Source organism: Lethenteron reissneri, chromosome 30, assembly GCF_015708825.2.
Source record: "Lethenteron reissneri isolate LAM-NWPU_2019-01 chromosome 30, ASM1570882v1, whole genome shotgun sequence".
Classification (NCBI taxonomy): Eukaryota; Metazoa; Chordata; class Hyperoartia; order Petromyzontiformes; family Petromyzontidae; genus Lethenteron; species Lethenteron reissneri.
The window spans coordinates 13,011,799-13,425,144 of NC_083808.1; the positions used below are offsets into that span (position 1 = coordinate 13,011,799).

General features: G+C 46.2%; 2 protein-coding genes across 9 annotated transcripts; both read left to right on the plus strand.

The window, feature by feature from the left end:
* The first annotated feature begins 7,148 nt into the window (after positions 1-7,148).
* LOC133349539 (glutamate receptor-interacting protein 1-like) lies at positions 7,149-342,065 on the plus strand. 3 transcript variants are annotated; one of them, XM_061563083.1, is made up of 24 exons: positions 7,149-7,467; positions 7,665-7,823; positions 108,757-108,849; positions 127,549-127,684; positions 171,026-171,171; positions 201,697-201,780; positions 203,077-203,152; positions 204,867-205,012; positions 226,278-226,425; positions 233,382-233,569; positions 242,713-242,820; positions 249,257-249,736; positions 262,569-262,746; positions 268,849-268,997; positions 271,124-271,204; positions 279,822-279,891; positions 293,711-293,856; positions 299,400-299,544; positions 302,283-302,422; positions 304,983-305,159; positions 313,118-313,244; positions 317,904-318,015; positions 321,094-321,240; positions 335,957-342,065. In XM_061563083.1, exons 2-24 carry the CDS (start codon positions 7,769-7,771, stop codon positions 336,377-336,379), a joined length of 3,555 nt encoding a protein of 1,184 aa, XP_061419067.1. In that variant the 5' UTR covers positions 7,149-7,467; positions 7,665-7,768; the 3' UTR covers positions 336,380-342,065. The 3 variants fall into 3 exon arrangements, with proteins under 3 accessions (XP_061419067.1, XP_061419066.1, XP_061419068.1); XM_061563082.1 differs by lacking the exons at positions 7,149-7,467; positions 7,665-7,823 and adding an exon at positions 68,065-68,254; XM_061563084.1 differs by lacking the exons at positions 7,149-7,467; positions 7,665-7,823; positions 242,713-242,820 and adding an exon at positions 68,065-68,254.
* Positions 342,066-352,447: 10,382 nt separating this feature from the next.
* Positions 352,448-410,840, plus strand: LOC133349540 (ninjurin-1-like). Of its 6 annotated transcripts, XM_061563089.1 has the most exons (7): positions 361,224-361,650; positions 364,966-365,504; positions 366,276-366,342; positions 399,674-399,771; positions 402,573-402,783; positions 404,732-404,783; positions 410,290-410,840. In XM_061563089.1, the coding sequence occupies exons 2-7, from the start codon at positions 365,457-365,459 to the stop codon at positions 410,297-410,299; spliced, it is 486 nt and encodes a 161-aa protein (XP_061419073.1). In that variant the 5' UTR covers positions 361,224-361,650; positions 364,966-365,456; the 3' UTR covers positions 410,300-410,840. The 6 variants fall into 6 exon arrangements, with proteins under 6 accessions (XP_061419070.1, XP_061419072.1, XP_061419073.1 ...); XM_061563086.1 differs by lacking the exons at positions 361,224-361,650; positions 404,732-404,783 and adding an exon at positions 352,448-353,046; XM_061563088.1 differs by lacking the exons at positions 361,224-361,650; positions 404,732-404,783 and adding an exon at positions 360,386-360,403.
* The last annotated feature ends 2,506 nt before the right edge of the window (positions 410,841-413,346 follow it).

Consider the following 413,346-nt stretch of genomic DNA (forward strand, 5'->3'; position numbering starts at 1 on the left):
TCCAATTGCAGGTGACATGGGCAGGTGGCTAATTGATGACAGTAAATCGGAATGAGGTGGCTACGCTCGATGCGCCGATGAGAGGCTGGCCAGTTGCCACACCCGAGTCCCTCCTGGGAGGGAGGGAGAAGGGAGGCTGGCTCGATGGATTTAAGTCTCGGCTGCAGAATTCTCAGGCGTAATTATTTTACTCATTCCCTGCAACGGAGCCACGCATTCGCACTGAGAGTTGATGTCAGGAAGCAACCGCCAATGGTTCAATGTAGCGCGGCGATAGGCAACGCGGCTCTCGTAATGGCCCGCTTCGTGGCGTTCTTCGCAGTGCGTCTCTAGAAATATTGAGGGGTGTTTTTTTTATACCGAATTCGAAAAAACAAGAAACATCTTTCGTGTTATTTTTGGTTTGCCGACCCCTAGGATTTAGTGCGAGCAGCTTTCTGGCTCTTGACATTCTGGCCGCAATTACATGAACAACGTTGTCTCATGAACGGTAATTTTGGGTTGTTAAAAAACATGTTCAAGTCGGCAGATCAGCGTTGGTTCAAGCGAGCCTGACTGCTGAGGAGACAATGAATACGAAAACCGGTCCAGAGTTTGCTTGTGTCGAGCTAATAGCGATTATTAAATGAATAAGCACACCAGGAAGGACAACTGCGAATGGAATGCGGAAAAAAGTAGTTTCTTTTAATACTTTCATTATTTTATCTGCCGGGGCAGACATATGCAGGAGGTGTTTAGTATGCTTATGTATCTTGTTACAGAGAACTGCATTGTCTTGAGCGGTGTGTTGCTACGCGGCTGGGCTTTCAATGTCCTGGGAAGACGCGCAGATTTCCGTGGACGGCAGGAACGACCTCAACACGCAGACGTCCTGGGATTACAAGGGACAGGTGGCAAACCTGCTTGCTACAGATCTGCAGCAAGGTCCAGATGTCATGTGACCCCCAATTAATTGACCCTTAAAAATATTTCTCCATTTGCATATTTCCTTCTGTCTTTCATGTGAAACTTACTTTACAAAAACATTTTTTAGCGAATTAAATGGGATCACGAGACACGAGGACGGTCCTGTACAGTGGAGTTAAGGTCAGGAAAAATTCCTAACGCAAGACATAAATTCAGCATTCGTAATGCGCTCACCCTTTTCCTGTAAGGTTGTTCAAGCCGTTCAGATTAGAAAGAATCAATTGCCCTCCTCCACTGCCTCTCAGTATAATCTGACCTCATCCTAAGGAAACTCTTGTCACTTTAAATGTGATGGGACTGTCCTTGTAATAAAAAAGTAAGAGCTCTCGAACGATTAAAATATTACACTTTAATTAGCTGTGTCGGGTGGAGGAGGGTTTATGACACATTCACTCATTACACACAAAGCACTTGCCACAAATGAACCATAATACCTCGCTGATCTCGTCAAGGAGCATAAACCATCACGCGAGCTCCGGTCATCCTCACAGCGGCGTTTGGCTAACCATCGAACAAAGACGGTCACCACATCGTGCGCTTTCAGATGCACTTCTACGGCCGTCTGGAACGCTCTTCCTTCCGATATTAGGAAGCCACTGAAGCGATGCACTTTTAAACCATCTAGATTGAAAACTAATTTCTTTAAAGCTGCTTTTTGTGCTTAGTTTGTTGCCCTGCACCTCCGATTAGCACGGTTGGCTGTGTACAGGGCGAAATAATTTCAACATACATTATTATACGACCTGAATATGAATCAAGTAAATTATGGCGTAAGACTTAATCCTAAGGTCCTCAGCGCTGGGATATTGAGATCCTGAACGTTAACGTCAGAAACATCTCAATTACCTCAGTCTGCAAACCACCAAACAAGAAATGTGAATTACGTGCGCGAGATACTTACCCAAAATAAAAATAAAAGTTACAATTTTCATTGGTGACTTTAACAGCCATAGCCAGAGCTGGGGGTACGGACACAAGCAATGAAGGATGGAGAGCTGGGTGGAGTCAAATTAGCTGGTTAGATCCCGACTGGAAGCCCAGTCGGGATCAAACCCACGACCTCCTGCGTACCAGGCGAAGAAGATAACATCTCGCCTGGACACATCCACTGCTGGACGAAGGCCTCCCAAGCCACCACCGTCTCGCACGATCCTGGTTCACGACCCCAGATTCCAACGCGGAGTCCGATTCACGACGCCGGACTCCAACGCTCAGTTCGACAGCGGACGGTGGAACAGGGGGTTACAGCCCTGACCCCATTTGCTTGTCGACCACAACGCCGCAGCTCAAAGCTGCGAGGTGGTCATGGATCCCAACCCGCTTTCCCAACACCGCTCCGTCGCAATTAAAATCCACCCAGCGGTAAAAGCCGAGACGGCAGGTGCCATTCCGCCGTCGCTTCAACTCTGGGGAGGCAAACTGGCAGCAAGATTCGCAGCAGATCTCGACAGAGCGGTAGCGGACGTCAAAACCAGCAGGCAATACTGTACTACGAACGCTTCGTAAATGCAGTGAAACATACCGCCAGAGAACAACATACACAGCAGGACTCACCGACGTGCTGTGCCCGGCAAATAGAACAAACTACGACGTGAAACCAGCCCCTTCTCAGAGAACACCATATGGCCGCTGGCGGAGCGCTCGCTGCTGGACCGGCTGGCAAACAACGCGAGGGGACGCGGCCGGGAGCCACTCGGCACGGGAGCCACATGGGGGGGGAGAGGGAAGACAGCGTGGGGGCCACTCTGAAGCGAGTTCACCACCCCGAGTCGGCAGCTCAAGATCCAAAGCGGCGGTGCTCCACAGCAACGGAGAGGAGCTGCTGCTGCTGCTGCACCGAGAGATTGGCCATGCGACAGCTCTGTGTGTCCGTACGTTGGGCTTCTTTCGCACCGTACTTAGCCAACCGAGCGAAGCGGAGGTGCGGGAGGACAACAAACTGGACAGCGCAAAAAATCAGTTCCAGAGACATCGGTGGTGTCTGTGCACGTGGCTGCCTGCAATGCAGCGCTGTGGAGACAGCGGCGAGGGTTCGTGGATCACCTGGTGCATTCGCTGTGCCCGCGGGTCGAGATTGGACCCACGCACTGTGCCAGGACCTTGCTGCGGGCGACGCTGCCACCACGGGAATGCGCTCGCCGCTGGAAGGGCATTTGACTTTGGTGGACGGAGACAAACAAACAAGGGAGGTCGCTAGAAAAAATCCAAACGGCCAATTGCATGTCATTTCTGCATCTCTATTATAAAAGCCCGGCGTTCCGTGTGTCCGTTGTTTGCCCGTCATCTAAATCATTCGAGCATTTCAAAAGGCCTGAATCTAAAAGTTATAGAAAGTGGACGCCCCCAGATGTGGGGGTAAACATTTGACCCAATAGAGTTCCAATCAATTTCGACCCCCCCCCCCCGCCCTCTCAAAAATAAATGTATTTTGTAGGCATATATGCCTACACACCCTTCATGCAATAGGGTCAGTAGTATCTGCACACGTTGCGGTGGGGGGGGCGTGCAAGAAGAGGACATCAGTGGGGGCGACGGGCGAGGCGCGCTGCGATGAGAAGCCCCCGAGAGGAGCTCGAATTTCAGCGGCCTGCGGCGACCGACAGCCGAACTTCTGGTAAGACAAAAAGGCACCAGAGGCTACAGCTCTGCCTTGCAGGGTAAATGCTGGAGCCCTTGGAAGCCTCATTCCCGGCCCATGGAAGCTGCGTTCAGTGAATTGTGCGCATATAAGTCTACGTAGTCATGGAGGTGGAACCGCATCACCAGTTGGTGCATAAACACATGGACGTGCACGGCCCGTTTTGCCGATCCACTGCTGGATGAGGACCCCTCAACATCTTGATGTGCCACGAGGCGTATTTGTCCTTGCTTCACCGCGTTGGCGAAGATGGAGGGAATGCAGAACATTGGATGTTGCTGCAACGTCTATTGCACCATGCCAGTGTGCACGGTGGCCACCCACCTCAGGGCTATACGGGTTCAATACCTGCTTAGCTTCTGGTATCTGGTGAGATGGGCGCATTCCGGGTCGTTTGTTTGAAGGAAGTTCACAAACACGTCTTTTATCAAATGGGGATTTTTGGGGGCTATTTGGACAGCTTATATGCAGCGGGCCTGCCAAATGTGTTCAAACATGACAGACCATGTATATATCGTTATATTGCTTTACTTTTCTGGTGCAGCCGCTGCAGCTCCGTAGTCACCTCTGTTGCAATGTTTCCTCTGTTGTATCTAATGAGACAAATATCCCAGAAACGGAGTTCTGTGTGAAAGCATTTTCATAAAAAAATACTTCAATAAGTTGTTTGTGTTCTTTTACACTGTTGTTCAAAAAAATATCTCACGGTAGTTGTCAAAGGGGGGGGAGGACCCAAGTCGTAGATTTAGCCACCAGGGGGAGTCTGGGGGGCAAGGCACCCCCTGCCCACACGCTCGTGACGCCGCTGTAGTTGACGTTTACATTTTCCCTCCGTGGCCAGGGTTCTTGCTCGCACACTTATCGGTCAAGTCCTTCGCTGTAATCACGCACGCGCGCCCATGCTTAAGTGGTGTTGCTGCTGCTGTTGGCTCCGCCGCTCGATACCTTTGTAAATAGACTTGAGCAGCGCTTCCACGTGGCAATTCGTAGACATGGAATGCCCGCTCGGTGGGAACGGCGATACAATGGCATGCAACCGCATTGGGGTGATGTTAACTACCGCGCCTGGTATACAGGAGGTCATGGGTTCGATCGCGACCCTGACACCTGCTGCTGTATATTTGCAGTTTGCGTGTCTCTCTCCACCGTGGTCGCGTGGATTTTTCTCTGGGTCCCTCTGTTTTTCCCCTCCATATTACGAATCAAAATCACGCGTTTTGGAGTATTTGGGTGCTATAAATTTCACGTGATAATACGCCGTTTCGTTGGAGCTATCATTTGTGATAACCAGGTTACACCACATAGCTCAGTGGGGCCTCCTTACCTGGTGAAATGAAAAATATAATTTCGTTTGTCTTCAACAAATTGCGAAATCGTTACCTCCCATTTCATAGCCGAAGAAGGCATATGCCCACGAGCACGTCCATCTGGCGCGGCTGGTAGTGAAAACTTTTGTCATTGATGCCCATTTGTTTCGAAATCATCTAAACTTGAGATGCTTTTGACGGATAGATTTGAAAGATATTTTTTAAAACGCGTGTGCGTAACCCTGGGCTTGGCTGAGTTACCATAGCGAAGTCAAGTGGCAGAGGGTGGCTGGAAGGCAAGCAAAACACAAGCCCCTAAATATAACACATCTCTGAGGACCTCCTAGCCCTACTGTAAGGGCAGCGAGAGCACGGGGAGGAGGAGGGGGATACGGACAAAGGGAAACTTCTCTGGGAGGCACGAATCTGCCTACACCTCCTCCGATATTTGCTTTGCTTATTGCGTTACACATGGTAGTCACGTATGATACGTTCACACACACACAGGTACGTGTTTCGAATTACGTATGACATACATACACTAGAGTTTTTGAATAGAGTACAGCTAATGGTGTGCACATACTTGGCAATTTTATTTCACGCATTTACAAATGCACATGTTTATACATACACCTTTACACGCACAGATACACACTGACACTCACCGAACACAAGACACAACACGCGCATAAACACACTGGCACATGCAAATCCCAGAACTTTTCACACAACACATAGACACACACACACACACGGATACATACACTCACAGAACTGTGTACACTACACATACACCGATACATACAATCACAGAACTGTGTACACTACACATACACCGATACATACACTCACAGAACTGTGTACACTACACATACACCGATACATACACTCACAGAACTGTGTACACTACACATATACAGATACATACAATCACAGAACAGCGCAAGACACACACAGACACAGTGACACGCATGGTCACGTGGCTGTGTACACAATAGACACTTGACACGTACAATCACAGGGGCCGTGCACAGCAAAGGCAAAGATCGCCCGTGTAGCCTTTGTCAGACTGCTGGGGGCAAGTGCTGTTAGCGAGCATCTCTGAAGGCCGGCACGGCGCACGGAGGAGGTGCGTGGCCAGCAACCACGCCCGCCCGCCTTTGTCTCCCCACTGGCGATGCACACACACCGCACCGGGTACTCGTGCTGTGAGCGAGCACGCACACGCGCGCACTCGCACACTCCCACACACGCACACTCCCACACACACGCACACTCCCACACTCCCACACACGCGCACACACGCACACAAGCACACACGCACACTCCCACACACGCGCACACACGCACACTCCCACACACGAACACATGCACACATGCACACTCCCACACACGCACACTCCCACACTCGCACACTCCCACACACGCGCACACACGCACACACGCACACTCCCACACACTCACACATGCACCCTCCCACACACGCACACTCCCACACACGCACACACGCGCACACTCCCACATACGAACACACGCGCACACACGCACACTCCCACACACGCACACATGCACACTCCCACACACGCACACTCCCACACACGCACACTCCCACACACGCACACTCCCACACACACACGCACACTCCCACACACGCACACACGCACACTCCCACACACGCACACTCCCACACATGCACACTCCCACACACGCACACTCCCACACACGCACACTCCCACACACGCACACATGCACACTCCCACACACGCACACTCCCACACATGCACACTCGCACACTCCCACACACGCGCACACGCGCACACTCCCACACACGCACACATGCACTCCCACACTCCCACGCACACACGCACACTCCCACACGCGCACAATCCCACACACGCGCACACGCGCACACTCCCACACTCCCACACACACGCACACTCGCACACACGCACAAAACAACAACAACAACCGCCATTCGCCACTAAGTGGCGGTGACGTCACCACGATGCTTGTGCCAGGCCATGTGCACCTTGAGGCCACGTGAAGTGTCGAACGCCCGCTGGCAGGAAGTCACGCACACACGCACACACTCCCACACACACACACTCGCACACACTCGCACACGACACACCCCCGACACGCACACAGCGGCATGCGTGTCGGGGGTGCGGGCGGGGGAGAGGTAGTGCCCTCCCCGGCATTGCAATGCGCGAGTTATTCTCGTGGCCCGGGGCTCCCTCCGTCCCCTTTCTTTCCTCCACAGTCGCCAACTCCGCGAGAAGTGAGCGCGCGAGTGACAGACGATCGGACGCGCGACTTCACAAACGCGCGCGCCGCTCGCTCCATCCCCACCCTCTCTCTCTCTCTTGCACGATTGGCACGGTTGGCTACGTACGGCGCGAAAGAAGTTCAACATACGTCCTCACACTGTTGTAGGGACACATCCCCGCGGAACCAGACACAGAGATTTCTCTGCGCGTCGCACTCGAGTGAACGTGTTTAGACGGCGCATCACCATCCACTGCCTCCTACTAGCAGCAGCAGCAGGGCAAACAGGTAAATGACCCTAGGTAAATCGTCGTCGCCCTTACACCCTTGCGTTGCTAAATGCACGTTAACATTGCACGTGCACCGGCATTGTTGTTTAAATAGCTTTGGCCAGCGTAGCTCTACCTATTGTGTCGTGATGGTACAATGACAGTCGCTGCAAAGTGGCGCCTTTTGTTGTTGTTGTTATTGTTTCCCCACCACAGATTAGCACGGTTGGCTACAGTACGGTGCGAAAGAAGTTCAACATACGTACGCGAGGAGGAGGGGCTATGGTTGGTGTCGAGTGAAGTGTTACTGTAAAACCACAATGCCGGGCTGGAAGACGAAGCTGGGATCCTGCCTTCAGTTTCACCTGTTGGAGGGTGAGTGAGCGAGCGAGCGCGCAAGCTCAACTGTGGACTCGCTGTGTGCGCGTGTGTGTTGGGTTGTCTCAGTCTGTGTGTGTGTTCATTCATTCACGGGCAGGCAGGGTGGCGGTACAGTGGTGATAACACTCGTGGCTCACAGCACAGAAGGGAAGGGGCCCTGGGTTCGAATCCACACTCGGGCACCTTCCTGCGCTGGAGTGTTTAATGTTCTCTCGCCCCCCTGTTCTGCGTGCGGTTCCTCCGGATTATCCGGTTTTATCACACAGGTAAAAGCACATGTTAAAAAAATATCCCAATGCTGAAATACATCCTGCAAATGTCTAAATTCGGCTGACCCACAGCAGAAACATCGCCCACCCTACTGCAACAAGCCCCCCCCCCCATAAAGGAGTCTTGGGACTCGGTCAAGGCTTTTCTGAGTAAACTGGCATCATACATAAAATAGCTGTCCCGTGTTTTTTACTGAATGTTTTGCTATATGCGTGGTTGTCTCCCTGAAGAAGGCAAACCAAGTAAATGGGCTCCGATCTGCTTTTATCGATTTTTGTTGCCTTATTTTTTGTTTAAACATAGTTATTGAGCATAGGCACAAACATGCCTTTGGATGTGTTTTATCCAAATATTCAATTTGAATGAATTAATGTGAACAGGCTGGATGCATTACATATCTCTATATTATACTGACAGGGTCCTCAAATATGGGAGGAGAAGGGAGATCCTGTACATTTTCTGGATTTTGGTCGAGTGTCAAAAAAATAATTCCAGCCTTTATCAATCCACTAATGGATGGAGGCCTTCCCAATGCCATGTCGACCATGGGATTGTATTTTGCATCATGCTTCACCACGCTGGTCAGTGCAGGTTGGCGAAGGGGGAGGAGTGGGTGTCAGGACAGAATCAGTGCAGACAGCACTTGCAACTGATGTTAGCTGTGGTCGGTTATTGAACTCGGGTCACCCCATTCACAACACCACTGCACCCTCTTGATCAGGTCGCACTCATTACACACAAAGTGCCTGCCACAAATGAACCACGATGCCTTGCGAATCTCGTCAATGAGCATAAACCATCACGCGAACTCCGGTCATCCTCGCAGCAATGGATTTTGGCAAGACATCGGAAAAAGACGCTCATTGTATCGCGCACATTCAGATGTGCTTCTGTGGCCGTCTGGAAAACTCTTCCTTTTGACATTAGGAAGCCACTGGAGCTATGCACTTTTAAATGTAATTTTTTTAGAACTGATCATTTGTGTTTAGTTTGTTGTCTGTCCCCCACACCCCTGATTAGCTCTGTTGGTTACTTACAGTGCGAAAGAAGTTCAACATATGTGGTATAATTGAGGATTGTATTCTCCCGTAAAAGGAAACTGGATAACCTGGAGGTGTCCCGCATACAGGAGGAGATTTTCAAATATTTGTAGAGAAATTTCAATCAGCAAGTAAAACTCAGTGTTTATATGGCGACGTTCACACAAGGCCTCACGGCGCATCAGCTGCCACCAGTAGCCCGGCAGGTTGTTTCACGCGCCATGGACGTTCCCTCCAAAGCTCTAGATGACAACACGCGTTTTCCACCATGCTCTCTCATCTATTTGCAGCTCATTCAAACTCGAGTTGTCCAACTATCTTAAGATGAATCCCAATCTGGATATGTAACCGTCATGTAGCTGTCTCTCCACAATATTTTAAAACAACGTATTGACACAACCCATAGGCACCCACGGGCCTTCTTGGGAGTGCATGATTAGCAGCAGCGTTGATTCAGACACAAGAAAACTGTGCACTCGTTTCGACGTACGGTGTCTCGTCAGGTTTGCTTGAATGAATGCTGGCGAACTGCCAGACGTTATGGGCAAGACTCCAATCTTTAAGATTAGAATGCAAATCTGGGTACTTTATCTCGGCAACCCTCGACCAAACGTGGCTCATTTAAATTGCAACTGCCTTTAAAATGAACGGAGTGCATTCGCCTTTTAATGTCGCTCATTCCAACCCGGCTCATTTACATATGGTTGATGCAAATACAGGATCAGATTCCGGTCAGCCGTACGTGATACGATCGAAATTTGATGCATTTTAACGTGATTCGTTCAAAAGCCATTCATACGAAAAGCCATTAATTAGGTGTTTAATGACTCACCGTTTGAAATACAATGCATACGCGTGATATAGTTGTACGTGCATCAAATATGCATCAAATTATACATTATTTAGGATTTGTGCTAATTTCAGGCACATTATCCACCATGGGGTGGAGTGGTGCATTCTGGACGCCAATAACTCGACTTCAATGCCTGGCCCCGGACATCCTCACTGGACTTGCCTCCTACTAAGCCGGCATTGTGACAAATGGTAAAACAACCCCGTGACCAATATGGCATGGGGAGACCTACATCCAACTGGGGATCTGACACAGGGTTTAAAATGTATTTGCCTAAATTATTATCAATATTTCTAGCATTGCCTAAGCAATGCAGTAGATGAAGCAAGAAGTCTTGTTGGCAATTTCCTTTTCTTCAAAGTGCAATGCAGTGCCTTGAATTTCTATGCGCATGAAATGAGAATTCAATTGACACTGTCTGTTTTATGTTATGTTATAATATAACACAACGCTTGAGTTGCTTGGTGCCTAAATGCGACCACCTCATCTCAAAGATACTAATTTAACAGCACATGTCTTTTTTCGCGAACCAATAGTACAATTCATAAACGGTTTATTTTTCATTAGATCGTGTAGGTATAAAATACAGGGTGCTTCAAAAATATGTGAACACTTCCGAGAATTTGCAACAACACCACGAGAAATGTGCCTCCCGGCTCTGGAGACCACCAGGAGAAGATTCCAGGCAACGTGTTGACAATGATGGCGAACAAGTGGAGACACTTTGACTTTTTGAAGCTATTGACGGTGACATTTGTTATCATGTTACAGTCTATTATCCGTTCTTTTCCCATTAAAAACGATAGTCCCATATAAGTGTTTAAACAATTTTGAAGCACCCTGTACTGTATATTTGTTTATTACCGATAATTCTCCAAGCGACGGAGCCAACCAAATCAAGTTGTCACGTGGGCAAATACGGCCAGGCGATTTGGGTTGTTTCTTTCAGCAAAGCGGAGTTTTGAAACTGCGAGCAAACATTTGGATAATTTATATCATCAAGAAACTCGCCTACATTAAAACTTGATTTGATGGGCTCTGTCAGGTGGTTTAGAGTTATAGTTGACAAAAAGAAATCGTACATTATACATGCACAAGCTAACCTTAAAACAAACCAATAATGAATCATCTCAAGCTGCTGCTGTCTGTTGCAAGCAAGCACTTCCTTTGTCTCACTCAATGCGCTCCAGCCACTTGAACACGCGTTGCACTGGAATTGAGATGTTGTGCTTTCGCGTTGTTACTTTGCTACCATGAGTGGATCTTTTCCTTTGTCCTGGAGGCGGCTTCACAGCGGAGATATCGCCTGGCGTGCTGTGCATGCAAACCGACCAGGGATGGCATTATCACACCTAATTAAGCTCACAGTACACGTGCGGATATTACCCGTATGCAACATATCGTCGGTTATATTAATTTATACGTTCACGTCAAATGCTTAGCTGGACTTACGCGTATCTGCGCGTCTTCCCTCGTCATCGTCACATTTACCATCGCTCCGCACGGCCTACACATTCCTTGGGGCCGGCCAGCCCTTTAGTCGTTCATTTATTCGCACATTTCCCGTCGGAAGGCGCCGACGCAAGTTTATGGACGGTCACGGTCGTTGTCGCTGGGCATCAATCACCGGTCGGCCGCCGTGGCACGGCTGAATGTGTAACACGCAGGAATAGGAGTGAAGTGGGGGGGGGGGGGCTGCTTAATGGAGTATTTCTTGTAACGTACGAGGGGCTGCAATAGATCTCTGACGTGAGATCGGCCACAGAGCGCCGGATAGCGGCTTCTTCGAAGTGGTGAAACTGGGACGGGTGGGGGAGAGGACCTTGGGAGGAGGGATGGGGAAGGAGATGGGGGGGGGGGGGCTATGGAAAGATGTAGGAGCCTTGGAGGTGAGTGGCTATCAGGTCTTTGCAAGACGAATGAGCCTTCTATATACAGTGGCCCCGGCCGCTTACGCATGACTCTTGTGCCAATTGTAGGAGAACAATGATGTCTTTGTTGCGACGTATCGCTGGTGCATTGCGCTAAACTGTGGACAGATGTTCCCGAAATGCGATCGCCGACTGCGTTAAGGATGACGCAGTCCGCGACAGCGTTTGTTGTTGTGGGATCGTACCGAGAGCTGGGGGAGAGAAGCCCACGGATTGGAGAACGTAATACACACAGGTTAAAGGCGTCAGTCCTTCGGCTGTTTTAGAAAAGTCAGTGGGAACTAGGGAAAGAGACGTCACTAGAAGGGGACGATGTTCTTGCCTGCAGGAATGTAGTTGTTGCTTCAGGACTGCGAACAAAGATCAGCACTGCCAAACACTTTGTCCGAGCAGGGAGACCCTTTGACTCTTTGAAAGTAATAAATGTAAATGAATGGGCATTGCTGCGCATTAATTCCACTGCGCATTGTACACTCTGCATGCACGACTTTGCTTTCACAATGTTGCACCGTATCACATGGCCGCCTGACCTTTCGTACTGAAATGCTAAATAAAAGCAATAACAAAAGGGGTCGCGTGACTTGTGTAGGAATCTGATGATCAATATCAAGCATTTAGTGTGAATGTGCTTTCCAAATCCCACCTTTTATTTTGCTTTAAATTGAAGTTCAAGTGTGAGCGGGGTCTGTCTGGTGTGGCTGGGGAACCTCATGACACTAAATAATGCTTCAACTATAATTGTCTTCCGATATTCAGAAATTTGACACTTTTCACACGGTGATGTGCTCTTAAATCCCACGCACATTCGCTCACGTACGTATAGACCACAGTGGAAGCGTTTAACTTTGTCCAGTCACCACCCATTCGTGGCACCGTGGTGCAACTCGTTTTGGGCGCCACGGTGGCGAGATGTTAACTACATCGCCTGGCATACAGGAGGTCGTGGGTTCGATCCTGAAGCCTTCTGTATATTTGGAGTTTGCATGTTCTCACCCTGGTCGCGTAGGTTATTTTCCGGTTCCTCCGGTGTTTCCCTCCACATTTAGAATCAACGTGCATTTAGAGTATTTGGCAGCTATAAAATTCCACACGATAAGCACCATCTGTGTGTGTGTGTGTTGTGTAATTCGGGTTTGGTAGGTAGCGGTTTTTTGTCCTGCAAACAGATTTTATTTTTGTTGTTGCAGACAAAGCATGCAATAGTCGTGCCACAAAACGTGTTTAGCGCAGGATATTACAAAGAGTATTGTAGGATTACCGTAAAAATAAAGTTTGGTGTTTCAGTAGCACGGTTAAGTTGTTTTCTGTACACTTTAAAAAATATGTGGAGTGGTTTTCCCCCCCAATTTACTTCAGTTGTATCTTGCGCATCATGTGACGAGATGAAGAATCCGTTTGGAAATCCCTCTAAAGGAGAGTGCACCATTTGTGCCAGAGAATTGTCTGTGGAAACAGATTTTTGTTCGCCACAGGACTTCTTAAAATCGTTCAATTGGCTTTGGTATTTGTTGCACAGTAGGGGACACACGTTCTTACCACCAGCTGAATGAAACCTTAACTGCACGGTTCGGTTCCGTGCGTGAAGCACCCATTTGTAGTGGGTGTGAAAAAATAATTTTCACTCCGGGTTAACATTTGTTTTTACTTTGGCGTTCGACATTTTGAAACAAGCGATATACGTCCTTTTCAAATCTAAAATAACTGATGGGCTTTACAATCTCTGTGCCAACAAAAGTATTTGCTCCGCATGACTCACTGTCTAACGATAAAAAATTCAAGTTATGGGTTTTTACAAGCAGTCGTTATTTGTTCAGATTTTGTTTTAAGTGAAGGAGAGGTCGCCGGTTCGATTCCATCTCCCGGCGTGGCAGTTGAAACAATGGAGGCGAGTGTCTGCCCAGCAGTGCACGTGGCCACACCACAGTGTGGTGGGGTAAAGCGTGGGTAGTGCCCACTTCATTCATGATGTCTGACCAGCGTGGAAGAGTAGGCCAAATACCCTTTAACAGGGGCGTCACGAGAGCCCCCTCTCATGAAAGCCCTTTTTGTCAGCCGTGGCGTGAGACAGACATTGCAGAGCTGTGCCTTTTGAATTTTCAACCGATTGCAGTGCTCACTGCACCAGGTAATGAAAGACAAAGATCACCACGTAAAGCATTCAACCGATTGTTGGGGCAAGTGCTGTTAGCGAGCACCTATGAAGGCCGGCACGGCACACGAGGGGGTGGGGTGGCCATGGTCACGCCCGGTCGCCTTTGTCTCCCCAGTGGCGATGTCCACACACCACCCCAGGTGCTCATTTGAGGCTGAGTCGACTTAGGGGAAGCCCATGACCGGTTCAGATAATTGTCACTTTTTTCGGTGGCCATGAGCGGGAATTGTACTCGGGTCTCCGGGTTCGTAGCGCAGCGTGCTAACCACTACACCACTGCTCCCCACCACGTTAATCATCATCGTAATATTGTGGTCAGCAAGAGCATCTGGTGGGAGGTTTATCGTGGATCTCTTGCGGAGAAAACGATCCCGGTATCCAACGCTGGCTCATTCGGCAGAGGCAGACAGCGCCCGATGTTTAATTCATGTCGACATTTAAAACAAATCGGTGGTATCCTTAAATCGAGCGTTGTGTCTCTTGGGGAGAGATCATTGTGCTGCGAGTGACCACCTACTTGTGCTGTGTAGGTTTCGTTTATACCGTCCTGTGTTAATGTCCCTCCATTTTCAGGTTGTACGTTAATATCGTCATAATCTCTGGGTTCACTAACATGCTCTTAGGTTTTTTTCGGTAAAGTCACGTTAAAAATAATAATATAATAAATAATATAAATAAAATGTGATTTATTATCAAATCTGTGATTTATTATTTTATTTCTATTATTATTTCTTCTATTTTTTTTCACTACGTGACTTTACCGAAAAAACATAAGAGTATGAATCATTGCAGTCACGAAAGCTTCAAATCTAGAATTCACTAACATGTATCGCACTTGGATAATTTCACCATCTATTGGGGGGGGGGTCAAACATTGGGGCTCGATATGCAGATACTGTCCAGCATGTCGATGAACTGTGAATAACTCAACCAATAACAGGTATACATTGCAATGTATATAAATACATGAACCCCCGCCCCCTCTGCTCTTTGCACCTGTTTGGCTCACAAGTGACGACATCACATTTATCCAGTGCCGGATTATTCTAGTAGCAAAAATAGCATATGCTGGACTTGCTCTATTACTATAGTACTATACTGCCTTCAACTTTTATGAACGACTGGGTGTTTAAGGTTAGCGATTTGTCGTATTATCTGGTTGTATAGCAAATGAAAAAAATACAATTACTTTACTATGCAAGTTTAAAATGTGTTTTTAATATTTATGTGTTTTTTTTATGTAGGGCCCCTTCATAACATATGCTACAGGCCCCACACGAGCTTAATCCGGCACTGCCTTTATCCCCCTCGATTTAAGACTCAAACAAGAGGAGGATTTCTCCACAACTCTGGCTGTCGCCTGATGAGGCTGCTTGTAATTACCGGCGAAACGTAGTACTCAAATTGTAGATGTTGTGGGTTTACTCTCCAACACTCCGGTGTGCTGAACAACGAATTGGCACGTTCTGTTTACGTGACAAACCTTACTAATTGGCTGTGCCGGGTGGGTCGGGTTTCACGACACATTTACGCGATCTAGCCCAAAGACAACCTCTATTATGGATTGCCCTGTATATTAATCGCATTTGGGTAAAGGCGCAGCCCTGCAATTGCCAGCTCACGCCACTGCTGCCGGGAAGTGCCTTCCAATGGAGCGGACTCTTGCACGTTGACCGGGCAACGTTGGAAGAGCCAGGCGTACCCACACTTTACTCCACCGTACCCAACCTGCTAATCGACTTACTGTGTGGACCCATCTACAAAGGAAAACTTGCCCCATTGTTTCAACTGCGCACGCCAGGAGAGGGAATTTGAGCAGCGACCTCTAAAGCCCAGTGTGTGAACCCGGTACACCGCGGAAGCTCCCAGACAAACAAGGCGAGGTTCAATTCATGAACGCAGTCGAATTCTCCTGAGCACCATTGAGTGTCCTCTTGAAGCCAGCAGTGTTCAGCTGGAGAAGCCCTGTGCAAATAGCGAATCGAATCCATTGGATCCCAGCTACTGAGGACCTGGCGAAGGTTGTCCCATGAAGGGGCGACACTGGTAAATGTCATGGAAAATTCAGGAGTTTAACCGCTGGCTCGGAAGGTCGGCAATTAAAACTTCTCCAAAGAAAAATCACTGAAGAGGAGTCGCGTAGCAGGTCCTGCTCATGTGAAAAACTAGGTTGCAGCATGTGCTTGCATTCAAATTAAGGCCGGGTGAAAATAATGATCATTGACAGCACTTTGCTAATCCACTGCTGGATGAGAACCTCTCTGCACTGTGTTTTTGCCGTGAGGGTTGTTGGGCCATACTCCACCACATTGGTCAGTGTGCTCTGATCAAGGAGTGCCCAGGACCTGTTCATATATATGCCTACCACTCACGTTAGCCGAGGCCAGGAATCAAACTCGGGCGCCAGGTCCACAGTGCGGCCCTCTTAATACAGTATCTGCATCACCTGTCCAATAAACACCTGCTGTGCAGGAGGTGTTTATCCCTGAAGGAGGCTATAGCCAGAATGTGTCATACCCGTTCACCTATTCGTGTGTAAGCTTCACAGTGCACTCGCCTGTGGTGGCACACAGGCTCATCGCTCTGCATGTGGGCGTTAGCTTGCGCGTGGGCTTGCGGTGGCCCTGTGATGGATGATCTCCCGTCAACAATAATCTGTCATCGCTGGGTCCCTGCTCTCAATCTTGTTTGTTTTTGCAGTGTCTCGGGGTAACAGAAAAAAGTGTAACGGGCAGCTTTGTCACTCCTGAACGAATCGCAGAAAAATCTATTCCGCTAAACTGCAAGTTGTGATTTTTTAAAGCTCACATTGATCGTTTGCACAATCTCACGCTGCTCTATACGTGGTCCGTAAAGCGCCTCGGTGTGATGCCTGGCACTCTAAGCCATCTCTCACAAATGACAAGCCTCCGCGAGCTCTTGTTACTGAGAGCCACAAGGAATGTCTCGGATCCACCAAACGTGAGACTACTGTACAAAAGTGTGCACATTTGCGGCCAGGCATTTGCCATTTGAGTTTCAGAACACATGGCTTAATTGATAAAAGAAAGAAATGTTTAAAATCTTCATATTCACCTTCCTTGACGTATATACATTTTTTACCAGGTTCTTTTTTCAAAAGCGACCTGGCTATCACAAATGATAGCTCAACGAAGTGGCTTATCGTGTGAAATTTAATATAAGCCAAATACCATAAACGGATGTTTATAAATGTGGAGGGAAAAATAGGAGAACCCGGAGAAAAATCCATGCGACCACGGGGAGCACATGCAAATTCCACGACCTCCTGTTTACCGGGCAAGGTAGTCAACATCTCACCACCGTGGGTGCCCCAGAGTGTTTCTGTAGCGGCTGTCAAAACAAAACAGCGTTGACACGATTTTCAAAATGAAACTTGAATTCATTCTGCTTCACGCGTTATTTTTCATGATGTAAACAAACTCACACATTCACATTTTTACAATAAAAGAATTCCTCGGGTTCTTTGTTTCTACTAAAAGAACACCCACCCAATTTTACAAACTGCTGACAAGTTTGCAAAGCTTTATTTTTCAGGAGTCACGATCACTGGTATCCAATTACAATGCAGTGGCCTATGCTTGAAGCGTTGCTGTACTTCCAAACGATGATAACCACAATGTTCACGTGTATTATGTTTATTAAATTAGGAAAACCTCAATTAGGTCTGAAGACACCATCTCACAATTAATGCATTCAGAATTATTAATTGGTTGAACAATTCCTTCATGGATACAGCCTTTTTTTGCTCTTAAGAGGGAAGAAAGACCAGACAAAAATCTCTTGGGGCAAGTGCTGTTAGCGAGCACCCACGAAGGCCAGCACTGTGGCACTCAAAAGGCTGGGTGGTCAGCACCACACCCGGCTGCCTTTGTCTCCCTCGTGACAATGTTCGCACACCGCATGAGGTACTCATTTAAGGCTGAGTCGACCTAGGGATGCCATCGAACCAGTTCATATATTCTCCATTGTTTATTGGTCGTGAGCGGGAATCAAACCCGGGTCGCCAGGTTTAAGAGGAAACACACACATACACAGAGACACATGTGAGAAAGCAACACTACAGTCTTACACAAACATGTTATCAACACACGTGATTTACAGGCAACATCATGCCGTGCAGTGCGAAGGTCTCTGTAATCCAACGTGCCGGTCTATCTGCGTGCACCGCCACGCCTGGCGTCAGCGGCGTCTTCATTAGTTGGTTTTTCACCTTCGGGAGCGATAGCAACAAAAAAAACTGCATGGATTTTTTTTCTTCCCCCGACAGCTCAAAGCGGGAAATGTATCGCTGCTCGGGGTTTGACGTCTTATTAATAAATAAGCGTCGCTCCCAATAATTCCTAGAACCACCCCATGCTTGCTGGCGACCACACACACAACACTTCTGTCTGGGGCAGTGCTGTGGCAGATTTAGCAACTCTTAAAAAATTAACCCGTAAAAACAAAGTTTTTCACTATAAATCCTTTATATGCGTGGCATCGGTTTCATTTTATTATTCATTTCTGTTTTTCTTGAGTAAGCAAGCAAGTGAAGTTAATATAAAGGATTTAAAAATGAAAGATCACCTCTTGACATGCCCCGTATATTCCCGAGGGCACTAGCGTTGACCCGTTTAACCACTTTCAAGAACCTGGCGGCTTCAATTTAACTGCTCTATAAATAGTCTCCATTGTACAGCGTGGGGGCAGGGATTTCATGCCATGTGGTTAGTCAACATTTGCGTCATCATGAAACGGGCGGCTACAGTCCTCTCGTCCTCTGGCTTGAGATGGCTGCCACCTATGGGTCAGATGATTGTCTGCCACAATTAAGCAATTGGTAATTAAATATTTTTAAAAAATTCCCTAAATAGGGTAAAATTTAGGAATTTTTTTCATGAAATTTAATTGTCAAGCATAACGAGTCTGTGTGCAAAATGTCAGCTCGATTGGATCACGGGAAGTGGGTTAAAAAACGACCGAAAGATTTGCACGGTCCTAAGCAAGCAAGCACGCAAGCAAGTGAACTTAATATAAAGGATTTAAAAATGAGAGGGCTGCTAAGTTACAATTCCAGTCGAGGGTTAACTCAGCCCATTATTATTTCCAAGATCAATATAATGAGTGTTACTTTGTGTAAAGTCAGTCTGGAGTGTACAGAGTGTAATTTAAACAGATTTAATAGGAGGCACGTGCTTGGAAGAAAACTGAGAGGCGGAAAGAGGAACACAGGGATTATATCAAATGTTCAAGTTAAACCGATAAAATGTTTATTTTATGTTACCAAGTAAGGCCCACTGAGCAATATAGCTATTTTTCAGAAGCAACCTTTCCACAAATGATAGCTCAACAAAGTGGCTTATCGTGTAGAATTTTATAGGAGCCAAATACCGTAAATGCATGTTTCTAAATGTGGAGGGAAAACTGAAGGGCCTAGAGAAAAATCCCCATGACCACGGGGCGAATATACAAAGTCCAAATATACAGGAGTCCGGGTCTGGATCGAACCCACGACATCCTGTATACCAGGTGAGGTAGTTAACATCTCGCCACCGTGGTGCCCCAAGTTTAATTCACTGAGATGTTTGGTGAGGTTTCTTTTTTAGTGTTCGTGCGAAATGTACTGGACTTCCTGGAAAACCCCCATTGATCTGAGAGAAACAATTACTCTCACTATACACAGATAGGTGAGAGAGACATTTCAAACAGGAATGTGGAATTTTTATTGCACCGGTTCAGGAATGCAAATAAAGATGAGCAGCATCCAATCAATGTTCATTGGGGTGCCACGGTGGCGAGATGTTAACTTCCTCGCCTGTTATACAGGAGGTCGTGGGTTCAACCCAGACCCTGGCACCTGTATATTTGGAGTTGGCATGTCTCTCCCCGTAGTTGCATGGATTTTTCTCCGGGTCTTCCGGTGTTTCTCTCCACATTTATAAACATTCGTTTAGAGTATTCGGCTGCTATAAATATCCACATGATGATAAGCCACTTCATTGGGCTATCATTTGTGGCCAGGTCACTTCTGAAAAAGAGCTTAATTGCTCAGTGGGCCTTACCTGTGAAAAAAACGATAGTTGAGTTTATTTCATGACTTTTGGCCAAGAGTAGAGAGGAGACTGGGTCTTCCATTGCGAGGATGTGGTGCTCGCCTGGCAGGCTATGGTGGATCAAACATACGTGGGTGTTTTCCAGCAAGACCTGTTAATAAATGAAGAACATTGACGGCTGTCCAGCCATTCAATTGAATTGTCTGGCTGCCAAAAATAAGTGACGATGTTTGTAGGTTGTCGAGTTTCTTATGGGAAAATGATTGTTCTTCGTAGAAAAAGCTTCTAAGGAAAAAAAACACGTGTCAACAGTTTAACAGCAATGCTACTTGGCTCTAAACATGACACTTTGCTAATTGGTGAAAGCTGGGGAAAATATAATTGTTATTGCGTGGGCAATAATTAGCAGTGGTATTAATTTATTAGTTTTTTTGCAGGATTGTAAGACTCCTCCTGCCAGACCCTTTTGGAACCATCACATGGCACTGGGATTTTGAGACCTACACTGGATGTGTGGCCTCGATTTGAATTATATATTGCATAAACAAATTCACATTCACCGCTTTACATGCTAATTGTCACATGTAATCGTATACTTAATTTTGAGTGGACATTCATGTGAACATCTTTACCCTTCTGTATATCCCAATAATTTATTGTGATTTTTCTACCCCAATGCAACTTGGTTTGATGATCAAATTTTATTGTAAAAAAAATAAAAAAAATATTTTAACAGATGCTGCGGGGTGCTCACTGCTGTTGACAAGCCCAAAACAATAGGGCACACAACAATAGGGCACAACAGTGGCCAGCTGTTAACTACCTCGCCTAGTATACAGGAGGTCATGGGTTCGATCCCGACCCTGACTCTTGTATATTTCCCCGTGGTCACGTGGATTTTTCTCCGGGTCTTCCGGTTTTTCTCTCCACATGTGTTTCGAGTCTTTGGCTGCTATAATTTTCCACGTGATAAGCCACTTCGTTGAGCTGTCATTTGTGATGGGCAGGTCGCTTCTGAAAAATAGCTATCTCATTGGGCCTTACCTGGTCAAATTAAAAAAATAAATTTCTCATAGTTTAGTTTAGAAAGTGAGAATGTCACTTTTCTGGGGCCAGACCGTTCTCCCCGATCACTGCTAAATTGCCCCAACTGGTAGGTTAGTTTATGTATCCACTTAGGTGTGCTGATGGCTTGAGATGACCCACCAACCCGGGATTCAAGTGAATTCCCTTGTGATTGTGAGTAGATCGTTCTGCCAATGGTGCCAGCTGGCCAGAGAGGACGCGCTCAGAATAAAGTCACGCTGTGCAAGGAGCCTCGTGAATATGTACGATTAAAATCGGGCTGCATCAGTGAAGCTAGCTCACGAATACAGGTTATTTCAAAACAGGGTTTTACTCTGCCAACTGGCACAGAAAATCCTAGGTTGACTGGCCTTTGGGCAATACAATTGTTGTGAGTGACAGTCGAATTATGAATCAGAGTTTTAATAGAGTGTACATTTGGATGTGTGCGTGTGTGGTATGTACTTTGTAACTTGAACTTATTTTTCACACCGTCATACGTAGGCAACCACGCTAATCGCAGGTGCTGAAGAGCGACTATGAAGGTGATAACGCAATCGGTGTCTACTATATAAAAGACTGCCAAAATGCATTTGTTAAATATTATTTTTTATATATATGTCAACAGTATAAACCTTGTCTCTTGAAAATGTTCGACGTGCTTATAGTTATATCCGCGCGTATACGTAGCATGGCGTGCACAGTATAACCACTCTGTATGTCGCACGCGCAGACGGACGCTGTTATGGTCCGCACATCCACGCTTGCGGACTCTTCTCTCGGTGACAGCTGGGGGTAGAATTAGGGGTTGTTGACCCTTGAGTGTTTCACTCAAACAAAAAAAAAACACCGAGCCATATTCCTCTTGGACTGAACTATTTTCGGAAATGTTGTTGCATGGGACAAAATGTTAGAGGCATATTTTACAGAGTAGCATGAAGAAAAAACAATACATAGTTTTAACAAAATACAGAGGCCCTCCCTGTTTACAGAATGACAGAATCGGGAACACACGTATTGGTTTAAAAAAATTGTTACAGTTGTGTGCGCTATCGTGCAGCATTCATATTCATCCACGATCAATCCACTGCTGGATGAAGGCCTTCCCAAGGGGACAATATGATCGTGCAGCTGCACTATGGGTGAGAAAATAAGTAGAAGACTGTTCATTTCCAATAAATATAAAATATATTGTTTGTTAGTCCATCAGCCTGCCGTGCTTGCGTTATCAGGCAACGTTTGTTTAAGCAGTTACGAGTTAAAATCTTGGTTGTGGCTGACTGGTCAAATGAGTACCACTTAATCTCAAGCCAAGTGGTTGTTCTATGGAAAGAATGGCCCCGCCATACCAAACATGATACTGCTGATGAGATACTGATTGTTGAAACCGTAAAGAGTTTGTTTTTGTTGAACCGACAATATACTGAAAAGTATGCACTCCCAGAAGGCCATGTGTTTGATGGGATGTGTAGTTTTACAGTTATGTGGACGGATGTGTGAAGGAGGTCAATTTTCTACTCATGCAATGCTCTCCACAGTTATGTGGCCTGGCTCGCCAACGCTCATGTTGGGGATGAGAAACAGTGCCGTCGCTTGGCATTCCCTAATGATGGTGACCTGCAATGGGCCACTTGTGTGCAGTCAGCAACATTGTCACGCAGAAGAAAGAGCCGTGCCACACACAAAGCGCACACAGCGACACAAATACACGCACCCGGTTTGACACGGGGGGTTTTGCGGCGTGGAGTGGTGGCACACTGCTTAGCGCGCCGTGCGTCGACCCTGGCAACCGGAATTTGATTCCGGACCACACTTAACGTGAATCGCAAGTGATATCGGAACCGGACTACCCTCCTCCCCCTTCAAGAATCCTCATTGACTCGGGAATCAATAAAAGACCACGTGGCTGGCTGACATGCATAGGGAGGAGGCCTTTCATCCATTGGTGGATTGAAAATGGCTGGGATTTTTTTTTTCCATTAACAGCCACTGTGTACATAATAAAGGTTTTTATGGGTTCGACCGCGTAAATATGAATGTGCCGTTAACCCACGACTACCCGACACAGCCAATTAGTAAGGTTTTTCATGTAAATAAAACGTTCCAATTAGTTATTACTTCAGCACACCGGTGTGCTGGATAATAAACCCACAACATTTACAATTGTAATTTGCAACGGCTCATTTATATTTACGCGGTCTAACCAGTAAAACCTTCTTTTATTATTAACTAGCGGGAAGTACCCGGCGTTGCCCGGGTCTTAAAAATATTTCAAAACTACTCTTAAAAATCTAACAGCAGTGCGAACTGACTGTGGTGGTACCTGTGTAGTAAGTTACGGAGGAGACGATGTCGAAGTTGAGACACACTGTTTATTAACTCCGGGACAGATACAATAGTTGAAGGGGTATCGGCCCCTTCACCCGTACTATGGGAAACCCACCCTAGTACTAAGCCCTCTGTCCTGTCCCCCAGTCCTCCTCTACTGGGCTACGGGAGGCTGACTGATCTGGCCCTGGCAAGCACAGATCTCGGCACCAGCTAACCAGCCTTGCCCTGACAAGGGCAGCGGTCTGGAAGCTCCTGGGCCGCGCCACTGGCTTACCCGGCTCGGCCCTTATAAGGACGGCGAGACCGGGGAGTCCCAGGGCCTAATCTCCGAGTCTTGGATCTTCACTGGTCAGCTTCGTGTCGAACTGAACTCGAGCTCTTTGGGTTCCACCTTTTATAGGGATCGCCTCCGAGGGCTGGGGCGTGGGCAATAACTGATGCGGACGTCGGTGTGACCACCCGTGTATGTGAGTGCCGACAGCCCTGTGTTTGTTGTCCGCCGTTTCTCCCGTAATAACCCCTACATCTGCTATGATTACAGTAGTGCATACCGACTGTGGTGGTACCTGCTATGATTACAGTAGTGAATACCGACTGTAATGGTACCTGCTATCACTACAGTAGTACATGCTGACACTATAGCAGTATTTATCGACTCTATAGCACAAAGTACTCTCCTGACAGAGTGGCGTAGTGAGGCCTAGTCCCGTGCAGAGCCTCCGGCCTCGCCTAGATTGTCCAGCCGGCCGAGGTGGCACCTTGGCAGGCTGGGGCTGGGCTGCTACTCCTGACTCCCCCCCCCAGGTACGATGTCCCCGGCCGCTCTGCAGTAATATCTATGGCCTATAGTGGTAGCATCTACCGACGGTATAGTAGTAGTAACTGCACGAATCGGGGTGGGGGGGACATGAGACAGTGAAAATTTTACCTGAGAATTTAGTGTATTTTTATAGGATTTTTTACGTGAAAGAAAATGTCCCCCTCATTCCCACCGAAGGCGTGCGACTTGGCATGGGCCGTCCTCCCCACCAAAGGCGCATGAGTTGGTATGGTCGTGCACGCGTCATAAATAACTAAGAAGAAAGCACTAAATCGCTAATTTAACGAATTTAAAGTTGACGGATGTGAAAAAGGAATAGCGCTTGCTCGCGGCGGGGTTTACGACGTGGTACCTAGTTAGTTTAATCCCCCTCACTCCCACCGAAGGTGTGCGACTTGGCATGAGCCGTCCTCCCCACCAAAGGCGAGTTGGTATGGTCGAGCACGCATAATAAATAAATACACATCTTTTGACTTTCATTTATAGATAACATTGGGTCACGAAAGCCTACAGTGAGGGAAAAAAGTATTTGATCCCTGCTGATTTTTTTAGGTTTGCCCACTGACAAAGAAATGATCAGTCTATAATTGTAATGGTAGGTTTATTTGAACAGTGAGAGACAGAATAACAACAACAAAATCCAGAAAAATGCATGCCTTGGCCGTGTGTTTTGGGTCATTGTCATGCTGTAATACCAATCAACGACCCATTTTCAATGGGCTGGCTGAGGGAAGTAGGTTCTCACCCAAGATTTGACGGTACATGGCCCTGTCCATTGTCCCTTTGATGCGGTGAAGTTGTCCTGTCCCCTTAGCAGAAAAACACCCCCAAAGCATAATGATACCACCTCCATGTTTGACGGTGGGGATGGTGTTCTTGGGTTCATAGGCAGCATCCCGCCTCCTCCAAACACGGCGAGTTAAGTTTATGCCAAAGAGCTCCATTTTGGTCTCATCTGACCACAACACTTTTACCCAGTTGTCCTCTGAATCATTCAGATGTTCATTGGCAATCTTCAGACGGGCATGTATATGTGCTTTCTTGAGCAGGGGGACCTTGCAGGTGCTGCAGGATTTCAGTCCTTCACGGCGTAGTGTGTTACAAACTGTTTTCTTGGTGACTATGGTCCCAGCTGCCTTGAGATCATTGACAAGATCCTCCCGTGTAGTTCTGGGCTGATTCCTCACCGTTCTCATGATCATTGCAACTCCACGAGGTGAGATCTTGCATGGAGCCCCAGGCCGAGGGAGATTGGCAGTTCTTTTGTGTTTCTTCCATTTGCGAATAATCGCACCAACTGTTGTCACCTTTATAATTGTTTTTTTACCCTTTTATCTGGCAACAAAACTGACACCTTTTTTACAAGGAGTCATGTTTGCATTGACCACAATACCTGTGGTCGGAATGCAAACAAAAAACACAACTCTGATAATGTATGCACTGTCTTTGAAATTGATTGGTCCACACCCGAGACAGCTTTTCTTAGAGCCTAGTCTCACATGGTGTTGGACCAGATGACGCCAAAAGGCGTCATCTGGTCCAACACTCCCTTTAAGAGTGTGCTCCTAATCTCAGCTCGTTACCTGTATAAAAGACACCTGGGAGCCAGAAATTGTTATGATTGAGAGGGGTTCAAATACTTATTTCTCTCATTAAATTGCAAATCAATTTATTTTTTGACATGCTTTTTCCGGATTTTGTTGTTATTCTGTCTCTCACTGTTCAAATAAACCTACCATTAAAATTATAGACTGATCATTTCTTTGTCAGTGGGCAAACGTACAAAATCAGCAGGGGATCAAATACTTTTTCCCTCACTGTACGTGTTAAACCGAGCCACTGTGTAGTCAACTCCATAACATGCTGCGGCGATAGGACACTTCGTGGGCATTGACATGATTAACCTGAAGCTTGTGCAGATGAATGAACGATGTTGATGCTGCTCCTGCAGGGAAACGAGAGCCTCCGTGGGAGTACAGGGACAAAGATGTATCGTGCGCATTGCCAAACAAGCGGTTAATGGACGTTGGTGGCAGTGTTGTGATCTGTGACACTGAACCTTTTGGACATTGTGACCAAGAAATGAATTGCGTTTAAGCCTCAGCAGTCACAGTTTATGCGGATTTCATCAACGTTGACCAAAAGGTTAAATAGAATTGCCACCTTGAGACAGTGGAGGAAGTGGGTGCCACGGTGGCAAGATGTTAACTTATTTGCCTGGTATACAGGAGGTCGTGGGTTCGATCCCAACCCTGATGCTTGCATTTTTTGAGTTTGCATGTATATTTCCCCGTGGTCGTGTGGGATTATGTTCCAGCTCCTCTGGTGCTTCCCTCCACATTTAGAATCAACACGCATTCAGAGTATTTGGCTGTTATAAATGTCCACCTGATAAGCCATTTCGTTGAGCTATCATTTGTGACCAGGTCGCTTCTGAAAAAGAGCTACATAGCTCAGTGAGCCTTACCCGGTAAAATAAAAAATGATTTAGTTTTTAGAGCTCTCCTTCTCTTGTTTACAATGAGATGTAGCTGCGGCATAAACAGGAGCGCATTATGCATTATTACGCTAAATCGGTTTCATTTGTGACTATTGATCGGTCAGAACTCCGGTTAGACCAGGCTGCACGGTGGCTGTTTTATATTCCTGAGGTTACAGGTACGCTTGTTGCAGCCTCGGTGTAACAGTACTATCGTTGACCCACTATCAATTTCAGATCCATTTTTGACGTTCGAGATTATCAACAAGTGGCAGAGCTCGCGCGCGACCTCCCAGCCAATGAGAAACATTCGTCAACGTTCCGACGCGCCGTGGATGCTTATCAGCGTGACATAATGGTGCTGGCAAAAAAAATCTAATCGGTAGCTTTGTGACTGGGCTGTGGCTGTCCCATAAGATTCATATCAATACGCTGTTCTGTTTTACAAAAATACAGCGGTTGAAACTTCCTCTCTTGACGCTGAGACTCTGAGATTTTACAGCTTTGGTCATTCAGACTGGGTGGCAGATGTTCTGTTCATATAAATTGACAGCTCTGAACCAGTGGTAGAATGTCCACATTGTTATGGCAGGGGCTAGTCTCCCCGTAGAACAGCCGCTATTATTGATGTCTCTCAAAGTGAAACTCATATCGTTGCCCCCATAGTGGTGAGGGGCTGAGCCCATCCGGACTGGCGTTGGACCTCACAGCCCTCTAATTGTGAGTCGGGGGGCTCTCCCAGGGTCGCCTGCCCAGTTCCATTTCATGCGTGACCGTTTCGAATTCTCACAAAATGTTACACGCCTGTAGGCGATAGCGCATCATTGTGCGAGGTCACTCTGGGTTGAAATGAGCCCTGGGATCAATGTCTTTGATGCGCAGCCACAGGTGTCTCTGGCATCTGACACATTATATCCCTGAGGATTTCTTGAATGTTGTTTGATTATTTTTAAAACTCCAACCAAGTCTTGTACTCCGCCCATAACCTTGAACCATAATAAGCAGGGCCTCAAACTTGCACCACTTAGACACTCGCCACAGAAACAATATATCAAAGCGTAGACAAAATAATCCTCGGTTTAGGTTTCATTTTTGTTGGGGGCAAGAATTGTTCACAAGTATTTCTGTGACCACTACCACAGCGGCCACCATCGTCTCCGCAGTGCTGCTTCTATTATGTGCTGCTCGCTACAAGAGGGCTGCGGGAGAGAGAGTTTGTGCTATTCCCCGTCCGATTGCAGGAGTGCAGACTACAATGGCTTACTTCATGGTCCATAGGTTGGGTTTGACGGCCACAATTGCACTTTTGATTGTCTTTCAATTTTCCATTCATGAAGGAGATGTGCGCATTGGCCCAATGATGCTTTGATACAGTTGATGGTCACACGAGTGTCTGAGGAATGTCAAAGCCAGGAGGGTGTGAAGTTTGAGTCTCGAATGAGGTGCCTATTCCGGACAACCTCGTTGTTCCACCGTCTGCCAGCGCTCTTCCGTGAGATTCTACGAGGGTCACATGTGGCAGTGGCTGGTGTTTTATCTCTGGAACATCACCAACTGAATGAGGGACTCATTTGAGTTAACCCATTGTTGACCCAGCTGAGGCTCGTGCAACTGGCAATGATGTTGTGCATATCAATAAATGAAATAGAACCCCGGGTCAAGCTATACAAATAAAATGAAGGAAACTCATCCATATCGATGGCTTCTGCAATTCTTTTCAAAATGCTTCGGAAGTATTTAAGTAGTGACAATAGCGCCGCGTTTGACGCGTGCCGTTATACAGCCCTGTTATATAATTTCCGTATTTTTGTCGCCAAGTTTTTGGCACCCTTTGATTGATTTGGCCAGCATTCCATCGGGTAAGTCGCCAGTATCTACACGGCATTATTTTGAGATTTAATTTATATCGGATCATCTTCACGCGCGATGCCATGACTCCCCCACTGCAGCTGGACGGACGGAGTTTTCCGTTCAAAATCACAAAAGGCGTTTTACGCAACCGGTGGTGGAGTCGCGTGGTAGTGCGTGAGCCAACTTCCCACAGTTGATGTGCACCGACACATCGCACTCACTGCACACAGCAGTACACATGGACCAAATTATGCAGATGTTCGTCATGGGCCGCAAATCTCCAAATCATCTGGGGGGTTGTGAGGTGGCCAGGAATTGGCAATTCCTCACCCACCTGCGTGGAACCTTGGGCATCATTCCCCTCATATTCGTGGGTTCTCTCTAAACACTCCTTAGCCTGTAAGGCGACATAGCGGGGGGGGATCTCTGTTGTCGACCGCGTATGGTACCGTCTGCTCATCGTGGCCTTAAAGTGCACGTAGCCTGGCACAAGCGACGTGGTGACGTCCCCATTACTTCGTGGCGGTTGTTGTCGTCATCGTGCAGACTGCTGCAAGGGTTACCTCTGACACGATTACTCCTGACTGTGCATTTTACACTTGGAAATATTGTCTAGTTTTGAACAGTGGCGGCTCCTGCAAAATCTCTCAGGGGGGGCAAATGTCTGGATGATTGATAAGGCTAAGGTCCACCCATGCAATGGATACATTAACAGCTTAAGCATGTAAAGGCAACTTCACTTCTTTAATATTAATGAAAAATAAAGTGACTCTTACAATACATCTTGTTTGTTTCTATACTCACTATTAATACAATCCACTCAAGTTTCTTTTATTAAAGATTCCACTAGGTGACGACAAATTATATTGTTGGATGAAACGTGCTTACGTATGATGACGTAAGCACGTTAGGGCGAGCCCTCCCGGAAGCCATAGAGAATGCATTGCAGCGCCCCCCGGTCGAAAAAAAACATCTTTGAATGTAAGTCTATGGGGCCACTCGGGGCGATTCTCAGCCGGAGTGAAATCGCCCAAAAAGAGGCGGTACTCCACAGAACGTGACATGACGCTGATTTGACTATATCCAGAGGCACAGTGACGGCTAGCGTGACTCTGTGGTTGAATGACATTGGTGGTGCGTCGCCCAATCGCCCTCATGAAGAAACCGCCCCTGGTTTTGAAAATATTGACTCGTGCAATGCTGTCCACGGGTATGTGGTGGCCTGGCTCCCCAACGCTCACTTGGGATGTGATCATTGGGAGTTTTTTTTTCTCGCGGTCGCGTGCCGCACGGACCTCCGGTACGTTCCGACGTGGGTCGTGCCCAGTGACGTTTTTCGCCGTCGTCCCAACGTTTCGCTGCACGTTAAATGAAGCTCGCCGCAGAGCAGCACGTGGAGCGAAACGTCGGACAGTCGTGCCCAACGGCACGCGGTCCGACCCCGCATCGGAGAGCTGTTGATTGACCGGCTTAATGGGCAACGCACGGTTGTTGATGCAGGTTGCTCAATGAGTGAACGTAGGGATCAGGCGTTCAAAGGCCATGGTAGCTTTGGAGAGGGATTAGCATCGTGCGGATGGCACAATTGGAGGAACCTTCCGACATATTCAACTCCTTGGGCAGAGTAAACACCACGTCCCAAGCAAGGAGTGCAATATCCTAACAATGCAGAACCACTGCACTGATTGGCTTTCAATCCCCAATAATGCACAACGTTTTAAATAACCTACTTTGATTTTAGTCTCTGTATGAAGTTTATATGGGCACGTATTTAGATACTACGGTCTTTTTTTGTTACCGGTGGAAACAACACACGGTATTTAATGGCACTGCACAAGTATTAATTTCTAAGGAAGATGTATTATACATATTTTACAGATGTAGCATTGAAATGTTAACACAACACAGGAATACCATGGCGGTGTAGATCAAATTCTGGAGGTTAAACAATAAAATAAAAACAGTTTCATAACGCCCGACACATGTTAAATGATTTTGGTTTGATTTTCTTGAGGTCCAAACATATTGAACTGACACGTCCCTTGACAGTCAATTGCTGACTGCATTTGATCCACAGATTCTATTAGGGCACATTCAATAGAAAAAAATTGCCCAAAGATGTGAGTAATGACTACTCAGTCCCTTTATTAGCTTTTGTGGAGCTTGGTTTTCCCGTGCCTCTGTGGTAACAGGGAGAATCGAATGTGACCCACATGCGGAACGGGTGATGGTCGATTCCAGAATTACTTTAAATCCCCGTGAACCCACACTTGTGTGTGTGTGTTCACTGTGCTGCAGATCCCGCCAGTGTGTTTGGTAATAATGTTGCTTATATAGCTGGGAAAGTCTCAAGACCCGTGTTGAGGAGGATTCTGCGTTGGAAAGTTTATCAATTAAATTGTGTGAGAAGACACTGAAAGAGTACCCATGGGGGGGAAAAGGTTCATCTATTTTTGTAACTGTCACCTATAGGTCCACTCAGGTTAAATCTAAACGAAGCCGTTTTTTTTTATTTGACCAGGTAAGGCCATGAGCTATACAGCTCTTTTTCAGAAGTGAACAAGGCTTTTACAAATTATAGCTCAACGAAGTGGCTCATCACGTGAATATATATAGCAGCCAAATGCACTAAACGCATGTTGGTTCGAAATGTGGAGGGAAAAACCGGAGGACCCGGAGAAAAATCCATGCTACCTCGGGGAGGGAGACACGCAAACTCCAAATGTACAGCAGGCGTTAGGGTGGGGATAGAACCAACGACCTCCTGTATATCAGGCGAGGTAGTTAACATCTCTTAGTCACCGCGGCGCCCAGCTCAAATCAGCTCAAGCCTCACGTACATCACGTGACGTTTGTGCCCCCCTCCGGTTCTGACCCTCCCCTCTCTCCCCGCCGCCCCCTTGAAAAGAGACGCCGCGTCTCCGTGTGGCACCATCAAGGCCCCGATGTCGCCTCATTCTCCCTCTCCTCATCTTTCCTGACCCTTTGCTCCCATGTCTCTATTCCTTTCCCATCCTTTTTCTCTGACAGCATTCCCTCGTTATTCACGAACTAACTTGCTATCCGCGATTTTGGCGATCCGCGAAACGCATCCGGAACTCGACAAGCGACTGCATCGAGAGCGAGAGAAAAAGTGATGAGAGAAAGTGATGATGATGCTACTATGCAGCGTCATCATCCTAATTTAGTGTAAGTTCATTTATAAACTACGGTGTTATTTAATACTTTTACATTAATTTGTATTGACTTTATGTTTATTAAAACCAATTTGAATTTTTGTGGTGTGATAATTTTCATGTATTCAACAGCTTATATCTGTATTTATTTAAGGTAATTCATTTCGAAGATAGGTTTTCATAGGCCAATATAATTATCCATGAGATTTGCTGTTCGCGAGCATCTCCGGAACATATCCCACGCGATTAACGATGGAATGCCGTATTTCCCATTCCTTCTCTTCTCTTTACTCTTCCTTATTTTTTTCCCCAATCATTATATCCTTGGCTCTACTCCCCTTACCGTGGTGTGCCATGGGTAGCTCCGATTAGCACGGCAGGCTACGTACGGTGCGAAAGAAGTTCAACACACACATACATACACCACATTTGCTAAGGGAGGGGGTCACCAATTCAGCTCGGAAGTGCTGGATTATTGGCATGCACAATCACCAGTCAACTACACATGTATGCTTACTGTTGTAAAGTGGCTTCTATTATCGAGCTATGGGGGGAAAACAACAACGCACCCTCTGCAATCGTGTGCCGGTGTCATAGCCGAAATTAAAATGATAAAAAAATGAATGAATGTCGCCCTGAACATAATTTAATATATTCAGCCTGCTTCAGGAAGTGTACGGGGTGTTTTGAAATGCTGTTCTGTATACTGGTCTCTGCGGAGCAACGCTCTATAATATTCCTCTCATTATGTTGCAGCCCTACTCCCACGCTAACCCTTGCAAATGAGATGATGTTTGGATAGGTCCATGCTCAATCATAAACGTGTAATATTTTCAATTTTTTGGCGATTTTTATCAGCGGGTGAATGCCGTCACCTGCCTCTAAAAGCTCACAGTTTTCAGGTCCTGCCTGAGCATCCACACAGATTGCTTATTTTCCAGACTGCCAGGCATGAATGCTCGCTCAGGCAATGGGGCTCGTATGCTAGAGCGCAATTCATTGCCTCTTCCATCAGCTGTATTTCACTTGGCTGACAGGGGAATCCACAAACCCTGTAATGGACTGGGCTCTCCCCTCTATCAGGAGGCGTCGCAGCGCTGCGTGAGTCAATGCACTCGTACAAACCAGAGGTTTGTGTTTTAACATCACACACAGGTTTTTGCAGGCAATCTAACGGTTCATAATAGATGTCTGGGTTAGGCCACGTGACGATCCGGCCACATTTGTGATGTTAAGAACCCTCCGTCGCCTGACACAGACAAACAACTTAAATCGTCACGTTTAAATGTTTGGCGCGCCAGGTCTTATTGTTTCAGCTCACTGGTAAGTTGGATACAGAAGTTCACAAACCAGATTTTGTGATTAGATACGATTAGCCATTGCTGAATCTGATTTTAAGAATTGTTCTTCAACTTACCGGGGAGCTTAAACATGAATAATTGTGCCATTAAACATTTGCATGCTTGACCATTTAATTTGTTTGGCTTTGTTGGCTGGTGGACGGTCTCAACGGCACAAAACTCCTCGAGATCATTCCATGGCCTATCCGTAAACGCAAATTGTGAATCCGTTAAGTGCGCGTGTTTCTGCATTGTGTACAAAATGTGCCCGCCGCATGTTCAACCCGACTAGTTTTATGAGAAGAGTTGATTCTGCGATCCAGCTGCATGACTGTGGCCGAGCACTCCGCTTACATAAAACCGTTAGTTGATATTCTGTGTGCGTGGCCCATCCCTCTGGACTTGCCCCATTCAGCGAAGTCAACGAAAAGTGTGGGGAAGGTTGCCCAAGAGGATGACCGATACGGATATGGAGCGAGGAGTTTGGTTCGTGTGCAGACACTGCTGGGTAGATTGTTTGCTTAGTGCAACCCCGCCAAGGAGGGTGGTTGTTTGGGGGGCCCTTCACGCAGCAGTGAATTGATGTATTGGCGATTATGTTGATATACACTGAATTAACGTGCACCTAATAATGCATGTACTGCCCCTTTACATGTACGTATGCTGATCTTGTTTTGCACCGTGCGTAGCCAAACGTCAAGGTCAACAAACTAAGCACAAAAAGCAGTTCGTGTTTAGTACTGCCCGCCCCCTCTGGTTTATTTTAGAAATCCCCCCTGGTGAAGTGGCTTGGTGGCTCGGAGGTTTTTTTGATGTCAGAGCACTCGGCAGGGCTCTGCTGAGATCTCCTGGCTTCGAGTTCTGGCGGCCACCAATCAGCAAACTGTAATCTCAAGTGGAGTGAATGTATCGTCTCAGAACAGTCGCCAATGACTGCACAGAATACATCACGTTTTTGGGGTTTTCATTTATTTTGGAAAATGCTAACTCTGAGGATGAAGATAGTTTATTTTGGGTTTTGATTGCCAAACAATAAAAACTCTTTGCACGGCCTAAAACGGTGTTCTCCAAATTTGAACACTGAGTATAGGTGAGGCTTCCTGGGCCACAAACTTTGGTCATATTATACAATCGTGATTTTTTTTGTTATTGATGTTCTGACCCACATTTAATAAATAAATACAATAATATTTGTGCCGTTCTTATAGCGCAAGGCCATCAAGGAGATGCCACGTGTTCATAGACACAGTCTGCAGTTGTTTTCAGACAAGCGGCGATGTTGCTACGTGTAATCCACAATGATAATTTGCAGTTAATTCTTCACATTCTTCACATTTGGACCATGGCACTGGCACACAAAGGCCTACCCTTGTCGAACGCCACCACGGAATCTTAACGTCTGCTGTAACGCAGACGACGGCGTATTTTACGGTCGTTATAGCTGCAGTAATAACCAGGGTAGCCTGCAACCAGAAGTGCGCGGGTGGGGGGGATCGCGCTTTACCGCCGGGCCTCGTCACCGCCACCAAAATTATCCGGCTCGCAGCTAATTTTCCACTTTAGGGTCGTCTCAGTTTAAGCGTTGATTCCAACGTAAATGGCAGCAGTGTCAGCCTCACAATTGAACGGCTTAATGTGACTCGACTGCGTGGTCAATACGGCTTAGAGCCACCTGTTCCCGCTTTAGTAGATCTGACTGCTCGGGGTCTAATAGGCAACGACATTTCCTGCTGTGACCCTGGCGACCTTGAGCTCTCCCATGCCGATGGCTCTAAGGACAGTGATACTCAGTTTGGGGGAAGAAAAAACGCCCCGTTGTATTTGGCACCTGCGCACCTGCAAACATAGTAATGCATTGGCATGTTCTGTTTACGTGACAAACTTTATTAGTCGGCTGTGTCAGGTGGTGGCGGGTTTAATGATACATTTATATATTGACGCGATTAAACCCAAAAAACCTTTATTATGGATAATATTGGTCGCGAAAGCCTACTATGTGTTAAATTGCTATGACAGCCTGGGCCGACGTTTAGCTTTACCAGACACCCGACAATTGTGCTCTGTCAAGCAGGCTCACCACTACCATTCAAGACATTCCAAAAACGCCAAAAGGGTTTTTGGAAGGTGGGTAATTTTGTAATGTCTTCTTTTTTCACTTTACAAATGGATTATATGACCAGCATAATCTAGTAAAACAATATTGTATGAATATTAAAGTTTTTGATGTTTTAATAAGTCTGTAACTTATGTAGATACAATGTTACGCTGGTGTCACTTGAGGTTTGCTTAATTTTCAATTCGTGTTACGCATTCTGTCAGTGTGGGGTCCGCTGGAATACATGGTATTACACTTTGCAGCGGAAATTGGGATATATGCATATTTTTGGCGTTGATGTTTAAGCTATGAAAGCATCCAATGCTGTAATATCTTTATACGGGACTGCGGTAAAATGGCGTATAAGCACAAGGGCCTTTCTCCTGCTCGCAGTGAAAATGGCCTCGGTTCGATTCCTTACTCGGATGCCTTTCTATGTTGGAGTTGTTATCTTCTCCCCCTCCCTGTTCTGCATGGTTTTCTCATGGGTTCGCTGGTTTCCTCCCATAGCTAAACACAGCATACAATGCAACTGTTATTGGCCAAACATATCCAAAGCTGAAGCATTTTCTGCAAACTCCTCAAATGGGATTATACCTAGCAACATTACAGTTGAATTAATTATTATTCACGTGCATGTGTTGCATGTATGCATGTTGAACTTATTTCACACGGTACATAGCCAACCGTGCTCATTGGAGCTGAACACCTGGCAGAACCCTCCTGAGAGAGAATCGTAAGACTCAGATTGTCCTATGTCAACAAGCATCATAATAATTAGGCAGGAAAATGGCCCAAAAGAAGCCTAAAATATACTCTACACAAATTTCAACCAGAGTTAAAGTGTACAGCACCAGCAGGAATCCTGGGATTGCAATGCAAATTAACCACCATGTCCTAAAACGGCCTTGTAAGGGCCCAAACAGTTTTGCATCGCAGGACCCTGATCCTATGTTGACCTTACAGGACCGCTGGCTGACACGATACACGATTGTCTCTGGAAGTCACGTGATCATGCATTCGGTGTAAAATTGACTTATACGCTTACAACCTCCCTCATTCATGTTCTGGCATCATTTGGTGAAGTTATAATTTCGTGGGCACCTCAATTATCTGAAGCCGATGATAGCTGGCACGTGTTGATGGATGGCAAGTTGTGGAGAACGATGAGGTGAGCTTCAATTGATATATATATATTTTATGTTTTATTTCATTCACCATTTATAACCCACTTGTGTTATCGGCATCGCGGCAAGGGGTAAAACATTTCAAATCTATCACTGGACCCAGTGCAAACAACAAAGATTCATGATGCTTTGTGGATTGACCCCGCAGAAGATACATCGCAGAATCACTTCTGCCCTCTCTTCAGTTTCACGAGCGTAACATATGTGTTTCTGTGTTTGTGATTGTATGTATGTGTGTGTCGTTGGAGAGTGGGTAGTGCGGCAATTAGCGACCCCACGCTACGGACCCGGCAAACCCGAGTTCGAATCCTGCTCATGACCAATAACATTGGGGAATATTTCAACCAGTTGTGGGTCTCCTCTAGGTCGACTCAGCCTTGTAATGAGTATCTGGTGCAGTGTGGGGAGACAAAGGTGGCCAAGTATGGTCTTGGCCACCCACTCCATAATGGGTGTGCCATGCTGGCTTGCATAGGTGCTTGCCTACAGCACTTACCCCGACAGTCTGTTCAAAGATATACAGAGGATATTTGTCATTGTATGTGTGGGTAGATCTGTGTGCGAGGTTTATGTGTTTGTGCGATTTAAACTCTCCTCAGAAGATTAAGTAATCGTAACCGCTATTTATCATCAGGACCGATTGCTTCACTTACCATTTAATTAACTGCTTTATTTGCACCTTGTGTTGCATTTAAAAAAAGAGTAGCAATGTAAACCAAGCCTCCCTGTAAACATTTACAATTTAAAATATCAACTTTAATTTGCATCCATCAACAAAGTCTCCGTTAGGCTTCGAGAATGTTTCCAGAGAGTGCTGCTTGCAATGTTTTGCCAATTCTATGTTAAACGTTCTTTAAATATGTTCTTTGGAGAAACCCACGTATACAACAAGGGGGTATGAGTATGAAAATGTCCATGCAAGTGGATAAGAATCCCATCTGCTGGCCACCTTGCAGCCCTGTAAGTAGGAGTCGCAAAAAAATACAAAGATTTCCCGAATAGCCTTAATAGACTGTAGCGGCAAGTGATGTTAGCGAGCACCTATAAAGGCTGGAATGGCATGCGAGCGGGTGGGTGGCCAACACCACGCCCGGTCGCCTTTGTCTCCCCAGTGGCGATGTTTACACACTGAACCAGGTACTCATTTGAGGCTGAGTCGACCTAGGGGAGGCCCAGGACCGGTTCAGATGATCGTCTCTGGTGTTGGCCGTGAGCTGGAATCGACCCGGGTCGCCAGGTTCGTAGCGCAGCGTAGCGCCAACCGCTACACTACCGCTCCCCACTACATACACACACATACTCGCAGCAGCTTTTGGGTAGCCATCGAACAAAGTCGGTTACCGCATCGCGCGCTTTCAAATGTGCTTCTGCGGCCGTGTGGAACACTCTTCCTTCCGATATTAGGAAGCCACTGGAGCTATGCACTTTTAAATCTCGATTGAAAACTAATTTCTTTAGAACTGCTTTTTGTGTTTAATTTGATATCCTTTCCCGCACCTCCGATTAACACAGTTTGCTACGTACGGTGCTAAAGTAACCAGACTCTTTGGTTCTTTCGGTAAAGTCACGTAGGTATAAAATATAAAATGAATTAAATTACGACGTTTCGGGTGCAACACAAGCGTCCGTCATCATGTGGGAACAACCACAGCAAGACACACTTGCTGAAGTAGGCAACAGAGCTGCTAGTAACAAGGGATTATATAGATGAGGGAGGGGGAGGAGGCAGGGATAGAGAGGTTGGGGGGGGGGCGTGGGTCAGAGGGGAGTGGAATGCTGCAAGATCTAGAATGGTGCGAAAGAAGTTAAAGAAATGTACGTAAATTATTTCTACACGAGACACCAACCCTGCCTCCAAAGCTTCTGGGCAGATCCAAAAGTCAACCTCCAAATTCAGGAGGTGGTTCCTTCCCCTTTGATGCCCTCATGGGGCACTGCAGTCGTGAGGAGATGTTGTCTCCATTGCCTGCTATGCAGAAGGCCGTGGTTTTCGATCCCAGACCCTGACGATGTCTGTCGTGTGGATTTTTCTCTGGGTTCCTCCGGTGTTGCCCTCCACGTTGAGAATCGACACACGCTTGGATGTTTTGCGACGTATAAATTCCCTCATGATATTAGCGACCATCGATGAGCTTATCACATTGTGGCCAGGTCTTATCGGTTTGATAGTCTTTCTCCCCTTGGTCACCACACTTCTCATTCATTGCTGCTCGCTCAAGGGCGCGGGGACGCTGCCACGGTGTGTCGTGGATATCACGAAGGACTGGCAAACGCAGAGGTCGCCGATCCGAACTCCCGGCGCAGCAGTGAAAAAACGCAAACAAGGGTCTTTAAATCCCGATCCCCCCGCACAGCCACGTCTGTCCACCCAGATGATTGAGGGCAACGGCTGCGGTCCATTGCAGGCCGCGTGTGGTGGGGTAATGTGTGGGTGCTCTCACCTCTTCCTAGGTGCGCATGGCGGTGGCAGCGCCGGATTATCGTAGTAGCACAAGTAGCTACAAATGCTACGGGCCCCGCAACTTTCAAGAGCCCTGCGCTAAATGCTTTCAAGATATCAATTCCAGTTCAGTGATTCTGCACTTGCTCTATTACTATAGCACTATACCGCCTTCAACATTTATGAACGACTGGGTGTTTAAGGTTCGCGATTTGTCTCATTATCTGGTTGTATAGCAAATGAAAAACATACAATTACTTTACTATGCAAGTAAAAAAAAAAAGATATTTCCGTGTTTTATTTAATTATTTAGGGCCCCTTTATAACATATGCTACAGGCCCCATACTAGCTTAATCCGGCACTGGGCGGTGGCTATGCAACGTGGCCTGTAAGCCGGCACTGTGGCGGTATCGGGGGTTAGTGGATCACCGCACGAACGTTGTGGAATTCCCCCGACCGTTGTTTGTAATCGTGGTGCCATAACCCTGGCTCACCGCGAGATGGTCGTACAGCGAGCGGACTACTCGCCATCTGTTTCTATCTGTTTAGGAATGGAGTGTTTTCCCTCGTGCGTGTGGGTTTTCTCGGGGTGCTCCGGTTTCCTCCCAACACGTGTATAATAAACACTGGTCATCATTGGGCTGAAATCATCTTAAAACAAAAGCCCAAAGCAGTACCATCCTGTTAAAGAGGCATACCACTCTGTGTGGCACTCCCGCATAAATAGCTTAACTCTTTTTAAACTTCTGTATATTATAAGACGTCTGGCCAGTGTGCAAGAGTAGGCCAACATAACCTCTGTAGGAGTAATCTAGAATTCATTAGTGGAGGCCCTTCCACCAGCAGTGGCGTAAGCAAGGAGTTTTCGGGCTGCACCTTCGCTATTAATTGTAAACTTAAACTTAAGTACTCTTCCTTCTCTCCTCCGCTACTCAGTAGCTTCCGAGCAACATTAAAGCACTGCATAGGTAGCATGCCACACAATGCTCAGCTCGATATGCGTGGTTCTTTCTTTTTTTACATGCCACCATTTGAACTCGTAATTAACTCTAAAATTGTTGATATCTTAGTGAATTCTTCAATGAGGAGGCTTCATCCAATCAGGTGAACGGGTGTTATCGTCCCATCACTAATCTCTAGAACAGGGGTCCTCAAACTACGGCCCGCGGGCCACATGCGGCCTGCCGAGGTCATTTATCCGGCCCATGGTCACTAATTAGGCTGCGCTGGTGAGCACTGATTTGGCTGCGCTGGTGAGCACTGATTGAGCTGCGGCGGTGGGCACTGATTGAGCTGCGGCGGTGGGCACTCATTGGGCTGCGCTCGTGAATGGTTCAATGGGCCAATTGACTAGACTTGCCCCCCAGGCCTAAGGCTGCCAGCCCTCCCCTGGCTGCGCTTGACTGGCTCTCCCTCCCTCAGCTCCCTCACTTGCCCCTCGGCTCCACTCCCAGTGATATTCCTGTGTGCTGGGGATGTAGATCCCCAGCACACGCACCGCTGAGTAAATGATAGAGGGGTAATAACAGAGTGATCTCCGATCTCTGGAGGGGCTGCCTGCTGTTTTCCCGTGCTGGTCAGTGACAGACAGCCGAGGAGTAGGAAACCCAATTTAAATGACAGTAAGTGCATTTATATTCTGATTGCTATTCAGTTGTATGAGGTTATATGTTGTATGTTGTGTAAGCCCCGGTTCATACTGTTGCGATCTCTGAGCAGTGCGAGTTCAGCCATATGCTTGTATGGCTGAACTTGTATTAGATTCGGAAGAAAAAAGGCACATGTGCCTTCTTTTTTCCTGCAGTGGAATCGGATCGCATGGGTCTTCTCCCCCATACGATCAGATTCCTATGCGAGTTCGCAGATCGCACTGCGATCTGTGAACAAAACTGCAGGTGTAATTAACTTTTTAATGGCGCCCGCACCAGTGTGAACCTGGGGTAAAAGCAGAGTTCCCCCAATCAGACTGCATTGATGGGCAGTGCAGTCTGTATGTCTCTGTGTGGGCAAAGTTATTGCTGGTATATTGTTTTTGTAGCGCTGTATATATTGGTATTTTACTAATAGCAATTTTGACTCCCGAGGAAACAATGATGTCAAGAAAGAGAAACGTTTACTCGGAGTGTAGAATATTCAAAGAACAGTGGACTTATGATTACTTTTTCATGCAGTACAAGGAAAGAGCTGTGTGTCTGATATGCCAGAATATAGTGTCTGTGTTCAAAGAATACAATTTACGTCGACACTATGAAACTCAACATAAAGATAAATATGATTGTTTGGTCGGAGAAGTGAGAAAAGATAAAATATTAAAACTGAAAAATACATTAACAACTCAGCAAAATACTTTTGTGAAGCAGAAGCAGCTAAATATTTAATCACTGCGAGCAAGTTTTCAATTTGCCAAGCTAATAGCGTGCACTGGTAGACCATTCGTGGAGGGAGAATTTGTTAAAGAATGCCTTCTTTCTGTTGCCAAAGAGATGTGTCCAGAGAAGGCCGATTTAGTTAGTACAGTGATTCTTTCAGGACCTACAATTACACGGAGGATTGAAGAAATGGGAGACAATTTGCATCAGCATTTGCAAAACTCCACAATAAAAACTTTTCTATTTTTCCTTGGCACTCGACGAAAGCAATGATGTTCGTGATTCTGTACAACTTCTAATTTTTATTCGTGGGACGAATGACTATTTCGAAGTCACAGAAGAGCTTGCTGCACTGCAAAGCATCAAAGGAACAACTACAGGAGAGGATATCTATGAAAAGGTTTGCCAAACTGTGAATGGTTTGGAGCTGAACTGGGCTAAACTAGCCAGTGTGACAACTGATGGTGCTCCTAGCATGGTGGGGTCTAAGAAAGGAGTAATTGCTCGCATTAACCAAGAGATGGACAAACATAACCATTCTCATCCAATAGCCATACACTGCCTAATCCACTAACAAGCGCTGTGTAGTAAATCATTGAAGTGGGACTCTGTTATGAAAATTGTGGTATCTTGTGTTAACTTCATTAGAGCTCATGCACTAAACCACAGACAATTTCAGGAATTTCTGTCTGAGCTAAATGTTGACTATGAAGATGTTCTGTACCACACAGAAGTCCGTTGGCTGAGTCGAGGGAGAGTTTTGAAACGTTTCTATGACTTACTTCCACAGATTACAGCTTTTCTGCTTTCAAACAACAAAGAAGTACCAGAGCTCAATGATGCAGAATGGAAATGGCACCTTGCCTTTCTGACAGATGTAACAGAGCTACTCAACAGTTTCTATGTGCAACTTCAAGGAAAGGGGAAGCTCATCTGTGATATGCAATCACATGTCAAAGCATTTGAAGTAAAATCAGGCCTCCTCATCAAACAAGTGAAGGTGGAAAACTTCTGCCATCTCCCCACAACTCAAAATCTGTTAGCGGAAAAACCATTGGTTGCATTCCCAAACAAAACATGTGTGGATTCACTGGAAAAATTGCAAAATGAGTTCCAATTTAGATTTAAAGAGCTTCATCTCCATGAACAGGACATACAGCTTTTCCGTAACCCATTTTCTATTGACATTGAAAATGTGGATACAATTTACCAAATGGAACTGGCTGAACTGCAGAATTGTGACTCTCTGAAAGACGCATTCAAGTCAAGCAGCCTTCATAATTTCTATGCATCTCTCCCCTCTGAGACATATCCTCATCTCAGGAACCATGCACTCAAAATTGCAACCATCTTTGGCAGCACTTATGTCTGTGAACAGACTTTTTCCAGAATTAAACATTTGTAATCTCCAACCAGATCTAGACTAACGGATGCACACTTGCATCACTTGTTACGACTAGCAGTGACAAATATGGAACCGGACATTGACCATCTCATTAGCCAAAAGCAGGCCCATAGTTCCCATTGAAATACTGGCAAGTTCGTTGATTTAACTTTACTTGTTCTGCATTTTAAATACTGTATTTGTTCCGTTTTGTTTCTTCACTTCAAAATAAGATATATGCAGTGTGCATAGGAATTTGTTCATTGTTTTTTTAAACTATAGTCCGGCCCTCCAACGGTCTGAGGGACAGTGAACTGGCCCCCTGTTTAAAAAGTTTGAGGACCCCTGCTCTAGAACCTCTCTAAACTCCTCGAAAGACTCGCCCTCGCCCAGCTAAAACTTCCTCCCCAAACTACTGCTCCTTCCAGTCAGCTTACTGTCAAAACTACTCCACAGAAACAGCACTCATCAGAGTGCTTGATGACATTTTAATGATTATTGACTCCGGCTCCATTGTTGCACTTGTAAGTCTGGACATTTCATCAGCCTTTGACACCGTCAATCACTTGCTCCTTACTTCCCTCCTGAAATCCGACTTCGGTGTATGTGGCTCAGTACTCAAGCAGATACTGTCGTACCTTTCTGATCGGCAATCCTCAGTCAGGGTGGGCTCGTCCACATCTCCTGAAACAAAAGCTTTATGTGGCTTCCACCAGGGTTCCGTCCTCGGTTCCCTGCTGTTTACAGCCTACACTTCCCCGATCGGCCGCCTCATCGCAAGCTTCGGTGTCAAGCACCACTCATATGCGGATGACACTATTCTGTTCACCGCCATCAATTCTACCAATGTGTCTGGATTTTAGAGGCTTTCGGAATGCACCACTGCCTTGCAACAGTGGTTCTCTGCACATAACCTTGCCCTTAATCCGTCAAAGTCAGTGGCCATCATGTTAGGTACCAGGCAACGTCTCAACTCATCTGCGCTCCCAACACACATACACATCTTTGGTCACAGCATCAGGTTCACCAATCACTTCAGCTACCTCGGTGTCATCCTAGATTCAACTTTATCCTTCGACCGCCAAACCAATCATATCAATAGTTCATATAACTTTCACCTGAAGGCTCTCAGACACCTACGTTCTCTCATTTTCACTGAAACTGCCAACACATTGGCATGTTGTATAGTTGGGTCTTGCCTCGACTATTGCAATTCCGTCCTATTCTGGTCCTCCTCTGGCAACCTAAAAAAACTTCAAAGACTACAAAACAACCTGGTGCGCGTCATCATTGGCCGCACTCATCCCTGTCTCAACTCACTTGCCTGTCTCCGTGCCCTCCACTGGCTACCCATTGCCAGCAGCAGCAGGGTCACATACAAGATCGCCTGCCTCTGCCACCATGCCTTCACATCTGCCGGCCCCCCGTACCTCTCTTCATTATTGACGACTCGCAGCGCAGCACACGACAGATGCCTTTGCAGTGCGACTCACGACCTCCTCTTGATACCAAGATCCAGGATGGTCACGTCTATGCGCCGCTTCTCGGTGGCTGCCCCAACAGTCTGGAACGCTATCCCTCTGCACATTCGCAGCATCACCTCAATCGTCTCCTTCAAGAGACACTTAAAAACTCACCTTTACAACCACGCTTTCGAGTGACTCTGAGCTTGGCTCCGCGCCTCTGAGTTGCGACCATTACATCCGCAAATTTGCGCGCGTTATAAATTGCATTATTATTATTATGTTAATCTGAGAATATGCCGTACTTATTATTGGTTGAGTTATTCAGTTAATCAACAGACATAATGTACTTCCATTATGTTTATCTAAGAGTATGCAGAGAATAAGCAGTACCTATGATTGGCTGCTCACAGTTGAGCAGCCAACAATCGGCAACATTGAAGAGCAACTCGATCTATTGTTGTACAGCAATTCTATGATCTCCACTTTCACTGATCTGCACTGACCAGCGTGGTGAAATATAGTCAAAAACCTCTATGACCTACAAGGCGTGGAAGCAGCAGTGGATTGACAATAGGCCTGTACATGTAGACATTTGTGTTTTTGTACAGAAGGAAAATCAATTACTCTTATCCTTCATAGACTGTGGAAGCAAGTGTTGTTAGTGAGCACCTATTAAGGCTGAAGCAACACGCTAAGGAGTGCTACAGCCAGCACAAACCCTAGAGGCATTTGTCATATCCACATGCTACGGGATCCCCAATTAAGGCTGAGCTGACCTAAAAATTGACTCGGACAGATTCAGATACCGCTTCCCACCGGTTTTAGAACCTAAATATATTCTGACGGATATAAGAAACTTCATAACATTCGAATAAAAGGCTCCCTCGTGACATACAGAAAGATTATTTGAAAGTTACGATTCGTATTTCCATATTTTATATCTTCACGTGCAGGCGAAGCTCCACAAGTACAGTTTAAGAATAGCATTGACCACTGAGAATTTGGAAAATTCAGGTCCAGAAACTGATGGAAGGTTCCATGGCTGATGTCATGTGTGTGAGAAATCAGCAACAGTGACCTGATATGAAATGGATCTCTCTAATGTTCCAGTTCCTCACGTACCATTAACATCAAGACCACTCTGTGTCGATACGTTCAAAATTACATTTCACAATGACAGTGTTCTTCTCTGGTGGCGGTCTGGATTCTGTGGCGCAATTTCCATTCTTCCGTAGGTTTTACCGCATTTGTGTTTAGGCATATGTTGAAAAATAAGAATAGGTTTTTGTTGTATCTTGACCCTCCAGAGCAACCCTGGACTCACTCCTTAATCAGACCAGAGGCAGAGAAGCTTCAACATGAACGGGTGCTTTACTGAACGACTCCAGGAAGTGACCCCGAACCCCAGGGACCGCGGTCCTTTATAGCTCCTAGCAAAATTTGACATAACGTTAGCGACCGCGAACAATTACACCCAAACAACGAAACATACAAGTTTTACCCTTTTTAGCAATAAAACAGGTGTCAATATGTTCAAACACCAAATAGATATTTTTAAAGGAATCGTGTCTGCATTAACCTCACGTACTTGTGGCGAACATGCCAAAAACATGCTCTGATTATAATATATGCATTGTCTTTGAAACTGATTGGTATTTGAACATCTTCACATGTGTTTTATTGCCAGAAAGGGTCAAACCTATTCTTATTTTTCAACATATGCTCCTCTTATAGAGGGCACGCGGCCTGCTCTTGCACACTGGCCAGGTGGCTTGGAATGGAAGTACCCACACTTTAATAATAACAATTAAATTTAGCATGCGCATACCATCCTAGGAATCACTTGCTACCTGCTGAATGACTAAATGTAGTGAACCCAATTTAACATGTCGTAGGCTTTCGAGACCAATATTATCCATAATCAACGTTTTTTTTAGTTAGGTTGCGTAAATATAAATGTGTCGTGCACTCTCCAACACACAACCGGTGTGTTGAAGCAGTAACTAATTAGCACGTTTTGTTTACGTGACAAACCTGACTGATTGGCTGTACCGGGTGGTGGCGGAGTTAACGACACATTTATACTTACGCGATCTAACCCAAAAAGAACCTTTTTTTGTGGTGAACCCGTTTACGTCGCTGGGTTGACAGATGCTGGGGAATTAATAAACCTTGCCCCCATGGTTTTTACCGCCGCGCCGAGAGGCCGAATCCGGCGACCTCTGGATGGATGGATGGCGAGTCCGCTATGCGAACCGTCACACCACGGTGGCAGCACCCCTTCCCTCGTGAACATATCGTAAAAAAGGGAAATTCTGAAATGCACTTTAATCTGCAAAAGTGTAACAGCAGATGCGCCGCTAATTGCCCAATAATCTCCATTTCCCAGTTATTAGAATCACATTAACAAATGATTTACACGATGAAAGGCTGCATGTAAGGACGCTTAAGCCACTTAGTACAACTATAAGAGCCCCAATGATGCCTACATACGAGTTTTTTTTTATAAATGGACCTCGCTCGACAGATGATGGGGTTGCGTCAACCCCCCAAACTGTCATTTGTGTTCCTTTAACCACATTGCCACAAGGCCAGGTTCACTGTTATGGTACGGTTAGCACGGACGGCTGCATACGGCGCGAAAGAAGTTAAACATACTCACGTGTGCTGACGTAGACAGCATATGACAATGGAAGACTTCGTATGCATGACATTACCAACTTGACCTTTTTTAAAAGGCGAATTGTTGTAAAATTATGCAACTCGCCACTCTCTGCTCCAAAGGGCCATTGCCCAAACCATTCGGCTACTGCCGTATATATATATATATTTTTATTACTATGCGGCAATATGAGTAATAATTAGTTCAGCACAATGTCGCATTTTCAACTGTCACATTTATCCTTCCTAATTAACCACCCACACACATCCAGTGCAGTGTTTGTATGTTCTATAACTGTAATTGTCTTATGATATTATTGACTATTATAAAGATGTTTTATTTTACTGGGTAAGGCTCACCTATCTATATCACTTTTTTTCAGAAGCGACCTTGCCACAACTGATAGCTCAATTAAGCGACTTATATGGAAATGTATAGCAGCCAAATACTCTAAACGCATGTTTTAAAATGTGAAGAGAAAAACCGGAGGACCCGGAAAAAAATCCACGTGACCATGGGGAGAGACACACAAACTCCAAATATACAGGCATTAGGGTCAGGATCGAACCCACGACCCCTGTGCATTAGACTGCAATGGAGTTGAACGCGATACCGGTACCAGATGTTGGTACAAATCAAATTTCTGCCAATCGAAGACAGGTGCCGATTCCCCAGGCTGTCTGGGTCAACCCTGCATGGGTTTCACCCCTTGGTCCACACTGAGTCAGGTGTGCAGTGCGTGAGGGCTTCCGTGTCGGGATGTCGCTTAAAAAACAACAGGCGATCACGAACGCACACTGTACAGATGTTCCCAATAGCACTAGGGGAGGACACCCCAACCGGCATCTCTGATTATTCTTCTTTCGTACAGCGGCTGATGTCGATGGCAGAGCAACAACTACAATTTCGCATTCAGGTGCTCAAGCCCAGGTAACCGCGTCAGGAGCCAGCGGAGTTGTATCATCGCTGTGATGTCTTCTTCGTATTTGTGAATCCGGGCATTGCGTCGCCACTCGTCATGGTCTGTTCTAAATTACCACAGTCGCACACTGTGGAGGTTTTAATTTCCATTTGTGCATTGGGTATCCACATTTGCCATGGTTGGTGCGGATGTGGTTTAGGGTGGACCATGAGCACCCCTGATTGTTTAAAATGAAACTTTTAGCAATTTTTTTTCCCTTTTTGGTTAAATGCTAAAAGACCAGGCATTAAACAGAGATGATTTTAATGACAACACGGCTCACAATGAATAACCCAAGATCCCGAATCACATAACCCGGTAACAGTTCTTGGTCAAACATAATAGTTTGATGGCCCAGGACACAACCAGACACACGGCCCAGGGCTCAAGGTCAGAATTCAAGGCCAGGGCACTAGAGATACATTTATGTCAAATGGCATAGTCTCAGAGTTTCAAGGATTAGAGACAGGCTTAGATGGTACAAAACAAGGGCACAGCACTCTGGAGGCAGGTCGCAGCACTCTTGGACAAATTCAGAAAAGTCACATTACTTACTCAAATATCAAGGTCAAGGACAAGACACAGTACTTACTCAAATAGCAAGGTCAAGGACAAGACACAGTACTTACTCAAATAGCAAGGTCAAGGACAAGACACAGTACTTACTCAAATAGCAAGGTCAAGGACAAGACACAGTACTTACTCAAATAGCAAGGTCAACGACAAGACAGTACTTACTCAAATAGCAAGGTCAAGGACAAGACAGTACTTACTCAAATAGCAAGGTCAAGGACAAGACACAGTACTTACTCAAATAGCAAGGTCAAGGACAAGACAGTACTTACTCAAATAGCAAGGTCACCACACTCAAATAGCAAGGTCAAGGACAAGACACAGTACTTACTCAAATAGCAAGGTCAAGGACAAGACACTTTACTTACTCAAATAGCAAGATCAAGGACAAGACGGTACTTCGGACAAGGTCACAGACATAGTTACAAAGATCAACGAATGTTACCACGGAACTTAAATCTGTCCGTGAATTGGGTATCACTGAAGTTGCGCAGCTCACAACCAAGGTTGTCACTGCAGTTTAAGAGTTCACAGGCAATGTTATCACTGAATAGGGGCACGCCTGGTGAACCTGAACCCAGTGCAGTTCAGTTTGTTGTCCTTCCCTCGCACCTTCGATTAGCATGGTTGGCTACGTATGGTGCAAAAGAGGTTCAACATACATATGTAGTGACTTAACTCCGAGACAGTAAGACTTGGAGGCACTTATTTTATTTAACGAATACCATCGGGATAATTCACACCCTACGTGGGTGCACACTCTACAGTCGCTAGCCTATACACAACTCTACGTGGGTACACACTATTACTCTTGCTAGCCTATACACAACTCTACGTGGGTACACACTATTACTGTTGCTAGCCTATACACAACTCTACGTGGGTATGCACTATTACTGTTGCCAGCCTACACACAACACTAACCGTCTAACACTGACGGCGCTGAACGGAGACAGCCAACAACTATCGAGCAGAGCAATATCAAGTGAAGATGGCAGAGACGATGGCGACCAGACGACAGCGTCGATGGCGACGAGATGGTAACGACGATCTTGAACAGCACGACGGGGACCCCACTTCCAGCAACAGCCACGAGGTCCCTCACAGGGGCCCTTCTTATACTCTTCGCGTGGCCTCGCTTCGTCCCGGCCACGCCCCCTCTCTGAAACCTACTTGCGAGTTCCCGAGACTTCCTGATGGGCCCCCCTCTGTGACCTTTCCCCTAGATGTCCCCCTCTAGTGTATATCATGGCCTGCTGACTTCAGTACTGCCATACACCGCAGTTCCCCTTTTTCACCAGCAGCCAGCACTATGCCACTACACATACATGCAGTTCCAGATGAGGGCCGCTGAATCCAGAAGGCAGTTGTTAACAAGGCTTGAGATTTCTCGGATATTTACACTGGTCTCAGGGCACATGACATTACATGTTCTCCAAGTATTTCCACTCACTGACAAGACAGATATATTCCTGGAATCACTGTCACAGTCGCATTCACTGGTAGCTCTCAGCACCACCAGACTCGGGCATGGTAGCTACTCAATGTACAAGACGGGATGAGGTGGCTCTCAGTCTCAGTCGCTATGTGGCTCTCTAGAGTCTTTCAGACAAGCTCAAGGGCCTAACACTGTCAGCCCTGAGGTCTCCAGAACTAAAAGTCCGTAGCCACACGCTCCTCAGTATGACCTCCAAGCTCATGGTGGACCCAGTCCCTCCAGCCCATGGTCCTTTATTATTTATGAATCATGTTTATAAAAAATTCCCTCAATGTTTTAATTCAGTTCCTGTAAACATTCCCTTCCCATGTGGCATGCTTATTCGTTTTTGGCAGGGTTACGTTTGAAAAACAGCATATTAGCTCAAGCGGCCTTACCCCAAATAAACTGACTGCCTCACTGACTTTGGTTGGTTTACTGGGCAGTGTTTTCGGAGCGACAATAACTACTCAAAAGCCATGCCCAATGTCAAGATGGATTTCCAGCCATGCCCAAACCCCCCCCCCACCCTTCCCCCGTAGTGCACTTTTTTTGAGTGGAGCTTATTCGCTTCATAGGCAGCATCCTCTTTTGGGAGGTCTGTGCTTCATTAACTCCAAAAATCGCCGTTGCCTTCTTGAAGATGCCTCTTGAAACGGCGTTTTCCTTACTAGGTAATCACCGGGAGGAGTGTCGCTACCCATGAGGAGATTGATCTGAAAAATGCTCCCAGAGCTCCCAGCGAGGCAAAGGGCGGGTTGTTAGGTGATGTGAGTGTTTTTAAGCTCGAGTTTCGAGAGCTAATTGCTCAGTATCTCAGGAAGCGTTTCATCCCCCCCCCCCCCCCCCCCCAGAGGCGCCCATTCAAATCAGCACCGAGTCCCATTTGATGGAAATCTAAGACGATCACATGCAAGCTCTGGCCCAGTATATGCAGAATACACCCACCCTATTAATCAGTGTGCCTCTGCGTCGATACATTGACTAAACATTAGGTTTCGGCCTGATTTGTAAGCCGTGCCTGCGGGCACCCTTAGCAGAGCGTGATATATTTTGGCATTTGTTTATTGCGTGCGGTTTGAAAATTCCCTGCTATACTTAAATCAAGCTTTATATCACTGCGAGATTGGAACAATATGCAGACAGCGGACAGCTGCTTCTGTGTGTTTCGCTCACACTGTCCAATGTCTTTTTCATATACGTGTCTATGGTTTTTGCTTTTAGGCGAACAACAAACGACATCCACACAAACCGTGGCAGAAGCGGAAACTTAATGATGATGATGCACAAATGGAAAATTAAAAACTCTCCGGTGTGCGACTGTCGTCACCCAGAAGAAAGCATGGAAGCTCGAACGATTCAGTGCCCGATTCACAAACACGAAGGAGGCGTTACCACAGCGATACGCTGCGCTACTCCTGACGCAATTACCTCCATGCGACCTTACAGTTCGTTCTCAATATTAGCCATACGAAAAATAACCGTTCTGTCATGTGTCGTACTGGATTTAGGTGTCATGCTTTCATCATCATCACCATCATCATCAGCAGCCAATGTCTCTTCACTTCTGGATGAAGGCCTTCCCATTCTGTCAGCCTTTCTCTCTGTCTTGCAACGCCACAATCCCCCTCATGGCTCCATCACCGTCGTGGTTGTCCTCTTGGGTGCTTCCTTCCACACCTCCATGGGTTGTTTCATTTTCGTTTTTGAAAAGTTATTCATAGCCAGTAGTCATTCCTTACCATTGGCCAAATCAAAGGCAAAGTATCTTCCTGCTTATGAGCAATGGAGTGGCAAGCACCTTCATTGTTGGTCCTGAGCCAGTGATGGAAATTCCGCATTTTCATTGCAGGAGCCACTATGTCTCGTGATAACACGACCACGTTTGGCTTCTCATCAAGGAGTGTAAAATCAACCTGATGGTGCCCATTTTATGTAGCTCGGAGGGGTGACATTGATTGGCGAATTAGCTTGCTCCCAAAATATGAGACGAAGAATTTAGAAATTGCATCGGAGTAATTGTGATTAACGGGCCTGTGGGCTAGAGGATTTGACTCGTTCAGTGCTTCATGAAGCACAACACTACAGTATGGTCTTGCAGCCAGGAATGGCCCTGAGTTCAATTCCTAACAAAGGCGTAGGTTTCCTCTGGGTTATCCAGTTGCCTCTCATTGCTAAACAGAAACCCCCCCAAACAATGTCACTGCTATTGGCCAAACATCCCAATGTAAAAAAAATGCATTTCAAATCACTCAATCGGGATTACACACAGAGCAGCAGCAACATCGCCCCCCCCCCCCCCCCCCCCCCCCCCGTGCAAAAACGTGACAGGACCCTCCTGGAAAAGAGTCTTGAGACTCAGTGAGGTTTTCTTTGGTGAATAATTATAATAAGAATACATGATGGACAAACTGGGATTTTATTTCGTATTTTTGTATTTCCAATGCATTGTACACTCATGACTTCGTTGATTTGTTCACTAAATGTCATAATTTTGAAAGAAAGAAAATCAAAACTGTTGGGGTTTTTCTGTTTACAAAAATTGTCACGATAAAAAAAAAATACGTCACTTAACGGGGCTGTCGACAAGGGGGGGGGGGTGCGTGAAAGTTTGCACCACTGGTTTGTGACGTCAGAGTTTCGGACACAATCCGAAACAATACATTTCGTGTCTCGCCGGGAAACAACTGCTTAAAGAGGCCCAATTTTTTGGATTTTGTCGGATTGACCAGAACATCGGGAACGTATCGCTTCTACCTCTCAAGAATAGACGGGGGGGGTGGGCTGAAAGTTCTGCAGACCCAACGTGGTCTCCAAACTCACCACCAGAGCGCGCTCGTACATCTGATGCCATTGATCTTGATGTGCGCGTCGCGGGTTTAGTCATGTAAAAAATAGATAATAAACTAGATGATGATGATGAATTATGCGGCCGCGTTTGGAAAATAATAAGACGCGAATAAACTTGCCATTTTGGCATGGCCGACACGCTCACCGCACTCGGGTGTCTAACACCTCGTGAAGTTATAATAGTTCCTGTTGAGACCGTCCCAGGGCTTTTATACGAGCTGTTAATCGCGGCGGCGGTGCCACGCACCATAAATCTCGATGCATTACGGAAATGCCGAAAGCTTGACGGGACGCGGCCAATTGATTTTTAAACGCTTCCCTTCTCAGTAGCCTGTGTTCGACTCCAACCTTTGTGGGTTTTTTTACACACTTTCAAGCGGTGGTTCCTACGGATGAAACTGGGCCGGCCATACCAATGAGGAATTTCCACCACTGCTGATGCTGATGCTTGCATGCTGCTAATTGAGACGTCGTAATGCCCCACGGTTGTTTAAGAACGTCGACGCATGGACGTTGACCTGCCGTGTAGCCTGGGACGTAGCTCAAGAGGCATAACACCGTGTTCTCAGTTATGAGGTGGTGATTGCAGGTCCCCGCCAGGGTTGTCATCATCATAATCATCTCTCTGGGGGTTGATAATATATTACTGATAGATGGGGGGTGGTTTGGCCATGTTTCATCCAGCTGGTTGGTTTGAGTGGGTGAAAGGAGTGTAATTTAATTCATAATTAGTTGCTATTTGTTAGATTGTGTAGGTCTAATGCCAATGTTTTAACTATAACCTTACCTCCTGGCAGAGTCAATCAAGTCAAGTTGTCACGTGGGCAAATATGGCAATGGAGGTTGTTTTTGTTATAACATTCCGGTTTGTAGAAAACTCAAATCAACTGGCACATTATCCCATGACGTGACAACTTGATTTGATTGGCTCTGCCGGGTGGTGGAGGGTTACAGTAAACAAACACTGACATTGCACCTCCACGATGATCGACCCCGGTGTTTCTCCAACTCTTTGTTGGTCCGCGAACCACTCAGCCGATGCAGACATTTCCGCGGACCTCTCAGCCAGCCGCCACCCCTGTTCACAAAACGTATTTAATTATCTCTCTAAATACCACTCATACAACATGAGTCATATTACCGGAACATATATATATACTTTTCTTAAACGCAGCTATAAGGTTTTGTTTTAGGGGGTGAGCATTTAGACGTTAGGGTTAGGATAAGTTAATCAAGGTAGTTTTACTTAACTTAAAATTTATATGAAATATCATAAGTATTTATTTTTTATTAATGTCCGAAACAAAAGGTAAAAACATTGTTTCCGGGTCAACCTGCGTTTGGATCACAGCCCCGCGGCGGACCACCTGGAGGTGGGGAGGCTTTAATCCAGCAGTGGATAGACAATGGCCGGTGGTGATTATGACGATGATGAACTGCCTCATGTCGTGTCTTAGGTCAAGAGTGGTCGTTACTTGGAGAGACTGAACTCCTGGAGCATCCTCCAGGGTTTGAACATGGGCTGGTACATTATGTTCCGTTTTCCTTCACGCAAGACCGCTCAGTTCCAGTACGATTATAACTATTATTATTTGTTTTACCATCATCCATAATATATTGGCCATTATCCCATAATTTATTGCAATCCATAACATTATCAATCATCACCATCATCCCTCTTTAGTTCAACAAGATGAAACATACTCACCTAGTTTAACCACTTTGCAGGAAGCCTGCCAAAGTGGCTTATGGAGAAGATAGTGGTCCTTGTGATAGGAATTCGGAATTTTTGCACATTTGACTCAAGATCACTATAAGAGGAGTGTCGGTTAAATTTCAAAGTTCTCTCCCTGTTCAAGTGACCATGGGCCTGGGGGCAGTGCTCATTCAAAATACCGATCTGATCAATCGGTAAGCAATTTCACATTGCTACAGCAGAAACGAGCCACCCCCATAGGCCGGCCCCTCTTTTGATTATATTATAGACCCAATATTGTACTGCATATCAATTTGCTCAAACTGTTTTCGTTCGAGGAAACGGAAGCCAATGAATCTCAGTGAATAGATCCATTAAGCCCACACCTCAATATAAGATGATTAACAACGAGGGTTGGCTCGCTCTCAGGGCTAATGTGCAGGTTTGAAGATTCTGCCGTGCACCACTGTTGAGGAATGCCAGAGTCAACAAGCTGCGGCTATTGCCGCCTGGCACGCGAAAGCGTAATGTGGCTTGCTCCGGCGCATATTTTTTGACTCGTAAAAAAATCTAATTTCCTCGGAAACAAAAATTTATCAAAGTGCACTGACACTAAAGCACAAAAAAAAATCGGTTGGCGAGTTTGTTACCCGGGTTATTGAGGTTTGTGTGCGAGGCGCTTCAATTCGAAGTGGCTTGAGTTTGTGCGGCAAGTTTTTTGTCTAAATATTAAACTATAATGGATTCTTGCGAAACCTTTGGGTCTTAAGGTTTCTTTTTCATTACCAGAGAAAGACATTGCACTTAGCCGCAGGGATAAATTGAAGCAAAATTGACAATTTCTTCTGTTTCACAAAAAAGACCTAATCTTAATTGTGACTTCATATTATTTCATGTAAAGTAGCTTTTTTATTATTCATTATCATCTCAGCCTGTGTAAGAACTATGACGGGTATGGTGCTAAAATGATAAAACCCATTTGTTAAATCGACAGATCAAAGCCTTGGGCATGTACCACGAAGATTTTAGTATGGGTTCCGGTGATTTATTGAACACGTGTTGTTCTCTTATGATGAACTGCATGTCACGGCTGTTGTGTATATGCCCCCTTTTTATTTTTTTTTAATATTAATTTTTTTTAAGAATTATTCTGCCAACATAGATAATATCGTTTTTTTTTAATAGACGCGGCCACGTGGGAACGAACACGCCCCCACACTTCCACAGAGGCCCCCACACTTCCACAGATGCGCGCATACCTCATTTCAAAGGAGAGAGGACATGAAAGGGGGGGCAATAAGGTAATAAAAACTCCCCTAAATTCACACAAGAGGAACAAGGGAGGGGGGGAATTGCAGGCGGGGGGGGGGGGGGTCAGCAGGACATCGTTTTGTTAAAAAAAAAAAACCACAGAACCAGGCACCATGGAGTAAGAGATAATTATATTCTGAACAAAGATAAGCCGGGATATCAGATTAAATAATCACAAGAAGTCAAATAATAAGTACGGAATTAAAGTAGAAGAGGAATCAAGGGCGGAGAAGGCTCTCAAAATTAACCAAACACAACACCCATGGGAAGCGAGCAACACGGCCGCCTTTGTCTTTCCGAGAGGATCTCCACACACAGGCACCAAGCTAGGAAATGACACCCATAAAGGGGGCAATGGCTCAAAGGAAATTAACACGTCTTCGAATAAATAAGCGCATGCGCCGGGTGCTCCCACCGTGGAAACAACCGCCTTTGTCTCCCCACAACACGGACAAACACGCACGCGAAACACACGGACGGACACACACACGGACGCAGATGGTCCACCCCCACAGGAAGGTTTTATGACACAGCTTTTGAACAACTCGGGAAGCCGAGTGGAATTTTCCGATATAAACCGAAGGAAAATCCATACAACTCAGATCGACAGGGGCTCTGGCCTCCATCACAGATCGTCAGGGGCTCTGGCCCCCATCACAGAGATCGACAGGGGCTCTGGCCCCCATCACATATCGTCCGGGCTTCGGCTCCAACACACATATCATCCGGGCTACGAGCCCATCTTCGGCTCCACCACAGATCGACAGGGGCTCTGGCCCCCATCACAGATCTCCAGGGCTGTGGCTCCATCTCTCCTTGTCGCCGCCAACGAAGAAGCTCCTGTCATTCAGAATGACGAGGTTTGCGGAGTAGCGACGCGTAGCTAAAAGCCGAGGTCTGCACCACCTGAGAAGAATCGCTACTCTGAGTCGCAGAGCTGCGAGTGAAGCCAACAAAGACGCCAACGTCCACCCTGCCACGAACGAAGCATCGCTCCTCGTCAGAGTGACGACCAGCGAACAACCCGCAGGAAAGGCGGAGATCGCTGAACGAGCGACAACGAGCGACACCTTGCGCCACCGAGCGACACCGAGCGACACGAGCGACCGAGCATCTTCAAGGACAGCATCGTGCCAACTCGTCATCTAGCAGTAGAAAGAGAGAGCGCACGAGCAGCACCAAGCCCCGGAACCATCAAGCGCCAAGCAAGCAAGTTTCTTCAAGGAACATCGTGCCAACGCCGCTCAATCCAGCAGTGGAGAGAGAGAGAGAGAGCAAAAGCCGAGCGACACGCCGAGCGAGGGAGCAGCAGGAGCTGTTCGTATCCTCCCACACCACACAAGCTAACGACACAATTAATATTACGAGGGGACAACGCACACACAGCACGCACACGAATAAGACTTTAAAAGAAAAACTGTCTTTTCGTTTCAAAAAGGGTTGCCATTTCGAGGTGGTGCGTTCAATATCAACTGATCGTGCAAAGCAGTTGCTGCCGTCGAGTTACATAAATGCATAAGAGTTTTCGTTATTCATATTGCATAATTGCATAATGTCACAACTGCATAAGTTTTTGTCGTTCATATTAGTTAATTGCATAATCTTGCCCATGAATTATTGACGCATGTTTGACCTGCATGATAGAATGTCACGTGCTTGTTAGAATAAAATTGTAATCCAGAAGCATATCGAGTGTCCCTTCCAAGTCCATGCAAAACTGTCTTATTCTTGACAACTGTATCCTGTGATGAGATATGAAAATGGAGACCTAAAATATTATAACACACACTAGGATAATCGGTAAATGAATCTATGATAATCGTGTTATCCTGATTGATAACTCTGGATAAACGAAACTAAGCAAATTATCATAACTGCACACATTAACATAATCGCAAGCCTCCGCATAAATTACTACGATTATCTCCGTGATTATCATAATTTATGCATATAATTACACGCATTATCATAATTTATGCGTATTAATACACACACTATCATAATTAATGCGATTTGCGCATTTTTCGGAAAATTATTAATTTTTATTATTTTCATCAAAATTTCATAATCACAACACATACAACACGGCCCATGTGCATTATTAATTCATATTATTGTAAAAACCGAATTGTAAGCTTTTTATTTTTCTTAGTGATTAAACGATTTATATTTTACCAGGCCAGGCCCACTGAGCTATATAGCTGTTTCAGAAGCGACCTGGCTTCAAATGGTAGCTCAACGATCACGTGGGAATTTATAGCAGCCAAATACTCTAAACGCATCACGTTGATTCTCAATGTGGAGGGGAAAACCGGATGACCCGGGGAATAATCCACGTGACCACGGGAAGAACATGCAAACTCCAAATATACAGCAGGCGCCAGGGTCGGGATCGAACCAACGACCTCCTGTATACCAGGTGAGGGAGTTAACATCTCGTCATTCGCGGCGCTTGAATTTCGCTTGAGATTAAGGATATTGACACCGGGGAGGGAAAGGTAATGGAGGCTTATTTTTATTGCAGAACAATCTTGTGGATTAATTGTGTTGCAATTCATTGTTTAAGGATATAATATTTATAATAATGAGTCATTTTATTCTGGACATTTCCATGTAATTGTAGCTTCCGTCTGCACCAAAGTGTCTATGCCATACACACCAATACGACATTTACATTTGCCTCACAAAATTTATGCATTTCACGTTTCTTCGCAGTTGTACGAACACTTTTAGAATTTCTTGTTTCAGTAAATTTTAGATGGAATTTTCCAATTTTTATTTTTCATATCACTTGAAACTGGGAAAGAGGTCAATTATTCCAAAGTAGTTATTGAGCTATACGTTTGTTTTGATTGAGCAATTCCTATAGAGTTTGAACAGTACAATAATTAGTTCTCTGACATATGCACGTGGATATTCTACGGTTCTTTCAGTAAAGTGTGTTGCGTGGTGATATTTTTTTAATCACTTTTTAATTTTTTCTATCTGCGTAACTTTACCGAAAGAACCATAGAATATGAATTCCTGCAGTCACGAAAGTTTTAAGCCAAAATTTATGCACGTGGATTTTAAGTTATCCCCTCTTGCTGTTTTCAGCCCGTTAACTGCGTTGTCTTCCCAGATGCAAAAAATGTTTAAACATTTATTAAAACTACCAAATCAGCAACTCCCCTCCCACTGAAAATGAGTCTTGTGGATGTTTGTATAAGTAAGTAAATTGTCATCGTTATCATGATATCACTTAAAATAATCTGGCCTTGTTAGCTTGCCTGTGATAAGCTCAACGATTGTTCCCTTGACGGATCGGCCACAAAGCAGCCATTGGCAAGAAGATGATGAATGGATGAAAGTGTGTGCCGGTGGCCGGCTGGCCCAACAGCTGACCGGCCGACCAGCTGGCTGACCCACCAGCCGACTGGTCGGCCAACCCACCGGCCAGCTGACCAGCCGACCAGCTGGCCGACCCACCAGCTGACTTGCGGACCCAGATGGCTGACCCACCAGCTGATCGCCGGCCAACCAACCAGTTGACCGGCCGACCAGCCGGCTGGCCCACTGGCCGGTTGACGAGCCAACCAGCCAGCCAGTTAGCCAGCCAGCCACTGGCGACCAGTGGGGGCTGTTTCTGCTTAGAAGAAGAAAAAAATGTATTCAGCGCAAAGCGAGAACCTGTTATCAATTTTCCTGGAACGGAAAATCGATGTCCTTTGACAAACACTCGCTCTGGGTGCGTGGAGAATGTGTGAGGTCAGCGGCACTGCGCGGGCGGTGGCAGCGCTATCGGCGCGCCCGGTAGATTGATGGCAATTCACACGTCTGCTCAGCGGGCGGCTTTAACCCAGCTACCCACAATCCCCAGAAAATGCTGTCGGAGGATCCCCATGGTTTGGTTTTGCACCTCCGTAGAACCTTCAGTTTTTGCTGCCTTAAACTGCCTTGTACATTCTTGGCTAATTTGTTGAATTCACAAAGTGACATTGTTTCACTTTTCAGAATATGTTTGCCCTGACCAAAAAAGGCCTTCAACCAATAATGTTTCATTTTATTGCAGAAAAAGTGTCGATTGAGAATGCACAAAGGGTTAATGCAGTGCATATCTAGGAGTGTATAATTCTCCAGTATTCACAGATACATGGTAAGGAGGGAATTTAAGTTGGAATGTGTTGTCAGTGAGTTGTTATATGTTGTAAATCTAACTGTGAATCATTATTTATTGCACTGTTAACATAATTTACTTACTAAGTTTTTTTTATCACCAATTATATCCCGAGTTTGCTATGGGAATCAGATATGGGGATGGTGAATTATTCTTCTGGAACACCTGAGGTTAGCAGATCCGAGGTGGCAGGGTGGTTAAGTGGTAACACTCGTGCCTCGCAGGAAGAAGTTCCTGGGTACAATTCCCAACTCGGGCACCTCACTGCGTGGAATTTGTATATTCGCCCCGCGTTCTGCATGGGTTTCCTCAGGGTTCTCTGGTCTCCTCCCATAACTAAAAATAAACATGTACTGTAACTTGCATTGGCTTAACATCCCAATACTCAAGTTACTCCGCACATTTCTCAATTAGGATTACGAACAGCAGCAGCAACATCACGGCCTTCTGCGAAAACTTAGCGGGAGCCTCCTAAAAATAATCTTGAGACTCAGTTTCCTGGGTAAACACGTTGAATCATAATCATCATACTAATGATGATGATGATATCAAGGGACAACGCCAGAAGACTATTCCACAGAACGTATTCTGAAGTGACTTTTCACTTCTATTGCCCGGCGAGACAAGTGCTAATTTGTGCCGTGTAAATCATTATTTCCTCATGTCAATCACGGAAAAGATGTATGTATTTCAACCCTCAGAGTTGCACGCAATTAATTCAGAAAACCAAATTTTAATGTTTTTAAACTCATTGATGATCAAGGAGGCTGAAACCCATCAACTAATCTGCACTTGAGAATCTGGCATAAATCACTTGGCAGCTGACCAGATTCGAACCTAAAACGCAGCATTATCCCCCCGCCACCCCACCGAGCCACCCCGTTAGGTCGAATGTTTCTGTTATTTTGGTTGCGTTAACCACATACATTTACAACGGCTGCTTGGTTAACAGTCCAACGTATGTGGTCAGGGAGTGGCTGGAGAGTTGCTCAATGAGGATAAATGATGGCATTAGGCTGTTGAAGGAATACCCCTTGAGATTTTGGGTTCAAACACAGGTTTTGTGTCATAATGTTAAGGCAGTTCTTGCTTACAGGCATGTTCTTTGACCTGCACATACTAATGTGATGTAAAAAAAGAAGCGGCGTCAGGGAAAGAGGCTGTACAGGATGCTCAGGGAGTTTATAAGGGTCGTGTCGGAGCATTCGGGGGCACCACCGTTGAAATTCCAGGTTCAATCCCCAGGCAGTCACTTGTGGTTTATCCTCTTTTTCAGTGAGGTTAATTTAGGGCAATATTATGAAGTTATATGGGGATGGAAGAGACACCAGCGAACACATTTGTATGTTCTTGGTCGGATAACTTAGCGTTGATTTTTCCCTCAGCTCCAGACAATTGGGAGAAGGTGAGTCGGCGTTTTGAGGTATTTTGCACGCTCCAGCTGATCCTACAACACGCAGAAAGAGTGGCTCTAATAAAAAAAAACAATGGCTGTTTTCGAGCGTGTAAAATGTTCTTTAATTGTGTGTGTTCTACATCCCTGTGCCTTTAAAAGCTCTCGCAAGATTACTGAAAGTGATTATTTTTGCCACGGTTGGCTACGTACGGTGCGAAGGAAGTTCAACATGCATGCATATTTCTGTTGACAAAAAAAATATCAAAACAACATTTTCAACATTAATTCGATGAAATGAGGATGTTCGTGAATGTTTCATTTATCAGGACCAAAGGTGCAAAAAAGAGGGCGCAATGCACCGTCGCAGAAACGTTACCTGAACGTTGACACAAAGGGCCCCCCGTTCCAGAGATCGGCACGCAGGCTGGGCTCCGGTACACAAACACAGGAGTGATTATACATCCCGTCGTTCCCCCAAGCCTCCCCTTAAAAACCGGCTTCCACGAGGTCTCATTACCCGCGGGGTTAAATCTCGACCCCGGGATCAACCGTTTTCAGACAGCGCCTGTCAATGAAGCTTCCCAGCAGCCGTCCGGACACGAGACACACGGAATTTGGCGTGCGTCTAATCATTGACGCAGCCAGTTACATTCTCATCGCCTGCGTCGCCCTGTGAGCCCTTGGTTTTTTCCCCAACACCGGTGTCTGATGTGCTTCATGATAGCCAGTTATCGGGATTTAATACGGGGTTCTCTTATGTTTCAGGATTTCACTGGTAATGTGGACCCAATGTTGCCTGTGGTATGCCCAGCAAAACGATTCTAAAACGTCCCCCTTGAGATGTGCTCGGACCTGCATTCGGAACCAACCACTCTAGGTCCTTCCTGAACACTGTTGATGTATTCGGCAACCTCAATATGACTGCTGGAGCCATTGTATTTTGGAGCGCACGTTACTACGGACAATTTCATGGTGAATCCGACCCCTTCAGCAAACTGGTGACATGTGAACGTTAAAGCGTGCAGGGAAATGCATCGAATGTTTCAGTTGTGAAGAGAGTGAAACGTCTCTAACCTGCAGAGTTCATGCTTTGTGCGCGCAAGTGGGACCTCTGTGTAGGCAATAAAGAAACTCAGTTTTACATTCATTTGCACCAATGCCGATGATATACACTCCAATTCGTATAATACGCCTGAATGGGACTCGTGCTTCTCGTACTGTCTCTAACCACGCAGATTTACGGAGTAGAAATACGATAAGATGCAGTTTCTTGATAACCATTTTATCCCAAATTAAGCCATATTGTGAGCTCTCCGGCAAAAGATGGGACCACTCTTTTTCTTGCATTCGATCCAATGATGTGTTAATGCTTCTGGATGTTGTCACAGCCTGGCTATGAGGGCTCAGAGGGTTCACGCTGGTGATCCACTACTAAGGGTGGTGATCCACCACTAAGGGTGATCCACCACTAAGGGTGGATCACACCACGAGTCTCCCAAACGCCACTGGGCTGCGGAGGTGGCCAGGAGATGGCGGGACGTGGGTTTGGGGTTTTCGTGGCACTTCTTATCACGTGCAGTACATGGCTGAGAGAAAAGCAAAACGATGAAGGAAAAGCAAAACGATGATTAATAGTTTATTTTGGGTTAGTTTACGTAGGTGTAATATATGTTTTTTGTATGTTGGACTTTTTTCGCACCGTATGTAGCCAACCGTGCGAATAGCAGGTGAAAAATATATCCCTTCACCACCTGACAGAGCCAATCAAATCATGTTGTCACGTGGGAAAATATGCCATTTGATTCGGTTTCTATCAACAAACCGGAGGAATGTTGGAAAACAAGCAGGATTTCGACAATTGCTGTCCGACGTTTCGCTGGAGATTACATCCAGCATCATCGGGCGTTGACAAAGCCCAGCTCTCACTCACTTACTCTTAGTTTTTTTTTGTTGCGCCGCTGATCGCCCGTGGTCTCTGTTACACGAACGGCAGCCCGTGCAGCAATGCGTGTGGTGCCGTGCCGTGCCGTCTGCCCCGTGTGGCGCAACATCCATGACTCGGGTTCGTCAAACGTCCCGATGCAGCGTCCGACTGAAGATAGTTCAGAGACTCGGTGAGGCTCTCCTGGATAAATAAAAACATTTAATCATAATTGTTGTTAAATATATATATAGACACAAGAAGACTCGAATCAAGTGCTATTTTAATTGCTGTGAGAAATGTTGCAAGTGAAACTGGTAAACAAAAATATGAAATAAATGTGCAGCCCTGAAATTATATTGGAGTATTGGTGGCCCTTACTTCTGGCGTATGGGCCTCCACTACTGCGTGTAGCTCCACACAGCCCCTTTAGGAGGGTATTTTCCCAACTCTACCCACACTGGCCAAACATTTTCGAAAGAGGTGCGAGAACCCCATCACGCACGAGCTGCCGATTGTCACTGCTGTTAGAAGGGCCTCCACTGGAGGCGATTCTAGAGCAGCCCCTCTTGAGGGTAATTTTGGCCTTCTTCTTCTGCACTGGCCAGAGGGGGTGGCAACACCCACACTTTACCCCACCACGTGTCACCTGCTGATCGACTGTCTGCAGAGTCCCCCACTTATACCGTAGGGAAGCGGCGTTTAAAACAATAATCTTGCCCTTGGTTATAACGACTGCGCCGGGGAGACTGAATCGAACCGGCGACCTGGGGATTGCAGGTCCGGTGTGCTGACCCCTTAGCACCGTTATGGCAGCGTCCCCCCCCCGCCCCTCCGTCAAAGGGCGAGCAGAACAAAAGAGCAGTCAGCGTGTGTGCGTTTGTTGTGAATCTAAAAATGCCTCCGACGCCGAGTGACATACGCAACTCGTCGCCTTCCTCTCTCCCGCTCCGCCGCGATGACATTATGCCGCCCGCCAGGATTGCTCGATTGTTTGCAGCTGTCGCATCCGCGTTGCATTCACGCTGCAAAAAAAGGTACATTTGTCAGATTGCACCTTCAACAAATGCATTATTAACACCGAAGGATGTTTTCATTTTTTTTCTCCCCCCGTGTCCCGTAATGCAGCATCCACATGCACGGCACGGATGCGCGGTGGTGGTCTATGTGTGTGTGCCGTTAACGTTTATTTTGGTTAGGGCCATTTGGGAGGCTTTTTAATGTGGATTATTTATCTCGAGGAAGCAACTCCGGCTCCTCTCTGATGGGGGGGGGGGGGGGGGGGTAGAGCCGTTGTGTAGGGTCCATCACAGCATGAATTCACTGCTGACGAGGTTCACTTGGGTTCGATCCCGACCCTGACGCTTGCTGCTGTATATTTGGAGTTTGCGTCTCTCTCTCTCCCCGTGGCCGCGAGGATTTTACTCCAGGTCCTCAGGTTTTTGTCCCTCCACATTTAAAATCAACATGCGTTCAAGAATATTTTGGCTGCTATAAATGTCCACGTGATAAGTCACTTCGTTGAGCTATCATTTTTGGCTCAGGTCGCTTCTGAAAAAGTGAAAAAGAGCTGTATAGCTGTTTATAGTTTAGTTTACTTGGGTGGGCCAAAGGGACACTTGGTGATGCAGGGCCCCACGCCTGCACTCACCTAGAAGTGGCAGTGCGGGGGGCGGGGGGAGTGGTGGTGCAGCAGTTAACGCACTGCACCTATGAACCTGGTGACTTGAGTTCGATTCCGCGCGAATGGTATCTGAACAGGTTCTGTGTACCCTCCCAACTTCCGATTAGCACGGTTGGCTACGTACGGTGCGAAAGAAGTCTATACGTACATTCCACCATCCCACACTGAACAGCGTGGTGAAGTATGATCATAAAAAAAGCACATCATAACCGACATGGCACGAGAAAGGCCTTCATCCAGCAGTGGAACGACAAAGGGTGGTAACTTATTTTATATTCTGTTAGTGCATGTCGTTGTAGTCTAGCAACATACTGGTGGGGTTTGTGGTTCATGTAGAGATGGAGGTGCAGTGTGTGTGAATCGCCTCCCTTCGGGGGAGTGAGGTGCCAGTAGCAGGCAGTAGAGCAAGCAGGGTGTCAAGTTGTCTGCAGTCTTAGAAGCTGACATCATCACGAGAATGGGTTTCCTCTGAGCTTCCTGATGTCCTCCCACTTGCAGTGGAATAGAGCAAGTCCACTCTGAAGCTGGCAACGTGCTGCTATTAATGTGAAAGTGCCGCGAAGAGGATGTGGCATTTAAACAGCCAAGCCTCGGCAATCTGTCGCGCAACACCGAGGCGCTCCTGCTGAGCAACAAAGGACAATAGTTATATAATATTGATGGATTACTAATAAATAGAACGTAAGCCTCCAAGACTGATGCCATTAACATGGCCACTCGTTTCGTGAGACTAGAATATCCTATTTATAGCTTGTGCTTATTTCTATATATTTTTTTTACAAACGATTGATCATATAAACAGACAGCTATAAGAAGCTGCTAAGGCTGCTGTGTCCTTGATAAGTAAACGCAGATAACATCAATGACGCCAATTTATTTAAACCCTGACCAGATGACTTTGTGGAGCCTCTGATTCAATCAGAAGGTTGCGAGTTCGAATTTCCAGTCGGGGGTTGACAGCTCATCATATACACACGGTGGCGAGGAGATGTTAACTACCTCGCCTGGTATACAGGAGGTCGTGGGTTCGATCCCGACCCTGACGCCTGCTGTATATTTCGAGTTTGCGTGTCCCTTTCATCATCATCACAGGTGGATAGATGTTAACTACCTCGCCTGGTATACAGGAGGTCGTGGGTTCGATCCCGACCCGGATGCCTGCAGTATATTTACAGCAGGTTGTATATTTAGAGTTTGCGTCTTTTTCTCATCATCATCATCACGGTGGCTAGGATGTTATCTACCTCGCCTGGTATACAAGAGGTCGGGGGTACGATCCCGAACCTGACTCTTGCTGTATATTTGGAGTTTGTGTGTTCTCCCCGTGGTCATGTGGATTTGTTCTGGTTCTTCTGGTGGTTCCATCCATATTTAGACTCAACATGCGTTTAGAGTATTTGGCTGATATATATTTTCACGTGATAAGCCACTTGGCTGAGCTCTCATTTGTGACAGCCAGGTCGCGTTCCAAAAAGAGCCGTAGAGCTCAGTGGGCCTGGCCTTTTAAATAATGCCACTTCTAGGAAGTCGCCAGCGGTTCTCCCGTGAAGAGACTTGCCCCAGAAATATGTGGGACGTTGTCTCCGTCGCTGGATCAGCACCACCGAAGCCGACGGCGAGCACCGTCCCTCACTTGGTGACGTGACGCTCGGAAGATCCCCACCGACTTTGTCCACCTTCTCAACGAGGGAGTCGAAAGTCTATTTTATGCAGGGCGTGCTATCGAGCCGAATGTGACCATAAATATTTCAAGGCAAACATTGGCGTGCGGACGATAATACGTCAGTGAATGAATTAGTGAATGCAGGCTGTGGCCACCCCCCTACCCCCCGACTCGTAAGTGCTGTGATGTATAGACGTGGGCGCTTGTGGCAAGGCCGGTTTAGTCTCGAGAGGCGCTCCCGGTGCTAGGGTTCTTTTTTCCTGCCAGTCGGCCCCTTCAGTCCCGAGAGCAGACTCCCCTGGCACGTGCATCGCGACCAATGCGCTGCCACAGAGGAGGAGGAGGGGAGGAGGAGGGGGGGAGGAGGAGCAGGGACGGTGGGGGAATAAAATCCACTCGCCTGCAATCACGAGTCCCTCCCACCTAAGCCATGCGCGTGCATCTCCCAAACAGGGCGAGCCATTGCGTGGAGGCACATTAAACATGTATGAGCTTCCTTTCCTACACAACACAAAGCCATCGCTCGCATGAATCCACCACCAACCTCTTTTTGCAAGCACCCGCACCCCCTGTCGCGTCCCAGGCTCATTCCAATTCTCAAATGCCGTGATAGGTTTTCTTTTTTGCCGATTTGCTGAGGCCGGTTAGTTTCTACCAATAAACATCCCCTCCATCCTTTCTCCTCTCTGCTTCAAAGGGGGATGCGTTTGGGGGGGAGAGGGAGGGGGCGGAGGATGAGAGGGAGGGGGTGAAGGTGGAGGGGGCCGAGGAAGAGAGAGAGAGGGGGGGCGGAGAGAGGTGCAGAGGAAAGGCAGATAGAGAGGGGGGGGGGGCGGAGGAGGAGAGACGAAGAGAGAAGGGGGCAGACAGCCGGGAGAGAGAGAGAGAGGTGGGTGGGTGGGGGTTGCTGAGGGCAGCGGGAGCGGTCGGAGCGAGGCTCGGAGCTCCGTGTTGGCAGTGCTGGGCTGGGCTGGTGGGGGTGCCGCTATCCACGATTGTTGTCATTCTTGAGCTACTCTGAGTTGTCGGCTTGCTCCCCCGCCGCCTTTGCAAACATAAGTTGGTGCGCACGAATAGCAACGTGGGTTGCGGCGTGAATGCGAATCTTCATCGTTGAGCTTGACGGATGAAATAGCGCAACAAGGCAAAGCAAGCGATCATTCGGTAATTTAAATGATGATTTACTGTTAAATGTATCTAGGGCACGAAACAAGTCGTCATGCTGATGCTGCTGATAATGAACCTTGAGGAGTAGTTGTGTGAACGAACGTGTGTGGGGGGGGGGCACCGCGTGGCTGGGGAACTTGGGGGGGGGGGCACCGCGTGGCTGAGGAGCGTGGGGGGCAGGAGGGGGGCAGGAGGGGGGCAGGGGGGGGGCACACCGCCCCACAGCTGCTGCTGCTGCTGCCTGGCATCTCCGTGTGCGCGGTTGCCCTCGCGGCGGACGAGGGCTGCAGGGCGCACATTCTGCCCACCACGCGATCACTCCGCCTCCTCCGCCTCCAGCGAGTGGAGCTCCCCCACCACCTCCCGCCCACACCCCCCATAGCAGCAGCAGCAGGCAGCGGCGGCATCATTGCCCGCTGCGAGCCCCGCGTGTGTCCGCACCGCAGAGCCCCAGCGGCGACGATAGAAGCAGCAGGCAGCAGCAGCGGCGGCGGCGCTGAGCGGCGATCGAGGGAGCCGAGTGAGGGCGGCGAGAAGCGGCGGCCGCGTCATGATCACCGTCTCGTTCAAATGCCGATTTCGGATGCTTAAAGGCGTCATCAAAGGTAACGATGACGGACGGCGCGGTGTCGTGGCGTTGTGTGTTTGCGTCGCAGAACGAGCGGGGGGAAGAGAGCGAGAGAGGAGAAAGAGCGAGCGACTGAGCGATGTTTTAAATATTAAAAAAAAACGGGACGGGGTTTTACACGTTGCTCTGATGATGACATGCTAGTCCCGGGATAAGCTGCATCTCAATTTTGGATTGTCTGTAATCACCGCTGCTGCTGCTTCAGCTGTGTCCGCGCATGTGTGTGTGTGCTCACGCGTGTGTGTGTGCTCACGCGTGTGTGGTGTGTGTGTGTGCCCGTGTCGCGTGAACGCGTTCATGTGTTGGGGGAGCGGTGGTGCCGTGGTTAGCGCTGCACTGCGCTACACGAACACCGGGTCCGACCCGAGTTGGGCCAGTGTGGGTGACCAATATCGGAAGCCGGTCCTGGGACCTCCTCCAAGTCGGCTCAGCCTTGCAATTAGTTCCCGTCGTGCGGTGGGTAATTATCGGTGACAGGGGGAGAGACAAAGACGGCTCGCCCCGTGGTGTTAGCTTCATAGGTGCGCTGTGACCACCGCCGGTTTGTGCTGCTCGCTAACAGCGCTTGCCCCAATAGTCTGTTAAAGGCAATAACGGGGCGATCTTTGTCTCCGTTCTTTGAATGTAATCGCATCAATAATAAAAGCACACAGACACATGCGTATCACTTAGTGCTGTAACTCGCAAGCTGCGTCCGACTTGTGTCCGTCGATGTTTAATCGCACGCGTTCTGGCGCTGCGCTTTGAATGGCTTCATCCTTGAGTCGCTTCGCTTGAGCGACATCGCGATGCCACCGATCGGTGGGGCTGTGGTCTGTGTAACAACCCAAGTGTATCGCTCTTAGAAGAAAATGGGCTCTAGGTAAATATAATTACACCCGAAGAGATCCTGCTTTGTTCGCAATCATGAGTTGCACACATTTATAATGTATTACTTTGCCTATCCATTGGGGCACACAGTGGTATTTGCGAACCGAGTTTCTGGTCTGGACCACGTTCCCTGACTGCACGAGAGAACGAGCACCCCAAGCGCACGTGTACACGCACGTGTGTGTGTGTCTGTGACTGTGTGTGTGACTGTGTGTGTAACGGTGTGTGTGTTGGTGTGTGTGTGACGGTGTGTGTGTGTATGGGGAGCGGTTGACTGTGTGTATGACTGTGTGTGTAACGGTGTGTGTGTTGGTGTGTGTGTATGTTGGTGTGTGTGTGACGGTGTGTGTGTGACGGTGTGTGTGTGACTGTGTGTGTGGGGGGGAGCTTGAGTATCGCGGTTAGTGCACTGTGCTATGAACCCGGCGACCCGAGTTCGATTCCCGCTCAGGGCCAACACCAGTGACGAGTATCTGAACCGGTCCTGGGTCTCCCCTAAGTCGACTCAGCCTCAAATGAGTACCCGTGCGATGCGTAAACATCGCTACTGGGGAGACAAAGGCGGGTCGGGCATGGTGCTGGCCACCCATCCCCTAGTGTGCCGTTCTGGCCTTCAGAGGTGTTCGCTAACAGAACTTGCCCCAACAGTATGTTGAGGTTATACGGGAGTTCTTTGCCTTTGTGGATGATGGTGAGCTTGTGTGTGCATGTGTAGTGAGTTCAACTGAGTCGCAGACGCACTCTTTGGAGGCAACACATTTATTAACACCAACACACGGGGTAACTGCCCCTTCACAGAATAACAACCTATGGTGGTGACCACCAGGCTAACTGCACTAATCACAACGTAACGAGCTACAACTGGACAGGACTACAACTTGGGTCCAGGTCCACGTGTTGGAGACTCGGTAGGACGTAGAACGTTGACGAAGGTTTCTTCAGAATGAACAACAGCGCCGGTCCCTCTGGGGGACCCAGCTTCTATTCTCTGCGGCGTGGCCGGCTCCACCCTTGGCCACGACCACCTTCCAGAATCCTCGAGCAGGATCTCGACCCGGACCAAGTGACCACCCCCAGCCCCCACTTGGGGCCCCTGTGTAGACTTAACCGGTCACGTGTCCTCTCGGGTCAACCGGAGTGCCACGGCCTTCAGTAACCGCTTCACTATGGCCAGTACTCTCACACCCGATCCTCAAGGGCTGCAATTGCACGCCAAGCGTGGTGCCATCCAGCGCTATTAACCAAGCGCTCACAGAGCCCCTCTAGGGCCGGCATTACACAGCGACATCGCGCGATGTCACTACACGTGTGTCGTCTGTGCAATGACGAGAGTAGCGTTGTTCTTCGCCACTGCTCTTTTGATCCCAGAAACCAGAAAACCGGGTTCAGTTCCTGGCCCTGCACATCAGTGGCACGTGGGGCATTGTGTAGCGTTTCATGGTCAGCATCCACGCGAGTTAACTCAGCCTTGCACGAGTACCCATAGTAGTGACTCGTCGACGATACTGGGAAGACAAAGGCTGTTAGGCCGTATGTTGACCACGACACCTTGTGGGTCGTGCTGGCTTTAATAGGTGCTCGCTGATTGCACTTGTCCTGAGTGTCTCGATGCGTGTGCTTGTGGCTCGTCTGCGTGTATGTCCCTGCATGTGATTGTGTGTGGAAACACGTGAGCGTGTGTGTGTGTGTTGTATGCATGCATCCATCGTGTGTGAGCTTGTGTGTGCAAACCTGCGTGTAACTGTTTCCACGTAGTGTGAGCTTCTTTGTGTGTGGGCACACCTTTGCGTGTGATTGGTGTATGTGCGTGCAAGCCTGCTGTGCGTGGCTGCCTGTGTTTTTTATATGTGCGTGTGCACGTGTGAACTTGTGTATATGGTGGTGTGTGTGTGTATACAAGTCTGCGTGTTTGTTTGGCCGTGCGTGTCTGTGCATATGCATGGTGTGTGATTGACCTTTGTTTGCATGTGTGTGCGTGTGTGTGTGCCCACATTATGAGCGGTAGTGCAGGTGATTAACGCACTGCGCGATGAATCCGGCGACCCAACTTAGATTCCCGATCATGACCAAAATAAAGTGGCCAATATTTTTAACCCGTCCTGGGCCTCCCCTAAGTCGACTCAGCCTCAAATTAGTACCTGCTGGATTGTCGCAAACATCAGCACTGGGGAGACAAAGGCGGCCGGGCCCACGGTGTTGTTGTGCTGGCCTCCATCGGTGCTCGCGAATAGCACTTCACTTGCTCCAACTGTCTGTTGAAGGCTTTGTGGGGGGGGGGGGGGGGGGCTTTGCCTTTTGTGTGTGCAGTACACGTGGGTTTTTGCGGTACTCTAGTAAAACTGTCGGCTGCCTATTCAATCACAGCCCACCACCTCTGCCGCTGTGCCAGTCCCGCGCCTCAATAAAACGCAATCGGGCAGCACATTCCATCCGTCGTGATGTTATCTTCGTGACAAAATGCGAGAGAAGCGCGAACGAAAAAATAAGGCGTTTTGTAAGCTGTGACCGTCGATTCATAATCCGTGGGTAAGTAGCGCTCCGTAAGGAGATTGCAAAAGCTCAGCTGGAGGCAGGCGAGGGCTTTTTTGAGCGGAAATATTGAGGGGTTAAATTTTGACTCAAGCAGTTGCATTTGGAGGCTTGCCCCCTCTTTTCTGTCCGCCTGATGAAGACCGCTTGTATTACGATCGAAACGTCGTGGGTTTTTTATTTTTTATTTAATTTATTTTTTATTTATTTTTTATTTTCTATCGACGCGACTTTACCAAAAGAACCAGGAACATATTGAGGGGTTAAAGTGCAAGTCATAAAACGATGTAGGCAGGGATCTTATCGACATCTCATTTGCAAGCTTAATCAGCGGTGCAGGCGACCCGAACTCTGTAGACTCTCCCGCGTGCCATAACCCGCCCCAACGCCTTTACGGCACGACATTCGACACCAGCGCCGGCTGCGGCGACAGATACGCACACACACACGGGCTTTTTAAACGTGACGTGCAGAATAATCGGGTGTTCGCTTTAGTTTTGTCCAGATAAAAGCGAAATGATATATTTTCTGTCCGTTGAGCCCATGAGCATTGTGGGGGGGGGGGGGGGGGGGGCAGCAATGATCTCTGTTGGCTTGCCCGAGCCAGTGGTGGAAATTACACGCTCATACGGTGGGGCGGTCGCTCAATAAGCGCTGGGTTGCCCAACCTTCCAGGATCCACGGGGCGCTGCCGTGCTCTTCACATCACAGTCGAACTGATGTGTCATTCTGAGAGCTAGAACTTTTATCATAATTAGGTGCAGAATAGATTTTACAGGGATGGGTTCTTTTTTTGTACAGTCATTAATGACCGGGGCTGGGACCATCAATTCACTACACTTGGCCAACACTAAAACTATCTTTACATTTTCACTTAAAACTTTCGTGACTGCAGGAATTCATATTCTGTGGTTCTTTCGGTAAAATCACGTAGATAGAAAAAAATACACAATAAAATAAAAAAAATAAAAAATAAAGCGAATAGATTTATATTCTCTGGTTTTTATGTGACTTTACCGAAAGAACCATGGAATATAAAACTATCTTCATTTTTCGATGTAAAGCTTTCGTGACTGCAGGGATTCATCTTCTTGGTTCTTTCGGTAAAGTCACGTAGAAGGGAAGTAATAAAATAATACAAATAAAACATAGTAAAATAATTCTCACGACGTTTCGGCTACAACGCAAGCAGCCGTCTTCAGGTGAAGAATGAGACACTACCAAGCTAGGAGCTTATATATAAGCTGGGTTGGAGGTGGAAGAGCGCCTAAGCTCCTAGCTTGGTAGTGTCTCATTCTTCACCTGAAGACGGCTGCTTGCGTTGTAGCCGAAACGTCGTGAGAATTATTTTACTATGTTTTATTTGTATTATTTTATTACTTCCCTTCTACGTGACTTTACCGAAAGAACCAAGAAGACTATCTTTATTATTTGACCAGATAGGGCTCACTGAGCTTTATAGCTCTTTTTCAGAAGCGATCTAGCAACAAATGATATCTCAATGAAGTGGCTCATCACGTGGAAATTTATTGCAGCCAAATACTCTAAATGCATGATTTCACATTCCGCTGGTAGTAGCCAGTTGATCCAGTGGCGAGATGTTAACTACCGCGCTTGGTCGTGGGTTCGATCCCGACCCTGACACCTGTATATTTGGAGTTTGTGTGTCTCGCTCCCCATGGTCGTGTTTTCTCCAGGTCGTCCGGTTTTTCCCTCCACATTTAGAAACGCACATTTAGAGTATTTGGCTGTTATACATTTCCACATCTTAAGCCACTTTGTTGAGCTAACATTTGTGGCCAGGTCACTTCTGAAAAGAGCGACATCGCTCAGTGGGCCTTACCTGGTAAAATAAAAAAAAAATTAGGTTTTTTTTTCATTAAAAAAGCAACTACAGGTGACTGCATACAAAGTGCTACTTTTTTAATGGTCCACGGGAGGTGATCGGCCGGCCTGGAATTGAACTCACAGGCTCTAGATTGTGAGTTGAATATTCCGTCATGGTGCGGCATGGACAGATTGTAACTGAAGCGCACAATTGGTACATACGTTAAGTTAAGTTTGGATTTTAAATGCCATCTGACGGGCTGGTATGCACAAGCACCATCAGATTATGTGACACGATTGTCAATTTGTGAATCTCATTGAGTAAGTTGCCAGCTGCCTTACAACATGCACTCCCAGTTTCAGAGACACTGAGGCAGATTACTTTTTAGCTTGGATTAAAATCTGGGTTTCAGCCACCCGTGATTAAACCAGCTTCTCAAGTGCAGTGAATTAATAGGCTCGGTTTGATCTCCAATGGCAGCACAACAACAGTATCGTGGTTAATTTATCACTTAATTCAGTAACCCCAACGTCTGGGAGGTCAGCATATAAAAACATTGCACGGTTGCTTTGCAGAGAATCGTTCTTTAGCGGAGCATGAAAGAGCACACATTTGGGAATGCTATTGAGGAGAAGCCGATTTGCAGTGACTCCAGACGTAGTTCTGTGATGTCATCTTCTGGGGCCGTTCTCTGGTGTGATGGATGTATCACTGGGCTCTGTGTAAGAGCTCCAGAATGACGTTTCTTCGCCTTCATAATGGAGCACATCCGCAATTACTTGCACGCCCCGCCGCTGTTAGAAGGGCCTCCACTAGAGGGAGCCCGAAGGGAAGCCCTTCTGAGAGCGTTTTTGGCCTACTCTTCCACACTGGCCAGACATCTTGGAAGAGGTGGGGGGGGGGGGTACCCAGACTTGACCCCACCAATTTCGACCTCCAAATTGACCGCTACTTGACTCTCAACTGTGATGCACATGTTTATACTGCTCGGTCCAGTCTTCTACATGTGTACGTATGTACGCTGAACTTCTTTCGCACCGTACGTAGCCAACCGTGATAAGCTGAGGTATATATACACAAGAGCAATTGATCCGATTCTGGATGCCCAGTGAGCTGGTACTGCTGTGAGTCACCTAGTTGCGACCTTCAATTCTCAAGGGATCGGCCCCTTGGTGGGGTTAGTGGTGGCACGACACAGAGAGCATTGCGCAAAAAAAAGCGAAAGCGGCATTATTTATGCATAAGTATGTATTTCCTTTTGATGCACGCCTACGAGCACACTGGCAATGCTATTTCGGAATTGTGCTACACGTGTAGAGTTTGAGCCTGGATCACACCGCACGTGACGGATTTGTCAATAGGGAGGAGAGAGAGAAGGGGTTTTCTGTGACTGGAAAAGTTAGCCAATGACCAACTCTTGTTACAGCTCGGAAGCTAAGCAGGTTTTTTGAGCCCGGACAGTGCTTGGGATGGGTGCACACCGTGCACAGCTGCCAGGTGGCGTTGTGGGCAGCAGAGGGCAGTGCAGAAAATCTGTTTTTCTTCTGCCGCGGTGGCGACATGTTACCTGCCTCGCCTGGTATACAGGAGGCCGTGGGTTCGATGCCAACCCTGATACCTGCAGTATATTTGGAGTTGGCGTGTCTCTCTCACTCCCTGCGGCCGCGTGGATTTTTCTCCGGGTCCTCCGATGTTTTTCCATCCACATTTAGAAACCGTGCGTTGAGAGGTATTTGGCTGCTATACATTCCACGCGACAAGCCACTTTGTTGAGTAATCATTTGTGGTCAGGTCGCTTCTGAAAAAGAGTTATATAGCTCAGTTGGGCCTTACTTGGTAAAATAAAAAAATATATACTTTAAATATATAAAGTAACCGTGAAGGTGGGTGGAATGCAGAACACCTTCACCAACGGGGACTGACCGGCGTGGTGAAGTGTGATCATATTTCCCTCATCCGGCAGTGGATTGACCTAAACGGGCGGTACCCGTACACGTGACACATTTAGACATCTCAAGAGTCCCACCGTCGGTGCGTCTCCTTGCTCAGAGGAGCATGGGGGGAGAGGACAGTGCTTTGCTCCATGGACAGCCTTGATCCGCCAGTGCACATTCCCATGTCCTCGAAGTTCAACGTATATACATACACTTGCTCTCTCAACACGACGGAACCCGGTCGACTTCCCACAAGCTGGCACCCATTTCAGTCAGGAGGGGATTACGGGGACGACTTTGGGCATCCCTGCCGGGGGATTCAAAACGAGTCACGTTTCCACCCGATTGAAATTCGAGGAGCAGTGAAGCAACAATGGCTCTTGTTTCATTCGCAATATTTTCCCTCGATAGACGCTTCAATGGCGCCCTTCACAAGGAGGAGGTCACTATGGAACCTTGAAGATAGATCCGTTGTAATTGGGGAAAATGTGAATACATTCGTTTGGTGGAAATGGACGTTGGTGAGATCAAACCCTTCCGAGCGTTGAAGTGAGGAGCCACAGCAGAATCAGCCGGGGGGATCGTGCGGTGTGTGGGAGATGAGGAAATAGTTTAATGAGGCCCAAGTGTCAGAAATATTGCGGTCGGTCACACGGCTGCGAGCACAGATCAATGGGCTGTGTACGAAAGGACAGTTTTCAAATCCATACCCTCCTACAACCCCTCTAACAAAAGTGTCAGTGTGCAGGTGCGCTTCTGGCAAAAGTTGCTGCTGCTGCTGCCGCCGCTGCAGCGATGTGCGCAGGTGTGAGAGAGCATCGTTCAGGAGTGGTGGGCCTTCATTTTCACAGTTGGCTTTTAAATTCAGAATCTTAACTCCGGATCAGTCTGCAGCTGAGTGGCTCTTGATTTTTATCGGCAGAATGCGTGATTGTCGTCACTCAAAACTAATCGTGGATTCTGAAAGTGGGCGATTGCCCAGAATATTTGAGTACAGGCTGTGGGAGTGTGTGAGGGGGGGGGGGGATATTTTTTGAAAAAAATATTCACATTTAGATTAACTGAAGACATTCATCACAAGTTCTTACATTACAACTGCCAGCAGGACCATAACCATTCTGCTTAGGATTCGGCCGCTATAAATGTGTTTTATTGGCTTAAACACACATTTTTTTTACTTACAGAATGTAAGGTCCAGGTCTTGGATTTTAAATTGCAGGTGGTGTAGTTTAATAAAAAAAAAAGTAATCTCCCACTATACCGCAATTTGTCCAGGTTTCGATCAAATGAGTTCAGATTTGCATTTCGTTATATTTTCCACAAAAAACCATCGACCAGGATATCCAACATCAAAGTATATTTTTTGTGCTCTCCTGTGCAGTGTAAAATAATTGCACGTGTATATACATGTGACACATTACTGCAAATGGTGCACAATCGGGACTGTTTGAGGCTTGGTTGGTTGGATCACACGGGAATGTGCATTCCATTATGCCATCTCTATCAAGATCCGTGACGATGGGTGCTTCTTGTGTTTCGTTTCTTGTCCCAAACCCCGCACCTCCGATTAGCACGGTTGGCTACGTACGGTGCAAAAGAAGTGCAACATACACACGTACATATTACCCATCTTTCCTGCAATTAGGTGCTGTTGCCTGTCGAAGGACAGTCCAGCAAGTGTTTTTTTCTTTACCTTTTTCATGTTTTGAGTGTTCTCCCCGCATATTTATGGGTATGCTCCTCCGGGCACTCTTGATTGCCACTGATGTACTCCAATACGACACTCAAGCTAAAAACTATAAACTATTTTAATTTCACCAGGTAAGGCCCACTGAGCTATACAGCTCTTTTTCAGAATCGATCTGGCCACAAATGATAACTCAACGAAGTGGCTTATAACGTGGAAATTTGTTTCTAAATGTGGAAGGAAAACTGGAGGACTCGGAGAAAAATCCACACAACTACAGGGAGAACATCACGCAAACTCCAAATATACAGGCGTCAGGGTCGGGTACGAACCCACGACCTCCTGTATACCAGGCGAGGTAGTTGATATCTCGCCACCATGGCTCCCAAATACTAAATGGGGACGGCTCCAATTGCCGAAGAGAATCTTCCTGGAGAGGACTTGAATACAGATTTCACATGCGATGAAGATGTGGTTGGTGATGGAGGTTGCTGAACAGCTGAGGGTTACTAATGCTTGAAATCGGAGCACTTAATCAGCACCACCGAGACTGCCGAGTTCTAGCTCTGCGTATCTGACCAAGTTGGAAACTGCTCGTCGTGTGCAGAGAGTGTGCCGACTTTACGCAGGTCGCGGATGACTGCGCAGATTGTTACGCCAGAGTTGTTTGGCGCTGCCCTCCTTCTTCGAGAAGAGTCCAATACTTTCCGGGGAGACACTCGGCGCTCCGGGTACAGAATAAACCACTTTCCCATCTGTTGTGTCCAGGGAGTTCAGAAATAGAATTTAAATCTTTCGTCGTGCGCCTTGACTCCAACAGCACACAGTTGGGAATATAATTGCCGTTTTCACTTCTCACCCCCCCCCCCCATCACCAAAAAAACATTTGAATATTTCAAATACTCCCGTTCCTATTTTGTGAGACCGTCTCTCGACTGCATGAACCATGCGGCCGTCCCTCTTGCCGGAGACATCACGGCAGCCTGAGGTCACACTGACCAGATCACTCACTCGCTCGCCAAGGGTGTTGTTCGTACCCGGTAGTTCTCGTGCGTCGCTACGACAAGCTTTCAGTTGTGATGGGCGACCAATACGGATTTGAACTTGTGTTTTTACTGCCGGTTTGATGTCATATAAAAATCAATCACACTCTGCAAGGATTATAACACCATTAACCACAGCTGTTGTTTAAGGCGAGGGATATCTGTTTGTGAGATTTATTTCATACATACAGTCTGTTCGCCTATAACGACGCGTGTTGTTTTCACGAAACGAATTGGATGTAACGCGATAAATGTATTAGGGAAGACCTTTTTCATGACGCGCATGTGAATTGTATATAACGTGATTGAGTGAACGGAAACTTCATCGTGTGAGCAGAATAAGCGGTTGTGCGGCTGCCTCGGCGTAGCATCACGCAGGGCATTGGGATGCTACTGAATGCTTCTAGATGCTACCCACATGCCTCAGCCTTTGTCCAGCCCTCGTACGCATCTCACGTGTTATCTCGGACTGTGCTTTACCCTATATTGTTTATTATTGATTAAAAACGCGATTTTTTCTATAACGTGGTGTTCCTAAAGAACACCACGTTATACATGCATTTGTTTTGTTATTAATTACATCCCAGATTGGCAACGTGAAGAAGCGTCCTTCTGTTGACTCGCTCAGCCGGCACAGCATCGCGTTGTACCCGGGAACGTCTCTACACAATCGCACCATGTCAGTCACGAGTCTCCAGCAGTGACCGCGAGGGTATTCACCCTAACGCGCTACGTGCAGCCCACTTCAGAGTAGACGTTAATGATTCCGTGACGTCATTCAAAAGACATCAGGCCATTTGTGTGCCAGTCACTGTCAAAATGTGGCAAAATTATCTGCAATTTACTCTCATCGGGATTCACACATCGCAACATCGCCCCTTGCTTTGAAACGCCTGCAGAGCGTGTCTGTGAACCACAGCACCTTCTATTGTGATAGCCCTGCACTATGAGAATGGCATGAATACCAAATGTTGTAACTACTATTTACTATTTACCAAGTAAGGCCCACTGTAGCTCTCATTCAAAAGCGACCTGGCCACAAATGATAGCTAAACGAAGTGGCTTATCACGTGGAAATTTATAGCAGCCAAATACTCAAAACGCACATTGCTAATTGTGGAGGTAAAAACCGGAGGACCCGCCGAAGAAAAATCCACGCGACCACGGGGAGAACATGCAAATATACAGGTGTCAGGGTCGGGATCAAACCCACGACCTTCTGTATATCATGCGACGTATATAACATTTATCGGCACTATAAAGGGCGCCTCACTGCATTTCAGTCACCCGATGGACATTACCGTTACCTACTGATGATCCGTGCTAAGATTATCGTGGATAATCAATCGAGTATCTTCGTGCGTGCACCGGTTTAATCGTGAGCCGCTCCACAATCATCGAGGGGGGTCAGTGGCTCGGCGCCCACGTGACCGCCGACAAATCGGCCGGTGAACTTTGAGACACGAGGCTCCAGCGATCGCCGTCACGATTCAGAATTTCTGTCTGGGTTAAGATCGCCGCCGTAAGGTACGCCGTCAGTTTTCTTTTTTACTAGAAGCCTCCACCACCCGACCGAGCCAGTCAAAACGAGTTGTCACGTTCATGGGCAAATATGGCCAGTTGATTCGGTTTATCAGCAAGATAATGTGTTTTTTTACAATAGCTCTTGCTTGTCAACATCCAGTTTTCTGAAGAAAAAAACAAATGAATTTGTATATTTGCCCATGACATGAAAACCTGATTTCATTAGTGTTATTGGTTTTATAGTTAATGAGTTGACATCATACCTACATGATCTAACCTTAAAGAAACTAATTACGAATGGTAAGTGAACCGATTGCTCGAAGAGGCAATAAAAACAGACAAAGCTACATCTTCGCCGCCATTCGACGTAGGTAAGCAATAAATATGGTTTCATAGCCTAATTTACATGCATGTGGCATTATCTGTGTTATTGTTTTTATCTGAGGCCCCCCCACCCCTCCTCCATTACCCCAGAATGATGTGAGCTGACTGTACTTCAGTTATGAATTGTTAGGACGTCTTGTTCTTGTCTGGTCTATGCCAATTAAGTGAATGGGGGTAGGGGGGGGTAAATGTACGTAACGATGTTGTGAATTCACTTGTTGACTGGGAACAGACCCGTCAACTCGCTGCCACGCTCGGTTGAATATTGGTGTGACCAACCGTGATTCGAATCTCAGATCCTCTTCCCCCGCTCCGACGCAGGTGTGTGAATGCCTGGGGGCAACGCACTGATGAACAAGGCCACTCTGTAGGGGGTTGCACTCAACTGAGTCGGGAGGCGGCTTTTCGTTGGGCCCTTGGTAAAAAATAAAATGTCCACTTCGGCTCCAAGCAGAGGATTAACATGAAGCGGATTATCGAAACAAACAATGCACTTGCATATACAAGCCTGCATTCATTTGATCTTGTGTGCATTGTCTGTGAGAAATCAGGGATAATTGCATTTAAACTATAAAAAATATATATTTCATTTTACCAGGTCAGGCCCAATGAACTATATATCTCTTTTTCAGAAGCGACTCGGTCACAAATTATAGCCCAACGAAGTATAGTGGCGTATTGTGTGGACATGCATAATGGCCAAACACTCTATAAACGCATGCTTCTAAATGTGGAGGGAAAAAACCCACAGGACCCTGAGAAAAATCTACACGACCACGGGGAGAACATGCAAACTCCAAATATACAGCAGGTGTCAGGATTGGGATCGAAACCCACGATCTCCTGCATACCAGGCGAGGTAGTTAACATCTTTCCACCATTAAACGGGCCCTTTACTGCTCCGTGTTCCGTCAATATCTGCAGCAGCCTTCTGCTTGCTGCAAATCTTCCCCTGCCGTGCACCAATACACTTTGCGTCCGTGTTGTTAATACAAAATAAGGAACAAACTATGGAACAAATTGTGAAATAAGCTGAAGCTTCATGTCCTCACACAAGGGGTAACTCTGATAAAGGGCATGTACATATTGTAATCGCAGCCCTGCCATTACTTTGGCATACCCACCGCTGGCGGAAGGTCATCCACTACAGAGAGTTCTACAAAGTGACTCCAAGGGATATTTTGGCCTACTCTTCCCTCGCATGCAACGTTCCAATCGACTGTTTTTGCGCCCATTCATACTGCTGGGTGGACAGAGGCAGAGGGTTTTAAGAAGCTTTGCTCCATTGATTTCAACTCCCGTGCCTGCAGAGAGATCGAACTGGCGACCTCTGGATTGCAAATCCAGTTCTGACAATTACACCACAGTGGCATCCCAAGTAATGTAATATCACTTATAAATGGTATTTGGTACTGAATATTTTATGATAGTAAACTCTCTTTATACTGGCTGCATCCACGTGACCCAATATTTTTTCCAAGGCCCTCGTTTTGTAAAATGTCTCCATAAATAATTAAGTCAAAACAATCCAACTGCCCTCTCACTCTCCGTGAAAAGGAATGCCATTATTGCCCAAATATATTAGCCCTCTAAATCCGACTTCATTGTGTCTCTGTCTGTCGTATGGCAGTGTTAATCATTGACGACGCTGAGGTGTCTTCAGTGAGTGCATGAAACAATCACGTCAATTTACTGTGATCCAGCACTAATTTTGCGTGTGTATTTATTAGGAGCAATGTGTCATTAAACCGGGCACCACCCGATATCGGCAATTAGTAAAGTTTTAGCCACGTTAACAAAACGTGCCGATTAGTTACTCGTTCAGCACGTTCTGTTTACGTGACAAACACTACTAATTGGCTGTGTAGGGTGGTGGCGGTTTTAACGACATATTTACACGCTCTAACCTAAAAAAGCCTTGATAATGGATAATATTGTTCGTGAGAGCCTACGTGTGAAACCAATTTGACGCTAAGCGAATTCATTAAACTGAAATTTTATTTTGAATGGACTTGCCGTCAGGTGACCGTGACATTGGGGAGTGTAAACCCAGGCACGCAAAACGTTCGAAGATTGCAGACGCAACTCGTGAAAACGTCACGTTCGTATTGACGTGCATTCGGTTGCAAAAATCCATTTTACTCTTTAGCTAATGCCGTTCTACAAAAGTTGCGCGACATTTTGCCCACTTCTTTATTATTGATTGGGATATCTAGTTTTTTTTTTTTCTCCTGAGAAGGAAAGACATCATCGTCGGTCCACTCTGACCCACCGTGATGCAGCGATGTTGAACACTGTGCTCGGTGGATTGCACGGGGACACCACAAGCATGATGAGTGTTGGCTTCCACCTCCGAAAGAAAAAAAAACTCAACATACTCATCAACAACATTGTGGCCTTCACAGAGAAAACAAATATATATTCGGTGACATTTCAGCCATTGGCTGTTCTTCATAGCACACACACACACACGTATGTGCCATGAAAAAGAGCTGCTGCCTGAAGGCAGCGTTGTTGAGTTATTTTACTTTGTGCCTGTGCACCACTGCCAACGCAGCAGCAACAGCACCAAATAATTTGTTTACGAGAAAAAAAGTTGTTGCCTGTAGGGTTACCGTGATTTCACTGTGTGAGTTCTGTTAATTCTTCTCTCAAGATACTCCCGAATGTCACAAAATAACCCAGTAAAGAATTAACCTAATACGCTGAGGAGGAACTCCTTGCTCCAAGCATCATGACGCAGGCTTCGCTGAAAGAAACTGTTGTTGGAAATGCAGGACTCACCCATATGCTCCTTGGGTCATGAGGCCTAACAGTGGTTATATTGGTGGCACTCGGGGTGGCAAATGAAAGGTTTTCTCTCAAGGTCACAAATATGTCCCATTTGCAGGATCACCATGGTAGTTTTCTGAACGACTTAAGGGTTGTCAACGAAAGTTACCATTTCTAATATTGGTTGGTTAAAACATATAAAGTGTTATTTTTATTTGCGTGTACCCCGGAAAGCCTCACTGAGTCTCGTGAGCCTTATTCAGGAGTGGCCTGACAAGTTTTCATTGTTTACGATTTGACAGAATTTGGACCAAAGACACCCGCACACAATAGCCTACTCTTGCGAATGACATCACGGAATATTTCACATCCACTTCGAGGCAGGCGGCACGTATATTTACGGCTGATGCACCCACAGTATTAATGAACGTGGCCTTCCGGATTCGATCTGCGAACCTCGACAACAAAAGTTGAACAGGCAACCCGCTAGGCCATGTTACCGCCATATGAAATATCTACAGAAATTTGAAAATAAATATAAACTGTCGTTATAAAACACACTGTGTATATATACTAAGGTTACTGCCCATGGTGAAAACCGGCAGAATTTCCCACCTCAGGTAATACCGACCAACCCCTTTGGGTCATGGTATAAGACAACAGGCATTCGCTTGGCCTGTAGGTTGGTAGAATTAGCGTCATGGGGGGTTTCACTTCTGCATGAGCCACCAATCCTCTCTCGAGGCCACTGAATTATAGATGCATGCTAACGTAGCCTACTGATGGCGCCTGATGTTATGTGACGATGCGCAAGTACAGTCTGCTCTCTTATAATGCGTGTTTTCATAACGCGAATTGGGTATAACGCGATTAATGTATTAGGGAGCACATTTTTTTTATAACGTGGATGCGAATTGGATATAACGCTATTGAGTGAATGGAACTACATCGCGCAAGTAGGAATAAATGGTTGTGCGGCTGCCATGGCGTAGCATCACACAGGGCATAGTGATGCTGCTGAATGCTTCTGGATGCTACCCACGTGCTTCAGTCTTTGTTCGGCCTGCATACCCATCTCCCGTGTTATCGCGGACTGTGATTTACCCTGTATTATAGATTATTTATTATAACGCGATGTTTGCATATCGCGTTGTTCGTCAGGAACGCAACTACCGCGTTATAAGAGAACAGACTGCAATAACAACATCAAGGTGGCCAGGTATCTGAGGGGAATAATCCCGCATCAGAACACCAAGTCAGCACTGCCGAGAACCTGGGCCCAAATTCAGACAACCACTTCGACAGCCACCCATGGTTAAACTGGAGTCTCGGGCTTTGTGAGTTCCAGGTTTCAGCCTGGTCATGAATTACTTTACAAAAAAACTTGCTCTAGTTATGTGCTACAAAGAGGGGCCATTTCCCAACACATCACCTATTTTATTTACAGTAGTCCCTCGGGTTAACGTGGTTAATACGTTCCACGAAAGTTACTGTAAAAAAAATAACTGATACTCGAACATAGGAATTACATTTTAAGAGCATTAATCCGTTCCAAGATTATCGTAAGTTGACCTTTTTGACCCAAAAAACATAGTTTATTGCATTTAAACACTCATTATTATTAAACACAAATACGACTATATTAATAGAAACATTACAATCACTATTAATTCACTTATAAGTTGAAAAATAAGTAAATATATCTCAGCCTCGCTGTGCGCTGCGTTGCACCGCTAGTCGAGTAGACAACCATGTGTTCAATAAACCCTCGGAGCCAGGATGACCGTCCAACTCCGATCGTCATTTATTGATTGTAACAGGTAAAACTGGTGAGAAAACACAGATACAGCATCTGTTATAATTCGGAAACACCCACACAATGAACACCACAGCATCAGAACATTGTCTCGGATAACAATAGATCCTGGAAGGACCAGGCCCCCACATTACCCCTGAACAACTAGACAAAGGCACAAGCTGATGCGTTGCATACAGGCACAGTGTATTCATCCCACTGCACCCCAAATGTACAGCATTACACTTAACACTAAACTGTGGATGAGATACTTCGTCATCTTTACTCTCAGGATCACAACATAGGCACAAGTCTGACTCGACCTACTAAATCACAAGTAACATCCACAATAAGGAAAGTCACAGGCTTCGTTACTAACTAGGCCTCGTATTTACTACAACAACTTAACGGCACCATAAAGGCATTTACATTGCTATAACGGTCATTCCAACATTACAACAGCATTTCCAATATTATAGGAAGATAAACAACTTACAGATAATGCTTTTTAAGCTCCCACAATGGACAAGTGCGGCCGTGGTCTCACTGAGATGCGATGCGTGCCGCCATCTTGACTTATCTGTGTAATGGCTGATGCCTGCATGGTACAGCGGAAATCTGACATCGTCACTTCCTGGTCACGTGACCAACATTAGCATCAAAAAACAGGAACTTCCTGTTAACGTACGCTCCCCATCTGCCGTGAGGCAAGACAAAATAACTTGTCTGCAAGAGAGCTGTTTCCACTGCCAAAACAGAAAACGCAATTTAAACAAAGCCAGTTGAGGTATAAATGCTCATGAATGGCCGTCGCTGATTGGCTGAGGCATACTCAGCCCACTTATAAGCGCTGGAATTGGCCGAAATTGGCGCCCGTGTGCGTAACGTAAACATCCCGTTAATAGAAATGTAAACGTTATTCGAAACCACGGGGTATTCTGGAAGGCGAAACGTTAACCGAGAGACCGTTAACTGATGTCACTGTTAATCGAGAGACTACTTTATATATTACTAGTGGGAAGTACCCGGCGTTGCCCGGGTCTTAAAAAGATTTCAAAACTACTCTTAAAAATCTAACAGCAGTGCGTACTGACTGTGGTGGTACCTGCTATGATTACAGCAGCGCATACCGACTGTGGTGGTACCTGCTATGATTGCAGCAGTGCAAACTGACTGGGGTGGTACCTGCTATGATTACAGCAGTGCATACCGACTGTGGTGGTACCTGCTATCACTACAGTAGTACATGCTGACACTATAGCAGTATTTATCGACTCTATAGCACAAAGTACTCACCTGACAGAGTGGCGTGGTGAGGCCTAGTCCCGTGCAGAGCCTCCGGCCTCGCCTAGATTGTCCAGCCGGTCGAGGTGGCACCTTGGCAGGCTGGGGCTGGGCTGCTACCCCTGACTCCCCCCCAGCTATGATGTCCCCAGCCGCTCTGCAGTAATATCTACAGCTTATAGTGGTCGCATCTACTGACTGTATAGTAGTAATAACTGCATGCATCGGGGTGGGGGGGCATGAGACAGTGAAGAATTTACCAGAGCGTTTCGTGTATTTTCATAGGATTTTTAATGGGAAAGAAAATGTCCCCCTCACTCCCACGAAGGCGTGCAACTTGGCATGGGCCGTTCTCCCCACCAAAGGCACGTCAGTTGGTATGGTCGTGCACGCGTCATAAATAACTAAGAAGAAAGCACTAAATCGCTAATTAAACGAATTAAAAGTTGACGGATGTGAAAAAGGAATAGCGCTTGCTCACCGCGGGGCTTACGGCGTGGTACCTGGCGATTTTTTTTCAAGTAAACCCCACCATTGGAGAGCCAAGCGCGCGAACACACACAAACCCTGCCACAAAAAAACCCCGCCACAAACCCACACACAACTTTTGACTTTTATATATAGAGATTTTCAAGTCCACGGTGTTATTGAAAAATGTGTTGAGTTTGTTACTATGTTTAGTGTGTCAGCTAATTTGGTAAATTTCAGCTCTGATGACTATAAAATTATTATTTTATGTTGATGTGAAGTACACTTTTACAGAGTGTATTATAAAAAGGTGTGTCACATCATGTGGATATAGCAACGCCCGTCAAGTGACTTCAGAATTAGTTCTGTGATCTCAAGTTATTTTCCGGCACAAGGCACGGGAGTTCTGAATGGACATTCTATCATCCCATGCCATGATATCTGTGGCACAGAAAGAATATATATTTTTAAAGCCAAGATGCCATAAACTAATACCAGTTTCACACATAGTAGGCTTTCACGACTAATATTATCCATAAGAGGTTTTTTTGTCGTTAAACCCGCCACCACTCGACACAGCCAATTAGTAAGGTTTGTTATGTAAACAAAACATGTTAATTTGTTACTAGTTCAGCAGAGCGGTGTGTTGGAGAGTAAACCCACAACATTTACAATTCAAGTACGACGTTTTGCCAGTAATTACAACCAGCCTCATCAGACGACACCCAGAGTTGTGGAAAAATCCTCCTCCTCTTAAATAGAGGGATAGCTGTGACGTCGTCACTTATGAGCCAATCAGGTGCGAAGACCAGGGAGGGGGGCTGGGTTAATGTATTCATATAAATTACAATGGATGTCTATTATTGGTTGGGTTACTTGTTATTGGTTGAGTTAATCAACATACATAATGTATATACATCACGCATGCACATTAAGGATGTACATTACGTTTGTATATTTTTCTGTTTTACTTAATAATAATATGGTCGGATGATTGAGTTGGCCGGTTTGGTGGTGGTTTCATGCCTGTAATCCAGCACTCACTGTGGAGGTGAAAACCCCTGCGGCGTTGACGTGCCGTGCCCTGCCTCTAGGGCTATATAGAAAAATGTGGACTTCACCTGTTCCATCTACATGTAAACACTCATTAATTCTACACTATGGGGACCTCATTTGCCAGTAAAAATATGATAATTGGTTCTTTACCCTTCTATCTGGCAACAAAACTGACACCTTTTTGCAAGGAGTCATGTTTGCATAGACCGCAATACCTGCAGTCATAATACAAACAAAAGAACATAACTCTGATAATGTGCACTGTCCTTGAAGTTGATTGGTCCACACCCGAGACAGCTTTCCTTCGAGCCTAGTCTCATATGGGTTGTACCAGATGACGCCAAAAGGCGCACAACTCAAGGACAATGCACCATCAGAGTATGAGAGCTCGGGGCAAGCATCTACACTATGGGGACCTCATTTGCCAGTAAAAATATGATAATTGGTTCTTTACCCTTCTATCTGGCAACAAAACTGACACCTTTTTGCAAGGAGTCATGTTTGCATAGACCGCAATACCTGCAGTCATAATACAAACAAAAGAACATAACTCTGATAATGTGCACTGTCCTTGAAGTTGATTGGTCCACACCCGAGACAGCTTTCCTTCGAGCCTAGTCTCATATGGGTTGTACCAGATGACGCCAAAAGGCGCACAACTCAAGGACAATGCACCATCAGAGTATGAGAGCTCGGGGCAAGCATCTACACTATGGGGACCTCATTTGCCAGTAAAAATATGATAATTGGTTCTTTACCCTTCTATCTGGCAACAAAACTGACACCTTTTTGCAAGGAGTCATGTTTGCATAGACCGCAATACCTGCAGTCATAATACAAACAAAAGAACATAACTCTGATAATGTGCACTGTCCTTGAAGTTGATTGGTCCACACCCGAGACAGCTTTCCTTCGAGCCTAGTCTCATATGGGTTGTACCAGATGACGCCAAAAGGCGCACAACTCAAGGACAATGCACCATCAGAGTATGAGAGCTCGGGGCAAGCATCTACACTATGGGGACCTCATTTGCCAGTAAAAATATGATAATTGGTTCTTTACCCTTCTATCTGGCAACAAAACTGACACCTTTTTGCAAGGAGTCATGTTTGCATAGACCGCAATACCTGCAGTCATAATACAAACAAAAGAACATAACTCTGATAATGTGCACTGTCCTTGAAGTTGATTGGTCCACACCCGAGACAGCTTTCCTTCGAGCCTAGTCTCATATGGGTTGTACCAGATGACGCCAAAAGGCGCACAACTCAAGGACAATGCACCATCAGAGTATGAGAGCTCGGGGCAAGCATCTACACTATGGGGACCTCATTTGCCAGTAAAAATATGATAATTGGTTCTTTACCCTTCTATCTGGCAACAAAACTGACACCTTTTTGCAAGGAGTCATGTTTGCATAGACCGCAATACCTGCAGTCATAATACAAACAAAAGAACATAACTCTGATAATGTGCACTGTCCTTGAAGTTGATTGGTCCACACCCGAGACAGCTTTCCTTCGAGCCTAGTCTCATATGGGTTGTACCAGATGACGCCAAAAGGCGCACAACTCAAGGACAATGCACCATCAGAGTATGAGAGCTCGGGGCAAGCATCTACACTATGGGGACCTCATTTGCCAGTAAAAATATGATAATTGGTTCTTTACCCTTCTATCTGGCAACAAAACTGACACCTTTTTGCAAGGAGTCATGTTTGCATAGACCGCAATACCTGCAGTCATAATACAAACAAAAGAACATAACTCTGATAATGTGCACTGTCCTTGAAGTTGATTGGTCCACACCCGAGACAGCTTTCCTTCGAGCCTAGTCTCATATGGGTTGTACCAGATGACGCCAAAAGGCGCACAACTCAAGGACAATGCACCATCAGAGTATGAGAGCTCGGGGCAAGCATCTACACTATGGGGACCTCATTTGCCAGTAAAAATATGATAATTGGTTCTTTACCCTTCTATCTGGCAACAAAACTGACACCTTTTTGCAAGGAGTCATGTTTGCATAGACCGCAATACCTGCAGTCATAATACAAACAAAAGAACATAACTCTGATAATGTGCACTGTCCTTGAAGTTGATTGGTCCACACCCGAGACAGCTTTCCTTCGAGCCTAGTCTCATATGGGTTGTACCAGATGACGCCAAAAGGCGCACAACTCAAGGACAATGCACCATCAGAGTATGAGAGCTCGGGGCAAGCATCTACACTATGGGGACCTCATTTGCCAGTAAAAATATGATAATTGGTTCTTTACCCTTCTATCTGGCAACAAAACTGACACCTTTTTGCAAGGAGTCATGTTTGCATAGACCGCAATACCTGCAGTCATAATACAAACAAAAGAACATAACTCTGATAATGTGCACTGTCCTTGAAGTTGATTGGTCCACACCCGAGACAGCTTTCCTTCGAGCCTAGTCTCATATGGGTTGTACCAGATGACGCCAAAAGGCGCACAACTCAAGGACAATGCACCATCAGAGTATGAGAGCTCGGGGCAAGCATCTACACTATGGGGACCTCATTTGCCAGTAAAAATATGATAATTGGTTCTTTACCCTTCTATCTGGCAACAAAACTGACACCTTTTTGCAAGGAGTCATGTTTGCATAGATCGCAATACCTGCAGGAAAGCTGTCTCGGGTGTGGACCAATCAACTTCAAGGACAGTGCACATTATCAGAGTTATGTTCTTTTGTTTGTATTATGACTGCAGGTATTGCGGTCTATGCAAACATGACTCCTTGCAAAAAGGTGTCAGTTTTGTTGCCAGATAGAAGGGTAAAGAACCAATTATCATATTTTTACTGGCAAATGAGGTCCCCATAGTGTAGATGCTTGCCCCGAGCTCTCATACTCTGATGGTGCATTGTCCTTGAGTTGTGCGCCTTTTGGCGTCATCTGGTACAACCCATATGAGACTAGGCTCGAAGGAAAGCTGTCTCGGGTGTGGACCAATCAACTTCAAGGACAGTGCACATTATCAGAGTTATGTTCTTTTGTTTGTATTATGACTGCAGGTATTGCGGTCTATGCAAACATGACTCCTTGCAAAAAGGTGTCAGTTTTGTTGCCAGATAGAAGGGTAAAGAACCAATTATCACTCATTAATTCGTCCGCTAACATTGTAATATATAGAGGACCGCAGAGCTTGGAGGTGGGGGGGGATTTTGCAATGTGTAGCGCATTAAAAGTTGAAGTAAAAACTATCATGAATAATGTCCGTTAGGAGAAACAGCTGAAGTCAATTTAGTTGTGCATATGAATATATGGCAAGATGAGGAGGACACACCAACACGTTCAACACGAGTCTAAACTAGATTATCCAGCGGCATTGATAATTACCTGCATCGGGCTGTGGATATGGATGCGTGCGTGCATGCGTGTGTGCGGGCACCATTCATTCTTCCCGATTAAATAGGAGAGATGCGGAGAGAGTAAGACGCAAGGTGGAGCATTTGTTTTGTTTGGAACTAAAGATGTGCGCTTTCTGCACGTGTGGTAAGTGGCGTCACGGCGGTTCCCACACGCAAGCAACCACAAGCCCTGCAATGTGACAGACAGCACCGGTAGTCATCATTAGTGTCAGAACATGGAGCCATGTCTCGCCCTCAACATCAGCACTGGGGAGATGAAGCCTGCCAAGGTGTGTGTGTGTGTGTGTACTGGTTATGCCGATGCCTCGTGTGTCTTTGGAACCGCAACCTGAAATCAATTACAATGATTGTGTTATTCGTTAGGAATTGCGATAACAATGTGGTATGCTGCTGTAATTATAATTCACACTATGTCTGTGGCTTTAACAGATGCTCGCTAATAGCCATGTCTCATACAGGCTTCACTCGCTCTATGCTGTGGCAGTAGTAGATGCGTTCCAAAGAAAGAGCGCGCAAAGTGAAACCGCACTGCCTGCCGAGAAGCACACACAATACACACAAAAAGTCCACAAAGTACACACAATACATACATTACACAGCACTAACACACACAGTACACACACAGTACACACGGTACACACACACAGTACAAACCGCGTAGGATAGAGAATTTTGGATGTAAATAGGTTGGCCACATATACAGCGTGAAATTGCACAAACTGAATCCGCATAGAGCGGGGGAAACCTGTGCTCGCCATCGGAGACCTGTGTGTATGTGTACGCATATGTGTGCTGTAACTTTGGTCTGTATATTAAACGAAATAGGAATGTAAATATGGATTGGATGGTCATTTTACACGTAGGATTTCACGGCCAAAATTATGATTCACAATTAGAATATTTAGGGTTAGATCGTGTAGGAATAATGCCATTTTTTTATTTACTGTAACTCTCAAGCATCCGACAGAGCCAATCAAAGCAAGTTGTCACGTGTGTGAGTATGCCAATTGTTTAGTTTTTTTCAGCAAACTGAAACGTTGAAAAAGTCCAATCAAAAATGTGAACACGACGTTTCAATTGAGATTACACCCCGAACGATAATCAAGTGTTATTTAACAGGAGCTCAGCTCTTGTGCGAAAGAGCTTCCTGATCTGGGTTCTTAAAACATTTACATTATACCTACACGAACTAACCCCCAAATAAATTAATTACGAATTATTGGATGTCAGAGGTTGTTTTGTCACGATTTTTCGTTTTAAACGTAGCATTAAAAAGAACCATATATTAAACAAATCCATGCTATGTATTGCTGTGTTTGATGCATGGGCTGTAAAAAGGGAAAATGATCCTGGTGAGTTGTATAATTCGGCAGTGTAACCTACGAACGGCTAGGGCCAGAGGAATGTTGCTCAATGTAATTGTGTACCGTCCATGCTTCGATGAATGAACGGGGGCCATTCGGGAGGGAAAAGCGAGGCTCTCCATCATGTAACCCAAGGCATTGCAGGAAATATGCGTACATTTTTGGCTCACCTTACAAGCCATCAATTACAACAAGCTGTGATTTCCTAACATGCCTAGGGTGCCCTGTGCACGCTCCGAGTTTATTTATCGAGATGCTTAAAAAAGCACGTGTGAATTAATATTAACGATTGCTATTTTTCTGAGCCCGTTGTGGATTATTTTCCCCACGTGATTTCATTTATTCATACATTTTCATTAACAGAATTCGCTTTGCTTCACAGTTAGGGGGGGGCTTTGGCTCGTGGAATTTTAAATGAGCCACTAATAGCTGCCATCAGATTGTGCGTTCGGGACACGTGTTAATAATATTCAGCCCGGTTCATTTATTAAAATTTTTGTGGAACGAGATTAAGGGCTTTTTAAGTTGTTGTAATGTTTGACAATGACACCCACCTCTAATGAGGAGTGTGCAGACTTTCGTCTTCACAGGGTGCTGAAGGTGCACAAATCCCATCGCTGTAACGCAGTGTGTTGCTACACAGGGAAACGCGCAGGCAGAGTCTGAGCTCACAGCGATAAGGGCCAAGTGGATACGTTGCCATGTGTGTAGATTTTCAATAATAAAAAATCACAATTGCTCATGAAATCTTTTGTATTTAGAAAACGTGCCTCCTGAACTGTTGTTCTATTCAATATGCGTAGTGTGATCGCTATTTCTGTGTAACTTTGGCCTCGTTATTGTAGGTTCGTGAGTTTGAATCCCATTCGGGGTCATCCAAAGTCATCGTTCATCTCAGAGTTTGCAAAAATGAACACCAGCACTCAGCGGTGGCTGTCCCATGAAGAGACTGGTGGCAGATCCCAGGTGTGAAGGGGGCATGGGGTCAATGCCACCGCACAGCCTCAAAAATCGGTACTTTTATCTCCATATACTGTATATGTAAAAGGCAAAGTTGTGAATGTGTCTGTTCAAAATGTTTAGCGTACTTCCTGACATGCAACAAACTGCAAATTTGCCATGTGGGTACTTTCCAGACTGTACACCATGGTTTTTTTTGGAGGTGGGGGGGGGGGAACTCAATAATGAATTTATTTTTTGCACGGCCAGTGAGCTGTGACGTCAAATCTGTCACGTGACCCGCGCATGTGGAAGCTTAACGCATTGTCGTGTAGTGGTTAGCACGCTGCACTACGAACCCGGCGACCCGAGTTCGATTTCCGCTCACGGCCCACCACCAGTGACGATTATTTGAACCGGTCCTGGGCCTCCGCTAGGTCGACTCAGCCTCAAACGAGTAACTGCTGTGGTGTGAACATCGCCACTGGGGAGACAAAGGCGGCCGAGTAGGACAGCTAGTTTTTCATATTTACCAGAGACTAGCAGCATGCATATCCTGTTGACGTGACCCCTCCATTCTTCCCTCCCTTCCTCCAGCCAGCAAAACGTATTTTTATGGTATAATATGCAAGTACGTACATTGAACATTTTTAAATGTCTTGGTCGCCCTCTTCCCCTCCCCACCGTCGTGTTACGAAGTTCGTAGATCCGCCTTCGGGAGAGACTTCAATTTCCATAGGAACATGTAATTTACACTTAGCACCTGTGGCATGGCTCCCAGAGATAAGCAAAGTCCCGACACTAATTCCCATACGGAGACACACTGGCCATTTAATAGAAACAAAGCAGCTTGGATTTCAGTGCATGAGGTGCCGGGAGGGCCTGACCCCACTCATGAATAAAGAAAAACTCCTTCACCAAACCGCTCATTATAAATCTTATAAATACTCACCCCTTCCCCCACGGGCACCCTTGCCCCAACAGTCCGGTGCCGTGTGTGTATATATACTGTGTTAATATTATTCAGCAAGGCTCATTTGTTCAGATTTTGTGGAATGAGATGAAGGGCTTTTGAAGTTTGTTGGAATGTTTGACAATGACAACCACCTCTAATGAGGAGTGTGAAGCCCTTTGGCGTGAGCACAAACTGGAGCTGAAAGTTCACCAACCCCCATCGCTGCAATCCAGTGTGTTTGCTACACAGGGGAACACACAGCCCGTCTGAGCTCACAGCGATAAGGGCCAAGTGGATAAGTTGCCCTGTGTGTAGATTAAATTTGTTTTAAACACGCTTTAATGAAATGTACCATACTCGTAATGGCAGAACTCCACAACTCCAGGAAGTGGCCCCGAAGCTTGCCATAATGTAAGAGGCCGTGTTGATTTACAGCCAACGTTAGTTGAGCGTGGACAATTAAACCCAAGCCGAAACATAACATATACAAAATAATGTTTCAAAATATATGTTTTTTTTATTTTTTATGATAGAATATAGTATTGTCATCAGTATAACATAAGTATACCAAGTTTGCAGTCGATACCACATTGGTAAGTGGGTTAAAATTGATTTACAAGATTTCAGGATACGACAACAACAGACAGTGAAATTTTGATTTAAAGCTTTCGTGACTGCAGGGATTCATATTCTTGGTTCTTTCGGTAAAGTCACGTAGAAGGGAAATAATAAAAAAAATAAAAATATTTCCCTTCTACGTGACTTTACCGAAAGAACAAATAATATGCAACAGACAGTGAGTTAATAGAAAGCGTGTAAAAAATAAATCACAATTGCTCGTGAAAGCTGTTTTATTGAGAAAACGTGCCTCCTGAACTGTTGTTTATTCCATATGCGTAGTGTGCTCACTATGTCTATCTAAAGTTGGCCTCGCTATTGTAGGGTAGTTTGTGTATATATCTCAGAGCCGGATTAAGGTTCTTGTAGTCTTGACTTAAAGCTTTCGTGACTGCACGAATTCATATTCTTGGGTCTTTCGGTAAAGTCACGTAGATAGTTTCAAAAAAATATTTAAAAAATTACAAAAAACTACGACGTTTCGATCGCAACACAAGCGGTCGTCTTCAGGAAACGTAGTTTTTTGTTATTTTCTTTGAACCTATTGACGTGACTTTACCGAAAGACCCACGAATATGTTCTTGTAGTCCTTCGGCGACTTGTGCTTCTCTAGGCCTTCAGTGATAAATTTCCGACAGCTGGTACTGCTGCCGCCCACGTCACTACGACCTCAACTGTAGCTTCGCTTGTTTCACCTGGCACTTCGTCCAGCCACGTGACTTCTTCCATTGAACTGCTCTCTATTGAGAATGAGATTCTGCGGGGGAAAAAAAGATAACTTGAAGATGTTACTGTTAATTTTGCAATGATAACAATCTCATCTCCGGTGTTAATTTATCTTACCTTATGAAAAACGATTGATGTTGACATGACTCTGCCTCTTTGTATATACACAGTGCCTATCTTTCCTATATACAGACAGTATATTTATTCAAGAAGATATCTTGGTAAAAAAATGTTAATCATACAAAAAAAAACACGGTAAAAACACTGTGTTGTAGGCCCTTGAGTTTCCCTAGGCCCTAGACACAGTGCTTACCGTGCATATTGGATAATACAGCCCTAATATATACTGTGCAACTTGGTGTGTCTTTAATTGTGTCATTTAGTATGTTCTCCCTCCTGTTCTGCTGGGTTTCCTCCTGGGTTATCTGGTTTCCTCCCACAGTTACACTTTTAAACACCCACTTTTGCACACCACAATTGTAATGTTTACTTTTACCACTAACATTCACTGAAATATCATTGACGTAAAAGCTTTAATAAATATACTGTAATATATATGTATATACTGTACTGTACATTCGCCTCCTGGCGACCACTCTTTGAGCGGCATGGACAATATCGTGCGTGGGCATATGGCATGCCTGTCAACCCACACGGTTTACCCGGTTTACCCGTGTTCTTGTACATGGATATTGAGTTTTCACAGAAATTCCCAGCAAAGACTCAATCTTTTAACGTATAATAGTATTGTGTTTGAGACAGTCATAGCAGTGGAGATACTAATTATCCAATTGGAAATGTCCGTTTGCTTAAAGTGAGTGTGGGATGGTACTCAACTTCATTGATAGCCCTGAACGAAAAATGTGGAAATGCCACATTTCTATATCGAGCGCTACTCTTTCCATAGGCACACTGCTGTTGACTTCCCACAAAGTGGTTTTTCAACTACTGAGGGATGATGAGTCAAGTCGACATCTCACTCGGATCTGAACTCGCAGCCTCCTTCTGGAACCGCTGTGCCGTGCCAGTGGATTTATCGTTTTCATATCGGACGGCAGGTTGATGCAGTGGGGACACTTACGCCTCTCAGCAAAAAGGGCCTTGGGTTCAATTTCAAGCTTGGTACGCCTTTAATTGTGGAATTTGTACGTTCTCCCCCTGTTCTGCATGGATTTCCTCTTGGGTTCCCTGGTTTCCTCCCATAGTTACAGATTTCAACACCACTGTTGCAAGCTACGATTGTAATGTTTACTGTTACCAATAACACTCATTCAAATATAATTGACGTTAAAGGCCTTTATTCAAAAGCAAAATTTCTGATGAAAAATGTTAAGGCCAGATTTCCTTCATGAATGCATGAATTATGGACCGATCACCGCAATCCAATTATTCATTACACAGATTAATTTTTTTTACTCATCTGCAGTACTGTATATCACGAACCATGCCTTCAGTCCATCCGTCCTTTCCTTCAATGCCGTTGCCTAGATCTGAGCGCTTACAACCTCCCACAGCCTCGAAATCTCAGTGTTCTCAGTGTTCCACACATCGCAAATCTGTGAGGACAATGAGGGCTGAGTTTGAAGCGTGGCATTTATAGGCGATGATATTCGGCGTGATCGCCATTGAGCCGTTCACCAACGTTTAGTAGTGTATTGCAAAGTGAACAATGGAGACCCTTTTCCATCATGGCTTTTAAGTGGGCATTATAATCAAAGCCTCAATTGCCCGTTCTCATCAACCATGGCTCGGGGGGTCACAGGCGCGTTCTCTACACCGCAGGAAACGGAAGAGCCATGAAGCTCAGCGGAGCGCCCCTTCAGGTATTGGCCCTCGCTTCAGATCTTAGACGCAGAATTCAAAGGCCTCGGGCCCAAGTGCCCCGGGGATGTTAGCAATCGCACGGCGCTGGAGCTAAATTAATCGTCCGCGTGCACTGAGCAAGCCGGGACATTACAAAGGCCGAGGCTGGTTTATTAATGTCCTCTGTGTAGAGTCATGAAAGAATGCCGCACACCCACAGTGCACGGATGCTGTAGTGAATCAAGCAGAGAGATCGGCGCAGAGAGGCAGCTACACAGTCAAGGTCATGCTTCTCCAGACTTCAAAGAGGGTCGTCGGGCGCCGTGCCATCTTCATTTGTATCCCTGGGCAAGTGCCGCAAATTACACATTTCTATGGTTGGTACGAGATTTTGCACAAAATAATATCATTTGGACTTCCTGCACAGTGGTAACCAACCCATTACTGCATCTAATTTCCAGGTGGATGATTGACCAAGTCATTTCCCAACCTGGGTTTGAACTTGCAACTCTCTCATTGTGAGCTGAGCCCTTTGCCGAAATTCCACCCAGCTGGATTATTCATTGGCAGGCCTGCCGTAAGTAAATTTGATTATTGGACCTCGTGTAAAGTAGTTGCGTTGCTGCCCTGTTTAATTAGGCACGATTGCTCATGTTATTCCCCTGGCTGTTCGGTAAAGTTTTGCACATTCAACACGTAGGCTTTCGCCACCAATCTCCATGAGAGGTTTTTTTTTGGTTTAGATCGCGTACATATTAATGTGTCGTTAAACCCGCCACCACCACACACAGCCAATTAGTGAGGTTTGTCATGTAAACAAAACATGCCAATTAGGTACTAGTTCAGCACACCGGTGTGTTGGATAGTAAACCCCCATGGTTTACCATTTGAGTACGACGTTTCACTGGAAATTACAACTAGCCTTATCAGGCGACAGCCAGCATTGTGGAGAATTAGAACTGTTAATGTTGTGGGTTTACTCTCCAACATGCAACCGGTGTGCTGAAATTGTAACTAATTGGCATGCTTTGTATGCGTGACAAACCTTACTTAATTGGCTGTGTCGGGATGGTGGCGGGTTTAATTACACATTTATATTCAGGCGATCTAACCCACCCCCCACAAAATAAACCTCTAGTATGGTGAACAAACGTTGTTGGGAAATGAGGGAGCATTTGTATCTGAGATGCGTTATCATCAATTGGGCCCACCACCATTTCCCATCAGACAGCCATAAAATCCATCGGGATAGGAGCAGAATGGACCTTTTGAACGCCAAGCAGACATCAGAAAAAGGGAATCGCGGCATAGAATTTCTTCAAGAAAAAGAGCTTCACGTGACTTTTGGGATCGTAACACGAGAGGTAAATAATGGAATGGTTGTTTGGAATGATATACGATCGCAGAAGTAGGTGCCAGTGATGGCAAAACGGCAAAGAAGCTGGGATTTTTCAGTGAGTATTGGTGTTGGGGAAAGGGAAGTGATATGTCACCAACACATTCGTTCATTATTTATAACACTTCTCAATGGATGACGTTGAATGTACAAATGCTGGAGTTCAGATTGAGGACATATACTCTACCGGGGTGATAACAATTTAAAGCTGACCAACCGGCCATCTTCGGTCGTGGTTTTAAGCTGACTGAGAAGTGTGATTCATGGTATTGTCTTAGGGTGCACTGGCTTCGTTTGATCGTGTTGCTTTCACACAATCGGTAACATCTTTCATATCAATTCAGGCTCGGATACATCGAGGTTCATTATAAATGTAGCCTTTTTTGTTGTTGTTGCGATGAAACAAAAAATATCAGTGACAATCTTTGGTGTTTCCTTTTTTTCACTCGTTTATTGCACAAAGGAGCAAAGCAGAGAACAGCGGTTGTCACGAGAATGCCGTGACCGATGTCACGACGCACACGCCTGTAATCTAGTGAGTGAGAGCAGGGTTGGTGGGTCACCATGAGATCATGTGTCTAAGACATCGCTCTGTATATGCAGTGAGGATAACGGCTCATTGCCCGCTTCACAGACGAGGAGGAGGACCCATCGCAGCTATGCAGTCCGCTACTCCTCACGTAATTATCTGGCTCAAAGCACCTCAATTAAAAATCATAGTTGTTGCTCTACATCAACATTAGCCGGACGACGAAGGAGTGAGGATGAGGAATGGCTATATATAGGGCGTTTGGTTGCCTGAACAACTAAAAGCGCCTCGGATCGTATCTCGTCTCAACCATCGCAACGTCCTCCTGCTTCTCAGTCACGGGGACACCCACCGCCCCCAGACGGCAGCTACCCCTGTGTGGCGCGATGTTTTAAATGTTCTTCTTCGCACAAAATACAAAAAGACATACGTCAAAAAAATGCCCATCCTACTACACGACGACTCGGAGGTCAATGAGGCTGTCTCTCACGGTAACAAAAAAAGAAAATGGCAAAATATGAAAGGAGAGAACGTAATGCTGCAAGAACATAAATATTGACAAATGTAACGTTCCATTACATTGCATTTTTATAGCGAGTATATGTGAGTTATTACCCGTGTGTGCGTGCGCGTGGAGGTGAGAGTAATGTTTGCTCTAAGATAAACTTTGTCCGGTAATTGGCTTGTGCCGTTGGTTATGCTTGCAATACTTTGCTTATTTATAGGAATGACTTCAATACATTGTTTGAAGGGGAAATAGCAAAAACTGGTGCTTTTCGGCCGTTTTATTTTCTGTTTCAAAATATAATTTTGGTGTTGTTGTTGTTAAATATAATGACTGCAGCACAGGTCTTGAACAATCGCTCCCAGCAGTGGCAGGCACACAGCCGGGTGTCATGACCTGGGAACTGAACCGTTGATTCCACTTTCAAACAGGAATGGGGGGCACGCTTGCTGTGGGGACTATTTTGAAGTTGTGGGGGTGGGTGGGGGGCGGGGGGGTGGGGGGGCGGGGGTGGGGTGGGGGTCAGTACAGATATCCCTCGATTTAACGCAATTGACACATTACGGACACTATTCGATTAACAAAATCAAATATCAGAAACGTCGTACTCAAAAATCGTAAATGTTGTGGATTCACTCTTCAACACACCGGTGGGCTAAAGTAGTGAACTATTTGTCTTTTGTCAACGTGACACTTTTTTACTGATTGGCCGTATCGGGCGGTGGAGGGTTACGACACATTTATAAATAACGCGATCTCACCCAAAAAGTTTATTATGAAAATCAAATGCCTGCGTTATTGATATACTTGGGAGGCTGCCTGGTCATCCGTCCGCGATAGCATCACGGTGTCCCTGCAGTGCAACAGTAGCAATGCCTCTCCAGCAATTCCATCTTGCAGCAGATATTTTCGTGATTTCCCGGAAAGGCTAATTGTTTTGTTTTTAAATTAATGAGTATTAAATAGTTTTCATATTTACGTTCCTTATTATTTTCGTAGTGTGAGAAATGGTTAGGTGTGTGTTTGTTAAGGTTAGGAGTCGAGTTGGAATGACTGTCCGAAACACATTCACCAATTTTTGTGTGTTAAATAAATGGGAAAAGCCATTCTGGTTTACGAAGTTCCATTTTGCGTGTGTGTTTTTTTTTCAAGAAAGAACCCCCTTCATGAATCGAGGGACTACTGCTCTGGTTTAGTAGCCTTGGGGATCAGCTATTGGCTGATCAATTGGGGGGGCTGCTCTTTTCTTATCTCAACAATAAAAGTAAATCCACAACATTTACAATTTGAGTACGACATTTCGCTCGTAATTACATCCAGCATCATCGGGCGATTTGGCATTTTGTTATGGATTACTCTCCAACACACCGGTGGGCTGAAGTAGTAACTAATTGGCGTTTTGTTTACGCGACAAATACATTACTAATTGGCTGTATCGGGTGGTAGAGGGTTACGACACATTCATACTTACGCGATCTAACCCAAAAGCCTTTATTATGAATCCACGCAGCCACCCACAGTGCAGGAGATACGGAATTGAACTGCTGCTACGCTATCGCCTGTGACCAGATCATCCAGAATGCACTACGTTCCAGTAGATGTGGAAAAGCCAAGCCGGGCTGAATCTGGGCGACTGCCACGCAGCACAGACTCCTGTAGGCAGCTGCGGACTCACGTGGTGAGCAGCAGAGGGCTAGTGCAGCAAAACGAATTGTTGTACATCACCTCTGCGCTCCCAAGTCTGTGGTCTGTGCCTTTACTTGCCGCGGTGCCGAGATGTTAATTCCCTCGCCTGATGTGCAGGAGGTCGTTGGTTCGATTCCGACACTGACGCCCGTTGTTAATTTGGAGTTTGTATGTGTTCTCCCCGTGGTTGTGTGGATTTTTCTCCGGGTCTTCCACATTTAGAATCATGCGTTTAGAGTATTTGGCTGCTATCAATTTCCACAGGATAAGCCACTTTGTTGAGATATCATTTGATCCTTATGGCGGTACCCTGGGGTACCAAATAATACAAAATGGCCGAGACAATTAAATATTTTATTTCTGGGACGCAATTTTTTCCAGGGGTGTACTTAATTCCACGACTGGGGTAACCATCAATCCGAAATCGGTGCCACTCCGCGATGTCGAAACGCAGCGAGGACGATTGCGCTGAAACCCTGAACGCTCGTACGCACCGTAGTGGTGCATCGTAGTGTACAGCTCGTCGAGATTAGTCGATTGCCGCATCGCCGACCACCAACAGACTAAATTGACTGCATCGCGGATATTGTGCGAGAGCCGGGGTACTATGGTACACCGGGGTACCGCCATGAGGTTCATTTGTGGCCAGGTCGTTTCTGAAAAAGAGCTGTATAGTTCAGGGGGCATTAACTGGTAAAATAAACATAGTTTAGTTTAATAGTTTAAAGTTACGAGTGTAACTTTTGTTATTATTTTTTTTCTATCTACATGGCTTTACCGAAAGACCCAAAGAATATGAGTGTAACTAGTTTTCTTGGTTTTTTCGGTAAAGTCACGTAGAAGGGAAGTAATAAAATAATAAAAATAAAACATAATAAAATAATTCTCACGACGTTTCGGCTACAACGCAAGCAGCCGTCTTCAGGTGAAGAATGAGACACTGCCAAGCTGGGAGCTTATATATAAGCTGAGTTGGGGGTGCACATCCCAGCTTGGCAGTGTCTCATTCTTCACATGAAGACGGCTGCTTGCGTTGTAGCCGAAACGTCGTGAGAATGATTTTATTATGTTTTATTTTTATTATTTTATTACTTCCCTTCTACGTGACTTTACCGAAAAAACCAAGAAGATGAATTCCTGCAGTCACGAAAGCTTTAAATCGAAATGTAACTAGTTTATTTTACCTAACCCGCACTGACGAGCGAGAGTAAGTGTGGTCACACAACCCCCACAAGGTGCACGGTACGGGAGGCACTCATCCAGCAGTGGATTGTGAAAAGGGCAGAACATGTCTCAATTACACTCATTGTTATACAACACTGCAGTTGTTACTACATGTTGCCTAGGAAAGCTGGGTTGAGCGCACTGGTCTTGCAATCCATAGGTCACCGGTTCGATCTCCCGGCATGGCAGTTGAAACAGTGGAGGCAAGTTCCTTCAATCCCCGTCCCTCTGTCCACCCAGCAGGATACGTGCATACACCACAGTCGTGCGGCAGGGCACATGTGGTGGGGTAAAGTGTGGGTACTCCCACGTCTTCCAAGATATCTGGCCAGCGTGGAGGAGTAGGCCAAATACCGTCTCGTGGGGATTTTCAAAACTCCCTCAGTGGAGGCCCTTTAGCCTTGCAGAGACGTGAGTGAGCTATTGCAGGCCTGCGCCTTGCTGTCAAGGTCTATACAGGAAAACAACGTGCAAATACACTTGTATTTCACTCAAAATTGTATTCGGTTTGCCAGATGTTATTATAAAAGTGCTTAAGCTGCTTTTCTAAAATCTAAAACCTGAAGTCTTCATGATGAGCAGGGATGTATTGACCACGATTAATAATAGATACGTTCCTATTAATGATTAATTTCAGCATGGGTTTCTTTTTCACCTGAAAAATGGCAGTCATTTAATATTTTGTGACCTCATTACAGTGAGAGCGATACCAGCTTGATATCACCAGACACGCATGCAATACGTTATATCATCATCATTAGCCATTGTCATCACCATCCCTCATCGTCGGTCAGAATTATAATCTTTATTTACCCTGGAGGAATCGGATGAGTTATGAAGTTATTTTTTACAGATGTCCAGTTGGGGTGGGTTGGCGAGTTACATCAACAAACAATACGGCAAATCCTCACTTCATGCGTGTTCAAAGAACGCTTTTTCGCGATCACGTTGTTCCATTAGGGAACACTTTTTACACAACACGGTACATGCCCATTATAACCCAGAACGTGCACCGTTTTCACGTAGAACGTGCACGGTTATAACGCAGAGCACGCATCGTTATAACGCGGAACGCCACATCGTTATAACGCAGAACACGCACCCTTATACCATAGAACGTGCCCGTTATAACGCGTGTTTTTGCGCGGCTGAGCGGAGTGATACAATACGTGGAGTGATGCAGTAACGCGGCGGCGTACGCTCAGTCATTAGTCCCGCCATCGCCATATCACCATGTGCGTAGTACATCGTATCTCTCCAAACTTTATCGTTACATTATTTATAGGGAAATTGTTTTCGCTAAACACATTTTTCGCTTCACGCGGCATTTTTTAGGAACGCACCCACCGCGTTAAACAACGACTTGCCGTACAAAAGGCGAAATGAGTGCTAGGTAGGGAAGAGGTGAACAAGTCACGAAAGATATCAATAGACGTTCACAGTGTATAGAAGTACACATTGCACAAGCACGTAAATTCCTGCCCATTTGGTCTCAGCGATGCTGCAATCCACCTCCTCTTGCACGCGGGCCGGTGCCATCTTGTCCGTTGGGTTTTACTCTCGGCCGAGTCACCTCTTTTGGCTGCCATTCTGACACCAGTCCCATCCTGCCAAGCCACGCCCTTGCCCCCCAGAACATTGCTGCCTGGACAGAAGCTCCACTTCACTCCGCTGTCCCGACATGGAGCTGCCTCCATGATGAACACATCGTCGGCGAGATCACCGATTCTAGTCATCAGGCCTTCAAACGCCTCGAGCTCCACATGGGACATCTTCTAACGTCACCGCATGCCTTGTAGGGACTTTGAGCCGCAGTGAACCCAATGATCATGCCGATTAGATGTACTCATGTCTGATATGGCTGTTGTTCACAACTGCACCCAATTAAAAATATAATCCGTTGAACATCGTCCCTTGTGGCGATGTGTCCTGCCCCAGACCCACTCTACTCAACAGCCAACATACGTTGAACCATATATCGTATAGCAATATCATGTACGTATTGCCTCTTGAACTTCTCTCGCACCGTACATACGTATGTAGCCGACCGTGCTAATCGGAGGTGCGGGGAGGGACAACAAACAACACAAAAAGCAGTTCTAAAGAAATTAGATTTCAATTTAGAAAAAAAAAAATCTACGTGACATCTCTCCGTTATAGTTGTCACCGGATTCATGTGTTTCTCACTGTAATTGCAATCACCCATCTCTCCGTGCTTTTTTTTACATAATTTTCAGCTTTTGTTTCAATTTTCTTTGTGTCAATGTCCAGGCTGATGCTCCGTACGTCACGGCAAGTAATACGCTCGCTGTCTCTCTCTGTGTGAGCCGTGTTCCTATCTCGAAGATGGTTGGCGGTTATAGCCCTCCATTTAGCTTTGTCTAAGATATTCATCAAGAAATTTGCATCAAATACTCCCAGTTGCATCCAGCTTAATTTTTCGTCTTCCCCCAGGTTTTTTTGTATCTGGAAGTTTTCCTTTGTAAAAAAAAAAATGCATCGATTGAAATGTTTTCCTCGTGCACTTTGGCGCGTTTATCAAATTATATTGTTTTCTTCCCAAAAGCTCTCTGTATCGTGCACTCATTTGTACCTTCATTTCACAATTTGAAATATCGCTCCGATTTTTCGTAATTTACGGGGGTTTATATGTTCTGCTGTACGTTCCATTTGTCTTTTTCAAACGATGACAGTATTTTCTTTTGTTTTGAAAACTTGCTGGCAGCGCATAACTTTTCTTTCTGCTCACTGTCATCTTGAAGCCAAACTTTTTCAGATTTCTGTTTTTGTGGTTCTCCAATCGCGTGTCCTCCACGTAAATCTTTTTAAATTGTCATTATAAATGTTGGCCATCAGAAACGATGTCATACTCTAACCATTTACGCGTTTGTCGTTGTATCCCTGCGATCAATTTTTTAAAAAGTATCTTCTCGTTTTTGCTCTGAACATCGTAGGTGTGGGGGGTGTGTCTCTTTGCTAGACTTTTGTCTATGGGGAGCGATAGCGTAGTTGTTAGCGCTACGCTGCGCTACGAACCCGGCGACCCAAGTTCGTTTCCCGCTTGTGGCCAACAACGGTGACGATTTTTGAACTGGTCCTGGGCTTCCCCGAGGTCGAGCCAGCCTCAAATGAGTACCTGGTGCAATGTGTAAACATCGCCACTAGGGAGACAAAGATGGCCAGGCGTGGTGCTGGCCACCCACCCCCTCGTGTGCCCTTTACGACCTTCATAGGTGCTCGCTAACAGCACTTGCCCCAACAGTCTGCTACTAGCTATATGGGGGATCTTTGCCTTTGCCAGACTCTTCTTCTAATTTGTATGTTGTAATCTCAGTGTAGTGGTTTCCTCTTAACGGTTTTGTATGCATTTTTTTGTTCTCAAGGGCTATTGTGAAAGCTTGGAAAACTACATCAGTTTCCACTTGAATGCTATTTTGTGATATATAAAATCCAGGTATTCAGGGTAGTTAATATTAATTTGTAATTTACAAGATGCCGGTCATTGATAGATACAAAAAATCATTTGCTAAATTAAGAAAGGACTTTCTTCACTAACAATGCCTAAAAGAGAAAAAATATATAATTGACAACGTTTCGGGCATTGGGCCTTCTTCAAGGGCCATTTCCCGAAACGTCGTTGAGTTTATCTTCGTTGTTGTGCTTGGGAACCAACTGCCAATGCAGCAACAGCACCAAGTGGCTAGTTGGCCCGAAAAAAATATTTAACAGTATTATTATTATTGTCTAAAAAGGTCCCTTAGATATGTAGTGGCGTTATTTCACGCAGACTTCTTCTTTTTCTCCTGTGTCACTTTCATTCGAACAGAACTCCTTGCGTTCAACACCACGTGACTCCGTCGCAACTCTTCCGCTTGCGCTGCTTGCCTGCTTCGCTCACTCCGCTCTCTCAGCCTCTCCACTGCTAGCCTGTTCTGTCTCTCTCACTCTCCTAGCCTCTCCACTGCTAGCCTGCTCTCTCTCTCACTCTCCTAGCCTCTCTACTGCTAGCCTGCTCTCTCTCTCACTCTCCTAGCCTCTCCACTGCTAGCCTGCTCTCTCTCTCACTCTCCTAGCCTCTCTACTGCTAGCCTGCTCTCTCTCTCACCCTGCTAGCCTCTCCACTGCTAGCCTGCTCTCTCTCTCGCTCTGCTAGCCTCTCTACTGCTAGCCTATCACTACACACTCTGGTAGCTTCTCTACTGCTAGCCTATCACTACACACTGTACTAGCCTCTCCACTGCTAGCCTCTCGCTATATGTTCTGCTAGCTTCTCTGCTGCTAGCCTGTCGCTATATACTCGTCGAAGAGAGAATCACGGTACTTCCACCGACGGATCGTGAATTATGTTTTTGTTTGCCACGTCCATCGCCGCCCACGATTCAGACCACCGAGTGGCGGTGTCTTTACTTTCGGCTGCTAGAGCGGAGGCGCGTATCCCAAACGGTCTCCTGGATTCTAGCCTTGGGCAGCGTGGGGGTTCCTTTAGATCTTGATGGAGCGGCAAAGTGAAGTTTTTCATTGTCTTGTTGTTGTACTCCCGTGTCGTCGCATCATCGCGTGAGATGTTGGCCAGAGCGATATTTACCAGCACCGGAAGCCACGGGAGCAGAGTAAACTTTAGGTAACTGCTGATGATATGAAGCGCGTTGTTAATTTCGGCATCGACAAGGTTCGTGTGAGGGCTTGCACCCCACACCGGGGCACACTACTCCGCAGTGGAGTGAACTAGGGCCTGCGTCGATATCTTCAACGTGCTGGCATCGCTTCCCCAGGTTGTTCCTGCATGTTTCTGAATAATATTCACTCGTGCTTTCGTTTTATCTTCAGCTTGTTAGAGGTGGTGATGGTAGTTAAGCGTCCGATCCAGGGTAACTCCTAGATACCGAGGGTGTTCATTATGCCTTAGCTTTGCCCTGCAGAAGTTGACGTTCAACGTTTTCGAAGTGTGTCTGTTGTTCAGATGGAAGGCGGAGACGACGCTCTTCGATGGGTTTGGCTTAAGGTTCCAATTCTTGAAGTATTCTTCCAGAGTCTTCAGATCTTTTTCGAGGACTGCATCAGTGTCCTCCATATTCCGTGCTTGGGTTGCAAGAGCGATATCATCCGCATATGTGAACATACGGCAAGATGTCGCTGGAATGGAGCTGACGCAATAGCTTCAGTTTAAAGAAGGAACTCGCCACCGGAGGAAACCGGCCACTTTGATGAAAGCATTGCCCCCCGTGCCCTCCCCTGCAGAGACTATTCTGAAGCCGCCATAGGCCGTCACGGCCCGTAAACATGCCACTTCCCACACGCCCGCCACGGGCGTCGCCGATATCATCGACAAGTAAATACACAAACACCGGTTGTTGAAGACCCAATGCAGAAGATCCCTGGTTTGATCTTCCACGAAGCTCACGGTCCACCCTAAACCGCGTCCACTGCACCAACCATGACAGATGCAGATACCTGATGCACAAATGGAAAATTGAAAACTCTCCAGTGGTGTGCGATTGAGGTTATCCCAGAACAGACCATACAACGTATGACGCAATGCCCCGATCCACAAATACGAAGGAGACACCACAGCGATGATTCACTCCGCTGGCTCCTGACGCGGTTGTCTGGCTTGACCACCTCAATGTGAAATTGTAGTTTGTTGCTCTGTATCTACATCAGCCGTACCGAAAGAAGAGGAGGAGGATTTCTCCACAACTCTGGATGTCGCCTGATGATGCTCATTGCAATTTCTGGCGAAACGTCGTACTCGAATTGTAAATGTTGTGGCTTTACTCTCCAACACACCGGTGTGCTGAACTACTAACGAATTGTCATGTTTTGTTTATATGACAAACCTTACTAATTAACTGTGTCGGGCGGTGGTGGGTTTAACGACACTTTTATATTTACGCGATCTAACCCAAAAATCTGCTTAATGGATGATATTGGTCACGAAAGCCGACTTCGTGTTCAACTGAAATTGTAGTTGTTGCTCTGCATGGATATCAATCATACGGAAGAGTACGATTAAATACTTCCTATGACAAACGCACGACAGGAAAGCGTTACAGAACCCACGCATCGCGTGATTTTTATTTCGCCCCACCCCCCGCCCTTGGCCACTACGGCCGCCAGTTGTTGACGCTGTGCTCACGGCTCCGGCTGCTCTGTTCGCAGATGAAGCCAGCTACGCGCGCGGCGGAGCGCAGAGCCAGCCCCCAGCCGTCACGGGGGACACGTCGCCGCCGTCTCACCGGCAGGGCATCCCGGGTGGGTGCCTCCTTCACATGGAGACGCACACACACACGCGCACACACGCACGTACACCAACGCACACAAAGACAAAGATCCCCCGTATAGCCTGGACAGAGTGTTGGGGCAAGTGCTGTTAGCGAGCAGCACCTATGAAGGCCGGCACGGCACACGAGGGGGTGGGTGGCCATCACCACGCCCGGCCGCCTTTGTCTCCCCAGTGGCAATGTTTACACACCTCACCAGGTACTCATTTGAGGCTTAGTCGAACTAGGGGATGCCCAGTACCAGTTCAGATATTCATCACTGGTGTTGGCCGTGAACGGGAATCAAACTCGGGTCCGCCAGGTTCGTAGCGCAGCACGCTAACCGCTACACTACTATCAGCAACGACAACAACAACCGCCATTCGCCACTAAGTGGCGGTGACGCCACCACGGCGCTTGTGCCAGGCTACGTGCACACTACCACACGCTGCACGATGCATGAACGGCGCGCCGGGGGGCAGCCCACGAGGCGCTCGCGACCGCCGCCGCGTCACGGATATCTTTGCGGCGCGCGGCGTGGCAGAGTGCGTCCACGTGACTAAGTCATCGCTCTCGCTCCTGGGCTGAAGTTGTTCAGGCGCCGAAATGTATTTTAAGTACGGTGTGTTGAAAGTTTAGTTCGCGCCGTACGCTGCTGACCGTGCTGATCTGAGGTGCGGGGGAAGGACAACGAACTAAACACGAAAGGCAGCTCTAAACAAATGAGTTTTAAATCTGGATGATTAAGTGCATAGCTCCATTGGTTCTCTAATATTGGAAGGAAGAGCATTGCAGATGGTCGCGGAAGCGCATCTGAACGCGTGCGATACAGTGACCGTCTTTGTACGATTGCTCGCCAAAAGCCACTGCGAGGATGAGTGCAGTTCTAAAGAAATTCGTTTTAAATGTAGAACCTGTGAATAAGCTGCATGAATATTCTGGCATTGTAGCTTGTGCAGTGGTGGTGGTTGTGAAATTATAATTACCCTCGGATAACACGAGCTTACGGTTTGCATTTTCTTAAGACAAGACATTGAATTGAAGTCAAACAGAAAACGTGGTTTATTATTAAACTTCCTTCGTTTATTACGGATATTAATTTAGTATCAACAAAAAGTTGATTGTTGAGTTGTGAATCCCGCTGCTGGCCTCAGAGGACATCGAGTAATTAAGCCGATAACTTCCTTTTACGATTACTTTAATCTGTGCGACTCCCATCTAACGTTAAAGAAAGTTTTGCTAAAAATAATCTCTGTCAAATAAACAAATGAAAGGCGTTTTTTTTACATGTCATTTTAACGAATTCACAATTCAGTAATTGGTCCAACTTCCCAAAAACGTCCTCGTCGTTTTCCACGAAAAATGTGCCGAAGATATATTTTGGAAAGCCAAGGTAAGCTAAGTTTGGCGAGTGCTGAGAGGAGGGGTATTGGCTAAGTGACGGCGTTATTTACGACGGCCAATGCGAGTCCCACACTGGGGACTCGCGTCTGCTCCCTCCAAACGTAAGGAGCAGCGTTGATTACTCGCATCTATCTCGCTGGTACTCGGAAGGCAGCTTAAACATTGACAAGATTGAGGCGATTAATTTGTTTGAGTTTTTTTTTCTTTAAAGGTTGCTAAGAAGATGTTGTGCTCGTCTGCACGTGGGTTGTCTTAAATGCAACCAACAGAGACTGGTCTCTCAGTCTGCTGTCTAAAGACCTCGCGAGAGGCAGAGAGAGGTCGTTGACGGTGAATTTTATTTCCCTCCAGAGTGTATATATTTTTTGTTAAATTAGATTTTTGGCTGCACACAAGAACAAAAGCCCGCTGAAGAACGCTGGGCGACGAAAACAACCGCGCGCAAATATCCACCAGGCCCCATGTACCCCGACGAGTACCGGTTGATGGAGGGGGGATCTATTGTCTCATTAACATGGGGAAATGGCACCGATAGAACATTTCGCTTTTGTTTGTAACATAGGGTGGAGGGAGGGCGCTGTGTATGAGAAAATAAAAGGGGGGGGGGGGGGGTCGAGAGTATATTATAATTGTGCTATATTCTTAGGTGTTTTCGGTAAAGTCACGTAGGTAAAACATCAAAATTTATAAAAATAATAAAATAAAATAAAGATCACGACGTTTCGGAGGCAACACAAGTCTCCGTCATCAGGTGGGACAGTCACACCCACCTGATGACGGAGACTTGTGTTGCCTCCGAAACGTCGTGATCTTTATTTTATTTTATTATTTTTATTAATTTTGATGTTTTACCTACGTGACTTTACCGAAAACACCTAAGAATATGATTCCTTGCAGTCACGAAAGCTTCAAGTCTAGAATTATAATTGTGCTGTTTTGCATCATGGCATGGGACTGATATATCCGTTGTTATTGCAGGGCATCCGTTAAGATTAACACTTGGGTTTAGAGAACACACGGAGGTTAATGACGCCGCCCAAAATGTGAAGAAAAGTGAGTGGGCTGGGGCAGGACACTTCCTGGCGAGAAGGGCACGGTGAGCTGGCCATCGAACAAACACGGTTAAGCCAATGCCTCTCAAATTGTTTTATATTATAATAAATGCTGCTGGTCATAATGACCGTGTCCCCTGCTCAAAGTTGCAATTGACAGTGATTTCAGCATTCGATGGTAGAGCCAATCTTTCCCAAAGTGCTTGCGAAAAATGAACCACGATGCATTGCTGATCTCGCCATGGAGCATAAACCACGCACACTCCGCTCATTCTCGCATTGGCTTTTGGCTGGCCATCGATCAAAAACGGTCACCGCATTGCACGCTTTCAAATGCGCTTCCGCGGCCAATCTGCAATACTCTTCTTTCCAATATTCGAGAGTCGCTGGAGCTATGCACATTGAAATCATTCAGCTTGAAAACTAATTTCTTTAGAACTGCCTTTTGTGTTCAGTTTATTGTCCTCCCCCGCACCTCCGATTAGCATGGTTCGCTACGTATGGTGCGAAAGAAGTTCAACATACATACACACGTACATGCAACAGAGTGGCATCCAAGGAATGAAACACGTCTTGAGAGGACGTCCACTGAGAAGATGGAGCGATGGGATCGGTTCATGTGAAGGCGCTGGATGGATTATTGCACTGCAAGATTAGAGAGACCTTCATCCAGCAGTGGATTGATGATGGTGATAATGATGGGGAGCATCGCGTTAAGAGAAAATGTCACGTTGCAAGAACTGCTTGTGTGTTTTTATAATGTGGTGCTGCTTTGCACACGCCCTTCTACAGAGGTGATTATAATTATTACATGGAGATTGAGCAGATGTCCCGCACAAGCCAAAATAAGATGAACTAAGTGAGCAATCAAATAGATCCCGATTCTGATTTTGTACATCCACTGGCGCCCTGCCAGAGACCATTAACTCACCACACTTGGGAATGGAGAAAAAAATCATCACAGGGAGCTATCTGGATTCGAACTCTACATTGTTGTATTATTGGTGCTGGGTGAATGCTTCAAGTGCTCGATTAGCTCCCTGAGCCACACCACCAGTTTGTTCTGTAAAGACCCACGAGAGAGTCATGTCAATACGTTATCTACAAGCCTAATCAGAGTCTGATATGTCACTTTGTTGTGCAAAGACCCCATCGGAGACTGCCGTTGTTGTTTGGAGAGCCTGTGCAATTGCACCTGACTCATAATATTTTCTTAAATCACTGCGGATTATAAGTTCAAGCAAAACAGTCTGCTCCAGACAGGCAAAGCGAGCGCTCGTACAGCTGTTTGACACGCAGGCTTTCGCGACCAATATTATTCATAATGAAGCTTTGTTTGGGTTACATCGCGTTGCATTGCATTACATTTTCAAAATATTTACTAAGTTTGTTTTCTCAAACGGCATATTTCTCTCTCTAAAATTTACCACGCTCTCATAGGTCCATTCGATCTTTCTCTCCTTCGGTCGCTTCGGGGTGGATTTCCACACAACTCTCTCTAAAATGTACCAGTCTTGTTGGGTCTTTCATTGACATGCTAATTTCTCTGCTCCAGCAGCTGCCCCAGCAGACCCAGCTCTCTCTCTGCCCCACCCCCTCTCTCTATTTAAAGCCTCGACACAGAGGCATTGGGTCTCTGTGTGTGTATGTTGTGTGTCTCTCTCTGTGTGTCTGTGTTGTCTCTCTCTCTGCTTGTGTGTCTGTCTGTGTGTCTCCGTGTCTGTGTTTTGTCTCTCAAACGTAGTTCTACCTGATGACGATTGCTTGTGTTGCAATCGAAACATCGTATTCTATTATTTAATTTAATTTCTTTCTACGTGACTTTACCGAAAGAACCCAATGAGTAATTCCTGCAGTCACGAAAGCTTCAAATCAAGTTAATAAACGTTGTGTCGTTAACCCCCCTACCACCTGACACAGCCAGTCAGGTTTGTCACGTCAACAAAAAGTGCCAATTAGTGACTACTTCAGCCCACCGGTGTGTTGGAGAGTAAATCCACAACATTTACAATTTGAATACGAATTTTAGCTGGTAATTACATCCAGGCGGGATTGTAACAAAATCGCCCGATGATAATGGATGGAATTACTGGCGAAACGTCATGATAAGCAAATTGTAAATGTTGTAGATTTACTCTCCAACACACCGGTGTGCTGTACTAGTAACGAATTGGGCACGTTTTGTTTATGTGACAAACCTTATTAATTGGCTGTGCCAGGTGGTGGCGGGTTTAACGACACATTTATATGTACGCACTTGTACCACAGCACCGTATGTACAGACTGCATGTGCTGTACACATTCCAATCCGTGCGCTGCATTAACACGCACAGAGCCAGACTGAGGCTGTCCTAGGATTCTTGTGGTTGAATCTTAATGCCCCATGGCTTAAGAGAGCCAGATGAAGGAATCTGTAAGATTGTTAAAGGTTCAGTGTTGATGCCCAAGGCTCTCGCAGCCAGACTAAGGCACCTTTGGGATTTCTTTGCATTTATTCGCTAATGCCAGAGAATCGGAAAGCTAGTGTGAAGAATAGCGTAGCCACAGGAAGGCACTTAGTTTACAGATAAGATATAAGAGGGCAGCGGCCTCATCGGCTGTTGCGATGAGGACTCTGTAAATCAGATTGCAGATATCAGTGGAACTGGTATTCACTAAAAAAACTAAAATCGATATCTATTCAAGTTTACATTAATAATTAAATATGGAAAAAACTGCATTAACATACCATTTTATGATCAGAATCGGGATATTTATACTGGAGAAATCTGTTGTGATATGAAGCTATTTTTTACAGGTGTCTAGTTAGGGCGGGTCAAAAAGGCTACAACAAACAAACAATACCGAAACACGATAGGAGTGTAAAGTATAGGAAAAGTAAAAACATCATGAACAAAATATTTAAATTTTGCCAGGTAAAGTCCACTGAGCAATTACCTTATTTTTCATGAGCGACCTGGCCACAAATTATACCTCAACGAAGTGGCTTATCATCACGTGGAAATTTAGAGCATCAACCTCTGCTTGAGCTGCATTCATGGAGTTGGCCAAACATCTCAATATCCGGCCAAACAGCTTGGCCAATTGTTGGTAGCACCGGTTCTGGTTGCCTTCCTGTTTTGTCCGTGGTTTCCCCCGTGCCAGCGCTTTGAGCCGTAACCAAAACAGCCATGACACCCCCCCTCTCTAAACCGCCGAGCGGTGCTGCTTTCCTCAACGACATTGGCCATTTGCTGCGTTCAGCGTTCTGAGCACCGCACTGCTTAACGAGCAAGTTGGGGGGGGGGGGGGCCGACGACGTACCGTACGCAGCGGGCCGTACGCAGCAGGCCTTACGCAGTGGGCCAACGTAACACAGCGGACCGTACACAGCGGACCATACACAGCGGACCGTACGCTGCGGGCCGTACACAGCGTGCCAACGAAATGCGGCGGGATAGGTAGTCAGGAGCAGCAGCGGAGCGAGTGGCATACTATCATCAACACAAGGCGCACGCGGTCATTTGTAACTCCCTACGCAGGCATTCCCAATGTCCAAGGCCCACTCAAAATATCACTCGGTGCACAAATGGGCATTTTCAGGCTACTCTCGGCCACTTTTGGCTGACATCAATACTTTTTTTTACGCACGCACATGAAGTCGTGTGAATATCAGAATAAGAATCAGAATCTTTATTTATGCCGGAGGAATCCGATTCCACGGACCTGTGCCCCGTGCAGCGGCCCACGCTATTATCCGTCACTGTGCGGCAGTGCCCGCCCGCGGTTGTATTCTGCGGAACAGTCGCCCGCATAACGCGAGCGCTGACACCGGCTGCGATGAACGTCTCTCGGCCAAGGTGCAGATATTCATGCCACTCTGTGGGGAGAACGCTGTGCGGTCCCCAGGGAGACACTGGGTTCTTTCATGCAAGCAGATAAAGGTGCAGCCCTTTCCCTGCTCTAGTCAGTGCTGGAAAGAGGGCCTCTACCAGAGAGACCTCTTGAGAGTCCCTCTGCAGTGTATTTTGGCCGACTTGTCCACATTGGCCGGATCTTATGGAAGAGGCGGGTGTTACACACAGAACCCCACCGTATGACCAGCCGATCAACTACCCGTGGTGAATACTGCCGGGTGGGCAGAGGCTGGGGGGGGGGGGGGGGGGTGATTTCAGGAACTTGCAGCATTATGTCACCTGCTGCCCTGAGGGATCTAACTCAACCGGCGACCTCTGCATTGCAAGTCTATAGTGTGCACGCTAACCATGTATGTTGAACTTCTTTCACACCATACGTAGTCAACCGTGTTCTTCGGAGATGCGGGGGAAGGACAACAAACTAAACACAAAAAACTGTTCTAAAGAAATTGCACCAATGTGGCAAGCATCCTTGGGCACTGCCAGAGGATGGTTAAATTTCACGGCACGAACTCGGGAGCCACCGATGGAAATGAACCCCCATCCCCGATGCTCGACGCTTGGACTCGTGCCTGGCTTGTGTGGCTGGTTAGGGACTCGGGGGGGGGGGGGGGGTCCAGAGGTGGGTACCACAGCTTTAGACGTGTGTCCAGGTGACGTTGCCGCACCGGTCACCATGGCAGCTGTCTGGCGTAAGGTCTGGTGTTCACAGCATGCCCAGTGGATATTTGCAGGTTTCGGGTTGACAAGACGGGCCGCCACTGTCACATGCCTCCCATCCACGAAATTGCTCGTGCGAGCCTTGCACTGTAGAACACTTAAAAAAAATTCCCATCAAGTAACTGGGATCCACTTAGGCACTATTTTACAGCCGTGCAAAGATGGACCGATCGGCGTTGCTGCGTGACTGCTCGCATTTAACATTAAGCCGTGAAGAAAGAAACAAATGGGATGCTAAATACAGCACACACCGGAGGCCATGGCTGCACACTTGAGATGTGACTTGAGAGAAGCCAACTCCCTTGCCAAAGCCAACTAATATACTGTAAAATGGGTTGGTTTATAAGTACGTGCAATGTAAAGGTGCAAGTACAAGCGTGCGCATTCGTACAGCGGCTTGTATGCTTCATCCGACTGTGGTGGTGCTGAGCAGAGTTCCAAACTCACCGTCACAGGATTGGAGGTTGATGTCTTAGTCAGAGTCCACTTCGCCCAACATTTCATATGTGATCAACAAAAAAAGAAGTACAGCTTTTTGAAGAGTCGACCGTGGTTCTTGTTCATGCCATGATCAGAAATGGCCATTTCCAGACATCTGGACACTTTTGGCAGATGGCTATACTTTTACTTTTCATGCAAATTACCAAAATAATCATGAGCTTCATTGTGCAGAATATAAATAAAATAAGTAAGCAGACTGATATTTTCTCATGCCCATATCCGCGTAAAAAATATATTTCTTACACAACCTGCACCTCCGATTAGCACGGTTGGCTACGTACGGTGCGAAAGATGTTCAACATAATACCTACAACCCATCAGTCGCACGGCCTTGTGGGAGTGCAAAATATAAGTTCAGTCTACAGACGTGTGAACATCCAGCAGAATTGTTTTTACATTAATAAGAACCGCTGACGGATGCGAGAATATTATGCTGTCTCGTCTGTTACTCGTATCATCACACACACACACGTCTCTGGCGTAATCGATCTCAGGCCCACCAGTTGACATCAGCTCCACCCAAAGGTTGTCCGAGCGAGCAGACGCTTTGACTTGTGGTCCTTAAGTCTTTATGGTCAGCTCGTTGATGTATATTCCTCAACAAAAACTGTATGAACAACATAATTGGGTCAGTAAGTTGTCATAAAATATTTATGTTTAGGGAAAACTTAGCATCGACTTTAATGAGTAGGGCGTGGGTGAAATTCCAAAAGAGGTTTTAGCGTTTCTTCAGCAGAATACCGGGTTCAGTGATTTTGTTGTTTAGTCTGCCGCCTGATGAGCCAACTGGGTTCATATTTCTCAGGAAATTCTCTTCAAACATACGCAAGTGTCGCCATCTCTTCATTTGATTCATGTTAGTATTAATGTACGATTAATCATAGTACAACCATTTATTATTAAGAGAGTAAAATCGCGAAGCAAACCTCACAAACTTGGCAGGATGTCGCTTGGTAGACCTTCCAAAGCCATCAGCAATGCTCCCTAGACTTTGTATTAAACAGTAAACAAGACCCTAAACTGGTACAAGTTTCCTTGCAATTGCTCATGAGTATACGTTCAGTAATGTCCTCATGTCACAAGGTCTCTAGAATGGCCACGGGTCGCTTTGGCAAAATGTTTATCACTCGGGAAACCCAAAGTCGCTAGATTTTTCTGACAAAATCTCTAAGCTGGCATGCAACTGGATTGTATTTTACCGATCCTCACCATCGGCAAGGTGTGGCCGGCTGTGAATCCAATGTCAATGGGTGCCCTGACATTGTGGATAACTGGCATTCGCAAACAACGCGGATGGAGTGTTCATTTTCTTTGAGCAATTGAACAAACCCAGTACTTATTTATTTATATCCAAAACCCAGTCATAATAGTGAGAGATTTATGTACAAGCGCAGTGTAATATTTACGCAATAAATTACAACGCAGCCGTGGAGTACACGATTTACATTCTGCTCCCGTGCCAATCATATATCTTGTGTCTTCTTGAGACAAAATGTCATGGAGATGAGGCTGGCTCTGACACAGCACAATAAACAGCAAAACCCTCCATGCCTCCTCCCTACCCTGCCCCCCTCTACGGCCTCGTGATTCACCCTGGGTCGGCACTCACTTCACTGGGCAGAAATTCTAGGCAAGCCCTTGGTGGTGGTGGGAAGGGAAAAATGATCTCATTGGTAATTATCATCAGCCATGTTCATTCCACTGCTGCTCCCGCCTTCTCAGAGGACGTTCTCCCGGACGTGACGATTGTTTAGTAATTAGGTGAAATGGCCTTGGTTAAATATTGTTTCGCGTAAAAGCAGTGCACGTTTTAAACGCGAAATATTAACAATGTAAGTGTTTCATCATCATCATCATCAGCCGCGATCAATCGACTGCTGGGGGTGATGTCCTGTGGTCAAGACGAGTGACAGCCAAGAGATATAACGAATCCTAGAGTGGTAAAATCAGCTCATGTGCATATGCTATGTGGATCGTGAGAGATGGCAGCGACTTGGGAAGGCCTGTCGCCCAGCAATTAAAATGTTGCTGACTGAAATATTTTAATATAATCAGCTGGAAATACTGCAGGTACTCTGATTAATTCTGAGAATAAGATATATCTATTTTATTATTTACCAGCTAAGACCCACTGAGCTATATAGTAAAATTTAAGGAGCCACAAATGATAGCTCAACGAAGTGGCTTATTATGTGGAAATGTCTTGCGGCCAAAGACTCTAAATGCATGTTTTCTAAATGTGGAGCGAAAAACCGGAGGATCCGGAGAAAAATCCAAACGACCAAAGGGAGAACACGCAAACTTCAAATATACAGCAGGCATCGTCAGGGTTGGGATCGAATCCACGACCACCTCCACACCAGGCGAGGTAGTTGACATCTCGCCACCGCGGCGCTATGCCTCACACATACTGCGAGCAGCCTCAGGCTCTTTTCGAGAGCCTGAAGTCTGACAGAATATTGTAGGTCAGCGACTACATGTTAAAACATGTTGTTTGGCCTACATGAAGCAGGGTCGACTTCGTGTATACACGTGTGCAGCCTTGCCAATCCACCACCTCTGGATGAGGGCCTCCACAGTCTGTGCGGATCATGGGAAGGGTGGGGATGTTTTTATCATACTTCACCATGCTGGTCAGTTGCGGTTTTTTGAAGGCAAGCAAAGGAACAAGTGCCATAGAAGTGCAGTACAACAATGGATGTTGCTGCCCTGCGCTGGCCACCACATGCTTGTGTAACTACATTGAGTAAAATACCAGTTCACAAAAAAGAAACTCCCAGAAACTGTAAATAAGCACGTGCCCTGAATTATCGGTGGAAATTCTACATTCTTATGGTCGGGGCCAGTCTTTGAAAAAGTGAACCATTGTTGACCTGCTGTGAACGATGAACGTAGGTATGTTGAACTTAAATTTCGATTTAAAGCTTTCGTGACTGCAGGGATTCATCTTCTTGGTTCTTTCGGTAAAGTCACGTAGAAGGGAAATAATAAAATAATACAAATAAAACATAATAAAATACAATTCTCACGACGTTTCGGCCACAACGCAAGCAGCCGTCCTCAGGTGAAGAACAGGTCTGTCGGAAAGACAGCGTCTGAATGAACACCACCAAGCTTGGCAGCGTATATTTAAGCTGGGTTAGGGGAGGAAGGGCGCCTTGACAAAGGAATTTGCATATCAACATAGGAATTTAGCATATGTATGGAAAATGCAGATATGGGATTAGTCACTACTTGTGGAATGCGTAGGAGGTGGGGGGGGGGGTCTCAAAGTCATAACTAAAATATAAACTACATCAATATCATCAATATACTAAATATACTCTCCAATAAGCTGAGCTACTAACAGTAAGTCATACATTACAATTCTATGTCGCAAAAAATATAATATGCCTCCAGCTAAACTTTTTCCTTACATCACACGGATCTACCCCGTACTATATACTGCCATAGTTGAACTTCTTTCGCACCGTATGTCACCAACCTTGCAAATCGGACGTGCGGGGGAAGGACAACAAACTAACCACAAAAAGTGGTTCTTAAAGAAATTAGTTTTCAGTCAGAGCTGCCAACCAATGTCTCGGTGATGCACGGTTCAGGCGAAGCAGTGGCAGAGTGACTACATTATCAGCATAGGGGGTGCGGCAATCAGTCAAGTGGGGCCCCACCAATATTTGATTTGTCTCGCACGGTCGCACCTAGGCAATTATATATCGCGGGCTCCTTTTTCCTCATCACATCATTACATCTGTTTTAGTTATTTGACACTGTTGTTGAAAACGCATCTCATGGTGTTTGTCAAGGGGGCCCCAACTCGTAGCTTTGGCCACTGGGGGGTGCCCCCACACTTGTTACACCACTGAGGCCAAGTTAACCCTAAAGAAGAAGGCCCAAGTCAGGTAGGTGCTGCTGTTTGCAAATGGCCAGAAATTCAGCCCAATTCACTGCGGTTGTAGCGCAGTGCCTTAACCGCAGTGATAAAACCATTTCTGACCAACTGTAACTCTAGACGCACATGCGCGCACACACAAAGGCAATGAATATGTACTTGAAAACACCGCAAAATATCTTGGAGGTTTGCCATCGTGCGAAATACATTTACTCGTGCTAAAATATTCAAACATAGCAGCCAGGGGTAAGTGACTTTTATGATTACGGATGGCAGGAGTAAACTGTGTTAAGTAGTAACAGACGAATGCCACTTCTGGATCAATTAACACACCTGATCGCTCGATGCACAATAATGGGGCTTTGAGCGTACGCTGGTGAACCCCTTGCTCCCACTGTGCATGTTAATGAACAGCCGGCGCCGCGTGGAAACCCACCGAGTGCGCAGAATGAACTGCAGCGGCACTTCGCCTCAATTACTTGAGCCTGTGCAGATTATTTCGTGAGTATAATGAGTTGACAATGCCAAACAAACGTTTTTGTTGCCGCGATATTCCGGTTGGCAGCGTTGCACAAGTGCTGAATAGCAAGAGCTCACAAAACCTCGTGTGAGTAGCGCTGTCCTGAAAGGGGAAACAAACATTAATTATATACGTGCTGTTATTTAATTTGGACCGAAGTTGCGACCACCCATAACATCCATCGATGAGGCTAAAATTGCATGGTTACGCATGAATCAACAATTAGAAACAATCCCATTTATGAAATGTATTTAGAAAAATAAGGAATCTTCTTCAATGCGTTTGCCCCACTCATGTGGAGTCCGCTGTCCTTGCCAACCTCCTCCACGCTGCCCTTCCCTGCGCCATCTCCCTTTCCGCTCCTCGGGCCACCATGTCCGATCGCACCACATCGCCTCACCTCTTTTTCTGCCTTCCTCTTGATCTCTTTCCTTCCACTTGGATCACTTGAACCTTCTGACCCACATCATTTTCCTGCTGTCTCTCCACATGACTGAACCACACCAATCCTTTTCTCTCTATCATCTTCTCTGTGATTTCTATCACCTTGAGTCTTCCTCTCACTTCTTCATTTCTCAACCTGTCCTTCCTTGTTGAACCCAACATCCACCACAACATCCTCATCTCTGTGACTGCCATAGCTTGGTCCTCCCTTTGTCTTGTGCCCCAGCACTCGGTCCCATAAAACAGCACCGGCCTCACCACCGTCTTGTACACTTTTCCTTTCATACAAACTGGGACCCTCTTATCGCACACCACACCAGTCATCTCTCGCCATTTCAGCCATCCAGCCCTTGTTCTTGTTCACAATCTCTCCTTCTAGTGATCCATCAGCACGCATCATTGCACCCAAGTACTTAAACGCATTAGTCTTCATTAACTGGTCACTTCCAATTTGCAATCCTCCTGCATTATTGGCACCGAAATTTGCCACCATATTCTCAGTCTTTGTCCGACTGATCCTCAACCCATTCCCTTCAATATTTTGCACCCAGATCTTCAAATAATCTTCCACTACCCCTCTGCTTTCACCGCATAGCACAATGTCGTCTGCAAACAGTATACACCAGGGGGGCTCCCTCTGAATATCTCTCGTGTGTCCATAACATATACAGTGAGGGAAAAAAGTATTTGACCCCCTGCTGATTTTGTACGTTTGCCCACTGACATATAAATGATCAGTCTATAATTTTAATGGTAGGTTTATTTGAACAGTGAGAGACAGAATAACAACAACAAAATCCAGAAAAACGCATGTCAAAAATGTTATAAATTTATTTGCATTTTAATGAGGGATTTATATGCATTCATTAATCCCCCTCCCAACTTCTCCAAAAAAGGGATCACAAGTGACGTCATCACATCTGCCCCTCTATTTAAGGAACGAAATAGGAAGATTTCTCCACAATTCTGGCTGTCACCTGATGAAGCTGGTTGTAATTACAGTGGTTTCCTGGAGATCGAACTTAATTCGTTCCAGAAGGCCATTCGAACACCGATTTGTTCGAACACCGAATTAATTTTCCCCATAAGAATTAATGTAAATGACATTAATTGGTTCCAGACACAAGAAATCTATCATTATAAAGCATTTTTACACGAAGTTTACAGTAATAACATGCATAAAATCATATAAAAAAACAAGAAACAATACATAAATTGAATACATCAATAAATATATGGAATAAATGAAATAAATGAAGATTAAACGTTACTTTACCTGTAGTAAGGAGAGTTGATGGCTTGAGTGGAAGGTGGTGAGGAGGAGGTGGTGGTGTTATTGTTTGGAAGGGGAGTCCCCTTTGTCTGGGCAAGCATCATGCACGCTGGCCATACGCGTCTCAGCCGTACAGGTTCTTTCAAGTCGCGATTGCCCGTTCGACCTCCGAATTTCGTTCAGTTTCCGGGGCAAAAAATGTTTGGGAATGTCGTTCGAACACCAATTTGTTCGAGATCTGGTGCGTTCGATCTCCGAGGTTCTATTGTACTGGCGAAACATCGTACTCAGATTGTAAATGTTGTGGCCTTGCTCTCCAACACACCGGTGTGCTGTACTAGTAACGAATTGGCATGTTCTATTTACGTGACAACCCTTAGTAATTGGCTGTGTCGGGTGGTGGCGGTTAAATGACACATTTATATATGTGTGCGATCTAACCCCCCAAAATAAATCTGTATTATGGAAGAAATACATAGCTTTCACTCAGTTTCACAGTATAATATAAATAGTATACAGACCTGGTACGCGCGTGCGTGCTTGTGGTGGGCTCGTATTCAGTATTTAATGTCATCAAGTACACAACAAACATGAAAGCACGAACAATTGTAATAACTTATTACCGAGCATTATCTTCGACGCACTCGAACTTTGCTCCAGCACGCGACGACGCAGCCATCGCGCCACGACCCAGCGCCGGCCCATCGAAGCTTTGCACAAGTTACAAAACACCATTTTAAACATTGTTAAGTATTAAACAAATGCGTTTATCGTCGCCGTGATTTCTCTCGGCATGCACGGCACTCAATCATCCCGATATTTATTTTTTGCAGCGGAAAGGTTTTTAGCGGCAGGAGTTGTGCCGTATTATCTCCGGAACGGTCATACATCAAATGCGTGCGCTGGATTTTCAATCGGCCCTTTGCTTCTTATACGTATTTAAGTGACGATTAAAGCATAATCTCTGAACGTTGCGATTGTCCTTGTGGTTGCAAATTTGCGATGTCGCCATTAATTAATATTGACGTCAAAATTGTGGTGGAAATTTTCAACTCTGTAATTGAATTAAAAAACTGTATTGGTTTTAATTCCTTCAATTTTTTTTCCTGTTCGTATAATTGGCTGATTAACAAACAATCCCATGTGTGGGTGACCATAATTGCTTTCGGTTATATATTTGACATATCAGTGATGAGTTAATAGATTAAATCATTTGAATGTTTTATTTTTATCATGAGGGTATAATTGTCAGGCGCTTTATATATTTAAACTTCCACTTTGCAAAAACCTTTGAAAGCTGATGTAAAGTGATAGGCTGTTTTTCCCCCAGCAGCATATGCTCATCAACAGCTCGTTGAACAAGTGCCTGATGTTCCCGCCAGTAATGTGTCTGTTCCGTGTCTGTGTGGGGGGTTGCGGTGGCGCATTGGTTAGTGCACCGCACTACGAACCTGGCGACCGGAGTTCGATTCCCACTCACAGCCAACACCAAGTGATGATTATCTGAACCAGTCGTCCTGGGCCTCTCCCGACCTGGTGCGGTGTGAAAAACATCGCCACTAGGGAGACAATGCGGCCGGGCGTGGTGCTGGCCACCCACCAACCTCAGGTACCGTGCCAGCCTTCATAGGTGCTTGCGAACAGCACTTGCCCCAAAAGCCCGTAAAGGGATATTTGTGCATCTTTGTGTGCGTATAGCGTTGTGTGTCTCTGTGCATCTTTCTGTTTCTGTGTGTCTATCCTTGTTGCTCTCAGATAGACACAAAGACACAAAGAGACAGAGAGACAGAGCGACGTCGAGATGCAGAAACACATGTCTGAGCCGAAAGGCCTTGTAGCACAGAAATATGTATAAAGTTATGCGCTGCCTTGGCAAATCGTTGGAAATGGCGTAGTAATTCATTTTTTTAAAAGCTTGCTCCTGAAATATTATATTTGGTCTGAAAATACTTTTTTGCTGATACACATTTTTGATTTAAAGCTTTCGTGACTGCAGGGATTCATATTCTTGGTTCTTTCGGTAAAGTCACGTAGAAGGGAAACAATAAAATAATAAAAATATAAAAAATATAATTCTCACGACGTTTCGACTGCAACACAAGCAATCATCATCAGGTGTGAAAAACACAGCAATGATGACACACCTGATGATGATTGCTTGTGTTGCAGTAGAAACGTCGTCAGAATTTTATTGTTTTATATTTTTATTATTTTATTGTTTCGCGTCTACGTGACTTTACCGAAAGAACCATGAATACACATAAACATGTTATGTTTGTGCAATGAGACTGACCATTGTTTAGTTCTTCATAGTTACGGTACTCACAATTGACCTGTGCAGGGCATAATTGCATCATGCATTCTAAGCTAAACGGACTTCACAGTGTTCATGGAGAGCTCTTACATATGACATCAGGCAACCCTGCAGCATTGCTTTAACAGGCCACACACGCTGCTGATGAGACTCAGAGAAGCCAAAACCAGTTTTTTGCCCGAACAAAAGTTGCTGGGAAAAAAGACCATTGGTCTCCGAGGCTGATGCATCTAAATTTGATTTCGTTTCTGGCATTTAACATCTTTCATTCCTTTTTCCTATTTATTAATTCATTATTTTATTACCCTTGGTCCGACAGGCCAGTGCGTCATTTTTTTCTTCATGAAACACATTTTTTTATGGACATTATTATTAGTAGGTTTTTTACGAATGTTGGTTGTAATTAGGTAAATATGTACAGAAGGTAGGTTTCAGAATTTTGTCGGGGGCAGGTTGTTGAGATGAGGTCGGTAGGTGAATGGGTGTGGGTACTTAGGCAGGTTGGTCGTTTTCATATGCCCACTTTTACCAAAGCATTATGAACAATTGCAAGTAAGTGCCAACGTCATATCGTCTGGTTACAAAGCCTTCGGCTTCCGTAGCACGCGAGTCATGCGCGAGTAATAGTGAGAAAAATCTGTAAATATTGACTAACCTTCAAAGTATGGGAAAGCCTTCCTTCATAAGTGGTTTAAAAATTTTGCGAGGAAGTCTGGAGAATGCCCAAGGCGTAAACACGCTCGCAGAATGTGTGTGTGTGTACGAGCGTTCTGTATAGCATGCGGACCTGTCCACACACGTCATTTGTGTTCGAAGCTTGTATTCGTTTTGTTGTGCATCTTTACCGTGTTTCTTAGTCTGTGGGATTGTTTTTCGTAAATTGTTTGTGTTACATAATAGAGCAAACCCTTAATATTCGGGGGTCCAATAATCGCGGTTTTCCGTATGCACGTCGAATTGATTGTTGTGCAGTTTGCAGCATTGTGTTTTCAGTATTAGTGGGATTGTGTTTTAAGTATTAGTGGGGTTGTGTTTTCAGTATTAGTGGGGTTGTGTTTTCAGTATTAGTGGGGTTGTGTTTTCAGTATTAGCAGGGTTGTGTTTTCAGTATTAGTGGGGTTGTGTTTTCAGTATTGACAGGGTTGTGTTTTAAGTATTGGCAGGGTTATGTTTTAAGTATTCACGGGGTTGCGCTAAAGTATTGTTTGCCGTAGCTCGCTACTGACTATACGTGGTGAGGCGTTGGAGCGGCGTGGGTCATGGTTGAGTTGTCCCCCACGCGACACCGCTCTCCTGCCCTGTCGGCCTCTGACTGCTGCACCATTTGCAACGTGAGCACTTTCCTTTACGTGCATATACAGTACCGTATAGTAGCCAAGTATTTAATCTTGCATCGATATTTTTGCTTTTAAATATGTTTGTGTTCATGATTATTAAAGGTAAGTTACATAACACTGCTTGAGCGTATTGGCACAAATAGCATAAAGTGGAAACAAATGACAATGTGCAGGGGACACCTACGGCCAATCTTCCCATGGATCGTGATGATGATGATGGTAAAGAATGGAAGTGACATGATGGAAGTGATGTCACTTCCACATTTTCGGATTGACCCCAAAATTTTGTTTTCAGATTATCCCCAAATTGTATAACTAGCTTCGTTTTTTATTTATTTAATTAACCAGAAAATTTGGATCATGGATAATATCCCCATTTTAACTAAACTATTAAACTTTTATTTTATTTTACCAGATAAGGCCCACTGAGCTATGAAGCTCTTTTCAGAAGCGATCTGGCTATCACAAATGATAGCTCAACAGAGTGGCTTTCCGTCATGTGGAAATTTACTGCAGCAAAATACTCTAAATGCATGTTTTTAAATGGGGAGGGAAAGACCGGAGGACCCATAGAAAAATGCACGCGACCACGGGGAGAATATGCAAATCCAAATATACAGCAGGCGTCAGGGTCGGGATCGGGATCGAACCCACCACCTCCTGTATACCAGGCGGGGTAGTTTACATCTTGCCACAGTGGTAACCTACTACCCCCCAGTGAGGCATGTGCATGAAGCCACTCGAGCGCTCTGGGAACATTCTTGAAAATCAATTTAAAGTCATTTTTTTATGTCATTAATGCAATGTCAAATTTTTGTCAGCCTAGGTAGGTATCTAAAAAGATGAGAGCTGCAGGGATGTGTCGCATGATTTATGTGAATTCTGTTAATGGAGAAAATGTGTTTCATGAGATAGCGCAGCAGTGGAAGATGGTTAGAAAGCAATTGGGAGAGAGGGTGAGAGAGTGGATGGATAAATGTGGGGACATCCTTCCCTGTCTATCTGTGACAAGGTTGAGAAGTGACGCATTTGCAGCTTGCTGCTGAGGTCCACGGTTCAAGCCCCTGGTTAATACCATGAGGGCATTAACCATAGAACCGTACCGCGCGGCCCACTTAACAGTGGACGTTAAAGTTCCCGTGACATTATTCGGAATAGACTTGGGTGTGTCTCCTGGCGACACAGTTCAAATTGCTCGGTACAGAGCAGTGTCAACCCTGACAGCAAAACGACTGCAGGCTGCGCCTATGGAAGACGGCACCGTCGTGATTGCGCCGCCACAATAAGAACACCCTGTGAATGCCGAATGTGCTGATGGTTTAATTTGATTTTGGCCTGCAGAGGATTGCAAAGGCACGGTGACCGTGGAGCTGGTGAAGAAGGAAGGCTCTTCGCTGGGTCTCACCGTGTCCGGCGGAGCAGACAAAGACTCCAAACCCCGTGTCTCCAGCCTCCGTGCCGGAGGCGTGGCAGCGAAGTATGTACTCCCGCTTATTTGGTCATTTTCCGTGCGTTCTCAACAAAGCGTGCATTTTTAAAATGTATTTCACCAATTTGTGTGATGGTTGTAGGCAAACGCCACAGTGGAACGGTTAGTGAACTTGACTTTCTAATCCAGAGGTCACCGGTTTGATTCCAGCTCTCGGAGCGGCAGTTAAATCAAAGGGGCACGTTTTTGTCCACCCAGCGGTGTAAATGGATACAGCAGTTCGTTGATCGACACGTTGCGTGTGGTGGAGTAAAGCGTGGGCACGCCCACCTCCTATCAGACATCAGTGCGGAAGAGTAGGCCTAATACCCTCTAATGCCCTCTAGATCTCAGTGGCTCGAGCGAGCAAGCAATTGCACAGTTGCGCCTGATTGCAGCCGTGCTAATGCAGCCGCGGGTTGTGAGGTGACACCACTTCCGTGGTGCTGTCACTGTGGCAGGGGATAGCCACAATAAGGGACCTCGCCGGCATAGGCCTGGAGCCGCTACACGAGGGCTCTCACCCAACACGACAGGGCTCTGTGAGAGTCGCGTTTGCCGTATGGCTATCTCTAATATATACGTACACTCGCAGAAATCCCCCCCCCCCCCAATTTTCTTCATGACTGGGCCGAGAACCGCCAACTTGCTAGTTTAATCAAATCTACAAATTGTAATTCTAGATTTGATTCTAGATTTGAATCGTCTAATCTTATAGGGTGCTCAGGAGGGTTCCTTATGACACGTCTCCATCGAGTCGGAGTGAACTCGGAAGCTGTGAGCAAGGGTGCAAAGGCTTACCCTTGAAAATTCAGGGTGCGTAATGCCCTTCACGGCCTATCTGTGGGACCCTTTTTTGCCAGTATCAAAAGGGTAAAACCAATTATTTTTTTTCTTTCATCATTTTAGTATATTGGCCGAAGTTATGTACTGTGAAGAAGGCCCAATGCCCGAAACGTCGCGGATTGCATATATATTTTCTTCTTTTAAGCCATTGTTGTTGTTGACGGGCATGCTGATTTTTCTTGTGACTGGCGCTCATGCACAACTGGTGGCCAACGCAGCATCACTGAATAATTGTTTAGTATCACCGAATAATTTCTCAGCGTCACCAAATAATTCTAAGAAGTTAAAGGTAGCTTTATGCTGGAGCTCATAGGAATCGAGGCCACATTGTTCCGTTTATCTGCCTAAGATTGGAAGATGAAAATGTTCTGCCAAAACAATGGGTATCTGCCTTGGTTTGAAATATGGAGCGTGCTGCAGTTCAAACTTAGTGTTGTGGTTTAAATGTGAATTCATTAACATTCTGAAAATGTCGCCTATTTTTTGTTGCTGCTTTATGCACATTGACGATGTTTAAAATACTCTTTGCACGCTGACAAGTGATTTATTAAATAATTTGCATTACATGCTTCGTGTTTGCTGGAGTCGTAAAATTTCGTTGCTGATGGGCATCTGCATAATTTGTAAACAGCTTACATTTCTTACTCCGAGGGTGACCTCCACAAATTAAAATATAACTTCACGACGATGTAAAACTTCCTCCGTAGGGGTCTAAAATGCAATGTTTTGCGTCTTGGGCTTGAGTATTAGTACATTATTCTTTGGTTCCTTTCGGTAAAGTCACGTATAAAGAGAAAATAATAAATTAAATAATAGCATACGACGTTTCGATTGCAACACAAGCAATAATCATCAGGTATAAATGAAAGAGAAAACAAATATAGTGAACTTAGAAATATAATGCAATACAACACAGAGAGTCGGCTAACATTACAGTCAACACCCTACCTGGTTGATTACGTTCTTCCAGAGATTGCTAAATTTTTAATGCCCTTTGAGATTTTAGCATTCTCTGGAAGAACGTAATCAACCAGGTAGGGTGTTGACTGTTATGTTAGCCGACTCTCTGTGTTGTATTGCATTATATTTCTAAGTATACTAGTTTTGTTTTCTCTTTCATTTATACCTGATGATGATTGCTTGTGTTGCAATCGAAACGTCGTATGCTATTATTTTTTTTTTCTCTTTATACGTGACTTTACCGAAAGAACCAACGAGTAATTCCTGCAGTCACGAAAGCTCCAAATTGAGTTTGATTAGTACATTCTTATAGCGCAAGGGCATCGCAAAGGGGATACGTATGTTGGACTTCTCTCGCACCGTACGTAGCCAACCATACTAATTGGAGGTGCGGGGGAAGAACAAGAAATGAAACACAAAAAGCAGTTCTGAATGAGTTTTCATCTATATTTAAAGTGTAAAGCTTTGGTGGCTTCTTAATGTCAGAAGGAAGAGCATTCCAGACGGCCGCAGAAGCATATTTGAAGGCGTGCGATGCGGTGACCATCTTTGTTCGATGGCCGCTCGAGAGTGACCGGAGTTCGTGTAATGGTTTATGTTCCCTGACAAAATCAGCAAGGTACTGTGGTTCATTTGTGGCAAGCACTTTGTGTGTAATGAGTGCGACCTTACGTATTCGTCCGGCAACCGGAAACCAATGAAGCTCGGCAAGCACTGGATGGACACGGTCGGATCTTACGGTACCCGTCATGATACATGCCAGACAATTTTGTACACGCTGCAGCTTGATAATGTTTTTTTTCCAGACGTCCCGTAGAGTAGTGAGTTGGAATAATTGAGCCTTGTCGATACGATGACGCATGCCACCGTGTTGGCTATGTCACCAATTAATAGTGGCCGAATGTGTCGTAGAGCCCTGATATTAAAAATGCAGGATCTGACCATATTTTGCACGTGGTGATGAAATTGACATATTCTGGTCGACTATTGTGCCAATGCTCTTTAGATGAATAGAAGACTAAATCCTGTAGTCCATGACCGCCACGCCTGGATCCACTCGCTATTTTTTTTCTGCCTGAGCGTGAGTGCCAACCAGCAGAGCCTCTTGATCTTTCTGGATTGAGCAGCATTTCGTTTCGTGCAAACCACACGTTCACCGCTTGCGTGCAATCTTCGAGTTTACTGAGGCTTATAATTAATGATAAGGACCATCTCTGGGACCATTGAGGGTAAATGTGATCATCTCTAAGGAATGCAAAGACTCTTGAGTGTTGTGGGCTGTTGAGCATTCAATGTGAGCGTTGCCAGAGAAGGAAAGCTGACGTCGTGTAACGGTCAGCGCACTGCATTTGCAATCCAGAGGTGTCCGGTTCCATCTATTAGCGAGGTATTGCAGTTGAAACAATGGTGCAAAGGTTCATGAATGCCCTCCGGCGTCTTGTCTAGCCAGTAGGTTGTGTGCGGTGAGGTCAAGTGTAGGTACTCACACCTCTTCAAAGATGTCTGGACAGTCTGGAAGCGGTGTGCCTAAATTCAATGTCGATAGTGGCTTCTCTAAAGCTCCCTCCAGTGGAGGGCCCTTGCTGCCAGCAGTGGCGTGAGCACAGCAATTGCAGGGCTGCGCCTCTATATGTATCTCTATACATTGCAATAGGGATTGCCCCTGAACCCTGTTAATGACACAATGCAAATACTGCGCAGTGTTGCTTCTTTCACAGATGGATTTTAAATATAAATATTTATAAATAAACATTTGTTGAAACACGCATGATTTCATACTAATTAATTATTAACTCACATTTTCAAAAGTTCAATAATTGCTGTGATTTTTCTACAAGAATGCTTAATGAACACCTCTTGAACATATTTGGAGAATAGCGTGTCAAATGTTATAGGTTTCCGAAACACTCCCGCAATTATGTTTAGCGTTTTCAAGCTTTGAATCGTGATAATTTTTGCGCTTGATTTAACATTGTTCAATTCACTTTTCACATAACGGTATTCCATTCCCACTGACGAGAGATACTGACATTTAAATGCAGCGTATGTAGCCATGATGTGGGCTGTGTTAAAAAAAATGTGTTACAATGAACGTTTACAAAAAATGCCTTATTCAAAGCATAGATGAGGTTTTAAAAGCCGTATTGCACATCTAGAGTCTTGTTATTTTTACTGAGCTTAATATCTGACCTTCGGCTTGAGTCCTTATTTTCAGTTTGGGACTCGTCTAAATTTCTAACATATATGCAGTCTGTAGGTGTAATCTTTTCCAATACAGTTTAAGCCACATTTAGAGATTAAAACTTAGTGTACCGGTTTATGCAAAGTTAAGCATAGATCTTAGTCTTGTTCTTAGTTGACGGTTTTGAAATGAAAGACTGTGATTTATATCCTGCTGGTAGGGGGCATTTATGACTTATTTTGTATTGGTTCGAGTTCGTTTTCTTTTGACCAGGTGAGAGCCTGGGACACCCGGGGAGTTCAATTCACAAGATGGACCAGGTGGAAGGGGTGGCCAATGGCTCTGCTTGCCGGTAGCTCCCTGAGGTCACTGGCGGTGACTTCTGGGAGGTGGGCCATTGGGGCCCTACACCACCGAAACAATTTCTCTAATTATATTTTATTTCAATAATGTATTTTTCCAATTAAATAAATATTTACACGTTTTGTTTTCCGATATTTTTTGGGCATTTCCAACCATTTCTGATCTAATCAATATCGGCTCGAGTATAAATATTGGGCGCCCAGCCTGACTATCTTATTGGTGATTCAAACCATTCACATCCGTTGAAACACTGATGCGAAAGCGGTGTAAGTAGCTCCACTAACTAGCCAGTAGCAATGAGCCTCCACTCCAAAAGCTCACGCACAGCGCAGACGTTCGCATTTGAACGTCCATGTCCAGCAATCAGCGCGCAGTTCGATTCTTCGAAACTGGGTGGCACTTTGTCATCTCCAGAGAAACGCACAGGAGGTGCCAGTAAGCCCTTGCATTTACACTGCTCGAGTACACCTCCCCGGAAGCCCACACGTGCCCACGCGATGTTATTCATCCAGGCCAACGCGCCGCGAGCTCCTCGCGGCCGGGGAAAACAAATTGGAAGCCGGAGTAATAGGTTCCCTCTCAACCCCGCCCGCCCGCCCGCCCTGCAAGACAACTGTTGTTGTGCTCTCGTGGCTGTGCCACCCCGCTGTGCTCCATCACACAATCGGGCGGCGGTGGCCGTCGCTCGCGCGCCCGAGCGGCTCTCCAATTTGTCTTCCCCGCGTCGAGCTTTCATCGCACGCTCGGGGCCGGAGCTCGCCGAGCCACCCGCCCCCCCACCCCCACGTGTTCCCCGCCGCTAAATCGCCGCGCGCCGACAGATTGTGAGCGCTCGGTAACCTCTTGTCGTGGATTAGAGGGCCCACCCCGCCCACGCCCCCCTCATCCCGCACTACGCCCATCAGAATGTAAAATGCTGCTTTTCCGAAGCACTTGTTGCAAATGCGTGACAAAGGTGAAAGGGTCCTCGTGCGTTCACACGCAACGGGCACAGCTCGCCTGCCAAAGATAAAGATCCCCCGTGTAGCCTTGAACAGACTCTTGGGGCAAGTTCTGATAAAGGCCGGCACGGCACACGAGGGGGTAGGTGGCCAGCACTGCACCCGACTGCCTTCGTCTCTCCAGTAGCGATGTTTACACACTGCAGGAGGTGCTCTTTTGAGGCTGGTTCGACCTAGGGGAGGCCCAGGGCCAGTTCATATAATCGTCACTGGTGTTGGCCGTGAGTCAGAATCGAAATCGTCTGATCGGGTTCGTCGTGCGGTGCGCCTACTGCTACACTACTGCTCCCCACTCATCACCACACACACTCGTACACGGCAGTCCCGAACCAGTGATGGGAATTCCAGATTCCTATTGCAGTGAGCAGTCTTTTTGTAGGATAGCCACTTTTGACATCCCACCGAGTGGTGCAGCCTTACCACGTGGTATTCATCTTACTGACCCTGCTAAAAGAGTGACGCGATGATCTGCGCTCGTCGATCATGCATTCCGCTATTGCTCTCACCTCACCGTGTACGTGAGAGGACATGCCACGACTCCCATCGCCAGATTGTACTCATTCGTGCGTTCGTCCCGCTCGTGTGTTCACCAACGCAAGTGTGGGTGAGCGCTCACGTTACGGAGGCGCATTAAGATGTCCCTCTGGTTGGTCGATGCAAAGGAATGGCACACGCTTATTGTTGATGCCTGTGTCATCTTCGTTGTACTTATAGGATTGAGACGTGAAGTTGGTCACCACTGTATCCTTGAGGACCTTAATGGAGCGCCCAAAATTGCCACCCTCTTTTTTTGATGCCAACAGTAAAAGGTATGCGTGTAATGTGAGCGAGCCCAGGGGTATCCGTTTATGGGCGGTGATTGCATTGGAAGGTCCCGAGCAAAACAGCTTGCGGAAGGCACACACACACACACACCGGGCGAGACCATCTGTGCGCCACGTATAACAAGGGGCTGCTTGACACATCTCCATAACACCCAGGGCCCTGTCACGCGCGACCTTGCTGCCCGCTGCCACATTAAAGTGGAAACCACCGCCGTCTTTACAACCACACGGCAGCATTCACGCAACGGGGGGGCAGGGGCGGGCGGGGGGATGTAACGTGAGAGCCGGATTAAAAGCAGGAGGATGCCACCTCTTAAGAGCCCGTGCTTTGGAAAAGAAGACGAGTAGACAGAGAGAGAGAGCTGCATATGCAGGCTCAGATCCAGGTGGCCTGATGGTCTGAAATGACCTCAATGTCTCGGCGATTATGTTTGAGGAGGAGCCGGGCTTCGGTTTGGATGAGAGTAAACATAACGGCGATGAGTTTGGAATTGGTAAAAAAAGATAATTTAGCATTTCTATGCTGTAATTCCCACTTGGCCAAAGGGTGTTTTATGATTAACAATGATGAATTCACGGGTTCGTAGTGAGCAGTGTTGTGGTGCTGCATGTGCATGTGTGTGTCTTCATTTAAATTGGAACAGAAGCATTTTTGTTTGCAGTTTGCATTTCAGAGGAGACTAATAGCTTTAACCCTGGACCGGCTGTGATACGGTTGCCAGAATTCAATGGGTGGTCATGGCCCTGTGTTGGTATTTAGCCGCCATTCCCACCTCCACCTAAAGCGTGCCATCTTACAGCGTTCAGGTCGCACGGTTTGGCTCACGTCATGGTCAAAAGCCTGCCGCTGAGTGACCGCCACCGTATAGTTCACGATGCCGCTTGACTCTCTTTTGGTTGGTGGAGAGTTAACTCATCTGTATTCAGCACCCATAAGCATATTCCGAGCATTTAAGAGAATGATTTGCCAAGTTAACAATGAAAGCACCCATAAATGCCGCCATTACACATCATTATAATTCCATCCATGGCACAGACAGAAATTTACGATGTGTGTTCCTCCCAAGGACCCTGCTTACAATACCCGGATTAACCCTGACTCGCGCGGTCCGCGAGACACCGGCAGGTGTCCGCACATGAAAAGTATCTCCATCCCGTGGTTATTCCTGCCAGCAAACGTATTTACGGAACTTTTCAGGCAGGTGCGATGGTGCTGGTTCGCTGGCAATGTGTGCGCTGCTGCTGTGTACTCCACGGTTCCTTGGGAAACAGCAAAGAGCCCAGGAGCGTCAGAGATAAAGCGGAAGGTCGAGCCAGTGGGGGAACATGTTAAATTGCTGTTCGCGGCTGAGACAAACTTTCAATTTTTTCTTTGTTTTGCAGATCACTCCTGCGGTATTTAAGCTGGGAATGTAGGCGTTTCCCCTTCTGCAGATTGGTATATGAGTAATAGGACTTGTTTCTCGTGAATTGCTACCGTAACGTTTGCACATGCGGTAAACGGCTGGCCAGGTCACGCCGTGGCAAAGTGCACCTCTTGCAAATACAAATTCCGGTTGGCCGTCAAACTGGCTCATCAATCCCACTGGGGTTGATAAAATAAGTATCAGTTTGTGTGAAGTCAACAGCAGCAGCGCTTATCTTGCGGAGATACTACTTTAATGCAAGAATAAACGTTGCAAGAACCATCACTGGCATACATTGAAAAACTAAACAGTTGATAATAAATACCAGAACTCAGGAGTTAAGGGGATTTAGTAAGGTAACAGGAACTCCCCTTTTTCCCCAGCTGCCTAAATGCCAACTGCACAATTGTAAATAAAAACCCACAAGTGAAATGTTTTACAGATAACGAGACAGAGATGACTGCAATGACCCAACGACCAAGAGTCTCTTTTCAGCGGATATTTGAGAAATGTTCTGGAACATTGCTTCTTAACCCAGGGCTTAATAACATACATGAATACTTTACTTGGGATTATTTATCGGTTCAAGTTAAAGTCTATTTCGTTTTACCAGGTGTAAACTCAAGATGCCAGGGTAGTCTCATTTGCGAGTGATCTGGATGTGTTAGTCGGCCAGTCGGGGATGATGATTGTGGTGTAAATATCCAAATTGAGTAATGTGTGGGTGTTTTTCTAATTTTGGCAAATTCTGACGGTGACGCCGGCACACGATACCCTTCACTTGGCGATGACGTCAGGGCGGATCATAACGCCCACACTGTGAGCAGACGGTGTGGAGTATTATTCTTATCATCATTCCTATAGTTATTACACCCGTGGTATTATTCAGGCAGCCACTGGATCCGAACCGTGAACCTCTGCAACAAGTGGAGAGCGCTTTACCACTGGGCCGTCTAACCGCCCCCATAGTTGATTCGATTTTGTTCCTGGAAATGAGAGTTGGCTCTCTATCGAGATTTGAAGCTTTCGTGACTGCAGGAATCTATACTCTTTGGTTCTTTCGGTAAAGTCACGTGGGTATAAAATTAAATAAATCACGACGTTTCGATTGCAACACAAGCAATCATCATCAGGTGGGAAAACCACAGCAATATTTTTTTTTGCTGTAGTGTGCAAAACATTTTTTTGCTGTCGTGCGCAAAAAAAACATTTTGCTGTGGTTTTCCCACCTCATGATGATTGCTTGTGTTGCAATCGAAACGTCGTGATTTACTTTATTTTATACCTACGTGACTTTACCGAAAGAGCCAACGAGTATAGTTGGCTCTCTGTTGTCACGATATTCAACGCTGTCAGGTAAGCATTTGTTGACACGGCCTCGTGCCCACCAGGACTCTTCCCACAAGCGACATATGGCCGTGTATTTGCTGGGAACGTGTGAATTAATTACAGTTAACCATCGATTATCTGGTGCACGATAATCCGGCTGCTTCCAAAGTTATCCGGCGGTCCCTGGCAGATCCGGCAAAACCGCTCCAAAGTCTGTAACCAATCTGGCAATCGGCACCATGTGCGTAACAAAAACATTTGCTATGTTTGATTCATTGTCAAATATTATAGACAGTGCATTATACACTACATACAACAATTGAAACACTGAATATACTGTACGTACTGTTACTAAAATTCATGCATTTCAAGTAATACACACAGCACCAGTTAGCACCGTTGGCTAAGCTTGGTTTTGGCCTCCCGTGGGTTGAATTGGCCTAAAATGAGTGCCGGTGTCTGAATGTCAGCATCAATGATACCCTAGGCGGCTGGTGAGGTTGAGCATACAATGTCGTTTCGCCGTGTGCCGTGCCGGCCTTCACAGGTGCTCGCTCAACGATGCTTCTCAAACGGCCAGTAAATGCCGTGAGACTTTTATATATTGTTGGGGGGGACGCTGTTTGTCATGGTGGGTGTGTCTGGGTCTGGGCACACAAATGTTTAAAGTCAGAGCTTTACTTCCTCCCTTTGGTGTTTGGCCATGAAAGCCAAAATATACCGCCTGCTTGAGATTCATAGACTACTAGTGTAGTGCCAGGCCCTACCCCTTGCAGGCTTTGAACGGTGGTCGATCTCGGGAATTTCGTGCATTAGGAATATGACCTCACTTGCAATAAATAATCAAAGTATTGTATATGTTACCGGAACGTGATAGCGTATCGAAATGCTATAGGTGAGGCTTTGGTTTTTGTTTCCAAGGTGGCATTTTCACACGGGACTCAGGGCTCAAAGTTCATGATGTGATGCGTTGGTTTTATTCAATCGTCATGGCAAAGCTTTCGTGACTGCAGGAATTCATACTCTTTGGGTCTTTCGGTAAAGTCACGTAGATAGAAAAATTATTATTATTTTAGAAAAATAATTATAATTTATATATCATTATTATATAATTATTAAGACCCAAAGAGTATGTCATGGCAATGGCTGGGCTTGCAACTGTTGATGTGAAAAATCAATGAATATGAGAAACCTATTCAGTTGACTCAAGAAACTATCCGTGGTGTCATCTTACAACGGCTGTTTCCTCACACGATGTGATGCTCGGTCTGCCGTTGAGTTCAGAAATATAATTTATTTAATTACCCGATCCTGACAGCATGCTGCCCCTGTGTGAGGATTTTATCTTCATCGACAAGACTTAAACATTACCAGACAATTTCGATTTCTGATAGTAGACCGAATCAAATGCAGTCAAATTAAACACCAGTTGAACATTTCCAGTCGGGTACACGATCGTGTTAATCACCCGACAGCCCCAGCAGTGCGTTCTTGCTATTGTTACGGAGAAGAAAACTAATTTGCGTGACATTAATGACTTCGACTTTGTTTGGTTTTGGCACCGGCGCTGTCCGGCTCGATGGCGTGTGGTTTAGGGTCTTGCCGTACGAGGCTCGGCATCGATGTCCGACCTTTTTGCTCCGCACACTACAACCCAAAAAACTCGTCGGAGATTTATCAACAATATTTCGTACGAAATAAGCATTGCCAGTTATTTTTTGCGCGCGAGGTATTTTTTTTCCACGAGGTAAGAGCCCGTTTGGGGCATGAGGTTTTTTTTTGTCAGGAAAGACCTGGGGCTAAATAAAATGTATTAAGATAAACAGGTGCCGAAAAGAATTGAGATTTTAAACGTTATCGAGCAGGTGAAAATAAATACGTGAGTATACTGTGCAATGAAACGATTTTCCAGCGCCGAACTGCGATTGGCTGGAAATAATAACGTGGAAGCAATTTCTCACACAGCGCGGACTGATTAGTGAAGCCATTAGCAGAGGAGAGGCACACACAGCGGCCAGGTCACACGAGACGGATCTCTAATTATTCGCTGGACCATTTTAAATAAGAAGGAAAGTCCAAGATCTACGTGGCCTCCCCAACTCGCCATGATGAAAGGGCTGGTGCCAATTTGCGGAAAAATTATTAATTTAAACTTGTAACGTGCAACTCAGTATTCGTTCTCACTCTTAGAGAGAGAGAACGACTCGGAAGCGCGAGGAACTACAGACAGGCGGGAAGGCAGCAGTCACACGGTCAGCCGCCATTAACAATTGCCCAAGTTCTGCCGTTCTTTGCATATTAAGGTGTTCAAGACCAATGAATGAGTCTCAGCTTGGGTGTTGCTGTCAAATGCCGGTGACCTCGGTTGCATAATAATGCTCGCAGGTGCACATAAGGTGCAGTTGGAAGTTAACACCCATCATTACATACGGTACCGTACGTAGATGGAAGGTAACACCCATCATTACGTACATATGGTACGTAGATGTTTCCTTCTTTCTATGACTTTGCTTTAAACAAAACGTCAACATCCGCCGGACACTCGGTGTATAGATTGATCGAGCGTAAATACCGAATTAGTGTGGCGTATATGGGCAGTCATAATTACTTGGCTCAAAGAGACCCAACTACAGTCTTACGAGGCCTCTTTTATTTACCCAGCTGTCACCCTGGGACCTTGATATCAGTGTCTCACAGAATGCACGCTTAGAGGCCTGACAGTGCTATTAGCTCCGGGAGCCGACTAGCCACCTCGTAAAACAAGACTTTTTTACAAGGGTCCGCTGATTAGTTTTACTAAAACCCGATGCCTGCTTGGATCAGACTGTGCCAGGAAACTATAAATGGCTGTTATTTTTGTTCTTTCACATTTCGCCACGTTGATGAGCACGGCGAGAACTTTTTTGATAGCACAGTTTATATCGGAGTAAAATAAAAACTTGCGAAAGAACCTGATCAGCAGCCGCCCTGATCAGTCCACTGCTGGATGAGGGCTTTCACCAAACTGTTGGCCATCTTTCCCAATCCCGCTGATGTCATGGTCCACCCAATCAACCGGCACACGAGCCGATTTCACTGCTCCATCTCCCACCTGTGGGCGTCCTCTGGGACGCGTCCCACCCCTGTAAACGACGGAGTATGTGTTGAACATTGCATGACCAGTGCATATCGTGCCCGCCTTTGCAAATAATATATCTTTTAATCACACGTGAAATTATATTGCAGTTAAACCAAAGTAATTTGCTAATCTTGATTCCATATTTCTTTTAATACTTTTATATACAAGGGCCTGTTTATCATGCTACGTCATTCCAATGATTTGTACGGTGGTTTTTCACTCCATTAGTCCAAATGCAAACGGCACGCGGTAATAATTCTCTTCAACTCCGGCCCTTATCTATCCACTGCTGGATGGAGGCCTCCCACCCTGGCACATCCATCTCACGATCTAGCAATGTCACGATCCGTCTACTGCGCGTGAGCCGCTCTCGCTCTCCGCTGGAGATGGGGCAGCGAGAGCTTTCCCTCATTGGGCCGCGATTCCTTCACCGCGAGTCGTGCCTGCCGGCCATTGTTCCCTGCCCATCTTACGACTTTCCTTAAAAAACTATAAACCAGGGGAGGCTGACCTGTAACAGACCAAGAGTCAAAAGTACCCATGAGTTCTGGAGAGAGCCAAGCGTATTTTTATTGACAGTTTTCGGTACAGCACGGCAGACATTCATTATTCTTTGCTCCAGTGATAGTAATATGTTCTACGTTATGCCCCTACGATAGAGCCGCATGTGGGGGATTAAATAGCCGCATGTGGCTCAGGAGACGCCAGTTTTTATTTTACCAGATGAGGCCCACTGCGCTACATATCTCTTTTTCAGATGTGACCTGGCCACAAATCATAGCTCAACAAAGTGGCTTATCATGTGGAAATTGATAGCAGTCAAATATTCTAAACACATCTTTCTAAACGTGGGGAGAAAAACCGGAGGACCCGGAGAAAAGTCCACGAGACCACGGGGTGAGAAACTCCAAATATACAGTCAGGGTTGGGATTGAACCCACAACCTCCTGAATACCAGGCGAGGTATTGAACATCTCGCCATCATGAGGCATGTAATATGCATTTGTTATCTGCTCCAAGTGTACCTCTTTCCATTTATCAGTGTAATTCCCAGGATGCATTTCACCATGCCTCTTTGTACAATTTAAAAAATTTTGTTCCATTTTCTCTGTCTGTTGTTCCCGTGATTCTGATCCGTGACGTGCGACATTCCTATGGCAGGGACCAGTTTTTCCAAAGCACAGCCGCTCTTACGTCAAAGTGGCGCTCCTTGCATGTCTCCTGCTGGACGATATGGCTGAGTCGACAACCTACGTGGATTTGAACCACAACATTTGTCATTGTCAGTCAAGTGAGCTCAGCATAACACCGCACACGGCTCGATTATAAAGTTTAAAAAAATGCGTGTACAGAATCAAATGCCGCGCTTCTCTTAATGTGGCATAGGCAAACGAGCTTCTGTTTGCACTCTAGACTAGAACGTCTAAAGTCGAATTTGGCACATGCTTGTGAAATGTGATGCATTGAGACACAGGCCACTTGCCAAATGAGGTTATCAGGCAGGGAAAATATCACATTTTATATACAAACCCCAGGATCCCTACATAACAGTGAATTGTAACACATGTGAGAATTATTCAGTTGACAACACCAGACAACAGGGGGAAGGAAGACGAGGTTTACTAAATACCGAATAAAACAAATGTCTTGGGCTCATTATCCCAACGTGACTTCAGTGGGAAGACCTCTGATATTTGATTTTCTCTCCGTTTTGGTTTGTTTACACTCGGCAATCATGTCAATTAGACAATGTCCCACGGGAGATCTGCAAATGACAGTGTTTTATTAAAGTTAGCAATAATTGGATGCTGAGGTTAATAGTTGCATGTGTACTTGCAGAAGAAGTTTGTTTTAGAACATTGTGCTCATTCCGTTTAATTGAACCAGCAAAATAACCACACGGGTTCAAATTTTGTTCACATTGTTTCACACTTTGCGACGTGTATGCTGTATTTAAATTATATTAACCATTTTACATGTGTTTGCGTACGATCATTTTTTAACCCTTCACAAATAACTGCAATATTCAAGGTGGCTTAAGGGACCAGAGTTCTGAGCCGGTGGTACCTCTGAGACCCTGGGTTCGAGTTCAGGCAAGTTGTCTACCATTCAACTGGGTTTTTCAAGTGTAGTTGACAGTCTTAAGCTGGAACACCAATGCCTGTACGTGCGGTATTTTTCATAAGTATGTGTTCTCCCGTAACGCCATGTGTTGTTTTCATAACACTAATTGGATATAAGGCGATACATGTATCAGGGAACACATGTTTTACTATGCGGATGCGAATTGGATATTACGCGATCGAGTTAATGGAACTACGTCGCGCGAGTAGGAATAAGCGCTTGTACGGCTGCCTCGGCGTAGCATCACACAACGCGGGATGCTGCTGGATGCTTCTGGATGCTACCCACATGCCTCAGTCTTTGTTCAGCCTGCGTACGCATCTCACGTGTTATCACGGACTGTATTATATATTATTCATTATAATGCGATTTTTCCATAATGCGGTGTCCTTCAGCAACGCAACTACCGCGTGATAGGAGAACAGACCGTGTGGTTTTTTCGCTTAATTATAAAACAACAAAAATTGTGCCGTTAAAATTGAAGGAATAAAAATGAAGTTTGACTGCCTTTTCGATAGCCACCCCTCGTGCGGTTAACCGACAACAGAAGCAGTTCTCTTGTCAATTTCTGTGATCGCTCATCTCACACGAGGTGATGCACAGCTCTGCGAGATTTACAAATGGACGATTCGTCTCACGGCATGACACCCGTGGTAAAATTGGAATTAAACTGGTAATAAAAAATATATCGTAACACGTATATTTACGACCAGTAAAGAAGCAGCCTTCCAATTACTTGTCCACGCCACTACGAGCGGAAGAGCTTCCACTAGAGCAGGGGTCGGAAACCTGCGGCTCTTTAAGGACTGCATTGCGGCTCTTAAAACATTGAGGTTGTTTTACCGAATAAAAAAAAAGATCTTTGCTTGTTATTTTCTTTGCCGACCCCTGACCATGGGAGTCCAGTTTACCACGGGAGTCCAGTTTAACATGGGAGTCCAGTTTACCATGGAAGTCCAATTTACCATGGGAGTCCAGTTTACCATGGAAGTGCAGTTTACCATGGGAGTCCAGTTTACCATGGGAGTTTAGTTTACCATGGGAGTCCAGTTTACCATGGGAGTGCAGTTTACCATGGAAGTCCAGTTTACCATGGGAGTTTAGTTTACCATGGGAGTCCAGTTTACCATGGGAGTGCAGTTTACCATGAAAGTGCAGTTTACCATGGAAGTGCAGTTTACCATGGAAGTCCAGTTTACTATGGAAGTGCAGTTTAACATGGAAGTCCAGTTGACCATGGCCAGGAGTTGGTAAACTGCGGCTGTATAGCAGGATGCGGCTGTTTAAAGACTGCTTTGTGACGTTATGTATTAAGGATCACCACTGTCTCGTATTCCCCACGTGCATCACGGCTCTTGAAACATGGAGCTTGTTTTACCAAATTCGAACAAAAATGGCTCTTCTTGTTATTTTGGTTGCCGACCCCTCCCCCAGGTCTAGAGGATGCTCTAGAGAGCCCCTCCATACGTCCACGCCGGCAGTACATCGGCTCGCTCCCGACATTTCGCGGGTTGTCATCGCTGTGTCTTCTGAGCATTTATGCGAGTCTTAAATAGGGCTCAGTCTGTAATGTCCCGTAATTGTTTTTGTGATTTAGCCAGCAGATCAATGTCACCCGCAAACCACAGATTGATCACCCTGCCCATTTATGGTTACTCCCACATCCACCGCCTCCGGCCCCTTCTGCATCGCCGCTTTTAGGGCACGGTCAAGAGATCTTGTGAATGGTTACATCCCTGTCTCACTCGTAGCCTCGTCCTGAGCCAACGCTTTAAGTTGTTGTTCGACCGCGATGCGCTTCACCTATACTTGCCTTGATCCAGAGTATATATATTCAGGGTCTCCCAGCTCGCACGAGTGTGGGTGGGGTGATACCCATATCCGTGGAACCTCCGTTTATATAAATTACACATGCATATGCAAGGCACCAGTCTCTGCCTATAGATGTTAACTACCTCACCTGGTGTACCTGAGGTTATGGGTCCGATTACGACCCTGTACGTATCTATGTTGAACTTCTTTCGCACCGCACGTTGCCAACCGTGCTAATTGGAGGTGGCGACCCTGACGCCTGTATATTTGGAGTTCCCATGTTCTCCCCGTGGTCACCGTGGTTATGGTAACCACTGCTGACTTTGGAAAGGGGTACCCATTTTTTTTCTCCACTTGCGAGCCTTTTACGCTTGTTCATAATTTACCAGCCGCCGATCCGCAGTTGTGACGCCCGTATTCTAATTCCCGTTTGATTAACATTCCACGTCGTGTCTCGCTTGGAAACAAGAGAGGGCTGTATCTCAACGGGCCCGCAGCTGGGTTCAATTAAACGCAGCATCCATTTGATTTGACCGGCCAACTGAGAAATGAACAGATGTGTCTGGGCATGCACTCGCTCACCTCACTCTCCTCTGGTGTCAATACCGATGAGATGGCGTGGGGGGACAAGGAAAATGAGGGCAGGATGCTTAATGAGTAGCTGATCGGCTGCCCATTTGTCATGGGAGCACTGTAATGATTGTTCAAATAACAACAACACAAACTCCTCTCCGTCTTCGCGCGGTCAAAGGATCATTGGGGAGGACTCATTCTCCGTTGGTGATGCCGATTAAGTAGTGTCAATTACACATTTCTAGGGCGGGGGTGTGCGTGATTTCTGTGATGTACCACAGGAGAGCTGTGTTATATATGAATATAATTTAAGGTGTCGATGATGATGAATTAAGTAGTTAAAAAAAAGTGATGGTTTCCACGTTCAAATGAGTATTGCTGTCCATTTTTGTTATCCATTGGTGGCCACCAGCCAGCATTGAAAGTTGTCTGTAGACCCATAAGTAGCGTTGCCACCTGTCTTGGCTTTCACAATATCGTCCTCTTGTTCAGGTAGCTGTCCTGGGAAATCTGCACGTCTTTCCTGCCTGGACATTAAAAGTCCTGTTTTTTTGTGATTTGCCTGATTATTCACCACTCAAGTCAGAAACTGACCTGCTACACTGCCTCACACAGGCACATTCTTGCTCACACTCCCTCCATGCTCGTACTACCCCTCTGACTCGTATCCACACATAGCAGGCGTATTCCACCACAGGCATGAGAGCAATATCCCTGATGAATGAAGTCACTTGATGGGTACCTAGTGGCCAGGCCTAATGTGCTCCCATGCAAAACAGCAGAATGCCCTAAAGCATTCTCTTTTGCCCCAATTTAATTTATCTTTATTAATTTTTGGCCTTTTTCCCCATTATTCCTGCGAGCAAAATCTGCAGGCGGGGAGGGGGGATCACCCAAGCCTCAGGCCACGTTAATAATAATAATTGTGTAATTTTCATTTCGCACGCCAATTCCAGTCGCCCTCCAGTTTGCATGAAGATAAATGAAAAAAAAGGAACAAACATAAAAACGGCAAAAAAACTAAAATGTAAAAAAAAACCTCACGCTCTAAACCAATGGAACACAAATGAGCAAGAAAAGTCGTGCACACCACGCATGGATTCTGCGACGGCTTTCCAACACACGTCTGTCCTTGCGAGTATTTGCGCGAGCCTCGCACGGGCGCGGATAGAGTCATGAAGTAAGGCATTATCGACTCGAACCACTCATTGCGAATTGAGTGCCCAAGCAGCTGAAGGTTTCGAGTAACAATCGCGTCTCCCGTTTCATCCCCACGGCCCCCATCTTGCCTTCTCCTCGCACTCGCTTTGCTTCGTTCAAAAAACCCCACGCATTCGCCCTTCAAATCCCGCAACCAATCCAGAGTTCGCTGGCCGGTCCAGTTCTTCAATCTGTTCAGCAACTTCGCTCGGCCAATCAGGCCTCAGCCGAGCTCTGCACTCAGTCAATGAAAGACTCCCCACACCATATTTGAATGGCAAGCTATACCACGTGCACCAACATTACTTTTATTAGTAAAAGGGATCACCTCTCAGCATCCTTACATATTTGTAATGAGTTAAACTGAGTCGCAGACACACTTCTTGGAGGCAACACATTTATTAAAATCAACACACGGGGTACTACCCCTTAACACATTAACAACCTATGGTGGTGGACCACCAGGCTAACTACACTAATTACACTGGAATTAGCTACGACGAACCGGACCCTGGCCCGGGTCCAGGTCCATGTGTTGGTGACTCTTGTAGGATGTAGAGCGTAGAACGTAGGTTCTTCAGTATGAACCACAGCAGCTGGTCCCGCTCGGGGACCCGGCTTATATCTTCTGTGGTGGGGCTGGCCCCGCCCTTAGCCACGACCACCTTCTAGAATCCTCGAGCCGGTTCTCGACCCTGACACGTGACCACCCCTAGCCCCCACCTGGGGGCCCTGTGTAGACTTTACCGGTCACGTGTCCTTCGGGGTCAACCAGAGTGTCGTAGGCCTTAGTAACCCCATTCTCATGGCCGGCACTCTCACACCCTATTTTGTAGGGGTCGGCACTGAACGCAGAGCGTGGTGCCATCCAGCGCTGTCAGTCAGCGCTCACCAAGCCGCTCTAGGGCCGGTACTGCACCCACATATACGTGGTGCCCGCGATGGCAATACATCGCACGCCGTGCCTTTCTGAACGCTTGTGCAGCCAATTATTTCACGCGGCTCCCACACTGCCAACGATGCTTCCCTCACGAAGTGCTGGTGATGCATGAGCTAGCACGGTACCTTCTTAAATGACTGAAGTCTATTACCCTGCCGTTAAGGACCTCAATAAAGGGTTCCTGACCGTTGGATACCACTAACGTCAATCCACGACTGACCATGACTGACTTTATTAGAGGGTGCCAAGAAGATTCCTCCCACTGTCGCTTCCTGGTCTAGCGGCTTCCGCAGTCGAAAGGGGATCAACATTTGCGCGCTGGGGGGAATCTTAACCGTTGTACGAGTAAGTGCCTGCACGTTAGCGTAAGCTGTGCACAAGCGAGTGGGAGAAGGCAAAAATGCCATTCGACGGCCGGATGGTAATTCAATGCACCCTTGGTCGATCATAATTTTCAGGGGCATCCTCCCCAAAAATTTAGTCCCGAGTAAGCAAGGAATAGCAAGGGATGTCGATACAAGAACCGGCCCCGTCAATTTGACATCCGCAATGCACAACTCTGCTGTTATTCTCCCAATGATGCCCAATGAGCCGCCATTTGCGGCGAAGCACGGAGCTTCGACAGGACATAAGGTACGACATTTAGGGGGTAAGATGTTACAAATAAATTGTGAGATGATGGTCGCTGACGCACCGGTGTCAACGAACATCCTGATCTCAAACCCCTCTATCAACTCAATAACAGCGGACGAACCTGCGATTGCGGCAACCACTCTATGGGCCAGCTCCGACCACTGACCCGGTTGGAGCGGCTGGTCACCCTGATCAAAGTCCGATCCCTCCCATACTGATGCACGACCGGCACAAAACTTGAATGAACGAGGTGGTTGAGGTGGAATCATGGGACGAGTATGTGATGTGTCGCGACTCACCTTTGGGTGTAGTGAAGTGGAGGACGGATGACGACGGTGGTCTGGGGAGGCCTCGTTGCGGCACACGGCAGCCCAACGAGACGTGTCCCAGCAGGCCGTAATTGTGTAGACGATATATCGTCGTCGTTGACAGCTGGCAGGACAATGTTGAGGTCCTTAGCTAAGGCCAGCAATCTCTCGAGGACCAGCGAGTCGACTCTGTCATGGTCCACCTTAGGAGAGGCAGCCTTCGCTAGCGCCAAACTAGCGCTATGGAAGGTGAGGGGCATCTCGGTTTCCCCTTTCCTTCGTGTAGCGAACTTGTGGCGCGCGATCGACGGTGGCTCGTAAATTTCCGCCATCTGGTCAAAGGCTTGAGTCAGCGTGGCCCTCTCCGACGGCGGGATGGTGAGAAACGCCGTCAAGGTGTCGTCATCAAGGGCGGCAGGCAGTGTTATCAGTGTCTCCGCCTTCGTCCACCCTGCCAAGTCAGTGTTCATCAGGAACTGCTGCATGAAGGCGACCCAGTTGCCTCCGGTGGATGTAAATTCTTTCATGAAAGGCAGTCGTTGCCGGAGAGATGGAACGTCCACAGGCGATTTCGACGCATCGTCAGATTTGGCAGGCTCCACGCTCCGCTCTTCTGATAAGATGGCGGCCTCAAGCGCGGGTTGCGCCACAGAGGTTCCCGCTTGGTAGGAAATGGTGGAGGAAACTTTGTTTCTGCGCGGCTCTCCTGCATCTCCGTCCACCACTGGCTCCTCGTGGTGGAGCTCCGCGACAATGGACGCCGCGGCTTGGAGGAGCTCCGTAAGGCGGGAGTGTGCCGTCCGGCGCTCCTTCTCCAACGGCGGTGAGCCGTCGCGCGCCGGGTCGGTGCACTGCTCTGCCAACAGCACCTCGCCTCCCTCCTCCAGGGTCGCCATTCCCTAGGCTGTTTGAGGGATGAGGTCTTCATCTTCATCGTCCGACGGCCTGGTACGTAGTCTGCGTCGCGTCGTCATGATCTAAGATTTCTAACTTTACTAGAGAATGTTTGGCCACTTCCGACACCAGCTGTAGTGAGTTCAACTGAGTCACAGACGCACTTCTTGGAGGCAACACATTTATTAAAACCAACACACGGGGTACTATCTCTTATCACATTAACAACCTATGGTGGTGGACCACCAGGCTAACTACACTAATTACACTGGAATTAGCTACGACGGACCGGACCCTGGGTCCAGGCCCACGTGTTGGTGACTCTTGTAGGACGTAGATTCTTCAGTATGAACCACAGCAGCCGGTCCCGTTCAGGGACCCGGCTTATTTCCTCTGTGGCGGGGCTTGCTCCGCCCTTAGCCACGACCACCTTCTAGAATCCTCTAGCAGGTTCTCGACCCTGACACGTGACCACCCCTAGCCCTCACCTGGGTCCCCTGTATACACTTTACCGTTCACGTGTCTTTTGGGGTCAACCAGCGTGCTATGGCCCTTGGTAACCCCATTCCCATGTCCGGCACTCTCACACCCTATCCTGTAGGGGTCGGCACTGCACGCAGAGCGTGGTGCCACTCAGCACTGTCAGACAGCACTCACCGAGCCCCTCTAGAGTCGGCACTGCACCCACATGTACGTGATGCCCGCGATGGTAATACATCGCACGCGGTGCCTCTCTATAGCCGGCATTATACAGTGACATCCGCGATGTCACTACATATTCAATGAGCAATAATGTTGGTAGCCCTCACTCCAGGCATACAGGAATAAGTACTCTGGAGATGAGACAATGGGGTACAGATAGCGGTTCTTTCGTGGAGAGTAACACGAGCTCTAAACTAACAACTAAAACTAAACTATTTTTATTCTACCCATAAGGCCCACTGAGCTATATAGCTCTTTTTCAGAAGTGACCTGGCCACAAATGCTAGCCCAATGAAGTGGCTTATGTGGAAATGTGTGGTGGCCTCGAGGGTGCCACCACGGTGTCGAGACAGTGCCGTGTGAGGGGTGGTACTGTAAGGGCGGAGCCCGGGTGTCACTGAGAAGGGGGGTCACATCAGAACGTGACAGCGAGGTGAACCCGGGAGTACACGTGCCTGGACGAGAGGGGGCAGGGGGGCCCCAGTCAGGGGTGAGAGGATCATTTGATGGGGATCCAGAGTCCCCACGAGGGTTCTGGAAGGGGGGCTTTGCCAGGGTCATAGCCAGCCACGCCAGGGGAGTTATAAGCGGGGTCCTGAGAGGGATTGCGGTGCTCAACTCTGGGAATGGAGTCACCGTCCTCGATCCTCGGTCCTCGGTCTCCGGTCTCCACGTGTGGACCAGGCAGCCCGTTATCTGTCCGGGTCCGACTATAGAATTGTCTCTCCGAGTGTCAGTTTAGTTAGCCGTGGTGGTCACCACCCTATGCTGTTATCCTGTTAGTTACCCGTTGTGTTAAATCAACGTGTTGCCTCCAAGTACAAGTGTGTGCCTAAGTTAACACACTACAAATTTATAGCGGCCAAATATTCTAACGGAATGTTTCCAAATGTGGAGGGAAAAATTGGGAGATGCGGAGAAAAGTCCATGTGACCACAGAGAGAGAGAACATGCAAACTTCAAATATACATGCATCAGGGTCGGGACTGAACCCATGACCTCCTGTATACCAAGCTAGAGAGATAACATCTCGTTACCAAGGCGCCCTTACATCTCCACCTAAGATAATCAGTGATGCAGACATGGCAGATTGGTCAGATGCCGTCTATAAACCTCCTGTCCCAGGTGCTGACTAAAGTGGCCCCTTAGGATAGAATCATCTTATTGGGTGACTTTAATGCCTGAGTGGGTCATGACGCAGGAAACTGGGCCAGAGTAATTGGAAGGCATGGGCCAGAACAGCTCAATAACAACGGTAGGAGGCTGCTCCACTTCTGTGAAGCGCATAGGCTTGTAATCGCCAACACGCTCTTTTCGCTTCAGTGCATCCACACAAAATCATGGATGCATGCCTAGTCCAAGCAAGAACATCTGCTGGACCACTTAGCGACAGAACAGTGGATGCGGGCCCATGTCCTTAACACCAGCACCTACCGTGCAATTGATCTGTTCACTGACCATCTGCTTGCTATCCAAACCGACTCACATTCCTTCGTATGCACAAAGGAATGTGAGTCGGTTTGGCGCCTAAAAGGAAAAGAATACAGGGCCTGGCTATGCGTGTCCCTAGAGGAGGACTCGACTGTTCTGATTGCTTGCGCGATCGACCTCGTGCTACGGAGAGCTCAGGCTCCTGGACGCTGCACCGCCATCTAAATCAGGAGGGGGCAAGGTGTGGGAGCCACGGGGAGGCCGGGTGAGGTGAGCGAGGGGAGGTCCGCACCATTAACCGCGCAAAGATTATTACCACGGAGGTACAGTGGTCCCGTGGCCATTTATCAAACTCACGCCAGCACTGCTTTATAACCCTGTAAGTGGGTGTGATGGTGTTTTAACATTGCAGCCCTATTGATGTAGTATTGGCTGCCACTGCTTTGGCCGAGGAATCTCAGTTGATATATCGCTGCTTAACTTCCCCTGCCATCGTATGCACATGGAGTGCTGCCATTTGAAAGCTGAGTGGGGCATCCAAATAGATGCAGCATTTAAGAAGAGAGACGGCTTAATGTGAAGTAGGAGATCCTAGAACAAAGCAGACATTCCACTTGCACCAAAAGAGTGATAGGGCGGCCGGCCTCTGCGGAGGAGTCTTGTGAGCGGTGCCCTTTGGACGACAGCCTGCCACCTCCTGACAACGGAAGCCGGTGGAGCCATGCTCACAACAACAACAATCAGAGCATTTGGCAGCCAAAAAGCAAAAACACACTGGCATGATGAACAATTCGCGTGGTACAATTGTAGTAGCTCTACCTTCACCGCCAGAGAGTCTCTGAGCTCATCCGTTTCTAACATTGAAACAGTGGTGTACATTCCACATTTCTATGGTCGGGGTTATTTAATCAATGGAACAAGCACTATTGCCATCTCGAAATTGATACCCATTTAATTTCCATCAACTATGGAGATATGTTGGGCCAATTGCGATTTTCACCTTTATTCTGATTGTGCGTTGTGCATTCTAACCACAGTGCCACCCAGCCATGCAGCATACAGAGCTTTTCTCTGTGCCTAGTTTGGCAAAGGCACCGTAGTGATATCAAGGCTTATTGGCTTAATGTTCACACATTCTCCAGTTCGTTGAGTTGACCCAAAATGCAAAGCACGTCTTACTTTCACGAATTCAAGTAATTGTAAAAAGAGTAAAGGCGCAGCCCATCAATTGCCTGCTCATGCCACCGCTGACAGAAGTTGCCTGCGCCCGAGCGAGCTCAAGAGAGTGCCCCTCAGAGGGTACGGTATTTTTGCCTCCTTCTTCTCACTGGCCATATGTTTTCGGCAGGGATGGGGAGTGCCTACACGTTACCCCCACCACCAAATGCAACCTGCAAATCAACTAACTGTGATGTACCCATTCACACTGCTGGGAAAACCGAAGTCGGGGTGGGAGGGGGGTGGATTTAATAAACTTGCACCATTAATTAAATTGTGTGGTCCGGCGCACGGACCATTCAAACTGCGGTGGCAGCATCCGTTCAAAATAATAACGAGTTTTTGGAAACCTGAGATCAGTCTTAATACCACCCCATTGGAAATGGTCCCCTGGTATCAACTGACGGCCGATGGACTTTGCTGCTGAGTGTTGAAGGCACGGGGCCGAGTCCAGGGACGTTCATTAATTCACAAGGCACAGGACATTGATCTGCTGCGTCTCATGGGTTTGTTTGTGTGTGTGCGTGTGTGTGCGTGTGTGTGCGTGTGTGTGCGTGTGTGTGCGTGTGTGTGCGTGGTATCATGATACGATATTGATATGAAATATATATGGGGAGCGGTGGTGTAGCGTTTAGCGCGCTGCACTACGAACCTGGCGGCCCGAGTTCGATTCCCGCTCACGGTAACCACCAGTGAGGATTCATTTGAATGGTTCTGCGCCTCCCCTAGGTCGACTCAGCCTCAAATGAGCACCTGGTGCGATGTGTAAACATCACCACTGGGGAGACAAAGGCGGCCGGGGGTGGTGCTAGCCACCCACCCCCTTGTGTGGTGTGCCGTGCCGGCCTTCATAGGTGCTCGCGAACAGCACTTACCCCAACAGTCTGTTAAGGATATACAGGGAATCTTTGTCTTTGTGCGTGGTATGATATTGCACATGAAGAGCAATGCTCTTCCATTCATCTATGAGTCATCTTTTTTCTCCCCCCTTCCCCCTCTTGAGAATCAAGTGGCTAACAAGTAGGTCAACAGCCTATTATGGATGCATTGCGGTAATTGTTCCCAGCGCTAATTATCAAAAGCACAACACTGGCGTTGGCGTTAAAATGCATAGCGTGTGCGCTTGCGGTTGCAACCTTCCACGTTCTATTTTAGGCACCGGGATTTTAGGTTATAAAAGCTCAGCATGGCTTGCCAAGTTCGGTTTAAACATGCATATTTTACGTGTTGGCAAAAATCCAATAACAGGGTATATTCATCCAACGTGGAGCAATGTTCTCTTTTCCAATGTTTGTTTGTTCTCGGTGTACTTGTGTGACATCTATGAATACTGTTGAAAAGCCTCAACATTTTATCTCGCCGATCTAGCTGGCACGCTTCGCGACGATGGGGCATTTAATCCTGCATCACCGGCATTGGCCACGATCAATCCACTGCTGGATGAAGGCCTCCCCAATCCATCGCCATATGTCATGCCCCCCGTCACGTAATAATCCACGTAAGCACCTGCAAAACGAGCCGATTTCATCACTCTGTCTCCGCAGCGGACTGCGACCTCGTTACGCGTTTCTCCCCGCGTTGGCTGCCACTCTGCCGTTGTTCTCCTCTCACCTCGCTGGCCATCATCCCCCGTCTGGCCAACGGGGCCCTGCCCCATCCCAAATTGCTTTTCTTAAACTGGTAACGCGACACGTCTCCTGCCCGTGTGTGTGTGTTGTCTGCTACGTGTGGTGCTTCTTTTTTGTCTCCCAGACTAATGCCAAGCGTAGCCCTGTCCACACTTTCTTTGTGCACTTTTGATCAATGCTCCCGTCCTCCTCCTCATTCTGCGATTGTCCCATCCACATACGTCAGAGAGCAGCCAATGGACGTCGATTCTGAACATTTTCTTCCGTTTGACACTTCAGCAAGTTCGATGACACAGTCCAACCAGATCTTATTTGCCGCTTTACTTCATAATTTTCATCTCTGTGTGCCTCCAATAACTGCGCTAGGTAAACATATTCTGATATTTTCCAATTGTGCCCGTCCAACAGATGATTTATGAATTTTGCAAACGTGTTATGCACGTAGGCTTTCGCGACCAATATTATTCATAATCAACGTTTTCGGGTTAGATCGCGTTATTTATAAATGTGTCGTAACCCTCCACCACCCGACACGGCCAATCAGCAAAAAAAAGTGTCACGTTGACAAAAGACAAATAGTTCACTGCTTTAGCCCACCGGTGTGTTGAAGCGTGGTTTCTAACCCAAAAACGTTGATTATGAAGTGTTATGCACGATTCACAATTCGTTTCTTTTGGGTTAGATTGTGCAGGGAGAGTGTATTTTTTTTACTAAATAAAATAAATAGAAATGACATACCTACTCGAACTAACCTAAGAGAAATTAATTACGAATCATTATATTGGTCGTGAAATCCTACGTATAAAATAATTCCGTGTGATTTTTGTTTTGCTCTTTTACACCATGAGTTCAACTCTGCAGCCTTCTTTGTTGAGGTCTATCATTTAGATCGCAACAACAAGTAATTAATTCCCATTGGACTGATTCTATCTAAGCATCGGATTGAAGAGACAAAAAGGCACGGATGTTAACAGAGATAAAACAAGAACCATCTCACATTCGCTGATTGCGATAATTTAGCGTAATTTTTCAAAAGATAATAATAATGTGTATGCTTTCTGCGAGCAAAACACAGCGACTCCAGTACCAAAAAAACAACCTGACCGTGGTACGCAACATTGCTCGCTCAGACCCAGGGGCCCTCACACAGCTGCTGGCTGACGCCGGCCGTGCTAGAATCCAAGCGCAGCTCTGAGCCCATTATCAAGACGCTCAGTAGAGAAGGACCGGATGCTGCGGTGAGGCGCCCGTGCTGCATACGTTGCGCATACTGCACGGCACTGCTGGTGTAATGGGGCTTTTGAATCAAGTCAACGACATGGACCCTAGAGGTGCTGGTGGGGGGGTCCAAATAATTTTATGACAGGATAGATTGAGCAACTTGGGTGTTTGAACTAAAAATGTGACCGGAAATCATCCTGGACATAATCAGGGGGAGGAGGAAGTTGCAATTATGGGGGCATTTCTGATGGTGTACAGGAGGGGCATTTAGCGAGAATACCATTGTAGTGGCAACCAGCAGTCAACCTTTGGAGGTCAGTGGTTGCCAGATCTGGCAGCATTAGCACCTCTTGATATTAGTGTAGTTCGGCGAGAAGGCAACCATCGTGGAGATGGAGCAATAGGATCGGCTAATGGGTGGGAGTGTGATATGGATCGTAGCAGTCCCGGATCATATGGGATGGTAACAGCATGGTGGGGGGGAGGGGGTCATCTAGCAGTGGCTAGATCATAGCTGCTGATGATGACAACTTAATCCAGTTGGGTGGTGGTGTGATGAAGACTCGATGCCGGTCGAGGGTTCGGCCCCGACTTTGAGGCGTGCTGTATATTTGGACTGTGAGTGTCTCTCTCCCCATGATCATGTGGATTTTTCTCCGGGTCTTCCGGTTTTTCCCTTCACATTTAAAAACATGCGTTTGGAGTATTTGGCTGCTTTAAATTTGCACGCGATAAGCCACTTCGTTGGGCTATCATTTCTGTGTAGCTCAGTGGGCCATCCCTGGTGAAATAAAAACATATATTTTAGTTTATTGTTTCAGGGAAGTCATAAAGTTGTCCGAAGGAATATATTGCCCCTTGCTGTAATCATGTTTAAATCTCCAGTCTCTGTGGGGTTTATACATATGGGTGTCACTTTGCAGGAAATCAACAGCAGATGTCCTATGGGTATCCTTTCCCTGTCATGGTCATGTGGACATTTGAACCAACTAAGCTAAATGCTGCCAAATGCTTATTTATGTATGGAAAGAGTTTTGGCATTTTTACTATTTGCAAATATATGAGTTTCCATAATAGATGTTTTTGGGTTAGAATGCATAAATATAAATGTGTAGTGACAAAGAATCGGTCACGTAGCAGCATAGTGCTGGCTGCTTACAGGGAAGGGGGTCTGCAGCTTCCAGCAGCCCTGACTACCAGCAGGTCACGTGATAGACCAGAGAGGGATCTAGGGGAAGGGTCACGGAAGGGGAACATCGAGAACCTGCTAGTAGGTTCCAGAAGGGGGTGGGGCTGGGACGGAGCCAGGCCACGCTGACAGTATAAGAGGGGCCCCGGGAGGGGACTTCGTGGCTGTCGTTTGGAGTGGGATCCCCGTCGTTGCTGTTGAAGATCGTCGCCATCGTCGCTGTCGTCTCGTCGCCTTCGTTGCTGTCGTCTTCACCTGATATTGCGCTGCTAAACGGTGGTTCGCTGTCTCGGTTCAGCGCCGTCAGTGTCAGACGGCTAGTGTTGTGAATAGGCGAGCAACCTACGTAGAGTTGTGTATAAACAAGACGGACATGACTGTGTACCGGCGTGCAAAGGGCGCTCGATTTAATTAAAGAACTGCCTCCAAGGACTTGCGTCTCCAAGTCAGCCACTACAAATGTATCGTTAATCCCCACCACCACCCGACACAGCCAATTATTACGGTTTGTCATGTAAACAAAACATGCCAATTATTTAGTAGTTGAGCCTACCGGTGTGTTGGTAAACCCACCACAACATTTACAATTTGTGTACTGTAATAGTTAGCCGGAAATTACAATCAGCCTCATCAGGCAACAGCCAGAGTTGTGGAGAAATCCTCCTACTTCGGTCTTAAATAGAGGCATAAATAAACATGATATCTGAGTTTCATTGAGCTGTTTATGACAATCCTGCTGCATTGATTTTAGCAGGATTTTTTTTTCATTTGCAATAAATAACATCTCCACGGTTAAGGCAACCCCAGGTCATGTGAATATCCACACATATACATGAGTCCTCATTTTCAAGAATGACACAATTTCAATTACCGTTTTATCAATGTAATGTATTCACACCAAGTGAGTGGTCACATGGATGTTCACTCTCTCCTCCTCGAAGGGAGACCCTAGTATAAACCGAGTTCGATATCCACATCCACCTTTCCGCTCGTTTTTTAAACTTGGGATTTTGGTTGAAAACACGAGCGCAGTGTGATGGCCAATCGCTGGCATGAGCGTCTGGCATTGGTTATCACGAAAGAGGCATAATACAAATCCCTTACCAACAGTCACAGAATATATCCTGCCAATGAAAAAGCCTGGAAATAAACTCCCTGGGTCCTTTCCCAGTATCGCTATTTTATTACCTCAATCTGACGCATAGAAGGTACGGTACTCTCGGCATGTTTTAATGACCCTTTTCGTCTCAGTTTATGGTAGTAGTTTTATTTTATTTTCCGTGCAGCTGAGTGCAAACACAATCAACTGATGATGGACTTCACCATGCTAGAAAGTACAGGACCTATTCAGATGTCACTCGCCAATGATGTTAGCCATGGCCTGCAATTGAACCCAGGTGGCTGGGTTCATAGCGCAGTGTGTAAACCACAATGGTATGAACCGCTGTGAATTGTGTCTGAAGTGTTAACTTCTCATCTGTAACAAAACAAAAGGCTTAAAAAATAGGGGCTAATCTCACTAATATATTAAAACCCTAAATTTGGAAGTCAATTTAAATGTGAAGTAATTCATTCAGTGCCCCATGGATGGATTCTGAAATGATTTGATGTTAAAAAAAATTCCGTCATGGTTAAAAAAAGATTGGTGATCGCACAAAATGTCTCGCATCAAACACAATGTTCTTGTCGTGAATGTATTGTTTATTTGAAGTGGTACCTTGCTATGCCAAATAGATCCACTGAGACTTAAGTGTCTCGCTTGCAGAGATATTCGGTCTCCGTGGGGGGAAAAAAAGAGTGATTGGCTTACGCATACATAAAGCAGCGCTGGGAAAATTCTGGTAGGTTTCAGAATCGTATTTGATTCCTACCGGTCCACCTGGATTTTTTCTGCAGGAATCACAATTATTCTTGTCCTGTTAAGAAACCCCATTCGACCGGGTGGGATTCTAATTGTGAAATATCCATGTATTGTATGTGCACTAGAATGATGGATTACATTGAAATTCTCTTGCGAATATCACTAAGCCAAGTTGTGGCTATGCTTATCTAAGCCTTGCTAATTCCAGCTGGCCATAATGGTGATTATAGCCAATTCACCATTGAAATTCCTAAATGCGTGGAACGGGCTCCATTCCAGTGTTGGCATTGAGGCGCGAAGGGACAGCTCATGGGACCTGAACAGCCTCGTGGAGGCTGGCTCGGGCACGGTGCTCATCCATACCCATGCCCGGTCAGGATGCACGGGGAATCGATGTGTCGAAACAAGGCTACATATACACGAGGGTGCTCCTTGTATATGCTGTGTATATTGCCTAGGCTTAGCCACTCCGTGCGGCCGGGCCTCTCCCTTAACAAATCCACTGTTTTGCCATTAGCACGGTTCACTATGTACAGTGTGAAAGAAATTCAAAAAGATGAAGAGAAAGATCCCCTGTATAGCCTTAACAGACTGTTGGGGCAAGTGCTGTTAGTGAGTAGCACCTATGAAAGCCGGCATGGTACACGAGGAGGTGGGTGGCCAGTACTACGCCCGACCTCATTTGTCTTCCCAGTGGAGATGTTTATACAATGCACCAGGTACTCATTTGAGGCTAACCCAACCGGCTCAGATATATGTCACTTGTATTGGCCGTGAACAGGAATCGAGCTCGGGTCGCCAGGTTCGTAGCTCAGCGTAGAGCTATTACTGCTCCCCTCCTAGAAGTAAATAAAAATACAAATTTCAACACACTTACATATGTAGTGAATCATTTCAGAGACACTATTAGGAGGCAACAACGTTTATTCTACACTTAACACGACACCGTTACACTCGGGACTAATACGCCTGTCTCTCACTCTTGTTACCCACGGGACTATAATACACCGATCTCTCTCGCATACGGGATAACTACAATAGGGTCAGAGCAGTCACGTGCTGTCTGTCCCACGAAGATGGAGACGTAGCTCCTCGGTTCCACTTCACCCACGGACAGCCCCGATATGCGATTTGGGCTCCCATTTTACTCCTCTCGGTGCGACATGGCTCCAGCCTCAGCCATGCCCCCCTTCTCGAATGTTCCCGAAGGCTCCCGACAAGCTCGCACATGCTACCTGCCCGGCTCCCCCCTTAACCACGCCCCCCTCAGGAACTCTCCAGAAGCTTCTTGACTACACTACGCGTGTCCCCTCAGTCACCTTTTCCCCCTACCCCTCACCCCGGCTCATCACACGCTTCACCCGGAGCCGGGGTGACTCGTCCTCACATCTCCCCTCCGTCAGCCGCCCTCACCACGTTCCCTTACTAATTGGCTGTGTCGTGTGGTGGTGGGTTAACGATGCATTAATACGTACACGATCTAACCCAAAAAACCTTTACCTTGAATAATATTGGTCGCGAAAGCCTACTAAGTGTTAATCGCATTATTATACAGTATGTACAGTGAGGGAAAAAGTATTTGATCCCCTGCTGATTTTGTATGTTTGCCCACTGACAAAGAAATGATCAGTCTATAATTGTAATGCTAGGTTTATTTGAACAGTGATAGACAGAATAACAACAACAAAATCCAGAAAAACGCTTGTCAAAAATGTTATAAATTGATATGCATTTTATTGAGGGAAATAAGTATTTGACCCCTCTGCAAAACATGACTTAGTACTGGTGGCAAAACCCTTGTTGGAAATCACAGAGGTCAGACGTTTCTTGTAGTTGGCCACCAGGTTTGCACACATCTCAGGAGGGATTTTGTCCCACTCCTCTTTGCAGATCTTCTCCAAGTCATTAAGGTTTCGAGGCTGACGTTTGGCAACTCGAACCTTCAGCTCCCTCCACAGATTTTCTATGTGATTAAGGTCTGGAGACTGGCTAGGCCACTCCAGGACCTTAATGTGCTTCTTCTTGAGCCACTCCTTTGTTGCCTTGGCCATGTGTTTTGGGTCATTGTCATGCTAGAATACCCATCCACGACCCATTTTCAATGCCCTGGTTGAGGGAAGGAGGTTCTCACCCAAGATTTGACGGTACATGGCCCCGTCCATCGTCCCTTTGATGCGGTGAAGTTGTCCTGTACCCTTAGCAGAAAAACACCCCCAAAGCATAATGTTTCCACCTCCATGTTTGATGGTGGGGATGGTATTCTTGGGGTCATAGGCAGCATTCCTCCTCCTCCAAACACGGCGAGTTGAGTTGATGCCAAAGAGCTCCATTTTGGTCTCATCTAACCACAACACTTTCACCCAGTTGTCCTCTGAATCATTCAGATGTTCATTGGAAAACTTCAGACGGGCATGTATATGTGCTTTTTTGAGCAGGGGGACCTTGCGGGCGCTGCAGGATTTCAGTCCTTCACGGCGTAGTGTGTTACCAACTGTTTTCTTGGTGACTATGGTCCCAGCTGCTTTGAGATCATTAACAAAATCCTCCCGTGTACTTCTAGGCTGATTGCTCACCGTTCTCATAATCATTGCAATGTCACGAGGTGAGATCTTGCATGGAGCCCCAGGCCGAGGGAGATTGACAGTTATTTTGTGTATCTTCCATTTGCGAATAATCGCATCAACTGTTGTCACCTTCTCACCAAGCTGCTTGGCAATGGTCTTGTAACCCATTCCAGCCTTGTGTAGGTCTACAATCTTGTCCCTGACATCCTTGGAGAGCTCTTTGGTCTTGGCCATGGTGCAGAGTTTAGAATCTGATTGATTTATTGCTTCTGTGAACAGGTGTCTTTTATACATGTAACAAGCTGAGATTTGGAGCACTCCCTTTAAGAGTGTGCTCCTAATCTCAGCTCGTTACCTGTATAAAAGACACCTGGGAGCCAGAAATCTTTCTGATTGAAAGGGGGTCAAATACTTATTTCCCTCATTAAAATGCAAATCAATTTATAACATTTTTGACATGCGTTATTCTGGATGTTTTTGTTGTTATTCTGTCTCTCACTGTTCAAATTAACCGACCATTAAAGTTATAGACTGGTCATTTCTTTCTAGATTTGAAGCTTTCGTGACTGCAAGGATTCATATTCTTAGGTTTTTTTCGGTAAAGTCACGTAGGTAAAGTTATTAATTTTAATTTTTTACCTACGTGACTTTACCGAAAAAACCTAAGAATATGATCATTTCCTTGTCAGTGGGCAAACGTACAAAATCAGCAGGGTATCAAATACTTTTTTTACCTCACTGTAGTTCTGGAGATCTAAAGTCGTTTCAGAATGCACCCATTAGAAGGCACATAATCAAAGCCTGCATGTGGCTAGTACATGATTCACAATCATAAGACTGTCTCTCTCCCCCTCTCTCTATATGCCACGTCCTTTATCAAAGACATCAGCGATCATGACCTTCCATTTAGCTCTGTGCACGATATTACTCAAGAACTCTGCATGAGAATGTCCTCCAAGTTGCATCCAATTGTTCAAATTGCCTTATACAACTTATCGTACTAATACATTTCCCAGTCAAAAATTATATTGCATCTCTAAATATAAAAAGTCATAAGACTCCGCGTTCAATTTCCAATCTGGGCCGAAACTGCCCCCCTCAGCCTTCAGGGGCCAGGTACCAATCTGCGGAAAGCCAACGGTGGTTTTATTACACAGGGGTAAGTCTCTTACAGCTTCTGTTGGCAAGGGCAGCCAACATAGACCAGCATTGCCCAGTGGTCATATCAGCACTGAGACATTATTTTGTATCTGCAAGGAGATACTTATATATTCACTCAGCAATCTTATGCACATACACACATATGACTGTATCCCAATGTACTTTGTCCGCTCATTGTCTGCAAATATAAAGGTTTCGTTCACACGGAAACTCTTGACCGATAGTTGTGACGAGTGTATATTAAAAATCTTTGCATGTTGTAGTGTTTAAAAACTCACGGTTTAAGTATTATTATTTCGGACGGGGAGAGTCTCTGCGCCGCGACGTCGCCACACAGCGAGCGTAAAGCAAGTAACTGATAGTACCATTACTACGACTACTACTACCGCCAAAACAAATTCGTTTAATAAAACGAAGAAATCAAAGAAATTGAGGACATTGCGCTCATTACATACAGCTTGCCAAAATTAACCGCAATACCTTGATGATTTCGTCAAGGGGCGTAAACCATCACGCGAACTCCGGTCTTCCTCGCAGTGGTTTTTTTCTTACCATCGAACAAAGACGGTTACTGCATTGTGCAATTTCAGATGCACTTCTGCGGCCATCTGGAACGCTCTTCCTTCCGATATTAGGAAAGCCACTCGGGCTATGCACTTTTAAATCGAGATTAAAGACTCATTTCTTAAGATCTGCTTTTTGTCTTTCGTTTGTTGTCATTCCCCTGCACCTGCGATTCGCACGACTGGCTACGTACGTTGCGAAATAATTTCAACATACCTACGTACATACAAATTTCCCGAATCACGTTAGATTATGTTTAAAATGATTGCAATCATGGTTCAAATTAGTGTAAATGCCAAAGCCTCCCAAGCAGCAAAACGTAATTTGCTTATCGAAGATCCTCGATCAAAGCCATTCTGCTTGACTCCCTTGTTTCACTTAAAGAGTGGTATTCAATATATTTGGCAGCTGGTTGCATGTGGCACCTCAAGACAAGTCAATATGGTTTCAGCTTAACAGAAAAATGTAACAAATGAACGGACTTTACTGTAAGAGCCAATTTTCTGGGAATCTGCACGACTCTATCCCAACGGGAGTCCTCTGGATTGATTGATTGATCTGCGGTTCAAGTGATTGACACCTATTCTAACAAGAAGCGACTTCGTGCACATTTTCTCTGAAATAGTTTCCTGTAACAAGGGGTTGATGAAGGGAGGAATTATTATTCTTCCCATTTTCTCAGAAGTCCTCTATTTTAGGGGCCTATGAGAAGAGAATTGGGTTTTTAGATTTTGCGTGTTAAGAGACTGGAGAGTGATACTACCGTGTATGTTTTTTTGCGGTTTCACAAGATACTAAAAAAAAACATACAAAAACAGCTTTTTACGTTTAATTGTATGTCCTTCCCCCGCACCGCTGATAAGCACAGTTGGCTACGTATTGTGCGAAATAAATGAAACGCACATATGTACGTAGTTATCCAATTTGTTTTCGCATAATGAGTTCCTTAAGAAGAAGAAGAAGCTCCCAGCGCGTGGAGTGAAATGCGCTGACATACGTTTCAAACAACATGTAAACATCTTCTTGGTTCTTTCGGTAAAGTCACGTAGAAGGGAAGTAATGAAATAATAAAAATAGAACACAATAAAATCAAATTATGTTTTATTTTTATTACTTTATTACTTCCCTTCTACGTGACTTTACCGAAAGAACCAAGAAGATGAATCCCTGCAGTCACGAAAGCTTTAAATCGAAACATGTAAACATGTATAAAAAGTATCTGAATCTTGATTTATCCTGGAAGAATCTGATGAGCTATGAAGGTCTTTTTCACAGATGTCCAGTAGGGGCGGGTCAGCGAATTCCATCAACAAATAATACACAGCCTCTGTGTAAAATCCTATCAGCATGTCCTGAAGAAGTGCATTATGGTCCCCTTCTCTCAATTCACCATCAAAATATATTTCAGCAAATGTGATGGACAGCAGTAGTGATGCAGAGATAAACAACTGTGGACCGGTTTTCATCATCATTGGGACTCATAAGCACAGTGCGGTCAAGTGGGGACTCCATATATGTGGTCTCCAGAGGTAGCCTTTGCAGCAGTGAGTATCGGTGACCTGTACCGACCAGCGTGGTTGCAGTCGGTTCAGACAACCCAAAACAACCCCCACAACCAACACAGAAATGGGGAGACATTCATGCATCGGCGGATTGTTATCGGGCTATATTTTTGCTTTCACTTTTTAATTTAAATAAAGCATTGCATAAATCACGTGGAATCTCAGTGCATATTACTATTTTATGCAGACCTGATTACAGATGGCTGCCCTCATTGACAGCGGTCAGGTGTGTAATACACGGAGTGGATATGAAAAGGCCAGCGGTGGTGAATTCACATCTTTAATTCAACAGCTGTCATGAGCTTGAAGAGCTTTGGCCTAGAGGTAGCATAATTCACATTCACTCTGTTACCGTGGGCATCTCTGAGAATAATGCCGCCAAGGGCATGAGGTTGTCCTGAACTCGGCGGTCCCAGTTCTCTCCAATGAAAGGCTGCGAGGTGAGCAACAATACCTCTCCCCCCTCCCACGCGTGATTAAATGGTACATGCCAACATGTCCTGTTCACTCAACCTCACACCAGAAGGAATATTGAGGTGACAGACTTAAAAGGGAAAACGGAGAGTGATAGGGAGAGAGGGCAGTTGTGGGGAAGGGGTGGGAGGTGGGGGGGGGTAGGGAAAGATACAGGGAGAGTGAGATGGAGAAAGGATGAGAGATGTCTGGCAGTAGCAAAAATCAATTGGCCCTGTGGGAAAAATTTAGCTGCTTCTTTCATTTACAGATGTAATTGCAAATTTTACTGTGGCACTATTTCATGCAGGTTGAATCCAGTAAAATAGAATGTACTTTCATCTCAGGTTGGTGGATGCAATTAAAAGGGCCGCCGAAATAAATCTCGATACCTTTCCCATAATTCCCGAAGCTCGTTATGCGGCGTGTCTAAGAATTGAAAATGTGCGATATTCAATTATGGGAAGAAAGTGTGTGGCCTTGAAACTTGTAGTGGCCTATAAATATTGCCGCGCGTGCCGTGGACATTTTTTTTGTTAAAGTCCTGGAAAGTTAAAGCGGCTTTAGGCAGCAAGGGTTAGGGTCTCTATCATGGGAGGGTACACGTGGGGAAAGCCCACTTTTTAATGGAGTGCATCGCACCCGCGTATCGATCGGAAGTAGACTTGGGAACAGTGCTTAAGGCGGGCCATAATTTATCCCCCGTGGCCGCCACACTTGTGATTAAAACGTCACGCTGCCCACGCTGGCAATCGCAATCGACAATGCTAATCGAAATGCTGTCTCATTTTGACCAATTAAGCACTGTAATTGCTGAAGATTATTAAGGGGGTTTCGGGTAATTTTACACGCTGACAAGAACCCCACTGTCAAATGTGCGAAACCTGCGTGTGGTTACTAAACCTTTGTGTAATTGACTGGACGTCTTCATTAAGAGGCAAAGCTAATGGGGCATTCCGGAAGTCCACAAAAGTGTTAATTGGAAGCCACGTGCAGAGTCTGGTGGCTAAAAGCAAAGCAACGTCAGGACCAGATGTTGGGCCCCTCACCATGGGACTGTGGATTTCCCACCACTGGCCTATGACTGCCAACAGATGTGAGCAATGACCACTGCTCACGTGATGGAGGAGACTTTATTGAGCACCTATCGATGGGCTGCAGGTTGCACTGGTGATGCATTTAACACCCAGTAATTTTCTCGCGCTTCAAGACACCGCGTTGTGAAATGCTTTCCTCCAGCTGTAAGTCATTCATATTGTTCTGGCTGACTAAAGTGGAATACTTTTTTGAATAATTCACAGCCCTTTTTTCAATCCACCGCTGGATGGATGTATGTTGAACTTCTTTCGCACCGTACGGAGCCAACCGTGGTAATCGGAGGTGCAGATGAAGGCCTCCCAATGCCTTGCGGTGACGAGGCTTGTTTGACCATACTTCACCACGTTGGTCAGTTGAAAAGGGTGACCAACGACTAGTTCAGATAGCACTGATCACCAATGTCAACTGTCTCCAGGAATTAAACTCGGGTCGCCAGGTTCGTAGTGCAGCGTGAAAGCGGTCTTCGAACCGCCATTCCACTCGCACCCACCCGGCCTATTCATTACAAGTGCCAAAAGCAGAGGGAGACAAAATAATGCACCTCAATGCAGCACCTCATGCAAAATAAATTCGAGTTTCGGTTATGGGGCAATGTTAATGACGGTGGGATGTTTTCTGTCTTGCCCGACACAATGAAGTCAAAGTGATTTATTGGTTTACACGTTTTATATATATATGAGACGGTTCTCCACCTTTTAGTTATCGTAACAAAAAACAGACTATCGTGCTGCGAGCGCCTGGAGAGAACACTCTTGTTTTCTGTGTAGACATCATTGTACTTATACCCCCGGAGCATCCGAGCGGAGGTGGGATGGAGTGCGGAGCTATCTCGGTCGATCCATCAGCATGGACGCTGCATATCCCACGCACCCTCTTACACATTCATCCATCCCCCTGTACCCTATCTCTATGGACCACCACTCCCCCCCCCCTTTCGCTTTTTCGTGCACTTGCATCCTGTGGGTTTGTGTTATGAAGCCTCTCTTGTACGTTGTTCCTGCAGAGGGTTGCATCAGTATCCCGTTGGTGTCTTAAGTTTAAAGTGTTTCGCGTATATGTGTGTGCTTGGCACCTGGGTCTGTGCCGTGACCTCCTGCCAGCAGCGAGTCTTCGATTGTTCACGTGGCCTCAAAGTGCACCTGGCTTGGCACAGGCGCCATGGTGACTTCACCGTCACTTAGTGGCGAATGGCGGGCACTGGTATGGGGCTTGTTTGTCTCTGCTCGTGGGAGAGCGGTGCCGCAGCGGCTACTGCACCGCACTACGAACCTGGCGACCCGAGTTGGATTTCCACTCGTGGCCAATAACAGAGGTGAATATTTGAACCGGTCCTGGTTCTCCCCTAGGTCGACTCGGCCTTAACGATGCGTACCTGGTGCAGTATGCAAACATCAGCACTGGGGAGTTGGCCTTCAATTGCTCGTGCCGTGCCAGCCTTCATTGGTGCTCACTAACAGCGCTTGCCCCGACAGTCTGTTAAAGGCCATACGGGGGATCTTTGCCTTTGTCTCTGCTCAAATGGGAATTGGGAGGTGCATTCCACTGTTATTACCGCAGAACCAATAGTGGAAATTCCACATTCCTATAGCAGTGCGATTGACTGCCCAGGACAAATCATGTTGACTTAATGCAAAGTTGTCGCTTGTTAGGGTGCGCACTACAGAGTCAACGGTGGAAATTCCACATTACAATGACAGTGCCGTTCACTGTCTAGGACAAATCCTGTTGACTTTATGCAAAGTTGTCGCTTTGCAAGCAAACTCACGGTTCTTCTCGCTCTTCGGTCGGACTGTCTGTGCTTGTAAGCACGCAGTCGCCTTTCCCAGCGCCTGCTCGAGTACGCGTGAACTCGGGACACTTTAGATTACTGGCGGTCACCTGCTCGGTGCAGTGTTTGTGCAGCCATCCACATAATGAGGTCATTATTCTACGTCGTTAGTTATGAGAGGCTTTGCGACTGGCCAGCAGTCACAGGGTTGAGAGTTCACATTGCATGGAGGCAAGGGAGGTAGCCGCCTCGGAAGGAAAGCACATTAGGGCATGGAGGATGCAGTGGCGCAGTGGTTAGCGCGCACAGCCATGCGGACCCAAGCGACTGAGTTTGATTCCTGCCCATGGCTGATAATCAGTTTGTGAGTGAAATCTGAGTCGGGTACGCCACGGTGGCAAGACGTGGGTTCGATCCCGACCCTGACACCTGCTGTATATTTGCAGTTTGTATGTCTCTCTCCCCGTGGTGGCGTGGTTCTCCGGTTTTTCCCTCCACATTTAGAAATATGCATTTAGAGTATTTGGCTTCTGTAAATTTCCACATGATAAGCCACTTCGTTGAGCTATCATTTGTGGCCAGGTCGCTTCTGAAAGAGAGCTATGTAACTCAGTGGTAAAATAAAAAATAGTTTAGTTTACAATAGGTTCTGGGTCTCCCCCTTCACCAACCCGCACTGATCATCGCTGTGAAGTATGGACAAATCAACCCCAATGACTGACACAGTGTGGGTCAGCGTTCATCCAGCAGTGGATTAAAAATGTTTAATTATTATGATTTTTGTTTTAAATTCCATCACTCAGGATCGATTAATTACTGGATGAAGGAAAGCTTCAAGCTGCAAATTATATGTATTCTTTATTAGAACGTGAACTTTGCTGGATTGACTACGAATTGTAAATAATTGTACCGAGCTTTTGCCACATACGCCACTTGTGTGTGATGCTTTGCAGCTTTCGAAACCCTTATGCCATTTACCGATCCTGCGTGTATGTAACTTGAGCTTGGTGGTTACACGGCGGAGCGCCTGCCTGCCTGACAATCAAGAGGTTACAAAGCCCATTCAGGCCTCGACTCATCCCATCATCCCACTGAGCCTGATTTTAAAAAAGTACCACTTTACCGGAAGTCAGCAGTAGTTTTCTGATTGAAAGAATGGTAACTTGTCATAGCAATGCGGAATGTCCACCTACAGTATGGAGATGAGAACTACCCAATGCTTGTTTGAATTAGAGGACTTGAACTAAACATAGCGGTCACGGTTGTAGATGTGGAAAATTGCGAGTACATCACCTTGATACGAGGAGGTGCCATTTCACATTGGGTTGGCGATTTTACGATGGCGTGTTGCTAAAGGGGATAGTGTTCTCCGTGCATTTATCTCAATACTAAGCAAAGCAGCAAAAGAAATGCCAACGTCCTTGTGTATCTTAATGTCAAAGGGGCACTTCATCAAACAAATCAAATATATTTTTAAAAAGACAGACCACGTAGAAAATGTCACACGGTTTATTATTGCTGGTCGTCCAAGCGGCACGGATCCTCATGAAGCAGAAAACGAATTGGACCGGTGCATACGATGTTTGTGGTGGGAAGGCGCCCCCACACACGTTGCGATGCTTACTGGTTATGTGGTAGCAGAAGGCGATCGCGTCAGCCGTGAGTCCACAGCTGCGCTTGCGTCTTCAAAACGTGGCCGTACGTGCCTTCTGTTGCCTTTGGCACGGGATTGACAGCCGGGGTTTGGCAATGTTTGAGCAACGGTGGACGTTCCATCGGCGAGATGCATGTTTCGGAAGCGTGCGTGCATGTGTGCTGAGGCCCATCTTTTTACACAGATCATTTACGAGCATCCGTGAGTGGAGATGTGTCGCTACAGAAAAAAAACTTTATTTTAAAGTGATGTGAATGTGTAGTGACAGCAGCGCAGAGCTGTATGAAGCGCTGAGTGGTATTAGAAATGTCTGTGTGCAGCCAGACCTTTTGGAGGAGAAAGGAATTCATCCAAAATTGAATTCAGGTCGAATCTATAACAAACTTGCCAGCTCATGATTGGCTACTCAAGATCACGTGATGGGACATGTTAATATCAGACCCTATACCAATATAGTGGTCACTTTTTCTCCTTCAATTCAACCACATTTTTTAAATTGTATTTCTCTGGTTTTAATATTCGTATAAAAATCACATTTTATTGGATTGTTTTAATAATGATGATAATCTATTAGTTCACCCTTTCCCATTCTGAGACGACTGCAAGTTGCAGGGTGGGTCCCGTTCACCGTTAAATATGGGAACGCGCAAGCGGTTCACCGTTAATTTTATTTCGATAGGCGTAGCGCCGTTGTTTTTAGAGACATTGTACTCACCGCGGATAACTGTAGCTACACGACCGCACTATGCCACACGCCCCTCCCGCATGGCCTTGTGGGAGCCTCGGTACCGATAAAGTAATTTTATTCCAGTTTTTCTGAAGATATACACAGACGTCATCGGAACGAGAAAGGGTTAAGAGGTGCTTGCTATGAGTCAGCTGAACCCCGTATATTTCGCGCGGGATCTGTTGAAAGTCTTCAGCATCCAAGGAGTTTTAGTAAGCCTGTAAATAACATGTAATCTGTACTGCTGCAAATGAAAGCCATCCAAGGCATCAAATAAAAGAGGATTTGTATTTACTGGAAATGCAATTATTCCAAGGTCAATAGAATGAGTACCACTTTGTGATGTGTCAACAGTTGCCCTTTACTGGAGACACTGGTCCCTTCCATGGGAATGTGGAATTGACATCTTGAGCTCAGGGACACCACGGTAGATGAGCACCCGCACCTTTGATCACTCGAATCGTTTGTCAAGGATGCACATTTTGACCGGAGCATCTATTTCCCACGTACATTTAGAGTTTCACAGTCATAAGTCTTTGTCGAAACTATTTACTCCACAGGGTGATCCATTTATAGGCACCCCACTAAAATAACAGATCGACATCATAGCCTCGACACATCTCCCTCCAATCTCAATATGCTAATTAAATATATTTAAGCACTCTCCTTATCTACACGTCCAACATATGGCCAGTTAGCCATACGCTGGCCACAGTGTTGAGAAGCTACAGGGTCATTATAAATCAGCGGGGCTGTCTACAAATGCTGTTGTCATATATGGGGCGGAGTGCACAGTACCCTGCCCCAGTGGCCCGGAGAGAATTGAACGTAAGGCATTTGAGGTTGATTGATGATTCAGCACTCAGTCATTCACTCCAGTCACCGCTCACCGGCAGTCAGTTGCCTGCTTATCACTTTTCTATCGCTACGACTCCTACTCCTACTACAATGGGTACGGTGTCCATGAACTTAACTCATTGATTCCTCCACGTGTGTTGAGGACTCGATCTCGTGGCGAGATGTTACCTATCTTGCCTGGTATGCAGGATGACATGGGTTCGATCAGACCCTTACGCCTGTATATTTGGAGGTTGTGTGTCATTCTCCCCATGGTCGCGTGGATTTTTCTTTGGGTCCTCCGGTTTTTCCCTCAAATAATAATAAACACGCGTTTAGAGTATTTGGATGCTATAAATTTCCCACGTGAGAAGCCACTTAATTGGGCTATCATTTGTGGCCAGGTCGTTTCTGACAAGCAACTACATAGCTCAGTGGGCCTTTCCCTGGTAATCTCAGTGCAGTGATGCGGCCCAGCGGCTGTGCGTTCGCCGCTTGTAGTTGCAGAGGTTCGTGGTTAGAATCCAGCGGCCTCCCTGGTTATCACTACCGGTTCAATTATCGTGGCCATACAAAACACCGTCCGCCTCACATTGGACGTTGAAGATCCCCTGTTGTCAGTCGCAAGAGGAGGTCACTGTGTTCCTGGAGTCCACATTTGCTAAATTCGAAAAATTACACCACAAATGACTAAATTGGGATTACATGCGGCAATCATCGCCCCCCCCCCCCCCCCGCCCGCCCCTTCTGGCAGCCTAATCCCCAATTGCAGGCAAAGTGCTGAGTGACTTTGTGCCCACCGGGACAACAGCCGCTGGGGGTGCCCTCTCAAATGTGTTGAGGTGAGATGTGATGCAAGACGCTTGTCGCGTGTACAGCGCTCCGAGATACCCCTCGTCTCTTTCAAAAAAAGTCAACAAAGTTACTATCATACGCAAGAACAGGCCATATGTCTCTGTGTGCAGACACTCTACCAGAGACAAATGGCCTGTGGGGAGCGGTAGTGTAGTGGTTAGCGAGCTGCGCTACGAACCCGGCGACCCGAGTTCGATTTCTGCTCATGGCCTCTCCTAGGTCGACCCAGCCTAAAACGAGTACCTTTTGTGTTGTGTAAACATCGCCGCTATACGGGGAGGGGATCATTGTTCATGGTACACAGAGCGGCCCGTTAATGTTGCGCCGTGTCCCTGTGCAACCAGGAGCGACCAGCTGTGCGTGGGCGACTACCTGCACTCGGTGAACGGGATCCACGTGTCCCGGCTGCGGCACGAGGAGATCGTGAGTCTCCTGCGCAGCATCGGGGAGCGCGCCCTGCTCGAGGTGGAGTACCCCCTGCCCCCGCCCGGTGAGTGCCCTTCTCGTGGATGTTACCCGAACTTAACATTGGAACCGGTAACCAGTGATACACCTCCGATTAGCACGGTTGGCTATGTACGGTGTGAAAGAAGTTCAATCTACATGCATACGATGCTTCGCAAAGAAAATGGTGATACCAAATTTGGGTTCCCAGTTTTAATCAGTTTACATCCATGAATGTATGTATGTTGAACTTATTTCGCGCCGTACATAGCCCACCGTGCTAACCTATCATCGGCTGTCCTGCCACTGTCCCTCATTAAAAGGCCACGGTAACTTGTAGTTCACTCAAAGTCCAACTGTGCATTCTGGGGTACAAAGCAGTGGGACACAGGCACAGAGACACACATATTTCGAGACAGACACTGGGACACAGGGATGGAGACACAGAGAGATACACATATACACACAGAGTTTGTTTCCATTGGTTAACTGGAACAGACCCGTAAAAGTCGATTACTCGCTGGGTGAGTTACCAAAACCGACTGAGGTGAATCAATCGGTTCGACATCCTGGCTCTGCCGCTCCTCGGTGTAACCGGCTCGCTTTCCACGGTTTTCCGTCATATTGTTTTTGATGATGATTTGTTTCAAATTGAAAGAAAAGAGAACAAAGCTGTGGGGACAGAGAACGACGTGAGGACTGCTCGCTTTCAACATTTGCCAAACCCTCATAGCGGTCGCCATGAAGCTGTCGCGCACGCGAGGCCTTCGTCGTGCGCTTGAGCCGGGTGCTGTGCAGTCACATTGTCAGGGCTCATCATTGTTTCTTTCCCCTGTAGAAATCAGTGAGTGAAAATATTTGGTTTATTGCCGGATTGACGTGATTTCGGCTGTAATTCATACGAGGCAATAGCACGCACACACGTGTTATATCAGACCTCGGCGGCATGAGGTTTTTTTCCCTCCCTGTACGTCAAGGTCAGAGCGTCTCCCTTTCTTTAATGACCAGTGGGGGGTGGTGGCACTCGCCTTTGCTGGGGCGCCCTGAGGGAGCGGTGGGAATGCCCCGCTCCTCTGGTGGGTGCGAGTGTCACTCTGTGTAAAGGGGTGGGTTGGGGAGCCTCGTTATAGTCTGCGATGTCCAGCCAGTTGATCCTGCTGGTAGAGCAAATCGGGCTCACGGTTTCAAAGGTCTCGGTGGCCAATTTTCTGACGGGGTCGATAAAACGGGAACCACTTTGTGGGAAATCGACAGTGGTTGTCCTATGGAGAGACTGGCCCAGCTGGAGGAATGTGGAATTTACACAGCTGCCTTGGGAGTGCTACCTGAGAGGGAATGCCATCCTTAATTCTGGTATAAACATGGAGAAACAGATCATTTCTGAATAACCTTCAATTATCATAATGGCCTTCCAGTATAACATTGTACATGAGCATATATTTTTTACAATACAGCCTTAGAACAGTTTTCACTTCATAAAGCCTCATCAACAAGGTGTGGCCTAGTTGACTGTTAGTATATTAACATCTCGCCACAGTGGCGAGATGTTAACTACCTCGCCTGGTAAACAGGAGGTCGTGGGTTCAATCCCGACCCTGACGCCTCTATACTTGGAGTTTGCATGTTCTCCCCATTGTCGAGTGGATTTTTCTCCAGGTCCTCTGGTTTTTACCTTCACATTTAGAATCAACATCACGCGTTCATAGTATTTGGCTGCTACAAATTTCCACGTGATAATTCGTTGGGCTATCATTTGTGGCCAGGTTGCTTCTGAAAAAGGGCTGTATAGCTCAGTGGGTCTTACCTGGTAAAATAAGAATAGTAATGTTATGTGTGGGTACATGCAGACACCCATGAAACATAGCAATAGTATATTATGGGATCTTCTGATTACTTGCAAAAGGTTTCTATTTGCTGTTTGAACATCTTAGCACCGGTTTTATTGCCAGAAAGGGTAAAACCTATTCTCATTAATATCAATAGTAGCTGACAGCCCATTGTTAATTCACTGCTGTGTGTTTGACCATACTTCACCACACTGGTCAATGCGGATTTGTGTGAAGAGAGGAGGGGCCGAGCACCACTCAGTACCACTTGCCACTGGTAACCTTGGACCGGAATGAAACTCAGGTCACCGGGTGTACTGTATATGCAGTACGCTAACCAGTGCACCACCACTCAACCCCCACCCACAAATAATGTGGGAGACAATAATGGCATTGCAGCAGCACACAGCAAATCTCCCAGGGCTTGTTTCCATGCCCCCCCCCCCCCTTAGCCACTGCGAATTAAATTGTCACGGTTGTGAGGCAGTTTGCCTGAATCTTTCCTCTGGGAGTCGACACTGCTGTAATATTGCGGGGCTCTTAGGATATATTAGGAAACCCGAGGTTGAGTGCAGGCGCTCGAGACTTGTGAAAGTTCCGTGCGGATTCCTCATTATGGATTGCAAATTACTCCAAGGCACAAGTTTTTTTTTATGTTTACTGGACACGGGCGGACGCAAAGGCCTGGAATTCAACATGCCCAGCAACTGTTAGCATTCATGACAGTGTTGCAGATAAGGACCACCGCATTCTTCCGGTTTATGAGATGCTTCGGTAGGTAAGATTTTGGAGAGCACTGTTTTTTTTTATAATTGTGACAGACATATTTTAGAAGATTATCATGAACAACTCGATGAAAACACATCTTCTTGAGGATAATGTATTTTGACGGAGGGTCATCTACTGGTTAGACGATTCTGATCTACGAGAGCAGTCTACTTCATCGCAAGGCCCGCGGGCCACTGGCGGCCCCTTGGTGACCTTTCGTGCGGCCCCTGACGTGCGGCCTCCCACAATACACAAATGGTGAAAACACCCCCCATCATCATCGCGCTGCTGTCAAACTCCAATGGTTTCAAATGTGTGGCGGCTCTCACACTGAGTATGTATTATCAGCAAAAGTGGCCCCCCTCTGAAAATTAGTGAAGAATACTGTACTAGATTTAATTCGGTATTTTAGACAACAATGGATTCTCCAGATCCCCAAAGTTTTCTGTAAAATACAGCCGGAGCATACAGTAACACGTTCCCTGAAATGAGCATGATTATTGTAACTTATGAACTCGTGAAAATAGATGTAGGGAGGGATGTTCCAAAGTTGAAGGAACAGAAACATTGTCCTATAATATGGAGGTTTATTTTATATGTCGGCTTTTATGATCAATATTAGGATTGTTTAATAGTGTATTTGAGGTTAGATCATGTCGGTAGATTACCAGTTGTTTTACTAGAACCCTCCACCACTCGACAGAGCTAATCAAATCAAGTTGTCACATCATGGACAAAAATGGCCAGTTCTGATATGTTTTTTAAGACAACCGGAGGATCGATCCCACGACTTCCTGTATACCAGGTGAGGGAGTTAACATCTCACCACCGACGACCAAGGCACACTAATGCACTGGTAGTTGCATAAGAAGCGGTGCGGGAAAGGGAAGCAGGATGATACATCACGAAGGGCTTCCTTGTTCAGTGTCCATTGTCATGGAAAATGGAGCATGTTGCTGCGTGAATGATACACCTGAAGGAGAGAGGTGTTTGACCGCTGTGAGATAATGCTGAGAGTTACCAACTGGAGAAGTGCTTTCAACTTCTTATGGAGCTTCGACACTGCATCAAGTACATCTCATGGAGTACTGGGTTGATCCGAAATGCGATTTAGTAGTAGGTGAGTACCGGAGTTTTAATCATGGTTCCCAACTGGAAAAAGAAAAAAAAAATCTACCTTGCAGCCAACAATCAACGTATCAGTGGTGTACAGTAGCTTGTTGTGAACTGATCAGGGTATTGAAGTGTCCAAGAGCAAGGGCTTTGGCTCCTGCTTGTTGCAGATGCGCAGCGATCATTGGTGCTACAAGGAGTAAGATGAGAAAGGTGGGGGAAGGGGATGTCTACAGTTGGTGAGCGGAAGACAGAAATCCTCTCGACTCGGGCACCCAAACGACTGGTAGGAGTTCCACGGAGAAGGTAGGGCGCGCTAATTACAGCCGGAGCAGAGACAGCTGGCGAGAGCGCTCTTCCATCTCAATCCAAATTTGATGATACATTGTCGATTCTGTATCACAACCCCAATTGCAATTGACATCATATATCGTCGTCTGTTCACATACATTGCACGATAGTCACCCTATATTTGTGCAATTTGTCGTGTTTTATAGCTTAGATTTGTCCTTTGTGTCGTGTTTAATCTGGAGCTAAATTTTCCCGGAGCTGATTTAAGCTGCGGAGTATTATGTTTGCAATATTTTAAATTCCTCATCACGTTATAATGTTGCGTTTAGTTTTTTTGTGCAATTTTTTTCCAAAAATTACATCCTGATCTTTTGAGTTTTCACTGCCTGGCTAAACAGAATCAACTTCAACTCCAAGCAGGGCAGAGAGACCCTTCAGGATGTTTGCAGCAGGAGTCAGTGGTACTTGTGTATGTAGAGTCTGTTATCCTACAATGCGGTAGCTCCGTTCTTGAGGAACACCGCATTATGGAAAAATCGCGTTATAATAAATAATATAGAGAATAAGAACAAGGACTGGATGGCTGAAATGGCGGGAGATGACTGGTGTGGTGTGCGATAAGAATGTCCCAGTTTGGATGAAGGGAAAAGTGTACAAGACGGTGGTGAGGCCGGTGCTGTTGTATGGGGCCGAGTGCTGGGGCACAAGACAAAGGGAGGACCAAGCTGTGGCAGTCACAGAGATGAGGATGTTGCAGTGGATGTTGGGTTCAACAAGGAAGGACAGGTTGAGAAATGAAGAAGTGAGAGGAAGACTCAAGGTGATAGAAATCACAGAGAAGATGATAGAGAGAAAATGATTGGTGTGGTTCAGTCATGTGGAGAGACAGCAGGAAAATGATGTGGGTCAGACAGTCTGCCTCAGCAGAAGACCATGCTTTCCCACCTGATGATGGACGCTTGTGTTGTGCCCGAAACGTCGTGATTTGTTTAATTTTATACCTACGTGACTTTACCGAAAGAACCAAAGAGTTTGGATTCCTGCAGTCACGAAAGCTTCAAATCAAGATTGGAAGGAAAGAGTTCAAGAGGAAGGCAGAAAAAGAGGTGGGGCGATGTGGTGCGATCGGACATGGTGGCCCGAGGAGCGGAATGAGAGATGGCGCAGGGAAGGGCAGCGTGGAGAAGGTTGGCAAGGACAGCGGACCCCACATGAGTGGGACAAACACGTGGAAGAAGATATAATATAAGGGTAAAGCACAGTCTGATATAACACGTGAGATGTGTACGCAGGCTGAGCAAAGACTGAGGCATGTGGGTAGCATCTAGAAGCATCCAGCAGCATCCCGCCTTGTGCGATGCTACACCGAGGCAGCCGTACGACCGCTTATTCTTACTCACGCGACGTAGATCCGTTCACTCAATCGCGTTACATCCAATTCGCGGATGTGAAACAACACGCGGTGTTCTAGAATAACTGACTGTATGCTGAACTTCTTTTGCACCACCGTATGTAGCCAACCGTGCTTTTCGGAAGTTCGAGGAAAGGACAACAAACCAAACACAAGAAGCAGTTCTAAAGAAACTAGTTTTCCATCGAGATTTAAAAGTGCATAGCTCCGGTAGTACTCCCGTGGATGCCTTTCTACGACGAGACACGCATTGACATATTCCACGACTCGACCGATCAGAATAAAGGGAAACTTAGAAATGCAGGGTGATATTAAAACTCTATGTGTGTAATACGTAGACCCTTACTTCGTGATAATCTGGGAGTGTGTGTGTGTGCGTACATATACAATACAATGGCCACCTCATCAGCTCGTCGTCGTGGAGGTCATCCTCCCTTCCCCCCCTATCTCGGTTCCCATCTTTGGATTGCCCAATCGCTTACGCACAATCACGAGCCCCCACCCTCTTGCCCGATGCAGCAACCCCCCCTCCCCCCCTCTCGGCTCTTTATATATAGGACTTGTTTCAGCAGCCTGTCTCTCTCTCACCTGAAGACGATTGCTTGTGTGGCGATCGAAACGTCGTGATCTATTATTTTTTCTACCTACATGACTTTACCGAAAGAACTAAAGAGTATGAATTACTGCAGTCACGAAAGCTTCAAATCTAGATTCCTACATTTTACGTATGATATAAGAAACAATATCCTCTTTTAACAGACGTTCGCATTAGTCAGTTGTAGGGCATTCTAAGTTAATTGTAGAGAAGCAGTGGGGCGATTTAGAGGACAAAATTAGGTGAGGCAGCGCACGGCGTACACCCAGACCACTCAAGTATCGCACCTATAGCACGACACTTAGAACTTAAGAATACACTGTAAATAATATAATCTCACGGTACAGCACAAGCACAACGCGATCACAATTGCGAATGTCTACAATTGAATCTTCCGCTAGCGACATCTCTCGGCAGTGTCCTGAAGCTTCCGTAAACAACAGCAACAATAATAATAGGGTTTTCCCCTTTTTTCTGACAACAAAACTGACACCATTTTACGAGGATTCATGTCTGCATTAACCACAATACTTGCAGTCAAAATGCAAACAAAAAACACACTATGATAATATATGCATTGTCCTTGAAACTGATTGGTCCACACCAAAGGACGGCTTTCCTTTGAGCCTCGACCCAATTGGTGCTCAACCAGAGGACGCCAAAAGGCGTACAGCTCAAAGACAATGCACTACTAACAAGTCGATGAGAAGTGCACGGCAAGATGCCGGATGGCTGTTGGAATGTTTCCGTTCCCCTCACAATTATAACCCAATTATTCTCCTGGTGCCATGTCGCGCACTGAATACATGTGCAGGGTCGGTTGGAGCTCCAGCAGTGCGTCACGATGTTTCAGAGAAAGGAACACCTCCATTTGCACGGCAGTGCAACCTAACATTGTGATTCTCGAAGCTCGAATTTACAAAAATTCAATTATTAACCAAATGCAATGATCGCTCTCGTGTACATTCGTTGACGACCAGGTAGAGACCAATTGTTCGCTCCTCTTGAGTACCCAGTTTACTCAATGGCGGCCGGAACCCCGATTCGAACCCAGCATCTTAAGCATTACTTGCTCGGTGTTCTGATTTTGTATAATCCTCCACCCGCATCAGCCACCCAACCACACCCTCGTGAGAGTGTAAAGCATTTCCGCTGCTTGGAGTCTTCGAGAGGTCTTTGCTTTCGTCTGCAACGCTCACGTTTAAAACATCTCAGAATGTTACCACCATCGCCCCTGCTGCTGCACTGTCCATTGCAAGGGAGCCGCAACCGACCGGGGGCTTGTGGGCGCCGTGGGAGCGATTTGGTGATGCGTGTTTATTTGTGTGCAATCACTGTGCTACCTTCACATACAGCATGGTCCAGGATTAATCAATATTACAGCACGAGTGCTAATTTGGAGAGGAAACCCTCTCTATGCACCATTTCCCTTCAACCTCTACGCTTACCTTCCTGTCGCTATTTGGTCGTTAGGTTTTCAGAAAAACTGGAATTGGCATTTGTTGGCTTCACAGCTTGCTATGTGAAATAAGTTTTGGCCTTTTCATATCGGTGCGTGTGAAAACTTTGCACTTTTACGACGGGATAGGGTAAACAACTTGGGAGATCAGAATCGAATGCAGCAGGAAAGTGTTGCATATTTCATCTGAAAGAGATGTTGAAATGGGTGGAATGCATTATACAGGATGGTAGAGGGTTGGTGTTCAAGGCAGGCTTTGGAGTTGTATGTATGTATGTTTAACTTATTTCGCACCATATGTAGCCATTCGTGCTCATGGGAGGTGTGGGGCAAGAACAACAAACTAAACACAAAAAGCAGCTCTGAAGAAATTAGTTTTCAATATTGATAATTTAAAAGTGCATTGCTCCAGTGACTTCCTAATATCGGAAGTAAGAGCATTCCAGACGGCCGAAGACGTGCATCAGAAAGTGCACGATGCGGTGACCGTCTTTGTTCGATGGCTAGCCAAAAACCACTGCGAGGATGACCGGAGTTTGCGTGATAGTTTATGCTCCTTGTCGACACCAGCAAGGCATTGTGGTAAATTTGTGCCAAGCACTTTGTGTGCAATAAGTGGGACCTTCAAATATTTTCGTTCAGCAACCGGAAGCATATTCGTTCACAGGTCAGCCACCAAGGGAGAGCCGGATATTTTGATATCGTTAAAAGGAGACGTCAGAGGAGAGGAGGTGACTGTTTACCATTTGTGAGATTCTTACAGGAAGAAGGAAGTGATGGAGAGGTATGGTGAAGGGCCGGATTATGACATCTCAAGCTATGTCAAGATTAAGAGGCACAATCGAGGAATGCATGTATATATGTGTCATATCGGAATAAAAATAACAGTTTATGTCAAACTTAAAACTTCATGTATATTTTTTAGTATTTAGAGGCTCCTGATAATGTGAGGCTCTAAGCTGTAGCTTACTTAGCTTACGCCTAAATCCAGCCATGGACTGTGGTGGCATCACTGGCTTTAGCTGTGTTGACCTCTTAACTTCATGATCTAAATCTACACTAATGTGTACTACATATATGTCCAATGTGGTCAGCCTGATTGGTGTTGTATAATAAGAAAAGCTGGGGAACTTCAAAGCTCATCTTTCTTCATGTCCCGCAATCATCTGCTGTGTATCCTTGTAATGTCTCACATAACTCGAGGCAATACGATCATGTAACATAATTTGCGAAAGGGTCTCTTTCATCTCCAAAATAAAATAGCATTTTATTCCATCAAAAATGAGTAGTTTTGAAGTATTCGTTTCGGCAGCATTTGCTTCGTCAGGCAAACATTTATTTTCATCTCTGAGTCTCATCAGCATGGGATGTAGCAGCTTAGCCCAATCTCATTCTCAAGATCCTGAGTTAAAATCTCAGCTTTTGTTGACTTGGCGCATTGCCGTACTGCTTTCGGCATCGGTAAAATGTTCAGGGTACACTACGGACAGATTGGCTATGGCACCAGCACACAGTGTTGTTTGACCACACGACAAGCACCGTAGAATCAGGGATATCTGTGAGCAAGTAAACAGAAAATTCCATCTGATAATACATTTCCACAACACAGAGCCGAGTTCGATGTCTCGAGCCGGAAAATCTCGGCTGTAAGCCCCACATCCAAAAGAGCCTTGCCATCACATTGCAATCGTCCCTTGTCGCTGCATCGCGCTGTTGCTTCACACCTCCAGGACCTGTCTTGGAGCTGTCATCATCCAAGCGTATGTGACCGGTGGCACTGAAGTGAGGTGATGCTTTGCAGCAAGAATCCTCTGTGTGTTATTGCACTGCTGTGGGCTAATGTGCCATGCCTGCACTTACTTTAGGGGCCCCGCGTTACATACTATAATTGGATAAGCATCGCTAAGTTGATTCCAATGTAATTTTACAGCCCATTTTGTTTTATCACATCCGATGCCAAATATATATTTTTTTAAACTCACCAAACGATTTAAAACATCACCAACTATGCTTAACAAAATCTTTGGGACTGATAACAAGGATTTAAGATGATTAATTAAAATAAACTTTAAACCATCTGGCCAAAATTGCCTCGTGTTCTTTTGAGCATTGGGCAGTGCCCATTATGTCTCCATTAATGGTCTGGGAGCCGGTGGTTTATCTCAAGGGGAGGACATATCTCTCAGCACGTTGAAAGTAGCGCTCTACAAATTTGACATGGCCAGTTCATCTATATTTGTGACTGGACTTGCCATCCTGGGGGGTTATATGTAAGCTTAAATTAAAATAATTAAAGTTCACAAACCTTTATTTAATCAAGACCACGGGACATTGCAGGCCAAAGGACATCGAGAGATGCCGATGTTTTTAAATTTCATAATAAAATGTTGTAACGTGATGCTGAGCATTATTCATGCCATTTACTCTCTCGCATTATACTTGGTCGTTGGTAGTTTGAAACTGAATCTCCATCCACGAATGCAATTGGTCTAAATCTTGACTTAAAGCTTTCGTGACTGCAGGAATTCATATTCTTCGGCTCTTTCGATAAAGTCACGTAGATAGGTTCCAAAAATGCATAAAATACACGAAAAAACTATGACGTTTCGATCGCAACACAAGCGATCAACATCAGGTGGAAAAGGGAGGGGAAACCACTAAAGGCAAACTGTTTTAGAGGTTTAAACCTTTAACCACTAAAGGCAAGCTGTTTTAAAGGTTTTAAAGGTTCCCCCCCCCCCTTTTTCCACCTGATAACAATCGCTTGTGTTGCCATCGAAACGTCGTAGTTTTTTCGTTTATTTAATAAAAAAAATTGAACCTATCTAGTGACTTTACCGAAAGACCCGAATAATACAATTGGTCTGCTACCATGTCAATTGTCATGAACCTTGCGGCTCCACTTTGGCCAACATCGCGTGGGTTTTAAGAGCGACTCAGCCGTGTCTCTTAATGATAACATCTGACAGTGCTTTGTCACTCGACATTTGATTTATTGGCGAAGACTGGCAGGCTTATCCTTCACGTTATTACGTTATTAACATAAGTACCCTTCATATGCAATGAGCTTTTATTGTTTAAAAAGAAAGTTCACTTTCTTGAATTGTCATAGACCGCGTGAGTGCGGTGACATTGCCCAATGGTGACATTCTCATCATTGGATGAACATCCTGACAAGTGCCATCATCCACCCTACAGTGAGTCTCTGGTGGATTTCACACGATGTGTTTTGTATCCGATAACGAACTGGACTTCCAAAATAAATCCCATGCCCGCGAAGGGAATCGCACTAAAAGTCCTTGAAGAATAGTTCACAGACTTAATTGTTTTTTTAATTATCATCCACATACACGTATTATTACACTTGTTTACCCGGGAAAGCATCACTGATTCTCTAAACTATTTTTTCAGGAGGATGCTGCCACATTTTGTAGTAGAGGGCAATGTTGCTGCTACGTGTATCCATCCCAGTTGAGTAATTTGCAGGTATTTTTTTTTGCATTTCGATGTTTGGCCAATACCAGTTACATTTTATGGGTTTTTTATTATATATGGGACTAAACCAGGAAACCCACAAACAATGGGGGAGAACATACAAACGCCACGCAGAAAGGTGGCCGAGGAGGGAATCTGTGGGGGCCGTTGGCCCCCGGGGTCCCTCCCGCCTGCATCCCCTATTCCGTTTACGTTACCCCACCTCCCTATTACCCGCTACGGTTTCGCCGGCATTCGAACGCGACGCCCCTACTATTACAGCCTCACGCCGCGCTCCCACGCTGCGAGCATACGTGCGCACATCATCATAAATCAAACGCCGTGCTCGCAGTATAGCCCTGTGCGGCACGTTACCAATGCGCATCCGTATCCAACACGTAACGAACGTATGCGCACTCCCACACACAGCTCTGCGCGGCACTCACTCAACACTGACCACCCACGTTAGGATCGCGCACCTGTATTATACACGTCGTGAACGTGCGCGCACACACATACAGCTCCACACGCGATACCCACTCTTGCGCCGCTCTGCGCCGCGCTGGCCGCTCACGTTATGATCGCGCACCTGGGGTACGCCGATTACGCACGCCGAGAGCTTACGCATACACCGTGCCACACGCGTTCACACTTATAACACGAGATCACACGAGGCCACGATCAGCTATTAATGATTTATTATCCGCTACCTGGAACTAGATGTTAAATCAGTGAGTCGACGAGGCTGGCCTACGCTGATACCTCTATACCTATTCCCGATTTATCTGCTATGATTCTAATTCACCTTCTTACTCACTGTTAAGTGTCCACGGCGGTCCGCTGATCCTTGTGCTAACCGCGTGCCTCGGTGCGTCGCACGGACGTGCGGGTCGCTGGCTCGAGCTGCGTCTGGTCGCCTGGCGCTGGAGTAAGAGAGCGATTTCCCCTCTGCGCCCCTCTATTTATCCTCCCTACCTCAAAGGGGATGCTGCGCTGAACAATGGGCTCGCGCACCTCGAGTGCGCGCACGGCGGTTCCGGGCGCTTTTGATATGCTAATCAGTGAGCGGCGTACATCCTAATTAATCCCTTACCCTCCCTAACAATGGGGCCTGCGCGCTCAAGCGTAATTATCCCAACCCTCCATGACTATACGCAACAGCTCCTGCGGTCCCGCTATTCATGCTGTCCCGTCCCTCCCCTGCTTGCCCTGTCGACCCGTGGGGGTGTGTGTGGGGGAAAATGCGCCTCAAACGCGGTGGCCGAATGCCCCACGCCGCGACCACACCATATTAAGGCCGGTCGCAGCGCCGCGGCGCAACGTAGCACGGGGGAGGTCGTCCAATTCCCTGATCGCCGGAAACCGTGAGAGTTAATCCCGATAAGGGTTTCTCGGATAAAAACCGGTCGGCCGGGTGACCTCCCCTCGGAGCTCTATGGGGGGGGGAGAAATGAGTGCGGGTGTGTTCATGTGAGGTGAGGTGAGGGGGACGCGGGGTCGGCTCCGTTGCTTGGTGGTGGCGAAGTCGGGGATTTGGCGCCTGCCGAACGGCTTCGCGGCGGCGGCATCACATAGCCCCCCGAGGTGCCAGTCCCCGTCCCGGGTTGACTGGAGCACCTCGCTTGGGCCGCGCCCACGAGGAAACGTTGCGGGGTCCGGGGGATCCGTCCGGACCTGGTGGTTGGTCTCGGGGCGGGTGGCTCCGTCCTCTGTAGCTCCTGCGGCGGTCTCCTCCTCCACTCCAGCGGCTCTCCCCGTCCTCCGGCACCTGTGGGCTGGGGCACAAACTCAGCAGCGGAAGGGTTTAGCGGCCGTCGTCCGCGCCGTCTCCGGACTGGATCGGGGCGTCTCGGGGGCCCGGCGGGGCCCATGTAGTGTGCGAGGCCCCCCAACACGAGGGGTGCGGGTACTCCGGGATTTCGGGCCCTTCGGGTGACGGGGTTCTCTCTCGCCGGGGCTGCTTTCCATGGTTTTAAGCGGCGGACATTGACCACCGTCTCTCGACCCCCCTCCCCGCCATACATTAGTACCATCCAGGGGGAGATCTGCCGCACCACGGTCCAGGGTCCCCGCCAGTAGGTCGTCAGTTTCCCCACCTGCCCGGCCCCGACGCGAGGGGTGTGTAGCCACACCTTAGCGCCTGTCAGGAATAAGGGGGGTTCCATGCGGGGTCGGGTGCCCTGTTCCTGCCGCCGATGCGCGGCTTCCCCTTGCGGGTATGCTCGGCCTCGGGCTTCTCGCAGGGTCTCCAACAGGTGTTCCACGGGGCGGCTTCCCTCCTCCGGCTGGGGGGGAGGGACGCCGAATAGCAGATCTGCGGGTAAACGAGACTCGCGGCCGAACATCATTTAAAACGGGGTTTGTCCCGTCGACGTGTGTACGGTGGTGGCGTAGGCGAAAAGGGCGTAGGGGAGGTGTTCATCCCGATCCCGTTGATTTGCGGCCGCCATACGTTTGAGTTTCCCCGCTAAGGTCTGATTCATGCGCTCCACCATACCGTTCACCTGGGGGTGGTACGCTGTGGTTCGGTCCTTCTGGATTCTGAACTCTCGGCACAGTGCCTGGAACAACTCGGCCTCGAACTCGCTACCCTGGTCGGTGAGGACTCGTTCTGGGATCCCGTGCTTAAGTACGTAGTGTTCCACAAATGCCCGGGCCACCACCAAGGCCGTTTTATCAGGGATGGCCACTGCCACGGGGTAGCGGGTGAAATACTCTACTGCGACTAGGATATATCGGTTGCCTCGATGGGATCGCGGGAATAGCCCCTGTAGGTCGATCCCGACCAGCTGATTCGTGCGGCTGACGCGGAACGGCCTTAGGGGTACCTGGTATTGTGCCGGTTTCGGCCCGTACTGCTGACAGGCGCGGCAGCCCTGTACCCAGGCCACCACGTCTTGTGCCAATTTGGGCCAGAGATACTGGCGACGCAGGGTCTCTCGAGTACGTCGTTCCCCATCGTGGCCCCCGAGTGGGTGGTCATGCACCAGCCGTAGCAGCTGGGGTCGCACCTGGGCAGGAACACAGATGCACCCCGGCTGGCCGGCCTCGGTTAACTCCCGTACCACTCCGTTCTGCACACACAACCGGGCATACAAACCGCTCCAGGGTCCTGTTAGGGCGCTCTTTTCCTCCCACAGTGCCGCCTCCACTGCCGCCAGATCCGGATCTCGCTGCTGGGTCTGTCTCAGCTGCTCGTCGTTTAGGCCCGGGAAGGCGCAGCCGACGTCCTCCTGGATCCGTCCGATTGGGTCCCGAGCCGCGGGTCCCGCGCTTGCCGGGCGGTCGACGGGATCCTCAGTGCCACCTGTGAGGGTCTCTGTGGCGCACACTGCACTCTCTCTCGCTGGGGGGGGGTCAGTGGCCGTGGCCTCTCGGGGGTCCGTTGCCTGCCGGCAGCGTCCCCCCGTGAAACACGGGCAGGCCTCCTCCGCCCTCGTCTCGGCGTACACCGTGGGTCGCCTCGACAAGGCGTCCGCGTTTGCATGCGTCCGGCCAGCCCGATACTCGATTTGCAGGTTGTACTCCTGCAACTGCGCCAACCACCGGGCCATCTGCCCCCGCGGCTCCTTGAATGTAAGAAGAAACTGCAGAGCATAATGGTCAGTGTGTACGCGACATCTCCTGCCGTACAAATACAGCCGGAACTGTTTGCATGCGAAAATCACGGCGTACAACTCTTGGCGGGTCACGCAATAGTTCAGCTCGGCCCCACTCAAGGTCCGGCTGGCGTACGCGATGACTCGTTCCGTCCCATCCTGTACCTGTGACAACACCGCGCCCAGCCCGCTGCTGCAGGCGTCGGTGTCCAAAATAAAATCGGTGGTAAAATCGGGGAAAGCGAGGGTGGGGGCGTGGGTGAGGTGATCTTTGAGAGTGGTGAAGGCCGTCTGGCAGGCCCCCGTCCACTGGTAGGGGTGCTTAGGGGAGGTGAGTTGGGTGAGAGGGCGTGCAATCTCGCTGAATCCCTTTACAAATCGACGATAATAGGTGGCGAGCCCCAAAAATGATCTGATCTCCGTCAGATTCCTTGGCCGTGGCCACTCCACTACGGCGCGTACCTTCTCCGGATCAGTGTGCACGCCTGCCTCGCTGACGCGATGCCCGAGGTACCCCACCTCGCGTTGTGCGATGTAACACTTACGTGGCTTGAGCTTGAGATGAGCCGCTCGCAGTCGCTGGAACACCTCTCGAAGCCTGGACCAATGCTCAGACAAAGATCTATTGAACACTATCACATCGTCCAAGTAAATCAGGCACTGTTCCCATTGCAAGCCCCGCATCACCAACTCCATCAGCCGCTGGAACGTCGCAGGCGCATTGGTGAGTCCGAACGGGAGTACTTGAAACTCGAATAGCCCCATCGGGGTGGTGAATGCGGTTTTCGGCCGATCCTCCTCCGCCATCTCCACCTGCCAGTACCCGGACGCGAGATCGAGGGTGGAAAAATATCGCGCTCCGGCGAGGCTGTCGAAGGTGTCGTCGATGCGGGGTATGGGGAAGGCATCGCCGAGCGTGACTGCATTTAGTTTACGGTAATCGACGCAGAACCGGGTTGACCCATCCTTTTTCGTTACTAGTACCACTGGGGCTGACCAGGGGCTCGCCGAGGGCTGAATTATGTTATCGCGAAGCATGTCCCCAACCGCCTCTTTGATCTGGGTGCGTTCGGGTGCGCCCACTCGGTACGCAGGGAGTTTGATGGGTCGGGCTGCACCGGTGTCAATTTGGTGCTTAACAAGGTCGGTCCGACCCACGTCCGAGTCGTGTTCGCTGAACACGTCGGCATACTCCCGCAGTAACTCGCGCAGCCGATCGGCCTCTCCCTTAGGTAAGTCCGCCCATGGTACATGTAACGCGTCGAGCAGGGGAACGACCTCGGCTCGGGGAGTCGGGCCGACTCGCCAGGCCAGATCCTGCTCACCCTGAGGACGACCGGGGTCCTCAGCCCAGAGTGCGAACACCGAGTCGTTAGAGTGGCGTGTGTGCAGGGGGTGTACTGTGGCTATCGGGGTGCGCCGTCGCAGTATCGCTGGGGTATTGTGGGGGTTAAACATCCGCATAAACAATCGGTCCCCATCTGCGTTTACCAACGTGGCGGATCCCACAACCCCATACCGTTTTGCCAACTCCGGGTGAGGAGTTAGCATTACCTCCCCTGATGGTCGGAGCGCGGGGTCGGTGGGGGATGTTGCCACCGGCACCAGAATCTCGGTGAGCGGGCCGATGGAGACTGCCGTCGCCAGGATAGCGGCCACAGGTGCAAAGCGGCGGCGCGTTGGTTCTCGTCCCAGGAACGGTATCCGCTCGCCGTTGCTCTCCATGGTGGCGCATCGCTGGCGGGGTTGCACGTTGAGTCCCAACCGTTCTAGGAGGTCGGTGCCTGCGATACACTCGTGACACAAAGCACTCGACACGTAGAACTCCTGCGTGCACACCTGGCTGCCTATGCGGACCTCTAGGGTGGCTCTCCCCAGCAGCCCCATTCCGGCTCCGCTCGCAGTGTGCAGCGCGCGGTCCGGGGCCTGCAGGTGACGCACGTCGACCCCGATCGCGCTGCAGTGCGCTGCGCTCACGAGCGAGGCCACCGCCCCCGTGTCCAGCAGGATTCGGGTACGTACTCCGTTTACCTCCCCTTCCACCAGCGACGTGGCCCCCGTGATCCCCGCCACCAGCTCCCGTAGCCAGTTGCCAGGAGTCACCGTTTCTGTGGGCGTTGTTGCTGGAACCTGTGTGGAGATCACTCGCTCGCCATTATTCTCACAGCTTGTTTGTGTCGGGGCTACGTCGATTTCACCCCCCGGTGGTCCCCTCTCTAGGGGGGCCTTAGTGTTTGACCTTAGCTCTTGTCTAGCTCGGGCGACCTGAGGACAGTCCCTCCTGAGATGCCCTCGCCGATCGCACACATAACACGCCCGGGGAGGGGTGGCGGCTCCGTAGTGGGCTCTCTGCCCACTCCCTCCTCCCCCAGTGCGCAGTTGTTCCAAATCGGACTCTAATTGGGACACCCTCCCGGCTAGTCCCCCTACTGTTTAGCGTAGTTCACCCATCTCAGACTGGAGGGTCTTCATATTTTTATTTGCTTCCTCGCGTATATCTCCTATGCCGGTCTGTAGCCCGGCTACCCAACCCGGGGTCGTCTCGCTGGGTCTCTGTGGCCCTCTTTCCCGGCCCCTTACCGTCCTCGCGAGCTCCTGTTCCTCCTCGTCTTCCGAGAGCAGGCTCGCAATGGCGCGCTCTCGTCCCAGCCCCCGGAGCTGCGCGCGTTCGCTGTGAATTCTTTCACACTTACGTGCGCGCTCGACAAGGGCGTTAAAGGGAAGACGTGGGCAGCTCACGTCTGGCTGCCACCACGCCGTGCGAGACAGGTACCGCTGGATTTTCTCGGCGGCCAGTTCCTCAATAACATCAGTTGCGTACCCCGGGCGTGCGATCTTTGTTAACTCGCGCACATCCTCGGCGTAATCACGTAAATCCTCGCCAGGTTGGCGACGGCGCGCCTCTAAGGCCGATTTTGCTTCCTCCTTGTCACGCGTGCCAAAACGCTGATCGAGTCGGCGCATCAGCTCCTCTAGCTGTGTCTGTGCGCTCGCGGGTAACGCTTCTACAAAATCGGCTGCCCGCCCATCAAGATTCATATTAAGTTGACGTACTGCCTGCGCATCCGTCCATCCATTAATTTCCTTGGCCCCTAAGAGATTGCGGGCGAATGCCTTCCACGAAGGGGCCCCCCGGCCGGTAAATATTAGTCTTATTTTAGCGTGAGGTAACGCGGGGGTCCATCCCACTTCTGACACCAATTTGTGGGGGCCGTTGGCCCCCGGGGTCCCTCCCGCCTGCATCCCCTATTCCGTTTACGTTACCCCACCTCCCTATTACCCGCTACGGTTTCGCCGGCATTCGAACGCGACGCCCCTACTATTACAGCCTCACGCCGCGCTCCCACGCTGCGAGCATACGTGCGCACATCATCATCAATCAAACGCCGTGCTCGCAGTATAGCCCTGTGCGGCACGTTACCAATGCGCATCCGTATCCGACACGTAACGAACGTATGCGCACTCCCACACACAGCTCTGCGCGGCACTCACTCAACACTGACCACCCACGTTAGGATCGCGCACCTGTATTATACACGTCGTGAACGTGCGCGCACACACATACAGCTCCACACGCGATACCCACTCTTGCGCCGCTCTGCACCGCGCTGGCCGCTCACGTTATGATCGCGCACCTGGGGTACGCCGATTACGCACGCCGAGAGCTTACGCATACACCGTGCCACACGCGTTCACACTTATAACACGAGATCACACGAGGCCACGATCAGCTATTAATGATTTATTATCCGCTACCTGGAACTAGATGTTAAATCAGTGAGTCGACGAGGCTGGCCTACGCTGATACCTCTATACCTATTCCCGATTTATCTGCTATGATTCTAATTCACCTTCTTACTCACTGTTAAGTGTCCACGGCGGTCCGCTGATCCTTGTGCTAACCGCGTGCCTCGGTGCGTCGCACGAACGTCCGGGTCGCTGGCTCGAGCTGCGTCTGGTCGCCTGGCGCTGGAGTAAGAGAGCGATTTCCCCTCTGCGCCCCTCTATTTATCCTCCCTACCTCAAAGGGGATGCTGCGCTGAACAATGGGCTCGCGCACCTCGAGTGCGCGCACGGCGGTTCCGGGCGCTTTTGATATGCTAATCAGTGAGTGGCGTTGGCGGCGTACATCCTAATTAATCCCTTACCCTCCCTAACAATGGGGCCTGCGCGCTCAAGCGTAATTATCCCAACTCTCCATGACTATACGCAACAGCTCCTGCGGTCCCGCTATTCATGCTGTCCCGTCCCTCCCTTGCTTGCCCCGTCGACCCGTGGGGGTGTGTGTGGGGGGAAATGCGCCTCAACCGCGGTGGCCGAATGCCCCATGCCGCGACCACACCATATTAAGGCCGGTCGCAGCGCCGCGGCGCAACGTAGCACGGGGGAGGTCATCCAATTCCCTGATCGCCGGAAACCGTGAGAGTTAATCCCGATAAGGGTTTCTCGGATAAAAACCGGTCGGCCAGGTGACCTCCCCTCGGAGCTCTATGGGGGGGGGAGAAATGAGTGTGGGTGTGTTCATGTGAGGTGAGGTGAGGGGGACGCGGGGTCGGCTCCGTTGCTTGGTGGTGGCGAGGTCGGGGATTTGGCGCCTGCCGAACGGCTTCGCGGCGGCGGCATGACAAATCAAACCCGGGACCTTCTTGCTGTGAGGCACGAATGTCATCACTGCCAAGCTGCCGCCCCGAGTTTAGAAATGTGGGGCATGAAGGCAGCAGGAGGCTCATCATCAAATGCATTCCGTTTCCTTCTGGACATTTGTTGGGCTCTCGACTAGAGCTTTGTGTTGGCAGAGGTGCACAAGCACAAATCAAACCACTCACCGGGCTTCCGTCCTCAGCACTGCCTTGTGATGCAACATTTAACGATAGGTTGACGTTTTGGTACGTGGCCCTTCTTCAGGGCAGAGAGGAAGAGCACAAGCATTGACTTCGACTTAGAGCCTGCACTTTACAATGTGGTGCTCTTAAAATCCTTTGACGAACGTTGACACAAAACGACGTGAATAAACGTACGAGCGGATGTTGACAGAGATGCACATGGATGAGGGCCGCCCCATGCCGTGCGAATAATGGGAGTTATTTGACCATACCTCACCACGCTGATCAATGCGGGTGTGTGGATTTTGCCACACTGCCCCCAATGCTGCCCATGAGGTATGTATGGACATGTATGTATGTTTAACTTCTTTTGCACTGTGCTAATCGGAGGTGTGGAGTAAGGACAACAAGCTAAACACAAAATGCAGTTCTAATGAAAATGAGTTTGCAATCGAGATGTTTTAAAAGTGCATAGCTCCAGTGGCTTCCTAATATATGTCGGAAGGAAGAGCATTCCAGACGGCTGCAGAAACGCATATGAGGTAACCCTGCAGCAGCCTATAACTCGTGCTGGATGTGCCGCCCATCTAAGCACTGACAAGTTTGTAATTATTCCAGGTGATTTGGCCACGGGCTTCCTAGCAGATAGTCATTGACGATGTTAGACGACGCCTTTTATGTTTATAGTGCAAATTATCACACAAATAATAGGGCATTTTCTGCTCAATTGATGACTTGGTTTTTCACCACTTTTCTCGCCAGATTATCACATTCACCGTGGCAAGCAACATGTGTGTGTCTGTGCGTGTGTGTTGTGCGTGTGTGCATGTGTGTCGTGGTTTTTCACCACTTTTCTCGCCAGATTATCACATTCACCGTGGCAAGCAACATGTGTGTGTCTGTGCGTGTGTGTTGTGCGTGTGTGCATGTGTGTCGTGCGTGGGAGCGGTAGTGTAGCGGTTAGCGCGCTGTGCTATGAACCCGGCGATCCGGGTTCGATTCCCGCTCACGGCCAACACCAATGACGATTAGCTGAACCGGTACAGGGCCTCCCCTAGATCGACTCAGCCTCAAATGAGTACCTGGTGTGATGTGTAAACATCGCCACTGGGGAGACAAAGGCGGTCGGGCGTGGTGCTAGCCACCCACCCCCTCGTGTGCCGTTGCAGCCTTCATAGGTGCTTTGTCTTGTGCGTGTGGGGAGTGTGGGGAGTGTAGCGGTCAGCGCACTGCAATACGAACCCAACGACCTCCGGTTCGATTCTCACTCACAACCAATATCAGTGAGGAATATTTTTCACCGGTCCTGGGGCCCTCCATGATGTTGACTCAGCCTTGAAGGATTATTTGCTGCAAGTTTTAAACATCGGTGCTTGGGTCCAATACGATCTAGGCGTGGGGTTGGTGCTCCGTGCCGGCCTTCATAGGAGCTCGCCAACAGTACTTGCCCCAACACCCTGTTAAGGGCTATACAGGGGATCTTTGTATTTGTGCGTGAAGTGGTGCGGTAATCAGTGCACCACGCTTTGGCCACGCTTATTGCCTGGGATCATTCCTGACCACATATCAGTGCTGGGGAGCTCTCCGACGTGTTTCTGGGTTGTGCCCTGCATTGTTGGGCATGACGTCCGACGTTTTTGCTCCGCCACGGAAAACTCTGCAGTGCGACCAACAAAAACCCTACGCTCTAGTATCATTCGTATGCAATATCTGAACCTATCCCGGACCCCGACTCGGCCTTAAATGAAAACTGGAGAGAGCCAAGAGCGAGGAGCGGTGCATGCCACCGCCGTCCACCTCTTGCGCCGGACGGGCCTTTAATAGGCTTCACTCAGCACGCTTGCCCCGAGCGTGGCGAAGCAAATCTCTTTGTGCAGTTCCGTGGGTTTCGTGGGTAAATCCTACGGCACCCGCTTTTCCGAATGCGAGAAGACACTGCCCAAGTGGGTGATACAATTACCTGAGTAATCATTTGACAGATTTTTCCACGAGAATCCTTGTGTTCTGGGTGAGAGAGCCAGAGACGACGGGCCTCTGTGGTCACGTAGTGCATCACTCGGTCGCCCCATGGTCCACCGTAAATTTCTTCCACTTCTGTCTCCGGTCAAGTGCGTTGCGTGCGTTGTATTGATTTGAGCTGAATGGGAATTGGGGTGTCTGGAAGAAGATGAGAGGCTCTCACTGCGCCACTCCCTCGTCCGTTTTGCTCCAGAGCCAGACGAACGAACACAGTAAGGCACAGGGCAAGCTGCACCGTGGGCAGCGTTACCAGTGCTGTGTTTACTGTGATCGGATTAGCCAAAGCAAGTGCTAGTATTCCTGTATTCTCACGCTGCATTTAATGTGGTGCGAGATTAGCCTAATGCGGAACGTTATAGTTGATTACTTTTATCATTCCTAGAATCATTGGGTGTTTTTAAATATTCCAAAGATAAAAGGGGGAAATTTTCATATTGGCAGATTGGGCTGAATGAGACCTAACAGCAGCCAATTCAAATTGGTAATGCTCTAAACTATGCAATAATGTTAACCTCGTGTGTGAAGAAACCAGGCACCTGTTTTTTTTTTATAACCCATATCAACAGTCACAGCAGAGGACATGTACACATGCAAGTAAGGTCAACATATCTTGGGATTCCATGAAAAAAAATAGATTTTAAATATTCTTGGGTCTTTTGGTAAAGTCACGTAAATAGGTTCAAAGAAAATAACAAAAAAAACGACGTTTCGATCGCAACACAAGCGGTCGTCTTCAGGAAAAGTGGGATTAGCTTCTAATGCAAACTGTTTATAAGAGGTTTGAAATGGGCGTAGCCCAAATGTCATCAGCGAATAATAATGTAAGTAATGAGCAGCCAACCCGAAAGTGGTTGGTTTTCCACCAATCAAAGGGCTGCCAGTTAAAAAAATTAACATGTTAAAGAGAGATTAACATGTTAATGGAAGATCGCAGAGCCGCAACCAAGGGGTCGGCGTGCAAAGTGACTGTGCTAGTGTGAACCCTGTGAAAGCGCAAGTTTGAAATGGGAGTAAAGCACAACTAACATCGGAAGGTGGTAGGATGGGAACATCATCGCCAATTATGATTTAAACTGGTTGATACCATCCTTCTAATAATTGCTCAGTTTGTACTCATCTTCTCGGTTGAAATTGTGTCTGTGTCTATATATATGGATGGCTTCATGAACGAATCTTTGTTTATAGCTAGTGGGCTTGCAAAGTACCTTCGTCTTAGATAAATCAATTTCGTGTGAGCCCACCGCATTCAAACAATGATCAGCCACGGCCGAGGTATTGGTCCTGTCGTGTTTCAGATCTGCCTTATGTTCACGAAACTGTCCGAGACATGTCGCTGAGTTTCCCCAATGTAAGTACTGCTGCAGACACAACTTAGTTTGTAGACGCCGGGGTATTGCATGTCAGGGATCACATCCTTCACAGATGGGATCAGATCACGAATTGTATGTACTGTGTTGAATTGAACCTGGATCTTGTGTTTGCTCATGATTTTGGAAATCTTTTTAGTGACCCCTGCTATGTATGGCAAGGTGATGGTTTTGATTGGGTTCTCAGATAGTTCTTTCCGAACGGTTGGGGTTATAGCTTTACAGATTGTGTAGTCTGAATATCCATTCATCTTGAGAGCTTGGTGTACGTGTTCCAGTTCAGTGGCTAGGTGATGACGGTCGGAAATACATCGAGTTCTATAGTGTAGACTTTTGATGAGGGAATTCTTCTGGGATGGTTGTTGGTGGGAGTCAGGTTTTAGGTAGATATCCGTAAACTAACGAGCAAATCACCTGGACATGGTGTGATGGCAGCCCTCAACATCGTTCATGATCCAGATGAGTGGAGACTGTTAATTTATTCATCGAAGATCAGTCTTAAAGCTGTTTTGCTGCATAATGGCAATGTTTTGCCATCAATTCCAGTTGGTAATGCAGTCCATATGAAGGAAATCTATGACAACATGAAACAACTTTTGAGGTGCATAAACTATGACCAACATCAGTGGCAGCTTTGTGGCGATTTGAAGGTTGTTGCTTTCTTGCTTGATCTGCAGACTGGATACACAAAGTGCCGCTGTTTTATCTGCGTAATGGGATAGTCGTGCGAGAGATTCCCACTACATCAAGATAGATTGGCCACTCCGACAGTCATTGGAGCCTGGGAGAAAAGGTGTTCAGCATCCACCGCTTGTTGAATCAAGGAAGATTGTGTTACCACCCTTGCACATCAAGCTGGGTCTGATGAAGAACTTTGTCAAAGCCATGGACAAAACACAAGCAGCTTTCAAGTACGTCCGTGGAAAATGTCCAAGGTTAAGTGAAGCTAAGATGAAGGAAGGTGTCTTTGTTGGTCCTCAGATTCGTGAACTTCTTCGAGATGATGCATTTGACAGTGCACTGCGTGGCAAGGAAAAGACGGCATGGAAAGCCTTCCAGTTAGTGGCAGCGAATTTTCTCGGAAACAACAAGGCAGACAACTAGAGGTAGTTGTTGGGAAACCTCCTCAAGGTATATAAAATTCTTGGTTGCAACATGTCACTAAAGAAACATTTTTTGCACTCTCATCTTTATTTTTCCCACCGAACTGCGGAGCAGTGAGCTACGAGCATGGCGAGCGATGTCACCAGGACATTGCAACAATGGAGACACGCTATCAGGGCAAATGGAGCCCATCAATGCTTGCAGACTATTACGGGACAGTAACAAGAGATGCTCCATTTAATGAATACAAGAGACAAGCCAAGAAGTGCCGAGTAGACACTGAATGAGGACTCAACTATGTACTTATACATACATATTAGTTTTTTGCCTTTTGTTGCATAATACATTTTATATTTATATATCCCTTTTGCTGATTTTTAAAGTGTTACATGAACAGGAAAGGTGACATGTTATCATGTAAAGCAACCTGAAACAAATGAAAAAACTGAGGTTTTCAATTTATGAGTAAAACTCTACATTTCTACACAATATACATAGATATAAAATGTAAAAACTTAAATATCTTGGGAACAGTAGCCAATCAGTTGTTTTAATTGTCATATTTGAATTCAGCACATCAAAATCCATAATAAACAGCACATTTCTTCTCTGAAGCAGATGACGTCTAAAAAATTGTAGACCAGTGTTATCTGAGGAAATCCAGGGTGACAGAATGCTTGGCGCAGTTGCAAACTAAACGTCGCGGATCTAATGGCTGCTAAACCTGAGAATTGTTCTGCAACTCACCGGTGTGTGAGCCGAAACAACAATAATAATAACTGGCGCGTTAAATACTTGCGTACGTGACCATTTAATTGCATTGGCTCTGTCAGGTTTTAGTTTCAGTTTCAGTTATTTGGTATAGTCCTGTGAGCCATTCGGCTCTTGAATCGGGTGCAACCGCAACAAACAAAAACATGAACAAGAAACATCTTAAAGTGACTATGCACAAATAGAAAAATCCAGGAAAAAACAGCAAAGTCTTCCAGAAAAAGCACCTTATATCAATGCTGTGCGCAAAAATCCCAGTGGGTTGAACGTCAAACAATAACAACCATAAGGCAATTTAGATTAAAGTTATCCGTCTAATTCTGTGCTACAACAAACAAATATGGCCTAACCCAAACATTTACGACGTGTCTTAGGCTAGTCCGTGGTTTTAATCAAGTCTGAGTCTGTGGATTTAATTTCCTTCGTCTTAATCGACTAAAGTAGTAAAATGAATTATCTACAATAAAATGTTGATGTAAGGGCTGTGGAATCCACCATCGCCCCAAATAATAACAATGTCAGCCAATCAGTACACTTAGTCAATCTTTTATAGATGTACACAGTCAGTTTAGGTTCAACATGCGTACATTTAGGGTGTAATCATCAAGCAGTATACCATTTATTTGGCGAAGCTGCATTTGGCAGCAGTTCACAAGCACAATTAACAAAAAACTATGATGTCCTATTAAAAAAACAGCTATTTCCAGAAAACCTCACCAGTTCTACATTTTTTTTATTTGAAGGCAGTGTTGTTGAAAAGCATGGTGAGTATTATTATTTTTAAGTAATACATATGCATAAAATTGGTTCAAATTCGTTATGTATATGATCAGATGGAGGAAATGTACTCTTTACTCTTGAAGAGAGTCTCCGGAGGACATGGAATGTAACGAGTATCGTTTAGCAGTCTGTAAATAGGTGGCCTGGAAACCAGTGTGGGAACATGCGGATTAAGTGTGTGGCGATTCCTCCTTCACGCTTGGGTGAAGAACCAGACAGAGGCATCGTAGGAACGGTTGTAGGACTTACTTTATAACATTTATAACATGCCCCAGAATTCGTAATAATGTCTGCGTGAGCACAGCATGAGCTGCATGGTGAGAATTTTAGCTTCTGGCCTTTCTGCCTTGGCCAGGATGATACGGACAGGGTGGGAGAGTAATTTCGAAGGTTTAATACCGAGTGCGACGAAACCAATGCGTGCTCCGTTGTCAGCCATGGTGAAAAGGAATTATTGTTTTCAAAGTGGATATGATACAAGGCTTGAGCACTTCAATGGCCATTTGCCTCAACATCTTCAATGCATCACATTGGAATTAGCCACTACGTGATATCCAAAGGGATGTACAAAGTGATGTGCACGAGAGAAGCATGAAAGATATTTTGATTTGACCGACTTGTTCAGTGTGTGAGCATTTTACTTCTGCGATGTAGCTTGTTATTTCATCAACTTGACGCTGTTGTGGATTTCTGGAGGCCCTGATTAAATTAATCAAGAGACGAATTTGCCATGCTACTGGACTCTGATCGAGTCTGGTCAAGTCTTGGCCCTAGACTAATTTTAGAATCCATTGAAATTGAGAGATGATTTTCTTTAAATGCCAACCGAGCTGACAGCTACAGGCTGAGTGCTGCTTGGAAACACACCATTAAGTGATCACACCACAATCTCAACAGAAGAGTGTATTCACATTTATTGAAACTAGCACTTGCATTACTAACCATTTAGTATAACTAATTAACGATGCCTCACCTTTATCAACACGTAAGTACAGTTGATAATCGATTATCCGGTGTGCGATTATCCGGCTGCTCACAACATTATCCGGCGGTTCCGGGGCTCATCCGGCAAAACTGCTCCAGAGACTGGAACCCAGTCCGGCGATCAGCACCATGCATGACAAAAAAAGAGTAACTATGCTTGATTTCATTGTTCATTATTATATAGAGTACATTATACATGACATACAATCTAAACAATGAAAACACTGCATGTATACACATCACCCCATGCAGAGTCTTCGAGATTGGAGTGGTAAGTATGGTAAAGTAAATACATTAACTTTTAAAGTAGGATATCTATTTTTGTCTATTTATATGCTTATGCCAATTTCATATATTCAACACATTTAAAACACAAAAAACACAACACCTAAAAACATAACGTCATAAAATAATGCGCAAAAATAATCTATTTCAAATAGTGATTTAGTGATTATTTGCCGTTTTTGAAAATGTGGCGCCCACCTCTCCCCAAAATCCTCCAGATAATTATCGATTATAATCGATTATCTACTGTATATATTAACATATCTCAGCTAATATTATATAACATACAATTCCATATATTAAAATACATTATACTTGATCTATCGCTTCCTGTGACTTCCTGCTCCCTTGTGGGCGCACATTGATGTCATAACACCACCTATATAAGTCTTCTTCTTCTTGGTTTTTTCGGTAAAGTCACGTAGAAGGGAAATAATAAAATAATAAAAATAAAACATAATAAAATAATTCTCACGACGTTTCGGCCACAACGCAAGTAGCCGTCCTCAGGTGAAGAACAGGTCTGTTGGAAAGACAGCGTCTGAATGAAACGCCACCAGGTTTGGCGCGTATATTTAAGCTGGGTTGGAGGGGGAAGAGCGCCTTGACAAAAGAATTTGCATATCAAGAGGAATTTAGAATATTTATGGGAAATGCAGATATGGGATTAGTCATTACTTGTGGAATGCGGAGGAGGTGGGCGGGGGGTTTCAAAGTCATAATATGCCCGTGCATTATGCATAATGCACGCGCATATTATGACTTTGAAACCCTCTTGATATGCAAATTATTTTGTCATGGCGCTCTTCCCCCTCCAACCCAGCTTAAATATACGCTCCAAACCTGGTGGTGTTTCATTCAGACACTGTCTTTCCGACAGACCTGTTCTTCACCTGAGGACGGCTGCTTGCGTTGTGGCCGAAACGTCGTGAGAATTATTTTATTATGTTTTATTTTTATTATTTTATTATTTCCCTTCTACGTGACTTTGCCGAAAGAACCAAGAATATGAATCCCTGCAGTCACGAAAGCTTTAAATCGACACCTATATAAGGGCAACACTGGAGGGTATTTTCAGATATCCGGCAACTGCCTGATGATGCTGGCTGTGTTTATAGGCGGAACCTCGTGCTCATTCGTACTCATTCGTTAAATGAAATAAACGAGCACGTTTGTTCCAGCGATAATTTTATTAATTGGCTGTCAGGCGAAAGAGAGTTTACGACACACTTTTTACTTTCGAGATCTGACCCAATCATAAATTATGAATCGATACATTCGGTTGTGAGAGCCATCATGTCCGATGATGATTATTTTGTTCCCTTTGTGCTTCTGTTCCTATTTCCATATATGACCACTTGCATTCAATACAAAACCCAACGACGTAGGAGAATATGTTTTAGGAACGGTTGCCTGTGATGCCACTCGGTCTATAACCTTCACAATTTGGCTTACAGTTGAGAGTAAAAAAAAACTAAGAGTTTTAATTATTTTTTTCACATGGCAAATGCACAAAATGTTCACCTGACAGATGTGGGCCTAATTTTGCTCATTTTTGGTTGGAGTGTTGTACTTGACCTAGGCTTAAATGTCCCCTCAGGGTGCACATTAACGCGTAAGTGCTGTCTGTTAAGGAGAGACAGGGCTTTCACGTGTTAAGGTTATAGAAGTCAGCGCAAGCCCGTGGGCTTTATGCACAACCTAATGCTCCCCGATGAGAAGAATAAGCGTGTGTTTGAAACGGCTGGCTTTTGGTGGTGATGTTACACGTAGAGTTTTTAGTGCGACAAGATAATAGGAGGAAGGGATAAATAAAAAGGTGGGAAACTAGGAAAAGAGACGAAAAATCTTGATGGCACTAATGTAACAAGAGTCACAGCCACAACAACGTTGATGAGACGGTACACGTGCTACTCGATCAACTGTCCCTTTCCGTAACCTGAGTCTGAATTTATTAGTCATCGGCGTACCATCTCTCGGATCATTAAAATAACATTAGTTCCATTTGTAGAAAGTCAGCGGTGGTGATACTTACATATACTGTCTCCTGCCTTGGTAATGTGGGATTTCTACCACCATCATGGGGGCTGCTGGCAATACAAACAAGCAACAACTTTTTGAACGATTTTTGTTGTTGCCAAGTTAAACCAAAAGAGATCACGTAACCAGACAGATAAGCCATTGCATTGTAATTTAAGCCACGTAGCTTGTACCATTACAGGCTTTTTGGAAGTTTTTTTCTATATAACATTCTTGCTTGTGGCTACTTGCCCAGAGGACAAGTTTGTTTCTCGAACAATTGATTTTTCCAAGAATTTATTGTATAATTGTTTTAATGAGGTGAATGCAAACACAATTATATTCACCGCTGGGGCGAAGTGTCCTCTGCTATTCTACACTTCAATGTGAAGTGCCGTGCTGGGAAAGATTATAGGTCAAGGTTATGTTAACCTTGTCACTGCCTCAAGGTATTTTTTCCCGGCTAAAGGAAGACCTTTGCAATGAGCTATTGCTCATCAACCCCGGCCCTGTGGTTTAGGAGGCACTCGAGTTAGACATTCAAATCAATAATTCATCTGTATTTGATATAGTGTCTTGTGTTCGATCAGGCAAATCTCAAGGCGCTCGAACCATGTGCAGTGACGGTACAAGGAATGGCGCCTACCGTAATTGCACAAGCCAGCCACTTGCAGATGATACCTTATCGTATATTTTCACGTAGAACTGTGACTCTGACACAGTCGTCTTGTTTGGCAAGTGACTTCAGTCAGTAAGGGGGTTTTTAATGGTCGTTTTTTTTCTCAGTAGATGAAATACTTTGGTAATTCCCCGCAGAAAAAAAAATTACTGTACCCGGAGGATGCGGGAATTGAATGGTTGACTACACGTTTTTTTGGACAGTGTGGAGCTCACTGATGAATTGAGAATCCTCTAAGGCGGCGAGTTGCCGCAGTGGATACTTTCACATTCCCGCCATAGGAATGTGGAATTTACATCTTTGGCTCGGGGCTGCCAACAGCACTGACGCTTGCTTGTTGGAACCTGGATACTCGTTCGCTGCAGGGCCTAGGCCATCCGAAGGTAAATGCCGAATACACGTTCTAGAGTGCAAGTAGGTTGTGGCCAAACGCGATCGCTCCGTGCAGCGGAGTAAAGTACGTATAAGGAGACATTCACATCGCTTGCAGCTCTCCCTGTTTACAATGACCTTGGAACGATTTCCCCTACAATGTCGTTTCTCTCAAACGTGTACCTATGGAATATGCCCCATTACGCGTATGTTCGAGTGCTTGCAGCAACCCTACACAGCCCGTGGCGTTTTTCGCTGCAATTTGACTTCAAAGCAGCAATTTTACTTCAGAGCAGCACTTACCGTGGTCCCTTTTTGTTTCCATCAATAGTAACACAGCTTGGTAGAGACAGAAGCACCTACTGGGGCAGAATCATACCTCTGCATCACATTACCTTCATTGCTTAAGGAGTACTTCACACGTTCACTTGATGTTTACTTGTAATGCTCCATTTGTAAGGTCTGTTTATTTTTTACTTTCGCTGAAACTCCTGGTGCACGCGATTTAAAACTCGAGGGTGTGCGTTCTCCAGAGTTATACGCACAATCGTAAAAACTTTAATCCCTTTAATGTATATTTTTCCAAAGCCCAGTTTCTTGCAAGAGTGAGACAAACAGTGTGTGATGGTTGGGAGAAAAAAGAAAATTCAAACTTTGTTGCTGCACACAACCGAGATGGCCCCTCTCTCGCTCTCTTCCGCGATAATATGGGGTCCCTGCCTGCATTGTGCTTGCCAGCAGCGGGGCACCAATCAAAGGTAGTTTTGTGTTTAATTGAAACTTTTTTCTCGTCAATGATTGTTTTCTCCCCACGTAATTTAACCTTTTGCAGCACTCGATGGGACTTCAGTCGTGCACAAGACCATCGAGATTACCCTGCACAAAGACGGAAACAGTTTTGGATTCGTGGTCCGAGGCAAGTGTTGTGTACGGAATTATTTTTCGTGTTGTTGTGGAATTGCAAACTCCATCCTCCACATTCTGATTGTGATGCAACGACTCTATGGTTACCAGGCCACACACACGCGCATTCTCTCTGATCGCCCCTCATAGACAGCATTGACAAGAGTAGGAGGTTGCATACCGTACTTGCATGAGTTAAAATCCTGACCAGGATTTACTCAGCCTGACAGCATCATCATCGTTGTTATCCTGCCCACAGCATCCTTCTTCGGTCGGTGACATCAGCACCACAGGCTGCGGTTGCACCATGTTTGTGGAAAGTGGTTTCCATAATCGAAAGACTGATTTCTGCCGTAGTTAATATGGAATTTCCACTGTCGGTTCTGAACCACCAACAGGGATGAGCTACTGCCCACTAATTCTCTCCTTATAAACAGCTTTATAGATTAGTGACGTTAGTTTGTCATGTTTTACCACTGCTCGTTTTTATTGTTATGAACAAAGATGTCATTCAAAGAGTCGGGCGATAAATTGCTCTAGGTGCAAGCTTCGGCATTTATATTGAGCGGCTGTTCTAGATCACCACAATGGCGAGATGTTAACAATCTCACCTGGTATACAGGAGGTCGTGGGTTCGATCCTGACCCTACCGCCTGTATATTTGGAGTTTGCATGTTTCTCTCCCCATTGTTGCGTGGAATTGTCCCCGGGTCCTCCGGTTTTTCCCTCCACATTTAGAAACGTGCGTTTCGAGTATTTGGCTGTTATAACACGTGATGAGCCACTTTGTTGAATTATCATGTGTGGCCAGGTCGCTTCTGAAAAAGAGCTACATAGCTCAGTGGTCCTTACCTGATAAAATAAAAACATATCTTATAGTTGAGTAAACAAATCTGTTTTGGCCCGCAGTTGTGAATATCGCTGAACGCCGCTGCAATCCATGCGAGTGGTGCCGTGGCAGATCGCTGTCGACTCACTTTTGCAGGACTTGAGAGAGTTACAATTCTGGCCAGGAATTAACTGAGCCCATCACTTCTCCGAGGTCAACAAAATTCACGTAAATATTTTTGTACTCGACAGTTTTGCTATCCAATGAAGATAGTAGCTCCCGGCACAAGAATGTGGAATTGTTTTAGCGGGCTCAGTGGTCTTCAAGGAAGAGATATGCACAACTCCCGCACTCGTATAAGCAGCAAAACGTTCTACTTTTAGGTCTAATAGAAGCTGACGATGAAAGAAGAAAAAAAAACTCCGGTGCGCCCGTTCCAAGTGAAGCACTCTGACAAGCCGACACTTTTGTTTCTCTAAGGCGGCGTTCAGTCCGACAAGAAGAAGTCGCGGCCTATCGTGGTGAGCCACGTCAGGCAAGGGGGCCCAGCTGACAGGTACGCCTCCGGCCGTCACCCCCAATCTGTCTCGCCTGAACATTTTCCAACAGCGCCCGATGATCGAGTAATGCTTAAGTGCCAGCTGCGAGCGTCGCGAGATGTCAGCACAGACAGCTGTATCGGGGGCCAGATGAAAATGTTTGATATGGCCCGCGCTTTCTCTCTGCGTATAAATTATGTATTAGCCTTTATCCAGAGAGCCATGTTCTCCAGGCCAGAGTGGGAACAGGCGGCTATGTTGGCTCGTGTGTCAAGGTATGAACCCAGGCAAGCTCTGAGACCCTTGAACCCGAGTCAGACGGCATGACATTTGGTGAGCAGCGATGTACGGCTCTTATTTGGCTCGTGGAAGTTGGTGGATCGAACCGTGATCACAATGTGAGACAGTCGCTGTGGGGTTAGGTGCCTCTAGGATGCAGTATGACAATTAGGCTGCTAACCTTTTCGTGAATTTTCTCCAACAACTTTTCTTTTCTTTGACCAGCTTCCTCCCACGTTCATAAATATGCCGGGTGGTGGTGGCTCTGGGTGCCGCGGTGGCGAGATGTTAACTACCTTGCTTGGTTTTCAAGATGTCCTGAGGTCGATCCTGACCCTAACGCCTGTATATTTGGAGTTTGCATGTTTCTCTCCCCGTTGTCGCATGGAATTTTCCCTCCAGATTTAGAATAAACGTGCGTTTAGAGTATTTGGCTGCTATAAATTTACACATGATGATAATCCACTTAGTTGAGCTATCATTTGCAATAGCCAGGTCGCTTCTGGCAAAATAAAAATAGTTCAGTTTTAGTTTTTTATCTGGAGGCTGGTTGGACTTTGGATCGCAGCATAGGAGAGGCAAATCAGAACGATACTATAAATGTTGTGCTATAGCTCTCCCGTGTGTTCTTGGGTTGTACCGAGTGTTTGGCATGATTTTCCGACGTTTCACTAAAATATTCTCGGAGGAGCTTCTTCAGGAACTGAATTCACCTATTCAGGCGTTAATTTCATCTCTCCGTTGCCAGCACGTGGAGCAGAAACGTTGGAAATCGTGCCGACTAAAACGCGGTGACACGTGGAAGGACATTAGAATTGGTTAATCGAATTTTGTGCAGTTTAATAAAAAAAATGCTTTGGCAATTGCACTTGTACAAGATGCACAAAGCTCTCTGCATCACAAAAATAAATAAACCATTGACCAAGGGGATAAAAAAAACTGAGAAGTTTTGGAGCTAATCAAGAGAACCCGAAAGCAAGAGAAAATAAAAGTGCGGGGCGTTGAGGCGGGGATCAAATGGTGTCGCCGAATGGCGACCACCGCTGGGGCAGGGCGCTCGCTGCACGGCCGGGGAGCAGCGCAGCAGAGCGCACGGCGCAGTGCGGCGTGGAGCAGGAGGACCCGCGTCCGGGGAACGCACAGGGGGCGCAACCCACCGGTCGAACGATGGGTGGGGAACTTGTGTAGGATAGAGAGCGGGGCAGCTTAGCAAGACTGTCAGTGGAGTGGCACCACGGAGGTTTGCAACTAAGGGGAAGATCTGAAGCCAGGTGGCGGGAAACTACGAGCTGGGTGTGAGCAACTGCCAAGAGGTGTTTCAGTAAAGAGAAAGCGGTGGTGCGTTGGTCGCAGCATCATTGGCATTGCTCCTGATGCCATCTTGACCGTGGCAGCTGTCACAAACTCTCAGTCCGCCTTGTGCCCTTGTCCCCCCCCCCCCCCCCCACCCAGGGATGGAACCCTCAAGGCAGGCGACCGCCTGCTCGCCGTGGAGGGGATCCCCGTGCAGGGCCTCTCACTCTGCGAGGCATCTGTCGTCCTCAAGCAGAGCGGCCAGGATGCCCGCGTGCTCGTTGAGTACGACGTCTCCGTCATGGGTGAGCGGAGGGACAGCCCGTTGCGCGCGCGAGCGTACAAAGCAACGCGCTGACGCCTTTGGTGTGAAGGAAGAGCAGTGGCGTTCTTGGTGAGGGGGCCATTATTCCGCCCTGTACATTTTTTATAGGAAATCTTTCGGGCAGCTCTCTCCTCTCTCTCTCTCTGGTCTCGTTTTTTTTAATGAAATGGGTGTTTTGAGCACATGCTTACGTGCATACACACATGTAGGTGTGTGTATGCACGTGTCTACCTCTGTGTGTATGTGTGGTGGCAGTGTCAGAGCGGTGACCCGAGTTTGATTCCCGCTCACGACCAACATCAGTGACGATTATCTGAGCTGGTCTTGGGCCTCCCTTAGGTCGACTCAGCCTGAAATGAGTACCCGGTGTGAAGAAAACGCTACGAGGGAGACAAAGGCGGTCAGGCGTGGTGCTGGCAACCCACTCCCCCGTGTGCTGTGCCGGCCTTCCTAGGTGCTCAATAACATCACTTGCTTCAACAGTCTATGTGACTAAACAGGGATATTTGATGTTTTGTGTGTGTATGGACAGTGGTAATGCAGTGCTTTGATTACTGGACTACGTATGTATGTTTAACTTTTTTCGCACCGTACGTAGACTAGATTATATCCAGTAGCGGATTTAGACGTATTCGTGTGGTATCTGAGCCTGTTCTGCGTGTGTCCTCGCTCAACTCAGCGCTAAATGTATTGCCTGATGCAATAGTTGAACGTGAGCACTGAGGAGACGCAGGCAGCTGAGCGTGGTTGTAGGCCACACCACGACCTCGTGTACTGTGCCAGCCTCAACTGATGTTCACCAACAGCACTGTCCCCTACGGTCTATGTCACTTTGCATTTGAGAAGCAGTAACACAGTGTCTTGAAACATTGCACTCCGATCGCGGCAGCCGGGATTAAATGCCTAACCACACGCAATACCATTTGCAATTGGTTTTTGCAACTGCCATGGCTCTTGGATCGATTCAGACTCAAATGCGCATCATTATTCGTACTTGAAAGCAACAACAGAATGTGGTGCTGGTCGAACCATCTCTCTAGTTCTCGTTTGTGAATGTGGATGCCTTGCCCAATATATATAATCAAGAAACAAAACAGCTCACTTCCAGCAAACGTATGGGTCACACGTTTTACCCGAGACATGGACCTCGTTAACAATAATTACACGAACCGTTACGTCGCTGCCAAGTTTGTCCTCGTTCGAGTTTGCGCAAGGAGGATAAACGAGCGGATCGATAAATGACCCGAGCGATGATTCCTATTCTGCTCTCTGTGCTCTCCGCTCACCGTGGAGCACGCTTAACAATGATAACCAAACAGCAGTCAAACAATCGGGCACACACAGCGAAAACGGAAAAGATTCTTCTCCTCGTCTGTCGATTTCTCCACTTCTGCTCGGTTCGTCGCTGCGTCACCTGAGGCGCGCTCATTGCACACAAAGTTCTTGCCACGAATGAACCACAATACCTTGCTGGTCTTGCAAACTCCGGTCATCCTCGCAACAGTGGCTTTCAGCTCGCAATCGAACAAAGACGGTCACCGCATCGTGCGCTTTCAGATGCGCTTCCGTGGCCGTCTGGAACGCTCTTCCTGCCGATATTAGGAAGCCACTGGAGCTCTGCACTTAAATAATCTGGAGTGAAAGCTAATTTATTTATAAATGTTTTGTGTTTAGTTTGTTGTCCTTCCCCCTCACCTCCGATTATCATGGTTGACTACGAACGGTGATAAAGAAGTTGGACACGCACACATACAGTACATACTGAGACGGCTTCTGTCCCGTCCAGCGGTTTCATGTTTGACATCCAGTCAGATCGTGGTCATCCTCTTCCCCTAGCACCTTGCAGTGTTTCCTCCATCGTCATAGTCGTCGTCATCACCATCATCATCCTTTCCAGCCGGCCACCACACTTTACCTGTAAACGCCGAAAACAGAAGACTTGTGGGGGGGGGGGGGAAACTTTTATGCAAGACTTAGGAAACACAATTGACAGTTTTTAAAAACAACTCACATAAGCAAAAAAAATGGGCGCAATGTATTTGTTGGCAACAGCAGTCGAAGTTACAGCGATTGTGCTGCCGAGTGCCCACTGCCATCGTGCGTTGGCACGGCATTGGTCTTGAGAGCAGCCAAATCACTGCGAGGCCCAAACCTACTGCCACGCTACCCAGTGAATGGACATGATGAAAAATAGTTGGTTTTCCCTGACTGCCAATAAAACAGGTGTTAAGATGTTCAAACGCAAAATTGATACCTTTTGCAAGGCATTAAAGGTCCCATAGATTGTATCATGACAGACACCGTTCAAATTATTATTATTTTCATGTTGGCAATTTTGATTTCAATTCTAATGGCCTTTTGAGAAATGTCAGAACAAAAGAGACACAGCATTTACTTCAAGAGGGGTGATGCTTTGCCATACAATTGCATTCATGTCGCGTGTACTCAAACGATGCTGAAAAACAAAGAAAAAGATCCCATATATAGCCTTAGCAGGCTGTTGAGGCAAGTGCTGTTAGTGAGCATCGATGAAGGCCGGCACGGCACACGAGGGGGTGGGTGGCCAGCACCACGCTCATATACATATACACTCAATCAAACATGCACACACGCGTACAACCACACCGTTGGTTAATAATATGGAGACTCCTTTGATCAAGAGCCTTGCCAAGGTTGTCTCAGTGAATTCACTGCTGGGTTTTATAATTTAATATAAATGAAGATTTGCAGTTAGGGTGAAAATCTATCTCGAGAGTTTTTAAATTTACTAGCTGTAAACCTGCAAATGCGAGAAGTGTTGTGAACTTAGAGTTATACGGTAGTGTAGCAATAGTTTTTGGGTGCGTGTAGTGGTTAGCGCATTGTGCCTCGAATCAGGCAAAGCAGAGTTCAATTCTCGCTCGCAGCTAATAACAGTGGCGAGTATTTGAACCGGTCCTGTGCCTCCTCTAGGTCGACTCAGCCTTAAATTTGTACCGGGTGCGGTATGTAATCATCAGCACTGGGGAGACAAAGGTGGTCAAGCACGGTGCTGGTGCGGAAGAAGTTCAGCATACGGTGCATCTCGTCACATTCGCCTCCTGGAGATTGGTGTGGAGAGTAGCCGCCGGACTTCAGGGACCTTAATTTGTGAGGGGCAATGCAGGCGGGGGGGGGGGGGCAGTGTGAGAGCAGCTCACCGAGCTGAGCACGTGGTCGAACATTCAGACCAATATCGGTCAGTTACAGACTTTTGTATTTCACTCTCAATTCCACCAGGAGCCGGTCCAAAGACGCCAAAAATACAGTTGGTGTGATACGCTCAAATCTCTTTGATCTCTTCAAAACCCCGGGCAACCGAGTTCTGCGCATATTGCAGTTTTCTTGGGTGGTGGTGGTTGGTTATTGCAAGTGGCCTGAACTCTTGTAGACAAGGGTTGGTGGATCGCACACATGTCATGAAATTCCCTACCCCTGGGTGTCAAGGTATGCACGTATATATGTTGAACTTCTTTTACGCTGTACGTAGCCAACCACGCTGATCGGAGGTTCGGGGGAAGGACTGTAAACGAAACACAAAAAGTAGTACTAGAGACATGCGTTTTCCAGTGGCTTCCTAATATCGGAAAGAAGAGCCTTCCCGATGGCCGCAGAAGCACATCTGAAAGCGCGTGATGCAGTGACCTTCTTTGTTCGATGGTTAATCAAAAGCCGCTGCGAGGATGACCGTAGATTGTGTGATGGTTTATGCTCACTGGCAAGAGGTGCCATACCCTGGCTCGCCAGCTGAAAGCAGTGCAGCAAGTGGACTAAGTGCCTTCCGTTTCCATCTCTATGGGGATGGAGTGTTGCACCATCGATCACGTGCGTTTCCTCTCCAGGTGTTGCGGTTTCCTCCCACGTATATAATAAATGCTCATTAATTGGTTGAAAATATCTTAAAATGCAAACTCCGCGTAGCAGTACCCGTCTGAATAAAAAAGTAAATTATAATTTTTAAGGACATTCTTTTGATACATACGCCAGCAAGCAAAGCATTACCGTGTCACAGTAGGCGGGAGGCGATGTTGCTACGTGGCTTTACCCAAATAGTTTATTTGCAGTTACTTTTCCAATTTGGCAAAACTTGGACCGTGACAGCGGCACAAGTGGCCTACTAGTTTTAAAATACCGTCACGGGATCTTTGACGTCCACTGTGAAGCAGATAGTGTGCAATTTGTTTGGTTTATACACCCACAGTATTGTCCAGGGCAGCAGCTGGGATCGAACCATGAGCAAGTGGCAAACTGCACTCCCGCTTGGTTGTCAGTTTAATACGTAGTTGTAGTAGGCTTTCATGACCAATATTATCCATAATAAAGGTTTTTTTGGGGGATTACATTGCCTGAAGACGGCTGCTTGCGTTGTAGCCGAAACGTCGTGAGAATTATTTTATTATGTTTTATTTTTATTATTTTATTACTTCCCTTCTACGTGACTTTACCGAAAGAACCAAGAAGATATAAATGTGTCGTTAAACCCGCCACCAACTCAAGGCAGCCAATTTAGTAAGGTTTGTCACTTACACAAAACGTGCTGATTAGTTACTGGTTCAGCCCACCGGTTGTGTGTTGGAGAGTAAATCCACAACATTTCTAATTCGAGTACGATATTTTGCTGGTGATTACAACCAGCAGCTTCATCAGGCGATTAGCCAGAATTTTGACGAAGTCCTCCTTTTTCGGTCTTAAATAGTGACATCACGGCTGTCACTGAATAGGCACAGTAGGTCTTGGCATACTCTGTGTACGTGTGTTTACGGTCGACAGCTGTGACTCCGATAGGTATGTTGGCCACTACAGACTCGCCTTCACTCTTTCCCCTACACTCCGTTTATGTTCGACATACATTTGGCCGCAACCAATGCATGGTGATGACCCATCCCCAGGTCTTCAGCTCCACTTATGAGACGAATTGTTTGGCGATGCTGCTGCGTTGGCAGTGGTGCACAAGCACAATTAACAGCAACAAATCAACAAAGTCATCAATAACTCTGTGGCCTTTAAATACAATTTTTTTTTTAATTGCCGTAATATCCGGCAATGGTCCTTCTTGATAGGACGTGAACAGAGGCCAGAGAGGTAGAGTTGGATACCAGATTTAAGACAAATGGGCCTGATGGGAATTACATTTTTACAAAAAATAATTGTTTTATAATGACCAGTTTTTGTTTTAAATGAGCATGTGACTAGTTTACCTGTTAGTAACGTTGAGACGTCAATCACATTCCTAGTCTCTGAACACAAAAGATACAGCGACGAGAGGCCTTTATACAGGCGAAGGTGTTTGCATTGCATCACGTCCACACGTTAGCGCACCATCGCGCGCTGCTTACGGTGCCCGTGCAGCGCAGAGGCGTTATAAATAAAATTAAAAGGATGAATAAACACTTCTCCCACCCCACCCCACACACACATTAACGTAAGGCAACAATGACTTACGCTCATGGGCTTGAGAAATATTCCTTTTTGGAGGGAGGATTTCGCACCTGCTCATTGGAGGAGGCGTTGGGATTCGAGCCTCAGGGAGCTTGGGATAAATTTGCCAGGGTGGCGGCAGGGGGACAGACAGCCAGGTGCTTTGTTGATACCATGGGGCACGCAGTCTTTGCAAGAGCATCTAAATACCCTGATTCCATTGCCTCGCAGGAAGAAGAGTTGAATCGGAGATGGGGCAGGCAAAGTGGCGAGATGCCAGCTGTTAGCACTGCCTTGTCAAGGGCAGCAGAGTAGCTATACCCTGCTGTGTGTGTCTTTATCAAGGGCAGCAGAGTAGCTGTACACGCTGCTGTCTGTGTCTTTATCAAGGCCAACAGTGTCAGTTTGGAGTGAGCCCACGATGCACAGTGGGCAGCAGGGTGTGGCTTGAAGGATGTGTGTCTGCTGTTTTGTAAAGGCCAGCACGATGGGCTTAACCCTTTCCCATCCCATTCTGATACGTCATCTGTTTTTTTCTTCCAATTACATTTTGGTGTCATTAGACCTCCTTTGCCAGTACCAAAATATAATAAGGGTTTTTCCACTTTTTTCTGGCAACAAAACTGAAACCTTTTTACAAGGAATCATGTCTGCATTAACCACAATACTTGTGGTCAAAATGCAAAAAAAAAACACTGATAATATATGCATTGTCTTGAAACTGATTGTCTTTGAGCTGTACGCCTTTTGGCGTCCTCTGGTCTAGCTCTAATTGAGACGAGGCTCAAAAGAAAGCCGTCTCTGGTGTGGACCAATCAGTTTCAAGGACAATGCATACATTATCAGAGTGTGTTTTTTGTTTGCATTTTGACCACAAGTATTGTGGGTAATGCAGACATGATTCCGTGTAAAAAAAAAGTTTCAGTTTTGTTGCCAGAAAAAAGGGGAAAAACCCTATTATTACATTTTGGTGACGTATACGTACGTAGAAACTAAAATAAAATAACTGAATCGTCTTCAGGTCGGCAGACACACTGTAGAGAGCGATCGTGTCGCTACAGTTCTCTGTGGTGATAACAATGTCTTTGAAAACAACTGCGCTACTACGCCTCCCTACATAAAATTAACGCTGAACCGCTCGCACGTTCCGAGATTCAGCGGTGGACGGGACCCGCACCCATTGACTTCCAGACATCTCGGAGCGGTTAAAGATTGAAATGCTTCGGGGCTGTTTTTTAAAGGGGCAGCTGGGTGAGTACACTTGGTTGTGTGTGCCTCCATAAAGGGCAGCAGTGTGCGCTTAACAAGTAATGTATAGGGACTCCTCTACTTACGAGCATTCGACTTACGAACTTTCAAGATATGCGTACAAACCTGTCCGTGTGTCCAGTTGCCCATTCGGACCGAGAGTCGTAAGTTCAACCGCCACGCAATAGATTGCGGTGGTGGCATCTACGTCTGCAGAACATGAAGAACCAGTGGCATCTACATCTACAGGAGATTATACAACTTTTAAAGCCATCCCCCATGTTTAGTGTACATGCCGTACAACATGGTTGGAATCGACAGGAGTAAAGTTGGACTTACGAACAAATCGTCTTACTAACAGACCTCTGGAACCTAACTCGTTCGTAAGTAGATGAGTCCCTGTACAGTACTTGTTGCACACGACTGAGGGCAGTAGTTAAGGGTTTTATGTCATTTGAACGCATTCCCTCACAATAATTTTTTCCATTTAGTTCAAATACATCTCTCATTCTCACGTGAATATACTTATTGTCGTGTTAAGTTACCGTCTTCTCTCACGACATCTCTAACATCTCTCTCATTTGTACATCTCTATCTTGTCCGCATCTCTCTTCTGTCATCTCACTCCGTATCTGTCCATTCTCTGCATCTCCTCTCTCTTGACTACACAACTGCGTCTCTTTCGTAAATGTAAAATGAACGGCAAGCCACAGTGCGATCGTGGCCTTGCAACCAAAACCATGGACTGTAGAGTAAACCACTGTCGCCTGCGCTCCTTCAGTGGAGGAGGAGGAACAGCAAAGCTACCTGAACTCCGTCCTGAAGCCCTCTCGTCATGGCTAGCAGGCCTCGACATTGGCATCTAGCTCCAGAGCATATTTCCATACGCAAAACGAGAGTTCTGATCTATGTTTGTTGCCATCTCACCACATCTCTATCTCCTGTCTATTTATCTTTTATCCAATCACTTTGGGGGTCTGTGGGGTGGGGGAGGCCCAAATATATTTCTGGCATGGGCCCCTAAAGGCCGAGCATTACCTCTGTGGAGAGGAGCGGTCGTGCGCCTAACCCAGTGTCATGTGACCCTGTAAGCTGGTAAGCACCGGATCATCCTAAGCCCATTCCTCTGGAGAGGGCAGCAGAACCATTAAGAGGGTCTCTCTATTCACGAGCATTTGCCCATTGTGTGCCAGTGTCGTGGTCCAATTGCCTGTCACCACCACCACCACCACCCCAAACACGGCATTTGTATTCCGAATGGGTGCACGGAGTGTGTTTTGCTGCAGCTATCTGCAAAGGGATGGTGTTCTGAAAGATGTGGCCGTGCAGTCTAAAACTACTGAGCGTCTAAGAAGCAAGATCAGCGTCACTTTCAAACTGGACGTAACGCGATCGGGAAGAGGCAGTGCAATGCAACGCCATTGTACGGAATGAGCTGCAAGCTTCAATTCGACTGGCTTGCGGACTGTGAGGAAGGGAAATTAACAAATGTACTATGCCCATAGGGTCTATGAAATCTGATGAGTTAATCCTTCGCGTGCACCCAAGAATATCAACTGTTGCATTTTTACGATTAGATAAATCTGCCCGTTCTGCTTAGTTCTGCGTGAGAGCCCACTTATAAAATAACCACTTTGCGGAGGAGAGATGCACTTAACCGTAAAAGGGGAGATTATTAATATTCCATTCTCATAATTCACCTTCTGGTTAATGTCCACGGGTGAGGTTTTGGCCATGACACACTTGAACATGCCACGCAATTGCGCCTGCCTTGCCAATGATGTCACGGGCTCTTTCATGCCCCCATTGCAGCAGATGGCATTGCACTGCTCCATTTCCAACAGCAGCATACACACACACACAAATAAAATGAATACATAGCGTGCAGCGCTTTGTCAATCCACTGCTCGATGAAGGCGTCCCAGCACCATTAGGGTCATATGTGTTTTTTTACCATACTTCACCACGCAGTGATCGTGAGTGGCACCGCTGTTTGAACCCGGTGACCCGAGATAATTTCTCAGAGATCGTTAACATCAGTGACAAGTAACATCTAAACGGGGCCCCCCTTCATTAACTGACCAAAGTGGTGAAGTGTGGTCAGGCAACCATGATGGGAGTCCTTCGAGTGGATTATAAGAGATCTGAAAAAAATACGGAAGATATGTTACGGTATTTTTATTTATGGTATCCAGCCCTCAATCAGTTCGGTTAAAAAGCTCTACTCACAGGCAATATCAAAATTCGGAGTCATCTCTCAAAGTTGAGTAAAGTAAGTACTGTACCACTTTGTTGGAAAGTCAACGACAGATTGATCGATCCCCACCACGAAGCCCACCCACCGCCCATTGGTGGTGCAGCCGTGCTGGCCAAATGGGCATCATTATCATTACAGTCTCCGTTTTCCTGTAACGCTGCGCGTGCTGTTTTCATAACAGCACACGCAGCGTTACATATATATGCGATGCATATATAACGCGATGAATGTATTAGGGAACACATTTTTTTATAGCGCTGGATGCGATTTGGATATAACAAGATCGAGTGAACAGAACGACGTCGCGTGAGTAGGAATAAGAAATGGATGTACGGCTGCCTCGGCGTAGCATCGCACAAGGCAGGATGCTGCTGGATGCTGCTGGATGCTACCCACGCACCTCAGTCTTTGTTTAGCCTGCGTGCGCCTCTCACGTGTTATCGCGGGCTGTGATTTACCCTATGTTATATTTTATTCATAATCACGCGAATTTTCCATAACGCGGTGTTCTTCAGGAATGCAACTACCGCGTTATAGGAGAAACAGGGCTGTACTTTGGCTCATTTGAGCAGGGGGACACTTTTCCTTTTTGACTTTGTTTAAAAATACCTACGTGGTTACAATTGTTCCGTTTGATCATTGCACGAGTGTTGTGAGAAACAAGAGCAGAAGTCAACACATTCGCTGGTGTATTTGTTTTGGCATAGTGAGATCGTTTAATGTGAATTCACCCTTGCATCTGTGTGAAATTTGATTCTGTTCCTGAGTATGCCAATATGTTCAGACTGAATGCCAATGTTGAGGTCTGCTGACCACGAGCAGCAATGAGATTACCACTCCTGTAAATGTCATTAACCAGGAGTCTTAGTTTATCCTTGAAGGCTGTGTTTATTTTAGTTAGTGTAACACTTTTAACGAGGCATGTGGTAGACATTTAGATATACGTTAAGCAGTCCAATTTGACGTCACACGTTTTGTTGTTATTTGAATACAGTAGAAAGTCTTGGCAATTAAGTCACCACTCAAAGTTATTTCCCTGATGAGAGGCGATTGGTGCAGCACTCATCTCTGTCGTCCGCTCTGAGCCAGCGGTGGAAACTCCACATTGCTATGGTGGGAACCGCTGTTGACCTCCGACAACGTGGCCCTCGTTCCATTGCCCCTGGGTGGCTGATGGGCTCCGTTAATCTCCCGTGGAGATTTTTTAAAGAACAAATAACATTTTTAGTAAAGGTTTTTTATTGTAACAGGAACAACACGTTGGGTCGCGAAAACAACCAGGCGAAAGCATCCTCGAGGCACACAGGCCTGACGCGGTCGATCCGTTTGAGGAGAAGGCAGTGGACCATGGGAGGGGGTATGAGTCTGTCGCACCCTCCCCGATGGAGATTTGAACTTTTCGCTTGGGCCACCTTGGCCAGGTGATGGAATTACTTCCCATGATGCATGCAACATTGGGCCATGTGGGCCATGTGGTTGGAACCGTTGGGCCAACGTTCTGCTTTTACTGGGTTTACTCAGTGTTTCTAATCCATTGATTTGTGTCGTAACAAAGTGTATTTATTAGTATGTCGATACAAACTTATCGACATAGATTCTGCACCTTCAGTTTCATTGATATGTGTAGTTTAATACAGGTCACTAATTTCTGTCACAGTGGCACCAGAAGTATCTACACAGTGACACTTATTTATACCCACGTTGCTGTGCTTTGCAATTAAATGCGGTTTGTAATTTGTCGCTCAAATATGTACTACTACTTTTCAAAATGGAAAAGATACTTTAATTCCACTATTCTGAAAAAATAATTTGCTACAATAAATTGCAGGCAGTCTGCCCTCAGATGAAAAAGCACGAGAGAAAAAAAGATCAGACTGTCTTAGCAATTTAAAACTGCCTCTGAAGAGAAACGGATTTCAGTACAACCCGCTGGGCAGGACGCATCGATATTTTAGAAGAGAGAGGTCAAGGGTGGGTAAAATCTCCCGTGAGTTTCTTAATTCCCTGCAGCCAGGTGCGGCTGTTGACTGACGTGCGCCCTTTCACTCGTGGGCACAATGAGTGGGGAACCCACAGCAGCCGTGGAGGAAGGTTCTCGGGGCTGAGAAGGGTTTTTGAAACAAGGGAAAAGTGGATTGAAAGTGCGTTGGAAAGACGGCGCTTTTACACGAGAGGGAGGTTAGGCGGTAATGTGCAAGCGAACGTTGTTCTTGATGCATCCAAAACCGCGACGTCAGTTGGGTGTAAAAAAAAAAGTATGCGCGTATCTCCAGTCTCAACAGACCTGGGAGTCGGAACTGAACTGAAGCGGAAACCAGAACCGCAATTGATCATTTATTTTTTTGGAGCGAATCCTAAAAACCGTTTACTCTGGAACACCCCCCACGCCGTTTTGAATAAATGTACAACAAATACTGCGGGAGGGGGAGGACTTTTTAGCTAAGGGCGTTAAAAATTACAGTGGCCGCAATCCCTCAACCAATTCCACTGCCATTAACTGCTGTGTTCGCGGGCACGTTAGCAGTGGCCCTGCCGTGACTCGTTGTTGGCCACCACGGGAGGCGTTCGGTTTGCTATCTTTGAGATAATGAGCTATATGTACAAATTTGAACCGATTTTTAGGTAATTATTGTAAATTTGGTTAACCCAAGACCGATTGATTTTTCTAGCCATCGAACAAAGATGGTCACCGCATTGCACGCTTTCAGATGCGCTTCTGCGGCCGCCTGGAAAGATCTTACTTATTCTTAGGGTCTTTCGGTAAAGCCACATAGATAGAACAAATAATAAAAATAATAACAATATCACGAAGTTTTGTAGAAAAATATAGCGTATATTCTCAGCAGCTCTCCCGCTATATTTTTCACCTGAAGACGATTGCTTGTGTTGCGATCGAAACGTCGTGATATTGTCATTTTTTTATTATTTGTTTTATCTACGTGGCTTTACCGAAAGACCCAAAGAATATAAATTCCTGCACTCATGAAAGCTTTAAGTCAAGAGTTTAACTCTTACTTCTGATCAGTGGCGGCTGGTGATATTTATTTTTGGGGGGGCGCATTTTTTTTATTTTATTGAGGGGGGCAAATAAATATAAAGCAGTACCAAAAACCATTTTGACTACTTGAATATAAATTTTGATGATCTTTATTTACATTTCAGACCAAAAGAAGTACCAAAAAGCATGTTTCCTACTTGAACATAAATGTTTCTCTTTTATATACATTTCAGACCAAAGTTCCAAAAAGCATGTTTCCTACTTGAACATAAAAACGTTAGTTTCATGCTATTATCAATATGGCTGCGGCTACTTTCATGACGTTTGCATTTGTCAGAGAGATGTTTGAGGTCTCTTACCCCCGTCGTTGTCCACAAAACTTCAGTGCCGACACTTTGAAATAAAAGACAGGGAAAACAAAAAAGAGAATTGCTAACATCACATCCAGCCAGCCACCTCCGTTTCTCATAACAAGCGCGGGTGAAGCTTCGTGTGTAGCTTCGTCCTCTGTCACTGGCCTGCTGCTGGATTTGTAAATCGGGTTGGTCCGGTCCGAGATCCTTTATCTTTTTTATTTCTTCCAGCGAAAGCCTTGTGAAAGGGTTTTTTTGTAAATAAATTACAGAATTTGGATGAACTGCTGCCATTGTTTACACAAAAAATTTGATCAGCCTAGCAAGTGTCAAAGTGGTGTCGCCTTCGCACTCGCAGTAGTGGCCTACAGCGTAAATTTGAATGACAGGTGACGAGAACCAATCAGATTGGATAAAATAACATGTATCCAATTCTGATTGGCCAGGGACGCAACGACTTGCGCCCCGAGGAGAATCTTTAAGAAACCAATTAGAGACCAGCTTCAGGTCACATGCTGTCCGAAAATGTAAAGTCTCACATAGACATCCATTTGTCCGGCGCCCCGCATGAAACACATTGAAAAACATAGAAAATAGTTGACCGATTAAAGCCAGTTTTTATTAAATGCTGATGCTTTTCTTACTACCAGCCGGCACATCGTATGAAAAAAATATTTTATTTATGTATTTTTATATAAATTTTGCATATGTATATTTCTTGAATATTGATGGGGGCGGCGCCCCTGCGCCCTCTATTGACGAGCCGCCACTGCTTCTGATATTAGAAAGCCACTGGAGCTATGCACTTTTTAATCTAGATTGAAAACTATCTTTAACTTTCTTTAGAACTGATTTTATCGTTTAATTTGTTGTCCTTTCCCTGCACCTCCAAGAAGCACGGTTGGCTACGTATGGTGCGAAAGAAGTTCAACATACATGCAACTCAAACTGCACCCAGAAATTAACGTTGTTGTGTCTATATTTATCAGTTTACAAATTCTGCAGCCTTCCACACGGATGTGCAGAAACTTTCCAACAGCAAAGACTGCTTTTGTTTGGTGGTGGAGGTGGTTGATAAACATGTGGGTCACATGAAACATGAAACATTTTAAGTCTTGAATAAACAACGTTGGGAGTACACGATGGGGTGGGTGGCCAGCACTTGCCCCAACAGTCTTTTCAGGTTTGTTTTATATGTGTAGTGACATTGCTGGATGTCACCATGCTGTAAGTGCAGTACCGGCCCTAGAGGGGCACGGTGTGTGTGTAGTGACATCGCTAAATGTCACCAGGCTGTAAGTGCAGTACCGACATGAAGGGAAGGTCGGGTAAGGCCATGACAGCCTGGTTGACCCGGCAGGACACGTGACCGGTTAGAATGACAGAGGGGACCTGAGAGGGGGCTGTGAGGGTCACATGATGGGAACCGAGGTTCTTCCTGAAAGTTCTGGAAAAGGGGCGTGGCCAGGGATGGAGTCGGACACGCCGGAGAGAATATAAGCCGAGTCCCGAGAGGGAGCTTGGCTGTCCGCCCTGGGGAAGAAACCCTTTCTACGATCTTCGATCTTCAAGTCTTCCAGCACGTGGACCCGGGCAGTATGCTGTTGGTCCCAGTCCGAAGTTGATCGTTATCCTGTAACTTGCGTAGTTAGCCAGGGTGGTCACCACCCTAGGTCGTTGTCTTGTTAAGAGGTAATGTTACCCCATTGTGTTGAAGTAATAAATGCGCTGCCTCCGAGTCTAAGTGTGCGACTAAGTTGAACCCATAAGGGAGACGGGATACGAAAGGAGATTTGGCTGCATTGTGTTACAAAACACTGGGACGAGCCAGGCCTGAGGTTTACATGAGGAAAAACGTTTGCCAAAGGAGTGGAAGAGATCCTGAAACCTGACCCCACTTCCAGAGAGGTGGGGGAGGCCACCAGGCCCCGGGGTGAGGAAGAGATGGACGGGCACGGGGATGAGTGGGAGGGATGAAGCAACGTCGCAAGACTACCGTTGCGGAGCGGGGGGGGGGAATGTGACACATTGAATTGGACCCCTGCCCTCTGCTGCCCTTGTTAGCACACACTTGCCCTGTTAAGTCAGTGCCCACATGTGAGGCAGTCAGGAGACACATTCGCTGGTGTGCACATTCTTGAGCTAATATGCCAACGATGAGATATATTACACCCACAGTTTATGTGGGTAAGAGGCACGTTCCCTGGGTACAAAAGCGCATCTCTGATATAATACGGATCAGCATCATCAGCCATGGTTAATCCACTGTTGGCTGAAATTTTCCCAAAGCCACTGCTACTTCATGCAATTTTTAACGTGCTAAATATATTTCACAGACATAAATTAATTTGTCTCTTGAGGTGCGATAACCAAGAGAGCTCGAGCCTCGAGGCATCTCTTGAAAGTCGGCGTAGATTGAACACTGCTGTCGCTGCCGCCGGCAGTGTGCAGTGGGATGATGGCATTCCGGACGGCGTGGGCTGCCACGGAGAAACGACGTCCAACGGTGAGAGTCCCGGCCCTCGGTGTAGAGAGAAGGCTGGGCGGGGGGGGGGGACTCAGTTATAATCAGTCGATTGCCCTCAATGCATTGTGATACAAATGTCTTTGACAGCGGACGTCCAATCTATTTTTTTAGCAAATGCTTTTGCACGTGACTTTCATATGGTGAGAGCACCAGATACACAAGGGAAAATAAGTAATGAAATGCGCGCACATGTGTGTCGGTGGTATATTGTGAGTGGACGTCAACCCGCGTAGTGACATACCCGTGCGACAGCCTCCTCCTCATCATCATCCAGTTATCCGCATTGATATGCGGGGACCATAGCGCAGGTTCGGTAATCCACAGCGCACCAAGGAGGTGAGACCCATAATCCCTGGGCACCAACGTGGTGTGTCGCGGATTACGGGAGGAATTAGCCACATGATATTCATTCATTATGGGCATGTGCGGAAAGTGTCTGGTGGATAAATTAATCCACGATAATTCGCGCAGATACAAGGTTAAGAATCCATAATGGTATAACTGTAAATGTGTGATTACTCACCAACACAATAGTAACGAATTGGCATGTTTTGTTTACGTGACAAACCTGACTAATTGGCTGTCGGTTGGTGGCGGGTTTAACGACATATATTTACGCAATATAACCAAAAAAAACCTCTTATGCAAAATATTGGTCGCGAAAGCCCGACTATGTGTTAAACCAAGGTTAAGAACGTTATCAGGCCCAAATGGCACAAACCTGATGTAATTTTACGTCAAATAATTGTTTACATTTATTAGACTCGTATAAAAAGACTATAAACAGTAAAAGTCCTTTGTGACAAAAAAAAGTCACGTCAGCACAGCTCGTTTGTGCGACGTAAATGAACTTTTTTTTTATAAATAAAAAATCGAAACCTTATCTCGGTCATTTCCCTGCAGCTTCGCTCTGCAGCTCCTTGATAGCCCCAACTCCACTTCCATGGGTCACGTTTTGTGCCCCCCCTCACCCCCAAGAGTTTCTGCTCCGTCGCGGTGTGCGGCGGATTATATAATTACAGGCGCAGTCATGAACCGCCATTATATTTGTGAGTTGAGTTACAGGGATTCACATGACCCTTGCATTCTTCTGCATTTCTCAACGGTCTAAGGTCAGCCAACCAGTAATGTATCCCATGTCGTCCTGACGGTCCTTCTGGTTGCGATGAGATGACGTTTGTCGTTGTCCGGTCATTTCTGCAGCAGCAGGAGCTTGCAGAAACGTGGTCAGATAGAAACTCGTTTCATGAACTTTTCTATAAATTCATTACACTGCATGAATCATTTAAAGATGTACTCATATTCCTCTCGTGATGTGATGAAGCAACGCTTGAACTGTACACTTATTTTATTTTTTGGTCCAATAAAATGAAGGAGCACATGTAAAAACGGAATTAATACAAATAGAAGCAAATGCACAGTACCTTCACCATAAACACACTTTATACTTAGCCAGACAAGGTGTATGGATATTAGAATTATTGTGTACATTATGGCGTTGTGGTGTGGTGGGTTGATGGCGAGGGGGGGGGGGTGTGATGGTGATGGTGTGGTGGAGTGGTGGGATGGTTTGGGTGGTGGGGTAGTTGTGCAGCGAGTCGCACACTGCAACATGAGTCGAGTGAACCGAGTTCAATTCCCAGCCTTGGATATCATCATCGGTCGTAAGTATGTGAACTGGTCATGGGCCGTCCACTTCACCGACCCGCACTGACCAACGTGGTGAAGTATGGCTAAGCAACCACCACAACCGAAACAACGTGCGGAGCAGGCCTTCCTCCTGCAGTCGTTTGAAGGAGGGCTGCAGGTTATGATTTAGTGCATTTGTAATAAATGGACTCGGACACTTCCTTCTGTCTTCGTGTCTTTTATTGGGTTCTCGTCTTCACCCACACGGCACTCTGTTATAACTCTGTATTTGTAGCCCCCGGCTATTCACTGCTATTATAGCTTCTTCTTCCCTCTGACTCTCTGCTTCATCTACTGTAACCTCCTCCCTGCAGACTCGCTGCTACCTCTATGCAGACTCCCGCTGCTACCCCTATGTGCAGACCCTCTGGCTGCTACCGTATGCAGACCCGCTGCTGACTGTATGCAGCCCCGCTGCTGACTCTCTGTGCAGCCCCGCTGCTGACTGCAGCCTCCTCGCTGCTTCGGGTCGGTCACCGCTGGCCAACGGTGCCGATCCTCGCTCCCCCGTGTTCGTGGCGATCTCGCCACCCTCCGCTTCGCCCTTCGTGGCCTCTCTCTGTTCCTGGTTCCCCGTCACTCCCCGTCCTCTTCCGGTTCCCCTCCTTCTATAGCCTAACCCCTCACCCCCCCACGTGACCTAACTCCTCCCCTCCTGACGTCACCTCCGGAGGGCCGTTTACGCCCGCATTACATCACCCTCCCCCATAAAGAAAATCCAGCCGACCTCGGCTGAATTGCAACCTGACAAGAAATGCGGGTGTAAAGGGCCAACACGTAAAAAGACACGAAGCATGCAACAACAATATAACCAGAACACAACACAATACAATTTCAACGAAACGTGAGGGATTTCGAGCGAGTACGGGCAGCCGGGCCGTCCCGGACGGTCGGCAGACCACCCGCCGAGCGGGAACGTGGAAGGGTTTTAGGGGCGACGGGCGCAAGTTCTTCCGTCGCCATTGGAGGCCCGCCACTGTCCCGCTCGCGTCCAGAGACATCCCGTACTCGCGTCCGCGGAGGGATAGGAAGAGCTGCAGGTCCCGTGGGTTCTGCGGCTCCAGTCGACGTCCCACGAGCGGAACGTCCTCCTCCCTGCGCTGTCACGGCCGGCTTGTCTGTGCCGGAGGGTCTTTCTTTGGGGCGTCCGCTGTCGAGGCCTCCTGCTGGGGCGGCCCCGGAACCCGGGCCCAGCAGTCCCTGGCATAGTGGCCCCGACGGCCGCAGCGGAAGCAGTCGACGTCGGGGTGGCGCGCAGCGGGCACCCCGTCCCGACGCGGCCGCGCCGGCGGCGGAGCCCGCGGCCCTGGCCCGCTTCGAGCCGGCCACGGAGTGGAGGCGGCCGACAACTCCTTTGGGCCGGTCGCATCCGGCACGTACACGGCCTTTGTAGGGTCTCACCCTACGGCCCCCCCATCGACGACAGGACCGCCCGTCCACGCCGTGACTCGTTTCCAGCGGCGGAGATTGAACTGGGCGTCCAAACACTTGGCCGCGGCCCGGGACGTGAGTTTTTCGTGACCGCACGCCGGCATAGGAATGCCCAGATCCCGGGATAACTCCAACATCTTCCCCAAGATGAGAGGTTCCAGCAGGTCAGGCTCCGTCTCCGGGTAAGCGGCCATAGCGAGTTCCAACACGGCGCCCCTGTACGCTACAGGCGACTCCTCCGGTGCGCGTTGCCGCTGCACGAAGCGGCGATGGGCGTCATCCGGTGGCTCGTACGCGTCCGCCATTTCATCGAACACCCCACGCAGAGTTTTCTTCTTCGCAGCTTTTATAGAGCGGAAAAAACGAACGGACTCATCATCAAGAAGAGTCGGAAGCACCTCCAGTGCCTCAGCGTCCGTCCACCTTGCCGTACGTACCGCCGCCAAAAATCTACAGGCGAACGCACTCCAATCGCCCCCGATGGAGAACTCTTTGACGGTTGTAAGGTGACGACTGCGGCCCCTTGGCCTGCTTCCGTCCGTCGCTGACTCTTCCGGCGGTAAGTTCAGCAAGGCGTCGCAACGCGGTGTCGCCAAGATGGCGGACGATCCTCGCGGCGGCCCCAAAATGGCGGCTTCCCGCCTTCCGTGGTGCGCCAAGCCCAAGATGGCGTCTTCACGCCGCGTGGCCGATGGCGGCGCCATCGAAGACAATCCGGGCTCCTGCCGATCACCACCGTCCCCCTCCAACGCCGCCTTTGGCGTGACAAGGTCACACAACTCAGTGATGACGGTTTTAAGAGTCGCCAGCTGCTCCGCCATTCGGGTCCATCTTAAATCTTCGTTCTTCAACGCAGACGGGGCGGACGCAGCGGCAACCTCCTCGACACCCGGGCCCTCACGGATCTCTCCTTCCGCCGAAGTGAAGCCGACCTCAGGAGGAAGATTGTCGTCGTCCGATGATGAAGCCGACGCCGGAGATGGGATATTCTTTTTCCTCAGTTGTTTCGCCATGCCGTTTCACTTCTGACTCCAGTGTAATAAATGGACTCGGACACTTCCTTCTGTCTTCGTGTCTTTTATTGGGTTCTCGTCTTCACCCACACGGCACTCTGTTATAACTCTGTATTTGTAGCCCCCGGCTATTCACTGCTATTATAGCTTCTTCTTCCCTCTGACTCTCTGCTTCATCTACTGTAACCTCCTCCCTGCAGACTCGCTGCTACCTCTATGCAGACTCCCACTGCTACCCCTATGTGCAGACCCTCTGGCTGCTACCGTATGCAGACCCGCTGCTGACTCTGTATGCAGCCCCGCTGCTGACTCTCTGTGCAGCCCCGCTGCTGACTGCAGCCTCCTCGCTGCTTCGGGTCGGTCACCGCTGGCCAACGGTGCCGATCCTCGCTCCCCCGTGTTCGTGGCGATCTCGCCACCCTCCGCTTCGCCCTTCGTGGCCTCTCTCTGTTCCTGGTTCCCCGTCACTCCCCGTCCTCTTCCGGTTCCCCTCCTTCTATAGCCTAACCCCTCACCCCCCCACGTGACCTAACTCCTCCCCTCCTGACGTCACCTCCGGAGGGCCGTTTACGCCCGCATTACACATTTAATATATAGGAATATTACAACTCAGAAATTAACCTTATGGCGGTACCCCGGGGTACAATAGTACCCCGGCTCTCACATGTGATGCAGTCATTTTTAGTCTGTTGGTGGTCGGTGATGCGGCAATCGACTCATCTCGACGAGCTGTACACTACCATGCACCACTACGGTGTGTACGAGCGTTCAGGGTTTCAGCGCAATCATCCTCGCTGCGTTTCGACATCGCGGAGTGGCACCGATTTCGGATTGATTGGTACCCCGGTCGCGGAGTTAAGTACACCCCTGGGAAAAAAAGTGTCCCAGAAATAAAATATTTAATTGCCTCGGCCATTTTGTATTATTTGGTACCCCGGGATACCGCCATAAGGATAAAATATTCATTATCGTGAACCGAAGAAGGCATTGAAAAGGGGTGCGCAGAGGTGAATGAAGAGGAGACGCCAGAAACTGTAAGTGTGCTACAGTGTCCGGCTCTTGTGAAGGGAGTAATGGTGAGAGGCCTGGTATGGATGAATGTTGAACTTCTTTTGCACCGTACGTAGTCAACCGTGCTAAACGGAGGTGGCGTAGGGGAGCGGTAGTGTGTAGCGGTTAGCGCGCTGCACTACGGACCCAGCGACCCGGGTTCAATTCCCGCTGACAGCCAACACAAATTACCATTATCCTAACTGGTCCTAAGCCGTCCCTAGGTCGACTCAGCCTCAAATGAGTACTTGATGCCATGTGTAAACATCGCCATTGGTGACAATGGTTGTGAGTCGTGGTGCTGGCCACCCATCCCATTGTGTACCGTGCCGGCCTTCATAGGTGCTCGCTGAAAACACTTGCCCCAAAATCTGTGTCGTTTGGTATAAGTGGCAGTGGCCATGATCACATCTTAATCGAGTAAGGCACACGATTCCTCAATTACATCGGACGACTGTAGACTGATTCTGCCACGTGGGTAAATGTCAGTCCATTGTCACATATATTGTTTTCCATTGCTTATTTATGTAAGGCGCAAAGGGCACTTTAGCTGTTACCCTGCGTGTCATGCGCCCGTTCTCTTTCGTCTGAGATGAGTAATGATGATGGATGATCCTCTCGCAAATGTTAATTAGTCATCTCTGTGCATAACCTTTCAGCCTCTGGAAAACAAGCTGGGAAAGCCAATGCGGTTAGCGAACGAGTGCGTGCACATTTACATATTCGCACGGTGGAGGTCAAAGAGTCTCTAGAGTGAAAACCTAAGGATGTTGCAATAACCTAACACTTTTGTTTTTAATATAAATAAAAAGATATGCTATGCATGAGGTGCACATTTGGCATTATGTGCAGTGATGCCACAGGGGGACTTTGAAACTTCCCAAGGGCACTCCCATAATTTAAAGCATTTTGAATGAGGGCCTAATTAAATAAAAACAACATAAACTCTACTTTAAATATCAATACAATTTCAATATTTGAGGTCTCAAGGGGGGAGGGTGATTGCCCCTCTCAATACAACTGCCTTCCCGGGCAGTGCCGTGGTTTGGGACGTAATCTCCACAGTTTGACGACTGAAAGCTAAAATTCCTGTAACTGGCGCCAAGATCTCTTTACAGTAGCCCGAGTGCAGCTCAACACTCGTCGGAGTATGGAGACACTTCAAGTTGCCCCCCCCCCCCCCGTTTGTCCCCACAATGCCTGATAAGTGCACGGTCCTCTCTCCCCCCACGGCGCTCGGCAGAGAGTGTGCAGAATGCCACGGGCCCGCTGCTCGTCGAGATACGCAAGACATCCGGGGCCAACCTGGGCATCTCGCTGTCCAAGGAATCGTGCGGAATGAAGCAGATCTTTGTCATCGACAAGATCCGGCCGGCCAGCATCGCCGAGAGGTGCCACACCGCCACCCACCACCTGCCAGGGCCATGCTCCGCAAGCCTGCCGGCCAGTGTCCCGCTAGCGAAAGAGTCCCGATTATTATAATTAATAATGGTTAGAATACAGATGCACAGTGATCCGTTATTTGCTCCCACTCTCAAAAATCACTTTTCGCAACGTTTGATTATGAGGGGCGCCACGGTGGCAAGATATTAACTACCTCGCTTGGTATACAGGAGGTCGTGGGTTTGATCCCGACCCTGATGCCTGTTGTATATTTGGAGTTCGCGTGTCTCTCTCCCTGTGGTTGTATGGATTTTTCTCCGGGTCCTCCGGTTTTTGCTTCCACATTTAGAATCAATATGCGTTTCGAGAATTTGGCTGCTATACATTTACACGCGATGAGTCACTTCGTTAAACTATCATTTGTGGCAAGAATCGCTTCTGAATAAGAGCTACATAACTCAGTGAGCCTTACCTGATCAAATAAACTCGTTTTTTTATTAACAGTACTGACAACCCCTGTTCAAACGTACATTTACCCAAACCGAGCTTCTGCACAACAATTATTTCACAGCTACGAAACTACTGACTACTGACTCAGCACCGAGCCAACCATGCGTTGCACCACTGCATCCGTAAAAGTTCAGTCATCAGCATAAATCTGCATTTACGTCGCCTCGTTGAACAGAGAAAATAAAATACCATGATATTTTTTCCAAAGCCATATTTTAAATGTGCTGGGAGGGGGGATTGTCCGGGTCCCCCCACGAAACCCAGTGGCTGCAGCCATGCCACCCGTGCCACTGCTTATGAAGCTAAAGTACGGGGAGCGATCGATGAGGATTTTTTTTTCAATTCAATTACTCACGCGGGCCGCTGACATCAGGAGCGGTAAAGTACCGAAGCCCTGCGCTGCAGCGTCGCGGGCTGAATGATGTGTGGTAATTACTGAGAACTGCTGTGTTCCTGCTGATGCGCTGACAGCGGGTGACAAATGGTCTTTATCCAAAAACAATGCCTCATCAGCGTAATGAGCCATGCGGCCGTGTCAGCGACGCGTGTGGCTCGTGCCGGGGGCGCGAGTGAGTGAGCCGGGGCTTTTGCGCTGCGTGCCCTGTCGGGCCGTTTGTGAGGGGATAGCAGGAATCCCATCGATCGGTATCGGACGCTTTCGCAAGGCTTATGTTATATGGCACCACGTTCCAATACGAGCAGAAATATTACGGAAACGCGGCCGTCTGTGACAAGCCGGCACCAGAATTATTTTTTTTTAAGCAGACGTTCGGTTCGTGACGAGCATTGGGATTCGTACTGAAGCAATTTGATTAATTACACCACGCGTGCAAATGTGTTGCATGTGAGTACAAAAAAACACACTTCGCACACTGGAAATGTTCACGAATTCGAAAACCTGTGTGAGAGGTTATGCTTTGAAAGATGTGTATCCCCATACTCTTTGGTTCTTTCAGTAAAGTCACGTCGATAGAAAAGTAATGTGGCTTTACCGAAAGAACCAAAGAGTATGGATTCCTGCAGTCACGAAAGCTTCAAATCATGTGTATCCCCGTTTCATTATTTTGAATGTCTAATTAAATTATGGCGATTGCTTTTGAAATTATGGAATTGCGTATTTTTATTTATTCAATTTAAATCAAACTAAATGTTTTACATCTCCCCTGACATGCTACACGTACAGATCTTGTGAGGTGAAATCCTGGTCAGTGGTTAACTCAGTCCATCATATGGGGTTAATAAAATGAACAGTACTTATGAGAAGTAATTCAGAGTTGTTCAAAACACACCCCTGCCATAGGAATATGGAATGGCTGCTACTTTTAGGGTCATCAAGAGCGATTAGCCCTAACCATTGCTCAGTTTAACAGGGATACACTTTTACTTATGATTATTTTCAAGCTGATTGATGTGATTGCAAGGTAATATTGTCGTGGATAGTTCTGTAACAATACTCATGGTCATTTTGCATCTTTATCCATGAAAGTCTTCACAACTGTTCTTCAAAAAGTTCCTTCTCTGCATATTGGGCCAACTTGATGTCACTGTGTAACACATTTTTTTTGTCCCTGGATAGTACGTGTTATTTCCTAATTGCTTATGCCTCAAAAGTACAGAAAATGGCTATTATTCTCCACAAACTTTGCTTATGTGACCAGGATAGTGATATTTAGAAATTTACCTATTTTCCAGAACATTCCAGATAGATTAAGTGCTGAGTAAACTTGTAGTAACTTCTAGAATATTCTAGAACTTTTCAGTAATATAAATATTAGTATAAATAGTAGTATAAATACAGGGGCCTTAAGCCCACCAGTTCAGTTTAATTCCTAGCTGCCTAAGTGAATAAATATCTGCATTTTTCTGAGATGGCATCAAGAGGCTGCAAGCATCCGGCAGACGCATTTTGCTATGTCTGCGGCCAATTTATCAAGACAAGCGTGAAAAAGTACTATGTGGAAGCATCTGCTAAGATGTGTGAGGCCTCCAAGGCATATGTCGGCATGCCTGTCAGGGATAAAGACAAACCCTGGGCACCTCATTTCACCTGCAAGTAATGCAACAAAACTCTGGAAGAATTAATGGACAATTTTTGCTCGAATTTTTTTATTTTTTATTTTTTACAATTTTGAAGTTTTTAATTTTAAAATGTTTTACAATTTTCAATGTTATTAAAAAAATATATCATATATGAAAAATGTTGCGAGAATCTCTTACACATTAGTCATGGGTGAAATAAATGTATTTTTATAACCCCAACCAAAAATACCTCAACGACTTGATCAGAGATGTTGGTCTCACCAAGTCCAATGCCGAGCTTTTCACGTCTAGGCTCAAGCAGTGGAACTTGTTGGATAAAAGTGTGCAAGTCACAGATCAAAGGAAGCGTCACCAACCTTTTTGCAAATTCTTCACCCGTCAAGATGGGCTCTGCTTCTGCCACAATGTGACCAGTCTGTTCTAGGCAATCGGAATCGCCTGTAACCAGAATGAGTGGCGCCTCTTCATTCACTACTCATCCAGGAGCGTCAAATCAATGCTGCTCCATAATGGTAACAAGTATCCGTCTCTTCCCCTGGCTCACTCGGTGCACCTCAAGGAGGATGACAACAGCATCAAGACCTTGCTGGACGCCTTGAAGTATGATAAGTATGACTGGGAGGTTATCGGAGACTTCAAAATGGTGTCATTCCTGATGGGTCTCCAAGGCGGTTTTACCAAGTTTCCCTGCTATCATTGCCATTGGGACAGCAGAGACACCAAGGCGCACTACCACAGGCGGGACTGGCCACAGCGGACAGAGTTCTCTGTGGGGAGGAACAACGTCAAGTGGGAGCCACTGGTGGACCCCCGAAGATGCTGATGCCACCACTGCACATAAAATTGGGCCTCATGAAACAATTTGTCAGAACTGTAGATAAGGAGTCAGCAGCCTTCAAGTACCTTCAAGACTTCTTTCCTAAGCTGTTTGAGGCAAAGGTCAAAGCCGGTGTCTTCGTCGGACCACAGATAAACAAGATCTTGGAGTGCAATGAATTCCCCAAGAAGCTCACTAGTAAGGAGAAAGTGGCTTGGAACAGCTTTGTCGCAATGGTTCGGGGCTTCCTGGGCAATCACAAGGCCAAAAACTACGTGGAGCTGGTTGAGACTCTGGTGAAGAACTATGGCACAATGGGCTGTCAGATGTCCCTCAAAGTCCGTATCCTTAATGCTCATCTTGATCAATTCAAGGAGAACATGGGAGCATACTCGGAGGAGAAAGGCGAGCACTTTCACCAGGATATACTGGACTTTGAATGCGGCTACCAAGGACAGTATAACGAGAACATGACGGGAGACTACATTTAGGGGCTGATTCGTGAAAGTGATTAACAGTATAATCGTAAATTTCGAAAAACTCACTTATAAATCTTTTGTAGTAATGTTTTTTATTACTTTAGTATAAATACATGTTAATTTTGATTCATATGTTTTTTTTTACTTTATCTAAACAAAATGACACAAATTCACCCGTTTTGTCATTGAAAATAGGTACATTTCAAAATATCACTGTTCTGGTCACAAAAGCAAAGTTTGTGGGGAATAATAGCATTTTCTGTACTTTTGAGGAAGAAGCAATTAGGAAATAACACTTACTATGCAGGAACAAAAAATAAAAAATAGTTGTTACACAGTGTAATTTGTTCGCATTCGCTGGTTACTCTTGGAAACCCGAATTGTTCATGACCAGTGAGTTTAGAAAGGTATTTTACATCGTTCTCGGTTACCATATAGATTTACTTGTCCTAGTAGTTATTTTATATTGGTAGATTAATACATGATTATTCACCAATGACTCTCATGTATGATATAATTTCACACATTTGTAAATCACCTCACGAACTCCCTGGGACATTGCCACTTAACCCCTAGGGGTCCGTGTACTCCCAGTTGAGAGCCACTGGTCTAGTGGAGGCCCTTCTGAAAGCAATTGCACGATCAAACAATTGCAGGGCTGCACCTTTACCTTTTATCACTGTCATGACCCAGGGGAGATTTAAAGCCAGTGCATGGGATACTGTGAGATCAGATCTTGGAGGTCAGTTTCAAACTTGCAGCAGCCTTGGGCTCTTGGAGAAGGATGGAATTGATGGTGAAATCTGGTGGCATCTTTGTCTTTGGTTATGTATGTGTAGTGACATAGAATCGGTCACTTCGCAGCATAGCGCTGGTTGCTGGTAGGGAAGAGGATCTGCATCTCCAGCAGCCCTGACTGACAGCAGGTCACGTGATAGACCAGAGAGAGGAATGTAGGGGAAATGTTACGGAAGGGGCACATCGAGCACCCACTGGTAGGTTCCAGAAGAGGGGCGTGGCCGGGGCGGAGCCAGGCCACGCTGACAGCATAAGAGGGGCCCCGGGAGGGGACCTCGAGGCTGTGGTTTGGAGTGGGCTCCCGTCGTGCTGCTGGAGTCTTCGTCACCGTCTCCGTCTTCACCATCTCGGCGTCGTCAGTCAGGCGGTCTACCAGCTGCCCTAACTGGGAACCGTAGTTACTTAAGTGTGAACTGTTTAGGCTGTTAATAAACAGAGTGCCTCCTACTCTTAGTGTCTCTGAATCAGTCACTACATATGTATTTATGTTGAACTTTTTTCGCTCTGTACGTAGCCAACCGTGCTAATCGGAGGTGCAGGAAATGGTGTCCTCTTGGCCTGATGACCTTTTGACCTGCCTACACCCATTAACTTGTGAACGTGGTAGCTGAATTAATACCTATTTTTACAAAGTGGCCACTATAATAGTACTTTTATTTTATATAGCATCATTCATGCTAATTGAATCAATTTTCACCGAGGCGTACATTATTCAAATCCTATATACACCTACTACCAAGCAAATGAAACCCCCGACGACCAAGCAAAATAAAAAAAAAACATAAATAAACAAATAAACAAATGGCACCAAAACAAAAGGCACAAACAACAACAAAACAAAAGGCACAAACAACAACAAAAAGTTATCACATTCGAGAAATTTCTCTAATCAGGTCGCATCCCAAAATATTTCCAGTCAGTGACATCACTTCAATCGTTCTCTCTGTGCAATCTCCTGTGGCTCATTTGTGAATCGGCTGTCATTGAAGCTAACTGAGTCTCGCTGTGATTGCTGCACTTTTGTCTCTCTGTATGATAATGCCCAACTTGAAAACAATTGCCCTTTTAATTACGGCTACAGAGACTGGCTGACCCAAAAGCTGTCGGGAGAAGAGTACTCCACAATTTCATTTGGCTCCACGGGGGCGGCAGGGTCAGTATTGAGTGCCATGCAATCATGTCCCAGCCACCCGGCGAGTCGCGAGCAGCTGTGATGGGACCCATGGCTGCGAGGGAACACTTTATTTAAACCCAGACAGCTCACCTCTCGCTAAAGCTTCAGTTCACTAGAACATCGATAGGTGCTTAAACAAGTATGTAAGGCTTTGTCTGAACTTTACAGTGCACGTATGCACATGCACATGATAACACGAAAGCTACGAGAGAGCAAAGTGGTTCAACTGAACATTGGATGGTGCTCATGCCTGTGGGTCAACATTCCACATCCTTATGACGCGAACCAGTGTGTTTAAATAACTGCTGGCGTTTTCCTACAGGTTGGTATTCTGTCGACCCTAGAGCGATCTGGTGATACTGCTGCGTTGGCAGTGGTGCACAAGGACAAATAATAACAAAAGCCCAAGACATGAATCAATGACACTGTGGCCTTAAAATGAAAAGTATATTATAGGCAACGTTTCAGGCAATGGCCCTCTTCATGACACATAAATAGACAGACTAGAGAGGGAGAGAGGTAGAGTGGATGGAGGGCAAACTAACCAGGCATGGTGTCGACAATGACGGCATGACCAAATTTATTTCTGACTCAATCGGTGAATAAACAAATGCCACTCAGGGCAGTGACACGGCCCAGCGGTAACACGTTGGTTACTGAGGTTTTCGGTTAAAGACAACAGCTGCCCTGGTTGACACTACGGGGGTACTCGCTATTAATATCCGCTGTCTGCTTCTCGGAGGACGTTAAAGATCTTGTGACAAGAAATTTGTATAAAAAAAGAGCTCGCTACGCATGCCTTCCGGCCTCATGGTCCAGATTTGCCAAATTTGTGCCGCACAGGTACTGCTGCCATCAGGCGGTCTCCTAGGCCGAAAAGCTAACTCCGGCTGGGTGGATTTACTGCGATGAGGCGTCATGTGAAGGCGCTTCTAGTTGCTGAGGCATTTAGGTAAACGGTAAAGATGCAATTGCTTACTCGTGCCACTGCTGGCGGAAGGGGCCTCCGCAGGAGGGAGGTCTTTGGTCTACTCTTCCACGCTGACCAGACCGGCTGGGAATGGGACTCTAGGCACTGAGTGCTCCGTTAGAATGTAAATCCCCATTCCTTTATCCTTGCACCTCCCCGCCCACTTCTGTCGGCAGGTGCGGTGCCCTGCACGTGGGGGACCGCATCCTGTCGGTGGACGGCAGCGGCGTGGAGCAGATGAGCGTGGAGGAGGCCAGCGTGCTGCTCGCCTGCTCGGGCAGCTCGGGGGGCGACGGCATCAAGCTGGAGATCCTTCCGTCGCTCGCCCCCCGCCCCACCGGCACGGCACCGGACTCCGGCGTCGGTGAGCGGCGTGCGGGCGGGTGGTCGACCCCCATTGAAAGCATGCCGGGCCCTTCCCCCCCAAACACCGTGCCGAGGTGGCTACATGTTGAGTGCGTGTGCTGTGTGCTGTGTACGGAGGATGGTAATGTCTATTTCTGCAGGTCCACTGTCTTTCCCAAGGGTTTTCTCGAGGCTCCCCCGCTTCTTCGCATGAGAAAAACAATCTCAAAAGTGTACAACTTTGTGGAGCATTAACAATATATGTATCATGGCGAGACTAATCCTTGCCATATGAATGCAGAGTTTCTGTCAGTGGATCAGGGCTATACTCAGTAGTAAAATGCCACACTCATTTTTTGATCCTCTTAATAAGAGATGCAGTGAGGGTTTCCAGTATCTTCAGAGATTGACAGAAATCTGCTTGCTTTGTTGCCTCCTCAGAGGTATCTTATTGCACCTCAGGTAGGTGGTGGCGAGATGTTAATTCCCTCGCCTGGTATGCAGCAGGTTGTGGGTTTGATCACAACACTGACACCAGCTGTATATTTAGAGTTTGCATTTTCTGACAGTGGTCGCGTAGATTTTTCTCCGTGTCCTCCGGTTTTGTCCTCCACATTTATAATCGACGTGCGTTTAGAGTATTTGACTGCTATGGCAAGCTCCCTTCAGAAAATAGAGCTACATAGCTCAGTGGGCCTTGCGTGGTGAAATAAAATAAAAATGATATGTCTCACATTGGCTTCATCTGTGTGTTACCCGCCAACCCCGCCTCCCAGTCACTGGATCACAGGCGTGCGCCACCACACAAAACGTTCGTGACAACGCTTACAGCGAAGCGCCGTCACAGAGCTCAGTGTGCACAGTCTGCTGTAATTAGTAGCGCTTCTATTTGAACGTGTCTATTTGAACGTAGAATTACAAAACACATCACGTATTTTGTGTTTTCATCAACTATCAAAGGTGTAAATTTATAATCACTCACCCATATTGCTCATTTGTTGTCTTGATTATGGTAATTCAAAATGTGTTTATTTTGCCTCATACCAGTTTGCTTAGTAATCAGCTGTTAATTTGAAGAGATGCGTGCTTCCCCACAGACTTACACACACGTGCACACACACAAAGCCGTGCAACTGCACTACAATCGCAGTGACATGGGTTCAATTCCTCGATATTAGTACACACCACTCGAGATTAGTACTTTATGCTTGTCTGGAAAATTCTCGAGGTTGACTCAGCCTTAAGTGAGGCTGCCAGGCGTGATGCTTGCCCACGCCACCTTCTCATATAAGCCATTCACATTTTCAATGCAGCTTGCAAAAAAGAGCTTTTGTCAGGGCATTTGTCACAACGGTGGCTAAATGGAGCATCATTACCTTTTCGTACACGTGCTCTGTACAACTTTTTCTTTTCATTAATGCAATCCTCGAAGCTAAATTGTAGCTGCATTGTCGAATGTGTGGTCACAGCGGTGCTGCGCATCAGCGATCGTTATCACTGCCACGGAGGGGGGGGGGGGATGCGGAATGGAGTTTCTCATAAGTGGACCCCAAAGGGTGACGATGTTCCCAAAGGTCAGGGGAAAAGGAGCTCTTTCAGATGCAAAAGGAGGCACTTGAATTAGCAAGAATCAGCCAGCGCGAAATTTTTGTCATGTTCTCCCAATTGGTTTGGCCCATTAGATGTAAAGGCTGGTAAAAAAACAGTCTCATTATCCATATCTGCCACCACTTTATTCACATTTTCACTCGGTATTTTTTTTTATTCCAACGGTTGCCTCGTGGCTACATTCAGAGCTTGCTCGGGCGCATTTTCGGCAACGGTATCCACAAGGGTGCATTTCCAGGTGCAGTTATTCATGGCAGGTTGCCATGCGTCGTGACGTTCTCTATAAGCCTGGTATTGGAGGTATACATTTTTTTTTCTTATTACCATCTCGAATTTGTGCTGCTTGATCAAGGAATACTTGGTCAAGTGTGAGAAAATTCGGGATGCACACGTTTGTGATTATTGCCCAAGTGCTGTCAGTGCACCCCAAGGTATTTAGAGTTGGGCGCATTACCAGTAACGTTTTGTTTTTAACCTGAAAAAAAAACTTGACTGCCGGATTTGTTTGCAGACTCGGTGCAGATAGGTTGAGACCACAATCATCTACAAAGAAGAGTAGTCGGAGATAATAACATTTGACTAATTGGCAAACGTGTTGTTGTTGTTACACACGTTGACTTATTCGATTTGAAGGGTCTCCGTATTCAAATAAGATTCGGCCTAGAGCTCATCTCTATTGATGGCACAGAGCCGGTGGGTTAACCGCTGTTGACTTCCTGCAAACATTTTGTCCTCATTTTATGCAACAGCTTGAGGAATGATGGGCTTATGTTAACCCTTGATTGGGATTTTAACTTGCAGAGCTTCTGTCTGCGAGTCACCGTTGGGATGCATCGTGTGATGTGAATTCTGATATTTTTCCACTCTCAGGTCAGGGATGCAATCGGTTGAACTGTGCCCCGTACAAATTTGAGAACACGGGGCAACGGTTTACTCTTTTTTTGACCCCGTGTACATTATTTCCCTGTGTTATAAACGCTTGAGGTGCCTTGGGGTAATATCCAAGTATTTACCGAAAACATCGGCACAACAGGAATGCTACAAAAATGGCCAATGCACACGTGCAAAATCTTCTTGGCGACACCCGCTAAAGTCAAACGTGTTTGACATTGGAAATTGGGCATGAACATCTGTATTCGGTGCTCTCTTTTAATGCGAACTTCAGGGACCCGCTTCGGGAATTGTGGGGGATGTTGTTACTCACCCCGGATGTGTTTTATTTTCAACTACGGGTAGCTCTCGCCCGCCAGCTCGGGCTTTTGATACAGGCAGCCTCACAGCGTGAGAAGTCTCCCCCCGACCGTAAGCGACCCACGGAGCTATCTAGCTGTTTTTCAGTAACGACCTGGCTATCACAAATGATAGCCCAATGAAGTATTTCCAGATCATGTGGAAATTTAAAGCAGCCAAATAATCTTAAACGCACTTCGATTATAAAATGCGGAGGGAAAAACCGGAGGACCCGGAGAAAAATCCACACCGCCACGGGGAGAGAGATGCGGAAACTCCAAATATACAGCAGGCGTCAGGGGTGAGATCGAACCCACGACCTCCTGTATCCCAGATGAGGCAGTTAACATATCGCCACCTCGGCGCCCCTCGTCGGGAGCGCCAGTGCATGGCGGCTGGTGTGCGCCGACTTCCAAGAAGGCCTAGGGGCAGTGCAGCAGCGGAACATCTAGGCGGGTATATACCTCGCGTGAAACGGCACCATTCAACGTGAGGCCCCTGCTCTTGTTTGTCTTCTGCTCCGCAGACGAATCCTCACGGGTCGCGTTGCACACGCCGGTGTAACTAATTTGTCCGTGAATTGAGCCATATGAATTGCTTATCGGTTTTTTTAGCGTGCGGCCTGAGCAATGGCTTGTGGTGTAATTGCATACGCGTTCCCCAGAGGGGGGCACAGCGCCCTGGCACGTCTTCAGCTTCCCCATTTTGAACCCGACTTGTTGCTGCTGTAAAAGGCGGTGAAGCACAATTGGATACGTACGGTGCGAAATAAGTTCAACATACATATGTATTTGTGTCTTACTGCTCAGTTTTAAACTTAAGAATTTCATTCGGACTATACTCTTTGGTTCTTTCGGTAAAGTCACGTAAGTATAAAATAAATACATTAAATCACGACGTTTCGATTGCAACACAAGCAATCATCTCCCCCCCCCTCTCTTACCTAAAAACCTCTTACCACGGCATCTCTCTCCTACTTCAGCAAAAAAAATTATTGCCGTGGTTTTCCCACTTGATAATGATTGCTTGTGTTGCAATCGAAACGTCGTGATTTAATTTATTTAATTTTCTACCTACGTGACTTTACCGAAATAACCAAAGAGTATGGATCCCTGCAGTCACGAAAACTTCAAATCTAGATTTAATTTCATTCGGACTTGAACACATTCATTACTTTTAAGGCAATACTTGAAATTAAGAGGTTTAATAAGCGCCTCAAATAATGATTTCCTCATTTACAACATGCTGTTTCACAGTCATCGTTAGGCAATAAAGCGTAACTTTACAAAATACAAGTACGAGTTATGCTACGATGGTCTGAGACTCGAGATTGGTAATTGTTTATCACAAACACGTCTGCAAATTGTGCACATTACTCATGCACATAAATCGCCTAATAATTGCCTCATTTGAATACATTACGACAACATAGTGTTGCTTTGTTGCAATGTTCCTTTTGTTCCCCATTATTTATACATCGCTGTCCAATTTGTTTTTATCCAGTGTTCATTGTATACAGAACGACAAATATTTTCGGACTCAGCCATGTGCTACACTGTGGTGCACATTAAGTATTATTTATCATGCTTAATGTCATTAGGTCTACACGTATGCAAATACACTGATAAAATACGCGATTCAAAAAACAATTCGTTTAAACATAGTGTGGTATTCATTTCCAAACGTATCGCTTTAATGTGGCTGAGTAGAATGGTAGTGCGAGCACCTGGCTCACAATTGAAAGGTTACCACTGAAAATTCGAGGATGAATTCAGCAAATTCTCCCTCTGGGGTCAGCAAAATCATCACCCTAAGTCAGCCGTGGTTTGGCTGTGTACGGACTGACTCTGACCATAGCAATGTGGAGTTGCTACCACGAGCTCAAGGCCAACGATGAAGGTGAGATGCACCCTTGAGCAGGAAGACACCTTAACTTTTGCAACTTTACATGTAAAAAAATAACCATTATCATCGCTAGCCATGACTTATCCACTGCTAGATGAAGGCTCCTTCTGTGTTGTCACCAACCCTCACGATCTCACGATGCCAGGGTCCATCCTGAGCAGATTTTATGATTAAATCTCCGTGGTAGCCATCATCTTGGGCGCGCTCCGTCCTTTGGTAGCCATTCCAAAACCACTCTCGGCTCGAGTCCTGCATCGGGGTCAGGTTTCTGGGCACCTTGGTGGATGTTAACTCCCTCGCCCAGTACGAAGGAGGTTGTGGGTCCGATCCCAACCCTGACTCCTGTATATTTGTTCTCCCCGTGGTTGTGTTGATTTTTCTCCGGTTACTCCGGTTTTTCTCTCGACATTTAGGCACACGCATGGAAAGTATTTGGCTGCTGTAAATTTCCACACGATAAGCCACTTCATTCAGGCCGCATCTGAAAAAGGGCTATATAGCTCAGTGGGCCTTACCTGGTAAAATTTAAAATAGGTTTTAGTTTCCCGAGGCTAACCGCAGGTGACCCACAAAGCCGGTTGCTTTCCAGCTGGAATGAAGTCGTTTGTGTATGGCTTTGCCGTCGTGGGTACGGGTTGAGTCGTGATGACACAAAGCCCGAGTAACCCGAGTGCACCTGACACAAAACCGGCACTCTCTGCGGGTCTCCCCTGGGTCACCGATCCCCCGCGCAGGACTCTCGTCCCAGCCGCCGTCGCTATCCCTTCTAGCGATGTGCCCTGTGCAGGCCCACTTACTTTCACAACACTGTGATGTCTCCTATGCGAGCTTTTTTTCGCCAATTCACATTTCCTTATCTGCATCTCTCTTGCAATTCCAAGCGTGCATTGTCTCATCCTTCTTTGTGCACTTTTCAGATTTTGTGTTACTTTTTGTCAGCGTCCCGGTTTACTTCCAATCCAAATGTCATTAGCAAAAGAAGTTTGTATTGATTTGAAAACGTTATTCTTTTGGCAGAGAGGTTTTTTTTGTCATTAACACACTTATTTAATAACAATTTCTATCGTGGTCTTTACTTTAATTATTGGCCCACGAACCACACGTTGAGATGCGTTTGACAGTTGCGTCCCTTCATTACATATCGTCATGAAATATCTTTATTTGTCGAACAAACTCTTTGGTTCTTTCGGTCAAGTCACGTAGGTATAAAAATAAAACACAACAAAATATATCACGACGTTTCAATCGCAACACAATCCAGCAGTGGAACTGCTGGATAATTTTTTCCGCCTGAGGACGACTGCTCGTGTTGCGATTGAAACGTCGTGACATTATTTTTGGTTTTATTTTTCTACCTACGTGACTGTACCGAAAGAACCAAAGAGTATGGATTCCTGCAGTCACGAATGCTTCAAATCAAGATTGTCGAACAAACTTTGTTGAACGTGATTTCGGCTTTGCGCAAATATTTTTCATTTGTCAAATGCTGCAGGCTTCAGTCAGCCACCAATCATTTCCTGCAGTTCACATCCACTGTTTGTCATGAGCAACACTAGAGCCACATACGCATCAAACTGATGAAAACATAACAATAGGCTTTACCCTTTCTGGCAATGAAACATATCTTAAGATGTTCTAATACTGATGGTGGTGAGACAAGGCCATACAGTTTGCTGTCTCTGGTGTAGGCCAATCCCTTTCAAAGACAATTCATATATTATCAGAGCATGTTTGTTTGCATGTTCACCACAAGTACGTGTGGTTAATGCAGACTTTATGCCTTGCAAAAGGTTTCTATTTGGTGTTTAAACATCTTAACACCTCGTGTTTTATTGGTAGAAAGGGTAAAACCTATTCTTATATTTTCATACACATACATAAGGTTTGCTTTACAATTGGAGGTACCCGTCAGAGGGCCGCAACTGAAAAAACACGAAAGCATGATCCCTGACGTTTTTGCACAATGATCCTTCTGCGTGAAGGGTCTTATGAAGTGCTATGAAGAAGGGTCATTGTCTGAAACGTCGCCAATTATATATATTTTAAATTTTAAGGCCCTTTACGCAGAAGTGTAGTTGACAGTTGCGTTGACATTTTCTCTCTCCAAATAATTGTTTTGAAAAGACACAGCCGTGTACATCTACCTAGGACAGGTTTTGAAGGCAAACTGGGAGGACGATGATAACATAGATTGGAGTGCTTTTAGAAACATTTAACTTGATTATGAAAATCTACGTTTAATTGTGCCTAAACACGAACTTAGAAATATCTGCAAATATGATCTGCTATGACACATTATTCAGAAAAGAGGACATTGATAAAAAAAGTTGTAACAGAGGCCGAAAAGTATGCAAAGGAACTTGTGAAGGTGCACGCTTGGAATTACATTGAGTGACTAAAAGAGGAACACACGGGTCAGAGGACGTTCGCAAGTAAGCACGGTTGGCTACGTACAGTGCCAAAGAAGTTAAGCATACGTACATCATATTGATCGTTAAGAAACGTGGGTCGCCAGAAGGCAGAGTGACCGGTGGTCAAGACGGTGATCGGTGGTCGAGACTAACTACGGAGCAGCAGCCAAAGTATGTTGAACTTGAACTTCTTTTGCTCCGTAATTAGCCAACCGTGCTAAACGGAGGTGTGGGAAAGGGCAACAAACTAAACACAAAACGCAGTTCTAAAGAAATGAGCAGTTCCTGAAGAGAGAAGACACCCGAGGGGAAGTTACCGCAGAGACGGACCGTTGAAATCAGCTCGTGTGCAGGTGTCAGACGTATTGTTGCTTTGCAGCAACACGAGAGATTCCAGTGGCTTTGGTGAGCCTCGATTGAGCATGGCCATTGATAATGATTAATTTGTAAAAGTTTCGTACGCTGAGGAAGTGCATGCCACCGTATGGTAATTTTTGTTACCTGATAAGAAGTTATTTTGTTTCCTTTTACAAGAATCAAAAGGCCTCGGTTTTTTCCTTCTTTTCTTCAACATCGCATTGGATGCACAATTCCAAGGTAGAGCCAACAGCATCGCCTCATTTCATGAAGTCGTTTCGTCCATTTATTCTTCCGTTTCGTTCAGCTTAAATGCGAATCAATGTCGTCTCTCATGACGCAATCGTTTTGTGAGACCAAAAAAAGCCTATCCGCAAACGAAATTAACAACCAGCATGGGCCTCTACTGTATGAAAGCCACAATATAACAATTTCGTACACCAGACCCTGACTGCGCTTCTGCTTTGTCTAAATAATGCACGAGGAAGAAGGGAACGTTCCGATGCATTTTTTATTTAAATTTGTGGCAGTTTTGTCATAAAACAACGCGCAATTTTGCTTTTCTTTGCATCCTGTCGAGGCCTGCGGCTCATGGGCTCGTTTCATCTTCCCATGGCTTTCACCGACGGGGGGAAAGCCATTAATGTGGGTTTTGTCTTATCGTGTGCGGCTTTACGTTGTCACTTTCTTTGATTATTGTGTTAATTATGTATATATGTTTTCATGAATTTGTTTGCATGTGAGAACCGCAATGGGCAGCGGTAATCATCTAGCCGTGAGCATTGGCCGTGGCTTTTAATGTATTTTCCCTATTTCCAAGTTATATTGAAACTGCACTCTTGTTTTGTCCTGAGACGATAAATGTGACCCCCAGGAAGATGATCTCACAGAATAACACCGATGTCATTTGCAGAAGGCACACTCGGTGGCCCACCTTTATCCACCATGCCAATTAAAGCCTCAAAGCTAAAATATTCCAAATTACATGAAAAAGCCAATATGATGGGGAGTTTTGTTGTTGTTGTTGTAAGCTCATTAGTTATTGGGCCGAGACCATGAACTTGTGACACTTGAGAACTCGGATTAATCACAGATGGTTGTTACTATTCAAAGCCTGCCTCAGAGCAGCACTGAAGCAGTGCACCCTGCCACGGCTCGTCCCTCCGAGGCACCCGGCCACTGTATTCTGATTTATTTTACTTCAACATCTGGATGTGTGGATTTTGGGGATTACATATCCCATAGACTACATTCACAGGACTTGCGGCCCTGCTTTGCTCGCTGGTTCTAATCTCCCGGTGTGGAGTCATGTTTAAACATTTGGGGCAATGTTCTTAAATCCTCCCCTCCCCCCACAGTGAGTTGAACGGCAGGTGGCACATGCTAGAATAAAGGGTGGGTCAGTACTCGTAGCTCTTCCGAGATGCCTGTGGCCAGCTTGGAAGAGTTGCCCAAAATGCCCTCGAAGAGGGTCTAGCAAGAGCAAGTTACTGCACCTTTACGTTTTAACTTCACAGAATTCCCCCTTGCACCTGAGAATGAAAGAAAAACGCTCATATTGACATTCTCATCACGCATCTTCATGGCTCCCGTGCCCATGCCATGATTCCTTGCTGTTGTTGTTGTGCGTCCGTCCATCGTCTGTGTGCAGTCGTCGCCGTGGATGCGAGCAGCCATCTGGACGCGTGTGCCGCCCGCGTAAAGGATGCCGCCCCCGTCTCCTGCAGGCCTCCCATTCCACCTCGCCACCTCAGACATCGTAAATTCCCCATCTCCCTTTGAGTTTCTCACTCGTGAGCCCCGGTGCACAACGGTGCGAAAGAAGTTCAGCATGCAGTCCATTCTCCTATAATGCTGCGTGTTGTTTTCATAACGCGAATTGGATATAACGCGATGAATGTATTAGGGAACACTTTTTTATCACGCGGATGCGAATTGTATATAATGTGATCAAGTGAACGGAACTGCCTCGCGCGAGTAGGAATTAGCAGTCGTACGGCTGTCTCGGCGTAGCATGACACAAGGTGGGATGCTGCTGGATGCTTATAGATGCTTCCCATGCGCCTCAATCTTTGTTCAGCCTGCATACGCATCTCACGTGTTAACACGGACTGTGTTTCACCCTATGTTATATATTATTTGTAATCACGTGATTTTTCCATAACGCGGTGTTTTTCAGTATTGCAACTACCGCGTTATAGGAGAACAGACTGTACATGTATGTACAACGGGCAAATTGCCGCGATTTTAACCGATTGTCCTTTCTTCACGACCATTGCATTCGGACAGCGTAAATGTGTGACTTGCTACTTGTGGCAAACTTCCTGTCCTGTGTCAATGAAACCGGATAGCATTACCATTATTTATTTATCTATCGAGGACAGATTTGCTGAACCTCAGGTCTTTCAAGTCTTGGAATGTTTGAGTTGTTTTCCAATGCAGCAGGAAACCACGGTACCTGAAGAAACCAACTCGTTTAAGGGTAGCTTGGAGAATCCATAAAAATAGGTCAGCAGCTTCCTCCTCATACCACAGCCTGTTCAATATCTGGGGATTTCCTGTCGTAGGGGTGATTTCCCTTGTTCTGTGACAGATAACTTGCATGGACAGTCGAATTCCTTAATCAGTATTTTCAAAGTAACTTAATTTGATTACTTATTATTAACAGAACTATATTATCACCGTGAACTTAGTAGCATACTCTTCATAACATTTGTATTAACACAAGCTGCTGATGCTGTACATTCTAGTCCAAGCAAAACTAATCAACTGATACATGCTGCGCTACAGTAATCTTTTTACACCCCAAGAATAGGAACAATGTCATGGCGTTTCTGCTGGCTACCTGCAAACGTATAAATGAGTCAGTTACCTGCAGCTTGTACTGTGTTACTCCCCAGCACTGCCATATGTTATTCCAGCTATCTGCATAGTGTGCTTTAGAGATAGGATAATTAAATCTTGACTTAAAGCTTTCGTGACTGCAGGAATTAATATTCTTGGGTCTTTCGGTAAAGTCACGTAAATAGGTTCAAATAAAATTTTTAATTTTTTTTGTTTATTTTTGTTATTTTATTTGAACCTATCTATGTGACTCTACCGAAAGACCCAAGAATATAGGACAATTAGTCAATTAATCAATCAAAAATATGAATACACTACTTTATCGTGGTCCATTCCGCGGTCCGCTTTATTAAAGGCGGCTGCCCTGACACCCTGCCTCTCGAAGGCTGGAAACCCCCTACAAGCCACGCCCAATGTGATACGGTTCATTATACCAGTGGCGTCACTAAGCCCTGCCTATCACCTCCCGTCCAATGGCACGATTTAGACTCCCCCCCCCCCCGTCACAAACTATTAGTGGTTTATCCAAGTAGTCGAGGAATAGAACCGGTTAATCGGTTACTTCAATAATGGGATAGCCCCCAGCTCGCCTGTGTCTCAGCGTGAGCCAGCACTGTGGCTTGCTGGCTCCCTGTGGCAGCCGTGCGCTTGTGAGGCTGGCAGAGTGGCTCCAGGCAGCGAGGAGGAGTGGAGGAGTCTCCAACTCATATCCGAGTGGCACGGCGTGACCAGAATAAATATGACAGGCAGCGGAGCGGCAATGGTGGCTTCATCTTTTTTATATTATTATTTTTTGGGGAGGCCACCACGCTATTTATTTACATGTTCCCAGGGAAGGTGACTCGCCGGCTCGCATTGGTATTCAACTGCGGTGCTTTCTTGAGCAAAGCGGCTGTAACCTCGTTTAATGCGAGAGCAACTGCGACAAATAAATACACATTTCGAGAACATTTCAGTCTTTGTGGGTGGGGGGGGTGGCAATCCAGGGGTGGCTGTTATTGGAATAGGGTTGTCTCACAGAGTGAAAGGGGAGGTGATTATGTATGCGGTGAACGAAAATAATGATAAAAGGTTGGAAAGAGAAAAAAATCACGGCACCATCAAGCCCACGCATAATGTCTGAGGCTGCTTGTTAGAATGTTCCCCGGCGTGTGCGCGTGTGGCAACTGACTTGGAGCTGCCAGAAAAATACCAATTTGTCAAGAGTTCCTCAGTGAATTGTGTCAGATGTGAACACTACCAACAAGCATTGTTGACGTGACGGGCGCTCCTCGGCCTTGTCACTCGCCTTGCCAAGCCGCGTGACAAGTGAGGAAGAAAAATGAAACGCTGAAGCCTGTTTGTGGGTGTGTGAAATCTTTCAGTTCTTCCACGTCACGCACCGAAACCCACAGCTTTCTCCACATGGAGTCGTATTCTATCCTCTTTTAACTTTAAATAATGCTGATGAAAATGTCATTGCCTCAGTCCATTCCCAAGACCGTACCACCATCCATCGCAGAATAGTAACTATATACAATGACTTATTCACGCAATAGTGACAACACCTTTTAAAAAATACATCACGAATACAGTGTGCCCTGTCATGTGACCTTGAATGTGTCCATTAAAGATGGAAACGTAGTTTTAAAGGTTTAAATATGTTACAAGTATAGATCGTAAGTATGTTGATCTGGATTGGTTAATCAATTATCATGGATTCGTACGCTCATGATACATCCATTAAGTTGTACGTTTGAGATTCAAATAATTATAATTTAATATGAAAAAACAAGAATGGGTTTTACCCTTTCTGGCAAAAAAGCAGGACGTGTTGAGATGTTCAATACCAAATAGAAACCTTTTGCAATGCATCAAATCTGCATTAACCACACGTGCTTGTGGCAAATCATGCAAACAAACATGCTCTGATAATATAAAGGCGTTGTCTTTGAAACTGATTGGCCTACACCAGAGACAGCCTTGTTCATGGTCCTGTCTCACCACCAGTGTCAGACCAGAGAACACCAAAAGGCGAACAGTACAAAGGCAATGCAAGTATCAGAGCACGTGTGCAGAATGAATAGATTACATCGATACGTATTATTTTATTTGAAACACAGTTGCTGAGAACAAGCCAAAAGGCCCAAAACGTCATACAGCCAGCAACAGACAGCACCGTGAAAGTTGTGACTTGTCAACGGTAACACATTTCTTGATTTGAGCAAAGTAATTATAACTAAGAGTTTGGGGGAAAGTGACGATTGGGAGGGAATTGCAAAGTTGAGCAGTGTGAGGGAAGAAGCAGGAAGAGAATGTTGTGACCTGCAATGTGGAGGTTAAACGCATCATATGGATGAACTAAACTATTAATTCCTGCAGTCACGAAAGCTTTAAGTCAAGATATAAACTATTAACTTTTTTTTACCAGGTAAGGTCCACTAAGCTTTATAACTCTTTTTAAGAAGTAATGAAACGATCAGTCTGGTAGACATGAATGAGCACTTAGAAACCTGCTATGTGTATTTTGCTAACATGTAAGGGCACGCTAGGATGCGAAGTGGCTTTACATGAGTGGGAATATTGGCATCAGATTTTATATCTCTGTTTATATGTTAGCATTGTTCCAGAGCTGTATTTACATACAATGTTGTGTTGTGGCAATATCAGTAACACATAGGGTGCCAAGAACCAAAATATGTTCCATCAGTTGATACCAACCCTGAGACTAATCGTTTGGCAAAATGTAATTGCATCAATTTGTTTCAGTTGGATGAGACAAATTTGATATGAAAATTATCTTAAATGAAAAAAATATCTAATCTCCAAACAACATTTGGTATAGATTTTAAATCTGTATTGCCTCGAATACAAAAATAAAACACTTTTAAAATTATTGACTTTGGTAAAATGTCCCCGATTGGGCTTTCCAGGTTCTCTTAAAAAAGTGACAATTGTCTTAAAACTCAATCAGGCTTTCCTCACTAAATGGCGTATAAATGTCTCTTACTCTGGAGGCCAGATTCACGTGTTGAAAAAAAGGGCCCAAACGCATAACCTTAGCGATGTGCCCCACGGTGATGGAGACATTGTAACGTTTTATTCCCCCAAGAAATGGACCCCATACTACATTTTCCGTCGCAAAAAACGTAAACAAGACTGACGATCTGGCATAAGTCAATGCCAAAGAATCTCCAAGAATCCCCCTTGATGGCGGATACAATGACCACAATTCTAACCCACCACACGCTCTTGTAAATGCATAGCACAAAATAATAATTGGTGTCACTGCAGAGAATGTAAATAACAACATAGATAAGCAGACAATGTCTCTTTCATATATCTGTCTCTCGAAAAAAAATTGCACTTTCTTTACACAACTTATCCCCCCACAGACTTCTTGAGTGTATATTTTCAGTGGCATTGATTCAGCATTGGACCGGTTTCAACATGCAGCTGATGAGATGCTTTATGTCGATACCAGTCCAGAGTTTGCTTCGACTAAATCCATGCTGCTGATATTATGCACTCCCGGAAGGCAGTTGGGCCAGTGAGTTGTGCTGAAATACAACATTTTCACGTGGAGCGATTAATATATGAAGGGGACGTTGTCTGCATATCTTTCTTGTAAATATAACTTTCTACAAGTTAAACAAATGTACAGATGTATTTTATATTACTTGTTTATTACTTCATATGAGTCAATAAAAACAGTTAATCTATCTATCTCCAAATTTTAGATACCCCTAAAATCCAATTATTATCATTGATAATTGCAATATGATACAATTTCTCATTAACAAGAGTATTGAACTGTTATATTGTTTTCTAACACTTAAAATGAAGACAGTGGCAATCTATTTGTCTTTGGTCCATGCTTCAATTTCACTTCATGAAAGCATTTTCACTTTTTAATTGAAATAAAAAATCTTTAAAAAATGTATCTAAATGTATTGGTTGCCACTATGGCAAGATGTTAACTAGATCGCCTTGTGTACAGGAGCTCGTGGGTTCGATCCCGACCCTGACGCCTATATATAATCTAATATTTATTAAGTATAAATTATATTTGGAGTTTTTTTCATATTCTCCCCGTGGTCGTGCGAATTTTTCTCCAGTTTTACCCTCCAAATTTAGAAACATGCATATAGAATATGTGGCTGATATAAATTTCCACATGATGATAAGCCACTATAGTGAGCACTCATTTGTCGTCAGATCCCTTCTACATAGCTGAGTGCACCTGACCTGGTCCAATAAAAATAGGTTCGTTTTAGTTTAAAAGTGTTTTCGTGTTCAACTTCAAAAACATTTTCAGTGGCTGTGCAGGGCAGCAGTGTATGTATAAACTCAAGCTGAATATACTTAACAACACGCTCTCATTACCAATACACGGTGCAGTGTTTGAGATGAACAAAAATAGACGCTAATTTAGTGTTTTTGGGTCATCCACGGTCAAATAGTTCCCCCCACTTATCCCGTGCTAATCAGTGAGCGAGTAGAAACTGCACGTACAATGCATTAAAGATAACACTAAAAATAAAGGTCACGTTTAAAGCACATGGGTTTACGGGGAAATAAAGATGATAGAATGATGAAGTATGACACCTCATTTTCACTTTAATATTGGGTTCATCCAGGTCAGCATATGTATATTTACCCAACTGCCATTTTACAACAATGCGTTTGGCCTTTTTTATCCATTTAATTGTATTGCCTCAAAAAACCTCGCGGTAATTAGCACCGATCTTAAAGCTGCGCGGTTGTAACTAATGTGGGGGTTTTACCCATTGCGCTATTTTTGCACTCAGCCCGTTAATAAGCCAAGCGCACGCTCCCATTGTGAATCGTACACACGCTACGTGTCGGCTAAGATATCATCGTCGTCCCACATCGCAGCGTGCGTTTACCCCGAGCTGCGCTAAACACGGCTGTTTATCTGTGCGTTTATATTCAAGTATAAGATATGGAAATTGCGAGATAAGGTGGATGCATTGTAGAGTAATTCACATGCACCACACCGTGCTCAGGCCCACCAATACAGATGAGCATTGCGAGAATGCCTCTTATTTAGTTATCAAGACTCCATAGATGTCATGGTGTCCCTGAAATTTGGCCGTTTGGATAATTGTACGCACACGTGCATTGTGTGGCACAGCGTGGAGCACAGGTGGTCCATCTGGCAGTTATCTCACTCCGTTAACTCGTGACACCTCCATTCCATCTTCACGCCGTCCTGCCAGAGAGCCTTCCGCACTTCACGGCCACAAAATCTACCTTGCTTGCACAAAAAGTACCGTCGTGTGAGGTCGCCGTTACTTAATGGCGAATGATGGCCGTCGTTATCGTCGTTGTCGTGTTATTCCTCTCAGGGACACTGCCCACCCCGAGCACGTCCTCCGCGTCGGACCACGTGCAGAGCCTGGGCTCCCTTCAGCTGGCGACGTTGCCCTATCCCACGAGCCCCGGAGGCAGCCTGCCCCGCCGGGCCCACGCTGCCTCCTCCCCGCCCTCCGGGGGAACCCTGCCCAGGATGCGCCATCCCAGCAGCGCGGGCGCCGCGGCGCCTGCGGCGGCGCCCCCCAGCCTCTACCCCGGCAGCCCCGGCGGCACTTTCCCCCGGACGCACCAGCCGTCGACCCCGGGAGGCTCGCTGCCCCGGAGCATGTGCACCTCCAGTCCCAGCGGCAGCCTGCCCAGGAGCCTGCGCTCGGCCACCTCCGACAGCACGCTGCCCCGGGGATTCTCGAGTGCGAGCGCGTGCAGCACCGTGTCGCGCACCTACTGCCCCGTGAGCCCCGCGGGCAGCCTCAACCGCAGGAAGCTGTGGGGCAAGGACTCGCGCAGCTCGTGTAAGCATGCCGGGGCACTCTTTGGGCACACCTGGGGCACGCCGGGGGCACGTCGGGGCCACACCAGGGCACGCCGGGGGGCGCGCACGCGCTCATTTCAGTTCGACTGTTGTGATTGTCGTAAGGGGCGCTTGCGTGGTGCTGTGGGTAGTGCGCTTGGGCCTGGCGATGCGAAGGTTCACTGGTTTCCCATCTGCCAGCGTGGCAGTCGAAATGACGGTGCGAGCTTTCTTGAATTTTTCTCCAATGTTGGTCCTCCTAGCAGCAGTAGAAATGGGTACGTGCCACGGCCGGTCGATCGGCAGGTTGCGTGTAGCAGGGTAAAACTACAACTTTTTAAAAACTTTTTTTTATTTGACCAGGTAAGGCCCACTGAGCTATGTAGCTATTTTTTCAGATGCGACCTGAACATATATGATAGGTCAACGAAGTGGATTATCATCATGTGGAAATTTAAGACAGCCAAATACTTAAACGCATGTTGATTCTAAATATGGAGGGGAAAACCAGAGGACCCGGAGAAAAATCCACATGACCCCAGGGAGAGAAACATGCAAACTCTAAATATACAGGCTTCAGGGTCGGGATCGAACCCATGTCATCCTGCATACCAGGCGAGGGAGTTAACATCTCACCACCATGGTGCAGCTGCTCCCACATCTTCCAAGGCATCTGGGCCAGCGTGGAGTAGTAGGCCAGAAACCCTGTAGAGAGTGCTTTCTAGAGCTCCCCCTTGCTGAGGCCTTTCTGCCAGCAGTGGCGAGAGCGGGATATTGCAGTGCTGCAGCTTCACCTCTTCGTTCATGAGTGAAGGGCGGCTGCTCCCTCACATCAGATGTGAGAGAAGGAGAACATCTACCCCCCGCATAAAAGGGGGGAAATGGCACGCGTCCCAGTGTCATCGATGTTTTTCAAATTTGATGGTGTTAGACCGCAGTATACATTTTATAGTGCGATGTAAAATGTGCCCCGTTTATGAGGCCTTTTATGCATATTCCAAATGTTCACAGGTGCCATAAAGCATAATTTCCCATGTCCAGCCATGCTTTTAAGTGCTATGATGCACCAATGAATGATACTTAAATCTAACCATGGCAAGATGAAACGGCAATTTATTATTGCCGTTCAATTGAGAAAAAAGTGCAACAAAAGGGGGGTTTACGGTCAATTGTATAAAATGAAGCTATTCGGGGAGTGTTTTAGATGACGCCTCCGCCACGATTTTCACCGCGACTCCTCGCAGCCAGCACCAGGACCTAACACCGAGAATGAACCCAAATTCCCCCCCGCGCACCGCGACCGAATTTCCACCAAACGAACGTAAACTTCCCACTCACGCCACGGCGCGTTGTCAAAGCCCCATGTAGGCAGGGCGCGCACGCCGGTCCGGCCGCGTTGCCTTCGCTCGACACCGCCACGGGTTTTGCGGGCACGCTCCACGTCTATTGCTTCGGAGCCCTTTGGGCTCTCGGATTGTTTTATTTATGTGTAGAAAACTGTTGATGAAAAACGGCGTGCTTCACTTTTAATGTCGTGCCTCTAACCCCCCAGCTCCTCCGCCCCCCAGCCCGTGCTGAAACACCTGCTCGCGTTGCGGCCAACAAAATAATGATTGTTGGCTGCAAAAATAAAGTGCGCTTTATAAAAATGGATGATGATGATGATGAGAATAATGTTAATAATGATGTCGTGGTTAATGCAATGCGTTGTTTCTCTTCGTTTGAAAAGTTTAGAGGTTTTGCAATGCGCGTATATTTGCATTGTTACGGCAAGTCGTAAGTGCGCAGCGGTGTTTATCGCGGGGATATTGAATGATATCGAAGTCGTGCGTGTAATATTAATGAAGAGCCTCCTCTTTAGACCTGAACATTATACAACAAGTACCATTGATTTATTTCGCAGTGTGGCAATCAATCAGACATTACAGAAAAGTAATTTTTAACAGGAATCATTTTGTGTTAAAGTCAAGCAAGGACTACATCATGCTGCGCGGCTTCCAGTCGAGCTATTGGAATGTCAGCAGTCTGCCCGTGGCCTACTTTTGCGAATAATCTCATGCGATACATTGTGTGCGAAACTAAATCACCATAACGAAAACCACGTCTCAAGAGTTGCTGGCACATGTTTGGTAGGGAAGGGAGGGGTGTTGATCGGTGAGTGGTGAGAGGGAAAGGGAGTAAGAGAGAGGGAGGAGAGAGAGAAGGTTACATGCAGAGGAGATCAAATAATGTATCCAGGGTTTGAGTAGGCAGAGTAAATCGGCAGGGCAAACTACTGAGACGAAAGAGTTGCAGACACACGGGGCAGCAAGGAGGTTGGTGTTACCACCCCTCGAGCAATCGCTGACTGGGGGGGTCTTTATCAACGTTTGACTTCGCACCTCCGATTATTACGGTTGGCTACGTACGATGCGAATGAAGTTCAGAATACCTACAACTGAAAGGAAACTACACGTGTTGATAACTTTATAGTCAAGCCATGTACTCATGATTGCTGGCCATACTATAGAACACAGCCCGCTAGGCTATAGATCAGCGGTCGGGAACCTATGGCTCGCGAGCCATATATGGCTCTTCCGGTGACGGCATATGGCTCCCAGACAATTTTGAGTTGAAAAAAAAAATCAGTTTGGAACTGATTTTAAGATACTTGTGATATTGCTTAATAATACTGTGTCATTTTAAAGTAAACAGAAATTAGTTTTGAAGATAAATTTCACGGGTCACGGGTCCCGTGACCCGTGGGTCGGGTCGGGAACCAATGGCTCGCGAGCATGTCACGGGTCATTGTAAAGGGGAAGAAATCCATTTGATCAGATAGCCAACTAGTTTATCCGCTTCAACCCTTGTAACGGAAAAGATGGCGAAAAGAAAAAAAGACGATGATTACCGTGCATTCTAGGCTGCGTGGACAGAGGAATTTGCATTTGTGGAGAGAGCAGGATCTGTGGTATGTCTAATATGCAATGATAAAATTGCATCGATGAAACGGTCAAATATAAAGCGGCACTTCGATATGCACCATGCTTCATTTGCATCGAAATATCCAGCGGGGGACAGCAGGAAAAAGGCATGCGAAGAGCTACAGCGGAGAGTGCAGACGAGTCAGCAGCAACTACGTGTGTAGACCAAGCAAGGTGACGGGAATTTTGCTAGCTTTGCGGGTGCTTTGGCAATAGTAAGGAATGGAAAGCCATTCACAGATGGCGAGTATGCCAAAACATTCATGCTTGATGTGGCCAATGAACTGTTTGATGACTTCCCAAATAAAGACAAGATAATCAAACGAATAAAAGACATGCCTCTGTCAGCAAGAACTGTTCACGATCGTAGCATCATGATGGCAAATCAAGTCGAGGAAACACAAATTAAGGACATAAACGCCGGGACATACTTTTCTTTCGCGATAGATGAGTCAACAGACGTTAGCCATCTATCTCAGTTCAGTATAATTGCCAGGTATGCTGCAGGTGACACACTGCGTGAGGAAAGCTTGGCTGTTTTGCCAATGAAAGGGACAACAAGAGGAGAGGATTTATTTACGTCTTTCATGGAGTTTGCTAAAGAAAAAAAACTACCGATGGATAAACTTATTTCTGTCTGTACTGATGGTGCACCCTGTATGTTGGGGAAGAACAAAGGATTTGTAGCGCTTCTCCGTGAACATGAAAAGAGAGCCATCCTAAGTTTTCATTGCATTCTGCACCAGGAGGCGCTTTGCGCTCAGACGTGTGGCCAGGAGCTTGGTGAGGTGATGTCGCTGGTCATTCGAGTGGTCAACTTTATTGTTGCCCGAGCTTTAAATGATCGCCAGTTTAAAGCTCTGTTAGAAGAAGTTGGGAATCATTATCCCGGTCTGCTTTTACACAGCAACGTGCGTTGGTTGTCAAGGAGGAAGGTGCTCGGCCGTTTGGCAGCTTTCCTGAGTGAAATCTGGACTTTTCTTGAAATGAAAGGCGTCAAGCATCCTGAACTAGACAACACTGACTGGCTCCTGCAGTTTCACTATCTCGTGGACATAACTGGCCATCTGAACCAGCTCAATGTGAAAATGCAAGATATTGGAAATACAATCTCATCCCTTCAACAAGCAGTGTTTGCATTTGAAAGCAAGCTGGAAGTCTTTCTCAGGGACATTGAAACAGGTCGTCTTCTGCACTTTGAAAGACTGCGACAATTTAGAGATGCATGCTTAGCAAGTGACTCCACTCAACATCTAGATCTCCAGCAGCTAGCTGGCTTTACGTCCAATCTCCTGCAGTCATTCAAAGCACGTTTTGGAGAATTTCGTGCGCGTACTGGTCTTTTCAAGTTCATCACTCATCCACATGAGTGTGCAGTGGACAAAGTCGACCTGACATGCATCCCCAGGGTCTCTATCGGAGACTTTGAGCTGGAAGTTGCTGACCTGAAGGCATCAGACATGTGGATGAGTAAGTTCAAGTCACTTAATCGAGAGTTGGAAAGTCTTGCGCGACAGCGAGCAGAGCTGGCGAGGGAACACAAGTGGACAGAAATTAAAAATCTTCAACCTGAAGACCAGCTGATTCTTAAAATTTGGAACGAGCTTCCTGTGACATACCACACAAAGCAGCGTGTGAGTATTGCCGTATTAACCATGTTTGGCTCTACATATGCATGTGAGCAGTCATTCTCGTATATGAGGAACATTAAGACCAACCTACGCTCACGTTTAACTGATGGAAGCCTCAACGCCGGCATGAAGCTCAACCTCACCACGTATGAACCAGACTACAAGGCCATCAGCAAAACCATGCAGCACCAGAAGTCGCATTAAAAGTAAGACATATTTAATTTATTATACGTTAAAAATACTATAAGGCTCTCAATGAAATATATTTAGAAATATTTGGCTTTTATGACTCTCCCAGTCAAAAAGGTTCCCGACCCCTGGTGTAGATGTTTCATCCCAGACACATAAACACTGTGGACTGAACAAAGTACTAGTGAATTTCGCTTGGGATGTTGAATCGCAGTTTATTTAAGTTCAAGTACTTGTCAATAACGCAGCGATCCCATTTGTCTTCTCAGCAATGAGTGATACTCATCCATGGTGACAGCCACCAACCAGTTTTGGAAATTCCGCATTCCTATGACAATGTATGTATGTATGTTGAACTTCGTTCGCACCGTACGCAGCCAACCATGCTAATCGGAGGTGCAGGAGGACAACAAACTAAACAAAAAAAAGTAGTTGGATTTAAAAGTGCATAGCTCCAGTGGCTTCCTAATATCGGAAGAAGTTTACCAAAAGGACTTCCCTACAGCATGGTTGCGATTATAATGACCTCGTGTAGATCTCGCTGATAATGACGATGATGAAGACAGTGATGATTGCGTAAGTCGACCGTAGCCAGGATTTGAACTCAAGATTTTTGTGATCTTGAATCAGCATCGTGAGGGCATTAGGCTCTGAGCCAGAATCTATGTATTAGGTGTGGTTGGACATGTGGTTTTTCCATTGTAAAGCAAGCAGCCCACACACTATATTAACTGCTGTCTCTTGATAACAAACATGTAAATAACGCTGATTCGGAAATCATGTGGTCTACAGCCAGCAAAGCACTCCCCTCGCTTTACAATCGCCACAACTGCTCCCTTTAGTCTTGCCCACAGATTTTTTTTCATCAATACCGAATCCACGGATGCTTTAATGAGGCCTGGCCCTGAGCCACGATGCATGCTGCGCTTAATGGGAATACGCAGCATCCTGAAAAGTGCATTACGTATACCGTGTTGTGCAAATACACGTGCGCTGTGAATGCAAAAAAGCAGTTGTAATCTAAAATCCAATGACAATAAATTCCCCCTGTGACTGAATGTACACAACGTAAAGATAAACATCCCCTCTTTAGACTATTACAGCAAAGTGCTGTTGGCCAGAAATTATGTTCCGGCACTCTGAAGGTGTGCAGGGGGAGAGAGCGGTGGGAGCAGTGGTTAGCGCACGGCGCTCTGAACTCAGAGGAAGCCGAGTACGATTCCCCGGCCGTGGAAAACATCGAGGGCGAGCGATATCTAAACCGGTCCTGGGCAACCCCTATCAACTCACATCAACCGTGACCTACGCGGTATGAGCATGCCTTCGTCCAGCAGTGGCTTTATATAAGGGCTATACATTGGTAGTAAGGCAGGTTCATGTTAGGTTTAAATTACAAGTTGCCACTGAGATTGTGCGTGACCAGAAATTCAACCCGTGGTCAAGTGGGATTTGGAGCCACCGTCCAACTAACCAGTAACTCATTCGCCATCGCACCAACAGATATTTAATAAACAAACACAAGCACGCGCAACACACGTTAGCCCACACCGCACATCGTAGTCGGCTGTAGATCATGCATAAATATTTTTTCCTCTTTTTCTGACTTTGTAAGTGCCAATTAAATAGAAATAACATCGTCCCTTAATTGTTCACTTAATTTCTTTTGCCTATGAAGTGCAATTAGCCTATTAAGAAGTAGAATTAAAATAATCAGCCGAACTGAATGTAACACCTAATTATTGCGGCAGATACAAGCACGCATGTCAAAACGCAGATGGCTGAGCAGGTCACGGTTGCACTCACGCAGTCTAACTACAGCACGCACTGCGATTATCCACTTTGAAGCACATTTGCATAACAAGACTCCTGGCGATAAAAATGTAGGTACATGCCGCGAGGATGCTAGGTATTTCATGACAGGGTAGAGTAAGCAACTCCACCATGACATTAAACATGGCAGCTACAAATTGTGTAGCTACACATTGTGTAGCTGCCAAACAGTTAATTGGCTTGAGGATACATCATGCCTGATGAAGGGGCCACTTTGTTAAAATGGATATTAATTCGGCTAGCACGTTCACGAATTAATGGGCGTAGGTAGGTTAAGAGGTCATCGGGCAAAGAGGTCATCATTTCCTGCATCTCCGGTTGATCACGGTTGGCTACGCATGGTACAAAAGACGTTCAACATAAAAACATAGCCAAAGCCATAGGTGCCACCAGATTTCACCATCATTTCCATCCTTCTGTAAGAGCCCAAGGCTGTTACAAGTTTGAAACTCACCTCCACGATCTGATCTCACAGTATCCCATGCTCTGGCTTTAAGCCTTCCCTGGGTCACGGCAGTGGTACAAGGTAAAGGTGCAGCCCTGCAAATTCCTGCCCAGCACAACTGCTGGCAGAAGGGCCTCCACTCGAGGGGCCTGTAGGCAGCCTCTCTTAGGGAGTATTTAGCCTACTCCTCCGTGCTTGCTAAGATGTCTTGGAAGAGGTGGGAGTACCCACACTTTACCCCACCACACGTGACTTGCCGATGCACGAGCTGTGCCACAGTTATTTCCACTGCTTTGTGGACAAAGGCAGGGGGGGGGGGTTTAAGAAACTCGCCCCCATTTAATTGAACTGCCGGAGGGGAGTTAGAACCGGTGACCTCTGGATGGCAAATCCAGTGCGAAAACCGTGACATTACGACGGCATGCACGTCATTAATATACTTTGTGTAGTAGTTAATTGACCAATGCAATTAAACAGAATCAGAAATTTCATTTATCCTGGAGAAATCCGATGGCCTATGAAGCTCTGTTTCGCAGATGTCCAGCAATGGCAAAAAGGAAGATGACCTTAAGCCAGATTGTGGAATGCTGTTAGAACAGAGCTTGGAGATATTTTGTTTGTCATTCCATCAGCTTCAGAACCTAGCAGAGAGAAGGAAGCAATGGTGATGGTGTGGGTGGCATCAACAGCATTGACATCGATGAACCCTTGTTCATGGATATCATGCATACCACAAGTCCCCCTGGCACACGAGACTCGTTGTGACTAGACGGGCTTTGCTTTGCCACATTAAGGCACATGGACTAAATATATACAGCGCTGTACCTGCAAATACGGACGTGCAGATGCGCTATGGAGGTTGGGGGTGAGCTACTCGCGAATGGTCCCCCAGTGGTTGTGGGTTAGGCCACAGGGGCACGGCGTCCCCCCCCCCCCCTGCACAGTGCATTGGAGTGTTGTGTGCAGATAGGGGCTCCGCGGCTAGGAGATGTTAACTACCTCGCCTGGTATACAGGAAGTCATGGGTTCAAGCTGACCCTGACGTGTGTCTAAGAGTATTTGGCTGTTGCTATGAATTTCCACACGATAAGCCACTTCATTGGGCTATCATTTGTGATTGCCAGGTCGCTTCTGAAATAGAGATACACAGCTCAGTGGGCCTTACCTATTACAATAAAAAATAGGTGTCTCACACTGGCTTTAACCTTGTGTGACCCACGAGCCCCGCCTCCCAGTCACTGGATCAGAGGCGTGCGCCATCACACAAAACATCCGTGACAATGCTTACAGCGCCGCGCCGCCGCAGAGCTCAGTGTGCAGTCTCCTGTAATTAGCGCTTCTTTCACAAGTGTCAATTTGAACGTAAAATGACAAAACAAATCACGTAATTTGTGTTTTCATCAATTGTCAATGGTGTAAATTTATAATCACTAATCCACATTTCTCAGTGGTTGCTTCTGAAAAAGAGCTATATAGTAGCTCACTGGGCATTACATGGTCAAATAAAAAATTGCTTTAGTTCAAAACAATGCACAAACGGCCGCAGCATGTGCCCTCGTGGCCCAGGTTGGTGCACGCTATGCAGAGCTGCACCCGTCGCTCGGGAAGAAAACGAGCGAGCGAACGTTGTAATGCGCTAATGCGTCCACGCGTGACAGAATGCGCAATCGCGCGCACGGACACCCGCGTGAACGAGTGAGTGCTCAAAAACGAGCGCGGGCAGTGCTCATGCTCGTTTGAGCACGGGACACTCTCTAACCCCCTTTTGTTGCAGATGTAATGTAATTGCTTTATTGGCAGAGGGTAGTGGAGTGCCTCTGACAACTAATGGCCGGGTCAGCGTATTCGGCGGCATTGCTCGTGGCGATACTCGAGTGCAATCCCGGGGTTATCTTCTGCGGTCGAATAATTATCTTTTTGTGCTCGGGGCCAGTGGTCTACGCCTAGTAACAAACAATTGCAGAACTATTCTCCCCACCCCCCAATCGATTGAAATGGTTTTTGGGCTAAAATTGTATTTGCACTGGATAATATAATGATAATGTACGACCCTTTGTCAACGCACTTCTGGATGAGTGCTTTGCCACGCTCTGTAGGCTGTGCAGTCGTTCGACCATACTTCGCTATGCTGGTCAGTAACGGCTTGGTGAAGGGAGTTTCATGACGGCCGAAGATAACTCATGAATGCTGTTAGCCTCGATTAGGAATTGAACTCAGTTCACCAGATTCAAAGGTCGGCTTGCTCACCACCGGTACCACCACTTGCCCCTTGCACTCGTTATGCCAGCGCGGTGTCCTCTGTAGGCTTAAGATTCATCTCAAGACTGGACGTGGATATCGCAAGATGCTGATTCTCTATTCACTCGAACATAAACTGTTTTTTTTTCAGGAGATTTAAATTGCATTATTCCACGCAATTACAAAATTACATCGTATATGTAGCATCTACTTGCCATAAAAATTTAGTTTTTATACCGTTCAGCAAAATATGGTAATATTAAAACGATAAAGAGGTAATGGGAGGTTGCTTAATTGCTAAAAGTAAAAGCCACTTAATTTATTGGCTGATGGGACTTCCATTTTTATGTTTATTATTGTCTTTAAAAAAAAATTTAACAAAAAAACATTCAACCAGCTTTGAAATTTACTGATTCCTATTCTCTTGGGCGAGGATTGGAGCGCTTTCTGGAAAACTGGGCTCCATCGTGAAAAGCAAAACGTAGCAAAGTGCCTAAATAGTACATTCTTAATCAGTGTACATTACCTGCTATGACATTTAGAAATAGAACAAAAGTGGAAAGTCTATAAAGTAGCGTGATAGATGCGCAAGCTTGGAATTACTCTTGAGAGGCAGAGAGAGAAACCCGTGGATCAGGGAACAAACTCAAGTTAGAGACAAGTAATGGACTGTTCAGACAAGTAGGTGGCCTTGGGTGGGACACGTGACTTGGGTGGGACACGTGACTTGGGTGGGACACGTGACTTGGGTGGGACACGTCGCTTGGGTGGGACACGTCGCTTGGGTGGGACACGTCGCTTGGGTGGGACACGTGACTTGGGTGGGACACGTGACTTGGGTGGGACACGCGACTTGGGTGGGACACGCGACTTGGGTGGGACACGTGACTTGGGCAGGACATGTCGTCACTTGCCACAGGTGTGAGAGCTGATGGTTGAAACCAATTACGGAAGTGCAACCTTGGGAGGAGATTCACCCAGGACGCCTCAACCATGGAGATGGAGCAATGGCATCGGCTCATGGTGCAGGAGATCCATGGCTTGTGGCATGAGATTACACTAGAAACCCTCTTGACCATTCCTATTAACGACTAATCACTTAACGACGGGCCTCCATAGAGCCCAATGTGTTCGCTTAACGATCATTCCCCTGTTATCGACGAGCTGTTGTAGGTACAATAAATACGAATTCATGCATTGATTAACCATGTTTCTTTCTATAGTATGTCTTTATAATGTTGTTAGTATCTTAATGTATTAATATCCATTGTTTAAATATTATCAGGTACGTTTTGGGGGTGAAATGGGTAACTTTCGATGCTATCGGAACGAATGGAGCCTTTAACGTGTATTTACTATAATCGCTTAACGACCAAATCACTTAACGACCGGTTTCCTGGAACCAATTACTGTCGTCAAGAGGGGTTCTGCTGTATAGCGGATGGTGATGACGGGGGGAGGGCTTCATCCAGCAGGGGCTAGATCATGGCTGATGATGATGATGGGATATTATTCCTGTCTCACGACATGAGTGTATTTCAATGGGCATCTAGAGACTCGTATTTATTATGTAACCCACACAGACGCAGTTATACAAATAAAAAATGCTTAGTGAATGGGTAAAGAGCGTGATATACCCAGACGTGATATTCACTTTGGATGTTTCCGTTAGATGGTAGAGAGAGACATTGCCTGGTCAACGATGTCAGCAACCTTGCACGACTACACTCTATAAAAGATCGTGGAACTGTTGTTTATCTCCAGGTCTGAGGTTGGAAGTGAAAGTCGAATGTATGGAGATGAAAGTATTGCAAGATGACGACGACCGCACCAATTGGGGTGACGTTACAGATGGGGCATAACCGTGGCGTTGAGGCAGGAACGTGCTGGCAGAGGCGTGGGTTGAAAGTAAATCCTGTCCATTGTATGGTCTTTTATCAACAATCCTAGCACCCAACAGCCACACACCTTTGAGAAATTCAACTCGTGGATTGTCGAATGTACCATTGCCTCATTTATCGTGATGACCTCTGATATATTTGATTAATCCCTACTTGTCTGGCATGTGACGTTAACCTCTCAACGCAACGTGATCTTGGCTGGCATCAACCGGCCAATCACTTCTGTTATCGTAAACAAGGTCATGTTTTCATTGCAGCCATTCCATCCATTTGTAAACATTGCCGTAAGGAATCAAATTTAACCGAATTCCTTATTTAAACAAATGTCAACGTTTGAATAAGTACGCTCTCAAAGAGAAGACGAGTTACAGACCGATGCTATTCCCATGCGCAGTCGTGCCAGGGTGCACGACGAATCAGAATCGGGAATGCAAAACACGGTGATTGTCACCAGCGAGTGCAGATGTGCGACGCTCAGACCGCGACTCTGCACTAGCCTACGGGGTCAGCAACGAACCAATAAAGAATTTACTTAAATATTAACACCTAATTTTACGTATATATAATGTATTAAATATGCCAGGGAATGGGTCACCATGGAATGTCCTGGTGACAACATAATGTACAGTCAAATTGTATTGTTAAAGAATAACTAAGAGGGGAATAAACTAGATGCAGATTTTCTATCACCTATTTTGTTTTATTCAAGTCACAATGTGTGTTGTCATCTGCTGTATATACATGTTGTGTTTGTGTACAAGTAGCTCTGCGTGTGATGTAGCTCTCGAACCATTTTCGGCCAAGGACAAAAAAAACTAAACAAAAATTGCTCTTCTTCTTTTTGAAAGGTTGCCCCAAAGCCTGCTTGAAGACTTAGCTGGGCTTGCAGAGCAGCAGCAACAGCAGCAGCGAACATGCATCAGCATCAGCAGTCTGTTGCATGGGGTTTACTTACTACCAGAGTTGCTGGGCGCACGTGCGCCCCGCTCATGTGGTGGCACTGCGTGACGCCGTTGCTGCGCTGCGTGCGTGTGTGTGCGTGTGTGTGTGCGTGTGTTCGTGTGTGTGTGTGCGTGTGTGTGTGCGTGTGTGTGCGTGTGTGCGTGCGTGTGTGCGCGTGTGTGTGCGTGTGCGTGCGTGTGTGCGCGTGTGTGTGCGTGCGTGTGTGCGCGTGTGTGTGCGTGTGCGTGCGTGTGTGCGCGTGTGTGCGTGCGTGTGCGCGTGTGCGTGCGCGCGTGTGCGTGCGTGTGTGTGTGGGGAGCGGTAGTGTAGCGGTTAGCGCGCTGCACTACGAACCTGGCGACACGGGTTCGATTCCCGCTCACGGCAAACACCAGTGACGATTATCTAAACCGGTCCCGGGCCTCCCCTAGGTCGACTCAGCCTCAAATGAGTACCCAGTGCGGTGTGTAAACATCGCCACTAGGGAGACAAAGGCGGTCGGGCGTGGTGCTGGCCACCCCACCCCCTTGTGTACCGTTCTGGCCTTCATAGGTGCTCGCTGACAGCACTTGCCCCTACAGTCTATTAAGGCTATACGGGGGATCTTTGTCTTTGTTGTGTGTGCGTGCGTGTGCGTGCGTGTGCATACGTGTGTGTGCGTGCGTGTGTGTGTGCATGCGTGCGAATCGCACAGCGTGCAGCACGCTGGGGCCCGGCGGCCAGGTGGTGCACACCGAGAGCGTGGCGCTGCACCTCGCCTCCGACGGGGGCCCTGGCTTCGGCCTGCACCTGCAGGGCGGCACCTTCTCCACCGACGTCTTCGGAGCGCCGCTGCTCATCGGATACATCGAGCCCGACAGCCCTGCCGAGAGGTAATCAGCACAGACTCGCTAACAAGCGCCCTGTTTAATGTAATGCCTAGGCCATGGCGCGTTGGCATTGGAGGGGTGTTTGTCCAGACGTCGTCAACATGCTGTGGTCAGTGCGGGTTGGTGAAGGGATGGTTCCCAGGGCCGCTTCAAATCACTTGCCACACCAATGTCAGCCGTGGCCAGGAATCGAACCGAGGTCGCCGGGTTCATGGTTCAGTGTGTGAAACCACTGCACCCACCGCTCCCATTACTTCACCTCCGGCAAGTACAGCACATATGATGTATTTATTAAATATTTTGGTCGCTGTTCACACAAACGGAACTGCAGAATTAAAGTTGTAATCGTTAAGCGTTGATGTTCTTAAGTTTTGCAAGGTTACAAAGAACTTAATAAACAGAGACGGTTTGAGGCAATTCAAAGTGTGAGGGAAGAAGCGGAGGAAGTGAGGTGACCTGCAGTGTGGTGAGTCAGTAGGTGAGTGGGTGGGTGAGTGAATTACTGTGACCTGCAGTGTGGTGAGTGGGTGGGTGAGCGAATTACTGTGACCTGCAGTGTGGTGAGTGGGTGGGTGAGCGAATTACTGTGACCTGCAGTGTGGTGAGTGGGTGGGTGAACGAATTACTGTGACCTGCAGTGTGGTGAGTGGGTGGGTGAGCGAATTACTGTGACCTGCAGTGTGGTGAGTGGGTGGGTGAGTCAGTTGCTGTGACCTGCAGTGTGGTGAGTGGGTGGGTGAGCGAATTACTGTGACCTGCAGTGTGGTGAGTGGGTGGGTGAGTCAGTTGCTGTGACCTGCAGTGTGGTGAGTGGGTGGGTGAGTCAGTTGCTGTGACCTGCAGTGTGGTGAGTGGGTGGGTGAGCGAGTTTCTGTGAACTGCAGTGTGGTGAGTGGGTGGGTGAGCGAATTACTGTGACCTGCAGTGTGGTGAGTGGGTGGGTGAGTGTGTTGCTGTGACCTGCAGTGTGGTGAGTGGGTGGGTGAGCGAGTTACTGTGACCTGCAGTGTGGTGAGTGGGTGGGTGAGCGAGTTACTGTGACCTGCAGTGTGGTGAGTGGGTGGGTGAGCGAGTTTCTGTGAACTGCAGTGTGGTGAGTGTGTGGGTGAGCGAGTTTCTGTGACCTGCAGTGTGGTGAGTGGGTGGGTGAGAATTTGGGGGGAGGCTCTCTGTTCGTAGGGGATGTCTGGTATATGTAAATAATTTTCTCAAGTTAAATTATGTTTACACATTTATGTTTACACATAATTTACAACGAACTCATTTAATTAACACTTAATAACAATTGATGTAATATTTACAATTTGATTACACACAATAATCACTATCTCCATTAAGCAAAGGAGGAGGCTGAGGTTCAGTGGATGTGGAAGGCCGAACAAATTTGCTGACGGGCTTGAAGAATGTTTGGAAAATAAATATAAAAGAAACTAAACTAAAGATGTGAAACGAAACTATGTTTTTTTACCAGGCCCACCAAGCTGTAGAGCTCTTTTTCAGAAGAAACCTGGCCACAAATGATTGCTCAACGAAGTAGCTTTATCTTCTTCTTGGTTTTTTCGGTAAAGTCACGTAGAATGGAAATAATAAAATAATAATAATAAAACATAATAAAATAACATAATTATTTTACTAATAAAATAATAAAAATAAAACATAATAAAATAATATAATTATTTTGTTATGTTTTATTTTTATTATTTCCATTCTACGTGACTTTACCGAAAGAACCAAGAAGACGAATCCCTGCAGTCACGAAAGCTTTAAATAGAAGTAGCTTTTGTGGAAATGTATAAGCAGCCAAATACTCTAAACGCATGTTTCTAAACGTGGAGGGAAAAACCGGAGGACCTGGCGAAAAATCCACGCGACCATAGGGAGACGTGAACTCCAAATGTCCAGGCGTCAGGGTCGGGATCGAACCCTCGCTTTCCTGTATACCAGGCGAGATAGTTAACATCTCGCCACCATGGTGCTCCTGAAACAAGTGAGTGACCACCTTTGCAGAGCACGTGGCATCCAGGGGAACGGGTTCACCGCATTCCATACAACGAGTACGTTTGAAGGTTAGAATTTCTAGTGAACATATGCAGGTCGGGTTTTTGGTTTCTGTGTAAAATTAAAATAAAAGCAGTATTTACTTAATATTGTTGGTTCTTTCAGTAAAGTCACGTAGATAGAAAACAAAAAAATTAAATAATAAAAGTTTAAATTTAAATCATAAAAAAAATGGAAAATAATAAAAGCAAAAAACCACAATAAAATTTTAAAATAGTAAGACCGCTTGTGTTTCGATCGAAACGTCGTGGATTTTTTTTTTCAATTTATTTTGTACTTAATTTAACTTTTTTATTGTGTTTTTGTGCCTTTATTATTTTCTATTTATTATTATTTTATTATTATAATTGTTATTATTATTTTTCTATCTACGTGACTTTACCGAAAGAACCAAGAATATGAATTCCTGCAGTCACGAAAGTTTTAAGTCAAAATGTATTTTATATAACCTTATGGCTTTGAGAGGTTTTACTGTACCTGTTTACAGTAATTGTGATATCAATGAGTGGATGTCTGAATGTCTGAAAATCCTTGAACATAATGAACAGAATTCGAATGTGTTGGGTTAGCAACCCTGATGCTGTATATACGGTACCTGGCTTTAACAATCATTGAAGCAAGGGCTCAATGCTAAGCACGATGGCTATCTCACTATCTGTCCAAAATATAAATATTGTGCTTCGTAAAACGTGGAGCTCTCCTTGGTGCTGGATTTGCAGTGAGCTAATATAATATGCCTGCTGTGCAGTTCGCGAAGAATGTGCCTTGTTAGTCACTGAGAGGGTGAGGCCATTCTCTCCAGTTCAGGTGTTGTCATTGGAAGTAAATCAATTACGATGTGCCGAACCGCTCACCTTCACGCTTTAGAGGCCTTGGTCGTGATGCGCGCACACACACACAGCTCATTTAAACAGGTGCTGCTTCTACAGTGTGTGTCCGTGTGTGTGTGGTGACCTCTGTTTCAAGCCTTTATGGCTGTGTCTCGGGTTCGCAAGTACGGTGCCAACTACTCGCATGGGAGCGTCATATTATTCTATCGTTGGAGTTTACAGCCGTATCCCAATTCTCCTACAGGTTCCATGAGCACAGTGCAAGCATGCTGCCTGCTCATGTGCATTGACTCAAGCATCTGATCCCATTGTTTTCCAAGATGAGCAAATGTGTGTCTGCAACGTCGCCATCGGCACCTTTGTTGCCCGTCAATATCATGGCTGTCGAGACGGCCTGTGCTGCAGTTTGCATGCTTGGCTCAAAGGTTGCGAGTTCAAATACAAGGCCGGGTGGTCGTCTCAGCTCGTCAGGTCTCGGGATCCAATAAAATGTTTAATACTTTGGATACGTTTTGAACAAATCGTCATCCTTTGGGTAAACTGTATCCTGTCATAACAATGTGGAATTTCAACAACTGGTTGTCAGTTCGGATGAAGACAACTTTTATTCATTTATTTAGCCAATTGAGCTATAAAGCCCTTTTTCAGAAGCGACCTGGCCACATATGATAGCTCAACGAAGTGGCTTATCACATGGAAATGTATAGGAGCCGAATGTAGTACTCTAAACGCATGTTGATTTTAAATGTGGAGGGAATAACCCGGAGGAGCTGGAGAAAAATCCACACGACCACGGGGAGAACATGCAAACTCCAAATATACAGCAGGCGTCAGGATCGCTCACGACCTCCTTTATGCCACCGTGGCGCACTTACTTTTCTCATTTGAGCAAGTGATGTTTTGACTTAACCAGTCAGTACTCGTGAATTATACACAAGTCATATATAAATATGTGTACTTACGATGTGCATTTGTCTGTGACAATGTTCTCAAGGGAAGATTCAATATAGACTGATGTTTTCGCCTTGTAACCACAATGTCCATTGGGAAGTTATTGGACAATAGCAATGGTTTGTCGACCATGACCCTCCAGGGAGCGCTTTCAGATGTGCTTCTGCAGCCGTCTGGAATGCTCTTTCTTCCGATATTAGGAAACCACTGGAGCTATACACCTTTAAATCATCCAGAGCAGTGGTTCTTAAACTGGAGTGCACGCTGCACTCCCTGGGGGGGGGGGTGCAAGATGCCCTTGCTGGGAGTGCGAGACATAGCCAAACTTTTTTAGAAGCTAATCATCGAAACACAAATTAAGCATGGGCATGTAAGTACAACCACTTTGTTTTTTATCAAACCTATGTATTTATTAACATTAAAAGTTTTTTTTATCGATTGAGAGGCTACAGTGAAGGTTAAGAACCACTAATTTAGATTTAAATATAATTTCTTTAAAGCTGCTTTTTGTGTTTAGTTTGTTGTCCTTACCCCGCACCTCCGATTGACATGGTTTATAATGTAGAGTGCGGAAGAAGTTCAACATACAAGGCGTAGAAAATATTGATTGAGAACGCATCAAGCAAAACTTCTTTGCATACCCCTTGGTGTTACAATTTTAAGTCCAGTGTTAGATATACATATTTGTATTCCTTAACTTGATTTGCATTACAGCTGACATTACTGCAAGGGTGTACTGCCTCGTGAGTATGCCTTGCTCAATCCTTGATTGCACGAGTCAATGCCTATACTGTCTGATGAAAACAATTACAATTTACATTTCTTTGTCAATCCACTGCTGGATGAAGCCTCACTGTGGCGTGTCCCTCCTGTGGAGATTGTTTTAACTGTGCTTCACCACACTGGTCAGTGCGGGTTGATGAAGGACCCATTCAGATATCAATCACCTCTGACGTTAGCCGTGGCCAGGAACCAAACGTAGATTGCTGGTTCTGTTGCATAGCACACTAGCAACTGCTACCTTTGCTCCCCAAAAATGTATCGTATTATCTCCGCTGAACTGCCACATGGCAATAATTGGAATAAAGATGATGTTTGGGTACCACATGTAGCTTTGCATCAGAGAGTGTAATGAGCTTGGAGGCATTGCTTTTCGATAAAACTGAGCAGCCTCAAATTGGCTTCGAATGTTCCCACAGGGTAAACTACTAAAATGCTTTCATTCTCATTGGAATTCCATATTTGTAACAACGTGTTTTATGTCTTTTTTTCCATTTTAATCAAATATCCTCCAGTTAATTTGAATTCATGGCAATATAAGAGCGGGGGGATGGGGGGCAATATTTTTGTAATGTTACCGGGCTGCTGTGTAAGGGGGGACACCTTGGGGGCCGCTCAGTCCACCAATCCCCCACTGTCCACTGGAGAAATCACGGCGCTGTAGTCGTCGCCCTCATTTAAACGACCTGAGGACGAGAGGCGCATGCGGGACACGGAGGCCGGATAAGAATGTCCTTGGTAGCAAGGCCATTAGCCACAGTGGCGAGATGTCAACTTCCTCGCCTGGTATATAGGAGGTTGTGGGTTCGATCCCGATCCTGAAGCGTGCTGTATATTTGGAGTTTGCATGTTCTCCCCTTGGTCGTGTGGATTTGTTTCCGGGTCCTCCGGTTTTTCCCTCCACATTTGGAATCAATGTGCGTTTAGAGTGTTTGGCTGCTCTACATTTCCACATGATAAGCCACGTCGTTGAGCTATCATTTGTGGCCAGGTCCATTCTGAAAAAAAGCTGTGTAGCTCAGTGGACCTTACCTTGTGAAATAAAACATAGTTTAGTATAAATACACCAAAAAGGAAAGAACACAGGTCCTCTGTTCCTACCTCCGCTACATGGGGTATAGTAAAATAGTCATTGCACGATCAGGTTTCAGCGTACGAGGTAATCCATGAGCATGTCAAAATCTAATTGATCAAATATTGCAATGACCGTTGATAAATAGAGGTCACTGCCATAACTCTGCTGTGTTTTCAGGTTGCACCGTGTGTTGTTGTTCAGCCGGCACAATGTTCAATGTTTCCTGCTTGGCTCCTTTAGAAGCTCCGAGCACGTGAAGTAAAACGTCGGACGCCGTGCCAAACGATGCGCAGTGCGACAGGGGGAGAACTGGTCAGCAGCACCACAACAAAAAAAACCTACACAGTAGTAACGATCAGCGCTCGCCGTTGTTGTTGTGTCCACCCGCTTCCTTCCGCTTCCTTCCGACAGGTGCGGCCTCCTGCAGCCGGGCGATCGCATCCTCTCTGTCAATGGAATCCCCACGGCGGAGCTGGGCTCGCTGGCAGAGGTGTCGCAGTACCTCCACGAGCAGGCCCTGGTGGGCAGCGCCTCACTCGAGGTGGAGTTTGACGTTGCCGGTGAGATTTGGCTCCGCGAGTCATTTGCCGCCACCTCTTGTGTGCGCAACGCAAACGCCCGCCGCTTCACCGTGAAAATGCCACGAAATGTACCACGGAGTTTAGCCTAATTAAGTGCGGTGCCTATTTTGATGACGGGGTTTTTGTGTGTATGTGTGCAGTCATTGGTGATTGGGCTGAGACCATAATCTCACTGCGCTTGAGAACCCAATTGATTCACAGGCTGCCCGTATTCAACCGAGGAACTCAGCAGTGCCACCTCCACACTCTCACCTCTGAGTCACCCAGCCACTTCTTTTGGAAGTATATTTGATAGAGGGGATTATACCTGTGGCGCCGTAGCAGAGTACTCACCTCACAATCGAGCCCATAATTGCTATCCCGCTGCAAAATTCTGCAGCATTCAATCTACGCCGACTTTCAAGAGACGCTTAGAGGCGCCACCTTCTTCACCTGGCTTTAGAGTTGCACGGAGCTTGGCTCTCTTCCTCAACGGTCGTGGTCACTTATGTCTTTGAAACATTGTGCACGTTACAGATTGTATTACTATTCCATTCTATCTCGCGGCAATATATTCCGGAGATGAATGCCAATGTCGAGGTCTGTTAACCATGACGAGAGGGTTTGGGAAGTTAAAGTTTGCGTGGTTTTGCTTTTCCTCCACTAAAGGAGCGCAGGCTACAGTGGTTTACGAGATGGTCCATAGTTTGGGTTTCATGGCCATAATTGCAAATGTTTCCATTTGTTATCCATCACAATATTCATCTTCTTCTTTCGTACGGCTGCTGATGTAGATGGCAGAGCAATGACTACAATTTCACATTCAGGTGGTCAAGCCAGATAACTGCGTCAAAGAGCAGCGTAGTTGTTTCATCGCTGTGACGTCTCTTTCGTATAATACGAAGGAGTGTCACATTGAGGGAATTTATTGACCCCCCCAACTTGAAAAGTGTAAATCCGATCACTGGCTCAGCGACACCAATTAATAGACGCCCCTTTGAAACTGGAGACACTTCGAGTTGCTTTATAGAAGTGAGCCAACCAGGCAAAGCGTTGGCGGACGCAGTTTAAACTGGACTTAACAGTTCACTAAAATTGGATCAAATAAAATCAATACAGTTGTGTCCAGAGTATTAATGATCAACTATGTTTTTTTTTAAACGCGTTTATGCTATGCATGATTTATTTTGAAATCTCACTTTGACAAATGTCAACATGGCAACAGCTGAACAATGTTTTGGGAGCATGGCATGGAATCTATACCCAAATGCACCGAGAGTATTTACTTAATGTTTCACTTATCCAACCACATGCAATGTGTTCAAGGTTACCGTAAATGCATTTCTTTTTTAATCCAACAATGCATTTTACGTGTACAAATCTGTTCACCTCAACAAATTTTCACATTTGTGTTATCCTCGTTGAATCTGCAGCAGTGCCACTTCTCCGCAAAATACCCAGGCTGTGCCTTCTGGAGCCTGAAGAACATTGTCACTCATCAGTGGCCACTAATGTACTTCGTCAAAATAATTCGAGAGCACTTTGGTGATGAGTGGCGGTAACGGCATTAAATTAGTGCAAATCAGTGAGCGACAAACACGGCCCAGCTCTACCAACTTGTTGAAAGGTTTCGGAGAAAAACCCAACTTCCAGCCTCATCCAGGATACACAAGCATGGCATTGCAGAAGCTCTCTCCCTATGATTGTTTCCACCTTGACACTTGTACTACCACAGTGAGAATGCATCCTCCAAGCACCAGAGGACCTGTATAAAATCTACGCGACCCCGGGGAGACATGCAAACTCTAAATATACAGGCATCAGGGTTGGGATCAAACCCACGACCTTCTGTATACCGGATGTTAACTATCTCGCCTGGTATACACGAGGTGGGTTTGATTTCAACCCTGACACTTGTATATTCGGAGTTTACATGTTCTCTCCGTGGTTGCGTGGACTTGTCTCTGGGTCCTCCGGTTTTTCCCTCCCCATTTAGAATCAACATGCGTACAGTGTATTTGGCTTCTATACATTTCCACGCAATAAGCCACTTCCTTGCGCTATCATTTGTGTAGAAGTATGGAGGCAATCCTGCTCGCTGTTGTTGTTGTGTATTTTATTCATAGAGTCGGTGATTCCGAGCAGTGGCACTTTCCACGTCACACTTCCCAAGAAGAAAGGCGTGGAGCTGGGAATTACCATCACGTGTAAGTGTGAGATTTCCAATTACTAGCAGTAGCACGCACACATCCATGTCAAAGAAACACGGAAACACATGTGCATGCACAGAGATAACACACACACACAGACATGTGCTCACACACAAAGACAAAGATCTCTCGTATGGTCTTTTAACAGGCTGTTGGGACAAATGCTGTTGGCGAGCACCTATGAAGGCCGGCGCACATAAACAACAATAACCACCGTTCACCACTAAGCAGCGGTGATGTCTTCACACTGTTCGTGCTAGGATAGGTGCACTTTGAGGCGACGTGATGTGTCGAAGGGGCGTTGATAGGAGGTCATGAGACAGACCCAGGTGCCATGGGATAATAGACTGGGATGACAGACAGTTACACCACCTGTGCTCTCCCCCTTTGCCAGCTTGCAGAATTTTATCCGCCTGGTGCTCCACGCATTGTTGTGAGCATCGTTCCTCTGCTTTTTGTTATTGTTGGCTGACCAAAGACAAAGTTCCCCTGTATAGCCTTACCAGACTTTAGGGGCAAGAGGTGTGAGCAAGAACCTATTAAGGTCACCATGGCACACGAGGGGGTGGGTAGCTAGCACGACGTCCGATCAACGTTGTCTCCTCGAGGCGATGTTCACATTTCACACCAGATATTCATTTGAGGCTGAGTGGTACATTTCGTGGCATCGTCACTAATGTTGATCGTAATCGAAAGTTGGGTCACCAGGTTAATCGCGCAGTGCGCTAACCACAGTGCCACCACTCCACCCATACCACTGCGAACACACTCTCGCACACGAAACCCACTTATAAACGCATTACACGAGGCGCTTGTTCAGCAATGCTCACCGTTGCCAGAATTCAACAGATGTTAGTTCAATCTATTTCCGTGAACATTGGATTTTTCCTCACATTCTGTGTGCTAACTTTAATATAGAAACAATATACCACCGTTTGATGGGGAGCCGTGGTGTGTGCCAGATTTTCCTGGCTTCACAGCTCGGGATTTCTGTGTGCTGCCACTGCAAATTAAAAATGAAGCCCTTTTTTTATTTCCTCGAAAAGACAGCAAAGGTGAAAGGAGATTGGCTTTTATTGCACGGTGAATCCAAGAGCTAAATCACTTTGTTAATTGCGCAAAGGAAATATAATGGTTAATACATTCACATTTAGAACCTCTGTCCGACGTAAAGTTTCCGTTGTAGCGTCCCTTTAAACAAGCATTTGGACAAGTTTCAACCTGACTGAGTCGCATCAGTAGGGCTGGGCCTCATAAGCAAATGCAACTGCGAAAGGTGATCTAATATGTAGACAAAGCTACCCGAGGACAATGTAAAACCACACCTGTCTTTCATGTTCATACTGACGATTTGGTGATGCTGCTTTGTTGGCACAAATCACAAAAAGCTAACACACATTCGTCAACAGCACTATAAAGGAATAATATATCATAAGCAACTGTTTGGGAAATGGCCCTTCTTCATAGCACGTAGAGAGGCCACGGATATCGAGTGAATAATAGTTGAAAGCATACTACAGTATATGCCATGGGGCCCTGATAAGAATGACATTTTTTAAATCCATATTTTCATATTTTTAAGTGTTAAATGTGAAGTCTAAATCCCGCTGTATTAGTTAGCGAGCATCTGTGAAGGCCAAGAGGGCAAACAAGTTAATAATGTGACACATTTTCCCCCTGACAATGATAACTTGTTCCTGTCTCTTTGGTTCATGCATGAACAATGCAATTACTTCTATGGCCAGTGTGAGGGATCATTGTGATTGGCTACTGATGCCTCTATGGGCTGTGTGAGAGATCATTGTGATTGGCTACCGATGCCTCTATGGGCTGTGTGAGAGATCATTGTGATTGGCTACTGATGCCTCTATGGGCAGTGTAAGAGATCATTGTGATTGGCTACGGATGCCTCTATGGGCAGTGTGAGAGATCATTGTGATTGGCTACGGATGCCTCTATGGGCAGTGTGAGAGATCATTGTGATTGGCTACTGATGCCTATATGGGCAGTGTGAGAGATCATTGTGATTGGCTACTGATGCCTCTATGGGCTGTGTGAGAGATCATTGTGATTGGCTACTGATGCCTCTATGGGCAGTATGAGAGATCATTGTGGTTGGCTACCGATGCCTCTATGGGCAGTGTGAAAGATAATTGTGGTTGGCTACCGATACCTCTATGGGCAGTGTGAGAGATCATTGTGGTTGGCTACCGATGCCTCTATGGGCAGTGTGAAAGATAATTGTGGTTGGCTACCGATACCTCTATGGGCAGTATGAGAGATCATTGTGGTTGGCTACCGATGCCTCTATGGGCAGTGTGAAAGATAATTGTGGTTGGCTACCGATACCTCTATGGGCAGTATGAGAGATCATTGTGATTGATTACCAATGCCTCTATGGGCAGTGTGAGAGATCATTGTGATTGGCTACTGATGCCTCTATGGGCAGTGTGAGAGATAATTGTGATTGGCTACTGATGCCTCTATGGGCAGTATGAGAGATCATTGTGATTGATTACCAATGCCTCTATGGGTAGTGCCTGTGCAGCGAATAGGATCTCAAGTATCGTGCTCTGATGAAGGCTGCATTGCTGCTGTGTGGAGCAGCCACAACTGAAACAAAAAAAAACTCAACACATTCCTAAATAACACCATGTGGCTTCAAAATGAATGAAAATATATACAATAGGTGATGCTTCGGACAATCGCCCATATTCATAGCACATACGTATACAGGTCAGAGATAGAGAGTGGATAATTAGAGTTGGAGACCTGTTGACACCATGAAGCCTGATGAGACTGCTGAAATATATTGAGCTGAGAAAACGGAAGTTTGAGACTGGATGCGTACGCTTCTCTTTTGCACGCGGATACGTGTCAACACACATACATATATCCAGGGCGGCGCAGTGGTAACACTCATGCCTTAGCGCAAGAGGGACCTAGGTTCAATTCCCGAAGCGGGCGCCTCTCTGTGTGGCATTTGTATGTTCTCTCCCCCTGTTGTGCATGGGGGTTCCTTCATATGATCGGTTCCCTCCCATAGCTATAAAGAAAAACACACACAATGTCACGGATATTGACCAAACATCCAAATGCCGACATGTATCTGCAAATTACTCGGGACAATGTCGCTACCAAATGAGAAAACTTGACAGGCCTTCCTTAAAAAGTGTATTGGGACTCAGGCTTTCCTCAGGAAACAAGCATAACAACAAAATATTCAAATTCATGAAATAGACGAATTTAAAACGCACCGTGGGGCTATAGAAAGGCAATAGATAGCATCCATTGTGGGTGGGTGTGGCAGCAACAGCATCTCCCTCTGTTAGATGGCGTTGTCGCCATTCCACAGCATCCGGGGTGGGAGCTGAGTGGAGTTCCGCTTGCCCCACCAGAACACGCGTGTGTTGTATTGGGGTAGCTGAATGGAGTCTACTTGTCCCACCAGAATATGGGGGCAGTCATCAATGATGTGTGCCTGATGGTCGTTCTATTCATGAACAAAATATTTCCACACCTTCTTTAATGTGCGGTTGTTGCGACGCGGTCGAGAGCGGTACCCGCTGCATTGGGGCTGCAGAGAGAGAGAGGAATCAGGGCTGATACCCACCTAGTCGAGTCTTCAATACGGTTCCTGTTTGAGACTCCACCGTTTTCCTCCCCCTCGTCTCGCGCCATCGCGTGACACTAAGGGGACCAGCTTCGGCCAACATCTGCATTTCAGACTGGGAGGGTGGCAGTGGGGATTTGACATCGATACGCAGAGGGGAGGGGCAAGTTTTCAGTTCCAGTTTCATTTATTAGGTATAGCCCTGTGAGCCATTCGGCTCTTGAATCGGGTGCAATCGATGTGCAAACAGAAAATCCAAGACAGCAAAATATTGCAGAAAAATCACTGTACAACAACGCTGTGTGCAAAAATCCCAAAGTCAAACAACAACAACAATAACCACAAGGCAACTTAGATTAAGGCCATCAGTCTAACTCCGTACTACAACAAACAAACATGGGCAAACCAAAAAACTTTTCGAAATCACCAAAATAAAACCATAAAAGCAATGTGACAGTGATCATAGGAACTGTGACCGAATTTTCACAATAAACGATCGTCCCGAGATCTTCTCACGCTCCCTCCGTGTTGCGGCAGCGTCCCTGTCCGATGCTCCGTGGCGGAATATTCGCGAGCGACTGGCAGTCGCGCTGCAGCTGCGTAGACTTCAGCGGAGCCGCCAGCCGCATGCGGCGCAGCGCTAATTATTTGCCTGGTCGACGAGCCCGACAGCTAATGTTTTGCCATATTAATTACTGCCCATATTTAAACAAACACAATGGTGGTACTGTGTTCTCTCGTTCGTACTTGTCCACCACTGCCAACACAGTCGTTTAGTATTAATATGCATGCGCTAGTGAGTTAGTATGCATTGCCAATATATAATCAAAGACAACGATCCCCCGTATAGCCTTTCACAGGCTGTTGGGGAAAGTGATGTTTGTGGGTTGCCTTTTTAAGGCCGGCACAGCACACGAAGAGCTGAGTGGCCAGTACCACGCCTGGCCGCCTTTGTCTCCCCAGTGCTGATGCTTACACACGGCACCAGACACTGAGGCTGGATCGACCGAGGGGAGGCCCAGGACTGGTTCAGAAATTCGTCACCGTTATTATTCATGTGCAGGATATTGGTCATGGAACCTAGGTAGGTGCGTTCATTGCACAGTGTGCTAACCACGACCCCACTGCACAAAAACAAAGATCCCCGTATAGCCTTAACAGACTATTGGGGCAAGTTCTGTTAGCTAGCACTTATGAGGGCCGGATCGGTACACGAGGGGATGGGTGGCCAGCACCCTGCCCGAACGCCTTTGTCTCTCCAGTGGCGATGTTTACACACTGCACCAGGTACTCATTTGAGGCTGAGTCGACCTAGGGAAGGCGCAAAACCGGTTCAGATGATCGTCACCGGCAGTGGCCATGAGCAGAAATCGAACTCGGGCCGCCGGCGGTGAGCGCAGCGTAGCGCTAACCACTACACTACCGCTCCCCATAGTCGTGCAACAACAACAACCGCCATTCGCCACTAAGTGGCGGTGACGTCACCACAACGCTTGTGCCAGGCCATGTGCACCTTGAGGCCACGTGAAGTGTCGAACGCCCGCTGACAGGAGGTCACGGGGCAGACCCAGGTGCCACGGGTCGACTGAGATGAGTGGCCGATGCACTACCTGTGCCCCCTACTGTGCCAACTTGCTGTGTTTTAGCCACCCGGCGCTCCGCTCGTTGTTGTGAGCATCACTCCTCCCCCCTCCATTGTTGTTGGAGGGCGACTGCCTCCAACTGCCCAGTAGCCTCCTTCACGAGCCTCCTCCACAGAGGCCGATCTTGACACCACTGGTACCAGTCATCGGCAAGTCCACTCAGCTCCACATCCTCCTGTACCACATCACTCCATCTCTTCTCTAGCCCGTGCCGTGCCCGTTTATCCCCCTCGATCCGGCCGAACAAAAGCTGTTTAGGCATGCGGTGGCTCGGCATGCGAGCTACATGGCCCAGCCAATGGATATGTGAGCTCCTCACACAGTCGTGCACACACACAGGCACGCACATGAAGGTTTCTGGGAGGAAGTGCAAATGTACAAATTGGCCCTAAGGCAGCGACGAGTGTGTTGTGATGCTGCCAGGCTTCCCATTTGCAACTTCTCCCCGTTCGAGCTGCTGCTCGCAACTGACTCCTCTCCCAGCTGGCTCGGGCTGCTGGCAAAAGTGGCTGGCAGTGTTTGTGCGGAACGTGATACGGCAATTTCCACCGTAATCAATGCCAACGGTGCCTGAGCATGTCCAATTAGCCCCGCAGGTTCAATGGAAATTGATTGCCTCCACATACAGGATGCAGGGAAGGCAAGGTCACTTCTTTTTTTACTAAGTTTCCCCAAAAGATCTTTCAGGCCTATTCTGTTCATTATACTTTAGGCTTTTATTCATCACTCGCTTGTGGTTGTATGCAATGGGTCTTTAAATGTGTTTTCCTTCACGTATATTTTGTGCTGATACGAAACTTTTGTCTCAGTCGAGCCATATCAGGCAGCGGCAGTGAAATGGGTTTTATTTTACGAGTATATTTTCTTTGTGATTAGTGAATCTAACATTGGCCATATCTACTTTCAAATCATCTGGCCTGTTCAAGAATTCCAAATTATATGTTTGTTTAGCTTTCGTTGTGCTTGATGAAGTGATCAAAAACAAATAAGTATTATGTTTGATTTGGCCTTCGTCTGGCTGGGCAAGTTCTGTCCAATATGTTCCCTGGGTTCCACTCTTGGCCAATGCATATTCGTGGAGGTTTGTATTCTGAACCTGGCCTGGGTCTACTCAGCTTTAAATAAGTATGCGGTGGTGTGTGAACACCAACGCCAGAGAGACAAATGCAGCCGGGTGTGTTGTGCCGTCCACTCACTCACCGCACCACCCATCACCGAGTGAGTGCCGTGCTCACAGCACTTTTCTCCTACAATCTAACTGAAAGCTACTCGGGTTAAATTGCAGACATTTGTTTGTTTAGGCTAAACAGATTTTAGGGACAAGTGCTGTTAGCGAGCACCTATGAAGGTCGGCATGGCACACGAAGTTGGGTGGGAGGCCAGCACCTCGCCTGGCCACCTTTATCTCCCAAGTGCTGATGTTTACACATCGTGCCAGGTACTCGTTTGAGGATGAGTCGACCGAGGGGGATGCCCAGGAGTGGTTCAGATAATCGTCACTGGTGCAGCGATGAACGGGAATCGGGTCGTTGCGTTCGTCGCGCAGCGCACTAACTGCTGCGATACCACTCCCACTAGCACTCCCACTACATTACACACACACACGCATATCCTCGTTCAATCAACTTTGTGGGTGTTTGCACACAATTACTGGCAAACGCATTCACACTATACTCATTCTGGAGAGAGCAATTATGTGCTTTTAATGCAAATGCTCCCCGAAGCTGACATCTGCCACTCTAAAGTTGTAATGCGTCCCATTCCCCAAGCATTCATATTTGCCCAAGAGCTATGTGTTCGATAAAATAAACCAATTAGAAGATTAATAGGCTGATGTCACCAACCACCATGCCTCGCAGGCTCCATCAGAGCATTGTGTCCTCCAGGGCAGCGATGTTTCCCTTGCATGGCACGTTGCTGCATCTCTTCCACCAGTCCTCTATGATGAAAAGTTTTTTTTACGTAAACGTTTCTGAATTTAACACATTAGGCTTTCGCGACCGATATAATGATTCATCTTTGGGGTTTTTATTTTTAGGTCGGATCGCGTGCATATAATGTGTGTCGTACTCCCTCCTCCATCCGACACTGTGAATTAATAAAATTGCCAATGTATCGCCGCTTCGACACCACCAGTAGCGTTATTGGAAAGCAATCCACACATTTTATTTATTTATTGGATAAAGCACGAGCCCCATTACAGTGCGCCGCAAGACTCGTTTAGTCCCGCCTACATCACTCAAGTGGTACAATCACGATGCCACTGGGCCATTTATTAGGAGGGGGGAGACTCAACGGGGGATACATTCGCACAACGTTTAACAAGGTGCGTCATTTTCCCGGGTAGTTAAAACCAGCATTATCAGGCAGTTGTCAGAATTGTGACAATGTCCCCCAGTTTAAATGGGTGGTGTGATGTCATCAGAATATTTCTAAAGGGATTTGGTTAACGATTTGTGATCCACTAAGCTCTCTGTACCAAAATCGTGTTGTCAAAAAATAAATGTATTTGTCAGTTTTCGACGTGTATTTTACATTGTAGAATTATTTTTCAAAAGTAAATTAACAGGTATAGTGTAGTTCTGTGTATCTGTGACCCTATTCACCCACGGCCAGACTCTATGGATTGAAACTCCTCTATTACCCGTGGAGATATTGCACCAATTATCCAAGGCTATTTCACAAGCCAGAAGAGTGAACCAGAAGTGGCAAACAAATTACTCCTACGGTCCGTGCTTATCAGTGATTATTATTGTGGATTGATGCTGCTGTTGACGATTATCTGTGCCACATACAAAATTCCATTGCCATTGACTCCGGTTCCTGCGGATAAGAGGAGTCGTGTAACACATTCCTCCTAATATTCGTGTTTATCCTTGACCTCTTTCCGAGGTTTGATGATGATGAAGTTGATGGTGGTGGTGATTATGCGTTTATAACGATAAGATTTCAACGATAAACATAGTTAAAACAATGGTAAAGTTTAGAGTTATATGCAAGTCCGGAGTAAAGCGCGACCTTCACCTTTCCGGGGTCCTTAACACAACTCTCGCAAAGCGAGAGTTGTGTTAAAGAAGTCAATGTGGATAAACTGGGCCCTACTATGGGAATGTGGAATTATCACCGCTGCTCGGGGCTACCAACAGAGATGAGCACCACAGAAGGCTTGTTCGAGCGTGGTGGAGACGCACGCATTTCCGATACTCATCTCTCCGCTGTGAAGAGGGGCCATTGCCTGAAACGGCACCTATTTTTTTTCTCTTTGAGGGCTGCCTGAATTATGCGGAGTTGTTTTTTATTCATACATCTCAAAAACGCCTTCGTGATGTGACGCTCCTGTCGTTGTCCTGTGTTGCAGCGCCGACTCACAGAAAGCCGAGCGAGCCGCTGGTGATCACAGAAATCAAGAAGGGCAGTGTGGCGCACAGGTACAGCAGCAACAACTGCCACGGCGATTGTGCCAGACTAGGTGCACACACCGCGTCGCCTCGTGGTCCCTTTATGTGCAGTTCTCACGCAGCTTCCTATGCGACGGGTCTACGGAATGAGCAGAGTGCAACTCCCGCCCTCTGTGCGCATCGTGAGGCCTCACTCACGGACGGAGCCAACCGATCTGGCTCAGAATATTCTGATGCGTACCCAAATGTGGCACATGGTTCACATTTCACCCGGTACCGTGCATTGTTATTTCAAAGGGAGAGTTTGTTTTATTTCAATACTGTAATTCTCGTATTCTGTACGTGTACAGCCCTTTTGTCAATCTAGATGAAGAATCTCCTCCCCATGCCGTGCAGGTCGTTTGGAGGAGGCTATGTCATCATACTTCGCCATGCTGGTCAATGCGGGTTGGTGAAGGTGGTGAGCGTAGATGCAGGAGCATTGTAAATAAGTACAGTACAACAATGGATGTTCTGCATCCTGCACTGTCTGACAATGTAGCCTCCACGGGCTACACCAACTGTGTTGTGATTCCCCATCCGAGCATTGAACAGGCTCAACTATGCTTAGCTTCTGGGATCTGTGCTTAGCTTCTGGGATCTGGCAAGACTGTGCGCATTTCGTGATGATTTGGTCCACAGGCGTTCCATCCAAATATATATTTTTTTAATCTGGGCTTGTGTAACGTCAAAATTACATTAAAAAGCCAATCCCACGGTAACAAAAAATTACTTGGTTGTCGATGGCAACTGTTAAAGTCCACATACAATATTGAAATCTTCACTGAGGATTCGAACAACGTTTCCTTGTTGTGTAATTTATGCACGAGTCTGTTCCACAGAGAAGGAAATCATATTTTAAACTTGTCTTTTTTGCAGAGTAAAGTTGGGGTAATAAATAAAGGCTTTGGAGAGGAGTCCGCTCTACCTAACCCTTGGACGTTATTATTCAGTCCAGTTCTATGCCCCGGAGTGAAACTCATTGCAATATCGTTCTATTGCCATTTCCAGGCAACTTCTTGTTCAGTGGACTAACAGCTGTTATGAGTAACCAAGCCCAATAACAGGCTGTGTGCTGTATGTATGTACGTTGAACTTCTTCCGTACCGTACGTAGCCAGCCGTGCTCATCGGATGTGCTGGTTACATTAATGGCTATGAAAGTCATTTACAGCAGCGGTCCCCAACCTTTTTGGCACCAGGGACCGGTTTCGTGGAAGACAATTTTTTTACGGACCGGGGTGGGGGGGTGGGGTTCATCATTGGGTCTTTCCCCCTTTTCAAAGAAGCTCTCCAGCGACGTTTGTTTTTTACTCATTTTGGCTACTAGGGGTTAGCTTGTGGGCTTACCAACACTGTGACTGAGACAAGTGCGCAGTGCGGGAAAGAAGCGCGGACGTAAGTGGTCAATAAAATAATGGGGGGGCCACGCGCGGACTCACCGCTCTCACCTCCTGCTGTGCGGCCCGGTTCCTAACAGGCCACCCACCCGTACCGATCCGCGGCCCAGGGGTTGGGGACCCCTGATTTACAGCACTGATTGATGAAGGCCTCCACATGTTGTTTCGGTCATAGGGGTTGTTTGACCCTACTTCACCATACAGGTGCGGGTTGGAGAAGTGGCAGAGGGAGGCCCCCCGCACCGGATCCGATTTTGCGTGCCACTGATGTTAGCCGTGGCCAGGAGTCAAACGTCAGGATGTCAAGCTCATAGCGCAGTGTAGGCTAATCACTGTCCCCACTACTGCCCCCCCCCCATTTGCTTTGGTGGCTAAGTATCCAATCAATCCTGAGGTGGCAGGGTGGCACATGGGACAAATACCGTGTCAGAGCACTGAGCCAGCACCGCCAATGTCCGGCCTTCGAATCCAGGCCAGCCACCCATGATTATTAAACTGGGTTCTCACTATTTCCGTGTCATTTAATTTCCCCCAGATTTATTTCAATGTGCTATGGACACCGTGTCCCCTGAGATAATAAAAATTCAAAAATACATTTGGTACTCTGCAGCTGCAAGAAAAGACAGCCACAGAAGACGATATATTTGTGTGTCACAGATCTACCTCTGAAGTCGCTTCTATATACCTTTTTTTTACACAAACGTTGTTTGCTGCATATCAATCAATATCGAGTCTTTGAGCTGGTTTTCAGCCGAATGCAGTGACGACATTGGCGATCAGGCCGATTCCATCGACTCACTACGCACGAGATCCTGAAGATAACGAACGGGTGGTTACCCTAGATGCAAACCTAGGACCTCAGTGGTGCTAGCTTAGTGTATAACTTCTTAACCCACCTTCGCCATTTTATAATAAATCACTTGTGAAAGACCCAACGCAGATGATCATCCACGAAGCTCATGGTCCACTCTAAACCGCATCCACTGCAGAAACCATGGCAGATGCAGATACCTGATGCACAAATGGAAAATTAAAAACTCGCCAGTGTACGACTGTGGTCATTCAGAACAGATAACACAACATATAACGTTACAATGCCCGATCCGCAAATACGAAGGAGACATCACAGCGACGATTCACTCCGCTGGCTCCTGATGCGGTTATCTAGCTTGACCACCTCAATGTGAATTTGTAGTTAGTTGCTCTGCATCTACATCAGCCGTACGGAAGCAGAACAATCAGGCAAGTTAAATTTCGTTCATGACTTCAACAAAAACTCTCAGGATTATTGAATTCATTCCCATGCTGCCATCGCCGTTTGCCGTGCGATGTAAAAAAATGCAACGCTTAGGATAAGTAGGAGGCTTTTGAAGCGGACTTCAGAAGTAGTTCTGTGGTGTCATCTTAATGATAATAGTCATTATAATAATCAGTGATGGAATCAGTCGCGTCAATCGAGCAAACTGCATCCCATACCTTCAATTAGCACGGTTGGCTACATATGGTGCGAAAGAAGTTAAATGTTCAAACATCCCACAACAATGCACAACGTGCAACATGTAAATATACATTTACGTAAAGATTTAATCAGCCAGTTAGTGAGTGTTGACACTGGGCGATGCACATAACAGACTTGGTAACACATTTAAATATAAATTGGAAAATTAAAAAAGTTAAATAAAAAAAAGCATGACTCAGTCAACACCCAATTGCAGTACTGTATTTGTTTACTACGGAGGGATGTTGACTGTTTACTGTATTTTACTGATGTTGTAAGATTGCCTTTCAAGTAGTGTATATAACCCACTGGTAACGAAGTGTGTGTGGTTGTATTTGAAGTTAGTGGTTGGTTTCTAAATTAGTTCTGCAAATTAGAACATTTGGTTGATTTTTATTTAGTATGAATATTTGGTATTTATTACACTGCAGAGTAAGCGCAAACGAGGTAAAATAAATTGTATACGAGTCATAATTCTAATAATTCTCATTATAACTTTTAACGATCACAATTTCGCGATCGGACCGCCAAGTTCCAGCGCGACTCGGTAAGGTAGAGCCGGCGGCGATGGCTCAAGCAGGAGGAAGTGGAGTCGAGTTAAAACGTCGCCCGGTGCCCAGTAGGAGGAGTGCTTGGGATTTCGAGGAGTTGTGAAGGTTGAGACCAGAGGATAGCTCTCAATATCTGATGTGCAAGCTTCAAGATTTAGTGCATTTTGGGCAGGGATGAAGCCAATTTGGTATCTTAAAATGTTGCTTATATGCAAACGATGCAATCAATTACCCCGAGTTCTGCTTGGCAAGTTTTGCTTTTTGTATAAATTTTCACATACAAAAAAAATAACTAGCTGTTATATACATCTGAGTACTTACAATATTAATAAATCTGTATGATGCAAGGTGGTAAAAGGTCAAATTGTAACTCACACCACTGCCGGCAGAAGGGCCTTCACTATAGGGAGCTCTAGAGAGAGCCCCAGCTGAAGGGAATTTGGCCGACATTTCTATGCCGGTCTGCCAATTGACAGACTGCGATGAACCCGTTTATACAGCTCGGTGGATGGGCGCGGGGGGGGGGATTTTTAGAAACTTCCCCATTGCTTCAACTATCGTGCCGGGGAGATTGAACCCGGTGACCTCTCAATTGCTGCGAGCCCAGAGCGATAACACTTGCACCAAGGCAGAATCCCTTCCAGTACAGTAAACTGAGCCCAAATGTCTCCGTGCTCTGTCGAGCATGACACGGCGCCCCCCCCCCCCCACGACCATCTTTGGACATCCCACAAAATAATTATTTTATTGACTCCGTAGGGAGACAATGCGGTGAGTCAGCACATGACGATTAATGGCATTGCCATAATTGTCATGGCAACTGAATGATGTAGTCCAGGCCGTGTTTCCAAACTACTTTGTTCCATTTAGGATCTTGGACAATTCATTAAACCTAAAAAAGAACAAGCTGTAGCTGTCAATCTCATTCATATTCAAATATCAGACTGCACGTGACATCATATACATGCTGTCTCAAGCTCTGCCCTCTACCTTTGCATAAATACAAATAGCAGGCACCGTACAATGCCTGGCCCTGCCAGTACTCGTGTGACCTCATTGGGCACATTCCTTTGCTTATTTGCGTACCGCTTTCAAATAGTCCCTCGCTGATATCAAGTTAAAAAAATATGTATTAAAGTTAGAAATAAAGAAACCAGGTGGGTCAGAGAGAAGAGAACCCCAGCAGTCATGTAACGCGAGATTACAGCAGTCGGCCTGGTAGTGGCCAAAGCCTGTCAATAGGACAGAGAAGTTAAACAAATACAAAATATTGTTTAAAGAAAGCTGTTATTGCACCATTTCATATTCTGTGGACAAATTGATTACCAGATTTGCTTTTTAAGTTTTCGGAGATGAAACATTGACTGCCTGTCGATGAATAACCTCTACAACAAAAAAACACCCCTATAACCTTTAACTTTGCTTTAAACTGTCTCATCCCATCAAATCGTGCTCACACAGGCGTTTGTAGATGTGTGCTGTGTTTGGCTGGGTGCCCTTTGCACAACCGGTCTGTATAAATCCTGCACTCATTGAAGTTTACTTTCACAAGGGCCCGGGTTGCAAGTTTCGTGTTTTTTTCATAAGAGATTAAAAGTTGCCTTCAGAAACACAGACTGCCATGGGAATCATTTCTCATCCATATATAACAGGGCAGGTGGCAAATTTATGACACCTTCTTCTGTGTGTGCGTATGTTTCTGTACACTAACACTGCAGCATTATTCATCCAGCCGTGCCTGTGCCATTTCCTCATATTTGCTTTGCATCACCTAAAACCAATGGGGTTGGCACTGCAACTGGGCTTTGCTCCTTCCACAAACACAGGAGAGGTGCTGTAATAGGAGTCCTCTGTCTTGTGCGTATCCTTCATATGCAGAACGTAGCTTTTCAAATAAATACATATGTAGTGACTGACTCAGAGACATTATGAGTAGGAGGCACTCTATTTATTAACAGCCTTCACAGTCCATACAGAGTAACTACAGCTCCCAGTCAGGACAGATGGCAGACTGCCTGACTGACGACGCCGAGCAGTAAAGACGTTGACGGCGGCGAAGACTCCAGCAGCACAACGGGAATCCCACTCTAAGCAAACAGCCCCGAGCTCCTCCTCTGGGTCCCCTTTTATCTTCCCAGCATGGCCTCGCTCCGCCCCGGCCAAACTCCCTTTCTAGAACCTACTAGCGGGTTCCAAGGCTTCCCTCACGTGCCCCCTCTGTAACCTTTCCCTACATCCCTCTCTATGGCTTGTCACGTGACCTGCTGACAGACAGGGCTGCTGCAACTGCAGATCCCCTTCTCTGCCAGCAACCAGCGCTATGCTACGTAGTGACCAATTCTATGTCACTACACATATATTAAATCTTGACTTAAAGCTTTCGTTACTGTAGGAATTCATTCCATAAAGTCACGTAGATAGGTTCAAAGAAAATAACAAAAAACTACGACGTTTCGATCGCAACTCAAGCGGCCGTCATCAGGAAAAGGGGGGTTAGCTTCTAAAGACAACTGTTTATAAAGGCTTGAAATGGGCGTAGCCCAATTTCAGCAGCCAATGTTGATGTAACTGGTGGTGTATTTTCCACCAATCAAAGTGCTGCCAGGTAAAAATGAGCATGTTAATGGGAGATCGCCGATCATCCTCCACGGCGAGCGCGCCAAGGTGGCTACAGGTAGTCCCCGAGTTACGATGGTGATAGCGATACGAAAAAATTGTAAAATATTTTACATTTCGTGCGGCAGGCAAACGCAGCAGTGTACGAGGTACGATACTGTACGTTGGGATGCTGCCGGGATGTACGCATCTCCCGCCTTTCTATTAAATTGCAGTTCATATAGGTAGGCTCAGAATTTACCTTGGTTTTTTTACTTTGCATATTGCTGTACAATACAGTATTGTAATTAATAAATACAAACAGTATATAGTTTATACAGTACGGTACTGTAAATTGATCTGTTTTGCTCAATTATCACCATTCTTTAAGACTCCTGGGTAGGCTAGGCCATCTTTGACTTACGATATTTTTGACTTACGATGGGGTCGTCGTAACGCATCTCCATCGTAAGTAGAGGACTACCTGTATGTCAATGTGAGAGATTAGCATGTTCATGGAAAATCGTGAAGCAGCAGCCTCGAGGATGGCGTGCGAGGTAGCTGTGTTAGTGAGAAATTGAATCTGTTAATGTAAAAAATCAGAGAGCCGAAAATAACAACTAACATCGGATGGTGGTAGGATGGGAACATCACAGCCAATTGTGACTTAAACTGGTTAATAACGTCCTTCCAATGATTGCTCAGCTTGTACCCATCTTCTCGGTTGAAATTGTGTCTGTGTCTATATATATGGATGGCTTCGTGAACGAATCTTTGTTGATAGCCAGTGGGTTTGCAAAGTACTTTCGTCTTAGAGAAATCAATTTCGTGTGAGCCCACCGCGTTAAAACAATGATCAATCACGGCCGAGGTATTGGTCCTACCGTGTTTCAGATCTGCCTTATGTTTACGAACACGGTCCGAGACATGTCGCTTAGTTTCCCCAATGTTACTACTGCCACAGACATAGGTTAGTTTGTAGACGCCGGGGTATGGAATGTCAGGGATCACATTCTTCACAGATGGGATCAGATCACGAATTTTATGTACTGTGTTAAATCGAACCTGGATCTTGTGTTTGTTCATGATTTTGGAAATCCTTTTGGTGACCCCTGCTATGTATGGCAAGGTCATGGTTTTGATTGGGTCTTCAGATGGTTCTTTCCCACTGGTTGGGGTGATAGCTTTACGGATTGTGTAGTCTGAATATCCATTCATCTTGAGAGCTTGGTGTACGTGTTCCAGTTCACTGGCTAGATGATGATGGTCAGAAATACATCAAGCTCTATGGTGTAGAGTTTTGATGAGGGAATTCTTCTGGGATGGATGGTGGTGGGAGTCAGGTCTTAGGTAGGCATCCGTATGGGTGGCTTTCCTGTAGACAGTTTCCATTCTTGGATGTTTTAATCGAAAAGAGACCAGATGGCTCAATGGGACACTCTGTCTACAGGAAGCTTTTGCATGAAAGGGTAAAGCCTATTCTCTTTTTCCTATATTCATGTAATAGCGGTTGTGTAGTGGTTAGCGTGATGTGCTATGAAGCCCCGTGCATCCTTCGTTCAATTCCGGCTCACAGCCAACATTGGTGACGAGTATCTGAACCCGTCCTCGCTCTCCCCTAGATCTACTCAGCCATAAATGAGTACCTAGTGCAGAGTGTAAACATCAGCATTGGGGAGACAAAGGGAGCCGGGTGTGATGTTGACCTCCCACCCACTTGTGTGCCATGCCGGCCTTCATAGGTCCTCTGTTAACAGCACTTGCCCCAACAACCTATATAGGTTATAGGGGGGAATCTTCGTCTTTGTCACCGTAAATGTCCTTAAAATTATACAGATATAAAAGAAACATCAAATTATATGTTGTTGTGTTTCGGCATGTAAAGGCTAATTCTGTCTGCAACTATAAATAAAAAATATAACTGCCCTGTTTGTTCTGAGGACATTGGTTAGGCTTTACCCAAGAGCATTGGCTTGTCCATATTGAGTAACTACATTACTCTCAAGAACTTATATGTACACACACAACACTTTCATCCCCTTCTTGATGCTTACCTACTCAATGGGATGGCTGCCGTCAACTCGGCTGATCATCCTTCTGAGTTCAATAAAATAACACCCACTTTCTAGAAGTCGTCAGCGGTCGTCTTATGAAGAAGAGCCTGGCTCCTGCTATATAAATTCAAAATTTCCACCACTGACCCAGGACAGCTGATCGAGATGAATGCTCACCCACAATGCTCTGCTTGGCTTCTAAGACATTAAACGATCAGATTCCACGCTCCTGTAGCCAAAACGCGGTGCGGTAGGATGTCCAATGTGCGTGTTTCCGTGTGCGCGTGCGAGTGATTGCCTTGTTATTGGTTCTCTTGGCAGCTTGGCAGTTTGGCAATTTGGTAGTTTACAATCCAGATTAGGCTGTCAGCAATGCCCCTCAAGCTAATGGGCTCTCTTTGGGTTGGCTCTGCAGAAGTGCGCATTGCATCCTCTCCGGGGATTTCCTTGCGAACCGTGGGGGGGGGGGGGGGGTCACGTATTACGAATCGCCCCACCTTGGCCGTCCAGTGACTCAGGCGCAGCTTAGCGCTCTGAATTAACATGCAATTGTCTCGTGTGTCAAGACGTTCGCCTACCAGGCAATGAATTGACGCACATTACGGCACACTCAACTTCGGCAATATCCCGCAACGGCAATTTCGCTCGTGTGATTACATAGAGAGGATTGGGGAGAGAGAGAAAAAAATCCCCCGAGACAATCGCGATTGCCCACGAGGCATTGTTTGCAAAGGCAATAGAGTGCACGGTATTTTTTTAAACACCGTTGCATGTTGTACAGTTGTACGTTATGCCTTGTTAATGAATGCGTGGAAATAAAATTCACACAGTCACGCATACGATGACATCTGGTCTCCGTTGGTGAAATTAACCAAGCAGTGGAAACTCCACATTAACAAAATCGCGGGGGACAACTGCTCCATCACATGGCCACTGCCCGCTGAGTGGTCCCAATTTTACCAACGCCAGATTAAAAATGGACCAGGTCGACCACCAAATGAGACTGAAGCACAAAGTGCACCGATTGTGCTTCACATGCAGCACCACTTGCCTGGATTTTACATCTGTAACACTGAACTTCAGAGGGAATGCATCTGTAGCAAACCCGCTTTTTGGTTCTCTGCGCGCTTCTGTAGGGCTGTCTTAGTTGCTCGACCGTGATCCCTCCGCCTTGCGCTCATCCCCTCTCCAGCCATTCATTACCTCGTCCTTGTTTTTGGTGCGATGTGCCTGTTGTACATTTTGTTAATGTTGTCAATTTGTCTGTACCTCTGACGGGTTCTGTTCCGTTGTTGCCCATTCAGTATCACTTTGATGTCGTTGCTCTTGTTCTGTGCCGATACGCCACACCACTCCCTTGTAAGCTATCTTGTTGAATGGCGAAACAGGATTTGCCGCGCAACAAATTGAATTGAATGGAAGTGGATTATTACATTGCAGGATCACAAGAGATGGAGATGGCTATAGAAGGCATTCGTCCAACAGTGGATAGATCATGGCTGATGGCGATGATTATCAATTTGGCCCAGGGCATACATGAGTGCTTGGAGTCAATGCTTGCATTAAAGAAAAAAATATGATAATTGGTTTTTTACCCTTCTATCTGGCAACAAAACTGACACCTTTTTTCTTCTTGGTTCTTTCGGTAAAGTCACGTAGAAGGGAAGTAATAAAATAATAAAAATAAAACATAATAAAATAAAATAATTCTCATAATTCTCACGACGTTTCGGCTACAACGCAAGCAGCCGTCTTCAGGTGAGCCGAAACGTCGTGAGAATTATTTTATTTTATTATGTTTTATTTTTATTATTTTATTACTTCCCTTCTACGTGACTTTACCGAAAGAACCAAGAAGATGAATCCCTGCAGTCACGAAAGCTTTAAATCGAAATTTGACACCTTTTTTACAAGGAGGCATGTTTACATAGACCACAATACCTGCAGTCATAATGCAAACAAAAAACATAACTCTGATAATGTGAGGTTCCAATGGTGTAAATGCTTACCCCGAGCTCTCATACTCTGATGGTGCATTGTCTTTGAGTTGTGCACCTTTTGGCGTCATCTGGTCCAACCCATGTGAGACTAGGCTCTAAGGAAAGCTGTCTCGGGTGTGGACCAATCAACTTCAAGGACAGTGCACATTATCAGAGTTATGTTTTTTGTTTGCATTATGACTGCAGGTATTGTGGTCTATGTAAACATGACTCCTTGTAAAAAAGTGTCAGTTTTGTTGCCAGATAGAAGGGTAAAAAACCAATTATCATATTTTTTACTGGCAAATGAGGTTCCATTGGTGTAAATCCAAAGATTCTTGTTACTGCTCGCCTGTAAGTTGAAGAAGAATCCTCACAATTAACTTTAGCAATTAGATACCACGACGTTTCATTTGAAACTACATCAAGCATCATCAGGTCAATATTCTGGAAGTCAGAATAACAATGTAACCTGACGCAGCTTCTTAAATACGTGTAATGACCTCACAACAGGATCGAATTAGATTTAAACGAGATATTCACCATGACAAATTAATATACATTTTATTATAAATTATCTGAGCCATTCATGAACATTTTCTATGCATTATTCATTACAACTACTCATGAATACACTATCTTGTAGCAGAATCGCATTATTATGTAAAGTGAACCCTAAAACTTCGTACATTTGACAATTAATTTGTTTGTCTCTATCGGGTGGTGGAGGGTTCCTATCGTCACAAATTTGGCCTCAACAAAGCGTCAATTAGGAATCGTGATACTGGCTGCGAAAAAAAACAACTACGTACTTGTGTTCACTTACCCCAGGGGGATATATGGCTGAGTTGAGCCCCGGCCGGGAAACGAACTCCCAACCTTCCAATTTGGAAGAGGAGCGCTCTAGCCACAATGCCACGTGACCAGTATAATAATACCAGTACAGTATGATGTCCCTTGTGTGTCTCGAGAAGCCGGAGTGAATTTCAAAGACTTTCCAGAAGGGTACTGCTTGAAATAGGGGAAGAAACTGGATTTAGTTTTAAAAAAAAAATCTCTGCGTGGATATTGATACTAGAAATTATTTGTGTAATAATGCATTGAATGATCAATTGCTATAAAGTCAAAATATCATAAAGACATGGAATTGTGTAATAAGTGTGTTTTTATTTATATATCCTATGCCATGGGTTCCCGTGACACCTGCTGCCAATATGTAGAACAAAATCATCCAATCTTAAAATCTGATTGCAAGGCCGAATGGCGACACAATTCATCGAACCAGCAGTTTAAGGGTGAATTATTACACTGCTAGCAGAAGCTTGATATCGTGTGGGTAATGTAACAACAACAAAATGAATTGGTAACGACATTGTTAAAACAATAATGAAACTTTTACCCTTTATCAGCGAACCAGAACTGATGTGCTGTGACGGTTCCACCTGAAGACGGAAGCTTGTGTTGCCTCCGAAACGTCGTGATTTTTATTTTATTTTTATTTTACTTTTATTCATTTTAATTTTTTACCTACGTGACTTTACCGAAAAAACCTAAGAACAGAACTGACGTGTTGGCTCGGTGCCACTGGTGGCCATTTCACCTTTCCCTGGGCTTCCAAAGGTGTGCACGCTTTTACGCGGCGCATTAATAAAACAAATTCCGCGTAGAATGTATAACCGGTTTAAAAAAATTCTCGCTGCAGTTCTGTAAAAGTGAGATTCTTTCCTGCAGCTTTCCCGTGAATCGATTCCAGCAGCCAGACTTAGCTGCGTGTGTTTATTGAGGTGTCCCCGGCGCATTGAATGTGTTCTTTGTGATGCATTATGAATGCATAGCCTTTCACGTACTCCGGGGTTGGAGGGATGATATTTCTTGCGCAGTTATACGCTGTCAACCGGTGGAAATTTTACTTTTTTGAAAGTGTTTGACTGTTTGCGCAAAAGAGCGGTGGTTTATCGTTATGATCGGCGCAGAGTTCAGAATGTAAAAGCTTTACAATGATGACGCCGTCACGCCCGGTATCGTTCGCCCAGTGAAAAGAAAGCAGTGTGGTGTCCCCCCCCCCCCTTCAGATTAATTTCCTCGCTGGCATCGCACCACCCGAGCTCCCTCCGAGGCGTCGCGCCCCTCTAGTGGCCGTGCAAACAAACGCGTGGGCAGCGGAGGCGCGCATGCCCGATCCACGGTGCGACTGCTTAATTGGAAACGCGCTCTGTCTCTCTCCTCCAACTCCCACGCTGCAGGGAGTGACGGCGTGACGTGGCTACAGCCCAACTCCTCCCTGCCTTTCTCTAGCAGTGCCTCCTGGGGGGGAGGGAGGCTTGAGGTGCAAAAAAATGTCCTGTGTTCTAGTTGTGAAAACATAGGCCCATGCCCAAATTGCGTAGATACCTGTGCGTTGTTAACCGTGGATTACGTGTGCCAATTCACAGGGCTACACCAAATAAATGAAACTGAAAAAAAACTGGGAAAAAATGCGCAGTTATTGTGTGATTACTTGGTGTGCTTATATGCACGCGTGTATACAGTGAGCCTTTCATGGTTTACCATTCATGTTACTGTGAATGGCTGTTATTATATTAAGTCTTCGATTTATTCCTGTCTCATGTCTTTCATCAACCAAAATCCGTGGTTGCCTGCGACTCAAAGATTTGGCGTGGGTTATTTTTTCTGGAGCATCTCATAATCCGTAGAATACCATGGTGGTACAGCTTTCACTTTCGGCTTTTGCGTAAAAAAAAAATTAACAATAAAAAAGTCAGCATCTTGGCCACGTGGAAAAGACTTTTGAGTGCGATTTCTACCTCAGAGCACCCTGACCCACAATTCCCTGTATGGCTCGGTATGGTGCATTGCTTATCCTGAGTGTTTGCTTTTCTCAAAAACAGCCCTGCACAGCTTCCACACTCAAACCCAGCTGTCATTGCCACTTTGCTTTCTGGCTATGGAGAATAACCATGCTAACCCCATTGTAACCAATCACAGTACTCGTCGGACCCCATGTGACTTAAAGGCAATCAGACTCACACTTATAAGGACGCGCCGATTGAATGGCGGACTCGGAGATGAATATGACTAGAGAAAAATAAAACAAATATTTATGAAGTAATAAAAACAATGCACAGACTGGTATCAATACACTGCTGGATAATGGATGATGGCCTGCACGTGGTGGCAGTCATGGAGGATGAGTGACCGTACTTCACTGCGTGGACAGTGTGGGCTGGATGAAGGAGGGAGGGGGCCCGAGGTCCTGACAGATACAGCTCGCCACGAGTGTTAGCTGAGGTGGGGGAATTTAACTCAGGTGGTCGAGTTGGAAAGGCAGCGTGTTTACAACTGCACCACAGCTGCATCCGTCATACTAAGATTAACCCTTTCCCATACCGAGACGTCTGCAAGTCACAGGGTGAGTGTCCTGTTCACCTCTGAATCTCGGAACACACAAGCGGTTCAGCGTTAATAATATTTAAAGAGACGTAGCACCGTTGTTTTAAAGACATTGTACTCGCCGCAGAGAACTGTTGTGACACGACCGCACTCTATGATAGCTGGCGGCAAATTGTGCCACATGCCCTCCTGCATGGCCTTGTGGGAGCCTTGGTACTGATAAAAATTATTTTATTTTAGTTTTTATTCCTGTTTCATACACGAACGTCATCGGAACGGAATACGTCATCGGAACGGGACAGGGTTCAGTGTTGACCGCGGCGTGTGTGCCCGCGTTGTTACAGACTGGGCACGCTGGAGCCCGGCGACCGCCTCCTGGCCATCAACCACACGCGCCTGGAAACCTCCTCGGTGGATGAGACTGTCCACATCCTGCAGCAGAGCGACGACTTCGTCAAGCTCAAAGTCCGCAAGGATGAAGACAACTCTGGTGAGGAGAGGGTTCGGGCTCTGGGGGGTGGGGGGTAGGTGGCGTGGGCGAAACCAAATCCGCACGCGCATTGCAGTACGGAGAGGAATCCACCGGGCAACGCCGCACGATCAGCCAGCTGCAGCCATTACAGGGCGCCATGGTGGCGAGATGTAAACTACCTCGCCTGGTATACAGGAAGTCGTGGGTTCGAACTCGACCATGACACCTGCTGTATATTTGGAGTTTTCTCCGAATCCTCCGATTTTTTCCTCCACATTTAGAAACATGCGTTTCGAATATTTGTCTGCAATAAATTTTCCACGTGATCATAAGCCACTTTTTTGAGCAATTATTTGTGGCCAGGTCACTTATAAAAAAATATCTATGTTGCTCAGTGGGCCTTGCCTGGTAAAATAAAAAATAGTTTAGTTTAGTTCCGTTTGAGTCTTTGCTGCAGGTTCGGTCATCTAGCCGAACCGCTTTGGCACAGGCTCCTGTACCAGCGTGGTTAGGACACTGACAGAACTGGTCATGACATTTGTGAGCTGACCTCCATTGTCTGAGTCGACTCGGATCATTTCTCTGCCATCAGAATAAGGAGCACCACCCCGTGGACCCCACTTTGTGAGAGATCAACATTGGTTGTCCTGTGAAAGCCCGCCCCTCAGCAGAGGAATGTGTCATTTACAGAGCCGTGATGAGCTCTGGCTAACCACTCGTTTGCGCATGGGGGGTCACCCTCCATCTGTTTTACTTGTGGCTTGAGCATTAACTGGTCGGTTGCACCAGCTGTTTTGACGATTGGGTCCTTGTACACCAATTGTCATTGACGCTCAATTTGTATCCATGTGGAAAATGCCAAGCAGGAGAGCTCACATACTTTACAGCTGTGCCGCTATTGTACAAACTGGGCTCGTTTTGAAGTTTGAAGGTTTTTTTATGGTCATTGTTAAGCCGTGATTTACGTGCAATTTGACCAAAGCTTTTGGCTCAAACACACGTGTCACTGAGTGGTCTGTGATTATGGCAAGACAAGGAGTGAGACTAAATTATATTTCAACGCAAAGGGAGAGGAGAAATGCCATTAATGTGCACAAGGGGCATATTGCACTTACACCAAATTGGCATCTTTTAATGCGGCGTATATATATATATAGCTCTGGTAGGAAAAATATGAGATCGGGAGAAAGAAGCAAGACAGGATTCGCGATCATATTGCGTTGAGTGTGTTGTGTGCGAGATCCAGCGAGGCCGAGTAAGCCATTACAGCTCGGCTCTTTGTGTACTGAGTGGTAGCATGTGCCAGAGTCCCTGGTAAATGGATTCGTTCTGCCTTTCGCAATGGGAGAGATTACTGGAGTACGTTCATAATTTGTGAGCGGCGTGGGAGGTTAATGAGTCCCTTAATCCAAAAGGGGTTTCCAAATGCAAAATTGCCCACACTTAATTGAAATACGAAAGTTGTAATAAGGACAGTGGTGAATGGCGAGCCTTCGCGACTGATTGAACCACGCTCCGGCGTCATGCCATGCAACAACAACAACAAAACGTTGCACTTTCTTTTGCAAAGTAAATTTACAAGGCAGATTTGGATGCCTGAGTCGTTGCTCATGCGTCAGTCACCCTGTAACTGCCGCCAAAAGTCAACGTGAATCAAGCGATTGTAAAAAAAATGTTGATCTACATTCCTATAGCAAGGAGCCAGTACTTATGCAGGACACCCACTGTTGAATTTCACAGTGATACTAATTTTTTCAATAAGAGGCTAAGTCATGCTACAGGCAAGGTTTGAAATTGCACCTGTTGACTGTTATTCTTGCTCACCTCCTTATTTCATAAAAAATGTTTTATCCCAGTCTGACTTCAGTAATTGCCCGAGATGTCCTCTGTTGTGTTTTCTGTTTGTGCCCCCTCCAACAATCATTCACTTTTGTTGAGAAAACTTGTGTCACGTGACTTTGTTTTGCTCACAGTTACATTTTGCTCCACTTTTCAACCTTATGAGTGTTCGATTCTTCAATTAGTTCCCATCGTTTGTTGCGATTGATTGTCATACTGATAAACACATTTGAGATGGTTAACACTGTCACCATTTTCATTTAGGTATTTTCCACTTATTGGAAAAGATCCTTTAGTTCCACTTTGAATAGCTATGCGGATTATTTTTTGCATTCATTGGGATGTGGGAGTCACTGGTATGCCAGCATTGACTGCGCATATTTGCCTGGTTGCGCTGAGGAAGAGTTTATGCTGCTGGGCCTTCTCACCGAACTGTTTCGGTCTTTGTGGTTAGGGTGCGCTCCCCCCCAATGCCGTTCAAGAGACAGTTCCAGGAGTCTTAGCCAGCAGCGATGAACGAGGGGTGGCGATAAATGTCTCAAGTCAAGACAGCGGGTGACTAAGGACGGGAATCTTGGGAGTAGGTGGTGGAATCCTCTCCTTAACTGATGCTGCTGCCCTTGCCATTCTTAGTGGTGGAGCTTGCAGGTTTGGGGAGGTTGCTACTTTCTGTATTCAATCTCAGGGCAGCTTTTTCTTGGTTTTTTCGGTAAAGTCACGTAGAAGGGAAATAATAAAAGAATAAAACATGATAAAATAATTCTCACGATGTTTTGGCCACAACGCAAGCAGCCGTCCTCAGGTGAAGAACAGGTCTGTCGGAAAGACAGCGTCTGAATGAAACACCACCAGGCTTGGAGCGTATATTTAAGCTGGGTTGGAGGGGGAAGAGCGCCTTGACAAAAAAAATTGCATATCAATAGAAATGTAGCATATTTATGGGAAATACAGATATGGGATTAGTCATTACTTGTGGAATGCGTATCGTAATTGTATAGTGAATATACAGCAGTGTGGTATACAGTAGGGTGGGTAGAATAATACATAGTGTAATATTACAATGTATAGTCTGAGGTGGTGTATAGTAATGCAGTATATAATTTAATGTTGGGTTTGTCTATGGCAGTATATAGTATGGGGTAGACCCGTGTGATGTAAGATAAGAAAGTTTAGCTGGAAGCATATTATATTTTTTGCGACGTAGAATTGTAATGTATTACTTACTGTTAATAGCTCAGCTTATTGGAGAGTATATTTAGTATACTGATGATACTGATGTAGTTTATACTTTAGTTTTTTACGTGGTGGTTTAGTTGCTGCAGCTCCATACTATTAACATTCCTTCCCTTTATTAATGCTAGCCCTACTCCCTCCCTTTGATGCTGCTAATCCTGCATAATGCACGGGCATATTATGACTTTGAAACCCCCCGCCCACCTCCTACGCATTCCACAAGTAATGACTAATCCCATGTCTGCATTTCCCATAAATATGCTAAATTCCTCTTGATATGCAAATTATTTTGTCAAGGCGCTCTTCCCCCTCCAACCCAGCTTAAATATACGCTCCAAGCCTGGTGGTGTTTCATTCAGACGCTGTCTTTCCGACAGACCTGTTCTTCACCTGAGGACGGCTGCTTGCGTTGTGGCCAAAACGTCGTGAGAATTATTTTATTAAATTAAATTTTTATAATTTTATTATTTCCCTTCTACGTGACTTTACCGAAAGAACCAAGAAGATGAATCCCTGCAGTCACGAAAGCTTTAAATCGAAACTCAGGGCAGCTGTTCCATATTTTAAAATGGTTTTGATCATTTGTATATCGTTTTTTATTATTATTTTAAAAGGACAGGGTGGAGTAAATTTTGTGAGGATTACAAGGAAAATTTACATTTTATCTCAAGGAATGGTGAACTCTAACATTAAACGTTGAACAACAGCTGACAGGTATTACAAGAAGCATGGGAATTACTCGGAGACACAGAGATGACAACGTGGTTTAGAGAACAGACTTAAAGTAGATGTCATTTTGATTATTAGGACAAGTTGAATAGGCTGGGGCAAGACATGTCATGAGCAGGGATGATAGCCAATCGAGGAGACTGGCGACGGAATTTCAGCCAAAATGGAGGGAACACGCCGGAGAAACCAACCACTGGATATGGAGCAATGAAATTAGCTTACACGGAAAGAAGTGAGATGGATCGTGTGAGGGACGGTAATGGCATTTGGGAGTCTTCCTTCATCGGTGAATAAAACGCGACTGATGATGATGATGATTGTTCGTCAAGCGCTTTAGCCACAGCGCCACTTAACGTGTAAGGGCTCCGCGCGTCGAGCAATCGGGGCGTTAATGGCCGCCCACGGCTGGGGTGGCTTCCTGTTGAAGGGTCGTGAGGGAAAAATGCATCCTCGTCTCTCCTGCTGCAGGCTGCTTATTCCATTTCCTGGAAGCCTGTCAGCTCGGAGATCGAGCGGTGTTTGTCAGTGAGCGAAACTTAGCCCCTTTTTGTGAATATATTTTCGTTTAGTAACCTTGCTGAAGAAGCATCGTCTTAATGTAAAATTGTAGCACAATGTGTTCTGCACTCTTTGAAAAATGCAACGGCATACCGTTACTTCTTTCACTCTTGAATATATAAAAGTTGCAGCGAGGGAGAGGGTCCAACTCACAATCTCCTCAAGTACAACCTAGGGTTGCCGCAATATGATGATGGTTTAATGATATATCGGACGATATGAAACATGATACTAATACCATCCATTTAGCACAATATTGTCAAATCGTGATTTTGGTTGCTCATTTAAGTTTTTATATACTTTATTTAATTTTGGGATGACCTATTTATGAAAGAACTAAAAGTAGAGTTGACGCTATTAATGAAAGTTTAACTTTACTTTTAGTGTGCGCCTTTTGGCGTCATCTGGTCCAACACCATGTGAGACTAGGCTCTAAGGAAAGCTGTCTCGGTTGTGGACCAATCATCTTCAAGGACAGTGCATACATTATCAGAGTTGTGTTTTTTGTTTGCATATGACTGCAGGTATTGTGGTCTATGCAAACATGACTCCTTGTAAAAAAGGTGTCAGTTTTGTTGCCAGATAAAAGGGTAAAAAAACAATTATCAAAGTTCAACTTGTTGAATGGTTCATGGAGTAATTGACAACACGTCCACTAGATGACGTCATAATTTTCCAACAGTTCGTGCCGAAATAAGCGTTTTAGATTATAAAGTTATAACGATAAGAAGATATAAGATGGGCTTGCTTTGAGTGATTTACATTTCAATGACTATTAAGACATCTCTTTTCCTATTCCAGTTATGTTAAAGCACAACATAATATAGATGTGAATGCAATCACAAAGTTATGGGAAACTGATATTGAGATAATCGGCACATTGGGAAGTGTGACATTGAACTGTATTGTTAAAGATTACATTATGGCAAAACTCAGTCCGGAGTCGACTCGGTCCAACATCTCTCTGGGACGATAGAACTATTCCTCTTTGCATGAAGCAAGTAAACTAATCCCTGCCTAAAGAATGTGGCATGTCCAGCAAGGGCTGAGGAGTGCCTTGGGGAACGAACACGCAACAGCGCTCGTTTGAGCGTTGTAACAAGACGCGGCCCCCCTTTTGCTTTGTGCGTCCAGAGAGGCATCGCAGCACTGTTTGGCTCTCTGTGACGCTGTCCCCGTTGCTAACACTGCCGTTGCTGCAGATGAGCAAGAAGCATCGGGAGCCATCAGCTACTCGGTGGAGCTGAGGCGACATGGCGGTCCCCTGGGCATCACCATCTCGGGCACAGACGAACCCACGGACCCCATCCTCATCGCCAGCCTCACACCGGACGGCCTCGCAGAGCGGTACCTGTAGTGCCCCGCACCGCAGCCACAAAGTCCGACCACAGCACTGCAGTTCGTTCCATTGAAGATGTGTCTGATGTCTCACGTGGTTAGATTGAAAACTCATTTCTTTACAGCTGCTTTTTGTGTTTAGTTTGTTGTCCTTCTCTCTTGCCTCCGATTCGCACAGTTGGCTACGTCAGAAGTTCAACATACATACTGCACACCAGCCGCCGCTAGTTACGATTGTCTGTTTGAACTTGATTTATGGTGTTTTTCTAGTTGTATAGCTGTCGGCGTCGCGTTTTGAGACACGGATCTCTGAAGGAGCAGTGCAATCTTACGTCTTTGAGAATGGCCTATGGAATCGGATAACCACAGAGCTATCTCTGAGATCCCTTCTTCAAGTGACCTCTGTTCCATAGTAGAATGGGCAAAACTTTTACACCTGCTCACAGTATCAGTAATGTTAGTCACATGACAGTCAAACCATTGTTTAAATTCTCAGGCTCGAATTTATCCAAAATTAAGTGCAGAACCAAATTACAAAAAATGATGTTTATTTCGTGCAGTCATTGGTGACCAGGCTGATAGGATCAGTTCGATACATGCGAGAGCCTAATTTAATCACAGACGGTTGCCTGGATTAAAACCCAGGACCTTAGCAGTGCCAGCTCGGTGCTCTGACCTCTGACCTTTGACCTCTTGACCCCTGAACCACCCGGCCATCTCCCACTCGTGCCCTCAGAGTGACGCAACTGAAGTGAAGGGACGGCCTGGAAATTCAACAGTCAGGAAGTGCTTCCCATTACGCCGGGGACCAATCGTGGAAGGTGTCATCCAGAATTACTCACGGATTCACTTCAACTGGCCTCTCATCCAGCGGCACTATAGAATATTATAGTGCTGCTGCTTAATCGTCTGTGTAGAATTGCTCCCGATATATGTCACCCTTTATATTTAAATTGTAGACATTATAACCATCTTGGTAGAATTGAAGAGACAATTTTTGGAAAATAAGAGAACCTCGTTTGAGCCTGAGTGACTTGAACCTGGTGTCTTAGCAGTGCTTACTCACTTCTGAATTATGAACCATGTCACCCTTTATCTGTTTTTGTGTTAAAACACTGTTAGGTGCCATGTTGGCGAAATATTAACTACCTTGCCTGATATACAGGAGGTCGTGGGTTTGATCCTGATGCCTGTACAGTATATTTGGAGTTTGCGTGTCTCACTCCCCGCGGTCGCGTGGATTTTTATCAGGGTCCTCCGGTTTTTCCTTCCACATTTAGAAACATGCCTTTAGAGTATTTGGTAACGATACATTTCCACATGATAAGCCACTTCATTGAGTTATCATTTGTGGCCAGGTCGCTTTTGAAAAAAGCTACATAGCTCAGTGGGCCTTACCTGGTAAAATATAATTATTAGTTAAATAGTTATACTCTTTGGGTCTGTTGGTAAAGTCACGTAGATAGAATAAAAATTATAAAATAATAAAAAATCACGACGTTTCGATCGCAACACAAGCAATCGTCTTTACATGAAAAAATACAGCAGGCGGATGGCTGAGGAATGAAGAAATGTAGCGAGAGAGCTACTGCAGCCAAAGGTTATATACGTTTGAGATGGGTACAACCCAAGAGTAAGTCGGCGGACTGCCTCAGCAGTCTGCCTAGTGTATTTTTTCACCTGAAGACGATTGCTTGTGTTGCGATCGAAACGTCGTGATTTTTTATTATTTTATTATTTTTATTCTATCTACGTCACTTTACCGAAAGACCCAAAGAGTATGAATTCCTGCGGTCATGAAAGCTTTAAGTCAATTTAAATAGTTCGTTTCCTACCTGGTCTTTCCTTTATATTTGTATTCTTTTCCAGGAAATATTACTGATCTTTAAAATTATTTTCTAGAGAGTCCCGCATTAGGATATTTGGCCAATTTATTTCACTTCGTGTGGGAGTCTGGGTATATGTTATTCTTTGGGGAGCATTCGTGAAGCAGTTAGCCTCCCCTTAAATGAGTACCTGGTGCGGTGTGTAAACATCGCCACTGGTGAGGCGTGGTGCTGGCCACCCACCCTCTCGTGTGCTGTCCCGGTCTTCATAGGTGCTGCTTGCTAACAGCACTTGCCCCAACAGTGTGTTAAGGCTATGGGGGGAAACTTTGTCTTTGTTTGTAATTCTGAAAGTGTGGGATGTGGGAGTCCCTGCAGACACCTCACATTCTATACAGGAAAATTTCAAATCCTGCACGGACAGGTCAGAAACTAATTGGATGCACTCCCACCTCCTGACCACCTTTCAACCCCACAGGTGGCATGTTTCAGGCACAAGATTATCACGGTTGGCGACGTACTGTACGAAAGAAGTTAAACATTGATGCATAATACAAGATTCAATCTGAGTGATTCACCAACCCCAGACCTCTAGAATAGCGGCATGCACCGTCGTGCCCAACTTATAATCGTTTTTTTGGATTGTTTCTTGTTGCGACTTGCTGACTCGCTCCTACTGAACATATATAAAAAAAGAGCTGAATAGCTCATCGGATTCCTCCTCCAGTCTAAGTAAAGATTCTGATTCTGATGTCGTTAGTGGGCATGTGTGCATGTCCATCGGCAGCACTAGTGCTGCATTGGAGTTATTTTTTTTTTGGGTTTTGGAGAGATACTTATTTGCCAACTGCCTTTCCCTCCCCTTATAACCCCCCCCCCTCCTCCACCGTTGTGTGACACGATGTGCTCTGAGCGCGGCAGAACCGGAGCGATTCACGTCGGCGATCAGATCTTGGCCATCGACGGGATTTCTCTGAAGGGCAAGCCGCTGAGCGAGGCCATCGCGCTGCTGCAGCGAGCCGGCGAGATTGTGGCGCTCAAAATCAAGAAGCGCACCGCAGGTCGGCCCCCGTGACGCGTCCGTCTTTAATCCGAAGCCGTCACTGTGCGGGGACGCATCAAAGGGACGCGCGCGCGGATCTGGCCGTTTGGGATGAGAGGGCCAGGTTGAAGTTTCTGAAAGAAACGGTGCTCAAAGCCGTCAACGCATGGCTTATTTGTATTTTTTCTATTTATTATTTTATCAGCGATCTAAAATTTGATTGTGATGCAGCACACAGTGGGCTATATTTACAAATCATTTCATGTGGTCTCAAGCATGCGTTTTATCAGCAGATGATGCATTTTGCAAAAATCCACCCTCGTGAATTGGTTTAAGAGACATTTTGTCCCTTCATTGGATTTTTACTTCGTATGAATACACTTTATATAAATTGATTTATTTATTGATTGCCATGTGGTTGGGTGGAAATCTAATAATTGAACACATGCAATCTGCAGATTTATTGGCAAATGTGCCACGGAGCCGTAAGTCACATTTATTTAAGTTTCTTATCTCGTTCGAGAGGCGACGCTTGGGCCAAGGCTGAGTGACAACCCCCGAGTGCAGAGCCGATTGGTTTGTGACCCAGTTTTAGGTCTCTCCCCCCCCCACCCCTCACCCTTTCTCAAGACGAATCTTCGTGAGATCGCTGCCATGCAAGTTGTGCACGCCATCTCAAATCGTCTCTCTATCCCCTACTCGCTCTCACAGTAAACAGTCGCTTATCTGGGAGGGCTTCACCGAGTCTCAAGAGTCCTGCTTGAAAAGCCCGGGCCCAGTTCCTCATTGAGGGATTTGCTTGTGGAAGAAAAAGGGATTATCCTGAGTAAAAATATCCACATTTCACGGGAACCCAGATTAATCCCTGGGGAGCTATGTGGGCTGATACACTTCTGAATGCATGTCAGTGAAATTACGTACAAGTGAACCTTCGTTCATATTCGAGCTGGTCCAAACACGACCGTGTCATGCCGTGTAGCAGTTGACCTACATGCAGAAGGTCAGGAGTAGAAACTCTGGTTGGAGGTTGACTGGCTATAATCCCTCTGGAGGTTAATAAAAATAATTACCACCATGTGGTCAGTTAATGGTTGTTATCCTATGCAGAGACTGATCTTCTGCCATAATCATGTGGAACTTCAGCAACTATGTTGAGGCACAAAGGGAGATGCACTCGATCCAAAAGCTCGTTCGAAAATGTTTTTATTTAATAGAAAAAAACATAGCTTAGTACCGTATCTGTAATACTGTGTGCATACTATGTATATGTTCAAGTGAGATAATATCTCTGAGCAGAGAACGACAACAGCAGGCAGCCAGAAGCTTGTAGTTGGAGGCAGCATTTAACACGTTGGTGCCTTATTCAGTGTCTTTAAAAAGCAGTGTTTTTGTAATTGTAACCTTTTGCTCAATCACACAGAGTTTGTCGTTATTCCTCTGGGCACGACGTGCCTGGGTACGTGCTGTGCCTTTGCCTGCTTACAGATGGCGATGTGTACCCTGCCGCCATTCTGTCACAAACACTCATCCTCACTCTGGATGTCTTCCCACCAACCCCACACACTACAACGCAGCCCCTTTCATACTAAGCGCTTCTCTCCTTGATATATTACCCCCCCGCCACGCCCCCCACCCCTCCAAACATACACGAATTTTTATTCAAGTTTCAGTTCGGCGTACAGAGGAGAAAAATAAATCTTCATATGCGGACGGAAATTGAATCTCGAAACGTCACAGCATTCCTTGGCCAGATATCACATATATTTGATGACATATCGCAAATGCTGCACGGCCCCACCTGGCTTCTGAATGAAAGTATGAGCCGGGGGCTACGTGGAACGTCTTGATAACACATTCCATTAACTTCTGCTCAAAGTGTTATTTTTTTATTAATGGACACTACCTGCGCTCAAAATTACTTCTCTGAAATATGCGTCACGACGGTGTTATGCCCCCAGAGGGTTTCGCGGCGATTGAGAAGGGACTGGGAGGCTGGCGGTCGTTGGGAGGTAGGATGCAGCTTCGCGGTGTTAACTACCTTGCCCGGTATTCAGGAGGTCGTGGGTTCAACCCCAACCCTCACGTCTGTATATTTGGAGTTTACGTGTCTCTCTCCCCGTGGTCGTGTGGATTTTGCTCCAGGTCCTCCGGTTTTCCCCTCCACATTTAGAATCAACATGCGTTTAGAGTATTTGGCTGCTAGAAATTCCCATATGATGATAAGCCACTTCGTTGGGCTATCACTTGTGGCCAGGTTGCTTCTGAAAAAAGGGCTATAAAGCTCAGTGGGCCTTACCTAGTAAAAAAAAATTTTGTTTCATTTATCTGGTTGGCATGGAAGAGGAGAGGGGCTCGATAGGGCTTTCCCTGGAGAAGGCCGTTCAGCCAGCAGTGGCGTCAGCAATACATTGCAGGGCCTGCGCCTTTACCACCTAGGGAAATGAGATGCCGCCCTAGCACGGCATGGCTGCCCACGTGGATGTGCCAGGCCTGTGTGTGTCTTGCTCAACCACAAGAAACCCAGCGGCGGGTGGCAGCAGTGCCGGCGCGTGTGTGTGTGTGTGTGTACACGGTGACAGATGGCGGCAAGGAGGCCCCGGGCACGCTGGGGGACGTGAGCGACTCGGACGAGGACGACGGCGGATTGGGGGGCGCGCGCCCTTCCCGCCTCTACCCCGGTGCCCTCACGCCGGGCTCGGACAGCGCCCTGGGCTCCTGGGATGGCTCGGCCACCAACTCCAGCCGCCACAGCCACAGTGAGGGAGGGCCTTTGCGTGTCCGTGCGGCAGGGCCCCCTGCAGCCCCACTGCCTGGCGAACGGTTCCCGATGGTTATTAGAATCAGAATACAGACCCCCTGCGTTAGATACGAGTCTTCTCACCAGTGTCCAATTGGCAGTACAAATGAGCACCCGATTCAAGAGCCGAATTGCTCACAGGGCTATACCAAATAAATGACATGAAACTGAGTCCCACCATATAGTCGATGAAGAGATAAAGTGTCGGTACTCCCACCTCTTCCAAGATGTCTGGCTAGCGTCTGAAAGAGTAGACCAAATACCCTCTAGATGTGCGCTCTCTCTGGCGGTCCCTCCAGCGGTGGCTCTTCCACCGGCAATGGAGTGAGAGAGAAATTGCAGGGCTACAACCTGCGCCTTAACCCTGTTCGCAAGCCAGTTCGTTGCAAATGAGAGGACACACCGCTGGCCAGTTGCGTGAACCCCTGAAGTGAAATATCATAATTTAAGTTGACACTGATTTACCGTAGCAGCTGAGGGAATTGTTTTACTTTAATTTGCTTTGTGCAGCTGACCCAATTCTATTAGGGGAGCCTCCGTTTTGCTTAGGGCTTCAGCTGTACAACTCGGAGAGGGGGACAGTCGTAGTCTGACGAACTCACGTGCAAGTGGGCACACGCGTTAGAGACGCATGCACTTAAGCCGGCGTCCCTTCATTCTACCACGCATGTGCTAATTGTGCTGGCAGACTCAGCGTAACGTTGTTGGGTTGGGTTTTTTTACATTGTAAATATTTTGTTACTAATCTCGTCCAGGAACTTTGCTTTGGTGTTGGTAAGCCATGGGCCAAGTTTCTTCGCACTTGCTTTCGAAATTTTGTTATTTTTCGTGAAAAGACATTAAGTGTCCTGAAACTGATGGACAGTTGGACGGACTAATTTTCAGCCTCAGCAATAAGTGATCTTTCAATTTCCGAATAAATAGCCGCATCTTGACACAGCAGGTGTTAGAAGGTAGATTTGTGTTTTGTTTTATTATTCTCCTTACCTCATTTGGACCATCAAGTGTGGTCATATTAAGAGTCTTCTGACTGTTGTCGTCCCAGACCCTCATGACTTGTCCCATTAATGTTTGGCTCGTGGTTACATAAACCCAAATGCAGTTACATAATTAATGTACCATTCGCAAAAACGCCGATGCAATAAATCCCAACAGCTGATTGGGGCTCTGCAGCAACAAATAACATCTACTTATCTTATGCAGTCACTTTCAATAGCACTTTGTCAAAAAATGTTGTCCGCTGCGTAAGTTTTATTTTTTCGCGATCGTGCAGCACAGCTCCCTCTCGTCTGTGCCTTTGGGTCGTAGCGAACAACACGCGGAGGCATCCCGGCCGCGCACCGTCGCGAGTTCGAAATAAGCGATGGGCGTCGCAGCCTTCCTCACGGGCGGCGACGGCCAACGGCAGGGCAGAATGCGCGATAGCAGATCGCATCGTTACTCATTCTGTTTATCGAGCGTAACAATTACCTCTGTCATTGTACCCCATCTTGAGTTGTCTTGGTGTGGTCTGGGACTGTTTTTGGAGTTGTTTTGTTGTCTTGTCCAAGCTTTAATTTAGTGTTGAAATAATCTAAAGCATTTTATGCACTTATGCAATTTGTACTTATGTATGCTATTTATTTATTTAGTGACTTGCTCAACCTTTTCTCTACTTTGTACCCCTATGTGTACAAGAGAAATCTGCGTGATCCGCCAAACCCACATCCAAACCACTCGAACACAGGCATGCACCATCATGCCCGACTTATCGTGTGCAAGATGTTGACGTGCTTGCCATTTTCACTATTTTCCACTCCTATCGTGTGTTTTTGTATCGTTGTCACGCGCTGAAAGGCCCCGACTGAACATCTTTGAAAAAAAAGCTTCATAGCTCATCGGATTTCTCCAGTCTGTATAAAGATTCCGATGTGCCCCCCTTTTAAAGGTCACTCTCCAGGGTTTCCCCCCTACTATTGTGATGTAATTTAACCCCCCCTCACCCCCCCCCCCCTCCCCCACACGTGACAAAATGAGTAGAACCGGCCGAGTAGCTCAGTGGTCGAGCGAGCGGCTCGCAATGGAACGACTGGACGTTCACATTCCTGGTTGGGAGGTTGACTCAGCCCATCATCCCTTGGGCATGAGTAAAATAATTACCAATTTGCGAGGAGGTCAACGGCGGTCGTTCCAATGGGAAAGACCCGCCCACGTCTCCCACCATAGGAATAGAGGGTTTCCGCCTACTGGCTCCGCAGGAGATGAACACCAATTCCTCAGCGCTCATTTTTGTAGGAAATAACTTTGACTTTGTTGTGAAACCGTTTAGCCCCCCCCCCCCACTTGTCAAGTTTGCTGTTGTCGCCGTGACCCCTGAGGATTATCCTAATTGACTGCCCACCGAATGGTGCAGCATCACCGGGTAGTGAATATTTTATTGACCTCGCCGGGGATGATTGGCCGAGTCCAACCCCAAGCCCCCCCCCCCCTAAAATTGAACGCATTCATGACTGTGAAATGCCTGCACTCTTTGGTCGAAGTGATCAATTTCCAAGCCAAAGTACCTTGATGTGAAACAAATTACCGGGTTTCCACAGCACATGCTCGCTTTGATAGTAGCCGCGAGATATGCAAGTGGGGTTTTTTTCTAAATATTTGTTTTATTGTCTTCAAACATATGTCTGTCAACCGAGTTGGTTCTCTTGATATACCCACAGTATTCAATCTCTTACTCATGAACGCCTTCTTACTTGGATTCTGTTGTGGTATTATTGTTTGATCTTGCTCTGCGGTCTACTTTAAATACTCTGAAGCCTCATTGAATTAACTTTCACAAAGTCTGATAATCCATTTCATTGCATGTGGGATAATCTTAAATTACATGGGAAGGGTGTTGGAATATATATTATTTTTAAAATCGTATATTTCAGTTTATTCCAATTTCTATATCGGCTTCACGTCGTGAGCTAAATAATACATCTGGGAATCTCACAGAACAGCGTGGCGTGTGTCCAGATTGCACCCTGTGGAAGATGTACTTCACAGGCTTTACCCGAAAAATCCTTCAAGTGGCCTTGTTATATCTTACATATTACGGGAGATATAATTTGACAAGAGAACTTCTATTAGGTTGCCTCATGACTGTCAGCCCGACGTTAAATATACATCTTCTTGGTTCTTTCGGTAAAGTCACGTAGAAGGGAAGTAATAAAATAATAAAAATAAAACATAATAAAACAATTTTCACGACGTTTCGGCCACAACGCAAGCAGCCGTCCTCAGGCGAAGAATGAAGCACCACCAAGCTTGGAGCGTATATTTAAGCTGGGTTAGAGGGGGGGAGGTGGGAAGAAGAGCGCCTAAACAAAATAATTTGCATATCAAGAGGAATTCAGCATATGGAAAATGCGTAGGAGGTGGGCGGGGGGGGGGGGTTCCAAATCAATACTATGCCCGTGCATTATGCAGGATTAGCAGCATCAAATGGGGGGGGGGGGGGGGGGGAGGGGGTAGCATTAACAAAGGAAAGGAATGTTAATAGTATGTAGCTGCAGTTACTAAACAACCACGTAAAAAAAACTAAAGTATAAACTGCATAACAAACTAAAGTATAAACTTCTACGTGACTTTACCGAAAGAACCAAGAAGATGAATCCCTGCAGTCACGAAAGCTTTAAATCGAAATTTAACCGCCTCTACGGGGAGGGTTTCCACATAACTTTGAGATCCTTCAACAAGCTCCGGGATAAGAAGGCTCAGCTAATCGAGTCTCTCACCTTTCTGAAGAGATGCCGCGACTCTAAGGTAATACCAAACGCATTTACACTAACATCTGCTGCTGTAACTTCTTCTAATGCGAAACGAATTCTGTCTAGAACTAGCTTAGCTCTTATCTCAGAGAAAATCAGACTTACGCGCACCGAACTAGATCAGTTAGACAAGACACTCTACAAATCACACTTATCTTTGAGTGTAACAATGTCCACATCGGATTGGGAACATGTGGAAAAAATGACTGCCTCTTCAGCTGCCGCTATGTCGACTAAATGTAAGGACAACTTGATTTCCAAATTCAACCGCCTCTCAAACAAGAAACCGGACCCACACATTGAAAAGCTAGATGTTAACAAAGTCGTAATTAATCGCAGTAACAGTCCTATTTCTGAAGGTTTGAAATCCGTTTTAGCTAAAGGACTAAACTTTGCAGGCACACCTAGACACATACCAGTTAATGATATAATTGCTCGAGTAGATGTAGCTCTCAAGGGCTTGAGTCACATCGCTGCAGACGTAGCAAGATCCGAAATCTCTGTAACCCTCAAAAACGCTAAGATGCCAGCTAGCAACATCAGCAAAGATGAGCGTTTTGAATTAGCTCAATTAAAAAAGAGGGATGACATTGTCATCCTCTCAGCCGACAAAGGCAATGCCACTGTCATCATGGACAAAATAGAATACAACAACAAAATTCAAGAACTACTCAACGATGGCAGCTATACAAAAATAAAAAGAGACTCCACCAACAGCCTCGTCTCCAAAACCAACAACATCATTTCTGCTTCAACCGCATTAATTGATCAGACCAAACAGTTCTCGTTGAAACCTTCTGCAGCCAGGCCACCAAGATTGTACGGCTTGCCAAAGATACATAAAGAAGATACACCTCTTCGTCCCATTGTCTCTACTATCAACTCCCCCACTTACAAACTGGCTGGTTTTTTGTCCGAAATCCTACGGCCTTTCACTGGAAAAACCACCTCTGCAGTACTAAACTCTACTGACCTGGTATCGACAATCAAGGGGATTGCCCTGTCCCCAGACGACCTGCTTGTCAGTTTTGATGTGGTTTCCTTGTTCACCAAGGTGCCTGTGCCTGACACCATCGCAATCATTGAAGACTTGGTTCATCAAGGACTGAATGCTGGGGTACCCCCCCTGGTGAGACACTGCTTAACCAATACATACTTCACCTGGAATGGAACCTTCTACAAGCAAATTGAGGGCACCCCAATGGGCTCCCCCCATCTCCGGTTGTAGCCAACATCTTCATGGAGAAATTTGAGACGGACGCCATCCAGACTGCCACTCTACGCCCGACCTTATGGAAGAGGTACGTAGACGACACTTTTGTCATCTGGCCACATGGCCGGCCTGCTCTAGACCAATTTCTCGACCACATCAATTCCATACACCCAGCCATCAGATTCACCATGGAAGTCGAAAATGATGGCAAGCTACCTTTTTGGATGTCCTAATCAAAAGGAGACCTGATGGTTCAATGAGCCACTCTGTCTACAGGAAAGCCACCCACACGGATGCTTATCTAAAACCGGATTCCCACCACCATCCATCCCAGAAGAATTCCCTCATCAAGACTCTATATCATAGAGCCCAATGCATCTCCGACCATGAACACATTTCCAGTGAACTCAAACACGTACGCCAAGCTCTTAAGGCTAATGGTTACTCCGACTACACAATCCGCAAAGCCATCACTCCAACCATCAAGAAGGATCCTGTTGAGGAGCCTTTCAAGACCATCACCTTACCCTACATTGCTGGGGTCACAAAAAAGATCTCCAAAATCCTGATTAAACACAAGATCCAGGTCCGATTCAACACAGTACATAAAATCCGTGATCTGGTACCGTCTGTAAAAGATGTGGTTCCAGACATACAGTACCCTGGTGTCTACAAACTAAGTTGCCTCTGTGGTAGCAGTTACATTGGGGAAACCAAACGACATGTCTCGGACCGCATCCGTGAACATAAAGCTGACCTGAAACACGGTAGGACAAACACCTCAGCCGTGGCAGATCACTGTTACAACTCAGTGGGCTCACATGACATTGACTTCTCCAAGACAGAGGTTCTCTGCAAGCCATCTGGCTATCATGAGAGATTCGTTCATGAGGTGATCCACATATACAAACACAGAGACAATTTTAACCGAGAAGATGGATTCTGGCTTAGCAATCACTGGAAGGACGTAATAAACCATTTTGATACACATTAGGGTGGGTAGAATAATACATAGTGTTATATTAAAATGTATAAGGTATAGGGTGGTTTATAGCAATACAGTATGTAATTTAATGTTGGGTTTGTCTATGGCAGTATATAGTACGGTATAGACGCGTGTGATGTAAGAGAATAAAGTTTAGATGGAAGCATATTATATAATTTTTTTTTACAACGTAGAATTTTTTTTATGTATTACTTACTGTTAGTAACTCAACTTATTGTAGAGTATAGTAAGTATACTGATGATGCTATGTAGTTTATACTTTAGTTTGTTATGCAGTTTATACTTTAGTTTTTTTACGTGGTTGTTTAGTAACTGCAGCTACATACTATTAACATTCCTTTCCTTTGTTAATGCTACCCCCTCCCCCCCCTCCTTTGATGCTGCTAATCCTGCATAATGCACGGGCATAGTATTGATTTGGAACCCCCCCCCCCCCCCCGCCCACCTCCTACGCATTTTCCATATGCTGAATTCCTCTTGATATGCAAATTATTTTGTTTAGGCGCTCTTCTTCCCACCTCCCCCCCCTCTAACCCAGCTTAAATATACGCTCCAAGCTTGGTGGTGCTTCATTCTTCGCTTGAGGACGGCTGCTTGCGTTGTGGCCGAAACGTCGTGAGAATTGTTTTATTATGTTTTATTTGTATTATTTTATTACTTCCCTTCTACGTGACTTTACCGAAAGAACCAAGAAGATGAATCCCTGCAGTCACGAAAGCTTTAAATCGAAAGTTAAATATACATTTATTTTATTATTTCCCAACCCCACAATGTTGTGCTATCCATGTCACTCCACAAAGCAAAGTGTGATTATGGATCTCTAGTGGTGCAGTGTGATTATGGATCTCTAGTGGTGCAGTGTGATTATGGATCTCTAGTGGTGCAGTGTGATTACAGATCTCTAGTGGTGCAGTGTGATTATGGATCTCTAGTGGTGTAGCGTGATTATGGGTCTCTAGTGGTGCATTGTGATTATGGATCTCTAGTGGTGCAGTGTGATTATGGATCTCTAGTGGTGCAGTGTGATTATGGATCTCTAGTGGTGCAGTGTGATTATGGATCTCTAGTGGTGTGATTATGGATCTCTAGTGGTGCAGTGTGATTATGGATCTCTAGTGGTGTGATTATGGATCTCTAGTGGTGCAGTGTGATTATGGATCTCTAGTGGTGCAGTGTGATTATGGATCTCTAGTGGTGCAGTGTGATTATGGATCTCTAGTGGTGCAGTGTGATTATGGATCTCTGGTGGTGCAGTGTGATTATGGATCTCTGGTGGTGCAGTGTGATTATGGATCTCTGGTGGTGCAGTGTGATTATGGATATCTGGTGGTGCAGTGTGATTATGGATCTCTAGTGGTGCAGCGTGATTATGGATCTCTAGTGGTGCAGTGTGATTATGGATCTCTGGTGGTGTGATTATGGATGTCTAGTGGTGTGATTATGGATCTCTAGTGGTGCAGTGTGATTATGGATCTCTAGTGGTGCAGTGTGATTATGGATCTCTGGTGGTGTGATTATGGATCTCTAGTGGTGCAGTGTGATTATGTAACTGACCGTTTTGCCTCCCCCACACTGGGTACAACCACCACATTGCAGGTCACGAGACTCCTCTTTCTGCTTCTTCCCTGGCACTACCCAAACTTTCCTTCCCATTGTCCCTATTCCTTCAAAAGCTTTTGTAACAATAAAACAACAACCTTGGCCAAATTTAAATAACGTCTTGCACGTACTCTTTCCTATCACTACTTTGATAGTGCTGTTTTGATGCTGGCCCTTTTAACGGCTCAGGCCCTGGGTGCCCTGCGCCGAGCAACAATGTTTTAACCAAAAACGTCGGGCGATAAAACGATGACGTTCGACGATGGTGATGATGTGTGTGCCCCCCCGCCCGCCACCACCGCCATGCTTAGGTGTGAAGGACGAGCGAAGCTCAAGCCCGAGCGTGCACACGGCGGAGTGCAGCGGCAATGACGCATCGCACAGGGACGGCTCGTCCCTCGGCGGCAAGAGCCCCGCCGCCGCCTCCCCGGGCCTCACGTGAGCGTCGCACTGTTCCCAATCGACCGCTCTCATCGAACATCCAGGCCACAATCTCAACCCTGCACGTTTTCGAGCGGTGGTGGATTATTTTTTAAGCTCCATTCGCGTCACTCGCTGCCTTTTCATTATATTTTCTATTTTTTGGTTGCAGATTTTACTGGGTGTGAATCGCAATCGCTGCGGCCACTCAGCCGACTGATAATTTACACGGTCTACCGTGAGGGTATCTCGTGAGGTGTTAATGGTGACTGATTCCTCATTCATTTCTTGTGGGTCAGATTGTGTAGGTACAGTATAATGACAATTACATTTAAATTAGCATTATAGCTACGTGATTTAAACTAAAAGAAACGTATTATATGAATTGTAATATTGGTTGTGAATGCCGACGTATAAAATGAATAGTGGCTGTTTGGCCAGGTGGCTCTTGTTGACGTAGAGTTGACTCACAGTTGGAAGATGACAAACCATTCACATGAATGCCAATATCACAGAGGCCAACAAGTGGTTGTCCAGTGGATAGACTGCCCCCCTTTCATTGGAATGTAGACTCTTCACCGTAAGCAACTGGACACATGTGGGAATGAGCATTGTCACATACTCACCTGAGCCGGGAGACGCTTAATTTTGAACTGTCTTTTGACGTCATTCAGAGGCAGCAGTCGCCAACGTTGTGCCTGATTGTTAAATTCTACCCACGTGTCGATGTGCTGTCCATCAAACACAAAGCCAAATATATACGCCAATCACAGAATGGACAAAGTTACATATATGTAACATACTTTGTCAGCATTGTGTAAAAATATGCAGTCATTATTTGAACTTGCTGCAATGGTCTTCTCTCGTGAAAAATCGATTATTACAGTGGGCTGTTAGCTAGTTAAGTAGACAAACACATTTTGCAGTCAAATATATATACTTATTGCTTTGCTTGTGGCTGTTGTCAACAACCAACTGTCATGGACGTGGGACCTTGGGGACAGAGAGGACAGCTGTCCCCAGACTTTTGGCCATCATGGCTAAGCTACAGCTGTGTGCCAACAGCCATCAGGGGCCCCCTATGGCTACTCAGTGTGAACTGTGGAATTCGAGCTCCGCCAACAAAACTAATTCAGCGTCTACATGTTACCTACGAAAGTCTGAACGGAGCAGGAACCTGGGGTTCCTGATCGTTTGGCCAAGTCCCCTAATGAGTGGTTGTGCACATGGTGAGAGGATTCTGCACAATCTGTAGAAAGCCATCGGTGTCGCGCACACACACAATCGCTTAACGCAGTGGGAGCCTCTGGCGATTGAATCTTTCATGTTAGCTAATCTTGCACGGTAGTGCACACACAACGTATCTCTTTCCAGCCAAACATTGCTTCAACTGAAGTTTTTTGGGGATTTCTTTCAAAGAGCATTGTTTTTTAAAGGCAAAATGCAAACCTGATTGAGTACAGGCATTTGTTTTACTTCTACTTAACTTGAGTGTAAAGGAGATTTCATGGGCTAAATAGTTTGTTATCCACATACACAGTTGCGCAACGGCATATCACGGTTTTTCTGGAGTTTATTGTTCACCGTAAAACTCCTACCATTGCATGCGTACACCCCGTGTGTTCCAGGGTGCCTACAACAATTCAAATGACAGAAAAATTACAGGCAGAGACACTACTAAGTGATAAGCAAACCCGGCAATCGCATTCCACTGAAAACCCATAGGTGTTAAAATCGCTGCCACTGACAGTACGGTATTAATGGCAAGAGCGAAAAATTAAGGAGCGAACACTGACACACAGTGGGCTTCCGTAACCACACTCGCGATTAGAGAGACAGCCTTAACATCTGGATTTGCGTGGCATTATCGGCACAAGGAAATCAATCATTTGTGTCAGCGGGGGTGGGGGGAGGGGCGGCTCCACAAGACTTCACACTCCGCAGTGATTTACACACGAGGGGTTCCAATTAAATTGCCCCACATGGTGATGCGGGCAAAACAGATAACAGAGCCGGTAAATTGGATAATACGGATATTATTGACAACACTGTCCCAAGTTTAATAATGTTACGTAGTCCGAGCAATAAAGTATAATCAGCTCAAAATATGTCGCTTATCTCTGATGCGTTTCGGGAGAAGAAGAAAAAGATGTATTGGTCATATCTACTGCAATCAATGTATGGATCTTATCTGTGATACGTAATAGGATCATCTGGCTTCCAGGGGTCAAGGAGGGGTCACGCGAGTCATGACACTCAGGCTTGTGGCCACAGTAATGAAACAAAACGTGAAATTCAGTGCAATATTTGGATGAGAATGATGGTTTGGTCTTCGCAATACTGTTAACATCGTAGGCGACGAGTCCCTTAAACGTAAAGTCCTTCTTCTCTCGACTTCCCTCCAGCCACTGTTCATAACCTTCCTCATCCCATCCTCGCCCCCGCTCACCCTGCTTGTTCAGGAGCATAGATACATAAATGTGCAGGTCTGATAAAACTAACAAGAGCCCGTGGGCCAGAAACATGCAAATAAATAAATGTAGTTATTAGCGAGATTTACCAAGAATAAATATATTATAAGAGACCGGAAATCAAATCGTCATGTATTTACGTAAGAGACAGAGAGATGTATTCAACAGAGAGATAGCAGACCTGGAAATGTAACTGTAATTAGAAGACAAATAAGAAATGAACAAGAGCAGGAGAGACTCATAGAGGGAGAGGGCTCGCGCTGCTCCACTCCATGTCGTTCTCACTCCCGGGCCGCACCCCCACGATCGCCCACGCTCCCACCCCCCCGCGTCACGACAGACCCTACGCATTGACCTCGATGGTTAACCTCATTATTTTACACAGTCATGTAAAATTATTAACTTAATTTAATTTTAAAGTGTGGGCGGTGAACCATTTTTAATGGCAAGTCCATGTAATAAATGAGTTGGCAGGCTATGGACTGGTGTAACAAAGCTAGAGAAATTCCCTTTATCCTCCGGAAACCATAGCAACACCCACCAGGGCCCGAGGATTTCCACGTGGGTCCATCCGGCACTTTTCTTGGCCCAAATTTTTTTTAAACTCCGAATGAAAGTCATGGCCTTAAAGCAACCTCCAACACTGAAGGACATTACTAGAATGTTTTTTTTTACAGTACATGAAAAAGTTATGGTGCGTCATTAATGAAAATGGGCAGTAGTGTGGTGGTATCATTAATGGAATATAAATTTTGCCAGTTTCCTCCAAAAAAAATATAAAACAGTAATGATGTCAGTTTCTGCATTGTAGAGTTCCCTTCGAGCTGCCTTGGGCAATATATTTTCTGTCTCAATTGGGTCTCAACAGAAACTGAATGTAGATAGAACGTTTAGAAGAGCTACCAAATTTTCATAATGGCTCAGCTGCTTTGTGATTCGATTTGGCAAAGTCTACGCGACCTTTTGCCTGATGTTTAAGTATGCAAAGTGGCAACAGAAGGTGCATGCAATGTGAAAACATTCAAGACGCAGCATGCTGCCGCTCACCTACCATCACCCCCAAAAGCAGCAGTGACATCACAGCAGTTAAAAAACACTGAGCTGACCGAGTGGCTCACACGGCTAATGCTTCACCCACGACAAAATCATCCTAAATGCACCCAATCTCTGGTCATATCGCAAAAGCTAAGCAGGTTAGAGATCCTGGTCACAGTACGCAGTGGAGTGAACAGGAGAGGTTGCCAATTGTCGCAGGCATAGGGCAGCGGAGTGGTCAGGACGTGACGGTGTTGTCACTCGCTTGCTCTGTGTGTGGACTTTCTCTGGGTTCTCCCGTGTCCTCTGACGTGAAACCAAAACGCATTTTTAAAAATCTAAAATAGCCAAACATCCCCAATGCAAGCAACCTGCAGAAAGGACTCGGAGACTCGGCAAGGCTTTTTTTCCCCCTGGCTGGGTATTTTGGCGTTCGGCATTTATTGCTTCCACTTCAGAACACTTCAGAGTGCAGGATCGCCAAGACGCTGTGTTGGAACGGCAAAGCGCCACACCGAGGGTCGAAGGCTGCTTCTCACTCGTGGCAATGTGGAGTCGCTCGGCGTGGTCACCAGTGACCACTGAACCACGAAATGGAATGCGTAGTAACTTTATGAGGTTATGCTCTGTGAGGACTTGTCTGATGTGCTCTTAACCAGGGGCCATTTCCCCCCCAAAAATGTCCCCTTTTACATAACACTTCCTTTTAAGGCCAGAGTGTTATCGATGGCTGCGTTGGGGTTTTTTTGGTTTATTGGTACAGAGTGAACTGCTCATGTAAGAGCACAGCCTAGCGATTTTTGTAAGGTGGACCCTTAAAGGACCATTGATATCATTTCAGGAGATGTTTCATCTTTGGATGAATTGCTTATGTACATTCTTGCCTGCCTAGATGGCAGTGTCACAGTCAGGATGTGTGATTCAAAATACAAACCCATCTCCAAAATAATCATATTTATTTGTGTGTGTATGTATGTATGTGCATCGTCGTTCATGCAAATTCCATCTCACCGTGACTGAGGAACCACAAAGCTGGAGGGCATAAGCCAGGTGGTGAGCCGGCACTACCAACAATTGCCCAAGCTCTGCAGTTCTCCATATATTTAGATGTTTTCGGGCAATGAGTATTCATACATGTAAGTCACGTGAGGAAATAATTTTTGTTTAACAGGTATATTGGAAGGAGGTACTCAGCAGGCTCCGACAGCGAAGGACACTTCTTGCCACGAAAGCACGAAGTGGTGGATGTTTGTGGGCCATCTGCAGCACTGAAGGATGTGAAGGTAAGCTCTTCGTTCAATAATTAACAAGAAATAAGCGGACAAAACATCTCTCCCATACATCTGTCCCTTCACACACACAACAAGTATTTTCCACGCTTCCTGCCAACCGCAAAGTCTTCTGGGAGGGCATAATCTCGGCAGCATTGGTTCAGCAAAGCAAACTCTGGACTGGCTTCGACATACACAACGTCTCATCGGGAGAGTTTGATTTCTGAACCAATCCTGATCAACTGCTAGATACAATAGGGGCCATCCATAAATGACGTCACGCGATTTTGGACGATTTTTTAACCCCCCCCCCCAATCGTCACATGGCGTCACAAAAAGTTAGACTCCCCCTCAAATATGACGTCACAAAGCTCTGCCCCCCCCCCCAAAAATAAAACATGCTTCAAATCGCTTTAAATTATTGTCATTGTAGTGCGTATTTAATGTGGCGCTGCACTGTAGGAGAAAACATTTATTAATAAGTCTATTTAATTAAGTAGAACGTGTTGTCGATATTTATTTAAAGTTGCGCATTTTGATATTACGTCACATTTCTCAACCCCCCCCCCGTCACACATCGTGACGTCATTTATGGACGGCCCCATAGGCAAAACCCTCCCCACAAAACATAGGTACTAGTTTGACGCAAAAATCGTACACTAATCACAAAATCATCATTATCCTCTTTGAGAATATAAGTGTGTGTGTGTATATATAAGTGGAGGGACAGATGTATGGGGGAGATGTATTGCCTGCTAATTAGTTTGATACTTGTATTCTCGACAATGCTCTTGAATATTTTGTCTTCAATAAGGAATCTTTCACCATTCTGAAATGTCCGTATTTGGGTCGTACTCAACTCCAAACATGGACAGAAAAAAACTCCAAGGGTAATGTGAAACAGATGCTTTTACAGCTGACCTACACTCGTTAGGAAGGTAGATATAAAAAAAGTCAATTTATAAGACGATTATTATATTTTAAACCGGGGCGATTTTTGGACGAATGGCACTCCGTTATCAGTTAGGGGGCGCTCCGATATTGGAATAAAACCCATCGACGTGACTGAGACGAGTGGCAACATTTATCATTGCCATTCGCCCAAAATGTAAATCAGTGAAGCTGGGCGAGCCCCCATCTTCGCGAGGAGAGTAAAAACTCGATCAAAGGCCGTATGATTAAGCCTGCTTTTCAAAGGCACACGAAAGCCGAGAGCTCTTCGGGTAGAACACCCAATGTCGTTTCTCTTGTTTCTCGTCCTTCTCCAGGAATTGTTTCCTGGCTAAAAGCGATGCAGCGACAGCGCAGAAAATTAGAGCTGTTGAAAATAATCTTTCCACGTATCGATACAAAAAAAACTATCTTCCCACCAACAGATGAACGATGCACTTGATGGAGCAATGTGCTACCATTATTTATACAACATTTTAAAAAACTATAACTATATACAGCAAAAGCTCTGTTATCCGGCAATTTACCATCCATAATGCTCTATTAATCGGTATCTGTCATAGACGGCAATACAAATGTTCCTTCACGTATCCGGAAAAAATCCAACAGCCATCCGGCATCTTACTGTGTGCTTCTCATAGACCTGCTTGTTATACACAGGGGATGACAGCTTTCTTTGGAGCCTAGTCTCATATGATGTTCGTCATCTGGTCGAACACCATATGAGACTAGGCTCTAAAGAAAGCTGTCTCTGGTGTGGACCAATCAGTTTCAAAGACAATGCATAAATTATCAGAGTATTGTTTTTTATTTGCATTTGACTGCAAGAATTGTGGTTAATGTAAGCATGATTCCTTGCAAAAGGTGTCAGTTTTGTTGCCAGAAAAAAGGGGAAAACCCCTATTAGTAGTAGAGATGTTGCTGTGCCTATCTACCGATAATCCTGCATAAAGACTATCACGCTACCTACAACATACCTATCAATCTACCTTCAACACACCTATCACTCTACCTACAACACACCTATCACTCTACCTACAACATACCCATTACTCTACCTACAACACACCTATCAAGCTACCTCAACATACCTACAACATACCTATCACTCTGCCTACAACATACCTATCACTCTGCCTACAACATGCCTATCACTCTGCCTACAACATACCTATCTCCCTGGCAATCTACAAAATCCATCTGCCAGCTGGGAGTGGAGCAATCCCCTCCCCCGCACCCCCGTGATTATTCAGTGAATTGTCACGATAATTCAGGATTGCGATTCGAGGATCAATTCAGAAAAGCAAACCTAAATACCTGCTCACCCACCTCTCATAATACCCCCACCCAATGCAATAAAGATTCGTGGATGTCGGGGGCATTTGATCCGGCTTGAGTAGCTAACCCGATATGAACTTCATAATCACAAGAACTTAAATGCAAAACAAATACAAAATGCGTGATTAACATATAACAGATTATAACATGCGACGCGATCTGCATTAACATGGCATCCAAATTCCACCGCACTTCTTTACGTAGTGTGGGACGTGCTTTAGGGGAGGAAGCGGTAAGAATCCGTGGGTGCCCGCTCACCCATGCGCATTCTGGTTTGCACCTTGTATCGCCGCTTGGCATGCTGTCCGCCGTTCCGCCACCACGCGCAGGGAGCTCCTTCAAGGAAACGAATTTAATTGCGTGGAAGCAAAACGGCAGTGACTTCGTGCCGAACAAAACGCGGTACAACCAGAAAACACATCGGAGATCTGCACAGCAAAAACGGCGGAAACCCACGCATGGGGAGTGGGAAGTGACCTGCACTGCTAATAAGGAACCCACCGCTGCAACCACCACAATTACTATTATATTAGAAGGTAAGGCCCACTGAGCTACATAGCTCTTTTTCACAAGCGAACCTGGCCACAAATGATAGCTGAAATTTACAGCAGCCAAATACTCTAAATGCATGTTAATTCTAAATGTGGAGGGAAAAAACTACAGGACCCGGACAAAAATCCACGCAACATACTAAGGGGAGATAGTCACGCAAACTCCAAATATACAGCAGGCGTCAGGGTCGGGATCGAACCCGAGACCTCCTGCATGCCAATTGAGGTAGTCAACATCTCCCCACCACAGGTGACGCTGCACCGGAGGGACAGCACCGAGGACTTTGGCTTCAGCGTGTCGGACGGGTTGCTGGAGAAGGGCGTGTTCGTGACGTCCGTGCGGCTTGGCGGGCCCGCCGAGAGGGATGGCCTCAGGCCCTTCGACAGGATCGTGGAGGTGCGCCCGATCGCCGTGCACACCGGCCTCCGAGCCGCGCGGCACAACAGCACACATGCAGGGCGGGTCGAGGACGAGCGGGGACTTTTTTGCCCGCGCCCACCTGCCTTTCCCACGGATTAATGGTTTGCGCCTCACTGGACTTGCAGATCCGGAGGTCGCCAGTTTAATGTGACCTCCCAGGCGAGGCAGTTGAAATAATGGGGCAGGTTTATTAAATCCCACCGCCCTCTGTGCACACAGCAGTGTAAAATGGGTACACGCCACAGCGAGTCGATTGGCAGGTTGCGTGGCAGGTTGCCTGTACCTCTGATTAGCACGGTTGGCAATGTACGGAGCGAAAGAAGTTCAACATACGTACGTGTAGTGCAGTAAAATTTAGGTACTCCCACCTCTTCGAAGACATCTGGCCAGCGTTGAAGAGTAGGCCAAATAACTTGTCAAATTTGGATTACTTTTCAACGTAACCGGTTTACTGAAGGAAAAAACGTAATTGCCTCATGTCCACGTGACAACTTGATTTGTTGGCCGTGTCGGGCGGTGGAGAGTTATAGCTCCAATTTTTAGTCTTTAAGTTTTTTTTCATTTGACATTGTACCTCCACGATCTAACCTCCCCCTCCCCCCTCCCAAAAAAACAATTACTAATCAAGTAACCTCTTCAGGGGGTTCTCGAGCTCCCTCCAGTGAGAGGCCATTCTGCTAGGAGTGGCGTGAGCGAGCACTTGCAGGAGCTGCGCATTGACCTTTGTAGTTACAGTGACGGAAAAAAGTATTTGATCCCCTGCTGATTTTGTACGTTTGCCCACTGACAAATAAATGATCAGTCTATAATTTTAATGGTAGGTTTATTTGAACAGTGAGAGCCAGAATAACAACAAAATCCAGAAAAACGCATGTCAAAAATGTTATAAATTGATTTGCATTTAATGAGGGAAACAAGTATTTGACCCCTCTGCAAAACATGACTTAGCACTTGGTGGCAAAACCCTTGTTGGCAATCACAGAGGTCAGACGTTTTTTGTAGTTGGCCACCAGGTTTGCACACATCTCAGGAGGGATTTTGTCCCACTCCTCTTTGCAGATCTTCTCCAAGTCATTAAGGTTTCGAGGCTGACGTTTGGCAAATCGAACCTTTAGCTCCCTCCACAGATTTTCTATGGGATTAAGGTCTGGAGACTGGCTAGGCCACTCCAGGACCTTAATGTGCTTCTTCTTGAACCACTCCTTTGTTGCCTTGGTCGTGTGTTTTGGGTCATTGTCATGCTGGAATACCCATCCACGACCCATTTTCAATGCCCTGGCTGAGGGAAGGAGGTTTTCACCCAAGATTTGACGGTAAATGGCCCCGTCCATCGTCCCTTTGATGCGGTGAAGTTGTCCTGTCCCATTAGCAGAAAAACACCCCCAAAGCATAATGTTTCCACCTCCATGTTTGACGGTGGGGATGGTGTTCTTGGGGTCATAGGCAGCATTCCTCCTCCTCCAAACACGGCGAGTTGAGTTGATGCCAAAGAGCTCCATTTTGGTCTCATCTGACTACAACACTTTCACCCAGTTGTCCTCTGAATCATTCAGATGTTCATTGGCAAACTTCAGACGGGCATGTATATGTGCTTTCTTGAGCAGTGGTACATTGCGGGCACTGCAGGATTTCAGTCCTTCACGGCGTAGTGTGTTACCAACTGTTTTCTTGGTGACTATGGTCCCAGCTGCCTTGAGATCATTGACAAGATCCTCCCGTGTAGTTCTGGGCTGATTCCTCACCGTTCTCAGGATCATTGCAACTCCACGAGGTGAGATCTTGCATGGAGCCCCAGGCCGAGGGAGATTGACAGTTCTTTTGTGTTTCTTCCATTTGCGAATAATCGCACCAACTGTTGTCACCTTCACACCAAGCTGCTTGGCGATGGTCTTGTAGCCCATTCCAGCCTTGTGTAGGTCTACAATCTTGTCCCTGACATCCTTGGAGAGCTCTTTGGTCTTGGCCATGGTGGAGAGTTTGGAATCTGATTGATTCTGTGAACAGGTGTCTTTTATACAGGTGTAGTAAGTTGCAGGAGGCTCGGACGACGTAGTTGGAGGCACACTTATTTATTAATACCAACTTATGTACAGCAACAGGAATACACAGCACTTGAAGGGGTGTCGGCCCCTTCACCCGTCTAACAGGGAGACCCAATGTCTAACCTCGCTAACCTACGCCCGGGTCCTCCACTATGGAGCTAGGGGAGGCTACCTATCCCAGCCCTGGTCAAGCTGGGATCCCGGCACCCTGAGTCTCCAGACCGGCTCTTATAAGAACGTCAGTCTGGGCTCTCGGGGCCACGCCACCGGCTTTCACTAGTCGGTCCTGACAAGGACAGCGAGCCAGGGGAGCTCTGGGGCCTATTCTAGCTGGTCTTCACTCTTCGCTGGTTTAAGCTAACACTCGACCTCGAACCCTCCGGCTCACCACCTTTTATAGCAATCGGCCCCCGGGGAGGGGCCGTGGGGGATGCAGTTGCGGACGTCGGTGTGAGCACCTCCTCTGTGTACGGCCCTAACCACGCCCCTTGTGTTTGTTACCCATCCGTGCCCATACATCTTTACAATTACACCTCTACATCACCCCCCCTGTACAGCCCGCAGCCGTCCCCGGCTGCAACAAAATTTCAATAAAGGTGCATCCCCCCCAAATCCGTGTGTGCCTCGCGTAATTTTAACAAGAACAACAACAATAACAACAATAACAACAGGAAAGAGAAAAATAACCCGACGCACCCCCCCTGAATAAATACCCCGTCCCATAAAACCAACATATATACACGTACCCAGGACGCTCCCCCCCCCTTTCGCAAGGGCCCCCCAACGGCCGACCTCACAAAAGTCTGCGCGTTTTGGCGCGCGTTCTTGCGGTGGGCCCGTCACAAGGGGCAGCCCCGGCTTGCCCAGTGGCGGGTGTCGACAGTCCGGGTGTGAGAGTGTCTGGCTTCGCTGCTGAGCGACATCCGACCCCCCCGGGAGGGGTTGGCGGTCGTGGGCACGTCACTCCTGGTGCACCTGGAGGTGGAACAGTCGGTGTCAGGTTAGGCGAAAGCAGCGGAGTCGGGGAGTCGGCGGACCCCTCACACGTTTGGCCACGCGTGTGTGTTAGGGAACACGGGGCGGCGTAATGAACGGTTTCAACCTGGAGGGGTGCACGTACCACCGACGCTTCCCCCACTTGACGCGTACACATTGCGGCCGCAAGACCTGTATGACCTCAACGGGCCCCCGCCACGGCCGTACCAGCTTCGACGAGGTCGCCAGTGGCACCTGGGGACAGTGCAACCATGCCCTGTCCCCCGGTTTCCATTGGAGCACATGTGCCCGCCCCAGCCTAAGCCTCTCATTCGCCCTTTGGCGGTGTTCAGAATTTTGCATGGCCGCTTCCCGCGCCTCCGTTAATTTCCCGATGTTAAATTTAACGTGGTCGGACAATTTCGAGTTTGCCTGCGGCGTCGAGAGCTTCAGCTGAGTCGCCACAGGCGGGTTAGCCTCGCGGCCATACATTAAGAAGAAAGGTGAAAATCCGGTGGCCGCATGGGGAGCCATCCTGTAGGCTTGCAAAACACCCGCAATGTGAAAGTCCCAATCGGTCTGGGATTCCGATACCTGCTGGGACAGCATGGATGTGATAGTCCGATGCAGCCGTTCCACCATCCTGTCAGTTTGTGGGTGATATGGGGAGGTTCGAATTTTCTCCGTACCCAAGAGGTCGCACACCTCGCAGAGGAGTTTCCCCGAAAAATGTTTACCCTGGTCGGTCAGAAGCCGTTCCGGAGCACCTTTGTCGAGGACGTAGCCCTGGACAAAGGCCTCCGCGACGGCTGCTGCCGACTGGTTGGCCAGGGGCCAGACCATGGGCCATCTCATGAAGTATTCGACCCCTGTCAATAAGTACCTATTTCCCCTAGGTGTAGCGGGAAATGGCCCGAGAATATCCAGTGCAACGAGCTCGTTAATCCGGGAAACCTTTATCGACTGCAGCGGAGGGTTGGACCCCCTCGCCGGTGGCTTCCGCTGCGCGCATTGAGTGCACGACCCCAGGAGATCCCCCACGTCCTTTGCCATGCCCGGCCAGAAGAAATCGAGCTGGAGCATGGCAAGGGTCTTGTGAGTCCCCAGGTGAAGGAGCCGCTCATGCGCAGCCCACACCACTTTACCCCTCAATGCTGAAGGCACCACCAGCCGTTGGCGGCGGCATCTCCCATCCCAGTGCATTAAAAGCCCCTAGAACAACCCCCACGAGTCAACGTTTGCCGCCCCCTGACCAACCCCCCCGATGCGACGGCGCAAAGCGAGGAGGGAGGTGTCCTCCATTTGGAGGCGTCCCCACTCCGCAATGGACAACCCCAGCAAGGCATCCCTCCCTTCTTGCTCGATAGGACCCGAAGTTGAAGGCGCATCAGCGGCGGCCACAAAGACCGAATCAGCGATCACGTTCGGAGGCCTACAACGCCCCGAACCCAAGAGGCAAGCGCACTCTGAAGTGGGCGGCAACCGTGACAGAGCGTCAGCGTTCGTGTGGCGGACACCCTTACGATATGTAGTGACAAAATCGTAGTCTTGGAGAATCTCCAACCATCGAGACAACTGTCCCGATGGTTGTTGAATCCGCAAGGCGTACTCCAGCGCCGCATGATCTGTACGGACGGTGAAACGTCGACCGTACAGATATGGGCGGTACTGCTGAATGAAATAAACGATCGCCAATAGTTCACGACGGGTAACGCAGTACCGTTGTTCCGCCGGAGACAACACCCGACTACCGTAAGCCACCACATGCTCTACGCCACCAATGAGCTGCGACAGCACGCCCCCAATGCCCGTGTTACTTGCGTCTGTATCGAGCAAGAAGGGTTGTGAGAAATCGGGATAATTCAACGGCGGAGCCCCCACCAGGGCATCCCGGAGGGAGCGAAAAGCAGCCTCCTCATCCGGTCCCCAACGAAACTTGACTCCCTTGGACGTCAAGGCATGCAAAGGTTTCGCGATTGTAGCGAAGTCAGCCACAAACCGTCGGTAATACAACACGAACCCAATGAAACTCCTGACCTCCCCCATCGAGGTGGGAGTCGGCCAGGAGCTGACACATTTCGTTTTGGCGGGATCAGTGGATATCCCCGAGCGTCCAACAATATGACCCAAATACCGCACCGATTCGCGGAGCAAATGGCACTTCTGCGGTTTAAATTTCAAATTGGCAGCCCGCATTTTGAGGAAAACAGCACGCAACCTCTGGAGGTGTTCATCTAATGTTTTGCTAAAGACGATGACATCATCCAAGTAAATTAAACACGAATCCCATTGCAAGCCCGCCAAGACCAGTTCCATTAACCGCTGAAAAGTTGCCGGCGCAGAATGTAACCCCATCGGCAAGCGGTTAAATTGGAAAAGGCCGTGCGGTGTACGGAAAGCAGTCTTAGGTTTAGATTCGTCATCCAGAGGAAGCTGCCAGAATCCAGAAAGTAAATCCAGGGTGGAAAAGAATCGCACCCCCGCCAAGGCATCAAGCTACTCATCCATTCGAGGAAGCGGGTACGCGTCAGCTACTGAAATTTTGTACAACCGCCGAAATTCGACACAAAACCGCAGTGAGCCGTCGTGTTTTTTCACTAAAACGATCGGTGCGCCCCAAGGGCTGTTGGAAGGGGATATGATATCGGCGGCTAGCATGTAGTCAACGGCCGATTTGACATGATCCTTTTCGTTGGGACTCAACCAAAAGGGATTTTGGCGGATAGGCGCGCTGTCACCCGTGTCAATGTGGTGTCACAGCAATTTAGTACAACCAATATCAAATTTGTGTTGACTAAAAACGTCGGCAAACTCTTTCAGGAGAACTCGCAGCCTCTCACGCTGTGAGTCGGACAGGTCCACTGATCCCGCGCAAAGCGCATCCAGCCATCCGTCATCACGGTCCGAATGCGGTCGCGACGGAGGATCGGTGCTCACCTGACCCACGAGCGGTTCCTCACAGGGTGCCGGCGTCGCGTGTGCAAGTACGGTCCCTTGAGGAACCACGGCCGTTCGCGATCCCACATTAAGGACTGCAATGAAGGGGTCCCCATCCCCTTTTACCATGGTCTGAGCCACTAGCAAATCGGGTCCATTGACCCCGGCTCGAGATGGTCCCAACAAGACCCCCCGATCCGCAACCCCCTAGCAAACGGCCGACGCAACCTAAGAGGGACGAGCATCTGAGCTCCCGGGGGTACGCGTGCAGTCCTTGCCACGAGCGCCTGCACCGTCGCAAATGCCCGACGCTCCGTGGCGGGGGAAGACAAAAACATTACACGTCGGCCCGACGGGAGTTCGATGCACCCCTGGTCGATCAATATACGGATAGGCATTTTGGCCAAGAAATCTGTCCCAACAGGCACGGAACCGCCAGCGAGGAGGAAACCAATACCAGCCCGGATAATTTGATGTCCCCAATGCAAATTTTCGCGCGGATCTGCCCAATGATGCCCAGCGAGCCCCCGTTAGCAGCATAGCATGGCACGTCAATGGGGAGCAAAGGACGGCTTTGAACGGGAAGGATGTTATAAATCAAATCAGATATAATGGTCGCCGATGCTCCCGTGTCAATTAAAATCCGCACCTCAACCCCATCAATGTGACCGACCACGACCGACGACCCCGCTGACGCGGCAACGACACGATGGGCGAGCTCCGACCACTGGCCCGGTTGGAGCGCTCGCCGCATTTCAGAACACTCCGACGCAATGCCCGGTGATTTGCGAGCCCTGTTTGTTTCAGCGAGTGAGTGTGTGACAGATGTGTGCATGGACCAAACGTGCGAGGTGCCACGACTCGCCGTATTTCTCTGCTGGAGCTTGGGTGGAGGCGGCGCAGCGTCCGGACGAGGTGTCGCTCCGCGCTGTCGAGGAGCCCGGCATCCTGAAGCCACGTGGCCTTGAAGGCCACAGTTGTAGCAGCGTGTGAGCGCCCCAGATGGCCTGGGCCGCTCCTGGCGGCTCGGTCCGTTCCGAGCCTGTGGTCCCGCAGATTTCCACTCCCCCGGCCGCTCCACCCCACAGACCTCTTCCGATGGGAGGGTGGTAGCCGCCATGGCATGGCCGGCCACCCCCTTGCCGGCCTTGCGATGCAGGGACCGCAGGCCCGCGTGGATGTGGCGCGCAACCAGCAAGGAAGACATGTCTGTGTCATCTTGTGCCAAGACGGCGACGTCCAACTCGTCCGCGAGTAGCAACAGCTTTTCCGCCACCATGGCGTCCACTCCCTCCTCGTCCATCCGCGGAAAAGCTGCCTTCGCCAGGGCCAGGAGAGCCGTCCGGAAAGCCAGAGGCGATTCGTTGGCGCCCCGATGGCGATCGTGGAACAGCTGCCTGCAGTCGGAAGGCGGGCCGTAGACAGCGGACAGAAGCTGCAGCACCAACTGCAGCGTGGCACGCTTTTCCTTAGGCGCCGAGGTGAGGGTAGCCAGGGCGTCGTTGTCCAGCATCGCCGGCAGCGCGCGTAGTGCTTCGCTGTCCGTCCAATTCGCCATCTCCTGATGAGCGAGGAACTGTCTCTTGAAGCCACCCCAGTCCCCGTCCGCGCCCACGAACTCTTTGAGAGGCGGTAGTCGCTGCTGTAACGCGACGACCGTGGTCGTGGATCGCGCTCCGTCGTTCCCGGCACTCGGTACAGTGTGGGCGGGCTGCGCGTATGGCATCGCCGGTCGCTCCGTTGGCGACGCGCTGGCCGATGTTGATGACGTCGCGGCTTCTGCTTGGCCCTCGGTGGTCACCTGACGCGGGCCGGCCCCGCCCTCTGCTCCCACTGTAGCGATGGCGGGAAATTTGACTGCGAGCCGCGTCGAGGTGGCGGAAAACGGCACTGCGCGTCGGCCGCCATCGTCCCGTGCAGCTTCTCCAGCCCCCAGCCGCGTGATCTCCACCAACGTGGCGGCCGCAGCGTAGAGCAGCTCCGCCAGGCGGGAGTGAGCCAGCCGAAGACCCTCGGCCGACGCTCCCCACCCTTCCTGTCGTTTCGGCGCGGGTGCACTCGGCCCCGGCTGCTCGGATCCGACTTCGGCCATCTCTGGTGCCGAGTCGGCCGAGGTGTCCTCCATCTCCGGCTCCCTGGTACGAGTCGTCCCTCGTGTGTCCATCGTTGAACGATCACTTCTGACACCAGATGTAGTAAGTTGCAGGAGGCTCGGACGACGTAGTTGGAGGCACACTTATTTATTAATACCATCTTATGTACAGCAACGGGAATACACAGCACTTGAAGGGGTATCGGCCCCTTCACCCGTCTAACAGAGAGACCCAATGTCTAACCTCGCTAACCTACGCCCGGGTCCTCCACTATGGAGCTAGGGGAGGCTACCTATCCCAGCCCTGGTCAAGCTGGGATCCCGGCACCCTGAGTCTCCAGACCGGCTCTTATAAGAACGTCAGTCTGGGCTCTCGGGGCCACGCCATCGGCTTTCCCTGGTCGGTCCTGACAAGGACAGCGAGCCAGGGGAGCTCCGGGGCCTATTCTAGCTGGTCTTCACTCTTCGCTGGTTTAAGCTAACACTCCACCTCGAGCCCTCCGGCTCACCACCTTTTATAGCAATCGGCCCCCGGGGGGGGGCCGTGGGGGATGCAGGTGCAGACGTCGGTGTGAGCACCTCCTCTGTGTACGGCCCTAACCATGCCCCTTGTGTTTGTTACCCATCCGTGCCCATACATCTTTACAATTACACCTCTACACAGGTAACAAGCTGAGACTAGGAGCACTCCCTTTAATCCTAATCTCAGCTCGTTACCTGTATAAAAGACACCTGGGAGCCAGAAATCTTTCTGATTGAGAGGGGGTCAAATACTTATTTCCCTCATTAAAATGCAAATCAATTTATAACATTTTTGACATGCGTTTTTCTGGATGTTTTTGTTGTTATTCTGTCTCTCACTGTTCAAATAAACCTACCATTAAAATGATAGACTGATCATTTCTTTGTCAGTAGGCAAACGTACAAAATCAGCAGGGGATCAAATACTTTTTTCCCTCACTGTACCTCCATAACCTGGGTGTGGTGAGGCACACCTCGACGCAGCTCTTTGGAGGCAGGTTTGGTGGATCGTAGACGTTTCACCATGCGCGCAAGACTCACCGCCTGCACGGCTTCCAAGGTGGCCAATAACTGGCAGCAAAGTGGCCCCCTATTTTGATTTTCACAGGATCGTCCTCTTGTTGAGGCAAACTAAACTATTTTTATTCTAAATTTTTTACGCTATATTTTTTCACCTGAGTACGATTGCTTGTGTTGCGATCAAAACGTCGTGATTTTTCACAATAATGTTTCTATCCACGTGACTTTACCGAAAGACCCAAAGAGTATGAATCCCTGCAGTCACGAAAGATTTAAGTCAAGTTAAATAGTTCGTTTCCTACCTGGTTTATTCCTTTATATTTTTATTATTTTCTAGGAAATATTACTGATCTTTGAAATTATTTTCTAGAGAGTCCCGCATTAGGATATTTTTATTTTACAGGTAAGGCTCACTGAGCAATTTGCCTCTTTTTCAGAAACGACCTGGACACAAATGATAGCTCAACAAAGTAGCGTATCATCATGTGGAAATTTATAGCAGCCAAATACTCTCAATGCATGTTTCTGAATGTGGAGGGGAAAAACCGGAGAGCCCGGAGAAAAATCCACACGACCACAGGGAGGGAAACATGCAAACTTCAAATATACAGCAGGCGTCAGGGTCGGGATCGAACCCACACTTCCTGCATACCAGGCGATGTCGTTAGCACATACAAACTCCAGTTTGTTTCAGTTCCGTAAAAGTAATGATGATTGTACAACACTCTAAAGCAATAGTTCACATGTAGTCTTCTGGTATCGTTGTACAAAACAATCTATTTATTATTTTCTTTCATTTCAACAACAAAAAACATTAAATAAAGAATCAGATAGACATCTTCACTTGCGGGATCTTGAACGAGTGTTGGGACTCGCTGAGGCTTTCTTGAATCAAGGGCTATTATATAAAGTACATTTCACAGTGTTTATTTACAAGAAACTAATTTATAATGTTGTGTTGCATACCGTATGTTTATCCTCTATCTACGGGACCCTTTTTTGCCGGTATCATGATACTGATAAAAAAAAGGCGTTAACACTGGAGAGACAAGAACCATGAAGGAGGTCGTCTCAAGGACATTGCATACAGCATAATGTATGATAATAATTAGTTGATAATAATAATTATAATAATTAATAATTAAATAATATTTTACTTCTTAAGATTAATAATTCAAATATTAATTGTTATCAAAGCCGTGTTTGTTTGCATGTTTTCCCACAAGCACGTGTGTGGTTAATGCAGACGTGGTGTCTTGTGATTGGTGTCTATTTGGTGTTTTGACATCGTAACACCTCCTGTATTCTTGTCGGAGAGGGTAAAGTCTGTTGTTATTTTTTTTCATCATGTTTATCCGTTGCATGAATGTTCGCGTGTACTTGGTCTGTACTGCATTGTGCGTTTGGGCGTGTGTGTGTTCATGGGGAACCGTGGTGTAGCGGTTAGCGTGCTGAACTACGAACCTGGCAACCTGAGTTCGATTCCTGCTCACGACCAATAGCAGTGGTGAATATCTTAACCGGTCTTGGGCCTCCCCTAGGTCGACTCAGCATTAGATGAGTACTTGGTGCGGTTTGTAAACATCAGCACTTGGGAGACAAAGATGGGCGGGTGTAGAATTGGCCACCCACCCCCTCGTGTGCCGTGTCGGCCTTCATAGGTGCTCGCTAACAGCACTTACCCCAACAGTCTGTTAAGGCTATACGGGGGATCTTTTTCTTTGTTCATGTTACCGCGATATTTATTGTTCATATAAGCACCGTGCCTTTACTGAGCAAGGTGTTTGTAAAGCCCCTATCACACACACACCCTCGAGCCGTACCATTTCTCTTTTTGAATCTCCCACATTAATCAACCCCGCAGCCTGCAAGCGTATAAACAAAATGTATTGTCCATCCACGCGTCCATGCATCTGCACATCAATCAGGCTATCTATACGTGTCCATCTGTCCGTATATATGTTAACATATTTCACGAGGATGCGCACCTCAGACGCAGCATCTCATTTATGCTGAAGTGCATGTGGCAGAACGAGGTCACGTGCTGTTGTGGAAGGGATCAACAGTAAATAATCCACGTGCATTTTTACAGCCACCGTACGCTATTTCTGCATGATATATTCCTGCTGCAGCCGAGTGTTTACAAACTCTGCGCTCGTGTGCCATTCCTTCTGAAAAACACATCATCCGTTACATTTTTGGCACACGTCTATGTGTGTGTGGGGGGAGCGGTAGTATAGCGGTCGGCGCGCTGCGCTCAGAATCCGTCAGCCCGAGTTGGATTCCCGCATCACGGCCAACACCAGTGATGGCTATCTGAACCGGTCCTGGTCCTCCCCTAGGTCGACTCAGCCCCAAATTAGTTATTGGTGCGATGTGTAAACATTTCCACTGAGGAGACAAAGGCGGCCGTGCGTGGTGATGGCGACCCACCTCACCTCCTTGTGTGCTGTGCCAGCCCTGATAGGTGCTCGCTAACAGGACTTCAACAGTCTGTTAAGATTACACTATGTCACACAAATTTTGTTCCTGGGTAGTAAGTGTTATTTCGTAATTGTTTATGCCTAAAAAGTATAGAAAATGGCTATTATTTCTCACGAACTTTGTTTTTGTGACCAGGACAGTGATATTTTGAAATTTACCTATTTTCAATGAGAAAACGGGCGAATTTGTGTCTTTTCGTTCACATAAAGTCAGAAAACAACATATGAATCAAATTTAACATGTATTTATACTAAAGTAATACAAAAATTACGACAAAAGATTTAGAAGTGAGTATCTTTTTGAGATTTACGATTATACTGTAAATAAATATCACGAATCAGCCCCCAAATGTAGTCTCCCATCATGTTCTCGTTATACTGTCCTTGGTAGCGGCGTTTAAAGTCCAGTATATCCTGGTGGAAGCGCTGGTCTTGCTCCTCCGAGTACGCTCCCATGTTCTCCTTGAATTCATAAAGATGAGCGTCAAGGATATGGACTTTGAGGGACATCCTCCAGCCCATTGTGCGGTAGTTCTTCACCAGAGTCTCAACCAGCTCTACATAGTTTTCGTCCTTGTGATTGCCCAGGAAGCCACGAACCACTGCGACAAAGCTGTTCCAAGCCGCGTTCTCCTTAAAAGTGAGCTTCTTAGGGAATTCATCGCATTCCAGGATCTTCTTCATCTGTGGTCCGATGAAGACACCGGCTTTGACCTTTGCCTCAGACAGCTTAGGGAAGAAGTCTTGAAGGTACTTGAAGGATGCTGACTCCTTATCTATAGCTCTGACAAATTCTTTCATAAGGCCCAATTTGATGTGGAGTGGTGGCATCAGCACCTTCCGGGGGTCCACCAGTGGCTCCCACTTGACGTTGTTCCTCCCCACAGAGAACTCGGTCAGCTGTGGCCAGTCCCGCCTGTGGTAGTGTGCCTTGGTGTCCCTGCTGTCCCAAAGGCAAAGATAGCAGGGAAACTTTGTAAAACCGCCTTGGAGACCCATCAGGAATGCCACCATTTGGAAGTCTCCGATGACCTCCCAGCCATACTCATCATACTTCAAGGCGTCCAGCAAGGTCTTGATGCTGTCGTAATCCTCTTTGATGTGCACCGAGTGAGCTAGGGGAAGAGATGGGTACTTGTTACCATTATGGAGCAGCACGGCTTTTGACGCTTATGGATGAGCTGTCAATGAAGAGGCACCACTCATTCTGGTTACAGGCGATTCCGATTGCCTCGAACATTGTGGCAGAAGCAGAGCCAATCTTGACGGGTGAAGAATTTGCAAAAAGGTTGTTGACGCTTCCTTTGATCTGTGACTTGCACACTTTTATCCAACAAGTTCCACTGCTTGAGCCTAGACGTGAAAAGCTCGGCATTGGACTTGGTGAGACCAAGATCTCTGATCAAGTCGTTGAGGTATTTTTGGTTGGGGTTACAAAAATACATTTATTTCACCCATGACTAATGTGTAAGAGATTCTCGCAACATTTTTCATGTATGATATATTTTTAAAATAATATTGAAAATTGTAAAACATTTTAAAATAAAAAACTTTGAAATTTTTTTAAATTGTAACAAATTTTATAACAACATTTCGAGCAAAAATTGTCTATCTTACCTTCCAGAGTTTTGTTGCATTCCTCGCAGGTGAAATGAGATGCCGAGGGTTTGTCTTGATCCCTGACAGGCATGCCCAAATATGCCCTGTAGGCCTCACACATCTTAGCAGATGCTTCCACAGAGTACTTTTTCACGCTTGTCTTGATAAATTGGCCGCAGACATAGCAAAATGCGTCTGCCAGATGCTTGCAGCCTCTTGATTCCATATCAGAAAAATGCATATATGTATCCACTTAGGCAGCTGGAACTAAACTGAACTGGTGGGCTTAAGGCCCCTGTATTTATACTACTCTTTATATTACTGGAAAGTTCTAGAATGTTCTAGAAAGGTTACTACAAGTTTACTCAGCACTGCATCTATCTGGAATGTTCTGGAAAATAGGTAAATTTCAAAATATCACTGTCCTGGCCACAAAAGCAAAGTTTGTGGGGAATAATAGCCATTCTCTGCACGTTTGAGGCATAATAAATTCGGAAATAACACTTACTACCCAGGAACAAAAAAAAATTGTTACACAGTGTTATAGGTGGGAAAGCAGCGGTGTGGTGGTGAGCGTATTTTCCCCATGACCCTAACGACTTTGGTTCCACCCCTGGCCACGGACAACATCATTGTAAGTTATTACCGAGTGTTGTTCGCCATGACATCCGGTGTTTCGCTACACGCACTTGGCAGCTCATTCAGAGTACCGAAACACAGTAGAGCTATACAACACGACCACAAAAACTTACGCAGTGCTATACAGATTATTACACATTTGCACCAGATACTTATTTAAGGCTGAGGTGACCTAAGAGAGGTTCAGAACCGGTACAGTTATACACCAATGATGTGAGCCATGGCCTAGAATATGAACTTGGATCGCAAGGTTGGAAGCGTAGTGCGCACACTCAAACAAAGACAAAGATCCCCTGTATAGCCTTAACAGACTGTTGAGCAAGTGCTGTTAGCGAGCACCTATGAAGGCCGGCACGGCACACGATGGGGTGGGTGGCCTACACCACGCCCGGCCGCCTTTGTCTCCCAAGTGGCGATGTTTACACATCGCACCAGGTACTCATTTGAGGCTCAGTCGACCTAAGGGAGGCCCAGGACCAGTTCAGATAATTGTCACTGGTGTTGGCCGTGAGTGGGAATCAAACCCGGGTCGCCAGGTTCGTAGTGCAGCGCGCTAACCGCGACACTAATGCTCCTCACAAACACACACTGACACACACACACGTGTGCTTGCCTTTGAGTTGTGTAACCCACACTGTTCTGAGTCGTGGCTCGGTTTTGGCTGGACGTCTAACGCGGCTCAGCTCAAGCTTGAGCCGCTCGGTCACTTCCAAAGATGCGCTCGGCCAAGGCTTGGCTCAGGCTCAGCCTCATAGGAATTCTGAGCATGACCAAGACCAATGCTGAGAGCCGGCTCGCTCGAGCCAGACCCTGAGCAGAGCCACGGCTACGAATGCAAGCCTGAGAAACTTGCGCACGTCCCCTCTCTGCCATGGTGGCTGCAGGTGAACGGCGTGCAGCTGGGTGAGGCGGGCTGCGGCTCGCTCGTGCCGCTCGTGTCAGAGTCGCGCGACTCCGTCGAACTCCTCGTGAGCCGCGTGCAGCTCCCCTGCACCACCGAAGGCCGCCGGACCCCCACGCCGCCGCCGCGGCCTCGGCCCCCTGTGCCCGCCCCCCCACCGCACCTGCGCTGCAAGCCAGCCGAGCCCTGGGTGCCGGGGGGCGTAGGGCGAGCGGCGGACGGGGGCCGCTCGAGTCCGCTTGCGCTCTCCTGCCTCCCGCAGGCCACGCCGCGCCACCCCGATTTCCCCGGTGGCGGCGGCGGTGACGACGTCGACAAGGGTGCCGCGCTGCCACCTTTTATGCCCCTGCACCCCCGCGAGCAGCCGGCCGGAGCGGAGCATCACAACAACCTGGAGATGCTTTAGCCACGGACGCGCTGCGCCCCCCTAAGTGCGCCGAGCTAATTGGAGCGAACTCTACGTACGGTCACGATTGTCGCGTTTGCAGAGCGCAGTCAACAATCAAAGTTGGAGGTGGGCCCCACGTTCTGACAGGCATTGTGAACGGCGTTCAACTATTTTGATGGTCCGGAAACGAAAGTGGAAATTCCACGTTCCTATGGTGGGGGGGAGGGGGGGTCAGTCTGTCTCCATGTGTGGAAGGGTCGCTGTTCACATCCCACAAAGTGGTACTAATTTTGGCGACCTTGAAAGGATGAAAGGTGTCAACCCCCGGACTGGTATTCAAACACGCAGACTTCCGATTGCGAGCCAAGCACTTTGCCATCAGCACCGCTCGGTCAGATGATGCACAGAAACGACTTGATGCGGTTGGTGATGCAGATCAAATTGATCCTTATGCTGAAGGAACGCGATGTCACTGTTGCAAGATAAGCAACTTTGAAGGAGAATTTCATTAAATGGAACTTGATGATTCTTCGTTGAGTAACGGTGGGAATTGTTATTTGAATCAACAATGCCTGGCGATGACGGCTTGCTTGGCTTGGCGTAAAACGATTGAGGATGTAATCGTGCACTTGTCTCGTTGTTAAAGTAAAAAAAAAAGTCTCCATCGTACAAAGTGAACATTACATTGTTGCAATGGCTTCATTAAATTAAACATTCTAATGATGAAATTTTGGTGGCTATTTTGAACGTGCAAAGTTTCACAATGTTCGTTTTTTATCACCAACCTTAGCCCCAAACGGAATATGAACACAAGAGGTGAAGAAACATCCCTGCAGAACTGCTCATCACAGCGCACTCCGTCAGTGCATTGCCCCCGGGCAATGACACCACGGGAACACTGCTCAAGTCACTTTAGTTTAAGCAAGCATAAGCAAGTTTGCAGAGGTTTGCGGTTCGAGCCCAGTGGCCACCCCGGTTACTACTGCCTGTTGAATAACCAATGTATATGCGCCATCCATTTGGTAGTGGACTGTAGAGATCCCGTGATGTTATTCGCAAAAGATCAGGCTGTGTGTGCCGGCATCATGTTCAAAATTATCTTAATGTAAACATCCTATAAATGAAAATCCTTATCTATAGATGGCACTCCTTCGTATTGTGTAAAGAGTGGTTGGACAAAGTCATGCAAAATACATTTTATATCATAGCCAGGCAAAGGCCAAAGTGAAAATCTACAGCCATAAGGTTGTAGTCATTACACACAAAGCGCTTGCCACAGATGAACCACAATACCTTGCTGATCTCGTCAAGAAACATAAACCATCATGAGAACTCCGGTCATCCTCGCAGCAGCGGCTTTTGGCTTGCTATCAAACAAGGACGGTCACCGCATTGCGCGCTTTGAGATGCGCTTATGCAGCCGTCTGGAACACTCTTCCGATATTAGGAAGCCACTGGAGTTATGCACTTTTGAATCTCGATTGAAAACTAATTTCTTTAGAACTGCTTTTTGTGTTTAGTTTATTGTCCTTCCCTCTAATCTTCGATTAGCAGGGTTGGCTACATACGGTGACCTCTTCTGCTGTGCAGATGGGCCACTGCAAAAACACTAACGTAGGATGAATGTTTAATGTTTTAAGGCAGTACAAGCATTAGTGACGAGAGTGTGTAATACATGGGTTTGTCGAGAACCGTTCTAACACTGAAAATTATGTTTATAAGGGTCGGAGGATAACGGTTCAGGCAATGGCTATTCGGAGCAGACAGCGGTGGTGAGTAGAGTGTCTGTCCACTTTAAAACAGCAAAGGTAAATTGTCGGCTTTTTAATTCGCACTTATTAAGACAGTTTGACACGTAGGCTTTCGCGACCAATATCATCCCTAATATAGGTGTTTTGGGGTTAGATCGCATAAATATAAATGTGTCGTTAAACCCGCCACCACCCGATCCAGCAAATTAGTAAGGTTTGTCACATAAACAGAACATGCCAATTGGTTACTAGTACAGCACACCGGTGTGTTGTACTCAGATTGTACATTTTGTGTATTTACTCTCGAACACACTGGTTGAACATTCTAAACATAAACAATTGACAGTGATATAAAATGGTTTAATTCTAGGGCACGTTAAAATCCTGAAAAGGCTGTGATGAGCATTTCGGATGTGTAGACGAGTAAAATTGGTAGAAGCAACATTGCTGTGTTTGTCGTAGTAAGCATGGTAATACTAATAAGTTGGCGGCCATTATAATTATACAAAGAGCTCCAAACCAGAGTTGTGTGAAGATGTATTTACTCAGAGACAGGAAATGCATACGACAAATCATTGACTATAATGATAGGCATTTATCATGATATTGATTCAGTTAGACTGTGCTAAAATCAATACAATCTTACCTGACACGATACACTGGGCTACAGTTATTACAAAAGAAACTCTTTCTCACTTTGAGAAATTCATCAGATTTTTTTTATAAACAGGATAAAAATGATTTTAAAAAATTAATTGGCTTTCAAAATAAAAAGGTCTAAAGTTAACATCTCCCCGTTCAAATGTGCAATCTGGCAGCCCTGGTGTCCCACGAGTGGTCCCAAGCCAGGGATGGAAATTCCACATTTCCATGACGAAGGTCAGCACCCCACAGGACAATAACACGAACTGAAACCGAGACTGAAACTGAATATAAATCTGGCTTCAGCTACTTTAGTTCCAACTCGGTTCTGCTGATGACTACTAAAACTAAATCCTACCTTGATGTGACGGCGAGAGCGTCAAGGGCAGATATGGTCCCCTATTTCCAGCTTACTGACTTCACATTGCACAGCTGATAAATGTGTTTGGCCCAGTGAAATTACATTACAAATGACCGGGAAAAATTTTGCAGGAGTCAGAAGGGTAATTGCCGCAATTGTTACCCAACAATAGTGTGGCGTGCTGCACAGATTGCAGCAGACTTGTTGAGTAGTTCCTCTCATCTAGGAGAGCAGAGGTGCTATCAATGTAGGTAGATTCAAGTACTCTTATGTGCTGGTATGATTCACAGTACAGGATATTTCTTATATACTTGTAATGTTCGTGCAACAATGTGTCATCAGGGCTACGTCCATTGATGAACGATTAATTCTGACTGCCGGTAGTGAAGCGATGAGCATTTATTTATTTTGACATCTCTGGACTGAAAACAACCCCTTTGCGAGATGGTGCCTTCCCGTTACCGTATTTGTGTGTGTGTGTGTAGCTTATCAGTGCACACCACCACAACAGCCGTCTGAGACTTTGTATTGTGAAGCACAGGATCTCTTAAGGTGGGTCCATCACCTCCCGTCGTTTCAGCCCGTTTATTTATAGCCACCGACTGGTTTACCTTCGAGCAGACAATTCAGAAGGCAATCTGATAGTTTATGTCGGCAATTATTGGTGTGAGAAGCCAGCTTAAACCCTCGTTACTTTTGTCAACAACGGAGTTTAACTTTGAAAGCTCGTCCATGGGGGGGGGGGGGGATGGTCGAGTCACGTTTCTCCGTTGTGAGTTTGAGCCAGTTGGCACAGGCCACGGTACCCTTTGACCCCACTCGCCACTCGATCCTGTAGTTGGGCCAGGAATAAAGTTTTGCAGCCGTTATTCCGTGTTTCTAGCCTCTGGTTCCTTTTGCCATGAGCGGATCGTTTTTGGCTGTGATTTGTTGTGCACTCTTGTGTCAGCGGGTATCTAACGCGGGTGTGGAAGGGGAACACTGCCCATTGGTGATCATTTTTGTGAGTGGATGTGCTGGTTGAACTGTGTAATGTAAAGTGACTGGATAACAAAAAAGAATTGTGATAATAATTGTCTGAAAAGAGACTAAATGTGTAAGAGCCACCCACAGAATTGAAATTAAAGGAGGTGTGACCCATTACTCTGCTACATTGCAACATCGTTTACATAACAATATTTGTTGTTATACTTCTGTGCAAAAGAGCCTTCGCCTCAGTTTATAATGTAATGCTGGAACATTTTCATTGGATTTCAATTTGTCTAAAGTTAAAAACATTTATGGGATTGTGCTTAATGACACGCCCTATAATGTGGGAAATGTGTAGAATTAGAGCAATGCAATTACTGGTCAGCTTTGTATAATGCGGTAGTCGTGTGTGGACATGCACTTTCCAGATAACAAGAATAAAACAAGCCCCAGTACAACAAACAGGATATTACAAATATCATATCACTGCAGCAAATTATCACACAGCCTTATTACTCTCCTGGGATATTAAGCATCCGGATTAGGCAAGCAGGCAATTGCAGTGTCTCAATATCCAATTAAGTTATGAAATTATCAGACCAATGAGTGGCAAAGCGGCACTTAACACGACTTGAAAACAGGCCATTGAAAGCAATAATGCTTAAACAAAATTACTGATTTATTATTTTAGCCTCAATCAATCCTAATGCAAAGGCAACTAAATTGCATTAACCGCAGAGGTGTTGCTTACGAAGTAAGTGAAACATACATTTCACCCGGATTTTCTTTACATAATTGGACAGCAGATTTTCCCCCACACAGTCATAAAGTGCTATAGAGTACAACACTGAGGCATTGTGACGCGGTGTTTCTGTGGGCCCTGCGTGTCGCAGGCGTAAACGCCTGGGCGTACGAAAAGCGCAATGTTGTCATGTGAAAACTCCACGAGAAGCCCCCACCGCCCCCCATTGGGTTAATAGGTCCGCATTGTTTTTGACGACATGGCCAATAGAAATCAAGAGTCCACAGTGTGTCCACGCTCGAATGAGCCGAGCGATTTCGAGCTTTTGGACGCTCAGCCGTGGTGCCACACGGCCATTGGTGCCCCTGACATTGTCTTTCCAAGACCTCACTCACACCCAACACACCACTTGGAGGGCCAATTCCTTCTGCACATTCTACACGGAACTGCCCCAGTGTGTTGCCGTGTCATGGGTTCCACACATGGCTGGCGTTCCCAATAAGTTAGCGGCCATAAAATTGGAGTCCATCGACCCCCCCCATTATAAACCTGGACCTGTGTAACCAATACGTTGAGCAATATGGAGAGAAGTGGGAGTCACCAACACGTTGCTGAGTGCTTGTATTACTCTTCTACAAAGAACAAAACAAACGTGAGGTTTCATGACAGTTGTGAATTCCGGCGGTCGTACAGCCTCGTGACTCATTAACATGCCACGTGCAGATTCTGTGAAATTGCGGTTGTCAAACCTTCACGAGACAAAATTTCCCCACAAAGATAATACTGAGAATGTGCTGTTGTAGAATTTTGAGAGAAGTAATTACATTTAATTCGAACATTTTCGTAATGTGGGGGGTGGAGTGGCTCCCGGAATATAAAGTGAGCATTAACGGTGTGGCTAAACGTACGATTAAAGCTGAACGTTTAAGATATCCTCGATGCATAATTTACATGTCAGCAGTTAATATTTTCAAAATAGTACCAAATGGCACAACGTGAAACGAAAGTTTATATTTATGAAATGTTTATGCCGTTACCACGGATGGTACGAAGATTTTGAAAGGTTCATTGGTAACTTGGCTGCACGTTTCAAATGTTCTGTTTGTGGGCTTCACATGTAGCTACCGATGGTGCTTTCTCGTGTTTGAATATACGGCCGTGGTCTTAAAAGTTAATATTTAAAGAAAGTTTCTCAACGATGGAACTCCAGTTTTAATAATAAAATTACATTAACTCAAAGATGGTGATGAGACATGTTTTTGTAGGGCTGCCACCTCTGAGGTACAAACAAATTCCCAGGACATTGTGGGTAGAAAAACACATCTCAAGAGGGGAGAACTACATATCAATATAGGGGTTTAAAGCGACGTATTATTATTACTACGCAAATGACAAAAAGAGGACTCTTAATGTCCCAGGGAGAACTTACAGATCCCCAGGAAAACTTCTTCAACAAGAAGACGAGCCACAGAAAACCAGGACAGGTGGCAACCCAAGTTTTTTCAGTCTCCTTTTCGTGGGGACAAATGTCCACAAAATTGTCAACTTTTTATTTTCTCGTTTGAGCCACAGAACCAGTTTTCCGTCTCTCACTGGAAAACTCTCCCCGGTAGGTTTGACATCACCTTTTGGTGATCGAGACTGACATAGGATGCCTCTTTGCATCTCTCAATACTCTGCTTGAACATTGAGATTCCCCTTTAGCCCGCACCTGGATGTCGGTTGGAATGTTCTGGAAGATCTGTGTCTGGCTGGGTCTCATGCCACCACATCCAACTTCAGGTGTCTGGTATAGCTCATATGAAGTGCAAATGCCAATTGTATTCCTGTATTGTGTATGACACGGTGAAGGGGTTTGTGTTGTCATTCATCACTTAGCAGAGACTGTCAAACTCCCACAAGCCATGCAATGTTGCAAGAGTATGTCCGTACATATATCATTAATTAAGAATGGTTATTAGCAGTTTCGAGTGTGTTTAGAACATTGGCAACATATTCCTAAACGCTTAGGGGTTTTTTTCTCACTGAAAACCTTGAGTGCCCGTCAACAGTGCATAACATAAATATTTGAAACACACCTAAGATCCAAATAATCACCTGGCACTGTCTCACATACGATGCAAGCTACCAATGCCATAAAGTGTGTGTTTGCATTGTCTAATTGACCTTGCCTCAACCGCTGTGCAATTATAATTCTTTAATAATTGATGCACTTTATCAAAGAAGCGTGCAATTACAGAGAGAACCAAAAATTGGAAGGCATGGATCAGAGAACGAATGCCAGTAAGCGTGGACACATCACTCGAAGGGATGTTGGCCAATGGTAAAAACTGATGATGTTGTGGCAGCCAATTGAGAGAACATGCCCTTCAGTATGACTACTACTGAGACGGAGCGATCAGATCAGCTTAGCATGCAGAAGCTAGATGGATGGTGTGTGCATCGTGAGTCAGCGACGACTTGGGGAAGCCTTCATCCACCAGTGGATAAATCATATCTGATTGTATGATGGGGTGCGAGCCAACGGACTGATAGGAGTTGAACAATACATCAATGAATTTGATCGATTTTAAAGCAGAAATTTTTTTTAAATATTGGGGGTGAATTGTTTAACCCCCCAATATAAAATTAACTTGTTCGATATGATGAAAATCCTTTCCACCCAGTCTTGAACTCGAGTTTTCAGATTTGCTCGCTCATTACTCTTAAATGGAAGTTAGCCCAAGCCGCTAAGCTACCACATGTGCACGCAAATAATAACGTCATTTATATATCCAGGAAATAATTTTGTTCAATGCAGTCTCAAAACGTGAATGGGATTTTTCTCCCAATTCCTTGTATATGAATGTTATTGCATCCTACAGGAAATCGGAGTGCCCAGAGAAGGTCACACAATCAAGGCGATCACGCTCAAAGGTCTGCACAGATGGGCTCACAGTCCTGTTTTGTGCTGGATTACCATCTCCTGGTCTCCACGCAGTTCTTCTGTGTTGATGTTTATCCAACCTTTGCCTCCAAAGTATTGGATCGTAGTTATGAAACATTTCGTCTTTGCGCCGTTCTTAGACATACAGTGAGGGAAAAAAGTTTTGATCCCTTACTGATTTTGTACGTTTGCCCACTGACAAAGAAATGATCAGTCTATAATTTTAATGGTAGGTTTATTTGAACAGTGAGAGACAGAATAACAACAACAAAATCCAGAAAAACGCATGTCAAAAATGTTATAAATTGATTTTCTATTTAATGAAGAAAATAAGTATTTGATCCCTCTGCAAAACATGACTTAGTACTTGGTGGCAAAACCCTTGTTGGCAATCACAGAGGTCAGACTTTTCTTCTAGTTGACCACCAGGTTTGCACACATCTCAGGAGGGATTTTGTGCCACTCCTCTTTGCAGATCTTTTCCAAGTCATTAAGGTTTCGAGGCTAACGTTTGGCAACTCGAACCTTCAGCTCCCTCCATAGATTTTGTATGGGCTTAAGGTCTGGAGACTGGGTAGGCCACTGCAGGACCTTAATGTTCTTCTTCTTGAGCCACTCCTTTGTTGCCTTGGCCGTGTGTTTTGGGTCATTGTCATGCTGGAATACCCATCCAAGGCCCATTTTCAATGCCCTGGCTGAGGAATGGAGGTTCTCACCCAAGATTTGACGGTACATGGCCCCGTCCATCGTCCCTTTGATGCGGTGAAGTTGTCCTGTCTCCTTAGCAGAAAAACACCCCTAAAGCATAATGTTTCCACCTCCATGTTTGACGGTGGGGATGGTGTTCTTGGGGTCATAGGCAGCATTCCTCCTCCTCCAAACACGGCGAGTTGAGTTGATGCCAAAGAGCTCCATTTTGGTCTCATCTGACCACAACACTTTCACCCAGTTGTCCTCTGAATCATTCAGATGTTCATTGGCAAACTTAAGACGGGCATGTATATGTGCTTTCTTGAGCAGGGGGACCTTGAGGGCGCTGCAGGATTTCAGTCCTTCACGGCGCAGTGTGTTACCGTTTTCTGGGTGACTATGGTCCCAGCTGCCTTGAGATTATTGACCAGATCCTCCCGTGTAGTTCTGGGCTGATTCCTCACCATTCTCATGATCATTGCAACTCCACGAGGTGAGATCTTGCATGGAGCCCCAGGCCGAGGGAGATTGACAGTTCTTTTGTGTTTCTTCCATTTGTGAATAATCGCACCAACTGTTGTCACCTTCTCACCAAGCTGCTTGGCGATGGTCTTGTAGCCCATTCCAGCCTTGTGTAGGTCTACAATCTTGTCCCTGACATCCTTGGAGAGCTCTTTGGTCTTGGCCATGGTGGAGAGTTTGGAATCTGATTGATTGATTGATTGCTTCTGTGAACAGGTGTCTTTTATACAGGTAACAAGCTGAGATTAGGAGCACTCCCTTGAAGAGTGTGCTCCTAATCTCAGCTCGTTACCTGTATAAAAGACACCTGGGAGCCAGAAATCTTTCTGATTGAGAGGGGGTTAAATACTTATTTCCCTCATTAAAATACAAATCAATTTAACATTTTTGACATGCGTTTTTCTGGGTCTCTCACTGTTCAAATAAACCTACCATTAAAATTATAGACTGATAATTTTTTTGTCAGTGGGCTAACATACAAAATCAGCAGGGGATCAAATACTTTTTTCCCTCACTGTAGTCTGCAATAGTTCCACAGTAGGGGGTGATGATGATCCCAGTTTAACACGTAGGCTTTCACAACCAATATACATAGAGTAAATTCATGTAGAAGGGAAATAATAAAATAATAAAAAGAAAACAATTAAATTCTCACGACGTTTTTTTTTTCTTGCTGTGGTTTTCACACCTGATGATGATTGCTTGTGTTGCAATCGAAACGTCGTGAGAATTTTATTGTTTTATTTTTTTTATTTTATTATTTCCCTTCTACGTGATTTACCGAAAGAACCAAAAATATGAATCCCTGCAGTCACGAAAGTTTTAAATCGAAAAATACACATAGAGGCTTTTGAGTTAGATCTTGTAAGATAAGGAGGTTCGCGTCTGGTGTGTCGTTTAAACCCGCCACCACCCGACACAGCCAATTAATAAGGTTTGTAACGTAAACAAAACATTGCAATTAGTTACAAGTTCAGCACACCGGTGTGTTGGAGAGTAAACCCACAACATTTACAATTCGAGTACAACGTGTCGCCGGTAATTACAACCAACCTCATCAGGCAACAGCCAGGGTTCAACAACACATTTATATTTACACAATCGAACCTAAAAACCTCTATTATGAACGTTGATCCCAATTTATTAATTGGAAGGTATTTTTTCTAATTTTAACAACTTCTAGACCGTAATGCTGGCAACATAACGGCCTGCTCTTTTCAAATTACGCGACGGGACACTTCCGTGGTTAATACAAACCTACAGTAATAATCAGTGCGGCCAACCGGATTCGAACCGGCAAACCTCTGCAACGAGCGACGAACGCATTCCTGGCCCGAGGCTACTACATCCAGCTCGATGCGAGTACAACTCCAAGGTCAGAGATGCAGCAGCGATAATCTACGTTGGGCGCCAGTCATAAAGTGAACGCGGAATTTTGTGTGAGCGTGACCACTGTGTCCTGCAGCTACTGTATATCCCAGTCTCTTATTGCTTCACTTAAATCAAATTGAGATCTGCATTGTAATCGATAAAAAAATGTAACAATCTTATATTACTATGAATAGCGTATATCACTTTAACACGTAGGCTTTCGCGACCAATATCTATAATAGCGTTTTTTGGGTTAGATCGGGTAAATATATAAATGTGTTGTTAAAACCCGCCACCACCCGACACAGCCAACTAGTAAGGGTTGTCACGTAAACAGAACGTGCAAATTCGTCACTAGTACAGCACACCGGTGTGTTGGAGAACCAAGCCACAACATTTACAAACTGAGTACGACGTTTCGCCAATAATTACAACTAGCTTCATCAGGCGACAGCCAAATTTGTGGAGAAGTCTTACTGTTTCATTCCTTATATAGAGGTGTAGATGTGTTGGCCATCCTTCTGCGCTCTTGCACAATGATGGGGGGGGGGGGGGGTTACAGAGGCAACGTACATTATGCATGTGCATTATGCGAGCCCTTTGAACTTGTCTTTCCTGTCTATTGTGTTTATGCAAATAGCCCTACCAACGGTAATCCCTATTGAAGCACGCTTCCCTTTGTAGACATGCATTTAAATAACGTATTATTTGATGATTCGCTTGGCCAGTAGTAGCTAGTTGCACAAAACTAGCTACTACTGGCCAAGACTAATTAGAGAATCTATCGAAATTGAAATAAATCAAAATAACTTTAACCGTTCGGATAGCTACCGTCTTAGTGCTGTTTGGAAGCGAATCATCAAATAATACTTGAGTTTAAGCTTTCGTGACTGCAGGAATCCATACTCTTTGGTTCTTTCGGTAAAGTCACATAGGTCGAAACAATAATAGATCACGACGTTTGGATCGCAACACAAGCGACCGTCTTCAGGTGAGAGAGAGAAAGCTTCTGAAACAAGGTTCTTTGTCGGCTTGAGATGGGTGCAGCCTCAGGCTAAGAGGGCGGGGCTAGAGATGGTCTGCCTGAGGCTGTGGAAGCGCCTATTGTATTGTTAGAGATTAGCATATCAATTCACGAGCTTAGTATGCCACCACATCGGTGACTTGTCTCGTATGAGAGTGCAATCCACATATGGGGAAGACACCAGAGTACCCAGAGAACCCCCACATGTATGGAAGGGTGACACTCAACACTGCCTTCTGGTTACCTCAGCCTCATGCCTATACAACACCTGGCAAGCCCTGTTGTTCACATATCCAAGTACTAACCAGGCGCGAACCTCCTTATCTTACAAGATCAGGCACATTGGGGTGATTCAGTCATAGGCAGTAACATCACTATAGCACGCGTGCCAGCCTTGGTTATGCACTTTGATGCACGTGAAGTCGTGAAGGCTTGTCGGCAGGTCATGGGGCAGGCCCTCGTGTTCTGGTTTAATTGACGAGGTTGGCTGCCCTGTCCACTCGATACTCGTCGAGTGTCGCATCTACACAGGAGGGCACCTGTGAGTTCTGTTACCAGTGTTACATATTTCGCATAGAGACATGGCCGTAACTCGCTGATAGAAATTATAATTGAATGGCTGGAAATCCGACATTTGGCACTCTTTTCGTCACGTCTATGCTCATGACAAAAATATGAATATTTAAAAAAACTAAAATTTGAGGCCCCCAGTATGATTTTATTTTTGTTTTATTGTTTTGTGAAGTACGACGTTAAAGTCAAGTTGAACATACATAAGGCACAATATATTGGCTTCTCAGTATCTTTTGAAGAGAGGAAGTGTTAACGCTCTAGAATTCTATAGGCTGATTTCCTTAAAAATTTGTAAACTGTTAATGAAAGGTTAAAGTTCAGCAAATTAAATTATTGCTCTTGATTATTATTATCATTACTGCAGAACCAGTGCAAATTGTATTACCAGGGGCCTAACGCATCACCCTACCACCATGGATTCTATAAATTGTCACGATTCAAGACTTATTCAATTATCAATTCGATTTTGTAACTCATTAAGGATGTGCATCTATAGGGTGCTTCTTTAAATGCCTCAGCACCGCAAAGTGCCTTACATCAAAACTAATCTCTACCATTCCATTGCCCTGCAGCAATCTAGCCAAGGGGACGCCATTGGCACAACATCGGCCTACAAATAACCATTGGTTTGCCAGTAAAGTGATTACTGTCGTCTCTCATTTGTCCATTGTTGACCGGTGCGTTGGGGTGTGTTAGAGTCAGCAGATTGGTATTATTACTGCTCACAGGTGAAATTGGAGAAACTCTGATTTTGTCGAAACTCAAACTTCCTCGAAAGAGGGCCCACAAGCACAGACAACCCAAACAGCCACCTATGAACAACGACGCAGAGTCCAGTCACAACTTGTTTTTTTTTACATTCTCAACCTCACCTCCTGAAATGGTTCAATGCAAACGAAACCAAAGGACGAGTTATACAAGGTCTCCGTTTTATTTGTCCTATCCAGATAACCAAACTCCATTGCAAGGATCAAGTCAAAGAGAAAACAAGTAACTAGTGTTTGCAAAAAACAACTCAAGAGAATGTGCAATTATTTACAGGGGTTACAGGGAATTGTAATAATGCAAGTCACATAAACAATATCAGTGTAAACGGTAATAGACTGCACACGGTTAGGTTATAACAAGATTAACACAGTCCTAAGAGTGGCACACCCACAATGGGTATCATGTGGGTTTTTTTACGTTAAACGACGCCTTTAAAAAGCCTTGCATTTCTTAACCTCTATGTTTTTACAAATGCACAAGCTCCCCCGTGTAGGCTCATAGTCCTATTTTCAAAGAGGGCATGTGCCCTCTGCTGGCACACTTGAACTATTCCTTTATTTTCGGGGTTTTTTTGCCGTGTCTTATGTACTATCCTGTCTCATATGGCCATGACTGCCACCAACAATGCAATGACCATGGGAAAAATTAAGTGCATGTGTGAGCAACATTTAAAATTCCTTCTCAAGGACGGCTTGCGTAATGTCTCGACCTCACGATGTAACGACGTGGCGTGTACATTCCCTTGTCATTTGCCTCCAAAATGTCTCGCATTTCCAAAAGCTGATACCGAACTAAATTTGGCAAAGTTTATTTTTGTGATGCCCCTCAAACGGGGAACTATATTGCTCGTGCGTTAAATTAAACATCCATCCCACCTAATGTATTACATATCTTCTCGTGACGATCCCCATTGGGCCAGCACCATCACCACCACCACTGTCGGGTCGCATCGGACACTATAGGTCGTGATGACTCACAGACTGCTGGTTTTCAATGAAAGCATATGCTGTACCTGACTAGTTTTTATAAAATCTTGGATTCGGCACTTTTCAAACATTTCCAACGAGTCGTCCGTTACATAAAGTAAATGTAAACCTCTCTATCAATCCACTGCTGGATGAAAGCTTCTCCATGCTCTGTCGATCAAAGGGATTATGATTATTCAACCATTAGTCGCACATCCGATTAGCACAGTTGGCTACGTATGGTGTAAAAGAAGTTAAACATACATTTTCATACTTGAACATCCTGGTCAGTGCAGGTTGGTGAAGGGGGACCCAGGACTGGTTCAGATATCACTTGCCACTAATTATTAAATTATTTTAAATTCTGGAAATCCACTCTGAATTGAAGCACCAATTCAGGAGAGTACTGATACGTGGGTTTTTCATTATAGGATGTTTCAGACAATGTATGAGTATACATGTAGAAGGAAACCAGAGGCACTTGGAAAAACCCCACACATGCGAGGGAGCAACACTTTATCCCCCTACAAATGGAAAAAGATGCAGATTAGTCCACTTGCTGTACTGCCTTCTGGCGAGCCAGGGTATATGGCACCTCGACCCCCCACGGGAAGGGTGTTTCGCAACATGTGTGTGATCCACATACCCATGCCTCCGCAGTGCTGGGTTACAGACAGACATTGAAGTTGTGTTGTTGAGAGACAATAGTTTACACAATTAAAGAATTCTACGTCATAATGACAAAAAATGTACATAAATGAGCAGCAAAGCCAGTTATAAATTGTATTTCAATTCAGCTATGAGGGGTGGATAACAATGACAAAACGATAGTGTACCGTACACGTTTGAGTACTCGTGGTACAGTGGCTTGTGCACTGCGCAATGAACCCAGTGGCTGAAGTTAAATTCGTGGTTATGGCTATAACATGAGTATGTATGTACTGTATGTTGAACTTCTTTCCCACCGTACGTAGCCAACCGTGCTAATCGGATGTGTGGCGCAAGGACAACAAACTAAACACAAAAAGCAGTTCTAAAGAAATGAGTGATGATATCTGAACAAGTTATGTCCCCCACCCCTTCACTCGCCTGCGCTGAACAGCGTGAAGTATGCTCAAATAATCCACATTTGACTGTCACGACATTAGCAGGCTTTTAGCAGTGGCTTGACAAAATGCTGTAAATTGTTTAATTTATTGTGATCGTCAACTCACGCAAGTGTTCAGTGAAACCGATGTTACGTACATGTCATAAAAATGTGAAATATAGTGTTAGCAGCTTATTATATTATAAATACAATTGCAAAGTGTTCCGATGGCCTTTTTATTTTCGCAAAGTTCGCACTGTGCTCTACACATTGCATCAATCATTGCAGATTTGTAGTTTTTCGAGTTTGGGCAGCTCGGTCGATTCCAATGTAGGATGATTTTTTTTGTGCAATATGAGCTACGGACAGTTTTTGTGTTAACGCTGTTTGGGCTTTCATCACCAAATACACTTCAACTGGTCAACTCGCTATAATCCCAGTTCCATGTCACGGGAGCACGTGGCATACACTCCGTACATTGCTGCATAGTTTACAATCCATGTGAAATATAAAATCTGCAGCAGCAGGCCCAGCGGGGACTTCCAGGGACTGTAGCTTAGCTGCCCATTGCTTGTGTTCTACATGCGGCTCATGGTGGGACAATCTTTGGTCACCTTGCTTCATTTGAGACCTGCAGAGCTGACTCAAGTTTCCTACGTGGTGAGATGCCACTACCCAAGCAGACTACGGCGATGTATACATAGGCCTATGTGATGAACTCATCCATTACTGCAGCCGATTTCGTGAAATCTCAGAAGCTCTGCGAGGTTGATCCAGGACACCGCTGGGTTGGCCGAACACTGAATTCGTCAAACATAAATCACCCACGACACTCATTTCTTCGAACAAAAATAGTTTTCCGAGCTCGAGCTGTGGCAAAGTCACGAATGAGGCGATCGTAATTCACCGACACTAAATTCCCGACGGCTGCGCTACCGTCGCTCAGCTGTTCAGCATGGCATGGAGAGCCGACAGAACTACGAGGGCCAAACGCCTTGTTTAGCCTCTGCGTTAACCCGGGCGCCCTTGCGTGCGTGCAAGTGCTACACGGGAGCAAGGGGTGGATGAGAATGATAAATGTCACGGTAATTCGAATTGTAAATGTTGTTGGGTTTACTCTCCAAGACACAACCGGTGTGCTGAAGTAGTAACCAATTGGCACGGTTTATTTCCGTGACAAACCTTACCAAATTGGCTGCGTCGGGGTGGTGGCGGGTTTCACGACGCATTTATATTTACGCGATCTACCCCCTTCCCCCCCAGAAAACGTTATGGATAATTGTTTAAAAAATGTGAAGAAAAAATGTTTTTAATTACGACAGAAATAACGAGAGGAGTTATGCTCAAAGATCAGTGCGTGATGGCTTATCGAACTGAAGAGGTGCCTTGTGATTGTCTAAATGTTGCTTATCGAACTGGCTTATGATTGACTAAATGTGGAGACGGTGGCTGCTGTTGCATTATCCAGGTGGAAGTCTGTGTGCTTTGGGTTGACGGTCACCATTACGAGTACTGGAGGGGTTGCACAACCAGCATTGGAGGAAACCTTACAGCCAATAGAAGAACGACCACAGAAACTTCGTGGGCCGTGCACGTGCAGATTTGACCAATCGGTAGAGCTCCCCCCACCCACGTGTGGTAGCTCCTCCAATCAGAGTGGCTCCTCACCCATTGGGAGCTGTGGGGTGCGGGGCCTCGGCGAGCCACGAGGTGGGAACCACGAGGCTGAGAATCCATTGGCGTCACATTTATGGGAGCCTATCTGTGGGAATCCTATCGCGTGTCCGTGTCTCCCGGTTTTTTGTTGTTAAGTAACACGGAAGCAGTCCGTAGTACATACAGGCCAGTGAGAGGGAGAAGCTTTAGGTGCGTGTTGAGAAAGCGCCCCATGAGTGTGAACAGAGCACCGCGTGAGCTAACAGCCCCGTGCACGCGCGAGTGTAACGTTGACACACCTCTACTGGACCGCTGATGCGGACTTAATGTGTAAACTCTCTACACAATTCGAATACGATCGTTTTTTTGCAGCTAATGTATAGAATAGAAATCGTAGCCAGTTATTTATCAGCAAAGTCAGCGTTTGAGTTTTAATATTAGAATATTCGATAGTTTATGTTTGATAAACACCTTCGTAAAATCAATAAGAGGCGCATTAAGGTTTAGGAATTTGAGTGAATTAACTGGAGGAGTTCTTTGGAATAACAAGTAACGCTACATCGACCTTCTTCTGGATTACATCTGCACTCTACAACAGTACGTGGTGGACAGCAGCAGAGCCCCGCACGGCTGTCACGGTAAGTCCTCGCTTAACGCGTGTTCACACCACGTTTTTGCTATAATACGGTTCTTGCATTTGGGAACACTTTACACAAGCTTCCGTCTTCAGGTGGCACCATCACAGCAAAATTACTGTATCTTGATTAAATTTTTGCTTCCAATATGGATCGCGAATTATTATAACGCGGAACGGCACGCCGTATAACGCGCCCGCTATAACGCGGTTTCTGAGCGGTCGAAGGCGAACTACTTTCTTGCGCTGCGTGCCTGAGCGTGGTGATACATTGACGCGGCGACGTGCCCTCGGTTATTTGTCTCGCCATCTCGCCGTCTGCTCGGCACGTCGTGATCTCAATAAAACGTTCTAGTTATTACTCATGGGGGAAATGTTTTTTGTTGAGCGCGTCTTTCGCTTGACGCGGCACTTTTTAAGGAACGTATCTACCGTAATTGTCGACATCTATTTTGGCGGCAAAATAAAATATTATAAACAAAAATAAACACGCTTTAATTAAATGTACAGTCCGAGCTGCCCCTGCCCCCATCGCCCCTCCCCTCCTTCCACACCCCCCCCCGCCCCTCTGCGTGGCTCCCCGAGGCTTGCCGTGGCGTCAGGGACCACGTGGTGATTGACAGGCAACGTGAGTTGAGCGTGGACAATTAGAGCCGTAAAAAAGATTGTTTACAAATATATATTTTAAATTTGTAATGCTATAATATAGTCTTGTCATCAGTATGACATACCTATACCAAGTTTGCAGTCGATAGCACATTGGGAAGTGGGTAAAAATTGAGTTACAATATTTTTTAGAGGATACGACAACAGATGGAGTGAGTTAAATATAAAAACGTGTAAATAATAAAGAAACTCTCAAGTTGGGAGACGCAGAAACTCGCAAGTTGGGAGATGGCCTCATGGCGATTGTGCGTGGCCTCGAATGTGCGGTGGCGATGGGGAGACGAAGGCGGCCGGGCATGGCTGCTGGCCACCCCCACAGGTGCTGGACCCAGCGCTCGCCCCAACAGGCTAAGGTCACACGGTGTGTGCGCTAAGATGCTGTGACATGGTGGTGAGTGGGTAGATGAAGGGAGGAGCTCCCGTGGTGTGTAAATAGTCGGCACACGCGGATTTGCAATCCAAAGTCGCCGGTTCGGTTCCATCTCCCTGGGGAAAGGGGTTTGAAACAATGGGGCAGGATTTCTCAAATCGCCCTCGGTCCGTCCAGGAGTATGAGTATGACAGCAGCAGTGTACGATCGACAGGTCGTGTGTGGTCACCTGGTGGAGTAGGGTGTGGATAATGTGGAGGATGTGTAAGATTAGACCAAATGTCCATTATAGCAGGGGTCGGAAAACCAAAAGAACAAGAAAAAGGACTTTTTTTATTTGGTAAAAAAAAAACACGAGACGGTGGTCCTTAATGAAGGTCACGAAGCAGTCCAGAGCCACATGTTGCCGACTCTTTGCCATGGTGAACTGGACTCCCATGGTGAACTGGACTCCCATGGTGAACTCGACTTTCATGGTAAACTGGACTCCCATGGGGAACTGGACTCCCATGGTGAACCGGACTCCCATGGTGAACTGGACTCCCATGGGGAACTGGACTCCCATGGTGAACTGGACTCCCATGGTAAAACTGGACTCCCATGGTAAAACTGGACTCCCATGGTAAAACTGGACTCCCATGGTGAACGGGACTCTCATGGTGAACCGGACTCCCATGGGGAACTGGACTCCCATGGTGAACTGGACTCCCAAGGTGAAGCGGACTCCCATGGTAAAACTGGACTCCTATGGTGAACGGGACTCCCATGGTGAACGGGACTCCCATGGTGAACTCGACTTTCATGGTAAACTGGACTCCCATGGTGAAATGGACTCCCATGGTGAACCGGACTCCCATGGTGAACCGGACTCCCATGGTGAACCGGACTCCCATGGTAAAACTGGACTCCCATGGTAAAACTGGACTCCCATGGTGAACGGGACTCCCATGGTGAACGGGACTCCCATGGTGAACGGGACTCCCAAGAAGAGAAACGTTTTCCCCGAATTTCGAGAGCCGCACTGCAATCCGTAAGCAGCAGCGTGCGGCTTCGGATCCACAGGTTTGCGGACCCCCTCTCTCGAGATGCCCTCCTGGAGACCCCGCCGGCACTGGCGTTTGAAATCGGTTTCGGGACGGGCACCTTCCCACCCTTTATATTCAGTGTGAGATCGGCGAGTGATGCGTGAAACTTGCTGCAGATTGGGTAAGGAGGAGCATGCCGTGTTGGTTCATGGTTGTGGGAGGCGAGGTCAACTACAGCGTGTTAGCATGTTGTGAATGTATCCAGAAACGGGCGGTTTCTGAGCAAGGGATGAAAGGTTTGTTGCAACCTTCAATTGTGGTTGTGGTGTCCATTTTAATGAAGCGGTGGTGTAGCGGTTAGCGCGCTGCGCTACGAACCTGGCCACCTGAATTCGATTCCCGCTCACGGCCAACACCAGTGACGATTATCTAAACCGGTCCTGGACCTGCCTAGGTCGAATCAACCTCAAATGAGTACCTGGTGCTGTGTGTAAACATCGCCACTGGGGAGACAAAGGCGGCCGGGCGTGATGCTGGCCACCCACCCCTTCGTGTGCCGTGCCGGTCTTCGTAGGTGCTCGCCAACAGCACTTGCCCCGACAGTCTGTTCAGGGTATGCGGGAGATATTTTTTTAAATTATCAATTGTCATTCATTGTGAAACTCGTGAGAATAAGGGTAACAGCGTGAAACCTAACAACATGCGTGACGATTTCAGAGGCATCGCGACTTTCATGCATTGCCATGGAACAATCCCAGAGGATGATAAATTACACGATTCCCAGAAGATGTCTCGTACATAGCCACCAGATGGCACTGCACGTCACGTTCGGGAGCTGAATACGAGCCACGAGAGGGCTTCGGAAGAGAGTTAGTGTCCTGTTGCTATTCCTCCTCCGTTGAACGATCACAGACTTTAGTGGTTTACTAAATGCTCAGTTTTGGCTGCATGGCATGAATCGTACATGCCTCCATCTCCATGGGTCTATGTCTGTGTATCGCTATGGTTCTATGAGTGCGTAATTCTAAGTCGTTTATGAGGACGTATCCATGACTATGGCTGCGTGTCTCTATGTAGCTACATCTGTCTCCATGTATTTGATTTGGTTTACTCAACGATCCACAGTTTGTGTTGCATGGCCACAATCGTACAGTGGATTGTGTTTAACGTAGTTTGATCTCCAAGGGTATCTATGTCTGTGTATGGCGTTGGATTTCTTATGAGTTGGTATCTCTGATTATATTTCTGCCTGTCTTTGAGAAGCCATTTTTGTCTCCCATGTATTTGATTGGGTTTGCTTATGGCCTATAGTCTGGGTTGTATGGCCACAATCACAACTACAGTACCGGACTGTGGCTTGTTTTTTTATTTTCCGTGATTGAAGGTGAGATGTGCATCAGCCTATTGATGTGATGCGGTCGATGGTTGCACCAATGTCTTCGAGGAGGAATATCACAAGTCATAAGGTGCGATGTTTGGGTCTGGAAGAGGGGGTCGCCAATCTTTCAAGGAAGAAGAAGAGACATTTTAGTTTTTTGTCTTCGACAACAATAGTTCGAGAGCTGCAATCACACGGAAAGCTACTTAAACACTAACACAGCAACAGATTTCCAGCAGATGACAACATACATTCTGACTTAAATAAACAAAGTAGGCCGTGGAATAAATTGCATATATTTAGTTTAATTTCCCCTTCGTTATTCTTTAATAATACATTTTGTTATCACCAAGACATTCCATAGTTACTCATTCCCTGCCATATTTGATCACATATTTACGTTTAATTATATTTTAAGATTTATTTATTCTTAAACGGCTGCCCACACAGGGGCAGCCAAAGAGCAGCAAACGGCTCCGGAGCCACAGGTTGCCTACCCCTGGTCTAGAATAAATAATGAGTTTATTCTGAATGTCCGCGTTGTTCCACTCTTTTTGCACAGCAGCAGCAGGGTTCTTCCGGATCTGGGTGAGATTATAGGGATGGTGACAGCAGCACGAGCCCAGTTCTGGCCGTGAGATAACTCTTAATAAGGGACTCAAACTGTACAAATCTGAGGTGAAACCTAGTGCAGGATCCTTGAGACTCTGAATTTTTTATTTTATTTATAATTTATCAGATAAAATACGAATTAAAAAATGTCATGTATGCCCCAGTTTTAAAAGCCTGACATTTTGGTATCATCCCCCTCCACCAACCATTGAGATGTTTCTTGATTCACCTCTGGTGAAACTCTTGATTTTATTTTAAAATGCAGTAATTCAGGCATACCCCAACAGCACAAAAGCACAAAGAGACCAGAATATTAATAATGTACGTCCCTTTTCTAGTCTACTGCTGAATGAAGGGTTCCCACACATTTTTCGATATGCAATTTTTTCACTTTATTTTCAGTTTTTCAAGAACATAACCCAAACGTATATTGTGGTGTGCCCGTATAGCCATTTTCATCCACTACTGGATCAGGGCCCTCCTCACTGGCATTTCAAACAACAAAAAATATGGAACGAGCATGCGTACTTGTGGTCCTATTGTCTTTAGTCATCATCAAAATACATTTTGAGCAAATGTGTAGTGCTCCTGTCAGTTGGTCACGTTTGCTCAAAGGTTATTCCGATGGTGACCTTAAGAGAAATATAAATGCTCCCTCTTCAGAAAATGCTGATAGGTTTTCGATAATGCACAAAGGCCGTGTGCTTTTTACACACGTTTGCGTGTTGTTCGAAACGTATGGCTTTACAGCCTGCACTTTTCTGCTCTGATGATGGGAGTTTTCTCATCATTTACAGGTTTGGTTACTGTTGGTATTCGCCAAACTGATGGGCCTCATAGTATGGAAGTGGAGGCACTCGTGTAACGGTTTGATTTTTTTAGCAGTGAGCTTTGGTGATGATACTGTTCTGATGAGATCCAATGGGTGCAAAAAACCTGTTCACAGTTGTCTTAACACTGCATCACTGCTCTCAATCACATTTGCTCAATATCTATTTTGATTGTGACGTGAGACAACAGGACCACAATGCACTTCTGTAGTGTCTTAAAAAATTACTCACACCAACACGTCATAACAAGTCCCCTGCTTACACTTTATTCACCTATTTTTGCACTAGTTGTAGCACTCCTATAACTATCTATTTGGTCACTTATGTTTAACTTCTTCCCACTCTTATCTAGCTTTCACCTCACTTAGCCTGCACTCAGCAGTTCTGCTTTCAGTGTCTTCGCACACAGCGTCTTCGCACACAGCGTCTCCGCACACAGCGTCCCCGCACACAGCGTCCCCGCACACAGCGTCTCCGCACACAGCGACTGCGCACACAGCGTCTCCGCACACAGCGTCCCCGCACACAGCGTCTTCGCACACAGCGTCTCCGCACACAGCAACTCCGCACACAGCGTCTTAGCACACAGCGTCTCCGCACACAGCGACTCCGCACACAGCGTCTTCGCACACAACGTCCCCACACACAGCGTCTTCGCACACAGCGTCTCTGCACACAGCGACTCCGCACACAGCGACTCCGCACACAGCGACTCCGCACACAGCGTCTCCGCACACAGCGTCTCCGCACACAGCGTCTCCGCACACAGCGACTCCGCACACAGCGACTCCGCACACAGCGTCTTCGCACACAACGTCTCCGCACACAGCGTCTCCGCACACAGCGTCTCCGCACACAGCAGTGTCCGCACACAGTGTAGTCGCACACAGCGACTCCGCACACAGCGATCTCCGCACACAGCGACTCCGCACACAGCGACTCCGCACACAGCGACTCCGCACACAGCGTCTCCGCACACAGCGTCTCCGCACACAGCGTGTCCGCACACAGTGTAGTCGCACACAGCAACTCTACATCTCCACAGCTGCCCTCACCTACGCTCCCTCAGACCCGCGCACCCATCTGTCCTGGGCGGGGGGATCAGCCAACACCCGCCCGGCGAAGGCGTGAGGGTTGAGGTCCTGTTGATGGCTGGAGCTGCAGCGGCGAGATGTGTTCACTCTTCGTCCCCGGCAACAACTTCCCTCCACTCACGCACACACCCTTATATCCCTCTGCTAATTATCCGAGACCTCTCGTGCGTCTCTTTAAGCTCTCACCAGGCCGGCGCCTGTTGGCCCATCAATCATCCCTCATCTCCAGTTTCCCTGGCTACACCTCCGGTCTCAACGTGCACAACCGGTCGACCCCGTTTGCATCTGCTTCGCCCCTTAACAAATGGCGGTTTGTCCGTGCAAACCTCATGTTGCACACGCGCACCTGTTTGCCCTCAGTTGCCCTCGGTTAACTGTGCGCACCGCGTATTTCACTCCTCTACACTTATTTAGGAGATACTCATGTATTCCTATACAAAGGCTGAGCTTTTTACATACGCGTTTTGCGTGTTGTTTGAAATGTGTTTCCAGCCAGCACTTGATTCTGTTTATAATCAGGTTTTTATTATAATTTACAAATTTTACTGGTCATGGGGGTTGGTTGATCATAGTTCGTCATGCTGGTCAGTGAGGGATGCTGAACAAAGTGGTTTAGACCTGACTCATTGTAATGTTGGTTGAACTTATGTCGTCAGGTTCATAGCGACAGGCAGTCATCGTCATAGTTTATCCCTCGAAATCGAAGATGATTGTCTTCCATACAAAAAGTTGGATTATCTGTGGATCCAAAGATGGCTCAAGAGACCGATCTTGGATTGACAGATTCTGCCGCAGCTCTGGCACGTGTCCAGAACGAGTAGTGTGGGTGGACCTGGGTTACTAAGTCGGCCTGCAGAATGCAAGGGGAAGGCAGCACAGTAATGTTGTCCATGTCAAATGCACAGTAATGCCTCTCGAAGCTTGGAATCATGGCATAGTGTGGTACAAAAATGTTGGCCGAACATGTTAAAAAAAGTACAGAAACAAAAAAACTGGAATATGTCTTCGTGCTAAGTATACCAACTGTGCTAATTATGTTTCACATTCCACAGACAATCTTCATGCACCAATCTTAGCACGTGGTCTGCTGGTTATGTATGATCTTAATCCCTCTTTTTTTTGGGATACTGTTATAAAATCCATCTAATTAAAAGTGTACCTCTAAAAACATGTATATATGTGTTTAATTTAATTCATGAAAGTTATCTGATCGTTAACAAGTTTTGAGGCATGACTATTCCCTCCATTTGGCTCTGTCTACCCCTGCTCCCTTCACCTGCCCGGACCGGAGACCCCCCTGCCCCCCCCCACCGGGCCTTTGGACGATTCGGTCATCTGCCTTGTGCTCTGCTGCTCAGGGCTGTTGTGTTTTACATCTATAGTACGGTACTGTATATTGCATCTACAATTGATTGATTGTTGAAGCACGTAGGACAAACATCTTCCTTATACGTTTGGTGAACCTTTCAGCCTTCCGCTTCTTTTGCATGGTGATACAGACTCTGATTAATCTGTACACTAGTCATGTTGACAGTTTTGTTGAATTGTAAATAATATATTGAAGTAAGGAAATTCTAACTTCTGCTTCATGTCCATACCGTGCAGGTAATCACGTTCCCACTTGCGTTTGAGCATCCTTTATAATAAATAAATCCTAGGCTTCCTTGCATGAGGATTTTCTTCCTGCCAGGTGATTGGCTGGTGCAGTGACGACAAAACCACCCGAGCCACCGCTGCCACGCCCCGCAGAGATGCCATAACAATAATAGCCATTTTCGAATTCGGTATTAAAAAAAAGATTTCAAGAACCGCAATGCATGTGAATATGAGCCGGTCGTTAATAAATAACGTGAAGCAGTCCTTAAAGAGCCACACGTGGTTCTGGAGCCGCAAGTTGCCGATCCCTGTACTAGGACATCAGCATTTCTTTTGAAATGTTTTCTCTGAATTCAATAAAGTCATTGCCATCGGATTTTTGACACGTTTTACGAGCACTTTCTATTCCCCGGCCTCTGGTTATAAATAAGGGAAATTGTATTATGTCTGTGTATCCATCTACGTCTCGTACAACACATTTATGAGCTATCAGCGATTCATGGCCCTGACTGCAGCAGCCTTTATTTGCCTGCAATGTCGTGCTGTGGTTAGACTACCTTTGCGGTAAACCAGTTTAATAGTATCCAAGAATGTCTCTCCACCACATTATCCACTAAGCTAGTGAGGAATGGACATAAGCAGCTGGGTGACTTTTACAAGTGTAGATCATTGCGTGCAGATGCGTGTGTGGTAGTGTATGCCTGGTGAAGGACCCTACTGGGCAGTTGGAGGCAGTCGCCCTCCAACAGCAATGGAGGGCAGAGGAACGACGCTCGCAACAACGAGCGGAGCGCCAGACGGCTAGAGTGCAGCAAGTAGGCATTGTAAAGGGCGTGGTGCATCTGGCAGTCATCTCAGTGAAACCATTGCACCTCGGTCTGTCCTGTGACGACCTGTCAGCGAGCCTTCGACACTTCACGTGGCCTCAAAGTGCACCTGGCCTGGCACAAGCGCCGCAATGATGTCATCGCTACTTAATGGCGAATGGAGGCTGTTGGCTGTCGTTGGTGGCCTGTAACCTGGTGACTTTGTAACAGGTAGACTCCAAGTACGAGACACATGCACATCAACGGGGCACCTGTAGGGGGCAGCATATCAAGCAGGTTGCTGATTTGTCCCTGAGTTTGGTATCCACTCATATGTGTTTCTTCTGTCACTGCAATTCCATTCCAAGCATGACATGGAAAAGTAAATTTTTGACACGTTAAAAATACTGCACTAGTTGTGTACTGATTTCTACAGGCATCTCAGTCTCCTTTCTCATTAGTGGAGATTATTCCCAATTCACCAACCACATCTCCACAAAGTGCTGGATTACAAGCATGTACCCCGTCGTATCTTACAGACTTTTGTGACAAAATCGTACGTTTCTGAAAGACTAGACACGACTTGGTTTGTAGCATCACATCAATGAAAATTCCACACCACACACATTGCTTTGTTGTTAACGTGTATTGCTTGTTTATTTACATTATACAATCCACGTCATTTCAACATAGGTATGGAAAGTTCAAAAATATAATAGAGTGCATGTTTTTGTTTATATATAGCATGATTATGCAATCGTCTGTGACTTTAGCAGTGAAAATATTCAGAGCTTCCTCTTGGCCAGTTTCCACCAACTGAAGTATGTACGTTGCATTTTCTTTAAAATGTTATATATTTTTTTTAATTTATGACATGTGAATATGGAATTTATACCACAGGCACAAGGAAACACAATTTTACATGCAGTCTTAAGAGATAAGTTTTGTGGGCATGTGATGTCTTTTCATCACTGCATAAAATATCTCGACTTGGGTGAACAAATTCAGTTCCCCTCCCAGCCTGGTGATTCGATCATCGCAGCTTGCACTCGTGATTTTAAATACAGAGATACCCTGACTTTCGTCCACTTGACTTTCGTCGCTTCGCTCTTTCGGCCGTTTTCAATTATAACCACATTTCAAATTTCGTCCACGCGCTTTCCTCTTTCGTCCGATTTCATCCCAAATCTTCCACGACATTCGTGCCACGCGCCATCTTTTTCATTCAGTCTTTGAATAGAAGTCGTTCAGTGAGCATCTCTTATATTTGTGTTTATTCACATGATTAATACTGTACTTATTTCTGTGATTATACTATGAACAATTCATAGCTATTTTTGTGATAACAGTATAATACTAGTGTTCATAGTTATTTTCGTGATTATAAAACACGTGTACAGTATTCATGCTGTGCTTATTTTTGTGATTACTGTAAAATACTTTATTTTGTGCTTTAATATATTCATAATGGGTCCTAAGTGTGGTGATAGTAAAGCTAAAATAACTCATAAGGTTCTCAATTTGCAAGAAAAGCTTGGCATAATCAAACTTAACGAGCAAGGCTAAATAAAGCCTCTGCTTTGACATTCCTCCATTGTTGACATTCGTCCATGCTCTGGTCCCTAACCAGACGAAAGTTCAAGGTATCGCTGTAGATTTATTTTGTTACAGAGCAGTGATCGGTAGCGCCTCCAGTGGCTGGAATGGAGACGTTAACACATTGTATATATTCTTACTTGATGCACGTTTCATGAGCTGAAGAATTGATGTCAATTGATGGTTCGTTCACCCTTGCTATTTACTGCATAAGCTATCCACTGTATTCGCTTATGCATCAACTCTCAGCTGATAATCTCTGCGGCTTCCTGGAGGGTTATTTCCTCTGGCACAGATTTGCTGACTGGCTGTGTGGCGAGGAAGGCAATAGGTTGTACAGTTATCTCCAAATCGGGTGTAAACAAACGACACCCTACAACTTTACAACCTACTACCTCACCTCACCAACACAACAGTGACCACCGATGGCAACAGTGGCATTCATTACCCTGGTGTAGCCAGCAGACGGGGAGGCATGTGCCACCCAAGTCGACACAGGTAGATCGCAGAGGTCAAAATTCCATCCTTCTGCCCCTTTCATTTCTCAAGCATGGCGTTGGCAAAAAGGAGCATCAACGTTAAAACATTTGCGGTGGCATTTTGCCAATCACATCTGGTTTACACCTCCGATTAGTACGGTTGACTACGGATGGTGCGAAAGAAGTTCAACATTACATTATGATTTGTAGGTGCACGTGAAACAGGTAAAGATGAGTCAGGCAGTTGCTTGTTCACACAAATTGCTGGTAGAAGGGTGTCCACTAGAGGAACTTTTTGAGAGGCCCTCGATAATTATTACGTGCCCACTTTACCCCACCACACATGACCAACCTAACGAGATACTAACTATGGTATACACATGTATGGATGTTGAACTACTTTCACACTGTACGTAGCCAACTGTACTAATTGGAGGTGGAGAGAGGTGGGGCGGATTTAAAACATCTTGCCCAGGTCCAGCGTGCTAACTGTTACATCATGGCAACATCCAATTACAATTAACCATCACATTAATTTAGCTATTTGACATTTGTTTAAGCTATTGGTGCTACTGCCACCAGTTATAGAGTGCAGCACTATCACGAACAGGAGAGTCATGCATTTCTCATGCAACAGATCCACAATAAGAGAAGATGATGGGTTTTCTCTACTGTCTATTCATGTGTTCTTGAACAAGGTGAGAGAGCCCAATTGAGATCCTTTCATTGTCTATTGCAAAAGACAGAAAACATTAACTGAGCAATGTGGGATATTCTGCAGTTCATCATGGGTTGTAGACTGATAGCAGAGAACACATATATTAAAAATATATATATTTCACAAAGTCTTTGACATCACTTATCGCGTGGATGTACACTCCAGGTAATTTCATGCAAGAATTACCATGCAGCTTGGGAAATTGGAACATCGAGTTCATGCAAATCCATTAAGTGGCGAGCGAGCTGACCACAGTTAATTGGCCCCAATGAATCGACTATAAATTATCATAAATACATGAGCAATGAACAACAGGTGCCCTGCTTGGGGAAACTCTCAATCGATGCAATGATTTATTAATGATGACAGTGGGGCCAGTGTTGTCAGTTTGCACTCGTGACCCTTTTTGTAATGGCCTTTGATAAACATTTCAAGTTATGTATTTATGCAGTTTTTACAAGTCTCAGCATTGTTGGGGACAACATTCATTTTTTTATGTATTTGTTTAACGTGATGTCTATATGCTCCCTGCTGCATAAACCATTGTGGGCTATGCAGTACTATTATTCGTATTGTTTATCTATATTATTACAATTGTTTTCCCAGGAGAGCTTCACTCGGTCACAAGACTCTTTTTCAGGAGGGTCCTGCCAAGTTTTCACAGTAGTGTGGCGGTATTGCTGATATGTGTAATCCCAATTGAGTAATAGGGTATGGGATGTTTAACCATTTTCTGTTTTTTTTTATTTTCAGAAAACCAGGATTCGGAGCAAACCCATGCAGAACAGGGGCAGAACATGAAAACTCCACGGAGAAAAGCGTCACCATGGGAACCTTTAGATTGGTTTAACCTCTTAAGTCTTGTTCCAGTCAATATGCAGCGATTATAGACTTCCTGTTCGTTTTCCAAATGTACCTCTGCAGTGTCTCTGTTGCCTGTAAAATAGTCAGCTTTGAGCATTCATAAAAGTTTTGGAAATACATGTTCACATTTTTTTCAGCAAGTATCAAAGTATTAAACTATGTGCATCTTTCGTGTAAAGTTAAAGGCAAATGTGCAGCCCTGCAAATTCTTGCTCACACCACTGTTGGCAGAAGGGACTCCACTAGAGGGAGTTATAGAGAACCCTTGGAAGTAATTTGGCCTACTCTTCCATGTTAGCAAGACATATTGGGGAAAGGTGGGAGTCCTCACGCTTTGCCCCACCATGGATGGATGCGAGGGGATTTAAGATACTTGCACCATGGTTTCAACTGCTGTGCCAGGAGATCAAACTGGCGACCTTTGGATTGTAAGTCGATGTACTGGCCATTGCACTACAGCATCATCCTGACGCTTTATGTAAATGTTCTTTTTCAATAAACGACTTAAACATTCAGGGGAATTAGATTCTGTAATGATAGTCTGTCTGTTATACCCATAGGTAGTAGTGTGCTGTTAGTGAGACTACTGCCATTACTGTTTTGTAAATGCAAACAGTTCACAGATGTGTAATATCCCTTTTGGGGAAATCAACCAGCCAGGTGGATGTTGTAAGTGGTAAGTTTGTTGCCACGGTGACATAGTCCAATAAGTCAAAAGGCAATACAGTACTGCACTTGTTATAATCTCTTGTTAGAGATAATTAACTTCACAGTTTTAAACTGTCATGGAGAGATGTATGCTTGTATATTACATTAAGAGCCAGAAAGAGGAACGTGTAGATTAGGCTAATGACATGATTGAAACTGTTAGGAAATGTAAATGGGCCTGGAAAGGACATGCTGCTGGAAGGAATGATGGCTGGTGGTTCAGAATAACAAAAGGAGTGGCAGCCAGGGAATGGAACGCTTGTGAGAGGATGTTCACCGAAAGAAACTGAGCGATGAAATCGGCTCGTGTACAGGTGCTATGTGGGTTATCATTAAGATTGTGGAGTCGTAAAAGATGGTGTCAGTTTGGGGGGAGGCCTTCATCCAGCAATGGCCATGGCTAAGGGTGATGTTTGTGTGTGTGTGTGTGGCCATGTGCTGTGCTGCACATCTCAACCTGGTGCTACGGCGGCGTTTGGTGGATCATAAAGAAACTCCGATGTGCTTGGGACATCCGGCTGCAGGGCTACCTGGTACCAAGAGAAAGCAGCACCGCAAGTAGGTTTCTCACCAATACGTATTAATCATCACCTTGCGTGTGTGTGTTTTCACCTTACGTTGTGTTTTTTCTTTACAAAAAAGTACAGTATTGGCTGGACCCTCATCGCAACATGTTATTGTGAATTATTTGAGGCTTCCCTGCGTAAAGTGCAATTGTTTCTAGTCATGATTAATAAAAAAATAAACACCGTGTACTGATTGAGACAACATTTTTGGCAAAATGTCCTTGCACAAAGGCACTATAATACATACCTCATAATTTGTTTATAATTTCATTTTATAAATCTTTCCATCGTAACCTCAGTACCTCATAAGCAACAATTTAACGTTTACAATCGACTCTTATGCTCTTATGAAAACAATACATCCATTTAATCCTGTGCCTAAGAGTACAATATGTAATTGTATGCAAATTCTATGAAAGTGATTTGCACATGTTACATTTAGGCTACTAAAGAAAATGAGACAAAACAAGTGAAGCAATCGACACGTGTTCGTAAAATGAGACGTAAATATATTTTTTAAAATTTAAATTATGACCATTAATAGAATCATGGGTTGTGGTTAGGCCTCGGCAAGGTAAGGTAAAAGGTAAAAACAACGAGCTTACCTTTACCCTACCTTTTACCTTACCACAATACAATCACTCTACCCTACCTTTTACCCTTTAGCAGGTAAGGTAAAAGGTAAAAAGCAACGAGCCGACCTTTACCCTATCTTTTACCCTTACCCCATACAAATTACCCAATTACTGGGGTACTACACATGGAACAGGTTTATAACGGTAAATGCTAGGTAGAGCGCTTTATTCATATAGAATACTTTCGTTTATTCCAATTTTACACGCTTTCTTTTAACTCACTCTGTTGTTGTTGTCGTGTCCTCAAATCTTGTAACTCAATTTTAACCCATCGACAGCAAACTTGGTATACTTATGTCATACTAATGACAATACTATATTCTATCATAAAAAATGAAAAAATATCTATTTTTAAACATTATTTTTTAGATGTTATGTTTCGGCTTGGGTCTAATTGTCCACGGTCAACTGACGTTGGCTGTAATTGTCCACGGTCCCCTTACATTATGGTGAGCTTTGGGGCCACTTCCTGTAGTCGTGGCGTTCTGCATTACTAGTACATTCCATAAAAGCGTGTTTTAAAAGTTTTTTTTAAATATTACTGATTAAATGGAAGCCACGAACTGCGTCACGAGCTTTTAGCAGTAAACAAGGTACCGTATTTACCGGGTAATACTTCGCGCTACCTTTACCCTACCGGGTAATTCTTCCGAGCTACCTTTACCCTGCCCTTTACCTTACCCCTTGGCATGTCGACACCTTTACCCTTTTATCCGGTAAAAAGGGTTAATTACCTTAACTTGCCGAGGCCTACTTCGGGTGGATCTAACTACTTACATTCCGACCCAGTAGTTACAATGTACAATCATGCCATAGGGAATAAATGTACCTTACAACACAGTTTTAGATTTATATAGTGCCCAACGACAAATGCATCTCAACATGCTGTCTTGAGGTGCCAAGATAGAATTTACTTATTGATTCTCATGGCCTTTTGTAAAATGTGCGCTGAGGCTTCCTTTACAAACCAATATCATTTTATGGCTTATTACAATTTCACCCACACTGTCCGCACTCTGCTCAGATCTCAGAAGCTTAAGCAGCGTTGAGCCTAGATAGCACTCGGATGGGCAATCACCGTGCACCACCAACGTAGTCATAGGTGACTGCAGAGCTGTGCTACGTTGTAGGCAGCAGAGGACATGGCGGGAAAAATCCGTTGTATTGCACTTCTCGGCTCCCCACATTCATGCCTTCCAGCTTTAGCAATCCAGCAACTGACCAGCTTTGAAATACGGTTAAATAATCCCCGCGACCCACGTGGTGTGGCAAGGCCCTCTCTCAGCAGTGGCTTCACAAAAGTACTAACATGTACATAAGCATTTCAGAGTTTACATTATTAAAATACCAATTCATCCAACACTGATCATCTCGGTGTGTCCGATTGGCCTGGGTGTGACAGTATTCTACTAAAAATTAAGTTATCTCCGTGTTGTGACACACTGTCATCACACAGATGCATTACAATTGCAACTACTGTTTGATAATGCTCGGATAGTTAATGTGTTTTGATCTATCTTCATAGCAGTGTTTGTGTAACTACTAAATACAGGTAGTGTGCTGCTGCATTAGTTATCTACAGTCTGTTTATTTCTCTCTCTATAGAGTATGTCATTCTCAAATGTGTTGGTGATCCTGACCATCCATTTTCCTTGGTCCATGATATTACTAAAGAACTATGCATTAGATACTCCTAGTTGCATGAGATTGTTAAAATTTCTTACTTAATTTCTGTGTCTTCCCCAGCTTTGTGTACCTATCATTTCACCAGATATATTTTTAATTAACTATAGCATTTATGAAGTGTGTTCAAAAAGGGCAGAATACAACTATTGTTTTATCTCCCAGTCGGCCACTTGTGGTATAAGATTGTTAGCTCAAAATTGTGTGAAATTAAATTAATTGCTTTTGTTCCACATAGAAGTCATGTGCTATGCATGGCTACATTTCGTAATTTTATGGACAGATTTATTTAGAATAGCGTTATTTAAAATGTCGCTTGAATCTTAAAGAACTCTATAGGAACAAAGTAACTCTCCAAGAATCTAATGGGACATTTAAGTGACCAAATCGAACTTTACAATTCTTCATTGATTCTTATTGCACTGTTACATTTTCTTCAACTGATTCTTGATCCACGATTGAAAATGATATCGAATGCCTGGGCATCTGGCTAAATGACCATCTATATTGTAACATACCTAATACTAAACTTTATAACGAAATGAAACTGAAGTTAAGGCTCTTGAAATGTTTTTCTTGAACTACTTAGGACCAACTTGGTGTTGTCTCCGTTTCCACATCAATGTGTGAAGATTCAGTTTAGCAGACTGTTTTGCCTAATCCATACACCGTTCAACCATCATTCTGCAAGTCACAACATAACTATTTCGGCTTCTTCCTTCACATTGGTCAACCTTCAAATTCCTTCCCATCATCACTTTTCCCAAGCACTCAGGGAGTGTTTTATCAAGTGATGCTTGGGACATTTGTCCAATTTTTTACTCAGTTTCCTTGCTTATGAGAAGCCAAAACATTACACAGAGACTACCGTTGCATACAGAGAGTTAACACTTAAAATTTTGTATAGATAGGTCACCAACCTACTTCATGTACTGCCATTGTATAGACAGGCCTCCATAGCCCAACAGATGGGGTGTTTGACATACAGGGCGATGCCTGTCTAATACACTAGCCCTGCATTATTAAGATCGTCACTATAATATATTAAAAGTCATTCATTATTACCAAGCAAACTACATTTGTGTTTTTCTCAAATGCATTCCATTTTAACTTGTAACATATTTTTTATGGATTGACAAATTCTAGGTTTGCATTCCACTGTGTGCAATAATTAAACATTCTAACAATAACATGTCCAGCATCGTGTATACATATATATACTTAAGCATTGGATTCACAGAAAAAAAAGTCAATAAAATATGCTTTTTCATGAAATACTATTAATCAAAATAAGCAATAGGTCGATTAATTTAAAAATATCTGTTTGTCAAGAAATGTCAACATGCTAAATACGTCAATGAAATAAACATTGGCGTAAATACTTATCTTAATGTACTTATTACCCACATTCATTTGAAATGTTATGCACGAGATAAAATAACTGAAGTTGATATAAACACAACAGAGTAATCTGTTCAGACTGGACGTGAGTGGCAAGTCTACAAACCGATGCTTTTCATGGTAATCGTCCAAAGAAATGGAACTGAACCCAACACACCGCATAGCACAATACCTCCAAAGCATTTTTCTTGACGATTGGCGATTCCCTGGGCATGCAGCCGTTGTGTGGCTTGTGAGTACAGTACTGAGGCTCATCTGTGGTGCAATTGTCACTGCTGTAGATTGGCGCCCTGCGGTGTGTGGCAGGCTGAAGTCTGGATCGTAACTCTGGCTTGATTCGTTGTTTAGTCGTGGCTTGGGCAAGACAGTAGATTGTACAGTTATCTCCTGAACGGGGTCACACTCCCCAAACTATACAACCTACTACCTCATCCCACGCGCACGTGCACCCCAAGCCACTGCCGCCATCGCTTCTGCAAACCATTTACTGCTGAGCAAAAACACATGGAATAAAAACTACATACTTCATACAGTATACAAGGCAGTAACAAATTACTATGTTAAAGTACTCGAAGGCACAAAATTCGTTTAGCGCCGTTTCTGCATGAACCAGAAAACATGAAAATAGTACTGCACTGCAACAGAGGACAGTACTGTATGTACATACTGTACATCATCAAAGCCAGTTCTATTGACACAACGTATTTACCAGACATACAAGGGCAATGTTTTTAATCAAATCATATCTCCTTCCCATGACGGTACATTAATGAGATTTTTTCAATATATATGTATAAACATGCCAATGACCATAACTTTGTTGGCGCCAACATTTCTCCTTTGCCCCGCTAGCATACAGGCTGCGCGTAAGTAGCCCAAATTTTTGGGTGAAGTCCAGCCATTGTGTTCGGTGCCAGCTCGTGCAAGCGGCAAAACAGTGGCACGTTTCATACGACGGGAGTATAGCGCTACCTGATTGAGTTGGGGGGCTTCCTCCGATGTTAGAAAGTCAGTTTTTTCCCCCTCGAAGGCGTTGAGGCGACGCTTGCCCTGGACGGTAGGCCGGGAAACCCCAGAGCAGTGGCTCGCAAGGCAGGGCCCGCCATTCGCTCAAAAAATGGAGCGCTCCATATCCCTCCATACTGTTTCACTGCTCATACTGTGGCATGCAAATAACGTCAGCAACAGGACGTAGAAGGCTGGCGGTTTTTACTCGGCCCATACTTATTCGCTGCAGGTTTGACGATAACATTGTTCAAATAACAGCGCTGTACCCAATCAGGCTATGCCAACATTTATGGATGGCTAAAATGTTTATTTTCGTTTTGAAATGTAATATTTCAATAATCCTCATGCACATATAACAAATTGACACCAATCTGGTCTAAAATACAATGGCATTTTCGAAATACCCTATAATGTGTTTATTTGTAGCACCATCTATTAAGATATAGCCTTTTCATTGCACATCTAACGTATGATTTACACGGCACAGCGGTTAATTTATATGCAAACAAAGTGAAGCTACAGAACTCTTAATACATTGGGAGTTAAAAAGTACAAAAATAAGCATGCTTGAAAAATAATTGATGGCAAATTGCAATTGCAGAATTTGGCATGCATAACTGTACTAAGGCAGCTTTATAATGTAACCGAATGAATGACTTGTCACAGATAAAAGAGCACAGTATAAAATACAACACCCTCACCGCGGAACAAAATGGCCGAACAGCATGTCCACCGCCATTTTCGGTGCCAACACTGGCGTTTTTCGCGAAGAATAATCTAATTGGAACACGTACACAAATAAATTAGCCTGTGTTTTTGTTTTTTGTGCCAATAAATAATAATAACTACGTGACGGCACATGTCAAAACTTATTAACAGTTAACGTGAATCCATCGTTTCGAATTCTGATAAAACAAGGCTATTGGCACCGCTGCTCAAATCACAATGCGCCCTTTGTAAACCGCAAATGTTTCGCAATGAGTTAAAAGATGAAAAAATCCAAGGTTCATCTACCCTCTCTCATCACTAATGTTAAACGTAAAGCATCTCAAATGGAACGCATTTAAGAATCCTCTTGTTCCAACCTGGACCTGAGAGAGGGCGAGTCCTCCGAAGATCCCAATGGCACACTGCGGATGGCTTTCGTGTTACCTTCTCTTTATGGACAAAGATGGCGGCTCCCTCTGCATTGCGAGTACTGCCGCGCTCCACTCCTTGTGGCCGAGGACAACAACTTTGGCAGTGAAAAGAGTGGCCCGAGCACACGACAGTGCAATGGACCCTGCGCAATGCTCGCACGTTCCAATTCGGGCTGTGTTTAACACATGACAAAAGTACACGGCTAGACCAGTCCAAAGATTTCTTGTAAAACAACGCCCCTCGCGATTCCAGTGGCAAACCGCCAACCACGTTACCGCGAACTTAGGTCGAACACCCTCCTGACTGTACGACGAGAAAATTGTGCATCAGATAATTGCACAGAGGTCCAATTAACGTCACACAATTAGAGTTGACAATATTTCTTGAAATGAGGGAGAAAAATAAAGCGTTTAAACAAAACAATTCTGTCCACATTTGCTCGTGCTTTGGCACACTTTGTAGCGCTGCTACACAATTCAGAACTCACAGCAATGGCTGGCTTTGAAATCTGCAGCTCCAGTGCGAAACATTGAGTCAGTCCTTGCTAAACAATCTGAACGAAATTCGTCGCAAACGCCGTCCTTTCTAAAAAAAAAGCAACATCACCGAAAAACTTTGGAAGACTTTTTTATATCTCTACCCCCTCCCCCTTTCCCTCTCTAAACAGGGGTGCTATGTTTAGCTGTGCGGCCTGGGCACATGCTTAGCCTGGCTGTGAATGAGAAGCATTTACAGCGGAGGGGATGAGCGTTATGTCTCGAGCATGCTAATAAAACCTTGTGTGGCCAACAAGTGCTGAGGCAGGCTGGTCGGGCCGTATTTACTGTACTATCCGACACTACACCTGTGACGCCGCAGGCTGGCTTCACTGACATTGCATCAGTGTGTATATGATACACGAAGCACATTTTTACAGCCTCTGTAGTATACATTAACGCGCACGACGATGTCACTTATACTCCAAACAAATAAGCGTCACTTTTCAAATTTGGATTTGTTCTTATTTTTAACAGCACTGCCGTACCCAAATAGTGCTGCAGGTTCTCTTGGATAGGATTTTACATGAATGATCAGCTAAGGGCATGGATAAATGAACACATTGACAGGCATTTTAGGCTTTGCCCTTTAGAAATGCCCTCAACCAGAACATGCCATTTATACGTATATGTTTTATACTGCGTAATGTATGAAATATTTGTGTACTGTACAATTAAAAGTTTGTACTTGAGACCGTGTGGCTCAAAAAGTGCAGGTCCTAGGTAATGGCACTGAAATATATATACTTGCACATTAGTGCGGCCGCACTACGAGATGAGTAAACAATGCGATTGGTGCCACAATTTTCCAAATGCGCCAAATGTTGCATCCCGCGGTGGCGCAGAAAAGCGGCCGTGAAGTTTACAGGAATCCATGAGCCTATACATCGTTATATACAGTAATTTGGTACAGTACAGTAATTTTCAAGCAGGGTTTATAGGAACGCTGTTCCCTCCTCCTGTAATCCGCTCGTAGCTGGCACGCAGACACAATCGCGCTACAGTACGCGTAAAATCATATTCCCGTACCCCTAGGCACTGTCTGCGAGCAGACAATACTTACAAAGCTGGTCTGCCACCGTCCATCTTTCAAGAAAGAATGGGGAATGGAAAAAAACAACAAAGCAAGAAATAAAAAAACGCCCCCCCCTCCTTTTCCCCCCCCCCCCCCCCCTCACGAAACCCAGAATGCATTTTCTTTAGAAACTTCTTTTAGGCAAAAGCTGACGTTGCCGGCGAGTTGGCAGCGATCCCAAAGTCTCCTCCGGGGGAAAACAAGGCCCAGGGCTGGGAGTCTCTGGCCCAGCCTGACCAAATCCAGGCAGCAACCGCCTGAGCTAATGTACTCTCCCCATTCTTCGTTCAAAAGTATCACTGTTGGTAAATAGCAGGCTGAGAGAGGGTGAAAAAAACCTAGCATGTAGGATGCTTTTACTTGACAAGGTGGCATACGTTACAAATTTAAGATACCGCTCGCTGTTGGCAGATTGCTGACTTTGCACAGAACGACTGAACGGCGTGGATGAACAAGTAACTTTTTAAATTTTGCTCTGTGATGTTTACATATACAGGTTAGTCATGCCAAAGTACAGTACAGTATTCATTTTTTTTACTTGTCTGTTTTTTTAAGGGGAATTTCCTGAAATGACTAAACAAAGTTTCCCTCCCGCCAAAGAGATGCACCGCGCATAACTGTGATAAACGAAGTACAGGACACGATTTCTTTGCAAACCTGCCATTTAAGTGTGGAATAATTGTAGCAGAGAGTTTGTGATATCGTGGTGATTTATTACATTAGATTTTTTTTCTGACTGCAAAAAAAACAGTGCCACATCTTGGCACGGAGCCATGGCAGTTTAACACTTTTTTTAAAATAATATACTTGGCCAGCTTTCATGCTTTAGGGAGCACACAGCAAGCAGAATGTTATTAAACTGGTCCCTTCTGCATCAGCTAACGACGTTGCAAAATATGTTTTAAGACCAGGATTTCTTAAATAGTATTACTGGTTTTTTTGCACAATGTGGTACAGTATTGATTTTAGGATAATACTTCGCACACATGGGTCAAGCCTTTGCATGCAAACTAGATGTAAAATATCTTCTATAACTAACTTTATTGTAAAAACATATCTCGTTGTGTTACACTGACAGCAATTGTAAAACGTCACCATACTCACGTTTTCAGCATTTTAATTGGTGATCTATCATATCTATGGTAGTCTATGACCTTTAGATTACAAACGCACATATTCCTAACCTTGGTCGTTACAAAACTCGTACACCTACCCGCGGAGATCATTGATAGAGTGTCAGGTTTTTCAAAATCTATATAAATATTCTCCACATGTAGACGGAAGAATGTGCATTGTACATTAATATTCCCCACATGCGGGGCTGTGTTTTAGCAACTGTGCATAAATAAAAGTGTTGTGCTGTACTATGCTCCTGCGTCTATGTTCCCTACCTTCACCAACATGCACTGAACAGGGTTGAAGTATAGTGAAATAACCCCCACGACCTGCATGCCATGAGGAGACCCTCATCCAGCATTGGATGGACACAACGGTGAAATATGTGCATATGGAGGCTGGCATGTGCGTAATCGGAGTTTCAGGTCCATAGACAAATAGATTATAATATTGTTTGGCTGGGAACTTCGTGCACTGTATATAATATTTTATAAAAGTGATTTTAAGTCCATTCCAATCAGCCAAACGATTCTTTATATGTTCTTCACAGTAGCCAAACCAGGTGTAGTTAATAGAGTTAAAGCGAACTCCATGGACAATTGGCATTCAATGAACCATGTAAGCCCTACCTGATGTGTGCAATCTGGACAATGTGGATCGACTTATCGTACACTGTATAAGGGTATGTGCGTGCAAGCTTTCCATTTTTCCCCTCACTATATACTTTGCATGTGTGCTTTCTTCATGTATGCCATGCATTACCATGCAGCAGGTTTTTTTGGCAATAGTAAAAGGCACATTTGGCTCAGTATGGATGCTTCTTAGCTGGCATCTAGGTAAGGCATGATTATTCTTACAATCCTGTAATAGTATGAATTTGAATCTAGTGATTGCATGTATTACAATTGTCAACTTTGGCCCATATTGCCAATACAACATTTGCGTTAATATCAAATACCAAAGTAGCTGTTTTGTCTATTTTCCACACATAGGTAGGACTCTAAACTAAACTCTGAACTTTAAAATGTTTTAATATTACCAGCTAAAGCCCACTGACCTATACAGCTCTTTTTCAGAAGGGACCTAGCCATAAATGATAGCCCAACAAAGTGGCTTATTGCATGGGGATTTATAGCAGCCAAATATTTTAAATCCACTTTGATTCTAAATGTGGCGGCAAAAACCGTAACACCCATAGAAAAATCCACGGGGAGAACATGCAGACTTTAAATATACAGGCATTAGGGTCGGGATCAAATCTACGACCTCATGTATACCAGGCGAGGTAGTTAACATCTCGCCATCACAAATCAAACCCACCAATCCCATGCAATCAGCTGTCCATTAACTAGAGTGCTCATCACAAAGTAAATCATTTATACAGCACACCTACAACAGTACAGTAACACAGGTTTTGAGGATGGTTAAAACTTGTGGAGGAGAGACATTTGAGTAATGCATTTTCTATGATAGAGAGACTAACCAATAATTCTGGAAGGATGGGAATATATTGGTCTCTGCAAGAATTTTACATTAAGTTTTAGGATTCAAGAGTTTTATCAGATTGAGTTGCCCAACTTACAGCACGTCTCTTGAAGCCCTGAAAGTTAGCAATCATTCAAATATATTTTCCAACAAGTCACGGTGCTGAAGAAGTAGGCCAAATACATGTATGAGGAAATAGTCCAATCACAAAATCTGAGTAAAACTCTTTAAAACAGGTGTAGAGTTTGAAAAACTATTGTCAAATTTGGAATTGGAGTGAGGAATGAGCGGTGTCTACCCCACACAAAGTGCTTTCCACAAATTAATCACAATACCTTGCTGGTCTCGTCAAGAACCATAAACCATCAGGTGAACTCCGGTCATCTTCGCAGTGGCTTTTGGCAAGCCATTGAACAAAGACAGTAACTGCATTAGGCACTTTCAGATATGCTTATGCAGTGGTCTGGAATGCTCTTCCGATACTAGGAAACCGCTTAGCTATACACTTTCAAATCTAGATTGAAAACTCATTTCATAGGAACTGCTTTTTGCGTTTAGTTTGTTGTCCTTCCCTCGCACCTCCGATTAGCACAGTTGGCTACATACAAAGAAGTTCAACATACAAACACATGGAGCCAGAAAACACGTGCAAGTAATGAATACATTAATGTTTAAAAGTAAGATTCTGGGAAATGGACGTGGTGAAATTAGAAACAAGATTGATTTGATTTTAATGGGTAAACCCGAGATCGTCAAACAGCACTGTCCTCCACACATTTAACACGGGGAGTGACCCCAGATGGGTGCGATGTCAATTGGACTTGAAGACAAACAAAGAGAGCACAACTCATTGCAGGCAAAACCAAGATAGTTCACAACCTCGCATAAACCAAGGCCTGAATGAAATATATTTAGAAAATGAAATACATTTACAAAATGGGAACAGCCACACCAAGATTCCATGAAGAAAGCACTAAAATACATATTACAGAACAAGTCGGACAAGGTGCCGCACTTTCGCGAACGTTGTTCAGAGTAATAGAAAATCTTTTCTAAAATTTAGATTGCAGAAACAAAGGCATGAATATTCATGGCAAACATTCACCATCTCATATTTGTCGATGACACAGTCCTTATAATGTCAAATGGTGATGAATTGCCAGAAATGTTAAAGGAACATAATAATAAATACTGAAAAGTTGAGCTGCCGGTTAAATATAAGTAAAACAAAGGTCTGCTGAACAGTTGTCGATAGGAGGGACGAAACAGGAAAACAGAGTATGTCTATCTGGGACAGCGATTGAAAATGGACCAGAATGAAAATGATAATGCAACTTGTAATGTGTACAGTATTCACTCACTCTCGAAGAGAGAGAACGACTCGGATATGCGAGGAACCACAAACGGGTGAAGGCAGCCAGATGGTGAGCAAGTCCATCAATTGCCTGAGCTCTGCAGTCCTCTATGTTAAGGTGTTAGCCAATAAAAAATTACAACTTTAAACTATTTTTTATTTTACCAGGTAAGGCCCACTGAGCTCTGTAGTTATTTTTCAAAAGCAATCTGGCCGTTAAGTGATAGCTCAACGAAGTGGCTCATGTAGACATTTATTGCAGCCAAATATTCTAAACGTATGTTGATTATAAATGTGAAGGGAAAAACTGGAGGACCCGGAGAAAAACCCATGCGACCACAGGGAGAACATGCAAACTACTGAACAAATATATAGGCGTCGGGGTCGGTATGGAACCCACAACCTTCTGTATACCAGGCGAGCTAGATAACATCTCGCCACCGTGAGATGTTATTAATGCGTGTTTACATCTGGGAGGAAACCAAAGCACCTGGAGAAAACCCACACGTGTGAGGGAGCAACAATATCTCATTCTAGTTAGAACAGGTTGAGTCCATAGTTGTCTGTACCATAGTCTGCTGGAAACCAGGGTACGGCACCTCGACGTCCACAGGAAGAGATTTTCATGACCTTTGTGTGATAGACCAACCCTCACCCCCACATAATGCTGGATTACAGGCTTGCGCTACCACCTGCCGATAAGGAAATAGAGGCAGACTAGAGCAAGTTCGAGTGTTTTGGAAAGCCAAATTTGATAATGAACCGTCACAAGAATAATGTTTTTAATCGGTGCGTACTACTTGCTATGATATAACATTCAGTAATATGATAATTCGTAAAAAAAAATGTAACGCAATCTTAAAAGTGCCAGAAAAACATGGAAAAGATGCATGCTTGAGACAGACAGGAACACATTTACAAGATAATATATATTGGTTAATAATACTGCTGCAACATTAATTGGCACTATATGATGTTATTTGAAGGGTCGCTTTATACAACTATTATTAATGACGTTAAAATGTTAATAGCAAGTGGGTTTAAGCAGGGACACATCGCGAGATGGGATGACCGAGAATAATTACATATTGGCAAACAAGGAATAGTACGCATCTGAGAGAACATCCACCAAGCAGATGGAGTTGGGAAATCATATGTAGGCAGCTCGGGGAGGCCTTCATCCAGCAGTGGATTGACCATGGCTGATGGTGATGTTGACAGCATTTATTTTATGCAAACATTCCAAGTAAAATTAGGTACTATAATGTAGCATGGACATATTGCATTCTATATTTTGCATATATTCTATACAATTATTTACATCAGCCAATACTGCCTATATGTCCTCTTATCTTTTATGGTCATACTCTTGTTAACATTGTCGATATGGGGATGCTGTTGATGGATCTTATTTTTCACGCCTTTCTGCTAAAATAACTCCTGATGTTCGGGCGTGAAATGTTAACATTTCCACAAGATGTATTCAAGTTGCAGATTCAGGAGTAAGAGCACCACAATTAAGGGGATTTTCACAGTTGTATAATGTGTCAAAGGAAGTCGACGCTTTGTGACTTATGCTATGCACTTTATTGACACGATAATTAAGTTGTTAATTAGATTATCAGTGAATTTCCTACTCTACAGTGATTAAGTTATACATTTTTTTATTCATTGCCATGTTGTGTATGATTTGATATATACATCACATTTCCCTATATAATATATACAATGTAGCTTATATACAGTAGATTATATAAAATACATGTGGTCTGTATATGCAGGAATGGTTATTTATGAATAAAGTACATGCCCCCTGTGTGTATGTGATGTGTATATTGGATATCATAGCAGTGTTCATGCTTGCCACTAAAGCCATGCGGCTTAAGAGTTGATGGGTTCATTACTGCCTCCTAATTCTGCAGGGAGTTTCCCATTAACACTTGTGTCAAAAGAACATTAAAACGCGCGTTGGCAGTTATTAACCACATTTATGCAGGGCTCCTTGCAAAATAGATAACACATTTAAATGGCCTGTCACTGGAGTAAAAGGAATTTAAAATGAACCAAATCAAGAATGATATGCATATGTGTGTGTATATGTACAAAAAAACTACAGTAGTTAGTGGGGCATGCACATTTTTCTTGCTCCATTTGAACATGGGGGTAACGATTGTGCAAAAGTCTGGTGTGTTATGTTGCACGTATGTGTGGTAAAACCGTGTGCTTGTAAGCGTGTTCTCCTGTTGGAGAGTGACTTGTGTTGGCACAAAGTCAACTATCTGCGTACCAGAGTTGGGAGCAGGAGAAGGGGGGTGGCGGCGGCGGGCGGGGGATTTAGCAGTGAGATGGAAAGGAAGCATAGACGTAAAACAACAAAACCACAAAAAGCCAGCAGAAAAAAAGAGGAAGCATATAAAAAACATAAACTGCTAAAAGTACACTGACCTTGTCGGAGCGTATGAAAAGTGACATAAAAATGCAATGAATTTCCCACACTTAGGCTGCACGATTCCTCTGCACCTCCCAAGAACTGTCATCGAGCTGCCCGTCACGCCCGCAAGCGTGCACTGAAAGCCGGCCTCTCAGAGCTGCCTAACACGGCGGCGACAACATTTATATGGCACTCGGCACTCCTCCGGGTTGGCAGATTTGGCCGTCTCGCGGTGTTGCACTTGGGCACGACGCTCACCGCGCACGCGCACTCGGCCTACGCACGCGCGCCCTGACTTTTGTTGCTCGGCTCGCTTCCCAGCTGTGCGCTCCATCTTCCAAGGGCAGGGGTGTGCGTGCGGGCGTGTGTGTACGTGCGTGCCTACAATATTGCTTGGGCGTGTTGCACACCTTAACTTGCTGGGTGGTGGTGCGTGGGAGTGAGAACGCAGTCAGTACACGCGTGAGCCAACTTCATGGCAGTTGGGTTTTAATTTAAAGTCACTACCTTTTTCATATTAATGTCACTTGAATAGCAGCTGTTGTAAATTAATGCTTAAGGGTCACTGTGAGCAAGTCGGAGCTTCAATTGAATAATAACTTGCACATAGTGAGCATATACAGTGTCAAATAATATATGCATGTTTCTGACTTTGACAGTCAAAAGTTTTAAGTGAGGCCCCCAGATTCAATTTAGCAAATCAGTACACCTCGTATCCATTTGTTAGCTTGAGCCAATGGCATACTTTACAATTTCTGTGGTGAGGACAGTCTCAAAGGTACGTATGGTCACCCACATGGTACACATCTGAATACCTGTATTTACATGTGTGGGTTTAGTTACTTTCTGTTCAACTTGCTTTCCCTCTTGGGTAAGTGAAAGCCTACTACTCTGGACCACTCCCATCTGAGTCAAAGATTACAGCCCAAGGGTATCAAATATTTCCACACTGAAAGAACAGTTAATCAATAACAAACATAAGCATAGAAAAGTAAGAACTGCTGGTCTCAAGCACTGCAGATGAGAGATTTAGATGGACATTTCTGCACGATCAGCATTGTGGTCATGTGTGACAATATTTAGTCCATATCTGCACCTCCTGGGTGCCAGACTGCATGAGGCTGGGTAGTTTGGCTTTACGCCAAATGCTATTTCTGTAGCTGGACAGAAGGGCCTGCTGCTGCCCCTCCTACAACACAAAAGCAGGGCACTCAGGCTCAGTTGGTTGGTGGTGGGGAAAATTACGAGGAAACAAAAGTCGCTACTGTATTGCACAGATGCAACCATGGGCTAGTTGGGAAATATTGGTACACATTGGACAGTGACTCGCATCCACAGCTTAGATTACCTCCCTGCTCAATCAAACCTAACGTGCCATGACTCACATAAATTGTTAATCGTAGTATTGGATACATAAACCCAAGTTGTATGTTAAGAATTAGGAGATTATTGTCTCTTGGGTATTCTGAGCAAGTGGTGGAAATTACACATTTCTATGGCGGGAGCCAGTATCTCCACAGGAAAACCACTGTTGATTCGTTGAAAAAGTTGGAACTTGTTTTGTGACCCTAGAGGGATGATTGGCTGGGTCAGCTTGTTACCGAAATTTGATATCACAACCGCCAATTGTGAGTTGAGAGCTCAAAGCACAGCACTACCCAGCTGAGTGAACTAAATTCTGTAGGGGTAGTTCTTGATACATCTGCATCAGATTTTAAGAGAAAAATAGAGGCCTAAATGGATCACTAATGTCTTGTAGATTGATGCATTGTGCTCATCAGAAACTAGCTTGTAGAAAATAGGGGTAACGTGTGGTGTGCATTTACTGTATTGCCATGCAGCCGGATGGCGTTGTGGTTTGAGCACTTAACTCGCAGTCACACGATTGCGGGGATAGTATCTCGGCAAGGATCAACTTGGCTCATAATCCCTCCGGAACAAAATATATGAGAACCACTTTGTGGCACATCTACAGTATATGTGCTATTATTAGAATCCCCTTTAATTATCTATATATCCTCAAGACAATTTTTTTCATGAGGGTCCTGCAGTGGGATGTCCAGTTTCATTAAAGAGTGCATGTGGGAGGAAACTGGAACACTCGGAATAACCCCATGTATACAAGGGGATGCCACTGAATGCGGTGCAAATAATACAATAATTGTACGAGCATATATTGAATTCACTGCTTTACTGTCATCTCCTGAACACCTTGTATGGACAGACCTGAGATGTATTAATGTATATAAGAATGAGAGCAAGAGCAGTTTTGATATGACTCGGATCTTTGCGTGCTGTTTGTTGACATTGAGAAGGTGTTTGATCGTGTGAATTTGAATAAGTTACTGGAGCTACTCAAGAGAATAGCAGATTTAGACAGACAGATAAGTTCGGTATAAATGGGACAGATGGCAGTGGTGAGAGTTGCAGATGCAGTCAAAGCCAGGAACTGTGGCAAGAGGAGTGAGAGTTTATCCCTATCCCCCACAATGTTTAACATATGCAGAGACAATAGTGAAGGAAGCTTTGATAGAGCTGGAGGAAGTGGTGAAAGTTGGGAACCACAGTAAAGTCAGACAGGTTTGCTCATGATAGAGCCTTATTGTCTGGTTAGGAAGAGGGGGATATAGAATCTGGTAAAAACAAGACTGAGCGAATTGAGTATGAGAATTAATGTCCATAAAACAAAAGCCATGGATAATATCTAGATCAAGTAAATCAATACGTTTCTTGAAAGTACTATATTCTAAAAGGGATGGCACATGCACAGAATATTAGAGCCAGGACTGTCAAGGGGAAAGTGGTGTAACAAGAGTAGAACGCTGCTGACAACAAAGGTGATGTGGGTTTCAGAAGATTCTCATGAAGTCCCTACCTACAATGGAGCGGAGTACTGTATGTGGGAGAATATTTAACGTTCAGAAAGGAATATGTAAGAAGACTGAAAGTTGTGATATGTGGGTAATTATCGAATGCATTAAATCAGTTTATCGAAAGAGTATTGAAGAAGCTCAAGAGGAGGTATAAGGGATGCCAAGGGGCACTCCCACTAATTAGAAATAAACAGGCCAGACGGTCGAAAGAGGAGACATGAGGCGAATTGGGGCCGGACAGGCAGCCCATAAGGCCGGGAGCCCTGGTTGGCCGCTCCAACAGCCACTCCAGGAAGCACGGGGATGAGTAAAGGACCAGGAGATTGCCCAAGGAATTCCAATGGACAAATAGTGGGAAAGGAAGAATGGAAGATAGAGATGTTTTTGGTGGAGAAGAGGGTGAAGAGAGGATTGGTGAAAGAGAAAACTTGGGCAGAGGTTAGGAGATATTCTAGAAGGTTTTGGAGAAGATGAGATGTAAGTTTGATATTTGTTGAATACTGGCCAGACCGAGCATTGATATTCAGGAATGGCTGAAGATACATCGGCAGGACAGCTCAGGCATCAGAGAAAAGTTCAAGTCCAGCAGCGGCAAGACGAGCATTGACCAATTGTCAGGATGCCCAGTCAATGGGAAAGGTGTTGGGAAACCAGCACAGGCATCAGCGATGAGATGACCAGATTGAAAGAAGCCATGAGGGTACGAAAACTTGTTGGCATGTTGGGTTACGCCCTGCAACAGAAGTTCCCAGTTGCCCCCTATGTACCAGCCCCTGTCACGATCGCCATATGCAGTTTGTCCAAGTGCTTTTGGAGTGTATGGTGACCCGAACCATTCCACTATAATGCACTGCAGACATTGCAACCTGTGTATGGCATGTGTAGAGACGTAAATAGCGTTTCTACGGCGTATATGACGACTACAACTACAAATGGTAGAGGAGTGTGCACGTACCTCTCGAGGGTGCCGACAGAGACGTGGCGAAGAAGCAGGCCCTACGGAGCGTGGTCCCGTCGCAGAGAGAGAGAGGGGGGACGTGCCAACTCAGCGGAGTGAAGGGGGCCCGGGAACGGGGGCTCCGGAGGACATGTGACGCTGGCTCTGGTTCCGTCTCCAGAGACCAAGGAGGGGGCGTGGCTGGAGGCAGAGCGAGGCCACGCTCGGGAGGATAAGAGGGACGGGGGCGGAGCGATCATGGTTGTCTGGCGGGGGAGCTGACCATGTGGCGTTGCCTCGGGGGTTGAGAGCATCGGTCGTCGGGGACCCAGTTTTACATAGAGACCCCTTTGGGGGTCTAGAGTAACCCCGAGTATTGTTGACCCATAGCCCTGTTCAGTTAATAAATTGTGGTGCCTCCAGACTTCTGTGTGTGCCTTGTCAGATGCACACTACACATGCATTGCGGCTGACCATTGGGCAAAAGATTTCCCAACTCGGAGGACCAAAGGCTCTGGTCGGATGCTTGTCTACAATCATCAGCGTCAGCCGCCTTTAAACTAGGAAACCTGCACCTGGTGAGGGCAATGCGGGGAGAGGTGGTGAAACCGTCAACAGATGCAGGTCTCATGTGAGATGGAGAAGGGAATTATCTCAAAGTTGTCGAGCAAGTGTAGAGGTGATCGCCACTCACCATTCAGTAACCTGCAGTACCACTGGGTGTCAACAGGATACAGCAGTGTCAAACAGAGGCGAGAGCGGATCCAAACGACAATTCCTGCTCGGGAAGTTCCCGGGGTCAGATAGAGGTGAAAGCAGATCCAAACGACGGATCGTGAGGGGATGATGTCACCTCCCAGGGTAAACCAGAAGGTTCCAAGAAGGGGCGTGGCTTGGGCGGAGCCAGCCACGAACCAGTATAAAAGCCAGAGCGCTGAAAGCTCTGGCTCAGTTATCTCTCCACACGAAGACTGAAGCCCGGGCTGAAGATAGGACCCTGGACCCAAGCTCTACAGCTTAGTGAGGCCAGTGGTCAGAGGGAGAATAGGTCCTGGATAGACAGAACCCTGGATCCAAGCTCTACAGCCCTTCTAAGGGCTGGGACTCAGTGTAACCAGTGGTCTAGAACCACAGACCGAGTGGTCGGGTCAGTCAGCCTCCCCTAGGTCCGAGCCGGAGGACGTTCGGCTAGCGGGTCACCAGTGAATTGGCAGCCGACCGCTCCTCTTGCCACAGGCGACGGGATCCGAGCTGCACACTGCCGTCTCGCCCAACTTCTCCATTCTCGACGAGATCAACTTGGAGGCTGCGGGCGGATTGGACCACCCGCCAACGAACATTCCCGCCATCGGACAAGCCGAACATTTTGAAATTCCCGCCGAGGGATCACGTGCTTCCGCCGGAAGCGGAAGCCAGATGCATCTCAGGAACGCTGTGGTCCAATCACAACACGCCGCGTCATTGGCGGGCGACGCTTACAGCTCCAGCCACTCAGCAGACGCCGCATCATGGCGGCGACCTGGTACAGTAGACGCCATCGGTCAAGCAATTGCCGATTTTCGGATGGAATCCGAACAACTTTATGCAGCACCGCCGGACACTCTTCTACAATGCCTGCCGATTCTTCGGGAATTCGCGTCCACAGGAGGCGACTTGGTGGCGTTCCAGCGTCGCTTCCTCAGCCACCAAGAGATGGTCGGACGTGCAAGCGCTACAAGCGCGTCCAGTCACCTTGGACGATGACGCTCCCGCCGCTTTTATCACCATCCCCAAGCGGGACAGGGCGACGCTGCAGTTGGCACTCCGGCGGATGTCCGACATTTACGGACTACCTTCAGATGTCCGGCACCATTTCTACGAAAGACGGTGCAACTCCAAGGAATCGCCACTTGCGTTCCACACCGCTCTACTCACCATGGCAAGGGCGGCTTACCCGCAGATGGACGACGAGGGCATCGCAGCTCTCATCCTCCAAAAACTGCTGGAGTTGGCGCGTGAGCTGCGCATCGTCATCCAGGCGGTGGACGACGAAAATATGTGTTTGCTACGGGCAGCTGGGAGCATCCACACTCATCTGCTGCTCTACCGGGACTCAACCATCGCCGCCTCGGCTTCGACATCGGAGCTTGCCTGCATGGACACCGGGCTCTCTCCCGACTGAGCCTTTGCAACGACCTGGCTAGCGGGCTGGCGATCGTCCAACCACGCCGGGCGCCGCAACGACCAGCAGCGGGGACGGCCCTCTCCCCGCAACGACGTCACATGTTTCAACTGCGGCCGACGGGGCCACGTATCAACTGACTGCCGGGCGCCTCGACAATGCTCCTCCGGGCCTCGGGGCCAGGACCACAAGACGTCCACGGCATCGCGACACAATCAGGCAAGTCGCGAATCCTCACTCGCACTATACACACAGCAGCGCGCCGTTAATGATGCCCGCGATTCGGCATATGATGCGGGGCATCTCGGTGATTCTGCACGGCCGCTCTGACCTGGGCAGTGGTCGGAGCTGGACCATAGGGTCGTCGCAGCAATCGCGGGTTCCTCGGTGGTTATTGGCTCGATCGAAGGGGTAGAATTTCGCGTTCTAGTTGATACCAGTGCGTCGGCCACTATCATTTCCGATTTGATTCATAACATTGTGCCCGTTCGATGTCGGCCCTTGCAGCGGGTTTCTGTCCCGTGTTTTGCCGCAAATGGGGGTTCGCTGGGCATTGTCGGTCAATTTCATGCACAAATTTCAATTGGCGACATCAAATTGGCCGGAACTATTTTGGTCTCTTCTCTTGCAGTGCAGTGCTTGCTGGAAACGGATTTCCTTGAGAAAATGCCGATTAAAATCCTTGTGGACCAAGGATGCATCGAACTTCCGTCAGGCCGTCGCATGGCATTTTTACCTTCCACGCATCCGCGCACGGCCAATGCCTCTGCACGTATTGGCTGCCTGCACAGTATGCATTCTGCCAGGGGCACATGCTCATGCCCTTGCGATTAACGAAACCGCTCGCTTCAGACGCCTCAGTACATGGTGATTTATTGGGCCCTTCCAACACGGCAATTAAGGGCCTCGAACTGGTAGCCGCACAGACCCTCGTAGCGGCGGACAGGGAACCATTTCTGCAGGTCTTGAATGTCGCTCTGCGCGGACACCGGGGATTTGTCCAAATCGCAGCACGCGAAATTACGTTCTCCTTTGTGGGAATTTTCCAAAGTATTCGGTAAATTTAAATTCGACATTGGTTGCACCAAGCTGCTGCGTCACCACATTGATACTGGTGACACTGCCCCTATCCGACAACCCATTTTGGCTTAGCCCAGCAGAGAAACAGCATGTCAAATCGACAGTTGATGGCATGCTGGCGGCTGACATCATCTCTCCTTAAACCAGTCCCTGGGGTGCTCCAATAGTGCTGGTCAAAAAGCACGATGGCAGTCTTCGTTGTTGCGTCGATTTTCGATGGTTGAATAAAACATCGGTAGCTGAGGCCTGCCCTCTTCCGCGTATGGATGAGTCATTAGACGCCCTGGCAGGGGCGCGTTACTTTTCCACTTTGGACCTTCTGTCGGGGTTTTGGCAACTTCCCCTCGAAGAAGCGTCCAAACCTAAGACTGCCTTTCGGACACCACAGGGCCTTTTCGAATTTAATAGGTTGCCCATGGGTCTCCACTCCGCCCCAGCGACGTTTCAGAGGCTCATGGAGCTTGTCCTCGCTGGGCTCCAGTGGGACTCATGTCTCATTTACCTTGACGACGTCATCGTCTTTAGCCGCACGTTCAATGAACACCTTGAGCGTCTGCGTGCTGTTTTCTTGAAAATGCGTGCCAATAACTTAAAATTCAACCGCAGAAATGTCATCTTCTGCGTGAGTCTGTGCACTATTTGGGCCACATAGTCAGCTGCTCGGGAATCTCCACCGATCCTAGAGAAAACCAAGTGCGTCAGCTCATGGCCGACCCCTACCTCCGCAGGGGATGTTCGCAGTTTTATCGGTTTCACGTCGTATTACCGGCGTTTTGTTGCTGGCTTCACGACCATCGCCAAGCCGCTTCATGCCCTCACGTCCAAAGGGGTGAAGTTTCATTGGGGGGATGCCGAGCAGGCCGTGTTTGATTCCTTGCGTGACGCCCTCGTGACGGCGCTGCCCCTGACCTTCCCGATTTCTCAGAACCGTTTATATTGAACACCGACGCTAGTAACACTGGAATTGGCGGGGTGCTGTCCCAGAATATTGGTGGCATTGAAAGGGTCGTTGCCTACGGTAGCAGGGTGTTGTCTTCTCCCGAGCAACGTTATTGTGTTACCCGATGCGAGCTGCTGGCCATCGTGTTCTTTATTCAGCAATACAGGCCGTATCTGTACGGTCAGCATTTTACCGTTCGGTTTGACCATTCAGCGTTGCAGTACGCTCTGCGCATTGACCAACCATCCGGCCAGCTTTCCCGGTGGCTCGAAGTCCTCCAGGACTATAATTGCACTGTCACTTATCGCAAGGGTACACAACACACTAACGCCGATGCGTTGTCTCGCCTTCCGCCGCTGCAGAAATGCACTTATTTCTTGGGGTCTGGCCATTGCAAGCCGCAACTGACTGAGTCGGTTGCGCCTCTCGTGACAGTGGCCACCGCGCTTCCCTCCGAGTCGGCTCCAATGGCCAACCCTGTAAATCTGACGGCCTGCAATGACTTGCTGGGGTTAACATTGGCTGAATGGGGTGGTCACCAGGTGGACGACATGTCCTTGCTGGCTTTGTGCCGTCTCGCCAATAATTTGGCCCCACGTCAGGGAAGGTTCACTTCCTTCATTATATGTCACGGCTTACTCATGCACTGGGATGCTGATTCGTGCCAATACAAAATTGTTGTGCCCTCGGCCTTGAGGGGTAAGGCCGTGTGGGCGGCACATGAATGGTTGTTGCACCTGGGCATTCATAAAACCATTGGTTTGTTGCTTCTGCAATTTTTCTGGCCGGGCATGCTACGCGACGTGACCGATATTTTGCTGGGTTGCACCCAATGCGCACAGCGGAAACCGCCGGCGAAGCCTGCGTGCCAACCCCTGCAGCCCATTTCGGTATCTCGCGTGAACGAGCTGGTGGCTCTTGCTATTTTGGCACCCTTTCCTACTACGCCGCGTGGTAACAAGTACCTTTTGGTTGGGGTGGAGTATTTTATGTGTTGGCCCATAGCCTGGGCCCTCCCCAACCAGTCGGCAGCAGCCGTCGTGGACGCCTTTGTTCAGATAGAAGTGCTAAGTGGAAAAAAATTAACCCGTAAAAACAAAGTTTTTCACTATAAATCCTTTATATGCGTGGCGGCTAGAGTCCTCTCGTCCTCTGGCTTGAGATGGCTGCCACCTATGGGTCAGATGATTGTCTGCCACCATTAAGCAATTGGTAATTAAATATTTTTTTTCCCTAAACAGTGTAAAATTTTGGAATTTTTTTTCACGAAAATTAATTGTCACGCACAACGAGTCTGTGTGCAAAATGTCAGCTCGATTGGATCACGGGAAGTGGGTTAAAAAACGACCAAAAGATTTGCACACGCAAGCACGCAAGCAAGCAAGCGAACTTAATATAAAGAATTTAAAAACGACCGAAAGATTTGCACGGTCCTAAGCAAGCAAGCACGCAAGCAAGCACGCAAGCAAGCAAGCACGCGAACTTAATATAAAGGATTTAAAAATATATTCGCCTGTGGAGGACGCAGGGATCGATCCCGCGACCTTTGGCATGGGAAGCGAGGGCGCTACCAGCTGCGCTACTCCACCACGGCCTGTGGAGGGGTTACGCTCTGGGCTCTTACACTCTGACGTTCAGCCAAAGCTATGAATGCGTTCTATTTAAATATATGTAAAATAATTCTTTTTTTTGCCTAAAAAGTGTAAAATTTTGGGAATTTTTTTTCACGAACAATAATTGTCTGGCACAACGAGTCTGTGTGGAAAATGTCAGCTCGATTGGATCACGGGAAGTGGGTTAAAAAACGACCGAAAGATTTGCACGGTCCTAAGCACGCAAGCAAGCAAGCAAGCACGCAAGCAAGCAAGCAAGCGAACTTAATATAAAGGATTTAAAAAGGCCAGAGTACGTTTGAGAAATTGAGTGCTGCTGACTTGACCCTGGAATATGACAGGGCATTGCAGATGCGCAGTTTTAGCATACCCTGATTTCCGTAGATGGCTCGTGTTGTCTGGCCGCTTCACTGGTCAGGCTGGGAGCAGTGCTTGCACAGGTGCCTGTGGGCAGAGACCAGAGACAGCCTGTAGCATTTGCCAGTAAAGCATTGAGCGGGTTGCAAAAGAGGTATGCCCATAATTTGGAATTTCTCACACAAGTCTGAGAGTCTTAACCGCTGATTAAAAGGGCATCGCTTCATGGTAATGACTGACAATAATCCCCTCACTTGTGTCCTAATGAAGCCCTAATTGTTAACTTTAATGCAGATGAAGCTGAGGCACGCATAATCAGGCCTGCCGAGGCTGGTTTCTCTGTCCTGGTTGCTGTGCCTTCCTGACAAAGAGAACCTTCTCATTTTTAAGTTCACCTTTCAAAATAACTTCAATCAGCTCTAGTTTGCCTCTTTATTTAATGTTGTTGGTCCTGACCTACCTTAATTAATTTCCCTTAGAATACATGCTTTATGTTTTTCATTTGCAGCAGCAACAGCAACAACTGTAACAAGAACAGCAACAACACCTTGCGATGATGACACCGAGACTTCTGCTGCTGCTGCTTGCGGCCGGGCCCTGCTCTCATGGGACTCCGGCTGAGCAAGCCAAGCAGTCTGGTCAAACAATGCCTTCCCTCTTCCCTGGAGAATGGGGGGCCATATCGGCAACTTCTCTTGGCTTGGATTGGCAAACCAATTCTATCTCACCCAAACGTCACCGATACTGTGGCGTGACTCACGAGCAGACATGACCCAGCATCCGAAGTGTAGAAGAGATTACTGATCGGCTGATTTTCCGGTTCAAACTACTCGAGGTCCACACCCACAGTGCTGAGATCTGCTGTGGAAATGCTGACCTTTACCCGACCATTTTCGTCACTTGTTGCAATGCTTCGCACACGATTGTGCTGTAGTTCTTCCGCCCTACCGTCACAACGATATCATCGACTGGACCACAATGCTATCCATCAGAAGAACTGGTCATCATCGGTGTGCCTAAATCCTACATCGACGGTCGTTTCATATGCAGCTCAATTAGAACATTTACATCAACGCTTTTGAGAATGCAGACAGCGCGCAGTAACTGGCCATCAAAGAAGGCAATCGCTGCAAAGCAGACGTGGAGGAGGCTGGAGCGTTTTTGGAAGAAAACTGGTTCCGAGAATGCCCGACTCACTTACAGAGCTGCCTGCATATCTGCCAACTGACTCACTGTTGAGTCATGCAGATCGTTCTATGCTCTGTGCCTTAATAAGTTGGCTCATGACCCCCGTGCTCTGGCGCGTCGTGAAGGGTGCTGCACTCAAACCACCCATCACCTGGTAAATTTGATTTGTGCACGGTACATGCGACCTTCCTTTCCAATAAAATAGTGATGATCAAGATCGCAGTTTCTAACTTTGCATGTATGTATTTGAAGTTGGTTCACATCGTACGTAGCCAACCCTGCTAATGAGAGTTGTGGAGGAAGGAAAACACCTTTCAAACGATTACTTCCCCACATCGCTGCGACAGGCAGATTCAGCCTATAGCATTAGGCACACTGGAAGTCCCATAGCACTGAGACGGCTCTACTCAAGATCACTAATAACCTCCACAAGGTCATGGATCACCGGTGCGCCGCAGCGTTGATTGGCCTCGATCTCTCAGCCATCTTCGACACCATCGACCATGATCAAGGTTCAGTGAATCGGGTATGGCACTGAAGTGGATTGAGTCATACCTATATGGTCAATCACAGTTCGTGATGAATAGTCACCGCCTGTGCCGTGCCTAGTTGGTGTACAGTGAGGGAAAAAGTATTTGATCCCCTGCTGATTTTGTACGTTTGCCCACTGACAAAGAAATAATCAGTCTATAATTTTAATGGTAGGTTTATTTGAACAGTGAGAGCCAGAATAACAACAACAAAATCCAGAAAAACGCATGCCAAAAATTGTATTAATTGATTGGCATTTTAATGAAAGAAATAAGTATTTGACCCCACTGCAAAACATGACTTAGCACTTGGTGGCAAAAACCTTGTTGGCAATCACAGAGGTCAGACTTTTCTTTAGTTGGCCACCAGGTTTGCACACATCTCAGGAGGGATTTTGTCCCACTCCTCTTTGCAGGTCTTCTCCAAGTCATTAAGGTTTCGAGGCTGACGTTTGGCAACTCGAACCTTCAGCTCCCTCCACAGATTTTCTATGGGATTAAGGTCTGGAGACTGGTTAGGCCACTCCAGGACCTTAATGTGCTTCTTCTTGAGCCACTCCTTTGTTGCCTTGGCCGTGTGTATTGGGTCATTGTCATGCAGGAATATCCATCCACGACTCATTTTCAATGCCCTGGCTGAGGGAAGGAGGTTCTCACCCAAGATTTGACAGTACATGGCCCCGTCCATCGTCCCTTTGATGCGGTGAAGTTGACCTGTCCCCTTAGCAGAAAAACACCCCCAAAGCATAATGTTTCCACCTCCATGTTTGACGGTGGGGATGGTGTTCTTGGGATCATAGGCAGCATTCCTCCTCCAAACACGGCGAGTTGAGTTAATGCCAAAAAGCTCCATTTTGGTCTCATCTGACCACAACACTTTCACCCAGTTGTCCTCTGAATCATTCAGATGTTCATTGGCAAACTTCAGACGGGCATGTATATGTGCTTTCTTGAGCAGGGGGACCTTGCGGACGCTGCAGGATTTCAGTCCTTCACGGCGTAGTGTGTTACCAACTGTTTTCTTGGTGACTATGGTCCCAGCTGCCTTGAGATCATTGACAAGATCCTCCCGTGTAGTTCTGAGCTAATTCCTCACCGTTCTCATGATCATTGCAACTCCACGAGGTGAGATCTTGCATGGAGCCCCAGGCCGAGGGAGATTGACAGTTTTTTTGTGTTTCTTCCATTTGCTAATAATTGCACCAACTGTTGTCACCTTCTCACCAAGCTGCTTGGCGATGGTCTTGTAGCCCATTCCAGCCTTGTGTAGGTCTACAATTTTGTTCCTGGCATCATTGGAGAGCTCTGGTCTTGGCCATGGTGGAGAGTTTGGAATCTGATTGATTGCTTCTGTGAACAGGTGTTTTTTATACAGGTAACAAGCTGAGACTAGGAGCACTCCCTTTAAGAGTGTGCTCCTAATCTCAGCTCGTTACCTGTATAAAAGACACCTGTGAGCCAGAAATCTTTCTGATTGAGAGGGGGTCAAATACTTTTTTCCCTCATTAAAATGCAAATCATTTTATACAAATTTTGACATGCCTTTTTCTGGATTTTGTTGTTATTCTGTCTCTCATTGTTCAAATAAACCTACCATTGAAATTATAGACTGATCATTTCTTTGTCAGTGGGCAAACGTACAAAATCAGCAGGGGATGAAATACCATTAATACCGCTGGAGGAAGGTCCTCGTCGTCCTCTGAAGAAGGCGTAGGTTGATTTTTCTTCTTGAGATGTTTTCACATCTCGAAGCACTTCTGACCCCAATGTAATAATTGACTTCGTCACACACTGCTGGTCTCCGTTGCTCTTTATTTAGCTTCTTGCTCGCACCCCGCTGGTCCTGACAGCGGACCAGCGTCTCCTCACGCGCGCCCCGCACACGCTCCCTCGTCAGTCCTTCCGCCCCCCCCCCCCACTCCGCACACCGCTGGCCGACGGTGTGCCGAAGCTCCTCCAGCCACGTGGCTGATGGCGCGGATCCCCTCCGGCCACCCAACGTGGTCCAGCTTCTTCACTCCAACAACTGACCCGGAGCCCTTCCGGGCTCCCACCTATATCCTCTTTTCCACGTGATCCTGTCTCCTCCCCTTCCGGACCGTCAGATCCGGCCTTCCCATAGCGCCCTGCTGGCTCCACCCCCGTTCACCTCGCTTCCAATTGGACCCGAGGTGAACGGCGGGCCCTCCCATATGCCCCCATACTGGGCTCCGCCCCCCAATACCCCGGGCCGTATGATTGGGCCAGAGCCCAGCAGCAAACCCCGTTTACGCTCGCATTACACAAGGCTGGAATGGGCTACAAGACCATCGCCAAGCAGCTTGGTGAGAAGGTGACAACAGTTGGTGTGATTATTCGCAAATGGAAGAAACAAAAAAGAATTGTCAATTTCCCTCGGCCTGGGACTCCATGCAAGATCTCACCTCGTGGAGTTGCAATGATCATGAGAACGGTGAGGAATCAGCCCAGAACTACACGGGAGGATCTTGTCAATGATCTCAAGGCAGCTGGGACCATAGTCATCAAGAAAACAGTTGGTAACACACTACGCCGTGAAGGACTGAAATCCTGCAGCACCCACAAGGTCCTCCTGTTCAAGAAAGCACATATACATGCCCGTCTGAAGTTTGCCAATGAACATCTGAATGAGTCAGAGGACAACTGGGTGAAAGTGTTGGCGTCAGATGAGACCAACATGGAGCTCTTTGGCATCACCTCAACTCCCCGTGTTTGGAGGAGGAATGCTGCCTATGACCCCAAGAACACCATCCCCACCGTCAAACATGGAGGTGGAAACATTATGCTTTGGGGGTGTTTTTCTGCTAAGGGGACAGGACAACTTCACCACATCAAAGGGACGATGGACGGGGCCATGTACCGTCAAATCTTGGGTGAGAACCGCCTTCCCTCAGCCAGGGCATTGAAAATGGGTCGTGGATGGGTATTCCAGCATGCCTAATGACCCAAAACACACGGCCAAGGCAACAAAGGAGTGGCTCAAGAAGAAGCACATTAAGGTCCTGGAGTGGCCTAGCCAGTCTCCAGACCTTAATCCCATAGAAAATCTGTGGAGGGAGCTGAAGGTTCGAGTTGCCAAACGTCAGCCTCGAAACCTTAATGACTTGGAGAAAATCTGCAAAGAGGAGTGGGACAAAATCCCTCCTGAGATGTGTGCAACTACAAGAAACGTCTGACCTCTGTGATTGCCAACAAGGGTTTTGCCACCAAGTGCTAAGTCATGTTTTGCAGAGGGGTCAAATACTTATTTTTTTCATTAAATAGCAAATCAATTTATAACATTTTTGACATGCGTTTTTCTGGATTTTGTTGTTGTTATTCTGTCTCTCACTGTTCAAATAAACTTACCATTAAAATTATAGACTGATCATTTCTTTGTCAGTGGGCAAACGTACAAAATCAGCAGGGGATCAAATACTTTTTACCCTCACCGTTCCTTGAGAGAGGCTAGATCTAGGGGAAAAGTCACAAGGGGCACACCAGGATCCCGCTAGTAGGTTCCAGAAAGGGGGCGTAGGCGGGGGCAGAGCGATGCCAAGCTGACGGTATAAGAGGGGCCCCTGTGAGGGGCCTCGGGGCTGTTGTTGGAGTGGGATCCCCCTCGTGCGTCCATTGTCGCCATTCTGCTCGTTGTCTTCACCATTCTTCTCGTTGTCTTCACCATTCTTCTCGTCGTCAATAAAAGACGGACTAAATATTAAGTGTTTTAATCCCGATGGTGCTCGTTAATAAAGAAGTGCCTCCAAGTCTTATCGTCTCCGAGTTAGTCACTACACATGTGTAATGACTCTCAGACAACTTCTGTCTTCTTTATTAGGGCGTGTCACGCAGATAAAGTACTCTCATATCCTACAGTACTTAGCTATCACTAGCATACAGTGCTTGGGCTAGAATAACAACAGGTACTTGGGCTAGGATAAAGACAGATACTTGAGCTAGGATAACAACAGATACTTGGGCTAGGACAGCACCCAAGCAACGACCGCATGGAGACAGCAACGGCACGGAGACAGCGGCGGCGTAGAGACAGTCCATCCCGGTCCCAGGGCAGCCTCGAGCTCTCTCAGCCTCTGTCTTATATTCCCCCTGGTATGGCCTCGCCCCGCCCTCGGCCACGCCTTCTTTCCCAAACTGTCTCGGACAATTCTGAACATTCCTCCATGGTTCCCTCCTGTAATTATCCCTCGTGAACCACCTGGCCACACACTGTCCCTATCCCCTCATTTTCTCCACCCACGCACCGTCTCTCTTTCCGCACTGTCCCTACACATGGAACAAAATTAGCTTAATCCAGAAAAATTGGAAGTTCTACTGGCTGGCACTTGCGAAATTAATTGTGCGAGGATCAGGTGTGGCATTTGCAGACTCTAGAATTCAGTTTTCTCTGCGTCTAAAGAGCCTCCCGCCAGACTCAACCAGAATGTCGTTTGAGCACGTGCAAAATATGGTCAGGTCCTGCAATTTTCATGCGGCCTCTACGACACATTTGACCACCTTTGAGTCGTGATATAGCCAACACAGTGGTGTGTAACATTGTATCAATAAGGTTTGATTATTGCAACTCACTACCCTACGGGACGTCTGACATAAACATTACCAAGCTGCAGTATGTACAAACTTCTCTAGCACATGTCGTGATGGGTACTGCAAGATCCGACCATGTCTATCCAGTGCTCGCTGAGCTGCATTGGTTTCCGGTTGTTGAACGAATACATAATAAGGTACTCATGACACACAAAGTGCTTGCCACAAAAGAACCACAATACCTTGCTGATCTCGTCAAGGAGCATAAACCACGCGAATCCCGGTCATCCTTGCAGCGGCTTTTGGCTAGCCATCAAACAAAGACAGCCACTGCATCGCACGCTTTCAAATGCGCTTCTGCGGCCGTCTGGAATGCTCTTCTTTCAGATATTAGGAAGCCAGTGAAGCTATGCAATTTTAAATCATCTTGATTGAAAACTAATTTCTTTAGGACTGCTTTTTGTGTTGAGTTGTCCTTCCAATTAGCACGGTTGGCTTCGTACAGTGCGACATACATTGTACACAATACATTTTAGGTAAGGAATAAATAATGCATAAATAGTTTACTTAGCCACTTGCTCAAGTAGTATGCATTCACTCCAAACAAATAGTACTTCCGAAAACAGACCTGTGTTGGAAAGCGCTACAGATCCATATATATATTTTACTTCTATAATGACAACAGATTTCTTAGTATAGCATATTTCATGCTAACTGTCCCTCAGATCACTGCACAATCCGTAAACACCAAGGGGTATTGTTTTCAGTTTATCATTGAGCATTTATATTTTTGGAGGAAACTGGAGGAGCACCTGGAGAAGACCCATGTACGCGAGGGGGAAACGCTATCCAAACAGAGAAGCGACAATTGACATGCGTCCGCTCTTTGCTGTACCGCCTTTTCCTGGCAAGCCAGGATATGGCCCCTAGATGAGCATGGAAAGGGAGTTTAATTTGTGTAATCCTCCAACTCTCGCGTCGTTGAGTATGCATGTGAGAGGAAGCCAAGGGTTAACAAAAAGCATTACTGCACTGCAAGTCCATAGATACGTGCAGCCTTCTCGCTGCACTGCCATCTCCTGGAACATCATTGTCCTTGCAGATAGGTGGCATTACAGCTCTCGGAGAAACGACCAGTCCCGCCTCCACATTGCTAAATTGTAGTGCATGGTGTCTTGTGTGTAATCTTTAGTCAGATTTTGTAATCTCTTTTGAAGCTAAACAGAGTTGGTCCAAATCATTACTGTATAGTATTTAGTTTGGCACGCGTCCAGAAACTATAAGGGCTGCTGCTGTTCAGTGCCATTAAATGTTCAGTAGGGGGCATGCTGTACCCCTGGCCAGCATCACACTGATGGCTCCCCTCAGTGTTGTGGGCTTGCTGTTTTAGGAGCAGCCAGTGGGATTATGATGCTGTAGCAAAGGGCCCGACTCGCAAATAGAATAAGGTTGCAAGTTCAAAATCCCATACAAGAGTTGACTTAGCCTACCAATCCTGTTGAGTTCAATTAAATGAGGTCCCGCTTTGTTGAAAGTTAACAGTCTTATTCTGGACTGACCCTCGTCAATGTAATATCGAATTGCCAACGGAGATAATTACTGCTGCATTGATAATTATTTGAGCAGGGAGACACTAATTTCCCTATTATGAACAGCCAAAAATAAGCATTGTATTTGTACGTATGTTGAATTTCATTGGAACCGTGCAGAGCCAACCGTGCTAATCGGAGGGGAATTAGATACATTAATTCGTCAACGGCTCCTTGCAAAGATGTAGAGCCAGGCTCCTAGTCTGTTTGTCGTGAGAACTCCTCATCCAAACAAGGCAAATGCTATTTTATGAATCCTGCAATAATATATTTCTGATCCATGTCTTCCTTGCCGAGCAGATGAATATCACCTGTTGTGGGGTGCCGACACCCAGCGTGCGGGAGTGAAATAGAGGGGAGCGGGGGAAGCACAGGTGGGGGGAGGATGCATGGGGGGCTCCGTTGGGGGAGGGGTTTGGGGCGCAGTAAGAGGTCCGCGAGGGTGAGAGGTGCAGGTTGGTGGGGTCAAGGGAAGGGTACACGAAGGGGAGCCGTGATTGGGCATGGTGGCCTGTGGGGTTGGGGGCACCCTGCAGGGGTCAGATGGGGGTGGCGGGAGTATCGTTCAGCAATGGGTGCTTCCACCGGTATGTCGACGAAAATATGTGTTCTATATTTAATGTGCATGATATTCAATAAAAAATAGAATGGCCGATTGGCCAACTGACCAGGGCCAACTGGCCAGCCACTTCCAAAGAATGTGTGGGGCTGCTCGTTTACATTAAATGAAAATATTTTTTATTTTAGCCGATCATTTATTCGAGTGTCTACAAGAGTTAAAATAGTCTCGCAACTATTTTACTTTATTTATATATTCAAACGCATGCAGCATTGGACTGTAAACTGATATATAGTAAATATATTCAGAAACACTACTTTATTTGTTATTTTGACTGTTAAAAAGCTTAGTCGTCACCTTTCATACGGAAACGTTTTAAACTTTTAAAAAATCAATGGTATTTCCAGAAAAACATGGAGGAAAAGACTGAAAACCCCCGTTTAAAAACCACATGACTTTAATAAAGTGTTTATGCAATAATTATACACTAACAAAACATATTTTTGTTCCTGAATAGTAAGTGTTATTTTCTAATTGCTTATGCCTTAAGAGTACAGAAAATGGCTATTATTCCCCACAAACTTTGCTTTTGTGACCAGGACAGTGATATTTGAAATTTACCTATTTTCAATGAGAAAACGTGTGCATTTGTGTCATTCCTTCACGTAAAGTCCTGGTCACAAAAGCAAAGTTCGTGGGGAATAATAGCCATTTTCTATACTTTTGAGGCATAAGCAATTAGAAAACACTTCCTACCCAGGAACAAAAATCGTGTTACATATTAATTATCTGCACGTATACGGCGTATGTACCGCTTTTAAGCAGGAATACATCATCCAAAAGAATAACTTCTCCACCTCCCATAAACATGACTCATTGGGATTTTTTTTAATTACCTGGCAGCACTTGGCTCATTGCTGTCAACCTATCAGAGTGGGTGATAAAAAAAAATACCCAGCAGTGCCAAGGCCCTATAAGTTAACCTTTGTTGCTTCTCAGCAAGAGCCATACAGCACAGGTGTGTGTGTCTGCTATGTACACACGCTTTCTGATAGCGCTTATAACACTTACATCTTCCACTTTGCTCAAGCCATGGAGGGGAACGCAGCTCGCAACAGCACATCAGTGGGCCCTGGCCTGCTGGAGTCTGGTTACGGCTCTGGTGAAAATGCCCCTCGCGAATATTCGGTGAGTCTGCAGTTTAAAACAATGTGGGGGTCCTGACCCTCCCCCCCCCCCCCCCCCCCAAGTTCAGTAATTATTTCAGTGATGTCTGCCCCTGTGTTTCTCGATTTAATGGATTTCACATCGGGTGTAAGCAACAAAGTTATTGTGCATTAGTCGACAGTGTCCCCTATGGTAAAACAAGTGGCGTATAGCGAAGCGCTTCATGTCTTTTCATGCTCCCGAGTCATTTCTTGAAGGTCCACATTCCTGTGGTTGGAGCAGTTCCATAGGACTTGTGAATCGAGCTGAATAACCATAACTCGGTATAGTCGTGTAACAAGTGCATTATGAGTGCTATTAGCAAATCGACAACATGGTTTGCTTACTCATGTTTCATTTGAAATGTGCATGCTGCCTTTACACACCTGTGTGTTGAGCAAAGGTAGGCAGTGCGTACAGGCACTCGCTAATGATTAGTTAACCAACCAGCTTGACAATTTGACTCTTGTTAGCTTAGAAGTCACGTGACCCACTATACATTATGTAACCACCTATACAGAGCCTTAAAGGGGAATTCACCTAAATACATTTTACAAACAGTGATGAATGTTCATTCATTCATAGTTTTGAAGTGAAAGCAGAACTCGCATGTATGATTTGGGTTTTTTCTCCAAGAGGGGCTTCTCCAGAGATTATTGAAGCCAGTTTCTAACCGAGAGTAGTAACTTATTCTTATATTCCTTTACAATTCATAGCTTTGATATTTATATACAAACTTTGAAGGTATTTTCTTGCTGTCATTTATATGTATGGGCAATCTCCTCGGGTTACGAACCTAATTCATTCCTGAGACCCGTACGTAAGTCGGAACACAATACAATGTATTTAAACACCCGTACGTTAAGTATTGTTGAATGTGTTCGGGTTCAACAAAAGGGAAGCATTGTTAAACTCATTAAAAATCAAATGTGCACATTTGCATGTAACATTTACTTTCACTTATGAGTTCTGATGCTAGCTTGTAGGAGGGGGGGGGGGCAATGAGTCACCACAATTGCAGACACACCTCAATGACAGCGATTCCCCATATGGCCTTAACAGGCTGTTGGGGCAAGTGCTGTTACTGAGCAGCACCTATGAAGGCCGGAACGGCATAGGAAGGGGTGAGTGGCCAGCACCACCCCTGCTCCCTTTGTTTCCCCAGAGGTGGTATTTACACACTGCACCAGGTGATGTTTACACACTGCACCAGGCACGAGCCTGAGATGACCAAGGGGAAGCCCAGGTCCAATTCAGATAATCATCACTGGTGTTGATCGTGAGTGGGAATTTAACTTTGGTCGCCGCGGTAGCATAGCATGCTAACCGTTGCACTACCGCTCCCTCCACACGCACACACACAAAGACAACAACCTCCCATATTGCCTTAACAGACTGTTGGGGAAAGGGCTGTTAGCGAGTAGCAAATACTATCAAGGCTGGAACAGTGCACGAGGGGGTGGTTGGCCAGCTCCACGCCCGACCACCTTTATCTCTAGTGATGACGATTACACACCGCGCTCAGTACTCATTTGAGGCTGAGTCGACCTAGGTAGGCTCAGGACCGGCTCAGATAATCGTCACTGGTGTTGGCCGTGAGAAAAACTCAAACTCGAGTTGCCGCTTTCGTAGCGCAGCGCGCTTACCGCGAGAACTAGTGTGGCACATTAGGAATGGACCACTCTTTTAATTATTTCCTTGTGCAGCAGGGGAGTAAAGTGTGGTTCTGTGAAAGTCCTGGTGTGCTGTGTAGTACATCGATGCATGTGTGTACACCAGCATGCGATAACGGATTTGGGCCTGTAGGGGGCTGGCAGGGTTATTGATTGACCGCACTTGTACACCAGTCACAGGGTTAATGGCGACTCAGTTGAAGAATTGCTGTTTGACACACGTGCTGTTGCATCTTACAGGTAAAAGACCCAAAGGTTGTTTTTGATCGTTATATAAATGTTCTTGACTTGTTCTAGACTTCCAGCTTGGCTTTAAATTGTTAGGTTGTGATATATTCCATTGGAGGGGTTTTAGCACTGTGCATTGTAAAGGATGACTCATTGTAATTACATACTGTAATTGTAATTCTCTAACCATAATACTGTTTATTCTATAACCATGCCCATGCACCCAGAGTGTGACTACTTGCAATGCTATTGAGAATAGAACACATGCATAGTCGTAAGTGGTACAATGGTGACATACAGTACGTGTAGTGTACACATACAGTACAGATAATGGGTATAAGATACCGATATAAGTGGATGGTATAGATAGACATACAGCTTAGGATTAAAGTAATATGCTGACAACCATGAGCCAGCAGTAGAAATTCCACATTCTTTGTCATGGGCATGGATAATGGAGAGTTAACCAGGCCTTCATTTAATCTGAGTCCGGATCAGGGATCCAGAAAATATTTCCACACCAAGCACATCCAGTATACCTCTCGCGATGACCGTGGCTAATAGTGGCTTTTGGCAAACCATCCAACAAAGACGGTCATTGCATTGCACACTTTCAGATGCGCTTCTGCGGCCGTCTGGAACGCTCTTCCGAAATTCGGAAGCCACTGGAGCTATGCACTTTCAAATCTAAGTTGAAAGCTCATTTCTTTAGAACTGCGTTTTGTGCTCAGTTTATTCTTTCTCCGCACCTCCGATTAGTATGGTTGGCTACATACGGTGCAAAAGAAGTTCAACATACAATCATGCCTTCTTTAGTCTACCACCGAGCTGGAAAATTACGAGAAATCAAGCGCTAGATTGAACTGTGTGGTCTCTATGCAGGCAGATTACATGAAAAACCTGAAGCGGTATTCGTCGGTGAAGACCGTGGCACAGAGCTTCCTGGACGTGGCCCTGCTCATGGCAAACGCTTCACAGCTGAAGTCGGTGATGGATTCTGGAACAGAATTCAAGTACTTCAAGCTTCTCCTGGGCATGCTGGCTCTATCCATCTCCCTGCAGATTCTCGTCGGGTTATTCCTCATCTGTATTGGTAAACTCATGCAACCTTTTGTGCTTTTATTTCCAAGTAGATATATAGAACTTTTATCTGTGGTGATGTGGGAGACCAACATTTTGCATCTTATTTTCTGCAGGTTATCTGATTTTATTCCACTAATTAAAATTAGTGTGGATAATCACGTATCATCGGTTACAATTGCCACTCAAAACCTATTCACAAACATATGTGAAGGATAGGTCATTCTGTAAAGGATAGAAAAAGCCGCAGATAATAGGAATATGGTCACGGATATTATAATAGGAGTTTTTGCAGACCCTACAGTTGCCACAGATAATAGAAGTCACTGGTAATAGGGTTGTAATAAGATGAGTTCTCCTGTAGCGGGTGTTATAGAATGATCGACTCTTACGCACACGAATGCCACTTCCATGTCACTGGTTAATATTACTCTATAATTGTGTGTTAATGTTTTAATGTTTCTGTATCTGAATGGGTGGTGTTGGGATTAGAGTAAGTTTAAATTTCACTTTGAGGTCAACTCATCTATTATGGGGACCATGAAGTAATTATACCTTTGTGAAAAGCCAACAGTGTTCACTTATTATTGTAGAAACCAATTACTCCGCAGTAAATCATTCTCAAATTGACAAATGCATGTAAACTGTGGCACGCAGTGGTTATTTTTATGAATCCTATTTACTCAATAGACATGGAACGTATCCCATTAAGAGCTCTTCATTCCGTAATCGATTTTCTTTCCCTTCAGATCCTCGGATTAGTTATCGATACTCTACATGGTTATTCGTTAATGACGCTCAACTGAATCCAGAGCTTTATGAGTTCTGACATCCCGTTTCCACGGGTACTATTTTAGTTTTATATTAAACAACAGAATGCTCCCTCGGTGTAATGGTTAGCACACTGAACTTGAATTCCAGGGGTCGTCTATTCAGTTACCCAAAGGTTAGAAGACCAGAGCCAGAAGACATCACTGCCCCATTGTAACGCAGCACGTTCATAATCACCTTCTAGAAGACAACTCCCTGCAGTACTGCAATCCTGCCAATTATAAGATGCACGCTTTAGGGTGCGACTTATGTTCCGGGCGTCTGATAAAATGTAGAATATAGCAATACGTTTTGACATTTACCAATTTTTTGTCCATGTGCAGATTCCCACGTATCATAGTCCATTCAAATTTTGTAACCACCTCACTGTAAGAACCCTTAACATTTTCTTTAATTCGTTCACTGAGGTATTTGGAATTTTCTATTTACTGTGATTCATATCAGCTATGCAAATGAAAGTGAGCACACAATACTCTTTGACTGCTGTGCTGACCTTGTCAATTCTCACTAGCATTACATTACCCTAAAGTTTGATCGTGCCTGGATATCGTTGTGTGTGATATTGAGTGGTGGCATAGTGTTGCAATCTCAGCATCCTTACCATTTCTGACAATGCATGTGTTACGAAGTTTCAAACACCAAATATACACGTATTAAATGTTGACTCAAAACTTTAGTGACTGCAGGAAATTCATATTCTTTAGTTATTTCGGTAAAGTCACGTAGATATAAAAAGTAATAAAAATAAAGTGAATAAAAATATCACGACGTTTCCATCACAACACAAGCGGTCGTCATCAGGCAAAGGAGTTAGCCTCTAAAGGCAAACTGTTTATAAAGGTTTGGGGATGGGCGTAGCCCAAGTGTATCAGCAGGCACCAGGAGCATGGGCGGTGCACCAATGCCAATGCAGCCACAATGCCAATGCAGCAACAATGCCAATGCAGCAAAGGGCCGCCAAGAAATCTCTGCACCCCACTCCACACACCACACTGCTGACGGTGGAGGTTGATTGACAAGAAAACACAAGTCAAGTCTCGACCCAAAGTGGTTGATGACATCTTTCCAATGATTGTTGAGTCTAACCTTCCTCTCGGTTGAAATTGTTTCTGTATATACGTGTTGTGTAGTAATTCTTGACACCCAGGAGACTTGTAGAACCACATGGAGATGGAACTTCAGGTAAGGGCTCTGTGTACTGCACACTCACTGACTGGTTACCCTTTACACTCGACGCCTACACCCGTTATGGTGCGCGTCAGAACTCTGGCCTGCACGTGGAACTGCTTCCAACTATCTACGCCCCGGTATGGCTTCACTTGCCTACTACCTCGTCTGCCCCGGGCGGGGACTTACCCATCACCGCCCGGCGACGAGGTGAGGCCTCTACCCCTCTAGCCTTTCGTCGTCGGCGGCTGGGGAGTTCCCATGCAGGCTCTCGTTCCTCTTCCCATGGCGGACACTTCACTCTCCCTCCGGCGACCTCGCCCTCGTCCCAGGGTCCCCCTTAAGTACCCCACCGCCTCGATGACATGACATCATCACATCACGTCATACCACTCCTCTCCAGATGACACGACATAATCTCACTACTCTACATATGGATGGCTTCATGAACGAATCTTTGTTGATAGCCAGTAGGCTTGGAAAGTACCATCATCGAGAAATAAATTTCGTGTGAGCCAGCCGCATTAAATAATGATCAGCCACGGCAGAAGTATTGGTCCTACCGTGTTTCAAATCTGCCTTAGGTTCACGAACACGGTCCGAGACATGTCGCTTAGTTTCCCCAATGTAACTGCTGCCACAGTTACAGCTTATTTTGTAGACGCCGAGATGAGATCAGATCACGAATTGTATGTACTTTTTACACTATGAGACCTCCTTTGCCAGTAGCAAGATATAGTAATAGGTTTTTACCCTTTTATCTGGCAACAAAACACACTTTTTTACAAGGAATCATGTTTGCATTAACCATAACACTTGCGGTCAAAATGCAAACAAAAAGACAACTGATAATGGATGCACTGTCCTTGAAATTGATTGGTCCACACCTTTGTAAAAATGTGTCAGTTTTGTTGCCAGATAAAAGGGTAAAAACCTATTACTATATCTTGCTACTGGCAAAGGAGGTATCATGGTGTAAATGCTTCACCCCGAGCTCTCAATACTCTGATGGTGCGTTGTCTTTGAGTTGTGCGCCTTTTGGCGTCATCTGGTCCAACACCATGTGAGACTGGACTCTAAAAAAAGCTGTCTCGGGTGTGGACCAATCAATTTCAAGGACAGTTTGTCCATTATCAGAGTTGTCTTTATATTTGCGTTTTGACCGCAAGTGTTGTGCTTAATGCAAACATAATCCCTTGTAAAAAGGTGTCAGTTTTGTTGCCAGATAAAAGGGTGAAACCCTATTACTGTATGTTCTGTGCTAAATGGGACCTGGATCTTGTGTTTGTTCATGATTTTGGACATATTTTTGGTTACCCCTGCGATGTATGGCAGGGTGTTGGTTTTGATTGGATCCTCAGATGGCTCCTTCCTCACGGTTGGGGTGATGGCTTTGCGGATTGTGTATTCAGACTGTCCATTCGCCTTGAGAGCTTGGTGTACGTGTTTGAGTTCACTGGTTAGGTGTTCATGGACGGAGATGCATTGAGCTCTATGGTGTCGCGTATCTTGTCAACCAAACTCCACCGTCAGCAGTGTGGTGTGTGGAGCGGGGTGCAGGGATTTTTTGGCGGCCCTTTGCTGCATTGGCATTGCTGCTGCGTTGGAATTGTTGCTGCATTGGCATTGCACTTGGGCTACGCCCATCCCCAAACCTTTATAAACAGTTTGACTTTAGAGGCTAACTCCTTTGCCTGATGACGACTGCTTGTGTTGTGATCGAAACGTTGTGATATGTTTATTCACTTTATGTTCATTTTTTCTATCTACGTGACTTTACCGAAAGAACCAAAGAATATAGACACGTATTACCAATCCTGAATTCACCCCACATACTTGTGGTAAAAGATGCAAACAAATAAACTTTGATAATGTATGCATTGTCCTTGAAACTGATTGGTCTACACCAGATACAGTCTATTTTATAGCTGCCAAAAGTTGAACGGTACAAGGACGATGCAAACATCAATCCATTATTAGCTTGGGTTAAGCAGTTATACCTATAGGTAAGAGTTAACACGTTTCTTGAATTGAGAGAGATTATAAGAGCTTGGGGAAAAGAGAGGATGGGAAGGAATTCCAAAGTGGAGCAGTGCGAGGGAAGAGCCAGACTGGGAAGTGTTGTGAACCACATTGTGGTGTTTGAGTCCAGTGTGGATGAGTCAATACAATCAGTCTGCTAGACCTCAACATGGGTGAAGGGAACAATGACAGAAGTTTCAGAGGAACATTAACCATGGTAGTAGTGATAGAAGAGCAATAAGGTGGCAACTGACCACTGATGAGCAAGTATGATCATCATGAGTGCTTTAAAGTATCGTTCGTTTTACTAAATTTCATATTGTGATTATCATCACTCATGTAAAAAATGTTACATATATAATTCGAGTTGTAATTAAATAGCTGTATTATCCATTTAAAAAGTTATTGATTAAATTACACCATCACTTTATTAATAATTTTCTTAATTTTCAGTTTACACCTAGGCTTTCACGACCAGTATTATTCCTAATAGAGTTGTTTTGGGGGAAGGGGGTTGGATGGCGTAAATATAAATGTCTCATTAAACCTGCCACCATACGACCCAGCCAATTAGTAATGTTTGTCACGTAAACAAAATATGCCAATTGGTTACTAGTTCAGCACACCGGTGTGTTGGAGAGTAAACCCACAACATTCACAATTAGAGTACCATGACATTTTGCAAATAATTACAGCTAGCCTCATCAGGCGACAGCCAGAATTGTGGAGAAATCTTCCGGTTTCGGTCATAAATATGGGGGTAAATATGATGTGACTTGTGGCCCAAAAAATTGCAATCCCTATTATTGACCGCTCACAGTTAATCACCATCGACGTATGGTAACCTGTATAGGTATGCAATTAGACAGTGCATTACTTGATAATACGCTTCTAAGCAGCACTAAGCCTGTAGCTATCAGAACGGTTACAATTATTTTTATTTCTCTCAATTTCAATAGATCCTCTAATTAGTCTTGGTCAGTAGTAATTGTAACCGTTGTTATAGCTCATTTCGTATATTGCAGTTAGGGTCACCCCTAGGGTTCTTTCAGGAACTGGTGACCATGGAGACAGATACCAACCTGCAGGGCAGGGAAGTGCGCTGCTTACACCGGGTGCTCTAGGGGGTGTTTTCACCCGAGGAAGTGAAGTTGAGCATCAGTTTCCTCGAATTGAAGGCAAATCGACTGGTCAATATATAACTGGCGGAGTTGAGTGCTGCTGGTGCGTTGCAACGTCACCTCTTTTTTCAATGGACGGAGGCACACCAGATGCGTCTGGTGGCTCCACACCTCGCGGACGTACAGAATCCATTAGTGGACAGGCTCGGTTGCAAGAAACTGGACCCCAGAGAGGGGTCGCTTCACGTTGAGATGTTCAATGAGGTTGCATGTCGGTTCGGGACACCAGACGTCTACTGCTTTGCGTCGAACGCGAACATCCCTGTTCCTCTGTCAGGGACCATGAGCAACGGATGCTCTCAGTTCCTGTGGGAAGGTTGCCTAGGGTACGTCTTTCCCCCGTTCCCTCTAATTCTGCACGTTCTGGCAAAGTTATTCGGAAGTGCAGCCACAGTGGTTCTGATGGCACCCGATTGCCCAAGGAGGTCGTGGTTCTCGGACCTTCTGGCCCTACAGGTAGATCAGGCGTGACGCCTAACCACCCGTCCGGACGTGTTGTCCCAGAGAGGCGCCTGGTGCTGGGTTCTTCGAGAGCTAAACTTGACAGCATGGCTGTTGAGAGGGCGCAGTTTTGGACCCTTGGGCTAAGTGAGTCTGTGCAAGATTTGCTTTTTAAATCTTGGGGTCGGTCAACCTCGCGAGTTTATAACTCTCATTGGTGACAATTCTGTCTCTGGTGTGGGGAACACAAGGTTCACTGGGTCACGTGGTCTAGACTGGGTAGCTCAGTACATGGTTGTCTAAGTGAGTTGCTGTTGACTGTCCAGGTGTTGTTAGATTGTGTGTTACAGGCAGGTTACAGTATTTTCGGATTTGATAGTCATTTTTCTTCTTCTTGGTTTTTTCGGTAAAGTCACGTAGAAGGGAAGTAATAAAATAATAAAAATAAAATTAAATAATTCTCACGACGTTTCGGCTACAACGCAAGCAGCCGTCTTCAGGTGAAGAATGAGACACTGTCAAGCTAGGAACTTATATATAAGCTGGGTTGGAGGTGGAAGAAGAGCGCCTTAACAAAAAGAATGTGCATATCAAGAGGAATTTAGCATATTCATGGGAAATGCGTAGGAGGTGGGCGGGGGGGTTTCAAAGTCATATTATGCCTATGCATTATGCAGGATCAGCAGCACCAAGGGAGGGTGCAGGGAGTAGCATTAACAAAGGAAAAGAATGTTAATAGTATGTGGCTGCAGTTACTAAACAACCACGTAGAAAACTAAAGTATAAACTACATAAAAAACTAAAGTATAAACTGCATAGCATCATCTGTATACTTACTATACTCTACAATAAGCTGAGTTACTAACAGCAAGTAATACATTACAATTCTATGTCGTAAAAATTATATAATATGCTTCCATCTAAACTTTATTCTCTTACATCACACGAGCATACACTGTACTATATACTGCCATAGACAAACCCAACATTAAATTATATACTATGTATTATTCTACCCACCCTAATGTGTATCACACTGCTATATGTTTACTATACAATTACGATACTATATATTACTTTGTACATTGTATTAAGCATATAAATGTTATACTATTTGTTATTATATACTGTACCATTGACCGTCGTGTCAATGGGTGAGCCGTGGGGGGAAAACTTGCAGCGGAGCAAAGAATCCATTCCCTGCGGAGAATACAATGCCAGTGAGTGGAACGCGGTCTGAAAGTCACCGTAAACGTGAACACAATCGGTTAAGATCCGAAATGGTTTATTACGTCCTTCCAATGATTGCTAAGCCAGAATCCATCTTCTCGGTTGAAATTGTCTCTGTGTTTGTATATCTGGATCGCCTCATGAACGAATCTCTCATGATAGCCAGATGGCTTGCAGAGAACCTGTGTCTTGGAGAAGTCAATGTCATGTGAGCCCACTGAGTTGATAGTCATTGAACTGAGTCTGGACAGTCACGTGTGGGGAGTGCGTGGACCACCCACTCCACCCCAAAGGGAGTGGTGTGGGTGTTCCCCCTCCCCCCTGCTCATCACATAGAAATAATACCTCTGTGAGTGCTAAACGTTAAAATAAGCTCAGTGAGAATGTATCGGTTCTCTGCTGCCGAAGTGTAACAAGTTCACTAAGTATAACTCGGAGATGGGATTATACTAAAATCAGGATGAAGGCAAGTCCTTACTGAAATCCTAGTTTTTGTATGCATGGTCTTGGCTGTGCATAATTATGGAATTGTAATACCTACGTGCCCCTTAATGTGTAGTTACAACGTATAGTTCTATATAAACACTGTCGTGATTCATTGTTTTGCACGAGTGAGTGACATGACCCGCACTTGTGTTTGCCCACAGTGATCTCTGACCTGAAAAATGAGAAGCAAAGGCAAAATGGGAGCCGCTCGGACATTCTGAACACCATGGCAACGTCAATAACTTTCCTCATCGTGGTGGTCAACATCTTCATAACAGCATTTGGCACTCATAACTGATGCTGAACACCCTTGGCTGTAGCCATCTCATTAGAATAAAGCAACCATATTTGCTTGTGAAAGCAATCTTTTATAGAAAATTTTAGGCTCCCACTAATCCTTTCTTTGAAAAAAATAGTAATTTCATCCACTCTGTGGTAGCGCAAGTCTGTAGTTGGAAGAGCTGGTGGATATTCTCAATACTTTTTGAGAACCATCTTCGTCACTAATGTTCACTGCTGCAAAGATGTTGCAGCAGTGAGTCTTTCACAACGCTCTTTACTTTTTTTGTAAAAAAAAAATGTTGCCTTTCGCTGTCTGAAAAGAGGAAATATGATGCACATGCATAAAAATACTTAAGCATTTTCAAATGTAACTGTTTTTACTGAATAAATGTTTGTAAAAGTTATGTTATGTTACAATAAATATTTGCTCGAGTTATTTTCATTTATTTCCGTGGTCAATTTTGGTATGTAATGGGTTTCCAGAAATGGAACCCCAATTTATAAAATTGAGCCTTATGGGAAACGAGGGTTAAACTTACGACGGCTCGACTTGCGATCGTCTTCTAGAAACCAATTAGGTCGTCGGTGAGGGGGTCGTCTGCAGGAGGGAAATGCTAAATGTGTAATAACAATTACTACAGTGTGTTTGAATTACGTTTGATGAATATTTTACGACCATGGAAGTGGTGGTGGTGAGGAATTCAAGAGGATGACTCCTCGGGAGATGCACGTGATTTGTAGCAATGCACAATTATAATTTTAGCACTCTGGGAGCACTAGCCACAACACCTTCCCTGATTGCACTCACGTTCTTTTTAATGTACCTCAGTCGACTCGTTTATACATTTTGGTATAAACGAGTAAGTACGTATAATGTAAAAGAAAATGCACAATAGCGAGTTCAGAGCGGGATTACTGCGAGACTGAGGACTAAACGGGCGGCTGAGGAGTGCCTAACCTATTAGGGCAGCTTCAAATGTGTAATGAGCAACTTCCGTGACACGTCATGTAGAGGGTACTTCTTTTATTTCTCACACAGGCCAACCTTATTCTTCTCACTCTGAGATATTAACGTCTCTACTGGCTACACGCACAGCCGATCACTCGGCGTGGTACCACCGCCCTCGGCTACGCCGCTGGCTGGCGGCATGACGAGGATTGCGATGGAAACCCCACAGGAGATCTTCCTTGTGGCCAGATGACTGAGAGAGATGACGGCGAGCAGCGACGCAGTCCGGACCCAAGAATCCACACACGAACCCCAAGCCCCGGGTCCGCTCGCCCTGATATCTCCCTAGGCGTGTCTAGGCACCGCCCACGCCCTATCGTGGAACCTTCGAGCAGGTTCCCGGAGCATCTCGGCCAAACCCCACCTATTACCTTTGCCCCAGATATTGCTCCCTCTCCGATTGGATGTTATCTTAACCGTGCCCGTACCCGTGCTTCCCTTTCCCAGCCAGCAGGTGTCATCATGTCATTACAAATGTAACAATTCTGCGTGCACCTCCCCTGTGTCGGTGGTCTGGCACGATGTACACTCACGAATACCCGAGTATGGCGGGTCACGAATAGGTATTGAGTGCGCATTCTCGCGATTATGCTGAACTCGCGAATCCAGAACTCGCACATCGCGAGGGTTTACAGTATTTGAATACCAGCTCACGTTTGGCGCCTTCCTCCAATCTCCCCCCCCCCCCCCTGCGATTTTGCAACGCGGGGTCACGGCGGAATTTGACCCCCCCCCCCCCCCGTGTGGTTTGCACCCAATCCATTGTGTAGTCGTTATTGGCCGTGTGCGTCTTGCCCTCCACTCATTGAGGACGTCGCCATATTACAGGTAGGAACAACAGTTCCACACTGCCCACCAGGGATTATTTGTCTGTCGTGCTTAGCCACGCCCTCGATTTGTATTTTATAGAGCGCTTCGGGCGGGCTCAGCACCACGTGACGCGCCGCCCCACGCAGCTTGCGCCGCGTGACACGGATCACACGATGCGCTGTCCAACCAAGTTCCTACCTGCCCGCTCCGAAGGAACGTGTTTGTGTTGTGTTTTGTATTATACAAATTAATTAAATGTGTGGATGTTAATGTGTACGGGATAAGATTCACGTTTCCATGTTCTCCAGTGCAGTCGGACATGGGAACCTAACTCCCTTTCCCCCATATAAACAGAGCCTTCGCAAATTATAATTTACCGCAGATTTTCAAAAACGAAACTCTCAGGTTTGTCGAGGCCTTACGATATATCAGTATGTGGGTATAGTGCAAGAGAGTATGTGGGGAGCGGTAGTGTAGCGGTTTGCGCTACGAACTTGGCCACCTGAGTTCGATTCCCGCTCACGGCCAACACCGGTGACAGTTATCTGAACCACTCCTGGGCCTCCTCTAGGTCGACTCAGCCTCAATTGAGTATCTGGTGCGGTGTGTAGTAAACATCGCCACAAGGGAGACAAAGGCGGCCGGGCGTGGTGCTGGCCACCCACCCCCTCGTGTGCCGTTCCGGCCTTCATAGGTGCTCGCTAACAGCACTGCCCCCCAACAGTCTGTTCAGGAAATAAGCGGGGTCTTAGTATCTATGTGTTTGTGTATCTGTGTTTGTGTATCACTGTGTAGAGTACTGTGTACATTGCAGTCGTGTGCAACACGATGGTGTGTGAAGTGGCTTGTGCGGTGGTGTGGTTGTAGTGGTGGTGTGTGTATGTGTGGCTGCAGAAGAGATGGAGCTGATGTGGTACGGGAGGATGTGGAGCTGAGTGGATTTTCCGACGACCGGTACCAGCGATGTCAACATCGGCCTCTGTGGAGGAGACGGCTCGTGAAGGACGCTGCTGCTGGGCAGTTGGAGGCAGTCGCCCTCCAGCAACAACGGAGGGCAGAGGAGCGACGCTCACAACAACGAGCAGAGCGCCGGGCGGCTAAAAAACAGCGAGTTGGC

What these genes read in the sequence shown, in the direction of transcription:
- LOC133349539 (XM_061563083.1), top strand. Translation starts at nt 7,769, where the DNA reads ATGCCGGGCTGGAAGACGAAGCTGGGATCCTGCCTTCAGTTTCACCTG. An exon ending in CCGGCCAGCATCGCCGAGAG is followed by an intron (nt 226,426 to 233,381) that starts GTGCCACACCGC and finishes TTCTGTCGGCAG; the next exon opens with GTGCGGTGCCCTGCACGTGG. An exon ending in GGCACCGGACTCCGGCGTCG is followed by an intron (nt 233,570 to 242,712) that starts GTGAGCGGCGTG and finishes GTCTGTGTGCAG; the next exon opens with TCGTCGCCGTGGATGCGAGC.
- LOC133349540 (XM_061563086.1), top strand. Translation starts at nt 365,457, where the DNA reads ATGGTTTCAACTGCTGTGCCAGGAGATCAAACTGGCGACCTTTGGATT. An exon ending in AAGAGAAAGCAGCACCGCAA is followed by an intron (nt 366,343 to 399,673) that starts GTAGGTTTCTCA and finishes ACTTTGCTCAAG; the next exon opens with CCATGGAGGGGAACGCAGCT. An exon ending in GTTATTCCTCATCTGTATTG is followed by an intron (nt 402,784 to 410,289) that starts GTAAACTCATGC and finishes GTTTGCCCACAG; the next exon opens with TGATCTCTGACCTGAAAAAT.